General features: G+C 38.5%; 1 protein-coding gene and 1 non-coding gene across 3 annotated transcripts; one reads left to right on the top strand and one right to left on the bottom strand.

Annotated features, from left to right (window-relative positions):
* Window positions 1-48,193: 48,193 nt before the first annotated feature.
* On the top strand, window positions 48,194-479,434 carry KLF12 (KLF transcription factor 12). 2 transcript variants are annotated; one of them, XM_057707238.1, is made up of 8 exons: window positions 48,194-48,667; window positions 180,643-180,706; window positions 236,162-236,251; window positions 339,563-340,109; window positions 368,835-368,970; window positions 411,047-411,109; window positions 461,429-461,586; window positions 478,446-479,434. In XM_057707238.1, exons 2-8 carry the CDS (start codon window positions 180,674-180,676, stop codon window positions 478,625-478,627), a joined length of 1,209 nt encoding a protein of 402 aa, XP_057563221.1. In that variant the 5' UTR covers window positions 48,194-48,667; window positions 180,643-180,673; the 3' UTR covers window positions 478,628-479,434. The 2 variants fall into 2 exon arrangements, with proteins under 2 accessions (XP_057563221.1, XP_057563222.1); XM_057707239.1 differs by lacking the exon at window positions 48,194-48,667 and adding an exon at window positions 48,711-48,936.
* On the bottom strand, window positions 154,997-155,126 carry LOC130836055 (small nucleolar RNA SNORA11). Its single transcript, XR_009049117.1, has one exon. It is a non-coding gene; the product is annotated as a small nucleolar RNA SNORA11 (small nucleolar RNA).
* Window positions 479,435-568,509: the final 89,075 nt, after the last annotated feature.

Below are 568,509 nucleotides of genomic sequence, written 5' to 3' on the forward strand. Positions count from 1 at the left end.
CTGTCAGACCAAGCATTTCCCTAAATTCAGCAAACCAACTCAATCTGTCTTTTGACATATTCTTTGCAATTTGTTAAGGCTTTTGGCCCAATGGAGAACACCAACCACCAACTATTAGTTTAGGTTTGATTTGTAGTTTGGAATTATTTTCTGTAGAGACATCTATACATTGCACGATAATTCCAAAATTCAGTTAATCAAAACTCTTATAACAGCCAAGGAATGTGCCAGAAAGTCTTAAATAGGCATACCAATGATTTGTAAAGATAGCTGTATTATTTTCTTCCCAATATGTTGCAACTAGGATACTCTTTCGTGCTCTGAACTTTAATAGAATAGCTCCCCTGTAAGCCATTTATTTCTAACAAGGGTAAGAAACTTTCTCCTCCTTTAAGTACAACTAATTATATAATCATTCATCATTACCAGATGCTGATTTGGGGGGCTTTTTGGAAAAGAAAGGTTGTATACCTGCAGTCTCATTGCTTAGGACATATTAAAGTAATTATGAGTTAAAAGCTCTGTGCACTCACTGAAACAAACGAGAGGGATAAAGCTGTCGGTTTTCGAGTCACATGGAATATGCTGTTCTCCAGTGTTGATCTTGATAAAGCAACCTCAATTTCATAAACCACTGAAAAACTAGAATTTAACCAGCTGGCAGAAGAACCACGGCATCCATATGTCTTTAAATGGAGGTCAGGAAGAAGTGAAATTACTGACCGAGTGGGTAAAAATCTTTCCCCTGACACATAGCCTAATTTTTCAGTACATCTCCAGACAAGATGGTGTGGCGTCATTCATTTAAATCATTTTGCTTCATGCTAAAAGGCGGGTGAGTAAGATGTGACACTGGCGCTCAAAAAAGGGCAGTTATATTATGTATAAGGCAGAGCACCCTCCTTGACACAAAACTATTTTCAGAGACGCCAGCATTTCTCCTGCAGGACGGATACAACCAATCAAGTTAAATGTAGGCATGAGTCACCTTATGGTTCTACGCATCTCTGCTAATAGGCGTAGCTCTCAGCCTCTGCAGCTGTAAGGGCGCCTGTCCAACTGGGCTCTCACTACACACATAAGGCTTTCTTGGCTCTCTCTTCCTCATAACCAGAGGCTTGTGGGTCATGGAACCTAAAGGCTTTGGCAGGAGGGACCTGAGTGTTAGGTCTGACGGCAGCCTAGATTTGGGCTGCGCCCAAAGGATGGGAGAGCCAAAGGACTAGAGACGTTTGTAACACACGGAGCACAGTAGACACTCAATAAACACTACTGACCAGCAACTGACTGTAGATAGTATCTATAATCTCGTTTTTTAAGACTAAGGCAGAGGTTGTATTTTTTTAAAGTAAAAGGAAACACTGAAGAGTAACAGATTACTGTATGTTAACAGCACTGGGGGTGTGGCAAAAATGAGATACCAGGACTTCCAGTGGGTTCCTAGTGAATAAGGCATTGCAGGAAGACTCTGGGACTAGAGAGGGTCCAATGGAAGAACTTCCCCTCACGCAGGAGTTGTCCTGAGCTCAGTTTCAGCCTGTAGATTGGGGTACATATAAGAATAAGAAAATTGTCTTAAAACTAAGGAGATGAACCAGCCTCTATTGATAAATGAAAGAAAACACTTTTAGAGGGAGATGATCTTTCTTCTGTGACGTCCTCATTTAATTTTCTAAAATTTAGTATCAACTTGAACCCTCTGTTCTTGTGAGTACCACAAAGAAGCACAAGGAAAATCACTAAAGTTTCCAAGGCAGAGATGGTCTAAACAATCAAGGTATAATGATATCACCTCCTTTCTTCCCTCCGCGTGTGTGTGTGTGTGTGCACGCGCACGCGCGTGCACGCGCGTGGAGAGCAGACCAGGGTCAGCCTGTTTGTACAGTGGTAGCACTTGCTCTTGTACTGGGTGTACTGGGTGCTATTCAGACAGAGCTTGCTCACATCCTCTGTGGGTTCCACATTCCTTTGAGGAGCCTGTCAATGTTGAGAACATCTTCCTAAAAAATTCCTCTCTCCCCCGCAGACATTTACATAAAATCTCAAGGGGATCCGGGACCCTCCATACCCATGCACGGCCTTGAGCTAAGAACCTTTGGATGGGGTAGGTGGTCCCAAAGGGCTTGCCCAGTTCTGCCTTTAGTGGACAGGCAGTGTTGCGCAGTGGTGAGAGCATAGCTCTAGCGTCTGCGGCTTGGGCTCCAGCCTCTGCTCAACACACCTCCCCTTTCTAGATGCTGTAGCAGACACTGCTAAGAGTTGCCTGCTCATGCTTGTTTGGCTCTTTTTTCTCTTAAGTGAACACTGATTGTTTTCTGGCTTGCAATGTGTGTAATGAAAACACTGCTTTTCCCAGTCATACTTGCATCAGGGGACAATGTGATGAAGCAACTGTCCACTGGGTGGAGCTTTTTGGGAACACCACACATAGGGGCAAAATCGGCCAGAGTACATCCTTTGCCCTTTGACCCTCCCCTTTGACCTTCATGGAATATGCACCCAAGACTGGTTGGTGGCTATGAGGTGAAAGCCATACTGTCTTAGTCCACTCAGGCTGCTGTAACAAAATATCACAGGCTGGGGGGCTTATAAATAGCAAAAATGCATTGCTCACAGTTCTGGAGGCTGGATGTCCAAGATCTGAGTGCCTGGTAGGATTCTGCTGAGAGCCCTCTGCCACGTTGCAGACTGCCAACTTGCAGCATCCTCACATGGTGGAAGAAGGGAGGAAGCTTTCTTGGGCCTCCTTTATAAGGGCACTAATCCCATTCTTGAGTGCTCTAATCACCTCCCAAAAGCCCCACCTCCTAGTAGCATCCCCTTGGGCTTTAGGTTTCAATATGTGAATTTTGGAGACACACAAACATTCAGCCAATAGCACATACATTGAGAAAAACTGCAGAACTGAAAGCCAGAAGGAACTGAGAGCCTGGTGGCATTATAGAATGCTGTATCAGTCCTGGACCACCTGACTCTAGCTTTCTTATGTTAGACAATAAAAGTCTAATGTATTTAAACCTAGGTTTTAGAGGTTTCTCTTGCTCGCAGTCAAATGCAATCCCCAAGTGTATTTCGTTCATTAATATAATGTACTGCATACATTAGCTCATTAACATTTGATGATCTAAAATCCTCTGGGGTAGGAATTATTATTACAAAACCAAAGTGAATTACCTGGCATCAGATCTTTTAGTTATCTTGAATTTTTCTCTCCCTCTTAAATCATGAATCCAATTTCCCCCAAGTCTTTCTGGCCTCTCCTCTCCACCTGCACCATCATAGCCTTAGATCAGACTTCCCTCACGTGAACTATTACAAAGACCTCCAGATTATTCTCTCTACTTCCAGTCTCATTCATTCATTTACATCTGCAGCAACTCTTTATTAAATGTCAAGTGCAGTAGTAGATGCTGGGGAAAAATTAGTGAAGTAGGTGTGGCTCATGTCATTACACATCTTGGATCCTTCCTACTTATAGTCATCAGTGATCCTCCAAAAATGTATATATGATCACTTCGTTTCCTGTTTAAAATCCTAAAATGACTACCCATAACCTATAGGTAAAACTTAAAACTTCACATTTCATATAAGATCTTTCAGAACCCTGCAATATGCTAACTTTCCAACCTCATCTTACCACTTTCCATCACCTCTTTCTCCCAGATCCCCTATTTTCAAGTTCACTGAACTGCTTGCTAGGTAATGTATTTAAAGCACCTTATGCAAGGCCGGCAAAAATAGGCACTTAGAAAATGTAGCTTGCTTTCCTCAGCCCTTCCTCAAACACACCATACACTTTCACACCTTCTGAGTTTGCCTATAATTTTGCCTGAAATTTCTTGTTCACGTTCCCTCCCAGATGACTTTCTATTCAGAGTTCAAGATTCAGCTTCAATACTATGAACTCTGGGTGTCCCTGAGGATGTGGAGAATCAATTTTTATACTTAGTACCTTCCTTCCACATCCTAGAACAGGAAAGTTACTAAAAATGTTGAAAACAATTACCGATAAGTGCACTTACTTCGCTTCAAATAAATTTGGTATTGATCATTGGTAATAAAGCACTGTTTGGTCAAGGGAGATTCTTTAGAGTGGTCTATCATGGGAAGCTGACTGTAACAGATTCCCAGTTACCCAAAGGTGGCTAAAGTGCTCAGCTCTACTGAGCATTGCCTCTCTGAGGCAATGATAACATCGAATGCAGGAAGTGCAACTAATTAATTCAATATTTATTACGTATCTAATGTGCAGACCTCGGTGGAGTTGCTGACAAAGTAGATAGATTGATATAAAGCAGGAGTTTTCCTAGAAAGTTGGGAAGGAGGAAGATGTGTCCGTATAACGAGGCAAGAGAATGGAAAGTAAGATAAGAGAAAATTATCAGGCCCCTGAGTTTAGATTAGATACAGAAGGAAATGAACCTCTGAAGATACTGACAAAATTGGGAGAAAAATCAAGAGATTAAGCTCCTGAATGTCTGAATACAGTCAAAGAATCCATTTAGTGGATGTAATAGGTGAACATACTGGAAGAGGAGATGGTGATTAGAAAATAGAAAACAAACTTATGGTTACCAGGGGGTATGGGGGGGAGGGATAAATTGGGAGATGGGTATGCATATATACACACTACTCTATATAAAATAGATAACTAATAAGGACCTACTGTATAGCACAGGGAACTCTACTCAATGCTCTGTAATGGCTGATATGGGGAAAAAAATCTAAAGAAGCGTGGATATATGTATATATATAACTGATTTACTTTGCTGTACACCTGAAACTAATACAACATTGTAAGTCAACTATACTCCAATAAAAGAAAAAGAAAGAAAAATGGGAAATCCAAGCTCAAGGTTTCAGTGCCGAAGCAGTCCCTGGGGCTTAGTAGTCAAGTGTATAGGGTGGAATGAGATTGTCAGACATTGAGATGAGGAGGACAAGGCACCATGAGGTTAGAACAGTGGGCTTGTCCACATGGACAAAGTCATCCAGAATAATGGCTAGACAAGCTGTGCAGATGAACATAAGTCAGATGAAAGCTTCTAGATACTTGTAAAAGGTCATCTATGAGGAAACATGGAGGGTCCACAAGCTGAATGGTTTAACCCTCACAGGACAAGGGCTATTTACAGAATAATGGGAGAACAATGCTTTCCAGCTGTCCTGGGGATCTCCTCCCCCTCCAATCACTCACACATATGCACCGCGGGCTAATGGCTGAGAAGGAGGAATGATTGGTTTTCATTGAAAGAGCTAAGGGAAATTGTATTCTTGGGAGAAAACCAGGTTTAAATCAAATCAAGAAGGTGTAATGAGTCTTCTGTTGAACAGGATTAAAATGATGGAATTTTTCTTCATCATGAAATGAGATTTCTTCAAAATGTAAAATATTGCAAGACAGTTCAATAGTAGGGGGCTGGTCGGGCAGAAGGAAACACAGAAAATCACCAGTATAAAAAATCTGAGGACAATAGCTGGCCAGAGGAGTTTCCTTTTTTCACAAGGATGATGGGTTTTGAGGCACAGTGAATTAGCTGGCATCAAGATTTTAAGGAAACAAGGGGACAGGTGCTTTGAAGGCTGGCTCAGGCCTGAGCTGCAGGTATGTCCTAGGACGGGTGGGATAAGCCTTCCATGACCTTTGTTCTGGGTTCATATGTGAACATTGTTGAAAAGTTGTGGTGGTGTCTCTAAGGAAATTCTAACCCAGGTGGTTTAGAACTGAAATTACATAGTGTCCGTATACTTACCTTCTGGTGGAAACCTTCCAATGAGAGGCATGACGTAAGCTTTTGAAAGAATATGCTGTGTCCCGGGTTGGATCTCATCTTGGGGACACCCCGGCAGCATCAGTTGGACGTGAAATCTAGCAAAAGGTGACCCTCACTCTCAGAGACATAAAAAGGTCAGAAAATCAACTAATCGTGTAGCTTACACATGAGGCCCAAAAAGAATTTGTTGAATGAATTCATATGACTTACTTTAACAGTAAGTTTTAATGCTCTGTTAGAAAAATAGAAGCATTGATAGTACATTTTCAAATTGCTTAAAAGGACAGTAGGAAATACTTGTCATTCTTTCTGGCTGCTTTGTCTCTGAGCCGCTTCTCTGCTTGGGGGAGTTCCCATTTTATGAGTTAGAGGTAGAAAGTAATGCCAGCTCCTCATTTATCCAGCCTCCCCTTGCAGGTCAAGACCATGCATGAAACCTAGGCTCAGCCAAAGAGAGGCAACTTCGCAGGCTTTACCCTGGGATCTGGGATGTGGAATAGCAAAGAAGTATTTCTTGTAGCAGGGGCTGCGGCAGCAAGATTCATCTCCTAGAGTGGTATTAGTAACAGCGACAGTGACAGCATCCTGTGCTCCATGCAGGTGACAGCAGCAGTGTGAGCTGCAGGCTGTTGTGCTCAGTGGCATCGCAAGCTGTTTTCACTCCGTCTGTTCTGCATGCGATTCAGGCCATTGTTTCCGACACATCTTCTCCTTCTGGGCTTGCATGACCACATGATTCCTACCCACTATCCTTGCAGTAAATTCAATTTCTTCTTAAATCAGCTAGATTTGGTTTATTATTCTGACAACTATAAACCCTACTGATACGGATGTTTGATCCAGAAGTAGGGTGCTGAAAGCAACAGAACCTGAAACCAGGAATTGGGTAAATGGCAGTGAGGAACCTGACTGGTAAGATAGTAACTCTTTTTATAAGGCTGTGATGCAATAGGTTAAATTATCTGTTGCTCTTGAACACAGATCATGGGCCTAGGGAGATTTCGGTATTAGGGGAAATGGTAGGAAGATCAATGGATGCCTTTTAGTGAAGTTCCATGGGAAAGAAACAATTTAAAACCAAGAATGGACTATCTTAGAGGGAAGCAAGAGATTTAGCAACAGCTGATACATTTGAGCCAAAAGACAAGCTTAATCTTCCAGACGCGTCTTAAACAATTTTTATAAAGTTGTTTCTGCCTGATGAAGAGAAAAACCCAGATGGCCAAGATTGGATTATGAGTATTGCCTTTCTACCCAGGGTTATTGTTTTAAATTGCCTCGGGGCAGAGGTCGTTAATCTGAGGTCTAGGAGGACCGGAATCCTGTAGAAGTCCCTGGCATGGAGTCAGGAATTCTCAGGCTCACAGTCTATTTCTAGCAAAGATCTTTGGCTGGGTTATTAGTCCATGGAGTTGACTGGAAGCACCTGAAGCCTACTGAGTTCTTACAGGAATTGTATTACCAAAGAAAGTCCAAGGTTAATAAACAATGGCCTGTGGGTACTCGGTCTCTAACGCAAATGCCTGAGCTCCTAAACTCCCACCAACAAGATATAGAATACTAAAGCTGTGCAGCCCCCAGTAAGAACATTTTCCCCAATGTTCATCTCTAATGTTGCCATAAAGGAGAATTATATTGGTATGGGTAGGGTGACTGCCATAACTAATAGACCCAATATTCACCATAACAAACAGACTCGATGGAAACTGTATTTCTTATTCACATAACAGAGCTGAGCAACTGAAGAAGTGGGTGGCACAGCTTTACCTATGCAGTAATTTGGGGATCCAGGTTGAAAGAGGTTCTACCATATTCAACATCATCTCTTAATCTTATCAAGTATCTCCACTTGAGATAATGTGCTGAAAGGAGGAAAAATAAAGATATGTAATCACACATGCTGGTGGTTTTATGAGCCCACCCTGGAAGTGATGCCTGGCACTTCCAGTGATATTCTATGGGCTAGAATGCAGTCTACATGGTTACAACTAAGTGCAAGAAAGGATGGAAAAGCTGTACTAGTTGTGTGCCCGAGAAGAAGAAACAGGTATTGGAGAGCAGCTAACCATCTCTGCCACAACAGAGAAAAGAAAGACCAGTCCTGAGAGCAGCACTGGGGCTGTAGAATTGGATGACCAAGTTCCTCTCTTTAGTACCAGGATAGGAAGCCCTGTTACTCTCATCCAACAGAATGAAGTGCTATGGACCAGTGACTGTGGTCAGGTGTTTATCTTGTTTCCTTTTCAGAATCAGAATTGATTTGTGGGGGATTGAGGAAAGAATTAATCATATTTTATATTAGGTATGCTGGTGATAGACATCTGTTTCTAGCCATATGTGCACAGACAATTATAAAAGAATAAAAGTCCAGAAATCCCAGACATAGATTGGGTGTATTGACTGATGAGATCTGGGGCTGTCTCGCAGTCAGAAGGTGGTGGGTATATTTTATGTAGATGTGAGCACTGTTTACCAAGTGTGAATGGGGCAAAGCATATATATTTAGTTGATAATTGGGCAAAGGGTAAATCTGAGCAGGCATTTTTTAAATCGCTGGCCCACCATCAATTCCCCTGTTTCCTCCATTTTAACAGATCTAAGATTTTTGGGGGGGGTAGCCCATTCTCTTCTTGCCTTCAGTGAGTTATGGTCATCTCATCCCCTTTGCCTGCAGTACAGGGAATATAATATGTGATGCAATTCTAGCCAATGAGACAGGAGAAATCTGCTGGATGGCTTCAGGAAGAAAATTTTCATTACTAATAAAAGGAGACTCGGGGGGGAAAGAAATCTCTTTTTCCATTTGACTTTGTTATGCATGTGTACAATACCTGGAATGATGCCAAACTGTGTGACCATGAAAGGAGCTGGACTGAGGCTCAAGGCCACAGGAGCATAACAGAGCCAAAAGATGGAAAGAACCGCAGTTGCAATCCCAGTATCTTTAAGCCACTAAGCTAACTGGCCTTGGAAGCACTGGATAAGAGACTACAGACTTTTTATTACATAGAAGAATACATTTTGAGGACTTCCCTGGGGGCGCAGTGGTTAAGAATCCGCCTGCCAATGCAGGGGGCATGGGATCGAGCCCTGGTCCGGGAAGATCCCACATGCTGCGGAGCAACTAAGTCCGTGCACCACAGCTACTGAAGCCCGCCTGCCTAGAGCCCGAGCTCCACAACAAGAGAAGCCACCGCACTGAGAACCCTGCGCACTGCAACGAAGAGTAGCCCCCACTCGCCACAACTAGAGAAAGCCCACGCACAGCAACAAAGACCCAATGCAGCCTAAATAAACAAAAAGTTAAAAAAAAAAAGAACAATACATTTTTGTTAGTGTTTAAGACATTGTGAGTCAGGTTTTTCTGTTACTTTTAGCTGAAAGATTCCTAACTAATAAATATCATTTGTGTTATCCAATCTGAACATCTCTTATCATACATGGGTCAATCTAAGATTTAGTGTCTTATTGTAGAAAATACACTGTTTATATCTGGTAAGTGTGTACTATCCGTTGTAGATAAAGATAGTCCTGGGAGCACATGTCAGGAAAGAGTGTGTGTGTGTGTGTGTGTGTGTACGCGCTTATGTGTGTTTCATAAAGGTGATAAATTTGAATGAGTCCATCTATGTTTTCTCAGCCTGCTTTCCTTGTAACTGAGAACATATATTCAATATCCAGTTGACTGGGGTCAATGGTATAGTGCTTGGTTATGAAATGGATTGAAGTTTTGTCAGCATAGAACACATTGTCTTGGACCCATTAGGATGTTGGGCTAAACAACAGAAGTTATGCTCATTCTGAGAGTAAAAAAACTGCATTACAAGCCCTGTAACATGGAAGGAATAGAAAATTCTCCTTCAGGTTCTATTTTACACTAACTCTATTGCTTTGGACCAATAAAGAGCAGAAATAAAGCTTTGCAGATGTGGGTGGCTTGCATGTTATTTTAAGATCTGCTGTTTGTGTTGGGGTTTTTTTAGCAGCTGAACATTTCCTATGAATGTTTGTGAAGTTACTGCAGATCATTTTCTTCCCACTCTATTATATTATACTCCACTTCCACCTTTCAATTATTGTGAATATGTAATGATGAAAATAACTACTATAAATAATGCATTGACTTTTTATATCTCCTTTCCAACAAAGAGAAAAACTCATGCTGAGCTGCTGGGAGAACAGGGTGGCAGTTGCTGCAATTTCTCAATTGGCAAAGATGCATGGACCATTTGGAAAGAAGCACTTTGTCCTCCTATCTGGGATGAGGTGGGACGGAAGGTGGCTAGTAGCCATACTGATGTTCCGCAACTGCACCCTCAGACCCGTTGTTAACGTGAGTCATCCCCTAACTGAATGTGTAGAAAGCTGAGAATGACAAGAGCCGTCTTCCTTTGCTTCTCCTTCTTTCTCAGAGCTGAGGATCTTCAAGAAGACAATATTGGCAATGGTATGGAGTTGCCCAGCCTTGGGCAGAAACTATAAGAGTTTTGTTCTTTGAGGCAGGGCATTAATTGAGTACAAATTTAGCTCACCTTATTCTCAAGGGGTGGATCATTCTGGAAGCAACGTGGAATTTGGAATCAGGAGACCTGGGAGGAAGCTCCAGCTTTGCCACTTATGAGCTTTATAACTTTGCTCAGGTAGCTTCACCTCTCTCTGAAATTAAGACAATAATAGCCAAATTATTATTTTCTATAGTCCTTTATTTTCTCCTATGGATCCTCTTTCAGAACATTTGAAGCAGGTTATGAAAAAGTATATGTGCAATAATCACCTGAGACTGATGAAACCGAAATAGAAAAGCAGAACAAAGAAAAAGGAGAAAGCATTCTAACTCTAAAGGCTGATATAATAGCCATAAATATTCATTACTCTAAGACTCTGAGGTTCCTAGAAGCCAGGGCATGAAGGGGAAAATGAGGTTAGATGTATTTGATTGTCATTAAGGAAAGTGAACATCAGTTCCTCTGAGGACATATAGCATTTTCCTGGCACCGCATTCTCCAAGAAATTGAAACCATATAAGGATAACAATGCCTAACTCCCATGGTTAAGTATATATAAAAGCCTTTATAAATTGCAAGCTATTACTTAACAGTAATTAACACATAAATATTGATTAAACATATTTCCAGAGATAAGTTGAAAGCAGAGAACAGAGTTCTAACATCTTACTCTTTTTTAGTGAAAAGGATTTCTATAACATATTCTATACTTTCCTATCTCCTTCTCTTCTAGAGCAGAACACACAGGGTATTGTATCACTTTTAGAGGGGATTTGAGAGTTCATGATTTTAAATATCAATGCTAGTAATTTGCAGTACATATAGCTATAAATGTAGATGTGAGAAAATTATGTGGCTGAATGGAAAGGACTCTACCAATGAGTCTGACGCTTGCTTTCTAGGAAAAAATAAATCACCAATCTTTGTTTGCTTTTAAACAATTTGACTCATAAAGGTGGAGTGAAAAAGTGCAGCTGTTGACCCTTTGAGCAGTGCAACACAGCTGCTTTTCTGTAAAACTAATTAGTGAGCTAAAGTTGAAGCAAACAGCCTTCTCCCCAGTGATTTTCTCACCCCCCGCCCCCAGACAATCTCTATAGACACTGTGTCTCTTCCTTCTCAACGCCATTCAAAGCATCATTCTTAGTTTCTTGATCACAACTCAGTGGTCCAGGAGTGTCTCCCTGTCAGCTTATTACTCCTCCTTTACCTCATTTACCCAGTTTGAGGATGCAGCGTGTACAAGAAGCATATCTTAGTACTTGAAGAAGTTGTTCAAGGGCAAAGGGTATATTCTATTCCAAAGCCTGCAAACAATATTAACAATACCTAACAGTTGTATATCACAGACTACTTCTGTTACTGAACCAAACTTGCGTCCACTCACCCGAGTGCAATCTATTGAGACTGAGTTGTGTGTGGTGAAGGCAAGTGCAGTGTTTATTGTAAGGTGCCAATAAACACTGAACGGGTGGCTTGTGAGCAAAAACCCAAACTCTGGGAAGGATTTCAGCAAAGCACTTTTAAAAGCCAGGTGAGGAAGGGGCATCACAGTGTATGTGATCAGCTGGTGCACAGTTCTCTGGTTGATGGTGAAGTAAAAGGGTGGTGTCCCAGGGGTTAACATTATAAATCTTTAGGCTCCAGTAGGTCTGGGGGCTACATGCTTATGGTCATCAAGTAGTTAACTTCTTCCATTTGGGGGTGGTTTTGTAAAACAACTCAGGAAATGTGCATTAGATACTATTATCTGGATACTTCAGAGAGGAATTAAAGCAGAGGACCTGGGGGGAGGGGTCTGTCCCAGAAAAGCCGTAGAACCCTGCTTGATTACACTTTCTTATTCATAGTTCCATTTAATCCTCACAGTTTCTCCATTTTGCAGCCAGAGTAAGACATATCTGAATTTGAATCTTGTTTCTACTCCTTATTAGCTGTGGGAGCTCAGGCAGAGTACTTAATATTTTTATGAATCAATGTCCTCACCTATAAAACAGAAATAAAGACTAAATAAGGTAATATCTGTGACATATCTTCAGAAGTCAGGCATAGAGTAGGTACATAATAATGGAGATTATTATTATTGTGCTACCTGAATAGAACTCTTGAAGCCAGAAAAAATTATAAATTATATATCAAAACATTACAATATTCTTGAAAGTCACAGTCATGTTCTATTAAAGTCCTTCCTTAGGTAATATAATTTTCCTAGTAATGCTTTGATCCATAGTTTGAATTAGTGGATAACAGTGGTTTAAAAAGAGTCCCCAAACAGAAACCTATTTCTTCAGAATAAACCATAAAATCTTCTAGGACTCTTCCCATGAAGCTACCAAAAGGTGATTAAATTGGTAAAAAGAATTTCTGTCTAAAGCCAGGGCTAGTTTGTGCTCTGTATTCAGTAAATACAAGGCAGCTACAATGCCCCAGGACTATACTATGAATTTTAATCCCTAATATTTTCATATTTATGGGAACCTCAACCATTGGTGCACAAAAATCTTTTCATATTTGATTCCCCCCAGAGACATCAGATTATTTTCTAGGCATCTTCTAGGTTAGAATCACCAAAATAAGCCCAACCTCTTCAGGCTGGTAAATTGTTTAAAGGTTTTATCTGAAAGGATTTATCTGAAAACAAGCCACAAATATTTTTCAGCAGCCTCCTAATGGGCTGAGTCTTTGTCACTAGTTACTTCCATTTCTAACCACACACCTCATTCTAAATGGCCAGCCCCTGCCTTGAGAAAGTGCACTAACCGTGGCCACTGTGTCTGCTGATACAGCCCAGCTTTTCAGCCAGCACTGGGTCAGACTTGGGGAGTGCTTTGATCTTTTCACTGAGAGGCACATGGTCTCTGTGTCAAATATCACCAGGGGCACTATTTCACAAGCCGTTGTACCCGAGCTGGCATGAGGGCTGGGCAGGAGTTAAAACTCAGAGTCGGGGTAGGGGTACACAAGCAAACACTGAGAGCCAAATACGCCAGTGCCAAAAGAAAGTTGTAATACAGGGAGCAAGATAAGATACGGAGCCAGAGTCCAGTTCAGGGTCAAAGGGCAGAAACAGGCTGCTTAGCAGCCAAAACTGCCATCCCCTTGCTAAAGCTGTTCCTATTGGACCACCTGCAAGTAATGTGACTCACACACAGGGGCCCGCAGTTTCTCACAGACACCACTTAACAGCAGAGATGACCCAAGATGCAAAGAATTTGAACGGCCATTTCAAAGCCTTGCTATGTTATCTGGTAAATACACCTAAAACTCATTGGCTTAAGGCCAGCTCAGCCAATGTTGAAGTCACTGATCTGTATATGAAATGAAATATACATTTTCATTTTTTATATAACCGTTACAACCAGTTTTGGAAGTTTTTGAATTCTAATAGATTTTCTTTTAAAAAGGTACGGGTTTTAACTCATGTAAGAATGCTTAGCCAGTTTTTCTAAGCATTCTTTCACTTTAATGTCATATTTTTAAAACATGCTAATGGTAACATTATAGATAATTCATTAATGCATCCTTTATGAGTGTCTTGCATCTTTAGTGAGTACTTTTACAAACCGAATAAATTGATTACGTAAATTAACAAATACCTTGCATTTACTTCCTTCTAATGAAGGATTACTGTTTTGATGATAATAAAGAGAAGAACTGTTATGATTGTATTATGTAGATGTCAGGAACAATGAAGTGTGATGGAGGATTAAATTCAATGGAAAATTAAATTAAATATGAGATTATGTATAAAATCACAGTACCTGGCATATGTTAGGTACATTTTGTTAATACTAGTTTCTTTTAGAGAAGTGAGAAATTTGTTCTCCTTACCAAATTGACTTGATTGATATTTTGTATAACTCAGACTCACCAGATTTTTGCCAACTTTTCATTTCACGTGAAATCCTCCCAGTCTTTTTTTTTATGATGTGAAGAAATGTGAAAGTAGATGAATAGCCTTTAAAATCTGTGTGGTTCCAGTTTGTATTATTTATTTCCCTAACTCCAATTAGAAACAGCCTCTCAGAAAAGGAGCTATTTCCACTTGACCCTATACTGGTTCCAATGTTCCTAATACTAAACCTCTAGCCTTCTGTCCTCTCCCTTCTGGCCTCTGTGAGCAAAGGAGGGAGGTATACCAGATATTCCAAGGCTTGCCTCTCCCCACAGGACACGCTATGGGCAAGGAAGCCAATTCAGTTATGCTCTAATGCATTCTTTGCTTGACTACCTCTATGTGGTAGCTGGCCAGATGAAGAGGCAGAGAATAAAGAGAAAAGAATTGACAAGACACAGGATCAGAATGTGTGGATGTGGAAGAAGAGACTGGAATTTATTAGAATGAAAGCATTCAGTGTGAGCAGAGAGAAGGATCAATGCAGAGTTCCAGTTTGTTGAAAGAAAAAAATATGGCTTTGTTTGCCTACATTTGCTTCTGCATAATGAGAAAGGCATAATATATCAGCCTCAAATATCTATGAAGAGAAAGAACGGAGAGAGTCAAAGTGTGTGTTGGGTAGGGGAGCCTGGGTGATATAAATCAGTGAGACAACCTGGCTTCAGCGGGAGAAGAGCCAACCATTGGAGCATATATCTGAAAAAGGTCAAAGGCGTGGAGGAATCCCAATGAACTGTTGTAAGTATCAAATGCGCAATGCTGCATATTTAATATTACAACAAAGTCAATGGTGAGCCAGAGTCTAAAAAACGAAACGAAGTTGAAAGGCAATTAGTAGACAAAGAAAAACGGGGCGAGGGGGGGGAATCAGTGCAGAAATAGGATTAAAGATAAAATAATGGAAATAAATGTTGAGAGGGGAAAATATATAAAAAGTGACATGAAGAGAACTTAACTACTGTATTGTTTTCTCTAATGGGGATGAGCTTTTAGTTGTTAGGAAGAAAGTTTTATACATTAGTTCAAAATCCTACCTAATTGAGACATCCTGAACTACCAACCACCAATTAGATACCTTCTCTATATTTTGCCCATACAGGCCTCTTAGATGTCACAAGTCTCTCTATTAGTTGCTGACCCAATGGTCATTTTGCCTTTCCTACCTACTCAGAGAAACACCATTTAGAGTGGGCAGAGATCTGATTTCAGGCAAGGTAGTATTGACTTAGCCCCAGGGAATGAGCCATGATTAGTGTAGGTCATTTATAATAATCTCATTGCCTTCTGTTAGTGGGTTTGGTCCCGAAGTGGCACGTGAACAAGTTCTGGTCAATAAGACATCAAGGGAAACCTGGTATTTTTCTTCTCACCTCAAAAGTAGTGTACAGGAACTTATCCCTTCCTGCTTGTGATACTGATGTAGAGACATAATGCTTGGAGATGTGGCAGCTATCTTGCAACCACGAGGCAACAAATACAAAAGGATGGTGAAGTAGAAGGATGGAAAAGAGTCAGACTCCTGGTTGATGCCACTTAATAGCTAAAGCTATTTTAGTGACTGCCGACTACACAGATGTATTACACACGTGCGAGCCACAATTTAACTGGATTTTCTATTATCTAAACCCAAAAGCATTTAGTCTCTCAGTCATATCTGGCCAGGGCAATCAACCTGTAAACTTCATTGTGTCTTTTAGGCTTTAAAAGAACACATTTGTTTTGGTAGTTCAGGAAACTATTTAAATAAGCCATCTCAAATTAACATATTTAAAAATAATTTAGCACATTCTCTTGTTGTCACAGATCCAGAGAGCTTAAGCATGGCAAGTCATTCTACCTATTTTCATGTGTTAAATAAAAATAACATTCCCATGTTGACTATTAATCCATTTAACTAAAATTTATTTAAGAATGCATAAAGTCTCAGAGAGCAAGAAGGCAATAAATATGCCTTTATTTTACCTAGGGAACAAAATAGAGGGCTTGAAAGATCTAGCGGTGATCATTCAACTAGACAGTAGCAAGCAGGACTAGAGTATAATCCTCCTTTCAGACCGAAGCCTTTCTGTTCCATCACACTGACTTCTAAAGGAGACACAGAAACACTGTCGTAATTATTGAAATCTGTTCACTAGAAAGCAATGGCCAGATGTGGCCTCTCCTGAAATGCACCTCCTCGTTGTCTTCAATTCTTTCCTTATCATTTCTTGCTCTTTTTCTTATGCATCATGCTGATATTTCTTCTTTTTTCATTTTTCTTTCTTATTTTTCCCCTATTTTATTCATTTCCTCTCTTCCGATGACCTCAACTTTCCCTTCCCTCTTTTTCTGACTACCCGTTCACATTTTACCTACTTCCTTTCCCTCGTATCTCCACTCTTTCCCCAAATCCTGGCGTCCCATTTCCTAGCTCCTCATCCACTTTCTCTTCTAAACATAAACTCATAGGACTTTAGCAGCTCATTTACTTTCCTTGGTTCTCTTGATTTATTTTTGCCTGGGTTCTTTGGGATAATCTATTTTCGTTGTTAAGCCCTTCTTTTACACATGCTTTTTAAAATACACACTCTCGCGTCATAATTATTATTTTATTGGGTATATCTTGTCATTTTCCTGTGTTAGTAGAGCAGCAATAGTCATAAGACCTGGGCCTGGCACTCGAACCAAGGCCACTGCTGACCTGCAGGCCTCTGCCAGGGGTGGAAAAGAAAGACGGGAAATGCTAATGAGGGGAGGTGAGGAGAAGCAAGCAGAATCCAAAGAGGGAAGAGAGCAATGAGGAAGAGAAATGAAAGAGAAGAGCAGATACACAGCCTTATATCCTACTACTTCAGAGCCATGTTACGTCACACACACACGCACACAGGCGAGCTTCCAGAGGTTGTTAGGATGGACTGCTGGAGGAAGGCACAGGGAACCCCCAAACGAAGCATCTGGCGTAATTTTCAAACCAGATCTGAAGAGGTCAGTGCTGGGGCTGAAAGAACCTGGGTTAAAGGTTAAAGATAAAGGAGACGTGGCTCAAGGTCTCTTCAGTGTTGATCAACCTGTGTTGCCAAACTAGAGGGTTCTTTGGTCGTGTCGTTTATCCACTGTGTTTGAGGAGGAGGAGGATATTGGACAAACAGCAGGGAGAAGGACAATGTTATTTTGTGGGATTAACAGCTGACTTGAACACACAACCTACATGCTTTAGAAAGAAAGCTCCATGGTTCTAACTTTGTCGTGATTACTGGTTTTATTGGTTTGCGATTCTAGAGTAGAAAACTCTCCCTTTTGAAAGTGGAAGTAATGTTTCTTGCTGCCACTTTCCCCGTGTTCACGCCACCATGGAATTTGGGAACTTTATTAAAATGAATTCTACATGATAGGAAAAATATTTTCTTGTAAAAGAAGTTGCCAAAATGCTAGAAATAAAAACATATTAATTTAAAGTAAAATAATTTAAAATCTGGTCTCCGGCTTAATCAGGGAATGAAAAGAGTTATTTTGAATATCTCTTATGACTCCTCCTGACCCTTAAGTCTTTATCTGTGAGTCCTTTTGGGTGTGGTGTTTGCTTATGTATAAGGAGTGCCTGAGGAAGGAAGAGGTGAGGGGAAATTAAAAGTAATCTCTATTCAATTGCTAACCAAATAACTGTGCAGCCCATATTTCCATGGACCACCCTCACCTGGATCTAAAATTGAGGAACATGGGTGATGTGTTAGTTTCCCAGGGAGGCTATAACAAATTGCCACAAATTTGGTGCCTTAAAACAATAGAAATTGATTCTCTCACAGTCTGGAGGCCAAAAGTCTGAAATCAAGGTGTTGGAGGGTTGGTTCCTTCTGGAGTTTCTGAGGAAGAGTCTGTTTCTTGCCTCTCTTCCAGCTTCTGGCGGCTTCTGGCAACCCTTGGCATTCCTCGGCGTGTAGCTGCATCACTCCAATCTCTTTCTCCATCTTCACACGGCTTTCTTCTCTTGTGTCTCTGTGTGTGTCTAAAGCGCACTCTCTTTCCTCTTATAAAGATACCAAGGGACTTCCCTGGTGGCGCCATGGCTAAGAATCCTCCTGCCAATGCAGGGGACATGGGTTGCATCCCTGGTCCGGGAAGATCCCACATGCCACAGAACAACTAAGCCCATGCATCACAACTACTGAGCCTGCACTCTAGAGCCTGCGAGCCACAGCTACTGAGCCCATGCCGCAACTACTGAAGTCCACACACCTATGCGCCTAGAGCCCATGCTCCACAACAAAAGAAGCCACCGCAATGAGAAGCCTGTGCACCACAATGAAGAGGAGCCCCGGCTTACCAGAAATAGAGAAAGCCCGCGAGCAGCAATGAAGACCCAAGGAAGCAATCAATCAATCAATCAATCAATCAATCAATCAATAAAAATTTAGTAAATAAAGATACCAGCTTTTGGATTTAGGACCCATCCTAGATCCAGGATGATTTCATCTTAGAACCTTAACTAATTACCTCTGCAAAGATCTATTTCCAAATACAGTCACATTCTGAGGTTCTGCGTGTACATGAATTGGAGGGGACACTATACAATCCGCTATAGGCTATCACAGCAGTTCTTAAAAAATGGCTCAGCACAGATGAACAACTTTGTGAAAACCCCAATTCAACCATCTTTCCCAAATCCTGCTAGTCCAGTTTAAGGAAGCCTCACCAGGATGCATCCAAAACACCCTGGACGGTCCTAGACTGACACCCTCGCTCCATCCCACAGACGTCTCCCATGTGAACGATGTGGCCTCCTGTGTATCCTGCCACCTGAGGTTCTATCGTGGCTGCTCCCCTGCTCTGCTCTGATGGATGCCTTGGTGAAGAGGATAAGAAGGAGCTATTCCATCCTCATGTTTGTCAGAATTTAAAAAATTTCCACAAACAGTGAGCTTTGTGTATTTGCACTTTAGGTTAATTAAAGCAGACCAAAGCCGGACTGCAATTCAAACATTCTGGGTCAAAAGTTCTCTTGAGTCAACGACTCAGAATTATTCCTTCCACTGACCTCGTCCAGTGTGTCCCCCAGTTTGCATCTCCCCTAACTTTCCTATGTTCCTTTCCTTTCCAGTCCATATGCTTCTAAGACTAAGGAGTGAACCCAGTAACCTGATTTCTCAAGGTGGGGCTGCAGGGAAGGGTCCCAAAGCCCAAGTATCCCCTCATCATTTTTTATCTCCTTCAGGCTCATTTGGCATTTACATAAAGATCTTTTATTTGTTCTATGCTCTCTGCCCTCTGGAAAGGCCTGAGTATGTGCACAGATTTAAACTGAGACCTTCCATAAAAAAACAGAAATATTGCTGTAGACAGATTTCCTAGTTCTCTTCTGTCTGCAACAAAGAATATACAAGAATATATCCCACTTGTTTATATTTACGGAGCATGTAATTACAAGGTGGTGTAAATAAGATGGGTGTGAGAGACCTACCAGCTGGCTATTTTAGACTGAGTTCCACTGGGTGTTAGTGTATCAGTGAGGTGTCTATGGGTCTAGAATTTCACCTTCAGTGAAAAATATACACGCAAAGAGTATGGAAACATGTACCATCATGCTATAGTCCTACATTAAAGAAGACACTATGTTCCTTACGTTTTTAAATTCTGCAATTAGATTTTTTCCTATTCTTGTTTTTCTTTCTCTTAAATTTAATTTATTGAAGCATAGTTGATTTACAATGCTGTGTTAGTTTCTGCTGTACAACAAGCTGATTCAGTTATACGTATACATACATATATTCTTTTTCATATTCTTTTCCATTATGGTTTTCTACAGGACATGATATCACATATGTGGAATCTAAAATATGTGATTTTACAATATGAATTTATCCATGAAAATGGATGAACGTATCTACGAAATAGAAACAGGCTCACAGATATAGAGAACAGACTTGTGGTTGCTAAGGGGGTGGGGGGGTGGAGGGGTGGATAGGGAGTTTGGGATGAGCAGATGCAAACTATTATATATAGAATGGATAAACAACAAGGTCCTACTGTACAGAACAGGGAACTATACTCAATATCCTGCAACTGGATTTTTAATTCTCTCTGCTGAGCTAATTCACATGAATCAAATTGTGAAACATCGATAAGCCAAAATACTAATGTATTACTTTGCACTGAAAAATGTTGTTGCCAGGTGGGTTGCAATGCTCACTTTGAGTTGGAGTAGTACCTTCTCAATAGAAATGTGTCCTTGAGAAATAAAATCAAAATTAGAGGATATCTTGGATGATTGAATGATAGTAAAAGAAATGAATGACCTTAAGGCATATAGCAACTTCTCTACCTTGGGGTTACAGGGTCCATGCATCAAAATTTCTCAGTTGCTCCAGAGTGCACGCAAGTAATAATGGAATGTATGCCTTATCCAACTCTCAAGTTTCCGTGTTCTTTATTATTGTGCAAAAGTTTCTGAGACTAAAATTGCATTTAGTGTCAGAATTTTGGCATTATTACATCCATATCTCCCTCCTTGATTTTCAGAACGTTTTTAGATTCAAGTTTCCCTGATGGGAATTCAGAAAGGTACTGCTATCTTACCTGTGACGCTCTCATATGACTCACCTTAATGTGACATTACATTTTTGGAAAAATATCCTTTCCAAAACGCTATACTCATCTCATTCTGTGAATTGTTGTTATTTCAGTCAGGCTGAAGGGTGCACCCTTTTTGGAACCTGCAGTCCTTTGAATTTACCACACAAGGTCTCAAGGACACAGGTGAACAAAGTAGTCTCCAGTGTACTTAATTCCTAGGATGTGTGTGGCCAAGTGGGACGTGCAAAGAACTAAGATTCAGGATATGTGGGTTCTGGTCTCAGCTCTGCCTTGAAGTACCTGAGGCATAGGAAACTTATGCCTCTTTCCTCATATTTAGATATAGAACTGGGGTAGCTCATTTTCCAGTGCCTCTGACTAGCACACAGTAGGTCCCCATGCTGATTAATCAACCAATCATCTCTAATAGCTCTTTTAACTCTAAAAGTTTCACCAAATCTTGGTGAATTAAAATCCAGATTGGTGAATGACTTTTTACAAGTTTGTTTTTTCTCTAATAGGTTTTCATTTATTCATTCAGTGAATATTCATTGCAAACTGCCTATATGTCAGACAAGATCCCTGACCATGAAGAGCTCATTGAAAGTAATGATTTCAAGCTTTTTCCTCATGGTCTCCATCCTTCTTTCTCCGACTCAACATTCGATATCCACATATGATCTTCTTTTTATTCGGATAATCTAATCATCTCTCTTTACAACCAACTCCCTCTCTCCATATTTCCCTTTCCCCTGATCGCCCCAAGATTTATTTTTCTCTGGGACTCACTTGCAAGAAGCCTGCCGACAGCTTTGCAATCCGAGTTCAGGAGTTTAGGAAAAGCAGATTCTAACCAAAAAGCAGGAGTCTGAGTGAGGGATTCTAGTGGCCTTCCACTTACCTAATCCTGGAGCATGAATTGCTCACATCTGTAACATGGGAAGGTCACGCCAGCTTCTTCATGCTAGTGGAAGATTGCTCCAAGAACTCAGAGCACCTCCCAGGTCGCCTCTATCTTACACCCCCCTTGCAGATCCCCCACAGGGTGGCTGGGAAGGAATCCAGCCCAACATCCTGCAGCCACACATGTCTTCACTCATACGCCAGCCCCCCCCCCCCCCATCCTCTACAGGTCACTACCCTCCCACAGACCTCCCAGACCACCCACAGGGCCCTCCCCTGGAATTCTGAATATTGCCTTCCTTGCTCTTTCCTCTCAGCCATGCCTGAACCTGCACAGTCTGGGCTCCACTTATTTCCACCAATGTCATTATGAAGATTTTAAAGAGAAACATGATTTTAAATGTCAAAACATTTTAAATTTGAATAAGAACAAACCAACAAAGTGCAACAGAAGCAGCAGCAATGCACACAACAATTAATATAAAAAGGAACCAACAATGACCTACTATGCAGCACAAGGAACTGTACTCAAAATTTTTTAATAACCTATAAGGGAAAAGAATCTGAAAAAGAATAAATATATATGTATGTATAACTAAATCACTGTGCTGTTCACCGGAAACTAACAAAACACTGTAAATCAACTATACTTCAATAAAAATTTTAAACCTTTAAAAAAGAATGAAGAGGGGAGAGTCACAGGAAACTAAAAGCGGGCTGTCCCTAGGGCAGGGAAGGGGCTTGGTTGCAAGTCTATCTGGTGAGTGCCATCTGCTGCAGCAGAATGTCTACAGAATCAGTAGGCATCTTCCTTGTGGCAATTAACCAAGACCAAAGACAACCAGAACCCCAGATCACTAAATTCCCCTGCTTAATGGTTTTCTCTGATCCAAACTACTGGCCTATCCCAGCATGTTGACATTCTTGGTCCAGTATTTTAGGGCATGATGAAGATGAATGACAAGTCTGGGGTAAAGTTCAGGATTTTGTAAGGGAGCCACAGGAAGACTCAGTGATCAGGCAGGATATGACCATAAGCTGACTATCTCTAGTGACCCCTCTGAGCGCCTTGTTTGCTCCGTCTAGTTCGTGTCCCTTGGCCGCTGCTCTACGTCAGGATGAGTGAGCACAATCAAATTCCACCCCCTCCCCCACAAACGTTAAATCACAGCTATAGGAAGACATGTTTTTTAAAATGTAACTATTGTTAGTGGAAAGAACATGGAATTTGTACTCAAGAAGAACTGGATTTATGTCCTGATGTCAGTGAGTCAACTAATGTACATCCTGATTGGATTTATGAGCTACAGTCTCTACATTTTGAATAAAATATCTGTGCTCCAGAAAAAAAAAAAAATATATATATATATATATATATAACTATTGTTTCTCTAAGCAATCAGCTCCTTATCGGTAGAATAATGTGATTTTACATATACCTTCCGCCCTGCTATGGGGCTTTTGGCTGTAGAATCAGGTAAACTGGTGTTTGATCATATGAGTTCTACAAGTCCCATTTTAGAAATTTATCATAAAAGGATAATTGAGGAAAAAAGATACATGTATAAGAGTGTTTAATATAGCATTTTATATATTTGCAAAATTTGATGAATAAACCAAATAGCAATTGATTCATAAATTGTCATACCATAGGACACTAGGCAGTCATTAAAACTGTGTATCTTTATTCATTGATAAAGCCCCTGTGATTCATTGTTAAATGCAAAAAGAAAGTCAAAAAACAACAGGTATGATCCCATTGAAGATAAATTTATACGAACATACCCGCCCCGTTGAGCCCTCCCCGTCAAATGACTTCAAATGTTTTTGTTTCTATTTTCCTGTATTCTCTGAATTTTCTACAGTAAAGTAAATAGTTTTTTAAGACTGGGGGACACAACTTAATTAGCTATCTGTATTTTAAGGATAAGAAAATGAAAGGATATGGGCTTTAGAATCAGATGAGGTGGTTTCAAATCCTGACTCTCACATACTTGTTATGTGACCCTGGGCAAGTCATTTAACTACGCTGAGCCTCACGTACTTCACTTATATAGTTAGTCATTCCCTACCTGCCACGAGGGTTGCTTCAGGACAGTACGAGAGAGTAGGGGCAAAATGTTTTGAAATATGATCCAACATATCTTTCTTTTAACTCTTCTTCAATGCTAGAGCCGTTCCACCAGTTGAACTAGATGAGGAAAGCAGAGACTCAGGAAGAAGAGGACATAGAAGAAATTAGTGAAAAAATATAATGGAATCAGCAGTCACATTTCTGTCTTTAAATTCTAAAATTATTGAAATTTTTAGAAGAGACAAAAGACTTGAAAAGCGAAGTGCCATTTAAACAATTCCTTTCATGCTTTTTTAATGTTCTCATAGTACAAGTATTACTCTTGAAATAAAATATCTTTAATTTTAAAAGAGAAGAGTTGAACCTCAAACTTCCAGGCAAATCTCCAAATACACCAAGTACAGTTACTTGTCACAGGACACAACACTTCATTCATTCATTCAAGAAATTATTCTTTCCAGGCATTCTTCTAGGAGCTGGAAATGTAGTAGAAAGTAAAACAAACAAAAATTCTGATTTTTTAAAACCTACTTTGTACAATAGGTAATATACTCTTTTTAAAAAAGATTTTTTACTCATTTATTTATTTACTTATTTATTTTTGGCTGCATTGGGTCCTAGTTGCGGCACGCGGCATCTTCATTGTGGCATGCGGGATCTTTCACTGCAGCACATGAACTTCTCTCTGGTTGTGGCACCCGGGCCCCAGGGAGTGTGGGCTCTGTAGTTGTGGTATGTGGGCTCAGTACTTGTGGTGCACGGGCTTAGTTGCCCCACGGCATGTGAGATCTTAGTTCCCTGACCAGGGACCGAACCTGCGTCCCCTGCATTGCAGCATGGATTCTTTACCACTGGACCACCAGGGAAGTCCCTAGGCCATACACTCTTATGATACATACACATATAAAAGGGAAGGTAGAGAGTGGGAGGAAACTGGAACTCATGTATGGCTGATGGCTGATTCTAAATGGATTCAACTCCTGTAGAAGATAATTTAATATTATGGTGCAAAGTTGAAGAGCTGGTACTCCATGACACAGCGATCCTGCTCCTAGGTATATTCTCAAGAGGCATAATTTGCACACATGTATCAGGAGACTTATATAAGATTGTCTGCAGCAAAGATGTCCACAAGAGCAGAAAAACTGAAAGCACTCCAAATGTTTACAAACAGAAGAATGGATTAATAAAATGAAGTATTTTCAGACAGTGATGAAAACAAAGAACAATTATTTTGAAAGATAATTGTGGCAGAGAATATTTTTCAAAAATGGTCACAATATTATTTCTAGCCCCAAATGTTCTTCCCGAACCTTCTCCACCCTCTCTACCACTTCCCATCAAGAGGTGGAGTCTGTGTTTTCTCCCTTTGAATTTGGGTGGGTCTTCGTGTCTGCCTCGACTCATACAGGACAGAAACTATGTGACTTCTGAGGGCTGGTCATAATAGGCAATGTAGTTTCCTCCTGGCCTTTGGAGCCCTGAGCTGCTTTGTAAAGAATCTGATGGCCCTACAGCCACCAAGCTGGAGAGACCCTATGGAAAGTATATGTTGAGAAAGAGACAGCGGTTGCCTGGGAAGCAAGCCCAGGCAGCAGGAATATGAGTGAAGATGTCGGACATGACTCTGGCTCTAGAAATTATTTGTTTGGAACACATAAGAGACTCTGAGTCAGAACCATGCTTCTTTCAAACTCCTGAATCCAGAGACAGCATGAGGTGTCCACTTACGTCCATCAACTACAAATGATGTTTGTTGTTTTAAGCCACTGAGTTTTGGAGTGATGTATAAGGATAGATGACCGTAACAATGACATTGGGTGAAAACAAAGAAAAAGTCCCAGAAAAGTTCTTACTGTGTAATGTCATTTTCTTAGTGCTCAAAAATAAGTCAAACTAAACCATAAAATGACATTTTAAACAAATGAAAAAATAAATATAATATTTTTTAGATTTTAGATTTATGAGTTTCAATAGTCAGACTATTTGAATGATGTCTATGTTTCAAAATTCATTAAAGTTTTCTGTGTAGCATAATAGGTGATCAGTTTTTGTGAATGCAACTCGAGCACTTGAATGTGCATTTGCTATTTTCAAGAAACAACATTTGATACATACATCCGTAGGTGTAAATCAAATCTACCCTACTAATTATGTTATTCAAGTCTTTTAATCATTTAATTTTGATCTGTGAGAAAGATGTATTTAGGACTTGTCCTGCTAATATATTTCTGCCTGTTTCTTTCATAATTTTTAAAATTTCTGCTTTATTACTGTTCTGCTTTTGTTTGGGGTGGAGCACAAACATCCATACCTGCATCTCCACTGTGAATTATAAACCTTCTTCGCTTTATTTAATGCTCATGGGCCTGAAACCCCACAACCGGTATCAAGATCATGACTCTTACTTTCTTTAATTTTTGTTTGTTGAAAGGCTGCCCAGCTTTTTATTTACAATCCTTTTAAACCAAAATGCTTTAGGTATGGCTCACATGTAGCATAGCTTTGGCTTTTCTTTGCGATCGGTCCGAAATCTTTGTTTTTTCATAGAGAGTAAAACCTAGTTATATCTATTAATGAGAGATATGTCATTAGTTCTGTCATTTGTTTAGTCAGTTAATATTTATTGAGTTCTTCTACTCAAGGTATAATAGGAGCTGGAAATACAGAAGTGATAGATGATAGATGATAGATAGATAGATAGATAGATAGATAGATAGATAGATAGATAGATAGAAGATTGATAGATGATAGATAGATAGATAGATAGATAGATGATAGATAGATATAGATAGATAGAGGCACCATTCCAGGCATCAGAAATGCTACTGAAGGAGGATTCTCTATCATCTATCTATATCTATCTATCTATCTATCTCTATCTATCATCTATCTATATCTATATCTATCTATCTATCTATCTATCATCTATCTATCTATCATCTATCATCTATTTATCTACCATCACTTCTATATTTCCATACCCATGTAGTTTGCAATCTAATGGGAGCAGACAGACTAAACATAATATTATGTTTTCAGTTTTATAGGCTATTTATTTAAGCCTTTAACTCTATGGTCTATATTCTTTGTGTTTATATGTTTATACAGTTCTTCTATTATTTAGAAATTGTGTATTCTTACACTAGTGGAACCTTTATAATTATAACAATATAATATCCTTAGTTTTCCATTTCTTTAGATAGTATCTATTAACTTTCTATTATGAGCAATGATAAAATTAGCATGTTTCCTGTTTCCTCTCTCCTCTCCCTCTCTGTCTCTGTTATCTTTTTTAGTGTTTAATAGTATGGTTACATGTGGTAATATTTCTATCACTTGATCTGTCAACTTGAAAAAGTATCTCCTAACTCTCAACTATTATAGATGAAGCAATCAGCAAACTTACTTTAAAGCCCATTTTACCTTTTCCTCTCCAAATTTTTATTAGTTAAATACTTTCTAAACTGTTAGGGCATATAATGCATATGTCTGTTCTATCACCATGTTCTGTCACATTTGCTTTAATCTTTGCCTGTAGTTAAACCAATTCAACACTTCCTGCCATTCCATCAGCCTAAGTTTCCAAAGTCATCTCCAGGAATTTCATCAAGAAGAGTTAATGCCTTGTATTCCTCATGTTCAAAACAGCCTGGACAGACTTTAGTCTTTATATCCGAAGGATAATTTGGCTGGATATTTAATCTTTGACTTACACTTCCCTCTGGGAATATTGTAGACATATTCAAAGTATGACAGTTTGATGCCTGCTCTTTATCTGCTGGGAACATTTGCTCTTTTTTTTACATATTTTTCTTTCTTAGAGTATCTTTTCATGATGCTGTAGCACTTGGGCTTTTGCTAGAGGTCATGGAGTCTGAAAGGCTACCCTGGGGGATCTTCCCAGGAGGCACATTTCTCCCCCTGTTCTAGCACAGAGGGAAGTTAATTTCTACAATTAGGGCTCATCTGTGTGGCTCTTTGTTTAACTCTACATTTTCTGTTTATCTGAACCAAAAGGATCTGAAGGTCCCCTCCTACAGCTCTCACCCCAGCTCCTGACCCTTTCTTCTAAATAAGTGAAGTAGTGTTTGCACTTTAGGGAGAGCCCCTCATCTGCAGGAGGTGACTCAATCCATGCTCTGGAATTTTCTGAGCTTCTTCTCTTCACCTTCTCCTGTGACTTTTGGTCATTCTTACATGATTTTGAAGCCAGCAGATTTTAGTGGATTATATGTGTAATTTCGTGAAAAATTAAGTTTGCAAGGTCCATTTTTAATGCCTCAAGCTTTTGCCTTTTTCCTAGGAGAAGGGGCAAAAAGCTGACTTATGCAACTGTTTTTGTGTCAAATATTTCAAAGCACTTTTGGTTTGCCAGAACTGGACTTAATGAAAAAGAAAAGGATTTGTGGGTTCCAAAAATCCAGAGCTTGGCTCACTCAGAGCATAGACTTTATACCATAAACTATACTGTAGAAAACCCATGTGATAATTACAGAGCAGGTTCCCTCATCCCAAATGTGATAAGAGAAAAAGCAGATGGCTGGAATGAAATGGTTTGGAGGAAACATGACTAGATCATACAGAAGCCTCTGTGAAGTGCACAGGACTCTGTCTCAATTTCAAATCTGACTTTTGAATAGAGAAAGCAGCATAAGCTCTATATTTGGGGGAGATTCTCAGAGCAGAAGGACGATGGTTTAGCTTCCTAATATATAGCTTGGGAAGGTGTGTTTTGGAGAAAGTCTCCAACATAGCACCTGAAGATTGGGAAAGAGGAGCTGAAGAAGTTGTCTCTGCAGACAGTTCCCATAGGCACAGAAATGGCACAATCAAGAAAGAAGCAAGAATGCATAGACTCTGAGGCTAGAGACCATGGAGGAAACCATAGGTATCAGTTATAGATGCGAGGACACGACACCAGTGATCACTCAGGTGAGCTACATCTCCTTGGAGGCCAGGAAGTTCAGAAGACATCGCTTGGACCAAACACCTCTCCCCAATGCCAAGATGATGCAAAAGCAACAGCATTCCTCCCAGTGCAGATTATCCCAGAAAAGAAAGGAGAGGAAGGGAATATTCAAGTGACAGAATATTTAACTTGATTTGACCACACAAAATCTGTAATGACTGAGTCATCTTGAATTGCTCAGATTATCCCTCCACAATCTTTAAAAAGGGAGCTTTAGAACTGAATTAATTTCTCTTGTAGAAAAATAAATACTCTCAGAGTCTTGTACCCATAAGTTAGTGAGTGTAAAATTTTAAATCTGCTACATGTGGAGGCTTGCCTGAAATTCCAAGGCACGTTCATATAAGGCATACTTGCACCATGAACTAATTCAGACCTTAGACAAGAACTGAAACAAGTCAGAACCATGATGCTGTGAGAGAACTGTGTGCAGAAAGCCAAAGTTTGGAACCCCAAACTGTGATATTAACTGTGACTCTGAAATGCCAAAAGAATAAATGTTCTATTCATAGAAGGAAGGCCGATTCTAGGGGTACCAGCTCAGGCCATAAATGTAGTGATGGCAGATATCTGAAGAGTTTGACTTTGGAAGAAGAAAAAAGATCCCCTGTTCAAGCTGTGAGAAGAACTCATAGCTAGTGATGTGGAAGCTCAATAAACTAGAGAGGGGGTCCTTGAAACCTTGGAGGGTGGAGACACCATGATATTGCAAGAGCCAAAGATTAACTATTCAGTGTCTACCATCCTTTTAGCCAGATTGCCTGGACACAGTGATGGGAGAGTTGCTACTCCTGGGAACCAGCGGACATCCCAGGAGATTTAGACTGGGGTCCTATACATCATTTCCTATAACTCTAAGCAAAGACACCTTAGTTATCTCAGCATCATGATAGCCACTTTTGTAGCAGAGACTACCTTGGAGGGGAAAGTGAGCAAAGAGAAATCCTTGGGAAAGCAGTGATGATCCTACAGTGGAAACAAGTGACAACTCCACCCATGATCCACATGTAACTCCATAATCTCAGAGACTCTGGGGGATAGATTACGGGTAAACAAGATTTGAACAGGGACTTAGCTATGATACTCTTAGCAAAATATTTCCCTTAGTAGGAATGCAAATATTTATTAAGGGGATAAAGAAAGAAGGTAATATTTTTGAAAATTTAATTAATGCAATCTATGTTTACTACAGTCAGTCTTAAGTTCTCAATAGTCTCTTTATTTACTGAATAAATAGTATTCATTGCTTTAGGAGGGGACCAGATACAATTGAGAACAAAAAAGTCACCATTTCATTTGGTGGTAGAAGTTTAAAAAATCCCAAGTAGGCAAGCAAGAGGGTACATTCATGAAGGTCAGTGATGTCAAGAAACCCAAGATGGGGGGGCAATAGGTTCAGGGGGATCCTGGAAGGGCAATAGCTTGGCTTCGCCAGGTAAAGCTCACAGCACTGAAAATTTTCTAGAGGTTCAAATCCAACAACAAACCAAGTGCTGTTAACTAACAGTGGTTGAATAAGGTCTCCGAGTTCTTGCATTGAGAGAACAGGTGGACCAAAGGAGAGTTCATGTTTGCAACAAGGAAGATGAAGAAAGCAAGATTTGACAGCTGGGGGCCACTGAAGGAATGTGGATCAACAGCGGATGTACAGATACTCAAGTCCAGGCAGGACCAGCTTACAGCTTGCTGGACTGAACAAGCACAGAGGATAACACCTGGATCAGATGCCGCATCCCTAGGCCAGGACAGGATCTTTACTAGCATCTTCCTTAACCCCCTTCTGACTCGGGTCTTAGTTCCACCTCTGTCTTCAAATAGAATGAGGGAGAATCATGAATTGACTGATTTAAAACTTTAAATTGACCACATTGAATTCAGGAAATTACTGCATACACTTGAATTGGCAATACAAAAGTTTCCACTGTCAGAGAGACCAGGAATCCTAAAGTTGAACTAGTTTCAGTTACAATGGGGGAAAGCAAAACATTTTTATATTTAACACCCAGATTTTGTGACTATATGAAAATGAAACCCAATGTACTTGTTAAGAGTGACAGGTATGTAGCAAGCATTTAATAAATGATAGCTACTAATTATTATATTATTATATCTTTCCATTTTTATCTGAACTTTATGCTTTGGTTCTATCCACTTTTAGGTCTTAAGAGACCTCCATAAAAGCAAACATCTTTAAAATGTCCTGGTAGTTTATCAGATGGCACAAAGGTACTGGCAAATAAAATCTTTGGTTCTTAGGGTGCTAATACAATTATGTGAAGGGGGTGAAGTAAAAGGCTGAAGGTAAAGACTAAAATTTGAGAGGGGAGCATTCTAGAAATTTTTACGTAGTTCATAATTTTGCCTGGAAAGGAAAACAAGCTCATCTGGCCCCCAAGTCACGCATGAATTATTTGTACCAGGATGACATTTAAATAATTAATAATAAGAAACTTAGCTTAATATTCCTGCCAACCAGCCTGTATTAAGAAATCAAAATTTTTTAAATGGCTTGGTAAATCTGGGATCAAACTAAATGTGTCGGGTGGTCTTGCAGGCTATTTTCACCACATTATAGGAGCCCAGTGGCCTGCTTTTCTCTCCATGAAAGGACTGTACCAGGGCATCTATTTATATTCCAAAGTCAAGCCACCCGGTTTTTGGAAAATACTGCCAAAAATGAAACGCTGCCATTATGAATTGCTTCTTCTTATTCTTTAAGAGTGCCACCAGTTTTTTACTTTGTTTTTGTTCACCTCATCTTTTTCTTTTCAACATGCATTTTTAAAACACTGCAAATTAATTACAGATTTTTTAATTCCTCATATTTTTGGTTGGTTACATTGATCAGCATATATAAAGAGTTATCTTTATTCTTCATGTTGTGACTGCAATGATTCCAGGTCACACTGGAGGTAGGTTCCCTCTGTCAAGTGTACTTCCTGAATCATGTATTTATAAGTTTTGATCATTTCCTGGTCAGAATTTCTTACTGTTCCTTTGACTTTCTCCTAGGTTTAGGGATTCTTCTTAGTTAGGGGCTTGTACAGTTTTGTCTATTGACTGTAAATGCCTAATCACATTCTATCTAGTTGGAATTACAACTTTAAATGTAAACGATGATATGAAAATGCCCCCAAATGCCATTTTTTTTCTTGCTCTCAAGACTTATTTTTTAGAACTATTAATCTTCAGTCTTCTCTCAGACCCTAAAGCCAATTCTCTATCCATACTTGTAATTGCCTAAACAAGTTCATATTCATAGAACTAATTGTGGAAAAAAACCAAACTCACCATCTATTGTAAATCCTAAAATTAGTTATCAGGGATGGAACACTACTATTTAATTACGTTACAACTGATTAATAATGATAACAGAAATTTTGTCTTTTAAATCATGGAAACAAAGCGCTCTTATTTAAAATACTAATGCTCCTGGTATGAGGGTACCCTTTTCATGGATGGTGATATTTGGGTGGGAAGAATTCCTTCAACGTATGTTAGAGAGGTATTCATTAGATCTTTCCACAATGAATACAGTAGATAGTTATTAAGTGACAACTATATTCCAGGCACTCTTCTAGGTAATCTGAATATATTAGTGAACAAAATAGACACAAATATCTGTCCTTTCTGAGATTACAACCTAGTGGGGAGGAGAGAGAAAATAAAGAATAAACAAATAAATTATGTTTACTGTTGATGTTGATATATGGAGAGAAGTAAAGCAGAGAAGGGCGGTGGGACAGGATAGAGAAGTTGCTACTTTTCAAAAGGTGGTCCAGGAAGTCCTCCTTGACTGGGTGAGCAGACACCAGAGGTGCGAATCCTCACAAGGCACAGATCTCAGGGCAGAGGATACCAGGCAGAGGGAGTAGCAAGTGCATAGCCCTGGGGCAGAGTGACCTGGTGTGTCCAGGAATAACCAGGAGGCCAGAGTGGGTGGAAAAGTGTGAAGGAGAAAAGTGGGAGATGGGATTTGGAGAGGTAAAGCCCTGACATAATAACCACTTTGGAAGGTGTGTGAGGACTTTGCTTATAAATAGTGAGAGAGGACACCATTGTGAGGGCATTGAGCCAAGGAGTGTTAAAATCTGACATATTTTAAGAGGTTCCCTCTGGCTAGTGTTCTGAGAAGTGTCTGTAAAGAGGGGAGGATGGAAGCAGAAAGTCAATTTAAGAGGCTTCTGCAATAATCTTGGTGAAAGGTGAAGGGCAGTAACGATACAATAGGTAAAAGAATACCAGATCCTGGATAGAGTTTGAAAGAAAAATCAGTAGGACTTGCTGGCTAATCGTACATGAACTATAAGCGGATGAATCAAGAATGCTACTAAGGTTTTTACCCTCACAATGCGGGAGGAGAAGTAATTGCTATCTACTAGGATGAAGAAGATGACTAGGAATGGTTAGGGTTAGGGTGGGGGCAGGTAAGATCTGGAGTTCAGTTTTAGATAAGTTAATTTTAGGTGCCCATCATGCACATGAGGGTAGCAATAGAATAAAGAGTAGAATATATAAATCTGGAGTGAAGGGCTCCTTGAAATATACATTTGAGAATAATCAGCATAGAGATGGCATTTAAAGCCATCAGGACTGGATGAGGTCACCAAGGGAGTGGGCAGAGACAGTTAAGAGATCCAACACTGGGACTTCCCTGGTGGCGCAGTGGTTGGGAATCCGCCTGCCAGTACAGGGGACACGGGTTTGAGCCCTGGTCTGGGAAGGTCCCACATGTTGCAGAGCAACAAAGCCCGTGCGCCACAACTGCTGAGCCTGCACTCTAGAGCCCGTGAGCCACAACTATTAAAAAAAAAGAAGAGAGAGAGAGAGAGATCCAGCCTTGAAATGTGGGCACTCTAACATTGAGAAGATCAGGAAAACAAGAAAAGAATGAGAAAATGTGGTGTTCTGGGAGGCAAGGGAAGAAAATGCTTTACAGAGGAGAGGGTGTTTTACTATCTCTTTAACTATCGGTTAGTGTTTGTGTTAAACTTCATCTTCTTGATCTCTCTGTGCCACGTGTTGCTGATAGGTCAAGATGATGCAGATTGAGCATTTACTACCACATTGAAACATCAGATTTAATTTTTGTTGACCTTAACAAACACAATTTTGGTAGAGTGGTGGGGATGAAAGTCTTATGGAATTGTTTTCAAGAGAGGATGGGAGAAGAGAGATTGAGTACAGAAAAAAATAGAGCACTTCTTGGCAGGCTTTTGTTATGACAAAGAATAGAGAAACGGATGGGAGCTGGAGGAGACTGTGGTGGTCAGGGGAATGGTTTTAAAATTTATTTTCTAAGACTTGGTAAATTACAGGATGTTGTGTGCTAAAGAAATTGATTCAGTGGAGAAGGAAAAACTGGTGATGCAGACGTGAGGCAACAATTATGGAGCAATATACATGAGTGGGTGAGAGGATAAGCAATTTCATGCTAAAGGTGGAGGAATTGGCTTTAGATACAAGTACCATGGTTTCTGTTTTCTCAGGGAAATAAGAAGCAAGACTATCAGTAGAGAGTGCGGATGGAAGAAGAGTGATGGGAGACAGGAAGTATAAACAGTCAATGGGCCAGGAAATGCCCTAGGATAGTTGGACAGTACTTACATCCCAGAGGAGCGTTTTGGACCTCAGGTTCCTTGGGAAAATATTCTCAGAGTATTAAAAATATGTTTGAAAACCACGTGTTTGAATATGTTGGAGAACTACTGTATGCTCTGTTGGCCCTGTCTTCCAGAGTCACAGTGCCAATTACAAGTTTAACAGCAACTACAGCATCCTCTTCAAAGAAAGATATTTAACGCTTATCATCAAAATTTTCCCAAATGTTTGAGAGCACAGAACTGTTTGTGTAGCATCACCTATTAGTATCCTCCAGAACAGCGTTCCATGGACTCCAGTTTGGAAAATCACTGCCACACCACAGCATCACCAGAGGTGTTCATTAGTTCCCCGAGAGAGGCTCTTGCAGTCACCACAATGCCACCTATAAGGGACAACATCTGAACTAGATGCAAAACTTAAGAGACTCTAGGTAAACAAGTAAGGAAGAGCTCATTTATTTTTTCTGAAGTTCCTCATTCATGAACCCTATCGGGGGTATAGAAAGCCTTCAAGGTCTAATGGGAAGAACAGTGTGCTGGGATCCAGGAACTCAGACCTGAAGTGCACAGACTGGGCGATCTTGGCGGGTACTCAGCATTTAAGTATCTAAATATTCACTAGCAAGTTTCCTCCACCAGTTGTGGGTACCGAATACACAGTGATTAAGAGAACTCATCAGACATCTGTCAACCCAGGGACAAATCTTATTTCCACCTCCTACTATCTGTGTCACCTTGGAAACAAGTTAATATCCATGGATCTCAGTTTTCTTCTCTGCAAAACAGAGAAGACAATATCACCTACCTCACTGGCTATTATGAGGATTAAGTGAGGAAGAACACGTCAGACCCTTAGCACATTGATTTTTTTATATGTATATTGTAACAAGCAATAACTGATAGGAAGCACTCTTCTAAATTAAAAGTCCTTTGAAACTGTAAAGCAGCATTAGTTCTGTATTGTGTGGCAAAGGGAATTAAATTAAGAATGTTTTTACAAGAAAACATATAACAGATTGATTTGGTTCTTGAAAGTATGAAACCAACCCACTGCTTCTTCCTAATCTGTTTTCTCTTCAGTATTTTGACAAAAGTCTACATCAGAGGTTTATTGAACTTCTACTGCATTATTGCAGAAAGGAATGGCTTTTCTGTTGGGGATAATAATATTATTTTAGATTTGTGGTCTAGCATTTCCTTTACAAGCAGATATTGTTCCTAATGGGAAAATAAAGATTACGAAGGGTTAACTGACTTACTGAAGGTCAACAAGTCACAATCCGTCCACTCATAGAGCAGAGGGAGAGTCTGTATTTCTGACATTTATAACTCTATGGTTAAGATGTCTGTTTAATGTTCTCCTTTATTCAAAGGTCTCTGACCATTTAAACCTTTCCCCCCTTTAACTTAGATGTGCTTTGTTAGTTATTAGTGTCCTTTAAGTACCTGCTTTATGCTCCCTTTAAGATGTGGACCTACCAATTTTCAACGATTTCTACTTTGACAAAATTCCAAGATAATTACAGCAATTTTTAAAAACATGTTCCAGTGAAAAATAAAACCTTCCTTTAGCTTTGAAATTTCAAAGAATTAAGTTTGCTTGCTTGTTGTAAGAAGATAATTCTTAGACTTTGTGATACCAAGACTGAAAAATACACTCTGTTTTGCATATAGGTTTAAAATGTGTTTGAGTATGTTTCCTGTTAACAATGGAACCTGACCCAAGACCAGGCTCAGAAGCAGGAGCTAAAAACTTGAAATCTAGGACTCGTGGAGGATTACATATCTCCTTTCTAACTCTGATGCTTCTAGATAAACTGGCAAAATATTTCTTTGCTGCTTGATTCCATGTTACTAAATAAAAGTGGTATTTATAAGCCTTGTTTGGGTGAAATTATATAAATATTTTTATTAGCACATGATTGTGAGAGATACAGGTCCCCAGTGCAGATGTGCATGAGTGGACACAAGTCAATACACACACACACAAAGAGAATTACGAATGGTGTGTGTCTAGATTCTCGCAGCAGACCCAGCCATATGTTTCTTGTCTAGGCGGCTGCCCAGGGAACTCATGCATGTGGATAACAGTTCTAGCAGGCCAAAAGCCATATAAACAATGAACGTAACTCAAAATGAAACAAAGAAGCATGCTAACAGCAAATTATATCATTATACAATACTATTCAACCAAATTTTTTGATGAGTAATTTTGATAAATGGATAAATGGTATGTGGTATAATCATCCCAATGAAAAAAATAATCAAGTGTTTGATGGGAGAACCACATAGCATTTTGCACTGTAAGATGTGACAGTCCCATTCTCTCTCTGACTTTTGTCTACACTTGTCTTCACTGTAACCTCCCTGGAATCAGCCAGGACAGTACCAAACACGATGCCTGATACACAGTGGTTAAATTCTACAAAGCGTTTTGTTTATTTTGTCAGTGCAATAGGAAAGAACTGCTTCCAGCTTCAAAGAAATGAATAATGGAATTTAAATTCTTTTTTCCTTTAATGTGACAAATAGAATGTATACTTTCTGTTAGTGTGGGGGTGGGGTGGGTAGTGTAATAAAGCTATAGAATTTCACTCATATGGGAACGTTGTGATATGTTAAGAGTAAGCCTTATGTTTTACCTGATGCTTTTCCTGAGAAAACACAGTCACTCTGCTTAATTCAATGAGAAAAAATATTTAATAATTGATGAGGATTTGTGGAGTTGAAAATTGTAAACAAGACAGTATTTCAATACAACAGCTCTAAACTAACTGAACAGACTTCCTCTGTTGAATTTATTTACCCTTTCTATAGCACCTATCATCTTAATACTTAGGCATAAAAGTACCAGGCATAATGTGAGAATGAAAATATTATGATTCTGTCTAATTTTTCTCTCTCGGTGAGTTAAAATACAGTGTTCAACCATGCATTCATTTCCCTATGTTACACTGCTTAGTTCCTGAGACTAAGGAATTCCTCATATACTACAAATATGCAGCGATTGGCGTAAAAGAAAGATGAAGGCATGACACCATTAATTTAAAAATCAGGGTGTAGTTTAACTACAAATAGTGTACAAATATGCAGGTATAGTAGCAGTAGCTAATGGCCACGTATTCGATTTTCTCTGTCCTAGTTTCATTCTCATTTCCGAAGAAACTTTCTCTCTCATGATCTTGTGATAACCAGTTGAGTTCCTGAGGCCAATATGCATCTGCTGGGTCTGCCGAGGTTATCAAGTTCTTTCATGCCAACGAGATATGTGGAAAGGATTTATATCATAACAATTAATGACAAAGTATACAATATTCTTATAGTTTTAAAGATAAAGTGATACTAAAGAATCAGATGCCTCAGAGTTCTCATCTATGCAGTGGGAATTGTGTGCATTCCCAAATACTTGTTGAGTGCCTACTATGTGCCAGGCACTTTTCTAACACAATGGGCTGCAACAGTGAATATGCAGGAAAAATCCTCTGCTCTTGTGGAATTCTTCCTCTAGTGGAAGTGGCCTGCAGGGGGGCAGAGAGACAGTAAGCAACAAAAATAAAGCAAAATATGTAATATATTAGATGGTGATAAGTGCCTTATAGAGAAAGACAAAAGGAAAGGAGGAGCAGAGGGCTTGTGGGGCTTGCAACTTAGTGGCAAGAGTTGGTGATGCTTGCCCTGAGGAGGTGAAAACAGTAGTAGAGGTTCATAGAATTCATGGTAGGATTGAATAAATTATATGCAAAATGCTTTGAGCAGTGTTGGCACATAGTAAAGGCTTAATAAACGTCAGGTTGAAAAAGAGGATGCAGCACTTAGGGTTGTTTTGAGGAAGGTGTTTGTTTGTTCTGCAGACGTTCCTTTATTGGCCATGGCCATTTTTATCTGGAGTTAAGAATGAAATTGTATTTGAATTTTGCATAAAACGTTCATAAAACTAATTTGTAAACTGGATAAAAATAAAGAACCGGAAGACCTAGGTCTTCATGGATCAATTATCCATAGCTTGTCCCTGTCTTAAAAAGAGAGAAAGAAGGAGGAAGGGGTGGGGGCAGGGAGAGGGAGAGAGGGATGGGGAGAGGGAGGAGAAGGAAAGAAGGAAGGGAGAAAGGAAAGAAGGAAAGAAAAGTTCTTTAAGAGTGTCTTAAGAATAAAATTGTTGGGGGCTTCCCTGGTGGTGCAGTGGTTAAGAACCCGTCTGCCAATGCAAGGGACGTGGGTTCAATTCCTGGTCTGGGAAGATCCCACATGCTGTGGAGCATGCGCCACAACTACTGAGCCCGTGTGGTACAACTACTGAAGTCCATGTGCCTAGGTCCCTACTCTGCAACAAAAGAAGCCCCCACAACGAGAATCCCAAGCACTGCAACAACGAGTAGCCCCGCTTGCCACAACTGGAGAAAGCCCACACACAGCAATGAAGACCCAATGCAGCCAAAAATACACAAATCAATTAATTTTATAAAAATAATAAAATTATCACAGATACAGTTTAAATTATTTTAACTTTCTATGTGACTAATTTGAAAGATGGCCCAATTAAAACAGATCTAAATCCAAATCTAGGAAAATACCAGTCTTTAGTAATTGAATTAATTGGGTTCAAACATTTTATTGAACTAACATATAGAAATCGCTTATAGTCCTTTAGATTATTTTTCTTGACAAACAGCTTTATTGTTCTAGTAGGTGACTAGATTTAGGTGTATTTTAATAGTAAACAAACAATAAGTTATTTGTATTAAAGAAGTTAATGGTTTTAGCTAGTACAAAAGGAAAAGAAATACTCATAGGGCACCCACAACGTGCTAGGCAATTTGGAAGTTACTTTCATTTTCAATGGAAAAGTTTTGAGGACTTGTGTGTTAGGTACTGAGTGAGGCATTGGTGGGATAACTAAGAAGCCGGTCACACGCAATTCTTGCCAAGTCTCTAAGAGCTTACAGTCTGGTAGGAGAAGGTATATAAGACCTCATTTGTTCTCCACCTCTTTGCAAAGAAAGTGCCATCCCAGTTGTACAGGGAGGAAAACTGAAACCAAGAAAAATGAAGCAAGCTGTCAAAGGTCACTTAAGTGATGAAAACCCGTAATCAGTTCAGGACTTTTTGGTTAACAGGTACCAGCTCTTACACTGCTGATTCACTAGTATTTGAGTACGAAATACGAATGCAGCTTATATTTACTTTTCTGATAATGACTTACTTATCCAACTTTTAAAAATTAACGTTCATTTCTCAAAGACATGTAAATCGATAGAGTAAAAAGATGAGCAACAACCAGGCTATGCTACTGGGTGAAGCTAAAGTGGGATTCACATTTGCCTTAGGTAAATCACACATGGATTAATCTTAAATCGACTACATTATGGTTTGTGTACTTTAATGATTTCTTTTAAATCACATTGTGGGGAAAAGTATATGTTAGAAGGTATCACGGAGTCTTTTTTTTTTTTTCCTGTCGTTTATGAAATGGTGTCCTTACAGTGACTGTGTACATCAATAACTTGTCAACCTACGTTTTTCTTTTTTTAGCTGTCAGGCAGCTAGAACTCAATAGAGAGTCTCAGTAATATAATGGTTTGCAATTTAAGACTAAAACATTGTGCAAAATTATATATGAGGGTGAGTCAAAAATTATCCGCACTGTGGTTATATTAAAACTTCTGTTGGCTGCATTGTCTTATCAGCGCTTTCCGTTCAAGGCTACTGTCTCCCCAGTCACTGCTGTGCAGGTGTGAACGTGTTACATCAGTTCATTTGTAACTGCGGTGTGCGCAAAAATGGATGCCCCACTTGTGATTTGCACGAAAGAAGAGCAGCGTGCAGTGATTCATTTTTGTGGTCTGAGGGTATGCCTGGTGCCATTTTAACGAAGACTTTGTGTGCAGTATGCAGAAAGTGTTTTGTCATGTGTGTATGACATGACAAGACGTGTGTATGAACAGATAGAGAAGTTCAAGGAAGGTCGCACAAGTGTTAGTCATCAAGAAGGAGCCGGATTCACTTCTGATGAAGAAGTGAAGATAGCGGTGCTTTCATGGCTCGCAGTTCAGCCTAGAACATTTTTTAATGAGGGAATACGAAAGCTTGTTGACAGATGGACAAAGTGTATTGAAAAGCAAGGAGATTATGTCGAAAAATGATGTATTTGTCTTTTCTAAAAGTTAATTAAAATAAATTCTACAACCAGAACGTGGATAATTTTTGACTCACCCTCGAAGTCAAAAGGTAGACACTGTCAGTTGGCTGTCCCAAATTCCACCTAAGATGTTCTCCGTGTCCACTTTCCTGTGATGGATCTCTGGGAAGCCATATGACCCAATCTTGGCCGTTGAGACATAGGCAGATGATATGGGCAAGGCTTTCGGAAAAATTTCTAAAAGGAATAGATTTGGCCCTTATCTTTAGCCTTTGCCCTCTTCCTGCTGTGGGGGAAAAAAGAGTTACACTTTAAGAAGGCAAGCAGAAAAATGAACTTGGGGCCCTTGGGCACCAGAGAGCCGTTGCACAGCCTTGAACTTTGGCTGTGTACCTTTGGACTTCTTGCTTCATTGCAAGGGCATGAGGGGGAAGGGTATGTGTCTTAAGCAGACATTAGTTGGGTTTTCTGTTGTTTGCAGATGACAGCAAAGCAATACTAATCAGTCCAATGAGGCTTCTCCCTCCCTTTCCTCCTCCTTCCCTCTCGCTCCCCCTATTTTCATTTCATGTTATTTTATTCCCAAGTTTCTAGCTAGGTTTTAATTCTTTCTTTCTCTTTCTTCTTCTCTATCTATCTAATTGGTTATTTTAGCTTCCAATGTGGTAGAACTAAATATCTATTTAGATGCCTTACAAATTTATTGAAAGTAAAAACAAGTATGAATTCCATACTGATAAGACCCTTTTTTCCTCTTATTACCAGGACTTGAAAATTGAGACAAAGCTTCCTGTTTTCTTTCCCATGTACCCCTTCCCCTAAATGCTTAACAAGTTGTTGAATTTCAGAGTCTGAATTTGTAATGTCTTTCACAGCTGTTCCAACATCCATTTTCTACTGTAGCCAGACTCCCATCCTCTGGGCCAGGCTGTGGCAATACAGTTTGACTGAGCCCAAGCATCCTACCCACCAATGTCACATTTGTATTCCTAGAGTAGAGTTCAGTCTCTACTACTCAAACAATTAAAATTCAAGACATTCTTGTTTATCAACTAAAGGTTTTTTGTTTGTTTTGTTTTTAAATTTCAAAACACCACCCAACTTTAGCAAGAACACAGGGAAAATAGCACCATTACATATGATGGTATCGTGGTAAACTGGTAAAATACTTTTGAAAAAAGAATCCAGCAATATGTTTATAGAGTAATAAAAACAAATTCATAATCTTTGTTTCAGTAACACTACTGAAACTAGGGGAAACTATCTAAAAGATATTTTTTAAAAGAAAGAAGCTAAGATGTTTACTCTAGTGTAAGTACAATCGCAAACATTTGGAAAAATTCGAATGTGGTGGGGACAGTAACTTAGATAACAGCAATTCACTATTAGGAAAAATAAGAATTTGAAGACTTTATGTCAAGATCAAAAATATTAACAATAAAAAATTACAATGAAATGATAAACCCCAGGTTGGAAAGTAGTTACCCCTGTAGGTACAGGAGAGGGATGCAACTGGGATGACCACAGGGGGTGGCTTAGAAAATACTGGAAACAACTTATTTCTTAAGCGAGGGAGAGGCCACATGTACATGATATATACTATTTTACATACATGACACACTTTGTTATAAAGACATAAAAATATCCTTTCCATCTTTTAAGTACATCCTTCTCCACAGTTTCCAAACAGATATAACTTTACGCAGAGTATTTTAATTGTACCTTGTGTTATTGTTAGTCATTAGTTTTATCTAAGCTCATCTTCATATGCTTATAATACTAAGGCTAGTCCCTTGCACTCAGCATGAAATTAAAGTGGTATTCTGTAAACTACCTATACTTTAGCTCAGCTAAATTGTTTTCATGAGGGTATAATTTTCATTTGTAAAATTGTAAAAGGCAAAGATAGCTATAGTTCAAATCTGATATGTCTCAATTTGTTATAATTAAAATTGTAGATTATCAGAAAATTATAGCTCCAATGTTAGAAACCTAAACACTTGCAAAGTGCCATTTTTTTTAAAGACTTATTTTTTATTATTTATTTATTTACTTTATTTTTGGCTGTGTTGGGTCTTTGTTGCTGTGCGCGGGCTTTCTCTAGTGGTTGCTGTGCACAGGCTTTCTCTTGTTGTGGTGCATGGGCTCTAGGCACATGGGCTTCAGTAGTTGTGGTGTGGGCTCAATAGTTGTGGCTCATGGGCTCTAGAGCACAGGCTCAGTGGTTGTGGAGCACAGGCTTAGTTGCTTCGAGGCATGTGGGATCTTCCCTGCCCAGGGCTTGAACTTGTGTCCCCTGCATTGGCAGGCGGATTCTTAACCACTGTGCCACCAGGGAAGCCCCCAAAGTGCCATTTTAAAAAACAAATTTGGTGTGAATTTTCTGAGTATTGAAGAACTAGATTTTTATTTAATACAGTATAATTCTATCTAATTCTAATAAAACAAGAAATAGTATAATTGGATAAATTTTAAATGATTACATATGATAGGGACAATGAAATTAGATAAAAATGCTTCAAATCTAATATATTCCTTTATGTAAAAACTTCTAAGTTAGAAGAAAGTTGCTTGAAGACTGTTGCCAGAATTAATGTCCAAAAGGTATTTATCAACACATGCTGGAATGTTATTTTCAATATATGCACACAAATGGAAACTCAGGTTTTCTTCTATATTGTGTTTTAATGATGTCATTCTAATTTTAATAATTGTTTAATAGATTCATCTAGAACTCATTGATTACCTACTATGTGCAAAATAGTGTGAAAGAAAGGCTAAATAAATGGTTCAGTTCTCAAAGGGTTGCATGTGATAGGGCAGCCAACGCTATTTAATGAAAGCAGAGGGGTGTAAATATCTTAAGAATAAGTGAGGGAATTAACATTTGCTGGATGCCTGCTCAGGCTAAATATATCTCACATTTGTCCAAGTAAGCATCCAATAAATGTTAATCCTTCAATGTGAGGGAAATTTTACTTAAATAGGTAGAAAAATTGAGAATCAGAAAAAGAATGAAAAAACCATCTGGTCAGTGGCTGAGGCACTCTTTCCATTATACCAAAAGAAGCTCAAAGAAAGGAAAGATGATTTTTTTGGTGAGGGAAGGAAAGATGAATAAATGTGTATGGCGTGTCATGGCATCATTTTGGGATGATTCCACAGGAGGAAAAGAGGGGACCGTTAAGTAGAGTTAAGGCGTCCAGGATGGATGGGGCATTGTAAGTTGTCCACATGTGCTGGGAGGGGAAGTATGAGATATGAAAAGCTAAGTGGGGCCCTTAAGTGTCATGGTATTGTATTGAAACTAATTTGTGCCACTTTGGGTTTTTAAATATGGTTATGCTATAATCAAGGTTTTGCTGTAGGAGAGGAGGACTGGATTTGAGAGAAGGAGGAGCCAGAAGTTCAGAGCTGGGGGACCCGGAGGGTATGTGGTAGTGGGCACAGGAGACTTGAATGAAAGTGACTATGCAGGAGCTTGGAAAAGAAGAGACACATCTGAGGATGTGAGCAAGATATTTAAGCTAGAAGGACCCAAAACTGCATTGATTGCAACAAAACAAAGTTATGAAATGTCATTTTCCCCTAATTTCTAGATAGCCCCTCACTCAAATAAAAACATGTTGTTAACAGCTGTCTGCATATGTAGTAAGGCTTTTACAAGCTTTTCTCATACTTAAACAGGGAAATTCCCCTTTGTTGCACATCATTGCCAAAATATGACGCAAGGAAAAAAAACCCCACTGAAAACCTAATAGCACCTATTCACTTCAGGCCCTAGGAAAAATCAAGATTATATTTTTTAACTTATTTAAAGCTCTGTTTCACTTCTAGTCAGTTCTAATCTTTCAACACAGCTAGTCAGTTCTAATCTTTCAACACAGCTTTTACTTCTGAAAATAGACTTCATCCCCCCACCCCCCAAATTATATTAGTGTTAAATCATCCATGCAATCTTTGGCATCACTCAGCCAAAGGCTTAAGAACTTTCCGTGTACCTAGATATTGAAGACAGTCTTTACCTTAGAGAAATCAGGCTATGGGACAGGTAATACTCTTAATACAGTAAAAGTTTTCCTATCAATAACACTAATTTTTCAAAAAGAGTATCACAACTGGTGAAGTATAAGAACATCTGGCAAAAATTTCTGGGTAAGTAACATTTACATTAACAACTTAAAAGCTCTAGGTGTAAATTTAGCTGTATACTTACATTGGATTAGGTATATTATTTGCTTTGGGGGTGCACGTGTATTTTTTTTTTCCCTTCTGGCCAAATATGCTAGGGAAAAGAAACCCAATGTGTGTATACTGCATATGTGTATAAGAATGTCAGAATACCAACCTTCATCCTCTTTAATTCATTCTTCTGGTATTTGCAATAATAAAGGCTAAATTAATTAAGTACATAAAGTTAGGAAAACAGGTCATTATCTTTGACCCAAATCATCTTGGTTTTAAACAGAACTATAGTATCACATAGAATTGGATTTGACAGATACTTTCAACACAAATTTCATGATTCTGTAATTTCAACACTTTTTTTTATGCAGACAGAATTACGCATTCATGGTAAAATAATTTTGCCATCTTTACATTTTCTTATTTTTCACATCCCTGCATACACATGGAAGTAGAAGAGAAAAAACTTAATATAAAAGATGTGCACATACTTTTGGCTGGGTATGTGGACTTTTTTCCTACCTCCTCACCACTGTTTACACCTTAGTTTGTTTAAATCCAAGTTCTCTACAGAATTATATGAACTGAATTGGAAATGTATGCTTGTACAGAGACACACACTCATATATAATTGTCTCCAGTATCCTAAGTGCCAATAATACCCTGCTTCCTTAGTCTCTTATTGTGTTTGCCCTTCCACATCCATCCCCAGCTCACACAATGAAGGGATTCTCCCTCATTTTTTATTTTTTTGGCTGTGTTGGGTCTTCGTTGCTGCGCGTGGGCTTTCTCTAGTTGCAGAGAGCGGCCTACTCTTTGCTGCAGTGTGGGGGCTTCTCATTGTGGTGGCTTCTCTTGTTGCGGAGCTTGGGCTCTAGGCATGCTGGCTTCAATAGCTGTGGCTCTTGGGCTGTCTAGAGCACAGGCTCAGTAGTTGTGGCACCTGGGCTTAGTTTCTCCACCACATGTGGGATCTTCCAGGACCAGAGCTCAAGCCCGTGTCTCCCTGCACTGGCAGGCAGATTCTTAACTACTGTGCCACCAGGGAAGTCCCTGATTCTCCCTCTTAAACCGTTTCCTGTTTTTATGTGGGGGAGTTGCCTTAATTTAACATTTCTATTCTTATGTCAAAAATTTAACAAAATCTACTAGTATTTTTTTCTAACACTTGATATACTTCCCTCTTTTAACCACACTATACAGATTCTAGATATTAACCTTGACCTATCTCTATTTTCCTTATCCCCCTGGAATGGATTCTTGTACTTTGTTTTCTATCTTTCATCATTCTATTAACATGCCCATGGCTAGAGCCATAGGAAGGAATTGCAGTTTGGAATGCGTTTCCACGTGCAGAAGCAGTTGCTCTAGAATATATTTATGGTCAGTCCGCCACTCAGCTCTCCCAGAGAAAGAGCTGTTAGTACAAGAACTGCCACGATGACATAATTTCTTATAGCATCCCCTTCCACTCTTAAGAGTTCAACTCACTTCCTTCACTCCCTGCCCCACCTAGAGGAAAACTTTACAGTGTTTCCAGTAGAGGCAAGTTTTCCGTTTAAATATTGTGCATCTGTTGGTGTTCTACTGTTTTTCAAACTTGTCTTTTCATATTGTTTTTATTCAGATGTAGAGGAATGTAAAGAGCTGTCATCCCGCGCCCAGGATCAGGCCAGGGGTGGGGTCCGGGGTTGCTTTCCCCGGAAGAGACCCCACCCCAAGGAGGGCCCCTCAGCCTCCAGGTTCCGTCTTCCTCTGGGGTTCCCGATTCCCTTGCGACACCCACGTTTTCGGATATGGGCTTCCACCGCCTGCCCGCTCCCGCTGCTTTCCTAGTCTAAAGATGCTTCGCTTAAGGAAGTTGGGGGTGGGGACAATTTTCGGCCACTTTCACTTATTTGTTCTTCGAAACCCTAACACCAGGACAGATTCCTCCTCTCAATACCGATTTCTCAGACGCAGGCCAGTTGATTCATCCCGTCAGGATTAGAAGTGGGCTGTGGAATCCTGCTCCGGGCTGGACCACCTTGCCCATCGTCCTCACATACAGAATGTGGCAAGAGGCAGAGAACACACCAGGCCGTGCGCTGCCTTTGTTTTCATTAACAGCTCACAGCGGGCCTCCAGAAGTGTTTGGAAAATGCCACAGAAAATGTAGAACATGGCTTTTCCTGGCCAGAACTCGTCCCTTCACTCTCATTTCCTGTTTCTCGGCCTCTGCCTCGTTTTTCTTCCCACCCTACTTCGTGCCACACTTGCCCATCTTTCCCCCGTTAATGTAAACTTCCCCCTCGCGGCCTTCCCAGGGCCGGGGCGGTTTCCCACGCGGGGTGGGCTCAGGGGCGCCGTACCGGGCTGTCCGGCGGCCTGGGCGCCCCAGCGCGCTCACCAGGTTTTGCGAGAGCGGCGCACGCGATCGCCACCTCGGCCCGCCCGCTGCCCGCCCCGCGCGCCCGCTTCCGCGGCGTGGCCTCTCCGCCCCCGCCGACCCTCCTGCGCCGCGCTCACCGCGCGCCCTCGGGGCTGCCTCCTCTCCCTCCCGCCCCAGAATCGCGCCGATCCGCTCCCCCGGGCGCGGAGGCTGGGAGGGAGGGGCCCCTGGGAAGGGCGTCCAGGACTCGGCTCCGGGCCGCCCGCTCCTCGGGGCTCCCTTCTGGGACGCAGGGCGGGCTGGGGTGGGGTGGGGGGGCTGGACTCCTCTCTCCCGCCGCTCTCCGCTCGGGGTCTGCAGCTCCTGCATCCCCCCCCCCTCCCGCAAGTCCGCCCGCCTGCCTAAATTCCGCGCGAGGGCGGGCGCCCCTTCCCCCGGGACTCCGGAGCCGGCCGCGCGGCTCCGCCTCGCCCTCATTCATCCCGCCAAGGTGAAGCGCTGGGAGGGAGGACGCCCCAGCCCAGCCCGCAACGTGCGTCGCTCGCGAACCCAAACAATGATCCCCACCCCCCGCCTTCCGCGCGGGGCCCCGCGCCCCGCCGCGCCCCGGGCACCGCCCGCCCGGGCTGCCCCGGCCGGGACCCCATTGTTGCCCGGCGCGGGCGATGCCTGGCGCCCGGGGGTGGCCCCCGCGAGCGGTCCCGCAGCCTCCGCCGGCCGCCGGCTCCGCCCACACCTTTCCAAGTTAGCTGGTGGGTGAGCCGCGGGGATGGCTCGGGCACCCGGCCCCCTCCCTGCACGCTTCCCCCCGGGCGGGAGGGGAGAGGCGCGGCGGGGGCGGGGGGCCGAGCGGGCTCCGCGCTTTATTTGTCTCCGAATCCCCTTCCTCAGGCTGCCTAGCGCGCTCTGACACAAAAGAGGGGGACTCTGGCGCGGCTCCGCGCGAGTCCTCTTCCGACGAGTTGCCATCGGGGGGTTCCTCCCGCCGCGAGGCCCCGCGGCTCGCAAAGCGGCGCTGGCCATGTGTGGGTTATTTTGGGTGCCGCAGCAAGGTGGTGCAGGTGACCGGGAAGCGCGGCCGAGGCCGAGGCCGGGGAGGGGCGGGGGCAGGGGTGGGGCGGGGTGGGGCGGGGTGGAGGCTCCGCGGACCCACCCCCCCCCCAGCCGGCGGCCCGGGCGGCGAGGCGAGGGCCGGGCGGTGGGTGTTGCCTTCTACCTCTGCGAGCGGGGAGGGGTTAGTTTCCCACAGGGGATTTCAACCATCACACTCAGAGCCCGCCTCCTAATCCTCGGGCGGAGCGGCTCGGGGGCCCCATTTTTATGGCAATAAAGCGACTTAGCGCCTGCTGAGCGAGCCCCTCCCCGCCGCCGCCCCCGCCCTCGGCCCCACCCCGGGGCTCGCCCGCAGCGGCGGGGCTTTGTTTCTGGGGAGGAGGACCCGGAGCTCTTTTGTTTGGGGGTTTGGTGTTTTCACCCCCCCCCACCCCACCCCACCCTACCCCACCCCACCCCCCGCGCCTCTCCGGTCTCCTGAGCTGCGGGCTGCAAGGGAGGAGAAGCGGCGTCTTGCAACCCCCTCGGCTGGGCCCCGGGGTAATTCGATGCGGGCCTGGCGAGGCTCCCCACGCTAGACCCGGGATCGCGTCTCGGCAGCCTCCACCCACCGGCCCACCCTACATTTAGCGCATCATGTGATCCGGGTAAGTCATTTGCAAGTACAACAGTTCCCTGGGTTGCCCCCCATTCATTTCCTGAGAACTGCAGAGAGCAGCTGAGAGGCTCTGCCTGTGCGTGTGCGAGTGTGCGTGTGAGTGTGCGCGGGTGACGCCGTGTGTGTGTGTGTGTGTGCGCGCGAGAGAGAGTGAGTGTGTGCGCGCGCGCGCGCGAGCGCGAGAGAAAGGGAGAGAGAGAGGGGGACTCTGTGTGAGGGAAAGAAAACAATTTCTCCTGCTCTGCAGCTTCTGTTCAGGTCTGTGCCGATTCCGTTTCTTGTCAAAATAAACAACCCCCTCCTCTTTTTTTTTTTTTGTGCCATCCCAGATCAGACCGTATTCTCTTAACGTGTTTTATTTTCCTTCTGTCATCTGCTCAAGTTAAATCATTTTGGTTGGTCTGTGTTCTTAAAGGGGGAAAGTGCTGGGAAGCGGAAGGGGGCCGAGGGAGGGCGATGCTATTGCAAAGCAAGTAGCGTCGGGTGGATTCGTGGAGAAGAAAGAAGGAGGTCCCCCCCCCCACCATTTTTTTCTTTTTTTAAAGAACTTATCAAGTAGCGTGAATTAAGCAAATGTTTTTCTACCCCTAGTGGAATTGTTGGTTGCAGTGTTTGCCTGACAGTTGCCAAGGATGAGACATAAAACAACCAGGGCTGAATTGGGGGGGCGGGGGGGGCTTGTGGAAGTAGTTTGCCCCCAGGAATAGAGCGAGTTGGGTGAAGAGCTGCCGCACCGGGCCGTGTGGGCTGTGGGTGTGCACTGGAGAGAGAGGAGGGGAAGGGGTTAAGGCGGGGATGACACTGCTGGCATGAATAGTGGTCCTGGTGCCACATTCATTATTGTCTGTGGTCGTAATGATGTGTAACTGTCACTTGCTACGGTGCCTGGTCCATGGAAGTAGCCAGGGGCTGGCCCGTGGCTGTTATTTTCAATTACGGGGGACCTGGTCGGAGTTGACAAGGGGCAACTTTGCGGGGCCAACCGGGCCGGGAAGCCCGCGGAGCCGGCCTGAGAGCCACTTCTTGCCTTCGGAGGCTCGCTCCGAGGACTCGGACTTGACCTCCGCGACATTAGTTGGTGTTCGCGTTAGATGCCTCCCTACGGGGAGAATCAATCCTGCTTTTGTTGGGTAGAGAACTGCCTGTTAGAACTTTGAAAACTTTTATCTTTGGGGAAAAGGGTGGGGTGCACTCAACAGTTCTGTTTCGAAGTGCATTTGAGGCAAATGCTTGGAAAAAGTACCAATTCCTTTGTTATATGCCCTGCAGCTTCCCAACCCCCTTCACCCCGCGCTTCGAGTTTTGCATACTTTAATAGTAATAGCCTTAATTCAGCTGATAAAAGCTGACTGTGTTGAGTTAAAGAGTATTAGTACAATGGAATGTGTAATCTGGATAAACAGTTTGTGTGGTTAATGCTGTCAGCTCTCTAATTTAACTGTACAGATGGTTTAAGTGTCGTGTTCTATGGACTGTTTTAAGCAATTCCACTGGCTAATAGAATCCTCAGCCGAGCACTCGGATATTTCATTTTAAATCAGCTTTAATATTCTCTCAGTCTCCCTGTAACACCAGGGAGAGGAGCGGCTCTATTTACATTTAGTGCATGTGCATCTAGTGGCTTCGGTAGACATCTGCCAATCAACACACGTCATTCTGCAAATCCACCTAGACGCCTCCATGCCCTTTTCTTACTGGAGGATAGAGTTGTTTAGATAAGGAAATGCTTTAAAATAAATTCGGTGGCTTTTAACGGGCAGCAGCTTGTGATGGGGAATAGGAGTGGTCACTTTGAAGGCTGGGTGTTTTCCATCTTCTAAGAAACGTTCTTTGGAATTGGCATTCAGTAAAAACAGTGACCCCTCACCTAAAAAAAAGGCCAAAAAAAAAAGCCTGGTTGTGCTATTTGCAGACCTCATTCAGATGTTGTTTACATTTTAAAAAACCACATAGAAATTGGTTATGGTAAAGGGGTATACTTTTAGGCTAGAAAATGTTTAACTTTAGAAGCTTAGTAGAAATAGGATGTTGAAGGACAAACATTCGGTTGCATAAGTTAGATCCTTATGGCTGCAGCCTGGTCATTTGGGGGATGTTAAGCTCCTTTGAGTTGCAGAGAGTTTTGAGCATGCAAGAATTGGCAGAAATTTGTAATGTAGTTAGGAAAGGGGTTTATTATTTTACCTTCTCATTCATAACTATTATGAAATATACCGAAGCTGGTAGAAGTTGGGAACTTTTTCAGATAAAATTTTAATAGTTTATGCACTAAAATTGTACCGTAGCTGTGTGAGGTTAAAAAAAAAAGCCTTGAGGAGTTTCTGTTTATTTTTGAAGTGCTTCAGTTATTTATCTATTACTTAGTAGTGCATATTTAAAAGAAAAGTCTGTCAGCTAAACTTTATTTTGGAATGTTTTGAATTACTGTTTACTGAAAGGAAATTGTTGCACTCATAGGCCCATTATATATATATATATATATATATATATATTTTTTTTTTTTTTTTTTCTCTCCAGAAAATTCTTTTTCCACAACTGAATGCCATTTGGGAGAAAATTGGTCCTGGTATAGCATTTGAGACCTTGACCTTAGCGAGTCTTGGCTGGTGCTTGTTGACTACAGCTGCAGCCTCTGTGTGTACAGAAAGGGAGGGACTGCAAACACTGGTGCACGCCCTCTCCCCAGGCCAAGGGAAAAACAAATCAGGATGCTCGCTGGTGGTTCCTGAGAGCACCCATCAGGCATGCAATGGCCTTTAGCGTTCTGGTCTTTTAGAAAAATCTGTGTTCCTCGGGGATTACTTTCTGGTCTCCTGGGAAAGGTAAACATACACTTCAACAGACTCAAGTGTTTTAGGTATCATATCATGAACCAGACTGCTGTCAACATAATGAAATAATTTGGTCTTAAATATAGGTGTGTTTTCTGTTCCCCCAAAGGTGACTTAAGTGCTTAGGCCTCTAGGCCTATACGAGGGCATTTTGAACTTAAGCCAGTGTTGGTTAGTCTAGAGTATTGAGTAACTTCAGCAGTGAGGTGATATTGTTAACTAGTTGAACATATAAAGGTCTTGGGCATTTTTACCATGGTACGAAATGGAAAGTGTGGCATTCTATATTTTTCCGGATTACCCTGAGACTAATCACAGTAAATTGGGGGCGTCAAATGGTTTGTTTTCTTTATATTGTGAAGGTAACAGCCCTCTTAGTGTCAACTTCCTAAATCTAGCTGTAGATGATTTGTGTATTAATGCAAAATAATTTGTATTCTACAAAACTAGAAACTTATTTGAAAAGTTATTCTTTTCTTGGATAAATAAGTTTCCTTACTTGTGTTTCCATGTTGATTAATGAACAAGGGCTAAAAATTCCCAAAGAGTTTTATTCAGAATCGACACCACGGTTATCTTTTTTTTTAGAAAACAACTTTCACTTTTGTAGATAATTCTGAAAATAGATGGCAGTGGCTTACCTTATCATTTACATTTTGAAAACACCATATGGTACTGGAGTGGAAATATCAGTATTTTTGCCCAATGTTCGTTTATTTTCCGTCTAAAAATTCATGTTTATTTATTTTTTCAGCCTGCAAATTATGCATGCCTCTCGGTCTTAAGTATGGACAAAATGTAAGGGTAAAAATATTAAGATTAAATCACTGGCAGCACCCTATAACCACAGCCTTAACTCATCCACCACAACCAGGGTTCCCAAAATCAAAATGCAAGTAAACAGATGGGCCTTCCCCTGTGCCCAGAAGGGCAACAGCCTTAGGCTCTGTGAGACCTGCTTGGTTTGTAGATCCCAAACCCTTCCAGAGAACTGCCTGACTTCAGCCCAGCCAGAATTCATTGTCAGGGCCTAGCCCAGCCACACCCCATCTGATGTCAGCTTTTGAGTTCTTGCGGTAGGGAACACATGCTGTGGATTAAATGGTTACTTTCTCTATATATTCTCAGTAATTATGTTACAAAAGGATTTTTCGGTTTGGGGTGTTTATTGTCATAAAAGTGGCTACTTGAGTAGTCCTGTTGCTCCATAAAAATTTGTTTTGGTCTGGCAGTAGCTTTCAGGATATTCACTCAAAGAATTCTGCTCTGGGATGGTCTTTCCTCCCGTATTCCTTCTTTTTTTTTTTCAACTCAAAGTCATTCTTGTATTCTGTGGCTAATTTGATGGTGTACATTTTTGAATATTTATTACAAGCGTAATTACTGGACTGGTCCAAACAGTAAAGCTTTTTAGGTACAGAGGCAGTGGTAGAAAGCCCTTGCTGCTGTATTGCTGCGTGGAAGATGAGGGGAAAAATTACAGAGCTGTGGGATAGTTTTCCCACTCCCATCAGAGGCCATAGAAGCTGCCCCTGTTACAACTTGCTGGCTTCCTCAGCCAGCAGTTGTGTTTCATGAGCTGCATTCACCATGCTTAATGGTATATGTGGCTTTTCACAATAATTGCTGGCATGATGTGTATGTATGTACTATATATATAAATAAAGTCACTATTTTAGGTGTGTACGTATGTATGTGTATATACACAGTGTTTATCAATGAGAGTTTTTATATTCTCTAGCTAGATACCCTGTACATAAACTGTATACATTATGACCATGAATTATGGTAAAAAGCCCCCTTCCTACTTGTATAAAAAGAGAAAAACGGGCACAGTTTGTTTTTTTTCAAATTCTATGTTGAGTAATACTGTTCTCACTTTAGTTTAACAACCGAGCTTGTAACAAAACATGAAAACAACCCTGCTCCCAAAAAACAAACCAACAGACCTAAATGACAACCAAGGTAAATGATTGTAAAAAATGAGTAAATAACTGTAAAGAGAACCTTCATTCATTTCATACTCAGGTGTCTGTTAAGATTATATGTCCTGGAATCAAGACTCATTTAAGTGGCAGAGAGATTGCAGTTGGAGTCTGGCTCTCTTGTTTACTAACTCTGGATGACCTTGGTTAAATTTCTTAACCCCTCCAATTCTGTAAAAGGGGAAAAAATAGAATGCAGTTTACAGGGCTGTGGTGAGGTTAAGATGAACTAGTGTAGGTAAAGATCACTTTGTAAAACTGTGAAGTACTGGTGTGGCAACTGATTCGACAGGAAAACCACTCCCTCCCCACCCCCCACCCCCTGCCCTAAAAGGGATGAACTTTCCAGCCTCTCAAAGTGAGCATATAAATTACACTTATGGAGAAGGAATTTCCGAGTGTGGGTAGAAAACTTCTGGCAGTCAAAGGTCATGAATTCCATTCCTGTCTCACCAGAGATTTGCTCTGTGACCTTGAGAAAGTCACTCTTGAAAAAGTTTCTATGTAGCTGGCGTAAAAGTTACTGACTATTAGTATTTATATACTGCAGGTGAAGTATCTGAGCTTTTCCAAAGAAAAATACATGAAAATAGTTTCCATGATCATTTATGGAGAATAGAAAATAAAGATCAACAAGGATTATTTAGAGATTATAAACCTCCAGGCTACTTCTTCAGTGAGTCAACTGAAACCTCTATCAGCTGGTCATTAAAAATGCCCTTATTTTTTTTTAATGGAATTATTAAATTTGTGCTATTGTACTATAATTTACAGCAGTCTATTGAGCTGCAAGTCCCTAGTTAAGCCAAGATTCTGTTGATTAAGCTATGTCTGATTTATGCTTTAGTCTCTTGGTTAGACTCAAACATTGTTGCAATACAGCATGTACAAGATGAAGAAAGGTAGATGATGGGATCTTAAGTGGGTTTTGAAAATTTACTGCACACTTTTTTTTATATGCACACTTTTTTTTCTGCCATATATATTATTTTAAACACACACTTTTTTTGAGAAAATTAAGAACAATAACAATTTACATAATTTCTCCCCAGCTACATTTTCTCCAGTTAAGAAGCAGACAATTTTTTTTCACACTCTATGCTTGCAAGAACAAAGAAACAGACTGAGACTGGCTCATCAATATAACTCTTTCCGTGTCACACATACACCTTGCCTACCTCCTGTTCATGTTACGACTATCACTGTAAACATCACTTTCTGTGGGACTCCTATTTATCATCCCTTGCTCGAAGAATACACTGAGTTCCAGTCTGTAATCTATGGCCCCATAGCACATGATATTCTTCTGGTGTAATTGCTTGTTGATTTGTCTTGTCCCTTCCCAATAATAAGCCCCTTGAGAGCAGGAAATGAATCTTCTTCATAGTTACTTTCCTGGCTTCTAACATAGTGACTGATCATATAGTGCTAAAATACGTATTGAAGGAACAAATTGAGGAGTACAGTGCATATGACTGTCCTTTCAGTAGCTAAGTGCCAAATATCATGGTCATTTCCTACCTGTGCCCTTTCATCTCTAGTAAATGTATTCACCTCTGTTAGCCAACCCACAATTCACTACATTTTCCTGAACATTTTTTTTCTCCTTGCAAAATGAAGCCTTGTAGTGGAGTTAAGTAGTGCTTGATTTGAAACCTTAAACTACCTAGTTTTTAGATGTCTAGCTGGGCAAGTTGGTTCTCCAAGTCTTAGGATACTCATTGGTAAATAAAAACAAAAACAAGCACATATAATGTCAACATTGCAGAATGTTTTTGAGGATTAAAATTATGGTAATGCCTGCAAAGCATCCAGTATACGGAACTTTGTACATATCCAGTGTTCAGTAAATATTAGTCTGCTCAAAAGGTACAAACTTATAGTTGTAAGATAAATACCAGGGATGTAACATGCAACACAATAAATGTAAGTAACACTCCTGAACATTATATATGAAAGTTGTTAAGCAAGTAAATCATGAGTTCTCATCGCAAGAAGAAAATTTTCTTTTTCTTATATTCTCGTTCTATATGAGATGTTGGATGTTTACTAAATTTTCTGTGGACATCATTTCATGATGTAAGTCAAGTCATTATGCTGTATACTTTAAACTTACACAGTGCTGTATATCCATTTATCGCAATAAAATTGGAAGAAAAAACTTTAGTCTCTTCCTGTATATTGATGCCTCTCTTAAAAGCAGCCATTGAGAATGAATAGTAGCAACAAAACAACTACTCTTTATTGTGCAGCTACTGTAATACAGAAATTAGGCACTGTGCTTTTGATGTCTTAGCTTATTTAATATGTACTCTTCAGTAAACAGGCATGTTTAGTTGACTTCCAGATAACTGACACTTTGAATGCTCTATGTGGAGACCCCAAAGTACCTTTTATACACTGGATTTTGACTTACGCTTTTTTTTTAGCTCTTGTGACTATCTGCCAAGTAACCTTCTGTCTGTGCTACCTCTTCCCCCCTGCCATTTTTGATAATAATTTCAAAAATTATTTGAAAATTTTACAGCTTTTTGCCTTTCATTAACAGAGTAGAAAAAGGGAAAAATGAAAGTCCTACTTCTGGTTTTGAGAAACAGGATTTATTATGCAGTTGAGACAAAGAAATCATTAGGTGTGCTGAAAATTGGTGACTATCGAAAGTGCTTAATGGAGGTAAGCTAATCAATTGTAAAAACGAATAAGTTGACAGAACATACAAATTACTATACATCTGATTTTAGTAATTTATGTAATAGATTGTATATAATTACAGATGTTATAATCTTCCTTTTGTCTCTGGGAATGGGTGTGCTTTAAACTTTAAGTCTAGTCCCTTGACTTACACATATTTGAGTTTTGTACAAGTTTGCAGGAGTGCGTTATATATTAGGAACATGAGATTCCTTCCTTTATTTATTAAATATTCATTGAGTCCATGTGTATGATATTATGGTTTCTATTTTATAGATGTGGAATCTGATTTTCAGCAGAGTAATGCTATCATGGTCATAGCCAGTTAGCTTTAAGGCAGAGAGTTGAAGACTGGAAAACCTTTGAACTATCCCCTGTTACTCTTACCTCCCTTTAGCATTAAATAGCTATTCCAGTTAGTCTTATTTTAGAGAATTAGAGCAAAAAAATGGGAGCATTATACAAATAAATATTGTCTTTAGAGGTTGTTTTATTTTATGTATAGATTGTATAGATGTACATTTACTAGAATACATTTACTAGAATATTTACTTCAGTGCAGAAGCCAATTCTGTGTTTGCTGATATGTGTACTGAAACAGATTAAGAGACTTAATCCAAAAAATTATTTTGGGAGGCAACTGTTATAGGATGTTCCATAATGTTAATAGTAGACCAGTAAATTCTGGCCAATATGCATTCTGCTATTTGATAAAGCTATTAAAGTCAGAGGCATAATAAAAGTAATAAAAATGTATTATCTGTGTTAAGAATGTCTTACTTACTCATTTGACTTATGCTAATTTAGCTCTTACCATGTATCTGGAATTATATGTGAAAATGGGCAGGACATTATCAATGAAATGAAAATCAAGTAAGGGAGGTAAGACTTATTAGAATTCAAAGTAATTGTGATACATGGATCAAGTGCTATAAGATGCTTTAAAAAAATGCAAGGGAGAAAAATTGCTCCCATCTGGGAAATCAAAGGTTTCAGGGTTTTAGTGGATATGTGGCAAAAATCCTTCATGGAAAAAGTTTTACTTTTTAAAATAGAAAAGAAAAAGCAAACCTGTAAGCGGAAGAGAGCAAATTAAAAACAGCTATTTTGGCACCTGTGATGATTTCACACCTTTTCTGTTATCTTGTAGAGCTGATGGCTTTATGGTGTTTTGGCAAACTTTTATCATTTGCTGTATCACCAGAAAATTTTCTTTTCCAAAAATAGATCCTGGGGTGTGCTTGGCCAGTAGAGCACACACTGTTACAATGAATTTACAGGAGGTTTATTTGGATAAACAAAAATAATGATAATTGATTAATAAAATTTTAAAAATACACTTTGCATGACACTACCTAATGAAATGTTCTTTCATATTGCTGAAGAGGTTTGACATATATTTTATTTGTAAATGATGGGAATTTTAGCCTTGACCAAAAGCCTTTACATATAGGAATAAGCTCTTTCTCCCTGCATAAGAAGGAAAAGTTGAAAAATTGATGACTTTTACAGAAGGTCAGAGTGTTGAAGGGATATTTAGAAAGGAACTTTACATTAGAGTGGTTGAATATTTAAAGAGTGATATCCTCTGGAATGTGCATTAGCTTTTCTGCTGTAGGTATAAAATACAGGACACTTAAGCAAACACATGAAATATTTCATTTTGAGAGGTAATATAATAAGAAACAAATGAGCTCTTAATGAGTCTGTAAAGAGCATTGATGGAATTTTTATTGTATACTGAGCTCTCTGTTAAGTATATTTGGACTATACCAAGGCCCTGGGGTGAAGCAGTTGCGTTTTATGTATAAGTAGCTTTGTAACGAAGACAGTTTAGAATACTTGAGAATTAGGAGCCAGCAAAAAAATTGCTTAATGCTTGGTGGTTTACAGAGCAGTTTTTTTTTCAGCCTGACAGACCTATAAGGTAGACTGGACACGGTGAAGGTAAAATAACTAGAAGGCAGCCAAGTCAAAACTAGAACCTTGATTTCCAACACCAGTAAAATAATTTGTTTCTATTTCATTCCACTGCTGTCTTCCTAACTTTCCTTTAGTCTTAATAAGCCAACATTTTGAAAGTCCACATTGCACAGAAGAGGTGCTGCTGTCTAGTCTCTAGCTCAGATGAGCTATTCAGTGAATATTGGATGAATTCTTATCTCCTTCCAAAACGTACTTTAAAGGGGTATATAAACCCCATTTATAACAGCTGGGAGAGATCAGCCCAGTTAATCCTAGAAAAGACTGTGCAGTTGGAATGCATCCATACACTGAAGAAAATTAGGGATACGGTTCATCACTTAGCACATATTAGGGCTTATACTAGGTGCAGAGAATACTAAGATAAAGAAAACATGGGCTTTGTCCCAATGTATAGGCAGGCTGGGGAAGAAGCAGCATAGCTAAGCCCAAAAGAAGGGCTGTGCTAGTGTATTCTGCTTCAGTTTATATTCTTCATGTAGATCTTTTATGTGCCTAAAAATAATACCCTAGATATTCTTAGGTTTATGTTTTAGTCTCTTTTAAGTACTTTTAATCTTACCAGAAAATCTTTTTCCCTTTAAACATGTGATTTTCTAAGTTTTTTCTCTTTCAAAAAATGTATTGTGCACATTTATTGTACGTAAAATGTGTATATACATCTTAAAGGTATTATTTAATGTTTACAACCCACTCAGAGCTAGATAGTTGTAATATTTAAATATGAATTTATTCTTACTTTTATGACTTTGTTTTCCAGAGGATTAGCACTTAAGATCTGTAGGAAATAAGCTGTGTTTTGCAGAAACTCGCTTGTTGGTGCAGTGTTTACAAATATCTCTCTCTGATAAAAGTAGGTACATGTGTTTGGAGATTTTAAACTTCATTTTGTAGTGAACTCCTGTTTCTCTTTTTTACTTAGCTTCCCTTCCTCCTCTAGCCAACAATAGCATTATATTCCCCCATAACCCCTGTCATCAGAAGTATTATGTGTCTTAATATTTTTCTCCATATCCGTAAGTGTTATAAACGCATATGTACACGTGGTTTTTTGATCACGCTTACAAAAATGAGATTATGTTTTGGAGACCCTTTTTTCATTTAGCACTGCGTAAGGGAAATCCTTTCACTTACCTGCAACAACTCTAATCCATTAAAAATAAAACTGTTGCATATATTCCAAGGTATTGTTATTTATAGGCTGTTTAACTGTTAGCTTACTGATGGGCAATACTTTGTTTCCAGTTTTTGCCACTAAAACCAATATTGTAATGAATATCTTTATATTACAGACCTATGTGACCAATCACCAGTGTGGCATTATTGGTTCAGAAATATTGCCACATTGCTTTGAGAAAAGGCTATGACAGTTCACCATTTTTACCAGCAATGCAGGGCGATACCCTTTCCCTGAAACTCCGTGAGCAATAGTTGATACTTTTCTAGTGTGAGAGTTGTGTGGTGCTATCTCACTGTTACTTCAGTTATTATTTCCTGACTTCTAGTGATCTGGAACATCTTTTCCTGTGTTTGTAGGTAAATTGGAATTCTTCTAAGAGTTGCCCTTTATTCTTTGTTCATTTTTCTATTTGGTTATTGTCCTTTTGTGGGAGTTATTTATATATTACAGCTATTAACCATTTGTCTGATGCTTGCATTGCACATAATTTTTTCAAAAGCTAGTCTTTTGTCTCTTGTCTGTTCAAGAAATATCTTTTGATACGTAACATTTTAAACTTTAATATAATCAGTTTTTCTCTGTGTTTCTCTGGTTTCATGTTTTTGTTTTATGTTTTTAAAAGATTTTCTCCATTGGTAAAATAGACATATAATCTATACTTAAATTTAATTTTTCCTTCCGCTTTGATCTTATCTTTAGTCCATTTGGAAGTTTTAGTTATGTATGTGGTATAAGAGGGGAGGGAGGGGGTCCACTTTTATTTACTTTCAGATGCATATCCAGTCCATTGTATCAGAACTATTTTTAAGGTAATGTATCCCTCTCCCAGTAAATATAAATTCCACAGTTGTTTTCATGTATCCTCTGATAGTACCAGGGTTTTTTCTTTTAAAAATGATTTTCTTAGATATTCTCAGACATATAACTAAGGTTCATATCTTAGGAATATTTTATCTATTGTCCCACCTCCCCTGGGCAAAAGATACATAAAAACCCTGTTGTGATTTTAATTGGAATTGCACTAAATTTATATATAATCTGGGGACAGTTAACATTTTAATGTTATTTCTGTTTCTAATGTTATTTCATTGTATCATCCCAGTTCAAAAATATGGATATCTTTCTGTTCATTCATCTCTTATTTTTTATGCTTCAAATAGATTTGAATACATTTTTGTAATGATTGTTTCCTCTTTAATGCTAAGTACTTTATAGGTTTTCGGCAATTTAATATCTCTTGGGATAATATAATTTCTTAGTTTGTTGATATAGTGAATTAATTGCAGTGCTTATTTTTTGAATGTTGTACTAGACATTCCTTATTCCTTGTATAAGCCTTACTTGGTCTTGATGCAGTATCTTATTATGTATAGCTACATTTAATTTTCTAATATTTTAAGAATTTAAAAAAATTAGCTTTTATTCTTTTAATGTCTTTATCTGATTTTTCTTTCAGGGTATTTGTAGCCTCCTAAAATAACTTGGGAAGTGTTCTGTCCTCTTGTTTTTTGGGGATAGTTTGTGTAGAATTGGTAGTTTTTCTCCTTTAGAAGTGTGGAAGAATTCACCAGAGAATTCATATGGATTTAGAGGCTTTTTTTCTTTCCAGGAAGGTTTTCACCTATAAATTCAGTTTATTTAATGCATATAGGGCTATTCAGATTATAAATTAATTTTTGAGTGAGCCTTCTTAGTTTGTGATTTTGAAGGAATTTGGCTTTTTATATAGGTTACAGAATTTATTGGCATAAAGCCATTCATATTACCTTATTCTTTTAATGCTTCTAGGATGTGCACTTTATTCCTCATGTTGGTGACGTGTGACTTTTCTCTTTTCGTCTTGATCAGTTTGGCTAGAGGTTTATCAATTTTATTGATGTTTTGAAAGAACTAGCTTTTGGTTTCATTAGTTTTTTCCTTTAGTATTTTACTTTTTTCTAATTCATTGATTCCTGATCTTTATTATTTTTTCTTCTTGTTATAAGTTTACTTTTTTCTTTTTGTAGTGTCTTAGAATGGAAGCTTAAAATATTGGTTTGAGACCTTTTTTTCTTGTGTAAGTATGTAATGCTATACATTTTATTCTGAGCTCTGTTATTTTACATTTTTATTCAGTTCAAAATATTTTCTAATTTCCATTGTGATTTCTTCTTTGATCTTGAATTATTTAGAATTATGTATTTTAATATTCAAATACCTGAGGATTTTGAAATATCTTTCTGATATTTGTTTCTAGTTTAATTCCATGGTTTTCATGGTAGGTATGATTTTTGAGTCTTTAAAAATTCGCTGAGATTTGTTTTATGGCTCAGAATGTGGTCTATATGGGTGAAGGTTGCATGTACAATCGAAAACAGTAGATCCTGCCATTGTTGGGTGGAGCAGTCTTGTTAGGTCTGTATTCTACAAATGTCCATTTGAAAATCTGGTTAATGTTCTTCAAGTCTTCTATATTGTTAACTGAGTTTTTTTGTCTCTTTGTTCTGAAGGTTTTGGGAGAAGGGGGTTTATGTATTTCAATTCAGTTGTGAATTATTCTAATTCTTCAGTTCTATTTGCTTTTGTTTATGTATTTTGAAGCTCTGTTATTATGTGCAAACACATTTAGGATTGTTATGTTTTCTCCATGAATTGACCCCTACGTTGTCATGTAATATCCCTCCTTTTCTCATGTAGACAGCATATAATTGGGTGTTGCTGTTTTTAATACAGTCTTATTATCTCCAACTTTTACTTGGAATCATTTGATCATTTACAGTAAACATTTTGATGTGATTAGATTTCTATCTACTAACTTGCTCTTTGTTTTCTATTTGTCTCACCTCTTCTTTGCTCTTATTTTCCTGTTTCTTGCCTTCTTTGGGCTTGGTTATTTTTTAATATTCATTTTATCTCCACTATTGGCTTATTAATTACAGCTCTGTTTTATATTTCAGTGGTTACTCTAGGGTCTATAATATACATCAGCTTCTCACCTTCCTGTATGTCAGAATCTTACAATGGTATACTGCCATTTTTCCCTCTCCATTGTTTACGCTAATTTCTTAATATATTTACTTATACGTCATAAACCATAATTTCCTAGTTTCTATTTTTGCTTTAAAGAGTCAATTACATATATATGTATATATTCTGTATTTACTGATGTCTTTTCTAATTCCAGGGTTCTTTATTTCTTTGTTCTAAATAGTGTCATGTTACTTTTGCCTAAAGAAATTTCTTTAGTATTTCTTATAGAGCAGGTCTGCTGAAAATGACTCTTCTCAGCTCTTGCTTGTCTGAAAAAGTCTATCGGCTTTTGTTTCCGAAATATTTTATCTGGGTTTTGAATTCTAGGTTGACAGTTTTCTCCCCATTACTTTAAAGATATTGCTCTATCATTCTCTGGCTTATATAGTTTCTGAGAGATGTCTTTTGTTATTTTGATCGTTGTTCTTCTATAAGTAATATTTCTCTTTTTATCTGGCTGCCTAAAGGATTTTTTTTTAAACTTTTTTTTTCCTTCTTCCTTTTAACATTGGCTATGAAGTGCATACGTATGTTATCATTTGTAATTGTCCTGCTTGGGGTTCTCTAAGCTTCTTTAATCTGTAGTTTATTGTCCTTCCTAATTTTTTATGTTTTCATCTATTATCTTTTTGAATATTTCTTCTGCCCCCTTTCTGCCTCTTCTTGTGGACTGTTTTGACAAGTACATTAGTCTAATTGATATTTTTTCATAGGTCTTGGATTCTCTGCACTCCCCCCTTCAGTTTTCAGTCAGAATAATTTCTATTGATATGTTCTCAAATTTACTATTTCTTCTTGTTGTGTCTAGTATTTGGTAAGCGCAGTGAAAGCATTTTTCATCTTTGATATAGAGTAGTGTGTCTACTATTTTCATAGAACTTTAAAAAAATTTTCACATCTTTGCTGAATTTTTGTTTATTAATGTTGTCCATCTTTTTCTCTAGATTTTTAAGCATTTTAATTACAAAGTCTCTATTTGATAGTTTCAACATCTCTGCCATCTCAGGGTCTGATTGTGTTGATAGCTTTATCCCTTGACGTTGGGTACCTTTTCTTGCTTTGTTTTGGTGTCTTGTAATTTTTGAGTGGCTGCATAATGTTATGTAAAAGAATAGTTCATAGTGAAGCAAATAATTATTATGCTAAGACATGGACATGCCTCTTATCCTGCAAGGTGTTAGTGTCTATTGAGGGGGGTAAATGAATCAGTTCACTCAGTTACTGCTTTGTTGTTGCTAGTGAACTGTCCTATCACCAGAGACTTCAAGTTCTTCTAGGAATGTATTGCTTACCTGGAGACTTCCGTGAGTCCTAGAGTGCCACAGAGTTTTTCTTCTTGGTGTTCAACTTTCTGCCAGTTCTGAACTCCAGTGACACAAGGGACCCCTTTCTGTGCTTTTTGGGTGAAGTTGTGGCTGGATGAGTGTGTGGGGTCTCAGTTTCCCTACACCAGCTGCAGTTTTAGGCTGGTCTGGATGGCTAAGTCTGAGCTGGGACTTTTTCAGCATGTCTGTCCCTTTCTCTTGTGGTAGCCAAACTCTGCTTTGAATCAATGGTGGGCTTTTGTGCCAGTGAGTTTTCTATTCTTACATCAGTATGGCTGATGTCTTATTTGTATCACTGTAGAATTCGGGGCCTGAGTGAATTTCTTGCCTTACCCCAGCAGCAGATGAGTTTTACCTAGAGTTCAGTTCAGGGTAGTTGTGTTCATGATTTTTGTCTCTCATCCGATGACAGCTGTTCTTTGAGCCTGGGAAATGGGATAGGTAGAGGGTCTCTCTCTCTTTCCCAGAGGCAGATAACTTCTCCTCCTCTAGCAGCAGTCCACCTTTGCCTGGAGGGAGCAGGAGTGTTTACTGTCCCTCTCTCTGTGGCAGATGGCTTTTGCTTCATTTGATATTAGAGTCTAGGATGAAGCCAGTTTTCATGCTTGCACCCCAATGGTAGCTCATCCCTACCTGAATGCCAGCACTTTCAAGAGTGGCTCTCTTAGGTCTCCAGTTCTTTTTCTAGTCTTTTGTCTTAGCACCTGGATGAGGATTTTGCAGAAGAGTAGGTAAGTGGCTGTGCAGTGTCCTTGCATCTGGGGCTTCCTGGGATACTAAGTGACTTTGCTAGCGCACATTCAGCTTTTAAAAATTCATTACAATTTTAGTGGGTCTCTATTGCTTAAAAATTAAAAGAAAAATTTTAATTTTAGTAAAAAAAAACCACCTAACATAAAATTTACCATCTTAACTATTTTTAAACTCCAGTTCAGTAAAGTCAGCTGTATTCACATTGTTGGCTGCATATCTCAAACTTTTCATCTTAAGAAACTGAAACTCTGTACCTGTTGAACAGCAACTCTCCATTATGCCCTCTCCTGGGACCCTGGCAACTACCCTTCTGTTCTGTGTTTCTTATCAACTTTTATAACTGTTCACTTTTTTTCCATTATCTTGGCCAAAGGCAATTCCTGTTTCTCTATGGAAGGGCAGTCCTGTGAACTGGAACCTAGTTCACCTTGTGACTTGTGACTTAAACTTTTTGGTCTCAAAAGCATTATGAATTTGTAGGATATTGATCTTATGTAAGTATTTTCTTTCTATACCTGCTTAGCTTAAGTGTGATTAGATTTCATTCTTTTCTTTTTGTCTGGTAATACTCATTGGACTGTGTGTGTGTGTTTGTGTTTGTGTCTAATCTACCCATGGAAATTTTTTTTCTCCTTTAGTTGACTGTTGGAAAGCATTGGAGAATTTGCTAGTATTGAACTATCCTTGCATTAGGCGCAAATGCTTTTAAAAGTAATTATTTTTGTATAACCTTGCTTGATTCTATTTGATAACTTGAAAAGATATTTGGAATATATATATCTGTATTCAGAAGAGAGATTGGTCTATAATTTTCTTGGTGCTGAATCAGATTTTTGTATAATAATTTTGGTGGATACATAGATTAACTTAGAAAGTATTCATGTCTTTCCACACAGGTAATTGGAACCGTCTCTTAAAGGCCAATAACTGATAACTCAGGTGTGACCCATTGGATCATAGTGGGTTTTTTCCCCCCGTGTTATCTTTTTTCTGATTTCGTCTGTATATTTGTCCATTAAAGTTTTCAGCTTCTTTTCAGATCAGGTTTTGGCTAGGAAATTTCCCATTTGCTTTTTAAAACTATTTTTTGTTGAAATATAATTGACATATATTACATTGTATTAGTTTCAGTGATTATATATATGTTGTGAAATGATTACCATAGTAAGCTTAGTTTATGTCCATCACCATACATAGTTATAGTTGCTTTTTTCTTGTGAAGAGAACTTTTAAGATTTACTTTCTTAGCAACATTCAAGTATCTGATACATTACTGTTAGCTGTAGTCACTATGCTTTACATTATATCCTCAGGACTTATTTATTCTATAACTGGGAGTCTCTACTTTCTGATGACCTTCACCCATTTTGCCCGCCCCCATACCCAGCCTCTGGCAACCACCAGTCTCTTCTCTGTAGCTATGATCTCTGTATCTCTGTGTGTACCCATGTGCTTTATAGGCTTTTAAATTTGTTACCTTTGGATAGAATGTATTATAGTATTCCCTAATACATAATTACATTTCTACTGTAACACACTTTTTTCTTATTTCCAATATTGTCTTTTTTGTTTTTTTTCTTTCCTTAAATGGTCCACAAGTTGCTTTGCTGTTTTATTTTTCTTTTAAAAAATTCTTTTTTTTAAAAATCATTTCTACTCTATTTTTTCCTTCTTTTCTTTTTCATTACTTTTTGCTTTTTTCAATTGTCTGTCCTCTATTTCTTTTTTTTGCTTTTTCTTAAAAAAAACCTTTATGAAGGCATTGACGTTAGAAATATTGTTCTGAATATATCTTTTGCTATATTCTGTGTGTCTTTATTGAGGAATTACTGTCTTTTTCATTGTTTCTAGATAGCTGATAATTTTATTTCTTTGAGTCAAGAATTTCTAGGAATGTGTTTTTAACTTTCTGATTATTATTTTTAGGTCTTCAATTTTGCATTTACATCTAAATTTTGATTTATTCAGAGAGTGTAATTTGTAAAACATTCTCATTTTTGAATCACTGATTTTTTTTTTAATGTCTGTGTGATTTACTTTCATAAATATTCTCTAGAGATTTAAATAAGGATATCTTCTCTGCTGAGGAATGTGATAGTCTATTTTTTATCTGCTAAATTGAGTTTGTTGATTTGATTTAAATTATTTTATGTTCTAACTTATATCTGTTCTGTTAATTTTTTTTAATATAAATTTATTTATTTATTTGGTGTGTTGAGTCTTTGTTGCTGCACACGGGCTTTCTCTAATTGTAGTGAGTGTGGGCTACTCTTCATTGTGGTGCATGGGCTCCTCATTTTGGCAGCCCTTCTTGTTGTAGAGCATGGGCTCTAGGCGCACAGGCTTCAGTAGTTGTGGCACACAGGCTCAGTAGTTGTGGCACACGGGCTTAGTTGCTCTGCGGCATGTGGGATCTTCCTGAAACGGAGACTGAACCCGTGTCCCCTGCATTGGCAGGTGGATTCTTAGCCGCTGCGCCACCTAGGAAGTCCCTGTTCCGTTAAATTTGATTGATTCAAAAAAATTGATGTATTGAGTTTTATGTTCTAATCATATTTTTACATGTTCATTAAACTTTTAAAATTTATTTTTGTTACTTTAAATTGTTGTAAAATATAAGTGACATAAAACTTAACCATCCCTCTCCCCATAGCCCTTGACAAGCACCATCCTACTGTCTGTTTTTTTGAGTTTGACTATTTTAGGTACCTCATATAACTAGAATCATATGTTGTCTTTTTGTGTCTGGCTTATTTCAATTAGCATGTTGTCCTCAAAGTTCATCTATGTTGTAGCATGTGTCAAGATTTCTTTCTTGTTTTGAGATTGAATAATAATATATTGTATGTATACTACATAAACATCGTTGTTTGAATGTCTTTTAAGTCCCTGCTTTAAATTCTTTTGGGTATATGACTGGAATTGGAATTGCTGTATATTGTTGTAATCTTTGTTTAATTTTTTTAGGACTTGCTATACCTTTTACCACAACAGCTGCACCACTTTGCGTTTTCATTAGCAGTGCACAGCGGGTCCAATTTCTCTACATCCTGGCTAATACTTGTTATTTTCTGGACTTTAAAAAAAATAGCCATTCTGGTGGGTTTGAAGTAGCATCTCATTGTGGTTTTCATTTGCATTTCCACAGTGATTAGTGATGTTGAGCATCTTACTGACCATTTGTTTATCTTCTTTGGAGGAATATCTAAGTCCTTTGCCCATTTTTTTTTAGTTGGATTTTTGTTGCTGTTGTTGTTGAATTGTAGGAGTTCTTTGTATGTTCTGTATACAAACCTCTTATCAGATACATAATTTGCAAAAATTTTCCTCTCATCCTGTGGGTTGCCTTTTTACCCTGTTGTTAGTATCCTTTTGATACACAAAAGCTGTTTGCTTTAGTGCAGTGTATCTGTTTTTTCTTTTGCCGCCTATGTTTTCGGTGTCATATCCAAGAAATCATTGGCAAATCCATTATTATGAAGCTTTTCTCCTATGTTTTATTTTAAAAGTTTTATAATTTTATGGCTTCTTTTTAAATTTTGGTAGCTTTGCTTGTATATTTACCTGTGTATTGTTAGGTACATATAACTCCATGACTCCTTTTAAAATTATCCTTTTTTGTATTAAATGCCTCTAAAATTAAATTCATCCTAGATTGATGATAATATTGCCAATCATGTTTTTCTTTCTGAGAGAGACTTTGAATATATCTGATTTTACTGTGCCAATTGACGTATTCTGTCATTAACTTTTCCTTTTTAATTTAAGTTTGTTTTATAATATAAACATAAAACATTGTTTTAAATATAAATATAAAAAAAGTGTTTTTTTCAGCATTTTTTTCCTTTTAACCCATTTTATTATCTCAGCTTTTTAATAGTCACATTAACATAATAACTATCCCTGTGTTTTTCTTAATTATGATTTTTTAGTCACTTTTTCATACTTTTGTGAGTTTAATCAAATCGATATTTATATTCTATTTCCTTTGTGACCCCCATCAGTTTGGAAGGTATGCTTCACTGTGCTATTTGACTAATAGCCAGTATTCCAACCCCAGCTTCACGTTTATAGCTTGTGTAATGCTGATATGTGAGAAAGAAAATGCACCATTTCCTTAAGACAACTCTGTTTGCCATTTTTGTTTTTGTAGTATACTGCCATCACCGGAATATTTTAGTAACAGATATACAAATCTTTGGTGTCTACAGTGTGAAGGGCCACCTCTCAGATGCGATGCTGTTGGTGGGCTTTCGCTTGCTGTGATAAGAGTCAGGAAATAGATTTTCCACTACATCTTACAGCAAGGTGATTGCTGTTTTTCTTACATTCTCTCCTTTGTGAGTTTTCATTAGATTGGCACCCTGATACAGTAGAGTACTAGGGATGTTTTATTCTAAGGATGAGTCTACGGACACATTGTATTTGCTAGAGATTTCTATTTTAAGAGTAGTTCGTTGATCTCTTCAAATGTTGGAAAGAAAAATTGCTTTAGCCCTAATTTAGTTTCAAAAAAATTTTGAGATTGTTATCCCAGTTTCTAACCTTAGCTTGGAAATCATAACAGTCTTTGACCTCCATATAGTTAAAATATTTTCTGAAAAGCCTTGCTGTGAAATCATAAACTGTGTGCTGGGGACTCTCATCGTCATGAAAATCAGCTAATTCTCATGAAGTGTTTATAACGTGCGTGGGATTGTGTGTCGAGCTTGCCTTAGTTTGGTTGGGCTTCCTTGGCAAAATGCTGCAGGCTTGGTAGCTTAAGCCACACACATTTATTTGCTCATGGTTCTGGGTACTGGGAGTCCCAGACCAGGGTTGGTCTGTAGTGAGGACTTTCTTCCTGGCTTGCAGATGGCCATCTTCTCCCTGTGTCCTTCCATGAGAGAGAGAGTGTGCTCTGCTGCTGGCATCTCCTCGTGTAAGAATGCCGGCCCTATTGGATTAGAGCCCTCCCACGTGGCCTCATTGAACCGTATCACCTCCGCATAGGCCATATCTCCAAATACAGTCACATTGGGGGTTAGGCCTTCAACATAAAAACCTTTTGGGCACACACACACACATTCCGTCCATAACCGATCCAAACCCTAAGTTCTTGAAAAACAAGGCTGCAACTTTTGGTTACGTTTCCTCTCAGAGTGAGTTGTTAACAGTTTGACGTTCAGCCACTCAAGTAAAATGACACATTCATGTCTGTATATAAATAATTTGAAGAGATCAAAACCTCACCCAGAGAAGCTCTTTGTAAAACTACTGTGTGAACACATGTGTGGGTTTGTGAGAAAGGATATATAACTGGGTTTTTTTTTCCCTCAGGATAAACATATGGTCTCCAAAGATATGTTGTTGGCATGATGTAGAGGAATTCTTAGGGGTCGGCAAGAAGTGCTGCTTAGGCTTCTGGCTGTGCCTCAGTGGTTGCTTTTGAAGCAGGACATTAGTAAAGAAGGGAACGAGATAAAGGCTTTTCGTTTTCCATTTTTCTCTTTTTGGGGTTTACCTAAGGATGTTTATTTCATTTGCATCTAAGGCAAGAAAAATGAACAGATATTTACCAAATGCGTACAGCAGTGGGTTGAATGGTGGCTCTCAAAAAGATCTGTCCGTTTCTGAGTTTGTCAGACGTGTGAATGTGACCTCATGTGGAAGAAGAGTCTGCAGAGGCACTTAGGTTAAGGACTTGAGATGAGGTCATTCTGGATTACCTGGGTGAGTCCTAAATGCCGTAAGTGTCCTCATAAGAGTCAGAAGAGAAGAAGGCGATACGATGACAGAGGCAGATACTGGAGGGATGCGGCCACAAGCCAAGAAACACCATGTAAGGCATGCAGCACCAGAAGCTTGAAGAGGCAAGAAATAGATTCTCTTCTAGAGCCTTCTGAGTGGTGTGGCCCTGTCAACACCTTGATTTTGAACTTCTGGCCTCCAGAACTGTGAGAGAGGAATTTCTGTGTTAGCTACCAAGTTGGTGGTGATTTGTTAGGGCAGCTTCAGGAAACGAACCCCACCACCCCACTCCTCTGCCTTGGAGAAGGCATTCTGCTAAATGCTAGCGGTGCAGCATTGAGCAAGACAAGGTCCTTGCTACCAGGAAATCAAAGTTTTTTGAAATGCGAACAGACACATAGGGAAACATTACAATACATTGTGCAGTAAAGTTCGTACAGAGTGCACGGAGAGCATCGAGGGGCACAGCTGACTTTGTTAATTTGGAGAGTTTGGACGATTTGTTGAGGATGAGACTTTCTCTCTGGGTTTGAATGAGGAGTGAGAGTGTGCCTGGAAGAAAGGGGAGGAGGGAGAAGCGTTTGTGAAATATCGCGTCCTGCTCCTTTAACCCCCACCTGGGAGGTGAGCACCCCTTCTGAGAGTGCTTCCGTATCTTCAGGTATTGAGAGTAGAGCTGTTTCTTGAAGTGACATTGTCAGCTCGAAACTGCCAGGCTCGAGGAGTCTGTCTCTGTGATAAATGTAAAAGATGTTTAAAAAATCGTCCTCCAGCCACGCTTCTCACTTACTCTTCTGGCTCAGGCCCCTTGGCAGCTCAGAGAGTCGTATGAAGTCAGTGCTCTACGTGTCCTGAAGCCACAGTTATAAAGACTCTCTGTGCTCTGCAGTTGGGGGTCTGCACATCTTTGCGTCAAGGGCCAGAAAGTAAATATTTTTGACTTTGTTGGCCACATAAGGTGTCTGGGGTATGTGTGTATATATATTTATTTTTCCAAACACACACACACATGTATATTTACAACCATTTTATGTGTGTGTGTGTATAGATATAAAATAACCCTTTAAAAATGTGAAAACTATTTTTTGGAGAGCAGGCCTTACAAAAACAGGTCATGGGCCCTGTTCGGTCTGCTGACTCTTGTTCTGTGATATAATAATATCTTAAATGAGGGGTCCTTTTTTTCTGTTGAAAGAAAAGTCAAGTATTTCTGCTGTAAAGAAGAGATATTAAATATGAATAGCTGAAAATCTGAGCCAAGGTATGATTGATTGAACTTTATAGCTTTCTAACCTCAAAGATTGAATGAGTATAGAAACAACCAGATAAGTGCTTAAGTTTTATTTAATATTTGTCTTTTTTTTTTTATAAATGGAACTTAAAACGTGTGTATTTCAAAGATCCAAAATGAAGAGGAAGTGTGCCATCTTGATGATTTCTCAAATAATACCATTTTAAAAGACTACATTTCTGTTTAGTAACTGATAGCACTTTTAAAAGACCATTTCCTTATCGTCTGCACAAATGTTGCTCTATGTGAGATGTTGTATTGCGCTTTTAAAGATGCTTCAACAAGGTTGTGTTTTTTTAGGATGAATGATTAAATGAACATTTCAGATCATCTTGTGAAAGGACTTTATTATTAGATTGTCTTCTCTTTTTTCACTCACAGCTCCTGAAACATTCCAAAGTGCTTGTAGCTTTAGAAACTGTCAAATTATGTTGGGATTATTTTGAATTCTTTCAAGGTAAGCTTGTCTAGCTACCTCAAAGATGACTTATTTTCGGTTTCAACAAAACTGTTGCAAATGAGGTGTTATAAATAAACATTATACTGAGCTTAAGATGAAAAGAATATTAAGGATATTTCAAAAGCTGTCTTACAACTCAAACTTTCTTTCAGACTATATAGTACAGTTCCCATTTGTTTTCTTTTTTCCCACTGAGTACATAGAGTTCAAGTGAATCAATAAAAATTTCTGAGGCAGAAGGTAACTTTGGATACAAATTATATTATAGAAATCAAGCTGAAATACAGAATTAGAATACTTACTAGTTGCTCTCTTATGCTTCATGTGGTACACATATCTTATTTCTAGGGTACAAACCCTTCCCCCACCGAGACCAAGTCCTAACCTCAGCCTCTGTCTTCTTTTAGCCACATCTCTCGTCTCCACCTTCTTTCAGAGGAGACTGTCTAGTCAATTAAATTTAGACCAACTGTGATGTAGTTGGTGAAATCTGGCAAAAGGAATGAGAATCCTGTTTCTTCCAGGGCCTGTTTAGTTATTTAAACCCACTCATCTGTAAAATGGGGATCATTTTTGTTCTGCATTTGTTGAGAGGATTACAGAAGTTGTGTGCAAAGGTCATCACAGTGCTAGGCACAGATATGGCCAATAGATAGTAGTAGATATTACTCTTACATGATGTTCTGCTCTCCACTCTAGAGGAAGAGAGAGAGAGCACACTGAATAACTTCTAATGTTAAAGCTGTGATAAGAACTGTAGTAGAGGGAAAGTAATGGTAATTCCTTTTAGAGGTTCTAAGCAGCCCTGTAGAGGGATGACCTATGAGCCACACCTTGATGGGTGGGTGCCTTTGAATGGGTGGAGGGGAGAGGAAAGGGCTGTCCAGACACAGGAAGCAGCTTGAGCTCAGGGTGAGGCAGGAAGTGCTGGGTGTGTATAGGGCTGAGGTCCACTGTGGCTGATTTAACCCACAGTAATGCTTTCTTTGGAAGTATACAGTGCTTTCAAAAATTTAAGCCAAGAGAGGAACATTAGAGATTTCACTTAAATCTAGATTTGCAGTTTTTCTTGAAAAATTTGTTTACAACGGTTGGTTGAAGCTTACCAGCATTCCTTAGCCTCACTTTGTTTTAATTAATATATGGTAGCATTTTAGTATAGCTCAAATCTTCTTCCATTATTTATTTCTTTGCAAAAAAATTGGTTATTGCTACTTTATTCAGTGTGTTCTTATAGGCCATCTCTGTTGACTTGGATTGATATTTTTATCACATTAAGGAAGCCTCCTTTTCTTTTTTCACTAAGAATTGTGATCAAGAATAGACTGAATTTTATCAGGCGTTTTTAGGCATGTTATATTACGATTTTTCTTTTTGACATATTGATTCTTTGCATTATAGTATGTTTCTTTTCAATAATGTATTAGTAAGTTTCCCATGTTTTTCTGTGCTCTAGAGCATGAGAATGATCTTTTCTTTTCAAAATTATTGTAAAATATATTATCTATTGTTTAAATGCTGGAAAACTTGATGTTTGTATCTATTTTTTTAAAATAATTGTTTTTTTCCCCCATGCACCCCACTGAATCAGTTCTGTAGTGATTGATTCAGTCCAATTTCCTACTGCTTTTAAATCAATATCGATTGATGTCCATGGTTACCTCCAAAATAGTTTTGTGGCTATTTTCAAATTTAGTAGCATAAATTTAAACTATATATATGTATATTTTATTTATTTATTTATTTATTTATTTATTTATTTATTTTATTATTTATTTATTTATGGCTGCGCTGGGTCTTCGTTGCTGCGCATCGGCTTTCTCTAGCTGTGGCGAGCAGGGGCTACTCTTTGTTCCAGTGTGCCAGTTTCTTAGTGTGGTGGCTTCTCTTGTTGCGGAGCGCAGCTTAAGACACACGGGCTTCAATAGTTGCAGCACATAGGCTCAGTAGTTGTGGCTCCTGGGCTCTAGAACACAGGCCCAGTAGTTGTGGCTCGTGGGCTCTAGAGCACAGGCTCAGTAGTTGTGGCGCACGGGCTTAGTTGCTCCGTGGCATGTGGCATCTTTCCAGCCTAGGGATCCAACTTGTGTCCCTTGCATTGCCAGGTGGATTCTTAATCACTGTACCACCATGGAAACCCCCAAAACATAATATATTAAAAAATTTTTTTATTTGGTAGTTAAAAGCAATTCTTAATTTCATGATTTTTTATCTTATATTTCTCAAACTAGTTTATTATTAGTTTTTAATTTTTTCTTCCTGTTTTATTGAGGTGTAATTGACATGTAGCACTGTGTAAGTTTAAGGTGTACAACATAATGTTTTGACTTATGGCGTGACATATATACACACACACACACATGCGTATATGTACACACACACACACCACATCTTCTTTATCCATCTATCTATCAGGTTGCTTCCATATCTTGACTGTTGTAAATAATGCTGCTGTGAACATAGGGGTCCATGTATCTTTTTGAATCAGTGTTTTTTGTTTTTTTTGGAAAAATATCCAGAAGTGGAATTGCTACATCATATGGAAGTTCTATCTTTAATTTTTTGAGGAAACTGCATACTGTTTTCCATAGTGACTGCAGCAGTTTACATTCCTACCTACAGTGCACAAGGGTTCCACATCCTCCTGACTCTTGTTATTTGTTGTCTTTTTGGTAATAGCCATTCTGACAGGTGTGGGGTGATATCTCATTGTAGTTTGGATTTGCATTTCCCTGGTGATTAGTGATGTTGAGCATCTTTTCATGTGTCTGTTGGCTGTCTGTATGTCTTCCTTGGAAAAGTGTCTATTCAGGTTCTCTGCCCATTTTTCAATTGTGTGTGTGTTTTTCTTTATGTTGAGTTGTATGAGTTCTTTGTATATTCTGGAGATTAACCCCTCATATGATACATCATTTGCAAGTATCTTCTCCCATTCAGTAGTTGGTCTTTTAATTTTGTTGATAGTTCCCTTCACTGTGCAAAAACATTTTAGTTTGATAACTAATTTTACCATTTAAAAAAATATCCAAGTTTAGTACATTTTGTTTCTTTTCTGTTGCATTTTCTAATTGCTTATTTCCAAATGATTGGATTTTACATTCAGTTATTTTTTAGTTAGAAAATATGATTTACAATTTCTGCATTTTGATATTTAAAATTCTTTGTCATGCTGTATATGATTAATTTAGATAAAATTTCTATATATATTTAAAAACAGTGTATTTACTCTTAATATAAAATTTGATGTAAATGTGCTCCTTTGTGTTTTGCTCTTGAAGAGTTCTGCTCAGCTTCTTGAAGAAAGATAATATGTAAATGAACATTAGAGTTTCTCAGAGTTGTAGAGCAATTGGAATCAGTAGGAATATTGTGAAAAAGTTGACCCCAGAAGCTCCTAAGGAAGCTAGAATGATCTAAACGTGGATAAATTATTATTGTTGCTGCAGAGAGCATACGTGTATATATATGTGTGTGTATATATATATTTTTTTTTTCTCGAGGTGAGGGACATACTTTAAAATAATTTAGAAAGAGCCTTTTTTTGATCTTTATGGAGTAAGCATCTGAAATACATTCAGTTTCTTAGGTGAATAAAGGCACGTTGTAGCATCTTCACTTCGATTCCTTCCCTTTGCTTCTTATCAGCGCATGCTCTGACCAAGCTTAGGTGCACCGTGCTTCCAGTCCAGGGCAAGTCTTACTGGCTTAGCTTTTGTTGATTTCTTGTTTCTGACATGTGGTTTATTTCTCTATGCTGCATCTTATTCTTTAAATTGAGACACACACACACACACACACACCCCTATATCTATAAGATACATGTACCTGGCGACCTCATACGTAAACAAGGAGAACATAAAGATCTAGAAAGTGATGAGTTAACATTTATTTTTACTCTTATTTCTGTAGCGATATGATTATCTTGAAATTCAGCTTATTTCTTTATTTTAGCTTAGTGATACTGTGGTTTCAAATTTTGATTGGAAAGTTTGAAGAAAAATTTCACAGGGACTCTACCCAGGATATTTGCTCTTAGAAATTGAATCCTCAATACACGTGTGTCCCATAGAGGCGGCTTGATTCCTTTTTCCTTTGAGCTGTTTTGAAGTGGAACTAACTCCCTTGCCAAGACTTCACTATCATAATACAGAGGAAGAATAGGAAAGACTTTCTTAAATTGTTTGTGTTGGCTGTATTTTGTGGTTAGTGGGAGGTAGGTTTGAGTTGCTAAACACCTTGGTGTCTTTACAGGCAGAGAAAAATACCTAACAATACTTAGGTTGGAGCAGGTGTATAAAATCATCTGTTTAGCATAACACAGACATTATTTTCTAGGCAGTAACATTTTGTTGAATATAATTTAATTTAGGGTCTCGATAACCCAATGAAAAAATGCAGAATTTCTATCAGCAAGTTTGTAAGTTTGTGTTGATTTTTTTCTCCAGAAAATGTCACTATTTCTTGTCAATAGGATGAATGTTTCGAAAAATTTTGAGCATTTGATAATTAAAAAAACAATTTATGTCTTGAAATGTAGTGTTGAGTAGGAGAAATGGGAATTTAATTATAAAATGCCCTAGTCTGTTTTATTATGTTAGAAACTATTAATATGCCCTTGTAGTGAAGTATAATCATGATTTCACCAATATTTAAAATAATAAATGAACTTTTCAGATGACTATGTGAAAATTTTTGTCAAGTATTTGAACTCAGTTTTAATGTCTAAGATGTCCAGTTTAAAAAAAAATTGATACAAACAGCTTTCGAAATACCTGTATTGTCAAAATAGTCCCAAATGTCAGTTTCGATAGATACCTGTTTACAGGTCTGCAAGCATTTCCTGTCTACAAGTAAAGCACAGATGAAGCCTTTAATAGCTAGGAAGCACCGAATATGATTATGAAATATAATTGACTGTGAGTGCCTTGAGGACAGGGACAATGCTTTATAAATAGCCTTGAATTCCTGGTAACTGTGGTACAAGCTTCACAGAGTAGGGGCTCAATCAAGTGTGTAAAATTCAATTACACCACTTCTTTTTAAAGCTGACAAGAAATTGCGATCTCATAACTACCTTAATTTTATTACAATAAGAGATGATGCCGAGAGCATCAGTGTCTGGGCTTCAGTCTCTTCTTTTTTTCCCCCACCTCTACACACTTTCTCCTTACACGTGTTATGAAAGTCATTTTCCTCGCCTTTCTCTTTACAAAAGCCTTCTTCCTCTTTTCCTTTGGAGATCATTAGGCACAGCGTGTATTAGTTTTTGTCCTTTTATTGTCAGTGCTTGAATATTGCATTGTTTGAACAAGCACTTCATCCTTTTGTGGAAAAAGTCCTTCAGATGCTCTGTTTCTTTGAACACATTCAGGTTGGAAGCTGTCTTCTCCACTTGTGCAGTGATGAGAGAAGCCAAGAATTTGATTTCGTATGAATTTGTGAATTTACTCTTTTATCAAAGACCCTTTTCCTCTCTTTTCTAACTTCTTGTCCCCTTTCTTGCCTTCTCAGTAATCATTTTATGCTTTGTGTATAAACCTTCAATAATGTCAAATTATTCTCTGTGTATTGTATGATGCTTCTAATTAAACTGTTTCATATATAATAATGATGTGATTTTACTGTCCTTAGCTTTGCTTCCCCTTTTCCCTTCATCAGTCAGACTGATATTTTCAAAAATTTTAAACAAAGAGCCTGTGATAAAGTTAGAGATAATTAGGAACAAAACTCAATTCTGTTGGGGATGCAGAACTCAGGTAATTGTATTTCTAGAAAATACTTATCTCTTGAGAATTCTGAAATGGCTAAATAAGTCTCTTCTTTAACAGTTATCTCCTGATCTTTCTTACAGACCATCAAACTGCTTGTTTTCAACTTTCTTAAGAGATTTATAAATACAATTATCCCGCAAACCTTGTATTTATTTAGTAAAAGAACAGATCTCTCTTATCAGCACTGAAATAATCACTGACTTATGCTGTACTTGGCCCTGGTGATGTACCAGATATCATGGTGACCCAGCCTGCTGTGAACTGTGTAGCTTATGGTCTTAAAAAAAAAAAGATAAGAGAATTTCAGGAATTAATTAAATTAATGAAAGTCGCTAAAGAGCTATAGAGGAAAAGTATACAGAGCTCCTGTGTAACCTGTGTGGAGCATAAAGGGGGATCTAACCTACTTTAGTAATGTTTACTCTTCAAGTTTAAAATATGAGAGCCTATCTGCTCCATATTTTATCTCCCAGTCACCATGGTTTCTTATGGCTATTCTATTTCATATTGCTTCCTAGGCTAAATCTAATGAATTTAGAAGTTAATCGATTTAATTAGTAACACTTAATGTGTTCATGGACTTGTATACTAAACTAGGAAAATGTTTTCTTGGTAGAACATTTTGATTCCTGGAAATTGTATACTGGCTCTACTATATTATATTTCCACTCTCTGAGACTGGGAAATGGTGGTACCATGAATGATATAAGGAGAAGCTGAGAGAAAGGTGGGGGGGCTTGAGACAAACACATTAAAACCCATGTCTGACTTGACCAACAAAGTGGGGTTCTGGACATTCAAAACATCGGGTACATGGATTCACTGAAACCGTATGATATTGACCAAGCATTTAATCTTTAATGATTAGGAGGTCACACACATCAAGAAATTTTGGTGTCTTACTCATCTTTATGCATTTCAGTTTATGTGAATGTGCAGAAATGTCAGTCTGTAAAGTAATGGTTGAATGAATGTGGGCTAACACAGAGCGTGAGTTTAATCATTCACTGAATTTCTCTACCTGTCCACAAAGGAATAATGATGCTGTACTCAAAGCTGTCTAGAAACAAAGTACAAATCACTGAAATAATGTGTTAAAAATATGTTCAACTGTGATGACTCGCAAGCCCCAAAAACACCTTATCTAGGAAACTTCCTCATCTGTATACACCTCTTTATTTTCGTATGATGTGTGTGTGTGTGTATTTTAATAATAGGATAAAACCAGTTTTATCACCCAGTTTTAGAAAGGTAATTATTCCGCTGGGAAAATTGTTCTCACCTTTCTTGTATTAAATTAACTTTTTAGGATCTATTATAATGTCATATTTTAACTAATAACTTCAACTTCTAACAGAACTTCTATGCTCTCTAAATCACTATGGAAACTGTGATGCTGTGAGAAAGTATGTCTCGTTGTGTTGATGAGTTATTTGTGTAATCATTGTACTATATTTGATAGTATCATAATAGATTAAGCCTTTTGAAATTAGGCAGGATTGAATTGTGGCTCATCAATACATATTCAAGTTGTCCGTTTCCTTTTGGATCACTTCAATGAAAATGAAACATTTCCTTAATTGTGATTATGTTTTTCCCTCAAAAAGATCTATAAAGTCAAATACAAATAGCACATTATAACTTAGCCAAATACCTCTAATTGAAGGTAGGACTAAGTTCTTTAAAATTCTCTGGGGGGGTGTACTTGGGCTACTTAGGAGCTCGTTTCTTGTTCATGACTGCCGGTAGCCAGCGTATACCTGGCCTGATACCCTCTGCTCTTTTCGATCTAGAGTGTGTCCGAATGGCATTTTCCATGCTGCATTGTTGATGATATTTCTTAACACCAAGATGAACATCTTTGCACCTGCAAACTTTTTGAATCAAATCTTTATTTTAACTTGATACCATGAAGAGAGCCTTAAATGACCAGCTGAAGGATACTCCTATTTGGTAATCTTAAAAATTTGACCTGCAAGTTTTGATGCAGAGAATGGACTGGGGGACATGGGGTTGGGGGGCGGGGGGCAAAGGGGAAGCTGGGACGAAGTGAGAGAGTAGCATCGACATACATACACTACCAACTGTAAAATAGCTAGCTAGCGGGAAGTTGCTGTATAACAGAGGGAGATCAACTCGATGATGGGTGATGCCTTAGAGGGCCAGGACAGGGAGGGTGGGAGGGAGTCGCGGGAGGGAGGGGATATGGGAATGTATATCTAAATACAGCTGATTTACTTTGTTGTACCTCAAAAGCTGGTACAAAAGTGTAAAGCAATTATATTCCAATAAAGAGCTTAAAAAAAAAATTTGACCCGTAAGTTTTTTCAACAGCCAGGATGACATTCTACAATGTCCTAGGATTTTTCTGATGGAATTTTTAGAAATAAAAATTTTGAAAATTATTAACTTAGAAATAATTTAAAATTTATAGCCCTTTGCATGAGCAGTACAATTGTTAGCATTTTACCATGTTTCCTCCATGATATAGCTCTCTCTCCCATCATTGCTGGTCTTTTAAAACATATGAGAGTAAGCTTTAGATATAATGTTCTGTCATCCCTAAATACTTTAGTGTATGTTTGCCCAAGAAAGAACACTTGTACATAACCGCCATGCAATGAGTTCCAAGTCAGAAAGTCCACGTAGATATAACACAGCCAGCCCTCCAATCCACAGACTTCATTTTGATTTCACCAGCTGCTCCATTGCTTGTCTCTTTTCCCTTCTGGTCAGAAACCCATCCAAGAATATACATTGCAGTCAATGGACATGCCTCTTCCCCTCCTTGAATTGGGAATATTTCCTCAGTCATTCCCTGTCCCTCAAACGTAGGGCACAAACCTACATTCCGTAGGGAGCTCTTGAGCCATTGATGATGATTAGTTTTAAGCATCTGGTCATGTGAGTGTCTGCCGGATTTCCCTTCCGAAGGCACCATGTCCCGCTTTGTAATTGATTAGTGTGGTCAGGGGAGGTAATCTCAGAGGACAGCAGGATCCTCTCCCTCATCAGAGCGCCATCCACCAGGCTTAGTCTCCATTGACTGCTCTGCCTGAATCCTCTAACCCAGTGATAGTTGCCAAATGGCGATTTTTGTTTTCTGTTGTTCCTTCTACTGGTCATCTGGTTTATGGAAGAGCTTTCCCTTCTTTCTCATTTATTTATTTTTTCGTGTATCACAGATTTCTAGTGTATTCAGGGGCTTACGCTCATTACTATCCTTATTTATTTCGATGCTCATATTGTCCCAGATGTGGCAAATGGGGATGCCTTCAGAGTGGCTTCTGTGTCTTTTGACACATCCTCATCCATCTTGGAGCATGTCCTTGTTTTTGTGACAGAATAAGCTATTCCAGGCTCATCTTGCCTTTTCCCTGCCCCATCCTTGTAGTAAGCTGTATCTCTTTAGGTAACCCTGGTTCCTTTTTTGAATGGTGTTGAGAAACTAAGATCTGGCCCTCCCAATAGACGGTGGGAAGCATGTCCACGTGTGCATGTCTACAAGCATCTTTACACACATACGCACGCCCCTGAATACTTCATCTGTAGCTATGCCTGTATCTGTGTGTGTGTGCATGTATATATGTATTTAAAACTGAGTTCATACTTATACTCCAATTCTAAACCAGCATGTCTTTCTAGCCTTTGCCCTTTTTGTGTTTGTAGATACCTGCTTCAGCAGTGAGGAGCCTGGCCCTGGTTAGCCTCCGCATACGCCCTTGTTCGCTCAGTCACTTTACCTGTTTTCCCTCTCTCCTCTCTGTCTCATCGTGTGCTGTCACCTTACTGTCCACCCCCCCCCCGCCCTGTGTCCTTAGTCACCAATGGGTGGCTGCCAACATGCATCAGCACTGCTTCCCTCTGCCCGCAGCTTTCCAGGTGCGCGAGGCCAGCAGGTGTGCTTACCTGCATGTGTCATCTTGCTCCCCACACCCCCCACAGCATGTCCTTGGGTTCTGCTGGGCAAACAATACCGCAGTATTTTATGATAGGCTTTGTACTATTTCAGCACCTTTCGCACTGTTGTTAGAATGTGTTTTTAAAAAAGTTTTTCAGTTTAAATCAACACTTTTTTTTTCAGTGAGGGCTTACCCTATGGGAGCCATTACACTGGGTCTATTACAGGAATGAAGATGGACCCAGTCTCCACCCATTATGGGACCATGACTACTGGGTGAAACGGCTGGATTAAATATAATGAATTTTACAAAAAGGGAAGAACGGATGTTGTGGATGTACGTGCAAAGTGCTTCCCTGGTACCCTGTATGAGTGTTTTCTTTCTCCATTGACTGAATGGATAATTTGGTATTTGTGGTGTGAACATGATATGTGGCCAGGCTAGAGGAAAGACTTGGAGAGTAGCAGGCTCTGGGTATGAGACCGGCATCTTGGTTTGATGGGCTTGCATGATCTTCCTCTCTTGGTCAGGGGAAAGACTATTTTTATGGCTCATTTTCTGCTTGGTGGGAGGGTACTAGCTGATGTTTCTGAGCAAGGTGAAATTTGTATTGTAAATGGTTTATATGCTTATGGGACTTGACCCAGGGCAAAGAGATTTCTCTAAAACCATTTATAGAATAATAATTAGGAATATGAGTCCAACAGCAGGAAAAGAGTCATAAAGATGGCCTTTCCTAACCTTAGAAAGTAAACACCTGCTAATGTAAACTTCGCTCATTTGTGTTATAAAACAAGGCCTGTGGCATATAACATATTGTCACTTTAAGGATTTGAAAATATCCAGTCTCCCATGTGAACTTGTTTACTTCTTCACTTAAATGTAAACCTTTTTACATTTTGAACATAATTGCTTGGTAATAGTTCAGTGCCACATAAACTAGCTAGCAAAATATTTTCTGAAAATTGTTAAGCCTGTGGTGAAGACTCCTTGCATAAACATTTGAAAACAAAGGTTACCAAGGCCTGATTTATATAATGGCTCTTTCCTGTGGTATTCACTAAATATCTGGGAAGTATGCATTCCTGCCTTGTGGCAAAATCCATGTATGAGGTTTGATACGGCCATTCATTATTCAGTATACAGATCTCCAGGGCATGAGGCCTAGAGAGTAATGGAAGCTTAAAGGAGCTTTAGAAATCATCTGTCTCCTGTAGATAAAGGTAAAGGGACTTGAACTAGGTTATAGAGCTTGAATGCAGTAGAGCCAGGAGCCCAGACAGAAATTTAGTTCTTCTGGCTCTAAGTCAAAATCTATGCCTGAGGTCTTAGTGCTTCTGGGTTTGGTGGTGATGGTACTGATGATAATAAAAGTACCGATGAATTTCATGATCATAACAGTTTAACATTAGATATTTATATAAATGCATCAATAATATAAATGTATTATAAAAATAAATTATATAATTATAATTATATAATACAAATAATAATTATTTAATAATATTATTAATTGATGAGCCTAGTAGCACCAGGTTTTTGCCGAGAGGTGAGCAATACCGATGGTTAGCCATCACCTGGACCATTTTTAGCACTTCATTAAAATGGGCGCTATGTTCTCCTGTCAGTGTTTAATTTCAAGAATCTGAGCAGTGAGTTCAGCTTTATCTGTGAGTGATAAGCTGAAAATCTGAATTGCCAGTGGTATTATGGCTGAAATGGTGAGGTTCCTGGAATCAGGGTTTCTGGGGTATCAGGAGGTGAAGGGTTTAGAGGGAAGTTTAAAGCTGCGGCGTCTATCATTTGGTAGTAGATGGTAAATGTGGCCTATGAAGGTGAGTTTAGCTGGTTGTTTCCATTTCCTAGTTTATTTTTATTTTTGTGTATTTTAAAAGGGAGAGACTAGAAAATTGAATTCTGAATATCTGTGTGTATCTGTGTGGTGGGCCAGTAGATGCACCTATAAGGCAAAAGGAATATTTCGAAAAATATTTGGAGGAGCATTTTATGGAGTTGGGGCTTGTAGTATGGAAAAACGCTAAGTTGCTGCTTTAGAGAAAAGTTGCTTTGCAATTGCAAACATTTCAATCATCCAAGCACATGAATATATGTATAACATTTTCAAGTACGCTGTGTGGTTAAATGTTTGGGAAAATACTTAAAAATGTGTTAAAAGTGTTGGGATATAGTGTCTGAATCTTGCTAAGCAGCAAATCGCAGCAGCATATGTAGCGTTTGGATCTTTGGGCCAGGGTGGTGATGCCTTACCCGTTGCTGTGCTTTAATACTGGCTTTTAGAAATTTGAAACTGTTTAAACAGGCTCTACAGTCGTGTTTAAAACTCATTTATGTTGTGATTTGTGCCTCAGTTTTCCTCCTGTATTTGGTTGTTGATTAAGGAAAAAAGTCCAGATACTGTGGACCCAGCAAAGATGTACAGTAAATACTAACCATAGTCTCGGAGTTAAAAAGTTCATTTGCAGACGTTTGTAGAAGTGTTGCTCCATTGTACCTTCTTAAAATGCCATGTCTCCCTGTAAACCCTTTAAGAGGAGGGAAAAAAAGCCCCCCCCCCCCCCCATCACACCCTTATTTTACAATAGCATAAAGTCCTTGAGAAACTACCTGTTTTGCCATCTTTGAATATAGCACTTAGGGACTCTTCAGAGACAAAACTGTTTCTGAACTTGTTATTTTGTATACATTTTAAACTGAATTTATATTACCATTATATGAGTGAGTTTTTTTCCCCTTTTTTAAGAGAAAGCATCGTTTATAGAAGTGAAGTATCTTACCCAGGGAAAGAGGTTTGGAATTTGCAGTCGGAAATGTCTGACCCAATATTTCTAATAAATCCAGGTTTTAAATATTTTTTGTCTCGCCTTTCACATAATAAGTTAAGCTAAATGCCACAGACTGTGTTGGGCACTTACTGAACTAGTTCATAAACCACTTTCCAGCTTTTTTGGAGCTCTCCAGGCAGACTTTTCTCTTGTTCGTTCTTCCATCCACCCCCAGGAGAAGAAGCAGGCTGGGAAAGTGATATTCTAGCTCCTTTTACATTTCATTGTGATTTCATTGATACTGGAAGGTAATTTTTTTCTTCTAATAGGCAGTAACCATGTATGTGAGCTGAGGCTAAAAGGAAAATGACACTGGTAGAGTTTCCTTGCTGTAGGTATACCTGCTGAGTTTCCTAGGAAACAGACATGATTTACAAATATTGATTTGAGAAAGCTTGAAGGAAATTCTAGGCCATTGTTTCTGCCTTTAAAATAGTTTTTCTAAAGAGAGCAAGTCAAATCATTGACTCTCTAATGATCACGTTTTATGGAGAACATGCCTTGCATAGTAGGTGATTCTGTGAAATTTGGATTGAGGTTCCTTGTGATTGTAATCTTTGGTGCCGGGGTGGTTTCTTTGTTGGAGAAGAGGGGGACTTTTTTTTTTTTTTTTTGGTAGCTGAATGCAGTCTTGTCAGCATCCTCTGATTTTTCTGAGCACTGTGCTGAGTCCCAGTGTGAAAGGGACAGTGGGTGAAAAGGAAAGTACATAATTCAGGATGCAGCTTAGAGTTCAATTAGAATGAGGAACTCTTGTAGTCTGTCTTTATGGCAACCTTTAGGAGTTGTTTGGACTCAGTACCTTCCTGTGTCACCAATTCTGGAGAAAACCTTTTGAGTTTTATAATTCAAAGGGAAAGAAGAAAACCTCCAGAAACAGCCTCTGAGCCCTTGACAACAGATTTTAACAGTAACTGAAAGGAACTGCTCAGGATGTATGTGTAAAAGTTGAGCCTCTGCAGACCAAAAGAGCGAGCTCATGACACGATGAAAGATGGTAGGAATCTGGGTGGAGAAACCACTACTTTCATTAGAGGATTTCGTAAAGGTGTGAGAGATACAGGGTGTGTCTTATGTGTGTGGGACTGTGTGTCTTTGATGATATCACAGCACCATACTGAAGACAACCCAACACAACCCAGTGCAATTCTGGAATCAGACGTGGGGCTTGGCAGAGGTCACTCCTCACTGTAACTAATACTCAAAATGGTAATCCCAAGTCACTACGAATAGTTTCAAGTTTTCAGTACTTTCTTTGTAAAGAATTGGAAATGTGTAATGCAGCTTATAAACATGTCTTTTAAAAATTACAATAAAAAATAATGGCACTGAAAATCTTCTCTGTAACAAAATTCAGCCGTCTCTGAAGACTTATTCCTTGAGGTTTCTAGATAATTGAAGTTTCACTGAATGCAGTTTTATTGTCGTAACCCTCTGACATTTCTAATCTGAAATCCCATATGGGGTTTTCAATCACATCTTAAGAAAGATATGGATTTGGAAGAAGGGAAATGAACTGATTTTTTGTTCTACCTGGGGATTTGAAAAAAATGTGAACTTTTCAGGCTGGAGGATATATGATCAGAGCCTATAAAAGCCAACTTTATTGCTCAAATCGCAGAAGCCTGTAATAGAACTGAGTTTTCCTATGAAATCTGAAAGATACTTAAGTATAAAACAAATGAAATAATACTGCTCACAGTGAGTAGAATAATTGTAGAATATATTACTTACGTGAGGTGTTCAACACTGAAAATGGGTAGCTTCAGAAATATTTTAAAAATGTAGCCAGATCGGTAGAACTGTAGATCTAAAAGCCTTTCTGGTTGTGGAAAAAAACATTTTCACTGAGCCCCTCCTACTTGCCAGCCCTGTGCTGCCTTCTGGGGATTCCTGGTCCAGTGCTTTGTCCTCAGAAGTGCACATCTGATGAAGGAGAGGACCCAAGTGCTCTGTAAGGGAAAGTGCAGAGAGCTAGGGAAGTCGGGTGCGCTTACATCTTTTCTTCCCTGCCACAAAGCCTTGTGTGTTTGCTTTTTAAATCCAGGAGCTGTAGTTTTCTAAATACATCTGTTTTATAGCTATCAATAATAAAACCACTGTCCTTTACTTTCCCAGTTGTCAAGGGATTAAAGTATAGATAATTTGAATAAACAAGATTTTAAACTTTTCCTGTTGTGTATGTATGTATTTGTATGTGTATGACAAATATAAATATAGTATACGTATATGAGATGTGTCTAAAATATATGAAATTATATACATCAGAATCTATAAAACATACCGATTTAAAATTTTGAATACATGTTTGTGTAACTTAAATATGGACTATTCCTTAGCTTTTTAAGAAATTGTTTTTCACTAATACACCTAGTGTACTTTGAAATATTTGGGAAAACTAGTTCTTCCCTAGGGAAGAAATGACTTTCTTATGTTTTTAGTTGGTAACTGACATTGAAACAGAGTGATTTAAATAGTGAATTGCTAGAGAATTGGGCCTGAAGTGTAATGTATTGGTTTTAGTCCCTCTCACTGTACATAATTTTTATAGTCATTTCTTGACTCTCTCCCTCCCTCCCTCTCTCTCTCTGTGTATACTTATATATACATATATACATATATATATAACATATGATGATATATTTTTGAAAACCTTAGAATTATAACTTTAGTGCTGAAATTCTTTGAAAATAATTCTTTGAAAATTAATGTAGTCCAATTCTTTAAAGTTATTTACAGGCAAATGATAAGGATTATATTATGGTGATTTATAGTTTATCTTACCAAGTTCTTTTTTTCATTAAATGGAACTCCAGCTTTGTGCAAATCTGTGATCTCTGTATTTAATTTCTTTATTCTTTGTGCCATGTTATTTTGGACATTAATGTCAGGAAAGATGACTAAAAAAAAGAACCATGGTTTCTCCATGGAAAGTGGAAGACTTTTTTGATTTGTGTAAGTGTCTGTGTCAAATATATCAATAAATGGGAAGTAGTCGTAAGAACTAAGGGACACGTTGGATATGATTTCTTCATATAGGTGGTGGAAAGAAGAGGAAAGGCCTGTTTTTGATAAAGGAAGTGCAGGAGTGTGGGAATAGTGAAGAAAATAACTGAATGTTTTCTTAAAAAGTAGGAGACAAGCGACCAGAAATGACCTTTCTTTCCCAGGTATTGGGTTTACTGCCTCCAGTCTGTCCCCAAAGATGATTTAATGACCTAAAGATGTCCACGGTGACTCTTTTGTACCTCAGCAGAGCAAATGAAACAGCCATTACCATTACTGCCACTATCTAGTGTAATCTTTAGCAGGCACTTAACTCGGGGTGGTGGTGGATTAGCAAGTGCAGTACTTTGCAGTCAGTGAGGGAACTTTTTGAGGAAGATGGCAACATGGTGAAAATATTAATGTGAAAAGCTTAATCTGACAGCATGCAGGCTGGGTTTAATGCGGAGAATCTAGATTCAAGGAGACTAGGTAGAAAGTGAAAATTCTGGTCTAGAGTGAAATAAGGGAGTTTTGGAATGCAAAAGAATTAAGAGCATTTCATGAAGGGTGTTTTGCCTCCGGAGAATACAGATGAAGAGAAAGAGAGGGAGAGAGGAAAGAGGATTCTGAAGTTTCAAGGTTGGGTGATTGGGAGATGCCATTCACGTGGAGACATTGTGGGAGAGCTGACCTGGAGTTAGATTCTGAGCTCAGTAATGGTCAGATTATGTATGAGCTGATCGTAGGGCATTTGAGTGGACCTGTGTCCACATGGATAGAATTCTGGAACTGGAGCTCAGGTAAGATCTTAGAGCTGGAAAAAGTTTTGAATGTAGAGTTCTGAGTGAAGCTTTGAGTACACTAGGGGGAAACATAGTTTGCCTTTCTTCAAAAATAGCTGTTTCACCACTTGCCTTCAAGATTATGTTTCTGCTCCCCTTATCCACTAGCCTTTCCTAACTCTGTGATTTGGTCAATTAAGATGTGTTTGATTAGCTAAAATAGATAGGCAGTGGGAAGTTGTTGTATAACAAAGGGAGTTCAACTCGAGGATGGAAGATGCCTTAGAGGACTGGGACGGGCAGGGTGGGGGGGACTCGAGGGAGGGTGGGGGGGGAGTCGAGGGAGGGAGGGAATACAGGGATATGTGTATAAAAACAGATGATTGAACTTGGCGTACCCCCCCAAAAATTAAAAAATTAAAAAAAAATGTGTTTGATTAGGAGTAAAGAAAATGAACTCAAACGGGCTTTAATAATAAGGGAGACTTTCGTCTGATCATAGCAAGTCCAGAGGGAGGTAGATCTTCAGGATTAGTTTGGTTGAACGTCTCAACAGTATCATCAAGGATGTATCTAGTCTCTTTCTTTCTGTGTCAGCTTTAACGTCAGTGTGGCTCCTTCTTAAGTGTGCAGGAGTGAGAAGGAAGGTATCTGGTTTTTTTACTTGTAGAATGAGAAGAAGTTGGCTCCTGGCAAGTCTCTCAGGTGAGGAAGCTTCTTTCTCAGATGCCACTTGTGCTGAAGATGCTGTAAATCACCGTGACCGTGGGATGTTTTTTTCCCTTCATTCAGATATTCTTTAATTTCTTTCATTAGGATTTTATAGTTTTCAGAGTGTAGATGTTGTACTTCTTATGTTAAATTTATTAAGTATTTTATTATTTTTGATGCAATCATAAATAGAACTGTTTTTTTAATAGAGTTGTAGTTGACATAAGATTATATTAGTTTTAGATTTACAAGACAGTCATTTGATATTTGTGTGTATTGTGAAATGATCACCACAATAAGTCTAAACATCCATCACCGTACATAGTTACAAAATTTATTTTTCTTGTGATGTGAACTTTGAAGATTTACTCTCTTAGCAACTTTCAAATGTGCAATATAGTATTATTAACTACCAGTAGACATGTTTTTTTAAATTCATTTTTGAATTGTTCATACAAGTATATAGAAACATGCTAGATTTCTGTATGATGATTTTGTATCCGGCAAACGTGTTGAGCTCATTTATTCTAATTTTTAAAATGAATTCTTTAGGAATTTTTATATGCAGGATCATGTCATCTGTGAATAGAGTTAGTTTTACTGCTTCCTTTCCAATCTGAATGGCTTTTATTTCTTTTTCTTGCCTAATTACTCTGGCTAGAGCTTTCAGTACGGTGTTGAAGAGAGGTGGCAAGAGCAGACTTTCTTGTCTTCTTCCTGATTCAGGGGAAAGCTTCTAGTCTTTCACCATTAAGTATGATATAATATGTGTGTGCACATGCATGTGTGTGTGTGTGTATGTGTGTTTTGTAGCTGCCTTTTATCATGTTTAAGAAGTTCTATTCCTAGTTTAAGTTTTTATCCTGAAAAGAGACTGGATTTTGTCAGATGCTTTTACTGTATTTATTGATAACATTGTGTGTTTTGTGGGTTTTTTTTTTTTTAGTATTTTGATGTGGTGTTATTACGTTAATTGATTTTTGAATATCAAACCAACCTTGCATACCTGGGATAAATCCCACTTGTTATGATATGTAATTCTTTTTATATGTTGCTGGATTATGTTTGCTTATATTTTGTTTATGATTTTTGTATTCACATTCATAAAACATACCAGCCTATAGCTTTCTTGTGATGTCTTTGTTGGAAATAATTCATTTTTAAATGCCTAGTTTAGATAAGCTGGAATTTTTAACATGTCATTGATGACTAATACTTGTTTATGGGCTTAAGTGCACACAGTAAATAACATGACATATAAATTAGTCTCTGCCATCATATTTTGAACTCTCTTTTTAAGATTGGAAAGGGAGCACAGTAGCACCTGTTTTTACAGTGGAATGACAATCTGTTGTATTCATGAACCTAGTGTGTTTTCTGTCCACATTTTATTTATTTGTTTTTTTTGTTTGGTGGAAGTGTTTCTTGATTCTTTGTGTGTGGATGTGTTTATAGGACTCATTTACCCCATCATTTACCTGAAAAGCAATGAATATAGTATGAATAAGATAAAGTAAATTTTTTGGAGATTAGGCTTGGATTTGTATTTAGGGTTTTATTGCCTTTTTTTGATGATTAGAACATGAGAATTTTACAGATTATAATTGCACAGTTCCACCACAGGTAGCAGAAAATTTATTGCACAGGTTTCTTATTTCTTAGGAGCTTGGAACACAATACAGTTGTTTATAATACAATCCAAAAAATTAAAGCCTATTATCCTTCAAACATCCCCATATGTGTAGAAGTTTGTTTGTTTAATCATAATATCTTGTGAGTGGTTTTAACACTTTAAAATGCTTTCACATTTGTCATTCTGTCTGGTCATCATCAAAACCTTGTAAAAAATGGTAGAGTTAATATTGTAATCTGAACTTGTCAGACAAACAAATTAAGCAATTGAGAAACCTTAAAGTTGCAGATCTATGTAGTGGCATTAGAAACATAGTAATAGATGTTCAGAATCCTAGCCACATGCTCTTTTTTTTATAAAACAAATTATCTGCATAAAAGTACCATCTAATGACCATCTCAGATTTCTGAATGGCCCTCATCTTTTTCTTTCTGTGCTTGGTGTGCTAGAGCAGAAAGAAGCCACAGTCAACAGTGTCACCAGTGCAGTAGTTTCTATGGTAGATTCAGTTCCTCTGAAGGATGGTATTTATCCTTAGTGGAATTTCTGAGCAGATGATTTACTAAGTAGTAAGAATTGCTTGACCGTTGAGCCTGATCTTACCATCTTTAGTGGAGTTTTTAGCGGATTCCTATTTCTTTTTTTTTCCCCTCAGATCGTTAATGGAGTATACTTGTTTTACAGTGTTGTGCAGTTTCTGCTGTACAACAAAGTGAATGGGCTGTATTTACACATATATCCCTATATCCCCTCTTTCTTGAGCCTCCCACCCCTTCTCCCTATCCCACCCCCCTAGGTCATCACCAGGCATCGAGTTGATCTCCCTGTGTTATGCAGCTGCTTCCCACCAGCCATCTGTTTTACATTTGGTAATGTATCTATGCCTATGCTACCCTCTCACTTTGTCCCAGCTTCCCGCCCCCCCACCGTGTCCTCAAGACCATTCTCTGTGACTGTGTCTTTATGTGTTTATTCTTGTCCTGCCCCTAGGTTCATCAGTACCGTTTTTGTTCTTTTAGATTGCGTTAGCATACAGTATTTGTTTTCCTCTTTCTGGCTTACTTCACTCTGTATGACAGACTCTAGGTTCATCCACCTCACTACAAATAACTCAGTTTCATTCCTTTTTATGGCTGAGTAATATTCCATTGCATATATGTGCCACATCTTTATCCATTCGTCTGTTGATGGGCATTTAGGTTGCTTCCATATCCTGGCTATTGTAAATAGTGCTGCAGTGAACATTGTGGTACATGTATCTTTTTGCATTATGGTTTTCTCATGGTATATGCCCAGTAATGGCATTGCTGGGTCACATGATAGTTCTATTTTTAGTTTTTTGAGGAACCTCCATGCTGTTCTCCACAGTGGCTGTATCAATTTATATTCCCACAAATAGTGCAGGAGGGTTCCCTTTTCTCCACATCCTCTCCTGCATTTATTGCTTCTAGATTTTTTTTTTAAGCCCTTTAGTGGAATATAATTGCTTTATACTCTTGTACCAGCTTTTGAGGTACACCAAAGTGAATCAGCTGAATTTAGACATATATCTCCATATCCCTTCCCTCCCACAACTCCCTCCCACCCTCCCTGCCCTGGCATCACCCATCATCGAGTTGATCTCCCTTTGTTATACAGCAACTTCCCACTAGCTTTCTATTTTACAGTTTGTAGCGTAAATATGTCCATGCTACTCTCTTACTTCGTCCCAGCTTCCCCTTCGCCCCCTGGCCCCCCAGCCCCGTGTCCTCCAGTCCATTCTCTGCATCTGCATCCTTATGCTTGTCCTGTCACTGGGTTCATCAGTACATTTTTTTTTTAGATTCTGTATATATGTTAGCATACAGTATTTGTTTTTCTCTTTCTGGCTTACTTCACTCTGTATGACAGACTCTAGGTCTATCCACCTCATTACATATAGCTCAGTTTGCTTCTAGATTTTTTGATTCCTGTTTCTTAGGGTCTCCTGATGTTAAGAGAGAGAGCAGGACCATCCTTTGTCCCCAGTCTGTAGCATACCACCCCCTCCTCCAGTCACTCATCCCTGTGAAGTTTCTGAGAGTAAGAGCATATTGGTAAAATCACCCTAGATCACACCCTCATAAGCCCTCTCCTGGTTGAGGATGCACCTGGGTGCATCCTTTTCTGCTCATTAACTGTGCATTTGGTGGGGCTTCCTTGATAGCCCAGGTCTCGCTTCCTCTGTGCAATACACTGAGAAACACCAGTTCATTAAGTATTAGTACCTTACACTTTACAGAGCTTCTTGTTTGATGCTTACGGCGGAAGAACTTACTATCTCTAATTTGCAAATAAAAAACCCCTGAGGCTCCAGAACTTTAATGAGAGGACCAGAAGCTGCTGCAAACTGGTGCTGGGAACCTGACTTCTGTCCGATTATAAGCTTCCTGAGCACAGGGAGTGTGTTTTAGTCACTAGCACTCAGCATGTATCTTGGCTCACGCTTGGATCCCAGATAGGTGTTGTATAAATGTTGAGCCCCTGCTCCGTACTGTGTGGCTCCCCCCCAACTCTCCTGTTGTGAGGTTGCTTATGCAGAAGATTCTAGACTCTTTACAGGGAACCAGAGGCTCTCTTCTTAGGGTGCAGGGACATCAGCCGCTTTCAGAGGTGAGAAAATCCTGCCAAGATTTTTTTATTTGAAGCCATTCTGCTGTCTTGTCTCTGACCTACATAACTTCCATCAGAGAACCCGTGTCAACGTTCACATCACGTGCGCTTGCTGGTGGCCAAGCTTCTGTGCTGTGTGCTTCTGATAGCAGCATTCATAGAGCTGCTACTTCGAATCTGAACTTGTGTCTTGGGCCAGGCTTTCTGTTGCCTCCTTAGCAAGTTGTGTTGTCAGAATTAACTGCAAGTGTAATTATTGCCAAAAACATCATAGTTCTTCTCCAGCATCCTCAGGAGCACATAGGTGGAATGTTCTAGACAGTGTCCATTTTGGAAGACATAGGAGAGGTGTAACGGGCTTACGTCTTTAAAAGTGCTGGCAGGTGATCATCAGCCTCTCCCTGTGCTGAAAATATCAGTGATTTCTTTAGCTTTTTTTTTCTTTAAACAAAAGCTGGTTCTTAAAACTTAAAGCACTTTTACATTTGTATAAAATATTAGAAGCTCAGTGTAGTTTTCATAATTTTAATGCATACAGAATAGAAAGTAGACTAAAAGTAAAATATAGCCTGAAATCTACTGCAGCTTTTCCTCACTGAGGCTAATCATTCACCTCAATTATGCTTTTAGCTGGCACTGACAATCCCTCTTCCAATACAGATGCTTGCCTTTTTGCTTGGAAAATGCATGGGACTGCAGTGTTTGTCAGGGTTGGTTCCACGGACAGTTTGCACCAGACTTACCAGACGTATGTGTTAAAATGCAGAGTCCTGGGCCAAAGCCCACATGACTAAATCAGAACGTTTTGGAGGTGGGGCCCAGGAATGGGCATTTTTTTTACCAGCTCCCCTTTGATTGCGGTGAACTCCGAAGTTAGAAGCCAGCTGGCTAGTAGATGGCAGCTACGTATCAGAGTCCCAGAGATCTTGGATTTAGTCGCTGCAACATTTAAGGTTGCTGTGATATTTGTATCTGGAAACAGGGATGATGTAGTTCCCTCAAGGAGGTGCGAGGATCCAGTGAAGTCTGTGTAAACGAGTTAGTGCAGTGTCTGGTCTACAGGATGTGCTCAAGAAACGCTGGGCAGGGCAGGGCAGGGTAGGGCAGGCACAGTGATGCTTGTTACTGTTATTGTTGCGCCCAAATGATGGAATAGCTGATAGGACTCATCATCTCCCAAAACTGGGCCGTGAGAGTGTTACCAGAAAATAACTTTGGAGAGTCATGAAGTCAGTGCCAGACCCACAGCCTGTTTTTACAAATAGTGTTATTTGTAGACTGTGCGGCCGCCCCATTTGTTTAAGTATCGTCCGTGGCTGCTGTGGACTCTGGCTTACACAGCCAATGGTATTTCCTTGTTGGCCCTTGACAGGAAAAAGTTTGCTGACTCCCGCTCGACGTGAATGTGGTTTTTGGTGGATGCTTCATTGACGTTCATCTGTGGTGCAGAGGCGGTCAGGCCTGGTGATGAGCGAGCGCTGGTGGCAGTGGCCAGCGTTGCTGTCCGGGCTTCAGTGCTGCCGCCACAGCTGCTACTTCATGTCCTTACGCAGCTCCAGCCCTTCTTCATGCCTTTCTACTACCGCCTTCTCACTCGGCCTCAAGCGCAGGGACAGGGTCCTGGACCATCTTGGCATCCGGGAAGCCGGCTGCCTGAGTGCTTTCAAGACCCCCAGGACTCAGGTGTTAGAGTCCCCACAAATAGTAACATGGGAAGGGGAACCAGTTTCTGGGGAACGTGCAGACAGTCAGAGAGGCACATGCCCTGGTGGGCCTCCTCCCTGCCAAGTTCAGGTTTACATTGAATTCTGGAAACATGTTATCATTCATCTCCTACCCCTTCTACGTTAGAAACCACAACCGAAGCCAACTGTCGGATGAAAAAAAAATCCCAAATTGATGTAAAACAGTAGAAGAATATTATTGTGGAAACAATCGCAGTCTCATTCTCTAAACCTAAAAGTCTAAGTGGAGATATGATTGTTGAAATTTGTGGTTACATTTCACAAATTAAGGACACCTCCTAGAACTTCTGTTCATCAAGTATTGTATCAAGCTCAAGCATACACACAACAGTTAATTTGTAACATTTTGATATTTTCCAACAGGTTTAAGAATAGGAATATCTCATTTTTTCAAAAGGCCTAGTTCCATCCTTCTTGTCGGAGGCTCTCATGTTGTCATGGGCTTCAGTTGGGAAAGAACCTCTGCGCTGTGGATTTTATATTCATCCCTCAGCATAATTTCACATGCCCCCTGGGGCAAATGAGGTATCTCCATTTTTGCGTATGTTCATGACAGTAAAACAGGCATCTGTCAGCCGTCAGTAAAAATGTTTGGAGAGATTAAGAAATGAGAATGCTACTCTGTTCATGTGGGTTTGATTGTAGGTGCTTTTCTCTTATATTTCTACTTCTTTGGTGTTTTGTGTTTTGTGTCTTTGCGTGTGTGTATCATTCATCCTTTACTTGGTCCCCTAACTCCATTCTTCCTTTTGTCCTTTAACTAGTCATGATATGTAGTGTACCCCTTGGATCCAGTGTTTACGAAGTATAACTAGGATGGGATTAAATGTTTCTCTTAAAAAAAAAAAGCTTCCTGCCAAACTATAATTAAAAGTATTTTTATGTCTTTTGATTAATATTTTTATTAGCTCGCAGACTCTCTAATAAGGAGAGAAAACAGTTCCCGTCCCCCGTTTCCTTGGCCTCTTTATGTTGCTGGCTCCGAGTGTTTGGTGGAGTAGATAAAATTCCCCTGATGTTTCCCACTCACTCTAAATTTGGAATACACCTACAGTATTCTTTTAGACTTTATTGTTTCCTAAACCATCTATTTAAATACAATCCTAAAGCTCTAACGGAACACTGTTATTGTGGCTAAGAATAATATGTGTAATGGAGCAGTAGATTAGATTTCATTACTGTCCTCAGAACCACGCAAAAGCCAGCACTGCCACAAAGCACTCAGTAAGTTCTCGTGATTATTAAATTTTGCCAGTACCATGGTAAATTTATAATGGCTCCTTGCGGTGCTTTGTAAGTGGAGTGGGGGGAAGAACCTGGCCCTTCAGTCCAGTGGGGCCCCTCTAAAACCCTGATGTTTGAAGCAGAAGCAGAGGCATCCATAAGGACAGTGATCAGAGGGAAGTCTGTGTGCCTGTCTCTGAACAGAACAGTCTCATCCTAATGCGTGGTTTTGATGCATCTGAAGCAGAGCAAGGAGCTTTTAGTGTATTGTATTATATTGAGGCTTCTATGAACTTGAGAATATTTGCAGCCCTTTTATAGGGAGTGATTGACTTGACGCTCTTATTTCAATTTCCTTTTATTGTTTATCAGAAAACCTTTGTATTTGCTTTATAATCCCAGATTTTAATTGGATTATGAGACATAACATCAGATTCATGAAGTGAATTCAGTATAAATTATTTTTTAATAGTGAACCTTCCATACTTGTTCTAGCACATTAAAGTACATGATTCTGCCATTGGAATTATTCTGTTACTCTTTTGATCCTGTGCTTATGTTCTTGCTTTTCCTCAGCTTAAAATTCCCATCTGCTGCTTCCTTCCCACTGTATTCCCTCTCCTAACTATTCCAGCTCTCAAAACCTGATTCCTAGTTCATATGCCATCTGCTCGGAGAAGCTGTCCTGCTTTCCAAAGTCAAAAGTGAATGAATTCGGTTTTTTTTTTTGCATTTTAATTTCTGTACTCTTGGAGACATTTTGCCTAGACTTCTGTTTCACAGTTATTTTGTAAGTTTTCAGTGATAGGTATCATATAGGGCTGAACCATATGAAATTACCATTATTCAACTATTTTTGAGCTACAGAACATATCATGCTATAAGGTTGAACCTAATGCTTATTTCATCACGAACTGCACAAACTTTTGAAAATAAACCATGGTCTGGGTTGCTTAAAACACATCTTGGACTTGGATTTACATGTCTGTATATTCTAGAGCACTTTCTGAGTTTTATACATGACAAATGTGTTTAAGAAATATTTGTTGAAATAAAATCAGGCTGTCTGAATTATGATTTCTTTTTATAAACAGCTAATAATTGATGATTTGGAAATGAGGCCTGTTCTTTGATCCACACCCTTTTAAAGCCAGCATATGCAGGAGACCACTCTATATACTTCAGTGTACATTATCCAAACCATTGCAATGTTGTCAGACACCTAAAGTTAAACTTCTTGTCTTAGTCACTGTTGCTTATGTTTTAGTTTTATATTGTTCCCTGTGTTGAAATATTTTTCTTTACTTTGCTTATACTTGTCTTATTTTGCTTTACTTAATGCAAAAATAATAATTTTTTTATCTTCTTGTGTTCCTCTCTCAAAATTTTTTACCCACCTAACTCTTGGCTGAAGGTCTGTCAGTATCCCCCTGCCTCAGAAAAACCTCCCTGGCTTTCTTTATTTAGTCATGGAAAAAAAAAAATCCTTTCCTTCCTTTGAAATATTTTTGTGCTTGCTAAAGATCCAGTTAAATCACAGGAGATAAAAGTTGTACTGACAACCTTGGACATTCTCTGTCCTTTGCCAGAAATAGCAAACTAGATACTCATCTTGTACAAAAAGATGTGCACGTTCATCCTCACTAAAAACATCTTGTATGTGGTATAGGGATAGACGTCTAAGGCAGCTCGTAATGTGGAATCTTGGGCTGGCGGGAGATGAGGTGGGTTTGGAGGTAAAGTATGGTTCTGAACGCATGGAGAAAACTGTGCTTTTTTTCTTTATTGACAGATTCGTTCGTTTAATAACACGTAATCTCCTTCTTAGCTACTTACAATACAGTATGATTTCCTCAAGACATTTCTTTCTTAGCTCACTTACACTTTTTTCCTAACTAGAAGAAACTCTACATGAGAAAAGGGGACTCTGGAATTGGAAAGTAAGCTCCATCTGTGAATATATTGAAATATTTACAGTATCATGTGTAAATATGGTTTTGTGAATTTCTTTTGTTCTTGTATCAACAATTTGCCATATAATACTCTTAATTAGGATAAAAATTCTGATTGACTCTACAAGCTCGAAGGCATGGCTCTTTTACAAGCTCTGAGGCATGTATAGATGTTTTTCATAGTTTAGGCAGATCCCAGTGGTTGAAGTTGCTGGAACATGAGATTCTATAGTCTATACAGTTGAAATTAGTGTAATAATTAAGGGAACAGAGTATTGTATCCGTGGAATGAGGCTTTCCATGCCTATATATAATGATGTGTGTTTCCACTGTTCCAATGAATAATTCAGTAAAACGGACTAGATCTTATTGAGCGTGGATTGTGAACTCAGGGGTAGAGATCAGTGTATGCCCTGTGCCTAGGACAGTGGTAAATGCATAATTTACCATTGCACGTGGTAAACCCATAATTTATTACCTATTGAGTGGCTGGTTGAGTTGAGAAATAAAATACCTACCAGTTGCTTAAAACCATGTGATAAGCTCTAAGGAACATAGAAAAAACATAATATTAAACATGGTCCTTGAGGTTGTAATTTAGAAGTAGAGACAAAAATCAGTGCATTCATAGAGAGTGATTAGTACTGAAATTTCTAGTACTTAAGATAATTTTTTTAATAAAAAAGAAGGTAAGATGCCACCATAGAGGTAGGGTTATCTTCTGACTACTGAATACCTACTTTGCACTATTTATTGTGCTAAGTGGTTTACATATATTATCCCAGTGAATCTTCATAAAAATCTGTGACTGTTATTCCTCCATGAAATAATCAAGGTTCAGTATCTTTCTCAACATCACCTAGCAGTTAAGTGGCAGAGCTAGGTTGTGAGACCTATTCTGTCTGCCTCTGTTACTGCTTTGCTGTATAATTGCTTTTCTAGTTTTCTAGAACTGTCTGGTCCAGGATTGGCCCAAGATGGTAGCTGGGTACCAGAGATTCTCTGGACTCTACACACACAGTGGAAGACTTGGGGCTTTCCTAAACCAAAAGTGTAAAACAGATACTGCTGTCGGTGGGCCTGGGCTCCACCCATTGGTATCAGTGCAGTGATGGGAAGAGGAAATATTGTAGAGGGACTTTAAGGGGCTTCCTTCGTCTCTTATGTCATTAGTATCAATATTAAAATTCACCCACTTTTAGTGATATTTTCAAGCTGCGCAATTTCCATTATAAGAAATTATTTATGTACAGTTGTTAAAAATAAAGTGAAGTGTTAAAAATAAAGTGAAGTGTTAAAAAACATGGTTGCCATTGTGTTTGAGTTACTTTCAGTTAGGAAACTGATAAAATTGATAGATCTCTGCTGGTTTTGGTCTCTCACCTGTGGAGCTTTTTACACATACTAATATTTTAACCCAATCTCCGGAAAACAGTAGATTTGTGATGGGGATCAGGAAATCTATTGATTGATTGCTTTCTAAAAATCATCTAACCATCTTTGAACATACAGTTCAGTAGTATATATTCACATCATTTGTGCAAGGGATATCTAGAACATTAGCGTACAAAACTGAAGCTATATCCATTAAAACAACTCCCCATTTCTCCCTCTTCTCAGGCCCTGGTCACCAGCAGTCTATTTTCTGTTTATATGAATTTGCCTATTTTAGATTCTTCAAGTAAATGAAATTATGCAGTGTTTGTTTTTTTGTCATTGGCTTGTTTCACTTAGCATAGTGTCTTCAGGGTTCATTCATGTTGTAGCATGTGACAGGATTTCCTTCCCTTTTAAGGCTGAATCATAGTCTGTTGTCTGTATATACCACATTTTGTGTATCTGTTCATCTGTCGCTGGACATTTGGGTTGCTGTGACTTTTTGACTATTGTGAATAGTGCTGCCATGATCACGGGTGTGCATATACCTCTTTGAGACCATGTTTTCAGTTCTTTTAGATATACCCAGAAGTAGGATTGCTGGATCATATGGTAGTTCTTTTTTTATTTTTTGAGGAAATATACTGTTTCCCATGTCAGTTGCACCATTGTACATATTTTATATTCCTACTAACAGTGCAGGATTTCAGTTTCTCCACATTCTCACCAAACTTTTATTTATTTTATTTTATTTTATTTTATTTTATTTTATTTTATTTTATTTTATTTTATTTTATTTTATTATCTATTTATTGGATAGTAGCCATTCCAATGGGTGTGAAATGTCAGGAAACATTTTAAAAGCTCTCTGGTGATTCTGGAGTGGTGGATCAAGTGTATAAACCACTATCTCAGTGAATCTTTGTGTTTCAGAGACTACAACAGTGCCAGCTTTAGGAATCAGTAAGAGTATATAGAACTTTCTCTTTAGTCCATTGAGAGAGGACGCAGTGTTTCTTCAAAAATAAAAGTTTTCAAGGAAAAGTTATCAAGTGAGCTAATTGGTTGGGTTGAGTTTAGGTACTTTTGAGCTCAAGATTTTCATAGTTTTGTGATTTTGTTTTACATTTTTTTCATGTGGAGATATTTTTTATTATTTTTAATTGATAAAATACACATAACATAAAATTTATCATTTTACCATCTTTTAATTGTTTAATTCAGTGGCATTAAGGACATTCCAATTTTGTGTAGTTATCACCATCTTCAGAACGTTTTTCATCTTTCAGAACTAAAATTTTGTGCCCTTAAACAATAATTCTCTGTTCCCTCCTCCTCCCAGCCCCTGGCAGCTACCATTTTACTTTCTGTTGATGAATTTGACTACTTTAAGTGTCTCATATAAGTGAAATCATACAGCATCTGTGTATCATACAAGTGAAATCATACAGTTTTTTGTGACTGGCCTATTTTAGATTTTAAAAATTTGAAAATACTTTATTGCAACATATTAAAGATGTTTAATTAACCTTTACTGAGTCCTCTGGGAATAGAATGCCATATATCTGCACATTCTCTCCCCTAGGACCCCCCTCACACACATTTTAATACCTCTGAAGGGAACTTAGCATTGTATAACAGTTTAATGGACAGAATTTTTGTTTCTTGCACATAAAATAATGGAACATTTTACAATTGATGGGAACTCGTTTTTGATGATGGTAGGGCAGGTGATTTCCATAAGGGAAAACGGTTACCTAGAAAACATCCATTTAGGGATGCCCTTACGATTCCCAGTAAATGTTTTAATTTCACTAAAGAACAGAAGAGCTATTTGGTATCATTAATCAGTACATTCGAATCATTACTCTGAATGATTATGCTTCATTTATTTTGTGTCAGAATGTTTTCCACACAATAATAGAGAATAAAAGTGCATCATTAATTACAGTAGGGCAGCTCACACATGTGTGGGTATATGTATTTCCAGATCGTCACACAATGAGGGAAATTTAATGTAAGAAATAATTAATCCTTACAAAAGAGTTGAAGATTCAATTAAATAATAATATTACATTTATGACCATTTATAATTATGCCTTATAACAGTTTTCAGTAATGCTTGAAAGAGTTTGCAGAAACATTTCCATATGCTTGTGGCTTCTATCTCGAAATGAAAAGCATTTTTAATAATATAGTTTTTATCTTTTGGGGGTACCAATTATGTGCTTTGGAGAAAAGTGTAACTTTTTTTTTTTTGGAGAGGGATCAGTTGATTTGCAGAGCTTCACTGTGATGGGGTTTTCGAAAGAGAAGGCTAACTCCTGTAAAAAGTTACAATCTATGCATGGAATTTTGGACTTATTCCTTTACGATAAAGATGGAGTCTTCCTGATAAGAACTGCTGTGACAATCTGCTATTCTAGTTATCAGAACTTCTCTGCCCTTCAGTAATGTTCCTTCCACTTCTTTCCCTTTCCCTTAGCTGTCTGGACTCTTGTCAAAAAACCGGAAAACAAACACACAAAACCCATTTGCAGTATATAATTGCACTGTTATAAAAGCACACAGGATTGTCCTAGGTCCAAAAGGCAGATGAAGGAAGCCAAGCCCCTCGTTTGTTTCATCAGCTGCACTTATTTTCCAGAGTAGAGGACTTAATTTATAGTTCAGTAACTACTTAAGAGACATATGTCTCTCTTTTAGAGATGAGAAGATACATAGACAAGGAATACTTAAGCTGTTTAAGTGATGCTACAGGGAAAAGTGGGTGGAGAACAAAGTTTGAGAGATTCTTGGAGAAAGTCACAATGTCTCTCTGAACTCTCTCTTCTCTCCTTTTGTAAGAAAGCCAAAATAATTTCAACACTCTTCTTTCAAGCACCAAGTAATTTGCAAATGGTTTCTTAAATATTGCTTTAGCTTATTCTTTTTTTTGTCTTTTTTAAAAATTTATTTATTTATTATTTTTTGGGGGTACACCAAGTTCAATCATCTGTTTTTATACACATATCCCCGTATGCCCTCCCTCCCTCGTCTTATTCTTACGAGGAATTTCTGATTTATAATTTTTAAGGAAAATTTGAGTAATTTGTCCAAAAATACTCATCCTAGTCAGAGCTAGGATTCAGGACTTCTGACTTGTAGGCCCATTTTATTTCCACCACATCACACTTAGTGATTCACTAATAATTTCATCACACTTCATTCTCTGCTCCCCAATTATATCATTAATTTCACTATTCGAATGTTAATTTTTATGGTGAAAATTTTTTGCTCTAGGCTGTGATTTTTAAAAGCTGCTGAAGCCAAAATTCTCTCAGTGGGGAATGCTCCCTTGATTTTAGGAGAACATGAAAAAGAAAATAAGATTTATACTAATATTTTGTGGAATACTCATAGTCTGTATACACCTATGAAGAAACTCATTTTCAATGCAACTAAGAAAATAAACCTTCTTAAAAAATTTCTGGTTTTTAACAGCTTTATTGAGATATAATTTACATACCATATAATTCACCTATTTGAAGTAGACAACTCAGTGGTTTTGAGCATATTCACAGAGTTGTGCAACAATAACCACAGTCAATTTTAGAGCATAGAAAACCTACTTTTAAAAGTAGACGTGTTCAGGGACATCCGGGTGGTTTTCAGTTTTTGCCTGTCATGAATAGAGCTGCTTTAAAAAAAAAGTATGGGCAATTTTAACAAAATATCTTCAAATTAATGTCGGAATTGTATGTTTGAAAACCTTTAATTATATTGTAAGTATTTCTCAGCTTTTCAGAGACCTTGTGTGCCAGTGTGCTGAGCTGAAAAACTTTATTATATGCACAGCCTTTAAAAAAAATTTTTTTTTTTGGTCATATCAGTGACTTAGTGTTTCTCTATTCCTGTTTTTGTAAGTTTTTGGTCAGGAAGGTGAAGTAGACGATGTCTGCTTAAACAAATGACTTTCATATATTACGGTAGGAGCTATAAACATACACATAGTTAGATTTCTGCTTTAGCTTATCAGTTTCACAGTGGACCCCAGGCAGAAAGTTATATGTAGGATTATTTATCAGGCAGTAGATCTCAATATTGGATGCAGATTAGAATCACATGAGTATTTAAAAATACTAGTCCCTTGATCTACCCTGAGAGATTATAATTTAATTGATAATTTAATTCAGCATGGGATCCAAGTGCCAGTAACTGGCCAATTTAAAGTTTCCCATATGATTCTCATGCGTGTCCAGGATTGAAAACCTGTTTTAGATTCTAGCTGTCAAAAACATTTTTAAGAAAAATAGTTTACGTTTTGTCTGTCTGTCCGAAGCCTAAGAGAAAGAACTGATTACATCAAGGCTAGATCAGAAAGTAGGAGAGGGAACCCTGATTAAATCACTAGCCAGCACCTCTGAAGCTCATTTGCTATGTTGTTCATCCTTGCATCTTCTGTACTTAGCAAATGCCTGCTTTGTAGAAGTTCCTTCCTTCTTTCCTTCCTTCCTCTGACATTTATTAAGTGCCTACTGTCTGTTCCAGCACTCTTTTGTACCCTGAGGATATAAATACAATTTGGAGTCCTTCTTACATTTGAGTTGGCAAAAGATGCATAATAAATATTTGTTGAGTTGAATAGAATCACAGCTGAGCCCTCTTGGCGTACTGCTGTGCGGTGCCTCCAATCTTTTGTAGAAATGATGCCTTTCTGATATCCAGGAACATTCCAAGCATTGTTTGTCATTTCCTCATCTGTCTGCTCAGGGACACCCCAAATCTAGCCAGGCTTGAGTCATCAGGATAGAGTTGGTTAGCATGAGTAATTTAGGTCTCGCTTTGCCATGTATCACAAACACCTGGGTCCTTAACAGTTTTGGGTGAGCTCAGTGTCAAGTTAGATGATGGAGACACGGAACACGGGCTGGGGGTTATAATGAGAGAAGTCAGTCCCTGGAGGACTTGGTCTTAGAAGCCAGTCTTCCATTCAGCCCCATGGCTCATTTTCTTTCCTGAGAGCAGGGAAGGAGGAGGCATGGTGTGTTTCTGTGGGAGTTTATATGTTCTTACTGGGTTGATCATCTTTCCTATGCTTCCCTACAGTTGCTTGGCTATTTTAGAGTTGACTTTACTTATGGAAAGAAAGGGGGCTTAGAACAATATAGTAAAATGCCCACGTACACACACATGAGTGCAGCGCACGTACACACACACACACATACACATACAGTTACATATATATTAAGAGTGAGAAAATAGTAGCAGAAGGGGTAATAGTTTCGCTTTTGTTAAGCAGTGTTTTGTTTTGTTTTTTTTAAAATACAGTTATTTTTAGCTTTTCCAGCCTTTCAGCATATAGAAGATACCTTCTGAATAAGAGTAAGTGGGTGTGTGTTGCTGGCTTTTGTACCTTGCTGTGGTGCTCCTGATGGAAATATGACATGGGGGAAGAAAGAAGATTGCAAGGTTTAACAAGGCATGCTTCCTGGTTGAGTCTTTGATGCCACTATTGGCATTATTAAATTTATATATGCAGTAGTGAATAATGTCTAGAGTCATAGCGTGTCCCGTGTTTTTTAGGAAAAGTTTAAGAAATACATTCGGCTTTTGCTTTGTAAAGGTCACAAAGTTTAGTTTGTTGAGGTTTTTCCCTCACAGTGCGTTCCATCCCGTGCCCCTGCAACTCTTATGCTTGTTATTTGGGCTGTTTGACTTGTTTATTTTGTTTTGCAAAGAATTTATTCTCTGGACATGTGTGGATTGGCGTGTGCCTTTTAAAGACTTTTGTTGGGGAGCTAGACATATACCAAAGGAGCTTCTGTGTGGCCACCATTCAAACAAAGCTTCCTAATTTCAGTGTCATTGAGTCAGCAGCTGGTGCAGCTGAATTCAGAGGAACAAGCATAGTTATTGAGCGTTTTCTCTAAAAACAGCCTGAACAGAGCATTTCCTTAAGCAGCACTGAGCAGGATCTGGAACTTCCTATTCCTCAAAAAAGTCTTAGAAAGGTTTGCGGAAGTGTAGAGGTCAACATTACTGCGTGTAATTCCTCTGCTCTACCCTCAGTCCATGGTAATTGACTCCTTTAAAAAATCTTGTGTTTTAAAATGATAGGATCAGCATCTGTAAGCAAAAAACAGAAAAACAAGAAATAATCAGTTAGATTATTCATATCAGCTAGATAATGGTTAGTAATGTCAGAGGAGTGTGTAACACAAATGTGGTTAATTTAAGAAGTTTCAAAAATTGTAGCTTACATTGTAGTGATTGTGTGCTATTTTTATGTTTTCTTGTAGATAGTTAAGGGGAGTAATCTACTTAATTTATATTTCTTCTATAAAGAGTTCTGAAATGATAAAGATCAGGAATTGGCGAGAATTCATTCACAGGTTTTAAAAATAAGCATGTTTTTCTTATTTTTTTATCATAATCGTGCTGTCATTAATTTTTCTTTTTAGTGAGCACTGCCATATACCAGACACTCTGTTAAGTACTCACAGGTAGAAAAGAAAGGCATGATAATATGCCAACAGTTAAGTAATAATAAAGGTAGGATGTAATTTGGGGAGAAGGTAAGTGGCATAGATCTGCTTTCATCTGTTTTATTTCCAGATAAACTTGTATTTCCAAGTAAAAAAAATTTTTTTTGGTAGCAAGAACTTAAGGGTTCATAAGGAGATTTGAACACTACCCCTGCTTTCTGTACTTTTATAATTTAAGTATCTGTGGGATATTGCCTCTTCGTTCCAGGGGGAAGGAAGATTTAGGAAATGTTATTAGATTACATTGTGTTTTACATTTTTCTGTATGTACAGTAGAAGTTCTCATTCTTTTCCATTGACATCAATTTAAAATAAGAAAAATCACCATATAGGGTCAAACTTATGGCCAAGCAAAGAGGGTCTTGTTTCTGGCAGTGCCATAATGTGGTTGCCCCTTAAAATAGTTCACTGACATCTTAATTTCTTTAACCTACTACTTGTTTCTGTTGAATCCATTTTTAGTTTTCTATCCATTAATTTTTTTTTAACTTAAAAAAACTTAGTCTCACAGATTAAGGAATTATTTTATGTAGGTTTACTACTTGCCTTATAAAATAGTGATTTTTTTCCTGTCCTAAATCTTATATATATATTTCTCTCAGGTTTTTAAAAAAATTTATTTTATTTTATTTATTCATATGGTTGCGTTGGGTCTTAACTGTGGCATGAGAGCTCCTTAGTTGCGGCATGTGAACTCAGTGGCAGCATGCATGTGGGATCTAATTCCCTGACCAGGGATTGAACCTGGGCCCCCCTTGCATTGGGAGTGCAGAGTCTTCCCCCCTGAACCACCAGGAAAGTCCCTCTTTCAGGTGTTTTTTTTTTCACTGAATTTTTTTTTTTTTTTTTTATTACAGGTGTTTTTTTTTTTTAAACTCTTTGTTGAAATACAATTGCTTTACACTCTTGTACCAGTTTTTGAGGTACACCAAAGTGAATCAGCTGCATTTATACATATATCCCCATATCCCCTCCCTCTCGCGACTCCCCCCCACCCTCTTGTCCTGGCTCTCTAAAGCATCACCCGTCATCGACTTGATCTCCCCTTGCCATACAGCAACTTCCCACTAGCTATCTATTTTGCCTTTGGTAGTGTATCTATGTCTATGCTACTCTCTTACTTCGTCCCAGCTTCCTCTTTGCCCCCCAGCCCCATGTCCTCCAGTCCATTCTCTACATCTGCATCTTTATTCTTGCCCTGTCACTGGGTTCATCAGTACCATGTTTTTAGATTCCATATATATGAGTTAGCATACGGTATTTGTTTTTCTCTTTCTGGCTTACTTCGCTCTATATGACAAACTCTAGGTCTATCCACCTCATTACATATAGTTCAGTTTCATTCCTTTTTATGGCTGAGTAATATTCCATTGTATATATGTGCTACATCTTCTTTATCCATTCATCCGTTGATGGGCACTTAGGTTGCTTCCATGTCCTGGCTATTGTAAATAGTGCTGCAATGAACATTATGGTACATGTTTCTTTTTGGATTATGGTTTTCTCTGGGTATATGCTCAGGAGTGGGATTGCTGTGTCATGTGGTAGTTCCATTTTTAGTTTTTTAAGGAACCTCCAAACTGTTTTCCGTAGTGGCTGTACCAACTTACATTCCCACCAACAGTGCAGGAGGGTTCCCTTTTCTCTACACCCTCTCCAACATTTGTTGTTTCTAGATTTTTTGATGATGGCCATTCTGACCAGTGTGAGGTGATACCTCATTGTGGCTTTGACTTGCATTTCTCTAATGACGAGTGATGTTGAGCATCTTTTCATGTGTTTGTTAACCATCGGCATGTCTTCTTTGGAGAAATGTCTATTTAGGTCTCCTGCCCATTTGTGGATTGGGTTATTTGCTTTTTTGGTATTAAGCTGCATGAGCTGCTTATATATTTTGGAGATTAATCCTTTGTCTGTTGCTTTGTTGGCAAGTATTTTCTCCCATTCTGAGGGTTGTCTTCTTGTCTTGTTTATGGTTTTTTTTGCTGTGCAAAAGCTTTTAAGTTTCATGAGGTCCCATTTGTTTATTCTTGATTTTATTTCCATGATTCTAGGAGGTGGGTCAAAAAGGATCTTGCTTTGATGTATGTCATAGAATGTTCTGCCTATGTTTTCCTCGAGGAGTTTCATAGTGTCTGGCCTTACATGTAGGTCTTTCATCCATTTGGAGTTTATTTTTGTGTATGGTGTTAGGAAGTGTTCTAATTTCATTTTTTTACATGTAGCTGTCCAGTTTTCCCAGCACCACTTATTGAAGAGGCTTTTTTCCATTGTATAGACTTGCCTCCTTTGTCAAAGATAAGGTGCCCATATGTGTGTGGGTTTACCTCTGGGTTCTCTTTTCTGTTCCCTAGATCTCCCTTTCTGTTTTTGTGCCAGTACCATATTGTCTTGATCACTGTAGCCTTGTAGTATAGTTTGAAGTCAGGAAGCCTAATTCCACCAACTCCGTCTTTGCTTCTCAAGATTGCTTTGGCTATTTGGGTTCTTTTGTGTTTCCATACAAATCATAAGATTTCTTGTTCTAGTTCTGTGAAAAATGCCATTGGTAATTTGATAGGGATTGCATTGAATCTGTAAATTGCTTTGCGTCTCCCTTTCAGGTTTTAATGAGTGTACTGCGGCCAGGATTAGATGAACAGGTTTTGTTAGAAAATCTGTCACAGGTATGATTCCATAGATTATTTGGCTTCTGTTTTTAGACCAAGACACCATATTATTTGTATATGGCCTCACACATTCTCATGATCATTAAATTGTGAGTACGCCTTTAACATGCATTATTTAGTAAGGTCTGGTGGTTAATACTATGAAGAGCATCACAGCTCTGTACAGGTAATGTTGTCTGCTTTATTTTTAGTTCTATTTGGGTAATGTTTAAATTTTTAAAATATTTTTCTCTGAGTTAAGAGTGTCCTAGAGAGAGCTCTTCTATGAGTTGTTCATAGTGCCTTTGGGCACATTTCCTAAGTTTGTTTATAACTTGCCACCCGTGATTCTATAAACATCTAAAACTGATTTTTTTTTCTCCTCTTGAAATGAATTGTCAGGGAAATGTTACAGACCCACTTCCAGAGTCTCAGGAGGGCCTTAGCATTGCACACAGGAGGCGTTTAAAACTTTAGTGCCTTCCGTTCTCATTCCTCTTTCCCAAACAGTGCCATTCTCACCCTCACAGATTAAGGTCTGTGTCACCAAGACAGTAGGTCTCTATAAGTCAAGAACTTTCTCAGCTTCTCACTTGACCAATTTGTGGGCTTCGGACAGCCTAGTTCTCTCCCCGTTTCTTCCTTCCTGTTCTGAGACAGGCGAGTTCTTTGAATTGGGGCTGTCCTGACATTGGTCCTCTTAGAATCTGGGTCCTTGCTAGCTTTTCTGAGGTTGGTGCCCCGACCGTCTCCCGTGACTGTTTTCATCTCCTTCTCCATTTATGAAAATCTTAAAGCTCTGTTATCTTAAAGAAACCAACTTCTTTCTTTATGTTGTTCCGTTCTCTAAGTAGTACCTTCACTTTCTCTTTCACTTCAGTTGAAGGAATGTTTCTTAAAAGAGCTCTTTTCCACTTCTTTATCTTCATACTCCAACTCAAGGCCCTTGAGCTTAGGCACCTGCCTCCACGCTCAGGCTTCCTTTGCTAACGGTCTTGTAATAGCTAAATACACTGGTGTCACAGTGATCTTATTTGACCTTGCTTTTGCGGTTGACATGGTGGATTGCTTGCTTCTTTAATTCCCTTCTGTTGGCTCCCATACCATTCCCAAGCTCCTTCCTTTCTGACTTACTTCTTTGTCTCCTATATGGCTTTACCTTTCTTTCTTGCCCCTAAAATTGGAATTTGGAAGCATTTCACCTTTCTTCCTCCTTTCTGTATTTGCCCTCTTAACATGTCTAGCCAGCTTCCTATTAAATATCTCCTTTTGGTTATTTAGTAACATTTCAGACTCATCAGGTCCACAACTACATTTTTTATTTGTTCCTTTTAAAATACTGCATCTCCTGTTTTTATTCATGAATCTTTGAGCACCAGGTGCTACAACCCTAAACTTGGGAAGCATCCTTGACTTACCACCTAAATCTCTCATCAGTTACCAAGTCAGGCTGATTTTACCTCCTTATTGTTGTTCTTCTGTTATTTTATTTTTTTTAGTAGACTGTTTTCATAACCTTGTGTTATAAGTGGTCTCTTTACTTTCTGTGCTACCTCCATTCGTTTGCTGAACTGGAAATATATTTTGCTCAGCTAAAAGTATGGTGGTGTCATTCTTTTGTTTAACATAATGATTTCCTATAATATGTAGTCTGAAACTTAAATGACTTTGTCCTTGGTGATGTGGCTCCCACCCTCGCTTTCTAGCCTTCCCGTGATTTGGGAACTTTTGGCATCTGGGACCTACGGTGCTTTCTAGCGTGACTCTGATTTGGCATATGGGCTCTGTCAGGATGTGCCTGAACTCACGCTTTAGACCTCAGCTATAGCCTTACTGACACTATCAACTCAGCCTACTGCTCTCCCAACTCAGTTATTTTGTTTTTGACACTTCATGTTTATTTGCAATACCTAGTATAATGGGGTGGCTATTCTTTGTTAGCACAGCCATCTACGCCATTAAATTGTGACTTATTGGAGGGTGAAAACCTTCTTCTTCTTTGTGTTCACAACCCCTGTTATACTGCCTGGCACATAGTGGCACACTGATAAGTACAGTAGAGCTTTCTCAACAAAAGAAGTAAGAGTCAATAGCTGGTCAGTTAGGCAGAAAAGTTATTAAAATAGAGACACTTAAAAATGATGTATGCATATCTTAAATATTCTAAACATAAAACACATACATTTTTTGGCAAGACTTTTTCTTCCAGTTTGAATCCACAGATGGGATTATATAAGGCCAAGACTTTTTCTTCCAGTTTGAATCCACAGATGGGATTCAGTGTCACCTTTCTTACCAAAACCAATAGTGGATTGTCTGCTATTTCCAATTGGTTTCTTTTTAAAGTGCAATTAAAAACCTCAGAAACACTTTTGAAGGTATTGATGATATATTTCTCCTATTGTACATTTATGATTGCACATGCCTTATTCAATGGCAACTTTAAAAATTATTATTTTATTTTGGTCTAATCTTTGAAGATCTTGAAAGTGTTCAACTTATTTTACATAGAAGCAGATATTGTGCTTCTTTTCGTACTCCAGTTTCACTTCTTTAAGTAATATGTCATTGACTAAAAATCACATTATTATAATGAAGTATATAACTGCATAACCAGGTTTAGGATCAAAACTACTTTTATACAAATATGGCTCAGCTGATGGCAGCAGAGGCCCTCGCTCTGCTCAGGAAGGAGGCTGCTGGTTGGGAACATTCCAGGTCCATCAGTCAGTGTGATTTACAAAGGGAGTGGAGCTCATTGGTTCATCTCGACAGCTGGTTAAGTGGAAGTTGGTTAAAAGCATTCTACTGTGTTTGTCAGATTGATGCTGAAAAGATGGTTATCTCTGTTACTTGGCATTTGGGTAACTAAAAGAGCTGGATAGAAACGTGCCTGCTTTCCTGTACACTCTTTCCTCCACATCATTTATAAAAATGTTAAATAAGACCACTTTGAGCACCTATCTCGTGGACGTCCTCACGTTTGTACGTCTGTTTCTCTGTCATTTGTCTCCTGCTTTAACCATGGCAAAACATAATTTTTAAAACCGGTCTTTGGTTTGTTCCCGTCTGTTGACTGCTCTCAAGTACAGCAAGTGCTCAGCAATATTCTACCATTAATTCCTATTTGTTTTTATCCCTCAGCATGTTTTCTTCACTATTTAAAAGGCCTTCATTTTGAAAATTCTGCTTCAGCACCCTCCTTAGCAACCGCATCCTTCTGTCCAGTGGCTGTGGTCGTAATTAGAATTTTACATTTGAGCCAGCAGTTTACAAATGTCACCTGAATCTTTAACTCTGTGATAATGCCAATTGAATTTTTGTTACTCTTGTTCAGTAGTTAGGTTTAGACCCACCTTTAAACTAATGGCTCTTTGATTTAGGTCCTGCAGCCTATCTGTTTCAAAAGAGAAGTTGGTATTTGCAATATTCTTAATACTTTTCCTAATAAAGACCAAGGAAACAGTTACTCAGTTTCTCTCTTTCTGCCTCTCTCATCTAAAGTACATGTTTTGCAGAAAAATCTTACTTTACTTCCAGAAGTTTTGTTTTTTTTAAGCAACATTTTTTTATTGGCTTTGGAGGACTTTGTAAGATTACTGTCAAATTCTTTCTTGGCAGGCCTGATTAGTAGTTTGTCATTGACCCACTAATCTTTGAGGCTTTCCCTCTTTTCCTGGATAGGGCTCTCATTCCGGTTTTTGAAAAGCAGTTAGTTATATATGTTCCCTCCGACCGTGTCCCTGTCCCTGTCCCCTAAGGCTCTACCCAGGGCCTAATTGTTTTGATCCTTGGCAAATGTTTATCTTGGGCTACAGATAAGGCCTTTAAAATGGTCTTTAAAGTACTTAGGTTTATTTTCATTAAGCTGTGTGTCTCCTTTTTAGGAATAATGCCACATTTTTAAGAGTTGGCTAGTGACCTGTTGTAGCTGTCTTCCAAGTCTGGAGTGATGGTGCTATCTTCTTTTTTTTTTATTAATTTTATTGAAGTATAGGTGATTTGCAATGTTACGTTAATTTCTGCTGCACAGCAGAGTGAGATAGTTACACATATGTATGTGTATTCTTTCTCATATTCTTTTCCATTGTGGTTTACCACAGGATATTGGATATGGTTCCCTGTGCTATACAGTAGGACTTTGTTGTTTATCCAGCCTATATATTCTAGTTTGCATCTGCTGATCCCAGACTCCCCTTGGCAACCGCAAGTCTGTTTTCTGTGTCTGTGAGTCTGTTTCTTTTTCGTAGATAAGTTCATTTGTGTCGTATTTTAGATTTCACATATAAGTGATATCATATGGTATTTGTCTTTCTCTTTCTGACTTACTTTGCTTAGTATGATAATCTCTGTTTTGGAAGGACTCTGTCCCAGTCTTGGATTTTTCAATGTTAGGTGAAACTCTCCTACCTGACACCCAGAGGTGTTTACTCATATTGCATTACTGTTATTCTTGGTGTTTTCTTTTCACTATCTTATTTAAAACTCTGATACTGTTATCTAAAAGGATCATAAAAGCAACACCTAATAATAGTTGACTATACTAGCTCTTTCAATATAATGTATATATGAGTTGGAAATGGTTGTATTTCATAATAAAGGGAAATTACTTGTGGATAAAGAAAAGCATTATTAGAGCAAGTAACTTGAGAAAGCAAGCGTTCCAGATATTTACCATCTGCTCGGGTAGACTTTTTGACAATAATAGAGTACAGTCTGAAACCCACACAACACAGGCGTCTTCATTTCCTCTTCACAGTCTCACCTTCTCAGTCTCACCTCTGTGTCCACTGGCCTTGCTGGACCGTGGATGTGGGTGGACCGTATCATTCACAGCAGCTCACATTTCCTGCGATGCACCTACCTGCTCCTGCAGGACTTCCAGCCTCCTTTAAGTTCTCCCCTAATCCTTCTATGTCCGGGTACCCAGGGACATCTTATATGTACTGATGAGTTATTCCATCCGCTGGTTACCATGAAGAATCTTCTCCATTTCAGTCTCTTGTTGCTCACATCCTCTTTTCCTAAAACCCCCGAGAGAGCCTCATCATTGCAGGTTATAAGTCCTGTAAGAAAGAAACCTAATTCTGTCTGTCTAGAGACATCATTCAGAGCTCTCTAGATTGTCAGCCATTGAACAGAAGGGAGAATTTCATACTCTGTGGCTGGGGTCCTAAGCCATGTACTTGATCATGTACTTCCTCCACATCATACCTAATACTGCTTTATGGCTTAGAAACTGGGAATTTGTCTTGAAGCAGGTGCATATAATACTGTTCTCTGTTGCTGTGCAGCTCCATTCCTTCCCCCATATAGTGGATAATAGTGCAACACAGACGATACTAATATCCTCATCCTTGGGCCAAGAAACCGGTCTTCATGCAAATGGACACATATGGGCTCAGGGAGTTTCCACACCATCATATTTACCTAGATATGTCTCTTTCTGTCAAGATAGGAACTCCTGTAGAGGTAAATAAGGTCCAGATAAATTACTACATAATATAAATTATAGCAACTTCGAAATAGTCACGTGTCTATTTCACATTTGAATTTCTCACATTCAAAAATATGTATTTTGAATATGAACATGATTTACTGTTTTAAATTTTGGTGTGTATGTATATATGCCAGTACGTAAGTGTGAGAATATAAATCACATACACAGTAGTATAAGAGGTGTGTGTGTGTGGCACAAAGTACTTTGATGCATATATGAGTAAGTTGTATGTACAAATCAAACAGTAGTGTGATGCACGTGTGTGTGTGTGTGTATGAATCAAATGTGTAAGAGTCAAATAGAGTAGTGTATATGTGAATTGAACACAGTGGTATAGTGTGTTTGTGTGTGTGTGTGAATCAGACACAAAGTAATGTAGTGTGTGTGTGTGTAAGAATCAGGCAGGAACGCATGATATCTGTGTGTGCAAATGCACGTGTGTATATGATTCAGACACATAATTGTATAAGGTAAGAGTGTGTGTGTGTGAGAATTCGAGTAGTATAATTGGAAAAACACAGGATAAGTAAAAGTTACGTTGATTCCAAAATAACACCTACATGGCTTTGTGTAAATCACACAATCTTTCTAGGCACCATTAGTAAAATGCGAGAATTTTACTGGGTCTGACTACAGTCCTTTATGGTCCTAAAATTTGATGGTTAGGGTAGCCACTATCTGAAACTATTTAGCCTTTTCCATCACTGTGTGAGTTATTCTATCTGTAATGACATTTATAACCGACCTCTCTGCATTCAGAATCTTTGTCATATCTTTGTTTACTAGCTTCTGTGGGAGAGAGACATGATAACTCTAATTTCATGGTTATTTTTCTGTACTATGCCCAAAATGGCCCCTGGTTTTTATAATTAAGGGAATCCAACACTTCCTTGGATGTACTATCAAAACCACATTTTCTAAATCCTTGTATTAACATAATGTTGCTGCAATCGGTCTCATCTTAAGGCTACCTGGCTGCATAATATGTAACTAAAAGGATTGAGTGAGTGAAAGCCTTGAAGGCAGTATTCATCTTTGTAGGCAGTGCATAGATAGTACTTGCCCCATGCTACATACTCAGCATATATTTATGGAATGAACAAATTATCGTATGATAAAATGCATTTTAATAATTCACTGTCGTATATGTGCCCGTGTGTCTTCTGAAGCTTCCTGTGTGATGTTTTGGTTGGAGCTGGTGGAGAAAGGTGGTTTCTCACCATCATGGCTGCAAGATGGCTGTGCTGTTTATATGCTATTGGTAACAGTGACAGACAGGGTGAGGAATTGAGGGATGGTGGGAGTAGAATGTTAGTACTTTTCTCTCTTTTGGGAACAGTTATTGCACCCCTTTTAGAGGAACCATCTTAAATCAGTGAACCACATTATTTCATTAGCTTTGTGTCCATAGAATCATATGGGAGCTTTTCCTCTGGGCATAAATCTTGTGTCCATAGGGCACTGAAGCAGTTAATCTAAATGTTCTCTTTTGGAAGCAAAGTGCAGTGCGAACATAGCATTGAGTTATGATACTGGAACATCAGAAGGTCTTACTTTTCTGAGAATATTCTCTTACTAGCATGTGGTCACTGCAAAGGGAAGTGAGAAGCTCTATAAAGGTAAATTATAAACAATAAAAGAAAACTTGGTGACTGAATACAAAAGAACATCTTTTTCATTGCATGAAATGCCTTTATGCTTGTTTTATTTGTTTTATTTATTTATTTTTAATTTCAAAATCCATTTGAGCATTCATCACTGAAGCTTGCTGTGATGGCAAAAAATGCCTTTAGAGGCCCTTACTCAGCCTCAGCTGATGAGGTGTAGTGGTATGGTAATTAATTCTTACTTTGGTACCTTGTCAGCCTCCTTATTTGCAGAAAATGAGTAAACATGAGAAATAGGACTTTAAAAAATGTGGGTGATTATTAGTTATCTCAAATGGTCTTCAGGAAGCTATTTGGCCCTAAGATGAATGAAATGAGAACGCGTTATATAAGGTTCGTTTCCCAACAGTTTTGCTGTCCTTAAAGTTTAGCTTAAAAGATACTGATCTAGCCTCTGGATGTTTCATATTGGCTATGGGTTAGCTCTTCTAATTCAGGCCTCCTTACCACATTTTGAGATCTTGGCATTAGGTCTGTGCTCACTCTAACCTCAGCAGGGAGACTTCTTCCAGAGTCAAAATGAAACTAAATATTCGTATTAGAGGATGGTGGGGAAAGAAGCACTGCCTTCCCCTCAGGAGCAGACTGCATGCGCGTTCTGCCAACTGGCCTGTTTGTGAGAACTAGTGAAGTCATCAGGCCAGAGCTATTTTCATGCACTGACACGGTGCTCCAAGGCAGCTGGAGGTGCTGCACAGAGGAAGCGCCGAGAGAGAGGTTTTCAGAAGAAGAAAATTTCCCTGCTGACTGACAGCATCACCATTTCACACTGGCTGGGACCCTGACATCTCCAGGAAGCATGAGGGCTTGTGTAGCAGCCCAGGTGGAAGAAGGATGGGGGGTGTTTCTAGCCTTTCCAGGTTATCTGAAGCAATGTCTCAATATCAAGGTGCCAAGACTGTCCAACAGCATAGGTGGTCCTGGGTAAGGAAGATGGTGCTGGTGGAAAGCTGGAGATGAAATCTTTTGTTTGTGGAGCAGCAAGACAGATTCTTTTTCCTTTTTCCCTTTTTTCTTTCTTTCTTTCCTTCTTCTTCTTTTTTTTTTTTTTTACTCAAAAAGGTCAGAAATGCAAAGGCTGTCCTTTTTGCCAGCACAGTCCTATAGGAGATTATGGGCAGAGTAAAGGAAGTGAGACATGCATCATGTATAATTTATCAGTATATTGAAAACAAATTGAATACCATGCTGGACAGTAAATGACCTCAGAACAGCCCCAACGTGGGAGAAAATACTGTTCAATTGTATTTCTTAAACCCTTAAGAAAAAAGACCTATCACTTGTAAACAATTTTTTTTTTTTGTATAACCTGAAGTGCATTTTAATTTTCTAATTCTGAACTCTGCCTTGTGGGCTCTGTCGCTAAAGATCCTTCACAAAAGCATAAATGAATATTTGATTAGAGAATCGTCTACCGGATGCTGTTTTAACCACTTCCGAAACGATCTAAAAGTGTACCCAGAGCTCCAGCCCTTCAGAGACTTAGAAAAAGTCCAGGGACATCAACCAAATGGAGATAAATTTAGAGATAATGAGATACTAAGTTTGAGTGTGAGAAATTCGCTCCTTTTCAGCTTCACTGATGCACGTATTTTCAATTCAAAAAGCAAGAGGTGTCCTCTGATAAGTAGTTTCCTACAATAGGAGTGAATCAAAGCAGACAGCTTTAGCATGAGTGCACTCAGAGGTCATGGCTTTGCAAGCTGCCATGATTCAACCCTGTTGAGCAATGGGACGTCAGAGACAGGAAGCTGCCTTGTTTATTAGAAGTAGGGTAACCAGTCTCAGTCTCAGTAAGGTTCTGCTTGGCACTTTCATTCTGAATAGCAAGCCCTAGTGCAAGAAAAAAAAAAAAGCCAAAGTGTTTGGTATAGGTGTTTATATACTACTAAAGCTTATAGAACTCTTGTTTACATCTTAATTTTTTTTAATTAAAAAAGCAAAATCCTTACATTTCTTATTCAATAACGGTTAATAGTTTCACAAAGCTCTCACGTAAGTCAAGGATGACAGAGCGCATGGCCTGGATTTCTACAATACTGTACGAATTTGAAGTTAATGAAACCTTTGTTTAGCTGGGTGCTTCCTTCAGACTATTCCAGAAGACATGTATTCAGAGCTTTCTACCATGTTTCACCAGGAAAAAGATCATTATTGCCTTAGAATTTCTGGGAAGGTGGGGGAGGGATTGCAGAGTAATTTTCTATTATTTGATAGGATTTGGGGCATCGTTTGGGACATTTTCAATTATAGATGAAGAAACTAAGACCCCAAAATGTCTTTCTTACCTAAAGTCTCATAATCTAGGAAGTGTTAATGGGAATCAGATGAATGAGTCTGATTGAGAGTTACTTTATGTTCTATATTAGACTTGCTATTTGGGAGGAAAATTAAGAAAAACTGTAATATGCTTATATTAAAGCTTTCCTGGCTGTACTTTATTCTTTCTCTGATACTTAGAAGAAACTCGAGGATCATGAAGTTTGGTATAGTTTTAAAAGCCAGGCTTGAAATCTAACTTCCCCCTTATTGCTGGGACCTTGGGCAAGTGACTTATATTTGCAGCCTCAGTTTCCTCATTTGTAAGATGAACTTAATAAAAGAATCTACCTAAAAGGATTGTTGTGACATTTTGAAAGAACAGATCTTAAATGTCTTACAGTGGTGTCTGATATGTAGTAAGAGCAGAATAAAGGTGGCCTGTTTGGATGGTGACTGATTTTATTTTGTTCTACAGAACCTCAAGGCCCTCATTTGAAAGCTTCATTTTCATTTCAGTCTGAGTATTGGACCCCACAGGGGACCAAGGTCTGCATTTGGCCCACCGCCCTCACCCCTGTGTACTGGAAAATAATTTCCTTCTGGTGGGTTGAATTGAATGCTCTATCAGTAATAAAGTTCAAGGAGTTAAAACCTGTGACTAGAGGTCAATGGACACTTTAGAGTAGATTATAGGAACCACCCCCAACATCGCAATGGCAGGTTTCATTCATGATCATTTTATATCTTAAGATCTCCTTGTTCCTGCTTCCCCTTCTTCCTCTTGGCTGTCTAGGGTATGCATTTGCATATGTAATTTTCGCATGTGTTGTTTAAATGATAATGATAAAGTTATGAGAGATACTTCTTTGTACCTATTTTGTAGATGAGAAAAGTGAAATTCTGAGAAACTTGTTAAAAAGTGGTTGCATTAATTTTATTTCACATTTTGTTTTTCTCTCTCCTTGTGTCTCTGTCTCTTTTTTCGTCTGATTCTTTTCCTCCCTGTATATTCTTGGCTTCCTTTCTTTTCACCCTTCATCTTGTTCTCCCTTTTATTTTTCCCCGTTTTATTTTTCCCTTACGTACAACAAAATTAACTTTTGAGAAGTTGCTGTCTCTACTGATTTTTGATTTTTATATATTTATACCCATTTTTAAAGGAGAGAATACCTTTTCTTGTAAAGCTGTTGAATTAAGTCGCACTTTGTGGCCAGCAGTTTAACTTGCTTCCCCTGCACATCCATGACTCGCTGACAGGAAAAGCAGTTTGTTATTCTTGTTTACGAGATGGAGGCGACTCATATGTGAGTATCCTGAAAATTTCCTTTTTTATCAGTTAGACAATTTAACTTGTACTAACCGAGCGCTCTGGTTTTAAAAGGCATCATATAGTAGCTATCATTTCGATTGCTTTAAATTTGTCTTCTCAGAGTATACAACCTGCTGTAACCTATTCTTTGAGAGTCTAGTGAATTTAGTTGGGCCCTTTTCAAAAGTAACGGGAAGAGGTCACAGTTCCCTCCTGGGCTGCGGGACTGGACAGAGAGGCTGGGGACAGTTGGTCCCCAGCCCTGCTTCTGTCTCACCATCTCGACCCAGCTGTCCTGTTATGCTCTGTACCTCCCCACACACGCATTCAACCCTTTGCCCTTCCTTTTCCCTTTTCATTAGAAGACCATGTAGAATTAGCTTTATGAAGATGATGGAAACTGAAAAGTTAGACGTCCAGAAACAAAAAAAGCTTGAAATTGAATACTAGACCATATTTTACAAATTCGTTTGTCAGGATTCAACAGCTTGTGCCTGGCCTCCCATCATTGACCTTGACCCTCCTTCTCTCGTCCCTTAATGGCTCCCAGTAACTTGAAAAAATAATTTTGAGCTTTTAAGTTATACAGAGCACTACAACTTTCTTTGACTCTGGTGCCCAGTTCTGAATCTCCTTTTGCTTATCTAAAGAATCATTAATATTTTCTAACTCCGAGTCTTTGCTTTCCCCTTTCTTTAAGAGGCCTCCCAATGGAAGGGGAAGTATGCAGATTTTTTTCCCCCCACTGAATTGAATTTCACCCCCCTTCTCTCCCAAAGAAGGCAGACATGGCTTTTAAATATTTTTCCACTCCTCTTTTACATGTAGAATTAAAGCCAAAACAAATTATGGTGATCTTGGCTTTTTGGTTGAGTAGATTTTGGATGAGTTGAAGTTTACTGTAACTTTGAAATAACATTTTTCAGTTTGACAATATAGTCGGGTAACACAATTTTCATTTTCACAGATTACTTTTCTGAGCCTATTTGCAGACCGAAGCATGACAAATACATGAATAAGTTTCACTTCTTTTCTCTGCGTAGGAAACTCTTCATGTTAAATAGGATTCTTATACACTCAAAGGGATATACTGCATAATTTTACACCTAGTGCCATAGAAATTGGATTTCTTATTCATCACACACCATATGCAGTGTTATTAATCTTTATTGTAAGTAGAATGACAAGTGAGCAATAAAAGCAGGCCTTAAAAAACTACTAACAAACATACAGGGAAAAAAATCCCCTAACAGATGCTTCAGAAAGAAGTGACAGTCAGTGAAATTTGGGTTACATGTATGTTGCATAACTGATGCCCTGGTGTGTATCCTCAATATGGTCCTTGGTTTTCACTTCAAATCCTAGCGTGGGCTCCATTCTATTTTCCTTTTTCCTCTCTCTATCTCTCTTTTCCTTCTTCCCCCATACTTCCCACATCTCTTAAATCCTGTTATAAACATCTTCTCTGGATGGGAACTGCTTGACCCTTCCTTCTTCCTTTTCACTCTTCAGGCAGGTGTTGCATTTGTCTGTATCCCTGGTCCCAAGCATGCCCATCATATGCATCCATGGTCCCAAGCACGCCCATCATCTGTAACCATGGTACCAAGCATGCCCATCTTCCCTGAACTGGGTTGAGGATAGCCTTTAAAGTGATTGGCCTCACTCACACTTGACGATTCCTGTCCCTGTGTCCTCTGCCTTCCTCGCCTATCTGTACAATCCACTGTTGCTCTCGGGGTGGTTTCGGCTATTGTTATTCATGTCTGCTTTGCCAACTGCACGTTGGATTCATTCCTGGATCTTACCATGCCGCCATTTATCCTGGTCCTGGGCTTGGTGCTTTATGGACCTTGCTTCCTGGCTGCCTGCTGCCTGGGACAACTGTGTTTGGGGTAGATTGATGCTGTTGTTTTTCTTCTGTCACCATTGCTTATCCATACCCTCCTATGTTAAATGAAAACCCCTCTCTGGATGCATCTTGACTGTTTCATGTGCTGAACCCACGGTGAGCTCTGCCTGCAGAGAAGTTAAGACCAGCCCAAAGGCTGAAGGGCCTTGTAATATTACCATGGGAGGTAGGTTAAAGGATCTTGATTGTGCCTACAGTTTGTTTTGAACTCTGGAGATGAGTAATCATATGTGTATGCGATATAGAGACCACACCTGCTGGGGCAAGCCTTGCTGCTTTCTGTTACATCTTGCGAAGAACCAAGAAAATACACTTTACAAGTATCCTCAGATACTTTGATGGCAAGGTAAATGCTTTGCATTGATTTGTTATCGTGGCCCATTAGCACAGCATCATGTATTTTTTTCTTCTAATAAATTGCTTTGTAGCCAGCGTTTTGCTTTTTAAAGACATTTTAAGTGAATGGAATGGATTTGAGAAGCAGAAGTCTAGATTTCCAACTTACTTGATGCTAAGATTGCAAGGCATCTTGGTGAGAGAGTAAAGGGCAGAATTTGACTTACTAAAACTTCCAATTAACTTTCCTTTGGTAGTTTCTCTTGATATGATTTTTTGGGCATTTTTTAAATATGTAGTAATCTTGTCAGTGGTTGGTTTCCTGGGTCATGAGAAGTTTTATTCACTGTTCTCCATCCTGCTGGATGCTCTTGAACAAAAAATTTAAATTCTCTTTCCCTGCCCATAAGATGTTAATTATTATGATTATTCCCCACTTTTTTCATAGGGATGTCATAATGCTTTGGAGTAGATGTCATCGCAAGTAGAAAGTACTATATAATAATGAGATTTTTAATTATTTTCTTTAGTGTCAAATCTTTGCTCACTAATTTTGAATTGGGATAGCTGTGTGCTGAGGATGGTTAAGCTCATGAGTCATTTTTCTTAAGATCAGAGGCATATTCCTTTTGTTTTTGTTTTGTTTACTTTTTTAAAATTTTTGTTTAGCATTGGAGTATAGTTGTTTACAATGTGTTAGTTTCAGGTGTATGGCAGAGTGACTTAGTTATATGTATACGTTTATCTATTCCTTTTCATATTCTTTTCCCATATAGGTTATTGGAGTATTGAGCAGAGCTCCCTGTGCTGTGCAGTAGGTCCTCATGTATTCCTTTCGATTTTACTTTGGGAAATGAGGAACAAGTGGTTCTGTCAAGAATGGAAAGTACATTGTCCAGAAAATGAAAACCCCTGAGTTAATGTAGTCAGTTAAATATGTACTGTGTTCAGAACACCAAAAAATTACATGAACAGGGAGGCAGCACCGCCAGGAGAATGGCCCTGGGCCCTGATCTTGAAGTTGTCTCTCAGTTGTGTGCTCATGAGGTATTTTCTCATTTGTAAAATGAGTCATTTCAGCTTGCCAATCCCAGAGTTCCTTTGTGTTCTGTCATCTTATAACCAAGTATCCACTTTCCCGCCCTTCTCTGCTGACTTCTCCTGTATGTGTCTGGTTGTGGACTTGGTCCCTGCAAGGAAGCTGATGCAGACTGCAGTGAGCTGATTCTCTGTGGCTGATGGAAAAACTCCAGCTCCTGACAACAGGGCCCTCAACTTTTTTTTTTAATGTTCTGTGTCATGTATAAATTATTTCTGGCTAAAGCATCTAGAAGTTTAAATGATCCCTCTGAATTCGTTGCTTTGACTTCTCTTTATGAATCGTCCTAGCTGTTTTGCCCAGCCTGGTGGTCGTTAGTCTTTGGGGTTAGGGATGGATTTTCTGCATTTGGTTTTTAACACCCTTAGGTCTAAGAACTTTGATGCTGTGAGTTGTCTGAAATACCAGTTGAAGATAGGAGCAGTTTCAAATTTAACATACTGTAGTCCTATTTTATATAATGGAATACATGGAAACATTTACTGGGGTTGGGATTTCGTGTAAGAAATTATAACCTAAATTATTTTTCTTACTCAGAACTAATAAATAAGCCTTTAAATGTTCATAAACATATTCTGTAATCACTAATCCCACAAAATGAGTTTGTCTCCAATTTTTCAAAGACTGAGTCTCTAGTCCCCTTTACCCATCATTGTGACGCTTCGGACATGCCAGAAGATTTTCTGCTTTCCCTCCATCTCATCTTCCTTCTCAACCATGTAATAATATAATTTTCAGCAATATTTTTAGCACATTTTCTCATCCAAAGAGGGTCATGCAGTAATTTAAGTTTTCAGGCATTCATGCTATACTTATTGAACATCTGCAGTGTGTGGAGTCCAGTACCCAGGTAGGGAAGCTCCACTGTTTATAAAGCATTGTTCCGGCTGTTATGAAGCCAGTGGGGGCAGTGGTTGAATGGTAAACAGCTGTAGCCTCTGACTACTTGGCTTTAATCGTGGTCCACTGTTGCTAAGCGTGTGACTTTGGCCAGGGTTTACCTTCTTTCCGCGCTGGTGTCCTCCTCTCTGAAACAGGGATGTCAGCTCTACCTCAGAGGGTTGCTGAGTGTTAAATGAATCAATACATGGAAGGGACTTAGTATGGTGCCTGACACATGATCATCCTCATTGTTTATTATTATATTACTATCATTCATTAGAAGTAGTAGTGGTCCTGTTGATCACGGAAGGTGGTATTTCTTACCATCATGATTCTTGCAGTTTCATGGAAAGTTGAGAGTTCTATTATACGGAATATGTATTAAGTATAAATTATGTTTAGAATACAGTCTCTTACCACACGTGGCAAATGAAATTTTTCTCTATAAATATTATGTTTAATAGCGTTAGGTTGGATAATATATTAACCGGCTTTGATACATAGTTCATCCTTAATTATTTTAGATATTTCAGTTTATAATAGCAAGTATCTGAAGATGCTCATTGTAAACATATGGCCAAAAAAAAAAAAAAGAATCTAGATAATAGAGTTTCCTGATACAATGGCTTTCTCCTGATTAGGTATAAGTTACTATGCACAAGCTTTTGGAATGATTGCCGGTATGGCTGTGGTGGATGGAGAGCAACAGGGCAGCCCCGAAGACTCCAAAGGCTTCAGAGGGAAAGCAAGGTGTTGATTGGCAGAGGTGATGAGGAGAGGCCTAGCAGCTGAGGAGTGGCGTGTTTTGGAAGTTTGGGGAAGAAATGAGCAGATAATGTGCAAGGGAGAGAAAGCTGGTTGCCCTCCAACTTCTCCTGTCAGCTGTGGTAAATGGGAGACGAGGACAGATCCCAGGAGGGGTGACATTATCTAGAAAGGATTACGTTTGATTCTTCTTGATTCTTTACACCCCGCTGTGAGTGGCCTCCTCGTGCCCAAGGGGCATTGCCTTTAAAATTTAGGGAACTGAAATATAATAGAAACTTGCTTTGGGGAAAGAATTGTCCCACTTGAATTGTGTGTGCTGTGATCCAGGCCAAGATGATGGGGTGTGGTGCTGGGCGGGGTAGGTAGCCTGCTTCCTTGGCTGTTAACCTGAGTCTTAGCATTGATAAATGGACCCATTGTGGGTCCTTTCCATGGAGTGTCAGAAAACGTATTTTCAGTAGAAGTAGTCTTCTCAAGAGTGAGTGGGACTACTAGAAAACTTACCAAAAAACTTAACAACAATTGATTCAAAACTGTAATTCTCAGAATTATCTACTGGGCGAGCAGGTGGGCACCACAAAACTGTGTATCTGTGAGACTGTATCCCAGAGACCGACACGCTGTGTACCACATTTGTGACGCCACATAAAGGCCACGTTAAATTTGGACTCTCTTCCAGTTTCTGGGCTTAAAAGCAACGTGACGTTTATAGAAAATTCTCTAGTTTAATTTTCATAGTTACTCAAAGAAGAAGTTACAGTATCTTCCTTTTTATATGCATAACCAAAATGAGGCATGGAAGGTAAAATACATAATTTATTTTAGACTGTATACCTAGAAGGTTTGGGAGCCAGACTTGAAATCCATGTCCTCTGATTCCAAATCCTCTTTTTTAATTGATACCACTTATGCTTCTTTCTACTTCCCAATTGTGTCTGTCTCTCTCTGTCTTTGGGGGTGGGGTTTAGTGGTGATCAGTGATGGGGTTTTTGATCCTCTGCTGTAGACAGTTGAGTCCCTCATGCTTTATCTCCCTTATGAGTACCTGGAAGGCTCCTCTCCTGTTTCATTCATTTCACTTGCTTTCTCTTCGGTGCCCTCCTGCCCTCCTTTTCCCCGGGTCACACCCTGCTCCTTACCACCAGCCAAGCACTCCTTCTGATGTGGAGTATGTCCCTAGAAGTGCAGGAGTCCTTGCAGAGTTGTCAGTGGTGTTTGTAAGTGTGTGTGGTTAATTTTCATGAATGGTTCTATGCTATAAAACCCATTTCTCTTTCTTACGGTTCTCATCCAGCACTGTATTTTTAAGTGGTATCTAATTTGCTGTCAGTTCTCACTTCTGCATAGTATTCCATAACATTCACCTACTATAGCTTACTTTTTCCATTCCCTAGTGTGCACCTCAATGCCTTCAACTCCCAGTAGTATAGTGTTGCCTTAAACATTTCCAAACATGTGTCTTTAAGATGCGTGATCAGGTAGGGCTTAAACATAATTTCACTGATTAGCACCATATTTCTGTTTTTTCCATAATGCCTCTACTAGTTTAAACATTCACCAGCCGTGTGTAAAATTTTCCCTTTTCCCAAATCACTGCAAAAACGTGGTATTCTCCTTTCTAATTTTATCACATTCTGATTGATATAAAGTAATAGGTTGTTACTGATGTGTATTTCCTTGATTTGTAGTGAGTTTTAACCTCTTTTCTACCCTTCTGCCCTCATTATACTATCCTTTGCCTTTATGGAAATTCAGACCCTTATTAACTCTTACTTGGACTGTTGAAATTATTCTAAGTGGGGTCTTTGCCTCTCCCTCCCCAGCGCCCCAAGCTCAGCCGGCACTGCCGGATTCATCCTCCTAAACGTGTCACATGGGTCCTCTGCTCAGAATTGCTTAAGGGCTTCATATCCTCTGTGGTGTAAAGTCAGCTCTTCTTGTGTGAACGGCCGGCCCCCATCTGGCCCCACGATCACCATGTGGTTGGTCCACAGTGTATTTTCAGTCTTGGCTCCTGCAGCCCCCCCATGCCCCCTGCCGCATATTAGGTCTCCTCCCTGAGCATACTCCACGTGGAATGCCCCCCTGCTTCTCTCAGAAATCCTCATTTTGTTCTTCAGTTTTCATCGAAACTTTGTTTGCAGATAGTGTAAACCGTCAGATTGACCAACACAGCTGGTTAAGAAGCAGCAGCAAGTCTTTGCTTGTTTTCTTCACCCTGTTTTTCCATCCTCTGAGGAACTACTCTCCATTGTTTAACAAACTGTATGGTTACCAGAGGAGGAACGTTGCGGGGTGACGGGGAGAGATAAATCAGGAGCTTGGGATGAACACACACACGCTCCTGTACATAAGATAGATAACCAGCAAGGACCTACTGTGTAGCACAGGGAACTCTCCTCAATATTCTGTGATAACCTATATGAGAAAAGAATCTAAAAAACAATGAATATATGTATGTAGAACTGAATCACTTTGCTGTACATCTGAAACTAACACAACATTGTAAATCAGCTGTACTCCAATTGAAAAAAACAAAAACAGAAGCAACTTTGTAATGTCTAACTTGTACACATTGCTTTGTCTGTCTTTTTGTTTTCTTTATTGTTAGCCTTTATCTGTGGACTTCCTAGTGTGTGATCAGTATTGAGCCCCTTTCCACTCCATTCCCCCACCAAACCCACAGCTTTGCTGTCCCTCCAATATACTTGTGTCAGCTTTGGTTCCATCAATAGTGAGTGTTTATGTAATTACCACTACTCAGAGCTGTGCTGTGCTCAGCGTTTACTCTTCCTTTCTTGTAAATTTTGTGGTCTGATTTTTGTTTGCTTGCTGAGTTTCGAATATTCTTATCACTGCTCCAGTCCCTGAGTTGTCTGATCCTCCTCTCTGTGCGTTCAGATCCTGAGGTGTTGTGTCAGGTCCTTCTTCGTGGGCCTTCAGCACTGTCCATACCTGTCGGTTCTTTCCTCTCTCTTGAACCTTCTGTCCCCTTATCTCATGGTTCCTCTTCCTTCGTTTACCTCCTTCTTTGCTGTGCATGCCCTCCTTCCTGAGGAGAGGTAAATTTTTGACATCTAGCCTATCTTTACTCTTATTTTTGATGGATGGTGTAGTTGGGTCTGGAATTCAGGGTTGCACACAGTTTTCCTTTGGAATTTCCTCCACTGCAGCTTCCATTTGGATGCCATTATGATTCCCAGTACTTTTGTTGATGACCTTTCCTTTCCCCCTCCCCCCTTGCTTTCTCTCTCTCAACTTTTTTTTTAAATTTATTTGTTTATTTATTATTGGCTGCATTGGGTCTTTGTTGCTGTGCATGGGCTTTCTCTAGTTTTGGTGAGCAGGGGCTACTCTTCGATGTGGTGTGTGGGCTTCTCATTGTAGTGGCTTCTCTTGTTGCACAGCATGGCCTCTAGGTGCGCAGGCTCAGTAGTTGTGGCTTGCGGGCCCCAGAGTGCAGGCTCAGTGGTTGTGGCACACGGCATTAGTTGCTCTGCTGCGTGTGGGATCTTCCCGGCCCAGAGATTGAATCCGTGTTCCCTGCGTTGGCAGGTGGATTCTTAACCACTGCGCCACCAGGGAAGCCCCGCTCTCTGAACTCATATAGAAGTGTCTTCCTGTTTGCAAGTGTTCTGAATTTGTCAGTGATGTGCCCTTGTGTGATGTGTTTTCATCAGATTTTGCAGATCCTGTCATTTACAGCTAATTCTGTTATTCCGTCAACTTTTAAATCCTTGTTTTAGGGAAATTCTTTTTTCAAATGCAGAAATCTCTTGTTATCCAAATTAAATCATTTACTGAGTTCAGATAGCAAGAAACCAGATTGGGACATGTCAGAGGATCCAAGAATACTGTTTGCTCCAAAGAGTACTAAACTCAGAATTTATTTTCATAATCTATTCAATTCAGGGAACAGGAGTTTGAGGTGTAAGAGGATTGTGCTTGTTTGGTGCTGTCCTCATCTCCATTTTCTGTTTTCTCTTTAACTCCCATATTCCCATATTGAACGTTCTGGACTTCAATTCCAGTTTTCTTCAATTCCAGTTACTATTTTGCTCCTGTTTTGTCTTTTGTTCTGCTTCCTGAAAGATTGTGTCATCATCATCTTCCCATCCTTTTATTTATTTCATTTTACTTACTGTCGTATTTTAATTTCTAAGAAACACTTGTTGTCCTTAGAGTAATCCTTTGTTAATGATGTTCTCCTCTCGTTTTTTGAATGCGTTTATAATCTCTGTAATCTCTGGTTGGAGCACTAAAGAGCTTCCTGTAAGCTCTGTACTGGAATGTGGGCTCAGCAGAGTCACCTCCATGGTCTGCTATTTGTTGAGCTCCCAGTGGCAGGAAATATCTATAGGCTTGATTCTAGGACCAGTCAGGTTCTCGCAGAAAGAGCTTCCAGACTCTTGCCTACAGGACAGGCCAGGCAGCTGTTTGCAGCCTGAATGGGAAGAAAACTGGACATCTCAGCAATCTGCTCCCTGCTTACTCTCTTCTCCATGTGATTCCTTCACTCACACAGTGTCCCTGGACTCCCAGTAGAGGCCCCATGTTTTCCCCTGTCCAGAGAGTAAACCCCTGGTCTTCTAGGATTGGGGAGGGCAGTCATCTGTGTTCAGTAAGGCAGGGCATCTAGAGATCTAAATAATTGTTAGAGGGATTGTCAGCCAGTCTCCCTTGGGGTAGCTATATTTTACCCCCATTTCTAGAGGCAAATAGAGCTGACAGCCTCCCAGATTCTGGGAGGTTTTGTTGGTGAGATTGCCTCTCAGTTGTCCTCACAAATGGCTTAGCTTCATTCAGCTTTCTAGGGTCTGCTAAATCACTTACCTCTCTTCCAGCTGCTTTTTGTCTTTGCAGGGATTTTTTTTGGCTGTTATTGACTCATCTCACATTCTATGCCAAAAGAAAAATCTGTTACCTCTCATTTTATTTGAATAGGGGAGAGAGTGAAAGTCAATGTATGATCAATCTGCTCTTTCTTAAGTCAGGAGTCATATTCTTGTTGGCCATTCATGTTTCCCTTTGTGTCAGTCATTTATCCATACGTTTCAGCAGATTTTTTTGTTGAGTTTCCTGTCTTTTTCTTTGTAGAATTTCTTTTTATATTGTAGTTTTAATTCCTTTTTGAATTTGTATCCTTATGTTAATAGCTTGGGCCACATGATAACGCTCTACTCTCAAAATTTTAATTTTCTAAAATATGAAATTAGATGTTAATATTGCTGGATTCTGAGTGTGTGTCATTGTTGTATGGGATTCCCAAAACGTAAGTACTGCGATGATTTAATGTCTTAAAGTTTCTTTCTTTTAAATTACAGTCATTGAAAGAATACCTATTATGTAGCACATATGATTTGTATCAGTTGTCTTGGTTGGAAATTATAGACACCCAGATTGGCAGAGGCTGATGGTCTCAAAATACCTGTTCTTTGCTTCGTCTATGACAATAGAATTTTTACTTGTATGCATGGCTGCCCACAATAACGATGACTGACATTTTCGAGCCTCTAGATGTGGCCGAGTAAGTTCTAGCCAGTGAGAACTTACTGTAAGTGGCTGCTATGAACCCACCTATAGAGTCACCTGATGCATTCTCTTTACCTCACTTCCCTTCTTCCTTCCTGTGTGTGGCATGTGGATGCAATGGCAGGGGGTCTAGCTGTTGTATTCAACCCATGAGAAGGGGGGTCAGACTCTAGGAATGGTGGTGCTGTGAGCTGGCATGTGCATGGCTCTATAAGACTTGGGGGAGCAGAGGGTCCATACCAGCCCTTGCCTCTGCATTCTGAATGCTAGAGATAGAGACTGCAGTCGTGACTAAGCTACTGTCCTTGAGCTTGCTGACAACTTGCAGCTAAACCCAATCTTAACTGATACACCAGCTCAGACTTGCTTAATCAAAAATGGGTTTATGGGTTATTGGCTTATGGGATGGGTTCATCTAAGAGGTGAAGCTGTTTTTCAGTCCTGCCTCACAAAGCAGTTAATTATGCCATTAGCATTCTCTTTCTTTATTCACTTTTCAGGTGTGTGGTTTCTGCTTGTTCCATTCTCAGACTGTTCAGATGTGGCAGCGGTAGCGCTGCTGGTTGCCTCTATCATAAAGACGTTTTATATTCTCAGAGAAAGAGCAAGCGCTTTTTTCTGATGACTTATCAGTTGTCCCCATCGCCTGTTCCCTAAACCAATCAAAGGTGACCGGAGTGGGGGGAGAATGCTCAGATCAGGTAGGCCAGGGTCACATGCCCATTCCTGGGCTCCAGGCAGAGGGACATCCGTACCCAAACACACAGACTAAGCATAATTTCTCTGGGATGAAGGAGGGCTGGTTCCGAGAAGACACTGGGAAGGTAATATTATATATGTTTAGTTGCATTGTATACAAAAGCTTCATATTGCTGTGATTAAAAAAAAAAGTATGTATGTTAATTTCTTGCTTTTTCTGTGTTTTTCAGTAGTTCTTTTGAAATAATGCAATAAAATGAATGATTTTATTCATTAGACAAATCATTGACAGTAAATAGATAAAAAATAAAATTAATGATGTAATAAGGAAGTACACGGTATTCTTTGCCTATAGAATACAGTAGTAAGATGATCAGAGGAAAATATCTGCGGTAAAAAAGAATCATAACAATGTTTTCTGAATAGAGATCATTTCTATTAGTGACAATTAAGCATTCCTTATTAGAGTGGTTACAGTGTATCTCAGCAGACAGCCTCAACTGTAGTCAAGGAGCAAAGAACCTACACATATATGCGGAATCGAGAAAAATGGCACACATCAACCGATTTGCAAGGCAGAAATAGACACAGATGTAGAGAACAAGCATATGGACACCAAGGGGGGAAGCGGGGGTGGGATGAATTGGGAGATTGGGATAGCCATATATACATTACTAATAAAAAAATTTCAAATTGTATACTTTGAATATATGCTGTTTATTGTATGTCAATTATATCTCAGTAAAAGATCTTGGGAAAAAAACCAACCGTATATGATTCAATTCCAATTTGTAATCTTTGCAAGTAACGCTTCTTCTTCTCTTGTGAGCCCCTCTAGAGGCCCCACCCAGTGTCACGGTTGACGCCAGTGTCTTTTTATCAGGTGAGAAAACAAATCTCTAAGAGCCCCTCAGAATGAAGTGGAATATGTTGTTTCTTTTGGAAAACAAATGGAAAAGTATAATTTTTAAAACACGTTTTAAGAACACTGACGTTGTAGCCTGTGAACAAACTAAGTACTTCTATCAACTTTTTTTTATAGCCTTATGGAGGTATGATACACAAAAACTGCACATATATAATGTATATAATTTGATGAGTTTGCACATCTGTGTACAGCCATAATACCATCACCATAATCAAGGTAGTAAACATACCCATTGCTTCCCAAGAGTTTGTGTCTCTTTGCTTTTTTTTTCTTAAAAGGTAAGAATACTTAAAATGAGATGTACCCTTTTAACATATTTTTAAGTGCACAGCACAAAGTTAGCTATAGGTTCGGTGTTGTACAGCAGATCTCTAGAACTTGTTCACCTTGTATTACTGTAAGTTTATATCCATTGAACAATAACTCCCCTTCCATAAACTTTAAAAAAAAATTTAGCCGTGCATAGAAGGTGAGTCAGGCATTTTTAAATATAAACTTTATTTTCTTAAAGCTTTAGATTTACAGGAAAAATGTGACGAGAGTACGGAGAGTTCTCCCACACCCAGTTTCCCCAGTTACAGACGCTTTACATTACTATGGTATGTTTATTACAATTAGTGAGTCCATATGGATACATTATTAGAAGTTCATACCCGATTCCCATCTTTTCAGTTTTTACCCACTGTCCTTTTCCTATTCCAGGATCCCATCCAGCACCCCACACTACATTTTGGGGTCATGCCTCTTTGGCCTCTCGTGGCTGTGGCAGTCTGTCAGGCGTTCCTTGTATTTGATGACCTTGACAGTTTGCGGAGTACTGGTCAAATATGTTGTAGAGTGCGTTTCAGTTGCTATTTGTCTGATGTCCTTCTCATGATTAGTCTGGGGTTACACTTTTTTAAGAGGAGGATCACAGAGCTGAAGTGCCATTGCCATGACATCAGATCAACAGTGTATGCTGTCAAGATGATTTATCACTGCTGATGGCTGACCTTGGTTACCTGGCTAAGATAGGGTTGGTCAGGTTTCTGTACTGTAAAGTTTATCCCCTTTGCTTCTTTTTTTACTGTTACTCCTTGGAAGGAAGTCACTGTGTGTTCCTCACACTTGAAGAGTGGGAAGTTGTGCTCTTCCTCCTTGAGGGTAAAGTGTACACAAAAACTATTTAGACTTCTTCAACTCATGAGATTTGTCTCTTGTCCCTTATTTATGTCTGTTTGTCTGTTTGTCTGTTTGTATCTATCTGTCTAAACATTTGTGTTAATATAGACTCATGGTTATTTATTTTATACTTTTGGATTGTAATCTAATGCTACTTAATTTTGTTATTCAAATTGTTTTAGCATTGGTGCTGAGGACTCTTTTGGTTGGTTCTTGAATCCCTTTGGCAAACCTCCTCATTGTGTTTTTGTCTGTTTTTTAATTTGTTTGTTCTTTTACCTGTGCCTTGGGGCCTGTGGGACCTTAGGTCCCTGACCAGGGATTGAACCCGGGCCGTCAGCAGTAAAAGTGAGGAGTCCTCACCACTGGACCACCAGGGAATCCCCAGTTTTGTTTCGTTTTTTTTTTCTCTTGTCTTTTCCTCCCTTTCCCCTTGCCTTTCCCTCCCCCTCGTCTTCCCTTCCCTCCTTCTTTACTTTCTGTCACTACAAGATGCTGTATACTCATCTTGTATATCTCCTGCCTCAGTCCTAGCATCAGCCATTTCTCCAAGGAGACCTGGTTCCTTTTTCAGAGAATGGTACTAGAAACCAAGATCTGGGTACATGGTGTGCTTGTTGCTGCTGGGACATTTTTCTTATCCCATTTTACAGATGTAGAGTTGGAGATCCCAAGTACAAATGGTGGTAATGGAAGAGGGTAGAAGTAGTTGTGGTCAGATTGTGGAATAAGAGGCCTTGTTTCTGGGTAGTTTTTTGTCCATTCCTCTGCATTTTGGGAACTGATACGTTTTTCTTTCTCACTGATTTTTTGGTGAGGTGGTTTGTCTTCCTGGGCCCTCTCATGAGTCATTTATCTAAAGGCAAAGTGTAAGAGGGTTTTTATTGATATTCCAACTGGAGGAGTTAGTCATTGATTGACCACATCATTTTCTTTCTTTCTTTTTTTTTTTGCAGTTTGCCAGAAAGGCGTAAAATGAAATATCTGCTAAAGAATATTGTATATTGTTTCTGACAATAAGACTAGATGCAAAATTCCTTACAAGATTATTGGGAAGCATGGAGACCTTTAGGAGTGTTCAGTGGATATAATGCTCTCACTCTCTTCTTTCAGCCCAGACAGCAGTTGCTATGAGGGTTTGCCCAATAGATTATAACTAGATCCATCGTTCAATTTTTATTTTCATCTTTATTGAAAACATAATTATTATCTTGAATAGAGAAATGCAAACCTTCCTCAAGGAACTCTTCCTTAGAGAAAAATTTAAACCCACTCTGTCTTTGTACAGCACATACTACTTTTGTCCCTTTGCATTAATTAATTAATCAGTGCTCTTTAGGAGTGGGAGATTGGTAGCCTTAACTGGTTGTCCTGGTTGAGGACCAAGATACATCCATAATCTGGATTTACTATGTTTTAGTAAAATATCAAGAAACACTGAAATCATTATGAAAGCAGAGAGTGTACACACACACTCATGCACACACAGAGGTTAATTTCCATTTTTCCACAAGGCCTACTGTGTGTCTGTTAGCAGATTGGAGTGAGTTCTGTTGTCTCAGTTTCCTTACTGCTGTGTTAGCCTGGACAAAACAGCCCTCCATCAGGCCGCTATGAGTTATCCTGTCCTTGTCCTCCTTCCCCACACCCGTATTTAGTCATTGCTAAACATATTCTATTCATTCTGTTCTTATTGAAGCATTTGAGTGCATTAATTTTTGATGTTTGAAATGGTTTAATTTGTCAAAGGGTGAGGTTCTTAATTTTATTTTCCTTCTGGCCATTAGCGAACTAATTAGAAAAGCTTGAGCAGTGCTAGACCCCCATTTCATCCAATCTTTCAAGTTTACAGACTTAATGAAAAAATAATATTTCATGAAGGGAATCTCAGTTTAACCTTGTGGAGAGGTTTTTCAGTCAATTAGTCAGACGATGCTTATCATGCATGGAATCTTATTTATACCTTTCTTTCTTTCTTTCTTTCTTTTTTTGTATTTGGATGATCTTGAGAAAGATCCTGATGAGTCTTTGCTGCTTTCTTGACACTCTGATTCCTATTTTACTCTATGTCTTCCTGCTTTGCTCTGTCTCCTGGGATATCTGGGTACTAGAAAGTCCCTGCCCACAGAGATCATTGTGCTGTCTCCGTTTTAATTTGTGCCTCAGTTAATGCTTTTCTCATGTTCATTTAAATGGTTTATGAGTTTCTGTTCTCTAAGGCATAGATCTTATCTATTTGATTGAATGGCACATTGCAAATATTTAATGTTTCATATTTATGAGGTCCTTCTGAATTATTTTATTACCCTTTTGGACATACTCATCAGGTCTTACTTAGTTGACGTTAAGACTCGGCAGTCCATTAAGGCTTTTTCAGTTCGTTCAAACTCAGGCTGTAACTAGGATTCCTGTGGCCCGAACTCCCACAGTGTTCAACATAACTGAATAAAAACAGAGATTCTTTTTCTGGGTTTGTGTCTTTTTCGCAGTCTTTAGGACTCTCTGACCTTTTGATATCATTGTTACAGTTAAAGCGTGGAATATTGCCTGGCCGGGGGAGATGCTACCAGGTCAGATCCATTTTCAGTATTGGGTCTTCATGCTGTTAATTGCACTTGAGATCTTATCTATTAAGAATCAGCAAGTAGATAGTCTCATTCTAAATATTTAAGTAAGTTATTAATAAGTCATATACATTACCGAAAATAGTAGTGGCAAACACATACATTGTAGCAATTATTTAGCATATACACGTTTTATATGAAGGAGGTACTATGTCATAATCTTTATTTTGCAGATGGTGAAATTATGGTGCAGGTAATCTATATACTTTGAATGCATTCACACAATAACAAGGCAAGATCGGACCAAGGCATTCTGAGTCCAGAGACTGCAATAAAATTTTACTATCCTGCCCTGAGGTCTACCCTCTCCTTTGGAGGGAGGGAGGGAGGGAGGGAGAGAGAGTGGAGAGAGAGAGAGAGAGAGAGAGAGAGGGAGAAGGAAGGAGAGGAAGTGTGTGTGTGTGTCATTCAGAGATCTGGGGGAATTTTATTACCATATCTTTGATGTTGGATTCCCTTTTCGTGAAGTTGTGCTGTGGGTGTGTGGGTGTTGGTGATTTTGATGATGAGTTTTAGGAAATCACAGTTCCTGCGGTCGCTCGAACTACTAAAGTTCCTGTCTCCCCACTCATCAGAATTTTAGCCCCATTTACACAGTGCTTGCATTTGAGAAGTCAGCATTTTAATATGAATGTTCAAGGTCAATTCCATTTGATAAGTATTTACTAATCATCTCCTGTGCACAGTGTTCATAGGATATATCCTTGCACTGGGTGGGACAAGGCAAGCCTTATCCTTACGTAAAATACATCCGTAATAAATACTCAGGTGAGTAACTACATTGCAAGGCATAGGAATGGTACAGGATATTGTGGGGATTCAGAGATGGTAGAGAATTAGGACTTAATGTCTTTGAGGAAGTGGCTTTCGAGCTAAGTTATGAAGATGGGATTTCTGTCAGATATTTGAGGAGGAAGGAACCAGGTGAGCAGAGGTGCTCAGGAGGAAGGGTGTATGTGAGTGGCTGAGTATGGTTGTTGGATCAGATGTGTACGTGGTGGGGAATAATTTTTGAGATGTGGTTTGGGGTTATGGTGTGACTTTTATTTAAGGCCACCCTGGACGATTGTTGTGGCAATGAGAATGGAAAAAAAGGGATCAATTTGACAGTCGATTTCAGGACCTGTAGGACTTGACCACTAATAGAATGGGAAAGGTCTGGGTGGAGGCAGGGAGTTAAGGATGATGGCAAGCTTTTAAGTCAAGGAGACCCGAGAGGGTGGGTGGAGATCAGAAGAGCTGGTTTTCATTCTAGCCTGCTTTGCCGAGAGAAGGATGATTTCGATATCTGGTATAATCATTTTTTGACCACCTCAGCTGTTGCAAACCTGGGTCATATGACTTAGTATTGTTTAAAGGGTGTGTGTTTAAGGAGAGGGGACAGCTCAGTAACAGAATAGTGGAGAAAATACCTCTTCATAACAACAGCTTTATTATGTAGCACATTCACTGTGTCTGAATGAGGTATTCTGAGAGCCTCTTGTTCAATCTTAAGTGGTTTGAAAATCAGGGAGAGGAGTAGGCATAGCAATGTTGACACTGAGTTTGTAGTACTGGAGTCCACTTCATTCCTGGAGCTGTTCTTGGCTTGATGGAGGCTCGCGAGGTCTCTGGAATCCTGTGTCCCAGTCCAACGCTGCAGATGTCCAGCGCTGCAGATGTTCAGACCAGCCACTTGGAGCATCAGTGTTTTTTTCCCAGAGTGGTGGGTGGTCAGCATGCAGAGGCCTGTATTTCATGCAGAGGTGGCACGGAGCTTACCTTTCTCTCTTCCTTGTAGATGCTCTCCCTCATGGCACGAATCTTGCCTGCTTTGGATGACTGTTGAATTTTAGCACTTGGCACCATGCCGGAAACTTGGTAGACGCAGAAAAATATAAGTGAAGTGATGATGGGATGTTCCCGTAGTCTGTGGCAGGTTAAGTTTTCAAACATGATATTCTGATAGCTGTTTATTAGGGAAAGTGTGAACTAAGGAACCTATATGTCTGGTTTACCATTTATATATTTTGGAATGTGATACTGTAGTTGAGTTATTTCAACCAGAATATCTGTTGAACACTATACCCAATTTTTGACATTCAGGAGTTTTTCCCCCCTGCAAGAGTGTCTTGGTTTTTATTGGCCCTTTATACTTGTGAATATTTTTGATCAGCTTATAAGGGTCCACAAAACAAAGAATAAAAAACCCATTCTGGATTCTTACTGGGATTGCATTGAATCGATATGACATGTTTTTGGAGAGAAGGGACATCTTCAAAGTAAAAATATTTTCAGTCTCATAACTTGGTATCTTTAGTCATTTAGATGTGTTTAATGTCTTGATAATTTTTTTAGATAAAATATATTGTATTTAACAGAGAAACAGTAAAAATTCTGTTACATAGTAAGTCATTAATTTTGCCTGCATGTCCTTTTTTTCTAGTTTTATTGAGATATAATTTGACATACATCACTCTGTAAGTTTGTGTACAGCATAATGGTTTGACTTTACTATATTGTGAAGTGATTATTGCTGTAGGTTTAGTTAGCATCCATCATCTCATAGACACGAGAAAAAGAAATAGCAAAAAAAAGAAAAAAGTTTTTTTCCTTGGGATAAGAACTCTTTGGATTCGCTCTCCTGAGTTTGGTTTTTGAACAAGCCATACTGCTTACTTAATACATTGACTACAAGGTACTGTTTTACATTGATTTTTTGGATGATAGGTCACGTGTGAAAGTTTCGGGGCAATGCAGGTGGTACTGTGTGTAGGTCAGGAGTTTTGTGTAGTCTGCGTTGCCATCTTTGCTTCTTCCCTCTTGAGTCCAGTGATCGTCCAAGCTGAGGCTAGAGATATTTGTAAAATTTCCATCTTTCTCTTAATTGCATTAAATTTTTGAAAGCTCATGTTGGTCCTTTATTTTTTATTTTCTCCTATTTCCAAAAGTAATATTTTTGCAGTAAATCTTTAATAAGGCCAAAGCACAATAATGAATTATTTCTTTATTTTAAACTTTTTTACAGAATTATGTTTTTCTTGTGTAGCATCTTCCAGATATAGTATTAGAAGTATGAGGGGACTGAAAGATTTGATTAGACCAACTTGTCAGAGGGATTGATAAATTAAAATTAAGCTAATGACATATTGTTAATGGAAAGTTAATCAGAATCAGGGAGAAAATACCTCTTACATAAAAGATCATATTGATTTAAAGTGAAATTGTTTGCTTTTAGAAAACTTTTCCAGGAAAGCACATAACACACAAAGTGAATCCATAGCTGTACTTTAAAGAATAGGAACCTCTATTCCAGGTTCATATTCTTTTTTTAGTTATAGATGTTTAAATTTTAATAATATTAAGTACTTTTTTTTCCCCGGGGAGGTTATCACCCCTCAGTTTTACGTGTTTTAAACTTAGCTGTAAATTTAACTTGAATAATTTTAACATAGCTGAAGACATACCTCAAGAAGCAATTTAAAAGAAACGTTGAGTTTTTGAAGCCAAACACAACCCCTTTTCTTGTGACAGCAGTCAGCTTGTTTTAACTGAACATTTGTTTGTTCTCGTTACAAATACCTTTAGCAAAAACTTCTCTCCAGGGTTGAGATTTTTAATGATGTGAACCTGAGGTTAGTATGACCATTTTATTCTGGTCATACATAGTCATTTATTTTGTGAATGGAGTGGTGATTGGCACATACCTTAGCTTTCATGTAAAGCTTTGACTGTGACGTAGACCAGCTGCAGACTATTACATGACCTCTCCACAAGGAGTACCATTGCACCTTCTCTTCCCTCCATACATTGCTTTGGATGACCAGCTGTGAGTTTCTCAAGACCAAAGACGATATCATGTTTGTGGCTGTAGCCCTGGCATGTCCAGCAGTGCCAGGCAATAGTATGTGCTTAATAAATGTTGCTTGAATGACTATGACTAAATGTATGTATGTATAGCAGTGTTTGCTACTGACAGGTTTTCTTTCTGAAAAGTTTATTTTCAAATAATTGGTTCACAGGGATTCTCCCCACCCCACACCCCCTTAGATACAAGGAAGATCTTGTATCTCTTTACCTGGTTTCCCCCGGTGGTAACATTTTGCTTAACTGTAGTGCAAAATCAAAAGCAAAACATTGGTCCAATCTGCAAAGCTTCGCTAGTTTTACATGCACTCATTTGTATGTGCTTGTATGTATAGTTCTGTGCAGTTTCGTCATGTGTGTAGATTTATTTAACTGCAGAAGGCTTCCTTGTGCTACCCTTTTATTGCTCAGCCGGCTTTCCACAGCCACAACAGTTTTTAATAGCGCTGACTTTGCTTTGCATTTGCTTATGGATTAACTGTGGTATGTAAAAGAATTATGTTTCTGCTCAAGAGAAGAGAGCAGCAATGATAGCATTCATGGCTGTTGCCAAGTCTGTAGGGTACCTCTCACCCATGACCAGTTTACACATTTCTTATTTTAAAGAAACATTACCTTAACGTTGTCTTCCTCAAAGTTAGGAATTGTCAACATTATCATAATGGGAGTCTACTCCCGTTAGTTGGAACTTAGAGACGGCGTGACGTATTCATTATCCAGAAAATGCCTGAGGTTGCAAAATATAAATCGAATGTTAAAAATGAGGACCCGCAGTCTTAATGAGTTAGATATTGACAAGGAAGTCTTAGGAAATTATCTTAAGAGTGAAAAATTGATGCGGTCTCATGCCCTGAATGTGTCCAGCGAGTTTTAACTAGCGTGACCAAGGATGCCTTGTGCATGATGGAGACTGTAAGGATGGATGCCTGCAGTAGGCTTAGTGTGTCTAAATGTGTGGCTTTATGTGTTGAAAGGGAATCCGTCCCTTGGGGCGCGTATAACAGGCCGGGTCACAGATACAACCACCAGTGTTTATAAAAGGACGGAGGATACTTTTGGTGTAGAAGGGAAAAAACCAGATGCTTGTGGAAGTTTTTCCTTTAGGAAGTAGTTTGGAGTTTTGAAAATGAATGTTTTACTCTCATGTCCTAAAGGTACTATTTGTATCTTGTGTCTGGATATGAGAGAGAGGGCAGTGCCTCTCCCCATTCCTTCACCTGCTTCTTCTTTCATATTTCATTACACTGGAAGGCATGGTGGTGGGAGTGGCTTGGGAATTTCATCATTGGGCGTGAAAGGACCTTCCCCTGCTGACTCTGCTTCTTGCCTTTCTTCCTTCTCTGCCTCCTCCTGCCTCTCCCTGGAGCACCTGCTGGGCCAGAAGCTATTGTGAAAAACCTGTTTTGTAAAGAAAAGCCTCCAGGTGACACTCCCCAGACCTTGGGATCAGAAGAGTACGGCCACCTCCTCAGGTTGAAAGACGTTCAGCCTGTCTTGGGAACACTGGGTCCCTGTTGGGCGTGGGATGCGGGTTTGTGTGTGCCCTCTGGGGTGACCTGGGAGCCTGCAGGTGGGCGTGGGCGCACCGTGTCTGGGTTAGTGTCAGGCTAAGCCTTTACAAATTGCTTGTTTTTCATTTTTTGGAATACAACCTTCCTGTCTCAGTTTATTAACCATCAATTTTTAACTCTTACACAAGGCGCTGTGGGAAATTTAAAAAAAGAAAAAGCCTTTATCTTTGAGGAAGTAACAATCTCTTCAGAGGATTTATCTTCTAGTGGGAGAAAAAGAGATTTACCAGGAATGTAAAATAATAGGCCATGGACTATTTTAAGTCCTGAGGGGAGTATATTGTTAACCTGATAGAAGTGGTCTGGGTGCAGTCTGTGAAGACTTAGAGAACATGCATTTCCAGACGATTCACAAGGAGTGGATGTCTGCTGGGCGTTGAAGAAGGGGACACTCTGAAAGGCAGGGATGGGGATGCGGCTGATATGTGCTCTGAGGTGGGGGTGGGTAGGCATCCTGAGTTCAAGTCCTGCCACTTACTAGATTTGTTAAATGCAAGTTGACTTCCTTCCCTGACCATAAAATCCCTGTTGTTGACTGAAAAAAAAAAAAGCACAACATAAAAGTTAAGAATTATGCTTTATTTGGTGGACAAAACTGGGGACTTCAGCCCAGGACACAGCATCTCAGATAGCTCTGAGAGACTGCTCCAAAGAAGCAAGGAGGGGAGCCAGGATATATAGGAATTTTTGCAACAAAGACCATTGGTAGTCAGAACTTTAAAAGATTACTGTTAATTAAAGAAAAGCAGACATCTCAAGTTAAAGAATTTAGCGCTTTGCTATGTATGGGAAGATGCAAGAGTCTGGGCTCACCACAGTCATTCCTTTGATATGCACCTCAGCTGTCTGGGGCCAGTACTTTCCCATCCCCAGTCCCCTCAGTGGGCACCGTCAGAGGTGGCTGCAGCAGTTGACTGCTAGATGGCAGGCGTCCTGTTTCTGCGTGAGTTTCCTCAAGACTCACCATTGCGGATGCTGAAATGTGATGGCTTGATGGCTGCAACATCCTTTGTTTATTGATAAGGCAGGTAGTGTTTTTCATTTATACCATCCTACACTAAAGATGTGGGTACTAAATGATGTCTATAAAAAAGCTCTGTAAACTGCAAAACCCTGCATAGATTTGAATTCTTACTCTTTGCTTACCAGTTTTAGAAATCAAGTTTTTAAAAATTTCTTTTGTATACACTTTAAACCTGCAGAGCATTGGAAAGGACACTGGTATTTACCTGTATTTAAGAGTATGAAGTGGTACTGAAATAACGCAATTCAGCAGATCATTTTAGGATGAAATATGTGTTTCCTTTTCAACCCATCAGGAATAAATTTTTAGAATGATTATGATTCCCTTCAGCTTTTCTAAAAATGTGTGAGGGAAAGATGGATTACTTCCAGAGAAGGATTGTGGACCAGCTTTGGGTCTGGCTTCAATCTGACTTTATATTTTTCCTAGAAAAAAACAAACAAATGCCAACAAACAGGACAAAAAGCTGTATGGGGAACTTCCCTTCCTCCCTGGAGGACCTGTTTAGATGTCAGCTGCTGCAGTAGGGATCAAAAATGCTCATCATCTCTGCCACGACTCAAGTCATCAAATTAATAAAAATGAATATATCACTTCCAAATGAGATCTACTGTAGAATAAAGGGGAAAACTCTGAGTGCTTTGTAACACGCACCTGTGAGGCTGTTTTCCCCGAGGAAGTAATTTGAGTACAGATGTGAAGTAAGCTGTGGGATCAACAGGCCTGGAAAGCAGAACAGAGGTATATGGATTGAGATAAAAATTCATTGCTAAAAATATGAAGCCACTGTATATGATTTGCCTTTTTATAATATTCTGCTCCAGAAGCTTAGATAAAGCTGCTTCTGTGTCATCCTTAATACAGTGGTTTGGCTAAGTATAATGCTTTGTCCAACCTGAGATATTTTCAGAAATAATTCTCTAAGATTTCAAATACATCTTCCTAATACTTTGCTTCATCAGATTGAATCAGAGTAATGTGTAAAAGGTACTAAAGTAAGATTTAGGTGAATACTTTTATAAATCTGTATGGGGGAAGAATTTCTAAAGGATGACACTGAATCCAGAAATCATAAATTGGAAATAGATGGGTATATTTGACTAAAAAAAATTAAACATGTCCTTGTAGTCAAAATTTGGTAAATTGAAACGACAAATTATAATGTGGAAAAAAATTATCTGAAATAATACATGGCAGTGAAAATTCATTAAAGGTAGAAATCTCTTAACTAAAATAAGGCAACTGCCCTAGTATAAAGATGGGAAAAGATTTGAACAGGGATTTTACAAAAGAAGACATGCACATGACGAGTGAACTGATGAATTCATGTTTAATCTCACCAATAGGCCAAGAAGTACAAATTAGAACCTTTTTCTTTTTTTGCTATCAGATTGGGTAAGATTAAATAGATGACCATCCTGGGACTTCCCTGGTGGTCCAGTGGCTAAGGCTCTGCACTCCCAGTGCAGGGGGCCTGTGTTCGATCCCTGGTCAGGGAACTAGATCCCACATGCCGCAGGTAAAGATCCTGCATGCCGCAACTAAGACCTGGCACAGCCAAATAAATAAGTAAATAAATATTAGAAAAAGAAAAAAAAAGAAAAGAAAAAGATGACCATACCAAATGTTGGGGCGGGTGTGGTAAATACTCTTGTATGTGCACTGATGAAGCATGTGTAAACTTACGCTTTTCGGTGGAACTCGGTATAAACATTTAAAATGTGAGTACCCTTTGGACCAGAAATGTCACTTCTAGGAATTATTCCAAAAATATGATTATGAATATGTGCAGAGATCTGGCTACAATCATGTTCACCAGAGAATGGTTATCATTAAAAATTATGAAGCAAATTAGTCAGTGGGAAGTTGTTGTATAACAAAGGGAGTCCAACTCGAGGATGGAAGATGCCTTAGAGGACTGGGGTGGGGAGGGTGGGGGGGACTCGAGGGGGGGGAGTCGAGGAAGGGAGGGAATGTGGGGATATGTGTATAAAAACGGATGATTGAACCTGGTGTACCCCCCCCAAAAAAAAAAAAATTATGAAGCAAAAAAAAACATCCAGTAGAGAGATACTTAAATAAATATGGTACATTGATAGAACAATAAGCTGCTGTTAAAAACAACATATTTTTGAATTTATTGATAGGGCAATTTGTCCATGAGTGTTGTCAACTGAAGAAGGCAGACTGCGGCATTATGTCAAGGATATATAGTAATGCTAAAAATGTGCTATATGTTAGATTTTTTGCTGTTTTATGTTGGTTATATCATTTAATAAACATAACATTCCTCCTACTAAATATTATCGCCCCATTTTACGGATTAACAAACAGAAATATCAAGATGATAAATAGCTCAAGGTTGCACCAGTAGGAGGTGTGGAGCCAGGATTTAATGAGTAGCTTCTGGAATTTATACTTTTGTATATGCGTATGCATATATGAAAGGGCACAGCAAATATGGTAAAAGTGCTTACTATCTGTTACTAGTATGTCAAGTGATTTAAATTTTCTTGTTTACCACCCTTAGGCATTCTCTGAGGGTTTTAGAATATGCACATTGTACTTTTCTAATCAGAAAAAACAAAGCTATTTTTACTTTTTAATGTTTGTATTTTACAACAAGTAGCAATTTTTAGAAGGGTAGGTCCTAATTTGTATACGTGTGTCACTTTTTACTTCAAGAGGAAGAGGTGCAGAAAACCATGAATGATGGACATATATAGTTGCCATTTTTCATAACACCCATGGGACATTGCATATTAGGAAATTAGTAAATGATATTTTCCCTGCCACTTTTTACGGTAGATACAACAAAAATTGAATTTTAAAGAATAAAAACAACTGAACATTGGACACATTTATCAGTTTAGAAATTTAAGTCCTGTTTTTGCAAATCAAAAAAGAAAAAAATCCACGTAAGGGTAATTTTAGTTTTACCAACAAGCTGTAAGAATTTCCAGGAATAAAGAAATGTAAGATGCAGAATTAACAATCTAGTTGTAGAAACAAAATGTCAGAAACAGATAATCTGTAAAAACAGTATGTTACCAAGTGATACATTATAAATTTCAGATGAAAATATACAGGATTAAAACTGAGTCATGAGGGTAGGATTATATATAAGTATATACTTGTATATACTTTAAAGTGTAAGATGGATAGGGTTGAATAATACTCATGTGTAATAGGGAGGGTACATGGAGAAGGTAAGCATTGGGTTGGCATCGACCCTGGATGGGTAGTAGCTGAGGGTGGCAGGTAGCCTGAGCAAGTGGTCAAAGCCAGAGAAAACAGGATGGGAGTCAGCGTTTAGTTCAATAATGATTGGCAGGAAGTGGGAAGTAAAGTAAGGTGAGGCCATATTATAGAGAGCTTCCATTGTGAAGCATCTATGTGGAAAGTTTGACAGATTAAAAAAGAAATTCAAGGCCGTTTACAAGGCTTAATTATAATAGTTTTCCAGAAGTTTCTCTTCAGTTTGATAGATATATTAAGCAAAGTCCTCTAATCAAGAAGAGTCCATACCTAACAGATTTGGAAATTCCTGTTATACACCATGGGGTTTTATTTTCAGTTTTCAAACTGTGCTTTTATAATATATTAACAGTATCCCATGGATATTACATGAGAAATAATGAAGCTGGTTATTCTGATTGGAGCCCGTGTGAGTTGCGTTCTTAATTAAGAAAATGGTTGGATGAGGCTTTGGGCATCATTTGGTTTGACTTCCCACCTCAGTAAAGAGATTTCGTCTATGATAATCCCCAAAGGGGATTATTTTTGTTTGCCTAAAATGAATAGAAAGAGGAAGATGGAGACGTGAGTTTGTTGTTTAGCCCAGCATTTGAAGTAGCCTGTTTTATCTGTTGAAACATATATTTATAACTGAAGGAAAATTTAAAAGCACACACCACATATGTTTTTTAGAAGATTTGTACTTATTGGGGAGAGGATCATGCAGAACACTAAATTACCAGTTAAGTAATTTAATCTTTGAAATGCTTTTTTTTTAAAAAAAAACAACGATTTAATCTTTTATTGCAAGTGAAAGAACATCTTTAAATCTCTGAAATTAATCTGGCAAATTGAACATTGTGTTTTGTCAGTGACTTCATAAATATTTTAGTTAACTTCGTCAAGTAACAAATAAAATGTCACTTGATCTTTTGGCATGACTGTAAAAATAATGTATCAAATATTAAGTATAATATATCATGTTTGTATTCTGTGGATATTAGCTGTTTTTACTGTTTTACACTGTATACCTACCCTATAATACTTGACATGACAGGTAGCATATTAAGGGTGCACACAAAAAGTATTAAATTTTGGTTTGATAAAAGATCAGTTTCTTTGTTAGTAATAATTTAAATCAAGTTGATGACATTTATTAATGTTAACAAATGCTTGTGTGCCTCAGACAAAAACTACTTTGTTACCATCAACATACACATCCTCAAAGTAAAATAAAATAGACCTATGGTGATAGTTTTTCATAAGCCTAGAATTAAGATGAATCCAGTTTCTTTGACCCTGAGATTACCTGCATCAAACTAAGTTGTATACTCTCCTTGATATTCAGTATACAGTGTGTTGTAGGTACAGCTGGTCATTTAGAACAAAGTCAAAGACACCTTTTCTGTATTTGTTGAATGTAAATTTAATGTGCCAAGCCATTGAAACAAAAGAAACTATAGGAGTTGATTTTAAATCACATATGATAGCATTGCTAGACTGGTTGAATAAATAAGGAGAATTACTTTAAGAAAGGCTTTAAGAAGAAAGTAAGCAAGAATTTTGAAAGAGCATAAAGGTGAGAATTAGTGGATCAGGGCAGGTTTACATATGGAAGGAATGGTGAATTGTTGACATCTATGAACCTATCAGGACTTGGAGTATTTACCTCATCTTTGCATTTCCAAGATATAGCATAATACCTTGTACATATTGGTACTCAGTTCTTCCTCTTCTCCTTTATCTCCTTCTCCTCTTTCTCCTCCTTCTTCTTCAATATTTTAGATATTAAAAAGGATAGAAAGTAGACTTTAACTTACAGTATAATTTAGTGGTTCAGAATTCACTTTGGAATCGGACAGATGGAAGTTGACTCCTGACTTAATCACTTAATCACTTAAACACCCATCTCTGTGATGCTGAGCAAGATCTTTACCTTCAAGTTACAGTTTCCTCATCTGTAAAGTGGTAGAGCAAGAGTACCTAACCACAAGTTCCTAACTTGTGATTTTAATGAGATAAATCTTGCAGAGCCTTTAGCACTGTGTTTGTTATGTTAGCTTAAATGTTACCCTTAAATAAAAGAGATGTGGGATATGGCAGAATGTATAAATGTGGTTTGCATTAACATATACACGTATTCCTATGGCCTGCCATAAGCTTCTAAGACGTGATGCTAAGTGGCTTGACTGTTGTCTGTAGAATCTGATTATTTTCTCTTTAAATTGTATTGATTGGAAGTGTGCCAGAATTAGGGAGGGTGTGGGCAGTGAGCAAATGATGGCCCACAGGTTTTGTTCTGGAACGGTGAAGCTGTTCAAATTTTTTGTCCGTTCCTCATGTAGGTATTTAAAATTTTTGTTAAGGCACTATAAAAGTAGGGTGTGAGATCCCTGTGCTAATGCGAGGAGTCGGTATTTCCCTGGACCAGAGGTTGACATGAGTCAAGATACAGAGTGTGAAGCAGGGAGAGGAAGAGAGAGGCAGTGACTTAGGAGGGAAGTAACACAGTGCTGGGCAGCCTGCCCACTCCTCCCCAGCTCTTCCCTGGTGGCTGCTTTTCTGACTCTCTGATGCTACCTCCTGAGAGGCGGCCCTTCTGTCTCCAGTGGACTCTGTTGTTGGACATCTTCTCTTTTATTTCCTGTTTTCCAGTAAGCCTTCTAACCGTACGGGGTAAAGCAGAGCATGCCCTCCCCTCCCCCAGCTCTCAGCCCTGGCTCTGTGTCATTCTCCATTGGGATGTCCACATCTCCCAGGGCATCCTGACCTTTGTGTCTGCCCGTCAGTTTACTGGGGGAGTTCAAGTCAGGTGATGACTTAAACCATTTTAAAATGTAATATAAAAAGACCTACTGTGTAATTTTATGAAGAAAATTCATGTCTCCTCATAAGAAAATACAGAATTTGAGGTACCTTAGACCCATGTGTGGGTGCATCAGGTTCTCCCTGCAGCAACTCTCCTTTCCGCGCTTCTCTCCTCACAGCCTTTCACTTGGCCCTGGTTCTGCACTTAGCCATGGTCCAGAGGTAAGATTTGATAAAGCAGTGCCTTTAGGAAATTAAGTTACAGAAGTTAACTCAGCGAAGCAGACATGTTGCTTAGGAAGGCGGTAACTGTTCAGGAGATGATTGAAGGTACTGTTAATATTAGAATGCAAGGCTCTTTCTGGAGGCTGAGAATTACCTCCTGGTGTTTAGAATAAGACATGCTTAGAAAAACACATGAGAACAAATTGAAAGAATGATACTGGGTGCCCTAAATGCCCAAATGTGTTCACAGATCTTCCTAAGTACTTACCTTAGAAATCATGAGTGACTTAGATGCCAGAAGAAAAAGTTAAAAACACATCTGACCCAGTGTATTCTGGCAAATTGTTCCTGGTGTAGCTAAGTCTGACCTAAAGAGTAATATGATCAGGAAACATGCCTATATTAATTTTATGATCTTAAAGATAAAATTTCTATTTAGTTGGAAACATTTAATAGGAAACATATTGAAAATAAAGGAGACGACTAACCATGACGAAGTTTTCTCCTATAGTTGAAGAGTTCTTCTATTTTAAGAAAAATAGATAAAAACAACTGAGGAAAAAGCAAATCTAGTGGAATTATATAAAGAAGTAAAAGTGCTGCTTTTATATGGTTTATACATTTTTTTTTTAAGTTGTTGGAGAAAACATGCAATAAAGGATTAGAACGTGGTTCAGGTCGTAGTTGCACTCTTTATTACTGATTGGAGGTCCTACACATAACCTTGGGCAAGTTATATTTCCTACTTAAGGTTCGGTTTCCTCATCCGTGACATGCAGTTACTGAACTTTTCTAGTTGGTAGTGTTGTGCTGAGTGTGAAATGATAATTATGTAAAACATCCAGCAAGGTGTCTGGAAATTAGTACTCAGTGAGTGGTAACTGTTAATAATAATGTGATAATTGCAACCCCCTTTTTTTTGTATTTCCAAATAATTGCAAATACATTATTGCTGGTTGTTTCTCTGGAATATTGTAATCGATTATATCATGTATGTCCTTTTTAAACAAATTGAAAGGCTCTTTTTCTTTATTTGTCTCTTATAGTGTAATCTTTCCATAATGATGTGATTCTCCTACCTTCTTTCTCTTAATTTCCTGCAACACCTATTAGCAAAATGCTTTTTGAAAGTCCTGTTAACATGAAGACTAACTGAACATTTTGAATCTTGAAGCGTTTTCCACTTAAGAGCCATGTTTATTGTATTATTTATCATATTAAATTTTAGGCGTGACCTTATTAATCTTTATAGTCTTTTCAATAAACACTATTTGAAATCTGTTTATTAATATTCATATTTAAAAAGTGTTAGGATATATACTTACAAAAAATATATAGTGTATCTAGTTTTTTAGAAAAATATTATAAAGGTATGTTAAGGTAGGGAAGAAACCTTATTTACTCAAACCACCACACTTATTCAACAAATATTTTTGTGTATTTTACTGATTCTTCATATGCAGGTCATTTTTACTTAATATTGCTCTTTTCCCCATCTTTCTTAAATGTAGTTTATATTGGCAGCGTAATAGTCCATTACATTGTTTTACCATAATTAAATTGGCCATTTCCTTGTGATGAACTGGAAAAGAACTTGGAACTGTTTTGGGGATACAAATGGTGTTTCAGTGAGCCTTTTATATTTGTGGTTTTCCTTCTTTCCTTTTTTCCTCCCTTCCTCCTTCTCTTTCTCCCTTCCCCCTTTTTAGGGGGTAGGATTAATTCAGGAATATTATTACTGGGTCACAGATTATTGATATTCTGACTCTTAAAACATGAGTGCCTTTCAGAAGGTTCTGGTAGTTGGTATTGCTACGAGTAAGATGGTTCTATCATTTTCTAACAAAGACTATAATAGGTATTTGTTTTAAATAGGCAAATTTAATTGATGCTAAGTGATATCTCACAGTTTCTTATTTCTTTATAAGGGGCAAAAGTGACCTTGTTGACATGTACTTAACGTTCTGATTTAAGACCGGACATCTGGTCATGTCTTGTAATTTTCTGGAATTAGTTGTACAGTAGTAACAAAGCACATCTTGTTAGAACTAATTTAAAGGAAAACTCTTTAATGCAGCTTGTTGACTTTTATATGATGAATTTGTATGCTCACAGTTGAAACTACTTATAGGAAAAGTCTTTGAAGTTACAAAAAATGCTTAAAAAATTGTATTTCCAGCTTATAGATCCAATTACTGATTATTTGACTTAATAAAACATTTGCTTTAAACTCTATCTGCCATCCCAGTCACTAAGTGTAGGATTGGAAGCCATTGTTTTGGTTTTATGGGCAGTTAAAAATAGCCTCAGGGGATATTTATCTTGGGTTTTACTCTTAAGGCCAACTATTCTTCTGAGCTTGAGCTCTCTTTTACCTCATTTGTAGAAGGACAGATCTTAGTATTTACTCACAGTCCCTCTTCCTCCTCACCAAGGCAAAAACATAGACAGGTTGGATGAATAGACCTAGAGGCAACGGAATTTCCTTGATGTATAATCAGATGGAAATTATAAAAAGAAAAAGGAGAAAAGAAAAGAAAGGAGGAAAGAGAACAAAAGGTGGTGGGGCGGGGCAGAAACTTAGAAGGAGATTAGGGAGAAAGATGTGGACATATGGAAGGGAATAGATTTGAATTTTCAATGCCTTCAGATTTCTTCAGTTCCCCTGTAAGCCTTAAGATAGGCTATCCTTTGGGTTTACTGAGACACAGTTGATTTGTATTTTTGGTGCAACTAATTCTGCATCTCTCTCCCTTGCTCTTTTGCCTTTACTTTTCCAATTCTTTGTTTTATTTTTAAGAAATGCACAGTCTGACTTTCCGGTTTTTTCTGCCCTGTTGTCAGTGCAGCTACAGCCCTGCAGCTCCCCCTCCGTGTGAATTTGCACTTCAGGGGCACCATTTCCTGTCAGAAACCTAAGGCAGGCCCCTGACATTTCTAGGTGGCAATTCACACAAGAAAGGACCTGAGAAGTTTCACAGGGCACATGACTTTACTGTAGGACGAGCTGATCAACTTGGTGCACAAATGGGTCCCTCCTTTCCCATAACTGTTGGCCTCCCAAGGGTCTGAGATGAGAGTGGTTAGAAAAGTTAAAAACTGATGTAACCATTATAGAAGATTCGATTTGATGTTTAGATTCACCTGGATTGAAATCAGGGTGAATTGTACTGATAATTGATTCCAAAATAAAGTGATTTTTTTTTTTTGTGGTAGTAAAATTTGCGTAACTTAAAATTTACTTTATTAACCATTAAAAAAAGTGTTATTTATTTGACAAAGTTATAGCTTTTCACACTGTGCAAAGAACTTTTCTAAATATAGGAAATTCAAAGATGAAAAGAACCTGATTCTTGTCAGGTGAAACCATTCCTTCCCTATTTTATGAATAGAAGAGCCTCTAAATAGCACTTCATTTTTATTTTGTAATTGTGGAAAATATATATGACAATAAACTCGACCTTTTAGCCATTTTTAAATGTATAATTCAAGGTGATTTTTATTCACTGTGTATAATTTAAGCATCAGGGAATTATATAAACTTTTGTTACAGAAGCATAATGCTAAAAAAAGTTGATTTGCAAATCTTTTACTTTTTTTTGGAGTTAAAATAACCGATTTTCTTTCTTCTTCTGCTTTTCTTCATTTTTTACACATATATTTTGGTAGCTGAACTACTGCCAAGTTATTTTCGACCTGTTTTTCCTCTAGCGTAGAGTTTTTTTTCCCCCCAAGGTCTAAAAGAAAAGATAATTTTTTCATGGAATGTGTTTGCAATTCATGTGCAGTGATTTACAATACTTTTATAGTAATAAAATATGAACTTGATAATTGTGAATGTGTTTCACTTAGCATGAATTATGTTTATTCATGAAGTTAAGTTTTGAGTAAGGGTACCTAAAACTCAGCTGTTTTACTGGGTAAACCTTAGCAAATCTAAATTATTTAAGGAAGTAATCTTTGCATTCTCCAAATAATATTCTCTTTCTATTATAAGGACTCTAGAGGAGTGATTATTTATGGCAATAATCAAGTTAGATGCCTGACATATCTACTTGGTTTCTTCATTTAGCAGTCATTTGGTTATCTCATCAGATCAGTCTGATGCATTTGATTTTGCTTTATTGATTGATGATATACTCTAGATTATTTTGTATCTATGACAGTGGCTATTTGTTTATAAAAAGGCAGGGCATAAACTTGCATAATTTTGAATTTCTTTTGTTACCTTTCATGCTCAATATATGTTAGTAAATTATTATTTTGGGCTAGGTAGATCTATGGCAGTAAAGTACTAGAGTCTTTGCATCTACTTAGACTATTCATTGATTTTATAAAACTGCGAAAAAAATGAAATGTCCATTGTGTATAATTTACTAATGTTCATAGCCAAATTAGTAACACAATTAAGAACCTTCCAATCGATTTTGAAGCTTCAGTGGTAGTTGGGGCATCAGATGTATTTGGACACTACATCTGAGAGGATTAGCAGCTCTTCTCAGGAAATAGAAGTAGTTGGGAAAGAATGACATTTGCATAAAGGCACTTCCTTTTGCCCCCTTTGAAATTTTTTTTTTGGAAGTATGGTTTAATCTTACTCTGTTATTAAACTGCTTTAAGCTTCTTTTCAAGTATCACAGCCAAATTGAAGGATTTATTTCCTTGCCTGTTCTTTAAAACACTGCTGTCAAACAGAGTAAGAAAAGGCAAGCAATAGAGATACAGCCCCCTTGTGTTTTCAGTTTATTTGCATTTGTTCATGACTTCTAAGGTATTTTAAATTCCCAAAGGAGTTTGCTTGCTCAATTATATATAAATTTTTACCTGAAAGGGTCTGTAAGAGATCAAAGTAAATGTCAGCCTAGTAAATAGAAGAGATTTTTTTTTTCTCTCTGAGCTGCATTATAAAGGGAGATTTCTTTTGCCTTATTTATGTTTAGAACTTAATGTAGTTAGGAAAACAGTGAGTTTTTAAAGTTTGAAAAGTGTCAGGAGTCTTAAGTATTTGAAACCTATTGAAAGCAAAAAAATCAACAAAAATTTATTTGATTACTTGGAGTTTCTCCTAATTTCCTACATTTTAGAGAGTTTTTGCTTTTTTCTCTTCCTTAATGAAGAAAAACAGAATTTGGCTAAAGTGAATGATTCTGCCCATCTCCCTTAAGATACTGGGTGGGCCAAAATGTTCGTTTGGGTTTGTCTATAAACCTGGACAAACTTTTTGGCCAACCCAATAGTATTTAAATGAACAATACTAACTTGTTTATATTACCAGTTCATTTATAGGCTATTTAAGGCCAAAAAGATACCAGGGACCAAACTAATTTGTATCCATGGACTAATGATTTTTGTCAAAAAAGTTTTTGCGCTATATGTATGCATTGTACATTCTCACTCTCCTTTTCTCTCTCGGCCCGTAGTCCAACTGATGGCTGCTGACATCCTGGGGCCTCTTAATATCACAGGGAAGTTTTGAGCATGACAAAATGACCCATATACTCTTTGATTTCTTTGACTATTGGGAACAAAATGTCTGTGCTGTCACTAATGAGGACAATTAATATATAAACCATTTGATGGATAACCAAAGTGCTAACTCATGGAAAGTTAATTACTTTGCTGGGTATTTGTTAGAATATGAAGTTGAAATTCAGAAAGTATTTTCCCTGAAACATGATTGGGTATGTGCTTGCTCGAGGTGATTAATTCTACAAAGCACATTTCCTCCATAATGCCCACCTGATAAGACGGTGCTACTTCCATTGTAACTCTGTATATGGCAGTGTGTCTCTTGGGAATTGTTTGAATTCTCATATAAATTTTTTGGGACATTGCTGTAACTGACAGCAGAAATAAGGATTCGAACGTTATAAATCACAGGCAGCTTGGTATTTCAGAGGCTGGACGTTGGAAGGGATTCCATTGCACTGGTGGTGATAAACTCTTAGGGCTTGGAATCCCTTTCCAAGTTATCTTTCGGGGACTCTCTTAACTCTAACTCTGTTTCACATATCTCTTTATTTTCTTTGAGGGCCCCAGAAACTTGGCTGATCTACTACCTGTCTGCAGTCAAGACCTGAGGCTTCTGACCAGAGTTGCTGTTTTTTCCTCCCCTTCTTTTCTGCTCTACTGGGTTGATTGGTGTCCGCCTAAAATTTATGTCCTTCTTGAGACCTCAGAATGTGACCTTATTTGGAAATAGAGTTGTTGTACACGTAATTAACTAAGAAGAGGTCATACTGGAGTAGGGAGGGCCCTTAATCCAGTATGACTGGCTTCCTTAGAAAAGATATAGAGACATACACACGTTGGGGGTGGGGTGGGGGGGTGCGACGGACTCCTTGTAACAAGGGAGGCAAAGATCGAGGTGATGAGTCTCTAAGCCAAAGAGCACCAAGGATTGCTGGTGGCACCAGGAACTAAGAGGAAGGTACAGGAGAGATTCTCCCCTACAGCCTTCAGAGAGAGCATGGCCCTCCCGATACCTCTGTCTTCCAGAAGTGAGAGCCACTAAGGATCTATTTTTTTTTTTTTTTCATCTTAGGGTTCACTTTAATGAAGTAAATAGTGTTGCACGTTCTGTGGGTTTGGACAAAAGTATAATGACATAAAATCATTACAATGTCATACAAAGTGTTTTCACGGCTTATAAAAGCTTCCGTACTCTGTGTAATCATCTCCCCTCTCCCCTCAAGCTCCTGACAACTGTTGATCTTTTTGTTGTCTCCATAGTTCTGTCTTTAACAGAATAGTATATAGTTGTAATCGATTTTTCTTTTTTCCTTTAAGAGAGAGGTTCAAAGCCTGTCTGTCTATAAGACCACTCATGGCCCACCCCCGCGTGGACCAGACTGGCTCCATGTGGCAAACTCCCCCACTAAATACTGTATCTTTCCTTCCAATACTGAGCCCTGTCCCACCGGTCCTGCCCAGCAACCGTGTGGAGGTGCAGGGACACGTGTTGGGTATTTGTTCATAGGAAGGCCTCAAGCTTTGTGCCCCTTGTCACAACGAACCCAGATTCCTGTCTGGTGTGTTGTAAATAGACGAGCCATTTCTTCAGGCCTCCTGCTCTGAGCACACCCCTAAGGATCTATTATTATGAGCCATCTAGCTCATGGTGCTTTCACAGCAACCCTAGGAAACCCACACACCTGCCAATAAGCTGAAAAAAACAGTCTCTGAGTTTCTCTACTGCACGTCTGTTTTTGAGGCAAGTGTTTAAGTAATTTTAAAGTTTTCTAAGGGTTAATGCTACTAGAAATGGTACAAAAGTAGAATGTAAAATAGGGAAAGTTACAATAGTTCAAGGAATTCCAAAAACAAAGCTGAGGATCTGTAGTTGAAAGAGTGAACTTGCAGCCGCAGCTTTAGTTCAGTATCTTGTGGGAAAGTGTTTCCATGCCTCAGAGATTGTAAATTTAGTTGGTTTAGGGTGGGGCCTTGACATTTGTATGTTTAAGCTTCCCAAGGGAATCTGGGAACATGCACCTCGAGGTGAGAATCACGAATGTGGAACGTGGAGTAAGAACCGTTCGGTCTAGACCAGCTGTTCTCAGCCCTGGCTGCACCCTAGAATCACCTGGGTGACTTTGAAGACCTACTGATGCCTGAGCACAGACCCCAGAGAGTCTCAGGTCATTGGTCAGGGGTTCTGACGGCTCAGAAGGAGTTTTAAAAGCTCTTAATGATTTTTTGATGATGGCCATGCTGACTGGTGTGAGGTGCTACCTCATTGTGCTTTTGACTTGCATTTCTCTAATGATGAGTTATGTTGAGCATCTTTTCATGTGTCTGGTGGCCATCTGGATGTCTTCTTTGGAGAAATGTCTATCTGGGTCTTTCTCCCATTTTTGGATGGGGTTGTTTGTTTGTTTGTTTTGGTATTGATCACCTCGATGATTAGTGATAACCTAGAGGGGTGGGATAGGGAGGGTGGGAAGGAGGCTCAAGAGGGAGGGGATAAGGGGATATATGTATAAATACAGCTGATTCACTGTGTTGTACAGTGGAAAATGACACAGTGGTGTAAAGCAATTATACTCCAATAAAGATCTGGGGGAAAAAAAAGCTCCAGATGAATTCTGATGTGCAGCCAAAGTTGAGAAATACTGGCCTAAAGGTCTTTTTATTCCAGTGAATAGCAGGGATACTTATTTTAAACTTTTTGGGATTTTGATAGTGATGATTTTTGGTATGCAATGCAGAGATTTAGGTTAATGTTACTTTGAGTAAGACAGAAGCAAATTTATTATCTGATTCCTCCTCACAATGCAAGATCTGCCGGACATCTCTGCTAAAGGGGGCCAGTGAATTAATTACGTGTTGGGAGGATTGGAACGGTCCCTGGCGGCTGCATCTTTGTTGGGGTGGGGGTTGGTGTTTTTTAGATTGACTTTTCTCTCTAACATTGCCTTTTCTGCTTGGGCCCACATTAAAAGAGATGAGAATGAAAGTGTAGAGTTGAAAAAGTATAAACGAATGAAAGATTCTTTTATCTAGTATCTAGTACTGATATTTAATCTAGCTAGGGAATGATTTTCTTTTGTGACATAGAAACGTGTGCATATAATGAACCACATTCTTTCTTCTGAAATTCTGTTTCTAGTGAATGTCACCATTGTATCATGTGATGGTTTCATGAGAGTGCATTCCTCTTGGTCTTGTGCTCCACCTTTTACTGTGTAGACGTGAAAGTGGGTTGTGCCTTTAGTGCTGTAGACTGAGAGCTGGTTAATACCTCTGATGCTTTCTAGTGGCTTATTTCTAGTATTTCATCTAGGAAGACAAAAACAACAGATTTAACGTGGGTCTGTTTCATGTAGAAGGCTCAGAATGAATGCCTCTGTGATGACTTCTCATTTTGTGCTGGTCTCCTTGTCAAGCTCGTGTGCTTTGCTAGCTTCCCAGTGACCTTAACTGTGTTTCTTTTTGTGTATTTGTTTCTAAACTCCACTGCTGCTCTCACTGCTGCTGTTCAACCATTTAAAGCCTGTGGTCTGAGCTAGCGCTACTGTGAAGGAGACCTTAGTATTGGTGAAATCCTTTGAGGTTGTTTCCTGTGATGTATACTTGATGGCTAATTCTTTTTTTTTTTTTAATTTTAATTTTATATGGGAGTATAGGTGATTAACGATGTTGTGGTAGTTCCAGGTGCCCAGCCAAAGGGCTCATCCATACATATACATGTATCCATTCTCCCCCAAACTCCCCTCCATTGATGACAAGTTCTTGAAAGTAATAAAAGTAATAGCTATCCGAAGTTCTTGTATGTCTACTAAGGACTCTTGTATTATTGTATTTAATTTTCATATGAATTTTTTGAGGTTGGTGAGAGTACCTCTGTTTTATTGGCAGGAGACTGTCACTGAGTGTGGTAAATTGGATCTAACCAAATACACTGGTAAACAGCTTTCTGAATAAAGCTCTGATTTGTTGCATTTGCTGATTTCGTTGATGTAAATATACCAACCATGATGGATTCCAGGCTACAAAAGTGTAGTTACAGGGCTGTGTAGAGATGAACACAGTCGCTCTCATGTGCCTGTATGAGCCAGCTCCAACTCCTCTCTGGCTCTTACACCAAAGCTGGTGTTTCTTTGTGTTTTCCTTTCTCCCTCCTTCTCTCCCTCCCTCCTTCCTCCCCCCAGGCAGTTATTTTACAAAATCTCCTGTATCACTGTCTGAAGAACATCATGTCTTGTTTGTAGCTTCTTCTATTAAGAGTTTCTTAGAGACACGGAATTATCAAATGTCAACATCCAAGATCCTTATTGCCTTAAACTGAAGTCGAATTAATAGGATTTATTATATTAAGTTGTCTCGTTTTTTATTCTTGATAAGAAAAGTGTTTAAGTATCCTATCAAGTCAAATGCCTGATGATTTCAGATGTGAGCAGCAGCGATTTTATGAACTCATTAATTAGTAGCAAATCAAACTGATTTTATTCATAACACCAACTTTTGAGTTTGAGTTCTTTTCGAGTTTATTTCAAAACGCTTGTTTCTTTCCATGCCACCTTTTCCTCTGTAGAGCCTTTACCTGAAACCACTTTTTCTCCAGGATGAGCTTGCCTGAGATGGCTCTGTAGGGGCAGACTTGGAAGGGTTCTGGATCTCAGTGGTAGTGAAAACCCATGAGAATTATCAGTCATCTTTCTTCATGATGGCGAAGGGAATGGCAAGTGTTTAAAATCTTCCCATTGCATATTTTGATGGAAAGTCTAAACACGTGTCTACTCTTCTTCCCCTTGTCGATTTCTACCTGATTATAAATCTTGGAAAACACATGCTTAGCGTTTTCATTTATCCTGTCTCTGGCTGTAACACTGACTTCCTTAAAAACTGGAGTGCTTTCTAAATCATTGCATTTTGTCAAATGCCCTCCCATTGCTGAGACCTCAAGTTGGATGTATTAGGCATTCGTGAAGTGCAGCTTGCTGTCTCTGTAGGATTTGCCCTGCAGTGATTAGGGTACGCATCTTCTTTCTTTGGCAGAGCTGTGATAGGTGGACAGAAGTAGAGAGTGCTTGAATCCATCATTGGTAGGGACTGCTTGCTTTTTCTTTGATATTGACTATACAGAAGTTGTTTTAGTCCGTGAGTCCTGTGTAATTTGAAAAAAAAAAATTGCTAAACAAAATTTCTGAAGTTGCTTCTTGAAGTGTTTTATCTATGCATGAAAAAATACTTTAGAGACTATAAATATGAGGCTTGTAAAGTCTCCTTTACAGTCGAATTCCAGGTAAGAATGACCTCGTTTTAAAGACAGGCTGCATTTTTCTTTTCTATCATGTCAGACCCCTTAAAGACATGGCCACAGGCCCTGTGATTTCCCACTCAACAGAACGTCATTTTATGTTTGATCCCCAAAGAATTTGGAATTGTTGAGATTTTATGACTGCCTGACACTTACATTTAATGTGCAGGCCACGACACTGAGTGATGAGAGCAGATGGGCACGAGACCATAGGCGGAGTTTATGTTACTACAGTGTTACAGAGGACACGCTGAAAGAAAACCCCAGAGGGTTCCAGTGTGGTTTGCAGTGTGGGCAATTCATTTTGCTTTTGTTGAGGAAATAGTTAAAGGAGTAGATTTTTATCTTCCTACATGTTAAAATTGGAAGCGTTTTCCACAAGAAAAAGAAATTTTCCATGAAAGAAAAAATTTTATTTCTCAGTCTGATTACAAGAAGAGATGCAAAGTGAAACTGATGTGTCCCCTACTTTTATTTAAACGTAGATCTTTGATTGCAAGGGACTTCTAAGTTAAAAAGATCTATTACAAGTAAGCTTCTTGATAGCGAAATCTGAGTTTCTGTGCAAACAACATGAATGGAAACTGCTTTCTCTCTGTGGTAGTTCTATAGTAATTGTACTAAATTATGAGGAATATATTTGTTATCCAAAGAGAGTTACATTGAAGTGAAATTATATTCAAATACTTTAGAGCCAAAAAAAAAAAAAAAAAAAAAAACAACAACTTTCGGTTTGAAGTCTTCATTTGGAAAGTTAATAATATGGGAATGGAAATACATACACTTTTTGTAATTTCTATTAGTTAAATAAAGCATGCCTAGTGTTTGTTGTTTGTTTTCATCAGTAAAAAGTGAAAACATTTTGTGGCTTTACAAAGTAATAGGTCATCTATGACAAGACTAGGATGTTGCCTAAATATTTGAATATTATGGAGTTAAACATAATTGTTAATGAAATAAAAATGAAATGTCTGATAAAAATTACATTTGTGAATGTTTTGAACAGTGATCCATTCCCAAAGGTGAATTTGCCTTGTTGAAATTGTATGTGTGGATCTATTTTGTATACCTGTTCAACAGTGGTGAGCTCTTTCTTAGGGCATTTCTGCATCTTAGGTCATGTTTGCAGGAGATCATCAGCCCTGTGTTACACATAAGAATGCAGGATACCTGGAGAGAGCCTGGAAGAGGGGTGGAGAGATTTTTAGTGAGTAAGGGTTTGAAATGAGGCATTCATTGTTTAGCAACATAATTACTAATTTAAAATTGCCACTGAAGTTTCTTCCTTCTGGGGGATGTTACCTTTATGCTTTTTCTTTAACTTGGAAAAAAAAAGGCAGTAAAAGCAATAATTATAAGGACTTGCGAAAGTTTTCTCATGGCTCTGGTTGTTCCCACCCTGATTTCTCACTTTCTCTCATAGATAGTGTTCTGGAAGGTAGCACAGAGCTGGCAGGCACCTCTGAATAATCCAGTGCTCCCTGCACCCTCCCAGTCTGTACAGAGTTGGCAGTGACCACAGCTCTGGACCCGTCTGCTCTGATGCTTTGCTACCAACTCTGGCTTCATCCCTGAGGGTGGCCAGTGGTTTATATGCCTGGACCTCTGCTTTGCTGTGTCTTTTCACTGCCCTTTGCTGGTTAGTTTCAACTCACACCGTTTGAGAGCTCTGTCTGACTAAAAGTATAAGTACGTGGAGTGTGTGTGTATCATTTCTGTCTCTTTTGACAGTTGCCAGCTTATCACAGGAAAACCGCTTTCCTTCTTTTTCTTCCATTTGTAATAAAAAGATCATGACCCCGTTTCGGCTGTTCCATCCCTTTTTATGGCAATGTTAAACCTGTGTATCCAGAGTCTATATTTAGCAAATAGATTAAAATAGAAGCTCCCAATAAAGAGAAGACTTAGAAATAAGACCAAAATGAGATCTCAAATAGAATCAAGTGACCGGTCAGGTTTAGAGGATTTCATACGTCCCAGAGCTGTGTGAATCATCTGCGTTGCCTTTTTCTTTAGGTTGAGTGCGTTTATTTATTTGTTTATTTTTAGCTCGCCTCCCTGCAGTTCATATGCAGAAAAGTGCACATATTACTGGTGTAGAAACGCGTGCACTCCCACAAAGTGGCCGTACGCACTCCACAACCACTCAGATCAAGTTGTCATGAAATATGACTGACAGCCACACACACACCCGGCAGCTGCTTTCTCACCTGCATCACCGTGGATGACTGTCTGTCCTTGATGCTGCACAACACATGTGCTCTTTTGAGTCTAGATTCTTTTGTGCAACATTATGTTTAAAGAATTTTTTTTAATTAAAGTACAGCACTTTACAGTATTATATAAGTTACAGGTGTGCAGTATGGTGATTCACAATTTTTAAAGGCTATACTCCATTTATAGCTATTATAAAATATTGGCTATATTCTCTGTGCTGTACTGTATGTCCTTGTAGCTTGTTTATTTTATACATACTAGTTCCTACTTCTTAAGCCCCTCCCCCTCCCCTCTCTTTCCACCCTCCCTTCTCCCCACTGGTAACCACTAGTTCGTTCTCTATATCTGTGAGTCTGCTTCTTTTTTGGTATCTTTACTGGTTTGTTGTAGTTTTTGGATTCCACACATAAGTGACATCATACGGTATTTATCTCAACATAATGTTTTTTGATTCATTCCTATTGTTCTTTTTTTCATTGCTCTGTAATATTCTATTATAGGAATTTATCAGAAAGCTTCTACAGATCTATTCATTCATTTTACTGTTGATGGACATCTTGGTTGTTTCCAGTTTTAAGCTGTTAGGAATATATCGCTGTGAATATTCTTGTGAATGCCTTTTGGCACGTGTATGTACGTATTTCTGCATAACATATTAGTAGAAGTGGAATTGCTGAGTCTTCAGAAACGTATTTTCATTTTAGTAGATACTGCCAAACAGTTTTCCTTAGTGACTATACCAATTTAGACATTCATCAACAGTATAGGAAACTTCCAGATGCCCCATGTCTCAATATTCTCTGTATTTTCTCACTTTCTTTTTGCCACTCTGATGGCTGTGTGTTGATGTCTTAGTGGCGGCTTTAGTTTACATCTTCCTAATGATTAATGGGGGATGCATACGTTTTATATGTGAATGGCCCTTAGGCCATCTTTGGGGAGAAACTTGTCCAAGTTTTTTTCTCCATTTAAAAAAACTGCCTTATCTGTCCCTTTCCTTTTTGTTCATTTCTGAAACTGAACCATATCCTAAATCCAGTGTGACTTTTGGTGGGGAGGGTGAGGATCATGGAAAGGTTATTCAGGTAGAAATATGTATGTGTTCATTCATTTAACAAAAGGTTTGTTGAACATCTCTTATGTTCTATGCCTTTACAATGGTAAAACGTTAGTGTCTGCCTTTGCAGCCTAGTGGGGTATTAAGGCATGTCAGAGACATCAAGAAGACTGAGGGTTAAGTGCTTTGCTAATTAGGGGCAAGGAGAAAGCCCAGTGAAAAGGCATAAGCAGGGCACATAATAGGCTCAGAGTTTTTAAGAAGAGACTTCCCATAAGAGAAGAAAGGGAACCAAAAGTTGGGTGAAAAATAGGAGTTAGCCAGGTGAAAATTAGGTTGGGGAATAGTGTTGCAGGTGGAAGAAGCAAAATCATATTTGAGAGATGGCAGTGCTTGTGGAGAGGAAGGATGTGTTTGCATGTGGATGGGAGGGGCAGTGAAAAAAGTATTCGTTGAGTTATTTAATTATTATTTACTAAGCACCCCTCATGTGCCAAACCCTGTGTAAGTTGCAGGGACACAAGGGTGGATAAAGTTATTAACCACAACAGTGATAATATGTACTGTTTCATGAGTGCTTCTTGTGCTGGGCACTGTGCTAAGCGTTGTACTTGCATTATTTCATTGAATTCCCATAGCCGTTCTATGATGTAGGCATGGCTGTTGTTTCTGTTTTATATTTCAGAAAAACAGGATCCTCCAGCGGTAAAATAACTTAGGTAAGCCTAGAAAGCCTCTATGCCCACTGAAAATAAGTCTACTGGGGACTTCAGAAATTGCACAAAGAATTACACATACAAATTGTAATTGCATTGAGGGTTACGGTAGGAATAAGTTAGATATGGGTCTGTGTGTGATAACCGGAAGAGATTGTAAGAATAAACATTTTTTAGCATTGTTTTAAAATTATAGGTATAAAATACTGTATGTATACTATATGTACTATACTAATATTATATATAAATTATTGTATGTAAAAATACTTCTGTCCACTTAAGGCAGTATGCTATACTACCTGAGAGCACAGACTCTGGAGCGGAAATCCTTGGTTTGATTCCTTGACTCTACCATTTATTATTAAACTAACCACGGCAAACTCTTAATCTGTGTGCTTCATTTGGAAAAATATTGTCTTAAATCCCTACTATTAATATATTCATTTCAAAATTTGGTGGTCCTGTGATGAAAAACATTCGGATTTGCCTTTGGTCTTTTTCTTGAACGTTTCAACACTCTCAAAAAAATCATTTGCTGACTGAGACCTTGTAAAGTACATTAGTTTGGGGCCTGGAGACAATTTTTGGATTGAACTGAAGGCACTGAAAATAGAAGGTCATAATTGAAATGTCAGCAAATATGACTTTAACAATGCTAGTTGATGCTCTTGGAATATTAAATATACCTGTTAAATACAGTTTTCCTTTTCAGTATATAAATTTAATATGCATCCCCTATCGCTCCAGCCATACTTCCTGTATCAATGGTCCTCTGTGGCAACTTTATCTTTGAATACAAACTATTCTTGTTCAATATTTGAGTAGTGATAATGAGTTTTATTCTGTAAATAACAGCCTTAGTACCCTAAACTACAGCGCAGCATAACTTTACCATTTGCAAGAACTACAGTTTTATATTCCAAATAACAATTTTAATGTTTTATTCATTACAGTAAACAAATACAGAACACACGAAGAAAACTGTTGATGAGTGTAGAATGGGCAAATCTGCTGTGTTTGTGGGGCACCCTCTCTCCACGGGGCTGGCAAACCTGAACTGCTGCAATGCAGTGTTCCAGGAACCTTCTAGAACATTTTGTCAACGTGAATTCTATTTGAATTAGCAATCTAAGCAGCCCAGAGTGGATACAAACTCCAAACCATGGACGAATCCTTGAAAATCTTATTTTGTTCAGAGCTCGTTAAAGGGGTTCTTGTCCCCTCTGAGGGCTGCCCAGTAGCTTAGTCTTCAGACTTTTCCTCAGAAAAGGAAAATCCTTCCAGGTGTGTGGTTGAAAGTAGCCTGCTGCAAGCAGTGAATTTATTCTCACTCTTTTGTTTTACATTCAATCATGTGGTTTTTGAACTGTGCTCGTAATACACTGTTTGTTTTAATATAGTTTCTCCAAAAAAACTCTAAAAGTGAAATTGATGCTTTTGTTAGAAATACCACGTTTATTATGTGAATCCATGTTTTTCCTGGCACACCGATGCTAAGGCCCAGACAAATCTAGGGTCTCCATAGTTTGTAATTTCCTTGGCCTCCTAGGTATTTTGAATCTGGAGGTCAGAACAGCGTAGTACGTATCATGAACTGACTGGTGTGTGGATGCTGTTTGTGTTTTGTCAGCACAGCAGTACTGTGTTTATAAATTAGGAGATCTCATACATGGGTATAGAGTCATCTCATGTGAATATAACCACACAGGAACCATTGTCAGAAGCTGAGGAGTGCTGGCCCTCTGCAGAGAGGACATCCCTTCTCGCTCCTTCTTCCAGCCTTATTTTGGCTCCACTGTTTCAGCCTCATGGCTCCTGGGAGCGTGGAGATTTGTAGCTCCCTCAGTAAAGTGGCCCAGAACTTCCCGACTGGTGTGCCAGAGCTTGGTTCCCGGTGTGCCGAGTTACTGATTTCCTTAGACAGTTGAGGATGCTGTGAAAAGGGTTGGGAAGCACTGAGTTAGCCTTTTGGTAACTTCATGTGTGTCCTGGCATCCCCACCCCCGGGATGCCCCAAGGGTTGTGGGTTCAGGGAATTTTCTCACTGGAGGGCCTCGCTGTGTTCATACCAAACTGTGGAGAAGGGTTGACTCTTAAAGTTCTTCTGCAGAATTAGAAGAAATAAATCCATGTGCTTTTTGCGAAGTAGATCCTCTCTCTCATATCAAAGGTTTTATTGCCAGTGAACCAATGTCTACTGAGTCTAGCCCTGCTCATGTTGCCTGGTATCACACTCACTCATAAATTTAGCTTCTGACGGGAACTGAGCCGGGAGGGATATTTGGTAGAAGTTATATCATTGAAAACATGCCTTTACATGTAACTCCATGAAAAACATGAGGGTTGATACGCGTTACAATATATGATTGTTTTTTAGGTACTGCTACTTGTCAGTATAACTGCTGGAAAAATTCCTTACATGTACAATGAATTCTTTCACCGCTTTTACACATTATGAAAATGAGAAACTCTGTTAATCAAATTTGTTTACTCAGAAGACTGCCTAAGGAGAAACATAAAGAGGAACAGTGAGACACAGAATGGATGAAAATGTTATTGTCAGTAGGCTTGACATTTGGAAATTTCGGAGGATGGTTTGGCCTGAGTTTCCAAATGATGCTGTAACATAATATACTTGGCTGTGTTCAGTTTAATGATGTATATTGTCCAATGTATTTCCCATCAGCAGTGGATGTGTGATGCAGAATACGTTACATTTTATTTTATCAATGTAAATACAGCTATGCTTCAGGACATAAAGTGGATATTGGGTTATATTTCTGGTCCTCTGGGAATCTTTTAGTTTTAATAGGCTGTGAGGATTAGGGAAAGCCCTCAGCACTTGAGTTCAGGCATGGCTGTGTGTGAATGTGCTTTTGGAAGATATACACAACACTTTTGAGATCACTTTGCAGTTTTCAAAGATCTGAAGATTGATAATCTGGTGAGATAAAAATCAGGTACCAGCAAACATCAAATACATTCTGCACAATTATAGTTCTCCAGGGGGCTGAAAACTGTGTTCAGTTAACAGTACGTGTTGTGATATAGTTACATCCAGATATATTAAATGCTAGATTAAATAAGAAAACATATCTTTGGAGAATTTAGTGGTAGACAAGTCATTAAGGTCTCTATAAAATACAGTTAGAGGCCAAGAAAATTCCCAGTGTGTTGTACAAGACTTGGAAATGTAGGACCTTGACTGCTGCTGTTTAATAGAAGTATAAATGTGAGCTGCTTAAGTAACTTTAGATTTCCTGCTTGCCGTGTTAGGATGTAAAAAAGAAATAGGTGAAATTAATTTTAATAACGTATTTTATTTTACCCAGTATATCCAAAGTATTGCCATTTCAACACATAATCAATATAAAATGATAAATGCAATATTTTAAATTATGCTTTTTGGTAAAAGGTCTTCAAAATCTGGTGTGTATTTCACACTTGCAGAGCAACTTTGGACCAGCCGCGTTTCAAATGCTCAGCAGATAGGACTGGTGGCTGTTGGAGTAACCACTAGGAGTCCGTGGCTTTTAGATTCTTTAGTACTGTGGGTAGAGATTTATGCTGTTCCAGCGTAGGTTTTCATGCTAATTTACAAAAAATTCTGAAATCAGTGCTTTCTGAAACCTGGAGTTCGCCTTTATTTTTAACTAGACCAGGGATTTAGTTGGAAAGAGGAGGAAGGAGGAAAAGCACTTGTTGATTTCGTGAATGATTGATTAACGTTCATAGGAAAGAGATCAAGGTGTGGATTTCCGAATAATTACAGGGAGAAGATGGATGACATTAAAGAGACAATAAAAAAGAGAAGGTGTAGAAGGCATTGAAAGTCAACGTCTGACTAATTCTGAAAAAGATATAATATTAAGTTATTAAGTTTTAGAAAATAGAGCCAAATGATCTCCATAAACAGGGATTCTGGATGATGGGTTTTCAGAATGAGCTTTACTTCTGTGGGTTTCAGTTTTATTTGGATCATGTAACTGTGAACAATTGTAAACCCATCTCCTGTTGCCTCGTTCCCTGTAAAAGAAGAGTATGACATATTCATGTATGTTTTCTGGAAATCTGGCTGTCTTTAGTAACTATTTCTCTTTTCCTAAATTAGTATCATTTAATAATACAGGACACCCGGAGAGGTTCGTGGGGCTTTTGTTCTGATCTCTTTCTGGCTCCAGCAGATTCTGTGGCCTAGTAGTGCTGCTTGGTTCTGTGTTTTAAAACCAGAGTAGTACTTATAATTAAGAAAAATAATAATTTAATAATAACTACTCTTTTTATCGAGTGTCTTCTGCAATTTGCATTTCTTAGATTCTCTAGACGTAACAAACATACTGCAAAGTAGGCATTATTTTAGCCATTCTTGTGGATGTTGAAAATCTGAATTCTAGAGAGATTGTGACTGGGCCATGGCCATGTAACTTGGAAATAGAAAAGCTGAGTTTCGAATTCGGGTCTCTGGGATGTTAAATGTCATCCAGCATCAGGGGGTGAATAAAATGATGTAAGGAGGCATAATTGCCTCTGAAGACCTCTGCCGTTACTGTTCATGGTCTTATAAAAATGGGAGGGTTAACTTTCCAGTAACTTCTGAGGCTCCTGGGACTTCTGGGGTATGTGTGGGAGTGTTCTTGCATAATACCTCTGAGAAAAGCTACATTAAAAACAAAATGGGTTGGCGAAAGGCGCTCCGATATACTTTGTTTAATATAGACCCCATTCCTCCACAGAGCATAGGTGGAGAAATGCTGCCCAAGTGTAGCAATAGCAAGAGTGACCGGCCAGGCCATCAGTGGCTTCTGGTCGTGGTTCAGAGTGGGCACAGCAGTCTCTTCCGGGGCTGCCTGCATCCACAGCGTGAAGGCTGCCGCGATTCGTGCCACGCCAGTGCTTGATGGCACTCCTGAAAGCTGGCCACATCTGTAACTGCATAAAGTTGTCCTGGCATAGCACTTCCATCAAGCTCACACCTCCGGAGCTTCTGCTCAGAGGCGCTGTGGTGTGAGGAAAAGAGTATGGACTTTGGCATCAGACAGACGTGTGTTCAAGTCCCCACTGCGCTGTTCAACAGCCATGAAACTTTCTTCACCTGTAAAGTGAAGGTTAATATCCCTCCTTCTACCTGCCACACTGCCTGGTGCATACCTGGTATATGGGTTATATTTTTGCTGCTGAGATATTGTTGGAAATAATATATTCCTTTAATTTACACAAAACAAAGTTGCTGCGCATTCCCAGTGGCCATGGTAAAACCCCAGGGAAAGAAATTACTTACAGTCACGCATGAACACTGTTGTAATGCAGCACTTCAGAGAACTGTGCTTCTCCCTGCTCACCTTTGGAATTGTCCAAGGCCACCTCCAGAAGATCGCTCAGCTTTGGAAATAGCGAAAATATTTCACTTCCTTGTGCCCTCTTTTATCTCCTAAGAATTTCTCCTCAGAGTGCTGCATAGTAAAGAGCTGTGATATGCTAGGTTACCATTGACCTGTTAGTCATCCATCATATTCTGCCCAAAGCAGGTTAGGAGCCACTGGCAAGGAGAAGTTTTGATAAATTTCACTAAGTTAGCCTCTTCAGAGATAGAACTCCAACTCTGTTAACCAATATTAACTTACCCCAGCTCATAGCATATGCCTTGCAGACTTGTGCATTTTTTTTTCAACAACAGTTGTTTATTCCACTTTAAAAGAATTTCAGAGTTCAGACTCTCCAAATAATTTCTGTGTTCTAATATAAATACCTTTTTTTACAGGATGAACTCAGTAAATTGCATTCCATAAATTATTTTTGGTGACTTAGTATGACTCTTTTTCTCCTCATTTTTCGTGCGCTTTTAAAATAGAGGATTTGTAGATCCCACAACTTTATAAGTAAAAGGAAACTTGAAGATGTTTCAGCTCCTTAATTTTATAGATGAGGGAGCTGAGGCCCAGACCGCTTAGCTGGCTCACCCACTGACACATAGTTCATGGCAGTATCGCAGCATCCCGTAGTATTATTTACTTTGTCTAATTTGACAGGAATCTCACCAGTCAAATAATGTTTAGTGCTCAGCTATAAGAATTAGGCATATTTTTAAGAGCAATAGAAACGCCACACAAAATGCATCATATAATTTGCTTGCATTAAAAACTGATGCTGGGTATGAAGGGTTATTCAAGAAAGTTGGAGCACTAGGTGTGTTTCAGGTTGCTTGCCCTCCTGTGGTCAAGAGTAGCTCCTGTAGCCTCCTCTTGATAATTGATTGGTCCATGGGGATAACTGACTTTGGAGTGACTCATGCCTATACTGGGCACCATTCTATAACATCTGTGTGAGGGAAAAGAAAAGTAGAACAAGATTTTAGCAAGAATTTAGGCTCAGAGATGTTCATTTGGAAGGTAATAATCAAATCTCTGGTAGGTGAACTTCCTAAGAGATCAAAGCCCATTGTAAAATTAAGGAGAATTTTGGAAGATAGCCCTCTGGAGGGAGGTAGACTATTTAAAAAACATCCACTGGTAGCAGAGAGACTGGAGAAAAGAATCAGAGACCTCCTTGCAATGGGAGAGGAGAGTTTTCTTTCCACGTGCAGGTTTATCTGTAATGCTAAATGTACATCGGTCGTCAAAGAGACCATTTCAAGGTCCGGGGAGGTGCATCACAGTATAGTTAATGAGTTGTGATCACATGAGGAAGGATAGAAATAGTTTTGTAGTTACCTGAAGTCACATGTCACAGTAGAGCTGGCTGAATGTTAGCACAGCGCTTCAGATTATCTGAATATTTTTAAGGGAGGAGAGAAGATGCGTGCGCTGGAGAAGAGTTACAGAATGAGAACCCAGATGTGGTGAGGGATGGTTAACGCCCCTCAACCAAATAAAACCTCTTTAAAAAGGATAGCTAGGGTAAGCCTATATGTCATAAAGCATTTTATGAACCTGAAATTGAAGCATGTTGAAGTTTGAAACTTGTGAGCGAAAATAATAAATGTTCATTATTTAAATTAGCCACCAGCAACCTTCACGAGGAAGGAAATGCGTATGTTTTGGACAAAGGCTGGCGTCCAGAAAGATCTCCAAATAGTGTACAGCTTGCTCTTGTGTGACACTTGTGTTCACTTAGATGCTGGTTGAAAGCTCCTTTCAAATTCAAGTTGAACAGCAGATTCACGTGTATACTTCATAGCCCTGTTCTTGTTTACTAGCAAATTGTCTTCTATCAGTACTTGGTTCTCATGAACTGAAATGCAGTTGTTTTCATCCTCTAGACCATGGCTTTCTGCGGAGGTTAAGTATGTGTCAAACCACAACACCTGGTTTTACCAGTGCTTTTTTAGCAGGCTCAGTAGTTTCCCAAATAGCAGCATGCCACCTCCAGCCTTCTGTTAATCTTAAAATATATGATATACGAGGTGTGTTTAGCCATCCTTTTGGGAATAAAGTTAAGGAATTTAAGGGACTGTCCTTTTAAAATCAGATATTTTTTGATACTATATTTAAATTAAAATATAAAAATACATTATCCATGCACATTGGGGAAATAACTGTGAGCACTTTACTGCCTACTCTGGATAACTATTTGATAAAGTTATTTCACTTGTGAATATTTCTTAGAAGTTGTAAGAGATTAATCCATCTATTATTTATTTATAGGACTAATACTGATTTTAATATCTTAGTTTTATGTTTGTCTTCAAATAGATCTTTAAGCCTGCAATTGGCCAATTTTTGTTTTGAGATTATTTTTCAAAATGCTTTTGCTACTCCTTGACTGCTGTACTGTTATTTTTCAAAATCATTTACATTTTCTGGAGTATTTAAAAAAAGGACAAACTTACTCATGTAACTTAGTTTGCTTTAAGAATTTCCCTCTACTCAGAGTTTCTCACCAATGTTTGCACTGTGTATGTGTGTGTGTGTGCGCGCGCGCGTACACATAATACTGTCTGTGGGCATATTTTCATTGCTTCATATTTGAATAATAAATATTTTGAAATATTTGATCCATGAGGGTCAGAGATGTCAGGAATATCTTCTGACGAATTGCACAGTTCATGAGAAACATAGCACAGTTCATGAGAAAGGGCTTTTAAAATCCTTTTTTCCATAGAACTAGCTTCTTTAATTCATATTTTAATTTTCTTGGTTTAGCATGTATAATATAAATCCCTTTGTACTGTAAGACAGATGTGCACCTAAGACACTGGAAGTTATGCTTTCAGGATGGTTTTGATTATTTATTTGAAATGGACCTTCTCTCCATATTGCAGACCTCCCTTCTTCATCACAGCCCCTCGTTGGGTGACATGGGCCGGCTGGTGTAGGTATGCCATTCCTAGGATGCTCAGTCACATAAATGTGTGTAAATGATGCGTGTTTGTACATAAATGTGTCCGTGTTCTCAGACTGAGCTTTAAACTTACTCATCCCGAATACACCCCCTTTCCCTAAAATGTCTTTTCTTCCTCACTTGTGAAGACTCAGCTTTGTTTCACCTTGCTGGGGGTTCCCTAAACTTCTTGCTGTACTTCATTCTTTTCAGCAGAGCTCCTATGATGTTATCAGGATTTTAACTTGATACAAGTTAGAGGATATGGACTTTACAGTTACTTTTATTTTAAAATGTGGGTATTCATTCTAGGTCATGGGAATAGCTATGCCTTGTACATGAATTTATTAACTAATATATATAATCACACCTGGTTCTTGTTAAACGTATGATAAACATTCAGTAGATGGTATCTATTATTATAATTATTTTACTCATTGATATTTGTCTCACCTTCGTTGTCTGTGAGCTTCTTTAAATCAGGTATTGTGACATATGATTTGTAATGTCCTCGATTTCTGGCATATAGGTAATTCACTGATGAATTAATAACAGAATATTTGTGTCATGTAATAAATGTCAGTGGACCTTATCAAGACCTGCTAGCAGTTGCTTGGGTTATATCTGAATTGACCTCCAATTTCAGTATTTTTCAGTTTTTCAAGTGGTCTTTTTGATCCTTCTGAACAGGAATCAACCGAATATATCATTTGTCATTCTCAACAAATAGTATTTTGATTTTTATGAATTAATTAATTACAGAGAAGCATATGGTTATGTAATACGTTTGACAGTCTACTAATGTGCCCATCATTGAGAAATACTTATTGATTATATATCTGCTATGACAGCCAGCTATCTGTCATGGACCGGATTATGAACTCCATGGGGCAATGATTGTGGTGTCTGAATGTACACACTAGATTAATGAGTTCAGCTGGTCAAAACTGTTGTTCAATAAGGCAAGATATTCATTAAAAATATCAAATAAATCCTCTTGTTTCTGTATCATTATGTCAAAATGTCACTAAAACAGATTTATTTGCTTCTTTGATCCATTTTTCAAACTATATTTTAAACTCCCATGTTAAAGCTTCTTTGGGTTCAGATGTGTGAAGAGATTGAACATAAAAGTATCCTAAAAATACCTCGAGTCTGATATTTTCTAATTCTTGTTCAATGTTTTGAGATTGCAAATTTCATTTAAATGTCAACTGTAATTAAGTGTGTGCCATTTGTTTTTCTACTCAGGTTTTACAGTTTGATGGAATGTTTTCCCCACAGTTTAATAAATATTTGTTTTATTTCACATGAGTTAATTCAAAACTGGATAAGAGCAACATATTTTAATCAACTATTGTTGTGATGGACTAGAAAACAAATTTACTCCCTAAGCAAACAGTTTACTATGCATTTGAATGGAATGTATCTTGCTTAGCATTGGCAAGCTAAACATAGAAGGCAATAATTAATAGGAAAGCCAACTGTGTATACTGCATACTGAATGAGGCACTTATTTTTCTTGACTATGTCATAGCTCTTTAGAGTATAAAATTTGTAATTACCCTGTAATATGTACACCCAGTTATGTTCAGACAGCACCCGTTGAAATAAAGTAGTGAAGAAATTCTTAGGCTGTGTGAATTATGCATTTATAAGTGGTACCAAATGTGTGTTTATCATGATTTTATGTTCATTTGTTTCCAAAACTTGAAGTTTGCTTTTCTGTGTATAAATCACACAACCACATTATACTTATAGAAAGTACTGGGAAGTAAACTGGAGATTAATAAGTAGCTGGGTACTCTGTTAGGCCCTTTCTCCTACCAGCCTCTTAAAAACCCCAAAGATTTTTAACATTTTTTAGCGTGATGGTTTAAAACATATCCTGATAGAGAGGGTTAGGGGAAGGATGTTAGCGTCCCCCAGTCCCCCATATGGGAATGCAAATGTGTGTGTGGCCAAGTTACTTTTGGCAGAACTCAGTGTTGCATGCAGTAGCTTTCCATGCAAGTACAAATTGCACATGCTCATATTTGTGTTGTAATCTAAATCACATAAATTAGACATATGAAGACATGATTTAATCATCTTGTCAATCCTTTGCAATACAAATCAGATTTTTGACCACGCAGTGCCAGTACAATGGCAATTACACTTGACTGTGAGCATAGCATATATTACTTTTCAAACCATTATATTGAACACAATATATGTAAAAGAAAGGCTTAATTCATTTGCTGTGGTTACTTTCTTTTAAAGGTTTATCTGTTCTCTGTCTGCAAAGAATGATGGGGTGTAATGGAAGCCAAAAACAGATTGAAGGAGTAATTTCCATGTCAGTGTGCTTTGGCTCTGCTTCCTCCCTCGGAAAATGGGATGTTTATTCAGTGAACTCTGTTCTTAAATGATTGTGCAAAGCATACCTTACTCCAAGTGAGACCTTAGTTCTTAAAGTTTGCTCTTTCTATGTTATTTTCTGTTTTTCTTAATAATGAAGAATTCCTGGGTGGAAACATAATTTCAGAGAACCACAGAGCTGGAAATAGGGAAGAATGATTTTATAAATGGAGCATTTCAAATGATTTGTATGTAACTAACAGAATTCCAAGGAGATTATTACGGGATATAAGTTATTAGTGACTTTGAATTCCCTTTCTCCTATTTCTGTTAGCTATTACATCATTGAACTCTCTTAATGGGTGAATTATAGACACTGTACTGAGATACCCTGGAGTGGAGATCCTGTCGTCTTTGTATTCCCAGGATCTTCCTGTAAGAAACACACAATCATGCTTAAAGGTGGTGTCGAGGAAGTGTAACTTGAGCTAGAGTAGGTCATTGCTTGTTCTTAGTTCTCCGCAAAGTTTAAGTGGAAGCACTTGATTACAAACGTAGGGAGTAGGGGCGGAACTGACATTTGTTGAGTAGTATGTGCCAGGTAGAGTGGTATATACATTGTCTACATTCTCCTTTTCAGTGTCCTCCCCCCTCCAAATGTTTTATGTTACCAGTTTAGTAAGTTAGGGAAAAGGGGTACATAAAAGTGAAGCAACCTCCCCCAAGTCATATGACTCGAAGCATTAAAGCTAGTGTTTATTCTATCTGGCATTCCTGCCTAGATCTTTTCCATGACCATCAACAGAGGCTTTCTTTTTCGTCTCGTCTCGTCTCGTCTCTTCTCTCTTTTCTCTCCCTTTTCTTTCCCTTTCTTTTTTTCTTTTCTTTTCTTTTTGTGTTTTCTTTTTTTTTTAAATTGGGGTATAGTTGTTTTGCTATGTTGTGTTAGTTTCTACTGTTAGTTTCAAAGTGTAGTAGAGTTCCCTGTGCTATACAGAAGGTTCTCATTAGTTATCTGTTTTATACATATTAATGTATATGTGTCAATCCCAGCCTCCCAATTCATCCTACCCCCCCTTCTCCCTTTGTTGTCCATAGATTTGTTTTCTACGTCTGTGTCTCTGTTTCTGCCTTGCAAACAGGTTCATCTGTACCATTTTTCTAGAGTCCACATATATGTGTTAATACATGATATTTGTTTTTCTCTTTCTGACTGAGTCTGTATGACAGTCTCTAGGTCCATCCACTTCTCTACAAATGACCCAATTTCGTTCCTTTTTATGGCTGAGTAATATTCCATTGTATATAGGTACCACATCTTCTTTATCCATTTGTCTGTTGATGGGCACTTAGGTTGCTTCCATGTCCTGGCTATTGTAGATAGTGTTGCAATGAACATTGGAGTGCATGTTTTTTTTTTTTGAGTCATGGTTTACGGGAGTGGAGCATGCCATTCATTCACGTGAGGTCCCAGAATTCGGGGCATAGGAGAGTCCTTGGCGTTTCCATATCATCGTTTGGATTGCCTGATGAGTAAAGGAAGGGGGGTGGAGCTTGGCGCCTGGATTTTTGTCTCAAGGGAGGGAGGTAATGCCAGCAAGTAGATGCATAATTATAAAATATGTCCAGGAAATAATCTACGTTGAAGTTTCTTGTACTGTTCTTTTTGAATTCATCATATCTTTGCTATGATGTTTTTGTATGAGTACACTTGATAGAAATTGGGTTACTTTTTGTAAGGATAATGCTTTCTCTGATTTCTATTAAGAGTTTGAAAGTTCCTAAGTGGGATACGGAGAAGAATTATCACTCTTTAGTTTTTATTCATGAATCATGAAAATTACATGTATTTCATATGTAGATGTTACTTAGATTGTAGAAGCATATGTACTCAAAATGGAAATAAAGAATTATCCTTTCCTATTTATTGTGAGAGGCATCTCTAAAATCACATATTCGTATAGATGTAATTTTGTGACTACCTATGGCCTGTATTTAAAAATATCTGAACATTAGTTTGCTTCTCTACAGAGAGTAATGTGTGCGCCATGGAAATCCACGTGTTTTCTCAGCAGTGAGATGTCTCATGCCGTACAGGTTCAGAAGAGATACTGTAGGTGTCACCTGTCACCTAGCAACAAGCTTACTGCTTTGTGTCTTTAGTGTCTCTTTTCATTTTAAGTCAAAATAGCTATGAAAACGTAGCACTTAGATTTGCATTTATCTCCAGAAATATTTAGATTAACCGTCAAATATTTTTAGTTTCCAAGATAACTCACCACGACAGATGAAACAGAAATAACTCTCGATGAAAAAAGGCAGCTTATATATCAGGAACCTTGGTAAAGAGTAAGGCCAACATGGCTCCTGTTACGTAATATCTCAGACTGAAATGCACAGGCCCGCCTTTGAGTTCCCTAATTAGCTTTAAAAGTTAAAGTAACTGAATTGAGTAGGTACATACAGCTTTATTACTTGAGGTTTTTTTGTTTTGTCTCCTTTTGTTTTTTATCAGCACTTGAAAACACAAGAGCACAGCTAACGAAGTAGTGATTTGTAAAGCTGAATCTAGAAGATGAAATTCCAAATGGGATTGCGATACCGGCATCAGGATTCAATTATTTGAAACAGAGCATACTAAATTACCTCTGGCAAAGCGTAGGATACCCTGACTAGTCAGATGTCTGTAAACACTTTTAAAATGTGTACCTCTGTCTCTGCTTAAAGATACGTAAAGGGATTCTCAGAGGAACCAGCAACAAGTGTCCTTATGGGGCCCAAAGTATTTAGAATGTGTTAAACACTAGCCTTTAAAGATTGAGAACAGAGTAGATCATTTAAGATGGGATGAAGGGCCGGCAGCCTGTTACTGGAGGGTAACATGATGCCTGTACTCTGAGGTAGTTATTCCAGAGTAACTCCGTATTCATTAAAGAGGATAGCATCCACTTTCATTCTAGCCAAGGTCATTTCTGTTACCCGGGGTACTCTCTTTGAATTCTTACGGAAGCTGGCTGACCAAGTGTGGAAATTTTAGGGAAGAGAAACAGGAGTTGAAAAGTGAAGAATTTGGACAAGAATTTGGACAGTCATTCTCTATTGCTTGTAGCTACTGAAGAGAAACAGTGTAACTAGAATTTCTCTAGTCTGGCTACTAAAAGAGAAATAAACTAGTATTTACCAGTGGTTCCAGACAGCAATATTTTTATTTAAAAGTAAACCTAAAATTATTTCTAAAATATAATATTTTATGCCTTTTGTTACTTCTCATACTTTACATACTGGAATAAGTGACCAACCCTTTGCTTTTCTTCACCTGACAATTGAGAATCATTTTTGAAGCCAGGAAAGTGAGGACCAAAACCACGTGTGATGAGTTTTTTGTTGAGGACAGTGGCCTTTAAAACTCTGTACTTAGGGATGATTTACTGGGTAATTTCACAGACCTATTTGGCAGAGTTAAGTAATCTTTTAATTAGGAAATTTATGAGATAATAACTTATTGGAATTGTACCAGATTCCTATTTTATATCGTGGCTTGCTTTTGATGGGGATTTGGGGAGTAACCCAGAGGTCCCTTATCATGAATAAAATTGGAGCTTCATCTCTTCTATCTTGTGGTCTTAATTTGGGGAAGTTCTGTTGTTTTCCTCTTTAACATCCTGGGTTTTTTATTAAAGAGTGGTAATTCTTACATGTGTTTTTGTATATGATAGTGCAGATTATTTTATCGACATTACTGCCTTTAGGGTATATGGGGTAGGTAAAACAGGCATTATTCTTGCTTCTGTGGAGAAGGAAATTGGGCCTGAGAGGTTGATTGAGTTGTTTAAGGTCACACAGCCAGTAGTTGACAGAGGTGAAACTAGGGACAGGTCTTCTCAACCCTAAACCATGTCTTCGTTTTCTGTCATTTGTGCTACTTAAAGTATATGGGTGTGGGATGGGCACTGCAGAGCAAAACATGATCTTGAGTGCTCTTTGAAGAGCTTGAATTGAATGGAAAACAGAAGTTTGTACCAAGCTGTCCTCAGGTTTAAAACATACCGAGATATACATTTAAATTGTAGGTAGTTACAAAGATAAACTATGAAGGGCTGTGCACGAACATTTGGGACTAACTCAGGGGTTTTATAAGGACCCTACCATTATCTGACTTGTTACCTTGCATATGAAATTAACCTCTGATTATCGATGTCAGGTGAATCTTAAAATGTTCATGTGCTCAACTCACAGAACTGTTTTCAGGACAAAGCTATCATTAGGATCCTTGGTAGATACCCACATGCTGTAAAAATGTGTGATATTGTGTTATGTATAGTTCACAAAATTTAATGTTTATTGTAGTGTGTAGCTTAATTGCATCAAAAAATACAAAGTATATAATTAACGCCCTGGTTACTTGGTTAAGAAATATCCACACAGTTGATATAAGGGGGAGTTTATTTTTGTTTTGTTTCTCATTGTTAGCTTCTCTTATTCATTTGACAAACCTTTATTGATCTCCTAAATTTTGCTGGGCAATGGGCTGTGTTTTGGGAAATAGATAGTAATGGAACTAGGTTAGCACGTATAGCTTCTCCTGGTGGGAGTATAAATTAATGTAGTCTGCATTAAAAGAAATTTGGGTAATATATTTTGAAAGACTGAAAAAGTTCTGTTATTATGATCCCATAATTATACTTCTGTATTCTAAGGCAGTAATTAGAGGTGCAGACTAGGGCAGCTAAGTACAGTGGCTTAGGGTGTGGATGCCTGGCTGAGGGGTGGGAGGTGGGAGTCTGCACTGGGCTTCCCTGGCCAGGCCCCATCTCCTGATTGGAGTCTGTCTGTGTCTCCCCAGAGAGGGCATCCCTTCTAGTTGCCCGAAGGCATCCTCCAGGCTAGCAGAGGTCGTGGGGTACAAGATTTATTTAGAGGGATGTGTCAGTGTTATCGGTAATAGTAAAAAATCATAAATTAGTAGACAAAAATGTGGGAGTAAATAATACCGTATCCGTACGAGGAGTACAGTGAATTTGGAGTTAAGCATTAATAAGTTGAATATCATGTGAAAATGTTCATGGTTTGTTAAAGTGTGAAAAAAATTATAGAACCATAATGTGAGATTGAAGCCAGGTTTGAAGTACCTGGTATATCCTGCTGAGAAGTTGGAACTTAATGGATTGAGATATATTTTGAAGACTAGAAAGGACAAGACATATTTGATAAGAACATGGTGTTTTGGATGACTTTTAGTTCTTTCAAGGGGTACCCTATTATGGTTTCACAATGTAAGATAGAAGAATTATCCTGTGAATTTCAAGAGAATATTTCTAGTTTGCCACTGTCATATTCAAATACTGCGTTTATGTTCTGTTGCTTCTTAGTGGCATTTCTAGTAGTGGTGAAAACTGTACTATAAGGGGATGTGTTTTGAGTCATAAGAGACACATCTATATTCATATAGATATAGAGGGAGAGATGGAAGGAGGGAGTGAGGAAGGGGGAGAGTCATTGATTGATCAATTGATTGATTTAAAACTTGAATGAAATTGATGGCCACTTCATCTTACAGGCCAAGCCCTTGGAACGTGTATATTCTGGTACCTTTCATTTAAGGCTTTATGAGTTAGTGAACTGTTTTTCTGTTCAAATGTATGGAAACACATGCAAAGGAAACCTGGCTGGATGCTGCCTGAGTAGACTTTGGCACGGAATGGGTGTAGCTAAGAACTCCAAGGCGTGCCCCCTCTTGAGTGTAATTCCAAATGAAAAAAAAAAAAAAAAAAGTCAACTGTGCCTAATAAGCTGGCTTAACTGAATGCCAAAGAAAATTTGCCTCATGAAATGGAAAGTCTGAAGCGAGTTACATAACACCGAGAGAATAAATAGGAGAACTTTTAAGATCTATCCAAATGGGGCAAATGGTCTGTTGTAATCAGAACTCTCCCATCCAGCGATATTTAATTCTGTTTGGTGAGATCCACATGGTCTTGGGGATTTGGAAGCTTTGAGAAACCACATAAATATTTACTTTACATTTGTTTAATTTTTAAGGAGTGACATATCTTAGATCAGTTTTTAAAAGTTACTTGTGTATTGGCCAACATGGAGCCAGCAAAAAGTATTCATATTAGTTATTCTGCACATTTGTATCAACCATAAAGAGGGAAAAAAAGACTATTTCCTCTGGAAAACAGCATTCCTTTAACAATCTCTTAGTTGCTGAAAATCATGGAGACAACTGCTCCAGCCGGAACATTTGTGATTTCTCTTTCATATATTAAATTTACTTTTAAACCAGTTTCTGCCATTTTCTCCCCAGCCTTCTCTCCCTGTTGCATCCCTTTCTTTTTCCTCCCTCTCTCCCTTACTTTGTACAGATTTTCACATCTCGTGCCCAGGATCTGCCATAGTGTCATAGCTGGAGTTTCTGCCTCTGTTCCTTCAGTTCTCCATTTTGCCCTTCACATGGCTGCTAAAGAGGAAGCAAAAATCAAAACTATTCCTCAGCTATTATTTTTATTATGTCACTTCACTAATCAAGAGCTTAAAAATTGCATAATTAAGCTTTTCTTTTTCTTTCCTCCAGTGGAAGAGTATTACCAACATGTGGGACTTTTTCTCATTTTTTAAAATTGAAGTACAGTTGATGGACAATATTATATAAGTTACAGGTGTACAATGTAGTGATTCACAGTTTTTAAAGGTTACACTCCATTTATAGTTATAAGATATTGGCTGTATTCCCTGTGTTGTACAACATATCCGTGTAGCTTATTTTATACATAATAATTGGTACCTCTTAATCCCCAAATCCCACATTGCCTCTCCCCACTTCCCTCTCCCCACTGGTCACCGCTAGTTTGTTCTCTTCATCTGTGAGTCTGCTTCTTTTTGTTATCTTCACTAGGTTGTTGTATTATTTAGATTACACATGTGATGTCATGCAGTCTTTCTCTGTCTGATTTATTTCACTCAGCATAATACCCTCCAAGTCTATCTGTGTTGTTGCAAATGACATCTTCTCCTGTGCCAGTTGGCCCTCTGCATGTCCTCTTTGGAAAAATGTCTATTCAGATCTTCTGCACATTTTTTAATTTGGTTATTTGTGTTTTTGATGTTGAGTTGTATGAGGTGTTTATATATTTTGGATATTAACCCCTTATTGATTCTCATTATTTGTTTTTTTGTATGTGTGTGCTTGTCTTGCAGGATCAATGTGACTCTAGAAACAAATGGCTGAATGAATATCCATATGAAGAGGAAAACAATAAAGGTTGGTTAGTCAAATTGTGTAATTGCAGTGGCAGTCCTATTTTGAACATTTATTTTGGGCAGTTATTCTCATTAGAGCACTTCTTTGTCTGACTGTGAGGCAGAGGTCAGTGCTTAGACACATTCATCTATCTGTGAAGTGTCATTTTTGTTTTTAAACTTAAATATAAGAAAAATTACAAAGAGGCAACCCTTCTTTGTGCACGTCTGTCATCAGTTTCCAGAACCGAAGCTGGTTTAAGAACTAACTTTCAGATGATAATAAAAAAAAAAACTTTCAGATGATAAACCACTTGGTACAACCAATCACTGGGACGACAAAAAAAAAAAAAAAAGAAGCCAGATTTTGTTAAATATATATTAGTTCCTGCCACCAGCATAATCCTAATCCTAGTGTCGTATATGGCATGAAATTGCTGTCAGATGCTGTCCTCTTTGCACCTGCAGTCTTGGCGTTTGTCAAGGGCGTAGGATGATTATGAAAGCCTCTTGACTTTGGTGTCTCACAGACAAGTACCGGTATAAATTAGAGGGTAAAAAAATCCTGTGAATTTCAGCAGTAATCAGGTGCTGGCTCTCACTTTGCAGGGTTTATTTGAACTTTTCTTGTACCGCACACTGGTCATAATATAAAAATCATAGGTTAATATTAAGAAAATGCCAATAGGTTAAAGCATCTCCATTTCATAAAGTCTAATACGGAGGCATGTGCCTCCTAACTCTTTATATAGCTCCCCAACACATACAATTTCATATTTTCCTTCCCCCGTTGCTTCTGCTACTTTCAAATAAATGTCCATCATGTCTTTTTTTGCCAGCCTGCCTTCACAGATACTTACAAATGATTTTTCAGATTATATCTTTCACTTGAAATTGCCTTCTTCCAATTCAACATCCATTCGTGATAAGAAGTCTTAACAAATTCAGCCTAGAAGGAACATATCTCAACATAATAAAAGCCATATGTGACAGGCCCACAGCTAATATACTCAATACTGAAAGTATGAAAACTTTTCCTCTAAGATTAAGAACAAGACAAGAGTGCCCACTCGCACTACTTCTGTTCAGCATAGTACTAGACGTCCTAGCTAGAGCAGTCACTTAAGAAAAAGGAATAAAAGTTATCAAAATTGGAAAGGAAGATGTAAAATTGTCTTTATTTGCAGATGGCATGATTTTATATATAGAAAAATTTAAAGACTCAACCAAAAAACTGGTAGATATGATGGTGAATTCAGTAAAATTGCAAGATGGGGTTTTACCCATCAACAAAGTAAAAAGACAGCCTACAGAATGGGAAAAAAATATTTGCAAACTGTATATCTGATAAGGGGTTAATATCCAAAAACATAAGGTACTTCTACTACTCAATAGCAAAAAAACCCCAAATAAATGAGTTAAGTAATGGTCATAAGTTTGAATAGACATTGCTCCGAAGAAGATATATGAAAGCCCAGGTGCAGAAAAAGATGCTCAACATCACTAGTCATCAAAGAAATGACACATCACATCACATCACATTTGTTAGAATGGCTACAGTTAAAAAGACAAGAGATAAAGCTAGCATGGATGTGGAGAAAAGGGAATCCTTCTGCACTGGTTAGTGGGATTGTAAATTGGTGCAGCTGCTATGGAATACATTATGGAAAATCCTCAAAAAATTAAAAGCAGAACCACCATATATCCAGCAGTTCCACTTCTGGGAATATATCCAGATGTAACAAAAACACTAACTTGAAGAGATATCTGCACCCCCGTGATCATTGCAGCATTATTTATAGTAGCCAAGACATGGAAACAACCTAAGTGTCTGTCAACAGATGAATAGATAAATAAGATGTGGTATATGTATACAATGGAGTATTATTCAGTCCTAAAAAAATGAGGAAATTCTACCATTTGTGGCAACATGAATGGATCTTGAAGGCATTATACTAAGTGAAATAAAGACAAAGACAAATAATGTGTGATCTTACTTGTATGTGAAATCTTTAAAAAGAAAGCCTTCCTTATTTGTTTGCTAAAATTTTCCTTTGTAGTATTTGTTTCTGGAAAGTTTTCAGCCCTCTGGAGGGAGTATTGATTCAGAGATGATCTAAGGGAGATTACTGGGTAAAGTTCTTTTTTGTGATCTCAGTATTACCTATATGGGTGCATTTACTTTGTGAGAATTAATTGTACTGTGTACTTATTTGTATGTGGATTAGTGGTGTGCTAGTAAACTGGCTCTAGGACATGGAGTGGGGAGGCCTGATCTGTAGTCTTTGTCAATTCCCATGGTGTAAATATTACCACTGTGGCTAGTTTCAGTAGTTTAACAAAGAGCTTGCAAGATTGCTTAAAATTTAACATTTGGCTCTCTTGAGCCAGAGATGAGCTAGCTCCAGTGAACCATTGATAATTTCATGTATAATGTAAAGTTAAACAATTTCCTATACTCCTTAAGACAAACAGGGCAAATGTAGTAAATTCCAATTTTCCTGGCTCATCCCTGTGTAAATATGGAAACTGTCGCTGATTATCATGTAAAAGTATTTGTCCCTTTCCTCATGTGTGATGTTGATATTATATTTATGTTTTTGTTCAGTTGTTATTAAATTTTTGTTTGACTGGATCAGTGTTAGCTTTGTAGGTTTATACATTTTGACAGTGTCATTGTTCTGTAACTAATTTTATGACAGCTGAACATGATGGCAGAGAGAATCATTGTGTTAATACTTACCCTGAGGATAAACTGAAAATATTATCTTCATTAAGTGTAATATATTATATGTGATTCATTCTAAATGATCATGCCTCATAGCTCATAATTCAGGAGTTCCGAAGTCCTTTATAGAGGAAGGAGCAGTGAGTATTTCACTTAATGTGTTTGTCCCCATGAATTATGTTTTTCTTCTTGCTGTTTTTTATATTTTTCAATCCATGTGTTTAGTTATGGATGCCTTAGAACAAAGAATACATTGACGCTTGTTTTTAAACCTGTGTGAATCAGGTGTTGTTAGTTTTCATAAGGTCTGATTCAGAGAGAAAATTGCAGTTTGGAAATTTATCTTTTCTATATTTCACATATATTCCCAATGTCAATTTTTAAGATTACGTTTTTACAATGTCAGCAATGGATGCAGCATTGCCACTGTCTACACAATTGAAAAGGGATTTGACTATGGCTCTTAAAACTATTTTGTACATTTCCAATTTGCCAGTGGTGATAAAATCTTGCCAAGAGCCACAGAATATCATGCTGTGCCTCTCTGCTTATGTTCTAATATTTAAACAGCCAAATAGCATTTGTAAAATTTCTTTTGCAGCTGTCTCAGGAGTCTTACTTCCAGGAGCTGTCTTCATCTCCCCTTTCCATCAATCAATCATTTGATCAATCAGTAATATATAAAATGTAAATATGTATTTACATCAAAATATGTGTGTGTATATATTCACATTGTTTTCCTTTACTCAATTTTTAAGTTCTTGTTTTTTACTCAGTTTCCTTGCACGTGAATTTGCCATTTGCCCTTTACCATTTGCCATTAGATAACATTAAATAAGTTCTAAAAAGATCCCAGCTATCCATTATTTTCTGTTCACATATATCAGCATAAAACCTTGTGTATGTGCTCTTTAACACACTTCAGCAGTTGCTCTCACTGTGAATGTTTGTGGACCTGACTCCACAAACCAGGCTTTGCTCCATTGTTTTCCAGCCATTTCAGCATGTTTACCAAGTGCTCCCAGCAGCTGGTTTAGAGCAGGTGTCCAAAACATATGCATGCATATACATTAGTTCATCTTATCAGAGTTCATGTTCAGACTTTTGCTCTGTGACTACCTCTGATGACAGCTGCTTAAACCGTCCAATGTTAGCAGTGGATGAGTTTTCCTTTTTGGATTTGGAAAGCAAGAGGACAATAGCAGGCCTTTCTGAGAAAGCTTTAATTCGCTACCAAAAAAAAGTTTGCTTTATAGCGATGGGCATATACAGTGTGATTATTATAAATTTTCTTTTCCATGAGGTTTCAAGACTCTTTCTTCACACAAGGTAGAAAGACCGCAGTAGCAACAGTCCAGCCTTTCTTCCATTTTGAGCTAAGTAGGCCAGTTGTTGAGAAAGCCCCAGTTGATGTAAGTGAAATATATTGTCAACACTGGGCCAGTATGCGTTTACATAGAGTAGCTGCCTGGGCAGTAAACATGGAATCAAAGAAAGTCAAGTCTTAGGCTCTGCAATTCTCTGTTTATATGATCTTGGACCAGTGACTTCTTTCTGAATTTTAATTCTCTCAGCTGCAAAGTAGAACTAATAACACCTGTCCTGTCTATTTCAAGAGTTGTCATAGGGGTGAAAGAAAATATGACTTGTGAAAATAATTCAGAGCTGTAGAGTTCTAAAGGTGGGGGTGGCACTTGATACTATTATTTATATAGCAAAAGAGATTCATGAGTTTGTTGTATGACGTCACATAACAAAGTCAAGTATTTTCAGAACTGGAAGTGCCCACAAAGGGCATAGACTCTTACCATGTGCTTGGAATGTGGCTGTCTTCCATAAGAGTTGGTTAGTTACTTTAGTGCTACATCTTGATTACTCCTTGGAATTTCCTACTGCAGGTGGCAGTGCATCCTGTTTCCAGGCATATCTAGTTATATTAAAAGTTCTTTCTTTTATTGTGCCCATTCAGTAGATTTGATAATGACCCAAAACTATTAGGTGTATCACATATTTATTAAAATATCATCCTGCATGAGGCCATTCTTCTGTCAAGTCCCTTCACTTGGGTGTCTAATTCCTTAGACCTGGGATATGAGAACAAAATGATATACGGGGATTTGAGAAAGACTGTGCAATTATTGAAGTAGAATAATGGCTTTATTATTTGAAAAGGTGATGCGTTGCTCATTTTAAAAACATTAAAGTATGCAAAGCCCCATCACCTCCCTGCCTCACACCTATTAGCATTTGGTGAGCTTTATTTACAGCATCTCTGTGTGTGTATATACAAGTACATAGAGATGGTTTTACAAAAATAGGATCATATTTCTACTTTGTATTTCTAATACAGAGTTTTTTTTTTTTTGGTTTGCTTCTGATGCAGTGGAAGAAATAGAAGGTGAGTTTAAACCAAAGGAATTTATTATTTTCAAGTTAACATCCTTTTACCAAAGTGATGATATCATTTGAGAGTTAAGAGAAAAAGAGTAGGAAAAAAAAAACTTGAGTTCTGGTAAATCCGGGTTTTTTTTTTTAATGACTAAATTTAACTTTAAACAACATCTTTGGCTTTTTGCTGTGAAAGATGCGTAAATTAATGACATTTCTTTTCTCCCTTTTCCCTCTTCTTGTTTTACTATCTTCTTAAAAGTTAGGTTATTAACATTTATTTTCTGGTTGTCAGCTGTAATTATCAAAGCTATTTAGTATTAATCCTTATTTTTCTCAGAAATATGGAGACACTGCTTTACTGTTATCTAGTGTTTACTGTCACCTGGTATTTGGTGTCACTGTGAAGCCTGAAGCACTTGTTCTTGCTCTGCTTTCTGTTCAGATGTCCATGGACTATTTTTAGTAGCTAGAAGCTCAGTAACTTCATCAATTTTGCTTCTTGGTTTTTATCCTTCTGTATCCGTTTTTCTTGGATCCTGTCATTCAGCTCTGAGAAGTAGACTCTGTTTTTATGCCTGCCGATTTGAATATTATTTGTTCTCTTGTTTAGTAACCCCAAAGATAGGTATAATATTTCTCTTTCGTTTTCTGTATCTGTGGTCTTTACCTTTAACGTTTTTATTTCATTTAACTGTGCTTTCCCGTTCAACATTTTTTTCCAACTATATTTTCAGTCAAATTCTTTGTTATTTTTTTAGTTCCTGAAGTGGCTTTTCTTCTCTGTAGTATTTCATCACTCTGTCCACTTACTTTTGTCTGTTTCAGATACCTTGTATTTTTTCATTTGAGCCCTTGTATTTCTTCCCTGAACATTATTTGCTTTTAAAGCAAGGCCCTTTTGTTTGAATTATTATTTTTGAGTCTGTGAAGTGTTATTTACCTACATTCTTCTTCTGTTTCCTTGGGTAATTCTCTCTGTGATGTTCGTTCTTCACTGGCCTCTTGCTTCCATTTCTCTCCTGCTTTTGATATTTGATGCTTTTATGGACAGTTCTTTGATGGCCCCTCTCCGGTCTTTACCCATCTTTGAATGGGCCCAGTAGTTTCCTGCATGGCAGGTGGTATTGTGGACAGGGGCACCAACAGTTTTGGACATGAGCTAGATGAGTCCATGTCTTTGTTTTCAGTTTATTTCAAATACTCTAAACATTTCCAGAGCCCTGCCTCTCCTTCCCTTGTACAGGAGAGCCTCTTGAGATAAAGGCTCCTGTCTCCCTTCCTTCTGCAACTTCCAGTGACTGCCTTGCTGCTGGAGCCAGACTCTAGAAAATGCTGCATCAGTGCGTTTGCTCTCTTAGCTCCACTTTCTCTGCTTTCACTGGATAGGCCTTTCATCACTCTGATTTTTATTTTTAAGAAGTTGCTCCAGGTCTGAGGAGGTTGTGTGTCCTCTCCCAGTGGTCTCCGAGATTTCAACAGTCTTTGACGAGTATGCTTGGATTGGCTATCTGAGTTTCTGACTGTTTTTACTTTCACTTAAGATGGACTTTTTATCCATTTTTTCGCTAAATTGGCTTTAAGAGTTTTCATTGAGTTTTAAAGGAAGGGTGTAAAAATGCCTTAACATCACCATTTTTAATAGGTAGTATTTTAGGTGCATTTAAGGGACCCATGGAGACGGTTGAACTTGCTGATGTGTTTAAGAGCTTGGCTCTGCATGCAGGCCTCCTGGCTTTCAATCGCAGTTCTGCCAGGGCTTCACCTGCTTCTCTAGCTCATTGTTACACCTGTGCTGTGTGGATGATGCTGATGGTGTAGATGATGCCTCCTCCATGAAGTTGTTGTGAAGGTGAAATGAGAAAAAAATGCAAAAGCATTTGCATATTGTCTGGTAGTTACTAAGTACTTCTTAAAATAGCCATTTTCATTATTTTAAGTCATGTTAATGGTGTCGGTTTGGCTTTAGGAAAATCTGTTATTCAGGCCAGTAATTGTACATATATTTTTTGTTTCCTTTGACTGAAGATATGCTGGGATGTACCCTCATACCTGGGGCTACCGGGTCTCTTCTTGTCAGCTTCTGGTTTCAGGGTCTAACTGGGGACTTCCACATTGTTGCTCCATGTTGGTAAGAAATGGATAACATCTGGCTTCCTCTTGGAGGAGATAAAATTCTGAAATCATTGGCTACGCGGCAGTAGTTGGTACACATGTTGTTTGTTTCACTCAGAATGTTGACAGCTCATATTAGTCAGGGTTCTTCAGAGAAACAGAATTAATAGGATATATATGTATATCCTATATACATATACCATATATATATATGTATATCCTATATACATATACCATATATATATGTATATAATTGACTCATGTGATTATGGAGACTGAGAAATCCCATGATCTGACATCTACAAGCTGGAGACCTGGGAAATCCAGTGGTGTAGTTTCAGTCCAAGTTCAACGGCCTTGAGAACCAGGGGAGCGGATGGTATGAATCCAAGCCCAAGGCCAGGAGAAGGCCATTGTCCCAGCTTAAGCAGGTAAGAAGGGACTGAATCCTTCCTTCGTCCACTTTTTTGTTCTATTCAGGCCCTCAACAGATGGGATGATGCCCACCCACACTGGGGAGGGCCATCTGTTTTACTGAGTCCGCTGATTCAAATGCCAATCTCACCTAGAAACACCCTCCCAGACACACCCAGAAGTAATGTTTAGTGTGGGCACCCCGTGGCCCAGTCAAGTTGACACATTAAATTAACCGTGACACCTAAGCTGTAGTCTGATTGAATCTAATAATCATATATTGAGAATCTGTTATTTGTCAGACACAGGTCTACAAATGCAAATTATATTTAGACCCTGTTTTCAAGGCTTCATCATCTCAGGGACACGCAAATGAATGACTACAATTTGATGTAATTAGTGCTACAATATATTTAATGAAACCTAGGGAGCTGGTGATGACTTCACTTGTGAAGTGATCTTTGACTGGGGCCTTGAATGATGGTGTCACATTTTCTGGAAGAGCTAGGAGTAAAATTCACAATTTTTTGTTCAAACAAAATTCTAAGTAAATATAAAAGTGTATTTTCTTTCTCTTGGGTACAAAAGTGCCCCACAAAAGTTCATTTTTGAGTTAAGGGTAAATGTGCTATTCAGTAATATCATTAAATATTTCAGCTAAAAGCTATTGAGGCTCATTTATGTGTCCAAATAATTTTCTCTTTGCCTTCCCCTTTGTCTCTCTCTCATTCTCTCTCTCTCTCTATCCCCCCCATTTTCTCTCTCTCTCTCGTGCTCTGGTGTATTTTTGTATTCTCTCTCTGTCTCCCCCTCTCTCTCATTTTCATTTTCTGGCCCTTTGATTATAGTGGATCTTCATCTAAGCTTTACCTCATCCTATTTAGAGTACATTACCAAAGTAGTTTATATAATGTGTTTTACCAGAAATTTTCAGGAGTGATCATAAAAATGATATGAGCATCTTTTAAACATAACCATTTTAAGCAGTTTTGATTTAATGAGAACATCAGAGTACTAAAGCAGCGTAGTGATTGATTATTAAAAGCATTTGTTGAAAAATAGTATCTCTGGTTAATTTCGTTGTTATCAACATCTGTGCATTAAAAAAAAAATTACCTCCTTCCCCTCTCCCCAGTTGACGTTAGCTGAGAATTAATTTCCTACTGTTCTCTAAAGAGGGTTTTGTTTGATAAAATCATGAATAATTATTGACTCAACAATGAGTGTGATTCTTTATCTTATACATAATTTAGTCCTTCCGTATACCTTACGGCCTGATGAAAGTCAGACTCACAAATATTCCAATTTAAGTCAATTGGTTATTCATATGTGCTTTTTTTTTTTTTTTTTCCTGGAGCTAGATCTGATACCAAATTCTGTATCAGAGTTTGCTCAGAGGAACAGAACCACGGGAATGGTAGAGAATATGGGATTTATTATCAAGAGTTGACCTCATCCGATTGTAGGAGCTAGTTAAGCAAGTTAGGTGTGGTTATTGCTTCTGTATTTTGGGTGTCGACTTGAAATCAGCAGGGCAGGCGGTCAGGAAGGAAGAGTGGCAGGAGGTGCTGGAGAGCAGGGATGAACCAGAACTGGAAGCGGTGAGGGTGAGCTGAGTCCACACAGACTCCTCACTGCTCACTAGCCTCCAACCTCGAGGATGCTGGGAACTGCAGGGGAAGCTGGCTCCTTCTCTCAGTCAGAGGTATCACATGTGAGAATCAGATAAGCTGATGGAGCTCCTGTGAGCCAGCTCCACCCCTGGGCCAGCACGGTGCGCAAGCATAGAGTGACCGTGGCCGTGAGCTGCACCCGTCCCTGGGGATCTGATCATCCGACTCAGATGAGAACATGAAGGCTGCTGCACTTCTGCCTTCTGAGTCTCACCGAGATGTCCCAGGAGCCGTGGAACCCTGCAGGGAAGACTGTGCTGGACCATGCAGACGGAACTCAGCTGAGCTGTGACAGTTCACACCCGCCACTGAGTCCCACATGGCCCATTCTCTCCATTTTCCTGCAGGGGTCTCCTTCCTCACCCTTTGCCCCACCTGAGTGTTGTACGTCATATACCTTTTCTGATTCCTGCTCTCTTTCCTTGATCCTTCCATTCCTGTCCCAGGACCAGAAGCACTGTCCTTGGGACCCAGGCTGCTCTGGACAACCACCTGCTTGGCTCTGCTCATCTCTGTCCCTCTCTATTTTGTATAAATTTATTTTTATTTATTGGCTGTGTTGGGTCTTCGTTGTTGCGTGCAGGCTTTCTTTAGTTGCGGTGAGCAGGGGCTGCTCTTTGTTGCAGGCTTCTCACTGCATTGGCATCTCTTGTTGCAGAGCACGGGCTCTAGGCACGTGGGCCTCAGTAGTTGTGGAGCACGGGCTCATTAGTTGTGGCTTGTGGGCTCTAGAGCACAGGCTCAGTAGTTGTGGCACATGGGCTTAGTTGCTCCGTAGTATGTGGGATCTTCCCAGACCAGGGCTCGAACCCATGTGCCCTTCATTGGCAGGCAGATGCTTAACTGCTGCACCACCAGGGAAGTCCTTCTCATCTCTTAAGAAACAGCAGGATCGTTTGTGGCCTCATGTGGTGCTTAACTAGTTCTTGATGTCAGTAGTAGCTGAGATCACTCTGCTCCCTGGATTTTGACTGTTCATCTGTAATGTCATAGGACGGTCAGGCTCAGGCCAGAGCCCTGTGGCCATGGGGAGCTTCGATTGAGAGCATAGGAAGATCAAAGAGCATGAGAAGAGGGGAGATTCTGATTTTATGCATGGTGGAAATAGGTGGGTTATCTAGATGTTAGGGGCTTATGCAGATAGTAAAGTTCAGAGTAAAATTATAAGCAAGAATGAGATCGAGAGATTATAGTCAGAGTAAGAACAAATGATACTACGTCCTGCGTAGGTTAGAGGTGAGGTTGACAGGCTGTAACAGAACCCAGTTGCTGGAGAGCAGCTAAAGAGGAGGCATGTGTTAATTCCCACTGGATTCTGGAACCAAGAGGCACTAATACTGGAGGGAAGAACAGGGTGGGTTGTTAGAGGGCAAAGGACAACATCAGCGGGACTGCTGAAGTGGGAGCCTGCTGGCAGCAAGATAGGTGGGGTCTTCACAGCATGCTGGAAGGGCGAGTGGCTCTTTATCTCACGTGTCAACTCTCCTATGTTGCGCGGTTTTCTGGAGGTCTGTGTTGAGCCGTGGGGCAGGACCAGGAAGTCTTGTACAACGGGCCTTCCTGGAACAGAGATAAGGGGGAACATTTGGTGAGGTGGGTGCAGGTAGACAGGGAGAGGGTATTAGCTCTTTACTGGATTTGGGGGAAAAAGAAGAGAAGTAACCTGCCTTCAGTTCCCAGAATTCCAGATATAACCTCAGAAAGGACTTGACTCTGATTTGTGGTTTAAATTCAGAAATAGCATTCTAATGAGATAGAGAGTAAGAACAATTAGGTTGCTAAAAAACAGTTCAGATACTGGTAGAATATAGCAGTTTATATTTTTACATTTGTATGGTGTTGTGTATATGTGTGTGTGTGGAAGAGAGAGAGAGGTTGATTGCTAGATTTGTCTGAGTTTTAATTACTTTTTAAATTTAATTGCTTCATTACTTTTAAATTGAATTGCACATAGAATTCACATTCCTTAAACACCAGGACCACATGAATTGAGATACTTTACCTGGTTATTCCCTTTGTGGACTCAGTTCTTTCCAGTGGTGACTACTTTTCATGGAGCCTTATGTTGCCAACGTGTAGATATGGAGGACAGAATATCTTATTCATGCTTGTAAACTCTTCTCTCCTCCACAATATACTTATTCTGAAAAGGAGAAAATTATGGAAATAGGTGGGAGTCTGGCTTCTGGCTGGATCTGTTATTTCCATCCGTGACAACCTTTATTATTCTCTGAAATCCTGAGGGCCTTGCCTAAGGTTGCACTGCAGTTACTAGAACAGCATGCATTTAATCATTGTTTTGTAACATTTATTTGTACATCATTTCTAAAAGTGTCATTTAGAAAGGCCCCAGTGGAGAAATAATTGTGGAGGTGGGACTTGTGAAGATATTTGTGTGGGAGGAGGAGAGGTTGAGTGATTACAGGTAGAAGAGAGTAAGCAAAATGTATTGTTTTAAGCAACTAAATGATTTCCATTTATAAGTTCTTCTGGATCTACTCCAGGACATTTATGCATCTGAAATGTTTGCTTGTCTAGCTAGGTAATTATTGCATCCCTACCTCACCTCTCAATTCTCCGCATAAAGTTTGAAGAAAACTAAGATATCAGATATTCAGAGGTGGCCCTGGCATGCACTTTGGCAGTTCCCCAGCCCACTGCTGGCCAGCTTGGTGCAAATAATCAAGGGGAGGCAAAGAGAGAAAAAGCCAAGAGATTTCTGTGTTGCAACTCAGAGTGTGAATTGATGTCTCTTCCCTAGTTCTAGTCAACCATGCAACAGCACTTATTTTTTGTTCTGCCAGAAACAAAATACGTTGTTGTAATGCAAGAATTTAATTATAGTGGAGAAGTCTCTAGTGCTTTTTGAATGAGAAATTAAGTCTCCATCTTACTTTTGCCTCTAACTATGAAACTGAGATACTGCTAAAGCCGCAGCAGAAACTCTGGTAACGTTAGTTGCTCTTTCCATGTTAAAATAAGTTGGCTAGGTGAGAGGGGAGACTAAATGGGACCAGTGGGCTAGTGAGTTGTTATTCTTTTTATGTCAGCTCAATCTTGTTCAGTAGTTCAGGATGCAGGGTCTACGCTTCAAAGAGATGATGTTATTGTTGCCCTCAAGATCAGCTTCTTTCCAGACTCACAGATAAAGAGAACAAACTAGTGGTTACCAGTGGGGAGAGGGGGAGGGGCAAGACAGGTATAGGGAGTGGGAGATACAAACTATTGAGTGTAAGATAGGCTCAAGGATGTATTTACAACACGAGGAATGTAGCTAATATTTTGTAATAACTGTAAATGGAAAGTAACCTTTAAAAATTATATAAAAAATTTTAAAAATTAAAAAATAAAAATAAACATAAATTTAAAAAAGAGCAGCCTCTTTCTAGAGTTTTCTTCTCAAGCAATGCTGAAAATTTTAAAAGTATCTTAGAAACGTAGAAATTTGGAGTTGAATGGTACTATAAGAAATATCTCATTCAAGTGGGTTAATGTAAATAGGAGGAAAAAATCAATAAAAATGAACCAATTTGCTCAAGGTTACATAGCCCATTATAGAGTGGGAGGTTCGGGAGGAAGGAAGGCATAATGGGAACGTGGTTACTTGTAGTTCACAGATTTTTAAAACCCAATTTAAGCAAGTAGGTTTAACTTTTGCCTATTTTTTCTTTTAAAGCAAAAGGTACCTGATAGACATCTTTTTAATGAATGTTTGAATAAATGGGTGGATGGAAGATGAATGAGGACAAAAGAAAGAGAATGAGAGAGAAAATGAGTGATCTGTCCCTTACATTTTCCTTCTTTGAAAAGTGTTAAAGAGTGTGATCATGTGATCGTGTGTGATGGAAGAGAGAGAAAAATGAGGTCCTGAGAAGTTGGCAGATGGGTCACACAAAACCTGAAACACTGGAAATTTATTAAGGTTGACTTTTTCCAGTAAGTGGTAGTTGAGGGAGAAGGTCTGGTTTATAGGAGCTAACTATGTGGAAAATGGCAAGACAGGATTTTCCTAAGCAGTTACCCTACACAACTGTGCTGATGACATGACAAAAATATTCTGAATTTACTGCTCAGACTGGTTAAATATAATAACAGATATGAAGAAGGTACTTCCCTAATCAAAATATTTCTGATTGTTAGGCTGTGTATGTGTTATAGTCCAACAATTTTATATTAAGGCATCTAGCAACCCGACTTTCTTTTTTTCTTTAATGGGTATTATGCTTTTTATTTTTCTTTCTTTTTTTCTTTTTCCCCCAAGTTTGGTAAGTTGAGTGTTCTGAGGATTTCCCCTCTACTCTCTTTCTCTTATGCTTTGGTGTTGCAAATTAAATTTTGATTCTTATCTTAAGGTAATTGCTTGTGTTGTGTGATGACTGTAGTCTTAATAAAGCAAATTCTAGCCAACTAAGTCATTTTATTTCAAAATCAGTAACTTTAAAAATTCTTATTTACTCAATTTTAACAATGTATTTTTTTTGATTTTTTATTTTATTTTGTTTATTTCTTTGAGGTACACCAAGTTAAATCATCTGTATTTATACACATATCCCTGTATTCCCTCCCTCCCTCGACTTCCCCCCACCCTCCCCGTCCCAGACCTCTAAGGCATCATCCATCCTCGAGTTGAACTCCCTTTGTTACACAACAACTTCCCGCTGGCTATCTATTTTACAGTTGGTAGTGTATATATGTCTATGCTACTCTCTCACTTCGTCTCAGCTTCCCCTTCACCCCCCTGCCCCTCCCAAACCTCGAGTTCTCCAGTCCATTCTCTGCATCTGCATCCTTGTTCTTGTCTTGTCACTGAGTTCATCAGTACCATTTTTAGATTCCGTATATATGAGTTAGCATACAATATTTGTCTTTCTCTTTCTGACTTACTTCACTCTGTATGACAGACTCTAGTTCTATCCACCTCGTTACATATAGCTCCATCTCATTCCTTTTTATAGCTGAGTAATATTCCATTGTATATATATATGCCACATCTTCTTTATCCGTTCATTTGTTGATGGGCATTTAGGTTGCTTCCATGTCCTGGCTATTGTAAATAGTGCTGCAATAAACATGGTACATGTTTCTTTTGGGTTATGGTTTTCTCTGGGTATATGCCCAGGAGTGGGATTACTGGATCATATGGTAGTTCTATTTGTAGTTTTTTAAGGAACCTCCAAATTGTTTTCCATAGTGGCTGTACCAACTTACAGTCCCACCAACAGTGCAGAAGAGTTCCCTTTTCTCCACACCCTCTCCAGCATTTGTTGTTTCCAGATTTTGTGATGATGGCCATTCTGATCGGTGTGAGGTGATACCTCATTGTGGCTTTGACTTGCATTTCTCTGATGATTAGTGATGTTTAACATCTTTTCATGTGTTTGTTGGCCATCTGTATGTCTTCTTTGGAGAAATGTCTATTGAGGTCTTCTGCCCATTTGTGGATTGGGTTATTTGCTTTTTTGGTATTAAGCTGCATGAGCTGCTTGTGTATTTTGGAGGTTAATCCTTTGTCCGTTGTTTCATAGGCAACTATTTTTTCCCATTCTGAGGGTTGCCTTTTAGTCTTGTTTATAGTTTCTTTCGCTGTGCAAAAGCTTTTAAGTTTCATGAGGTCCCATTTGTTTATTCTTGATTTTATTTCCATGATTCTAGGAGGTGGGTCTTAACAACGTATTTGTCGTTGAAAGAGTAGGGGGTAGATGCATTCTTGAAGTTATTAAGTATTTGGTAGATATAAAAGGATATAGGTGATATATATGTAAGTTATAAGACATAATGACAAAGAGAAACCCCACTTAAGAAATAGAATGTTTCCAGTATTTTTAAAGGTTTCTTTTAGCCTCAGACATGAGCATTATCCTGCACATTGTATTATATTTTCTTTGCTTTTATGCTTGTCATCATACGTAAGTACATGTTCAGGAATGATATATTGTTTACTTTTACTTGTTTTGGGACAGCAGATGAGTAGTGCTATATACTCCTTTCCTTGGTAACTTGCTTTTCTTACCCAAATTTTGTTTTTGATATTCATCCTCATTGATACACATAGGAAAAATTATTCATTTCCATAGCTGAGTACAACTGTAGTATATGACCATACTGTAATTTTTATCCATGCTTCAGCAGTAGATATTTCTATTCTTTCTAGCTTTTTTGCCTTTTTAAACAATACTGCTGTGTACAATCATTTAAATGTGTCCTGGTGTACAAGTAGAAGGGTTTCTCTAGAGTATATCCCTAGGAGTAGAATCACTGGACTGTAGAGTGTGCACATTTTCAGCTGTGCTAGATAATGCCTGGTTGTTTTCCCATATTGTTGCAACACTTAAATAGTGCTGTTTAATAGTTCCATTTCTCCACATCCTTACCAAATCCTGGTTTCTGCTGACATTTAGAGTTTTGTCAGTCCAGTGTGTGTTACATAGTGTTTCCTTAAGGCCTTAATTTCAGTTTTCTGTTACTACTGGTTTATATGTTTACTGGTTATTTGGGTTTCATCTTCTGTGGAATTCCTTTTCATGTGTTTTGCCTGTTTTTCTATTGAATTGTGGTCAGTTTTTTTCTCTCCTTGGGGTAGATATTCAGGGCTGATTAAATTTGTTGAAGATATTTTCTCCAAGATTGTGGACCTTCTTTTCACTTTTATAACATTGCTTTAATTTTTAATTTGGCTGAATGTATATTTATTCTATGGTTAGTGTTTTTCTATGCAATTTGTCATGATAATTTTATATAGGATTTTTGTATCTACTAAGTAAGACTGGCTTGTAATTTTCTTATAATATTCTGGCGGAGTTTTGGTATCAGTGTTAGAATCTTTCTGTTCTTTGAGAGCATGTGAATTACTAGAATAATCTTACCTTTACATATTCGATAGAACTTACTTGTAAAGCTATTTGGGACTAGAGTTTTCTTTGTGGGTAAAATTTGAACTTGATGTTCATTTCCTTGAGTGGTAATAAGAGTAGGTTTTCAATTTCTTCTTCAACCAGTTTTGGTAAGTTATATATTTCTATAAAGTTGTTCATTTATTTTAAGTTTTCAGATTTATTGGCATGAAGATTTTATCATTTTGTCAGAAGTACCATAAAATAGTACCATAGACTGGGCAACTTAAACAGCAGAAGTTTATTTTCTTGCATTTCTGGAGGCTAGAAGCCCCAGATAAGGTGTTGATGGAGTAGATTTCTTCTGAGGCCTTTTCCCTTTGCTCACAGATGGCTTTGTTCTCCCTGTGCCTTCACATGGTCTTTTCTCTGTGTACCAGTCATACTGGATTAAAACCTACCCCTTTGACCTCATTGTACCTAAGTAACTACCTCTGTAAAGGCTCTGTCTCTAGATACAGTCACATTCTCAGGTACTGGGACTTCAACATCAGAAATTTATGGGGGACACAGTTCAGCCCATAGCAAGGATGTTCACAGGTGCCCAATTAATTATATCTTTAATCTTGCTGTATCTGTACTTATGTCTGTGTTTTCATTTAATTTATTTCAAAAGGATTATTTTTACATTTTTCACTTCTAATTTCCTTTGCTAAGTCTTGCCAGGGATTTGTGAATTTTACTTCTTTTCAAAGAATTCCTTTTGTTGTTGTTTCTTTTTTTTTATATTTTTATTTTATGTGTATTCTTAGTTTTTATTTGTCTTTAATTTTCTCTTGAGTTTATTCTCATATTCTTAGATAAATTTAGCAATAGTTACTGAACTAATTAATTTTTAACTTGTTTATACTCTAAGGGTTTCAGTATATAATTTCTCTCTAAACACAGCGTTAACTATATTTCAAGTTTTGAATATGCAGTATTTTTTATCATTTAGACCTATTTATTTTATATATTCCACTGTATTTTTTTTTCTGAGAGTCTTGAGTTATTTACAGATCTTCCTTGACTTATGATGAGGTTATGTTCCGATAAACCCAGAATGAGTTGAAAATATTGTAGGGAATTCCCTGGCAGTCCAGTGGTTAGGACTCTGTGCCTCCGCTGCGGGGGTCTGGGCAAGTTTGAGCCCTGGTTAGGGAACTAAGATCCCACAGGCCAAGCTACGACGCAGACAAAAATAAAAAATCCTATGTCATGCCCAGTTGGGTGAAATCTAACACAAAGTGTGTTTTAGGATACAGAGTTGAATGTCTCATGTAATTTACTGAATACTGTTACTGAAAGTGAGAAACAGAAAGGTTGTGTGTTGGTTGTGCTCGTGTGGTTGACTGGAAGCTGTGGTGGCTGCCACTGTCCAGCGTCACCAGAATATCAGACTGCACATCACTAACCTGGGAAAAGATCAACATTCAGAATTCGAAGTACAGTTCCTACGGCACACATACGGCTTTCACACCATTCATAAAGTTGAAAACTTGTAAGCTGAACCATTGTAAGTCGAGGAAGTAGAAGTCCATCTGTAGAAGTTTTAATTTCCAAATGTATTTTTAAAGTACCAAATTAGCCTCCTTGTGTTGATAGCATGTTGTCTGCTTGATATTAATTATTATAGTATTATGCGGCCTACTTCAAAGACAACTTTTGTAAATGCTTGTTTGGAAAGAATGTGTGTTCTCTTATTGTTATGTATATCATTTTCTATTTGTCCAGTAGATAAAGCTTTTAAATTATTTGGCTCACAATCTTGATAGCCTTACCGATTTTTTTAACCCATTTAAAGAATGGGTTAAAATCGCCATTTCTGATCATGGCTCTCTCTGTTTCTCATTATTTCTATAAATTTTGGCTATATATATTTTGAACTATGCTAACAGATGCGTACCCAATTAGAATTTTTTAATACTCTTAGGGAGTACATCCTGTGTCTCATTACTTAGTCATTTTCCTTTTCTTCCATAATGCATTTTGTCTGTATGCCTCTTTTGTCTGAATTTACATACTCCAGCTACTTAGTTATTACTGCCTTTCAGCATTGTGAGGACATTATTCCATTTCGCTTTACATGCAGTCAGAGTGTTTGAAAGACTGCAAGCAGGAGGGTCATATGGTCAAGAGTTCTGAGAAAATGGCATGGGCTTCTGTATGGAAAGTGGACTGGAAGGTTGCAGAAACCTGGAGTTGGGCTATTAGAGGGCAGCATGAGATGGTGGTGGCTTGGCTTGGCATGTTTAGCACCAGAGATGAAGCTAGAGGGAAAATATATGATTCAGGGAGAATAATTGACAGATGTTGGTGATGGATGTCAGGGGTGGTGGTGTGAAAGAGAATGTATGAATGATGAAGCTTTGGTTTCTACCTTGAGCAGCTCGTTCCTTGAAATTATCATTTATCAAGTTTAAAGTGCTAGAGGAGTGTGCTCCTTAGTTCATTTTTGTACATTCCATTTATTTTTCAGAAACATTTTGAGAGTCTCTGAAGAATAATTTTCATACTTGCTGCTTTGGAGAGAATAAAAATCAGCCTAATTGTGTATGGGGATGCTATGAAAGAGCTTTCTGTCTAGTCCTGTTTATTAATTCCTTAACTTTTTTTTTTTTTTTTTGATGACTCAATGTGTGCCAGGCACAGTGCCAGTTTTTCTGGGCACGCAGCAGTGAATATAGTGAGTATAGTGTGTGTCTGTGCTGAGTTTAGTAGTAAGTGCAGATCCGCACGGAGTCATGTAGCAACACAGTGTGGGAGGAGCTTCGGTGAGAGAAGTGTTTGGTTCTGTGACAGCACATGGCAGGGACAGCCACCTAGATATGGTCCAGTAAGTATGGTGAAGATTTTCAAATGAAAATGAAGCTTAGGCTGAAAGAGACCTAAAGATGGGTAGGGGCACACCAGACAAGGGTTAAGAACTGTGGAGAAATCACAGAGGCAAGAAGGAGATTATGACAAAGTTGAGGAACTGTAAAAAAAAAAAAAAATAGAATTTGAGAGCAGAGTGCTAAGAGAAATAACTGTTTGAGGGAAGGAGGAGTCACGTTATAGTGCCTTATAACTTAGAAGTTTGGTATTGTGAAAACAGTGAGGAGCTTGTGAAGGAGTGTAGGAGAGAAGTTGACATGATCAAATTTATATCTTAATGAACTCTTCAGTATATGTAAAAAGGATTGGGCTGGGAAATAGGGGTGGACCACCAGATAAAGGACTGATGATGATATAGTCCTGAAATAGGTCTAGGCCTGGCTGTGAAGATGGAGAAACATGGATGGATTTGGAGGCTATTTGGGAGATAAAGTGATAGATTTATTTATTTAGCATATGTGGTGTTGAAGAACAGAAGGAAGTCAGAAATGATAGCAAGTTGTGGGTCACTGGGTGGATGGTGCTATGGGGAGAATCAGGTTTGCAGAACATAATGTGATCTTTCAAACTTGTTAGATTGGTATTTCCTGGGAGAAATCCAAAGGGATTTTCCAGTGGGTATATTTGGGCCTCTTGCTCAGGAGAGAGTTCTGGGCTAGAACTTAGGAAGTCAGTGATATATTGATGGCACTTGAAGCTGTCAGAGTAAATGAGATCAGCCTAGTGATGTTTATGGAAAGAGAAGAGAAAAGTGGGAGGGTCAAGCATGGAGAGAATTGATGTAAAACAAGTACGAAAGGCTATAATGCAATAATATGATGAAATGCAGTAAGAAGATATATATAAACCATTGATGGGAGTAGTTGCTAACTGTTACGAGAACAGGAAAGTCTTCAAGTGAGATGATCATTAAAGAATAATGGCTAATATTGAATAACTGTGGAAGAGAGTGATTCAACCAGAAGGAGTTATACAAGCAATCACATAGGGAGAGAAAAGAAGAGCGTAGCTTTAGAAACCAATGAATAATTTGGGACAGAACAGAAAGGTCAGTTGGGGCCATTTTATAAAGTATCTAATGCATTATAATGTTAGAGTACAGTTCAAGGTATTTGAATGAATTCCATTAGTGTACCTTGTGAAAACATCTGTCTCATTTATTTTACTAACCATTAGGTCACAGTTAACAGTTTGTAGGTGTTTTTTGTTCTGAATGTATTTCCCCATGATATGATTAATTGAAATTCTTTTGAGATGACTTTTGAAAATCTGTTTCTTTTTTAAAAGAAATATTCAGGTTGTGTTTAAGGAAATTTATTAACACAGAATTCACTCATCTGATTTTACTTGTTATGTTATATAAGTAAGCAGGCGTTAATTATTAAACTCTAGTGTTTAGAGGAGAAAAAGTGGTTGAAATGATGAAAGGTAATTTTAGACATACTATGTTGGCAGGTCTCAAATAGTAACAGAAAATTGAGGGTGAATAAATGGGTTAAACATTCGTCTTTCCAGACTTACTGTATACAGTATTATTAGGACTTCTAGAGTTGTAAGTTTATTTTTGGATTACAAACTTGATATTTAGGTGATTGGAATTTTAGATTTTGGGGTGAAAACACTTGTTTTATTAATGGGAGAATTAATATTTTTAATGAGTATACAGTGATAATGTTGCCATTGCAAATTCAGTTCTTAAGTATCAAGATTGCCTTTTACTGGATCAGTTGAGCAATTAGCAAGTTTTATTGACTGTGTAGAGCTCTCTACCTGAGCCTCTGGAAAAGTAGGACACCTGTACTGTATTCTTAAAAGTTCATCAACTAGTTAAGCAGCAAAAGATTTAAATCAGTTTGCTGTCCATCAATTAAATAAGTTCGATGTTCATTCTGGTCCTCTTCCATGGCTTTTTCATTCTGAGTTACTTTTTTTAATGTATCTCTTGGTCAACTAGATTTCGTTGTCAAGTAATTTTAAGAAAGTATCATAACACCCCGAATTCCCTAAGATATTTTATGTTTGAGCACATTAAACAGCTGCTTTTATAGCCTAAGATCAGATTGATTTAATAAAAGAATTGGATCATACTTTCCCTCAAAACTTTGTAAAACGTGAATGCTGCAGTCGTCCTTTTGCCATAGCTTCTATGTTGATAACTTGTTTGGCTGGATTCTGTTATTGAATGGTTTATTTTGTGAAGGACTGGTGTATGCTGTATTCCCTGACTTCTTGCATATTTCAATATTTGTTTCTTTCGTATTCAAAGGATATTTTACTTTGTTATAAAATTGGAGGGTCCGACTAAGAAATCTGCGGACACAGCTTCTTTGTCTTCTGCGTTGAATGTTCCTTATAGAACAGTGAGGCTAGTCTGACCACCTCGTCTTCACACCCCACCCTGCCCCCCACCCCTGCTTGCCTTGTGAGTGGATTGGTCTTTTCTGCCTGAACACCTGCAGAATTTTTTTTCTTTATCTTGAAGTAGTGACTCAGGGATATAATTCTTTTGGATCATTCTGTATCAATTTTTAACTGTCTGCTATTGCAATCTCTTCTTCCTTCATGCTATGGAAGATTCATGCTATCATTACTTGAAATATTTTTCTTGCCAGTTTTTGTGTTCTTTTCTGCAGAATCAGCAGTTTTCAGTTAGTTCTTCGTGCTTCTTATCTTTTCTCCCTTAAAAAAATGTATTTGTCTTTCTCCTCTGTATTCTCTGGAATTAAATTAAATTTAAAAAAAATCAGTAATTCTGTTTTTAGCCATATCTTCTCATTGCTAGCCGTGTCTCCCCATGGCCTGGCTGTTTTTATTTTGTTAGTACTGAATTGATAATTTTAGGTCTTCCATATGTTTTGATGCCTCTGCAACATCTTTTTAGTTTCTGTTATTTCATCATTTCATCTTTGAGCCCCTGTTCACTGATAATCATTTAAAAAAACCCTGCTATAATGGGAAGCTTTTGGTTTTTAGGTTGTGTTTTCTTTAGGAATGAGTGTTTTTTTCCTCCTTTCCTCTACCTCTCTCCCATTCTTTCCTTCTTTCCTCGCTTTATCCTATGATATGCTTCCATATTTCCTGTTTTGCTTCATCTTGTCATGTGAGCAGATGTTCTGTTTGCTGAGATGCAGTGTTGGTGAATCTTTCCTTCCTTCTTTCCTTCTGTGGTTGAGACCTATCTATTTTCCCTTGGTTGCCACATATTGAGAATTTAGTTATTGTCTGTCTCATTTTGCTGTAATTCCAGGTGAGGAGTGGGATGGCCTTATTATGGGGAAGTGAGGGAGGGGAAGAGCTTGGCTATGTGAGCTGTGTCAAAATGTTCTGTTGTTGCAGAAATCCGTCGAGAAACCAAGCACCACACTCGGAGGGTTGGAGAATTCACGTTTGTAAAGCCGGCGGCCCCAGGCGAGCTAACACTCCAAAGTTCTGGGCCCTGAGCCTTGGGTGAGCTTTACTTTTAGAGGGGTCTGTGTACATGTTTACAGTTAGCATTGGTAGATTGGTTACTTGGTTTACAGAGCAGGAAAGTTTCCAAACAGAAACTTACAAGAGCAGGTGCAGAACATTCCATATTTAGCAAAACATCCTATGGTAACATTTGATTGCTAAGTTATCCTGTTTTTGCTTTTCCTTTTCCTGCAGCAAGCATGTTTTACAAAAGCAGAATGAGCATGGAGTTATTTTTAGCTGAGTGCAAGTTTCTGATTTTCTCTTCACTGTGACTTCTCTCCCCACGTGGCCGTGTGTGGACAGTGATGTCCTTTCAAAGGAGATCTCAGATTTAAAACTTCCTTACGAAAGCATGCAAACTATTTCTATACCTTCCAGCTAAAGGGCAGGGAGCTAGTCTTTAGGGAGCTTGGTGGCTTCCCTCTTTACACATATGAGCCCTGTCGCATAGATTTTTACTTATTAAAGAATTGAACATCTCTCCATAGGGTAATATTTTAAGTATTTAAGATGACTTTAGGGCCAGAAGGAACATCATCAGCTTTAAGTAATGGGGCCATTGAATACATTTTCTAGAGCAAAACGTCCTCAGAAATACTAAAAGGGCTTTACGTTTCTCCTTTATGTACTGCTATTGCACTATTTCCTGTTGCCAGCATAGAAACAACCTACTCTAAAGTGCGTATCATTTAAAATTATTCGCTCGTTAGGCATCCTGGTTTTCTGTCATTCTTGGTGTTTCAACTTAAAGTGAAGTCTTTATAAAATAGGTGCATAAGCTGTATTAAGTCATTATGTCCAGCACCTCGTAGAAACAAACTCTTTACTTCAGCGTATCTGTCTCAAGGAAGGGGAACGATCCTTTTTTGGTGCTGACATAAATCCAGTTCTCACATGGGCAAAACACAGACAATCTCCAGGGTGCTCTTGGTGATTCATTAAGTCTTTGGAGTGCGGAAGGGCAGTGGTGGGTCACAGCGGGGCAAGATTTTAGCCGAGAGTCTGTCACCTCGTATCGATCTACTAGTTATTTGTTTCATTTATGTTTGAAGATGCTCCACTGTGGCTGTGATTACTGTGAATTCCATCTGAGACATACAAGATGAGAAAAATAAACAAACGTATATAGTTTACCAAAAAAAAGAAAAAGGAAATCAAGCTTCATGTGCAGTTTATTATGGTTATGTTTAAATGCAATTGATGTTATACTCCCTGCTATTGAGATGGCCCATAAGGAGATTACCTGTCATGTGTCATAAAGGCTGACTGTCTGTGACTGAGGAACCACCATGCTGTTCTAAATGATTATTATTGAACAATTGTATTGATAATGTTATTGATTGGATTAATTATAGGGAATCAAATTTTGAAGACTGTTTTGAAGACTGTCCATAATTCTTTAAAGGCACATTCACAGTGAAAGTGTATGAGGATCATGGGGAAAGTTTCATTTAGTGTCAGTGTTTCTTTATCCTGATCACTCAAAACTCTGTGTTAGAACAGTCATAAATTCTCAGGCTATAATGATGTTATCTTTGACAGATTGCTGTGATTTTACATACTCATGCATATTAAATTTTTTTCTCTTTTTCTCAGAGTAAAGCGTTTCAGAATTTTAAAGTTTTCTTTGGCATCATAACTTTGGCATCACTCTTTTCCCAAAAGCATTTTTGTTCCATTAACTTTGATTAAACACTTACTGATTACATAATACCAAAAATATGATTGATATGGCCCGTGTAGTACAACCAGTTAATCTGTGAGTAGGAAACAAACTAGCAAACAAATTAAAAAAACTTTTAAAACTTTTATCAATTCAGGTAGGAAAAAATCTATTAGCTGTATTTGTTCATCGTTCACATGGCCACTGTGAACACAGTCTTTTCGTTGTCATCAGTGTTTATACACAAAAGTTAGAAAGTCAGTGGTGATGGAACCTATTTGACCACTGTTAATTAAGAAGAAGTGTCTTCGTTTTGAGTCTCAGGAGAAATCTTCATCCTGCATTTCTTAATCTGAGGCCTTAAAGGAATCAACTTGATCGTTTATAGTTTAGTACCTTTTTCGGCCTTGGAGCATATGATCATGCAGGTGGAACTAAACTGGAAAAGGGTGATGTAGCCCAGATAAATTATATATGCATTACAGTGTTGCCTAAGAACAGGGGTCAATAGTTCTCCTGTCTCTTATAGTATATTATTGTGTCTATAATTTATAGAGTCTGGCAGTTTGTCAGAGGCTCTGTCTGGCTTTTGGTCCCAGAGTTAAGGAAGAAGTTTATGTATTTGGATTGCATTATGTCTCTCCCCCAAATTATTAACTTTAGTATAAGAACCCTTAAATGTGTTTGTGACTGATTGCTTATTAAAAAGATCCGGCAAGTGAAGGGTTTAATTTATAGCGCTTAACTTCTCGACTCCCTGCTTGATTTTATCTTTTTTTTGGCATCGATTTTTATTGATATATTACATATTTTTAAAAAGAGCCCAGTTTTTATCCCTTGCCAAGTTCTGATAACTTTTTCATTTTGTGGTATTAGTGTTTATAAATTTTTACCATTTGCAGTTGGTATAAACCTAACTTTGAAAACCACGAACAACTTTTTTGTTTTTCAAGGATGCCCTCCCACAGTTGGCATTAACGTTTTTTTTTGCAGCTTATGCAGTTTTGTTTGAAAAACATTCCCTGCCCTTGTGCTACTTCCAGCCCTTGATTTAACCCACTAAAAATGGGTACTTTTGACAGCATCTGTACTAGGAAATGCTTTCCAAATAAAACATTTGTTAGAATACACAAACGATTTATTTGGGTACATCTCAGAGCCTAAATATTTGGTTCAGCTGCCAGTATGTGCTTTATTGGCTAATGTTTCTACAGTGTTTCCACATTTTAATAGGCTGGCCGCCAAGTTGTCCAACAGTCTGGTACCTCTCAGGGAGTGGAAGTGGGTGTGTCTGTGGGGAGTTGGTGGCGCTAGAATGCTCTTTTGTGTAGCCACTTATCATGTATTAGAACCAGCAGAAGTTGACCCAGAAGGAACCTGGAAGCATCTGTCTATAACCTGGAAGCATATAAATACTAACGAGCTTCCTCAACCTGTCCAAAGTGGCTTGAGGAAGCCTGCTCATGTCCCCTGTGACATTAATCCAAGGAAATCAGAACTCTTAGAGCAACTTGTTCAATCATGTTGAATCTAAAGTATCAAGACATTTAATACAACTGAGTTCTAGTATGTCATTGTTGTACAAAGATATATTATGATAAAAAATACTTTTGTAGTGCTCTATGGTTTATAAAGTGCACTGTCATATGTTTTCTCATTTGATCAGCCAAAAAAAAAAAAAACCCAGAACACAAAAACACCTTGTGAATTCGGTGGTGTTATACCCATTTTACAGATAAGAAATCAGTCACACAAGCTGGAAATGGTGACACTATGGGTTTATTTCCTCCTCATTGGATACCATCTTCTGTGTTTTCTCACTGTGCTACACAGGAAGTAACGTATGGCCAATGGAAGATGGACTGAGCTAGTATAATACAAAATAGCATCTAATAGATATCAAATTAAGGACCCAAGAATGCTGCTTGTACCAGCAACATCAGGTGGTCAATTGGTAACAAAGCCTTTGTTGATCATAACGAAACACTATGGGATCTGTAAAGTTTTGATTAGATGAGATCTGAAACTATAAGTAGTTCTCTCTGTGATAAAACCAAAAAGTGGATAAGTGAAGATGCACGTTGTATCTATCTGATAGATTGACATAGATAATATGTTTTTTGTGTGTCTGTCTTTACTGCATTAAAAGGAAGAAGATTTGATGGTAACCCTATGAGGCGCTCTACATTACTTACCGTGAACGTGTGATCACAGAGTTTTAAAAGCACAGAACTCGATACAAACTAAAAAAAATCAGTTAAAGCAGCATGTGTGGTTGTATGTTGTTGGGAGGATCGGAGGAGAAGTTAGAAGCTAAGCTTGGGCCTGTATGCCAGCCGTCCTCTCAAATGTAGGGTGTGTTGGAGGGCATTGCACATAACATACAATCTAGTGGATTTTGCCCCTTCTTTATACTTCTGTATCTTCATATGTTCAGTTTACTCCAGGCAGTATAAAATGTCATTATTCACAGTAGTTGTCTATGATGTGTTTTAGAATCTCTGAGAAGATAGTTTTGTATTCTGATCCTTCATCATTTTGGATCCATAGTTCCTGGTCATTATGTCTCCTCCTTTTTTTCCTACACATGCGTGTGCGTGCGGACACACACATGTCATTTAGCTCCAGTACGGCACAAAAAATTGAGAATAGTTGTCATGAACAATAAGAAGATAAACACACACACGTATAGGTTGATGGTTTTTTTTACATATGTGTGTATGTGTATATGTATACGTATGTAAAAAAAAATCAACTTGTATGTTTTATGGAAATATAATTCATTGCTGATCTATACATAGGATGGAAGGGAAATTGTTGGCAGCTGAGAAGGCACACTTAGGGGGGCTATTTAATAATCATTAAGGGTTGATGACCTGAATTAAGTCTGCAACAGTAGAGGCATGGGTGGTGTGGGGAGGTCTTTCAGCGGTGGCATCAATACAGCTTTGTAATTGATCATGAAGTCAGAAGAATCAGAGTGGACTCCTAGATTTCTCATTTGGTGCATGTTGATGTTATTAACATGAATAGAGAATAGTGGAGAAGAAAGTAGGTTTTTGAAAGTATGAGGTAGGGAGAGAAAGAAGTGAGATGGGGAGCCTTTATAAACTTCCTTGGACGCTTTTTAAGTTATGGGCAGCCCAGGTAGAGGTTATGATAGGGAATAAGGAGCTAGAACTCAGGAGGAGGTGGCAGCTGGAGATGGGTCACCTGCATAGAGATGGAATGACGGTGGTGAGCATGGCTCTGATTTCTCAGGGAGAAATGTGTAGAAGGAGAAAGAGATACAGACTGAGGTATGGGTTTTTCAGGTTCCTGATGGTGACACTGAAGTGTGTGATAGAAATAATGTGCTAGGGACTCCTGAAAAATAAAACATGAATAAGTTACCTTCCCTTGAATTTGCAGAAATATTTACATTTGCACTTTATTTTATATTAAGTATTTTCACAATACCACCTTTTAGAAAGCTTCCTAAGTAATTCTGTCATCCAAACACATAACGCAATGAAAGTCTCAAAATTGAGTACCCATTTCGCAAGCAGTTTACTGACAGGCGTAGATGATGACTTATAAAGATTCTACACTTGGGTGACCTGAGAAAGAGTCCTATCAAATAATCAGTTATTTGCATTGAGAATATTAGACAAAATAAAGGCCGACAGAAGTATAGTGACGTATCACTAGTTGGGTCTTAACTATCCAGAAACCCATAGCTCTGTGAGACCCCACCATCTCCTGGAGTTATATACTAAGGCATCTGAGAAGACAGCTAGACATTACAAGGTATATTCACTTTGCTTATATGAGAGTATATTGCATGCTTAAGTATCTATATTATTTTCCATCCAAGTTTAGCTGGCTTATTTTTTTTTTTTAAATATACAACAAATGAGAAGCAGCAAACTTGCATTAAGCATGTCAGCAAAGAAAAGGACCAAAAGGGTTACCTAGTTAAATTTTCTCTTCTTACTTAGGCCCAAAGATGTTAAGTGACATATCCAAGGTCTTTTAGCTAGAATAATAACCTAAATCAACTTGACTGTTTGTCTGATGTTCTTTCTATTCCACCATAGGGTAGAAGGAGTGTTCATTTTTGTTAAAAACATAATATTAAGAAGTAGAAGCCTGACAGACTATAAAATGCAGGTATAAGAACTCAAGAAGCACAGGAGTTTCAGGTCATTTAGAGGAGACACAGTTCAGTGGGCCCTGAAAAGTTCTCTCTTTATGCAGCATTGCATAGTCATTGAGGGTCATAATTATTGGTCTGAGTCATCAAGAAGATGTCATGTCCCTTACCTTCTATGTAAAGTATACGAGGAATATTTTCATCCCGAGTAGTTAGTATTTTTTTCCTTTTAAATTTGAAGTTAAAAGAGATACACCCTCGCCCATCCAGAAAACGAAACTCTCCAGAACACAGTATGCTAAGAATGCTGTGTAAAGGAGGCTTATTTGATGAAGGGATAGATCTCTCTTGCGTCCTGTTTGCTCTTTCATTGAAATGACAAGACTTACGTGTTTGGTACAGAGAGTAACATACCTTGAAGAGTGTATCACCTTATTTAGAACTGAAGCCTTCAGCTATTTAGAGGGAGGAGGGATCTCTGTGAGATGCCTTGTTTACGAGGCTCATGATTTAAGGCTCAGCCTGGGCAGAAGGCTTGAGAGCCTCAGGAGAAGGGGTCCCCCCCCCCACTTGATTTTGTCTTGCAGACTGGTCCCTGAAACTCCCATTCACACATTATTTACCTCATTCTTCTGTCCTGGAACCACCGGCGTGCTTGAGTTGTGTTACGTGGCTGTGTATTCCAGTCTCGGCTGCATCCTTCATCTTGGCATTTCTGTGACTCTCTTCACGGATTCAAACTCAATTTCTCAGTGTTGGTGACCAGCATAACCCTATTTTAACTGGTCATTCTTGGGTTCAGCCCCTTTGGCTGTCAGCCATTCTACCTTCTGCCCCTTTCACTAGTCTGGGAAACGAATTCGAAGTTAAAAATGCATTTAATTATGCACTTGGGAAATGTTACATTTGTCTTCATAGGAAGTTATCGGAAAACAAAATCAGTGGCCTTTCTGCAGCAAAGGAACTTGTCAGAATTGATCATTTTCATTTGTTTTTAACCATATCCTGGTATTTATTTTGGTCATTATTTATAACATTTTTTGTCTATACAACTTAGAGGTAAACACGCATAAGATTTTCAGTAGGTGCTATCATTTTATTTGTCTCAGTTTGGCATATGTAAGTGGCTGAAATTAGAATTAAATTAAACTAGGAAAAGTCAGAAGTTATTTGTGTGTTGCAGAATGTTAACTAACATTCTACTGTATTTCCTGAGTAAAGGGCTGGCAAGTGGCTGGCCTATAAATTCAAGGTCATTGGGTTTCAGTGCTGGGTGTAAGACCTTAGGGGTTACGTTCCCTTGAATAGGGTGAAGGATTGTGGAGGATCTGGGGCAATGTCTGGAATGAACTTTTCTGTGTGTCACCGAGTGAAAATTGTATTTTGGCTCAATCCTTTTGCACATGGAGCCACAAGAGGCCACAGAGGTTAGAGCTGCATTCAAGCTGTCCTCAAATGAAAGTTGGCTACCCTTTCCTTACAAATCCCCAAGGAAAAGAGATTCCATGACCTCAGTTGACTGCACATTTCAGAGCTTCACAATCACACTTGTAAGGAGTTCTTCCTAAAGCTTATTCCTAATCCTTCCTTTTTCAGTTAGTTTCTTTTCTCTGGCATATTACAAAAAAACTTTAACTGTTTTTCCCCCCCTTTAAGTTTGTATTTATCAAAGCAATGCATACTCATTATGTACTTATGAGAGAAACAGCAGAAAACGTAAAAAGAGGTCAGAGACAAGAAAAGTAAACCTACATAATTTTCATTATATTTTGAATGAAATAACTTCTTATATGCTATTTGTATTTTGATTTTTATACTTAAGAATATGTAGTACAAACCTGTGTATGTCAGTGGGCATATTTCTCCATCTTTTGAAATGATCCTTTATGGTGCTTTATTTTACAGCTGTATGATAATTTATTTAACCACTATCCTATTTTTGGACATTTAGTTTGCTTCCAAGATTTAGTAATTACAAATAGCAGATAAATAAATATTCTTTTGCACGTTCTTAATTATTACCTTAGGATAAATTCCAAGAGTTAGACTCGCTAGAGCGAAAGACATGTGCATTTTATGGTTTTTAATATTTTCTGCTAAATTGCCCTGCAGTTTACAGCCCCACCCACTAGATTATGCGAGTAGCCTGCTCTTAATTAATTTACATTGCAGCTATATCTCAAGAACTTGGAAAAGCTAGTTCGCTGGCAGGAGATGGTCATTTTCTAGGTGGAAGAGCAGCCTATAATAGGGCCTTAATAACCATCATCCTTTTCTTCTACTGAAAATCCTGTCACCTCCTGCCTTTTGGTTAGAGTGGGAAATTTTAATACATTCATTCTCTTTTGAAAAGGAAAGATGAGCAGTAAAAAGGGAACGGGAGTTTTGGAGCAGTGTGCAGTCGTGTGTGAATGGTCTCCGCATTTCCTACCCTAGGGATGTTGAATCAGCTTCTAATATGGTCCTTTGTGGATGGTGGTCAGTGGGATCATACACAGCCATGTAGATGTGAGTGCAAGGTCTCTGAATGGGTGACAGCTAGGATTCCTATCGATCCCATCCCCATCTGCAGACCAGGTCAGTCTCTCTCTGTGTAGGACTGAAACAGAGGTAGTTAGAGACTGGAAGCTCTGTGTATGTTAGAAAAATCAGGCTAATACACACTTATTAAATTTTGTGAGAGAACAAAGAAATGGGCCATCAAAAATAATCGTGCTTTTAAAATACAGTCTTTCTTATGGAGACTTTACTAAAATATTGTCCCCTGAGGAGTCTGTCATCTGAAGTAAATACATAAGGAATTAATTTTCTTAGGAAAATGTACTTTTAATGGTGGCAGCATTTATCAAAGTGTAAAGATGATGATGCTTTGATTCATAGCACTCCTTTTTTTAAATTAAAATTTTTTTCCTTTTATTGAAGTATAGTTGCTGTACAGTATTATATAAGTTACAGGGGTACAGTGCAGTGATTCACAATTTTTAAAGGTTATACTCCATTTATAGTTATTATAAAATAGTGGCTGTGTTCCCCGTTTTGTGCAGTATATCCTTGTAGCTTATTTTATACCTAATAGTTTGTACCTGTCACTCCCCCACCCCTCTGTTGCACCTCCCTCTTCCCTCTCCCCAGTGACCACTAGCTTGTTCTCTTATATCTGTGAGTCTGGTAGCACTGTTCTTTATTGTTGTTTTGTCTATAACCTAGCCACGCTGAGGGTATTTGATCCTCAGGCAAAGCCTGTCAATTAGTATGGTATCAACTCCCACCAGTGCACCATAGGCAGGTTACAGGTATCCATGCCTTGAGTGTTTGAGACTGTCTGCCAAGGCCAGCGTTGTCTGATTACCTCACTGTGCAGCAGAGCCATTAATCGTTGTGTATATTCCATAATGTAAAAACAGTTGGGAAGCACTGCTTTATAGATCTGTTTTGACTTTTGGCTCTCTTGGAACACTATACTCGAGGTTCAGATCCGCACAAATGTGTCTGAGCATCCTTATTCGGCCTCCTATAGATTACTCTGATACCATTTGGGGAGAATTGAGGAATCCAAAATCTTTTGAAGTGTACACTAGAACTAGAGTAGAGTGAGAGGTATCTAAGATTCTCATAGAGTGATTCTAAAATTCAGGGGGTAGTTTTGGTATCTTCAGTGCCCTTTGCCCTGGAAAAAAAAACCTAGCTAGGCTTAGTTTTGTGGTCCTGTGTTCTGTGAGCTTTAGCACAAGCAATGGGAGTTGCAGAGTAATTAGTCATGGTTAAGAGCTATTGAGGAGTTTACCATTGCACTGAACTGCTGCTTAATATTTGTATTTCCTTGCAGACTGTGTATTTCTGCATCCTTGGCTATAATTTATGTAAGTGTGAAAAAGTACTGAATACCTAGGTTTCCTCTTAGAAGTTGCACCATAGCACAGGTCATGTTCTCATTGTCTGAGTTTTGAATGGAAGATTCTGAATGGTATAAAATTAGACATTAGACATTTGTAACAATACTTTAGGAGGGACCTATCAGCTCTTTCAGATTAGTTTCTGCTTTGTTGGCTTCACTGGTAATAAATTATAAAAATAGGCCTATAAATTGAACCTCAGACTCTATTACTACTTAGGTTTCCATCCTAATCACAGAGTATGATGTTTTCCTCCCATCTATCATTGAGGGCCAGGATCTTTTTGCAATTATGGATGTTTGCACTTACCAATCAGGGAACCAGATTTCAGCATCTGTGTGGTACATGGGTGCTTATTTGAAAACTAATAGCTTGAAGAAATACAAGTGTAGGATGTTTTATCAAATGATGATGTTTAGATAACTTTTACCGTTTCTGTTATTGTTTCTCATTTGACAACTTATTTTCTGCCAAAATATTAAAGTTTGCCCAATCGGGTATTTTAAAATGAAAAATTTATCTCTTGGTGCTTATGGTATCATACCAGGGACTAGATCATCATGAAACTTTCCCGTATAGAGACATGGAATTATTTTGTTGAACCCTTTTAAAATTAAAGGATAATTGGCAGAAAGAAACATTCTAAAAACATTCTAAAAACATTGTTGAGTGACCTGTCCTATTTGTTAGAAGTAGTTTTTTTTCATGCTTGTATAATGCGTTCAAAAATTGGAAACAGGCTGAAAAGTTGAGGTTAGTCAAGACAGTGTGCTGTGACTCAAAACCTCCAATTGTTTTCCCCCCTGGACATTTTTCAGGGAAATGCAAGTCAAAGTGTTTTATATATATACATATGTATGTATATATATGTGTGTGTGTATATATAAAATAAATATATATATCAGATATATAGTAAATATATAACATATTTTATTGTGTAATATACAAATATATAATATATGTAGTATAATATACTATATATTATATTATATATACTATTATTATATACTATATATTATATTATATTATAATACATTATATATACATATAACAAATATATATCAGATATACAAACACACACATACATATAATGTATATCCTTCTTTTATCTTCTGGCGTAGGAATGACTATTTTATTACTTTATTCAATTGTATTTTAGTCTTATATATAACAAATACACTGGGAAACAAATTTCTTTACTGCCAGGAGCAAAATGATTAGATGCAGAATGATATATTTGCCCACGTTGCCTTGTATTTCAGATTGTTAACCAATCCCTTCTATTGGTCTTGGCAAAATGTGTTTATGATTAATGTAAAATAATAGAATAACATATGAATCACTGTTATATGAGTATGCTTAACTAATATAAAATAGTGTGGGAGACTGGTCTATTTCTTCACAACTCTTATGATAGCACCGTGCTACCTTTGATAGTTTTATAGACTTGGCAGTAATGGTTGCCTTTAGGAATCATTATTCTTTTATATGTCTAAATATTATTTCTGATGTTCTCTGAATGAAATAAGAAATGTGTTATTGAATTGCCCATTTATTTTAACTGCTTTTTGAGACCACTTTAAAGAATATATTCTTCTTTTTAATTAAGAAATGGAATTTGTGATTAAACTTACGGCAGAGAATTTTTTTAATTAATAAATATTATTTTTAGAGCAGTTTTAGATTCACAGCAAAACTGAGCAGAAAGTATAGAGTTCCTGTGTACCCTGGTCCCCACTCATGTAGAACGTCCCCCACTATTCACATCTCACACCATTTGTTACAAAAGATGAACAAACTTTGACACATCTTCATAACCCAAAGTCCACAGTTTACATTAGAGTTTATTTTTGGTGCTGTAAATGTTGTCAATTGGACAAATGTATAATGCCATGTAGTCACCATTATAGTATTATATATCAATAGAGTAGTTTCAGTGTCCTAAAAATCCTTTATGTTCTGCCTGTTCATCCCCCTCTCCTCCTTAACTCCTAGCAACCACTTGTCTTTTTGCTGTCTCCATAGTTTTATCTTTTCTGGAATATCATGTAGCTGGGATCATGCAATATAAAGCCTTTTCAGATAGCTTTCTTTCACTCAGTGATATGCATTTAAGTTTCCTCAAGTCTTTTCATGGCTTGATAGCTCGTTTCTTCTTAGTGCTCTTTAATATTCCATTGTTTAGATGTATCACAATTTATTCATTCACCTACTGAGGGACATCTTGGTTGCTTTTATGTTTTGGCAGTTATGAATACCACTACTGTAAATGTCCATGTGTAAGTTTTTGTATGGACATACATTTTCACTTCGTTTGGGTAGATTCCAAGGAGTGTGACTGTGGACCGTGTAATAAAAGTAGTTTTATTTTTAAAGAAATCCCCAGACCGTCTTCTAAAGTGGCTATATCACTTTGCATTCCAGCCAGTAATGTGTGAGAGTTCCTGCTGCTCCACATTCTTGTCAGCATTTGGTGTTGTCAGCGTTGAATTTTGGCCATTTTCATTGCTGTGTAGTGGTATCTCATTGTTTCAATTTGCATTTCTCTAATGATATATGATATTGAACATCTTTTCATATGCTTATTGGCCATCTGTATATTTTCTTTGCCGAGGTGTCTGTTAAGGTCTTTGACCCATTTTTTAAATCAGGCCATTTGCTTTCTTATTGTTGAGCTTTGAGAATTCTTCGTAGGGACTTCCCTAGCAGTCCAGTGGTTAAGACTTCGCCTTCCAATGCAAGCGGTGTGTGTTTGATCGCTGGTCAGGGAGCTAAGATACCACGTGCCTCGCAGCCCAAAAACCAAAACATAAAACAGAAGCAATATTGTAACAAATTCAATAAAGACTTTAAAATTGGTCCACATCAAAAAAAATCTTAAAAAAAAAAAGAATTCTTTTTATATTTTGGGTAAGGGATATGGTTTTTGCAAGTATTTTCTCTCAGTCTGTGGCTTCTTTTCTCATTCCCTTGAATGAAACTAAATGAATTCCAGCTTATGAATTGTTTCTTTAATGGGTTGTGACTTTGGTGTTACATCTATAAAGTTATTTCCATACCCAAGGTCATCTTGATTTTCTCCTGTCTTATCTTCTAGGAGTTTTATAGTTGGGTATTTTACATTTAGGTTTATGATCCCTTTTGGGTTAATTTTTGTAAAGGGTATAAGGTCTGTATTTAGAGTCTTTTTTTTTTTTTTTTGCACAATAATGTCTAGTTTTCCAGTGCTGTTTGTCAAAAACACTGTCTTTACTCTGCTCTGTTGTATTGCCTTTTGCTCCTCTTTCAAATATCAGTTAACTATATTTATGTGGGTCTGTTTCTATGCTCTCTATTCTGTTCTGTTGATCTGTTTGTCTGTTCTTTTGCCAGTACCACACTTTCTTGATTATTGAAGCTTTATAGTAGATCTTGAGGTAGGTATTGTCAGTCCTCTCACTTTGTTTTTCTTCTTCAATTTGAGTTGGATATTCTAGATCTTTTGCCTATACATAGAAATCTAGAGTTGATATCCACAGAATAATTTGCTAGAAGTTTGGGATTGTGTTGACTCTAAAGATCAAGTGGGAAAAACTGATATCTTGACAATATTAAGTCTTCCTCTCCATGAACATGGGGCACCTCTCCAATTTAGTTCTTTGATTTCTTTCATCAGAATTTTGTAGTTTTCCTCATATATACCTTGTACATATTTTGTTAAATTTGTATCTAAGTATTTAATTTTGGGGAGTGCTGATGTAAATGGTAATATGTTTTAAAATTCAAATTGACTTGCTCATTGTTGGTATATAGGAAAGTGATTGACTTTCCTATATTAAGCTTGTATCTTGCCACCTTGTAATGATTGTTCATTATTTTCAGGAGTATTTGGTTCTTTCTTTGGAATTTCTACATTTCATTTATGAACAAAGATACTTTTATTTATTCCTTTCCATTCTGTATACCTTTATTTCCTTTTCCTGTCTTTCGTAGAGCATGAGCTATGATTTCTAGTATGATATTGAAAAGCATTGATGAGAGCTGACATCCTTGCCTAGTTCCTGATACTAGTGGAAAGCTTCTGGTTTATCAGCATTAAATATGATGTTAGGTATAGGTCACTTGTAGATATTTATATAATTCGGTGTGCTCCAGAGAAATATAACCAGTAGGATACATATGTAGATAAGTAATATTTATTATGAGAATTGGCTCAGGCAGTTATGAAGGCTGAGATATGCCACAATATGCCACCTGCAATGTGGAGAACTGGGAAAACTGTTGGTATAATTCAGTCCAAGTCTAAAGGCCTAAGAACCAGGGGAGCTGAAGGTGTAAGTCCTGGATTCCAAAGGTCAGATAACCAGGATCTCTGATGTCTGAGAGCAGAAGAAGATGGATGTCCCAAATCAAGAGGAGGGAGAGAATTTGCCCTCCTCTGCCTTTTTGGTCTGTTTGGACCCTCAATGGAATGGTTGATGCCTGCTGCAGACATAGGTGAGGGTGGATCTTCTTTACTCAGCCTACTGATTCAAATGCTAATCTCTTCTGGAAAGACAGACATACCTAGAAATAGTGTTTTACCAGCTATCTGGGCATACTTTTTAGCAAAGTCAAGTTGACGTATAAAATTTACTATCACAGTGTTCTTTGTCTACTTGAGGAAGTTTCCCCGTAATCCTGGTTTACAGAGAGGTTTTTTTTTTTTAATCATGAATGAGTGTTATATTTTGTCAAATGCTTCTTTTGCATATTTTGATGTGATGATGTGATTTTTTTTTCTACTTTCCTGTTGATGTGAGGGATTATATTAATTGATTTTCTAGTGTTGAACCAGCGTTACATACTTTGGATAAATCTCACTTGTCTGTGGTGTATAATTCTTTTTATACATTGTTGCATCCATTGTGCTAATATTTTGTTGAGAATTTTTACAGCTGTGTTTATTAGCGAGATTGATCTGTAGTTTTCTTTTCTTGAAATGTCTGCCTGGTTTTGATAATATGGTGATACTGGCCTCAGTGAGTTAGGAAGTCTTCCCTCTGCTTTTGTCTTCTGGAAGAGATGGTAGAGAATTGGTATAATTTCTTCTTTAAATGATTATAGAAATCAGCAGTGTACTTATCAGCACTTGGTGCCCTTTTTTTTTGGAAGGATATTAATTGTTGACTCAACTTCTTTAATGGTTACAGGCCTATTCATATTGTCTGTATCTTCTTGTGTGGGTTTGGCAGATTGTATCTTTCAAGGTAGTAATCCATTTCATCTAGGTTATCAAATCTGTGGACATTGAATTATTCATAATATTCTTTTATTATCTTTTTATTGTCCATGGGATCTGTAATGATGTACCCTCTTTTGTTTCTGATATTATTACTTTGAGTTTTTTCTCTTTTTTCCTTAGTTAGCCTGGCTAGAGGCTTACCAATTTTATTAATCATTTCAAAAAAATAGCTTTTGGTCTTGTTGATTTTCTCTATTGATTTCCTGTTTTCAATTTCATTGATTTCTACTCTAGTTTTTATTATTTCTTTTCTTCTGCTTACTTTGGATTTAATTTGCTCTTGTTTTAAGTTTTTTTTTTTTTTTTTTTTGCATTTTATTTATTTATTTATTTATTTATTTATTTATTTATTTATTTATTTATTTTTTGGGGGGGGTACACCAGGTTCAATCATCCGTTTTTATACACATATCCCCATCTTCCCTCCCTTAAGTTTCTTAATGTAGAATGTTAGATTATTGATTTTATATATTTCTTTTTTTATAGTATATACATTCATGCTATAAATTTCCCTATAAGTACTTCTTTTGCAATACCCCACAAATTTTAGTAAGTTGTATTTTATATTGTCATTTAGTTTAAAATATGTTAAAAGTTTTTCTCGGGATTTCTTTTTTGACCCATTCGTTGTTTAGAATTGTGTTGTTTACCTCCAAGTATTTTGGAATTTTCCAGCTGCCTTTCTGTTACTGATTTCTAGTTTAGTTCCAGTGTGGTCTGAGAGCAGATACTGTAAGATTTCTTTTTTAAAAACTAATTAAGGTGTATTTTATGGCCCAGAATGTGGTTTCTTTTGGTGAATGATCTATGTGAGCTTGAAAAGAATGTGCAATGTACTGTTTTTGGGTAAAGTAGGCTACAGTGTGAATTATATCCAGTTTACTGATGGTGCAGTTGAGTTCAACTATGTCTTTACTGATTTTCTGTTTGCTAGATCCGTTCATTTCTAATAGAGATGTAGAATCTCCAACTGTAATGATGGATTCATTTATTTCTCCTTGAAGTTCTATGTTTTTGTCTTATGTATTTTGATGTTCTTTTTTTAGATGCACATACATTAAAGGTTGTTATGTCTTCTTGGAGTATTGACCATTATATAATGTCCTTCTTTATCCCTGATAACTTTCCTTGCTTTGAAGTCTGATCTGCTTGAAATAATGTAGCTATTTATGCTTTCTTCTGAGTAATGTTAGTATGGTGTATCTTTCTCCATCCCTTTACTTCTAACCTACATGTGTCTTTATATTTAAACTGGGTTTCCTATAGACAGCATATTGTTGGGTCTTGTTTTTTGGTCCACTGTAACAATCTTTGTCTCTTAAATTGTGTACTTATACCATGAATGTGTAAAGTAATTGTTTTAGTTTGATTAATATCTACCATATTTTTTATTATTTTCTATTTATTGCCATTGTTCTTTGTTCTTGTTTTTGTCTTGCACACTTTTTCTATCTTTTGTGGTTTTAATTGAACGTTTTATATAATTCTGTTTCCTCTCCTTTTTTAGTATATTGGTTATATTTCTTTTCTTAGTTTTTTTAGTAGTTGCCCTAGAGTTTGCCATATACATTTATGATTAATCCAAGCCCACTTTTAAATAATACTATCCTGTTTCATGCATAGTGCAAAGTACCTTACAATAAAAAAAAAATTCAGATTCCTTTCTCCTTTATCTTCCCAAAAAAGGCATTCCTCATTTCTGTAATGTTTTTATTACTTGTTTTTCTTTTTGAGTCTTTCTTAGCATCTCCATTTCTTTACTTACATTACTCATCTGTTCTTCCATGTGTCTACTTTTAAAATTAAAGTTCTTAGCATATTAATCATAATTTAAAAATTTCCTGGTCTGGTTATTTCCACATTCCTTCCACATCTGACTCTGGTTCTGATGTTTGTTCAGTCTTTTCAAACTGTTTTTCTTGCCTGTTAGTATGCCTTGTAATTTTTGTTGAAAGGTGGACATGGGATACTGGATAAAATGAACTACAGTTAATAGACTCTTAGTAATTTAGTGGTAAGGTGTTGTCCTTTGGTCAGGTCTTACTCTTTTGTGCCTCTCAGCTATGTAATTCACCAGTGCTTCTGAGTCCTCCCCTTCCCCTTCCAGTGGACAGGATGGCTAGAGGGGAATGGAGTTGTGTCTTTTCCTTCCTACAGGTAAGTTAGGTGCTTATAAGATCCAGCAAGTTAAGCTCTGGTAAGTGTTTCTCCTAAGGGAAGGTCCTGTTAAGAAGAATTTAGTGCTATAACATATTTCAAATGGAAATCCTCTCCCTGATGGAAGTATTAGAGGATTTTCCCCCAATATTCACTGTAAGGACATGGTACAACTCCCGGAGAATAAAACTTAAAAAGGGTGGGGACACCCTTTAGCTGGAGTTTTTAATCCTCAGGTTTGTCCATCCTGAGCCTCCAGTAATTCTTCAATTACAGTTCAGGTTTCTCTACCTGAGCCCTGGTTCCCAGAGAGGTTTTGGTTCGGGGGCTTTTGCTCTGGCAAGTTGTGGTTCTCTGCATCCTCTTGTCTTTCCAGTTTTTGGAACAGCAGTTTGCCTTATAACCTCACTTCTCTGATGGATCTAACAAAAGTTGTGATGTCTGTTTATTCAGCTTTTTACTCGTTGTCATAATAGATTGATGACTTTAAGCTTCTTACATGATGGACCGGAAACTGAAAGTCCCTGAGGTTATTTTAGTTCTTCCAAAAATGCTTTGTTGAGAACCTAGTTCTTTTATTTCTCTTCCTCATAACTCTCTAGGAATTTTCTCAACTAACAATTCCAACATTGTTATGTAATCAGAGAATGTGGCCTTAACATTTAAAAGTCCAGGGAAGGACTACACAGAGGGCAGAGAGTATAGTAATTTGTGGTTATTAGAAGATAGAATATTTATTTAAAAACCTGACAACTATAAATCTTTTCGCTGCAGTGCTTTTTTCAGACAAGAAAGAGCAGAAAGGACTGATTTTTCCATAAGACTAAAATCTTTTAAAATATGCTCACCGACTGTTCCGTGTAGTGGAAAAAACAAAAAAGTATTTGGCCCATGGTTTCCTTTTTCACAATGTTAAATTCTTAGCTCAAGATAGTAGTATAATGTGCCCATTTTTTTGTGTGTGAAATTGACTAGAACTTTAAAAAGATTATACATTTTTCAAATTAGATAGCATTGTATCATGGATCTTTGCATAATGAAAATATTTGCAAATATCAGTTGATAACCCACTTGAAGCAATATAACAATTCAGTGAATCAATTACAAATATAACTTAGACAGTAAGTGCCTTTCAATTTCACCTACATATTTTTTTTTTAGGTTTGTAGTAGTTAAATTTTAACTACAAAATAAATATACATGCAACTCTGTGTGTGTGCGTGCACTTTCCTTGTTAGAGAATTGATACGACCTTTTTATACTTGATGAAAGTTAATCTGGATAAAAATTGATTTCTCTCATCTGTTTTTCTTTTAACCTGTTTGACTGTTTTTTAGTCTCAAAAACTGAATGCACAGTTATTTCTTTCCATTACACAGATGATATATGAAATTCATAAAAAGTGAGAAAATTTGTCAAAACATGTGAAGAAAATCAGTCCAGTGCATGTTCTGTCAGGTCCAGTTTTGAAATGTATATCCTTTTAGCTCTCTCCCTCCCTTCCCTCCTCCCTTCCCTCCTCCCTCCCTCTCTTCCTTTCTTCCTTCCTCTTCCCCCCCACCCCCAACCTTTCTCTCTCTCTCTCTCTCTCTCTCTCTCTCTGTTGTAAGCATTGTTTTTAAAGGTACAGGAACATATTCTTCTGTCATTTCTTTTTTGCTCAATTATGATCAGTCATCTACTTTAAGACAAAAAGCTATATATCATAAATTTAATGAATAAATATTATTCACTGATTTGTGTCCCATAATCCATTCAACCAGTTACCTACAGTTTGGCATTTAGATTGATTCCTTTCCATTCTTTTAATACTATAAGCAGGACCCTGTTATACACGCTTAAGTATGTGCTTGTTCAGTAGGCCTTGATGTTTCTCATCCATTTGTGTGTCCCTAGCTTTTTTTAGTTTAGTAGGCTTTCAAGTTAACGTTGAAAGAAAAAACTGCATTTTGCAGTATTTGAGGTTGTTGTTCCAGTAATTTTATGCACTTAAAAGGTGGTTATGGGTTGTCATGGTCCGATCTTTAGGAATAAACCATGTACTTAGGAGCAAGATAAACTTTACCATGCTTTGTCCTTTTAAAATCTAGCAGAGATATTTTTGTTTTTAAAGACAGCATGTATCTGGTATTGTGTTGAAAAATACTGGGCCTAAAATAAATCTCTTTATATTTAATCTAAATAAGAATATGTGCTAATTATATACTATGTAAACATATTATGTATATTATACATATAGCACGTAATCCTATGTCTGTTATATATATACACGTGTAGAATATGTAACCATATGTAATATGTAACCATATATAACACTTAAACTGCTTTGCAAGTCACTTTTAATCCTTATGTACTAATATACTTAATTTATTATTTTTCCCATATTTGACCCTTTTTGCTTAATTTTCTAAGGCTTCCTTGTGACCTTACATTTTATCTGCCATCAAAGATCAGGTTGGTTTTCCCTCTGAGCTGGTTACATTTCAATTAGTTAAGCCTTAGACCTAGTTAGGGGAATATTTTCTCACTGTCCCAAGATGTCACTGGCAGCAGAGTAGAAGAAGGGGTTAGCAAGACCGTCACTTATTGGACAGAGACTAATGGAAACTGAAAGTAGAGGCTGGCTGTGATGGCTAAGGGTTCTGGGAGCACGGATCATGTGAGTTAGCAAGGGAGAGGTTTCTAGCCTGAGAGACGGGGTTGATTATGAGGTCATTCCTTGAGGGACAGTTCATTAAGCAGAGTAAGATTTTCCTGTTTTCTCCCTTCCTGCCTTCCTCCCTCCCTTTCTTCCTTATTTCCTTTTTTTTTGGAAGGGGTGTATGGAGATCAGAGATACTATATTTGGTTTGGATTTGTAAATCGTAGCCAGTTGAAGATATTGACCAGTCAGTTGGAATATAGTCTTAAGTGCAAGAAGTCAGAGCTGAAAATACAAGGTTGGGTCCCTGTGATTAGTTGCCGCCATTTGGCCGGCTGATTTTATCACCTGCCCCCTTTCAATGGAGACACAACTGTAGATATGTGACTTCTTCACTTTACAGGGCTGACTCCTGCACTGAGGAATTTTAGCATCCCCGGGCATTAAAGGCCAGTGACACTCCTCCCATTTTGTGCCATTCAGAACTTCTCACTTCTCTCCTCACCCCTCCCCCATCCCAGTTCCCAAAAGGACTGGATAGAAGCTGGAAGGAAGATCAGGATCCCAGTAGAGGTTGAGACCTCCTGAAGTGATGGCATAGAGCAACTTTGTCCAGTAGGCATGGGATGACATCCATGTGTACGGTTCTGCATGTTCTAGTAGACACGTTAAAATTTTTAAAAATTAACTTTAATAGTGTATTTTATTTATCCCAATATAACCAAAATATCATTTCAACATGTTATCAATTCAAAATTAAGGAGGTGTTCTGCATTCTCTTTTCATACTAAGTCTTCCTCATCCAGTGTGTATTTTGTATATAAAGTGCCTCTAAATTTGGACTAATCACATTTCAGCCGCTCCGTAGCTGTGGGTAGTTAGTGGCTACCCAGGCACCAAAGGTGTAGACTGTGTGAATCCTAATAGAAGTGAATTTCTGGTTTTGCTTCCCAGCATATTCTCCCATCTTTTAAAAAGAAGTCCTTCTTTTATTCCTACGAATCTGAATCGGCAGTGAGATGCTCTAAGAATCTACTAGCCCCCACAGCTTTTCAGTTTTCATAAGAAGACACCTTTCCTTCTCTGATTTAGCAAGGACATTGTTGCAGTTACATTTACATAACCTATGGTGATTTAAATTTGTTTGCTCCAGTACAACTAGATGGAACTAACCCCTGCATTTCCACAAGGATGTATTGAATTCTGTCTGTGTTACTTAAAAGGTAGCATTCCTAACACACTTGAGAAAGTATAGACAGGTTTATTTTTCAGTTCATATTGTGAAATAGTTTGTTCTTGATAGAGGGGTCAGTCCTGGTTTTTATGAAGAAAAGCCACATATCCATCATGCAGCAAATTAGATATAGGGCCAAGAATGAAAACTCTGTCTTCTAGTTTCTCATTGAAAGTTAAGTCAGCATATTCATTTGGGTAATTACAATTTCTTACTTTGGAGGTTTTTTAAAGGCTAATTTGGTAGATTCTCACTGGCCATGTCTAGGAATGAGGCCAGAAATCTCCTTTGAGTTGTTATATTAATATTGAAATCCTTACAGGTTTCTTTCAGTTCCCATAGCCTGAGCTAATGAGCAAACTCTTGCCGTTCCTTTCTGGAATCTTTGCCTTGGCTTAATGGGAAAATTTGCTTATGTGGAAAGAGAAGGAATTCGTAAAACCATCTTATAAAATGTTTCTAAAATATACCCAGCAGGTGTATGTTAAGGTAAAGTATAAATATTCTTTATAATCAGATACTATTTTCTATCAATATTCAGGTTATAGTTATACTATTTGGCAGTAAAATTCAACAGCAAATTAAGATTCTTTTCTAATGAGTTCATCATATCAGTAATTATAAAGTAGTGCTTCTGAGATGGGGCACCGTCTGCTTCCTCTTCTGCTCCCCCTCTCTGTTGATGCTTGGCCATTTCTGAGGGCATTTTTGATTGTCACAGCTTTGAGGGTAAAGGAATGTTTCTGGGATCTCGTGGAAGAAGGCAGAGATGCTGTTGAATATCTTACGATGCACAGGACAAGCCACACAACAAAGACGTGTCTGGTCTAAATGTCTGTAGTACCCACGTGGAAAAGCCCTGGTCTAAAAAGAATACCTGAGTTATAACAATGGACTTCCTTAACAGAACATATTTCCTTTCTCTTTGAGCAGCATTTAATTTAGACACTGTGAAGTAACAGAAAAAGGTAATAGAAACTTCCTGGATACAGGGTTATCCAGGTTCAAAATTATACTCTTTCTGTTTTTATGGGGCAGGTTTATTAAGAGGCTGGAGGAGGTACAAGGCCTGCGTTAAATGCCATGTAGTTATAGACTTCCTTAATAAAAATGTGTGCTTCAGATTTCTGTTGAATAAATTTTGTTTCTTTTCTCCATTTCATTGGGTTGCATTTTAGAATTTTAGAAGTTACCGTTTTATGGGAAAAAATAGCCCCTAGCCTTAGTTTTTCTACACACACACACACACACACCGTATGGAAATGCTGAGACAGCGTAAGGATGGTTGATGGCGTGAGGGAAGTGCAGGGGCGGGGGAAGGTGTGTAAGACCCAGCAGCATGGATAATGGTGTGGAGGTGTCAGTGTCACTGGCATCATATTGCCCTGAATACAGATAGATTGTAAACTTTTAGCCACTTGGATTTATTTTATCTCCTATGCAATTCCTCTGGTTTCCTCAGATAACTTTGCAAGTTTCCACAGCTGAAATTACAGGGCACTCTATAGGTATCTTCTAAATATCTTTCTTTAAAACAGTGTATTTCTGGGTAGTTGTGTGCAGGGGAACTGTAAGGAAAGGCTTTGAGCACTGCATCAAATAACATTTGATTGCTAGGAAGGGCTGTCGGACACTCCGTGGTTGCGCCTGGCAGTCAGAGACGATTAACTGTCCTCACTGAGATGCCCGTGGAGAGGTGAGCTGTGTCTCTGTTACGGGTGTTCATCCTCATAGTTTGAAACGGATAAAAGAGTTCATTGTTGCCATTCATCATGAGAAATATATATGAATTGTGTAAATCAGTCTACTGTTAATTCCTGTTGTTAGTATTTTTATCAAATCTACCATTTCCATTCTAGTCATATAATAGGTTCATATAGAGAAATCTCACACATAAAACCAAGAGGGTTCTGCAAAGAGTCAAAAATCAGGTTAAGACATCTATTCTTAAAAGTAAGTTTGGTAGAATGGGTGAAATAGTATAACTATTACTACTGCTAATTAAAATTACTTAATATTAACAATTAATATAAAATACATTGTGCTGAAGTATATGCGTGATCTCACTGAATCCTTAAAATAATTCTGTGAAGTAGAATGTTATCTGCATTTTACAAATAAAGAAACTGAAACCATGAGAATGTCACAACCCAGGAAATCTGTTCATTGGGTGCATGTTCTGGGCAGTATTCTATTCTAATTTACCCTTCTGTATAATCACGAGTGTATAGGAAAAAAGCATAGGCTTGTAAGATAGAATGCTTTTCAAAAGGTGAAAAATAAAGTAGTCAGAATTCTTAGAGATGGTATTGAATTAAAATGAAAGTAGATATGTAACAGCATTGCCGATGAAAATATCAAATTACTGCAAGATTTGGATTATACATACAATTCAGTTATTACAACTAAAGACATCATTTGGGGAATCGGGAGAGATCACAGCTAGAGGTGGGTATACCTGAAAGCTGACAGATTACAGTTTGGGTTGAGCCTATGCATTTGGTCATTTGGCAGCCAACTAGTAATGTCTTTCTCCACTGCGTTCCCAGGACCCAGAGGGTTGAGGAAAAAAGAGAGAGGGAAGGCCGTTCCATTGATGTGTCTTACATGATTGTCCAGGCAGTGCAAACAATTGCACCTTTGCATTTTTGATATAATCTTTTAAAAACACTTACTTTTGTTACACCTTTTAATAACATGACAAACACTATATAGCACTTTTACATGCTTTGACAATTTTTAGATGAAATAAACTGTAAAGGTCATTTCTTCAAGCTTTACTTTTTTGAAACATACGTTAAAAGCCAACATCATGCCTTGGGTTTTCAAGGAATGTGTTATCTTACATTTGATACAAACTCTTAATAAATGTCCAAATATAAAATGAGAAGGGAGTGAATACAAGCCTTAGTTTACCAGTTTATATCTTTTTCTGGCCTCTGAGGAGACCGTTGATGTTGATCTTTTCTTTTTGTTTTCATTAGAATAGTTCTAACTAAAGAAAGCTAACTCGGATTTTTATTTCTCCTCAGAATTTTTTTGTGTATTCCCAGCTCTGCAGAGCTACTTTTTTCAGGCCGTACAGGAGACAAATACTCAACAGCTCGTGTTGTAATAAGATAATCCACTTCGGGTTTGATAAGGAGCCACTTGACATCATGGTAGATTAGGAAAGGTGGATATATAGGTCAATAGTCATTTCCTTTGTTTCCTGCAGAAAATAAATGACTTAATTTTTGATAGCAATCTTCATCATCTCTAGGCACAGAGCACTAGTGATGTTATTTCACTGCATATTCCATTCAGTGTTCCGCATGGTTTTTTCATTACTGCCGAAATGACTTTTCATAAAGGGAAATGGCGCTGAGTATGTTAACGGACAGTACTCTTAAACTCGTACTTTGGCAAATATCCGTTTTGTTTTAAGTTTTGATAACCGTGAAAGTCTGTAAAACGATAAATCTCCGGAAGAATGTTAGTAAAGACAGAGTTAATTCTTGTCTTGAATATGTGGCTGATAAGATGACCTCTTTATATAGTTTTTTTCCTTGTTTCCACCAAACCTGTGTTTCCAAGTTGGAATAAATTTGACTCTGTTAGTATCTATTGTAACATTTGAACGTACTCAGCTTGAGAGAAATTTTCTTCGATGGGTAACAGATCCTGAGTAAGCAAACATGTATTGAAATTAAACAATATACCCAAATATTCATGTATCCCAGACTGTAGTAGGTCCTTTATGGGATATTGGAGGACTGTATGACATGTTTGGCTTTTCTTGCTAGGCTTCCTGCCTCAACCTTCATGTACAGTGTAGAAGATCAGTGTCATCCTTGACACTCCCCTCTGCCCTCACCCACACTTCCTTCTTGTCAGTCGTCAGAAGGTGTTAATTCTTCGTGAGAACTCTCTCTCACATAATTATCCTTCTCTTGGTTCTCACCGCCACTGCCTTGGGTCAAGCTCTCACCACCTCTCCCCTGAGTTATTGTGATAGTCTGTGAGCTGGTAACTCTTGCTTCTGCATTGAATTCTATGTGTTTATATAAGTCATCTTGCAAAGCAAGTCCAGTGCTAACTTTCTAAGCGCAAAGCTTAGACACATGGTTTTGCTTCACGATGCCCCATCACCTGCTCTGATACCCAAACACATTTCTTTCCCATTTACCTCGAGTTTTCTTGGGGCAGGGAGTCTTTCTCTCTTTTTCACGTGGGCCCGTAGCTACTAGCACATTGCAGGCGTTAAAGAAACATTTTTGAATGAATAAATGAGTTACCATAACATATAAGACCTTCTGCCACCACAGATAGGTAACACTAAGTTACCTGTGTGGTCTCATCTCCAGTTTCCTATCCCACGAACCCTGTGTTCCAGCCACACGAAATCCTTTATTATTGTTCACAAATACGGAGAATTTCATCTCCCTACCATTCTGTTCCTCAACAACAGTTATTGCCTGGGTCAGGTGAACCCGGGGAATGACTTGATTTTATATTTATTTATATTTATTCTTTTCATTAGCCCAGCAAACATTAGCTGAGCACATACTATGTGTTAGACACAGTTGTACGTCTGGGGATACGGACTTAAGAACAAAAAGACAGTGTCATGGCTCTTTTGGAACTTACATTCTAGTGTCACAGCAGATAAAGAATTTGTCAGGTAGTGATGACTGCGGAGATGGAATAGAATTTACAGAGCCCTGGAGAAGAGAGCATTTTTGACATGGTTGAGATGTAGCCTGAGCAGAATGGTGGAAAACTGGCTTGGGTTACTGATCAGAGGCACATTGGATAAATGGTTCGAGGTACCTGCTATAGGACAGGGTAAAGACTTCACAGTGATCTTAACACCATCTCTCTTCAGTGTGTCTATGATCAGCCTGCCTTTGCCTTCCTGTTCCTACTTCAGCCCTGGTTCGCAGCTTTCTGATGTAACAGGAGCTTGAAGCACATTAGCCAGAGTGGCTTGGACACTTCTGGGCTCATCTAGCTTTGCAACCAAGGTCAGAGTACCCAGCAGTTGAGAATCTCTATCCTGGGAAGCAGTGGAAAATAGATATTAGCCCAGAGTTAGAGAGCCAGTCATTTTCATAACCTTGGGCAGATTATTTAATCTCTCTAAACCTGAATTTTCTTGTCTGAAATGGACATAGAAACAAAAAAAAGTTGTTGAGGGACTAAATGACTAGAATGAAACTCTACAAAACTTTCTCTCTTTTGTTCACTGATGTTTCCTAAATACCTAGATAGCGCCTGGTGTTCAGTAAGTATTTTTTGAATGAATGAATGATATAACAACTGTGAAGCCCATGAAACAGCACTTGGTACGTAAGTGTTTAATAAATGGTCGTTACTGTTATCATCATTGTTTTTATATATATATATATAGTTTTATATATATATGGTTATTATAATTGTTATATAATTGTTTTTAAATTATGAGATGCTGTGGTCATGTTGTGGTTGGGTTGCAAGTGTAGTTGTCCATGTGTGGAGTCTGTTACTGCACTGGCCTTTCTGCTCAAGCTCATGGTACCTGGTTTCTGTGTCCATATGTGTACCTGGGCTTGGGCACATGGCTAGCTCTGATTCTTGTCTACATCTGTTACCTAGTTCTGGCTTCTTCTGGGGCTAAGCACTCAGAATTAGTTTCTGCTAGCCCTGCTCCCTGGAGAGAATCTTGTTTCTGGCTTTGGTTTCCAGGACTGAACTCACTTCTCTCTTTGTTTCTTATCCTCTTCTTTTTGGGGGGAGGGGGGAGATATAATTGATATATAACTCTTATAAAGTCACCATGCTGTGCATTACATCCCCATGAGTTATTTTATAAATGGAAGTCTGTACCTTTTGATCACCTTCACCCACTACACACACACACACACACACACACACACACACCCCTACCTCTCTGGCAATCACCAATCTGTTCTTTCTGTATCTTTGAGCTTGTTTTGTTGTTGTTTGTTTCTGTGGTTTGTGTGTGTGTGTGTGTGTGTGTTTCAGATCTCACATATAAGCGAGATATGGTATTTGTCTTTCTTTGTCTGGCTTATTTCACGTAGCATAATATAGTGCCCTCAGGGTCCATCTATGTTGTTGCAGATGGCAAGGTTTCCTTCTTTTTTATGGCTGAATGATTCCCTTATCGTTACATGACATCAGGACCACTTGTTAGCCCATCCGGATACCTGATACCTATGCCCTACACATTTGATCTCTCCTTGGGATGTTAACATCTGCCCAGCTGAACGGAAGCTTTGCCCTCCCTCTCTAGGGTTCGGTGGGTGGTGAGTTGGCAGTTGCCATGATATTTTCCTGGTTTTTGACCTAGTTTCTGTTCTCCGGTCCCTAGCTGTGCCCTTGTTACCTCCCGTAGTGCCTCATGGTTCATGAATGTGGCTCGGATAGAGTGAGGTGACTTTGCCAAAAATAAGTTTTATTACAGTTTGTATTAATGATGGGGTGGAAAGTGTTATTTAGAAGCTCAGAGGACATTTCTAAAAATATTAGTGTAAATTATCCATTGTTGTGGTAATTTAGCACGTTACCAACATAGAAAACAATGATTCTTGCTATCAGGAAAATATAAGTTGCTGTATTGCATGTGCAGTTTTACCAGTTCTTATGAAAGACACAAATCCATGTTTCAGTGTGAGGTGATTATGGAAGGGTTTTGTCTTTGCGACTGATGACAGATATTTCAGAATAATGTCTGTGTGGATCATTAAAACCATTGAAGGGGATTTAAACTGGAAGTCTCAGTAGGTCTATAGTTTGGATCCTAATTCTCCCAGTAACATATGATCATTAATGTGATATCCACTCTCCTGTGCTGCAAAGCGATGGAAGATGAAAGACTGGGCCAGAATGGCAAAGTCTACGTTCGAGCTAATATTTATTTTGTACCATCAGAAGTACTTTGATTATGCATGTGCCTCTACAAAATTGACTTACCAGTGTGATGAGGGTATGTGAGTTTAGAAAAATAAGATTTTAGGTCGGCTCTCCCTGGTCTGCCAGGAAGTTGGCCCGCTGCTTTCCCAGCGCCCTTCCCACCATCTCTGTTCTCTGTTCTCAATAAACTTGCTCTTTCCTACACTAAAAAAAAATGAAAAAGGAAAAAAAGAAAAATATGATTTTACACTTTAAACAATTATAAATTAAATGTAAGGCCCACATTATCTTTTTTGAGTATAAAAGGTAGAAGATGAAGTTCCTGTATCATCTGAGTACTGGAAACAATTGTGCAAGTATTGAATGAGCCATCAAGGATGTGAATATTTTCAAAACACTGGCTAGCAGATGAAATTACCATGGATTTTTTCTGAATGTTGAACTCAGGATGGGACTGACTTGCTAAATAAATTAGTTACGAGATGTTTCTAGGATAGGAGTGTATAATCTTATCAAGCCAAGGAAATATGTTGAAAGATTGATTTAAAGAAAAAAAAAAATGTGCAATAGCTTTGAAACCAGGGGTTTATGTGACCTCTTACTGTTATTCCCCAAAATGTTGATACTCACCGGTGACCGGAAGTTGCACGTTCTGTTCAATGACTAAATCAGCTCAACCCTGAGAGGACTGAGATTCCAGAGCTCCTCTCTTGGGGACTTCAATAAGGTGCTCATGTTTTTTCCCATGTTGATTTAGGGAGCATACAGAGGAAGAGGGAGAGAGAAGAAGAGGGAGAGAGAAGGAGAGGGAGAGGGAGGGAGAGGAAGGGAGAGAGGGGTGTTGTGGTTGGGAGCTTAGCTTGGACTCGGGCTCATTTGGTTTGGAATCCAGGTGCACCACTTAGTAATCGTGTGACCTTGAACAGTGTAACCTTCTTGTGTCTCAGATGTCTCATCTTCAGATAATATAGCCTTGACCTCTTGGGCTGCTACAAGGACTAAATGAACACACATCTCTTAGAACAGGGTCTAGTCCATAGTAAATATGCAAATAGTAGGTGTTATTATTATGTTTGTTACCAAGATAATAATAAAATGATGGTTGTTTTATGGTACCTATTGTTGCATAAGGATAGATAATGGAAACCTTTGGCTGGGCGTATTTCTAATCTCTTTGATGTGTTGATCCTTGTAAAGAGCAGGAATTCACTCATTCTCTTGCATTTCAGCACAAATATAAAACACTTATGTTTTCTCTGAGGAAACAGCCTATTGGTTGGACTGGAGTAAAGGCTTGAAAAAAAATGTTATTTTTGTTGATTTTTATTATTGTTATAAGTAGAAGTTAGTCAAGAAAGGGGAGAGGTTGACTTCTCTATGAAGTGTTTTTTAAGAAAAAGCCTAATTTCCTTATAATCTGATTCTTGTGCTCTTTCTGTAAAAGAAATTACTTTTAAGCAGTTAGTATGCTTGCATTGTAAACCGTTAGGAATCTTTCCTGAACGTGCCTGAATCAACTTGATACAGTGAATCCTGAATTGTTACTCATGTGTCCCTTTGATCACTGTTGAATGTAACACGGGTATGGGACGATTCATGCTTCTCATTACTGTAGCCAAACATGGAGATTCAAGCTGGAAACATATTTAAGTGAATATGTCCTGTATCTTGAGAAGTCAAAACAAATCCCAGTATATATTTTTGGCTTATGAAGGGAAACCTTGTTGAAAACCTTGGTCTACTGAATGTTGACTAGCTGGCTCTTTATTACTCCAGCTGTGCAAAGCAGATGACCCACAGTGGGGAGAGGGGAGGGGAAGAGACCTGCATTCTGGGAGTAGGCAGGCTGATTGTAGTAACTGACCTGGAAAGTCACCCCCGTCCTGTGTTTTTATGAGAGGTGATCATTGAGCATCAGTCCTTTCCCTTCCTGCAGGTTCCATTCAGAATATTGTGAGATGCTAGGATCGATGACAGTTGTGTCTAAACTGCTTTTGACTGGGAGAGCTGCTATGAGCTGCACTGCTGTGTTGCCAAATCTTACTTGGCAAATAGGAATATCCAGGGTACCATTCTCATCTAGTGCACATGTAATTGGTCAACAACCAGCTAATAAATTTGATGATAAATTTGGCTGTAATTGATACAGTTTACTCATATAAATAACATAGGTATATAGACATGTGTGCGTGAATATAAACACATATACATAAATTATATAGGGCTGTATAGTATCAAAATGTTTGTTACGACATAAAGAGTGCCATGTTACTAAAATTGATGACTGTAATGTTATTTACCTCTTGGGAATCAGTTGAGCTATTGGATTCCCCTGCAAATGCATGTTGATTAAGATCACAGCAAGATATGTGTGACAGCAATTTCGAATTATTAGAGTTTATTACATATTTAAAGTCTACAGTCAGTTGAGATTGTATGTATCTGATTTTAGCTTAGAGAGATAAATCTATCGATATTTTGTTCCACGGACTGTATCCTCAATATTGTACAATTACCATGTGCTCTATAAAAACCACACACCTTCTTGGATGGTCTGGAGTATGGTGTGATTTCTCTGTGCTTCTCTTTATGCTAAACAAGGTTAGAATCATAAATGCAGAGATTAATATGCTTCATGTATATACAGTGTAACTTTCAGGCATGGGTACAGATTGAATCTGCACTAGTTGCAAGAGTTTAATAATTAAGGATTGGTTCCTTAGCTTTGAACACTGTTATTTATGGTGTTTATTATGGCTGTGCTGTGGCTGATGCTGGAAGAATCAGGGAAAGAGAAATATTTGCAGGGCAAACTTTGTTTCTTAAAAAAATGTTTGAAAATGTGTTTAATTTCTTCACTTTTACATGAAACTGAAATGTAATCCTGTCTTTAACACATCTAGAATTATTCCAGTACAACAACGACAACAACAAAAATTTTAATGAAAATACAGTGATATTTAAATGCACTAAATGGAATATGAACCCAGTCAGGTTTTTATGATTTATCCGTTTTTAGCTTCAAAGACTCTGGTTAGCTTGCATTTTTTTTAAACAAATGAGTTGATCACAGCCAGCGAGGAAAATGGCTGAAGTAGATCAGCTGTAAATTGGTACAAAGCACTAAAAGGGACATTAGCCTCTAATCAGATTCTAACAGTTCATTAAACCTGCCTTTCCAGAATCGCTCTTTGTCTTTTCCCCTCCTTTGCAAGGCATCTTTTTTCTCTTTAGGGTCTGGGCAAGACCTCCTCCAGGGTAGGAAGCAATATCAACTCATCCTTCATTGTCTACCAGCCAAACAGCCTACGGGAGGCTTTGTTAGAATGGGTTCCTGGCTGCTGGGAAAGGCCGGGCAGTAGAGGGCTGCCGGCAGCAGGAAGGCTTTCCTGAAGCTGGGAGGGGCAAGCCAAGCTGGCCGCTTCCAAGCGTGGAAGCAAGTGACACACTGGGATTTGAGATCCACGCCTGATGTGTAAACAACCTACCAGCCTCCGTGAAAGGATTTTAAGCTTGGAACAAATGCACTGAGCTTACCAGTGATACCATAGTTCCTTCTGTTCTAAGCTATTAGGATGCAGAAATCCCCCCAAAATATGGACAAGTCAAAAGCAAACATTAAAAAAAAAAATGTATGCTACCAGTTTTAATAATATTGTACATTTTGCAGAGCGGAACTTGATAGTAATTTTTCTTCTTTTTATTACCTATCAGACTAGATAGCATGGAATTTCTAAATGCTTGTTAGCTCTCACGTAAATTTGCTTTGTCTTCTTGCTGTTGGTTTCTCTGAGCAAATATTTGTGATAAGAGGCGCCATACATTTTATTTCTCAGAGTGTTTTTCTTAAACAAAAAGGAGTGTCAAGAAATGGGAGAGAGAATTAGAGCTTCACTACACTGCACTCTGTTGGTATTATTTGGTAATAAAAACATTTAATTTATGATGTGTTGACGTGGGAGTTGTTTTCATTTAATTGTCTGTTGGGGAGAAAAGCAACTCTGTGGCCCAAACCTGAAGATTTGGAAGTGATATTAACCTTTGTCACCATGTAAGCAAGACATTTGGAAGCATCTCTGTTTTTCTTTTAATAAGACCACTGTAGTGTCATGTGGTTACCTTCTGTGACTGAGCAATCAAACTCTTCGGAAAACTCAAACGTAGTCATTTTAATTTTTTAGCTTGGGCCAGTGTTTGAGGGTAAAGTTGGCATTCTCAACGTATTTTAAAACATGAGCCTGATTTTGGCCTGAAGCAAGCACTGATGTGTGGCTTTCTGACTCCTTTCCTAGGTTGTTGACTTCAGAAAATCCCCAAAGCTGTGGACATTAGTCAAAAATAACCTTGACTTATCTTTTTATAAATGTTGTTTGAAATTCTATTGAGCCACAATAGAAGTAAAGTTTTCCTTTCAAGAGGTAGTAAATGGGGCCAAACATAAACATATACCGGAACAGAAAACAAATTGTTGTTTATTCTTTGATTATGACTTCAGCTTAAGATTTCACTCTTAATCAAAGACTATGTTAGTTGTTTTGAAAGCAGATGTTTGGGGTTGATAGAAATTTTCTTTTGATCAGATATACCATGATACCAAAATTCACTGTCTAGCATTATCTTGTTTTTAAAATTATTTAGACTTTGACAGTAATATGAGAGAATTTAAATTATTTTGATCTGCTTTCTCCTTTCTGGATTTCTGTATGCAGTACAACCTCCAGAGGTAAGGAAGAGAGAAACTGGCCTTGTATTTCTTTCCACGATTGCAAAAGCGTGATGAATTATTTCGGCCCCATATAAATTAATGTGAGGTTTCCTTACTCCAGTTTATTACCGTCTGACCTCCAACCCAGAGGTCGGAGAATCAGACTGATTAATTCAAGTTCTTGGTCATTATTTCAAATGAAAGTTCAGAATGGGGGGATAATTGGTCATGCTGATATTCTCATTTAATTATACTATATTGTTAAAAAATGAAGTTTACAGTAGTGAACGTACTCTAGCAAAGGTGCACTCTACCAGATGTCGTCTTCTGAACGCTTTATAGCTGAATTTCCCTCTCTTTTTTTATTCTCAGAATATCAGCACCTTTGAGAACAGAATGTTAATGCTTGATGGGATGCCGGCAGTCAGAGTCAAAACAGAGCTTTTGGAATCTGAACAAGGGGTAAGCAGAAGTTTCCGACTACACCCCACCCCCTTCTGTCTAAGACAGTGGCAGTCACTTATCTCCAGAGTGTTCTGAGGTTTGCAGAACACTTCTGATCTTTCACTTGCCTAACTTTTCTCTCTTGAGTAAAAATCATCTGAGACCGTGGTTGATCCTCACCCACTCGCAACCTCAAATACTGCTAACTTAGAAAAGATAACTTCCTGAGTTTAACAAGGCATAGGGACCATATGGCTTTTTAAACTTGGAGAATGTTTTTGAAAGCTAATAAAAATCCAAGCACAGAGGAAGTATTAAAAAATAAGATGGGACTATAACCTCAGTGTCAAGATAGTTTGGTTCTCAGTAAGTTAGAAAATTACAGAGTACAGGTATGGGAATGTTACTGTTTATTGAATGGATTTCTCTTTTGACATTTGTATTTACCCTTTTTTACAGTTGATGAAATTTAGGTCCATGCATTTGAAAAGCACATAAACGCAAAAGAAAGCTCATTGAACAATAACATAGCCAAACTGACAAATTAATTTATGGCTACTGAAAGTATGAAGACTTAAGAGCACAGCTAGATCTTTTAAAAGGGACGTAGGTGATTTTATAATTGTTAACATTTATAGCTTCACTAGTTGAAATCATAATCAGGGCAGTGTGATTGCTTGCAGCATTGGCTGATCACCTTTTATATTTAAAGGAGAAAGCACTGCCTACCTGTCTTATTAAACAAACGTTGTGGAGGCACGTACACATGACTGCAGACAGGACATCGATTAAATAAATATTCAATCGTATTCGTGTATCCCTTATTCAAAAAAATTAAGAAATAAGCAATGGTTACTAATTGAGCAGTCAAAAGAAATTTTAAGTGTGAATAAAATCTCACTGTTAACAAAAATCCGTGTGCATGAGTTCTTCTGGGACCCTATTCAGGAGGTTAGGATATTGATGTACCCAGAGGATTTCATAATGAGGACAGTCAAGGGCAGGGATCTTGCTGGTCGCATTTAGAGGGTTCTCCAGTAATGCCCTCATTCCTGAGCATTGCAGGGCGTATGTCATCTCACATTTCTCTTCCGTGTAAGCCAGTGTCTGAAATAGAACCCCATCAGGTAGAGGATATCGTTTCATCTTTATGTTCAGCGTAGACTCTGAAATGAACCTTGTGGAGTATGTCAGCCGAAAACACAACACCGCAGTTCTCTACGTGACGTAATGACTGACTTGCAGAGATCCAACCCCAAACTCAGGCAATAGAGCATCATGAAAGAAAAGACTATGTGTCGTGATTAATACTTGTTTGTTCATTGTAGACGAACCTTCAGAAAAAGTCATGTGTCCACCCGGATTTTCTAGCCTGACACTCATCAAGTTAAGCTCTAAATCCTCCAAACTAAGTAGGCCTTTACCTTTGTTTTTTAACCTAACCACAAAAGGATGTTTTATTTCTTCAGAGTTCTGTTTTCTTACTCTAGATGCATTAGCATAAGTTTAATAAAATAAATTTCTACACGCCCTGTGTTTAAGTTTAACAAAACATACAGACCATAACATCTCCTTTGGAGAAGACGGCCTGATGGAAAAGTGAAAACAGTATATTTCACAATGTTGTTTTTATTTCACGATGTGTTCTTCAACGTGAATAGCAGTAAATCTGTTCAGGTCATACATGTTGGAGGAAGGCACAAACGTACAGAAAACCAGTCAGAATATACTACCTGTGCTGACGCTAGTCAAAGCCAGGATAGTGCATTGTTGTCCCCAGTCCTGGGAATCTTTAAGGACGTCTAGATACTTCTCTCCCCTTTACTCTCATTTTTCAGTGTTGAAGTAAGGCTTGCGTGAAAGATGTAGGTACACAAAAAACAGAAGCCAGTGATTTCCAGGAATTTTACATTGCGAATAAGAGACTCATGTCACATTATTTATAGAAAGTATTTTTCTGTCCTCAAATAGGGACAGGGAAAATTGTAGGTTCTAGGTTTTACTTAAGGCCTGTTCATTAAATTAAATTTTCCACCTTGTGCATGGAGCTGATGTTGGTATTTGAACCCCAATTCAGAATGTGTATGTTGGAGGGGAATGGAAACTTGATTTATTCTTTTCCTTAGTCTTATATATGTTTTTCTTGAGTATGTGACAGATAAAATTTCGTTCTCTTTTACAGTAGAGCTTTAAGAGAAGCAGATCACAATGTTTAATGAAATGTATTATGATTTAACTATTTATAGATCACAGTTATTTGTACTTAGTCATTTGTAATACTTTAAGTCAACTCTTCTTTCAAGAGCTGAAATCTTGAATTTTAGTGAACTTCATTTTTGGTCCCTTTACTGGAGTTTTTCATTGGGGATGATGGGATGGGTGATAATACTGTGTAATTTCAGAATCTCAGAACTACTTTTAGATAGAGTGCTAGAATTCTGAAGATTTCTTGCTTTCCATCTGACAGAACTCTTTCCTCACTGAATATTAAAGGCTGGTTGAAGTTCGATTCTTCATAAGAAAATGTAAACATACTGGTGACATTAAAATCATCATGTGTGATTATGGGCTTTTGAAAAAGATGAGCTGTTACAGTGAACAAAAATTTATAATAGAAATGTATCTGTGCATCACAACAATGAATGGGAAAACCTGAAGCTGGTGCATTGGTGGGATTCTGTAATCACTCTGGAAACCCAGTTTTGAGACTCTTCCATTGGTGTTAAGGGGAGAAGAAGTTAGTCTGCCTTTTAGGCTGCAGACAGCATTGTAAAGATATGCTACTTTACACGGACCTCCTGTCTCAGGGCACCATGAAGGCATCTGTTCCTTCTCTCTTTCTTGCTATAAATAGTCCCTCAGGTCTTTGGCAGTCAGCTGGTCTCTGCATGTGCCCCCATCTCTCCAAGGAATTCAGGACCGGATGAGCACATTTCAGAGCTTAAAGAAAGACCGTGGGACAGGCCAAGGTCGACGACTCTGCTTTCTCTTCCTGAGAAGTTCTGGCTGCCTTGCCTCATCCTCTTAATAGTTTTATGGTGTGTGTATGCGGTCCCATCTCTTCAATCCAATTATAAGCTCTTAAAGAGCAAGAACTCTTCCTTGTATTTTTCTTAGAGTTCCTGGCATGTGATAAGTGGTCAGTAGATACCTGCTTTATGAAGCTTGTGCAGGCGTTATAACTGGCATGGTGCAAAATATGAAACCAGTCAATAGCTACTTATAAACCCGCTCTGTCTACCTCACAGGGCTGTTGTGAACATAAACATAAGAATTGGAAACATTGGAAATCACAGATTCCCATTGGCGTCAGTCTTCGCCTTGTAGCCGTGTGAAGTGGCTAGATGAGGGTGGCTCATTCATACCACCTCTGGGTGCCTTCCTTAGGTTTGGAGCCCTTCGTTTTGTGGTATTGAGGTCGATCATTGTTGCAGTCTCCTGAAATGTGACTTCCGTGTTCTTCGGGCTTGTTGGTAATACAGCTCATGCTGCTCCGTGGTCCATGGCAAGGTCAGCGTGCTCTTGTGATACACTTCAGGGGCACAGCATGGAGTGGTGGAGTCACTTTGTCTGTGACCTTTGGTGCTTGTGTCCTGCTGTTATAAGAGCTTCCCAAATGCTCTCAGCCTTTGGATGTTCTAACGTGTTACTAAGCCCAGGACTAAAGCAGGAAGAGGAGTGCTGGAACTTGTAAACCCAGAGATAAGGCAGTGTGCAGAGAACGGGGACCACCTCAAAGACGTAAAACGTGATTTGATTCCTGGCCCTGCAGCTCCCCTGCTGGAATGGCATTGGGGAGGAGCTGTCCATCTCCAGCCTTCCACGTCGTCCTCTGTGCAGTGGGGGTGTTGGAGACAAGGCCTTCCAAATTCAGTCTGATGTTTTTTGATTCTGGTGGCAGGTATAGAGTGAGAGAAAGCATTTCTAATTATGAGTCTAAAAGTGATACTGCAGTGAAACTACCTGTATGTGGAAGTAGAAATGCACTGACTTTAACGTGAGATAGACCTGAGTTCAGGTGCATCCTCAGCCAGGGGTCAGCTCTGATGGGCTCGTTTGGTCTCTTTCTACCTATTCCTCCTCACCTGGGCAGTGACGCGAACCACCCACCCTCACAAGGGCCTGCCCGCATGTGGTGGGTGCTCCAGAAATGTTCTCCTTTTGAGGGAAAATAGGATTATAAAGGGCCGCATTGCTTCACTTTCCATTGCTACAAGTCTCAGAGGTATTTAGTAGAGATTTCAATATCCTCACTCATTTGTAATCTTAAGAGAGGATTTAAGGTAAATCTCAAATTGGAATCTTTATATTTTTTAATTTTAATTTTTATTTAAGCATATCTGGAGACATGTATCAAAGTCTGATGATACTTTATCATGTAAAAAAATAGAATGACAAAGCCAGAAATCAATTATTCTTTTAATAAAGAAGTGATATCGCTTGGTGTGATGATGGTATTTGGCCATAATTTTTAAAAAAGGAGCTCTGAGTTCACATTCTTTAAACACTTGTTGGTATATTTGCAGATGAAATGATTCAATATCTGGGATTTGTTGCAAAATAACATGGGAGGGTGGAATGCATGGGGACAGAAATGCCGTAAGTAAGGTTGGTCATGGTTCCATCATTATTGAAGCTGGATGATGGGTACAAGGGGACCTGTTTCACTGTTCTGCCTGATTTTATATATGTTTGAAATTCTTTGAAGTGACATGTTTAAAAAAACTCTTCTCAATAAAAATATGAAAAATACACAGTAGCTGCATAGGCGTCAGAGGGAGACAGGAAAGCATCATTCCTCACTCAGTCCCCCTCACTCTTCGTGCTCTAAGGCCTGAGGATTCTTCCACAGGGACGGAGTGGACCTGAGTCCCTCCTGTCATCACAAGGGTGTTGGAGCCCTTGGTTTCTCCTCCTTTCTCTCCTCTTGTAGAGGCAGGTGCAGTTCTGACCCGCGGACTTGTAGGCAAAGGGCAGTGACAATAGCATGGCTGAGGGAGAGAAGGAGATTGGACCTTCTGCCCATTGTAAGGGTTCCAAGCAGTTGGTAATTGGGTGGTAGAAGGCCCCTCCGCCTTACCCTGGGGGAGACAGCCTAAGGTCACTTTACCACAGCCCTGGAGCTGGGAGAGGAACAGGCATGACAACAGATAGGCATGGTTCCATTGTATGCGCCATGGCTTCCTAGCAGAAAATAGCAGCCCTGGTCAAACCAGAGATCCCTGAGCACCCTAATTTTAGAGGTGGGACAAAAGAGAATAGTGGTCTTTTCCCTGGAGGCAGCTTGTACCAGCGTTTGCAAACTGTTCTGCAGGACGTTCATAGTGAGGTTTTGAAGATGTTTCTGTATCACAAGGAACTGACTAGTGTCATTAAAGCGGCTATGCTGTCACTTCCTTAAGAGCAGAACTCACGCTTTCGGTTTCTTGTTTTTTGCCATCCTCCCAGCACAGGGAACTGATAGTTAGACAGGGCTCAACAAAGAGCGATCGATTCAGATGCTCTCTATTTTAAGTGGGAGCCAATGTCACACTGTAGAGTTGAGAGGATTTTGAGACAGGTGCCATTTTTGGAAAAGCCCCCAGTCCTCAGGTTTAATAAACAAGTAGAAACAGGTGCAGGTATTGTAGCTGAACCTAGATATGTGTTGTGGAATGCTGATTGGAGACAGGCAGTTACATTAGAATTCAGTGGCTTCAGGGAAAAAAAGTCAACAACACATCTAACCTCTTTTTCCTTAGTAAACCACTGTTTAATGTAACATAAAAGATGTAATATGCATTTGTGTGTCAAGGCTTAGTAAGACAGTGTTACTTTAATGACTTTATGAGAACAGACGAGAAGCAGTATAAAAATGCCACTTGTGTTACCCTCATTATTACCTCGTTATTATCTTTCCTACTGCGGGAACAGGAGCCTGCATAGCTGGTAAATTGGTAGAATTATCTTAGACCCAGGAATTTGCTTATCATTTAATATTCTCTGATGACCCGCTACTTGAGATCTTTTGATCTGTACTCAGATCTTTGTATGTCACTACTTGGCTTCAAAGAAAAACATATGCAGAAGCTATGTTATTGCTGATATGAGAGGACCTTTATTTTTTTAAAAGCAGGAAAAAAATATCTGCGCTTGCAGAACTCATATTTTAGGGAAGAGGTATCCTCCACGATAGAAGTGGAGTTGCACTCATTTTAATAATGTCAGAATGGCCAATAAATGTATTAATAGAAAGAATTGAAAACCAATGAGCTGTGATAGTAATTACAGATAGTACCCAAGGGAAATACAGCCGACAGTCAGACCCCCTCCCTCGGGGCCTGCCCTGGGCCAAGCTGTGAAGTTGGTAATTCTGCCCTCCTTCTCCCCCATTACCAATGCGCTCTCTCCTGCAACTTCATTCCCTTTTGCCCGCCATCCAGACACCCTGACCCTCTGTGCGGCGATGGTTCTCGGTGTCCACAGATGACCGGCTCTAAACCGCAGTCTCATTAATTGAGGAGACTGTGAAAGGCTGTTCTTTCCAAGCGTTATTTGCTTTTGCGTAGGGTCAGTGCTTTGTAAAAGGGAACAACTCTTTAAAGACATTTCATGCTCTGCGTAACTGGGGAATTTTGATTTGGGGGAAATTAACCTTTCCAAAATATTTCAGCTTATGAATAATAGCATTCTCCTTCATGTCCTAGTCTTCGCGGTAGAATCAGAAAGGAAAAATCTGGGGCATGAGGTGTGTATTCCTCTATATCTAGGTGTGTTTTCTTGTACTAGTATTTACATACTGATTCATATAAAATGCCTCACAAAAGTATCTTATGTAGCCCTCGGAGAACTTCTGCTCCTGACTGAGGGATTAACTGCTGTGGGTATCAACCTTCCACTATAAACACTGGAAAACGAGACAACGTGTATGAAAAGCTTTTCACGTAGTGGACAACAGGCAGTTAAGGACTGTGATCCTTGGGACATGGGACGAGAAGGGAGGGGATTTTGCTGTTGCCTCGACGTCCTACCTGGAGGCAAATAGGGAGGCCCCAGAGAGGGCCCAGCAGCCACACTGAGCTAAGCAGGCAGGTCTGGAGCAGTATCAGAGAGGAAGGAGTTGTACAGAGAGAGGGCTCTGGGGATCTGCAAACCGGTCCCCTGAAGGTTCTGGCTGAGTAATGATCCGCCTGTAGGGGAGGAAGGCAAGCAAAGAACAAGGATGGCAATAGGTAGAGCAATTCTTGGAGCACACGTAAAATTCACAAAAACCAGCTGGGAGAGACCTCTTCATACATGGGCGTTCGGTCGCGGTCTCAGAAGGGCCACAGCTTGGTAATGGGGCTGAATTAGTTCCAGGGTAGTCTGGTCTGGACCTCACCGTGACAGAAAGGATCAGACTGATCTGCATGTTACTTAGTTGTGCCAGAACAAAATCCAGCAGTCTCAAGGGAGACAAGATACAGCCTTCAGTAATGTGACAGTGACAGTGTCTTGGCATTTGATCAGAATTGGTCAGATAGAAAAAAAAATTTAAGAAGCGAACAGAGCCTCAGTGACCTATGGAGCAATCTGAAGTTGTCTAATATATGTACAATTGGACTCTTAGGAGGAGGGGAGGGCCAGAAAAATATCTGAAAATGTTTGCGCAAAGAATGGCTGGACAGTATCCAAATGTGATGAAAACTCTAAACCCACAAAGCCAAGTTCAGTGCCAAGGAAAAGAAATCACAACAAGGCATATGATAATCCAGTTGCTGAAAACAGGTAATGACGAGTACTCTTAACAGCAGCCAGGGGAGAAGGAGGATATACACCTGACATATGGTAGAACAAAAATCAGACTTCTTATCAGACACCATTCAGGACAGAAGAAAGAACCTCCTTAGGTAGCTGTAAGAGGACAGTAGGTAGGAATTTGGATCAACACAAGGAAATGAGCGCTCAAAATGCTAAATATCTAAGCAAATAAAAAAGATTTAAAAAATCTTTTTAAAAGAAAATTGCTCAAAGCAAGCTTAATAATACTTTATGGAGTTTATAATATATATTGAATGAAAATGAGTAACAACAGTAGCATGGAAATGGGAGGATAGAAGGAAGGATACTGCTGTATGTGTGAAGTGGTGTGGTATCATTAGGAGGTAGTCTGTGTTAAGTTAAAGGTGTAATATTGTAAATTCTAGAGCAACCCCCCTACACACACATACAAAAGAAAACAACCAGATATATTGAATAAGTCAGTGGTTTCCAGATGAACTGGAAACATTTAAAGAAGTAGTCAACCTTATTTAAAAGAAGGCAAGAAAAGAGGAAAAATGAATAAAGAACAGATAGGAGAAATAGGAAACAAATAGCAAGATAGTGCATTTAAACACAACACCTTGATTATTGTGTGAAATACAGATGGTTTAAGCACTTCATCTAAAAGACAGATTGGAAATAAAATTAAGACCCAACTACATGCTCTCTATAGGAAACTCCCTTTAAATATAAAGATACAGGTAGGTTAAAAGTAAAAAGATAGAATCAAGAGTAGTCAAAATTATGAAACAGCAAAGGGAATGGTGATTGTTAGGTGGAGGTGGACATGGGGAGTAATTTGATAGGGAGAGAGTTTCAGTTTTGCAAGATGAAAAAGTTGTAGAGCTCTGTACTCAACAGTGTGAATGCAGTTGACACTGCTAAACTGCACATATAAAAATGGTTGAGGGTCAATTTTATAGTTTGTGTTCATTACCACAATTAAAAAGAAAAAGAAAAAAAACCTTGAAAACCCTGGGGAGTTGATGGTTTATAACTGTCCAAGAGACAGTTTAGTGTGGAGTACTAAACTGAGTGGCTAGAGGAGAACGTCAGCAGAAATTGCTTCAGGTGATTCAAATGGGAAGTGACTTTTTAAACAACCTGCTTGTTATAGCAGCAACTGTGTGTGAGTAAATGGCCCTGTTTTTACTTAGGACAGCCACTTCTTAAATGAATGTTGGCTTTGACCACACCCTTCTTCTGACTGGAGGAGGAAGTTTTATATGAAAAGTGAGGTTACAGGTAAGGAGCCTGGCGGGGGGGGAGGAGCGGGTTATGACTGCCAATCTTCTGAGCAGGTGGATATTTAAGTATAGCTTGTATTCAGCCCTCTGTATCCGACGTTCCTCCATATCTGTGTTCTGCATCTGCGGATTCGGCCAAGGTGGATCGTGTAATATTTACTAGCGAGTGAAATTGACGTGTAAGAGGACTCATGTTGTTCCAGAGTCTGCTGTGTCTGTGTTTAGTCGTCCCAGTGCTACTGATTGCCCGTCCTGTCGATCATCCAGATCAGAAACATAATTCTTATGTCCGATAACGTTTTTATTGTTGAAAAATTTAAATATATAAAAAGCCCATCAAGAAGAAAATAAAAGGCCTGATCACACTAGCTTGATATAAAAGCTGTTAATAGTCTAGAATTTTTTCTTCCAGGAAATTAATACTGTAATAGACATTCTTTTGAACAAACAAAAAGTAAAAGGATAGATGTATCATGTATACACCAAATAATAACAACAAAAACAAAACTGTAATGCCTGTATTAATATTAGACAAAATAGACTTAGGAACAAGGGCAACCAGAGATAAAATAGAATTCATAAGATAAGAGAGTCAATTCACTAAGAGGACGAACAGTCCAAATTGCTTTTTTACCTTAGTAAACCCTTGAGTTGATATAATATTATCCCTATTAGTAAATAAAATTTCAAAGATATTGTGCATCTAAGATCATACCACCAGTAAGTAACAGGGATGTAACTGGAGTTCATGTATTCTGAATCAACATCTTTTCACTATTGCAGGCTATCTTTGATAGTATTATAACTAGACATCACACTGCAAATGATCTGATTTCAAATAATTTCCACTGCAATAGTAATGTTGAACAAAAATTTTAGCAGATCTTATGAAAAGTTGTAATTCAGCACTCCAGTAAATGCAAACTTACCAACAGAGGTTCAGTGGCTATTGTACACAGTGGCCTGAAATAAATATGATCTCTTAGAGTCTCTCTTTTACTTTAATTACATACGAGTAAAAAATATTTTACTATATAGTGTATGTTTGTTTTAATATAAAATAATGTTTTCAACAATTTAATAGTAGGTAAAAATGTGCAAAAGTATTCCCTGCTCATCACATTGGCAAAATTTTATTTCACTGTGTGTCTTTCAATTTCAGAAATCAACAAATTGAGCAGGGCTGACAGCACATATTGGATTCACCTTCTAGAAAACTCTGTCTGTGTCATAGTGTTTTGAGAACCCATAGTGTTTTGAGATTTCATAAATATGTAACAACATAAGAATGTCAACAGTAGCTTTTTTTTCCCCCCATTGCTTTACAAATTATGTCAGAGTCATCACTGAGGAAAATATATACTTTGCTACCAAGGCACATTCGACCTGGTGGCAAGTTTGATCAGTTTAACATCTTGCTGAATGGTCATGTCTGTGGCCGGTGGAAAAATGAATCTGTCTCTAATCTGCTGGTCAGTCCTTATTCTTGTCTTAAGGGCATATTGTCAGAAGATTTTCTTAATAAAGAAATATGTACTTCTCATCAATCATAAATGAACTGTGATCTTCACATGACCCATAGTCCCCGTGACCAATTCCATTTCCAACTTTCCAATTTTAATTTCATAATTATTTATATCTTTTTCAATAAAGCCATGCAGATGATGATTGCGATTAGTCTTAAATCCTGCATCTACTAAACAAGGCAGTCTTATTGTTCTTTAAAATTAAGATAAAGAATGTACTCTTCCTAGGTTCTTTTTTTAAAGACCTCGGTTATATGATTTTTTTTACTTTTAACTTGAAAGAAATTAGTGCAACTGTGAGTTTAAAACCTCCAACCTCCCTTGACTAAGTCAGTTATAACAAGGAAGTAGAATAAGCCTCCTGGGTCACTTCAAGTGATTAATTTCATATAAAGTTGAGTATTCAAACCACTTAAAAATGAATCATCAATATATTACTCTATTTACTAAAAAAAATAAAGAGGCAAAGTGTTGGAGGTGAAGTACTTTCTATGAACAGTGCGGTGACTACTGGCACATTTTAGGGGCCTCACAGTCAGGACATTATTTTCAGGCCCATACGTGTGACCTTCTCAGGCATAAGATCGTGTATTTTTCCCCCAGTCAATATTGTACTCATTAAAAACATATATCTTGCTGAAAATTTCTTCAGTCTTTTACCATCAACTGTTTTGCAAAGGAACATGATTTTCATATACATCATCATTATTAATATGGTAAATAAATATCAAGGAGATGGCAAAACCCTTAATGTCTGTTGTTTTGTCAAGTCATAAAATGTAGTCATTTCTTTCCATTCACCTTGCATGACTGTATACTCTCAATTTGCTTTCATTTCCTCCCACCAAATTTTATCTGCCACAGTGACTTCTTATTTCCACACTGAAATTCCATAAATACCTGAGTGGAGATTTTGCCTTTATCCTCTTTGGATTATTGTCCTTGGGGTATATTCACATTTCCGAGCAGTGTTTTTGAAGAACTGAAATGTTTCTGAGAAGCATGTGAAACATTTTTCTATATTTAAATTCAGGTGTAATAAAGGGTATAGAATTCAGCTAGAATAATGAAATTATATACACAATGCTTAGCATAGTACACTATATATTAAGTAATCAATAAAAAGCAACTGCTCTTGGAATTGTTATTGTAAGTCTGGATTTCTCCTTAATTTCATTATGTACATTGTACATGTAAATTAAAATACATGTTCATTTATTCACATGGATTTTGGAGAAATTTAACATTGATGATGTTACATTGTTTCATATGACTCCATTAGCAATTAAAATATGGTACTGTCAGTTTATGTTTACACAATAGAAATAACTTATAGATATTGTGCTATTAATACCTGCCTTTATGCATAATTCACATTTAAAAATGTCTTCAGTTCTGTTCTTGAATTTACTCAGAAATACTGTATCTTATCTTATGCTAATAACTTTCCTTAAACATAAAGGAGTGGAAACAATTGTTCCCGTAAAAAGCATTTGAAATGTTATTCAGAAACATATATGGCCATGATAAAGGAGTAATGGTTTAAAAATAACTTTTTATTTTGTAAAACAAAACTAAACTAACTCTTCTCTAGTGACTATTATAAAGTATTTTATTTCAAACTCCTATTTCAACAAAGATAAAGTTATATTGCTACCAATCAAAATCTCCATTGTCTTGAAAAATGATTCTTCTACAAAAGTATAGGAGATCTATGAGGCAAAAATAGTACATGGTATGTAATGTGCTTTTTCTTATAGGAAAAATGATGCATATTGTTATGCTATAACATTCTAAAATCATTGGGGGGAAAAGTCAGCAAGTAATTGATATTATTAGTTTTTGAATCACATGAGTTATAGTCTTCACGCCTTGCAAAATGTCTTGCTATTATAAGAGACCTGTGGCCTTTGTTAAAAACAGTAAGTTGTTCCCAAATGAAATGAAGTTATACCTACATGATCTGACCCTCCTTTATGTACCTGACATTATTCATGAAAACTTCTCATCCTACCCATTATCAGAGTGTGTAGTGGCCCTTTGTGATTGCCTGGCATCTTTTGTTTATCATCTTGCCTTTCTGTTAGCTTCCCATATTGTGGTTCCAGTTCCCCTGATAGAATCTGGAAAAATAACAAAACCAAAACCAAAACACCCTGCAGTTCCTAGACTCTCTTGCAGCTAGGACTTGTTGCCAATGAGCTGCACCATCCACTACAGGGAAGCAGAAGGGGGCATTATGAGGCTGACTGCTCTTTGGGTGAGTGCAGTGGCAAAAACTTCTGGCTTTTGGGGAGGTTGTGACAGACTTTTTGTCATCTGAAGCTAGAGGACAGTAGTTGTGGAATTTTTCCAGGAGGAGAGCTGGGGTGTGTTTTGGCTTTCCTCCACCAGCATTGTTCCTGGCTGTGTAGTGTTTAAGCCTGGTTCTCTGACCTACTAAGAGATTTTCTGAACTGATATTTTTAAAAACATATTTTTCTCCACTGAAACTACTCTGAGTGCATTCTGTTTACAGCTGATACAGTGAGGTCTACTCACTTTCCTGCTAAATATATTGGGACTTACCTCAGGGACTCTGCATGGTTAAGTGTGGGGGCTCTAGAGCCAGGCTGGCTGTACTTATGTCCTGTCTCTAACATTTTTTTTCTGTGACCTGAGCAAGCTACTTAATCTCTGTCTCACTTTCTTCATCTGTAAAATGGGTATTGTAAGAGTACCTACCTAATGGAGTTTGGGGGAAAATAAAGGGGTTCATGTATATTATATTCCTTTGCTGCTAGTTGTTACTTCACCCTAACACCCTCTCCGTTCCTGTAGTTGGTTTAGGTCACAGTTATCCTCCAAGTTCCAGGACAAAAATCTGTCTTCCGTAAAGCATTCCCATTGATCTCTTTCTTCTCTACACTTTTATTGAATCTATCTGTAGTCACTACCCACCCGATTTAGCATTTATTGAGCTCAAATTGCATCATGCATATTAACTCTCAGCTTGATTTCAAGCACATTAGTTTGTTAATTCAGTCTCAGAACAATCATTTTTGGTGCTGGTTGGTAGGGGTCAAGGTATAGTCTGACTTGAAGGAGCTGCATGGTTTATTAGGAAGAGGATCTTAATATTAAATATCCCCCAAAGAGTAGCTGTGGAGGGTACCATTTACGGCTACTTCTGAGTGCCTGGGCCTTTATATCATCTTGTCTAACCTTCCTGGTTGTCCCCACAGTGATCATCTCCACTTTCCCAATGAGGGCAGATGTCGTTAACCATGGTTATGTAACTTCTCCAAGATCACATGACTTCTAAGTATCAGAACCAGCTATGTTTGGACTCCAAAAACTGATGCTGTTCTATGATACTAAGCTGCTCTTTAACAATGCTGGAAATATCCTAGGTGAAACTTTCGTGGGAAATCATTGATTTTTGAAGATCTTGAGGAATCATTCTCATTATTTTATTATCATGTTTTATGAACAATATTTATTAGAATCATGTTGTCTCTTGATTCGTTGAATGAATCTGATTTGGTGAATCTAGCTTTGCATTTCCTTGGTATTGGAAATGTACTGGCTTCTTCAGAGTTTGTCTTCTGAAGAAAAATGATGGCAACACTACTACTTTGCATCAGTATGTATCCCTTGCATAATTCAGAGTACTTTATCGTGTGTTATCGTTCCGATGTTTGCATAAATGTCATGAGAAATGGGACAGAGTACTGTGATCACAGTTTTTCACATGAAAAATTGGGACCATAATGATGCAATCATTTGCCAAAAGCCCAGAGATAATCAGTGGCGATTTTGAGTCCTGTGTAACCCAGGGCTTCTAACACTTATTAGCTAAAGAGTTTACCTGCCTGCATATTTCAATTGCTGGTATGTATATAATTTAGCATTTTCAGTGGAGCTGTGGACCGACAAGCTCCCCAGAAGTCATCATGGACTTTAGTGGTACAGGTTAGTGTTGGTACCAGGAAGTGCTGGCCTGATGATGTAGACAGAAATGGAACTCAGTCTCGATGTAAGGGTTTGGAGAGGAAGTATAGAGAAGATGAAAGGATATTCTTGGGTAGGTGGAGGCAGTGTGAAAACACATTGGTGGGAATGGGGCTTATCTTTGTATAAATTGCCATCTGAGAGCAGATTCTTCAGAGTAAAAGAAGATATAACACATCCCTTTGGACAGCGGAACTTCCTTACTTGGAATGTGAGGGAAGGATGCTGATGTAGTACTGATTTTGGAGGTGATCCATGCTCTCTGGGACTCTCCCACTCTTAGCTGACATCCTGGTTTCGCTCCGTCTCTTCCTCACCTTCTCATTTGTGTTATTCCCCACTTTAGCTGTGGCGCTGAATTTTCAAGCCTGTTCGGCTGTGCCAGAATTCATTTAGATAAATTTGAAATTATCAATATTTGTTCACATAAAAGCTGTGTTATAGCTAAGCGGCTAGCCGTTTGAGTTTCATGCTTCACACCCTTTCAAATTCTTTATGCCATTTCATTTATCCAATATGATTTCATTATAATTCTGTGTAACACTTTGGGAATCATCCATGGGATTGCTTTGGGCCCATTATTTTTATGGACCCGGAGTGCTGCTCTGTCGTGTTCTCATTTAGAGTCCTAAAATGGTGTGAGTGTGATTCTAGAGAAGCTCCGTTTTACTGAAATCATACAGTTCTATAGACGTGCAGTGAATTTAGCCCGATTCTGCATAGCTACAATTACTTGCGTAATTCAAGCAGAGAAACCACACGCGCTTAACACTGAACCATTTATTATGTCTTTCACAAGTTAGAGTGATTTCGTCTGGTGAGTTTTGCAAAATGAGTTATCCTTCTACAATACCTTATAATGGAGGGGGTCACTGAGCAGACGTACCTGGGAGAACCCTGAAAATGTGGAGTTTATGTGTATATATCAAGTTTTAGGATATCACACTTGTAGTTGTGTACTGATGTACTTTGCTGCTTAACCAGCTGGTCATGCCATCCCCGAGTGCCGCGTTACCTCTGTGAATGTCCTTTTTAAGCTTCAGAGGAGTTTCCTGTGCGTTACACCTTGATGTTGGTATCAATTCATTGAGAAGGTGGAATAGGAAAAGTTTTGCAGTCATCATTTTTCACACTGGAAAACTGCGAGATTACGTTGGTACTCAGGTGTAGGATGGTTTGGTAATGTAAGGGATGGCCAGAGAATGCAGGGTTCGTGTATGACACTGATGGTCAGATTGTGAGCCAGGTTGAATTGGTGGGAGGTTGTATCAGAAAGCTGGGGCCTGGAAAGCAGCATTTTTCAAGGTGGTCTACTGACCATGGCTGCAAAATCTCCTGCATTCCGATTCCAGACCCACCAAATCAGAATCTCTGGAAACAGGGAAAATACCACCTAGGTGTTCAGCAGATTCCCTTGGTGATGCTCATGCTTTTTACAGCCTTTGGAGATCTGCTGATAAAGCGCGAGGTAACATGGCTTCTGGTACATTACCCTCCTTGTGGCTGTGGCTTCTAAGGTGCTACCATCTAAATCACAGAACCTCCCTTTGTCTTGGAGCGATGGAAGGCCTCCGATGGTTGCTGTGGCCCGCTGGGAAAATCTGCCTGGCTGATGTGCTGGGCTTGTTAGAGGAGCCAGTGGGCGCTGCAGTCTGGAGAATCTTAGGAATTTTTAATACCTGAAATTGTTTAGTGGATGCGTGTAAACTCCGAATGGTCCAAGTGATTCCTTTAAAACTCTGAGGATTGTGAGGACGTTGCATAAGGAATATAGTGAGCAGGGTACTGTTAGTTCTGGGCCCACTTTCTCCAGCAGCCTTTGAGTTCCTGTGGAGCCCAGTGAATTCCCATCATCAGGTTCCAGCATTGTATTTTCAGGTTTCAAGCCAATTACCGTTGAATTGTGAGAAATGTACTTAACTCTGTCTTTGAAGACGTAGTTCACATTTTAGTCACTGACATTTTATTTTATATGTTCTCTACTAAGAGAGTGAATGACTCATTTGGAAGTTAAAAAAATACTTGAACTGTTTAAAATATTGATATTGTAAGTGCCATAACTTAGAAGAGGAGGCATGCAAATTGGCATTTAAATGATGTTTCTAAAGATTCCACCTCTCTTGTACAGAATGACACTCTCTATTGGAGCGGAGCTGCGGAGTCAGATTCTGAGTTCACCTCTGAGAGCCTGGCGGTGGGGCTGCAGAGGCTGGCGAGCTGTGCATAAAGCCACCCTGCAGAGGGGCCGTGGGTTAATATTCATTCTATGCTCTCTGGGCCAGTCAGGAGCCCCAGGACATGATTTTTCTAGGATAATTTTTTCTAATTACTCATCTGAATAGGTGTCGTTTGCTAATTTTTTTTTTTTAGTTTGAACAGAGGGCCTTGGGGTTAGCTGAAGTCTTGCGCAATACCTGTGACAATGCGTAAAGCAGGTTCTTGACAAATGTTTATTTTGTTTTGTTTTATTGAGCCTGTCTACAAGTCTGAGATCCTATGCTTATGTTCCTGTGACACGGTTTTCGAGGTTTTTCTGCACAGAATGCTGATTCTGTTACCTCCGACACATGGTTGGTCCAGGAGCCCGCCTTCTTCCTGGCTGTAAGAACAGGTGGATCGCACCCGCCGGCCAAAACAAAATCAGTGAACGAATTTTATAAAATCTTAAACGACTCATATCCCGCTGATCCCCTCTCTCACTTTCCCTCTCATTTTCCAAAATCCAGTCTCTAATGAGCCCTTGGCAGTGCGGTTTTATCTGCCTTTGTCACTCCTTAGCAGTCAGAGATGCGTATAGGTGAAAGTTGAATGTTAGCAGGAGAATCAACACAAATACCCCAGTGTCTGTTTTTTAAGTCGACATTTTATTTTTTTAAGATGGAAAGTAATTGTCTTACAAATGTTTTGTGTATGTGTAAGAGAGAGACCGAGACAGAAAAGTCTAGGACACCTTAGCTACAGGAAAGAAGAATAATGACATTTATTTAAATAATCATCGTTTTAGAAAAATCTGCCAGAACTACTGAGACAATGGTAGTTATAACTTTTTCCTCAATAATAGAAATAATATTAATAATAATAGCTTAATTCTGTATTTTCCTTTTTCTTTAAATACTCGGCAGGTGACGTTTTGTTTAGCCTAACTTGTGAACACTCTTTGGAGCCCTGTGATAACTGGTGAACTATTTCTCTTGTTGGCAAAACAGCAGCAATCACTTATAATTTCTATCTGACTGAAATCACCTTGAGGTGAGAACAGTACTGCTGTTGTCTGGAGTTTTTAGGAAAATTAGAATCACTGAAGAAAAACGTGGCAAAGCCTTTGTGAATCCAATACAAGAGGCTACCTTCTTGATTTTGCTGGTCTTTTCCATAGATACAGAGATGTTAAGGTCATCTTCAGTCTTGTAGTGAACTTAAAATACACAGATGATCTGTTTATGACACCAGGAGAATATCTGTAGGATTTCCAACATAGACCATTGAAGGGGGAGGGAAAAAAAGGAAAACACAGCTTTGACCCTCAACTCATGTGAAATCTTTAAGGCAAAGACAAGGATCAAGTAATCATCGATGCACATAGAAGATGAAGATTTGACTCCTTGGAGGTAATGTTAATATAAACGGAAAACAATTCATTTGAAACTAGACAATAAATTTGTTCAATTAAATGGAAATTAGGTACCGAAAACCATCATCCAATAGTAGGAATCAGATTCTTTGCACTGCTCAAAGCATGTGACTTCCCTATGGAAAAAAGATTTCATTCACTGTTATTTATTGGTCCTGCAAGCGTGTAATAGGAAGTCCACAGATTCCAAAGCTCCTTTTTTCTTTATAACTTCTGGGAGTGATAATAGACTTTTAATATTTCTTTTGATCCTTATCAAATGAGGAGGATAATTCCTTCTACCTGAAAGTAGGTTATAGAGGACACCTGAAATAACTTCAAAAGGCATGGTATCCAGAAAGCTTATCATATAGAGTTTTAGTACCTGTGCTGTTTAGTCCCTAAGGGAAGTACTTTAAAAATACTTGAGTTACTCTAACACGAATCAAGCTAAAAAACTGAGTTTATCTTAGGAGATGTTATTGAATTGACAGGGTAGGTGAGGCCAGTGTTTAACAGATATTGTTTTAGTCTTTTGACATATATGATTACATTTGATTCTTATAACAATATCTTCAATTGAGGAAATTAGGTCTCAGAATGTAAGAGTGTCCATCTGGCATCACATCTTAGACATGTATTTTCTTTCTTTCTTCTTTCTTTCTTTTTTCTTTCTTTTCTTTTCTTTTCTTTTCTTTTCTTTTCTTTTCTTTTCTTTTCTTTTCTTTCTTTCCTTCCTTCCTTCCTTCCTTCCTTCCTTCCTTCCTTCCTTCCTTCCTTCCTTCCTTCCTTTCCTTCCCCCCCTCCCTTCCTTCCTTCCTTTCTCCCTTCCTTCCTTCCTCCCTTCCTCCCTTCCTTCCTTCCTTCCTTTCTTCCTTTCTTAGCTGCGTTGGGTCTTTGTTGCTGCGTGCAGGCTTTCTCTAGTTGCGGTGAGCGGGGAGTACTCTTCATTGTGGTTCAAGGGCTTCTCATTCTGGTGGCTTCTCTTGTTACGGAGAGGCACGGGCTTCAGTAGTTGTGGCGTGTAGGCTCAGTAGTTGTGGCACATGACCTTATTTGCTCCGTGCCATGTGGGATCTTCCTGGGCCAGGGGTTGAACCCTTGTCCCCTGCATTGGCAGGCGGATTCTTAACCACTGCGCCACGAGGGAAGTCCCATGTTCTTTCACCTATACACAGAAAATGAAAAAGTGCTATCCTAAGTGTATTCTCTGATAGACATGCAAGATAGGGAAATGTGTAAATATTCATTGCCTCCCCTTTTGCCAGCTTCTATTTTGTTGTGGGCCTTTGTTACATAACATCTGGACAAGTAGAGAAAGAGGACTTTGGCGGGGGTGGGGGGGTAGGGTGTAGAAGAGCTAGAGCATGGAAACCAGCATGCTTTCATTTATTCTGGAAAGGGCCGAGCACTGTTGCTGACGGAGAGAATAATTGGTTTTGAAAGAGTGTGCAGGGATCAGGGTAGGGATACTGAGCATAAGAACCAAAAAAAAAGAAAGCTTTGGCAGGTTTGGATAGAGAGTTAAAAAGTTTGGTTGGCGGGGAGGGGTATGTCTGCCAAGTGTTTCAGATTTTGAAAATGGAGGAAAGGGCATTTCGCTAGTTTGTGTATGACAATCTCATTTTAACTTTTAATTTTTTGTTGAGATACTTGACTAAACATCTAAATTGTTTATTGAATATCGGATTGGAATTTCCTTAAAGGGCACACTGTCATGCCTGGCCCAGGCAGTAGCTCACCTCCACATGGGTTACAATGTATATTTAAAAGTAAATGCACACACACATACACACATACACTCATACACACTACATATATACATGTGTGTGTATAGTTATGCATATGTAAATATGTTACATATTTATACATACACTGAAAATACAAGTATATATGTGTACGTATTTGTATAATATGTAGTGATATATTGAATATTTACGTAACTTTTGTATATAGTTATTTTACACATAAATAAATTCGTATGCACAAACACCAAATACTTCTCACAGTATTGGCAATGTTGTATTGTTTAGAACAGCTTTTTCAAACTACTTTACATTTTTCCAAATTAGAAGGGGAACTAAGTGCCAGCATTGGAGCCCCTGAAAGGATATGGGAATATCCTGACAGTGACATCCCTCAGTGGAATCTGAGGTGACTGCTGCTGCTGGCTGGACTTCCTTGCTTGCCATATAGGGAGGAAATTTAGGGGAGAGGGATTTGTAAGAGATAAAGCATTGACAGTAGCAATCAGCTTGGATGTCTCTGAGATGAAGGTTGAGAATCTAAGGACACAACAGAGTCAATTGGAGGGCAGCCCTGATGTACTAGAACACGCCTCACGTGAGGAATGAAAATGTTTGCTTTTCAGCACTGAGGATCCTTGGGGAGTTATTTTGCTTTTCATGGTGTATTGATTACAATACCCAGAATCCTGGGTGCATTCAAATAGGATGCTAAGGATTAATTCATGACAGCAGGGTGTATTATGTTAATAATAAGAAATTGGAGATTTGTAAAATGCAACAGTAAAATAAGCAGGATCATTTGACCCATTAGGACAAACGGCAGGGTAACATAGCCAATTTTTATTTGTTGAGGGAATTTTAAATGTTGATGCAGTGTAGGCTTAAAAAAAAAGGTTCATTTAGTTTTCTAGCTATGGCGTCCTAAATTTAGGATTTAAAGAAAGACAGATTTCTTTCTCTAAAGAGAAAGACAGATAAGCAAAGTCAACAGGGAAAATCCACGTTGCCTCCGTGCAGTATAGAGAGATCATACCCTTGAGTCGCCGTGGTATATAATCAGTGCTAGTTCCTTCTGTAGCCATCAGAATTCTGTCATGTGGGTCAGCACATTTTCTGGGATATTCATCCCATTTATGGATAACCATTGTAGGAATTTTCATGACAATTCTTGAGTGGCTCAGATTTAGTTAGGAGCTCCCTGCATTAGAATTCTTGAAGGAATACCAGGACTTATTCTTTGAGTTTTCCATCAATTTTGAGGGTTTTTAAAGCGACCCTTTGCCCTCTGGGGCCTCCTTCAGCCTGGGCTGCACTCCTGGAGTAGTTACAAGGACTTACATTGGCTCTCAAAGCCCAGGGTAAGACCTGCTCTATGAGCTACTACCCACAGTTTGATCGTAGTGCACCCATTTTGCTTGTGGCATTAGGCGAGTGTTCTCCAGAATCTGACTGGTTTTCAAATCGACCATCTATTCAGAGGTAATGGTGTGTTTCAGACCTTCAGGACTTTGGCAGCACAACTCAAAACAGACGAATTAAGAGTAAATCAGGCAACATTAAAGAGTCTAATAGGAGTAGAGTTTGGAGCACATCAGTGGAAAAGCTCAATAGCAAATTAGGGTTCCCTTAACAATTCTAAGGTTCTGGCAAGAGAAATCCAGTGTCTAGCCAAACTCAGGATCAGGTGGTAGGAAACAAGTCCTTGTTGAATAATTCTTTTACTGGAAGTCTTTCTTTGTTTCTGGTTTTGATTGTTAAGTAGCTCTCTAAATGTTCTCTTTGTATGGGGTAAAGGGCTTGAGTATGAACAAGCTTGGCTTCTGTATAGTTCATATCACAGGGTCTGTGTTTATTTCTTTTGTTATCAAGTATTAAAAGTATGAATATAGTCCTGTGTAAGAACTCTTGTATAGTATAAGGGGATGAGATGAGAAATGTCCATTAAGTTGGTAGACATTTATGTAGTTCATCTACGTCATAGAGGGGAGAATTGGGTTTTTCTAGGAGCAGTTAAGAGAGAGGGCGGTAGAAGTACTTGTAGATTGAATGTAGACATTCCACTGATGGAATTTCAAGGTAGAAACATGTTGCCATGGAAACAAAGATTTGAGTAGGAGTAAGAAGACGTAAGGATTGCAGAGGGAAGTACACTTGGGAAAAATGAAGGAAAAATAAGTTTTCAGTTTAACTCACAATTGTTTGCCGAGTCAGCACTCACTTTTGTACTGCCCTCCTGGTCCTTTCCACTTGCAGTCTTGTATGTAAAATATACATACATGTGTATGTGTTTAACTAGACTAAACGCTGAAAGATTAACTGCTCTTTTACTGGACTCAGCTTTTTAAGTAGACTAAGCCCTTAAAGATGGAAATAAAGGTCAGAAATGATGTCTTTTTCATTTCTTGCTGTGCCTTCACAATGGAAAAGCTCAACAAATGTTTGATGAATATTTTTCATTTAATTTCATTGTAAAAGTGCCTTCTGAATATCAGTTGCATACAGGGCATCTTCTTAGGTGCTGTAGGCACACCAAGTGCATAATACATAATCTCTGATATGAAGAGAGTTTATACTCAGAAAGCAGAATGAGATTGTAGCAGGAAGAATAATATTAATTAATGTGTATTTATTACTGATTTGTTAGATTTAGCACTTTACATACGTTATTTCATTGAATTCTTCTGGTAAACCTAGAGGGTTAGATTTTATTATCCTCCTCTTCCTTAAAGAAACTGAGTCTTAAGGAAGATATACCAATCATTGTGATAACTACAGGTAGATGGCAGGGTCCACTTTGGTGCCTGGTGTAAACCAAAATCAGGCTCTTAAATATACTTTTATGTTGCCGTAATATATAATATATAGTATATAATATATAGTATGTCATATATATATGTGACAAGCAGTATGGACAAGTGCAAAAATATGGATTTTTAAAACTATTAAGAGATCTCTGAGCATGGAGTGATTATATCTAGAAGGTCTGAAAAAGCTCCAAAGTGGTGGCAACTGATATAGACCTTGAAAAGGTTAGTATAGACATGAGGGAACAGCATTAAGAATAGTTTTGAAATTTATTAGTATGAGTGTCTGTCTCCAAGTATGAACACTATGTCTGCTGTTTTTAGCACTTATTAAAAATAATCATTTTTCTAGCATATGCAGTGGACACTAAGAAAATGAAGTGTTTCCCCAAGTCAGGGCCAGTGAGCCACTCAGTATGCAACACATGCTGGACCCTGGATGGTATATGTTTGGTGATGCTTATTCAGATTTGGACAGTAGTTAGTTACAGAGTTTTATTTAAAGACATGACCGTTGTTTGACTTAGTTGGGTACAATAGTAGCCCAGGGAATACCAGTGAACACATTCCTACCTTCCAGATAATTGTTTACAACATTTGACTGCTTTGAAAATGTGTTTTATCCCTGTTAATTGGGGGCAGATGAAGTTAACAATTAAATAAAAATGAATATGTCATCATAAGATCTCAAAGCCAGTCCTAGAATACTAATCACAAGATGCAGACATCCTACTTCCAAGATGCTTCCTTATCTCCTGTTTCTTTGTTAAATGTACATACATTAATTTATATGACCAAAGTCAGCCACTGACACTTCTGCTTCATCTCTCCATACACCAAAGTTACATGACAGTACTTAAGCCTTCACTTACAAAGTAACTTGCACATTCTGGCTAATTCATCATAACATGTCCTAATGATTCTTATTTAAATAATAGGATTGCTATTTTATAGGCAGAGAATAGGAGGCAAAGACCTTGACAGTCTTTATTTACACTGACTGGAAAACATGATGCCTAGAATGCTGCGTCCAACATAATGACATTAATTTCATTCTGAATTTTTTAAGTTTTGGGCTTCTGGAATGGTCGAAGGGTAGATCTTGCAGAGCAGACGGTCTGCCTTAGATAGCTCTTCTGCCACAGGCAGCTGGAGATATTTACTAGACTTGACTGCTTTGGTCCTTGTGGTCTGTGTCACTTCTGGAATTCAGTAAGTCTGTAGTTTAATTAGTTGTTATTTCTCTGAGTAACTATACAAAATAGTAGCCATTATGTTAAATTATTAACTTTTAAAGGCTTTTTTGTGCAAGTAACAGATCATCACCAAATTGGAATACCGTTTATTTGCCTATTTTGCACAGGATTTATATTTCTTATCGCAGTCAGATCATTCAAACATCATCTAAAAAAATCTATGCAGATCAGCAAGGACAGATAAAACTGTAAAACCTCATGCTTTTAATTTTTTTTTTTAATCTTTTTTGGCTGTGCTGCGCACCATGTGGGATCTTAGTTCCCCAGCCAGTAATTGACCCCACACCCCCTGCACTGGAAGTTTGGAGTCTTAACCACTGGACAGCCAAAGAACTCCCTGAAACCCCATGCTTTAGATGTAATAGGAATACAGAACACTACAAACTTCAAATTATCTATAGTTGGAAGGTAAACATCAATGTCTAGAAGAGATATTTCTTATTTCCCTCCTCAAGCCACTGTGTAGAACTGTGTTTTTTGTAAAATTATATGCAAAAGCAAAGATGTAATTGAGCTAAAATCAACCCTCAAGAGAGAAACTCAATCCTAAATTCAAACACACTGAAAAAAGAGCCCTGGGTAGCTCAGAGAACTGACTGCAGGAAAAGGATTTAAAATACGTGTGACCCATGCAAGCAGTCTTAAAAAGGCAACACATCTGGGGAGAAGGAGTGGGAGGCTGAATAATGGCCCCTAAAGATATCACGTCAGAATCCTTGGAACCTTTGAATTTTACCTTGCTTTCTGAAAAGCGGACTTTGTGGATATGATTACATTAAGGGTCATGCAATGGGGAGATTATCCGGGATTATCTTGGTGGGCCCCGAGTGACCACATCAGTGCCCTTATTAGAGGGAGGCAGGATGGGATATGAGCACAGAAGAGAAGGCAGTGTGAGGACATGAAACAGAGACTGGAGTGATGCAGCCACAGGCCCAGGAACGCCAGCAGCCACCAGAAGCTGGAGGACTAAGAATATATTCTGACCTAGAGCTTCCCTGGAAGGAACCAGCTCTGTTGATACCTTGATTGTAGCTACGTATGACTTACCTTAAACTTCTGGATTCCAGAATTGTGAGAGAATATACATTTCTGTTATTTTGAAGCCATTAAATTTCTGGTAATCTGTTATAGCATTGAAAGGAAACTAACACAGAGATTAAATGGGACATTTACCTTTGGGAACTCTCTGGTGAAAACATGAAGTAGCAGAGGGAGATTTAGGATCCTGAAAGACACAATACAGCAAAAAGCAGATGGAAAGCACACAGCTCCCCCAGCCCATCATCCCCACAAACCATTCCTTGAAGAAATGTTCGTATGTTTTGACAGTGTATACGTTTTGTACAGTTTGTACCAATTAAAGTACATTTTTGCTACCCTAACAGAAGAGGGCACTCTTAATCTGAAATTGTACTAATCTATCCAAACTACCACCATTGTTCATGAAATGAATTTATAAACAGTCTTCAGAACTATTCTAAGATGAAAACAAAATAAGAATCAAAATCTGTTAGCTGATGAAAATTCACCTCACAGTGCCAGCCATAAAAGAGAAGACTGAACCCAACACTGCAAACTGAATTAAATATTCCTAAACAATTATTTGGGACTATAGGGGGAAAAACCTTTAGGTCAAAACTTTAAAAACAGAAATGGACTAAAAACAGGGAGAAGTGAAATAGAATTTAACTGAACTTAGGAAAGAAATGGATAAGTAGGTAAAATCATAAGCTATAAAGCCTAAATTGTAAGGTGCTCAAGGTGGGGAGTATATTAAAATAAGAAAACTTAATAAGAGGCATTGAAGACAGGCAAATAAGAAAATGAAACTAATATAAAGGTAAAATTAGTCTCACAGAAAGTTGTTGAAATAGAAGATAGTCGGAGAAGATCTAGCCCATGGATAATTGGAATCCCTAGAGAAGAAAAGCAAAACAGTGAAACAGAACTAACATTTAAAACTATAATCCAAAAAAACTTTCTTGAATGAAAAGAAGACCTGAAGGTACATATTGGAAGGGATTTCCAAGTACCTAGGAAAATAACAAAGAATGATCAACTCCTATATATTCCCTAGTAAAAGTAATGAACTTTAAGGAAAATAATCTTGTAATTTATAGCAGGGGTTAAATGCAAGCCACATTTAATGGCCAGTTTTTGTGTAGAATTCAAGCTAAGAACTGTTTCTGTATATATTTTTAAAGGGTTACAACACAAAAATATGTGACAGAGAACATATGTGGCCCACAATGCCTAAAATAATTTACTACTCGGCTCCTCACAGAAAATGTTTGCTGACTGCTGGCCTACAGGCAAAAACAAACAAATAAAAAAATCAACCAAATAATTTAAAAGTAATTAGGATGGCATCAGACATTTCCAAAGAACATACAAAAGAAGCAGCAATTCAAGAAATTCAAGTGTGAATTCAAAGTGTGAACCATGAATTTTATATCCAGCCAAGCTCTTCATCAAGTATAAAGCTAGAGAAAAACTGTTCTAAACATGCAAGAGCTCAAGGGCTTCAGCATCTAGTGAGCTGTTTTTGAACATCAAGAGAGTGAGTTTTGGCAACCAAGAGATGACTGGGAAAATTTTGGCAAAATGGTGTGATCGTGACCATTTAATATATTTACTGGTAGTTTTAAGTCTGAAAAAAAAAGGTGGCTTCATGAGTGGGAGAATAATACTAAATGTTCTGACAACGTTGAAAGAAAGCATTCATTAAATTTGAACATGAACTGTGGATTAGATGTAGTTATTGACTTTGATAATTAGATTGTGGTTATATAAGAGTGTACTCGTTCTTAGTATATGCATGCTGACATATTAAGGATAAAAGGGCAGTATATCTGAAACTTACTCTGAAATGGTCAAGAAAAAAATGGGTGTTTGTACACATGTGTAATTGTGTGTGTACATACCTGTATTCATATTTATGTGTGTGTATGTCTGCAAATGCTTTTAAGTAGATGTAGATGTATAAAGAGATGGGTGGTTAAACAAGTGGGTTTAGTCCTGTACAAATGTATGTAAAAAGAGTGACATTTAAAAACCCAGGTTGAAGGGTATATGAGACTTTTTTCTTATCTTGTAATTTTCTGTGTGATGTCCACCAATCTTATTCTGGTTTTCCAGTTAAAAGCCAGGCAGAGAATTCCGCTATTTTGATATTTATAGTTTTGTAGTTGTTCATTTCTTATTGAAAGGAAAAATTCATTTGCTCATTCAGCATATGTTTGTTGGATGTGCTATTTTTTTTAATTTATTTGTTTTTTATTTTTTTTATTGGCTGTATTGAGTCTTCATTGCTGCACACCGGCTTTCTCTAGTTGCAGCGAGTGGGGGCTACTCTTCATTGTGGTGCACGGGCTCTTCATTGTGGTGGCTTCTCTTGTTGCAGAGCACAGGCTCCAGGTGCGTGGGCTTCAGTAGTTGTGGCACATGGGCTCAGTAGTTGTGGCTCATGGGATCTAGAGCACAGACTCAAGAGCTGTGGCACACAGGCTTAGCTGCTCCATGGCATGTGGGATCTTCCTGGGGCAGGGATCAAACCCATGTCCTCTGCATTGGCAGGCAGGTTCTTAACTACTGTGCCACCTAGGAAGTCCGGATGTGCTATTCTAACTTCATTGTTAGTAGGAGTTAGCGACTATGTCTCATTTTAGTGAAACTCCTGGACCTGAAACATACTTCACAACCCTTCAGCAGTGAGGGTGTGTACCGCCAGGCTTTAAGGTCCCAGAGGACGAGTGGATGGGTCTTCTTGTGGCTGCCAGGACTCACAGCAGGATGATTCGCATGGGAAGAGTGGACTTTTGTGAGATGGACAAGAAGGACACAGTCAGGGCTTTGTGCTGGTGGACCTAAGAAAATCATCACGGCCGTGGTGCAAGAAAAAGACCTTCAATAGGAAATTCAAGGGATCAGGAGCAGATATCAGACATAAGTCAAAAATGGGATTTAAAGTTGGTCAGAGTAAAGTGGTTTGGCGTATACTCTGGGAAAATCAGGGTCCATGGGCCACTGGTTGATTTTGGCAAGAACACTGTTGGCTTACAGACACAGGGCTGGACTGGCCAGGAACCAGCAAAGATGAAAAATCAATTCATTTAATTCATAGAGATGCAGTGGAAATGGTTTCTTACAAAACACTTGACTGCACTCATCCTTTTTTCCTGATATTTTTCTTTCAATGAGAAAAATACTTATGAATCTGTTTCAAGTGGAATTATAGTATGTATTGCAATGTTTAGAAGTTTGGCATGTACAGCTTAATTGTATCGTTTTTTAAACGACAGTTAAAAACTGTAGTTAAAACAATAACAGATGAAAATATACTGAAGGTAATATTAATTTATACATAAAAGTGCTTTTAATATAAAAAATAGATTTTAACAACGACTGTGTTTTATTTGAAAGTTATGAGGAGCTTATTTTGTTTATGTGTATGGTAAGTCCACATCTGCTCTTTTGGTCATCACCAGCACCAGTGCTTGCTTTTATTTGCTGAGCCATACATCCTCTCTTTTTTCCTTTGTGGGAGAAACAAAATACTCAGTGGGAATCACAGATGGTGAAAATTCTCTCATGGCCGCTTATATTGATGGAAGGAAATGGTTCTCATATTCGTACTTAGACTTGCACAGTGCTTCTTCGGCCTGTCTGCCTGCCTGTCAGCCTGCTGATCAGCAGGACAGACGGCCAGGCTGGATGGAATGGAGACCATGGCTTACAGGTGATGATTACAGTTACAGCAAACCTGAGGAATAGTCCAGGTCTGTGTAGCTGGGCTATGGCTCCCAAGTGCTACATCAGCTATTTTTTTCCTAGAATTACATCTAAGGATTTTCTCGAAGGAAGCCCTAAAATTACCTGCTAAATTCTAAATTGAGGATTACGTGATGCATGAGCAGAGGGGATATAAAGAGAGGAAAGCACTGGATAATACAAGGTACTAGTTCAACCTTGCAGCAAATACTCTGCGCCTAGTACTAAGTTTGGTCCTGGGGGTTGCAATGGTGAGAAACAGTCAATGTGATTTCAGTGCTGACAGTCTACTGGAGAAGTCAGATGTATGTCACAGATTAGTATGTTAAGCTTGGGGGAAACAGAAGCTCAGCAGAAAACCCAGTTTGGGAAGAGATTAGGTGAGGTTCCATGGAGAAGGTAACTCGGAGATGAGTTTGAAAGGTATGTTAATGACAGGAAGTTGAAGAACTCTGGGGAAAGATAGTCGGGAGATGGAGAATGTTACAGGCAGGGAGGAGGAAGCATAAGGCTGTATGCCTTGAGTGAGGGCAGTGTAAGTAGCTTGCGTTGTAGGAAGAATATAACACTGAAGAAAGAGAGAAAAGATTGAGTTAAGAAAGACATGTGGTAGGACTTCCTAGGTGGCGCAGTGGTAAAGAATCTGCCTGCCAATGCAGGGGACATGGGTTCGAGCCCTGCCCTAGGAAGATTCCACATGCCACAGAGCAACTAAGCCTGAGCGCCACAACTATTGAGCCTGTGCTCTAGAACCCGTGAGGCACAACTACTGAACCCATGTGCTGCAGCTATTGAAGCCCATGAGCCTAGAGCCTGTGCTCCAAAACAAGAGAAGCCACTACAATGAGGAGCCTGCGCACCGCAATGGAGAGTAGCCCCCGCTCACAGCAACTAGAGGAAGCCCGTGTGCAGCAATGAAGACCCAATGCAGCCAATAAATAAATAAATTTGTTAAAAAAAAAGACGTGGTATATGTCAGATTACCACAAACTTTGTGTCTTCAAACAACCGCAATGGATTCTCTCGCACCTTTGGAGAAGTCCAAAATTAAGTGTTAGGAGGGCCATGCTCACTCTGAGACTGATACGGGAGAATCCTTTCCTACTTCTTTCAGCTCTTGGTGTTTGCCAGCACTCCTTGGTGGTCCTTGGCCATTAGATGTGTTACCCCAATCCCTGTCTCCTTTTGTGCTTCTGTCTCTGTGTCTCTTCTTCTTTGAAGGACCTTGAACTAAGGTCCCACCCTACTCCAATATGACTTCATCTTAACTAGTTACATGTGGAACAACCCCATTTCCAAATAAGGTCACAATCTGATGTTCTGGAGGTTAGGACTTAAGCATATCATTTTGGAAGACACAGTTCACCTGGAACAGTATCCACAAAGGAGTGTTCAAGTTTCTGTTTCCTCCTGGGAGTTGCTTAAAGGAAGGCCCACTCAGTGGGAACCCACTTGTGGCCTGATAAACTGTAGTGATGTTTTGAACAATATATGGAGGGCAAATGAGCAAACTTTGACATAATGAACTTAGAAAAAGAACAGTAACCATTAAATTAGCTCTAGTAGTCCTTATTAAGTAAATAATCGGTAGCATTTTTCTGAGAGGGTATTTTAGAACCTACCTTCTGGGAGTTAACATGGAGGAGCAGTAAGTTAGGCCTTTTGCAGAGCTTTACATGGGGCAAAACAAAACAAAGCAAAGCCCGAACCACAAAACCCTGGACACATCCTACCCTAAAGCATTGTACCTTATAGAAGCATAAAAGAAGCATAAACATTGGAGAAAACCATAGGGTCTCTGGCCTACAAAACAGCTTTATTTAAAATTTGGTTATGTTTGCTTTGAAATAGAGTCGTAGAATGAAAGCACAAAGATACAGTGTACGTTTCTGTGCTTCAAAACATAGGGAATGTAAGTTTTGGTCTAGTGTTTGTACTGTTTCTCATCTGAATATTTTTCTTATTTCTGTAACCCCTGATATATTTATTCTAGGTACATTAAAATAATTCTTCAGTTAGAACAAGTGAATATATATCCTCTATAGAAATTTGTGCATTTTTCAGGAACATGTCTTTTCTGTGAACTTAAGAAACACTCTTCTGTGGTTCTCTGTTGCTGACTGCAGGAATGTGTTTGGTTGTTAATCTCCTGGGTGCATGGGCAGGATTGAGACTTCGAATTGCATCTTCAAAGATTATCCTGAAATTCCACTAAATTTATATATTATTAGACGGGGCCCTTACTTCATATCACCTTATATTGATCTTATGCACAAAAGCTGAAATAGCGTCCTAATATAAATTTTTCATCTCAGTAAGCCAAGAGATTTTTTAAAAAAACTTCTCATTTATTTATGTATTACTATACTGTATCCTCTTGTCTTGTATAATTATTGTAAGGTTATTTTTTTAAGAGTCATGAGTTTGAATTCATTATTGTATAGTTCAGTATTCCCATTAGCTAAAAATTTTGTGGCTAAGATTCAAGTTGCCTTAATATAAGAAGCAGAATAATCTGTAGCTTTAGTTTATTAGATAATGTTACATTCATGATTTGGTTGTGAAATTTTGCCCAATACAAAGGCATTTGTCTATTAGAACACATGAGGACTAAAAACATAGGATTAAATCTGCTTTTATTTCTATGAAATCTTCAACCTTTAATTATAGAGCAAATACATAAATTCCAAAAGCTATAGAATGTTACAGTAGTTGTAACCACCCCCAATTTTTTTGGAGAATATTAAATAGTTTGTTTTAATGTAGCATGAACGTGGATATTTCCTAAAAGCAAAGCGTGCTCAGAAGCTGGCAGGGTGGAAGGGACCTAGTACAAATGAAGAATCAAAAGCTTTGGTATTTAATACCAGCCGTGCACCAAACATGCTGTAATCTCTGTGACTTCCTGATTACCCTTTTATAACAGGGGCTAATAATTGCTGTTCTCTTCATGTTGCTGAGCCATTGGATGCATCCAAAAAAATTGTTTGGAAATTTTAAATTTAAAAATTTATTAATTATAAGGAACCGTACCATTCTAGGGTGAAGGTATACAAAATAACCTAATGGTAAAGCTTCTTGGATTGGTAGATCAAGGAAAAACCAGAGACTTTTTGATTTCAGCAATTTAAGAAAATGGTAAAGGAAGCTTCCTTTACGTTGTTTAGATAAGATGGGAAAATGTGGAATGAATGAGAGTAACACAAAGTAGATGCATAGGCAGTGAAACATCAATATTCAGAGATTTTTTTTTAAACACAGTAAGTCATGTCTAGGACATAATGGATGTTCACTTACTGTAAATGATGGTGAACGGCTGGCTGGATATCACGACTCTTAAAATTTCTTTGACTTTGCGCTGGAAATGCTACAAATGTCCTATTAGGGCAACAAACTTTACTTTGAGAAAATGGAATCTCTTTAGATGCAAGTGGACAGGATGGTGAGGGATTTGAAGTCATCCCACATAAACATAACTGAGGTAACAGATTTTGCCCACAGAGCCACAGACACAGGAGGAGACTCCACAGATTTTCAGATTTTTGAAAGTTTACTATAGATGATATATATGTAATTAAATGCAGTTCAGAAGGTGGTATTAGTACAAACCAGAAGTTATAGGAAGTCAGGATTGATAGATGTGAGGAGGCAAGAGCTTAGTAACAAGTAGAATTCTTTGAAAAACGAGATCCTCTTTCTGTCGAGTGCTTTGTGCTCTTATCACTGGTAGTGTGGGAATAGAATTTAGTTGAATGCTTTGCACAGATTTTACTTGGAATTTCTTGGTCTGGGACGGTTGAAGGTGATCTTCATCTTCCAAAGATTTTGTGAATCCATGAAAGATCTCATGTATAAGTCATGGGTCTACGGATCAATTGTAGGAAGTTGAGATGGATAATTGTAGGGGAAAGAGACACTTGATTTTAGGTAAGTTAATTAAGTGTGAGGGGATGATGGCGTATTGCAACGAAAATTTCATGAAGAGAATCCATCCTAATGAACATTAAAATTTTTTCTGATGTTTAATCTAAAGAAAAAAGTATTATACAACCACAGAGTTTTTATTTTATTATATACCCAGAGTTAAAAAAATATAAGAATCACTTTTAGTGTAGTATTTCAGGATGTTCCCTGCCTTTATATTTGTACGAGGATATAATGAAAAGAAGACAATGAAATGTAAGATTAGCTACTAAATTCATTGGAAATTCAATCTCTGGTATTGGAATGTTCTTGTTAACATAAATGAACAGTGGCAAGAGTACAGGAACTAATGCTTGTAGAAATTCCTGAACTTGGGCACAAATATGCTGATTTTACTCCGAACTGTGTATTTTTAAAGCTATTGTAGTGTTGCTTACCCAGGGTACTAATTCGGCAATGGAACGATTAACCACGATGGTAACATTTCAGCAGAGTCTCACGGAAATTGAAAAAGGTGATTTGCTGCCTCAGACTTCAGTGAGGCAGAAAAAACCAAAAACATTTTACTTGCGCAAGTAAAACAATAATTTGAAAGTCAGAGGTGACTGAAGAACAAGAATAATGGTAAACTGCAGGTTATATGTGAGTAATGAAGTGATTTTTTCTAAAAAAGGGAAAAAACTTCAATACCTCTAAAATCATATATGTTTTTTTGTTTATGATATAGCATTAAATCAATATATATTAAAGAGGCTTAAGATACTTGTATAATCGGACTTCCTAGGTGGCGCAGTGGTTAAGAATCCGCCTGACAATGCAGAGGTCACGGGTTCGATCCCAGCTCCAGGAAGATCCCACATGCCACGGAGCAACTAAGCCCGTGTGCCAAAAAAAAAAAAAAAAAAGATACTTGTATAATCAGTCTCACATAGCCATACAAACAAAACGGATATGCAAGTTACATTGAATCATCATTTCAGAATCTATATAGTTCAAATTAATACCACATCTGTGATGGATGATGATTTTTTGCTGAGTGTAAATTGCTGTCAACGTGAATCTCTTCTGAGCACTGAAGCACAGGTTTTTTGAGTTTGATAATCCTGGTCTACTGAGTTTGGCGTCTTCCTGCCATGTTTCTCATTTTGAACTACAGGGTGACCATCATCGTGACTCCCACTGCTGTCATTTGGTCTATGCTTGGGTGGCAAGCATCACTGCTAAGTCCACCTCCATTCTTTTTCCACTGCATAAGCCCTGGATGTTAGAGTTGTCGAGTGTAAAGCGTTGCTGGTACAATAGTAAACACAGATACAAATGCAGACACTGCAGTCACATGACAGTCGTATAATACAGTGATCCAGGATACAGTTAGATTAATTTTTAAGATCTTCACTGAAATGCAGTGACAAACTTTCTTAGGGATAGCTAGGATTTCTGACATTATTATGTCTTTTGGCTTGTTTGGACCCGAAGTTCACAGTGAGCTAATGGGATCAAAATTAAATAAATTAAGTTTGTTGTACCATAATGTTTACTGCACCACTATTTACAATAGCCAGGACATGGAAGCAACCTAAATGCCCATCAACAAATGAATGGGTAAAGAAGATGTGGCATATATATACAATGGAATATTACTCAGCTATAAAAAGGAATGAGGTGGAGCTATATGTAATGAGGTGGAGAGACCTAGAGTATGTCATACAGGGTGAAGTAAGCCAGAAAGAGAAAAACAAATATTGTATGCTAACTCATATTTACTGAATCTAAAAAAAAAAAAAAAATGGTACTGATGAACCCAGTGACAAGACAAGAATAAGGATGCAGATGCAGAGAATGGACTGGAGGACATGAGATTGGGGGGAGCGGGGGGCGGAGGGGAAGCTGGGATGAAGTGAGAGAGTAGCATAGACATATATATATACTATTATATATTATTATTATATTATATTATATTATATATATATTACATATTTTACTACATAGATAGCCAGTGGGAAGTTGCTGTATAACAAAGGGAGATCAACTTGATGATGGGTGATGCCTTAGAGGGCCGAGACGGGGAGGGTGGGGGGGAGTTCAGGGAGGGAGGGAATATGGGGATATGTGTATAAATATAGCTGATTCACTTTGGTGTACCTCAAAAACTGGTACAAGGGTGTAAAGCAATTATATTCCAATAAAAAAAAAAGAAAACAAAAGGAAAACTCTGATCTTATCACTTACTCTGGAGTGGAAAGGTGTTACTGATACGACTCTATATGGCAGAAGCATCTTAGAAATTAGTGAAGAACTGTTCCTTTTCTATTAGAGAGGTCCAGGTCTCCAACTTGATTTCTCATCGTTTCTTCATACTTTTTAATTTCTTTTCTCTTTGAATATACAATTGTGGGAGCATTCAGATCACTAAAACAAAAGAAAACAAAAATTTTTACAGTGTGAGCCCTGGAGTAACAGAAATCCTAGAAAAAATAAAAGCAATTTCAGACTAAATAAATAAATAAATAAATAAACAAATTAGGTTTGTACAATAATTAAAAGAGGAGAAGAGATCAAGGTGGTGGAGTAGGAGGACGTGCACTCACTCCCTCTTGCAAGAGCACTGGAATTACAACTAACTGCTGAACAATCATCCACAGAAAGATACTGGAATTCACCAAAAAAGACACTCCACATGCAGAGACAAAGCAGAAGCCACAATGAGATGGTAGGGGTGCAATCGCATTAAAATCAAATCCCATAAATTCTGGCTGGGTGACTCACAAACTAGAGAACAGTTATACCACAGGAGTCCACCCACTAAAGTGAGGGTTCTGAGCTGCTTGTCAGGCTTCCCAACCTGGGGGTCCGGCAATGGGAGGAATCCCCAGAGAATCAGACTTTGAAAGCCAGTGGGATTTGATTGCAGGACCTCCACAGGACTGGGGGAAACAGACTCCACTCTTGGAGGGCACACAAAAAATACTGTGCTCATCAGGACCTGGGGTAAGGAGCAGTGACCCCATAGGAGACTGAACCAGAGCTACCTGCTGGTGTTGGAGGGTTGCCTGCAGAGGTGGGGGTTAGCTGTGGCTCACCAAGGAGACAGGGACACTGGCAGCAGGGGTTCTGGAAAGTGCTCATTGGTGAGCCCTCCCAGAGTCTGCCATTAGCCCCACCAAAGAGCCTGTAAGCTCCCGTGCTGGGTAGCCTTAGGCCAAACAATCAACAAGGTGGGAACACAGCCCCACCCATTGGGAGGCAAGCAGATTAAAGTTTTACTGAGCTCTGCCTCCCAAATCAGATTAAAGTTTTACTGAGCTCTGTCCACCCAGCTGAACCCACCATCAGTCCCTCCCATCAGAAAGCACACACAAGCCTCCTAGATAGCTTCCTCCACAAGAGGGGAGACAGCAGTATCAAGAAGTATCAAACAGTATCAGCAGTATTTTATTCTGTGGAACTGAAAACCACAGCCACAGAAAGATAAAGAAAATGAAAAGGCAGAAGACTTTGTACCAGACGAAGGCACAAGATAAAACACCAGAAAAACAACTAAATGAAGAGGAGATAGGCACCCTTCCAGAAAAAGAACTCAGAATAATGATGGCGAAGATGATCCAGGACTTTGAAAAAAGACTGGATGCAGCAATCGAAAAGTTGCAGGGAAAGTTTACCAACGACCTAGAAGAATTAAAGAGCAAGCAAACAGAGATATGCAACACAATAACTGAAATGAAAAATACACTAGAAAGAACCAATAGCAGATTAACTGTGGCAGAAGGGTGAATAAGTGACCTGGAAGACAGAATGGTGGTAATCACTGATGTGGAAAAGAATAAAGAAAAAAGATGAACTGAAGACAGCATAAGAGACCTCTGGGACAACATTAAACACACCAACGTTCGCTTCATAGGGGTCCCAGAAGGAGAAGAGAGAGAGAAAGGACCTGAGAAAATATTGGAAGAGATTATAGGTGAAAACTTCCCTAACATGGAAAAGGAAATAGCCACCCAAGTCCAGGAAGTGCAGAGAGTCCCAGGCAGGATAAACCCAAGGAAAAACATGCCAAGACATATAGTAGTCAAATTGACAAAAATTAAAAACAGAGAAAAATTATTAAAAGCAACAAGGGAAACACGACAAATAACATACAAGAGGACTCTCATCAGGTTAACAGCTGATTTCTCAGCAGAAACTCTGCAAGCCAGAAGGGAGTGGCACGATATAATTAAAGTGATGAAAGGGAAAAACTTACAATGAAGAATACTCTACCCAGCAAGGATCTCATTCAGATTCGATGGAGAAATCAAAAGCTTTACAGACAAGCAACAGCTAAGAGAATTCAGCACCACCAAACCAGCCCTACAACAAATGCTAAAGGAACTTCTCTAAGTGGGAAACATAAGAGAAGACAAGAACCTACAGAAACAGAAACAAAACAATTAAGAGAATGGTACTAGGAACATACATATCAATAATTACCTTGAATGTAAATGGACTAAATGCACCACCCAAAAGGCACAGACTGGCTGAATGGATACAAAAACAAGACCCATATATATGCTGTCTGCAAGAGACCCACTTCAGACCTAGGGACACATACAGACTGAAAGTGAGAGGATGGAAAAAGATATTCCATGCAAATAGAAATCAAAAAAAGCTGGAGCAGCAATACTCATATCAGATAAAATAGACTTCAAAATACAAAATGTTACAAGAGACAAGAAAGGACACTACATAAAGATTGAGGGATCCATCCAAGAAGAAGAGATAACAATTATAAATATATATGCACCCAATATAGGAGCACCTCAATACATAAGGCAAACACTAACAGCTAGGAAAGAGGAAGTCGACAGCAACACAATAACAGTGGGGGATTTAACACCCCACTTACACCAATGGACAGATCATCCAGAGAGAAAATTAATAAGGAAACACAAGCTTTAAATGACACAATAAACCAGCTAGATTAAATAGATATCTATAGGACATTCCATCCAAAAACAGCAGATTACACGTTCTTCTCAAATGCACGTGGAACATTCTCCAGGATAGATCACATTTTGGGTCATAAATCAAGCCTTGGTAAGTTGAAGAAAATTGAAATCATATCAAGCATCTTTTCCAAGCACAACAGTATGAGATGGGAAATCAATTACAGGAAAAGAACTGTAAAACACAAACACATGGAGGCTAAACATTATGCTATTAAATAACCAAGAGATCACTGAAAAAATCAAAGAGAAAACCAAAAAATACCTAGAGACAAATGACAATGAAAATACATCAGTCCAAAACTTATGGATGCAGCAAAGGCAGTTCTAAGAGGGAAGTTTATAGCAATACAATCCTACCTCAAGAAACAGGAAAAATCCCAAATAAACAATCTAACCTTACACCTAAAGAAACTAGAGAAAGAAGAACAAACAAAACCCAAAATTAGTAGAGGGAGAGAAATCATAAAGATCAGAGCAGAAATAAGTGAAATAGAAACAAAGAAAACAATAGCAAAAATCAATAAAACTAAAAGCTGGTTCTTTGAGAAGATAAATAAAATCGATAAACCTCTAGCAAGACACATCAAGAAAGAGGGAGAGGACTCAAGTCAATAAAATTAGAAATGAAACAGTAGAAGTTACAACGGACACAGCAGAAGTAAAAATCACCATAAGAGACTACTACAAGCAACTATATGCCAATAAAATGGACAACCTGGATGAAATGGACAGATTCTTAAAAAGGTATATCCTTCCAAAACTGAATCAGGAAGAAATGAATCACAAGTAATGAAATTGAAAACTGTGATTAAAAATCTCCCAACAAACAAAAGTCCAGGACCCAGATGGATTCACAGGTGAATTTTATCAAACATTTAAAGAGGAACTAACACTGTTCCTTCTCAAACTCTTCCAAAAAATTGCAGAGGAAGGAACACTCCCAAACTCATTGTATGAGGCCACCATCACCCTGATACCAAACAAAGATACTACAAAAAAAAGAAAATTATAGACCAATATCACTGATGAATTTAGATGCAAAAATCCTCAACAAAATACTAGCCAACAGAATCCAACAACACATTAAAAGGATCATACACCAGGATCAAGTGGGGTTTATCCCTGGAATGCAAGGATTCTTCAATATATGCAGATCAATCAATGTGATACACCATATTAACAAATTGAAGGATAAAAACCACACGATCATCTCAATAGATGCAGAAAAAGCTTTTGACAAAATTCAACACCCATTTATGATAAAAACTCTCCAGAAGGTGGACATAGCGGGAACCTACCTCAACATAATAAAGACGATATATGATAAACCCACAACAAACATCATTCTCAATGGTGAAAAACTGCAAGCATTCCCTCTGAGATCAGGAACAAGACAAGGATGTCCACTCTCTCCACTACTATTCAACATAGTTTTGAAAGTCCTTGCCACAGTGATCAGAGAAGAAAAGAAATAAAAGGAATCCAAATTGGAAAAGAAGAAGTAAAACTGTCCCTGTTCGCAGATGACATGATACTGTCCGTAGGAGATCCTACAGATGCCACCAGGAAACTACTTGAGCTAATCAATGAATTTGGTAAAGTTGCAGGGTACAAAATTAACACACAGAAATCTTTTGCATTTCTATACACTAACAATGAAAGATCAGAAAGAGAAATTAAGGAAACTCTCGCATTCACCATTGCAACAAAAAGAATAAAATACCTAGGAATAAACCTAACCAAGGAGGTAAAAGACCTGTACTCAGAAAGCTATAAGACACTAATGAAAGAAATCAAAGATGACACAAACAGATGGAGAAATATACCACGTTCTTGGATTGGAAGAATCAACATTGTGAAAATGCCTATACTACCCAAAGCAATTTACAGATTCAGTGCAATCCCTATCAAATTACCAACGGCATTTTTCACAGAACTAGAACAAGAAATTTTACGATTTGTATGGAAACGCAAAAGACCCTGAACAGCCAAAGCAATCTTGAGAAGGAAAGATGGAGTTGGTGGAATCAGGCTTCCTGACTTCAGACTTCGCTACAAGGCTACAGTGATCAAGACAGTATGATACTGGCACAAAAACAGAAATATAGATTAGTGGAACAGGATAGAAAGCCCAGAGATAAACTATGGTCAACTAATCTGTGACAAAGGAGGCAAGGATATACAATGGAGAAAAGGCAGCCTCTTCCATAAGTGGTGCTGGGAAAGCTGGACAGCTACATGTAAAAGAATGAAATTAGAACACTCCTTAACACCATACACAAAACTAAACTGAAAATGAATTAAAGACCTAAATGTAAGGCCAAACACTATAAAACTCCTAGAGGAAAACATAGGAAGAACACTGTTCCACAGAAATCACAGCAGGATCTTTTTGGATCCACCCCCTTGAGTAATGGAAATAAAAATAAATAAGTGGGACCTAATGAAACTTCAAAGCTCCTGCAAAGCAAAGGAAACTATAAGCAAGACAAAAAGACAACCCTCAGAATGGGAGAAAATATTTGCAAATGAATCAACAGACAAAGGATTAATCTCCAAAATATATAAACAGTTCATCCAGCTGAATATCAAAAAAAATCCCAATCAAAAAATGGGCAGAAGACCTAAATAGGCATTTCTCCAAAGAAGACATACGAATGGCCAAGAGGCACAAGAAAAGCTGCTCAACGTCACTAATTATTAGAGAAAAGCAAATCAATGGTACAATGAGGTATCACCTCACACCAGTTAGAATGAGCATCATCAGAAAATCTACAAACAGTAAATGCTGGAGAGGGTGTGGAGAAAAGGGAACGCTCTTGCATTGTTGGTGGGAATGTAAATTGATACAGTCACTATTGAGAACAGTATGTAGGTTCCTTGCAAAACTGAAAATAGAGTTACCATGTGACCCAGCAATCCCACTGCTGGGCATATCCCCAGAGAACACCATAATTCAAAAAGACACATGCACTCCAGTGTTCATTGCAACACTATTTACAATAGCCAGGACATGGAAGCAACCTAAATATCCATCAACAGATGAGTGAATAGAGAAGATGTGGTACATATATACAATGGAATATTTCTGAGCTGTAAAAAGCAATGAAACTGGGACATTTGTAGAGATATGGATGGACCTAGAGACTGTCATACAGAGTGAAGTGAGTGAGAAAGAGAAAAACAAATATCGTATATTAACACATATATGCGGAATATTAAAAAATGGTACAGATCAACCAGTTTGCAAGGCGGAAATAGAAACACAGAGAACAAACATGGACACCAGGTGTGGAAAGCAGGGAGGGTTGAGGGGGAATGAATTGGGAGATTGGGATACCAAATTGTACACTCTGAATATATGCATTTTATTATATGTTAACTGTATCTCAGTAAAAATTCTTAAAAAATTATTTGAAAGAAAAATACACGAGAACTTTGCATCTCTTAGTGAAATTTATTGTGCATTCTTCTGTTCTTTAATGAAAATTGCATTTGCTGTATGTTGAATGATCCAAGGAAACAGAGAACCTCAGTGATTTGGGGGAAATGATTGTTAAGTAAGTCAGCCTGAACAGCCCAGAAAACAAATTTTTTGCATTAGTGTTCGGAGAACTATAGGGTTGTCGGTTTTATTAATGATTCTTAGTAGCTGTCATTAACATGTAGAACCTTTGAACCTGATGGGGGTTTTTTCTTGAAGTCTATGGTTGAGGTTATTTTGATTGCTTATTTCTGGTCTATTGAGGATGCATTCGTAGCCTTGTGTTTGCCTGTAGCTGCTCTCTAGAGGTTTACTTTAAGGTTGTTGATTGCCAGTGTTTAGTTGTCATGAAAAAGTATCTGGTTGTGGTCTTCCTTGAAGTGGACCACTTTCTTATAGTCACTTATGTATCTTTAGCTTGGCTTTGTTATACACGGAGCCAAAGAGCAAGGGAAAATTGTGAAACTTCTGGGATGTTAACTTTCCCACATGCCCATTTATTAAAATTCAGTTCATCTACCCATTTGAAAATTATGACTTTATGTGGATAGTGAAACTTTAAGGAGAAAATTACACAGTCTTGAATTTGGTTTTAGTTTCAAAGCCTGTCGTTCTTCATAGTGTTACAAGTATCTTGGAACGATGGCCAGATTTTTATCCTTTTAGTATATTTTCAAATATGTGAAATTTATTGATCTCTTTTATTTTCCTTGAACTTACAGCTGAACTTACAGGCTATCATGTATTTGTGGGATGCTGTAATTAATAAGACTTTAGAGACGCTGTGGTTAATTTTAGCATTTATTGCCCATCTCCTGAGGTGAAGATCACTTCATCACTGTCTCAGTATGTTCTGGCACACACAAATGCCACACACAGACAGCATCTTTATTTATAAAAACAGTACTGCTTTGAAAATTAAGCCATCAAATAGACATAGGCCAAGTGAGATGACATCTTCTATTAGATCACATCACGTAGAAACTCTCATGGCACAGATGAAAAAGTATAATGTCTTGATTTGTGGGCTTTTTTGTTAAAAAATTATAAAGAAAAATTTTCAGTGGCACATGCAGAGGAAGTGGTCTGAATAAAGCAACTGTATCCTCTTAGGATAAACTAATGAGACTGTACAGATGGATGCCTTCACGAGTCTCCAAAGGAAACGGCATTAAAAAATGAAGCAAACCCAACTCAGGGTCATATTGCTGGACAGCACTTATTTTTAGGTTTCTCCTTGTGTGAGACTTTCACTAATCTTAGTTATATCATCATCTCATTGAAACTAACAGTGGACTATTGATGTATTGAGTCTTTAGTTCTTTAAGAACCTTTAATATTTTTGATTTCACGAGTCATTACTGTGTGCTGAGAAGGTTTCTTCATTGTTTGCGTAAAGGACATTTTAGGACATAATGTGTGGCTATTATGCTAAAGTAAGTGACACCGAAAGTAATACCAATACCATAATGAAGTCTTGAAAAGCCCCCGGCTATCGAGTTATTTTCGCTTCCTGGCAGCCCTGTGAGCACGTCTGTGAACTTAGCAAATCATTTAATCTTCCTGAACTTTGATATCCACTTCTGTAAAGATGGCAAGACACTCTGCTTCCACCTCCTCCCTTGGTAGTATTTTAGAAATAATTGAGAGAACAGATGTCAAAGGGCCTCATCTAATGCCAGGAATTGTTTTTTTAAAAAATTATTTGTTTATTTATTATTGGCTGTGTTGGGTCTTCGTTGCTGCGTGCAGGCTTTCTCTAGCTGTGGTGAGTGGGAGCTACTCTTCGGTGCAGTGTACGGGCTTCTTATTGCAGTGGCCTCTCTTGTTGCAGAGCACAGGCTCTAGGCACGTGGGCTTCAGTAGTTGTGGCACTTAGGCTCAGTAGTTGTGGCTTGCGGGCTCTAGAGCTCAGGCTCAGTGGTTGTGGTGCATGGGCTTGGTTGCTCTGCGGCATGTGGGATCCTCCTGGACCAGGGCTCAAACCCATGTCCCCTGTATTGGCAGGCAGATTCTTAACCATTCCAGATCCAAACAACAGCTGGGAAGTCCTGAGAGACAGCAGTCTGAAGCCCCAGTTGGGTCAGGGCCTGGGTAGTGCATCCCCTCCACGGGTGGGGCCTCAGATTGGAGTTCTGGGGGCTTCTGCGTATAATTCCTGGTCACAAACTGGTGTCTGCACGTATTGAGGCTCAGGTTCTTGATGTCGCATTACAGAAAGAATTCAGTGAGAGACAAAGTCATAGGTAAGAAGTGGATTTATTTAAAAACATACTCCACAGACAGAGTGTGGGCCATCTCAGAAGGCAAGAAAGGCAGGAATTCTTGAATTAAACAAATTGCATATGTAAAGTGACCAAGGAATAGAATACCTCCCTCGAAGTGGTTGAGCATTAAAACCTTTTGTACCCCTCTCTGCTGTTTCTGAATCTCTTACTCCTCTAACACCCTTCTCCACGCCTTCCCGCCTTACCTGCTCCCTGACATACACCATAAGCATTTGGAGATAATAAAAGTCTGACTAATTACATTTTTGTAATTTTACTTTTTAAATTATCCTCCATATTTAGCTAAGATTTTGTGTTTAAGTGGCCCTAAAAATGAGCACATTAATAACATATAAGCAATATAGATGAGTAAACTCTGTCTCTTTCCTCTGGTCCCAAATGGTATACTGCGGATTTCCACTGAAAGTATTTACGGATGTGTGAAATGATTGTGCATTTTTTAGCCATTAATATGCATCAGGGAGGTTCATTTGATTCTTTTAAAAACAACCTTTAAAATTTATTAAACTATTCCAGAGTCCCCTCTCTGAATTAATGATTCCTAAAATGTTTTTCATGTTTGGGTTGACGTGATAAGATTTATTTCCCCATTTCGCAGCAGCTGCTGATACCTTTTCTTTAGGAAGCCACTAACCCCAGAGCTTAGAATGAAGAAAAGGGATATGGAGAATTCTTTGCTGATCTTTATTGATTTGTTGCCTTATGGAAGTTTTCAATTGAACCAAAGGAGCAAGAACCCATTAATCAGGGGTTGCTGTCACTGAGAAGATTTGTGTTCTCCATTTTGGGGAATGTTTTAGAACTAAGGACCACATATTATTTATAACCATCAGGACAGGGTAAATTATCCTATAATTTGGGCTAATGTATGCTCCCAGCCCACTCCAACATGTGCATGTGCGCACATACACACACACCGTTAATAGCAGGTTAATGTGAAGGTAGTGTTTCATGTTGAAGACAAGGTGGCCTGAAGATATTTCTATGGCAACAGAAAGGCCCCTACAGATATCTGTCCTCTAAAGTTGATGCTGTTTATTAGAGGCTGCCTGTTTCACGGACTGTAATTATCATTAGGTAGAGAAAGGTTGTTGAATGTGGGTGGACTGCTTGGCTGAGGCTTTCTGACTGATTTGTTTAGCACAGCTTTGAAATAAATTTCAAAGGAATATTAAGAACCTGAGATCATTGTGTTACTTGTCTCTGTAGGTGAAGCCATAGCTAATTATAGTATGTTTGCTGAATGCGGATGAATTTTTTGAGCTGACAACATAAACAGCAACACAAAAACAGAATTAAGAGTGATGGGTCTACGTTAAATGATTTCAGTGTGTATGCAGTTACACTGTTTAGAGAAGTCTTATTATTTCTTTCCTTCCATCAAAATGGCCATTGAATTAATCAAGTTGTCATTGGAGTGTTTTTCCAGGGCTAACAGTCTATGATTCAGAATTTATCTTCTGTTTTTACAACTAGGACTCAGAACTTCCAAGATTTTTCTTGGTTCTTGGCATACAATTTAAAGCAGATGGGCCAACAAAAATCTCACTCTGATTAGGAAGTGTGTAAAGTGTTTAGTATGCCTGCACTTATCCTCATGAGCAGTATATCGAAAGCCAATACAGTGATTTTACAAAAGGAAAAACATGTAGAAATTTGGCTAATTTTGGCAGCATAATTGAACATTTTCACTTTTTTTCAAGAATGAGATCTCAGTTGTAGGGTTGCAAAAACCAATTTCTTACTATGTATGATTAGTTTTTTAGAAGTTAAAAATTATAGTTTTCAATTATAGTTTCAGAGTCATTAGTCTATGACCTTAGTGAGATTTTTTCATGAGTAATAATGTAGTTGCGTAAGACTTTATTTGGAAATCAGGTAATCATGTAATCATCCCATTAGGATGTAAAACTCTGCATTACACTGATGTTTACATCATTTTATAATGTATTAAATTGAAAGAATGTATTAAAAGGTTTAAGATAAGTTCTCATATTTTGTAGATACCTATTTTGATAGTTATAACTAACAGTTAATAAAACATACTGAAAATGAAGGTGGTTTGGAACAGAATGATTTGTCTATTGAGTATTATGGAATAATTTAAGTTTGTCATTAATATGTGCTCTAATTGGGTGCCAATTCTACTCTAGCAAATTGTTGTCTCACTTGGACGGTTTCACTTTTGTGATGACTGAGATCGCTCATCAGTTTATTGAACAATCTGAATTTGGTAAAGTATAAACATGAGATTATTTTAAATTTTTCCTGAGTCTACTAGGTTCCCATTTGTATCCCTTAATTGACATCTCATCTCAAATGTTTTCTATAACTTATTAATGACTTTTGGTCATTTAAAGAAAAAAAAGCTTTCAGTCGTTTCATACTTCAGTCTCATATCCACCTTTAAGCTCTTTTGCAGATAGCTCAGAGGAGGGAAGGGAATTCTGTTTTTTTCCCCCCCTTCATCTTCTTATTCCTCACCTTGGAATGTTTCTCAAGGAGTGGGGAGGAGAACAGTGTTGGTTTCTGGGTCATTTTCCTCCCTTCTTTCTAATAGGTGAGATTGAAGGGGAGAGAACTTGAATGAGAGACGCTCTACAGTTTGATCTGACTTTATCTAGTTCTTAACACTGGTGGCCTCAGTGATGCGGTGTTCTCCTTATAGATGGCGTTCACTTTTATCTCACCTTCTCAGAAGACTTGCCGAAGCAGGGCAGCCATGTTTCCTTCAGCCTGCCAGTGGTCTGTGCCTCTAGCCCGCTCTCTGGGCAGGGCGCCGCTGTCTGGTGGCCTCCTGGGCAGCTCCGTTGTATAGTTCTCCAATATGGGACATCTGATGCTGGCATGATCTTTTTCACCTCCCTCCCTCAGTTGTTGCCATCAGAAGCATACAGCATAGCTATTTCCTTTTGCAGTTGCCTTTCATGGCTAAAAGTTCTTTTGAGATGCAAGCCCAGTTTCCTTCTGCAACGTGCCTTAATTCATGGGACTCTCACATATTGTAATGCCAAAAGGTGGGAGTGTATGTTATGTGCTCATGCCTTCACCCTGCACTACCTGTTGATCTCTAATTTCTTTTTTCCCATTTTTGTATGGGTAGAAGAATATAAGTGCATTGCCTAAGTGCGTGTCCAGCCAAGGTTTGAGATATAAATTTTCCCCTTCTTGTAAGTATTGTATTTATGATAGACTGGGTTGCTGTCCATTCCATTTACCTTTGGTTGGTATAAACACCTAGCCTTCTTCCTTGCCCTACCCTGACCACCAGGCAGAGGACACGTGATTCCGCACTTCTCTCCTTTTCCTGCCTAGTGTCTTTCTTAAGGACTTCAGAAGTGGGCCAGACTTGGATGATGGTCATGAGTAGCAGAGCTTTTTTCAGCTACGATTTTAAAAGTCCCGAGGGAATTGTCCGGCGCTAGATATTTATGACTCTCTTTAAATATTAAGTGGTTTATCTCTCTGTCTTCAGCTTTGCATTAGTAGACAAATTGAGTACAATTGAAAAGAGCCTACATGTCTCCTGTAATAAGGCTTTCTTTAAGAAAGAAAGAAAGAAAGAAAGGGAGGGGAGGAAAATAAAATATGTATTGCTGCCCTTTGCATCTGAAAATTATCAATCTGAAGATCAGTTTCTAACGTAGGTTAATTTACTGATTGAACATTTTTTTTTTGGAGTATATTGTGTGTTAGGGAGAGATCATACAAAAGGGGAGAAAGATTTTAGTAAGAGAAAGAGAAATGCTTTAATAGACATTAAAGAGGGCTGCTTAGCCCAGATTTTGGAGGTTTTTCTCTCTCCTGGAGGAAGTGAAATCTAAGTAAATGATTAAAGGAGATGTAGGAATTAGGTAGGTGACAGGAGCATGGGAAAAAGGTGTTCCCTGACAGGCATAACTATCTTTACAAGGTCCCAGAATGAAGAGAAAACTTGGAACCTTGAAGTCCTGAAGGTCTAGATTATCCAGAACTTATAGGCCAAGTAGGGCCTGATTGGAGTGGTCTTACCTGATTGTAGAGAAGTAAACAGAAACCAGGTCACGAGAATGATTTGAAAAGTATCCTAAGAGAATAGGTGAACTAGAGAAACATTTTAAGTAGGGGCATGGCATCATGAGATTTGTATTTTAGAAAGACCACTGGTATGTTGCGTTCAATAGATTGAAGAGCGTATGAGGAATGTGAGGAACTGAGGAAGAGGAGTTAAACAGGCATTGCAGTGACCCATATAGGATGTGATGGATGGTGGCCTAGGATAGGGTGGGGTAGCTGGTGTGAAGAGAAATAGACAAATTAGAGAGCAGTTTGGCACGTGAAGTAGTCAGCATTTGAAGACCAGTGGCTTGTAGGGGTTGCAGAAGAGGGGAGGAGTCAAGAAGGAGGCACCAGTGTCTGTCCTGGGATGCCAGGTAGTGTGATATTGGTCTATGCTGGGATAGAGGACACTGGAGGGAGGAAGCCCTGATCAGGATGAAGATGATGCGTTGAGTTTTATACATCAGCAGGGTCTGAAGTGCCCAAAGGCCAAAAAGATGGAGATGTCAAGTAGGCATCTGAGGTATCAGGAGGTATTTGGCCTGCAAAGGTGAATTGTATTTGGAAAGCTGAATTCATTACCTAAGCTGTTAGCTCATTTAAAATAAGAATAAGCAGACTCTCCTCTGTTGACAAGTTGCAGTGCTTGGGTTAGCAAACTCAACTTTTTCATTTGAGGCTGTTTTTTTTTCCTCCATGACAATGATTTATTAAATGTTTTCAACATGTTATAAATTTTACATTCCTTCCTTCTACTATAACTCAAAAATTTTAAGGTGATTTTTGCCATGGGAAACAAATTTAGAGCATGGGTGTGAGTGTACATAATGTGGCTACCATGTCCAAGATAGATGTGGCAGACCTAAAAGTAACCATTAGTTTTGCAAGCTTGTTGCCTGTTGAGAATGGATATGAAATATGACAAAAGCCTTTGCCCAGGAAAACAACTTTTTGTATTAAGAGTTTAGAATTTTTAACATGATGAAGCACAGAAATAATAAAGCGCAAGTCTGCAGTATTTCAGTCTTCCAGTGTCTCATTCTCTTGGAGGGGACCAACTGTTAGCTGCTGTATTACAGCAGAAAACCTGAGTCCATCGTTTAGGACCCATACATATGGTTTAATGAATCTCCGTGAACAAAAAGAATTTTTAAGTTTTATTCTGAAGAAGAAAGCCCGGATTTAGAGGGTAAACATTAAAACACTTCAAGGAAGAAGTGAATTAGGTGGGCATGAAAACTCAGACCTAGTTTATGCTCCTCTGATGATTTTTATTTTTATATGAGCTGCTCCTTCATAGGTGAGGCCGAATATACCACACTGTTGCTGTCAGCTTGTTATAATGTCTTGGTCACAGACTTGGAGGCTCCCCGACCCTATAGCCGACGTCAGCAGTCACCCTCAGCATATTTGCTGATACATAGTGGACATTCAGAAAGTACTCACTCCCCTCCCTCGTATTTGCATTGCTTTTGGGAAAAAAAAAAAAAAGCATAGTTTTCAGTGTGAGTTTGATTTCATCAGAAACTTTCTTATCCAGAGATTTAAAATCAGTTAATTGGAAACTCTTTGTTGGACGTAACTTAGTATCTGAGTTATAATGAAGCAGAAGGGGGCAGTGTGTCTGCTTTCTGGCAGGTGGTTTTAGTATCAGCTTCTTCTGAATATGCAGCATGACTGGGACGTGATTCCTCAAAAACTCATCTTCTGTTGTAGCCACTTTTTCTTTCCCACCTGTAGAACCTATGGTAGTTCCTCTTCGACCTGTTCATTGTGATCAAACTTCCGATGTAGGGCAGCAAAACTTAAACCTAACATCAGACGACCTTACGGTTCATTCCCTCCTCCAGTGAGGTCCGTCCTTTGTCGTCCCCATCATTCATTCCTCCCTGGTGTACCCCCCACCCTCCTCCGTGCCCTAGGTACTACCATCCACTGTTTGACACGTGGCTCGTAATTCACGCTGTAACCTTACTCTTAAAAGTCAGCATTGCTAACCAGCCACTATGAAGATATTAGAATGGCTGGTATAGATCAAAGCCCCTCATTTCCTTTTCTGACGTTTCAGGTCTTAAATATAACTTCATGTGGGAAATGTTCTACCCAAACCAAATGCACAAGAGGAAAATTATGGTATGTGAAAAATATTACCTGGTTGGCAGTCTGAGATCTTGGCCTAAGACACTTCTGGATACTATTGGAAAAAATTACTTAACTTTCTGGGCTTTAGGTGATTGGTTTTTTGTTTTCACTGTTTCTAAGTTCTTTAGCAGTTCTAAGATCTATAAAAATAAATTCCTTTATGACACAGAAGTTAGTCCTTAACTAAACTCAGCTATCTAGAATCTGGAAAGTGAATAAAAATAAGGCTTTGGCTGCAAAGAAGCAGCTTCTTGTTTTCCACCCATGATAAAACTAGTGAAGAAATCTTGAACCACAGATATAGCTCAGACTTTGATTGTTTGGTTCCTCAGCAGAGGAATAACCACAAAGAAATAAATAAAGACTTTCATTGGCTGGCTTTATGATAATGCCAAGATGTTTTGATTACAAGCCAAGAAATATAGGAGGATTAACCAGAAAAGGAGATAGAAGAATGAGTAAAAAAAGATCTGTTGTTAAATAAGAACTATTGCTCTGTAATCCTCTCAATAAATTCTGACATTGATAGAATTCAACTGCCATTCCTTACAAAAATACTAAAAAGTAAGACATTTAATGTTGGAATACATTTCTTCTAACCAGTAGTCAACAGTATATTTAACAGGAAAAACCGGGAGAGTTTCCATTAAAATCAGAAAAGAAGCAGCCTGCTAACACAATCATTATTATTTCATTTTAGAAAATCTACACAGTGTGTACCTGGAACACAAATAAAAAGAGTGAACACTAGGTAAACTTAGATAAAAACGTTATTATTTTGAGAGAATGTGGTTGAATACCTTAGATTAGAGAAAAAGGTGGTTAAATTAGAATCACATAACTTGAGTTTAGTGAAGTAAGGATGCTAAAGTAAATAGCGTATCTATGCTTCATTAATAACTAAATTATAAATATAATGGCATTCATGGTGGCAACCTATTGTGAACTACCTAGATATAAATTGTAAAAGAATGAAAAAGGCAGTGAGATTGGGGGAGTCAAGAGAGTCTCTTTGATCCCCAGGCTGTACTTTCTGTATACTCATCTAGGGCATCATTTCATTGTCCTTGTGACTGAGCACATATTATACAGAGCATGCGCGCACTGGCGGGCATGTGTATTTATGTCTGTAGTTTGTAAACATCTGGAAAGTGAAAAGTTTTGTAGACTAATTAATCCTTAATTAATCATTACTCAAGTCTCAATGTCTCATCCTTTCTCTTGCAAGCTACGTTTTCCAAATTCCTTTGCCCTCTGGCTTGTCAAGAAGTTTGGCCAATGGGAAGCATTGGCAGACAACTACAAAGGTTAAAGGAATGGGGAAAACCAGGGTTATAGCTCTCTTCCTAGGGCAGCATCTTTCAGTGGCTGTGTCTTTGTACCCAGCCCCTCAGGCAGCCCTCACTGCGGATCTAGCTCCCTCAGGATGCAGCCAGCCTAGATACTTACGACATCCTCTCTGACCTTTGTCTTTCCAGTCCTAGGGATGAGAGGGGCTTTGGGGGTTTTCACTGTTGCTGTTACTTCACTGTTCCCCTTTTGGCTTCTCAGCTCTGTTGCCATCTGTATTAAATTTCCTCCAGCATGGTACCTGTTTCTTGACTGGGTCCTGATTTAGAGAAGCACACGGTTTTCCTCCCTCCCTCCCTGCCTCCCTTTCTCCCTCCTTCCCTTCCAAAAAAATCAATATAGAATGGTATCTGGCACATCTCAATATTGTTGATTGAACACATTCTAAAACAGTGAAGCTGAGAAAAATGATCAAATTATTTTCAGATATTCAGTCAACTAAAGCTAATGAAAAGATCTGCATCACTCACATAATTAAATTAGATCACGTGGATTATGTTTATTTAGTCATTAGAGAAGAGATGGGAAGGTGCCCCTCTCTCTGACCCAGTGCTAATTGGAAGAGTAATGCAGAGGTGTGGGTCACGGAGTTTTTGAAGCGAACCTTTTCAAAATAAGACATTAGGGCGTTGCGTTTGGGGTTGGTAAGCAGTCAGCAAAATAGGAACCAGCTGGAGTCTTTCTGTTTCTGTCTTTACTTCCCAAACTCTCTTTCTGAACACTGCATATTATCTGAACACATTTACATTGCTACAAAGTGATTGATTTTAATTATGCCTTTCTTTTCATTTTAACAAAAGTGATATATTCCTGTGATTAAAAAAAAACATCACAGAAGGTTGTGGCTAAAAAGTAGTAGCTTCATCACGTTCATCTTCATCCCTTACAGATGTAGCCGAGGTGAATGGTGCATTGTAACCATGCTCAGTGGTCTCTGCACATATTAAGAATACGCAAGTTGCGTTTGCAAGGTATACTGTTTTGCAGCCTCTTTTCTTTGCTAAAGAGAATAACTTGGACATCCCTCTCTAGCAATCCAGAGTTTTTTGCCTTTCGTTTTAATAGCTGCACAGTGCTCTGTTGTGTGGATATAGCCTAGTTTAATTGTCAAATTCCTTATTGGTTGGCATGGGATTTTTGACAATGGCTTCTACCCTAGCAGATAGGCAACTTTAAACAAACTAAGAAGAGTTTGACTTTTTGTGTGTGGGTGTCCATAGTCTCATAATGTTTCTGTTTTACATAAACATCTGCAAGCATAGATAAAAAAACCACAGTAGCTGTGAAATTTCTACAGCTTTCAGATACACTTGAATATATATGTGGCATCTTTTAAAATCTTCACTAAAAATTTTTTATTACTTGAGAACAGGAATACTATTCTGTTGCTGTAAGGAGTTAGAGTTTATCCTGAAGACTTGAGATCACTATTTCTTAATAGTTATCAACAGAAATTTCTTTAGAAATAAAATTTATAAGATAGCTGTAGAATTTGTCAATTTCTGTGCAACAACACCTACATCTTCAGGAGAAGGCAAAAGTTAATGTAGGCCCTACCCAGAAAAGATTGTAGTATCTCCGTTTTGGTTAAGAAGGCAACGGCATGCATAATTATCTTAGAAATTTTTTTTCCCCCAAACCAGCTTTGATTGTAACTATTTTGAAAGTATACTTGTCCAGAACTCATTATTCTCCATGGTTCTTGAACACTGTATTTCTGGACCTTCATTTAATTTTTAAGTTTCATTTTTAGGGCAGAAGTAATTCAGTTACTGAATGTATTAATATTAAAACTATTATTGAAGAAGTGACCTTCATTTGTCCCAACTTCAATGTATTCAGCTGTTCACAGGAGAGGAAATGGCTCTTACTCTAGGTCATTCTAGACAAGTGGGATTTTTCTCCTTATATAGCAACAGTGTGAGAGGCAATCTACATTTTTGAAATGTATGAAATATATTTTAAATAACATTTTATTTTTAATATAAAAGTGTAAATTTTTTGACCAGAGTTTTTTCTTGCGGTCTTTTCTGACTTAGCCATACTCATGAAAATGTATTTGTACATATGTGCATATCTCCTAAAAAGGTAGAATGCCCTAGGACAATATTTTCTGCTTTCAGCTTTCTATTGTAAATACTTGTTGTTGTTTTTTTTTTCCTTTCAATTTTTTTCCTTATTCATATGAAAAGAAGTGTTGGAATAGGTTCTCAGGTTTCAGCTAAAAAGTTGAAATTCAGATTCTTTGAGATGTTTACAAAGGTTTTAAGCCCTTTCCAAAAAATGTGTATTTTTGTTTGTTTCCATCTTCAACATTTACATTGTCTTCAAAAGCATAAAATAGTTTATTTTAAATTCTTTATTTAGAACAGACCATTGGATTGTACATGGTCAAAATCTATTGAAGTGTGTGTCTGTTAATTTTTTAAAGCTTTCGCTAGAAAATTAAAATTTGTTCCCCTTTAGTCAATCATTGTTTCAAATTATACAAAAACAACTCCACTTACAAATATGTAAAGCAATTTTTAAAAATAACACTTAATGGGATAAAAAGGATTATTTTCCTTTATGGGAAAATCCTTACATCAAATGAATTTATTTTTGCCTTTTTTTTTTTTATGATAAGAGTATTTGGGATTTCTGGTTAGAAAGTTTAAACAAACAAAAAAACCTTTATAAGGTTAATTTCTCATTCCTTGGTAGAAAGAGGCATTTGGGGTGATACCTTTTTGAATTATAGCCCAAAGTAAGGCTTGTAAAATTCATGGCCCTTAACAGTTACATGGGGCAGAAGGTAAAGAATACAGTTCAGTGGGTGGGAATGAGTCAGAGGAAATTTATCATTACTTACCTGATAATAAACTGCAAATAACACTAGATACTATCCTACTGTGGACATGTTTAGTTTAAAGACAATATCCTTGTGTGTTCTCTGCTTCAAATATGTTTAAGGTCAATATACGTGTGATAAATCAAATTATATTTTAAGAATACTCTTAATTGAGTCTCATAAACTTATTATGTAGAGGAAATCTTACAAAAAGTAGGCCCAGAAATTCATTGTATTAATTCTTTACTCTTTTTATTTGAAAAAAATATAAAACCTATCTTGTACTAGAAGGATATTCTCACAACTTACTATTTGAAAATGTGATTATATTTAGTTCCTTTTATCTTGCAATATTCTAAACAAAAGTAGAAGCACAGTGATATTTTGCTTAAATATTTAAAGAAATTATTTACCCGACTTTTCTAGATTTTTTTTTACTGTATAAACTCCTTATTTTACATTATCCTTGCTCATACATTTAAATGTGTAAAATGCTTCAGAAATTTAGTGATATTCTTGGGTTCCCTTAGATGAAAACTAGACTTTCAAAACTGGATTTCTAAATGCATGTATATATTTATTTTTTTAACAAGAGAAAAACAAGTTTATTAACATGTATACTTTATGTATATGTGAGACATACCTAGGGAAATGAGTAAAATTCCTTTTGTTTAGATATAAACCACATATCCATCATTGGGATTTCTATAGGTATGCTTTAGTAATCGAGCATTAAAATCATGGTAGTTGTGACTTTCTACATTTTTATCTTTATCATATCATCTGCAGATAGCAACAGTTCTACTTCTTCCTTTCTAAAGTGTATTATTTACATTTTTTTCTTATCTGATTGCTATAACTAGAACTTCCAATACTATGCAGAATAAAAGTGGTGAGAGTAGACATCCTGTCTTGTTCCTAATCTTAGAGGAAATACTTTACAGCTTTTCACCATTGAGTATGAGGTTGGCTGTGGGCTTGTCATATATGACTTTATTATGTTGAGGTGCATTTCTTCTGTACCCACTTTGTTGAGACTTTTTATCATAAATGGTTGTTGAATTCTGTCAGAAGCTTTTGCTGTATCTGTTGAAATGATTATATCATTTTTATTCTTCCATTTATTAATGTGGTATATCACATTGATGGATTTGTGGATCCTTATATCCCTAGAATAAATCCCACTTGATCATGGTATATGATCCTTTTTGTGTATTTTTAAATTTGGTTTGCTAGTATTTTGAGGAGTTTTGCATCTGTGTTCATCAGAGATATTGGCCTGTAAATTTCTTTTCTTGTAGTGTCCTTGTCTGATTTTCATATCAGGGTAATGTTAAAAGCCTCATAGAACAAGTTTGGAAGCATTTTTTCATCTTCAGTTTTTTGGGAATAGTTTGAGAAGGATAGATATTGACTCTTCTTTAACTGTTTGGTAGAATTTACCTGCTAAGCTGTCCTGTCCTGGATTTTTTTTTTGGCTGGGAGTTTTTCTGATTACTGATTCTGTTTAATTACTAGTGATCAGTCTGTTCAGATTTTTTGTTTCTTCCTGTTTAAGTCTTGAAAGATTGTATGTTTTAGGAATTAGTTCATTTCTTCTATGTAGAAAGAGGCATTTTTGCGGGTGATAATTTTTTGAATTACTGCCTAAAGGGAATGTAATTTTGTATAGCCACTATGGAAAACAATATGGAGGTTCCTCAAAAAATTAAAAACAGAACTACCATACAATCCAGCAATTTTACTTTTGGGCATTTTCCCAAATAAAACAAAGGCACTAAATTTGAAAGATATTTGCACCGCTATGTTCCTTATAGAATTATTCACAATAGCCAAGAAATGGAAGCAACCTAAGTGCCCAGGGATAGATAAATGGGTAAAGGAGACGTGGTAAATTTCATGGTTAATATTCCACTTTATACATATATATAAAAAGAATGACATCTTGCCATTTGAGACAACATCGGTGGACCTAAAGAGTATCATGCTGAGTGAAATGAGTCAGCCAGGGAAAGACAAATACCGTATGATTTTACTTACAGTCGGAATCAAAATAAAATAAAACAAATGAACAAACATAACAAAACAGAAAAAGAGTCTTAGAGACAAAGAACACACAGGTGATTGCCAGAGAGGAAGGGGACTGGGGGGGAGTGAGTGAAATTGGTGAGGGAAATTGAGAGGTACTAACTTCCGGTTACAAAATAAATGTCCTGGGGATGAAATCTACAGTGTGGGGAATATAGTCAAGAGTTACGTAGTATCTACGCGTGGTGACAGGTGGTAACTAGATTTCTCGTGGGGTCCTTTTTAATGTGTAGAAATACTCAAATCCCTATGCTGCACACTAGGAACTGACATAGTGTCATAGGTCAGTGGACTTCAAACAGACAAGCTCCTAGAAAAAGAGATCAGATTTGTGGGTACCTGAGACAGGAGTGCAGGGAGAGGAAAATGAATGAAGGCCATCAAAAGATACACACTTCTGGTTCTAAGATACATAATGACTAGGTATGCTGTACATAACATGATTAATATATTTAACACTGCTGTACATTATATGTAAAAGTTAAGAGAGTAAATCCTGAGTTCTCATCACAAGGAAGAGATGTTTTCTTTTTCATTTATTTTCTATCTGTATGAGATGATGGATGTTCACGTAAGTTACTGTGGTAATCATTTCATGATGTATGTAGGTCGAATCATTATGCTGTACACCTTAAACGTATACGCTAGTACCTCAAATATGTCTCAATAAAACTTGAAGAAAAAAAGTCATACTATTTGGTCACTGAGAAAAACAAAGTGTGATTGCCTGAATTCTGAATTTATATGATGGGAAATTATAGGTAACCTCTCAGATTTACAGTTTCTCAATGTGTGTAGTGAACATAATAATTCTCACACTGTAGATGTTAGGAGCTATTATTATACTGCTCATGTGCCTGCCCTGGTGTTCAGAGACTGTTATCACTGCTTCTTAGTATAATTTAAACTTTAGACTCATAATGTCCTAAGTCACTGTAAAAGAAAAGGAAGGGAGGGAGGGAGGAAGGAAGGAAAGAAAGATTTGACTGTAATACATTATCATACTTGCATGCATATGTGCATTTATATGCATATATATTTTATACATAAATGTGGCCTCTGCCCTATCTATGGCATTCTGTGCCTCTACCCAAGCCTCCATTTCCCTTCTAAAAGTAGGGGAGAGGTGCATACATTTGGATTTCATTAGACACTGGAATGAAAGAAGACTCATGATATGAAAAGATTCTGGCAGTTCTAAGTAAGTCAGTCTGGATCTAAAATAATCTGTAGGGACTTCCCTGGTGGCGCAGTGGTTGAGAATCCGCCTGCCAATGCAGGAGACACGGGTTCGAGCCTTGGCCCAGGATGATCCCGCATGCTGTGGAGCAAATAAGCCCGTGTGCCACAACTACTGAGCCTGTGTGCCACAACTACTGAAGCCCACATGCCTAGAGCCTGTGCTCTGCAACAAGAGAAGCCACTACAATGAGAAGCCTGTGTACCGCAATGAAGTGTAGCCCCTGCTCACCACACCTAGGGAAAGCCTGCACACAGCAATGAAGACCCAATGCAGCCAATAAATAAATAAATAAATAAATAAATATATTGAAAAATAAAATAATCTCTAAGGGTCCATTAGCTTACATGATTAATGTGGTTACTGTCCTGCAGGAGATTTATGGGAACATAATTCTAGAATTTTTAGTGGTTTTTTAGATGCTGACCATGTTTTCTTAGTGACTTTTCCAAATGCAGTGCAGCTTTCATAGTTAAGCTCTTTGAAGCTAAAGGAAGAGTACAAAGCATGACAGACAGTAGTGAAGAATCAAGTTTTGAGTCTCACAAGTCCCCTAAAATCTGAGGAGATTTCTTACTTTTCAAATGACATTTCATTCTTGTAAGAAAGGTTCATAAAGCATAAAAACATTGATTTCCTGTAGAATGGTTGTTTCTTTCTTGACAGTTTCAGTGAGATATGTGCTTATCTCTTTCCTATTCTCCATTGTTTGGACAATTACTTACCATATTGTTTTTAAGAAATTGAAGCACAATAACCTCTTTTTAACTAACACAGATGGAAGACAAAGAAAATCTATTCTTCCACTGATAAAAGTTTTGGGGGAAATAATGAAGGGTAGAATTATGCATGTTCAGATCTGTCTTTAGTGCTCTGAATAGCAGCAAGATCTAATTTCCCCACTAAAAGCCTTCATAATTAAAAGACGGTCTTAGTGATTTAACAAAACTTTCATAATAAAAATATTAAAAGGGGTAACCTAAATTCATTTTAGCCTAAATTATTTTCACCTAAAAATTATGCTTTTTTAATCAGATATTTAAATGTAATGATCAATAATCAGTGTTTCTCATATAAATAAAGCACACTTAGAAGTGGCCATCTTATTCTTATGTATTCAGTCACCTCTTCTCAGGTGATCCTTTATTTTGGTTTGCCTAAGAAAGCTCTTCAAGGATTCTTTTTTTTTTTTTTAAATTCATGGGGATAAAATTCGGCCAACTTCAGATAAATATTTATTTGGAGCTTACAAAAATTTTAAAGGTTGTTTACATGAATAGATGGATAGGAAGGTTTTTTTTACGAAAACAATGTAAACAAAATGAACTTTTTAAAAAATCGTACTTTTATTAGCTTTGGTCTTTAATTTTTTTATATTATTGTATTTATGGATGGCTTGAGCAATATATCGAGATTAGATTGTGTAGATTAAAATTGGGCAGTTATGGTTACTCAGTAGCACATATATCACTAGTTTCTATTTTTGAAGATATTTGGTATTTCTGATGATGATTAACTGTGAGCGTGTGTGTGACCAGAGCTAGTGAGTGAGTGGTTTTGATCTGACTATATACATTAACAACAATCGTACTTTGATTTTTTTTAACATTTTAATATTTTGACATATCCAGTGGATATGATTCTCTGTCTTAAAAACAATTGGTATGTCAATGTAAATTGACACCCGAGGAAGTGATTGCAAGGGCTTGCGTTGTCTGGGAAAACTTGATTCATGGACAGTACTTCATGCTAGCCTGAAGATAAATAAAACTCAGATCCACAAAGAAGTATTGCTATTCCCTTCAGTTGAGGGAAGAGAAAAATACAAATACAGTTGTGTGTTTCACATATTAACACATTGCCTCCTGAGAACAACTTTAGGAGGTAGGCATTGTTAATGGCCTTGTTATCCAGATGAGAAAAGAGTTCCATCTTTTTTTTTTTTTTTTTTTTTTTTTTTTTTTTTTTTTATTATTTTATTTTATTTTTTTGGGGGGTACACCAGGTTCAATCAACTGTTTTTATACACATATCCCCATATTCCCTCCCTTCCTTGACGCCCCCACCTCGATTCCCCCCCACCCTCCCTGCCCCAGTCCTCTAAGGCATCTTCCATCCTCGAGTTGGACTCCCTTTGTTATACAACAACTTCCCACTGACTATTTTACAGTTGGTAGTATATATATGTCTGTACTACTCTCCCGCTTCTTCTCAGTTTCCCCTTCACCCCCCGCCCCCTCCCATACCTCGAGTTCTCCAGTCCATTCCCTGTATCTGCTTCCCTGTTCTTGTCACTGAGTTCATCAGTACCATTTTTAGATTCCGTATATGTGAGTTAGCATGCAATATTTGTCTTTCTCTTTCTGACTTACTTCACTCTGTATGACAGATTGTAGTTCTATCCACCTCATTACATATAGCTCCATCTCATCCCTTTTTATAGCTGAGTAATATTCCATTGTATATATATGCCACATCTTCTGTATCCATTCATTTGTTGATGGGCATTTCGGTTGCTTCCATGTCCTGGCTATTGTAAAGAGTGCTGCAATAAACATGATGGTACAAGTTTCTTTTGGGATTATGGTTTTCTTTGGGTATATGCCCAGGAGTGGGATTACTGGATCATATGGTAGTTCTATTTGTAGTTTTTTAAGGAACCTCCAAATTGTTTTCCATAGTGGCTGTACCAACTTACATTCCCACCAACAGTGCAGGAGAGTTCCCTTTTCTCCACACCCTCTCCAACATTTGTTGTTTCCAGACTTTGTGATGATGGCCATTCTGATTGGTGTGAGGTGATACCTCATTGTGGCTTTGACTTGCATTTCTCTGATGATTAGTGATGTTGAGCATCTTTTCATGTGTTTGTTGGCCATCTGTATGTCTTCTTTGGAGAAATGTCTATTTAGGTCTTCTGCCCATTTGTAGATTGGGTTATTTGCTTTTTTGGTATGAAGCTTCATGAGCTGCTTGTATATTTTGGAGGTTAATCCTTTGTCCGTTGTTTCATAGGCAATTATTTTTTCCCATTCTGAGGGTTGCCTTTTAGTCTTGTTTATGGTTTCTTTCGCTGTGCAAAAGCTTTTAAGTTTCATGAGGTCCCATTCATTTATTCTTGATTTTATTTCCCTGATTCTAGGAGGTGGGTCAAAAAGGATGTTGCTTTGATGTATGTCAGAGAGTGTTCTGCCTATGTTTTCCTCTAGGAGTTTGATAGTGTCTGGCCTTATATGTAGGTCTTTAATCCATTTGGAGTTTATTTTTGTGTATGGTGTTAGGAAGTGTTCTAATTTCATTCTTTTACATGTTGCTGTCCAGTTTTCCCAGCACCACTTATTGAAGAGGCTGTCTTTTTTCCATTGTATACTCGTGCCTCCTTTGTCAAAGATAAGGTGCCCATATGTGTTTGGGCTTACTTCTGAGTTCTCTATTCTGTTCCATTGATCTTCCTTTCTATTTTTGTGCCAGTACCATACTGTCTTGATCACTATGGCCTTGTAGTATAGTTTGAAGTCAGGAAGCCTGATTCCACCAACTCCATTTTTCCTTCTCAAGATTGCTTTGGCTATTCGGGGTCTTTTGCGTTTCCATACAAATCGTAAGATTTCTTGCTCTAGTTCTGTGAAAAATGCCATTGGCAATCTGATCGGGATTGCATTAAATCTGTAAATTGCTTTGGGTAGTACAGTCATTTTCACGATGTTGATTCTTCCAATCCAGGAACATGGTATATCCCTCCATCTGTTTATGTCATCTTTGATTTCTTTCATCAATGTCTTAAAGTTTTCTGCATACAGATCTTTTGCCTCCTTAGGCAGGTTTATTCCTAGGTATTTGATTCTTTTGGTTGCAATGGTGAATGGGAGAGTTTCCTTAATTTCTCTTTCTGCTCTTCCGTTGTTAGTGTATAGGAATGCAAGAGATTTCTGTGCATTAATTTTGTATCCTGCTACTTTACTAAACTCATCAATGAGTGCTAGCAGTTTTCTGGTAGAGTCTTTAGGGTTTTCTATATATAGTATCATGTCATCTGCAAAGAGTGATAATTTTACTTCTTCTTTTCCAATTTGGATTCCTTTAATTTCTTTTTCTTCTCTGATTGCTGTGGCTAACACTTCCAAAACTATGTTGAATAACAGTGGTGAGAGTGGACACCCTTGTCTTGTTCCTGTTCTTAGAGGGAATTCTTCCAGTTTTTCTCCATTGAGAACAATGTTGGCTTTTGGTTTGTCATATATGGCTTTTATGATGTTGAGGTAATTTCCTTCTATGCCCATTTTCTGGAGAGCTTTTATCATAAATGGATGTTGAACTTTGTCAAAAGCTTTTTCTGCATCTATTGAGATGATCATATGGTTTTTATCCTTCAATTTGTTGATATGATGTATCACGTTGATTGATTTGCGTATATTGAAGAATCCTTGCATCCCAGGGATAAACCCCACTTGATCGTGGTGTATGATTTTTTTAATGTGCTGTTGCAGTCTGTTAGCTAGTATTTTGTTGAGGATTTTTGCATCTATATTCATCAGTGATATTGGTCTGTAGTTTTCTTTTTTTGTGACATCTTTGCCTGGTTTTGGTATCAGGGTGATGGTAGCCTCATAGAATGAGTTTGGGAGTGCTCCGCCTTCTGCAATATTTTGGAAGAGTTTGAGAAGGATAGGTGTTAACTCTTCTCGAAATGTTTGATAGAATTCGCCTGTGAATCCATCTGGTCCTGGGCTTTTGTGTGTTGGGAGATTTTTAATCACTGCCTCAATTTCTGTACTTGTGATTGGTCTGTTCATGGTTTCTATTTCTTCCTGGTTCAGTCTTGGAAGATTGTATTTTTCTAAGAATGTATCCATTTCTTCCAGGTTATCCAATTGATTGGCATATAGTTGCTTGTAGTAGTCTCTCATGATGTTTTGTATTTCTGAGGTGTCCGTTGTGACTTCTCCTTTTTCATTTCTAATTCTGTTGATTTGCATCTTCTCCCTTTTTTTCTTGATGAGTCTGGCTAATGGTTTATCAATTTTGTTAATCTTCTCAAAGAACCAGCTTTTAGTTTTATTTATTTTTCTTATGGTTTCTTTCCTTTCTTTTTCATTTATTTCTGCTCTGATCTTTACGATTTCTTTCCTTCTGCTCACTTTGGGGTTTCTTTGTTCTTCTTTCTCTAGTTGTTTGAGGTGTAAGGTTAGGTTGTTTATTCGATCATTTTCTTGTTTCTTAAGGTAGGACTGTATTGCTATAAACTTCCCTCTTAGAACTGCTTTTGCTGCGTCCCATAGGTTTTGGGTTGTTGTGTTTTCGTTGTCATTTGTTTCTAGATACTTTTTGATTTCCTCTTTGATTTCTGTAGTGATTCCTTGGTTGTTTAATAGTGAATTGTTTAGCCTCCATGTGTTTGTCTTTTTTGCAGTTTTTTTCCTGTAATTGATATCTAGTCTCATGGCGTTGTGGTCTGGGAAGATGCTTGATATGATTTCAATTTTCTTGAATTTGCTGAGGTTTGATTTGTGACCCAAGATGTGATCTATCCTGGAAAATGTTCCGTGTGCACTTGAGAAGAAAGTGTAGTCTGTCGTTTTTGGATGGAATGTCCTATAAATATCAATTAAGTCGAGATGGTCTAATGTGTCATTTAAAGCTTGTGTGTCTTTATTTATTTTCTGTTTGGATGATCTGTCCATTGATGTAAGTGGGGTGTTCAAGTCTCCCACTATAATTGTGTTACTGTCGATGTCCCCTTTTATAGCTGTTAGCATTTGCCTTATGTATTGAGGTGCTCCTATATTGGGGGCATAGATATTTACCATTGTGATATGTTCTTCTTGGATGGATCCCTTGATCATTATGTAGTGCCCTTCCTTGTCTCTTTTAATAGTCTTTACTTTCAAGTCTAATTTGTCTGATATGAGTATTGCTACTCCAGCTTTCTTTTGACTTCCATTTGCATGGAATATCTTTTTCCATCCCTTCACTTTCAGTCTATATGTATCCCTTGGTCTGAAGTGGGTTTCTTGTAGGCAGCATATAGAAGGGTCTTGTTTTTGTATCCATTCAGCCAGTCTGTGTCTTTTGGTTGGAGCATTTAATCCATTGACATTTAAAGTGATTATTGACATGTGTGTTCCAATTACCATTTTCTTAATTGTTTTGGGTTTGTATTTGTAGGTGTTTTCCTTTTCTTGTGTTTCCTACTTAGAGAAGTTCCTTTAGCACTTGTTGTAAGGCTGGTTTGGTGGTGCTGAATTCTCTTCACTTTTGCTTGTCTGGAAAGCTTTTGATTTCTCCCTCAAATCGGAATGAGATTCTTGCTGGGTAAAGTATTCTTGGCTGTAGGTTTCTCTCTTTCAGGACTTTCAGTATATCCTGCCATTCCCTTCTGGCCTGCAGAGTTTCTGTAGAAAGGTCAGCTGTTATCCTGATGGGTTTTCCCTTATATGTTGTTTGTTGCTTTTCTCTTGCTGCTTTTAATATTTTTTCTTTGTGTTGAATTGTCGTTAGTTTGATTAATATGTGTCTTGGTGTATTTCTCCTTGGGTTTATTCTGTATGGGACTCTCTGTGCTTCTTGGACTTGGTGAATTATTTCCTTTCCCATGTTGGGGAAGTTTTCCACTAGAACCTCTTCAAATATTTTCACAGACCCTTTCTTGTTTTCTTCTTCTTCTGGGATGCCTATAATTCGAATGTTGGTACGTTTAAGGTTATCACTGAGGTCTCTGAGGCTGTCTTCTAGTCTTTTTATTTTTTTATCTTTTTCCTGCTCTGTGGCGTTTATTTCTTCCATTCTATCTTCCAACTCACTTATTCGTTCTTCTGCCTCAGTCATTCTGCTGGTTAGAGCATCTAGAGTATTTTTAATTTCAGTTATTTTGTTATCCATTGCTGTTTGTTTTTCTGAGTTCTTATGAACTGTTTCTTGTACTTTCTCTAATTTGTTATCGAGATTTTGTATCATTTTTACTATCATTACTCTAAATTCTTTTTCAGGCATTTTTCCTATTTCCTCCTCATTTATTTGGTCTTGTGGGTTTTTTTCCTGCTCCTTTGCCTGCATGGTGTTTCTTTGTTTCCTCATGGTTGTCCAAGCTTTTGGGGTTGCTTGTCCTGGTGATAGAGGTGTTTACAGAAGACTGTCCAAGCCTCAGACTAATGTCCAAGTATTGGATTAGATGAATATTCAGTCTAGGAAACACATACATGTATAAGACACACAATTATTGAATCCGTTAGGACATAAGGCTCTAGAAAGACCTGACAGAACCCCAGTGTGCTATCAGATATTCAGAGAGAAACCCAGCAGAAATTGACAACTGAAACAGAACAAATCAGAGACAAAAGCAAAAGCAAACAAACAACAAATAACACCCTACACATACAAACATCAATCCAGGGAGATTTTGTAAGCTAGGATCAAATATAGAAATGAGCTGGAGTACCACCAGAGAGAATGGAGATTCTCAGAATGTAATTAGACAACTGTACTAAGAACTAAGATAAAGACAAAAGCCTAATATTAATACCAAGGCAGTGCATCATCTGGAGAATAGAGCAAGGAGTCTGAGCAGACCGATAGTGTTGCTTATAAGTATGTTAAGATAAAATACACTTAAAATGGCTGGAAGAAAGGGGAACAGAAGAGCGTAATGTGGTTGGAAATATGCAAAGAAAAAGAAAGGAATAGAAGTGTATAAAAGAAAGGGATGAAAGGAAAGTATGAAAGATATTTTGTCCGTACTACCAAAAACTTAGCTAGATATAGAAGTATTTTAAAAGGCAAAAAAAAAAAAAAAAAGAGTAAAAAATATCCTTATAAAATTATGTTGTAAAACTTGTAGATCCCTTAGGGCTAAGATCGTATTTAATAAATCAAAAAAAAAAAAAAAAAAAAAAAAAAAAAGAGAGAAAGGAAAAAAAAAAAAATCCAGAACTGATCCCCGAATGGACCAGTTCAATAGGTATTGATACTACTATTTCTGTTTCCTTAGCGTCTCAGCTGTAAGTGTCCTTTTCCTTGCCTTGGGTTTTTTTTTTTTTGCGTTATTCTGTGACCAGCAGAGGTTCCTTTATTGTTCGTCTGTAAGCCTCGGTGTGTGGGGAGGGAGAGAGTGCAATAGTGGCTCCTTCTCCTGGGAGGGAGTGAGCAGTGGCGCACTGTTGCTTCAGTCAGGCTTGGAGGTGCCTGTTGCAGAGGGCGCTGGTGGCTCAGGCGTACACAGAAAGTCTTAGAGTTGGGCCTCTCTCGGGGTTTTTTCTTTTTTATGCTGGTTTTTTTTTTTTTTTTCTCTCGGCAGCCTCCCTGCTGCTGGCGTTGCAAGGAGTTTTAATCTAGCCCCGCCCGAGCGCCTGAGGGTGCTTGTTATCCCTGAGCGCCTTATGTGGCCCCGCAGGGCGTCTCTCCGCTGCCTGTTGCAGAGGCGCAGAAAGAGAGAGAGAGGCTATGCGCGCGGCTCCTCCCCCCCCGCCCGGGAGCCTGCAGCCTCCAGCCGCCATCATGGCCGGGCAGCTCTCAGGGATCGGCACTCCTCTCCGCGGACCTCCTCCCTCCTGTCCTCTCGGTCCGTCACCCTACCGGCAACAATGTTTCTCCCCCGAACCAGCTCTCCGGTTCCCACGCTCCCGCTCCTGGACCCTCCGTTCAGCCGCGGATCGATGTCTCGGTCCGGGAACGCTGAGCTGCGCTGCGGACCCTCCGTATGTTTCTCACTCCCTCCCGTCTGCCACAGCTCCGCCGCTTCACCCTCTTTGAGCCCTCGTGGATGCCTCCCTACCGGCTATGTCAGGTTCTCCGCAGCCCTTTCCGGTGTCCGAGGCCGTCTGCTGGTGTTCAGCTGGTTCTCTGTGGGAATGACTGTGTCCTTCCGTGCATTCCCAATGCATCTGTGGAGAGGGATGCACTCCACGTCTCTCTACTTCGCCGCCATCTTTTTTCCCCTATCAAGAGTTCCATCTTATTGTGAGAAATGAGATTGATAGGTAAGTCAACTGAGGACCTGTTCTGTAGATCTCTGAAAACCAAGTCATAGACTTAAATTTTAACATAGTGTTCCAAAAAGACTTTGTTCATTTATATTAAATTTGGGAAAGTTGCCCCAGAAAGGCTAATGCTTTCTCTAATAACTTGTATCTGTAATTAACTGGCTGTCACTCCACTTAATCAGTTTGTCCTTTATAGTAGAATAGGCACTCAGTGTGGTATAGGAATGCGGTTTATCTCACACATTGTTCTACAGCACATGCCCAAATTATAACTTTTCTAAAAAAAATTAACACTTTGTTAAAATATGAGTTATTTATTTTGTCAGCTGTCTGTCACAGGCAAATGTCCTACCTTTTGTCACATTGTACCTTACAATGGGATTTGCTGTGTATGTGCCTATTTTTTACACCGGGTTGTAAGTTCTTTGAGGTAAAAACAAGTGTATATTTGTTTTACCCTGGAGTGCCCTGCTCAAAGATTTACACATAGTTAAATGTTGAATAGATATAGGTTGGGTTGAATTAATTACTGTGTTACCCTGCTGTTGAATCAGTTTCCTATCAGAACTGTTTCCTGTTCGCTTTCCTTTTGTGCTTGATCGTATGGTGCCCTCCCCTGTCACATCTCTCCAATGTACTAAAAAAGAAAAATCCCTCACTATACTACCTTGTAGTCTTCCCCACTGAATGCTATCCTGTTCATGGAAAGCAAGTTACCAATGTGGCAAGGACGTTTAAATTTATGTGTCTTCTAGAGGACTCTGCCACACATTCCTAAGGCTTATACAGTAAGAATTGGTGCTTTGTCTTTTTCAGCAAGGAGAAACTTTTCAGACTTTGATAGAATTACTCATTTTTTTTTCTTACGCAAGTAACTTAGTTTTTAATGAGTGTACTGCTTTTCTCATAAAAGTTGCTTATATTTTTAATACAGAAGGTGTGTAATAAGGCAGAATTTAATTTTAATTAATAGCTAACAACAAACTTCAGAATGTGTAAAAATAAGGAGGCAATATAATGTAGATATAAGCTGTAGTAATTATTTGGAAAAGGGTTTTTTTTTTTTGAGAAGGTATACTTAATTTAGCGGTCATCCTGAGAATTACTGGGCTAATAAATTTCATATTCAGGGATGATTGTTTTCATTTCACAGAAGACAGTTTACAAAGATACCAATGTAACAATTCAATGAAAAGAAAAATGAAGAACGAGTATGACGCCGTCCATAAATACTGTGTGCTGGAGCGTGAGAGGGTTCCCTAAGCCAGTCTATATGGGATCCTGATGTCTGTCTCCTTCCATAGTCTGCTTTATTGTATGTAATGATGGACTCGTATAATATATACTGATTCATACTACTTCTGGTTTGAAATATTTGCAGTTGTTTTAAAATGCTTATAAAACAACATATCAGACATCAGAAACATTTATTTTGGGTTTTAATATTGGTTCTCATGCAAATATACTATGTAGGTACTATAATACTGTGTCTCCTCTTAGCAACAAAATATGGGCTGATGGAATATGATTATATCCTTTTGTCAGTAAACAAAGATTCAAAGTTTATAAAATTAAGTTTTGCGCTTGATCTTCCTCATAGAGACTATGCTTTGAAGACTAAAGTTTTACTTATTAGTGAATTACAGATATCTTCATGCTTACTCATGAATTTCACGTACTTGTTTTAAAATTCAGAATTATTTAAATCCATGTACATTTGGTATAATAAAATCTGAGCACAAATTTGTTTCTCTGTTTTAGTATATTCCATATGTCAGTGTATTCTGTGTGACCATAATTTGGATAAAATTAAAAAATGACCGCAATGAAAATGACTTTGGAAGATATGGTTCTGAGAAAATGCAGTATGTTTGTGTATATATTAGAATATTGTTCAGTCATAAAAAGAAAGAGAAGGAAATCCTGCTATTTGTGACAGTGTGGATGGAGCTTGGGGGCATCATGTTAAGTGAAATAAGTCAGACAGAGAGAGACAAATACTGTATGATCTCACTTATATATGGAATTTAAAAAACCAAACTCATAGATAAAACAGATTGGTGGTTGCCCGAGGTGGGGGGGGAATGTGTGTGTGTGCGCGTGCGCACACACGCGTGCAGGGGGTGAAGGTGGTTTAAAAGGTACAAACTTCCTATTAGAAGATAAATAAGTCCCGGGGATATGATATATAGCATGGCGACTATGTTTAACAATATTGTATATTGGAATGTTGCTAAGAGAGTAGATCTTAAATGCCCTTAGCAGAAGGAAAAACAATTGTAGCTGTGTGAGGTGATGTTTGTTAACTAAGCTTATTGTGGTGATCTTTTCACAGTATATATAATACACACATAAAATCATTACCTGGTTTACCTAAAACTAATACAGTATTGTTGTGTCAGTTATATCTCAACAAAACTGGGAGAAAAATAGAATTCTGAAAACGCCAAAAAGGGTCGCTCCTTCAAACGTTAAAGAAGAGGAGCTTTTAAACTTCAAGGTTTGTCTGCAGCGGTCAGTATGTCTAATGCCCGTGGCGGATGTGTAGGCGGCAGAAATCAGAAAGGCTGAGCAAGTAAGTGACAAGGAGAGCGAAGCTTGCTGTGTGCTGGTCAAGCAGAACACGCCCTCACTTCGTCTTTAGAAGTGTAGTGAGGGCAAGATTCAATGAGCCAACAAAACATTCCATAAGCCATTTTCATTTTTATTTACTTTTTAGACAAAGCCATAAATTAAGCTGTTTATTTCAGGTTATACTGATGAAAAAGACCTGGTTACCTGCCTTAATTTTATAATGTTTTATTTTGTCGTATAAACAACATAATGCCACGTTCCTCCAGTTAAGATTTCATTCCACCACTCCATTAGCACTATCAGTAAAAAATGGGAGTAAAAAAGTCCTGATCTTGTGCCAGGACCAGATCTCTAAAGTTATTAATGAGTTGGAATGGCACAACCGGTGTGGACACTGGTTTTAAGTTTGTCAGTCTAAACTAGGCTTTGTATGCAGTGGGTTCTTTTTAGCTCTATCTATAAACAATGTAGTTTGCTTTTTAAAAAAATCGTAAAAGAAAAGCACTATGGTGTGTGAAAAAAACAAACAAAAACCCACCTATCCATTGTCTACAGAGGAGGAAAAGTTTATGTGACAGCAAAACTCTATTTGAAAAACTTTTCATATAGGACAGTAATTCTGTGCAAAAGCTTAGAAAATGAAATTCTCTGGACCTTGCCAAACTATAATTATACCTGTATTACCCCATTTTTGTATTGAATACTTTAATTCCTTAGATTTGTAAATTAAGAGAGCTTTGACTAGATTCTAATTGTTTTGTGTGTGTAAGTTGGTTGAAATTTTTTTACCTCTCGTTTTAAATATAAGAAAAGAATGTTTCCTTGCTGAATAGATGAAAGCCGTTATTTTACCGCTTTAAAATTTTAGGGAAGTTTAAAGGAAAAAAAAAATGTTACTTTAAGTGTCTTTTATCTTCTATTAAAAAAAATAACGTTTAATGACTCTATATTGATGCCAAAATACAGGCATCAAAATGAAATCTATAGCTTTGTAAGTAACGATTTATAAATCTGGGTTATAAAATGGAATTGTTTCCTCTGATTTGATTTTCATTTCCAAAACTGTGTCTCCTTAATTTCTGTTTTGCTTGGCAGTGACTCCTAAAATGTGATTTTTGTTTTGTTATCTTTAGAGAGCATGTGTAGGAATTAATTACGGTAAATAGATACATAAAGAGTTCTATTCCATACTGAGCATTAACATTTTTAGGTGTCAGGCTTGCTTAAGTTGGGTACATGCTTTATTTTTTAACATATTAATACTATAACATCAAGTTTAATCCTTTTAAAAGCAGTAGGTCTTTATAGATTTTTTTTCTTCAAGTATGTCACGATGTAGTTTTCCATTCCATAATAGTTCAAGTAATTGCACTAGGTTTCCAATTCAAGAAAAGCACCCATTTAGAACACAGCCAAGAATCTGGAATTTAGAAAAATTATCCTTGGAAGAGCAGCCCTGTTCATGCACCTGTAGAAAAAAAAATCCCATAGATCCTTAAAAACCTATTTATTCTAATTTTAGATGCCAGTTTTACCACATGTTTGTTTTGTTTTCCAGCTCTAAAAGTAGTTTTAAAGCAGCAAGTTAGGAGGGAATGGGTGAGTCATGGCTAGAGGCATCTGGAAGCTGCTGCATGTGACAGAGGAACCTTCATCACAAGCTGGAAACAGTTCCTCATAAGGACCAAAGGCCCTACAGATACATTTTATAGGGATAATCCTTTATAAACATTTTTCTTATACTTATGGCATGTGACCAGTTTACCATGCTGACTTGCAGAATGAGGCAGTAAAGTAAATTTGAATTTCTTTCTGACCCATTTAACTCTCTCTCAGTCTGGGTCTAATGCCAGCCACATACATTGAAAAGCTGAATATTTGTTCATTTGGAGAAGAAATGCAAAGTCCCCAAAACATTTCCTGTTTTCAGCCATCTGATATTTAATTGGGGTGGCAAGAATATAAATAATGAAAATCAAGAAAGCTACGTGTGAAGTTCCAGGTATGCATGAGTCGATAGGGACCTGGGAGGAGGACTGTTTGCACAGTGGACAGTGAGGAGCCTTCTGTTAGAGAGGTGGCCTGAGCTAAGTCTTAAAGGAGAAATGGGCTTAGCCAGGCAAAGAAGATGGAGAACCCTGCTCCAGGCAGAAGAGTTAGCTGACAGTCACTGAGAACCAAAGGAATAGGATTTATTTGAGTAGTACCTTATGTCTTGAGGAGCTTTTGGTGAAGTGTGATAGAGTAGGGGTCAGCTAACTCTTTCTGTAAAGGGCCAAATAGTAAATATTTTAGACTGTGCGAATCTTATGGACCATATGGTCTGAGTCAATGTCTCCTCAGAGAATATGTAAGTGAGTGGGTGTGGTTTTGTTCTATGATTACAATGTACAAAAACTGTCCTGTTGGATTTGGCTCTAAGGCTCCAGCTTGTGGTTGTGTTAGCACCACAGCCCTCTACTGGTTTGAGTAATTTTGTTGTTGCTTTTGTTAATGTCTTCATGGGATTGGTCTGAATGGCATAGCGTAGATAGAATTAAGGAAAACTTTTATATACTTCCTCTTTAAAACAGTTTTTTTTTCCCCCTGTGTTTTAAATATTATAGTTTCACTGTGTGTTTTAGTATCTGATACTTGCTTTCTATTCTGGAGATTCTAACATTTGTCAGCATACTTATATATAGTAGTTGGTCACAACGTCTCACTACTTTCGTATCTTTGGTTCTGTTTTCTTTTCGTTTCTCAAGTTTGTGTCACATTGAAAGTGTCACAGTAGAAGAGTAGCAGAAAAACATTGAATATCCATGGGTCATAGATGTAGGCTTTATGAAGCAAAAACATTGGAGCTCGCCCTTGAGGGATAAGTATAATTTTGCCAAGCAGTGAAAGAAAGAAATGATATTTTGGGCATGAGAAATAGCATCAGCAGAAATAAAAAGACATGAAAGGCAGTGCAGTACTCACTGAACATCAAGTAGTCCAGAACATCAGGAAAACCTGGAGGATATAGGTCTATAGTCTGTTTTAAAGTATCTTAATTGATCTTCTTAGTTGTTTGAGTTTTTCTTGCAGCCTGTGGAAAGTTCTTGCTCTTCTGTAGAGTCTGTTATCCCTATCAGAGCCCAAATGATTCTTTTTAAATGTAAATCAGACTTTATCACACCTCTGGTCAAAGACTTTCCTTCTCAAAAAAATGCAGTAAGAACTTGCTCTCTCCTAAAAGATCCTGCATGACTTGACTCCTTACTCCCCTGTCTGAACTCATTTTCTCCCGTGTTTAGGGCTCCACCCCCACTGGCCTCCTTCTTTAATCTCTCAGGTGTACCCAGCACACTGCCTGCTCATGGCACTCACAGATCCTCTGGAGTGCTCCTCTCAAGGATGTCTCCCTCATTCTCTCCGGGTTTCAGATCCAGTCTCACTTTGTCAGACAAGCCTTCTATGAACATCCCATCTAAGTAGAAGCTTCTTCCATGAAACTCTCTGGCCTCTTGTCTTTTTCTTGATAGAAAATCTCTGAAAAACAAATCTGATGTCATTGTGGAAGTGGGACTGCAAAATAGTTGAGGACCTAGGCTGAGGAGTTATGAGAAGACTAGAACACAGAGCACATTCTGGGTACTCAAGGCCAGAGATATTTTTAAATAATTAATACAAGTTTTGCACCTTCTTTACCTTTTTGGTGTTCTTCATTCCTCTTTTAATTTTGCCTTCTTAGAACAGCTCCCAAAACATGTGGAAATGAGAGAGTCTGTTTTTATGTGAGAAACATCATATTTCTAAGGTTAAATTTTATGTCTATTTGGCCTCTATAGGAAGATGTAAAAAGAACTTTCCCTTTTTATTAGCCTCTGTATAATTTTATGTCATTATGCATATAGAAGGTAATTTTCTATTGTGAATAGAGGTTGTGGAGTACGTAATTTAATTAAATTTACTTAGAGTTTATGCTCTTCCAGGTATAAAGTCAGTGTTACTCTTATCATCCATAAAGAGCCTAAGATTCATGAGAGATATCCATTAGCACCTTTTCACATTTGAAGGTCAAGAGAAAATGCCAGTAGAATTATTACTATATTACCATGAAGTTTTTTATGACAGCCAAAATACCAAGAAAAGTAGCAACTAAATTACATGTAATAAGAACTTATTAACTAGATACACAACTGTTTGCGGGGGGGGGGGGGGATACTCCAGATCCAGGAAAGGCTACATCAGACAACTATTTTGTTATCAACTAAGCTGTTATATGTTCCATCTGAGGCTCCCTGACTCTTTTTGGGTCACATGATAAGGTGTGAGAGTACCTCAGGGAGAAGTGAATAAGCATAGGAGTATTAGTAGTAATTTCTGGTTAACAGCTTAGCAAACTTTTCTCCCTTCCTTCCCCTTTCTCCCCTTCCCTCCTTCCTTCTTTCCTTTTATTTTTTATTTTTTTGTTGGTGTGGCTTGTGGGATCTTAGTTCGCTGACCAGGGATTGAACCCGGACCTTCAGCAGTGAGAGCACAGTGTTCTAACCACTGGACCGCAAGGGAATTCCCAAACTTTTTCCTTTTTTCATCTTTACCTCTATCTGCATATCAAATAGTGAACCATGAAAGGGAAAAGTTTGGGGGCGAATATGTCAGCAGCATCTCTCTTGAGTATGAAGTGGTCATTTGTTTCCAGTTTTATTGCCTTAATTACATAATTATGCCTAAAGAAAAGTGCTCTGGTCATTTTAGTTGTCTGCAAGTGTTGCTTTGATAGCCTGTCTGTCTCAGATGAGACTTAGTGTGCTGGCTCACCTGGATTTTGTATTTGGCATGTACTTTATTCAAAATATGGGACATAACTTAGCATTATAGGAAGTTGTATTACTTATGATGGTACAAGTTGCGGTAATAGAATAAATCTCCAATAGCAAGGAAGGAAATAACTTCAAAACAAGCCATGGTTAATGAAAATGATTTGATGTGTTGTTCTTTATAGACAATAATACTTCCAGCAGTATGGAGGTGTAAGTACTCTGAAAAGTCACCCTACTGAAAAACAAGTAGAGAACAAATAGAGGAGATTTCCACCATTCCTAGTTGTTTCCTTTCCAGTCAACACAATGACAAACACAAATACACACATATACACACTAAAATGTCATGAGGTCATAAATTGGAATTACCTTGGGAGCAATGTCAGTATTAGACTAGGGCTGACTGAGATCAAGAAACAATTAGAATTGTTAAAAATAAAAAGTATAATTGACTGGATAAACTACACTGTCAAAACTGAAAAAAAGACAAAGGAATTCATAAAAATAGCAAGAAAAAAGATATCACTTGCAAAGAAAATACTAATAGAGACATCCAACTTCTCAGTATCAACAATGGCAGTTAGAAGACAGTGAGATAATATTTTCAAAATGCTGAGAGAGCATGTCAGCATAAACTTGTGTGGTCATTCAGTATAATTCTGTGAAATATCTTCCAAAAATATGAGCAAAAATCAGGACATTTTTGAGTGAACAAAAACCAAGAACCTAACGTAAAGGACATCCTAAAGTATTCAACTAAAAGATTCTAACATATTAATACTTGAGAAAGAAATAGAGTGATCCCAAAAGGGTGATCTGAAATGTAAAAAGGATTGATGACCAGAGAAGTTGGTAAACATTACATAAATTTACATACATATTTTCTTCTTGAGATACTAATATTTAATTTGTAGGATTTTTATATAATGACAACTGAAATGTTGGACTATCATATCATAACTTTAGAGAGGATATTGAGAATTAGTTTCCTAAGGTCCTTATGTTATATCTCTATAATGTTGTTAATAATGCGTGGTAAAAATTCAAGGGTAACTACTAAAAGAACAGAGGTACAATACATAATTTCCAAAACTAATAGAATGGAAAAAAAAGGTATAACACAAGAAGCAAACAAAAAAGAATAGGTGTCTTTCTTTTTCTATGTATTTTTTAACATCAGAAATGATAACAAATAGATAAGAAAGGCAGAACAAGTGGAAAGTCAAAAGTAAGATGAAAAAATAGTGCCAAATATCACTAGTAATGAATGTAAATGAATGTGATAAGCTGAATTCTGGCTGATCTCCAAAATTTCCTGTCTGCCCCACCCAAGGGTACATGTTAATCCAGCCTCCAGAAAAAGACTTGATTAGCTGAAACCTTGATTTTAGCCTATGAGACCCTGTGCAGAGCACTCAGCTAAAATGTGCTAGATTCCTGACGCACAAAAACTGTGAGATAGTAAATATGTGTTGTTCTGAGCCACTAAGTTTGTAGTAATTTATTATTCAGCAATAGAACATTAATGCAGTGGACTAAACATGAAAGTCAAAAGATGGAGATTAGTTTGATTTTAAAAGTGTAATTATATATGGTTTACAAGAGAAATTCCTAAGCATAAAAACATAAAGATTAAAAGTAAAGATGACAAGTTTACCATGGAAATATATCTATTTTATTTTAGATCTTTCAGGCTTAAGTACAGAAACTATAACTAGGTACTGATAGAGTTCTATTATATATATTACATGTTATCAGGATGATATAACAATTATAAACTTGTAGGCAACTAAGAAAAGTAGCATGAAAATATATAAAGCAAAATTGATTTAAATACAAAAAATGGAAAATTCTCATATAGAGGGAGATTTCAGTACACCTTTGTCAATTATTTTCATGTCAGTCAGAAAAAGCTAGTAAAGGTAATGATGAATTCTGCAACATAATTCATAAGGTAAATGGAATAGAATATATAGATCCTCGCATCAATAATTTAGAAAATAAGCATTCTTGCAAAATTGTAAAAATATACAAAAAATATGCCATAAAAGCAAGCCTCATCAGATTTCTGAAATTCCTGTCACACAGCCCACATTTTCTGACCACTGCATTTAATTAGAAGTAAATCATGTAAAAAAAATTGAAATTTAACATATTTATGAAAAATTTATGAATAAGGCAAATTATAATGGAAATTTTAAGAATAATTAGATACTGAAAATACTATGTATCAAAATTTGTAGTATGCTGTGAAACTGGTACTTATAACCTTAAAAGGAAATAAAAGCATGCATTAGACAAAAACCTAATCATGGATGCTCATTTTCTTATGCTTCATATAAATTTAATATTTATTTATTATGCCTACCTATATTAATTGCATTATTTTGCATATTTTACATATTATAAAAATAAATCTACTGGTGCAATTCTTTCTTTAATATTGAGTGATCCTTCTAATTTGGCAATAATTACTGTGTTCTCTTCTAATAAATATTGTTTTGCAGATAAGTGAAAAGTTAAGATGACCAGTGTTGTTGAAACAGTGTAGTAAACATTTAAGTTGTTCTTAATCATGTTTTTATTTTATATCTCATCATTGAAATTCTTAATTAGAATCTGATATTTAGCAATGGCTAGATATTTGCAACATGATGAGGACAAAGAGCTCTGGTTCTTAAAATTTCTTTTTAGCTAATATCTAATCCAAAGGACAGTTTTTGTAAATTCCTACTTGAAAGAAAGCTTTCACTGAAAACTTTGTTATCACTTGATAATAAAGAAAAGAAAACAATATAATTACTAAGTTGTGATAGTCAATTGTCCCACGTTTCTTAGTTCCGATGACTTGAACTGCTGGTAATGGTTTCACTTGAGAGTGGCCATTGCCACATTGGTGGGTGGCGTAATAGGATGTCCTTGTCTGCTTCCCAAGTCTGTACAAGTGCTTACTTCACTTTGGTGTAAAGTCAGCGCCCTGTGCTAAAGAAAATACAAGTTCATTATTGGACGTATTATAATTCAGAATAGACCGACATTGTTTCAGTTACATTTTCCTAAATAACTGAATTTGTCAGTATTGAATTTTATTGTAAAAGGGCATTATGTCATTTATTTTACACGGCATTACAGCTTCTAGTAAGATTGACTGATTTATAATCTATTGCAATTTACTGTAGTGCATAATTGCTTAAACCTATTGAACAGGCATGAAATGTTTCACAGGGGATGTTTCCCCTCTTTTCTCTTTCAATAATCTGAATGATTTATCTTCATAGAACTGCCTAATTTTCCCCATAAAAAGCAATATATCTTGTGTCCATAAAAGTCCCAAGGTCAGCTATTCAGAGAATTCATAAATACCTTATCTGAAATCATCACAGTGTGAGCAAAGCTCAGTAATAAAAATTCAGAACTCCTGCTTCCTTGGTAAGTCGTCCGAAGCTCCAGAGGCTGCACTTGACCTCATCAGAACCCTCCCCTGTGAACAGTCCTCGACCTTGCCTGTTCCACTGCCACAGTGGCCTTTGGTTCCCTAACTTGCTTTTTCTAACCAAGTTCACTTGTACTCATTTGCATTTTTAATGAATTATTTGCTTGAATGCCTTCTTTTGAGTGATGCCATATGTTTACTATTCTCATTTTAAATTCTGAATGCCTTCTTAATTTAAATGTTATAGTAGAGCTTCTGAAAACATCAATGTGAATTCTTTTTAGATATTTTAAAGCATATTAATACTTATTACTGATATTTCATAACTGTACATTTTTCTCCTCTGAGAATGATGTATTAAATCTTCATTTCACATATTTTTACTTGGAGCAGAAATAAAACACATTCAAGTTCATGTATTATAATTTTTAAAATAAAATAGTTCACTAGAGAGTTTAGGTGGAGCAAAGGTTTATATAGTTTTCAGAAAAATCCACAAAAACAAATATGGACATAGGGAAAGAATAATAAAGTAGGATTTTAATAGCTCATTTCCTGGTGTTTTGATTACATAATATAATTTTGTTCAGGAACTTACTATGCAAGTTGATTTTAAGCTGTGTTATATGTAAGATGCATGTTGTTTCTGAAAGTAAAAACACAACAGTCATACCAAAAGTAAAGCAAAAGAAAATTTGACCAACAGTATTTTGAACATTGTCATCTGTTTAAAATCAGGCTAATGATAAATGAGAGCGATCTCAGCCCACATTTAATAAAGCTTTCTAAGGAAGCCTCTCTTCTGAGTGTCTGACAGATGATTCTCTTGGCTCATTTCATGTTTAGGCTTATCCTCCCTTTTGTTTGTTTTTAGAGGTTAAATCTACTAAAGTGATTTCTCTATTTATTGAAGTTCTTACTTAATAGGGAAACAGAGATGAGAGCAAAGCAGGTCAAATTGATCATTGATCAGGTTGTTTTAACAGGCTATTATCAAATGGCCAAGGCTAATAAAAGCTCTCATTTAGATCAGTTGCTGAATTCATTATAATGTTCTATGGTAAAATTGGGTGATTAGCTTCTCACCTTTGATTTTAACGTGATTCAGCTTACATTTGTTTTTCCTCGTGCACACACAAACTTGCAGTGAAAGTATCAACACACGAACTGGATGTAATGAAAGTCTTGCCTTAGGCTTAAAACCATGAAAATATGGTAGGTGCAATGGTCAATTCAATGCCCAAAGGAGATACCAAGAGAGAAATAAGCAGATGAGATAAAGAAAAGCTTTTAACAGCACCAGCCTTATTCCACTCATTTATTCAGCAAACGTTCCAGGTATTGGGGACGTAGCAGTGAAGGAAGTAAAAATCTCTACACTCATGAAGGTTCAGTCATTTCTTCTGGCTGTGATGATTTTGGTTCCCACAGCTGAGCCTTGAGACCTCTACTCCTAAAAGCTTGACTCTGTTTTCCTGATCGTTTCAAAAATTTATCTGACAATACTTGCCTCTTTTCCTCGTTTCATTTACCTCTTCCCATACCCACTTATGAGGATATCTTAGCCAAGTGAAATATCAAAACTATTTAAGAACAGGTAGAACAATGATTGATCAGTCACAAAGGGTTCTGGCCATAAAGAACTGAATACTGTGCTAATGAAGAGCTTGGCAAGATCCAGTAATGGCTAGAGGCTTCCTACGTGCTTCCGGATGTAAACCCCTTTCTTCTAATCAGTGGAGTCTGACTCTCATTCCCTGCTGTAGACAGTGGTCCAGGTTCCTGGCAGAGGCCACCTCCCCAGTCTCATTTCTAGCATAAATGGCTGCCCGCCTTACACCTGTCCTCAGGTAAGGCATGGAGGAGTCTCAGTAATCCATAAACTGTCTGCGAACACTTGAGTTCAAAATACTGAACGAGAATAAAGACACAGATGTAGAGAACAGAGTTGAGGACGTGGGGAGGTGGGGAAGGAGAAGCTGGAACAAGGTGAAAGGTAATCCTGACATTTATATACTACCAGATTCTAAATAGATAGCGAGTGGGAAGCAGCTGCCTAATACAGGGAGATCAACTCGATGATTGCTGATGACCTAGAGGGGTGGGATAGGGAAGGTGGGAGGGAGGCTCGGGAGGGAGGCTCAAGAGGAAGGGAATGTGGAAATGTATGTATAAATATAGCCAATTCCCTTTGTTGTACAGCGGAAATTGGCACAACAGTGTAAAGCTATTATACTCCAATAAGGATCGAAAAAAAAAAAATACTGAACAAAACTTGAGTTTTTCATTCCTGTTTTTGTGTTTATGTATGTCATTATACTGAAAGGAATCTGAAGACCTAAGTGAGAAACGTTGGTCACTAAATGAGTTTATACCCGCTGAGGGTGGGTGGTGCTGACATAAGGTGTGTAGATTAAATTTTGAAATGTATTTGTAGTGTGAATGGCCAGACATAAAATCTGGACAAAAAAATGTCATCATTCACCACACATAGGACGTGTTAGAATCACTTCCCTTTTTTACAGGGAGCAGGCCCTAAGTATGTAGTCTTCCATGCTTAGGGAAGTAGATTACAAGGAGAATCAAAAGTTTCTGTTGGAAATCTTGCTTTGACTCAAGCCGTGATGCAATTCATTCCATGGATTTTTCCTCATTCCCTTTAAAAACTGAACCCTACAAAAATGTAAACTTCCACTGTACCAAATGGAGGATGTATTTTTTTAACTGATATAATTAGCCTCTTCTGGCAGATAGAGCAATGAAAAATATAGAATCATTCTTTTATTTGGCAAAATATTTATTTGGCAAATATTTATTGCATCTAGTCCCACACTGCAAGGACCTCACAGTCTTCTAAGAGGGACACATACATGGGCAGATAATTTTAATACAGCATGGAAGGTAGAAAAATTGTTTGGACACAGAAGAAAGCTCCTAATAGGACTAGAATGAGTTACAGAGAAAGCTTCCTGGAAGAGGGCACGTCTGAACTTCATCTTAAAGATGTCTAGAAGTTAGGAAAAAGTCGAGGGTGGAGAAGAAGTGGTTGGGAGAGAATTGTGTACTTCTGTTCAGAGGTAACAGAATATGTGAAGGGGCCCAGAATTTTCAATAATGTGAGGAAACTACATGCAATTTGAGACAGGGAGAGTGGAAGGATATGAGAGGTGGGTGTGGGACTATCAAAGGTTGTCATTTATGCTGTGCTAAAGAACCTAGAATGCATATGCTTGGTGATGGGTAACGGTGCATTTTACACCCTCCTTTACATTTCTCATCTATATTCATTTTATGTTTTTCCCAATCTCCTAACAATTATGTCAGACTCTTAACACAGGAAACAGTAACCATTCTAGGAACTGAGTGGAATTTCAAGCAGCCAGGAATTGAATGTAGAGAATTAGATGTTTATGTAACCCATTGAAGAAAGGGAGGGCTTGAAGTTGGGTTTACCTCTCTACCACTGATTTCAGGACACACCAGCATAGCTGTAAAGCAGAGACTGGAAAGCTTCTGCTGTTGCCATTATTGCTCTTGACACAAGTGCTTCTCCCACAAATTATTCAACCCTACAACGTGGAGCATTGTTGCCAGCAGCCTCACCAGCCAGAAGATGACCTCTGGCTCACTGCTCACTTCTAATACTGGCCTGAGGGCAACTCACTGGCAGAATCTAGAACCTTACAATGTAAGAGAGTTTGATGTTCCACCCTTGTGTTGCAGGGAGATATAAGTGAGCAGTAGTAGTAGATAATAAGCAAAAACTGATCACATCAGATACAATATTCTGTTTTGTACTTGTTTATAGAGTGTGTAAAATGCTGAATATGGTTTTTCCGCAATCCCCTAAAGACTCTGCCTTTAGTGTGAAGGTGACCAGAAAGGAAAAAAAAAGGTTATCAACAAAGGAGTGAAAAGAAGTCTGGAGAAGAGCAGACTGGCTGGGATAGGAGGGAAAAAAGTATATTTGAAGGATTCAAAAAGACGGGAGGGTTTAGAGGGAAACCTTCATTGTAGCTAATTTTAGATTGTTGTCAGTGATCATCCCTTTACACTAATTTCTACTTTATGTTTTTCTCTACTTAAACCTCTTCAGAGCTCTGAAGGCAAATGTTCTGACATTATGCATTTCATAAAGCTGAATGATCATACAGGCATGAGGACAAAGGATCACTTTAAGAATGTATTTAAGACCACTAATCTACACACACACACACACACACACACACACACACACACACACACACACACACACACACACACACTCTTCTAGTTACCTTTAAGTACTTTTGAGAGTATCTTTCCTTTATAACAGAATAAAAAGCAAACTGGACTTTAAAATGGGAAATATTTGAAAAGTGATGACTGTAGAATGGAACCAAATTTGTGTTGACATGTGTTTTACAAGGTTATTATAAAATCAATGATTTAATGTGTAAATGGTTTAACTCACATAAGTAAAATATTATTGGAGTGTAGTGTTAGGGCATCTGGTAAATCTCTGACTTGCTACAGTTATAGGAAAAGGAAGCATTGAGGTGAAACTGATGATGCTCTGATTAGGTTCTGAATAAGAAGGGATGTCAAAAAGATGGTAACCTGGGGAGAAAGGAAAGATATATTGAAGATTGTAAACGCTGGAAAAGAAATACTGGACATAGTAGTTGAGGGTAGACTTAGGAAAGCTGGAGTCTTAGAGCACTGTGGACAGAAAAGAAAGTTACCGTGGTTCCAAATAAATGAGAAATTCTATGACTCATAGAGTAATGAATGTGGCTCTACCAGGAGCTTTTTTATTTCAGTTATAAAAGATGTTAGCCAGGGACAGGGAAGAGACAGAACTGTTCAATCCTTGTTCCATTAAAGAATAATTCTCTAGCTTTTAGATAGGGAAGGACCAGTTTTCTTTAGAGGAGATTGAAGTCTTTAATGGAAGATAAATTGTTAAGAGATGATCTGGTTTGTCATGGAGTCCATTGCTTCATTTAATGACTGCTAATGAGTACCCATAAGGACAAAGTGCCAGGAACTATGTTAAGTGCTGAGTACGTTGCACATATGTATACTGATAAATCTTACCAAATCTTACCTAGGTAATTACAGGATGATTATGGAAAATCTATGGAAAATGGAGGAGAAATTGGACAGAGGATTGGACAGATATTTTTTTTACAATTTTCAAAATGTAAAATTAAACTCTGGAAAGATGCATTGCTGTATTTGTTGGAATTGACATTGTATTATTAAATGCATAGTTTAGGTTGGTGTTTAGAAAGAATATCAATATCCGTGTAAACTTAGATAGATTTCCTAAGAAATCACATCAAATGTTATTTTTTGACATTGGAAAAATGCTGTCAGTGTAGTTGGGTTTGATTTCAGCAAGGCATTCGCTTTTTCTTATAATTGTTTTTGATGGACATGTGCAGAAAAAATGCTCTGCATGATAATGTATTTAGATACCAACTTTATTCTTCAGACAATTCACACATAATGCTTTATGGATTAGTGTTGACCTGCAGTGAGGTCTGATCTCAGGGCTTGGCTCTTTCACTTATTTTTTTCAGGTGTGTTTCTTCTTTTAAATTTGATATATAACATACATACAGAAAAGTTCACAAATTAGAAGTGTGCTGTTTGTGAAATTTTCACAAAGTGACACAGACATGTAACTACCACTTAGATCAAAAAAGAGGAATTGATGTGTCCCATTCATGTTGCATTGCAGTCACTACCCAATTTCAAAATAATGAGGTTCTTGGCTCCTAAAACTGTAGCTTAGTTTTGCCTGTTCTTGAATTTTGTTAGGATTTGATCACAAGTGTACCAACCTCATAAAAACATTTAAAATATGTTCCTTTTTTTAATTCTGGAAGATTTTGTGTATGATTTGGGTTGTTTTTTAATTATTTCATAATAATATGTTTAAAATAATTCATATGTAGCAAAATCTCGACCTAAAGTTTTTAAGTCAGAAGGTTAAATCAATTTCTGAAATAGATATGAGACTTCAGATTTTCTATGTTTTTGGCATCATTTTTGGTAAATTGTATTTATTAAACAATTTCTGTTTTATCAGAGTTTTAAAATCTGTTAGCATAAATCTGTTCTTAACATTCTCTTAACTATATTTTTAATGTCGGCAGACTTAAATTCTCATTTCTCAATCCTGATATTGGTAATGACTGCCTTTTCTCTCTGTTTTTCTTTAACAGTTTTACTGTGAGTTCATTAATTTATTGGTCTGTTGAAATAACAGGTTTTGGGTTTTGTTTAGGTTCTCTGTTGTGCATTTGTTTTCTATTTAATTTATACTATTATCCTAAATGTTTTCTTCCTATCCTTTATTTAAGATAAATTTGCTTTTCTTTTTCTAACTTCTTTAGATATATTTAGATTATTGATTATCAGCCTTCCTTCTTTTGTAATTATGTTTGAAGGGCATAAGTTTTCATCTAATCATACCTTTAGCTATATCCCACAGATTTCACATATCATGTTTTTATTCTTATTTGAATCAAATTATCTTCTATTTTTTGTTGTAGTTTTTTTTAACCCATGGGCTGACTTTAAGATATACTGCTTAATTTGTTAGTGTTTTGGAATTTTCTAGGTATCTTTTTGTAATTGATACCTAGCCTCATTCCACTGTGGTCAGAGAACAAATGCTTCATAATTTTAACTCTTTGGATTTATTAAGACTTAATTTACAGCTTACCTGGTGGTCAAATTCTGGTAACAGGTTCATGAGTACTTGAAAAGCACTGTTTATTGGGGAGATATCAGATATATTGTTCTAAATAGATAACTAAGGTAGGTTTGTTAATTGTGGTTTTTTTTTTTTCATCTTCCATACTTTTGTCTTCTTGTTTATCAGCTATTGAGAGAGGTGTGCTAAGAGCTCACATTATAATTATGGATTTTTTCTATTTCTCACTTTTAGCCCTTTTTTTCTGTATTTTTCAGGGTATCTTCAGGTGGTTATAAACTGAGAACAATTATATGTACTCCTGTGTGTGAAGTCATTTTGTCATACTGAAATGTCTTTATATCATAGTAATTATTTGAACTTACAATATACTTTTCCTGGTATTCCTGTAGGTATATCAGTCTTTTTTTCTTAGTATTTGCCTAGTAGTACTTTTTTCACTCTTTCAGTTTCAACTTCTGTATTCTTATATTCAAGATTTGCCAGTTTTAAGGTGTTAAAAAAAATAAAATGTTAAAAGATTTTAAAGCCGTAAAAAACTAGACTACTTAATTGCATAATGTGGAGTATTTTACACTTAAATATAATCTTACTGTATGTTTTTTGTTACCTTGGTTCTGTATATTTTTTAATAACTTTCCCTATATTAATCAAGAAGTTTTCTTACATCTATTTTACCATTTTAATTATTGAGCTTTCTAGCTTTTTGGTACAAATAATATTGTATTATTTTTAATGGCTTTCCTAGAGATTACACTGCCTTTTTGACTTATTGTCCACCATAGATTAGTACTTGTACTTATGTCTAGAAAAAGTAAATATTTTGGGATATTTTAACTCCGTATATCCCTGTCCTTTTTTTGGTGCTACGTTTAAAACCCAATGAGATATTATTATTATTGATACACAGTCATTATTCAGTTAGATTTACCTATATTTACCTTTTTCTTTTTCTCCATGCTGTTTATTGTTTTGTTTCCATGCTATTTATTTATTTATTTATTTATTTTATTGGCTGTATTGGGTATTTTTTGCTGTGCACGGGCTTTCTTTAGTTGCAGTTAGTAGGAGCTACTCTTCGTTGTGGTGCGCGGGCTCCTCGTTGCCATGGCTTCTCTTCTTGTGGAGCTTAGGCTCTAGGCATGTGGGCTTCAGTAGTTGCAGCACGTGGGCTCAATAGTTGTGGCACACAGGCTTAGTTGCTCTGCGGCATGTGGGATCTTCCTGGAGCAGGGCTCAAACCTGTGTCCCCTGCATTGGCAGGTGGATTCTTAACCACTGCGCCACCTAGGAAGCCCCTATTTCCATGCTTTTTTATATCTGAGATTGTTTCCCTTGGGCCTGAAGAATTCTCTTACTATTTCTTTTTGTATGGTTCTACTAGCTATCAATTCTCTGTTTTTGTCTAAAATGCCTTTATGTTGCCTTGCTTTTTGATAGAAAATTAAGGTTGCCAGTTGTTTTATTTTTGTCATTCAACAATTTAAAGATTGTCCTTTCGTTGTTTTCTGGCTTTCATCATTTTTGTTGAAAAGTAATTCTTCAGTCAAATAGTAACTGTTGAAAGTGAGTCTTTCACTAGCTTCTTTTGAGCAGTTTCCTTTTAATTTATATGATTTGAGATCCATAGGGATTCTTGAATTTGCAGCTTAATATCTTTTATCAGATTAGAAAATTCTTGGTCTTTATGTTTTTCAGTGTTACTTCTGCCCTTTTCCTAGTCTTTCTTTTTCTTCTTTCTGGGCTTCCCATTACATGTACATAAGACCTATCCCATATGTTTCATGCTTTTTAAAGTATCTTACTATCCTACCCACCCCTCCATTTTGGACTTCATTCTGACTAATTTTACTCAGTCATCTTTCAGTTCATTAATCCTTTCTTCTGCTGTGTCTGTTCTGCTGTTAAATGCAGATATTGAATTTTCAGTGTCAGGTATTGTGTTTTTGCCTTCAAGAATTTATATTTGGCTTGTGTGTGTGTGTGTGTGTGTGTATGCACATATGTAGATTACAGTTTTGGAGTAAAATTTTCTCTCTTATCTGTTTTCTTAAGTATGTTACTACTGTTATCTGAAAGTCCATGTTTGAGAACTCTAAAAATTCTGAATCTCTAGTAAACTTTTTATTACGTATTTCTTTACTTTTAGTTTTAAGAGATTTAGAATAGTCTCCTAGAATATTTTGTAATATTTAAGCTGATATCAAACATATGATTATGCCTCAAAAGAGCAAGTAAAGTAGTTAAAGTGATAGCACCTCTTATTGTGTTTTCTTTCTTGGATCTGAGACCTTCAAGTCTTGGTTTCTTTAGTTGCTCAGTGTGTTAAAATTTTACTTTTTTTTTGAAGCCTAATGCATTTTCTTTTATTGTTCATAGCAGGCTAGTTGATCTTATATAATCTACTCTGCCTTAGCTGAAATGAAGTTTAGCTGTTTCTTTTCCCATATTTTATCTGCTATAAATTATCTAGACGTTTTTAGATTATTTTCTATCTCATCACTTCATCACCATGACGCCCCTCATGAAAAAGTGACTGAGTTTAATACATGTCTTGAAATAATGGTGAGAAATGTATGCAATCCCCTTTTGAGATAATGTGATCTATAAAGCTACTCATGTATTACTTTTTAAAATTCACCTGTCAGGTTGACCTTAAATTTGCTTTATTCATGGATTCCAATTTTTCCTTAATTCTCTGTTTTTTTATTATTATGTAATGGTATACATATGTTTTTCATCATATATTTTCTATCATTGTTCTCCCTGTACGTATACTTGGATAATTGAAGCTTTTAAACCTGTTCATTCTTAATTATCCCTTAATTTTAGATTGAATTGCATACTGTTGCTCTCTACCAACCTATTCAGAGTTGCCAACGTTAAATCTTCATCATAATCCTTATTCTTATGATCTTTCTTTATATACCACTTTTATTGCACTTTTTTTCCATCATTCCTCTGTGAACTTCTCATGTCAGATATTCCTAAAAATTTAGCACAGCATGAATGATGAACTTTACATTGACTAATCTTCCTGTTGAACAGAATTTTCAGCAAGTCCTACCTTGCCAATCAGAGTAATTTCTGAATCCCTTTGTAGTTTAAAATCTTTCTGATTACACTTATAGTCAATAATGTGTTCCTTTACTCATAATAAGAATATACATGTGTCAGTGAGTGGTGTGAACCCTTTGCTTCATTCTTTTACAAATATACATCAAAATGTTACCTTTTCACTTTGTCTTGGGGAATTATTTACAATCTGATATAATTTGTGTGTATTTGTGGAAGATAAAGTGTAAATCAGTGTTTTCCCTTAAGACCCCACCCCCTTTTCATATGATATTTCTTATGTTCTGTTTCATCTACTGACCAGGGACAGTATCAAAAAATGTACTAGCTTATTAAAATGCAAATCTAATAATTTAATCCAGCTAACCAGTAAAGTATAGCTATGAGAGAAATCAATTCTAATTGAAATAAAAGGGAAAGGGATAATGCTATCTACCTGTCAACTTTCTGTAAATCAGGATATCTGACATATCCTTTATAAAATGAAGGAGTCATCATTTAAGCTTGAGTTACTGTATAGAGTTGCACTGGCAAGAAGTTATCCAGCATCATTTTATGCAAACCAAGAGAATGATTTTCTTTATTCCTCAATTACCTTAACCTATAATTCTGTGATGTGTAACACAGCTTTAATGGAAAAATGTAGAATTGATATTATCGGTATCATTTTATTTAATCCAGTTTCACAATCGCTTATCTGTTAAAAGTTCTGAAAATTTAACATTTAAAAAAAACTCATTTAAAATTAAAATCTGGAATAAACCAGTGTGCAGATATTTGTAGTCTTTATTTCTAACCTGATGTAGATGCTCTTTTGCTTTACTGCAGAAATATTATGTCTGAGAATGCAGTTACACTCCAAACCCTCTTGGTGGTGTGCTGTTAACTTCCTTAAGTCCTGAAAGTTTTAACATAGATGCGCCCCGCCCCCCAGGGTTTCAAGCCAGAAATTGTGCGTTTCTAGTATTTTCCAGTTGGTTTTTATAGGTGTATCATAGATACATCCAACTGTCTTCTGCAGAAGATTATGAACAGATTTTAACATTTGACCCTATAGTGTGCTAATTAATTTATTGAATAATCAAGGCAGTGTCATTTTATGGAAGCAGAACTGATGCAAACTATCAGATACAGTCATCTCTAGTTTTAGCACTGGAGTAAAATAAATGAAAATAATAGCTACAACAAGAAATACAACTGCAATTTTAACTGAGTACTTTGTGTGAGGCAGTGTACATTCAGTAATCTTCAGAACTCCTTTCCTGTGTAGGTAGGAACATGAGCACCATTTGTAAGTGAGGAACTGAAGTTTAGACCATAGCAACTTTCTTGTGGTCACAGCACTGGGGCAGAGCCAGGGCACAAAGCTAAGTCTATTAGTGTTCATAGCCCATTCTGCTATGGTGTTATAATATATCCTTTTTAATTACTCATAGACGATGTTTAATAAATATGAAATGCAATTTCACAACCAACTCTTCATTATCTTCATGTCAATTATCTAAGGGGAAAAAATACTGAAAACAAATCAACAAATCCTTTTGTCATCTGTCATGTATCTGGGATCCTCCCTTCTGCTGTCATTGGCTTGTGCTCAAGAAATACAAATGAATTTTAATATGAGCCTGTGAAGAGGAATATAATTATGGCAGTAAATCTGCTGGAATCATATAATGAATTTAAAACCCAACATAAATGCTTTTTGGATTATCTGTCATTTGGGATTACTTATACTGCGATCCCTTAGAAGACTGTAGATAATTGAACATTGGCTATTTTACTGCAGCTGAAGGTACTGATGCTAAGGCGAAAACGAACTACAGAAGTGTGTTTGCTTATTTATTTAATAATGAATTTGAGATTTCATCACAGGAATCATTTAAAGCCAGAAACACAGAGTAACTTTATCTCATGGGAGTTAAAATTCTTTTGTTTAAATCAAAGAAATGATAATGTGCCTGATTCTTTTCTTTTTCTTATTTATTCAGTAATGCATAATTGAGCAATGTACAGTTGTTGTTTTCTTAGAGATAATTATAAGGAAACCAATGAAGGAAAAACAATTCTGTTAATACATGTTGGAGAAGTCCATGCAAGCGCTTCTGTAACCTTTATGAAACAGTCATCTTTAAATTTCACGAAATAATAGGAAAATGTTCAGTGGCAAGATTACAGAGATTTCAGTCTTTCCTGATCCACTGGAGGCATCCAGTGTGGAATTAAGCGTGGGGATCAGTGCTGCATTACAGTTGAGCAATGGGTTTTATTGTCAGGATCACTCAAAACTGTGTCTTGACCTTGCCACGTACCACTCTAGAGCCACTGGCACTTTTCTTTACCACTCTAGAGCCACTGGCACTTTTCTTAACCTCTCCAAGTCTCTATTTTCTAGCTGTAAAGTGTAATTAATGATAGTTTCCCATATTGGGATATGAGGATTCAGTGGACATATCACAATGCATGTACACATGTCGGTAAGTGTTAGAGAATGCCATTTCACCTTTATGTACGGTGAAGGTGATGCAGGTTTGAGACCTAGACAGAGCTGGCAGTAGCCATCCTTTGGCTGATACCAGAAGCCTCAGTAGTAAGGCAGATGCTTAAAGGAGCTCGGATCATCAACTGTACTTGTTACTGAAGCTCTCTGACTCAACCCCAGCCCTCCTTGACTTTTACAAAAAACTAGTACATCTGCATTCTTCTCTTTATGCATCTAAGCACAAATATGAGAGGTAAACAATACTTACAAAATCAAGGCATATGAACGCACACACATACACACACATCTGCATATATAGATCATAAATTCAAGTTATTTTTTGTGCATGATCTTACTACACACACAACACATGCACACACACACACACACACACTTGCGTACCCCTCCTGTAATTTTTAAGTGTACTGAATGGTAAAAGTCACAAGAATGTATACATGCTAACTAACATTTATATTAATATATAAACCATACCCACTTGCCCACAGAGGTGCACATACTGATGTTTGCTTGTGTTTTAAGTAATTAATTTATTATTTATTTTGGCTGCTCCGGGTCTTAGTTGTGGCATGCATGTGGGATCTAGTTCCCTGACCAGAGATCACACCCGGGCCCCCCCTGCATTGGGAATGGGGAGTCTTACCCACTGGACCACCAGGGAAGTCCGCGCATAACTGTATAGTTGGATTTACCTGATTAATGCATATGGAGGAAGTTAAGGAGGGAAAAATGAGAGGTAAACAAAGGAATTTAAATTTTTTTTGAAAAAGGAAAACGTAGGACGGTGGAGGGAAAAAGATGGAACCAGAGGGATGGCAGCTTAGTGCATGACTCCTCAACCTAAGCCCTGTTGATCTTTCGTCTTTGTTGTAGAGACTGGCATGTCACCCTTGCCCTCAGCAGTGATAACCAAAATTGTCTTCAGACTTTCAGTCCTGTGTTTCCTGGGGGGAAAAATTACTCCGGTTGAGAACTGCTCGCTTAGTTGTAAGAAAGAATGTCATATACATAGGTGAAATTGTTCCACTGTGAGAGGAATTAATAAAATGGAAATCAATCTATTAAATTCTTTTTAAATGAAGGCATGGGCAGATGGAAACTTACAGCGCTAATTTCTACATATTATAATTAAGTTAATAAGTATATTTACTATTTATTAAGTTTCAGATGTTGGGTAATATCATAGATTTATTCAATTTTAGAGTTAGTAAGGGCTTCAAAGAGCAACTGGGGCTTGTTCCAGGGAGTCTGGTAGGTGCAGGGTGACAAAACAGCTGAGTAAAAGTGGTGTCTTGAATGGGCTCAAAGCCTGGTTGGAGAAAAGACACACAAACCTGAGTGCTTTGGAAGCAGAGCAGATAGTACCCCATCAGGGCAGGTAGAATCTGGTAAAGGTCGAGGTGATAACAGACACGTGATTGTGCAGAAACATAATCAAAGTTATTTTCAGTTAGAAATTAAAGGAAGAGAGACGATGGGTAAGCGGCCTGTATAAAATAAAACCTCTGCTAGAACTCAGGCAAGTACAAAACTGCATTGCCTCTCACTTAGTGTTCGATTGACCAAATGTATACTTTACTACACTGCTTTTATCAAGCAACATGCATTGTTGGGCAAAAATAAAGCCCCCCCCCCCACTTCTGAGTGTTTGGTTTACAAGAAAAGGAACAAAAAGTTAAATAGATGGTGAGCTGATTTTTTTCACCTACATTTCTAATGTATTGCTTACAAATCTAATTAGGCTTTTGCTTTTTCCTTTTTATTCCCCCATCTTTTCTCATTTCTTTTGAACTTACATCACATACAGTGGGACCAGAGCACCAAATGCAGGATCTTGTTCCTCAGTTGAGAATGACATTTCTAGTTGTGTTATCCTAAAACTTCATGTGAAAACCAACAGGAAATAAACATGAACTAGACATTATAATATGGGTTACTGATACCTGCCTCATGCCCTTCAATTTGTCGTGTGCTAAATATATTGGGAAAGTGAGTTGGTGCCTGCCAGACAGCTGTCCAGGCAGCGTGCGCATTTTTACACTCTCCTCAGTTTAATATTGCCAGATACTAATTTCACAGGAACTGCAAGAAAAAATTTCTCAAAGGCACAGGTTCTCATTCTTTCCCCCTCTTGCAGGGCTGATGGGGGCAGCATGGGGGGGCAAGGTCAGGAATCCCTCTTAGGTGTAGATCACAGATCCCTGCTACCTTGCGGCCTTGGACAGTTCTTTCAGATTCTGGGAGATGACATTTTTTTACCTATAAAACTGGAGGAGAAAATTCTGCCAGATAATGTTGTAGTAAATATTAAGTATATTTATTTTTCCTGTATTTTAAGAATCAATCGTTATTCAGTTAATTAGTATTGAATTAACTATTTGATATATGATTTCAAAGTCTCTGTAATACTTATGTGAATGTTTACTTGTTGATTTATAGAGCACAGTTTTGTTTTCTCACATTATTTAAAGTGTCCTCCATTCTTGATATCACGAGGTTGAAATATTCCCCGTTGTTTATACCATTTCATGTTTTCTAAATGCAGTTCACTGAAAAAAATGATGAAACGCTCATTAAATCTCTGGGGGATGGAGGTGGGGTGGGGGAAGAGTTGCTTCTATGATGGTCAAGATTAAAATCCTTTTGTAGTATCCTCAGCTTTATCACAGTAGTAATTATATAGCAGTGGTTGCTAAATACTTACTAAGTGAAAGCTCTTCATCAGAAACACACAAAGCTTTGTAGTACCCATACATTGTTATATAATTGTTGATATTAGTTTCTCAAGTATGAAAATGTTTTCCTAGTAAACTGTGATGTGGAAGCTTGAGATTTCCAGAATTCATGGTTTTAACCTATTAGGGTTATTATAATTGCATACTTTTAGTTACCAGTTATATTTAAATCTTTTCTTAGTTTAATTGCAAGTTATATAGGTAGATACATTAATTTATATAGAATAACCATGCCACCAATCTAGGACTGATAATGGTAACACTCTTGGCAAATTGAGATTTTTAAGAGAATTTGTTGTTTTCTTCTAATAAGAGTATATTAGAAGTGATTTTTTTTCTGGTAACATTATGGTTCACTAGAATCTTGGAAAAGCTAGATTAAAGATTATAAAACAGCTCCATTCAGTTGCTAGGTTTTTTTCTTTACAATATATTTTGTACACCACTACTCATTTTTATCTTTCTGAAAAAACTCACTGTAGAAAGTATGGAAAACAGGAAGAAAGGAAATATGGGTCACCCACAAATTCACCAAATGGATAAGTTATTATTCACATTCTGGAGTATTTTTTCTAGCCTTTTTTTCTTATTTTCATGTATAAATATATTTTGGTGGGACAAAGTTAAGCCCATTTACTATAGGCAGTTTTATATCCTAACATTTTTAAACTTAACATCACATAGATAGTAGTTTGCCATGCCACTGAATATTGTTTCTGAAACTTGACCGGTCATTGGTGTCACTGTGATGCTTTTTAAACTGTTGGTGCCTGGACCATATGCCAGACCTATTGCATCTCTGGCCTGTGTCCCTTTAAAATGTTCCATGGATTATTCTGGTTCATAGTTAGGGTTAAAATCATTGTTCCAGACTTTATTCTGTTTTAATGACCACGTTGTTGTCTCTAATTTTTACTCCTGTAAATAAGGCAGAGTTAAATATTTGTGTATACGTCTTTGTCAAAATCCCAAATTGCCACATATATCTAAAGGCAAATCCCTGCATTAAGATAAACCTCTGTGTCCCAGGAGGAAAGTTTTATAATCAACTTGAATATACAAACTAGATAATTTAACTTTAATCATTGTAATAGTTTAAATATACTAATTAGTTACAAAACAAATTCAAAATCACATTTTGTGTAAAATAGTGTAGAAGTTTTAAAATATTAAACTGTTCTAGGCTTTGAAAGTTTATAATATTATTGTATTATATATTCTGTATCTTTTCATGCAACTTCAGCATCTATGTCCTTGTCCTCACTAGAGCCACTTTTGAAGACATCGTTTTCTCCAGTACATCATCTGGATTCTTGTCCAATTTGCTTGAGATACACCACTCTTTAAATCAGTGATGGTGGGGCCTCTGGGATTTTCTCCAAAGTCACCTAAAGTACTTATTTGCATAAAATTGAATTGATTGGTACATATGTCATCTTCCTAACAGAACGACCATCTTTTGAAAGCTTCTTCACAGTGCTGACACTTGAAATTGTGAGATCATTTCACAGGAATCATGACAAAATCTGTTAACATTCCTTGACTTTATTCTCTTTGGTGATTTCTGCAAGTCAGCACTGGTATTGATTGAGAATTTCATTTTCAAAATATTATTTCCTTTTTCAAAATAGAATGATGAGGGATAGACTTTGAATAGACCCTGCTTAAGAGGTGCGTGTATGCGCCTGTGCGTGTACTTGTGTACGTACATACACACATAAATGCATGTATGTGGAGGAGGGAGAGAGGGAGATGGCAGTGCCCTAGATTCTTTTTCTAAAAATCGTATTGGAGTATAGTTGATTTATAATGTTGTGTTAGTTTCAGGTGTACAGCATAGTGATTCAGTTATACATACACATATATTCATTCCTTTTCAGATTTTTCCGTATAGGTTATCAGAGAATACTGAGCAGAGTTCCCTGCTCTACACAGTAGGTCCTTGTTGGTTACCTATTTTATAGATAGTAGTGTGTGTATGTTCATCCCCAACTCCTCATTTATCCCTCCCCCCACATTTGCCTTTGGGTAACCCTGAGTTTGTTTTTGAAATCTGTGAGTCTGTTTCTGTTTTGTAAATAAGTTCATTTATATCGTTCTTAAAAATGTTATTATTTGTTTTAAAGTATTTTAAGACTCTTGAGACATAGCTCAGCAGCTTTCCTGCAAGTGTGTGCCATTTACACCGCTGTCCTGCAGCACAGTAAAGTGTCTGTTTTACTACATCCTTGTCAGCATGACTAGTATTTTTTAAATCTTTATTTCTTAGAATTCTGTGTCCCAGCAGGAGGCGTGCTGAGCTGAGATTTCCCCTGTCACTGTAAATCACACCTGATTAGCGGAAGTCTTGTCTGGCAGGCAGGTTCTCTTTTTCAGTCGGATCCGTTGTCCTCCGTCCTGCCTTCCTGTTCCTGCCTTTGTCTTCCCTTTAGCGCTAGCCTGCCCCCTCTCCCCTTTTGCCCAGATGCTCGTTTTGATGGGTAAGATCAACAGGGGCTCGATTTGTACAGTTAATTCTCCACACAAACATATTAATTATGTTCGCCTGCGTGTGCCTCGTGGCAATTGCAGCTTAACAGGGGACCACTTTAAAAAACCTTTCGACAGTTTCCCTCTCAGATCCTTAGAAAGACCTGCATGCATCTAGACCCTATTTACCAGGAAGACAGAAGATGAGGCTCAAAGAGTTGGTTTGCCTGAGAACTTTTTGCTGATTTGGAGGGGGCTGAGATGGAATTAAGTGCACTGCTTGGGAACGGGTTTTGGAGCTTTTAAACGCTGTTGCTTTTCTACTCCTGCCGCATTCCCATGGTAGCTCCCTCTGATTCCAGGGGTAGGTGAGAAAAGATGGATTTCTCTCAACTTTGTCATTAGTCTTGTCTTGGCTTGGTTGTTGATCTCTCTTCAGAGGCATTTTCTATGAGCCGAGAAGCACATACAGGCTTCTCTTGACTACGTGCTTGCTTTAAATATCCAAAAAGTAAAACCTACATTTTGCAAATATACCTCCCTTTACCTAAAAAGATTCTGTTATTGATTTATATGTTTGTAATGCGTTAGGGTTTCCATCTCTATCATTTGGATATCTCAGCCTCTCCAAGATCATTTTCTAGTCTCTGAAATTTGATGTATTCCAGTACTATGAAATATCATTATAAAAATAACGCTTTATGGTGAGTACTTTGTGAAATCGAAAGCAGAGTCCATCTGGTAGTAGACAAGATTAATCTGTTTGAGAATGGTAAACATTATTGCATATTTTAAAATATGTAACTAGCACAGAACGTTTGCCTCAGGCAATTGACAAAGACTGTGGCATAGGGTGAAGATTCAAGTGAACTTTTTCTCCCTAAAAGTCCATGAGACATGTTTTCCTCTCATGTATAGTGAAACGTAAATGTCGTGAATTGGTCACTGAATAATAATGCTAATTTAAAACCAAAAGAACAAAAAATTAACCATGATGTAGTAGAGATAAACCTATAACAATTACTTCCTTTTTAAAATTTATAAGTGTTATGATAATAGTTTTGGTTTATTAATTTTGCAAAGATTGTAAACAAAATAATAGATAAAATTGAATCTTATCGATAGCATTAATATTGAATTCAAGTTAATTTAAAATAATTAGTGGACTTTACTTTCTTAGTAAAGATTTACACTTTCTGGAGAATTGGGAAGATTGTTCATAAGAATTCCATTTACCCAACCCACCCCCACTCCTTCACAGTCTCCCCTATTGTTTGTCTTGCGTTAGTGTAATACATCTATTAGATTCAATGATTTTAATGAACCTATACTGATACATTATTATTAAGTATAGTCTGGAGTTTACATTAAGGTTCATTCTCTGTGTTGTACATTTCTGTGGGTTTTGATAAATGCGTAGTGACATGTAACCGCCATTGCAGTAACATACAAAAGAGTTTCACTGCCCTAAAAATCCCCTGTGCTTCTCTTTTTCATCCCTCCCCTCCCTTCCCCCAAGCCCCTGGCAACCACTGATCTTTTTACTGTTCCTATAGTTTTGCCTTTTCCAAAATGTCATATAGTTGGATTCATAAAATTTATTTTTAAGGCATATATGCATGCTTTTGCGAAGTTCAGTTTGGCAGCAATTGTAAGAAAATAGGAACAGAACTAATTTCTTATACTTCCTTTTTTTTTTGACATTTATTGTAGTGACACCATTTCTTTATCTCATTTGACCAGGTAAATGGGATTTAAGTGGTTTAATATCTTGAGCACAAATATTCTCATCTAACAGATGTGTCTGAGCACTCACTTTTTATGTTATGTGGTAGAATAAAATATTATTAATTTACATGTAACACATTATATTCATGTCCAAACAAGTTTGTCAGTCTTTTTATCGCTTAGGAGTGCCTGCTATTAATCTAAAAAAATGCACAAATAGAATTTCCTCTGTCCTCTACCACTGTGTAGGAGAATCCTCCTCACCTCAAGTATGACCCCAACTTCATAACACATAAGTGCCAAACCAGAATTTCAGATGTACAGTCAACTGTTAACATAAATTCTGATTGCTTTGGGTAAATAATGTGATTCGTGGAAGTCCTAGGAAATAAATAGGTCATGGAAAAATATAATAACTGGGAGATAAGGAAAATTTAGGATAAATTTAAATGTGTATATCGAATCCTTTTAAAAGGCTGGCATTTTCAACTTGGGAAAGCATAAAAACATAAATGTAAAAGCACAAAGAGTCCATTATGTTATGCATATGTTCTGAATTCTCCGAAGGAATCAATCATTTCTTAAACTAACACTTGAGATATTGAGATAAAGCAGTTGAATTAAATATTCATTGAAATATCTTCCCCTTTAACTTATTCAGTGCTTTTGAAACCAAGTTCCAGATTGTAAACATAGGATATTTCTACTGGTTTCCTTTTATTCTCTGGTCCATACTTTTAGAAAAAATGCAATTATTCTTTCCTTTTTTGAGTATACTTTGCTTTAATTTTTTCTTGGTCAGTTTTATAAATTCACACTTGCCCTTGAACATGTAAAGAAGAAAAATCACTGGACTTGAGAGGAAGGTGAATGATGACCATCAGGGCCCATGCAAGACAAATCTTGAAAAACAGGGTTTCCTTTTTAGTAAAGTAATACAATAGAGAGGAAAGTGAAGTACATGCTTTTAAACAAATTGATGTTTGGTGCCTTTCACACTTAGGGCAAAAATGACCAGTCATAGTTGAACAGGTTGCTTGCTTGAAGCACACTGCTCATATTTTTAAATTTTCGTTTACTAATGTGGAAAAGTAAGACACGTACCTATTGGGCATTCCATGTAAAAAGAGGAATTCCGCTCTTTAATTAAAGTGTATTTGCATTTAAAATAATGCAGTATAACAAAAACTCAGTGATGTAGGCTATGGAGTCATAGATGTAATTTATTCCGTTTTTTTTACATGAAGTGCACAATGTTTCTTTAAGCACCTCTCATAGAAAGTTCATAGTCAACTACTCACCAAGTTAGTGAAACTTACATGAACTAAATTTCTACTGAGACACAAGAAACAAATAATGCTCTGCTATTTCATCTCATGATAAGACTGTTAAAGAATGGCCGACATCCAAAACAATTATTTTAATATATTTATGTATTGTTGTCCTAATGGATACAAACTGAACTGTGGATTGAGAGAGGATATTTATATTGTGGAATTAACACATCAGACCAGTCAATTAAAATGTATGCTGCCAACTGTTACATGATCACCCTGTGGGCCAATCTAATAAAGCCAAAAAAAAAAAAAAAAAGGAAAAAAATTAAAACAATGTCAAATGACTGTCTTCTGTATTTTAAGAGACAATGTGTTTGTCTAAAATCTTACGTGGAACCTGACAGTGCTCACAGTATTTTGACATGTTCAGCTACTTTTGTAATATGTATCTGTTTGGTTGTTTAGCAAACACTGCACCTCTACATTCGTGTATTATGTGGTCCTGCATCAGACTATATCTTACACTGAGTTCAGTAAGTCAGATCACTTCTGAGAGCTCTGATAATAGATTAGGTTCTGTTCAGAGTTTTTGGTTCTAAAAGGAGAAGCTCATTTGTGTCTGTCCCACAGTTCTCAGTATTACTTAAAAGCACTTAATACCCTTAATTGAATTTTTACAACAATTATATGAGTTTAGAATTAATACTACTCTTTTATCGGTGGATAAACTCAGACCTAGAGAATTTTAATGATAACACCAAGATTGTACAGCTAATAAGTAACAGGGCAGGCCATGAATTCAAGTCTTTTGTATCCAAGTCAAATTTTCTGTCTGTAATAAACACATAACAGACTATAAAGCATATTCTTATAACTGTGAAGGCATGAGTTATGTAATATTAGGCAAGTCGCTTCACAATCTTTTCTAAACACTGCCATGAAATGATTTTTCAAAAAGTTATAAAGATAAAATTAAACATAATCTATTTAAATGCTGCTGGCTGGCTGGCTCCCTGACTGGCTAGATGAATAGATGAATGGAGAGATGGATGGATGGATAGATAGTTGGGCACATCTTGTGTGTGTGTGTGTGTGCGTGTGTGTGTGTGTGTGCACGCGCGCACACAGATGCCGCTTCTGTAAAAATTCCTGGTGCCATTAAAGATGAAATAGTTAGCTTATAAATCTTGGATAACATCTAGCGGAATACTACCCAAGTGGTCCTCAATCGTGACTACACATAAGAGTCTCTGGAGGGCTTTCCAAAGATGAGGTGGTGTGCAGATACTTTTTTCCGCTTAAGATTATCAAGTGATCAAAATACATGACCAGTATTAAAAACACTTATTCACTCAAGGACCATGATAAGATTTAGCTGATGGTAATGGTGACTGTAGGAAACACATCAGGTACTTGGAGCACTCACACATAGCAGGTTTTAGATACATTTCTACATTCATTCAACAGAACACTTAAACCTGAAGTTACATTTTAAAACTGTTTATTCAGGAAAAAGATGATATGATTAGAATAGCTCCCATGTAATCCCCAATTCACTGAAAGGAATGTGTTCACTAGAATATTGTGCATTATATTTTATTGAGTGGATTATTTTGAATCAAACTGGCTTTTTCAGACTTTTGAAGAAAATAATATTATGCAACCATATAATCTCAGTTATAGTAATATTTAGATTTTCACACGTTTTTGTAAAGTATATTGTTACATTTACCTTGTCAGACTTTTGTGTGTATTTATGCATTTATTTCTTAAGATATGGAAGGCTAAAATTACTTTATTGTGGACCTCCTCCAAGAAATATTTTATCACCCTTTGAAAAGTGAAATTAATTACTCTCATTCTCTTTGACAAAAATGCAGCACGCGCCTTGATCTTCAGAAGGAGTTCCGATTCTGTTGATAATATTGTATATAGTTTAAGTGTTTGATCATCTTTTCCACACCAGGATCAGCAGCAGCAAAAATTCAGCTGAAGTCACTGCTCCCGGGCGAAAATCTTGATGGGCTTTTATTTAAAACAAACAAACAAACAAGCAAACAAACAGCAACAGAAACGTTTAGTGGACACTGCTGTGAGTCATGTATCAGTGTTGTATCAAGAATTGAGTAGTTAGTGACCAAGGGCAAAATTTTAGTATGAAATCCTTTCTTTGTTCTTTTTTACAAAATTTTCTTGTCCTCCTTGTGCTTAAAACTTTTCTTGCGATTTCTGGTCTTTTCAGTGTCTCTTGCCTCTTAGAGGCTGTTTCCTGGTGACATAGCCATATCTTTTCTCACTTTCTCAGATCTGTGTAGTCCTTTTATTTAACTGCTGACTGCTCTAAGTAGTTCTCATTTGATGTTTTCTCCATCTTTCCTTCTCTCCTGGCTGCTCTCCTGTTGTCTCCCTACAGCTCCATGTCTCTGGATTCAAATCTTGGAACCAACGCATTTACATTTTCCACTTTCTAAAAGCCGAGACATGAATTTCTAATAATGATTTCAGGATCAAGCCTTTCAGGGCTTTTCTCTTTCCTAAAAGGAGGAGCGAGACTATACCTCAGCTGTTTGGGAAACATGCTTATGCGGTATTGCTGGTCTTACGTGTATGTATGTGCAGCTTGAGGTTGGAATTCCGGATGGTGTACCAGCCGCATCGTCATAGTAGAAGTGATTGGTGTGGGCTGTGAGAATATGGTCTTGTGTCAACACTGTCAACAGATGAATGGTGTGATCAGGGTTTTGTCCTCTTATATTAATACGGCATGGTTCTTGGACACGCTGGCTGCATTTCAACTCTGCATGTGAAGTAAGAACCAGTGTGTGCCTCTGTGATGTTTACACTTATAATTCCATGCATCATGTGTCTCACATTCCCAAATAAGATATGTCTGTTGTCCAGAGATCTGGCTGAGGGACTTCGCTGGTGGTCCAGTGGTTAAGATGCTGCACTCTCAAGCAGAGGGCCCAGGTTTGACCCCTGGTCAGGGAACTAGATCCTGCATGCCGCAGCCAGAAGAGCCCACGTGCAGCAACTGAAGAGCCCGCGTGCCGCAACTGAGAGGTGGAGCAGCCAAATAAATAAATAAATAAATATTAAAAGAAAAAAAAAAATACCATGCTAAAATATCACGTAAAAAAACAAACAAAAAAAGAAAAACAAGGGACTTTCCTCATGGTCCAGTGGTTAAGAATATTCCGGCCAAGGCAGGGGATGTGGGTTTGAGCACCGGTAAGGGAACTAAGTTCCTGCATACCAAGGGGCAACTAAACCTGTGTGCTCTAGAGCCTGTGTGCCACAACTAGAGAGCCTGTGTGCCGCAACTACTGAGCCTGCGTGCTTTGGAACATGTGCACCACAGCTAGAGAAGCCTGCGTGCTGCAATGAAGAATAATCGCAGCCAAAACAAAAAAGCAAAACAAAAAAACCCACAGTGGTTTGGTTGATCCTTTCTAATTTTCATGAGCATTTTCTATATTTTGGTTTGAGCTCATGCAAAAGCTATATAGTTCTCAAGTATCTGACAGCACCTAGGGGCTCTTAGTATTGGGCTTCATAGCTTTCTGGTATATACAACAGAATTATAAGAGGAACATTCTTCCTCTACTGTTGTAAAACAGTTTAAGGAGTAAATTTTATTTTAGTGAGAGATTAAGCAGATACCTACAAAATATGGACTCATGTTTATAATCTACAGAAGTTTAAGCAGTTTGCAAGGCTCAGTGAAGCTTGATGTCTCAGAGCCATCTATTTACAAAATAAGCTCCATATCTACCTCCTGTATTGTCATAGTCTGCTAAAGTACTCTTTCATTTACTTTATGAAATGTTTCTACAATGATGAATTATACTTCAGCCCGTAGTTTATAAACCTATGTTGGAACCTTGTATCTAAGTATAATTAGGAGGAGAAAAATTTGTGATGGAAATAGTCACTATTTACAAAATTAGAATTTTGGAGAGCTCTAATATGATAAAAGAGAGAAATTAATCAAGACTATATTTGAAAGCAAACCATGTTTGATAATATGTGCTTAATGACATTTTATAATTTTAATGACAAACCAGTTGGGATATTTTATGAAAGCATCCTCACCAAAGAATTTCTATGTGGTATAACATACTAATAAGAAACTTTCTACATTGTTCTACAAAGAAATTAAATGATGATACTGGGTACAAATTGGAATACTGTTGTTAGAAGAGTAAATAATGCTGATAGCTTTTTATAAAAGTTGCTCTGTTTATGGTGTTTGTCTTTTTCTTTTGTTTTTTAATACCTGAGAATATTTAAATTCTTCTCAATTTCAGCATATGAAATGAAATCTTGTCAATTAGAATTTTAAACTAAAAATTTTGGATGGTTCATTTTGATATTTTCTAATTCTTATCTTTTTGTAGGTAAGTAACCATGTTAGCTTAGAAGCAGAAAATAAAAATAGAAAAATAAAAAATAAAACATCAACCCATTTTCCTTTTTAGTTGATCTGGTACCATTTAGCTTATTTTCTTTCTTTTCTCATTGTTGCTAAATAAAATGCGCTTGCACTGTTGTATTTTCTCAGTGGAGCTATAATTTACATTCTGTAAAGAAAGACTTAAAGAAGCATGTTTTGTTCCTTTAAGTGTATGCTCAGGCTTTGAGGGAAATAGCAAACCAAAATCTTTTCTTAGAGAATGAAATGAACCAATTTGATATAATTTTAGGCATTGTTGTTCTCATACCATAATGAAGTTGAAAAAAAAAGGTTTTGGTCTTCAGATCATAGAACATAATGTCTATGTTAGCCTGGTCAAGTTAGCTATAACCAAAAATGATCTGTTATAGTCCGACTCACTCTTTTCAAGATAGACAAACATGTGCTAATTTGGGGGCCATCTTAGGCTTTGGAAATAGACATTTAGTAAATATTTCTTGTCTTTATGAGTGAATAGGTATAAAAATAAATTATGCTCAGTAATAACGCACTGAGCCCATTAGTCTGGGTGGAATCTTGGATTCATTATTATTATTATTATTATTATTATTATTATTATTAAACTTTGCTCATTAAAACTTGAAAGCATGAAAAGAAACTCAGACAAAATTATTATCATTGTTTTAAACTAAAGAGCACAAGCATAGGCAACTTAAGCTTTACAGAACAAGTTTTTCCTAAAATAATTATTTCCTAAAAAAGTCTGTTGTAGTATTTCTGTATATTATTTTGAGAAAAACTTTTTCATCGCTATGAGCTAAGTTATAATCCAGTTGTTAGAAATGGTTTGTGTTGAATAATCTAGTAAGCAGGTGTGGTGGGGCTGGAGAATTTTATGCCCTGTTTTAATGCTCAAAATGAGAATGGTACAGTGGCTCTTGCACCAAATATGAAAGTTGAAAAGTCGTGGTGACTTTCCTCTGTGTTGTTGCCAGGTAATATTATGCCTGCAGATTGTTAGAGGGTTGAGTAAGGGTGAGAATCATGAAATCAGAATTTGAGAGCCGGAAAGGATGTTTAAGCTCATCTAATCAAACTTCCCGTTAGTTTATAACCAAGGAACCTGAGACTAGTAAGTGCAGTGATGGGTCAGACAAAACAAATGCTTTCATTTGAAAAGGTTGCATTTATACTGTCTTAAGAAGATAATATTTTGCACTCTGAACTTGTCTTTCAGAAGATGTTATGTAAAATTGCTGTTCGTTTTCAGGTTCCTATGGCCTCTTTTCTCCTCCATAGTGTACTTATTTCCCTGGATTTTAGCAGTTATGTCACTCTCCCAATCGTCTTACTCGGTTGTACTTTCGTACTCTCAACTTTAATTATGATGACAGTCACAGAGTGGTTCTTCAGACATTTGGAGAGTGAATTAATGTTCCCTAGCAGTAAGAGAAAAATTAATAAACATTCAAGTCATAAATCAACTGTCTATTAAAACATGTGATTAACAGAGATAAATATGTTCCATTTTTCTCCCCACAGTCTCCAAACGTCCACAACTACCCCGATATGGAAGCTGTTCCCCTGTTGCTAAATAATGTGAAAGGGGAGCCCCCAGAAGACTCGTTATCTGTAGATCACTTCCAGACACAAACTGAGCCAGTGGACTTGTCAATCAACAAAGCCAGGACATCCCCCACAGCCGTTTCATCCTCCCCAGTTTCCATGACAGCGTCCGCCTCCTCACCTTCTTCAACTTCAACCTCCTCATCGTCTTCTAGTCGTCCAGCCTCATCCCCAACTGTTATAACATCAGTATCTTCAGCATCATCTTCGTCAACAGTATTAACTCCAGGGCCCCTTGTTGCCTCTGCCTCTGGTGTGGGAGGCCAGCAGTTTTTGCACATTATCCATCCTGTTCCGCCTTCAAGTCCCATGAATTTACAGTCTAACAAACTGAGTCACGTTCACCGCATCCCCGTGGTGGTCCAGTCGGTGCCTGTTGTCTACACAGCCGTGCGGTCACCTGGAAATGTGAACAACACTATCGTAGTACCACTTTTGGAGGATGGGAGAAGCCATGGCAAAGGTAAGAGACACAAGCGAGCCTTGGTTTATTTCAGTGCCAGGAGTAACTGTTCATTTATTCAGTGAGCGGACCCTAAGTCGTATGCAGATATACTGCATCCAAGGAAGTTCTTTGCAGCACAGCTCGGAAGAGCCAGCTGATTCACTGTTGAGTAGAGCACAGTTTAGTGGAAACTAACTTCATATATATATAGGTATATGCTTCAGTATTACTTCGTCCATATTTATGTGTATCAAGTCATCTAATGTCAGAATTCAAATACCTTAGTTTGCAAAATATTTTTACCATCAAATTCTCAAATAGGAACGTCAGTCTGCAGTCAGCATAACTGCTTGTGAGGTGTAAATGTGTAAATCCCTCGTAGAGATTAACCGTTGTGAAATTTTAAAAAAGTGTATCAGGATGTTTCTTCTTTCAGTTGTTCAGGCTGGTATTTACTTGTCTGGCAATAGTATAAAATTCCATGAAGTTCCAATGCTCGGAATGTGATCTTACTTTTGAGGGAAAGTGTTTGGCTATAAATGTATCATGTAGTTTGAGGTCTTACCTTCATATAAGTCTAAGTTATTACTTTAAATAGCAGGAAGCCTCAGTATGATTGAAATCATTCAAAATGCAGTATTAATATTTCCTTCTGGGGGTTAGAAGGCACAAAGGTACTTCATTACATGACTGTGTAATAATACCAAGTTAATTATATATGATAGACAGAGATTCATGAAGTTACTTTTCTTCTAAGTTCTTTTTTTTCATTTTTAAATAGAAGCCATTGTAATAACATCATGCTGTTGATATTTCTTCCCTTTCTATGAATCTAAAAAAATAAGCTGCCTTTCCTTAGAAATGTAAAATGCCTGTAATCATTAACTCATATGTGTGTATTTTGTGTTTAGAGCCTAGAAATGATAATGGATTAATACTTAGGTTGTATTACTTTTTGCTTTGATACCATATTACTACCGAGACCCATATTTAAAATATGATGGATGAATACATAAAACAGTAGTAAACATAGTTGTTTTGGTTCTTTTATAAGGTAGGATTCAGTGCATAGGAATAACATTTGACCGTGAACTTGGAAAATTTTTTGCAAACATGCATTATAAAATTGTGCATTCATCTTTTGCAAGTTACTATTTTATCTGCAGTGACTTTCTTCATAGCACATGACAAATTTCACCTTCCCAGTTTTACCAAATGAAAAATCTTGTGCTTTACAGCAGTCAGAGGTTTAAACTACAAACTTAAGATCCAGACACTCTGCTTACCTTATATTTTGGTTTTTTTTTTTTTTTTTTGGTGCTGTTATGGGCAAAGGCCAGGAACTAGTCCCTCCACCATCTTTGTGAACAGGTAGAAGAAAAAGAGGAAGAATTGAGTACGTAGATTTTACTTGTGTCGAACCCTCTATGATATTACTAATACTTCTGATCCAGTTGAACTAATCCGTTTGAATAATAATAATATAACTGAAGAACACATTAGGTACTTTTTTTTTTATAATTTACAGATGTGCTTTAAATTTTTTAAGAATTAGGGATTAACAACTAGAAAAAATATAACATTGTGTATTACCTTATTTTATATGTGTGTATGTGTACAACATAGAACCCAATCTTTTTGCAGCACCACTTATGAAAAATATTGTGTTTATCATGAAGGTGATTGATAAGGATTTTAAGGATTTCATGACCTTTTCTTTTTTTTTTCTTTACAATTTTCATGCACTAATGAAGGAAACAAAAGAGATATCTCTTTTATTTGCCATTATCATTTTATGGGAGCGATTACTTTCATTTAAAATTTACCACCAAAATTTAATTTTCTAGAAAATTTATCTTTGCAGAAGAACTGTGTTAAGACTCACGCTGTAATTTCTTCTCTACATGAGTATATTTGTTAGTTTCATGCAGTGTTTTTTACTCAGTAGTTTTTTCATATGAAGAGTAAACATTTATGTAATCATAAACACACTGAATTATGATGTGGACATTAACAGCAGGAGATTTGAGATCGAGGATGTATGAGTTAGAATCCTAGTTCCCTCACTTCTGGCTTTGGATTGGGCAAAGTTATTTAATCTTACTAATCTTCATTTTCTTCAGTGATAAAATGGGAATAAAAATGGGATATATCTTTGGAGATTATTGGGAAGATAAAGTAAGAGCTTATGTGTAAATGTCTAGCACTGATCAACTGTTAATATATTTTTGCAGTTATTTATCATTATTTTATTCCCTCCCCCAAAATACCTGAAGCAATAATGTTCAGAGATTTTTATCTCTGTCTTATAAAAAGAGAAAGTTGGAGGCAAAAAGACTTATTGAATTTTAAAGTGAAAACCTGCTTCCAAGAAGTTGGTACAGAGATGCTTCTCAAAATTGTTACAACAAATTATAAGGGATGAGAGTTTAGGATGAGAAATTGTCTGGAAAATCCCATACTTTCTATGTTTATTAGTTTATATTAAGTTTTTATAATCCCCATATTCTACAAATATTGCTAAAGCATTTTATAACTTTTTTATTGGTTAACTGATTAATTAGTGATGGTAAAACTGTCTAGTGGAGGAGGGCTGCCCAGCTCACAGAATGAATAAAGGAAAGGGCATGTCAGTGATTCCTCACGTCTTTATTTTGCACATATGCACTGGGCCCTGGGCCAGCGATGAGATGGCTGGGTGATAAAGGGCGCCTGATTTCCATTCTTGCATAGGACTTGTGTATCTGGTATGGATGAGCAAAAGAAAATGCAATAGGGGAGTTGGATTTTCAAAATACTAATAATAAAAATACAAAACTAACTCATAAATGTAGGTGATTGTACTGGCTAATTACTTTTAAAGTTGGTATAGCATATCTGGACTGTGGTAGAGAAATGCCTTACCTTACGTCACATTACACAAGGGACTGTGAAAGTATACATCTGTACCTAAAATAACGTGAATTGAGTCATTTGTCCAGTCAAATACTCATCGAGCATCTCTTGTGGATCAGGCATTTTCTTGGCACTAGAGATATAGTGTTGAGCAAAACAGATGCTGCTTTTATCTGAGTGCTCATAGTCTACTGGGAGAATTTGACATCAAACAAAAATATCATGCAATTGACTGTTAACTGTGGACAGAGTTGGGTTAAAATGTAGACCAGCCATGGATGTGCCTAGGGGAAAGAGTTTAATTATAATTGCAGACAGAGAAAAGTTGTATTTCACAAAAGCATTTTCATGCAGGGTGTTATATGTGGTTAGAAAAAATGTTTTTTGCTGTGATACTCAGAAGGGGGTGTTTGGAGCTTGGGGTGTGGTAGGGTGGAATGTCCACATGGGTACCCTTGGATGTGAAAGGGCCTTCTAATGAGAAGAGAACTTGAGCCCATCCAAGTATTTACAGAATATGGTCTAAAGGAATGGTAAGTTGTTAGCTAGCCCAGGGCACCAACAGATCTCAGTTGGGTCTTGACTGTATTATGTGATATGAAGAAAATGGCATGATGTTCTGGAAGGTACAGTAAACAGTGTAGACTAGAGCCATCCGAGGGATGCTGTCAGAGAAGGTCTCCCGAGGAAGACATTTTTCTGCTTGATACCAAAAGGACAGGGTAACAGCCCCCCGAAGTGACAGTGCTGAGGGGTAGAAGGCTCTCCATGGAACCTGAGACATGCTATTTATAAACAAGATCCTAAAGGGATTATTTGACCTTGTCAAGGAATTTCGGTTCAGCCTGGGGAAGTTTTTGGTAGATTTCCTAGGAGATTTTCATTAGTTTTTACAGATATTTAGCAGCAGGAAGCATAGAAGGTCAAAACAAATCACAAAGTTGTTCTTGGTTTGTTACTTCCTTGATGGAGAAGTACGTACTTTTAGGATTCTCTTTTCCTTCCTTCCTTTTGATCCACTATTAAGGTAAGAGAAAGAGTGTTTAACAGAATGCAAGTGAAGAGGGAGTTTCAAGGAGAGACTCGTCAAATATATCAAAAGCTTCTAAGGGGCCAAATAAAATAAGGACTGAGAATGGAGCATTTGGGGAGGATGGAGTTCACTGGTTACACCGTGTCAGTGCAGCGGTGGGAACAAAGGACAGACTGAACTGAGTTCATGTTCAAATGGGAGGTGAGGTAGGGGAAACAAAGTCTAGACAGCTCTTTGGAGTAGTTTTGCTGGAAGAGTTTTGGAGAAATGGCATGATAGTTGAAGAGGCATTTACGCTCTCAAGGGAGGAATTTTAAAAGAGGCAGAAAGTGTAGCATATTTGTATTCTGTCAAGAATAATCCAGTAGGCAGTTGAAAATGGGTAATTCTAGAGAGGGAAGAATTATGGAAGCAAAGTTGTTAATTGCACTTCAGTTGCTTATATTATTTTGTGGAAGAAACCTGCATCTTGCAGTAATTAACCTGAATTCTAAAGTGAATTTATTATATTGACACAAGTTTTAGGGCAAAAGATACATAACGGAAAAGGAAAGAAAATGCAAAAAACAACAGATAATGATCTAGGATTGACAATGAAAAGCAAACAAATAAAAGTTCAGTAAAATGTGGGTTCCACTGAGAATTGTAAGAACGATACCAGCATTAATGTGAATATAAGATCAAACATTTTTCATGAATCACATACTGGAATGTACAGAATAATTTGAAAAAATAATTTGTATTTGTTGTTTAAAGACATTTTTATAACTGAATATTAATAGATATTACATTTTAGAAATGCAAAATACTTAAAAGGCAAGGCCATAACCAGTCTGTGACAATCCAACTGAAGAGCTAAAAAAAAAAAAGGATTTATTTTCCCCCTCCCATACCTGAGATGGGCCTTTCTCCATGTAGCTAGAGGAGCAGGTAATAGCATCTTGATGCCAAGGAATGAGGCTTGAGCAAGGGTGTGATTGACCAGTGGCTTTGGAACAGCCAGAACTGTAAAACCAGCTGGGTGTTTGCCCAGTTTTCTTTCCTGACCACTATCCCGTCCTTCTTTATTACTTTACGTAGATGGTCTGTTGGTCTGTCTTCTCCCCCTTCCCCATATTGTCTTCTCCTTCGCCACCCAGACCCATCGGATGTCCCCGTGACTGTAAAAAAGGAGAATCCCCAGCAGGAAACACTCAGCTCACTTCCTATGCAGCTACATTCTCTGTCCTGAAAATACAATCCCAGCAGCCCCGCCTACCAGAATTTTTACAAAACATATTTATTACATCAAGACTTTTTATTATAATGGTGTCATACTTGAAAAACAACTTATTATGGCTCGTAAGTGCATTATTCCTTGACTTCAAACATTTGTAGGATAAGATCCTTGAGTTTAAAGTACTTTTCCCCCCAAATATCTGACTACAGCATGTTGTTACTGCTGTTGAGAAACCAACAACCCCATTTGGGCATGTCATTTCTTTGATCATCTCCTTTAATAAAAGTGTTGTTTTCCCATTATTTTTAGATGAAATGAGGAATCCTTCAAAACTATGCCTTATTCCCATAGCACTGGTTCAGGAATTTCGAAGGGCCATGACTGTGGGCAAATGTGAAATACTTACACCCCGTTTCTTCCTACAGGCTGTTGCTTTTCTCAGCAGCCCACAGGAAGAAGCCACAAGTGTATTTTTAGTCCTAGGCCATTTGTACTTGTGAAAGGAAATCTGGTCATTGCAGTGATTGCTGCAGAGCTGGTAGGAGGTTATGACTAGCTCCCGACCATTGGCTGCAACCGCAGTTTTGCTCCCATGAAACTCCCCATTTCAGCTCTCTTTGTGTTGCCAGTTTTCTTGTGCTGTCAGTGTGTTCCCACGTGTTGATGTTCCTGATGTCTTATTTCAGGTCCCAGTTCATTTTGTCACAGACTCGCTTCTCCTGTCTACCTTACACATGACTGTCCTCTTTTAGTTCACCATCCAGTGGAATCCTGGTATCATTTGTATATAGGACCAGAAGAGTCTGCGGCAGCTGACTTATGCTAGCGTATATGGTTTTCTTGGCTTCTTGAGGGGTTGAAGTACCCCAGCTTCCTTTGGTAAATGTATTCCTCTACTTATGCTTAATTAAGTGTGATAACTACTAGATATAGATTCCTATTTTAAATCTGAATTTGATGTTTATTGACAAACCATCTAGTTACTTAATCTTTTATTGTTAATTTTTTAATGTTGCTTATTGGGAAGCAGGACTGGACGCTTGCTGACTGTTGGCTTATTCTTGAATTTAGACTTTAGGACTTGGGTGTTTCACTACTGTCATTATAAAACAGGTAGTAACTTGTTCAGTAGTGAGAAAGACAGCCAGTATTTATGAAAAATTGAATTCTAAATAGGAGCTAAGAACACTTTATACAGATGCGTTGGTCATTTGTTGTTTGTTTGTACCTGATTTTCCACGAGGAATAGAAACTTAGCTTTATTTTTTCACTTCTGGGCACGCATAGGAAGTTGAATGGACTCCATTAAAAAAAATGGCTTCTTCTGTTCTTGTTTATCTGAAATACCTACAGTCTGTCGACTCCTCTGTTTCATCTGGCATAGACTGGATTAGGTCTAAAATTTGATCATAATAACCAGCGCAAGAGAGGAGATGGAAATGATGTGTATTGTTCTCAGAGAATTAGCAGAAGAGGGAAAACTAAGTAAGGTCCTTGTAAACTGTAAAATGTCAAGGAGTGAGTTTGGCCTTTCCCCCACAGTTAAATAGTAAATAAAAATACGAAGGGAAAAAGAAGAGAGACATAGCCAGCAGAGAGGATCCACGTTAAGGGAGAGGTGATCTTCATTCAGAGATAAGTGTTACATAAGGAAGTAAAGATATAGACAGGAGACACATCCATTCAGTAGATAAAACAGCTAAAGCAAGGGTTACCTAAGTGGAATTTGTGTTCATTCCGTTATAAAGTGATACCTAGCACGCCATTTTTTGTTAGGTCAGGTTCCTCCTATAATACAGTGGTCTAATTTATATTTAAATAGATACATGCTTAAATGCGATATGTTACTAGTCTTTAGTCTGGTGTAGTCTCTATATTCATTTTTCACCACACCTGAAAAGTTTTCTCTGATAATATTTAACACATTGAAACATTAATATATTCGATCTTGAAATATAATATTTTTCCTTTCCTCTATAGTTTCCTTTTTTAAGAACAATTTTTTTCTCTCCTGAAGTAATGTAAAGCTGCTAATTTCAAATAGTACAGGTGTTGTTATGCTACAAGGAAATTCTTATTTTACATATTAGATTGCAGATATTTATAGGATTATTTTGATGATGTTTGGACGTATATACTCATTGCAAGAAACCTTTGGGTATTGAATGGATATATCCAGATATAGATAGAAGAGATGTCTATATAGATATAGATATCTTTTGCAAATGGGCATTTTACCCAGTGACTCTTAAGACCTGGAAGGAACAAATGAAAGAAGGAAGAATATAAGATCCAAAAGGGAAACTTGGTCTTAGAATCATAGCCGGCACTGTTTTAAATTGGCTTTTTAATTATTTACAACTCTCTGGCTGTGGTTTCTGTTCCCCAATTTTTTCTTACTCCCTCAACAATAATTCTTTTTCTGTTCCAAGCCCTGTTACTATTTTCTCAGCCTCTTGTCTCTGCCTGGTTTCCATTGTTAATGGAGAATTTGATTAACTGTTCTTCTACTTTGTGTTCTTTACAAAAAAACAAATTGATATGTCTTTCTGTCAAATAAATAAAAGAAGAGCTACCAATGCACAGAGTAATAATCATATACTCAATCTTTCCTCCATCTACCTTTATGTGGGGGAAATGGGGAAAATGCTACTTTGATCATTGGCCAATTGTATGTGTTTTTCATGACCAGGAGGCTTCACCATCATTCTGTTAATTAGTTCATTTTTTCAACAAGTGTTTTATGGATCAGTTATATGGCCAGAAGTGTCACCAGGTGATTTAAAAAATAACTTCTCTTTAAAGCCAGCTATAGTTTACCTGATACTAAAATGGTATTGGTCACACTGTGAGTCATTTTCCTGTTGGTAAATCTTAAAATCAAGCTCATAATCAGTGTTTTAGAGAAATTAAATAGGATGTATTCGATTAAGAAATATGAGAATATCACCCACATGAGTATTATATCATGAAACTTGTGTTTAGTAACCTACTTACATACATGTAAGTGCAGTACTGTGTGTGTGTGCATACTGTCTGTATACTGAGTCATATCGAAATATGTATTTCTTACTATAGTTCCTGTCTAAAAAGTTTGAACAAGACTACATGGAGTTCTCTCACCTTTAATTCATAGTCTTCCCTCTTCCTTTCTCCTCTCTCCAGCTCCCTTTCAAATACTCATCTTGATTCCACTTTATTTTTTTTGCCCTCTCACTTTCCTATCTCCCCTCCTTTTGTCTTCTTTCTTTCCCCAGTGTCTTTCTCTCTCTCTCCCCCTCCACCCTTCAGCATTCTACCTTTCCTTGAGTCTTGAGTCTTCTTTCTTTTCTGTATCTAACCAAATCACCTTTTCCCAGGTGTGATGTATTATGGGACTAAATAAGCAACGTCTATTGAAAATGATAGCCTTTGTACTGCCACCTAGTGGCGGAATTATAAAATAATGTGAATGGAAAGAGTTGGAGGAATTCGATGTAGTCTAGTTATCATTCTATGATTGCTGCAGCTAGTTTAGGGTTTTCAGGGAGTGCAGTGACGATGCCCTTTCTTTTAAAGTAAAGCTTGAACATGAATTCGAAACCTAACTTATCTACTTTGTTTTTAGAGCTCTAGAATATGAATTTTTTTTAATAGACTGCCTTTAACCTGGGCCAGAAGGAAAAAGCATCACTTCAGCCCACTTGTCCCACTTCCCATCCTGCACATTTGTATATGACTTCTGTTTAGTAGAAATAAAATGCTACTTTCTATGTATCTGTGCTTAGTTTTTTGTAACTATGAATTATGTCTGTTGGGTAAGTGGAAGCATATATGCCAACTGGTAAACAATTAAGTTTTATTGAGTGTCATAGAGAAAAAATAAAAAGAGAGTTTTATCTTGGGACAGCAGGACTGTAGGAAGACAGAAAACAGGAGACTTTGGTGAAACTGATAACTGGGAGTAGCCCTTGGAGAATTCATCAGAGAACTGCCTTCTTAATAGCCAGAGACTTAAGAAAAGCTCAGTAGAAACAGAGTTGGATTAGAAAGATATTCCCATGGTATATGGGTTTCTTAGTTTCGCAGCGAGAGAAAGACCTAGTGGGACTTGGGTGACCTACAGTAAGAATAAACTACTCTGTTGACAAAAACTGTAGTTGCTTGTATAATGCAGCATATATTATTATAGATCCTTACTCATAGGATAAAATAGGTTGGCATCTCCCCAAATCCATCTGGGCCTCATGAGCTACTATTTTCTCAACCTATTGCATTGTGCCGGACACTGGTAAATGTTCAGTAAATACTTACTGAATGAAGAGATAAATGAACACATGAATCAGTTAGTGTAGGTTCAGTGTTTTGCATGATGTGCTCAATTAGAGTGTTATGGCCAGTGCTCGTCTCTAGTCCTATACCCTAACCTTAAAAGGAACCTCCCCTTGTATGGTGAAGTAGAAGAAGCAACATGAGATGGAAACCAGCAGGATTCCTCACACCCTCATAGCCTGGCTCCTACCACCCCTCCCTGCCAGGCTGCTGCCATTCCACTGAATATGCCTCATGTCTCAGCCACTGTTTCCATGGCTTTTCATGATGACAACTCTCCCTTTATCCATGAAGTTTCCTTTTCCTGGATGGCCTTTTCTTTCTCTGGAAAAAGACCTAGTTCAGATGCCTTCTTTTCTAGAGAGGCATATACCAAATTGTAATACAATTTATGTCATATATACATACATATATACATACACACAGTTATACATATATAAAATATATTTTCTTGGCTCAGTCTATTCAGCTCAAATATATTATATATAATATTAAATTATACTATAATAATATCTATATGATGGCCTTACTGCCTTGTCCAGTGTCTGGCACACAGTGAACAATTGCAAGATGAATGAATATCATTCCCAAAGCTGTTACTCTTTTATGTCAGTGGGCCATCTGTAATTCCCTGGTGTTTTGGAGTATATTGTTTCTGCTGTTGCCCAAGTTTGTTTTATTTCATCGTACTTAATATTGAAGAATAATATTTGGTGGTACATTACAGATGCTTGATATGATTTAGGTTTTAATGGTTTCTAGAGTTGAACCCCTGTGGGTGAGAAATATTCTTATGGCTTCCAAACAGTCTTAATGAAAAGATATTGCTGTATGAAAATTACAGCCAGTTCTTATTTATTCTTTTACTCTCAGGCAAAATATTTTACCTGTGAAACTAGAATAAATAATGGCATTGATTGGATCCAGGCAATTAACAGAGTCTGTGAGGTTTCTTATATAATAGTAATGCCAATTTCACTTCCCAGTCAGGGTGAAACAAATTATGCCTCCTATCCCACTGCAGTTAACTGTGTCAGCATCGGAGTACCATAAAATCCCAATAAAATCTGAAAACTGTGGAGTATGGATAATCCCACTATAAATTGTAATAAAAATTACCCCTCCAGACTCTATATTCTCTCCATTAAGTTCATAGACACCATCTCTTTGTACATAAAGTTTTATGAAATAAATCGACCAGTTCTCCTGTCCTTACCAGATAGCAAGCTGTTTTGATTTAAAAGCTGATAACGGTACAATCAGTTTTTGGTGTTTGCAGTGCATTTTAAAAACATAAATTTCATCTAACAAACCTTAAGTAGAAGAAAAATGCTACTTTTATTTGCACTAAGCAGTGAATGTCTCTTTGTGAGAAAGAATAAGTGACATTTTTACTGTGGTGGGCCGATTTGTTTCAGCCATAAAACAAAGATTTCGTTTCCTTCCACCAGTCTCTAATCTTAAAGGTATATTAAGCAAACCCAAGCACAAATCTAAAACAGCTTTGCTGAATTGCTTCAAATCTTCTGCGTTTAGAAAGAATTGTCAATTTCATGATTGCATTTTTGTCTCATCTATGCTAAATCCAAGAGCTCCATAATCAAGTCTGGTGTGACCTTTGTCAGGAGTGGATGTTTTCCATCAGTCTGTAAACACAGAGCCCTTTAAAACAGAGGAAACCTTCCAGAGACCTAGGTTGTAAATCCCCAAAGAAGGTGAATTAGACTCTGGAGGAAGTCATATGTTATAATGAAGGGTAGAGTAGGTAGCATTTGAGGTGAAAGTTAAAGAAGCATAAGGCCTTGCTACTCAGAGTAGGCAGAAGTATTCCAGACGAGGAAAAGAGTGAACAGGGAGGGCAGAGGATGAAGGGTACATAAAGAATAAAAAATAGTGGAGCTTTACTGATTCGTAGACATAAGGCGCGCGCGCTCTCTCTCTCTCCCCCCCCCCCCCCACACACACGGCATAGGATATAAAACATGTATTGCATACACGATATATACTGTGAATTACTTATAGGAGAGGAACTGAGATTCTCCTTCTCTGAAAGAGAAAGCCTTTTAACTTTTAGTTTAGGTGTACTTCTTACATCCTTGGTGAATATGACTTGTCCTGCTGTGCACAGAGAGGAAATAGTGAATAAAAATGGCAAAAGAAAAATATAGGAGAGGCATGTTCCTCAGTTTTTATTTTTATAATTCATGTCCCCTAAAAGGTTATCTCAATAGATTTTTTTTTATGTATTCCTAATAGCCACAAAAATTGTGTAGCATTTCACTTTCTGTAGTTTTCCTTAAGAAAATAAATTACTGATTTTGCATTACCGATCTATACACACTCGAAACCCTCTGAGATTCTCATCTGCCAACCCTCTTGGCCAAATTAGGAGAGTCCTTTTATCTGTAGGTGGACTAAGGGCAAAGAGTGGCAGCTAACAAAGGAGGTGTCAAAATTATTATTAAAATAAGAACTTGAAAAATCACAGCAAGGTCTTTCGGGATTGGAGTAAATAGGCTTACACAGCTCTTTAGTCCTTGGAGGTAATACTTTATTACAGCATAATAATTGCTTTTGAAATAATGACCGCTAGTAATGAAGGAAAGGCTAAATTATGGTCAGTCTATTTGAAGTAGGCGACAAAGTGTGTAATAAATCTTATAAATATATTTATTAAAAATCATTTAAATAATTAACCTTTATTGAATGCTTATATGTTCTTTGTGCTTTACATACATCATCTCTAAGTCTTACAGTATAACCAGGGAATAGATATTATTGCCTGTCTTTTACAGATAAGAAAACTGAGACTCATGTACCTTCCTTACTTCTTGTAAGGTCACAGCTTATTAGTAATAGGGCCTTGAATAAAATCAAAATTTTTTAATACTTTTGCCATACTTGGGCTTGATAATTAAAAAGGTATGCCTTTGTTATCTAGAGAATTTGTCAATATTAAATAGCCCAATTTCATATTTTTTCAACTTAGGTACATTGTATTTTTAAATCACTTTTTTGGTCAAGGTTTAAAGTGTTACATGTGAAAGTATCTATATGTAAAATCAAAGATATATGAATTGCTTGAGGTAATTCCATGTTGCTAAATATTGGCGTTACGATACCATCTTATGTAGTAGTTTTCTCCAGCATCTTGTAGCACTGAAAACAACAGCCTCAAGCTATAGGTTAACATTTCCTAGGTGTAGGGAATTTTGTCAAAATGTGGTTCACTGAGTTTCAGAGATAGACATCTGTGTCATTTTTCAACATATCGGGTCCCTGCCTGGAGCTCTCGTGAGCAGGGAGTTGGTTAGACAGACATACACAACACAGACGGGCCTGTTCTGTCTTGCCTCGTTCTGGTAGTGGTTATTTTCTGAAAACCACAAGGGAAAACCACAAAATAAAAAATACAGCCAGCATTTATTAGTACCGTTGTAATTATATTTATTTTTCTTAGATTAATGAGTTCAATAAAATTCTGAGCACTAGCCAATAGCTAATAATCATTACAACATTACAGCTTTAGAATTATCCTAGCTTATATAGCAGATGTTCAGAAATGCCTTCTTCAGAATTGGAAAATAAATTCCATAAAATGTGTGTTTGGTTACAGAGAATAGCTTCAGAGTAAGATCTGACATTTTCCAGTTTTTGTGTCAGTTTCTCTTCAAAGTCTCATATACTGTTTTTCAATGTTTTTGTAATTCTCTTACTGGTTTATGAAGTTTATCAGTAAAATATCTTGTATGTTTTCCAAAGTTGATTGGTATCATGATATGTGATAGCAAATATTTTCCAGCATATTCTCACAGTCACGGTTGTCATGGAACATGACCCATTTCTCATATGACAAATGGGCACTAACTGGTGAGTGCCTGCTTCCTGGCATCGTTGTACCCATTGATATGAGCTGCAGTAATCAAGGTACTCTTTACCTCCAATTTATTATCTCATTATCTGCCTTACAGTAGGACGACTTACTAACAGGCCCATTTATTTCCCTCCTTGGCCAATTGTGATCTTTTTCTGTTAATCACCACAATAAGCCCCTCATACTTAAAAAGTAAACTCCCTTTCACCTGTAAGTTAAATTAGTTTTCAGTATATAATTTTGCATGATCCTGATATAAGTGGAAAGTTCCCACTTTTCCAGTTTACAAGTCTAAATAAGCCACTGAATGGTTTATAGCTATCTTTCAGCATTGTGCTCTGTATTTACTTATTTATTTATTTAGCTGCATTGGGTCTTAGTTGCAGCACACAGGATCTTTGTTGTGGCATGCGGAATCTTTAGTTGTGGCATGTATCTTTAGTTGCAGCATGCGAACTCTTAGCTGCAGCATGCAGGATCTAGTTCCCTGACCAGGGATTGAACCCAAGCCCCCTGCATTGGGAGCACGGGACCACCAGGGAAGTTCCTGTATTTTTAGTTATGGTAAACACTGAGAATAGAATTATGCTTTATCAGCAGGAGTAAGCCATCATAGTCAGACTCTACTTGTTAACACTATTTATTTCATACCTCATTCCAGAAACCATGTAAGGAATATTGGCCATATTATTACTCTTCAGCCAGTGGGTAGTTTATTTAGAGAGGCTTGCATATTGTAAGGTACAGGATGCAGTGGCCATCTCATATCTGGACATGTTAGAATACACTCAAAGAAGAGCTTGGTACTGTACCTTATTTATGCATGTATATATAAATATAAATACATTTATATATATATATTTAATTTTCCCCTCATTTCTTTTTTTTTAAATTAATTTATTTTATTGGCTGTGTTGGGTCTTTGTTGCTGTGCTCAGGCTTTCTTTTTAGTTGCGGTGAGTGGGGGCTACTCTTCGTTGTGGTACGCAGGCTCCTCATTGCCGTGGCTTCTCCTGTTTCGGAGCATGGGCTCTAGGCACGTGGGCTTCAGTAGTTGCAGCACATGGGCTCAATAGTTGTGGCTCATGGGCTCTAAAGCGCAGGCTCAATAGTTGTGGCGCACAGGCTTAGTTGCTCTGCGGCATGTGGGATCTTCCTGGAGCAGGGATTGAACCGTGTCCACTGCACTGGCAGGCGGATTCTCAGCCACTGTGCCACCTAGGAAGCCCTATACATTTATATTTTAAAATGCTACCACCTAGAAGCTGTTGCACTTTATAAACTAATGAGATTAGTTGACTCAATATATAAACTTCTTAAATTTTATCCCCTGTGGTTCCCCATTTAAATGGGGAAAAGGAAATCTTCATATTTATCATTAAATTGATATGATGATTATAACACCCATTTACTTTCTTCCTTGCTCTTATTCTTTTACCAAAACTAAATGAATTTGAAATACTAGATTAAAAATTTTTTTAAATATTTCCTATTTTTTAACCTTTGCCTTATCCAGGAATTATCCAGTGTATTCCTTTCCATTCACTTACACATTTTGATTAATGCACACTTATGATTCAGCCACATGTTCAATGCACAGACGATGCCCTCAAGAAGCTCGTAGTCAAGTGGATAAAGGAGACCAGACTACTGTCGTGAGACGAGTGCTGTAATAGAGATAAGTGTGGACTCACAGAGATAGATCACAAAGGAGCAGGGAGCTGCGGGGTTGGAAGAGGGTGGTGGTGACTTCAGGAGAAGGGTTTTCTCAGAAAAAAAGTGTTACTTATCCACATAAATGAGGAAGGAAAGGCAATAAAAAAAAAGATGCAATGTCCTGCAAATGTGGAAGAGCATAGTGCGTCCTGGTAAATAGGGAGGTTATACAAGTAGATAGGTTGCTGTAGTTCAAATGAAGGGTGTTTATCAGAAATGGAAATGGGGCTCCAGAGGCTTCCATGAATCTGGTTGTCACAGGCCTTGTGTGCCAAACTAAGGAGTCTGTATTTACCGAACACTGCAGAAGCTTGTAAGTAAGTGGGAGTAACATGGTAATCAAGTTTGTAGATGAAGGATTGAATATAGTGAAAATGAAAGGAGAAAATTAGAAGGCTGTTTTAGGAAGCCACGTAAGAATTCCTAAAGGCCACTGCAGAGGCAGTATGAATGGACATCTGATGGACACAACTCATTGCCCACATGCATGACAAGGCGGAAGGAAAAAGTTCATCTAGGATAATGCCAGAGTTCTTGTTTTGGCCATGTTGAGAAAGCTCTTCAGTAGGAGGCTATATGAATTGAAAGACTGTATAGAGAATTTTATCCATACAAGGCAAAGTAAAAAAACTGACAAAAACATAAGAGTTAAGGGCATGACGTGTTCCAACATTTATCTAAAAAGCCTTCTATAAAAATAGGAATCGATAGAATATGATATTCAGAGAAGCAATATTCAGAGGAATGTCCGAGAATTTTGGAAAATTAAGGGATGGCATGAATCTTAGATTATAGACTAGTCAGTAAAAACAAATCTACATCTAGACACATTGCAGTGAAGTTGTCAAGCATGAGTCATGAGGAGAATCTCTAAAGCTTTTCTACAAAGAAATTAAAGCATGACAGGGTGTCAACGACAACAAAGGCCGGAAAGCAATGCCGTGGTCTCTTCAAAGCACCGGGCGAGAGAGCCCAGAATTCTGTTCTCAACAAAAGTCAATTCAACTGACAGTAAAAAGAAAAAAAAAGAAAAATCTCAAACATATGTTGACTATGTTTACCACCCACACAAATATGCTGAAAGAACTAAAGGATATGTTTTTGAAAGAAGAAAAAGTACTCAGAAGGTGAGCTTAGAACTGATTTTAAAAATGTAGATAAATATCTGCATAAAGAGATAAATTGTAATTAGCTCTTGACAGTTAAACATGAACCAGAATTTTGGACTACAGTGAAACAGAACATGGGGAAGGTGGGAATATTCATGGGGGTAGTTGTCGCGTGCTGAGTCCTTCTTGTGTTTGGGAGAAGAGATGCCCCAAATGACTTTAGACTAGAAGAATTAAGAATGTAAGTAAATCTCGAATGTAATGTTAAGTGAAAATAAAGTGTAGGTTATGGTGTTATATACAGGTTTTAAAGAACAAAAGTGCATTGGTGATTGTTCGTTGGTACACATGGAGGTAAAGCATTAACACTTACAAACACTCGGACACTATGGAAGAGGGAAACAAAATAGGGGAAAAAATGTAGAGTCAACTCTTTCTGTAATGTTTTACTTTTTAAAATGATCTGTGAATGTTAAGATTTTTTTAATCTTTTGGGAGAATAAATAGGTGATCATTGTATGTATGCGTGGAATTTCTTAAATAAAAGTAGCATCAAAGAAAAGCTGTAAGTAATTTAACTCAACTTTGTAAGCAAGTGAATGAGAACAACTGTTGGGTCATGCGTGAGATGGCTCTTCCTATTTTATCTTTATGTCAAAGATGGTTGGATGGGAGAGACAATGGGAGCAAACAGTTTTCAGGATTTGGAGTGGTTGAAGGAGAAAAAGGAGTTAACAATACCAAACAGTTCCCTTGGCCCTTGACATCTTATTTAATTGATAGTGTGGATGGGGTAGACGCAGAGGAGGAGCTCTGTTTTTAGCATATGAACTTGCGTGGATGTCCAGGCCTCTCCCACCTCTGCTTGGCCTCAGGGGCAGCTAGTGCTTAGTGCTGAGGTGGTGATTTTGGCAGCTTTGGTTAAGGAAATCAGGGTAGGGGATATTCAGAATGCATCCTGATAGAGCATTATACGTTTTAGAAGTCATCAAACATAAATGTCACTAGTTTTTACCAATAAAAAGAATCTATGTTTTTTATTACTATATTCAAAGAAAACAATATCAAACATTTCTGCTTGTTTAACACCTGAACAAACTGACCTCAAGCACAACCCAATCTACCAAACATTTGCCTGGGAAAGTCTAAGAGCTCACCCTCCGTAATAGACCTTATCTTCTCCTCACAGAAGCAAGATGGGCTTTCATAAAGAAGATAGTGTAAACCCAGTTGAAAGTTAAGAAAGCAAAGAAAACTTTAGGTGTATGTCTTTTATGCCATATAAAAATATATATTTTATGCCTATTTTTATGCAATATAGCATATGTTAATTAGCATATGTTGTTTCACCTGGACTGTCTCTAGGTAGAATTATGAGTTTGACCTTGTTCTTGGAGTCCTTTCTGGAGAGAGCACCACCTACCTGTGTGGGCTCCTTCCCTGACCATGTTTGAGGCTAGGGTCCCTGTGCTCAGCAAGGGGTCTGTGCAAATGAGCCCCAAAGCAATGGTTGTACCTGAAGCCAAGAGAAGTCATGATTCCATTTCCAGATGGTAGGGATTTCAGTGGCATTCTCAGAGACTAGGTAATATATCATCCCCAAGGGAGGCTTTTAGCAAAGCATCAAAATAGCATCTCTTTAAAAACAAACCAACCCCCACAACAGAGAATGCATGCTGCTTATGGATTGATGGGAATAGAACTGTCCTTTCTTATAAAAGCATATCAAACATAGAATTGATACGGAACACCTTTAATCCAGTTTTACAGAGCAAATATTTCTCTTTGGAGTTTGCATAAAATGAGGATGTGAGCAAACACATCCTTCAGCTTAGGTTGAAACAGAGGAAATAAATGTAGCAATACTCGCTTTTTGGCCCGAAGATAGTTACAGGTCTTTTTTGAATAGCTGTTCATCCCAGGTTAGGATGAAACCAAGCAATGCACTGCAAAGAGAAGAGTTAGCACTGACTTTTGCCCTCATTAAAAACAAAATTACATTCTGGAATTTCAACACACTAGACCCTGGCGTTGACAGATGTAACATCTAAGGTGTTGGCTTTTCACGTGTGTCCCTAGAAGTCTGTCACGCAGTACCTATATTTTGCGAATTCACAATGTCAACTTTTTCTAACAAGTCACGTGAACACGGGAGTCAGTTCATGTGTGAGCCTCCAGACTGCAGGCTCATCTCAGTGATGCTTTGTGCTCCCTGCCTGTGGCCCACACAGTAACACTAGTGAGTTGTTGGGGAGAGAGGCGTGTGTATGGGTACTGCCAAGTGAGAAAGGAAACTTTAATAAGGTTTTTAAAAATATGATGGGAAGGTATGCAGAAGAGATATGTAACTCTGGGTGGAAATGTATTACAGGCTATGGGGACAAGTGTGCCCATTCCCAAAGCCAAGGGTGCAGAGAGTTTTAAGAAGAGGGTGGAAGTGAAGGTGAAGAAGACTAACGAATAGTCTTGAAAGCTCTGGAGAGCTCCAGTGGCATGTGTCAGTAATTTACAAATTTGAGGCTCTTTAATGGTCTTGGAACAAATCTCCAAGAATTCCAGAGATCTACTGTATGTCTAATAGGACAAATTAAATCATTCTTATGTATTATGACTTACTTTTAATCTGGCAGGTTTAAATATATGGTAAAATGAGGCACCAAAAGCAAATTATTCGAAGAGGGGTGAGGGCAACAGCAACATTGATTCGAAACATGCCATGGTACTTTCATGAGACAACATTTTTAACCTTTTTACTTTGAACCTAGCAAAGAACCTTTATTTGTAAATGTAAGTCTTTTCATGCCAACTGTCTACACAGAGCTTGGTTGATATAGAAACAGAACTATTAAGTTCAAAGTAGATTTTCTGCCGTTTCTGAAATATTTCTTATATCTAATACCTTATATTTAAGTTCAGGATTATGATTCAGTGGTACTTTTAATCATTATAGCAGATCTCGATCTGTTTCTTGCAAGATTCAATTCCACCCAGTTGACGAACCAGAAAGCAGAGCAGAAAGACCAGCTAAGTGCAATAAGAAAAGTGAATTAAAATGCCATGGATTCATGCCTAAAATCATCTTCTTTGTGCCTTACACAGATGAAAATGAGTTTGATGATCCCATTATTCACCATATGTACTCCTCACAAATTCACTTTATTATTAAATATTTTAAATCATCTCTGCCTAAAGTAGATTCAACTTTGAATAAATCAATTGGAGCTGGTTAGCTTGGGTTTTGAGCAGTTGTAATGAATTGAGAAAATGGAAAGGTTGGGGGAAACAGTGGTATAGTGATATCTCAGAGGACTGCTAGAGTTCAGGGCTCTTGGCCAACTCTGGAGAGTTACATAAGGTTAGTGTAAGCAGAGTGTAAAATCCCACTTATTAATGGAAAATTTTATGAACTCTTTTTAATCACAAAAGCCTTTTGTGCTCTAAGGCATACTTCCAGTGAACACAAGACAATTGTAAATCTCTATTCATTTTCTTTTTATAAATAAGAAAAATAGTTTTAGTTCGTTAGAAAAATGAAACCCTAGTTATTCTTGTGATAATCTCAACAAACATTAATTCTAAGCTTTATTTTAAATGATTGAATTCCTTCATTGCAGTTTCCAAGCAGTAACTCATATTATAGATATGATAGGTATGTTGATGTATTTAAAATATTTTCCTGAAAGGAAAGAAAAAACCTGTTAAGTGTAAGTTAGCTTAAAAAGTGAACAAAAACTAAGAACATTTTAAATCCCATGTTATCCTGTGACTTATACAAACCAAAAAATATATATAAGTATCTAAGACTTTACAGAATAATAGAAATTTAATAATTGTGAGTTCCCCCCACAAGTGTTAATATCAGAATATAAGCCGGAAGGTAATTTTCAAAATAAAATGTGAAATAGACACTTTTATCATGATATTGCAGAATCTTTCGCCAGCTGGGAACCACTGTGGTCATGTCAAGTAGAGATCTGCGTTTATTTCCATCATCTTCGTCAGTAAACATTACTTTTTACTGTGTACGAGGGAATATAATCAGTATGGTCTTGCCTTTCAAGGAGGAGATGGAAGAAAAAGGAATGTAAAATAAGTATATGCTGAAGTATAATTCAAAATGGAAAGTGTAAGAGTGTCATAAACATATTTAAGTATAAAATATGGGTATTTTTTTAACAGGAAAGTTTATATTTTTTAGAAAATGAAAAGAATGTTCATGACGGAAGGTATCATTCTGTAGGAAGGGTGTAGAACTTTGTTGACTGAGTTGTGGGTTGAAGAGAATAGCCATACGTAGCCAGATTAAGGGGCTTTGGAGATAAGACACATAAGAGTTCCAGATGAAAAATGAAATTGTAGAGTGGTTAGTGGGGGCTGCTGAACTTCATATGTTGAGGTGGTGGGAAAAATTCAAGGCTTTCAAATAAGGAGTGATTTGAGGAAAGTCCTGCATTCATTTAATTACTAGAGAAATACTATAGAAAACAACTGTATGTAGCAGTACTTTGAGGACGTTTATTCAGTTTATTATGAAAAGAAAGGAAGGGGTCCAGAAAAATTGTGGGGTAAAAGCAGTAGCAATTAGCGGCTGGTTGAATGAAGGGGACACACATGAAATGATGAGAGCTCTGAACCTGGGTGACCAGGAGAGCGATGGGCCTCTCCATTGAGATTTCTTTTTTAATGAATTATCTAATTAATTAGTTGGCTGCACTGGGTCTTCAGTGCTGCACACGAGCATTCTCTAGTTGCAGTGAGCGGGGGCTACTCTTCACTGTGATACACAGGCTCCTCATTGCGGTGGCTTCTCTTGTTGCAGAGCACGGGCTCTAGGTACGTGGGCTTCTGTAGTTGTGGCACATAGGCTCAATAGTTGTGGCTCACGGGCTCTAGAGCACAGGCTCAATAGTTGTGGCACATGGGTTTAGTTGCTCCACGGCATGTGGGATCTTCCTGGAGCAGGGATCAAACCCATGTCCCCTGCATTGGCAGGCAGATTCTCAACCACTGTGTCACCAGGGAAGTCCTCTCCATTGAAACTTGAAAGAAGAATAGGACTGAAGTTTGAAATACTTGTGGACATTCAGGTGAAGATGCTGGATATATAAATGTCAATAAACGGGGGTTTAGGGCAGAGGTTAAAGCCGGGAACGTGAATTTGGTGATCCTCTCCACTGAGACAGTCATTGAAATTGTAGAAATTGGGTAATTGTGTGGAATTACTGAGAAACTCACCAATAAAGAGAGGCAGAAATAAGAGGGTAGGTAGTGGAGTCTGAAGGAGAAACTAACATTTAGGTATATGCAGAGAGAGGAGATGAAGATGGTAAGAGGGAGAGAGGCCCAAGAGAATTAGACAGACTACAGCAGAGTCAGCAAATGCTTTCTCCAAAAGTCCAGATGGTATTTTATGGCGAGCCATATGGTTTCTGTGACAACTACTCAGTTCCGCCATTGTAGCCCTAAAACAGCCAGAGACAGAATCATGAGCATGGTAGAATAAAACTTTCTTTACAAAAACAGATGGCAAGACCCACAAGCATTCGTGTGTCCATTCCTGAAATCAAGGGAAGAGAGAGATTTAAGAAGAGGCTGGAAGTGAAAATGGAGAGGGAGAACCCACAGTCTCAAAAGCTGCGGAGAGGTCCGATGGCATTATCACTGGGAAGGGGACCTTGTACCAGGGAATTATAAGAACATTATGAGGTTATTTTTTAATGGGAGCAGAAGCCATTACACTGTCAAGTGTACAGATGAGAATTGGGGGAAAGTGAATAAATTACATATTATATCTACACAGTACCAACATCCCAGGATTTCCATAATTGATTGAATTTTTACATCTTCACTGGGGGTGGTATAGACAGTCACAGTTGCCATTGTATAGAGGCGTAGTCTCATTAGCAGTAACAAAAGTAGAGGAAGGAAGAAAGAGAGCAGAGTGGAAACATCACTAGGCAGAGTGGGAGCCAGGAGAGCTGGTTCTCATCTTGCAGTGCACTTGTCCTTTGAGTCAAGCTTCATTTGCTTATGAATTTTTCTCCCATCATCTCTCTTGATATGGTAGAAAACTCAAGTATGTATTTGAGAAACTGATATTCTGAAACCAAGTGAGGTCAGAATATCAGTTGTACAAATGTATTATGAAGAGTGTGCTTCACAGCCCTGCAGGTAATAAAGTCCTACCTAAGTTTTAGTTGACTACGTGCAGCCAGCATCAGGTGACCAAAGAAAAGTGAGTGCAGTTTTTAGGGAGTCTTCATATTAATATCACTCATGGTCCTCATGCAGGTATCTCCATCTGGACCTCCCCCTGCGCTTGTACAGCCAGGGTGATTCTGATCAAATGACGTAACTCATATCATGTCATTCTTTTGCTTAATCCCTTCCAGTGGCTTCCTTGCCCACCCAGAGCAAAGCTCAGGATCCTTCCATTGGCTGCCAAGGCCTTTGTGCCCACCCTCCTCTGTCCGGTCTCATGCACTTTGCTCTCCATTTCTCAGCTCCAGCTATAACCTCCTTGCAGGTCCACAGGCGCAGAAAACCTGCTCCCACCTCAGAGCCTTTGCACCTATCATTTGCTCTGCCTGGAGTGCCCCACCTCCACCCACCAAAACAACAACAATGACAAAACAACAACAAAACAAAACCCACATATCTGCAGGCCTCGCTCCGCTCCTCCAGGTCCTGGCTCAGTTGTCATCTTCTCCGTGAGGCCTTCCTGGCCCCCCCTCTCTGGAACCATCCACCGGCCTCTCAGCAGCCCGTACTCTCCCTTCCCTGCCTTATTTTCTCCATCGCACTTATTATCTGGCAGAGGATCTGGTTATTTCTTTCTTTTTGTTATCTGTCTCTCCTTGGTGCGAAACCAGGAATTTTTATCTACCTTTTTCTCTGCTTTGTCACCAACACTCAGAAGAGTGCTTGGTGCGTCATAGGTACCCAAGAAATATCTGTTGACGGAATACAAATCTTCCTTGACTTATGATAGGGTTATATCCTGATAAATGCACCGTAAGTTGAAGATATCTGAAGTCAAAAATGCATTTAATACATCTTACCTCTGGACATCGTAGCTTAGCCTCGCCTGCTTAAACGCTCTCAGAGCACTTACGTTAGCCTGCAGTTGGGCAGAATCATCTAATGCAAAGCCTACTTTATAATAACGTGTTGAATATCTCATGCAGTTTATTGAATACTGTACTGAAAGTGAAAACCAGGACAGCCTTAAGTCCATCGGTGGTTAACACGCGTGCTTGGGTGGCTACTGGGAGCTGTACACTGCCCTGTACAGCATGGTGAGAGAGTCTCGTAGGGCATATCGCTGGCCCAGGAAAAGAGCAAAATTCAGAATTGGAAGTACAGTTTCTAATAAATGTGTATTGCTTTCTCTCCATTGTAAAGTTGAAAAATTGTAAGTCAAGCCATTGTAGGGAAATGTTTGGATTAAGAGTAGTAATGGTTTTATATATTACCCACATATAGTGTATAGTAGTATTTTCAGCTTAGGTACATTTAAAAAGAAAAGTGCCGTATTTGAATAAGTTCAGGAGAAGATGGGGGGTGATATAAAGGAAGGTTGAAATAGTACTAAACTTACTTCCAGGGGAAACAGAATGATGACTGACTGCTAAGTGCCAGGCGGGATACTAAATGCTTTGCATATATTGTCTCATTTACTCCTCACAGCAATGGCAAGGGAAAAAACTGAGAATTAGTGGTGGGAAATCAATTGCCCGAGGTCGAACGGCTGTAGATGACAGGTGTTGGGGCCAGAAGTCACACCTGTGTTCTCTGAAGCCAGAACCGTGTTTTTATTCTAAGGAAACTCAGTGACTGTCCTTTTTGGAGCCGTGCCTACATAGAAACGGCTGGAAGAGGACTCTTCTTCTCTGTGATGCTAGGAATTCTTCCCCCCATGCATTCATTTCCCCATTTTCCCCCCTCATCCTCCCCCTGCTCTTGTTTCTAGGGAAGTAGCAGCCTTCCTGGAAACCAAGGTTTCTGTCACCGGGGCACCCTTCAGCCTCGGCAGGGCGAACGGTGAGGGCATATGCGGGCAGCAGGCAGCACGGCAGTGACCCACAGGGGAGGAGAGGCTGGCAGCGCCGCAGTTGCTGCCCCCCCCGCCCCCCACTGCCTCACCCCTCTTCCATCTGCAGGCACCCCTCTCCCCTCCAGCCCTGATGGGCAGGGGTGAAGGTGACTGAAGTAATTCCTTCTGGTTCGGAAATGTTAGTCTGTAAATTTCCGTGCATGTGCAAGATGATTGTATTATACACACTACATATGGTGACTTATGGGAAAACTTCCTTTAAGAATAAGCTGAATGGACCATTTCCTTCCTAAGGATGTTAGAGGAGCACCTAGGCTGAGGATGGGGGAGGTGAGAATGGACGCTGATGCCACTGTGTCTGTGTCAGTCCACTGTCATGTGGAGGGGATGCGGGGTGAGTAAAGTATACGTGTCTCATGTGAGTTCCAGAGAGGCAAACATAGGAAATATAGCTTTGGGTAACCATGTACCTGGGAGGTCTCCCCATTCAAGCCTCCTGTGAAATATGAACATGGGTAGAAAAGCTTTGTTCACCAGACCAGTCATGCCAACTGATGGCCACTTCCCATAGAAACTTGTCTGAGTCATGGTCAAGGATCAAAGAAGATGCTTCTAAAGACAAAATACCTGTAAATAAATACATTTTGCACATTTTGGGTTAAGAAGTAAACACGGTAAAATAATGTGTGGCATTTATTTTCCTTTATTAACAGCCCACTGAAATATATGCCCCTGAAGACCAGGTTACCTCTTGGGAGGAAAATAGTGAGGAGTGTGATAGGCTGACCATCATGGTAGCAGAAGTTTGTCCACATCGTTGCCAGGAAGACACTGGCAGGAGCTGGGAGAGTAACGTGGTACATCGATTTTGTATTGCTGTGGAACAAATCACCTCCAAATTCAGTAGATTAAAATAGCAACGATTTTATTTGCTCACAGTTCTGTGAGTCAAAAATTCGGATGTGGGTTAAGCCGGGCAGTTCTCACGCTTGTCACTCCTATGAATGTGGTCATCTGTTGGCTGGAATGTGTCCGCTCCATCTAAAATGACTTCAGGTCACCTAGCCAAGTCCAGAGTCACTGTGCAAAGGAGCTACACGGGAGAACGTGGATGCAGGGAGACAAGATTCATCAGGCTGACCTTTACAGTAACGTTGATTATAGGCGGGTGTTTGAAAGAGTATAAATAGGTTCACCTTTAGTGTTCGGGCCCTGCAGTTTCTTCCCAAGATTTTGTGACATGGAGTGAAATTCACACGGTGTTCCCCAGTACCTCCAACTCAGGGATGACACTTCCCCCAGCAATGAGCTGGAGTACCCACAACTGTCTGATCCCTTTTTCCTTTAAGAGGAACAGAATCTCAGACGTAAATTCTTTTCAGATGCTTTTAGATTGCCTGCTGCTCTCTTACCTAGAGATGTAGGTATATTTTTGGTTCTGGTGCCCAGGTAACTTTTGCATTTTCTCTGCATGAGCAACCCAAAGAATTGGTGTTTTCTCAATGAGCTAAGAAACTCAAAGACTAATGGAGGTTAACTAGGGTAGATGTCCCTAGCCCACATTTAATAAAAATAGAGTGGAATTATGCAAGTATGTAGATAAGCTAATCATCTGACCTAATCAGCAATGCAGATTTTAAGAAGCTTTTCTAATTACTTCCTCGACTTGGCTGAAGGTGTGGGTAAAAAGAGTTTCCCAGCTTGGTGGCAGCAGATGTATTTCATAATATTTATTGAAAATATTGGAAAGAAATCCTCAGTTATAATGTTCCTGAAAAGTACATCAAAAAAGACATCATATTTAACATATTTTAAACTTTCATTAAGATAGAAACATAACATAATTTAGATGATCAGCTCTCACACCAGTTATTTGGAATCTCTCGTACAGCGAGACTAACTTTCACAGCCAAATTGCTTATTGGTTAACTGCCTGTCTCTTCCTTAAGTTGGATTATATACCTATGAGAGCTCTAGTTGTCTTGCTCAAAATAGGACCAAGATATTGTCTTTTCTTCAGCTATTTGGTAATTTGATATCTTTGCAAAGGAGTCAGTGCGCGGTGTTTCAAGAACTTCACATGTTAAATTGTTGATGTTTATAGGTGTATGTAACTCCACACACTATGAGATTTGGAAGCCTAGATAGGTCTATTACTCATCTCCTTGGCTGAATTTGAGCAGTTATGAACGATTGTTAAACGAATCATTTTATAATGGGATGGCCCCAGAGGAAACTTACTGTGAATTTCTGGTTGAAATGCCTGTATCATCTGTGTCTTGGGCTACTTGAGTACTGGTTACTCATCTTTACCTTCCATTCTGTGAGCTGCTCAATATCTTTCCAGTACATTCGTTTAATATAAGTTAGCCTGAGCCAGTTTCTGTTGCCTGTAGCCAAGATACATCCTAAATGATCTGATGCCTTCAGTGCCTTTGGAATGACTGAATGCTTAGGTAGCTCTCTGTTTAATTGTGTGATTGTGGAACTGGTTACTTTCCTCTACAAAGAGTTTCTCCAGCATCTGTCTCCTAAGAAATCTTCTCTAGAGATCAGATAGAAAAGAAACAGTCTTTGTCCCACCATGTGGTAAAAAGACAGCATTCAAAAACTCTTACTGAGAGTCACTGCGTAATTCCTGGGGTTTGAGAAAGTGAGTGCTGTATGGGTGGAAGTTACGAGTGCTGAGTCACATGGCAGTGAATTTTTTTTATTTGAGGCTAGAACCAGAAAAGATGGATAATCCAATGTGTGATTTAATTTCTTTGCTAGTGACTTTGAAGCTAGAACAGAGTTCTGCAATTGAAAATTACTAGATGTAACACCTTTATGTCCAAACTCTTAAATCTCTGGATCAAAGTTTCTCAGCCTGGTGCTACTGACATTTTAGATTGGTTCATTCTCTGTTATGGGGCACCGATGGTCCTATGTTTCTAGGATGTGTAGCAGCACCCTTGACTTCTGCCTGCTGGGTGCCAGGAGCATCCCCTTCCTTCAAGTTATGACAAATCAGTGTGTCTCTAGACATTGCCAAATGTCTCTTGCGGGGGGGGCGGGGGGGGGATGCAAATTTGTCCTCAGCAAAGGACCACTGCTTTAGATTAGTTTCATTATTTTCTCTTTAATTTAAGCAACATTACCAAACACTTCCATAATTGAAAGAACGTTTTGGTATGTTTATACCTACAGGCAGAATGTGTGTGAAGTACACTCATGCCCTGGGTTCAACAGATATTAGCTCTTCCCTAACCAGGTTTAGTTAGAAATATATCAAAACTCTCTAGGTATAGTTTTTCTATTCATATGGTAAATATTAGGTAGAATCAGAAGAAATTGTGTTTTGTGGGTTAAAAAAATGGGAAAATATCAGCATTTGCCCGTAGCTCTACCTAACATGTGATGCACAGTAACAACAACAACAAAATGATTTGTGAAAAAAAAAGGAAATTGTGAATGTGCCCAAATATCATTATAACCATGATTTTTAAGTTCTTTTTGTTTTTCTTTACAACTCGTGGTGGTTTTAGAAATCTTATGTAGGGAGGTTTGAAGAGCAGGAATCCGGTTGGAGCTGGCTGAGGGCTGAAGTCATAAATTTTAGCAATGCAGTTGCGTAGCTAGCACAGTACTTTTAATTTAGAAGGTGTGCTTCTTTGGTGCTGGAGGTGAGGGCTGATGGAAATCCTATGTGCTGGTTGCTAAAACTGTTCATAAAGAGGAGGAGGTGGAAGTGAAATCCATTTTTTAAAAATATACATTAATGTATTAAGTGCTGACGGTAATCCTCTCATTAAAAAGGCTCTGATGGTCCCTATCAATAAGAGTCAGAACATGAGGCTGTTTCTTAGCTTGACAAGTTTGCAATGGGGGGAGAATCTTATCTGAAAATGCCTTTTCGGAAAATGGGATCAGCATAGTGATAAAGGGTACTTTCTAGAACGCGTAAACACAGTTACATTGCTGCTACTTCTGTCATTTTCCTGCACTCAGATCTCCACTTAGAGCCATGGCGAACTGTGAGACAAGGATTCACTGTAGTATGAGAAATACCTAGACCTTTATGTTAGTCTTGTAAACCTTGCTGTTCTTTAAGCTTCTGATGAGAGCTATAAGCAAAGAAAACCTGCTCTCCACCTTCCAGGGAAAGTGCAGATGTGCAGCGAGATGGCCAGAACTCTGGCAGAGAAGCAAGAAGCAGCCAGGGCTAGCACAGTGACTCGCGAGATACCTAATCAGCGTCTGACCACTCCGAAGTTGGCAGTATTGTGGATTTTACAGCTTCTCTCCCGTAATCCTCCCCTGAAACTACCGAGAGCTGATGGAGGTTGTATAAATCAGATGAACAAGGGAAAAGAGTCAGTGAGTGCTCAGTCCATAAAAGAGGTCGCTTTCACGAATTCCGGAGATTTCTAGAGAATTCCGTGTGTGTGAAATACACAGAAGAGACGTTCCGTGCTTGATGTCGGTCCAGGACAAGGTGAACTTTCCGTACGCTAATTGTAATTCATTATATATGCCTTTTTTTCCCAGCACAAATGGACCCCCGAGGCCTATCTCCCAGACAGAGTAAAAGTGACAGCGATGATGACGACCTGCCAAATGTGACCTTAGATAGCGTTAATGAGACCGGATCTACGGCCCTTTCCATAGCCAGAGCGGTGCAAGAGTAAGTACCGCATCCTCGGGATGCAGTGAGAATCGCCAGGGTGTTCAGTGGATGATGGAAACAGCAGCCTCTCCTGTTCCCCTGACCTGTCATTCTAGCTCTGAACGGGCACGCGTGGCAGCATCTTTCCATTCAGCCTTGTGTTCTTCGGGAGGAGACCAGGGGAAACGGGGAGTGTTTGATGTAGTTGAAAATTTGCATTTTGATTAGACATGAGACTTCTTTTTTAATACATCCCGTCCCTTCTCCTTAACTCTGAAAAAAAAATATATTGTTCTTTTTGAATGTCATTATCCAGTCACCACCATCGGTAGCATTCTTTGGATAGAACACTCAAGAGAAGTAAAATATGACAGGCAGTATTATCTTAGGTTGATAGGAGAGCACAGAATAGCTTTTGGGAAACTTTAAATTTGGAAGATGATATGTTACCCCTTTGAAAAATTCAAATCATATGCAGTTTTTAAAGGGATCTTTTCTCACTCCTTTACCTGTAACACAGGCTTGGAGTTTAGCCGTTGTTTATTGAAAATAGCTGCTTTTTCATCGTTGCCAATTCTGTGTCTAGAATTGCACCTATGACTAGCCTATGTGTATTTTTTCCTCTGGTATGATTTTTAATAACATAATCTTAAAGAAGAGAAAGATTTAAATTAAGCCACTGCTACTGCTGACACAAAAGTTAATTAACATTTTACTTAAAATGATCTTAGTTACCTCCCATATATTAATTCTTTCTTCCCAAGTATTGACTAAATATCTACTCTGTTTCATGAATTAGGCCTTGAAATTAAAAAAAAAAAATTAGTAGGGCCTTTTAGAATTTAAAGCCTATGTATGTGTATGTGTGAGTGTGTAGAAAATGAATAATATATCTCTATGTTAAATAGGTACTAGGTATTCTGTATTTACATTATATATGTACGTGTATCTACACAAATATATACGATATGTTAGAGGAAGCAGAATATAGCGAATCTAAGGAAACTTGCAGGCAGAAAGATTTGGATTCAAGTTTACATTCAAGCTCTTAATAGCCGTGTGACATCTGGCAAGTTAACTAACCATTCTGAGATGTTTCTTCATCTGTAGTAAGAAAAAGTACTTACTTACCTGACAGGACCATTGTGAAGGTGCGATACAGTTACATGGCATGAAAATTAAACTGCAAAGTTTTGACAGATCAGAGCCTCAAGGAAGGGTAAAAGTAGTAGTATTATTAATGGTATTAGTAACAATAATAGTAATAGTGTGTAGCATAAGCACATGACAGCTAGGAAATATAAATATTGCAAGTGTCACTATGCTAATTTTACAAATGAAGATACTGAGGATGAGAGAAGTTCAGTGTCTTCTCCAAAGTCATATAATAAGTGGTGACGAGACAAAGTTTAGGACTTCTAACTCCCAAAACGTATGTTTTTTTGAGTGTCTGTAATGTCTGTTACCAGTCATATTTTTCCACTTGAACATAAAAACACATTTTTTCTCTCATTTGTTCAAATAACTGGTTGTAGTGACTTAGTTTCTCCAAAGCCTATGTTAAGCTGAAGCGTTGAATCAGAGGGGTGGCTAAAATCGTATTTAAGTGCTGGCATGCCTGGTCACCTCATCGCCGGTTCCGTGATCAGCACAGCAATCGTGGTTTTGTGGGAGCTAAATCAAGATCAGGGAGTCCATGTTCTCACCTGCAAAATGAGACTAAATGATGACAAGGTTCAATTCTGAGATGAATCATACGTTTCATAGACATTTTAATCACACTGGTTTCCTGCACCATATAATATATACGTAATGTGTGTGTGTGTGTTATAGATATGTGATTCTTTTATTTCAAACTGTAAAGTTTGGCGCTGTGATTACTAAAACCTAAGTTATGCTTACTCCATTTCAGGCTTAGAGAGCAACTCATGGTAATCCTAAATATAACCATTTTTTTGTGCTTTTAATATTATGTGCTAAGAATATAATAGTATATTTTAATATGAAACTTTAATAGAAGCCTCAGGAACTGGAGCTTCATTTTCAACATAACCTCTCTGATTTGCTTTGTGAACACATTTGTAAGCCACAATATTTTGTTCTGACTGCGCGTATGCCTGCCTATATTACTATTACAAAAGTTGTATGTGTATCTAGGGAGATGCCAGATTCATTATTCATGTAAGTGTTTTCATTAAACGATTAGTAAAGAATACTGAGCTGTCACTTGGGAGCCCTAGAATGCCAGGACCCATCAATAGTTAATTAACCATCATTCAAGAAGGAGTATGTGTGTGTAAACACTGAAAAGTGCTAAGATACTGTTAGATGAAGTGAAAAGAATGTTCTGCAGAGATCTCTTGAATATAGATGTATTTGAAAACTTAAAACAATATGTTGAGGAGAATTTTATTCTGGAACAAAAAAGTATATAGTTCTTGTTAGAGAATTCTTTTTAAAAAATCTGTGCTTGGGTTTACCCAAAGTTAACTTTCAGTGAACATGTCTTCTCGTGCTTTTCTTAATTCCTCTTTGATTTTTAATGCATATCTCTGTTCACTATTAATTTCTCTTTCTTCTTTTCCTGTTTGCCTTTGGATCTTGATAGCTTCTATTAACTCAGAAGCTGTCCAACAAACAAACAAACAAAAATTCCAGTATACTATGATCTATGAAACTGCATCAGATCATAGGAGGATAGATCATCACCTTGGCATGAACAAGACGAGAGGATTTCAGAAGACATCTGTGCATCTATTTCTGGCACTTGCAGAACTTTCCTAAGAGTTAGGGTGAGAAGGATGTCTGCAAGTAGAGAGGTGACATAATCAAGCGTTTAAGTGCAGTAGAGGTAGCACATTTTAAAAGCCCTGGGCAACCAAAACACGTGCCTGTCCAGTTTAAGTCATGGTTTAGGAGGGGTTCGAAGGCATATCTCTTATCTCATTGGCCACCAGTGTAGTGTCAAGGACGAAAGGGGGAAGATGAGACAGGAAGATATTAGGAAAGATTGACACTAGAGAGGGATGAGACTGCGTTGTCCAAGGCCAGCCTTTCAAACAAGGTGCTAACCCCCAAGGTGACTCTCCCCAGCTGAATCTCTTCTTTGTCTCCTTTCCCATTCAGGTTCATAGCCTTGCCTCATGCAATCATCACCATAGTTTGAATTTTTAATTTGGTGGCTTACTTTGCTGACATTATTGTATTTACATAGCATAAACTGTAATATGCTAATAAATGCTATTTTTAAATATTTGGTATTCTGCATTTTACTGGTTTTTAAAATGAACGCTTATGAAATCTTCAGTGTAAGTAATTTTCCTCTAATTTGAAATGTAGACGTTGTTAGCCAAAATTGCGCCTCTCCCCGCCCCAATATATTTAGATACTCTTGTCTTTAAATGAAAAAGAACCTGGCTTGCTGGCTACAGCAGCAACCTGAGTTCACTTCCATTTAAGTAGATTTTTATAGTGAGGCTTCTGAAGTGTGCTTGAACCAATCATTTCAGCTGTTCTCACTGATTCACTTCCTTCTCGTTTATCAGCTCATCATCAGTGAATTCAGATAAATGGAAAGAATCGGCCATAGAGGGGCCCACAAACAGGCTCTACCCTTCTTGTATTTCAATTGTAGAGCTACTGTCTGAGCCAGAGACAGTGTAGTCAGTAATTCTGATAAAGCCAACTCCCAACAATTCATGGAACATCTGTTGTGCTTTGGTCTGGGTTTTTTTTCTTTGATGCTATAATAGGGTCATTACCCTTAACTACTTGACAAACATAATTATGAAATAAGTGTTTGGAAAAAGAGAGGTACAGGCACACGATTAGAGCAAATTATTATAATGAACTCTAACCCTCGGCAAAACAATGCTATTTTTTAAATAGGTAAAATTTGGCTCTCTTACCCAGAGCCTCTAATTTCTTTACCCCTTTTTCTTCTTTTTCTCTAATTCCAAACCTTCATACTCCTCACTTGCTGATGCGACTAGAATAATCAATTTCTTTCAAACTAAAGTATAAATGAATGAGAGTATCTTAAAGAAGGCCCTCCTCAGAGGAATTAGTTTAACCAGGAACCAGCCTTAAACTGAAAGAAGAAAGATCTAGACATGACACTTTCAGTAAGAGTGAAGTGGGAAAGGGTAGAGTAGAGGGTGGGAGAAGCTGATGAAGATATTAAGGAGCTGAACCTGTTTTTCTCAGTGTTGATTTTTGCAGAATTGGTAAATGTACATAATTGTTTATTTCACACCATATCTGAGTATTCTACCCTCTCTGATCTTGATTATAACTCTCAGAGGGGGGAAAAAGCAACATAAATAAGTAGCTTTAATAGCTTTTTGCTTTGGTTAGCATCCCTAAAATTTGCACCTGTTAAAAGGATATTCTTTTTAAATAGTTCCTTGTCAATTACATTTAAGCTAATTAAAGCACTGCCTTCCTCCCCCTGTTTTTATTATATTTCTTGTGTCAAGTGCCCTTCTTCTTAAAGGAAAACAATTTGTAATTCTGGAAATTAAGAATCCTTTCTTTATGTTTTCAAACAGATGCTCTTTGAAAGAACAGATAGGGTAGCAAGTTGGATATCCTATTACTTCCTTCAGATTCTGTTGCTGGTTCAAACATCATAGCTTTTAATTTAGAAAGTTGCATCTGATGATCAAAGCAGGGTCAGAAATCTTGGAGGATTTTGGTTTGGGGTTTTTTTTGTGTGTTTTTCATTTTCCTCGTGTTAAAATTCTTGATCCTTATTTCTGAATCTCCTCATGTATAACTTTATTAATGTCTTTTAAATTACAGGAGAGAACAGTCCTACAGGTAAGGAAGAAAGAGAAAACAAAACCGTTATTGACCGCCTTCTTTCAGGCAGATTCTGTGAAAACTTATGTAGTTTTCATTTAATTTGCCCTATGCTCCCTTTTTTATGCACAAATAAACGAAAGCCCAAAGAGGTTTACTCTATCCCCAGAGGTCCTGTAGCTGATAACTTGCAGAGCTCATATTGAAATCAGAGTTTATCTGACTATCAACACATATTCCTTTATGAAGGCAGCTCTTGTTTTTATGTTGTGGCTTTAAAATCTCTAAACCATAGCTATCTGAAATTAGCAAAGTGTTTTCAAACCTTGAATCTCAATGAGGATATAACTTTTATGAAAAAATTTCAGATTTTTTTCATCTTTAAACTCACGGTTTAAATATAATCTGATTGGGGGAGATAATTCTATCAGATGCCTTCTCAGAAATGGTTCTTGAAAATGTATCCCACTTCTGTAAATCATACACAACATTATATTGATATGTGAAGAAATAAAACACAAATATATTAGTGTTCTTTATATAAACGTCACTGTTGCTGTTATTTTAAGAAATTATTGTTTCAGTATAAACATATGCGCTGACATTCCTAAAATAAACATCCTTTTTAGAATTGCTTTCTGTCAGTTTATAAAAACAGAAGTGTGTCCAGGGGCTGAAACGGTACTGTGTCGTCTAATTTTGCAGCCCTTGACGGAGGTTCAAGGGTATGGGGGTCATGCCTCTTCCCTTGTCTGCTGATTAGAAGGAACCCAACTGAGCTAATTGTGCCCAGAGAAGAAGCCAGAGAGCTCAGTATGTCAAATAATTTCAGGTTTTATTCTTTTAAATCTTTCCCAGATTCTTGTCGCATTAAAAGAATCTATATTTGTATTTAATAAGCCTAATGTGTTTGGGACACCTTCAGATCCCCACTTCATGCCTTACCAAAGAAGTAGCTTTGATTCAGCTCTGTAGGTGGAAGTCTGTCTCTCTAATAGACTTAGGATAGACATCATGGCTGATGAGGCGCTGCCGATGGGTAAATCTGAGAGGCATTCGCTGGGAGATGAACACTTTTACGTTGTTCTTCTAAAGGAGGTCGGAAAAAGCTCCTGATTTTCTGTGAATGAGCATACATAAAGCCTAAAGTGTATGCTTAGCCTTCATCAACCCAGTGTTCTTGCAAGACTAAAAATACATGAGTAAATAAATAAATAAATAAAGATAAGGATCACTGAATAACTCAGTCCCTGGGTATTTAATAGCAAGATGAAGACGGTACACCCATACGTAGTCACTTTTATCTGCTCTGATAGGACCGTGTTGGTCCCTCTTTCATTTAAAAAAAGTGTGATAAGTTTTTGATAATAAATTGATATTTGAGCTGTTTTGTGTGTTAACAAACTAAGTCATGTCTTCATTTCGTGAATAATTCATTCATTTATTCAACCCCGTGTTACATGCTGGGGATACAAGATGAATGATTCATAGTACCTTTAGCACAAGGAGCTCAGAATCAACACAAATGAGGCAAATTAAAGCGCAATGGGATAAAAGCATGAAAGGCTGCGGTGAGGAAAGGGGGCAGGACACGTAGCTCAGTGTGGAATAGAGGAGAGTGTTGACATGGGGAAAGGACGCATGAGTTCATAGTGACTGGCGTGGAAGTGAGTGTGACGGAGAGCTGGGAGATGAAGCTGCTTGGGGAGGTGGGTAGGAACCTGATCAGGAAGGATGAGTTTATTCTGTAGACATTGGGGAGACATCAGTAGGTTTTAAATGGCAATGGCGTCATCAGCTTTGTGTTTTGCAGATTTCAGTCTCAAGGAGGCTGGGTATGGTGGTGCAGGTTGAACACTGCACGTGCCAAAGGGTGCCATTTATGTGACTAGTGCTGCCTAGCTGTCCACAGCTTCCACAGTTAGACACAGGAGCTTGTGGTATAAAGATATATATAAAGATCTTTATACATGTGTGTATGTCTATACATACATACACACATACGTATATATTTGTATGTCTGTATAGACACCCCTGTATCCATACACATCAGACTCTACTGTATATTGAGCTGTTCAGAGGGCGGATAACATGTCCTTGTCCTCCCAGTATCTCCAGGGCCGCTAGCACAGTGCCTGGCCAGGTACTTTTTTAAACGCTAGAACAGCATTGAGTAAAATAGACAGATCACTGATTTCATGGTGCTTTATTCTAGTGGAGGAGGTGGGAGAAACAGACAGTATAAGCATATAATACCTCTGAAGAAGGTAGGTGCTGTGGAGGTAAGAGAAGCAGGGTATGGGTACTGGGTGGGGTGGACATGGTAGGCAGCATTTGCTGTTTCACATAAGGCATTTAAAGAACTCTGATAAGATTATATGTTAGGAGAGACCTAAAGAGGTATGAGTTGCAGTCCCTAGGATAGCTAAAGGAACAGCACTCCAAGCAAAGGGAATAATATTCTAAGGCAGAATATTCTGGAATGAATATACAAACTCACTGACCAACTAGAGAACATTAATTAGTATTTCTTATTTTTACAGAAGAAACTGAGCTCCATAAATGCCAGCTGATCATTCTAGCATCACATCCTTTGGGAGAGGGAGTCAGGACTGAATCTCTTTATCCACTCATATTTTCCCTCTATGCTGTGATAAAAGTTCTTTGTTTCCTAAGGGAGTCTGCAATTATTTAACCAACATAAAAATCAATAAGCAAACAAAAGCAAAAAATAAATGCAAAGCAAAATTTTTCTTTCAAAACATCTGTTTACTTTGTACTTACTTCCTTTTGGCCTGGGTTCTTGAACTCTAATTTTTTTTATCCCCGATGGGTCAAAACGTATTTATTATCCTAGGGAGTTTTTTTTTTTTTAAATATATTATTACTGTGTCTTCTAGGAACCGTTAGTAGCTTTTCCCTAAATATGATGCAACTGTTGTTCCAAGTGAGATCTTACCCTCAGAATTTTTTATGCATGAATATTTTTGATCATTAAAAAGTAAAATACAATAAAAGGCACCAGAATTCCCTGGCCGTCCAGTGGTTAAGACTCAGTGCTTTCACTGCTGAGGGCCCAGGTTCAGTCCCTCGTCAGGGAACTAAGATTCCACAAGCTGCGTGGTGCAGCAAAAAAAAAACCCCAAAAAAACAAGTAATACAATTTGTTCTAGAAATACCAGAAAATACAAAAGCAAAACAAACAAAAAATAGCAAGAAAATAAATGGCACCGTATATAACAGCTGCTACACAGGTGTTGCTGTTTTGAAAGTGATTTATCTGTCGTCTCTATGGTAGGTATTTGATACTCCCCCACCCGCACAGAACTGAACATCACCCTTTGATATACTACAGATATAAACAGATTATTTGTTTTGCCTTCCTAACCACTTGAAATTATTGTTAACTCTGTTGATTTGTTTTCTAAACTGCCATGTCCCATTCTAACATGAATTTATTACTTCTAGGTGATCAATTTAAACATAGATAGAAATCAAACTTTTTAAAGCCAGACCTTTTGTTTTTATATTTGTTATTAAAGTGGGGGATTCCAAAGTTACGTCAGAGATAGAATGAACGAGCCACTTGTGTTTGAGAGTGGCTACTTATTTTTGCTATTTGTATATTGAAAAAAATTTCAGTGCTAGTAGTTACTGAGATGACTCATAATTTAACATAAAGTGGTATTTCATGTGGTCATACAGGATACTCCAGAGTGATTGCAAGTATTAATTTGCTGTCAATTGCTTGACATACTTCTCTCTGTGAGATCTTTGTGTAGCTTTTTTCTTTCTGTGTTCTACCTGTAATTGCATTGCAAATTTATGTATACCATTTATATTTCTCATCCATATATTCTTAATGAGTGTAACTAGTGAGTGTAGGTAGTCATTTCTCATGCATTTTTGATGTGTGCTGACATAGATACTCAGTGATGATGTTGAAATATTAATAAGTTTCGCTACAAGTTCCCAGAACTATTCATCACTCTTTCATTTATTAATATAGTTAGAGAGAGTACATATGATCGAAAACCACACTGTAATATATTTGATATTAACTCAATTCACCAGGATATAATCTCTTCCATTTTCAGTCAAATGCTCTGGATATTCTCTTTCCTTATTACTCTTCATGAGTTATTGCCATTGTACCATAATTTTCCTTCACTTTATAGCACTCTCCCACACTTGAGTCTCATTGAATACATTTACTTACATGCATCAAATGAAAGTAGAAAATTGAAGGGTACGTTTTCATGGAGAACCTGCTGCTGTAGAGAGAAATCTGACGTAGATAGAAGAAGATAGCTTGGATCAGAGTGAATCTTATCAGGTTGACATTTTACCATGATATTGTGCCATCTACTTTCACAGTCACAAAGCTCAGGGTCACCACCCAGTTGAAATCTGGTACATCACGCATCATGGCTTACCCAAAAATTAAATCTCAAACCATGTTCAGTTAGTGTAGTAAAAATGCCAGTGAATTTTGAGACTATTTCTGATTAATCTGCTGAAAAATTATTTGTGTGGGGGAAAGAATTCCAAACTTTAAATTATAAAATAAAATTAATTTTGTCAAAGTGTAGTTTCACAATCATCTGACATATCATTAGTGTTATTTTACCTCTACTTATGAAAAAGCGAATCTAATATATAAAAAAACCAAGGCTTTGACTGAATTTAAAAGTAATTATATATTCTTAGCTAAAATGATCATTTTACCAACTTAATTTTTAATATTAGACTGAGTCAAATAATATTTCTAGGTACAATTCCTATCTACCTATTTATCTACATGTCCTTTCAAATATTGATTAATGTTACTTTTGGTTGCAAATAACAATAAATGTTACAAGAGAACTTAAACATGGAATTATTTTTCTAGTATAACAAGAAGTCTGGAGTAAGCAGGACAGGCTGGTGGAGTGTCCCAAGTTTTGTCCTAAGGTTTCTTCTCTCTTCCTGTTTTGTTGTCCTTCACTTGTGGCTTTCCAATGGCTATATGAAGTCAGCTGCATCTCCAGGTATCCTGTCCTTATAGTAGTCAGAAAGGAAGGAGTAAAAGCAAAACAAACAAGCTAACCGGAAGAACATACCAACCAACTGTGTCACTTTTAAAAAGCCTTCCCAGGAGACCCACCATGTGACTTCTGCTTATGTCTCATTGGCCAGAACTGGCTTGCATGTTCTCAATTCTTGGAGTATGGCTAAGGAAAAGAAAAGCATGGACAGGACTGATGCAGTTAACCAATAGTGCCTGCCACCAAATTTTAATTTAATACTTAAGAAAAATATGTCCCCACCCCAAATTCAATATCAAGGGTTTTTTTTTTTTTTCTAATTAGTCATATATTGCCACTGTAATGCTGTATAGCCAGTTGTTCCAGAACTCAGTGGCATACCATCATAAAACATTGACTTCTCTTCCATGTGTCAGCTGGTCATTTGGAGCAGGTCTGCAGGTTGCTGGAGCAGTACTGTTCACTCATTTTTCAAAACACAAAGGACAGCCCAGCACATGTATATCTCACAGCAGTGGCTAGAGCACAAGAGGACAAGCCCTATTGTACAAACAGAGTTTAAGGCTTTCCTCACATCACTCATCTGCCAGCATCCCATTGGCCAAAGCAAGGCACATGACCATGCCCAGCATTGGGGGGGGGGGGGGGGGGGGGAGAAATATTCCTCCTATGGAGATGCAAAGCTTTAAGAGAGTGATGACTAATGTACTGATATTTTAGGGGGAAAATGGCTGTTGTTTATAGAAGCAACTGAAGTTAATTTACCTGTTTTTGAAATCTTCTTTTCTAAGTTTTAGCAAATTTTAGTCATGTTCTCGTGAAATTTCTAAATGGCCCTGGTGGATCTCATAAACTCTTCTTTCTAGATCTACTTAAATGAAGTATGTTTTAAAATGAATAATAACAAGTATATTTATTGAGTCTTGATATCTGGATTTCATAGTGTAAACTATCTCCAAGGCATATGCTCTCAAAACTGTTTTATTTTGCAAAGTATTGTGGTATTACAAAAATGTAGCACTTAGCAAGAGGCTGATTCTAGCTGAATAAGCAAAATCTGTGAAATGTACTTATGCTCAGTCTCTAAACTCAAATTAACATTGGTGCACAAAATGACAAAAATATAACATCAGCTAATGTGCCTTTTCCCCTAATTTCTGGAATTAGATAGCTATTATATACTGACAAAATATAAAACATAAAATTGAAGCTATTATACAGATAATGGAAAGTAAAATTTTGAGCTGAAATTTCATAACCTTTCATCAAAAAGTGTTTTGGTCTTCATTACTACATGCATTCTCCATTTTGTTGTGTCTATGTAATCGCTATTACAAGTGAGAGAAAACATGGAATTGATTCTTGCACTTTCCATTTTCTAATGGAAATATAAAACTCATTTTAAATTGTACATTGAGAGAAACTTTTCCTAGTATATGATAGTAAAGTGCAAACAAGGAAATCGATTAGAAAAAAAATGACTTTCTTAAAATCAAGAGATTAGAATATCTTCTTGTCAGCTGGTATTGGGTAGATTACATTGTGTGGTTAAGATATTAATTTTTCACTATAGCTTTTTATGAGGCTTATTATTCAAGTGAAATCAGTAGACCAGTAAAGGTTTTATGATGTGAGAATATCCAACAAAATTATTAATTGTCAAGAAAACAGACAAAATAGTTGTTGAATTAAAAGCATGTAATCTCTTTACATAATGAAATCAACCTAGTTTTTAAAAATATATTTATAGCCTTGGCTTTTTACTTCTACGTTTTTACCCAAGCTTCCAGATTGACAGCTACTTTGAAAACAAATACGGAGTTTCATAAATCTTGCCGTGTGTATCTTTTAAAAATCAAGATTATCCTCGTGTTTTAAAAGGGATCGCATGATAAATTATTAGTCATGAAAATGAGTAACAAGTTGGTCACATGCCCAAAAAAATCAGGAAGACTGTATCGGAAGTTATTGAAGTAGTTCGGACACGAGCACCTCTGGGCCTGGGCCAGGGCTCCAGTGGTGGCTTCTGACCAGTAATAATAACCCTAAGTGCTGTATTAAAAATGTAGCGCTTTGTAAGTCTCAGTTTCTTTTTATTATGTATCTTGCCATGTTCCTTAATATAGAGGTGAATGAATTATCTCATTTTACAGATGAGGACAATATGACTCAGGAAAGTTAAGTACTTAGCAGGCTTCATAGAACTAATAAGTGGTGGTGCTATAACAATGCCTGGTCAGATACAGCTTTACAGCACCTGTTAAAAGTGCTCCTTCCTGCATTCTGTCTTGAAGGGAAAGGGCTTGTGATTTATGTTTGAAAGGAGTAATTGATAGTTTTAGTGATAACTAGACTCTAAAGGATAAGACAGAGGCAGAAGGAATAGCCGTGCCTTTGAACTGAGTAAGGGAATTGAGTGGAGTGGGTGGAATCTGATAAAATGGTGAAACTTACGAATGGAACCATCCTGTTGGAATTTTGAGACCCAGAACTGGAACTGAATAGAGAAGGCTGGAAATGTAGAAGGGCAGTCATTGGCATAAGAATGAATAATGAGGTTTATTTTTTTTGGTTTTGAGGTATTATTTACATACAATAAAACACACATTTTTAAAATACAGTTCAAAGGATTTAACAATTGTATATACAGTTGTCCCTTGGTATCTATGGGGATTGTGTTCCAGGACCCACGTGGATACCAAAATCCAAGGATGCTCAAGTCCCATATAAAAATGGCTTAGTATGTACATATAACCTACACAACATCCTCCTTTACACTTTAAATCATCTCTAGATTACTTATAATGTAATAGTTACTTATAATTACTAACACAATGTAAATAGTTGTAAATACAATGTAAATGTTATGTTAATAGTTACCAGCTCCTGGCAAATTCAGGTTTTGCTTTTTAGAACTTTATGGAAACAGCCACATCCTGTGCCTTTGAGGGTTCAGGAAAGTGAAAAATGGGAAGTGTAATCAGTTTAGCAAAAAATGAACTAGAGGCAGTACAGATCCCTTTGAGTTGTGGAAAGGACATATACGCCTGGATGCAGCAGGTTAATAGGAAGAAATCATGAGTGCTGAAGGGGTAGGAGCCTAAGTTTTGAGGAAGCAAATGTAGACACACGACTGTGAGAGAGATGAGAGAAATAAGCTGACAGCCAGAGGAGTGATGTTCATTTCTGCAGACTAGAGATCAACCCAGGGTGAAAAGAAAGCATGGGACAGTTATTCAAATAACGAAGCTTGAAAAAAAAATTTTTTTTAATTAAAACATGTTTTTGTTTGAATATATAAATTTGATTATCTGATAATTATCTGGATAAATCAATGTAGGTAGCAATTATGAATTTTTACCCATTCAAAATATACATGTTAAAGGCCCACTAAATGCCAGTCATTTGTATCTCCTCCTCTCCATTTGCATTCTGTGTACAGCTTTGTCTTCTTATCCACATGAACTTTGAAATTCTCCTTCCTTTGATCTCTTAACCTCAAACATGAGTAAGAATTTGTAAGCTTTAAACCCCAAGTGTTGGGTTGGGTCTTGGTTCATTCCAATGAGAAAATAAGGAGCTTTTCTTTTAGTAATAGCTCTTTCATTTGCTAACTCTGTAGTATTTTATAACTCTCTTACCATTCCATTATCGATTACAGAGAGCGAGAGTCTCTTAAGTCCTTTCCAGACTTCTGTGCTTGTAAAGTGCCCAGAAACTATAGTTACCTGTTCATATTGCATAACTAGAATCATAAAGTCAAAATTGCAGATGAATATTACTGATTCATCCAGATACGCCTACCAGATCGTTTATGTCGCTTTATAGTTGCTTATTGTTCTACATAATGACACAACAGACATCAGAAAGGGATTACTTCCTTCTTATACTTCATTCATTTAATGCTTATTGAACGCTTACCATATGTAAAGATACCACACTCAGCTTCATGGAGGAGACAAGTAGAGTGTCATCTCTAACATGCCAAGAGCAGTTTCATTTTCTGTCCACCAAAATATCTAGGATATTTGTACTCAAAATTTCCAGTGAATTTCAGTTTTTCCATGTATTGCAGTAATTTCTGTTAATGCCAGAAATCACCAGTCATTGTGGAAGGTCTGCATGGGTTAAGCAAACCCATCTTTATCACCGGGGAAAAAAAAGTTTCAAGATTGTTCCACACGTCTTCCCAGTTGAGGGGGGAAAAAGCATCAATACTTCCTTGTGAGCAAATCTAATGCTTGTAAAACCCAGTCGTCGTTGATTTTGAAACCAGTTTAAAGAAACAGAGCAGAGCAGTAATAACTTGGCTCTTGGTGGAAGGCAGAAAGTCCAAAGATGCCTATTATGCCATGGAGGGCACAGAGTAAGTAAACAATCTGATAGATTTGCCGATCTAACGGTTTCTTAATTTTGTGGGCTAGTTAAAAAGAAGGTAGACACTGCATGGGACAAGTTAATCTAAAGATTCTTTCATGATCCTTGCACTCTACTTATAATATCCTTTCAAGAAAAATACCGGGAATTGAAGATGGGGCAAAGGTCAAAATGATACACTGACAGCTTGGAAGAGTTAAAATTTCTGAAATTGCTTCATCGGGAGAAGGGAACTCGAGAATGTTTTCAAAGTTATGTTTAAGTACTTTGAGCATTATCAGACAACAAGCAGGGTTGGACTGTGTTTCAGTTGGGATATGTATAGAATGAGGTCTCCACATATATATGTATATTTTCTTTACTAAAATATATTCATGGGTGTGTGTATAACTATGTACTTGCAGTTTTTTAAGGCTATTCTAATATGTTGCAAGGAATCACTTTTATTTAAAGCGGCCTGAGGAGCTGGTTCAGCTCCACCAATGTCAAGCAGTAAACCTAAAACATGTCACCTATCCTCTGTGGACCTTTCTTTTCTTCCTAACCAGAAAACAAGGTGTTTGGACTAAATTATCTCTCAATTCCTATTCATTTCTCTTAAGTACTGAGTCAATTATTATTAACCTTCTTGAAAGACCTGAGCCACCTTTGGTAAATATAACCTCTGGTAACAATCCAGTGTCTTGTGCCACTTAATTATGTGGTTCCAGGTTTGTTTCTACTCAACTATTATGATGCATGATAACTATGTCTGGAATAATAGCTTCACCTTAAGTAGGAGAGCGTGTGGTTTAGCACAGTTTGATTCACGTTTATATATTTGTTCTTTAATAATCAATTACTTGAATTTAAGTAATCAAGTAAGAGTTTGGAGTTTAGAGTTTTAGAATTGAAACTACAGTAATATTTCATGTAATGAAAATAGATGTTTGTATGAAATCCAATAAAAAGTATTAAGAACCTGCTTTACGTATGAAAAATATTAATCATGAAGACAATAGTTGTTTAGGAAAGGAGTCCTAAGCCAGGAAATGCATTCACATTATGTCTCCAACCTTATTCACTGCTATTGTGGGCTAACAAATGGAGTTCTTGAGCTATAAACTCCTAGAATGAGAATATAAGCATTTGGTGTCAGAAAAGTTCCTTTGATGATGCTTTTCAAGATGGTACTATACAGTCCTAAATTTTAAGTATTTGAGATTCATTTGAACAAAATTCAGTTATTTTCAGAATTGCAGTAATAACACAAGAGAGTTGCCAACCAACTTTTTACAAACTTAGAGCCTATAACTGCATTAATTTGTACAACCATATTATCTTTTTTTTAAGCTTATATTATCTTATTTTAGGGGCACATTGCAAAACAGATCTCCTGCCATTCCTGTTCATATGTGTAAAAATCATGTAAATGCAGTTCTTGAGGTGCCGATTGTAGGAACTTGGCACAGTGCTTGTAATGTAGTAAAAGCTCAATAAATGTTAGCTGTTGCTGCTTCTTGTTACGACTCTTTTTATTATATATTGTTGGTTATAAAGGTTGTCACTTTGCACAAATTCTTTTTAAATTCATGTCTACAGATGTCCACTCACATAAAATTGCACAGCTGAGTACATTACTAAAGCACACATGTGCCAGACTCAATTAAACGTCAGGCGAAGTCAGGCACATATGTTCCACATGTGACTTCACCATGGCTGAGCAGTCGTTTGTATCAAGTGAATCTTTATAGTATGTGTGGCCCAGATAATATATTAGAAATCATTTTGGTTCTTATTTTGTAACTCTAATAATAATGATAAACAATATACACTTTCAGTGGACATTTTTATTAACTAATTTTAAAACAAAAACTTCCATTCCTTTTTTTCAGCCTTCTGGGTCATTGTTTTATTATTAAGATGTGACGTGTATTGAGACACTGTTAAGTATACAGAGCTTACTTGTACAGCTCAGTGATGAACACACTCTGTGACCTTCATGTAGATCAAAATATAGGATATTTCAGATACCTCAGAAGGTTCCTTATATCCTTCCACTCAGTACAAATGTAAATTATTCAAGTACTTCTCCACCCAGTGAAAATCGACCTTATTCTAATGGCCGAGGGTTCTGAAATTGCAGAGTGGCTTGTTAAACAGCCTGACCATTTTTAACTGTGAATTTCAATAGTTTCAAACTGTGTTAGACTCGCACAAAATATAAGCTCATTTGGATGCTGCCATTGATCTTAAAAAAAGCCCTCACATTTTAGTATTTATCAAAACACATCATTGTTCTTTTCAGATTCATTTTGTAATAATTATTAAAAATTTCCATTCATAAAGTAAGTTTATTATAGCTACGTATTGCTTTTGTCACCTTTATACTTTGAGATCCTGTGTTCAATTTCATTGTAAAAAGCCTTCTTGTAGAACTAGCAGTTTTCATCTAAGATGTGGGTACAAATTGGTAGGTTAGGACTCACTGGTATATTGTAATCAGTTAAAACAGTGGAGTTGCAGCTAACTGTCTGTAAATATCACTTAACCTGCTGTCTTAGCCATAATGAGGGACCTTCAAAATCTGGGTTTTTTTGTGTCTTGTGTCTGTTTGACCCTGTATATAAACATGAGAATTACGTGTCTATGAACATTGGGGGAAAAGCAGTTAAAAACAGCCGATTTAGGTCAGTGGCTTGCCATATTTAGTGCATTCTACTGACCAAGATAGCATATTGTGGGGAATAATTTTGAGACCACTCCAGCGTGATGCCCGGAAACTCGATTCCTGTTTTGATGATTGTATTCTTTGGTCCACAGGGATCATAATCCCAGAACAGTAGCCATGACATTTGATCTGACAACAAGACCAAATACTGTATCTCTTTACTTATTCCTTTTCCCATTTTCAAAGAAATTTCGCTATAGTTTATATAAATGTATCTAGTATAGTATAATTGAAAAATTAACAACTGGACAAACAAATCAACATACAGGAAAAATAATGCAACAATAGTTAGATAAACTTAGGGAACTGTTATTACCTAGATATGCAGAGCATGAAATTCTGCATAATAAATACAGGCAGGATGCTGGTGTCATCCGTATATACTTAAAGTTCACTTCTATGATAAGGTGTTATTCCAGGAGAATAGCCACAAACTATTGCTCTTAAAGAAGACAGTGGTTGTGTGTGTTTTTTTTTTTTTTTTTGAACTGACAGCTTATTTGGAATGACAAACAGGTAATGTGGCAGGAAGAAAAAGTGTCAATTCAATGAGGAAGTATGACAAATTGCCTTGAAATTCTGCTACAGTATTATTTATCAAAAAATACTCTTTCAACTGCATCATTAGATAATAGTGTAATGATGATTTGTAGCTTTCATTATGTCCAAGAATATATACTTTTATTACTAAATCTAGTAAACATTTCTATTGTCTGTCTTTATAAAATGTGTAGGCTGCACATACCTGCTGACTAATTATCATATTGAGCCCATTTATTTTCAGATAACTTTAAGAAAACAAAAGAAGTTCTAGGAAGCTGTTTTAGGGATCTTAAGAGGAATGCAAAAGAATTTTTTTTATGATTTATTTTTGGTAAATTTGAAATGCAGAACGTGTTTTCCAAGGGGTAGTTCCCCCTTTTCATCAAACATGTTAAGATCAGAATAGGAAAATGTTCCGTTCACTCAATGTGTTACTTTTATTTCCTGGAAGGACAGGAGGGACTTTCAGGGAAGAAGGAGTATGGTTCATGGACGCCCGGGGCTGTGAGTCCGTGGTCCTGAATTTCACTTCCCGCTCTGTGTTCTGCTGGCTGTGTGCACAGTTTGTCCAGCACCAGCACCCACATCTGCAGAACGGAGATGAGGTGACCAGTTCCTCCCTCCCCTATTAGACCACGAGGAGGGAAACATCAGGGTCAGCTGGAGAGTTCTTGGAGCTTCTTTGCAAACTTGGGCCTAAATGCACTGTGGCAGCCCCTGAAAATTCTCTAAGGATGCTTTCTAAGCAGTATTTGACCCCAGGACCAGGCCCAGCACTGCATGCAGTAGATAGAATGCAATATAGAATTCTGTGTATCTCTGTTAATTGGTTTTAAGTGCCACCCTAGACAGTCTTGGCTTTTATTGCTGCAAAGCAGTGTCAGCATGGGTCACTTCACAAAATACTTGATCATTGGAAGGATTAACTTCCATTGTAAGCACAAAACAGTGCAATTTCAAAAAGAAATTACAAACATAAATGTATGGCAAATGTATTGGCCAGAGCAGACTGATGTGGGTTTTGACTTATATTTTAAAACCTTAAATTATAACAAGAATAGTACATTTACTGTTTGGTCTAGTATTTAATGGAAAGAACTATATATAATAAAGATTGAACAATTAATTAAAGGAAACATAAGGATTACCTGTAAAAATTAGAAACAGAGACATTTAAAACCTATTTTTGTAAGCGGCTATGGATTGCTGAAGTGTGTTTAGCTTTCGAAATAAAATGTGAAAGCCAGGTACCATTATGTAAACAATGAGTTGGAAAGAGGGAAGGAAAATGTGTTTTGAGCAGTGATTATGAGCCACGCACACCACATCTCATCTCTTTTCATCTCCACAGCTGCAGAAAGTAGGTGTTACTATTCCCACTTAAGGGATGAATAACAGAAAGTCAGATGAATACAGGTAACTTACACAAGATCACAGGAGTGTATTTTGGAACTAGGGTCCAACCTAGCTCTGACTCTGAAATCTTCCTTTCCATTACGTTTGGGAAGAAGGAGGGCATAATCACTCCCCGAGCGGCCAGAATCCCACTCTGTGACCTGGGCAAATTGTATGGTCTTATCTTCACCATCAAGGGCGAAGGGGATCTCCAAAATGCTCCCTGGCTCCGAATTCTGTTGGGGTAGTAGAAAAAGAAACGTGTTTAGAATTGGTGCTCATTTCTCACTGACTGGTACCATGGTGATACCTAGCAATTCCCCAAACCCCGCGGGGTGCTCGTTTACAGAATGCAGGTATAGTGAATGCCTGTGTTCCTGCCACAGGCTTTTGTGAGGATCCGATGAGAAAGCAGTGTGGTGTTTTGTACATTATAAGGCACTTCCCAAATGGAGAGTATCACTGGTCCAGCACTCATAGCCCTACTTAAAGACCGATGGGTGAAAATATTTGTAGAAAAACCGAGGTGCGCAAACCTTCCCTTTATAGGATGCATTTTATGAAAACCATTATGTGTTCTCAAGGGCATTTATACTCTTAACTCATCAGGGTAGAATGAAACTTTATTCTCAGTAGTTTTGAGTTTTATTAATGACTCAAACTGTTACAATTCGGAAAAATAAGTGGAGTCTTAATAGCTTTCAGAGTAGCAATAAACTATTTTGAAATGTATACAAAGTGTGAAATTTTCTTCAGAAGGAACTCAGGGTGCTGAGATGACAGATATATAGGACTCAAGGCAGAAAAACTAGTCAGTTTTCACTAGGCTGTGACTTTTGTTCATATCATAATTAGAATGTGTAGGTACAAGTTTCACACTTTATAAGAAAATGAGTTGCAGAGAATTCCATTTGCCCAGCTGTTTACTTAATTTGAAAGTTAATATGTAAAGTTGAAATGTTCTGAAACAAAAATGCAAAAAGAGATGAAAAGAGATGAAAGCAATTTCATTTTAAACATAACTAGAAAGCAGGCATGTAGACAAAGGGAACATGATGTGTGTTTGATCAAGAGCAGAAAAGTGGTTTCTACACACCCAGTGCAGAGCTGTCCTTTACAGACTTGCTTTTAGCAGTAACTGGGAACCACCCTGTACTGCACTGAAGGTTTACTCCTGAAACAAATCTGCTTTCAAATGCATTTGAAATGTGGATATATTTGTCATTTTCTACAGGCCATCATTTTGCCTCTTCATTGACTTCCTGAATGACAAAAAGAGTATGGAGAAAGAAACAAAAAGACCCTCATAAAAGGATGACAAAGTTGGGTTGAATTAGAATTATCTGCTCAAAGTCAGTTGCTTTGAAACCCAATGTTTGAAATAAGTTATGTATGAGGTCTATAAGGAAATAAAATTGTCTGCATTTGCCAAATTTAGTATGGTGATAATCTTACAAGGGAAAAGTATTATAAAAAAAAGCAAGAGATAAACAACAAACTACAAATTTGCATATTAAAAGTAAGTTAACATAAGGAACAAATTAGTCAAAGAAGAGCATCTTATTCAGCAAGGAGACTTACCAAGAGAATCCTGAGAGATTTAGTCAGTAATTATTTTTTAAAAATAAAATATATGTGGGCTACTATTGGGAGGACTAACATGTCAGGTGACATCCTCTCAAACTTTGAGATTTTTCCCCAGGTTCTTCTTGCACTGCCTGTTCTTCTCTTTTCCCTGACTTTCTTTTCAGTTTTCAAATGTCAGGCTACTTCCACGTCTTGCAGACTAGAATACTTAAATTGTCACAGTAACCATGATGACTCTTGTAATAAAGAAAATGTGCTATGATGTACTTAATTTTTATTATTTTTTGCTTAAAAACAGAATATTTCATTGACCGGTCTCCCAATCAGATCATGGTATCCTTCAGAACAGAAGTGTTTGTTCTTAGGTGCAATGCATGCATTCTGGAGTCAAAGTTTAGGTTCTAATTCCAGAAATGCCATGTATTGGCACTAAGATCTTGTCAAGTTATTTAATTTCTCTTGATGGCAATGTGCTTTTTTCATCTTTAAAATATGTAAAGTATCTAAATCTTCAGATGGTTGATATGGTTGAGTGGATTAAATAAAACATCGTTTGTAACATGCTCAGCAGAGAGCTTGGCAAATACTATGTGTTCAAGAAATGTTCCTTTGAAAAACTAATTTCCTGACTATTCAGTCAGTAGTCGGATAAAATTTCTATTGAGCACCATCTTTTCTCTAATGCCATGACCCTGGACAAGCTATCAATATTTAACTTCTCAGAACTTATTTTTATTTCATCATCTGTAAAATGAACCAAGGTTATCATGTGGTTGTTCTAGGGATGGACATGAAACGTGCCTATGACAGCATTTGGCCGCGGTAGGTGCTCAGTAAATTAGCTATTTAGTTATTATGGATGTTATAATGCAGTTCCTCATAAATGAATATTAGGGAAATCTTATGAATATATATAAGAAGAAATAATCAAGAATACAGAACCATAAGTGAAAAATATGTAGTCTGACAATGTAATATACCCTGTCCATTTAGAGGCAGTGAGACAGGAAAATCACTCCTGCCTGAGGTGGTTAAGGAGGGCTTCATGGAGGAGGTGGGGTTTTGAAAGATAGCTAGGATTTATATGTGAAAGACAAAGGCATTTCTGATTAGTGAAATGGGGTAAGCCCTGTAACAACAAAATAGAAGCCTAGATGGAAAGGTTCTTATGGAAAGGCATGTCACATAGTACCAGTGGGTGAGGGCCAGAATGTCAGGGTCTTTAATGTGATGGTAAGGAGTTAGGGCTTTTTACTGGAGATATTAGGGACCCCATTGATGGTTATTGAATGGAGGGTTGATACAATGAGGGAGTGGTTTAGGAAAGTGTTTCAGGCTTTTTCGTTGCTGATAATAGAATCCGCTGTAACAACTAATGGTGAAAGGGACTTATTAAATGATATACCAACAAAGCAACTAGAGGGCATTGCTAGCAAAACACCTCTGATAACCCCCCACCCACCATTTGCACCTCTGAACTGGACCTGGGTGCCAGGATCTCCTCCCAGCTGCCCCTGAAGAACTTAAGGCTCTGCTGTCAGCCTTGTTGGGAGACCCTGCCTCTCTGCCCAGGGTTGCTTCCTTAAACTGCTCACATCTGCCTTGTTCGGGCTTGGTGGAAGCAGCTCCCACACAGAAATGTAGTGACAGGGGCCTCTGAGCAGTGTAGTTTTTCACTTTCTAGACTCTCTTCTTTAGGACGTCAAAGAATAAGAGGCTGGAATGGTGCTGAGGAAGCCAACTTGCATATCTGCCCAGATGGCCCATCTCTTAGCAGGACGTCGCATGGATTGGCAGGGACAGAGGTTGACGCATGACATCCAGTGGATACAAATGTGCAAAGTGTAAGATGATAACCACCTGCCTCATTTAGAGGTCATTTAGAGGGGCTGTGAGAAAACAGAAAATAAAGGCCAGTTGAGACAGTTCAGAGTCCATCAACAACGGGTATTGGCTACGAGGGGTCGGAAAGAAGAGATCAACAATACTTACACTGCTCTGAACTCAGGTAACTTGAAAAACACTCACTTTACTAATAAAAGCATGGGTGGAGAATTGGTAATGGAGAGAAGATAAATGTTGAGTTTGTATTAATAGTGAGATAATAGTGGACGGATCTAGTAAGGAGTTGGAAATGCAAAATTAGAATTTGGGCAAGATTAGAACTAAGAATGTAACTGTGGGAGATACCAGCATTATGTACTTTAACGAAGTCTGTGGAAACGAAGGGAGAGAAGGAGCAAAAGAAGGTGACGGCGTGTGTCAGGGTGTTTTGGGATGTGGACGTCTAGAGAAGTACAAGTTTCTGTTGATGGGAATGTAAATTGGAAAACAGTATGGAGGTTCCTCGAGAAACTGTGGAAAACAGTATGGAGGCTTCTCAGTAAACTAAAAGTAGAACTACCATATGATCCAGCAATTCCACTCCTGAGTATATAACTGAAAAAAATGAAAACACTAATTCAAAAAGATACATGCACCTCTATGTTCAGAGCAGCATTATTTACAATAGCTAAGACATGGAAGCAACTGAAGTATCCATCGACAGATGAATGGGTAAAGAAGATGTATTTTTACAATGGAATACTACTCAGCGATAAAAAAATAATGAAATTTTGTCATTTGCAGCAACGTGGATGGACTTAGAGGGCATTGTGCTGAGTGAAATAAGTCCGAGAAGGACACATACTGTATAGTATCACTCATATGCAGAATGTGAAAACTCATGAATATAAGAAAAAAAGAAGCAGGCTTGCAGATGCAGAGAGCAAACTAGAGGTTACCAGTTGTGGGGGGAGGGGGAGCAATCTAGGGGTAGGGGATTAAGAGAGACACACCATTGGGTATAAAATAAGCTACAAGAATATATTGTACAACATGGGGAATATTTTATAATAATATAAATGGAGTACAACCTTTAACAAGAAGAAAAGAGAAGTGCAGGTTTCAGGTCTGGTGTGAGGGAAGTGGGGGCTCAGCCAGGCTAATTACCAAACTGAATTTATACTGAATTAAAACCAGTTCCAAAGTAGTAGAGGTAGAAGCCAGATCACAAGAGGTTAAAAAAAAGAAAGTGATGCCTAAGAACTAGGGTCAGATGTTGGCCACTTGTTGCAGAGGGTAAGTTCTAAAGAAGCAGAGGGAACTGTGATTTTTTTTTTACCCTCTTTTTTTTAAATAACCTATTCTGCATATACTTGAGATTCTGGGGGGAAAGGTGATACAGGAGTACTTCATTCCATTGTGCTTTGCTTTATCGTGCTTCACAGATGCTGCATTTTTACAGATTGAAGGTTTGTGCCAGCCTGACTCAAGCATGTCTATCGGTGTCAGTTTTCAAACAGCATTTGCTCACTTTTGCCTGTGTCACATTTTAGTAATTCTCACGATATTTCAAACTTTTCTATTGCTACGGTGATCTGTGATCAGTGATCTTTAATGTTACTGTTGCAAAAAGATTACGACTCAAGACTCAGATGACAGTCTGCATTTATTAGCAATAAAAAGTATTTTTTTAATTAAGGTCTGTACATGGTATTTTAGACATCATGCTATTGCACACATAATAGACTACAGTATAGTCTAAACATAAGTTTTATATGCACCGGGAAACCAGAAAATTTGTGTGACTCACTTTATTGCAATATGAAGAACAGGATGGCATAATTTGATTTAATACTGTGCAAATATATTTCCAAATCGCATACTTGCGGATTAATTCATGGTCAAGGTGAGAAAAAAAAAAAGGTACGGTGTATATAGGCTCTTAGGAGACTTAACACGCATTCCACAGTAATTCATATTGGCAAAATAGAAATATTCTCTTTTTGAGGCCCTTGAGCCCTTATGTTGGTAATGCTGTTACCTAAAAAAAAAATGTACTGTAATCCATCCATGATCTGCTTCCTGTGATGTGAGCGAGTCAAACAGGGGAGCAGGCGTGTGTTTAGCATAATGGCACATGTGTGAGCGGAAGAAAACCCCAAGGTCGCTGCTCTCCCGCACTGCTCAGCATGCAGAGTGCAGCACATCAGCCCCACTGCCCGCCCTGTTTTGCCCTGCCCAGGCTGGTGCTGCTGTGATAGACACAGCCACAGTTAGAAGATGACTCGGCACACTAGAGCCCCTGACACCAGTGCAATGAATGCTCTTGACTCTCATGCCAGCCACTGCTCTGAAATGCAGTCAGCACCAAATGTGAATATGGATAAACTCAAAACTAAAAAGAAACTGAAGTCACCTCGCAGCCACTGGGTCATACGTCCTAATCAGCAGATAATTTGTCTCGTTAGTTTCACACTTAATTTCCAAAATACCGGTGACTCTGGGATTCTAACAGAATGCAGTCTACTACAGCTATAATGATTTGAATTTATCTTGCTATTTAACAGGATGTTGCCATATTCTGGTAACCTTTTATTCAGAAATTAAGCTTTTACATTTCTTCGTGAGGAATTTCCCTCGTTATAGACAAATTGGGAGCTAGCTGTTTTGAGATAGTCTTTAATGTTGTCTCTTAGCATTTAGCCTGTACCCAATGCCCAGAGACATAGAATCCTCTTATTAGTTATTGCTCTTGCTTCAGAGGAAAGTGAGACACAGAGACATGGGACAGCCCTGAGCAGATATCACCACTGCAACGTGGGACTCTGCTAGGGAAGGTCAAGATCATCATGGTAGCTGAGATTGTCATGGTACCGAGATCATCATGGTAGCTAAGACTTGTCTAACACATGCTGTGCTCCAAGCACTGTTCTAAATGAGAGGATGTAAGTACCCTCACTATCAAGATGGGGAAACTGAGATAAAGATTAGATAACTTATCCATAGACCAAACAACCAGTAAGTGCCAGAACCTCGTAGTGGTTGAACCCAGGCAGCCTGGTCCTTAACCATGCACTGTGTAACCCTGCCATGAAATTTCTGTGATGTCTGAACGCTTTAGCCTGGAAAGTTTTCCAGGGCAGGGAAAGTATTTTATACATTTGTACATCACCAGTGTCTAGCACAAGGCCTGGCAAACAATAGAAACTAAGAAATTCTTTCAATTCATTAATTACTATTTTCGGATGTTGAATTGTCATTTTATCCCTTGTACAACTAGCTGAATCATGTTGTTTTCTTTCTCAGGTCTCCAGGGCAGAAACACAAGAGTGAAAACATCAACTGATTCTATTTCAATTTTATCAGTTCTTTTTTTGGGGGAAAAAAAAAAACATGATTGTTCTATTTTACTGTTTGGTAATATGCAGTTTTTAGGCCTATACTTTGTGTGGTGTTATTTAGTACATGTATGGAATTTTTTTTTCTAGGTTGGTTCTTCTCATTTCTGCAGATTTTGCAGGGATTCTATGAAAACCCTTGCTTTCTTTTATTCAAAACAAAAATAATGCGAAATAATAAGGATGCATTTGCGAGCGGTTTCCAGACGCAGCCTGTTTTGCATAACACCTGTATTTAATCAGGGACTGCAAATTTAAGCAAACTACTCTAATCATATTTTGTAAATTCAGTTTGTCTTGATTATTGAAAAGAGAGTATCAGGATTGGTAGATTTAAACATGGGTTAATTCTATTTAATGGTGCTTCATGCTTCCACATTTTCTAATAACGAGATGGAGGGAAAATAATTCCCCCAAATTTTGCAGAATTTTTAAAAGATAGTTTAACTTACAGACTTCAAAAATCATAATTTCAGTTTTTGACAGTGGTGTTTGTTATGTGCCTTATTTTCTTGTTTGGCCATACCACATGGGAAATTTAAGTATTAGGAAAGCTCAGTATAAAATTGTTTGAAATACACACACACACACACACACACACACACACACACACACACGTATAAATTCCAAACAACAACCAATTATCCAATCCTCTAACACTATCAGGGTGTCCAGCAATTCAGTTCTGACACAAATTACCCACAGCTAGCAAAGATCCACAAGTCAAGGGCTCAGTCCTATAGGACTGCCCCACTTTAGATGCCAGCCACATATGGCGTCCCCAGGCTGCCTGGGCAACTACAAATTTGAGGGTTCCCAAGATCCCCTCTCCAGTTCAATAACTCATTAGAATGATTCACAGAATTTAGAAAAGTGTTTTACTTACGATTACCAGGGTGTATAACAGATGCAACTCAGAAACAGTGAAGTGAAAGTGATGCAAAGGGCAGGGTATGGGGGAGAGGGGTGGGGAGCCGCCATGCCCCGTCCAGGCACACCACCCTCCTTACATCCTGCTGTGTTCACCAGCCCGGGAGCTCTCTGAATCCCACCATTTGGGGGCTTTTATGGCAATTTCATTACATAAGCATGACGGCTGAAATTGTTGGCCATTAGTGAGTGAACTCAGTCGCCAGTCCCTCTCCCCTCCATGGGGGTAGGTCTGAAAGTTCTAACCCTCCAGTCATTGCCTGGTCTTCCTGGTGACCAGCCCTTCTGCTGAAGCTGGTTAGGAGCCTGTCCCTGAGTCACCTCATTACCATAAACCCAGCTGTCGTCAGAAGGAGCTTGTGAGGAATAATAAAAGACACACTATCACTAAGGAAATTACAAGTGGTTTAGGAGCTCTGTGCCAAGCACCTGGGGCAAAGACCAAATATATATCTTTTCTTATACCATGTGTATGTGGACTACTGTGTGTATTATAAGCAATATTTTGAGATCAGGTGGTCATTTGAAGAGTTCAGACTACTTCATGACTAGTTAGAAACATAATTCTCAATTTCAAGGAACACTTTGATAAACGTGAAAGTGTAAGCAAGAAAATTTTGCAGTATATTCTATTATTCTAGCTATTCTCCACTAAACTTTTTTGTTTTAAAAAGTAAAGTTAACTTCTTTGCTCATAAAATAAACAGAGTGGGACATTGTTTAAGAGTGTGGCGTGGAGTCTCTGAGGCCTGGACGTGAGTTTCCACACTGGTGTGTGATCCTGGGCTAGGTATATCCCAGCTCTCTAAGCTTGCCTTTTCCTTACTACAGAGTGGGACTGATGATGCCACCGAGACTGTCCAGTAAACCTCTGACCATGTGCCAAGTTCCCAGTAAACTCACCTTTAAGAAAATATTTGTGTATATGTCGCTGCTGTGTGTCAGGGACTTTCTTCCTTTGTGCCTTCTTCCTGACATACAGAGTGATAGCTTCCCTTTTCTTAAAAGAAAAACACAGATGACTTTTTTTGGTCCCATCTGGCTATTGCAGCTATTTCTCTTCTATCATGGGAAAGCTTCTCAAACAGAAGTTGTTTTCCAACATTCTTTTATCTCCATTTTTTTTTTAACTTTTTAAATAAGAACTTTATTTTTTTAGAGAGGTTCTATGTTCATGGCAAAATTCCGTGAAAAGAATGAGAGTTCCCATATACTCCCTGTACCTACAACCTCCTCCACTATTAACATTCCATACCAGAGTGGAACATTTGTTACAATTGATGAACCCGCACTGATTCATCATCCTCACCCAAAGTTCATAGTTTACATTCATGCTTGCTGTTGTACATTCTGTGGATTTTGACAAATGTATAATGGTATGTATCCCCCATTGTAGTGTCATGCAGAATAGTTTTACTGCCCTAAAATCCTCTGTGTTCTGCCTGTTCATCCATTCCTCCCTCCCCCTTGCAACCACTAATCTTTTTACTGTCTCCATAGTTCCGTCTTTCCCAGAATGTCATATAGTTGGAATCATACCATTTGTAGCCTTTTTATATTGGTTTCTTTCTCTTAGTAAGATGCACTTCAAGTTCATCCATGTGTTTTCATGGCTTAATAATTTATTTCTTATTAGCTTTGAATAATATTCCACATTCTGGATGTACCACAATTTATTTATCCACTCACCTACCAAAGGGCATCTTGATTGTTTCCAAGTTTTGGTAATTATCAATAAAGCTGCTATAAATAACAGGGTGTAGGTTTTTGTGTGGTCATATGTTCTTCCTTTTTTTTTAATTGGAGTATAGTTGATTTACAATGTTGTGTTAGTTTCTGCTGTACAGCAAAGTGAATCAGTTATACAGATACATGTATCCACTCTTTTTTACATTCTTTTCCCATATAAGTCATTACAGAGTATTGAGTACAGTTCCCTGTGCTATACATTAGGTCCTTAGTAGTTACCTATTTTATGTATATAGTAGTGTGTATATGTCAATCCCAACCTCCTAATTTATCTCTCCCCCCCACCCCCCTGGTTTGTTTCCTACATCTGTGACTCTATTTCTGCTTTGTAAATAAGTTCACTTGTACCATTTTTTTAATATTCCATACATAAGCAATATCATATGACATTTGTCTTTCTCTGTCAGACTTACTTCACTCTGTATAACAATCTCTGAATCCATCTATGTTGCTACAAATGGGACCTAATTAAACTAAAAGCTTTTGCACGGCAGAGGAAACCATGAACAAAACAAAAAGACAACCCACAGGATGGGAGAAAATGTTTGCAAATGAAGCAACTGACCAGGAATTAGTCTCCAAAATATACAAACAGCTCATGCAGCTCAATATCAAATAAACAACCCAATCAAAAAAATGGAAGCTAAATAGACATTTCTCCAAAGAAGACATACAGATGGCCAAAAAGCACATGAAAAGATTCTCAACATCACTAATTATTAGAGAAATGCAAGTCAAAACTACAATGAAGTATCATCTCACACTGGTCAGAATGGCCATTTTCAAAAAATCTGCAAACAATAAATGCTGGAGAGGGTGTGTGGAAAAGGCAGTCCTCATACACTGTTGGTGGGAATGTACATTGGTATGGCCACTATGGAGAACAGTATGGAGGTTCCTTAAAAAACTAAAAATAGAGCTGCCGTATGATCCCACAATCCAACTCCTGGGCATATATCTGGAGAAAACCATAATTTGAAAAGACACATGCACCCCAGTGTTCGTAGCAGCACTATTTACAGTAGCGAAGACCTAGAAGCAACCTGAATGTCCATCAACAGAGAAATGGATAAAGTTGTGGTACATATATACAATGGAATATTACTCAGCCATAAAAAAGAACGAAATAATGCCACTTGCAGCAACGTGGATGGACCTAGAGATTGTTGTCCCCATTTTGAAGCTTTAACGCTCTAGAGCCTGCCGCTCACCCCTTCTGTGGCTTTACCAAGAAAGCTATTCTTGGGATGCTTACCTGGTGACCATGTAATAGGCCTTCCCCCGTTCCCACTGTTGTTCCTTTTAGACAGTGTGACAAAGTGGCTCTGTTTACTTCTCACAGTATCTTATATTGGTGTTCCGCTCATCTCACTTGCTTTTCCTTCTAATTCCTGGATTCTTCCTTTTCCTCTTGCCTTCAACCATAAGGTATCTCAAAGTCAGTGCCTCCGAACTCCTCTGCCTTTGGCATTTTCCTTTAGAAATCTCACCCACTCTTTCAGCTACAGTTTTCTGTGTTATGTTTATGAAAATCAGATCCATTCCTGCAAGTCTGCCCTCCATCTGCCTAAAATTAAAACCCTGTTTCCCACCATTCCTCTAGGCCCTCAAAACTCGAGTCTTCCCTTTACCTTCCTTCATCCAGTGTCAACAGATCATGCAGTTGCTTCTTGTTATTTCATCAATTCTTTTCTCCCTATTCCCTCAGGACCTCTTTGGGTTTGACTTTTGTCCCTTTATAGCTGAACTGTTGCAACGTCATCAAGATTATCTTAATATCAGTCATCTCTGCACCACTAGCAGATGAATTCTTATGTGATACCATTCCTCCTGTGAAATGAAATTTTCCATGAGCTTTGCACTTTCTAGAGAGAAAAATCCCAAAACATCTACCACCAAAGACATTCCCCCTTGCGTGAGCTCCTGCTTCTGACCAAGGTAACCACGTGCTCTTCTTCTTTCTCCCACCTCTTTCTCTTTTCTCCTCTTTTATCCTCACCTGCACACCTGGGGTCTTCTCCATGCCTGCTCAGGAGATGTCACCTGGGAGACCCAGCCCCATCTCATACCCTTAGCTTCAAGTGATTTTTCTCTTCTCTGCTCTCTTGAAGTAATCAGTGTTTCCATTATTTCATCACTTACTGTCTTATGACAGTCCTTCTATTTGGAGAGCTGATGTACTTAATCTTATATTATTATTTAAACTTTCTGAGGTGATTGTATACTCATACCATGGGACTAGAGTCTATTTTTAAAGTCAGAGGCCATATCGTGGGTTACTTCAATATTACCTGAGTTGGTTGGCAGGTACATAGTGTTTAATACACGTTAATCAATTCTTCCTTCTTTACCTTTTTTTCAATCACAGTAACAGTAAGCAACCAGAACAGTGATGTCGTGATCTGTACCAGATTCAGAAATAACCAAAATAATGAAACTAGCTGTGCTTAGGTTTGCCTGTTCTGTTACTGTAATAACATCCCTTAGGTGTTTCTGTGGGAAAACTCTGTAACCTCTTGGGCCAGTGCTACATGAAGCAGTGGAAAGAAAATCCCAGTGACTGGAGGTGGGAGAGGAGGGAAGGGTGAATGTGAATGCAATTAGTGTAAATGATAGTGTTGAATTGTAGAAGGCTCGGTGCATTTTGGAAGTGCTGATATGGTGAGTGCATTGCTCTTTGCCCAGTTCTGTTGGTAAGTGGCTTTGTGATATTTCATGTATTCCTTGCCAGTCTCCACAAGCACCCTTGGCCCTGTGGGTACTGATTGATGTGTTTGGCAGCTCTTGGCCTCCAGTGCCAAGTTCTGAAATAAAATGTCTCTGTATAAGCCAGTAAGTCATTTTCTGGCTCTTTTGCTTTAAAGTCCTCCAAGCTTCTTGGCCATCGGTTTTGGCAGTGAAAGGACGGCCTCTACAGCTGTCTGTGGGTCACACTGCTCTGTGATTCAGTACTGAGTCCGTCTCTTGGATACCATTCCTTTTGATTTATTTGGTGTCTGCTTAAAGAAAGACAAATCAGGGTTTATACATACACATACAAATCCATAAATCCATTTCTTTTAAACACTTTATTAAAATAGAACAGTTACGTTTAATTACCAGGTTGAAGTTTTTCTAGCATTTGATATTTTATTGTAAATGAAATGTAAGCTACATTTTCTCCTTAGCGCTGGCTTCTCATCTTTAGGGTCTACTTTATGCCATTTTCATTATGCCTGTGAACCAAATGATGTCAAGTTTTGTCCTACTCAAAGGAAAAATGGTGCAGCCCAGTGAGCTCTAACACCTTCTTGAGAGAACGCTGAGTTGTAATAGATCCAATTTGGGGTGACAGAATGCCCATATTACATACTTTAATTTTGTCTCTTTTTTCAGCCTAAATGAGGCATCTCCAAATGAATGCAGCCAGAGGCAGTAAAAACGTTTGAAGTAATTCTTCAACTCCTTACTCCTCTTTCTCGACAGAGCGCACCAAATAAAAGGCATTAGCAGTGTGACTAATAGAATAACTACCAATCAGAAGGTCTGTCAATTCATGAAATTCCTCCAGCGCCATCCACGCTGACGAGGAAGTCAGAGTATTTCCATTCACCTGTTAAAAGATGGAACCTTAATGCACCATATACTGAATGCTGAAAAATAACGTCAGACTTCTATACATGCAAAATGAAATGAAAAATGGAAGCAGTTATCAGGGTAGCTCAGGTCAGAGCAGGAATGGGGAATCTATATTACCCGGATAAATGTCAGTTCCACAACATAGGTTGTTGCTCTGTAGACGTGATCTGAATCCCCCCCCCCCAAATCTCACCATAGCATTCTTTTCATTAACCTTTTCAAACGACTTCATCTTTTGCCTTCTGCTCCTTTCTTTCGACCACTTCTCTGCATACCTGTTACTAGTAATTCTCTACCCAGTGCGTGAAAACCATGATGGTGAAAACAGGAGAATCGTTGATTGATGAGTTTGATTACTAAAGAAAAGAAAGTGCGAGAAAGAATGTACACACACAGATATACTGTATATTTATAAACTTATAAAATGAATGCTATCAATAATAAACTGTTGAAGCATGAAATAAAACAGGGAAAAGGGAGTTCCTGAAAGATCTGTATTGCTTATATTCTTATCCCAGCAAAGAAATAGCATTTTTAAAATGTTTTATTTTAAAATAATTTTAATATTTAAAAGTTGCAGAAATGCTGTAGATAGTTCACAGATCCCTTTCACTCAGCTTCTCTACAGTTACTGTCTCGCATAATCATAGTACAGTTGTCCAAGCCAAGAAATTATCATTGGTTCAACATATTAACTGAACTGTAGACCTCATTTGAATTTCACCACTTTCCACAGATGTCCATTAATTTTTGATGCGTTTATCCAGAGATGAGGAAGTGATTGGTGCATCTGCTCTGGCACCCTGGTCTTGCGTGGGTCCTGTGCTCAGCTGTGCTGGGCACGGGCTGAAGCAGGGTCCAGAGAACCCATCTTGGCCAATGAACACATGAAAAGATGCTCCACATCACTAATTATTAGAGAAATGCAAATCAAAACTACCATGAGGTATACCTTACACCGGTCAGAATGGCCATCATCAAAAAATCTACAAACAATAAATGCTGGAGAGGGTGTGGGGAAAAGGGAACTCATATACTGTTGGTGGCAATGTTAATTGGTACGTGGTACGGCCACTGTGGAGGACAGTATGGAGGTTACTTAAAAAACTAAAAATAGAGCTACCATGTGATCCTGCAGTCCCACTCCTGGGTACATATGTGGAGAAAACTATAATTCGAAAGAACGCATGCACCCCAGTATTCATTGCAGCACTAATTACAGTAGCCAGGACATGGAAGCAGCTTAAATGTCCATCAACAGAGGAGTAGATAAAGAAGATGTGGTACATATATGCAATGGAAAATTACTCAGCCATAAAAAGGATCAAAATCGTGCCATTTGAGAAACGTGGATGGACCTAGAGATTGTAATACAGAGTGAAGTAAGTTAGAAAGAGAAAAATAAATATTGTATAATATCACATATATGGAATCTAGAAAAATTGTATACAGGTGAACTCATTTGCAAAGCAGAAATAGAGTCACAGATGTAGAGAACAAATTTATGGTTACCAAGGGGGGATGAGGGTGGTTGGATGAATTGGGAGATTGGGATTGATGTATATACACTACTGTGTATAAAATAGAAGACTAATGAGAACCTACTGTATAGCACAGGGAACTCTACCCAATGATCTGTGGTGACCTAAATGGGAGGGAAATCTAAAAAAGAGTGGATGTATGTATATGTATAACTGATTCACTTTGCTGTACAGCAGAAACTAACACAGCATGGTAAAGCGACTATACTCCAATAAAAATTAATTAAAAATTAATAAATAAAGTTTTAAAAAAACCACACAAAGAACCCATCTCCTGTGGGGCCAAAGGAGACAACACTCAGGCCACATCAGTTTTCGTTCACCTTCTCTTCCACTTTGTATTTTATCTTTGTATGTATATATAGTATAAATATAATATTAAATAAATATTAGATATAAAAATGAATCATATTAAATCTATGTATAAAATTATTATGTACATTTATGTATTTATCCTTCCAGATTGTTCTAAGAACAAATCTCAGGGAAAATAGAAAGGCTACTATTACTAGTTCTCAGCATCTCCTTCTATTTATAGAGCAGTGTTTAATTGTACCAGATGTAGGGTCCAATACGGGGCATATAGTGGAGAGTGAAGGAGAAAATCGTTTCTGCTTCTCGTTGAATAATTGCATCTGTATATAACTACAGGCCTGCTAAGAAAGGGAAATGCAGAGAATAACGATTCTGTAGAGTGGACATGATGCAGGTTGGTGAGTCAGGGAAAGTGATATGTTCTTTGAGCCAAGAGCTGAGAATGAGTAGGAGTTAACCAGATGAAGGGGCAGAGGGCCTGCTGGGGGCTTCCATAGAAAAGGAACAACATAAGCAAAGCCACCAAAACTGGAAGGAGACCAGGTGGCAGGATTGCAGAACGCAGTGGCTATTTCTACCCTTCCGTGCCTTTTCATACCTTTGGATTCCTCTTCCTTCTTCCGTAGCTGAGAAACATTTCCTTTAAAACTCACCTTATTTATAATCCAAGGAAAACGTCTGTGTCTGCTCCAAAGCTTAATCCCGATGCCCTTATCTGCCCCCATGGCCAGTTATCACACTGCAGCCTGAGGGCCAATCATTTGTCTAAAGTGCCCTGCTGTATGCTTCCTGACATCAGGAATCCTGTTTTAATAGATGTAACATCCCTCTCCCCTAACACAGTTCACTGTGCTTAAGAGCCTCGAAGAGTTTCTGGCATCATAGATACTCATTTGAATTCATGAGTAAATAGTAGGTAGGCAACAAATATTGCTTAAATTAAAAATATACATGATGTGTGTTCATGGCTTTACTCAGTAGAGGAAAGATTGATATTGTTCCACAACTGACTGCCCCAATTACTAACTCCTTATTCAGACATTTATTTATTGATCTGTGTTCTACACCTGCCTTAACATTCTAGCTCATCTCTCCCTAATTTTTCTAAGAAACTCTCCCCTCCAGGCGTATCTTTTTATTCACTGAACACCTTCAATTCACGTTCTTCTTCTTGGAGTGTCTTCCTACCATCATTGACTTCTGATGATGAAATTTTTACCTTTCCTTCATGTTCCAGCCAAAAGGTCGTCTCCTCAAAACCTTCTCTTTTATTTTACAGTTTGAGTTAATTCTAACCTCTTCTTCACTCCAATAAAACTTGAGATCCCTTTTAATTTTCCTACCCTTTTTTTATGATAGTTGCTACCCGTTTATTTCAGCTAGACTGCAAGCTGCCTGAGGGCAGAGATCCTGTCCTGGCCCACAATGCAAGACTTCATGGGTAGCAACTGTTGAGGAGAGTGTGTTGGTTTTGGTTAATATTGGTCAATTACTGAAGCTCTGAGTGCTCTGGAGGTATTCAGTAAAATAGCTCAGATTTCTAAATCTAAAATGTTTTATCCTTTTTCTACATCTCATTACAGAAGTGTTTATTACGTGCCTGCTGTGTACTATACATTTTGCTAAGCTCTGAGGATGCATTGGTGACCATTGCCACCCATCCTAGAGGTTCTGGTCTAGCAGGGAAGTAGTGCTAATGCTACAGCAGTTATTTATTAGGTGCCCACTTTGTGGCAGGTAAAGGAGTTATGACAGCAAGGGAAAAGAGAAAAGCTCCCTTGTCTCCCTAGAGCATATCATCTGCTTGGAGAGATGGACAAAATAAACTAAACATACAAACGACTGAAATCTTTAGTTAACATGCGCTAAGTACCCCGGGCTGTGAGAACTTGGAGCAAGTTGGCCTAGACCTAGAGCTTGGGGACGGCTTCTTAGAGTTGAGCATCTGCTAATCAGGGGACAAGGGAGGAAGGAGAATCTTCAGAGAGAGCAAGTGGGGATGCTGGGAGATGAACCCGGCATTAATTAATATGATGTAATTATACAAACCAAATGTTCCCATTTTAGAATTTCTCATTCTGTTGATGTGTAGCAAAAATATATGTTTTTCCTTTCAGAGCACAGTATTTTTAACAAAATTTATCCTGTTAAAGTTAACAGTGAAGAAATGATCACATTAATTCTGTGTGATGTTTAAATTCAGCCTACTTTTCTAAAAATAACATCAATGGCTCTGCATAGAGAGAGAATTAAGTATAATGAGGGGGAAAAAGAACTTTCAGAAAACATATGGCATTCCTAATGGTCATCTAATTGCTTCCTTGATGAAAACTGAGAGTAAAAAGGGCCCACTTAGTTTAAATACTGGAGTCATGCTTACATTTTTATTTGGTCGTGTGTGTGTGTGTAATGATAAAAACATCCAAACTAACCTGAATAATCATGAGAACTTGTGTTCAGTACAACTATGTGTGAGAAGGCAGCGATACCAGGAAGTACTTTAAGATTATCTTTCATGTGATTCTACGTAGGAAAATTCTGATACTTAATAATTGTGGAATTATTTCTAGGTTAATCTTTTCTTCCACAAATGTAGTAAACTGAGTTCTTAAAGTGTATATTTTGTCAAATAACTGGATCAATGTATGGATGAAAGTGTGGGCTACCCATTTTATTATATAACAGGAAAAAAGTGGATTTAAGAATAGGAAATATGTGTATATAATAATTTCTCATGATCTTGTAAGGAACATCTCTAATCTTACTAGATAAATAATTTCCTACAATAAATATTTTATTGGTCTTTGAAATAATAATTTAGTCTGATTTTTGTCAGTATTAAGCCATGTCTCTAACATGTGGGGCATGAGAGCATGAAATGGCTTGAGTATTATTTCGGGGTTGCAGCTGGGTGAATACTGCTGCCATTTTGGAGCCTGGGAAGATAGGGAAAGGCATTCTCTTTTTTTTTAAGGGAAAAGTTGGTTGGGATTCAAAAACCTGAGTCTGGTACTGATGTAGGGATAGGGCTGGAGATAGAAATCTGGGAGTCATTGTAATATGGTGGTATCTAAGGCCTATAGGTGGGATGAGATCTTGAGGGGTCCGAGGGGAGCTATTTTGGAGACTCCTTCAGCTAGGGAATGAGTTGAAACAGGGGAGAGAAAGCTCATGGGAAAGTGATCCCCAGGCCATACCAGTATTTAGAGCTCAAAAGAATGAGAGGAAGAGGCTTAGGCAAAGGAAAAGAAGAAGAGGAGGAAGAAGGCTGGGAAAATGTCACTGATGCTGAGCAGAGGAAGTTTTTCAAGGATGGAGTGATCAGTTACGTGAGGCACTGTGGAGAACTTGAGAAGATAAGGACTGAGACTTCACCATTAGATTTGAAAACATGGAGGCCATTGATGACCGTGACAAAGATGGTTTCGTCAGACATGTGCGGTCGCAAGCTGGGTTGGTTTGGGTTCTAGGAAAAATGGAACGTGAGGGAGTGGATTCATTTTGCCACCTAAAACTTGCACATGTTGTACATTATGTATTGAAATGGCAACACTGATCATGAGGAATTTTCATAAATAGTTAAAGGGAGAACAAGGGTATGGCTGTGACTCTATTTCTGGTGAGTCCCTGAAGGCTTAATATTTAGCCCAGTGCCAATTTTAGGCCAGGAAAACCAGTACATTCACTTTGCATCTACTTATACTATAGAATGTTCAGTTGTTCTTGTACTTATGCTATAGAAGGTTCAAATGCTAAGTCTCATTAAGGCCCCTGGTGCTAATTCACTTTATTGAGTCCTCTGAGGTAGTGGGGAGGGAATATATGTGAGTTCATGAGTATTGGATGATAATCTGTAGGAAGACAGGCCAGACATACCTGTGTCCAAGTTCTGATCTTGCCTTTTTCCCTGCAGCTCTAGCAAGTACCTAACTCTTCTAAACCTATTTTTCTCAAAGGTAAAATGTGGATACTAATGATATGAAGAGAAAATAAGATAATGTGGCCAAAGAGCTTAGCATGGTGTCTGGCACCTGGTAAGGGCTTAGTAAATGGAGATGACTGTATTGCTGTGATGACCGACTTGTTCTTCAATGGGATATAGCTGAAGTACTACCCAATTTCGTACCCAATTTAGTAAACAGAAGATAGGTCTTCTAAAAAAGAACAGACAAAATGAGATGCTAGAGAAGAAGCCACACCTTAGAAATCACAGTTCATGTTACCCTGTGGGTGTTTGTTCCTCTTTGTTATTTGCTTGCCTTTAGTGACGTCATACGTGCACAGTAGTCAAGACTGCGGGCTCTGTAGAGCTCATTTATCTCAACTGGATATGAACTGGAATTCACTGGATATTCCAGTTCCATCCTTTCCAATCCAATTGGTACTGCTAATGATAATAGCTGACATATATTAACTGCTTCCTGGGTACCAAGCACTGTTCTAAACACTTTAAAACTGTTAACTCATTTAAGTCTCAGAGAGCTAGGGGGTGGCCAGCTATCATCACCTCCATTTGTGCAGATGAGAAAACAGAAGGACAGGCAGGGTAAGTACCTTGCCCTAAGATGACACTGTTGGTAAATGGCGGAGCCGGAATTCAATGCCAGGCAGTTCCACAGTTTGTACTTTTTGCCACTGCATCCTGACTCCACTGGGGGCTATCAGATTGGAGTTAGGATGTCACAGCTTTTCTGCGGTGGGACAGTTAAAAGGTAGGGTGAGTACCCTTCCCAGCCGTTCATCAGCAGTCAGGAATTTGCGCTGGGGGCTGGGGTTTCGTATCCTGCCGCCGGCCGCCAGCCATGCAGTTAGGTTCAGGAAAACGCTGAAAAACAGAGCGATCATATTCTCTTGATTAACTCTACATGTTAGTCATTAATATATAAGATTTGAGGATCGGGTTCCTTTAGTGCTTATACCCAAGGAAGGAAGAATCATCTTTGTGTGAAGGTATCTAAAAAGTGCTCACATGCTTAGCAAGGAAGCTAAATGAAGCCTTGTGTTGGGTAAAGTTATAAACATGCTGTCTGCCTCAGATGAGTAAGCGTATATAAATAGAACGGTTGGTGTATGTGGCCTTAATGTTATAGCTTCCTTTTTTTGTGTGTAATGTAAATCACCAAATGCGAACATTTCCATCTGACATAAACTGTCCGTCTCAGAAAAGCACATTGTAGGATTCAATACATGTTATACAACAACCAAGATTGCCCTTTTCTTCAGCCTGGTGATTTTTTTTTTCTTTCTGTATCCAGCGGTTGGTACTAAGGCCTGAAACCCTTACTTACAGAACAAAGTGGCTTAGCAGTAATCGAGCCTGTGTGAGGCTAAGAGAAGAATAATGAACATTCCCTGCAAGCTTCCTGCCTAGATGCAGGTGCAGGAATCAGGAGGTCATGAATAATGCATGATATGCAGATTAGCTGGTGGTTTCTCCTACTGGGGTTTTGACTTTGCTACCTGCCTAGCTGCTATATGTGGAAAGAAGGTAGGCGATGGCAAAAAGTGTCACAATTTAAAGACAGAGCTCACAGAGACACGGCATATTCTTTTGAAGAAATGAAATTGGGGGAGTAGGTGAAATGCAGACCTTTATGGTCTACTTTATCAGATAAAGGAAGCTCCAGGTTATCAATTTACTCACTTTGGGAAGAAAAAAAACCTTTCTTGTTTTACCATTTTAAGAAGCCTCAAATTAATAATTATTTACTTATACACACACAATCAGGAGTTCTTTGAAGACTGTTAAACAAGTAGAGAAATTATCAACTTACAGTATTTAGTTTATGGATCGATGAAGTTTTGCTAAAAGATACGGTTACGTAGAGAATTATTGTAATTATGCGTTACACAGACCCATTTATTCCCACAGATATATGCAGTGAGAAGCATTAATACTTCTATACCATCAAACCTCACCTGATGAAATTATCAGGATGACTAGAAATAGGGTTAAGGAGGAAGCAATATGAGGTGAACCTTTAAAGGGTGCAGGGTGGATTAAAGAACTATTGAGAATGTGGGCTCGTTACTCCTTAGCGTTTTACGTAGGTAGTAGGATTCTGACACCGCAGCGGGGATGTAGGCAAGGTGGAAGAGGATTTTCTGCATTTTCCCTTAGGTCGGGGGACCTAAGGGACTGGAGAGAGAGTTTTTGGCTCACAATTCCATTTTGATGGTTGTATTTCAAGCAGACAGACTGAAAGAAAAGAGAAAGTAGAAAAAAATGAGTCTTGCTACCCTGTGTATACTTCTTACTCATTTTTATTGCATGTTTTTTCTCTCTCTCCCCAATTTGGGGTCCTGGAATATGAGCTAGCTTTCATTTCTAGCTGAGTCTGTCATTTCCGCTAGGCCCCAGTTTGGCCAGATGCCAAGACCAACAGGTGATCCTTGTAGCTGCAGAACAGCAGGAAGTGGGCCGTGCTTGAATGAGACAGTTCACCAGAGGGGCTGTCTGGCCTCTCTCCATCTTTCTGCATAATTAACGTCCCCTCCCCCATACAGAGCAGAAAATCTGTGCTGCGCAGCTCAGCTGCAGCAGCCATCGAGAAGTGCTGTGAGGAAAAGAATGTTAATAAGGGATGTCGGAAAAAATAAGCCTTCTGAGTGCAAAGTGCAGCCTGGCGCTGGATTTACGGAAAGACTGCATTCGGCCCTTCTGAGGGGCTAGAACTGTATTGTCTGTCTTGAAATGATTCTCACTCGCTAAACAACTATGGAAAACTGGGATTCTAATCAACCTTGGGGCTCTCGGTTCTAAGTGGACTTTAAGACCAATTTAAAATCTGTGGGTTTTTTTTTTTTTTTCGTGTAAATAAGAATAATGTCTGACATAAAGGGTAAAGATAACACAAGCTTAAAGACTGCCTAGATCTCACAAGTACCTAATAAAGATAGAACAAAGCAGGAAGTTGACCACAAGGACAGGAAGTAGAGCAGAGTGTGCTGCCAGTAAGTGACCTACAAAGAGGTGTTCAGCAGCTAGCTCCTCATTGGAAGGTATTAGCAGTTCCTAGAAATTTCAGCTATTTCCAGTGGATGACTCCAACCCTGGAAGCTTGTAAAACAATGTCGTCTTTACTGTCTTTTCCTCATTGTTTAGCTAAAGGTTTGAATTGACTTTGTTTTCTTTAAAGCCCAGCTGCAGAGCATCACATCTAGAAGACCTTCCTCCTAGAAATAACTCTCCACCTATCCTTCTTCCTCCATTCCCACAGATCCTGGACATTTGGATGAAATTATTGTAGAGAAGGAAAGAAAAATTTTTTTCCTCTACCCTCTCAGGTTTAGTGTCTGGGGGCTTGCAAATTAAACTGACAAAAGATAGATTAGCAAGAGGAAGAAAGAAACAGTGTATTTACACATAAAACATGCAGTCATACTCAGTGGTGAGTAACTCAAAGGGGTGGTTAGAATTTGGAGCTTATATACCATTTTAACAAAGGGTAATAAATTGTGGAGAAATGCATTGTCAAAAGCAAAGGGGGGTCTGGGTGTCTAGGGGGCTAAATTTTAGGAAGGTGACTAGGAAATGTATGGGGGAAACTAATGGTAAATAAGGGTTGTTTATGCCGGTCCATTTCAATACCATTTCTGGTGATAAGAGTTGTAACTTGTGCTCCTCTTCCTGGTACGGGAGGGGGAACTTTACAAAGAAAAATTTGCTTTTAGGCATATAAAGGGAAGGTAGAGAGCTCCTCCTGTGTGTTTGTGTTTGTGGTTGCCTTCAAATCAAAATAATCCTTACGCCAACATAGTGTATTTTAGGGTGGCATATACTGATTCCCTTCGTTATCTGGCTTTTTAGGGCTTTCAATCTGGAAGTTGACTGAGGGACAGTGTTCTTAGGCGGTCTCTTTGTGTCCTGCTTCTGGGAACAGGTAGCAGAAAGAGCTCATTGAGGGCCAGCACCAGACCGTACATTACTTTTATGCACTCCTAAACCTGGCAAGGATTAGGTTGGCAACAGTAACTTCTTGTCGGACTGAATGAATTAATCAGCTTATTAAAATTGGTCCTGCTTTGGGGGGTCTTCACAGTGGACATTGTGACAGACGCTTGTTATGTTAAAAGTGGTGCAGAAGGAAAGAGAGGGACTGCTGGTCTGCAGACATAGGAATTTAACTGCATCCGTTTACTAAGAGGTGCTCAAGTTCTGGGGCATTTTATATTAACAAAATCTAAAAGGGATCATTTATAAACCAGATCAGATTTTATTTGTTTGTGATCAGGAAAATGCTTTTTTAATGACTGGATTACTCTTGTCTCCTACAGGGTACATCCGTCCCCAGTCTCAAGGGTCCGGGGAAATCGAATGAATAATCAGAAGTTTGCTTGGTGAGTATACAGTCTAGGTGATGAGAATGTATAAGCCTCATGGGAATTTTTAATAGGGCTGTGTTAAAAGAATAATTCTTGCTTCTCTGTAGAGAGTACGTTTCTACCGACTGAACGACATTATTTCCCTTTCCTTTGGAAAATTCTAAACAAACATGAATAGAGTTCCTTTCCAGCCAGAAAGTCTTCACTCACCAGAAACTGAGTACAACATCTTTTTCCTAACAGATATGGCATATTTCCAGGGATTATCAACTGCTACATTTTTAAAGAATGTGTCCCATTTTTTGAAGACACTAAGTTTTTTAGTAAGATTTAGACAACTGGGATTTTTCTCAGGTACTAGCTTCTGCGTCTCATGAAGATTTTCATAGTAAATTAATCTATTAAATTAATTATGATGATTACTGTTTAAATACCCTTTTTCTGACCTTAGCCTTAAATATCCAGGGATTTGTTTTTTCAGTTGGGGAAACGAAGATCTTCTTTCACTGACTAATTCTTGAACAAAACAGAGATGGAACTTATCAGAAATTATCTGAAGAGTTATTTCAACCACACAACACTGATTACCGATTCTTTAAATAGAGGGACTTTAAAGCGTTTCGCAAATATTTCATGTGAAACCAACAAAACTTGATGTAGATTTAAGATCCATATTTGTTTACATTACTCCATTCTCCAAAATTAACCTTTCCACACACAGTGTATCTTCAAAAAAAAGGAAGGAGCAAAGGAAGGAAGACAGGGAGGGAAGTAGGGAAAAGAAAAGAAAAAGGAGAAAGAGAGAGTTGAACTGTGTACTGTTTTACTTCAAAGGTGAATGGACATTCACAGGTCTCCATTCTTTGACTTCATTAAATTGCACTTAGAATGAGATTTTGATTAAAAGCTATGGGTTTGTTGTTTTTTTCTAAGTATGGGAAGATGATTACCAAAGATTGAGCCTCCAAATTAATTTTACTCCTAAATCAGCATTATTTTTAGACACAAAATAATGATTCTTTGAATTTGAATAGTGCCTAATCAGCTCGCCTCCCTTTCCCCATTAAACCTAATTAACCCTCACAATAGCTTGGTGATGTTGTTAAATATTATGCTTTTCTTTTTCACTGAGGGGGAAATGGAGTACAGAGGAAACAGCCATTTGCTTACACACTCTCCAAAAGCTGGGGCATCCCTCGTGGTTTCTCACAATCCCTGAAGCATATTGTTCCCCGTGAAACCTGGAGAGCTGAGAGGATGATAATGCTGACGGCCAGCACATAAAAGGCAAGGGAGAAATCAGGCCCTTTTTCGACCGCATGGAGTTAGTCCACAGCATATTGTATTAAAGAAACTTTACTACAGGTGGAGAATATGAGATGGTTCTGTTGAGTGGCATGAGCTAATGGGTAGAGCAACATGTTGTCAGGTGAGATCCAGTTTCCACAGCTGCTTTCTCAGTGGCTGAGTGTGGAACACCGAGCACATGACATATTTTCTTTTCATCACTTTTCCCTTCTGGAGTATTAGAGTAACAATAACTTATTCCTACATAATTCATAGCACATTGTTCGGTTAGTAAGTTTAAACCACTTTTATCTCCAGAGAAATAATCCATGAAAAACCAAAAGGATCTTCACTGCTTGCCTTGAGAAAATTCAGCTTTTATTTATTCAGCCACATTATTTACACTCCCAGGCACTAGGTTACAAAATAAAATAAAACATGGTTTCTGTCTTTATGGGGCTCACAGTCTTGTGGGAGAGGGGTGTGTGTACGTGTCTGTGTGTGTATGTGAGTCTGCATGTGTGATGTCACACCTATGTAATATACAACATTATATCATACAAATAATATATAACAAGATGTAGATAATGCTCGAAGAGATACATTCATAGTATAATGTTCAGGGGAGAACGTTATCGACTCTATTTAAGACTAGTTTGGGGGCGGGCAGTTGGGGGGGTGGAAAGTACAGAGGAAGGAAGAAGATTGTGAGAAAACCCATCCCCAAGAAGGCTTTTGAGTAAAGACCCAGAATTCACAGGAAAAGCAGAGGGTTGACAGAGCACCTCCTTTATTGTTTGAAACACATATACAAAGACCTGGAGACGTTTCTAAATCATTCCGTCATGAGTTAAGTTAAAAATCCTGTTGCGTATGCTAGCTTGAATTCTCCTTACGTAAATACTGTGAAGCTGGTGTGTGGGAATAAATCACCCAGCTGGGAAGAAGCCCAGTGAATCACCTGTCATCTACATCCACTTAAGTGATAAACTCTTGTTCTTTCTTTGTGAAATATTGGTTCTGAAAATTCAGAAGTTTTAAATACTCAGGCTAACCATGGATATGAAAGTGATAGTTGCTTTCCCCAAAATAGAAGTTTGGGATAAGAATAGAATTAGATGCCAAGTGCAACACTAACTTGGTTCTGGCTTGAGTTAGATCTGCAGACGTTATATGTGAGTGATGTTGGGTGATTCTGTGAAGCCAGCAAGTTGCCCCAGTGAGTTAAAAAATATTGTTCGTCACATAAGCAATTAAACCTCAGTAAAAGATGAAAAAGCTTGAACTTACATGTTATGCCTAGGAAATGCATGACAATTGATAGGTTGTAAATGTCAGTGGCTTGTGGTTGAACTATCAAACCAATGTTTATTATGGAGTAAAGATGGCTTAAAATTGTAAGGAGTATTTTTCTTCACATAATGTTAGTATGAAAGGCAGCATCCATCTACTGGCCTCATTCCTGTGGCAGCATTTCCTCTGGAGCTGAAGAAATGTGTGGAAAAGAATGTCTGTTCAAGACAAACAAACCTACTGGAATGGAAAGAAAATGTGGTTAAAAAATGTACATAACCAGGAAGGAGCTGAAAGCACCAGCATGTAAGGGGTCCCATGACAGAGGTTAGGGTAGAGCCAGGTCTGTTACAACTACCCGCTGAATGGCAGTAAGAACTTCTTGCAAGATATATTAGCACCCCAATAAGTAACAAATAACATGAGATCATTGGACAGCTCATTTACTATTCAGTCCATCAGAGGTAGCAATCCAGACCAGACGTAAACCATCTGAAAGGCTCTCCCCTCACTGCCATCCTGCTATCGTAATATTTGTTGATTTGAGGGTTGATGAAGCCTTTGAACTTCAGCATGTGAATTTCACACTCTGTGTCATGTGTCATGGCTCTCCTCTTTCACACCTTCCTTTGTCCAATAGCCACGTGAACCTTTTTAAGAGCATTTGCTATTTTTTCTTGCATATGCTAATGACAGGAAAAAATATTTTGCTCCACGTTGGGGGAATAGGTCAAATATTAGAGAGCTGAATGTATAGCTAGGCTTTTCTTCATCACAGATCTTCTTGCTTGAAGCTATTGTATTCTGATACCAAAGCTACAGAGAGCGGCTGTTTCCAACTCGTCTTTCAGCTCTTTTATTCCCAAAGCTATTCTAGAAATCTGGAATCTGTATTTGGTGTATAGGTTGGACCAGAACTAGGAGGGGCTTGGTGGGGAAAACTCTGAACAGAACGTTGAAGTTGATTTAAGGCTCCAAGCTTGCCAGGATCAGTGGGAGGATTCCAAAAACATACACATGGTAGGTAGGTGCTCATTTTTAGCTTTTCATTCTTTCTTCTCTTATTTCTCCTTCCGTCCTGCCCCAGTCCCAAAGTTTTCAAAGACGTGGGTGTATGTGGTTGTTTGATGATGGTGTAGTCATGGTTGTTCTGTGTACCCGAAACATCCACATAGGACTATTGTGTGACAGAGGTATGTGTCACGTAGTAGAGACTGTGGGCTATTTATATGATAATAGAGAAACTTAGGCATTCTGGATAGGAATTGCTATGAGTAAAATAGGATTAATTTTCTCTACCCAGCTGGGTGCTGCCACCACCAGTCTCAATCATGATTCCTTTCCTACCAACATGCCTGAGATGTTACGTAGCTGTCTACAAAAGAAGCTCCCGTTTTAAGTGTATCCATGCAAATTATGACACATTCTGGGTGTGAATCACATTTCACATTTGGAAGTGAAAAAATTCTGTGTCACTGCTTTTGGGGAGGGCAGGAAGAGCCTTCTCACACGTTGATGTTTTATTGTTGGATATGCCATGCTAGAATGAACTTAAATATTTATATGCATATAGTTGCAAATGTTAGACATGACTTCATCGAAACCTTTTGAAGGATATAACTAGTGTGGATTTTTGTAAAAATAAGAACGTTCCTCTTGTGTAAACTCTTTGTCTTAATAGAGGAAGATGCTCAAGTTGATATCGGAAAGGTTTCTGAAAGCTGAGGTAGAACTAGCCTTTTAAAGGGGAACAGAACATGTCCAAATGCAGTAGTTAGCAGTTATGAAAAGGAACTGTAAGCATCATCAAGTTCAGTTCAGCCTCTCACTTTTACAAACGTAGAAACAGAGGTCCGAAGACAGAAATGTGTTCCGTGTCCGATGTGGGCACAAACCCAGTTCTCTGCACTCCTGTCCAGCCAGCTTTCTGCTACGTGGCAGTTAGTTAGTTACCTGTGGGCAGAGCAAGAGAAATGCTAAAGATTACATCAGATGGATGTTTAATTCATCACAAGCTACCCAGAAGGCTTTTGTCTGGGAAACTCCCATGAGATTGATGTCATGGGGGGAGAGAAGGAAGAACGAGAAGAGGCCTGATAAAGACATTGCTTTCCATCCCAATGTGTGGCCGGTGCTCCCTGCCAGAATGTTTGCTCATCATCTACAGAGACTTGCACCCTCATTATTTATAGATACTATCGACTATGTTATTTTCATTACCAGAGCATTTCACTGCTTCTCGACTTACAGGGCAAAAATTATGATACTGTGTCTGAACGTCAATATGTGAAAATTCCAGTTCCCAGAATGCCTGCCTGGCCTTCATTTTTTTTTTTTAAGCCCATACGTATTGGCAAATAAGTAACAGCAGGTTGCCTTTAGATTTAGCTTGGAAGCGTGTTCTCGCCAGTGTTTGATAACAGATTCAGAAAATGAGCCGCAGTTTATATAATCATAAACCAGTTTGCAAGTTCTCTGTATACTGAATTACAATGAGAAGAAGTACTTCCTCAGTGTCGCTATGTTGAAAATCCCTCCAAATTCATATTTTTTCTTATGTCATAGTCCAGTGTCAGCTAGTAAATTGTTTCGTTACTTCCATCACCTCCTCAGATTTAGCTTGGTGACAATGATGTATACTTTAAACGTGTATGCCGTGTTTCAGATGGCCCTTCGTAACGACCTTTGGTCTAATATTCTTCAATTCTCTATTACCCAGAATTTCAGCAAGAAGTGTTTCACATTCCTGTTACTATCAGCTGATTTTTGAGTCTAGTATTACTTCAATCACAATAAAGATGATTGGGGAAAAAAATTAAAGTAAGTTATTCTCTATAATTATTTTCTAATTATGGGAGAATTAAGGCTATAAGATCATGCTGAGCTGAAAGGTCACCACTTCTGAGACATTTTTCTATTAAAAGTCCATTAGTAACTTGTTTTTACCAGCCTGCTGCTCGGAACCATATTAGTGTCTTATTGGGCATGTCGGCGTACTCCCTGTTATCCCTGGCATCTTCTCAGCACTGTAGCTAGGTGTGGTACTATCCTGTATTAAAACATCTCTGTTGTATTAACTAATTTTAGCATGACAGAAATATTAGTTCCGTATTCAAAAGGACTTGTTTGGAAAAATCTAAAAATACTTGGAGACTTAACATACTTTCTAAAAAATACATGGGTCGAAGAAATTTCAAGAGAAATTTCAAAATACTTTTTCACTACAGCTGACCCTTGAACAAGCGGGGGTTGGGGCACTGACCTCGTGTAGCTGAAATTCTGTGTATAACTGTATAGTTGGCCTTCCATATTCATGCTTCCCCTACACAGGTCCACCAACCTCGGGTTGTAGATTTCTGTAAAACATACTTATCTAAAAAAATCTGATTATGAGTCGACCCGCACAGTTCAAACCCATGTCATTTAAGGGTCGGCTGTAAATGAAAATGAAAACACAACTCATGAAAATTTGTAGGACGCACCAAAAGCAGTGCTGAGAAGAAGTTTTATTGCATTGCATGCGTATGTTAGAAAAGAGGAAGGATCTAAAATCAATAATCTTAAGTTTTTACCTTAGGACACCAGAAAAAAGAAAAGCTAATTAAATCCAAAGTAAGCAGAAGAAATAACAAAATGACTTGTTTGTAGTTCTGGGATTTGTAGCATATTTTTCATATATTTGTTGTTTCTTAGCTTGGTTTTTGTACAGCTTAAGGGTATTTAAAACCCACACGATCAGGAATCGTGATTTACTGTGGGAAAACTACTTAAACTACAGCTTTTTGTGGTTTTAAATTGTGAGTGTGCACTATCTTCCCTCACAATCCCTTCCCTGTTAAACTTGTTCAGATGTAGACCTTTAAAATAATGGTTGTGCTGTAATGAAACAGGCAGAATAAGGGGATGTGGGGAGTCATTAATAAATAATGTAGTGAAAAAAGCGTGTCCCAATATGAAAAAAAATGATGTATCTCTGATAACACCAGTTCAAGTTCTGTTATAATTAATGTATGAAATTAAAACAATGAAAGATCTTATTTTATAAGATCTTATATATCTAGAGGAGCCACAGTCTTTCTTAGCCTTCCACAGTACTTTTCAGTGGATATATTTGGGCTGAAGAATTAGCTAACCAAAGCTGTCTTCTAAATATATATTTGAGGGACTTCCCTAGTGGTCCAGGGGTTAAGACTTTGCCTTCCAGTGTGGGGGGCTGCAGGTTCGATCCCTGGTCGGGGAGCTAAGATCCCACAGGTCTCTTGGCCAAAAATCTAAAACATAAAACAAGCAATTTTGTAACGAATTCAATAAAGACTTTTAAAATGGTCCACATGGAAAAAATCTTTTAAAAAAATAAATATGTATTGGAAAGACTAATGACTTAATATTAGGACCCAATCAAAAATCCTAATGTGTTCTTGAATATGCTAGGAATACCACTCAGGATCATAAATCTTAAGGGGGTTCCCTTGTGTGACTGCTTGGGTCCCAGCGGTTTTGTTGTGATTTTGGTCCATTGCTGATAATTGCAGTATCATCTTTCTAGCTTTGGAGATTTCTCTGTGTACACGTGAACAGTGAACTAGCAATTTTAAAATTAAATAATATACCCTCATCTTACTATAATTTTTCTCAGCTGACCAGTAGATTTTCATAAAGTTTCTTAATAATTTCCTTCAAATTGGCTATTTATTACATTTCTTAGTACAGTACTAGATTACCTAAGGAAGGACCAATATTCTCATAGTGAATGTATTTCTTTTAATCAGCTTTAAGAGAGCAGTAGATAGCGTGTGATGTGTTTACCCCCCAATTAAATCCAACCCATGTCACACAGGTTTTAGTCACAGCTGCTCCACGTAAGCCCTGAGCTAATAAATAGCTGGAGAGCTGAGGACCCTGCTGGAATCCACTGTCTGTAGCCATTACCTCTGTCTCAGTTTTCATTCCGTTCAGTCTCCTTTATCAGGTGAGGTTCTTTTGTTCGAAGTAATGGAAACTGACTGAGTCTGTCTAACTTAAGCAAAAAGTAATTTTGTCAAAGGACATGAGGTGGGTTACAGAGTCAAAGGGAAGAAGAGGAGCTGGGCCTCAGGAAACACAGGGGGCAGGACAGCACCACGGGAGCAGGACTGAATAAGAAGGTGCAGGCCTAGGGAATTCCCTGGCGGCCCCGTGGTTAGGACTCCCTGCTTCCACTGCCCAGGGCCCAGGTTTGATCCCTGGTCGGGGAACTAAGATCCCCCAAGCCTCACAGTCCCGGGGCGGGGGAGGGGAGGGGCAGGCCTGGAACGTGTCAGCGTCAGCTCCAGCTCCTTGATCGCAGCAAAGGAAGCCAGAGTCAGCCTGGCACAGGTGCCCAGCCCTTGGCCGAGGTGGGGAAGGTGCCTTGGTTAACAATCCCATTAAAACCACACATGATGAGGCGTCTCCCAAAGGAAGAGGAGGTGCCGGAACCACACAGTGATGGGAAAGAGGATGCTTCATAAGCCAGCACCATCCACTTGCCCAATTATCCAGTGAACTAGAAGCCACCATTAAAGGCAGTTAATCAACTTCACTGTTATTCCTTGGAGGCAATCTTTTCTTATATTTTGGATGATGAAGGCACACCTACAATTAGTAACTAGAATAAGTGGCTTCTCTCCAGCCTTACTCTTAAATGTTCAAAGTGTAAGAAGAGTATTTAGTCAAAATAGGCTTCATTCTTAAAAATTACTTTTTGATCATAATTCCCTCAAACCATCCATTTTCCCAGAATTCCTACTTTGAATCATGTATTTTAAATTGCAGCTTTTAAAACTAAACACACTTAGGGGACTTCCCTGGTGGCGCAGTGGGTAAGAATCCACCTGCCAATGCAGGGGACACGGGTTCGATCCCTGGGCCGGGAAGATCCCACGTGCCGCGGAGCAACCAAGCCTGTGCGCCACAACTACTGAGCCCGTGCACCTAGAGCCCGTGCTCCACAACAAGAGAAGCCACTGCGATGAGAAGCCTGCACACTGCAACGAAGAGTAGCCCTGGCTCACCGCAAATAGAGGAAGCCCACGTGCAGCAACGAAGACCCAATGCAGCCAATAAATAAAGTTATAAAAAAAACCCAAAACCTTAAACACAGCTCTTGTGGAAAGATGTAAAACGGAGCCTCCTATGAAATGAATGTCTTGAAGTCCTTAAGCGTGGGTTCTAGTATAAATGTCACTTAACGTATCAATCTTCTTGCTTCTTTCACCTCAGTATTTCTATTAAGTGAATGGATGAATGGTGTTTGACCCAAACTATTCAAATTCAGTCTTGGGGAAGAGTGCAACAGAGAGAATACTCGTCATAGTATCACCTTGAAAGAAAGTATTTCATAAACCCTAGCCCACAATCAATTGTCAACTTTACATAAAAGGAATCTTTTTCTACCACGTGGGTGACTTTTTTGACATAACCAGCAGTTATTATAACCTTATTAAATGAGACTGTGAGTTACTTCTACTCTCTAGTGTCCTTCATAACTGTAACAATTTAGAATCCCAAGCAGGTGAGTGTGTGTAGGTAGGACTGTGGTTTGATACATTAGGTAAATACATGCTCCAGGAAGGGCAGGTGTTACATCCAAGCAGAAACTATAGCTTTGTAAGTTACACATGGCGCCATTCTCCTTCAGTTTCTGTGAAGGCCAAGTGCACAGAAGGGTAACAGTGTATGTTACCAATTCTGTGTGACCAGTAAATGTTCTCTTCTACCCTGTACTGTATGTGGAAGACCTTCGTTCGTAGACATATTGGGTTATGTCCTTTAGAAAGCAGTAATTTAAATTATCCATTGGATTAAATTAATGGTCTTGTAAAATAGAAATCTCCCAATTCCATCTACTTCCCCATTCCTCTACTCACTGCCTTTTTTCCTTAGAGGACTGTAAAGAAAGAGAAACTACTTTCCTTAGCATTTGTAGCTGATAGGTCTGGAGAAAGAAAGAAAATAGCTTTCTATTATTTTTCACTTTAGACCTGAATTATTTCGTACTCTTTGAAGAACCCTGTAGCTTAACTGAAAGAATGGACTGATTTCTTCAGTGCAAGTGGCTTACAGTGATCTTCCCCAAACTTTACAGGCTGTGAAGTGTTTATTTGAGAAAGAGAAGGAAGGGTGGAATTACATTGAAGGTAGGAAACAAAGGCCAAAGGCGAGGCTGTTGAGAACAGAAGGAAGTTGCTGCCACCTAGAGGTAGAAGTTGGTAAGTGGCGGGTGTACTGTGAATGCCCATGGAGTGATCTTGGGAGGAGACATTGAGGTAGAATCATCGTAAAGCTGAGATGCCGCCAGTTGACGCAGCCTCTGCCTCTAAGTGGGACTAGACCCACCCTCTCCCCTTTCCTGTTGATACTGCGTCAGTATTTCCTATGAGATATTGCTGACCCTTGTGGGTTTTTCTAATTTTGTGGACAATAGCCTTGTTACTGAATATGAAATTGCCAAAGTCTTTGGAAGTCACTGGAAGTCCTCTGTAGCATGCAGTCTCAATTATTTGGAGGAGTCCTTATTCTCTTGCCTAACAGAGGATGTCTTTTCCATAATCCATGCCACGTATTTCAGATGTTACCTCGGGAGCTGCTCCAAGGCTACATCCTCGTTGAATTGTGCGGCTGATGCTTTCCTGTGTCTCAAGAAAGCACAGGTAGCAGGGAGACCATCGAGATGGGAGCAGAGAGTCCCGGGAATACCATCGAGGCGGAAGGGCCCGGACGCTCCCGAGTATGCCAGACCCTAAAACCAATGCAGCACCAGCCTCAAGAATAACATGCAGTGCAGCCCATGTTCGTGTTGGTTATTAGGAACTCGTTGTACATAGCACTGATGTTTTTTTGGTCCGGTCCGGACATTTTTCACAGAAAATCCTCCCTCGTAAAGAAGCCTAGGCACCCGGGAATGTCGTGCCGCCACGTTCGGCTGGTGGTTCTCGGTTTCCAGGACAGCCATACTGCACAACCCCAGGGGGCACTCTTCACATTATAGCCTGTGTGGAGGGTGCCTCCTGGAGCACTAACGCAGAGCATGTTGGCACGGAAAGGTGAGAAAATACAAAGAGTGTGTGTGTGAGCTTACATGTCGGCCCCTCTCTCCTCTCGTGAATGGGAGACTTGATTGACTGTTGTGAAGGGTTGTGGTGAGGGTTTACGGGGGGGAAAACAGGCTTCAAAAAATATCAGAAGATATCAGCAAGACCTTTTAGAAGATGAGGCTGGCAATCAGAGCGTTCCTGTGTTCCCTGTGTATTTTAAACCCTACTGCTGCCCTAGAAGGCATTAGCTGAATCTCTGCTCCCTGCTCCTTGGGCCTTTGCTCTCTTGCCGTTTTTGTTCTTTTTCTTAGCCTGAATTTAATTTTAAGTTACAGCTTAAGTATTTACATTCTGTGTCACTTGCAAACCGGATTACTTTCGAAATTGCCGGAAGTTTTGTGGTTTTTTGTTTTTTCTCAACAGTGTCATCATTTTCCTAGAATATTTGTGTTCATTCATTTGTTCCCTTATTCAGTGACATTATGGCACCTGCAGTGATGTGGCCACTCTTCTGCACTCTGGGGCCACTATATTTAATAAGACAAATAAGGGCCTCTGCTCTCACAGAGCTTACCGTGGAGTAGAATAAGATAACTAGCAAATATCTGGAGGTGATAAGTGCTCTGATGAGAATGTAGCAGGGGGGTTGATTGGAGATGACTGGAAAGCCACTCCAGGGGCTTGGTCAGAAAAAAACCTTTTGAAAGGAGACAGAAGCTGGGAGAGTCATGAAAAGGAGCCAACTGTGTGAGCCTCTGGCGGAAATTGTCCAGGTGCTCGAAACAACTCACACAAAGGCCCTAGGATGGGAACACATTTGGGAAATTCAAGCAACATAAAAAAGTGAGTGAGAGGCGGGTGAAACAAGATAAAGGCAGAGAGGTTGGCCGGGACAGAAGCCCGCAGCCTGTGGTCTGGATGTAACGGGACCACAGGAGGAGAATGAAATGACCAGACGTGTGTGTATTTGTAAGGCTCCCTCTGGCTACTCTGTGGAGAAAGGATTATTAAGAGTGAGGCAGCTGTGGCAGCGGTTGAGGAGAAAGAGGATGGTGGCTCGGACGAGAGGGGCACCACTGGAGAGAGAGGCGAAGATGAAACTGGGCTATGTTTTGAAGGTTGTGTCGACAGCATTTGCTTATGGAAGGAGATGAAGAAACGATAAGGCTCCAGGATGACACCTAGTTTTTCAGCAGCTGTGGTTGTGGTTGGGAGCTTAAAGAAGAGGGCAAGTCTGTAGATGTGAATGTGGACATCATTGGTATATAAATGATTTTTAATGAGGGGCAAGTGTGACTGTATTTGGTGATGAAGGACAGAAAAGTTGGGTTTTTTTTTGTTTTTTGTTTTTTTGGTTCTTGACAGGTTTTTTGTTTGTTTGTTTGTTTGTTTGTTTGGGCCGCACTGAGCAGCATGTGGGATCTTAGTTCCCCAACCAGGGATCAAACCTGGGTCCTGGGCAGTAAGAGCACTGAGTCCTAACCAGTGGACTGCAGGGAATTCTCCAGAACATTTTTGAGATCAAAAATATCTGAAGATAAAAATTTTTCAAAGTATCTAATGGGGGCTCTAACATACAGTGGTGGAGCCACAGATACCCACGGGTAAATCAGACAGAAGCTATCATGGTACACCTAGAACAGCCTGCCCATGTCTTCAGGGTGCAAACTTACAGCTGTGAGTTTCTGTCGCTTTCTTTGCCCCACCTCTGCATGCTATCAGCAGCCCGTCATAAAAAGATGCCACTTGCCCCGGTGTATGTCCAGCCCAGGGCTGCTTGGTGAGACACTCAACCTCAACTAAATAAATAGATCTTAATACGTGAAGGCGTCTTTTCCCAAAACACCAAGTACCCTGACCCCTGTCTTCCATGAAGAAACTTTAGCACTGGAAAAGAATCTATTTGTTCAGCTCCTCCAAGCCCCATTTTCTTCCTGTTCTCCACCCACACAGTCACCCAAGCCAGTAGCCTCACAGTAACTTCAACTCCGTCAAAACCAACATCGATTTGATGTCACAGTCTAGCATTCTTCCTCCTAAATATTTTCTGGCAATGTTGCCTCTTCTTTATCCCATCTCTTGCCTGAAGTATGAACCTAAGCTCCTGATGGTCTCTTTAGGTTCAGATTTCTTTCTCCTCCCTCCCCCCAGATCCAGTCTTCACCAAGCCTACAGTGATATTCATAAAATGCAAATGGAATTGCTCCTTTCTTTACAACTCTGCCTTGCCTTGCCAAAACCCATAGGCAACTTAGGAGACCATTTGCAGGACGAGTCTTTTCCTCCTTTTCCACCATGTTTCCCAACCGCCTTGGACCCTACATCAGAGCCACACTGCACTTAGGTTTTCCAAAGCACCTCAATCACCAAGGAAACTAATTGTGAAAGACTCAGATTAAGAATGCTCTTCTGTGTGAAGTCTTCCCGACAGTCCCCCGTCCCATCAGCCTCTTCTTCCTCACTGATCCGATGCCACTACGTGAACCACGTCCCCATCCTCGCAACACAATATGTTGTCCTTATCTGTTTGCTTGTGTGTAATGATCTTCCCGCCTTCTCTTCCCCTCATGGCAAAGCCTCTACTGCGAGGACCGTTATTTCCTGGCTTCCCGCACAGCACTGGGACAGCGGGCCCAGGGCGTATTGATCAATGAAATGCGTAGTCTCAATATCCTTATCTTCTTTGTAGGAAAGCTGAGGTCCAGAGAGTTTAAAGAATGTTGTCCCAGTTGGCACGGCAAATTTGAGCTGGGATCAGAACTTCTGTCTTCTGACTTGGATGGTTTCCCCTCCACTTTTGCATGGTTATTGCCAATTCCTTATTCAGTATTTTTTAAAAAATAGAAATACTCAGATTCAGGGGGCAGCAAGAAGGTTTTCATGTGAGAAACATCTTTAGGCATTAGTTACATCATCTCTACCCTTTTTCTGCTTATAGTTATTATACTCAAGAAAATGTTTGAAGGATAATCGTATAATACTGAGCTGAATTTCAGAGAATCTGGGCCTCTTCCGGTACTCTCTTAACGATCTGATCTGGGACAAGTTTGAGTCCCTCATGCCTGCTCTTGCCTGTATATTTCATAGAGATGGTATGAAAATAGAGATTTTGTAGGAGAGAACTTTATGCTCTGAAGGGCAAGATGCTACAAAATGCCTCAGTGATATTTTTTTGGTCACTGTTCACTTTTCTCTTAAATGTAGCCTCTTTTATTGGTACCTTAAAAACATGTATGTTTGATAGCTTTGCATTTCTGTTTTTGTTTCCACAAACCATGTAGTTTTATAAAGAAGTAAGATTCCACTTCTTACCTCCACCTGACTTTTCCACTTGCACCCTTCCCTCTGATCTACTTGCTTCTGAATTTAATTATCAGGCTTACGTTAACACCCTGTCTCTTTGCTTTCTTCCTGCCTAGCAGTTCTTCATGGCTGAGTGAAAAGAGCTTGATTAATAAAAGCTTGCCCTTTTATATTTCCTTGTAATTAGTCCAATAAAAAAGGGTCACCTCCTGGATGGGCTTTGTGTGGGTAGTTTTTTTTTTAATTCTTTGTCCTTTGGGTGTGCTAATTCTGTGGCTTTTTTGTTTCTTGTGTATATGGATGGATTTGAAAATCAAGCTTCTGGTTTTTATTGCCACGCCTTCAAAGACACAGATGCCCACAAACATCACAGCTCTGGAAATAGGATTTGGAATGAGATTTAAATGCTGGTTCTGTGGTTTAACAGGATTAAGGCATGGGACATTGTCAGATGAACAAAGAATAAATATCTTTTTCTTTTTAATCGATTAGCTAGCTCAACAGGTCCTGAATTTTAAGCAGCACTATGCAGAATATCAAATCCATGTTGGTGTGAAGAGTTAAATCATTCATCTTCCCAAGGGCTAAGAAGCTGGACCTCCTCAGGATCATAGCAGTTGTGGGCCCATGGTCCCCAAGCACACACCAAAAAGGGCCTCCTGATGGTAGTAAGGGAGAATCGTTTACTCTATAGGAAATGTCCATCAAAGCATATCTAAGGGTATAATTGGCCACAGAGGGAGCTCTGGCCTCGGAAGTACTGAGTGCAGATTTCTCTTCTCCGGCACTTTTCTAAAGCCTTTAAAACTGACCTGGGGTGAATAAATATAAAATTAGAAGTCCAAACAACTCAATGGGAAAAAAGCACAGGCTTTGGGACCAGGGGATGCTAGTTCAGATCCTGTCCACTGCATTTATTGGCTGTTTGGCCTTAAGCGAGTCATCAAACTCCTCGCCACGGTTTTCCTCAGGGGTAAAAATACAACAAAAACGTCTCTTTCCTAGAGCTCAGCAGATTAAAATTTAAATGTGTGGATTCAGGTGAAAGATCCAGCTCGAGCAAGATCGTGTGTGTTAGTTATTATTGTTATCAACATGCCAAGTCCTGGTTATCTGCTCCCTCAAAGGCAATCATCTACACGTCATTTGTGTCCGACTCTGCCTTCTGTGTGGGTTATGTGCTACCTCCTGACAAAGGGAACCCGATACAATTAGAAATGGGCCCTGAGATCAATAATGTGCTCCCAGGCATGCCTGGTTATATTGCTGGTAAATAATTCATCCCCTGGTGGTAGAAGGTAGGTCTCCAAAGTGATTCTCCGCAAACACCTCATTTTTAACACTTCCCTCCAAAGGGAAACAATGAAGTCTGATTTCCTCAGGAAATGGACTGTGTTGGTGGTTAAGCCACCTTTCAATGATATGTTACATTCTTAAGCTTTTTATAGTTTTACACATTTTCATACATATCATTCCAGTTACTCTTCATAACGAGCTGGGAGATGTCTTAAAAGATATTATTATCTTAATCTTTAAAATTAAAAGAGGCAAAACAGAGTGGGGATTAAAGCATCAGTCTACTTATTTTCATATTGCAGTTACCGCATATTAACTCTGTAAACTTAAGGCAAATTTTTTAATATCTCTGTGCCTCCGTTTCCTAATCTATGAAGTGGGAATTGCTATCAGTCCTCCTGCCGTGGTCATTGTGAGGATTAAGTGTGCTGATACCTAGAAAACTCTAAGGACAGTGTTTAGCAGACTCAGTAAATATTGACTATTAGTATTTGAAGGGAAAGCAAACCCAATTTATGTAGGACCACAGTTAATATAGAGATAACTACTGAGATAACATTAGTTATCTCAATGTCTAGAAAGTATTTTGACCCTTTTATAGATAACAAAATGGAAACCTAGGTTAACTGATCCCAACGTGATATACTCAGCTAACCTCAGTATTTCCACTACATTCCCTCCTGTTCATTCCTCTCCCTTTACCTCCTTTTTAAATGTTCGTGTTTTCCCAAGTTCCATCTCATTTTGCATAATCTTTCCTAATGATAACAGCCTTCTCCACGATTTAAGTCCCCAGGTTTTGCCATTGACAGCTTAGATTGACCACTTCCTCCTCTTGAGTCCACACCAAGTCTTTCTATCACAACCCTTGAGAGAGAGAGAGAGAGAGTGTGTGTGTGTGTGTGTGTGTGTGTGTGTGTGTGTGTGTGTGTGTGTGTATGCGTCTCTTTTAGACTCTGAGTCTCCAGTACCTTACAAAAGGTCTGGCCCATACATAGCAGACACTCTGGAAATATTTGAAGATGGAAGAAAAAAAGGGATGGGTCATGGTTTTAAACTAAAGTGTCCTAATCCTTCTAGAATACTTTCCAGAATATTCTGGAATATTTTAAGAGCTTTTCCGAGATTTGCTCAATTAAAATAATCTGCTTATAAGAAGTCTGACGTATCTTGAGTACCTACTGTGTGCTAGGCACTGTGCGAATCCCAGGACTATAAAGGTATCGTCAAGGAACGTCTGTCTTTGGGGGAGAGTTCAAACTCTCAAGAATGAGTTAGCAAAGTTATGTTGCTGCTGTGTGTTGATGGTCTTTTATAAAAATCATATCACCTCTTTGTCGCAGGCAGGGCTTTCTATGCCTCACCAATTTCACATATTTAGATGCTGCATCATGTTGGCCCTGGGCGTTAGCATTGTTGGAGGTGATGGAATTCATGTGTAGCAATGACTTGCATTTTTTCATTTCATTTAAAAGTTTTTTAAAAAGTGTCTCCATTGCCTTTGCCCCTTCTAATGCTTCCCATAGTGTGGTTTACCATTGTTTGTAAACTGAAAAATAATGGAACTAATACAGTTCCACCACTCTTCGCCCACATGCGTGTAGACACACTCCTGATTGTGGTAATGCAGTATTTTTGTTTGTGGGTTTTATCTGTGGGTCTTTGCCAGCCTGATACTACTCCACTGTATTGACATTGGAATGTCATTAAAATGCTGATCTCTCTCTGGGTTTAGAGACATTCAGTAATAGACTTTTGTCTGGTGTAGACCTCCTGCATTACCTACCTAGTCAGACATTACTATCCTTGAAATGCAAAAATGATACATCACTTATCTCATGACCACTAATGTTCTTCCGCTGTTACTGATTTGGTTGTGCACTGACATGCCCTTGACTTGCGTGCTTTCAAACTGTTGGGTATCTTAAAAACAGCATTAAGTGAAAGCAGAATCTTGACTGTTATTGCCTGGTGTTGTCTGAAACAGCGTTTGCTCTTACAAGTCAGCGCTTATCAGTAGATTGCGAAGCCTCTGATTCTAGAGATTGTAGATGTGAAGCCCAGTAACGGGTGTTGACAAAGGAGCACTTCCTCTTCTTCTTGCACTTGGTGCTTGGACTTAGTACTGAAATATAGTAATTCTTGCATGTGATACTTTCACAAGATATGGAACCACTCGTTGTCACAATCTGGGCATAACATGGCCTTCGTTAGATACACTGGGAATAATAATAGAAATTACAATTTATAATAACTACAATTAATATGTATCAATATGCATAATTAGGATTAGATTGGTTAGAATATGTCCTTCAGCCCTCGTGTCAGTTGACCTAAATGTCACATGATTTAGTCACAGGAAGAGGAAAACCAGAGCTTGTTCCCTGGCTCCTGACATGGTCCCCTTCATGGTGAGCTCCTTCACACCTTTGTGATTTTAGTCGCAACAAGGCAAGAGCAGTGCCCCCTCTTTCCTACATGAAGCACGTCCTTTAAACGAACATGCACTTGCAGTGTGCATTCCCTTACGTCCCCAGGGGCTCAAGAGTACATGTCCAAAAATAACTCCACACTGCAGGTGACTGATGGTCATATTTTAAAAAGGAATACAAATGCAGTGACCACAACTTCTCCTAACTACAAAATGAGTAAAATGTTTATTCGAATTGATAAATAGTAGCTATCATTTTAAGCATTCCTAAAAGCGACTGCTTCGGTTAGTAGGCCTTTGTCCAAAGGATGTAGCTGGCTAAAGCTAGAAGGCTCTGTGCCTCTAGGTGCAGCTGTCATCTCTGGATTTAACACCAGGATGCAGAAACATCAGCATTTTTAAAAATTAATTACTTTGTTGAAGTCTAGTTGATTTTCAGTGTTGTACTAATTTCTGCTGTACAGCAAAGTGATTCAATTATACATATATATGTTCTTTTTCATATTCTTCTCTGTTATGGTTTATCACAGGATGTTGAATATAGTTCCCTGTGCTATACAATAGGACCTTGTTATTTATCCATTCTATGTATATTAGTTTGCATCTGCTAATCCCAAACTCCCAATTCATCCCTCTCCTACCCCACTCCCCTTTGGCAACCACAGTCTGTTCCCTATGTCTGTGAGTCTGTTTCTGTTTTGAAAATAAGTTCCTTTGTGTCACATTTTAGATTCCACATATAAGTGATATCATATGGTGTATGTTTTTCTCTGACTTACTTCATGTAGTATGATAATCTCTAGGTCCATCCATGTTGCTGCAAACGGCATTATTTCATTCCTTTTTATGGCTGAGTAATATTCCATTATGTTTATGTACCACATCTTCTTTATCTACTCATCTGTCGATGGACATTTAGGTTGTTTCCATGTCTTGGCTGTTATAAATAGGGCTGTGGTGAACATAGGGGTGTATGTATATTTTTCAAATTGCAGTTTTGTCTGGATATATGCCCAGGAGTGGGATGTCAGCATTCTTTGTTGCTGAAACACTAGCCTTTGCTGAAGGTAAACCCTAACCGGCTACACTCAGGAAATAACAAACTAGTAATGTAGAGGGACACACACAAACATTCACATGTATGTGTATATCTGTATCTGTATCTATATCAATAGCACCCTGTAGCTTTATTTCTTAATGTCCTGGTACAGATTTTGCATGTGAATATCCTGTCATCATGCTAACCTCAGGTAGCATGTGCTGCTGTGCTTTCCTTCTTGCTTTGCTCCTTGGTGCCGACCTACCTGTTCCTGCAGCCCTGGGGTGTTATAGCAGTTCTTCCTGTGCTCCCTGCTGTGGTGTGACTCCTATTGCTGCCACCACCCCTCCCCATACACCAGCTGCTGTGTAGCTGACCCAGGCTCCACGTGGTCTACCACGAAGACCGCTGTCACCTGGTCTCCACTGCTACCACAGACTTGCCAAAAAGGGTTTTATAAAAACTTGTCTTGAAAAGATCTCTACTGGAGTGGGCCTATGCTGGTCCTTTTAAATCCCGTTTCATCCATTCTCTCATGGGAAGCTCACAACTAACCTTTGGAACATTAACATTCGGTATCTGGTAGAGTCTTTAGAGTTTTCTATGTATAATATCATGTCATCTGCAACGAGTGACAATTTTACTTCTTTTCCAATTTGGATTCCTTTTATTTCATTTTCTTCTCCACTTGCTGTGGCTAAAACTTCCAAAACTGTGTACCCAAGCACATATGGGCACCTTATCTTTGACAAAGGAGGCAAGAATATACAATGGAAAAAAGACAGCCTCTTCAGTAAGTGGTGCTGGGAAAATTGGACAGCTACATGTAAAAGAATGAAATTAGAACACTTCCTAACACCATACACAAAAATAAGCTCCAAATGGATTAAAGAGTTAAATGTAAGGCCAGACACTATAAAACTCCTCGAGGAAAACATAGGCAGAACACTCTATGACATACATCAAAGCAAGATCCTTTTTGACCCACCTCCTAGAATCATGGAAATAAAATCAAGAATAAACAAATGGGACCTCATGAAACTTAAAAGCTTTTGCACAGCAAAAGAAACCATAAGCAAGGCAAGAAGACAACCCTCAGAACGGGAGAAAATACTTGCCAATGAAGCAACGGACAAAGGATTAATCTCCAAAATATACAAGCAGCTCATGCAGCTTAATACCAAAAAAGCATATAACCCAATCCACAAATGGGCAGAAGACCTAAATAGACATTTCTCCAAAGAAGACATACAGATGGCTAACAAACACATGAAAAGATGCTCAACATCACTCATCATTAGAGAAATGCAAGTCAAAGCCACAATGAGGTATCACTTCACACCAGTTAGAATGGCCATCATCCAAAAATCTAGAAACAATAAATGCTGGAGAGGGTGTGGAGAAAAGGGAACTCTCCTGCACTGTTGGTGGGAATGTAAGTTGGTACAGCCACAATGGAAAACAGTTTGGAGGTTCCTTAAAAAACTAAAAATAGAACTACTATATGATCCAGTAATCCCACTACTGGGCATATACCCAAAGAAAACCATAATCCAAAAAGAAACATGTACCATAATGTTCATTGCAGCACTATGTACAATAGCCAGGACAGGGTAGCAACCTAAATGTCCATCAACACATGAATGGATAAAGAAGATGTGGCATATATATACAATGGAATATTAGCCATAAAAAGGAATGGGATGGAGCTCTGTGTAATGAGGTGGATAGACCTAGAGTCTGTCATACAGAGTGAAGTAAGGCAGAAAGAGAAAAACAAATACTGTATGCTAACTCGTATATACGGAATCTTAATAAAAAAAGGTACTGATGAACCCAGTGACAGGACAAGAATAAGGATGCAGGTGCAGAGAATGGACTGGAGGACATGGGGTTGGGCGGCGGGGGGTGAAGGGGAAGCTGGGACAAAGTGAGAGAGTAGCATAGACATAGATACACTACCAACTGTAAAATAGATAGCTAGTGGGAAGTTGCTGTATAACAAAGGGAGATCAACTCGATGATGGGTGATGCCTTAGACGGCCAGGACAGGGAGGGTGGGGGGAGTCACAGGGGGGAGGGTTATGGGGATATGTGTATAAATACAGCTGATTCACTTTGGTGTACCTCATAAGCTGGTACAAGAGTTTAAAGCAATTATATTCCGATAAAGAGCTTAAAAAAAAAGAAAATTCGGTATCATTGACCCCACTTTGTCAGTGATGAAATTCATGGTCCAAAATAGAGATTCAGTGATTCATGCCCCATAACAAGCCACCATGGAACAGAGCTGGCACAAGATCTTCTCAGTCCAAATTTAGCACTGGAGCTCCTAACCCGTGCTGCCCAGAGTCAGCTGGAATTCTTACTTGCGGAAGGAGGATTTCAAAGCAGACACACCAGCTCTACTTTATTTCAGTACATAGATGCCACAGATCTTGGCATTTGGTTTTGTTTGAAGTATGAAAAAATATTTGTAGAAAGGGAAAAGAAGAGTTTCCAGATAAACATGAGAGGTCACTGAGGTTCTTAAAACTGCTTTTCAAAATCTTTTCAAAGGTGTAGATTAGTTTTCCCTCTGGGATGCTTGAAGTACAATCCTGCCTCAAGGAACTAGGGTATTATAAGAACCTCTCAACGTACACTATAGTTGTATGATATTTTTTCTCCTTTTTTCGGACACCACAACTTTCTAGAACCACCATCGTGGTTTTTCTCATTCTGAAATTCCCCCTGGTTCTGAAGCAGGCTGTTACCAAAACAATTTTTAAGATGTGCTTCTTGGATCAACTGTTTCTAAATACAAATAATTGCACATAAACCTGTGCATATAACAACACGCATATCTCTTGGTAGTTTTTTAGAAACCATTTCAAAAGAAGTTTCCATGTAACTTTAATGGAATGAGAAAACATTCCTTCTAGTACTTTTTCCCCCATTAAATTCTAAAAACATTCAGCTTGTTAAATAATCATATAATATGTCTTTAGGCAAAGCTAAATTCTCTGGTGCTTTTTGGATTTTAAAACGGAGGTCTATTTTAAGGAACATAGCACTGATAAGAAAACAGAATGGAAGACTGTACACAAAAAGAGTCAATCCCGAAGGAAGTCAAGTTAAACCCCTTCTGCCAACATTCTGTAAGAGGGAGTAGTAGTAACAGCCCCTAGCACATGCAGTACTTAGGTATATGCCTCTTCCAAATGTGCTCATGTTCTAAGCCCAGATTTTGGAAATGGAGTGCAGCCAGAGCTGAGGAAAGAGAGATCTACATACCATCAAAGAAGCCTGATGTCCTCCGTCCACCTGAAATGTAACAGGCGTCCTTCTGTAACTTTTCTTTTTTTAAAAAAAAATATTTATTTATTTATTTATTGGCTGTGTTGGGTCTTCGTTGCTGCACGCGGGCTTTCTTTAGTTGTGGTGAGCAGGGGCTATTCTTCATTGTGGTGCGTGGGCTCCTCATTGCCGTGGCTTCTCTTGTTGCAGAGCATGGACTCTAGGCATGTGAGCTTTAGTAGTTGTGGCACATGGGCTCAATAGTTGTGGCTCACAGGCTCTAGAGCACAGGCTCAGTAGTTGTGGCGCACAGGCTTCGTTGCTCCAAGGCATGTGGGATCTTCCCGGACCAGAGCTCGAACATGTGTCCCCTGCATTGGCAGGCGGATTCTTAACCACTGCACCACCTAGGAAGCCCCTGTAACTTTTCTTGTAAGTGGAGAAGCTAATGGAAAGATGTGAGTTGTTCTTATGTAAGAGAATGAAAGACCAGAGGAGGGTTGGCCTCAAGGCTAACCTTTTTCTTTAGGCTCAAGAGAACGTGACTATACTGTGGCTTTCCGGGACTTAACAGGGTGATGGGAGACCTGAGAAGCAATCATTCCTTTGAGCCGCCAGAGGGGGCTGAACCATTTCAGACCCCCACAGGGAGGGTTGACTATTGTCTCCTCTGGGTGAATTCTTGTCTTTTTGGTTTTTTTGGCTGTGTCGGGTCTTTGTTGCTGTGCGTGGGCTTTCTCTAGATGTGGCAAGCAGTGGCTGCTCTTTGTTGTGGTGCGCAGGCTTCTCAGTGTGGTGGCTTCAGTAGTTGCAGTATGTGGGCTCAGTAGTTGTGGCTCACGGGCTCTAGAGCACAGGCTCAGCAGTTGTGGCGCACGGGCTTTCTTGCTCTACAGCATGTGGAATCTTCCCGGACCAGGGATTGAACCCATGTCCCCTGCACTGGCGGGTGGATTCTTAACCACTGTGCCACCAGTGGAGTCCCTGGGTGAGCTCTTTTCTTAAAGGAAAATCAGATTGGAATACTGAGCCCTCCTTTGAAAGTATGAGCACTGCCATTTCATATCCTCAGTGCTGAGAGGGTTGATGCTACTCACATTATACTGTTTGACCTCTTTAAGGTTGTTTAATCTGCCTAAGCTTTATTTTACTTATCTGTAAAATGGAAGTGATAATGCTATCATCTTAGAGTATTGGAAGAACTAAATAAAACTATATATGTAAAAGACCTATCAAAGCATCCGGCAAACCTTAATTTGCTGTATAAATGTTAGCTGATGTTAGCTATTATGATTTGAATACCCAAAAGTTCAGTGAAAGAAAAATTCCTATTTGTGATGCTCTAAGTAGAGACTAAAATCCATATACTGTCTGTCTTTTGAGCTCAGGTTTGACCGGAGTAGAGCTGCAAGTAATTTCAGAGATTTGGTTCCGTTCTTAAAATTTTCTGCTTTTCCAAGTGAAAAATCGTGCATGTTCCACAGAATATCTTAAATATTCAGGAATCTTCCCCAAGTCTAAACTGTAGCAAGAATCTGAAATAATAAGTTTGCCCTTTGCTTCGGTCACCTTTATTTTTTGCTTCGCTTATATCTCTAAATACCCAGCATTTTATTAAATTGACCCTGTTGGCTCTGCTCAAAAGCCGCAAAAGGAGAGAGCCTTCAGCAGGTTGGGCTTGAAACTCACCATGTCAATAGGCTGTCCAGCCTCTTTTCAGAGGTCAGTGCACTTGGCTGCAGGAATGTGAAGGCTCTTGTCCCTTGGTGGCCCGGGGTAGGTGTTCAGCAGATGACAGCAGGAGATGGGCGCAACCCTACTTACTGCTGAACCCCCGGACCTCAGAGCTGCACTCGCACATAGTAGGCACTCAGGAAATGTTTGTGAAATACTAAAGAAGTGACCGACCTCACAACATCTGGAGATGTTTTCAAAGCAACTAAGCCTTATTTTTTAAAACTTTAATAAAACTAAATCTCACATGGAATATTTAGAGTGAGGAGTATGGCAGTTTGTTAGTATAAAGTTATTTTCTGTAAATTTATATTTCCTTTTTTTAATTGGAGTATAGTTGATTTACAGTCCTGTGTTAGTTTCTGGTGTACAGCAAAATGATTCAGTTTTATATATATATAGATATATATGTATAGATATATTCTTTTTCATATTCTTTTCCATTATAGTTTATTATAAGATATTGAATATAGTTCCCTGTGCTGCAGAGTAGAACCTTATTTGTTTATTTTATATATAGTATAGGAGTTTGGATCTGTTAGTCCCAAACTTCAAATTTATCCCTCTGCCATTTCCCCCTTTGGTAACTGTGTGTGTTCTGTGTATGTATGTTTCTGTTTTGTGAATAAGTTCATTTGTATCATATTTTACATTTTGCATATAAGTGATATTGTTTGTCTTTGTCTGACTTACTTTGCTTAGTATGATAATCTCTAGGTCTATCCATGTTGTTCCAAATGGCATTATTTCATTCTTTTTTATGGCTGAGTAATCTTCCATTGCTTTTATAGACATCTTTATCTGTTCATCTGTGAATGGACATTTAGGTTGCTTCCATGTCTTGGCTATTGTAAATAGTGCTGCTATGAACATTGAGGTGCATGTATCTTTTCAAATTAGAGTTTTCTCCAGATAGATGCCCAGGAGTGGGATTGCTGGATGATATAGTAGCTCTGTTTTTAGTTTCTTAAGGAACCTTCATACTGTTTTCCGCCATGGCTGCACCAGTTTACATTCCCACCAGCAGTGTAAGAGCGTTGCCTTTTCTCCACACCCTCTCCAGCATTTATTGTTTGTAGACTTTTTAGTGATGGCCATTCTGACAGTGTGAGGTGATACCTCGTAGTTTCGATTTGCATTTCTCTAATAATTAGCAATGTTGAGTATCTTTTCATGTGCCTATTGGCCATCTGTGTGTCTTCTTTGGAGAAATGTGTAATTTATCGTTTCAAAGTCAACCACTGAGAATAGTGAAGCTGTTGAAATGCATCATTAGAGGGTCAAAGGTGAAAGTTTTATTATATTAGCTTTACAAACCTGAAATTAAAATAATTCAAAATAGTGACCCTGAAGCTCTGCAGGTTTCTTGGTACATGGTTTAAGACAGCTGTCACAGAGCTAAGAGACAGTGTAGTGTTGGCCTAAGGATTATAAGAACTGTGATCCAGGGCAGGAATGAAGATGCAGCTGTAGAGAACGGACTTGGGGACATGGGGTAGGGGGTGAAGGGGAAGCTGGGATGACGTGGGAATGTAGCATTGACATATATACACTACCAAGTGTAAAATAGATAGCTAGTGGGAAGCTGCTGCATAACACAGGGAGATCAACTCGAGGATGGGTGAGGACTTAGAGGGGTGGGATAGGGAGGGTAGGAGGAAGTCGCGCGAAGGAGGGGATATGGGGATAAATACAGCTGATTCACTCTGTTGTACAGCAAAAACTGGCACAACAGTGTAAAGCAATTATATTCCAGTAAAGAGCTTAAAAAAAAAAAGGAAAGCACCAAACTGAACCCCTCCCCCCCCCAAAAAGAAGTCTTTGCTATTATTCTTTGTAAATCTGAAGCCGAGATTCTTATCCCACAAGGAAACCAGAATTTATGGCATTGAAACCCCAGCTATATCTACCCAACCCAAAGCTTTTGAGAGCTTTGGAAGCATTGTTGGTGCAACCCATTCCTGGGGGCAGCAACCAACTCTGAGAGGCTCCCTTGTTTGTGGGAGACACCGTGGGGCCATGGCAGAGCACACCTGAACTTTTGTCACTCTCCTTCTGTGCTCGACTAATTGGGGCTTTTTCTCTCGTCTAAGACGCAGGAAGGTTTCTGTCCCATGGATACATTGTCAGAAGGAATTGGAACTTTAAATAGGAATAAAACGTTTTTAGAGGAAGTTTAACTTCTCTGAGGAAATAGGAATGGAAGGAGTTATTATAAACTTTTTACAAAATGGCTGTGTAAAAATGCTATTAGCACTTTGAGGAGAATGTATCCCATTTTACGCCCTATGTTTTTGCCTTTGCTCCTGGAATTTTTAGGCTTGTCTTACGGATGCGTAGAGCACATTAGCAGTGGGGGAGCTTTTCATAGATGAGTTGCACTGGCTGTCAGAGCAGACTGCTCTGCTCTTCCTCCTGATTTTCCTAAGTCTGCCCCCACACTGGTAGACTCACGCTTAGACATATGCCAGAGCACGAAATACTTTCTCCTCGGAATACGTAAAGGGTGTATCAAGAATGCTTTCCCTGATTTCTCCTTCTTGAGATAAAAGAACATTTGGCAAAGAAAGTCTTAACTAGTTGCTGTGAAACAATAAATCAAGAACTGAACTCATTTAATCAAACTAAAGAATGCATGACATGGCTAGTTCTAAATCATCTTCTGTGACGAGGCTTAAGCAGGTTTACCCTGCAGCGCTCGACTGTGATCCAGTCTCTCCTCCTGTAACTATTTCTGGTAAGGCTTCTTGTTACTTGGAGAGTGTGCAAACACGTCACAGGCTCTCGCTCACGCAGTCCACAAAACTGAATAATTCTACAAGGGCCGTGCCCTTGCAGCCCACCAGATCAGCTCTGAAAAAATCGCTGAGTGTATATTCCTGTGCATTTTAGCAGTGTTTAATTATTGCACCTGAGAAGGTAATATGTTTCTGGTAAAAGGAAAAATTATTATTTGGATTTGAAAATTAGACAGCTTGTTTAAAAAATACAATTATCCAAGAATATGCTAACCCCAGGTAAGTTTACACATTTCTGCCATTGCCAAAGTGAGTGTAATATGTTTTCTGATTATTTATCACTATCATTATGTAAATGTCAGAATGATTCAGAAATTATTAATGGTCCACAGTGGTACAAAAGGGTCTCTAGAGAATATCATATAACAATAATGAAAAGAAGCATAAATGGTGTGTTCGTTTCCCAACCTTTGTTCCCCAAGCACTTTGAACATTTTTAGAGACGTAAAACTTCTCACTTTTTTTTTTGACTTTATGTCTTCACTTTTACATCCTATATGGGCTATATGACATACCTTTTGTTACTTTTAATTGAGATATAATTGACATATATTAGGTGTTGGTTTGATACATTTACATAATTGCAATACGATTACCACCTTAACACTAACACCTCCATCACATTCCATAATTACTTTTTCTCTTTCTGTGTGAGAACAGATCTAGTCTCTTAGCAACTTTGAAATTTATAGTACAGTATCGTTGTTTGACTATATTGACATGCATTTTTCTAACTGAATTTTGTTTGTGCACTTTTGTAATTTTCTTTGAGGTTAACAGCAATACTTAATACATTCCCAGCCCAAAGCTGTGGGACAGAGTGAGGTAAGATTTATTGAGGCTAACCCACACGGTCTTAAATGCCTTACCTGTATGAATTCACTTACTCCTTATAACAACCCTGTATGCATATTTCCCCATTTTATAGAAAAGAAACGAAGACATTGAGGCCTTAAGTTACTTGTCCACAGCTGTACAATTAGATGAATGAGGCCAGGTGATCTGGGTCCATACAGCCCCAAGCACTTAACCACAAGCCTCCTCCCATGAGAGATGGCCAACAGACCAGAGTTTAAAAATAATAATAATTGTAAATGAAAGCTGCATGAAAATCATCATGGCTGTGTTTATCATGGTCTTTGCCTGTGACGACTTTTCAGCTGTGCAGCCCTTTAAGGGCAATCTTACACCCTCGTTAACTGTTAACTCCCTCGGCACTCATAGATTCTGTCTGAATCATCCTATAGTTGCTTACCTTTGGTCTTTGCATTACAGTTTTTTTTCGGGGAGGGGGGGATGCTGTATTGGGTCTTCATTGCTGCACATGGGCTTTCTGTAGTTGTGATGCGTGAGGGGCCACTCTTCTTTGCACTGCTTGGGCTTCTCAGTGCGGTGGTTTCTCTTGTTGTGGAGTCAGACAGTCTTAAAGCACTCTCGTTTATATTGGCAGCTGGAAGAATCAAATATTTATTATATCCATAATTAACTCTCTGAGTTAGAAGGAATAGATTGTAATTCACAGAAACGGCAGGCTTTTTAGTGACATTATCCTTAATTAATGTCACTAGATTATGAAACAGTTCTCAAGCTACACAGCCATTTCCCCTATAAGTGAGTTGCATTACGTAGGTTTTGATGACTGAAAGTAGGTCCTTGAATGGAGGAGCCAGGGGGCGTGTTGGGGGCAAACAAGGAATTTTGGTTAGTAGGGCTTAAGTAGACTAGCAGGCTAGGAGACTTGTCTTGATGCACACATGCTTGGAAGCATGGGTGATGTCCAGGATAGCTTTGGGAAGAGAGGAGGTGATAGAGTTTTAAGTAGCACCACTGGTGGTTATTAAGATGGGAGTAAAACTTCAGGGGGAAAGATCCTAAAAATTCAGTGCGTGAAGAACAAAGACACGTAATCTGTGTCAGCATTCAAAATCTTTACCAAGACTGCCTACGCATCCTTACCTCTTACTGTGCATCCCTGTCTCACCCTTCGTCTCAGTTTTCCCGTCTGTTAAATGAAGACAGTAGTGTTCATTTCCTAGGGTTGTTCTGAAAATTAAACAGATAATCCACACATAGCACAGTGCTTAGCATCATTTATTAAATGCTCAATAAATATCAGCCAACATTTTTCCTCCTCTCCTACTCCTCCAGAAGTAGACTCTGAATTTCTAGTAGGCTGCTTTACCCACTTTTGACCAAATACTCCTCATTCCTTTTTATCCCTGGGCCAATGTTCAGGTGATTCACCCCGTCTGGAGTGTGACCCTCTCTACCTCACCCTACACCTCCCCTCTCGAATTCCCACTCAGAGTCCTGCTCAAATCTCACTTTTCCCGGGATGACATCCTAACCACTACAGCCCCCAGGGGTGGCTCCCATCTCTGAATTCCTCTGATGACCACGGACAGTCATTGGAACACCAATTCGTTGTCCCTTCTGTTGTTGGGTATCTTTTAAATTATGTGTATAGATATATGCCTTGTCATACTACTCACTGAGCAGCATGTGCCTTAAAGTAGAGATTGTGGGGTCTAATGCTCTTGGGCCCCCAAATCGCTGAGTTGGAGGTCTTGCAGAGTAGCCTGGTGGAATAGGTAATAAGCTTTGGAGCCAAGACCCGGTTGGGATTCCCAGCCTACGACTTCCTTGCTGTGTGATCTTGGGCAGCTTACCTTTCCTGAGCCTTAATTTTCTTGTCTGTAAAGTGTAGAAACCATATAGAACTTTTGAAAATTAGTAGTAATATGTATCAAACACCTAGCACAGTTCTGGGCACAAGTAAATGCTTAATGGTATTATTGTCATTATACAGAATATGTATCAATAGCTATTTCTTAACTGATCAACAGAGAATAGCAAATGCCCAGCCCTCTCCCCCTGCAAAAGAGGAAAAGACATATTTGAAATTTCAAAGAATATTGGCCATTTCTAATGAACATAACAAAATAAGTAGATTAAGATTCTTTACTTTAACTATGCCAAACTGTTAAGCCTCTGTGGACATATAACCATGCATTCCTTCAATAATTAGTGCCTACGATTTGTATGGCACTGTTTTAGGTACTTCGGATAAAAAAGTGAATAAGAAAAATCGAAAAAATGCAACAAACTAGGGAATATAACAAAAAAGAAGCAGACTCACAGATGTGGAGAACACACTAGTGGTTACCAGTGGGGACAGGGAAGTGGGGAGGGGCAGTATAGGGGCAGGGGAGTAAGAGGTACAAACTGTTAGGTATAAAATAAGCTACAAGGATACATTATACAACAATATAGCCGCTGTTTTATAACAGCTGTAAACGGAGTGTAGCCTTTAAAAATTGTGAATCGCTATATTGTATACCTGTAACATATAGTATTGTGCAGCAACTGTATGTCAATTAAAAAAAGTCTTTAATTAAAAAAAAGAAAGAAAAAGCCCCCACCCATATCCCTGCTGAAGGAGACGGATGATGGACAAATAAATATACTATATAATGTTAGGAGCGATACATGATATGAAGAAAAATAAAGCAGTAAACAGTGAGAGGGTGGGGGAAGGGAGATGGAGGAGGCTATGTATGTCCTCTCTGAGGAATTGACGTTTGATGAGAGACGTGAATTATGTTAGGACAGAAGCCGCATGGTGAGAAATAGTTCTAGGCAAAGAAACAGCAAGGGTGAAGGCCCTGAGCTGAAATGAGTTTGAGATATTCCAAGAGCAGTTAGAAGGCCACTGTGGCTGGAACAGCGTGAGCTAAAGAAGGAATGATAAGGTCTGAGGGTCCCTAGAGGGCATTGTAGGTGATAATAAAGGCTTTGGGTTTTGTTCTAAGTGAAATGGGAAACCACTGGCATTTTGGTAGGACTTTGTTTCTTTTATTAAGAAGGCTATGGGAGTATATATATGTCTGTGCTACTCTCTTGCTTCATCCCAGTTTCCCCTTCACCCCCGCCCCCTCCCATACCTTGAGTTCTCCAGTCCATTCTCTGTATCTGCATCCTTGTTCTTGTCACTGAGTTCATCAGTACCATTTTTAGATTCCGTATATGTGAGTTAGCATACAATATTTGTCCTTCTCTTTCTGACTTACTTCACTCTGTATGACAGATTGTAGTTCTATCCACCTCATTACATATAGCTCCATCTCATCCCTTTTTATAGCTGAGTAATATTCCATTGTATATATATGCCACATCTTCTGTATCCATTGATTTGTTGCTGGGCATTTAGGTTGCTTCCATGTCCTGGCTATTGTAAATAGTGCTGCAATAAACATTATGGTACAAGTTTCTTTTGGGATTATGGTTTTCTTTGGGTATATGCCCAGGAGTGGGATTACTGGATCATATGGTAGTTCTATTTGTAGTTTTTTAAGGAACCTCCAAATTGTTTTCCATAGTGGCCTTAGAGGATTGGGGCAGGGAGGGTGGGGGGGACTAAAGGAGGGGGGAGTCAAGGAAGGGAGGGAATACGGGGATATGTGTATAAAAACAGATGATTGAACCTGGTGTACCCCCCAAAAAGTAAAATAAAATAAAATAAAATAAAATAAAATAAAATAAAATAAAATAAAAAAAAAGAAGGCTATGGGAGACCACAGCCATTAGGATGGCTATTATTTAAAAAAAAAAAATCAAGTGTTAGTAGGAATGTTAAGAAATTGGAATCCTTGTGTATTGCTGGTGGGAAGGTAAAATGGTGCAGCCACTGAGGCAGTTCCTCAGAAGTGAAACATAAAATTACCCTATGATCCAGCAATTCCGTTTCTGGGTGTATACCCAACAAACTGAAGACAGAGATACATGTACACCAGTATTCACAGGAGCAGTATTCACGATAGCTGAAAGATGGAAACAACCCAAATGCCCATCGCTGGATGAAAGGGTAAACAAAATGTGGTAACTACGTGCACTGGAATATTATTTAGCCTTAAAAAGTAATGAAATGCTGGACCTCCCTGGTGGTGCAGGGGTTAAGAATCCGCCTGCAGATGCAGGGGACATGGATTTGAGCCCTGGTCCAGGAAGATCTCACGTGCCACGGAGCAACTAAACCCTTGCACCACAACTACTGAGCTTGCGCTCTAGAACCCATGCTCCTCAGCAAGAGAAGCCCGTGCACCACAACAGAGAGTAGCCCCCACTCACTGCAACTAGAGAAAGCCTGTGCACAGCAACAAAGACCCAACACAGCCAATAAATAAATAACTAAATAACTAAATAAAATTTAAAAAAAGAAAGTAATGAAATGCTGATACATGCTACAAAGTAAATGAATCTTGAAAACATTATGCTAAGTAAAGTAAGCCAGACATGAAAGAACAAATATTGTATGATTCCACTTACATGAGATACTTAGTGTTGTCAAATTCATAGAGACAGAAAGTTCAGTGGAAGTTACCAGGGGCTGAGGGACCAGGAGGAGGAGTTATTATTATATAATGGGAGCAGAGTTTCTATTTAGGATATTGAAAAAGTTCTGGAAATGGATAGTGGTGATGGTTGTACAACAATGTGAATGTACGAGGGTGAGTCGAAAATTATTCACACTCTCACTGTAGAATTTATTGTAATTAACTTTTAGAAAAGACAAATACATCATTTTTCAACATAACCCCCTTGGTCTTCAATACACTTTGTCTGTCTGTCAACAAGCTTTCGTATTCCCTCATTAAAAAAATGTTTTAGGCTGAGCTGCGAGCCACAAATGCACCGCTATCTTCACTTCTTCAATCTTCGTCTTTGTAGAGCTGATTTCAGGGGACTAAACAGGTGAAAGTCTGATAGAGTGAGATCAGGACTATAGGGAGGATGCTTTAACACCTCAAAATGAAGTTTTTGCAGAGTGTCGACGTGTGGGCAGAAGTGTGTGGACGTGCATTGTCATGCAAGATCACAACGCCCTTGGATAACAGTCCTCTGCACTTAATCCAAAATTTAAGCTTCAGCACAAGCTTTTCGAAACCTAAGTCTGTTGTGGATTATTTCATGGCTGGTTTGCAAATGATGTGCTACATAATCCACTGTCACTCGTCTATATGACAGAATCGTTTCACATGTACACTCAATGTTGTCATTAGCCATAGATGTGGACAGGCGTCCAGCTCCTTCTTGATGGCTAACACCTGTGCGACCTTCCTTGAACTTCTCTATCCATTCATACACACATCTTCAAAACACTTTGTCCAAACTGTGCACAAAGTCTTCGATAAATAACAGCACCAGGCACACCCTCAGACCACAAAAAGCAAATCACTGCACGCTGCTCCTTTCCTGCAAATCACAAGTGGGGCATCCATTTTTGCTCGCACCGCAGTTACAAATGAACTGATGTAACACGTTCACACCTGCACAGCAGTGACTGGGGAGACAGTAGCCTTGAATGGAAAGTGCTAAGACAGTGCGGCCAACAGAAGTTTTAATATAACCGGAGTGCAGATAATTTTTGATTCACCCTTGTACTTAATGCCACTGAATTGTACCCTTAAAAATAGCTAAGGGTAAATTTTATGGTACGTATATTTACCATAAAAAAAAAAAAAAAAAACAACCCTGTGGGGGTAAGGGTGTGGAAGCAAGAATTCCAATTAGATGCTATGGCAGGAAGCCAGGTAAGAAATACATGGCTGTGAAAATGGTGAAAAGTATTCAGATTCAGGATACGTGTTGAAGGTAGAGCCAGTAGGACCTGTTGACAGATTGTAAGTGGAAGAGGATAATCACAAAAGACTCCTATTTTTGTTCTGAGCCACCAGGAGAATAGTGGTCATTGCTGAGATAGAGAACACTGGGGAAGGAGTGAGTTTGGGGGAAAATATCATGTATTCAGATTTCAACATGTTAAGTTAGATGTTCTGATGGACACATGAGTGGAAGGTCAAGAAGATGTATGAGTCTGGAGCTCAGGGAAGAGGGCCTGTAGAAATAAGAATGGATGGGTGACATGCAGAAAGATGGTCAGCGCAGCACAGTGTATGAAGCATGGGAGTGCGTGTGGTCACCCAAGGAGTGAAAGAGACGTGGCCAGAGGCCTGAGCTCAGGGGCCCTCTGGCATTCAGAGGGACGTAAATGTGAGATGCTTTTCCTTAACATTAGCAAGTTTCTGTTGAGCGCCTCCTCTGCCAGGCACTGTTGTACGTGACTGGGACAGCAATGACGAAAAAAAGGCAGCCCCCCCCCCCCGCCCCCGCTGATGTTATCTCTTGCTCTTGGGCAAGTGACTTCACTTGACCAAACCCCAGTTTCCTCATCTGTAAAATGGGGTTAATCATTGAGGTTCGCACAAAGCAAAACATCAGTGACTTGAAACATTTCCTGATGAGACAAGGTGTTATATTTTCAGAGCCCTCATTCTTCTTATAATCCTGCAAGGTCGTTTTGTGTTTTGTTTTGTTTTGTTTTCCTAGAAAGAAAAATCCAAAGTTTAGGAAAGCGGATACATTTTTCTAAGACAAAGCTAAAAATTTATTTTCATTGGCATGATTCTTGCCCTGGTAGTTCTGAACTCACATCTTTAAGTCCATCCGATATTTCAAGCCATTCTAACATGTAAAATACTCAGCAAGCTGCCTAAGGTGATAGTAAATGCTTCAAAATGTGTTTCTTTCATCCCTTCTTTGTCCTTCCCTCCACTTAAGTGAGTCTCTTTGAGGTCCTGAAAAACAAACTCCTGTAATTAAAACATACCAGAAAAGCAATCACCTAGGTCATCAAGCATGTAAACTGCCAACTATAAACTTAGTAATATCCCTAAATGAATTTAATGAATGTTAATTGACTGAATAAACAAAAACTGTGCATTTTTAGTCTGATTTTTCTCTACAAAGTACCTGGCCTTTAGAATTTACAGATGGGACAGCACTTAATGAAATTCCGTTACCATTAAATTAAATTAATTTTATGAGCTTCTTGTATAAAATGCATTCAAGATATCCCTGAAAATACTTCCTTATTAACTTAGTTTATACTACCCTTTTAAATGATTGCTTGTTTGGCAAATGAAAAGAAATTGCCACTCTGCTGTCTTTTTATTATTATTATTATTATTATTATTATTATTATTATTTTGTTTGTTTTTGGCCATGCTGCTTGGCTTGTGGGATCCTAGTTCCCTGACCAGGGATCGAACCCGGGCCCTTGGCAATGAAAGTGTAGAGCCCTAACCACTGGACTGCCAGAGAATTCCCTCTGCTGTCTTTTAAACATAAATCTATTGTTTCTACATAGATTAATTTTAATCACTAATGTCTCCTATCTTGCCACTCTTCCTGGGGACTCTAGATGTTAAGGACAATATTAGTATCCTAGTCACCCAGGCTAAGCTGCTGGGGTCATTCCTCTCTCTCCCTTATCTGCCATCATCCAGTCAGTTACCAAGAACTGGCAGATCTACTTCTGAAATGCCTTGGAATTGGTCCCCTCTGATTCAGATTTAAAGACTGCTTTGGTTCAGCTTAGATGATGGCAATAAATAGCTCTCTAACTGAGAAAGGCTGTGACTTTCATCACTTCCTCACCAATGAATTTTATTTTTTAAGTCAGAATTTTCCTCCTAAAACTAAAACAAAAACAAACAGGGCTTCCTAGGTGGCAGAGTGGTTGAGAATCCGCCTGCCAATGCAGGGGACATGGGCTTAATTAACCCTGCTCCAGGAAGATCCCACATGCCACGGAGCAACTAAGCCTGTGCGTGACAACTATTGAGCCTGCACTTTAGAGCCCATAAACTATTGAGTCCATGTGCTACAGCTACTGAAGCCCACGTGCCTAGAGCCCATGCTCTGCAACAAGAGAAGCCACGGCAATGAGGAGCCAGCGCACCACAACGAAGAGTAGTCCCCACTCACCTCAACTAAAAAGAAAGCCTGCACACAGCAAAAAAGACCCAAAACAGCCAATAAAATAAATAAGTAAATAAATTTATAAACAAACAAAAAATCCTGACATTTCCAGGACCTACACAATATGGTTCACTGTGAGGGACCCCTCAAAGTCCACGGTGTTCTGGCCCTGGTCACCCTGTTCTCATCTCTTCTGTTTTCTCTTTACCACTCACACATTCTTTTTTCTTTTTAAGCTCTTCATTGGAATATAATTACTTTACACTCTTGTACCAGCTTTTGAGGTACACCAAAGTGAATCAGCTGTATTTATACACATATCCCCATATCCCCTCCCTCCCTCGACTCCCCCCACCCTCCCCGTCCTGGCCCTCTAAGGCATCACCCATCATCGAGTTGATCTCCCTTTGTTATACAGCAACTTCCCACTAGCTATCAGTTTTACAGTTGGTAGTGTAAATATGTCTATGCTACCCTCTCTTCGTCCCAGCTTCCCCTTCACCCCCTGCCCTGTCAACCCCATGTCCTCCAGTCCATTCTCTGTATCTGCATCCTTATTCTTGTCCTGTCACTGGGTTCATCAGTACCTTTTTTTTTTTTTTTTAGATTCTGTGTATATGAGTTAGCATACAATATTTGTTTTTCTCTTTCTGCCTTACTTCACTCTGTATGACAGACTCTAGGTCTATCTACCTCATTACATATAGCTCCATCTCATTCCTTTTTATGGCTAATATTCCATTGTATATATATGCCACATCTTCTTTATCCATTCATGTGTTGATGGGCATTTAGGTTACTTCCCTGTCCTGGCTATTGTACATAGTGCTGCAATGAACATTATGGTACATGTTTCTTTTTGGATTATGGTTTTCTCTGGGTATATACCAGAGAAAGCCCAGGAGTGGGATTACTGGATCATATGGTAGTTCTATTTTTAGTTTTTTAAGGAACCTCCAAACTGTTTTCCATTGTGGCTGTACCAACTTACATTCCCACCAACAGTGCAGAAGAGTTCCCTTTTCTCCACACCCTCTCCAGCATTTATTGTTTCTAGATTTTTGGATGATGGCCATTCTAACTGGTTGAAGTGATACCTCATTGTGGCTTTGACTTGCATTTCTCTAATGATTAGTGATGTTGAGCATCTTTTCATGTGTTTGTTGGCCATCTGTATGTCTTCTTTGGAGAAATGTCTACTTAGGTCTTCTGCCCATTTGTGGATTGGGTTATATGCTTTTTTGGTATGAAGCTGCATGAGCTGCTTGTATATTTTGGAGATTAATCCTTTGTCCATTGCTTCATTGGCAAGTATTTTCTCCCGTTCTGAGGGTTGCCTTCTTGTCTTGTTTATGGTTTCTTTTGCTATGCAAAAGCTTTTAAGTTTCACGAGGTCCCATTTGTTTATTCTTGATTTTATTTCCATGATTCTAGGAGGTGGGTCAAAAAGGATCTTGCTTTGATGGATGTCATAGAGTGTTCTGCCTCTCTTTTCCTCTAGGAGTTTTATAGACTCACACATTCTTTTAAGACTCACTTGTTGGTGTCTTACATTAAGCTTTTGCCCTGATCTTCTCAGACAGAATTAGACACTCTCTCCCTTTACTCCCATAGCGCTTTATTATTCCTCTCTTTATCATATATCATTTTTACAGCTTTTATAATTATGATTCACATACATAATAAGTTGGAGAAAATTTTATTATCTTAACAGCTGGCACCAAGTTCCTCCAGGAAAGACTCCCTTGGTGTGGAAAATGTGCCTTTAGGAGTGCTTGGAGGTAGACTGACAGCTGAACCCCACTCCCACTTCCTGGCCAAGGACTTGGATGTAATCTTAGCCCCAGGGTTTTTAGTAGGGAAAATCTGTCCTGCGTGTGCCAAGGGAAGGAGTTTGTTGTTTTCCTCTTGAATAAAGATGAGATGGGGGTGGGAGAAGAAATCAGAGAAGAGGTGAAGGAGAGAGAGAATGTTAGCAAAATGAACAGTTGCTTGAGGCTGGAGAGGACCAGTGAGCAGCACAGAAGTGGCCAAAAGCATTTTCCGAGTGCAGGCACACTAGGAAGAGAGAGCCACAGCACCAGGAGTGTCTCAACATCTGTAGTAAAAAGGACTCCTGAACCCAGATGAGTGTATGTGGTTGTTCTTGATGTGAAGATTGAAGGGGGTGCTGATTTTTACTTAAGGATTAATGATAGAGGCCAAGATAGCCCTGAGAATATAAACTTTCTAGAAATTTGCATACTTCTTTTGAGAGTAAGGGTTAGACATATAATTGGTAAATATTTGAATCTTTTGTCTCCTGTTTGTGGTAGGTAAATATCCAAATCCTACACCTCGCCAGGTTATAAACTCTCTGAGGATACCTTTCTGTGCCCACTTGCTTTCCTGTGGTGAACCCACTGAAAATACTTGTTTTATTTGATTGAATGAGTAGTGTTAAGTTGAAAAATACCTATGCACCTGACTGCTACTTACTTAAACCCTCATCTTACGGATTTTCTCAGCAGGAAAAAGCCAAGTAAAAAATTACCAACAGTGCAAATGATATTTAATCATCAATAAATATGGTACAAGAGACTTAGTGTTGTCATCTTGATATATTATAGGTTTTCCATCTTACTATAGGAATGATGTGATGTAGAAGGAAGTGTAGACTGGAGGTCTTCAGTCTATTACTTCCCAGGCATTTAAACATTCTGCACATCTATTTTCTCAGCTATTTCTCAGCTATTAGACTGCCAGTAACAATATCTACCCTGCCAATCTTTGTGTAATTTTTGTGATGATCTTCTAAGTTTGTGGTGATATAAAAGCCCTTATTATGCCACCTGCTGTATTTGATAGTACACAGTAAGTTTACTATAAACAGCACAGTACACATTGAGAGGCTACCAATCATATCTAACAATGCTCTTGTCCTGAGAACTGTGGACAGTGTTTAACCAATAATGGAGAAGAGTGAAGTTAGGAAAGTAAGTGATATTTACATGATGCGTGGAAGTTTGCAAAGTTTTTATCTAATCCTTCTTTGTACGTGAAGAAAGATGGGCCAGGGCTGTGCATTTGTTGGACAGTATGGCTCTGAGATTTTAGTGATGTATGAAGTTCTAGGTGAGAAGCTCTAGGCCAATAGCATAGGAAAGTCAGAAACATCAGCTCCGTTGAAGCAGGCTAAGAGCAAAACTGAAGTTGTAAAGAAAGCGTAAGTCTCAGCAAACAGGAACTTAGCAAGGAATGACTCTTGATGTAAACATAGTTTCGTGGAACCCAAGGTAAAGAAGGAGCCCAAAACACTTCTCAGCCTCTTCTAGAGATCATCATTCCCCTGATACCGAAATCAGATAAAGACAAAAGAAAACTACACAATATCCTATATGAATATAGACTCAAGAGCCCTCAACAAAATACAAGCAGACTGAAGCTAGCAATATATACAAAATATGATATACCATGACCAAGTGAGATTTAACCCAGAAATTAGGCTGGCTTGACACATGAAAATCAATCAGTATATTACAAAGACTGTATGATTATCTCAGATGCAGAAAAGGTATTTGACAAAATTTAACATCTTTTCATGATAACAACACACAACAAACTAGAAATAGAAGGGAAATTCTGCAACCTGATAAAGAACCTCTATGAAAAAACCCATATCTAACATCCTTAATGGGTGACTGAATAGTTTTTCTAAGATCAGGAACAAGATGAGGATGTTTATACTCACCTCTTTCCTTCAACATTCTAGCCAGGGCAGTTAAGAAAATGAAATAAAAGAAATCCAGATTGGAAAGGAAGAAGTAAAGTTATCTCTATTTACAGTTGACATGATCTTGTATATAGAAAACCCAAATGAATCCCTTCAAAAAACTAGTAGAACTAATAAATGAGTTCAGCATGGTGGCTGGATGTAAGATCAATGTACAGAAATTGACTGTATTTCTGTCTGCTAACAATGAACTATCTGAAAATGAAACTAAGAAAATAATTCCAGTACAACTTTATAAATCAACTATACTTCAATTAAAGAAAGAAAATAATTCCATTTACAATAACATGAAAAAAAAAATACCTAGGGATAAATTTAGCCAAAGAAGTACAAGATTTAAACACTGAAAATTATAAAAAATTATTTTTAAAAAAATTAAAGAACTCAAAAGGAATGACATCCCATGTTCATAGATTGAAAAACTTAATGTTGGTTAAAATGGTAGCATTCCACACAATGGTAAATAAATTCAATGCAATTTCTATCCCAATTCCAACTGCATTTTCTTTTGCAGAGATTGACAAACTGATCCTAAAATTCATATGGAAATAATCTTGAAAAAAACAATCTTGAAGAAAAAGAATAAATTTGAAGGGCTAACACTTTCTAATTTCAAAATTTACCTCAAAGCTATAGCCTGTAGTACTGGCTAAGTGCGCACATATAAATCAATAGAATAGAAGTGAGTCTAGAAATACACCCTTACATTTATGGTCAATTGATTTTCACAAGGTTACCAAGGCGATTTAATGAAGAGTAATCTTTTTAACAAAATAATTCTGGAACAACTGTGTATCCACATGCAACAGAATGAAATTAGACTCCTTCCTTTCTCATACTGTACACAAAAATTAACTCAAAGTGGATCATAGATCTACATGTAAGAGCTAAATCTGTGAAGATCTTAGAAGAAAGCATAGGATTAAATCTTTGAGCCCGAGATCAGCTAAAGCTTTCTTAAATATAACAATAAACACACATACAACAAGAGAAATATGAAATTGGACCTAATCAAAATTTAAAACTTTTGTGCTTTAAGGACACAAAAAAGTGGAAAGACAGCCCACAGATTGGGAGAAAATTTTGGCAAATTATATATCTTATAATATAATTTATACATGCATTAAGATGGCTAAAATCAAAAAGACAGACATAATGTGTTGGTGAGGATGAAAAGAAATTACAACTTTCTTACAGTGCTGGTGAAATTATAAAATGGTGTAGCCACTTTGAAAAACAGTTTGAAAATTTCTCAAAATATTGAATATAGAATTACTGTATAATTTAGTAATCCCAGCCCTAGGTATATGCCCAAGAGAATTTAAAACATATGTCCACACAAAAACTTATACAGATATTCATAACAGCATTATTCTTAACTGTCAAAAAGTGGAATCAACCCAAATGTCCATCAACTAATGAGTAAAATATGATGGATCTGTATAATGGAATATTATTTGTGCATTAAAATGAATGAAGTATTAATCATTTCATGATGTATGTAAATCAAATTACTCTTCTGTACATCTCAAACTTACACAGTGCTGTACATCAATTATATTTTAATAAAACTGGAAGGGAAAAAAAAGGAATGAAGTACTGCTGCGTGCTACAACATGGATAAACCTTAAGGACTTTATGCTTAAGTGAACAAAGCCAGACACAAAAAGCCACATATCGTATGATTCTGTTTCTGTTAAATGTCCAGACTAGCCAAATCCGTAAAGACAGAAAGTTAGCTTAGTAGTTGCCAGGAGCTGGAAGGAGGGCGTGTGTGGAATGACTGTTAATGAGTATGGAATTTCCTTTTGGGTGATGAAAATATTTTGAAACTAGATAGAGGCGATGGTTCCACAACATTGTGAATATGATGAATGCCACTGAATCGTACACTTTATAGGGTGATTTAATGGTATGTGAGCTATATCTTAATAAAGTTATTATTAACCAAAAAAAGGAAGGAGCCCAAGGTTAAGAAGTGTTGGAGATGTACTGAACGTTGGGTCAGGTTTACATTACTGTAGGTTAATCTTCCTGACAGCTCCACATTTGAAATATGGGAATCTGAGAATCCAAAAGATTAAACGTCTAAGATACCATAGCTAATAAATTATAATAAGGTATCGTTCATATGTAGATTTTCAGATTACAGTCTCTGCTTTTCTCTAGGTACCGCAACAAAAAATAGGATTCTTATTTTCTTTTTTTTTCTTAAAGATAACAATATGAGCTTATTGATCACATAACTTTAATTTAGAAATCTGCATATCAAGATGCAGATTCAATTTTCACATGTTTTTCTCCGTTTTTAAGATCAGCATGTTCATTTATTTCGTTTTTGTCTTGTTTTCTTTGTTTATCATTAGTACTTGACCTAGTTCAGAAAGAACTTTATGAGACATACGTTTAAGAATTACTATATAAAATTAAAACTGTATATAAGTTTGGGGTTGGGAGTTATATAATTAAAGTGGAAAATAAACACACCAGATCCTAGGCTACTGTGACTGAGTTTCCTGTTAGCCAAAGCAAAAAAGTAAATAGGGTAGGGATTTTAGTGCTAGCTATCTGATGAAAAAAATATATACATCAGTGTTGCCAAGCAGATTTTCCTTCATACCAAATAAAAAATATAACACAGCTCTTTCTCTCGTTCTCCAACCTCATTGGAGAGTGAAAGAGTCCTAGCTTGATGGCTCAGGAAACAGCGTCTGGCTCCAGCTCTGCTACTGTTCAGCTGTGTGGGCTTGGCATAGGTTAGTTTAATTAACTTTCTGCGTCTTGGTTTCCTCATCTTCTAAATGTCTTTCAAATATGAATTTGGATCACATTAATATACCTTCTGACTTTTTCAACATTAATTTGGCAGAGCAGTCAAAGATTAAGTTGAGTTTTCAAGAAGGGAAATAAAAAACAGGTAAAATATTCCCTCTGTTAGAGGGGAAGATTACTGGTTTTCTCCAAAATTCAAATACACGCACGTTTTATGGTAGAAGAAATACCTATATGTGGCACCAGATAGCCCTTTTGGCCGATAGATACTCAAGTAGGACATTACTAATGAGTTCTGCTTGGCCTTGTTATTTATATATCCCTGTATGAGCAATTAAAAACTGTTTCAATAATTTATGTAAGCGTAAGTACCAGATAGTTAACTGATATAATTTCAATGCTCTTTAATAATACAGATCTCTAGTGGAACATAGACCTGGTTAATGATGAGCATAAAATAGATGGAGGCTGTGTTGATGGTCACTTAAAAAGTTTATTTATGGTTGCATTACAGTATCTCATTAGAACTGTATATTCAGAACAATTTATATATGTTTTAATATTTAAGACACAGAGTCTTATTATATACTGTCCTTGCCTGGAGTATATCCATACAACTATGTTAAGACTGACTCTGCCTTATGAGAAGATCCTTCTGATGTAGAAAAATTAACATGTTTATATCAAATTCTGCCCTAGAGCAGTATTATGGTGAGATTCCAGTGTGTGCCCTTGGGAACGTCCTTGTGGGATGGACTGTGTTTCCCATGAGCTCCTTTCTCTCTTCCTTTTCTGTCACCCTTTCCAGCACCTTCTGATATGTCAGTTTCTGGAGAGGCATTTGCATATGACCACATCTTCATTCTTGAAGAGTTTAAAGTTTATCTTTAATGAAATAAGGAGAACTTATTTTTCTAACTTAGCACAGTTCTAGAGGGTCTTAACATCCGATGGGTTCAAGGGTCACACCAATAAGATCAATGCACGGTGCTGTCGTTACAGGGCAACAGAGTGATAGGGCTCATGCCAGCCTGGGGAGGACAGCGCCTGCCTTAAAGGCATTCTAATTGATTCATCCTGTTCCGACCTGGAACGTATTTTTTTAAGGTTTAATCATCCAGCCAGCTACATCTCCTGGCATGAAACATAATTTAAACCCCAATGTTTCCTGAAGAAATTCTGTGGAAACGTTCTTCTGAGTCTTTCAGGAAGTTATATGTCTTCTGTTTCGTGCCCAGTGTAGTTCAGAAATCCACTTGTGAGAATTCCCTGGCAGTCCAGTGGTTAGGACTCCGTGCTTTCACTGCCGTGGACTTGGGTTTGTTCCCTGGTTGGGGAACTAAGATCTCACAAGCTGTGCAGGGCAGCCGAAAGAAAGAAAGAGAGAGAGAGAGAGAGAGAGAGAGAGAGGAGAGAGAGAGAGAGAGAGAGAGAGAGAAAGAAAGAAAAAGAAAGAAAGAAAGAGAAAGAAAGAAAGAAAGAAAGAGAAAGAAAAGAAAGAAAAAAAGAGAAAGAAAGAAATCCACATTAGTTTCAGGGCCCTTGTTCCATCCTACATTATGAATTGATTTTATGAGGAAAAGTCTTTACCATGCATAGAGTATTCCCCCAAAAAGAAACTTTTGAATAGATATTGTATATCTGAAATTCATCTTTTTTGTTAAATAATCCTCTTTCGATTTATAACATCAGTTTATCATAAAAGTTTGATAATAAAACCAATCACAACAAATGCCATTAATGATTCTCTTTTTTCTGTTTATTTTACTTGTTGCTTACACAGCTTATGGGCTTACTTGCTAACATATGATGAATCCAAAAAACAGCAGAGCCTGTAACAGTTCTGAGTGTTTTAATAGTCCTAGATAGTAATGAAAAGTACTTACTAGCAGCTGTTACTTTTAAGGAAAATCGTGATATACTATGAATCTATCTACCGACCCACCTAAAAAAAGTTCATTGGTAAGCGCATTATCTTTTAATTGGTAAGAGGTTTCATTTATTAGAATAATAATTAGAAATACATTTTGACATATTCCATTCATATGAAAAAGTGTGAAATTCTAGTTGAATATATGCCAAGATAGAGCTTTGGGACACGCTTCAGCAAATTTATTACTCTCGATTTATACATTTTGTGAAATGGATTTATTTTTATTGAACCCAAATTTGAATGTGAAGTGGTGTAATGTTTTAGTCACAGTTTCTGAAAAGATTGGCAACTACTCATCTTACAGTTTTAAATCTGCTAAAAAGTAGTTTTCTGTAGGAAACTATAAGCAGGAATGAAAGAGGTGAATCTGTGAATCTGTGCTACCTTAGAATGTAGCTTCTGGAGAGTGAATGTATCTAAATAACACCTTTTCCCCAATTAACGTCATAGAAAAGGCATTGACATGGTTTGATAGAAGCTAGTTACGCAAAGTCTGTGATAGTATGGAGGAGAAATGTAAAGATTCCTGCTTCTGAGAGCCATCTGCTGGCTAAGGGAAAGCCTGCAAAAAACCCCACAAATGTCTGGCTTGTCCATGTGAATAGAATCGCAGTTACTAAAGATGTATGTAACTCCTGGTTAACTGAAATTCTCATCGACTCTTTTTTTGGCTTTTGGCCTCGATATTTCATTCCCAACGTGGTGTTTGATTTACTAACAAGGAAGTGGTTCTTACTTCCTTCTATTCTGTGGCAAAAGCTGATTCAGAATCCTGAAGGTGATATTTATGTCCTGTTGAAAACGATTTTAAAACACACTTTGGAAAACAGTACCTTCCCTTAAGGTAACTCTGTCATGCAACCAACTCTGAATGCTTTTTGGTACAATTGTAAATAAGCTAAAATGGAAGGGAAGGAACTCGTCTTGATGGTCAAGGAGGACTTAACCGCATACCACTGCCAGATTCGGTCTTATAAAAACATTTCCCTGGAAAGAAATATGTATTTTACAACAACCTTAAGAAAGTATTCTTTAAGGTAAATTACTAGTAATTACACTGAGTACCTCTACTAGCACTATTAATAAAACAGTTTATCTTAAAATGCTCAAGAGAAAAGTATATCAGAGCCGGCTACATTTAAAAATGCTTTTCTGTGCTGTCGTTTTCTGTGCTAATAGGATTAGAGGGAAATTTTAAATGATACAGATTATTTTGCTTTTTCATACCATGTTATATGCTGCTTTACATTCCTGAGTCAGTAGAACTTAATAACTAAAATTGGGATTCTGGGGTCAATCAACCACTTGGGTTCAAATCCCGGTGTGGTCACCCACTTTGTCTGCCTTGGTCTTAACCTCTCTTTGCCTGAGTTTCGTCATCTGTAAACTAGAGGGACTAATGAGATTGACCTCCGAGAGTTGCTCTGAAGCTTAAAGCATGTAGAGCAGTGCCTGGCACGTGGTAAGCATTCTGTAAATGTCAGCTGTCCTTGTTATCCTCAACCATCCTCCTTGGCGTCTCGTTGAGATGCTATGTGTGAATTTGCTAAGTACCTTCGATCCCTCTGTTTTCTGCACTTGGTTTAAAATTTAGGATGTGTGTGTCCTCTTCCCAGCCTTAAAAGAATTGTCCTGGCTTTTTATAAAAAACAAAACCAAACTCATATAGAAACTCCAGTTTCAGTGAAGGATGTCTCATCACACTCAGGGCACACGTGACAAGTGGCCTTTTATTACCTGCTGATTACAGTTAACCTTCACTTCTTTTCATGGCAGCCGTGTGGTGCCTTCTGTTTAAATAGAGCTGCTCCTGGATGTGACTTTCCAAGCCTCTCTGGGTTTAATTCTAATTTAAGTTGCCGTTCCAAGTGGGACTACTGTGTAACTGAAGGCGTGATTCACTCCTTTGTTCTCTCTACATCTAATTATTACCACGCAGTGCCTGTGAGGCCCCCTTGGGCGTTCATTCACGTCTCTAAATGGTCTAACCTTCTGGGGAAGGGAGTAGGCCTTTAGTTATTGTTCTTTTGAACTGTACAGATGTGTTTATTAGTGCAGTGTCTGGGAACACACTAGCAGCTGTTTTACCCTGACCATTTTCATCATACCAAGCTTATTACTAAGGGTTATTGGAAGAATCCTCTGCTGGCGTAGGCAGTAGTTTCTTGCACATTTCCATACTTCAGAGCGAGGCCAACTTTTGAAGCACACAGGTCGGTGTGCGTGCATTTGAGGATACCTTAAGTGCCTTGGAAACAAAGGGTACGTGGCTCAGAAAGCATAGAAAGGGCAGCATAGAAACACCCAGCGTGTCTTTACAGCTGTTCTGTTACCAGACGCCGTGCTTCTGCGCCCGAGTGAGATGGGACAGGATGAGTTAGAATCATTCCTTCACCCGTTCCCACTCACCTAGATGCTTCCCTTGGCTCAAAGGGAAGATTTTTCTTTCATTCACCAGCAGCTTAGATGTGTTCAGGGGTCCCACGGAGAATTTTCATTGTTAAGCCGTGCTTTAGAATGCCATTCTCTTGAACTTAGAGCAAAGAACCAAGACGCATGTATGTACATGTGGTTTTAATGGTTGCCAAGAATCCTTGATATTCAGTAGCTACTTGGTATATCATAGCACCTAAAATGTGAAATTTAGGGAAATGAGAGTAAGGGTGAGAAACTGAGTGACCGTGACTGGAAGACTTGCAGTCAGAGCATCCTGGTAAGAATTAATTAACCAATTAAAGGTTAATTAATCTGTTGATTATATTAAACTGAAAATTAGGAATACCTGACTGAATACACTCATGCATTCATCCACCCATCTATCATTCATTCTGTTTAGCAAACGTGTCTTGAGTGCCCGTAATGTTCTAGCCTCCAGAGACACAAAGGTACTTGGTACCCATACCTTGACTCTCAGATTTCCTGCCATGGACTCCGAGTGGCCAAACACCCAACCTACAGTTGTCTTTCGCCTACAAGACAAGACCTACCTGCCCTTCAACTGCAGGATCATAGCCCTCTGGGAAGCTGGGTTGTCCTCTCCTCTTCCTGTGTTCTTTAAGCTCTTCTACATTTTTGATTCTTTTTCACTTCAGTCCTGCTAACCTTCCTGACTTTCCACAAAGAGATCAAATAAGTAGTTCTGTAAGGTATAGGCTAGCCTAAGGTTCTGTGTCTTCTGAGGATGTCTCTGCCATGTACAAAGGAGAACCAGGGAGAAATTTTACCCACTGAATATCATTTTAAAGCTGGCTTTGCTGGGTCTACGTATTCATCACACATACCTTTCTTTTTTTTAATTAGTTAATCAGTCAATTAATTTATTGGCTGTGTTGGGTCTTCATTGCTGCACACGGTCTTTCTCTAGCTCTGGAGAGCAGGGGCCACTCTTTGTTGCGGTGCGCAGGCTTCTCATTACAGTGGCTTCTCTTATTGCAGAGCACAGGCTCTAGGTGCATGGGCTTCAGTAGTTGCAGCACGTGGTCTCAGTAGTTGTGGCTCGTGGGCTTAGTTGCGGCCACATGTGGGATCTTTCCGGACCAGGGCTCGAACCCATGTCCCCTGCATTGGCAGGCAGATCCCCAACCACTGTGCCACCAGGGAAGTCTGCACATACCGTTCCAAAAGTTATTTGTATCACCATCACCATCATCACGTAGATAACCTTTAGGTGGTGGTTCTTCATAAGGTCCTAAAATATTTCACTTTAAAATGAGGAAAACCAGGGTATGAAGTTTTGTAGAACATTAAGGCCATCCACCTCACATATCTTCATTTGGATAGAAATTCAGAAATCTGAGTGAAGTCATTTTATGCCATTCTGTAGCCCTCACTTTCCCTTCTTTGCCTGCTGTATAGTTCAGTGGTTGATTGACTATATAGCAGCATTACTTCCTTGGTCCCTTATAGACCTGCTGAGTAGTTACTTGGTTTCGATTTCAGGGTTTTCACTTTTCTCCGCATACATGAATGCATAGCAAGACAAAGTGCTAAAATCGACTACAGGCGAAACAATGTGTGTGTGTCATTATGCTTCATTACCTTTAGCCCTCTGCATATGTGTGCAGAAAGTATTGTGCAAAGCAAAGTGTTCTTGTTATAGACTTTAATTTATAATTTGAAGAAAACAAATACCATATCATACTCTTGATTGAAAAGATGTCAAACATACCACGACACAAAAGTGTCTATTTTTGAGGCCCCCAGTGACAAGATCCATGTTTATTTTTATGACGAGATATTCAAGAAGTGAATAACTGTTGTCCTATTATCATACATACAGTCTTAATGTATTGACAAGTATCACACCCTATGCCAGAACATACCTTGTTAGGAGTGACTAAAGCTGTTCTCTCATGGGGCTGACCAGTCACACTATTTTGACTCTTTTCACAATAGGCTCCAACCCCTACAACTGAGTCAATGATGTGGAAAACCACAGATCTGCATTGAGTGATGAGAAGGCTGAAAAACTGGCTTAGCCATCGCATACGTTCTTTCCTTCAACTAACAGAAACCTTGCACAAAACTGTTTAAGACACAGGTCGATAAACATCATTTATATTTGATCTTATCTAATAATATAAAGCTTTGGCTACTGAATCTGTTATTTGTACAACTGAAAAGATGCATTGGAAACTGAAGAGGCACATATGTGGAAGGAGACGTTCAAAAAAGTTCACTGGAGCAATGTTATAGTGAAATATTAGCAATAATCTATACATCCGTCACTTAGGAACTGGATTTTAAAACTCTGGGATGAATATTCATTGAACTACTCCCGTATGTGAGCTGAGTCAGGTATCAACCAACTGCAGCCCATGGATCAAATACAGCCCACTATTTGTTTTGTAAATGAAGTTTTATCAGAACACAGCCATACTCATTTGTGTATATGTTTATCTCTAGCTACTTTCATGCTACACTGCAGGATTAATTTGTTATGACATAGACTATAAAACTCTCAGTCAAAATAAAATATTCACTATATAGCCCTTTACAGAAACAGGTTACCAACTCCTGATCTAGGTTAAAACACCAGCTATCGTAAAATACACCATTATTTTATGTACCACTAAGAAAGGAAAAAATATGTCCAACTATGACAAGCTGTCAAATGTCAGAAGCATCCTGATTTTCGAGACATTAAAATATTAAAAGATTCATCTTAGAATCAGTCAACTGTGGTATATAGCACTGCAGATAAACAAACTGCAGTGTTTGTATCAATATGAACAAATCTCAGATCCTCAGTATTGAGTGGACAGAAGTCAAGTGTAGAACAATTTGCAGAATGGTGTGAACAGCATGTTATTTACATGTCTCTGAAAGAACACAAAACAATATAATGAGTTTCCATGAACACAGATATATATCGGTGAGCATAATTTAAAAGAATTGGAAGAATTTAAAGAAAGCTGATGATTTTCCCTGGGAAATTTTCCCAAGGAGGAGATTTTCCCTGGGAGGAGAAGGGACCATGATAATGATGGAAGGGGTGGTGGTATCTTTATCTGTAGTGCTCAGTTTTTTAAGGATTGACTTACTAATAAAAAGTAATTTTAAAAAGCATCGAAACATGGAAAATCTGGAAGAAGATAATGTCAGGGTATTAATAGTGGTAAATTTTTTATAGCAGGAATATGGGTGATTGCTCTTTTATTGTATTTCACTGTAATTTTAAAGAACTTCATGAATAAGTAAAAAAGATGAGTCACGTTCTTCATTTCTATCTCAATCAAAAGAGATTAAGGTTGGAAGAAGTACATGTTAATCAGTTACCTGACATTACAAACTAATCCTGTTTTTCTACTGTGGCATTAAGATTAAACAATGGACAAGTCAGGGCCAAATTTCATAGTTAAAACTTTTTTTCATAATGTGGTACAGCTAATCTTTAAATACAATGCACTTTATTCCTCACAGTGAAAAACCACCAACGGGAAAAGTTAAATGTCAGGTGCATTTTACGGAACCGAAATAGCTTGTCATGAGTCATGTTATTGATGTACTGATGTCATTTCTTTCAGCCCGATCTCACTTGTTTTGAAATGTACATTGTGATTTTACACGACTTTATATGTTGTCACATGCAATTCAGACCCTGATGTTACTTATTAAATGCATTCATTTTGTCATTTGTCTATAGCAGGTCTTCCTAAAATATTCCCTGTGTCTTCACAAGTTCAAAACTTTGAGGGATAATTTTAACCCCACCAGATTATTTCTTTTGATGATGGGGATCTACTCACTCACCACTGCTTTCATTTAGTTTTTGTTTTTGTCGTTTTGTTGTCTTAAGCATGTCTTTCTCTCCCTAGGAGTGTTTCATCAAAAATAGGTCAAGCTGCCTGCCTTCGAGATTAAGAAATGAAATGCATCCCAGAAAATGACAGCGGGAAGTGTGGACATGGGACCTTGAGCCTGTGTGAAGCTGCAGACGACTATAAACCTCAGGTCTCACGGCACTGGGACCAGACAGAGTGCTGTGTTACTCACCGTTTAAATCTACTTTTTCTTTTTCCAGTTCAATCTCACCATTTAGTATTGAGAGCACAAGACGCCAGAGAAGGTCTGAATCCCCAGACTCCAGAAAACGGCGTATCCACAGATGTGATTTTGAGGGATGCAACAAAGTGTACACAAAAAGTTCTCACCTGAAGGCTCATCGAAGGACACACACAGGTACAGCTCTGCAGGGCTTCTCACCTGAGGGTCACTGAGAGTCCAGAAAGGGCCCACGGCTCCACTTTGGAGCCATGGGTGTGCTGGAATGTTCTGTGCTCACCCATCACATGTGCATCTTGAGTTTAGTTCCTTTCTGAGCGGAGTACATTCCCTCTCTCAGTTGAAAAAGGCTTGAGTCTTAGCGAAGTTTAGCAAACAAAGAAGTATTTCTTCCGTTTCTTAAGGACTTTTATAATAATAGTGTGAGCACGGTGGTCTAGCATTGCCATTTAGTTGTTGTCTAGTTATTAGGTTTTAAAAAAGTCCACACAACACACCAAACAAGCTGAACAAAATCATTCTCTTCTTTTAAAGTTGGCATTTTCATCACCACTTAGATCATGTTTTCTCCCTCTCGATCTCATCCCCCAAATAACCAAAACAGGTAAACCAAAAAAAAAAAAAAAAGAAAGAAAGAAAGAAATGATTGACATATACATACCACTGCAGGGAATTTAAAACAATATTTCTACATGATTCCATTTGATTCTCACTGGTATTTTTTTTTTTTTTTGGTATATGGAGAGGATTTTTCATATTCACAGTTTGCAGAGAAGGAAATTGAGATCACAAATGATTGACTAACGTTGTCACCATTCATTCAGCCATGCATCTACCCCTCCACCTATCCTCTTGCCCGTGCACCTGCCCAAGAGAGAAGCTGGTGACACTTCACTTACCTCCCTACCCACCCCATGCATCCTCTACCCTGTGTGTCCCTCACCTGGCATCCCCTGGCTTCCTGGGCTTCTGGATCCCATTGGGTGCAACCACCAGGCTGTGGGAGGAGACTGAAGGTGGAAAGAGGGCCCCCAATTATAGAACCTTTTCTCAGAGAAGTGACTGGTGACTGGAACGTATGAACCTCAAAGAAGCAGAGAGAAGAGAGAAATTCATTCACATGCATTCCTGGTAGCAACATGCTTTAAATCCAGTAACTATGCTCGACAGGAATCAGCCTCCAGCACCTGCCTCTAACTGGGAGCTTCACATGTAACAGACCCCCGTGGGTCCGTGTAAATAATGCCACATCTCATGTACGTTAAGATAACCACACTGTAGGAACTCTTTCCCAGCTGAGGTAGCAAAATCATGTAAATCAACCTTCTTTGCCATTTATTGAATCATGGTATTATATCAGATTATTTGAAAAATGCTTTACAGAGACTTTCATGACTCTGTTCATTGAGGTGGGGCATCTTTTTGTGTGTGTGATGAAGCTATAGCATGTCATGAAATGCTTGCCTGAAGTCAGAAAAGCTTTATAGGCTGGAATTTACTTTTGCTCACCTAACGTCGTGATACTTTTTGTGTTTAAGGTAATTCAACACAGTGTGCAAACTGCCTCTTCCATCTTTCCTTCCTGTACCCAATCCCTCTCCCTTTTCTACTCAATTCCAGATTCTTCCCTCTCCATTGAACCTGAGTTTTCCCAGGAGAGGTTTTTATCTGTTTCTTAGGTACTATTTTTGAATCAATTTTGTTTCTTTTTTTGGATCTGAAAACTTAAGCCATTTAATATTTAAGTTAATTTTTTATTGAAGTATAGTTGATTTACAATGTTGCGTTAGTTTCCAGTGTACAGCAAAGTGATTCAGTTATACATACACACATATCTATTTTTTTCAGATTCTTTTCCTTTAAGGGTTATTAAAAAATATTGAATATAGTTCCCTTGCTATACAGTAGGTCCTTGTTGATTATCTATTTTATATATAGTAGTGTGTATTCAATTTTCTTATTAAGGCCAAGAATGAGTATAAAGACATGAAAGTTGAATAAGCACGTTTCATCCTATCAGTAGGTAGGGAACACAAGTCACAGGAGTGAGTATGATCAGGTCATATTACTGACTTTTTGTGGGAGCATTTCAGAAAAAATGACCTTTCTTCAGTGAGTCCTCATGTATTTTGAGTTATTCCTGTTTTCCTTGAACTTTCTGAAATACTTATTAGCCCATTTTCACACTGACACCCTCTATTTCATTTATCCAAGTGATGAACAGTGAGAGGAAAAGGTTTAATTAGGTACTATTAAAAGATTTAATGTTATGACATTATAGGATTGCATCTTACAGGTTTTAATATAGATTGTGAAAGTGGGGGAAATGTGATGTATGCATTATAAGTCAAAGCAATATAAACCTTTGATGCCGAAGCAGAATTAATTAGCTTGGTTTATTAATAAGATGAAATCATTGACTCCTAGGGTCCGAATGGACCTTATATGTCACAGAGTCTAGTTCATTTCCTAATTAGAGGGATCCCTTGGGTATCATCTCTCACAGAGAAGCAGTCCCTACTATGCAATTTTCTGCACACTTAACATATCTTTTCTTTCATTTGATCCTCACAACACCCTGTGTCAGTATCTCCCTGGTACAGGTGTGGCTCCAGGTCAAGTATTATTTCCCACCTCTCCTTAAATACTTCAAGTGACAGAGAGCTCTTTCTTCTGCAAGACAAGTTGGGCGATATTTCCGAGGGCAGAGTCCTCGTCTCTTACAGTGTTGAATTGTTTCTTATGGCAGTTGTTTGACTCTTGTCGTCTTCTGGTCGAAGGGAATAGCTCCAGCCATCACACTGTAAATTTCACTTCCGGGCCCTGGTGCTCCTCTCAACACTGTCGTGAACCACTGACATCTTCATTTCTCCAAATCGGACACCCTCAGTTCTCTGGGCCACGTTTTCCTAGGTACACACCAACATGTCGCTGTCTCTTTTAAAGTTTTCACACCGCAAATTGAGGGAAGAACTCTTGTTAATGGAGAAGAGATACAGATGTAAAGATAAGGTTAATAGACGTGAAGGTAAGAAGCCTTTTAGCAGTTGACTCTGTTTGGTATTCTAAATCAAAAACTGCTGAAAACTAGATCTTCCCATCCCCCATACCTGTGACGGATTGCTTTTAAACATGCAGTGTTGTATTTGTCATTGAACCTGTCCCTCAGTTGGTGGCTCCCTTGGGAGTGGTGGGTTTCCCATCACTGAGGTGTTTCGCCCCAGCCTGGGTGATCTCTTGTGGTAGATACAGGACAGTCATTACTGTGAGGGCTGCACATACCCTTGCAAGTCTGGGGAGTAATTATACTACATCCACTTTATTGACTTGGGCTGATTATTCTAATAAATGGAAAAGATTTTGGAACCTTTCCCTGCCCACCTTGCTTTTAGTTTTTTCGCTTTCTCCTTCAGCTTCCCCGTTTTTCCAAGTACTGAGTAGAATAGGTTCAAGGAAAAAGCCCTGACATGTGATGCTGGAGACGTCCATCCAAGTGGGTCTTAATTCATTAACTTACAGCCAAGAATCCACCTAATTATCCTACCTCCAGTCCACGTTTCTTGGTCTCACAGCTACATCCAAAAGTCCTTGTGAAATTCCTGCTCCAAATATGCCAAACATCCATCCACTTAGCAGAGAAATACTCACTCTGCTCAAGACAGAGTCTCCTAAACTACCAGTCAAGTGACAGTCCTTTTAAAAAGAAAGAATGAAATTTGGTTGCTTTGCTGCCACTGGTTCAAAGTGAGCCCATACTGGTTTCTGACTTACAATTACATGCAAGATTTCATAACTTCATGTTCAAAAATGAAATCAACACTCATTCTGTAGGGATTCAGGCTGGCTTGCTTTGCTTTTAATAAATATCTTCTTAGCCTTACCTTTGCTTCAGGCATATTGAGTAAGTGATTTGTGTGTGACCGATAATAATGAATGTGAAGTTCGGGATTATAGCAGATGACTTATGAGAACTACACACGCGATGGGAGGTGAGCAAGGAGCAACAAGACACTTTCTTTGAGAAAGTCACGTTAATTCTACCTTTAACACTGCATCTTTTGTGCTTTATTAGCACATGATCAGTCATCTGTTTAGGACTTATACATACAGTAAGTTAAACATATTTGTAGGAGCGTGAAAGAGGATCATTTTTTATGTATTAACAAGCAAGGTCGAGTAAAAAGAAATGCTGAAGAGTACCTTTTTAAATTTAAAAATAATTAAGTATAGTTTCATGAATGTGCTGTTTAGTAATAACAGAAAGGTTTGACCAAATATTTTTAAACGCCTACTAACACCTGCCAGGGGTAAATCATTTAAGGCACATTCAGTAGAAGGAAAAAAATATATCTCAGCCATCACATCCACCCCATTGTCAACAGGCACGTTTTTCCTATTCGCTGGTCTAAATTCTGTTTCCTCTGTATGAAGCAGTGTGCAGTGTATTTAAATGAATATGCAGTGTATTGAAATGAGGTCATTTAAATCTGTGCTAAACATAACTACTATGTACAGGGAGTTTCCCTCACTTTAAGAATTTCATTACTTATTGAATGATCTAAATATGAATTTTAGAAGAAAATGGTTTTATGTTTGGTATTGATGTTTGGAATTCTCACTATGTTCTAAAAATGTATGCCGTTGTGTTTTCGGAAATGCAGTACAAGCAAATAACACTCAGGCACCAGTGATTCTTACAGCCACTAGATGGCGCACTACAACCAGATGTTGGATCTAAGCGGGTCCAAGAAAGTCAGCCAGAACCCTCTAGTGGTATGTTTAATATGGCGTGATTATCACTGTTCTGCAGAATATTATAATTTAATGATGATCAAGGAAATGGCAAGGTAAAGATTTGAAGCTAGATTTTTAAAAAAGTAATTTCGACATACAAAAATATTCAGTTTCAAATGAATCTGAATTTGAAAATTTCAACTTGGCATCCTGCTCACTAATAAATGTGAGGCTCATTTAGCTAATCTTGTCTAATATTCATTTGAATTCACATGAAAATGATACACCAAAGTTTTAAAAATTAGTAAGTATAAAGCAGTCACATTTCTTATCTGTCTGGCTTTAGCAAAAATAATCAGTATCTGAATTTTACACATCAAGGAAGTCAACTCATATGGATGCTTTAAAAATATTAACCAATTTTGATTTAAAAGTCTCTAAAATATGTCCTTCCTTACCTTTACAAATGAAATGATGCATTATTTAGCCCTTCCCTTGAGGAATGAAGCTTTTGTAACTAATATCATGTGCTATAATTAATATCAGGTAATGACTATGTACACATACACTCACACACACACCCCAGTCCAAAATGCTTGTGGATTCCATGCTTTCTCACTTTTTTACTTGCCTCTTCACTTCTCATTGCTATTCCTATATCTCTTGCTGCTAATTTGACATCTCGTTTTATTGGATGAGATTCTGAAATGATTTGATGATATCCTACAAAGAAAATCATGAGCTTTGTGACAGCTGTGCATCAGGGTGGCCTTTTGTTCACAAGTCTTGGGGTTGCTAGATCTTACCCTCAGGCGATGGGGTGCCGCTTATACTTTCACATCTATCTTCATTAATTAAATAACTCATTCCGTATAATGCGCCATGTCAGACCCTCTGTCTAGATTCATTGTTAGATAAAGCATAGGGCTTAGTGATGCCAGGGTAATGAATCACTTCACAACAAACTGACATTTTTCAGGTAAAAATCCTCTCCAAATAAGTTGTTTGCAGATCTTGGCCAAAGAGCTCACAAATACGTGCCATGTTGGTAACTGTGAAGAAATAGGAAACTATCATACAAATAGCACTAAATTTGAAGTCAGGAGACAGGAGTTTGTCTTTGGCCCCTAACTGGTTGGTGAGCTTACACAAGCTAGTTAACTTTATGAATCTCAGGTTTTCTCTTTTTTTTTTTACCTTTGAACATAAACATAGCAAGTTGTTGCGTAATTACCACAGTGGGCATCAGTTTTATGTCTCCAGTGAATAGTGACCAACACATTGTAAGGACCCATCGTTATTGGTTGAATTGAAATTGTTTATGTCTGGATATTGACATGGATATATGTTATTAATAGAACGGTAGGTTCGAGCTAAAAAACTTTGGATAATTTAGTATAGTCTCATCACAATCCGCTGTAATTATATAATCCCTTTACTTCAGACGCAACTAATTTAAAATTTATATAGTGCAGAAAAAGTTGGAGTAAAAGTATTATTTAATCAGCCCTTTGTCATCATTTTTATAATGTTAGTATAAATAATCTTTTCAGAAACATATTTTAAATACTGAGTAAAACATAGTCTTTTATTTGAAAGGACCCATGAATAGACAAATTCAAAAAGACAGATATTTATTGAGCACTTCCCATGGCTAAGGCGCTATAGATTTTTCTTAAAAAAGGCAGAAAGAGGCAGAGCCCCCATCTTCCATGAGCTTGTCCATAAGTAAACTAGGTAGAACCCATTGAATAGTCACAACGAAGGCAAGTATACAAAGTCACATAATAAAGATGCAAGCAGAGTGACCAAAGAACACCTTGGAAGCTGTCACGGCCAGGGAATTTGGGGACACCTGTCTAAGCTGGGTGTGCAAGGCCCTTCTTATTTGACTCCTGTTCATCCGTTAAACCTCATTTGCTCACCCCATCACAATGTCCCCCATTCCCCAGCCATTCAAATGAACCATCCTCTAAATTTTGCACGTTTTTGCTCCTACTTGAAATGGCCTGCCTGGGTACCTCCATGTTTCCTTCTTGCGTCGGTAAACTCCTGTTTATTTTTGGAAGCTGCCTCAGTGTCACCTTGTCTGTTAAGCTCGCTGGCCACCCTCCTTCCACAGGCAGGTCAGATTTTGTCCTCCGTGACCCTAGAACACTTGAACGTTTCTTTGTCGCAGCAGCACAGTGGTGAGAGAGGAAGGCGTGCGGCAAACAGTGGCGCAGTAGAGACAGCAGAGCACGGCATCTGCTTGCACGTGAGGGCAAGGGATGCGGAGACTTTGAAGATGTCTGGGGTGCCTGGTTAGGAGGAAGGATTGCTGTGAACAGACTTGGAGACCAGTGGTAAGAGAGGACTGGTATTTCCTGAGGACCCGTCGGGTCCCAGGCACAGTGCTCTGCTAGTGCTTTACATATTTGAATCGCATCTATAAATGCCCTGAAAGGTCAGAGCACTTATCCACTGTCATGGAGTAGACAGGGAGTGGAGCTGAGATGCAGACTTCCGTTTCTCTAGAGCCTGTGCTATTGTCATTGCACCTGGTCTCAGACAAGTTTGCTAATAACCTGCCAGTCTCTCCCACTAGGGCCACACTCCATGCAGGTCTAGCCAGCAGGACCTACCTGTTTAGAGTTGGTCATTAAGGTGCTTGGAAGTATCAATATTAAGATAGCAAGTGGTGTTAAATGGTCTATTTTTAAGGTTTTTCATCATAATGTGAACTGTTTTTTTGGTTTTGGTTTTGTTTTTTTGCCCTGCCTCACGGCTTGCAGAATCTTAGTTCCCCGACCAGGGATTGAACCTGCGCCCCCTGCAGTGGACGTGTGGAGTCCTAACCACTGGACCATCAGGGAATTCCCGATCTTTCTTTAGAGGCGACTAAAGTTTTACTTTGTTAGAAAGCCAGTGAGAAAACAAGGATCAGGAACATTAATAATTAAATTAAAAGGGCAGCTCAGGTGCTTGCTCTGCGCATAGCTCTCTGAATAGTAGTGGGCAGGCCATAAAGATGAAGACAGCAAGGGCTTGGAAATCTGGTAGAGGAGACACATCTGCAGAGACCCACCAGGGAAAGCTTGATGGAAAAGCCCTGAGTGGGCTTGATGCAGGCTGCTACAGCAGCACCAAAGGGGTCATGGGTCCCGACTGCAGGGCTCTGCCGACCGCCACCTACCCATGGGGACAAGCACGAAACAGCCAGCTCTAAGAAGGAGACTGAAAGCTCTGGACCGGTAACAAAATGCTATGAAAGTATTGTACTTGTTTTCATTTATGAAGGAGTTATTTTAATCTATACTAGAGCATTAGCACTTAGCAACACATTGAGCCTAAGATTTACAGTTATCTGAATGTACATATTTGATTCAAGTTGGTTTTTAAAGTGTTACTTTAAAGTTAAAAAATAAATTCATTTTTTCCGTATATTTAGAAAAGTAAAGCCTTCTAATACAGCCTACCAGTTATTACCTCAGTTGAATACATAGATGGCTAAGTGAGTTTGTTTCTTAATTATGTTTGCATATATCAGTGATGGTGGAAAGTTAAAAATGCCATGGGATCTTAGGACCACGCCTCCCGTTTTCCTTCCTTTGCTTTTGGGTTTATTTTATCCATTCGGCCATCAAAACTGTGTTGTAAGGAGGAGCAGGGTAATAATATCCCCAGCCCTTGTACTTTCTCATGTTCTGCCGAGTAACTAGATTAAGCCTATTGGTCATCTTGTCCTGAATGGCAAAATTAACTACTACTAATAGAAAATATGTGGCTTTAATGGAACTACTAAGGAACTGTATTTTTGTAGAAAATATAGTTACCATTAAAGAGTACATTAAAATAGTATTTATGTGTAATGCTTAAGATAATTCAATAAAAACCCTCATAACTAAGAATAAAAAGAATCATAAAGTAAATATATTGTTTTAAAGATTAACATAATTCATGCTCATTTGAGAAAAAAACAGAAGACTCAATCATATGTCATGTCACTAATTTTAAAAGTTTAAAATGAGATACTTATTTGCAGACTGGACCTTTAAATGACACCAGCTGTAAATAAACCTCCCATTATTTTCCCTTTCAAAAATATATATTCTAATTAATTGGAATAGAAAAGGTTGTAAAATGGATAAAATGCAAGCAATAGACTCTGTTTCACAAAACAGATATTCTCCTATTGATTCGTGTATGTTAAGTTTTAAAAGAATATGCGGCGTTTGAATTCAAGTCGTTCCATTCATTTGAGCAACACGCGTTTGTTAGCACAAAGCAGTGTGGTAAAGCCATCCTTAGTACCACGCTGCTGAGGGGGTTGGACAGGCAGGAAAACCTGCTATCACGGTGGGATGGGCGTGTATGAGGCGGGGGTTAATACAGGTGTGCCCAGGGTGCTGAGGAGTGGCGTGATCAGACTTTTTCAGAAAGTTTTCTTTTAATACAGTGCACACCATAAACTGGAGGTGGCAGGACATAAGACAGGGAAACAGACCAGTAGAAGCTGGTATTGATGAAAGGCCGTGAGACTCTAAAAAGAGGGCAGACCATCTTCATGGAGATAAACTGGAGCGGACATTTGGAAGGCAGAATTGGCAGGAGCGATAATCGGGTTGGGACAGGTAGAGAATAACAGGTAGGAAAGAGTCCAAGAAATCTCTCCAGCTGGAGAGATGTATGACTTGACACCTGAGGAGATGGGGTTGTCTTTTTTCCAGGTAGCAAAACAGAAGGAGGAAGGTGTCTCGTCTAAGTGGTAGATGCTGAGTAACGTTTTGGTCACGTGGAGGTTGCTTTCAGGCTGCCAACTGGAAATGTCTGCCCTTCCATGATGCTTGGGAGAGAGACTGAGGTGTAAACATTTGGGACTGTTTCCCTTATAAGTTGTGGTAGAAGCCACGGGAACCAAGGAGAACCTATGCAGGTGAGAAGAAGTCAAAGCCCAAATCCCAGTAAATATATATGTGACAGGTAAAGGAAGGTGTCTGCAAAAGAAACAGAGGAAAAGGTAACCAGAAACAGGAAGATAAATATTATCCCGACATAGAAATATAAACTCAGCCACATAAAGTATTATCCTCAGACCTTGAACTTCTTATGTTCAGTAAAGTACATTTTTATTATAGGATATTTTTAAACTTCACTTATATTTGATTTCTAGATGAGAGGGGCTAGTCTCTGGGTTAACACATTGTCTGTCCTGTTCTGACTGCATATCCTGGTTGATGAAAGCAGTGATTGAGGTGTTGAGAGGCATTATAGGACAGTGGTTAGGACGGTGACCTGGGGTGTCACGCTCCCTGGGTTCAGATCCCGCCACATACTAACTCTGGGTGAAGTGCGGTTGGTTGCGGCAACCACTTCATGAGTAAGTTAGGGTCAAAGGTAAATGAGTTCAGATCCATAAGGCTTTTAGAGCTAATTGTGGTAGACGGAAGGCGCTATATGCTGTAGCAAATATTTTTATCAAAGGAATCCATTATACAATTGCATGAGAAAAAAAAAAAGACCCACTTGATCTTGTGTGCACATAATGCAAAAAAGAATTCAGTCCAGACAGTTCCATAGGGCAGATACTGACATACTGATCACTTGTTTGAATTGACTAGACCAAATGAATCAAACAAATTGTAGAAGAGATTGGTCTACTTGGCCTATAATGAAGTTTTACACTAAAAATATTAGGAAAGATCAGGGTCAGGATTGGTACCCATTTACCTGCAAATCTCAATTCCTTCCTTAAAAATAACAAATGGGATTTATTTTTAACTTTATGTTATTTACATTTCTTAGCAGAAACAGGAAAACCTTGAATTTCGTAACTATAGAATTCAATATCCTTTAATGAACACCTATCATTTGCCAGGCACGTGGCATGTGTATTTCTAAGTTTCACGATGGGGATAGTGCTCCCATTTTACAGATGGGAGAACAGAGTTTCAGAAAGCTTAACTCTGTAGCCTGAGATCCAGTTGCAGATTGGTGACTGAGCCTCATTTGACCATGCATTCCACTTGATTTCAAAGCCTGTGCTATTTTCTGCCCCCTGAACACCAGCGAGAAGGAAGGCAACCTTGTCTACCCCGGGACAAGTGAAGGGCCTTGGAATCTCAGCTCTAGGTTTCTGTTTCCTCATTTTCAAAGTACCTAATTTCCTTCCAGAGCTAAAATTCTGTAAACTTTTATGAACTAATATGACAGAAACCAGAAGACAAGATAGGAATCTTGATACTGGGTTTTTTTACCCCCCTCCCATATGCAAATACCATTCCTCAAGTGAAACAGGTTGTCACAGTGAATGTGTTGAGCCTTGAGTGTAATGAAGCTCGTTTGTCAGTGTCTGGGGCCCCCTGACTTTATAAAAGTTAAACAGGGACACCTTTCAGAAATGCACTTCTGAACTGAAGAAAATGCCGATGTTTCCTGTTGCAAAAGGTGTTTTTCTTCGGTTGCTTGAGAAAATAATAGAAAGAAGCTGATGTGAGGACATGGGCGTTTTGTTTGACTGGGAGCTTTTGCACACTGTGCATTCCTCTTCTGGTGTTGCTCACACGTCATTTTAATATGAAAGGGCACCTGTCTTTTGTCTCAGGACCCATTTACCTTTCAGCGTTTCAGGTGGTGAAACAGGAGGTACCTGAAAAAGTTATTCTTGTTTCATGGGTTTTGGGAATCCATTCAATCCCCGGTGTTTTCTTTAGACGTTATTATGCCTTCTGCTGGGTAAATGTCATGGAAGTGCATTGAGTGACTCTTAATCCTTTTCTTTAACCAAAATTGAAAGAGACAGCAGTTCTCATAATAAATCAGTTTGTTGACTGTTTCCAAGAAGAAAAAACCCCGATGAGAGTTTTCATTTTCCCAGGATACTTAATTAGAATACTACTTAAATGCCTGTGAATACACACACACAGACATACAGACAGACACATACACACCCAGGCCAGTGTGCATATAAAACTGTACCTAATATGAACCCCCAATGAGGAGTTAAAAAGAGTTTTCACACAAAAATGAACAAGCCCTCTTTTTTTATGTTCTCTTTTTAATCTTTACAGGACTCTTTCATGTTAAAAAAAATAGGAGGGCTTGCTGTCAGTTTTGGTTAATGTTTTTCTTTTTCAGAGATTTTCATAGTTTAGTTCAGGTTTTGTAAAGAACTGAAAGAGTTCTGTACTGAAAAATGGTCAACAGATGGAAATGGCTTATGGATTTTTCATGGGACATAGAGACTTTCACTTCAGAATTGAAAGCCTAAAAGTTAATAACTGCACCCAAAGGTGAATGTAGCATTAACCTACCAATTACCGAGCTCGGGTCCTTTGATTTTTTTTTCTGATACGTTAGCACCTTGGTGTCTCAACTTAATCACGTGCTAAGACTTATTGGTAAGGACATACACCACACCATTCCCTATCCTTTTATTATTTCATAGGATTAATATAAGAAATAAACATCAAAGATGATCTGATGGTAGAATCAGAACTTCTGATTATTTTGAAAACGATTTGAATACATTTTTTAAGACTTTGCTACTGAGGATTCTAAGTGTATTTATGGTTAGACAAAAAAAAAAAAGGTGGGCATGCTATTTTTACTTTTAGCTTATTGCTAGGGAAAACAGTTTTGAATAACACATTTGCAGAATTCTAGTACAAATGAATTTAAGGACAATTCACTATTCCTGAAGAAATTACTAGAAGTAGCGTTTACTGCCACCACCATTCAGCCTGATGCAGAGCAGCTGTGCACAACAGCAGCACAGACCCTGGGAGATGCCCAGCTCCTCGTATTGTCCAGGCCGACTCTTTCTGTAGGAAAATGTTCACGGGAAGTTCACCTACTGTTGTCCCCACCACTGACTTCTTTAACATTAAAGTGAGCTTTCTGTTTTCTAGCAAGAATTAAAGGAAAGAAGCGGGGATGGAGGAAGGATTCTGTCTGTTCCGTATTATATCCTTGTTCAGGGCTCATGTATACATATTACAGTATATCTTACAAACTTATTTATCATCTTAATTCGTTTTTACTCACGTTGTGAAGTTAGTTTTTCTTACCTTGTTTATGAGGGTACCCTTTAAATGGCTTCAAATCACAAGCATAAAATATAGTGTGCCGTTTTAATACAATGTAGTAGCCACTAGCGTTGTTCATGTATCCATTTCTAAAACTTAACTAGTCCAAAGAATGAATTTATTGAAGTTTTTTTAGTGAACTGCTAGGCACTAGGCAGATACAGCGGAAACCTGGGTCCCTCATGAGCGAGGGGCAGAAGCCTGCTCTCTCCCTGGTCCGAGCAGCTGTCTTCTCTCCCTCCGCCCCCACAGCTCAGCATTTAGTTGTGAAGAGAGCTTTGAAGATCTTGTTTTCTTTTTTCCTCTCTTCTTTTTTCTAAGTATGGAGAGAGAATACCCAAACTCTGGTTTTATTCATGAGGAAATGGAGCAAGAAACAGTATACAAGAAATATTTGGGGATATTAAAAAGCAAAGCACATATTTTTGTAAGAAAGGCTTCAGGGAAAACTCATCTGTCACTCAGATAATTAAGTTTACTCTTTTCGGATATAGGTCCTCTTTCAGATGAGAATGTGTTCATTCTTTTTTATATGCCTTCATTAATCACTTAGTCCCTAATAATGCATAACCTTATATATCATTTTCACTGGTTTTACTCATGAAGCAGGGATGTACCTGCCTCTTGCATTTTGTAGGCACTTATGTTACCTGATTTCACCCCACAGAATACTTTTCAGGTTCTGCACTGAGTTTCCTACTCCACATTTGTGGGCCCACAGAAATCCTCACCATAAGTTGTTGCTTTCTCTGCCCCTCTCCCTTTAAAATGTCCACCTTAGAAATGATGCCCGACATCTGAGCTCCTCTTTTCGGATCCTTCCTCGCACATGTCCTCTTCCTCAGACTCAGTAGAATGGTAGCTCATCATCGAGGACGGTGGCCATGGTAGCACAACTGTATTGAAAGGGGCTGGGCTGGGCTGGGGTGGGGCTCCATCCCTGTAGAATCAGTGCCCCTTTGGTTACCAGGTAAAGTGTATAGAGACGTCCCTGGCCCCACTCACCGTCATAGAGAAGGTTACTCATAATTGTGCTTTTATAATGAGCAGAGGAAATGCCCAAGACTTTTAAGACCGTGATTGAATTGGGTGAGCCTTTGCAGAGAATCACTCATTTCTCCTTGCCCAGAACTCTCGATGTAAAGTATTGGATGTGAAATATCATGTGTGTTCATTACCAAGAGGACTGCTAGAATTTTAATCTAGGATCCTGAGTTGAGAGTGATTGTTGCATAGCCAAAGTATTCCCTCACCCACCCATCCCACACTAACAACGTGTGTTATATATACTCTGATGAAGATAACATAATCAGGAAGCCTGCCAAAAGCTGAGGTGCCCATCCATTGTATCAAGGGTCAGCAAAGTTTCTGTAGTAAATCTTTTAGGTATTGCAGGCCATGCGTTCTCCATTGCAATGCTCAATTCCTCGAGCACTGGAAAACAGCCATAAACAATATGCAAACAAATGAGGGTGGCTGTCTTCAATAAAAACAGACACTAAAATTTGAATTTCATGAAAAGTATATTTCATATAGTTTCCACATGCCACGAAATAGCCTTCTTTTGGTTGTTTTTTTGTTGTTTTTTTTTTCCCAACCATTCAACAGCGTGAAAACTCTTCTTAGCTTGCAGGTTACACAGAAAACAAACCACAGACTAGATTTGGCCCAGGAGCCACAGTTTACCACCCCTGCTATAGATTTGCAAGTGAAAAGGGCAAAAATACCATTATTAAACAGCCAAAATGAAAGTAAAAGTATGTCTGTTATAATTTGGAGAGAGAAATTGGAAAATATTAAATTGAGAGTACGAGGAAATTCAGAGAGCCCCTGACGCAACAGAGTACCCCTGCATCCAGCCTCCAGCATCCTTCTTGAGATGAGACTGAAGCCCTGTCTCCTTCCATCGTCTCTCCTTACTTCCGGGCCCATCCCAGTTATGGAGTTCCCTCCTCTCTCTCCATCTGCGTTGCCAAGGTGAGGGTCCGGCAGCTTTTGTAACCCCAGTCATACTCATGTGACACTTCCCCACAAAGAGAGGAACAGACCTCCTCCTATCACATAACTGAGCAGTGCATTTCCCCAATTAAGAAAATCTTCTATTCTTTCCTTCTTAGGCCTATACTGTCTGTAGCTGGTTCCATGGTAACACGGGAGGTAGCTAGGAGATGCCTATTGGTGACAAGAAATCAACTGGCTGAGCTCAGTGCCGCAAAGTTGGATGTGTTTTTGAAGATACGACTTATATCAAGCTCAGCTTATTAGAACCCATGCTCATGATGTAAATTTCAAAAAAAGAAAAGGAAAAAAAAGTATAGTGATGATATGTAAATAAATGCATTTTAACAGTTGCCATGGATATACTGTATAGTGGACTGCCAATCTTTTCCAGTTAGGGGTTTTGCTGATTTTTTAAAATTCCTGTTAAATTCTGATCAGTGGACACCTGTAAATGCAGATTTTTGTCTCCGTAGGATATCCAGAATGAGTCAGAAGTTGAGGTTTTGGATTAATTCGGTCAGTAGGCGTCTCCTTGACAGGAGCCCTTTCAGAGTAACCTGGAGCTTTCTGTGGGCCGCAGTTAATGCGTCAGTATTTCTGGATTTAACTGGGCAGTACTATTCACTCACTTCTGTGAAAGGGCCACTTGATCCTAAAAGGACCCGTATAGTTAACATTTATTTAACAGTTGAACAAAAACTGCTGGGTCTGGTTCAGTCTAGTTTTCCCGTGACTTGTACATCTCATTTACAGGGCTTAGTCGTTTCCTGTGTACACGCCTCTGTGTGAGCATGTCTGTGTGTGTTGCAGTTTTATTAATTTATTCAAACACTGTTTGGCACAGACTTTAAGCTCTGAGGATAGTGAAATAGTAAAGGCGTGATTCTTGATCTCTGTGTACTCAGAAACTGGTAGAGGGGAAAGACATCTAGACAAAATTGGTATGGTATATTGTGATAGGTGACTTAATAGAAATAGGAATTGAACAACTTGAAAGTATCTAAGAAGGTGGAATCAACGTTGTCTAAGGCTGTGACAGAGTTTAGGTGGGGAAAGAATTATCCATTCCCCTGGAACATAGTGAAAAGCGCTGCATTTGGAACCAAACACAACTATTTACTGGCCTCAGGCAAGCTACTTTACTACATAGAGCCTCACTTTTCTCATCTGTAAAGTGGATTTAACAAAACTCACTTTGCAACTCTGTACATTGGGATCAGCAAATAGATCCCTTCCCAATCTTAGGCCCTTTCGCCAGATGCCATGTGTGGCCAAGCAGCGTGTCATTGACCACTGGATGGAAGGGGCAGAGGAGAGATCAGTTCCTGTGGGGTTGCATGAGGACAGGGCTTCCATTCTGAATGAGAGCCAGGAAAAAGCACACCTGGGTCAGCTATTGTCCCATTCCCCCCCCCCCGCCCCCGGGAGCTCATTTGGACACTGGACAGCGTATCTTTTCCCAGCAAAGCCTTTGCATATTTTACTGTCCTTACAAGTTGACTGAGGGATCTCGTCAAATTACATACTTCTTCAGAATGTTTTTTACCGTGGGTTTCAACACTAGGACCAACTTGAGGATTCCTCAGGGCTTGCCCTAATTTTTAAGTCACTGAAGAAGATATGTAAACTTTGCACTATTAAGGTATCTAGGATTATTTCCCAGTAGACACACAAACAGTAGATGTTTATAAATAATCAATAAATACCTAGTTTCTGAGGTGGTAGAGTGCTTTACCTTTTGATGAAATGTTGCATGACTGATAAAAGGACATCGTACCCTGAAATAGCCTTTAAACATCTAAGTGATGCATTTTTTGGAGGAGTATTGCAACAAAACATATAAGACACTACCCTTTATAATTCTTTGTGAGTTTCAGCCCTCGAGCCACGTCAGCCCAGGTAGAGCTCTCTAACACAGCTTTCCAGTCTGCTGGTGGTGATGACATGCAGTGCCCATCCGTCTAGGCCTTTTGGTATTTTCACTGCAAAGTAACTTACCCATAACTGAGGATGCAAGTGTTAACTAACCTGCCCGATGTCACAACAAGAGAGATGAGACTGAAACCCCCACCTGTCTGACCCAGCACCTGCTGGTGGGGTGGTTAGGTTTCCTGACAAAGGATTACCAAATGGAAAAATCCATTGAGAACAGTCATTTCCCCAGATATCATGCTGGCATGAATATTCTGGAGAAATGATGGAGGACCAAAGCATGTGTCCCTTTGTTTCTTCCAGGCGAGAAACCCTACAAGTGTACCTGGGAAGGCTGCACCTGGAAATTCGCTCGTTCGGATGAACTGACGCGGCATTACCGCAAACACACGGGAGTGAAGCCATTCAAGTGTGCGGACTGTGATCGCAGCTTTTCGCGGTCAGATCACTTGGCACTGCACCGCCGGAGGCATATGCTGGTGTGAGGAAGCCTACCTGTCCAGCTGAGCGTAAGAGCTGGATCTCTTAGCGGCACCCAATTCAGCAGGGCTGAATCCCCTTCACAGTGTTAACACGAAAGGGCATCACCATCCCACGATGTCTGAAAGCAGAGCAGGAAAAAGAAGTAGTAACACTTCTCCTTTCGGTCTGAAGGTAACCCCCATCATGACTACATGAGAAACGACTTCACGCTGGCCTGGGAGATCGGTGACACAGATGCTGAAGAGACAGGCATTGTTTTCCGTGCTGTGTCCTCTGCCATTTCCAGGTGTTTGTCGTTTGTACCTTTTCTGAGCTGTCAGACGTTTTGTTATTGATACTTTAAAGGTCATCTACCACAGATTGATGGCTAGAGCAAGACCTGGTAAATTTGGATGATTCTTCCATCATCCCACCCCTGAACCCGTTTTTACAAAAGTTTGAGTTACTGTCTAAGTAAGATAGAACCCACATCCAATCTGTTACCAGCAAGCAGCCTGAAAGTAGACAAGAAGAAGCTGTTGGAGAGGTTCCATTACCTGAAAAGAAAGGAGCGCTCAGGCAGCCCTTTGCAATAGTGATGGCGGCCACTAGATATCACCCGCAACTTGTCGTTATGCCATGCCCTGGAGAAAACCAACATTGATTCTTTCATTTGTTTGTTGTTGATCGTTTTTGTTTCGTTCTGCTTCTGTTTTGTTCATCTGTTGGAGCCGAGGGGCAGCGACATTTCAGTTGGAGTCTAGTCCTGGTGTCTGCCCTGGCATGGACGGGCACAGAGCTGTTCTGTAGTTGAATAGGAAGAGCCTGTCTAAAAAAAACTACTGCCCCACTTCAAATTGCAGTGTTCTGTCACCTAGGCATCATCTCTTCCTGCCCCTAGTATTTGATTACAAGGAATCGGGGGTAAAAAAAAACTTCCTTAGACACACTGGCACCAAGGTGAGAGGTGGGGCTGCCCAGGCAAAGTCAGTGAACATGAAAAAATCAGACAAAGCAGAGATGGAAATAATGCGCCTCTTGAGGAGAAAAGCAATAATGAATAAAAGGACTTTCCTACAATAACTTCACTGAGGACTCAAGTTACCAATTTTCATACTTACTAAAGGGATTGTAAAAAGCACCCCAGCATTTTAGAGGTCTTGGTTACATTTACAGCACTGAGGTAATCTTTCTGCTGTTTGTTGTCCTGCTTGGTTGAGTACCACAATTAAAGATTATGCCCCCCCTTTTCTTGTTTGAAAACAGTTATTTGGTGACTAGAAAGGCCACGGAGGCATAGCAGGGAATTAACTCTTGGGTGAACGGGTCAGTTCTTGAAACCGAGTCAGTGGGAAGGGAATGCTCCCCAAGGAAAGCCTGACATGGTGCTAGTTTCCTCCCTTGGAGAGCCAAGGATAGATGACTCTCCAATAGGTTCTTCTCTACAGATTTCACTTTCTAAACTGTATTAGGACCCAATGCTTCTGCAGTGGCATCTGCAGGGATGTTGAACCCACTCATCCTGTGCTGAGGGTGAGAGGAAATTATCATCCCATCAGCCCCCCCAAAATTATGAGCCTTTTTTGCAACTAGCAAAGTCTGTAGTAAACAAAGCAATACATCACCGACGAGCGTTCTTTCAGAAAAATTATATTTTTTTCCCCACTAAAAGCTGGTTTTTTTCAGCTTTCTGTGGCTAAGGGACTTGGTGAGGTTTTTTTTGTCGTTGTTGTTGTTGTTAAGATTTTTTTATAGCTTAGATATAAGAAGTTGCCGGCATAGACCTTTGCAGTATATTTTAATTACGAACACTTGATTTGGGGAATTGCACAAATTAACCTCACAATATTACTTGCTCATTTTTAAAGGTTTGAACTTCTGAAATAACTTCTGGTTCTAGGATTATCCTTTTTAGGATTATCTACTAATTCAGATAATTCTTATTCTGATGAAGCAAAAACTGTAAACATCGAAGCAAGGATGATTTGTGCTGGATGACATTAAAAGGAAATTTTTTTTAATGTTCAAGCAACAGCATAATTATTTTCAGGTCAAATTCTGTCTTCAAAAATATGTGCTCTACATTTTCTGCCAGGTCTGAAAAATTCATTGGCAATTTCCCTCCAACAAGGGCTGCAATTCTTTGGATAAATAGCTTCTTTAGCTACACAGTGTACTACCCATCAAGCATTGTTTTTTTGTGTGTTTGTTTTTTTACCAACTGGAAAGTTTTTTATCTGTACTGTATGCAACTCCTGCTTCTCATTGCCTGTGACCATTCTGAATAGAAAGGCCAGTGTTGGTTACTGGTCAGTGGCAAAGAACACACAGCGTGGTGAACACAGCTATGAAGCCTCTATGCTAGTCCTGGAATCTAGTTGGCAGATAGTAGGTGAATCACTCAGGTGAAGGGTAGACTTGATTTAATTCTGCTGGCTCTCATAAGAAGGGCCAGTCCCTTTCTCTGCTGAGAGATCTTGAGAGCATTACAGGTTTGAAATGGTTTTTAGAATTCATAGAACTGACAGGCAGTGGGTGCATCCTGAGTGACAGCTGGATTTAAATTTAGCACAGAATGAAATGAGCTGCTCCTCTCTAACCACACAGGAAGAATTCAGGGAAGTGAGCTTGTCTGCTTACCCGACGGAGACAGTAAATTTACTGATAAAGCCTGTCAGCATTACGCCATTTCCCCCTTTTGACATATCAGTACTTCTAAGGAGAGATCCAAGCACAAGTAGTGAATGAGTTGCTGATCTAGTCTCAGGACTGAAGCTTACCTGGGGCTTGTCTTTGGACATAGCAAATTCTCCTTGGTGAATTTTCTACAAGTGTTTCCCCATGAAAGGAATGTGATTTGGGAGAGAAGGAATTACATTTTTAAGTAAGAATATCTTCAGGCATGGAAAAGCTTCCTCCGTTTCATCTTATGTCCATTCTAGCCTCTTTTTAAAAGCACAGTAGATGGTTCACAACAGAAAAGGAGTAGAATCCAAAGGACTTCTCCGTTGTTCCGTAACTAGAAGCATTCTTTGGTTTTAAATGTGAAGCTATTCAGTTTGCAGCTGGGCATATGTGCATGCTTGGGAACTTGGACACAGGTAGCTGTAATGGCTTCATAAGCTACAGTTGACCTGTCTCTTTGCATTGTAGAGACTGATTTCAAGGAAGTTAATGTTATTTGAAAAGTTAGGAGGTTCAGACTTTGAGGTTCTGATAGAGTCCCTCCTCATATTCTGATCTTAGGTTGTCTGGGAAAAGATTCACACTTCCCCATCCACTTCTAGCCCCATCTCATCAATTATGTGTGGACTTTGAGAAGCCTGCTTGATAACTTGTCTTAAGTTCTATTAAGGCATTTAACTGAAATTCCTAATGACTTTACCATAAAATTTATACTGTTGCCTGGCAGTTGAATAACAGTAACATAAACCACATTTTTTTTTTTAAAGAAAAGAGCACTTTTTACTCATTTTAAAGTTTAAGTAGAAAATAGGAAGAGGAATGTCAGGGGGAAAAACTTGCAAAATGCTACAGTGTTTACAAATGACAGTTCTAGACTATTAAAAAGGCCATTCTCATTACAGCTGAAATTTGAAATAGCTTGTACAAAGATTGAGTTCACTTTTATACAGTTGTTTTAACTTCAAATTGCTATTTGTGTTTTAAACATAAATAAAATTCTGCACTTTGAAATCAGTTCATTAGAATGATAACATGTATATGGATAAAGATGCAGTATTCCTTATTCTGTACTTTATTTATTACGCTTACCAAAGCTGCAACTGAGTAAATTTGATGAGATGAGGCCTTCAAATGTATTCATACGCCTTTGTTATATTATATGTTATGACTGCTTAGAAATGTAGCCATGATGTTCTTATAAAGGTGTCTTAACATTTATAGGAAGGATTGACAGAATTTAAGCAGTGTTAAGAATACCAGCATTCGTGATATGTTGAGTTACAATCTTTGTGTGAAGGATTGAACGAGAGAGAACTCTTATGAATCTTAATAGGCCCAGGAAGCCTTAATACTCATAGTCTCTAATCCAGTCTCAGATTTTGCTCCTTACTAATTAATGCCTGTAAATTTAGGCGGTAAATGTATTCTACAACTTCATTTATCAGATCTCTTCCTTCAACTTTTCTGAGGTAGTGCATCTCATGAAAAAATCTTTCAGGTTGATTTGGTTTGGTTTAGAAAAGAGGTTTAGTAAACCATGTCTTCCATATCACATTTCTACTTATCTCCACACTGCCTTCCACTTACCTGTACAGGCACCCCCCATACATGCACACCTGTATACACACCTGTACATGCAGCAGCCAGTGGGCTAATAAATATCAACAAAAAACTTTTATAAAAGAATGAATTTGTAATAATCCATGCTGTCTAGAAATGTGACTTATTTACCTTATTAGGGAATCAGCTTATAATGCTATATATGACTTTGTCCCCATTTTATAGCTAAGAAGTGTACATAAAAATTTTAAATGCTCTATTTTCACAGTTTCATTATAGAATAATGTCTGTTTAGCAACCCATGTCCATTGGTACTTTAAATATGCTAAATACTGTGCAATCGCAATAGAAATTCAGATTTTCTTAAGAAAATGAAATAGGATACTGCATCTTAAAAGAATAGAGTGAAAATATTTTACTGTATTCGTAGCATATGTGATAGTGGAGAAAGTATTTTCAAACTCACAAATTTTACAGAGGTTGTAAATAGTTTGATGAAGTATGTTGGGAAAAAGCTTCTAGTTTTCATCACAATAAAAAAAAAAACTTGTTCAGCTATGCCTTGTGTATCTTACACACAATTAGTGATGTTGCCACGGGGACTCTGTTCTGCTTTGTCAGAGCACAGCCCTTGTGCTCCCTGACAACATGGCGTGACCACTGGACTCCATTTAGCCAGGATGGTGTAGAACACAATGAAGTCATTTTAAGTTGCAGCCAGCTGATTCCAAACTCAAGATGTCTTGCCTGAAAAGCAGAAAAGCAGCACACAGGATTTTACTTGTGCTAAAAAGAAGCATCTAACAATGTTCTCTTTTCTCAGTTATCTTCCTTCTCAATGAAGTAGTTCTTGATCAAAACAAACACCCTTTACAGGTGTTTATTCTTAGTGAATCCCAGAAGGACTACAAGATGAGTGCTGTGATATGGCCACATGTGAAATGAATCTCTACTGGCAATAGGAATAAGCTAATGCCCATTTTCGGAAATGAATTAAAAGCTGAAAGTGCCTGTCAATAAACATTATGACCAATGAGATATTCCTATACTTTTTACACAGCAATAATTCTTCATCAGACTGGGTTTTTCCTCCACCTTTGGGAAACACATGCACACAGGATAATATATGCACATAGTAAATTGAATCTGTTCACATACCCCCTGGAAAATTATTTGGCGTGTTTTTAATATACCTAATCTTGTTTATGTTAGCATTCCTTAATTTAATCTTCTTAAACTTACAGAACATAAAAATGCAAATCTGAACTTTATCTCTGATATACACGCTGGCACACGGCATTTATAATTTTGAGATGAGAACTTCACTGTGACTTGCCCCAAACTTATGAAGCACTTGTGTGTGGCTCAAAAAGTTTTGCTTAGTTAACAAAAGCCAATTTATTTAGAGCAAAATACTAGAGATATTTGGTTGTTTTCCTTTATTTTATTAACTAATATCAAATGCACAAATCCATCTTTGCATTTCATTTCCTTTTCCCCTAATAGTTCCTGTTATCATCCAAGAACCATTTTGGAACAAACATTGACACAATTATTTCTCCCCAAAAAGTCTACTAAAGTATGACTGACATTTAGTAAGCCTAGCCTTTGACCAAGGCTTGCAGTTCGTCCTAGAAATGAGCAGATTTACATTCAGAACTTCACAATATTTTTCTATCATTATTTTACAGCTGAAAGTGGTCATGAATAGAAATATACAAGGAGATTATAGGAATAGACAAGGGCCCTGGAAATTCTCCAGCCCCACCATCTCAGAGCACAAATCCACCCAAACAAACTATTGAGGGCATCAGTAAAATTATACTCTTTCAGAGCCAAACATTTGGTAAGAGCAATTTTAAAAGTATAACTGTGATTAAACACTCAAGCTTTAGACAGTGAAGACTACCACGATGGACTGTGTTCTCCAGAACCAGACCACAGGCCTAGAAAACCATTTCCCGTTTCCTCCTCCACGTTTCAGTTTAAAAAAAAAAAAAAAAAAAAAAGGAAAGAAGGATTATGGCAGGATAGGGTGTAAAATAACCAGTAAAGTGCCAAAGGGAAGCCACTGAGTTCCTTAATCTCACTAAAGGCAAGTCTGACTGGGCTGTTTTCTGCAAGTTGTCTGAAAGTACTGCAAGAACTTGAAAGGTCAGAAATTCAGCAAACCATGAAAATAATAGCTATCCTTTAGTAAACCCTTACTGTATGCCAAGCACTATGCTAGGTAATTTGTAGACATATTACCGCTAATCTGTACAACAGTTCTAGATTTCATGGGTGGGAAACTGAGGCACGGAGAGGGTGGCTGAGTGGTCCGCAAAGAGAAGTAGTGAGCGACAGAGTGGGAATGTGATGTTACTTTTCTCTGGCTCTGAAACCTGTATTCTTCCCGGTGTGCCACGTTGCACGTGTGTTCCGAGCAGCCAACTTTCCATATCTAAGTCTTAAGTAGTTTTATTATGTATGTGTAGTCATCATATTTTCCAAATAAGATGTAGAGACATGACGCAGCACGTGATTTGACAGTGTGCATAATATTTGAAATCAGTCTTCTCCTGGAAAGTCACGCGGGGAGGCTTATTATAAACAAACAGCACCAACCGGCTGTCTCCGTGAACTTGTCACTTGCCTCTGAAATGTTTGGCCTGGAGATCCAAAACCATCACAACCCTTCCCCACTTTGTAGCATTTTAGAGCGGGTTTTCTCGATTCTGCATATTTCTTCGTAGGTGTGCTAAAAGGCTTTCCACCTGTGTAGACCTTCTAGAGGATGTTTAAGTTGCGTTTGAAATGTTCACCTCCGTGGAACTAGTTGTTAAGAACAGTGTGCACTCTTGGTGGTTGTGAATGGGTGGCAATCACGAGCTCTGAGATGGTGAGGAAGAGGAGAGAACGGAGAAGGTTTTTCAGATTTCCCACCTCACAGTACCACCTTGGAATGTTCTCAGGAGTCTCAGAAATAATTTGTTTGTAGTGTTGTTAGTTTAATTGAATTTTAGGTAGGAAGCTGTGCAACATCGGAGAAATGACCCCCACCCCCCTTTTGTGCATAGAACAAGGTCTCTGACAGTGCTGATTCATGGATGTACTAATGGACTTAGAAAACATTAAGAGAATGTCATTTCTCGTGGTGTTTCTTTTTCTGAAAAGGAATCTTCTGAATTATGATCTTTCTCCCTGTTACTTGGCTGAGGGAAGAGATAAAACCCATACAAACAAATTCCCTTCCATGCTGAAAGCAAGCATTCTGTGTGCACACAACCCACTGAGGAACGGGGCTCTCTCCTCAGTTAATTGGGTTTCATAAGCAATAATTTCTCAACAACAAAACCGCAGCTTCACGTGAGTTGAGAAGAGATAAATGATGGAAATAGTCACATGGGTACTTTTTCTTTCTGGATTACATCTCTAGAGATTTTAAATGTTTGAGACAAGAGTCTGCCCTTTGTGCAAAGCAAGAACCAGTGACTCCTTGTGTGAATTATTATATCTTGCTTTTTCCAAATGAGGGTGAAGAGGAGGGTAGAATTGGGGTCCAATGCTAGTCAAAATGCTCAAGTCATCAAAAAGTGGGGTATTTTAGGGACATACTAATATCTTCCCTTTCCGCTAATTTCATACTCCTAAGATATAGCATAAAACATTATAGGAAACGCCTTTGCCCTGCTTGTGTTTGCCCTCCTAGTTTTCCCATAGCAGAGTTTTGTAATTATATCCAGACTACAGGATATATTTCGTCCCTCAAACTTGATTACATTGGATGGGTATTGTTGAACTGGGGCACTGGTGCCTATATTCAAGGCTCTTTCCTATCAACTTGTCTGTCCACACTTTGTTGTGTTTAAAAACTCATTAAAAAAATCACCATCACCCCCTCCCCAACGGAATGGTGGCTGTATTGTTTTGTTCATGTCTGTGTGGGACACACTGCATCACATGGCAAACCAGCTCCCCGTGGATGTGAGATAGCTACTTACAAAACCAGCTTGAAAACATCGTCTTCTGTATTATGTCATCCTATATCATAATGCAATTATGTGTATCATAACATGCTCATTTTAAAAAAAGAGAAACCAGCAAATTCATGTTTGTCCATAGAAGAATGTACTCAGAACTTTTTGTGTTGTGAAATGATGAGAACAGACCACGTTTAAGATACCCACCTGCCACTTAAAATGACTTAGTTATAATTAGTAGTAGTCTAGACATCGCTCTCGGTGTGTGGGGGTCAATTCAAACGTCATCTTCTTTTGAATAAATCTCTTGGTGGTATTTGAAAAAGTACATGGGAATAAAGAAAAATATCATCTTTGGCCAAATCAAGCAGGCATCTTTTTCCTTTTCCTTGACACTTAGCTCATTACACATGGTGATTGGATTACAAGAGCTGTGTAAAAATACAAAAACATCCTTTCGTTTACAAAACAGTTATTCTAGGCTTGAAGCCTCTGAACAGCAAATGGAATAGGTGTGCTGTGTCTGATTCACTTTACAGATGTAATTTTACAAAAGGCTCCTGGGTCTCTGACCCCAGAGAGTTAGAATGCCCAGAGGAGGTCCTCCGCATTAAAGGATTAAACCCCCCCCCCCAATAATGCTGGCAAGCAAACGTGTTAATTTCTTAAATCTTCATTTGGTTTTCTGTTCAGAGTTTTAATTGCAAATGAATTTATTTCTCCAGCTTATCTAAAGATCTAATTTCCCAATAGTTTCCTCTGCATTTATATACTCTGTAGTGTTTAGGCAACCCCTGTTATAAGTTTATTAATATTATGTAAGTGTTGTCCTTGTATTTATGTATAGTGTATGTATTGTAAATATATTCAGAGCTTTTCTCCTTTTACTGTAAAATGGTGATTTTTTTTTTTTTTTTTTTTTTTTGCTGCCCTATGATAATGTAAAGGGAGACCCTCCTAATGAGATTCTCTCAGAGGATGATTATTCCAGTCTATTCTCAGAGATTTAAATGAACAAGTGTTATCGTTTTTAATGGTGTCTCAGACATATTCTTTTGGTGCATTGCTTTTCTGTATTCAACTTTCCTATGAATTGAGCTGTGAACCGAAATAGAGTTTAAACCTTTAACTGTATGCATTTGTATAATTATCTGAATGAAGGCATGAAGGTTAAATAAAGCATTTTGTATGGAACGAAACTCCCTAATTATTACTAAGGCTGATTCAGACACTTTGGAAATCGTAGTTATTAACCATTCTAATTAAACCTTTGTTATGAAACGTTTTACCATTCGTGTATAGTAATTTAAAACAGAACAAGATAGACTCCATACTAAAAAATGAATGGGGTTTTTATTTCATAACAACCAGGACCTATAGAGGGATTCCTAACAATATTTTCATGAATGTAAAACTAAAAAATGGTCCAAAAATATGAAGTGATGTGAAAAAAAAGATATTTTTCAGAGCCTAAAATTGAATCTCTGTAATGGAATGAATTATAATATTTTTTTGGACATTGGGTATCATTTAAGTGTAGAATGATCCATCTAGCACATGCCAAGGCTAATTTATTTCTATAAATTTTTTAAGAAAATTATTATAAGGTTTTTGAACATAAGACTATTACTGACTAGACTATCTTTTAAATAATTGCCAAAAAAGCACTTGAAACATCTAAATACGGTAAGTCCCCTACATGTGAATGAGTTCCGTTCCAAGAGTGTGTTTGTAAGTCCAGCAAAGTGAGCCTAGGTACCCAACAGACACAGTTGGCTATATAGTGCTGTACTGTGACAGGTTTATCATACTCTTCACACAAATAACACATAGAAGACAAACAAAAAATGCAACATTTTTAATCTTACAGTACAGTACAGTACCTTGAAAAGTACAGTAGTACCAGCTACATCACCCACCACTCCTTTCACACTTGCTACCAGACATTCTGGGCTTGAAATAGATACTGTACTACTGTGTTCTCTTCAGTACTGTATAGTAAAGTACACAAAAGCACAACCACTTGTAGAGGATGCACACACGTGATAATGTGTGCCAGACACGTGAACTAACTTAGGTGATTGAACATGCAAACACACGTTCGCATCTTTGAAAGCTTACAACTTGAAGGTTTGTATGTAGGAGACTTACTGTTTTCCTCCTATTAATGTCCTTCAATTCAAGACCTACTGGAAAAATCCACTCAACAATGAGAACGGTAGTGAATACTACTAACAATTACATACGATGATAATTAAAACAATATTTAAAATAGGCTACTGAGGGGAACATACTGTACAGCACAGGGAGCTCTACTCAGTACACTGTGGTAACCGAAATGAGAGGGAAACCCAGAAGGGAGGGGATATATGTAGGTGTATGGCTGATTCATTTTACTGTGCAGCAGAAACTAACACAACATTATAAAGCAACTGTACTCCAGTAAAAGTTAATTAAAAAATACACAAAAGACAATAGTTAAGTACTTCCTAGATGCCAGGCAGTGTTCTAAGTATTATATTTGCTCCCTTTGTTCATTCATTACAAAAATGTATTCATTACAAAAATCCTGAGTTAGGTTCTGTTATCCTAATTTTACAGAGGTAAAAGTGAGATACTAACTTTAGGCAACTTTCCCAGTCAGTCTGGTTCCAGGATTGGTGACTTAGGCCACTGAAGGGTTACAGGTTAAGGGGATGGAAAAAGGATGGAAGGTGGGGAGCAGGGGTCCGGGTGGGAGAGAGAATAAGTAGCGATGAATATTATAGAAATATTCAACAAATAGCTTTATGTATGTACAAATAAATATAAATAAATCCAATAAATACTATTCACTTCATACTTGGCAGACCGTAGTGTAGGTTACTGACTCAAAAATCAGAGATTGAAATTGATTTTGGCTCCTTTTATTCCTGACTCAAATCCATTTGTAAATGAACTTGAGTTCTGTGAAATCACTGGGTTCCACTCAGAGATGCTGTGCAAGGAGAGCTAGGAGGGCCGCACGTCACGCTCCCCTCCATCCAGGCTGCTCCTTCCACGTAGGCTGGAAGGCTCAACGCACTATCTCTCTGACTTTCCCAAGCCTGGTTGCTTTGAGCATCTGAACGAGTCCTAAGGGAGTGATTCCTCTGGCAGTGCAAGCTTCCTGGGCACTTTGGTGGTCATCACAATGCCATCTCTGCAGAAGAAATCACTCACTAAAAGATCTTAAGATTCTTTGCCAATTGAGGCAACAAACTGCTAAGTACGTTTTATACTAAACTATTTGTGAAAATTTTAGTTGTGCCATTTTAGAAATATTCCATTCAGGCAAAAGCCAATAAATGAGGATAATGTATCTTGTTCTACACTCCGGTGAAGTGTGGTAGTAATTTGTAAGGCTGCACCTAATACATTCAGTTACTTCATTTTTAGATATGACTTTACAACAAAGTGGTTAGACATTAGATTTCCATGTCTTTGGCCTGATTTCCTGAGCATTCTCTTTAGACCACACAAGCAGCTAAGCCAACTCTCCAGCTTTGTTCTTGTTTTCCAGTGCACCTCAGGAGACTTTGACATAAGCGTGGACCAAGGAGGTGAATCTCATGGACTAAATCACCCAATATTATTCTACCCTCAAAGTAATTTATTTGTCAGTGTTTCTTCTACCAAGTGATTCCTGGATACTTCAACAATAGGCGGAATTATATGGGGGGTGCTAGATAATTCTGAAACTTCCTTAGTTCTTACCTTTCCTCTGGTGTTCTGCCTTAGCTGAGATTTCTAATCTAAACATTGATGGTTTCACTGTTTCTGATTCTCTTCCAGTTAATGACTACAAAGCAACAGCCTGAAATAGTTAAAAGCACAGAAACAGCAATGTGATTAAGATTAGAATACCTTGGAGCTTTATCAAAAGAGAAAAATATTTCAGCACTAGAACAAAATCATACTTCCTAAAAAATTATTTCCGTCCCAAATGGCCAATGATGGTTTTCATACCATATAGTACATTGTCTTCCCACCAAAGTTGCATGATTTCCTTCAACACAATGAGTGCCTTGTGCTTTGTCCGAGTGCTGTCTGGATTTAATATATTTCTCTCCCAGCAGTGTAATAAGTATCATTTACATCACTTCCTGTTTAGTCTAAATGCACCAATGAACACCTACACAGCCCATACACTTGAGTGATTATCTATTTCTAAAATAAATTACATTTTCCTTGTACAGAAACAACTTTTGCATGATCTTTTTCTTTTATAGTTTCACTGTAGTCAATTCGTGTGTGTGTGTGTGTGTGTGTGTGTGTGTAAATCAGTTTCATGAAGCCATGATGACATCAGTAACATCAGACTTAAGCAGGTATGCTAAAAACAGGTTGACTCAGGGAACGCTCCAGAATTGCGTAAAAATGTGTACGGCCATCACGATGCCTCCTGTTATCAGAGCTACAGTTTACATGCATGTATCATAATCTATTACCCTGGAGAGGATCTCAGAGCACTGTAAGTCTGTGCCACAAGTTCCTGCAATGTCCAGTTCCCTTAGAGCTTTCAGACTGTACCAAAGACTTAGGTCAGTTCAAACATCTCAAGGGCAGCCTTGCTGTGCCCCAGACTCCTCTGAGCTCTTCAGCTTGACCAGAGACCAATTCATGAAGTAGATGTGGTGTGAAGGGTTAGCATAATTGATTATCCTTGGGGCCCTTAAAGCTTACATTAGTACGGCCTGTACATTCCATTGCTGGACCCTACCTCACCTTTCATGGCTAATTTAGAGCCACTGCTCTGTAATATATTCAGCATGAATCCACACTCCGTCACTGGGGCGTTCATGTTGATTCTTTTGTTGTATATATAACACAATATTTTGTATCTTGGGTAAGAACTTAAATTGTATTTGATCTGTCTAAAACACAGGAGAATGGTTAGGAGATTTCATACAGTTTATTTATTCGGCCATGCATAACAAGTCGATGTTATTATGGTTACTAGTAAAAAATTTTACATGCATAAAATAAAGCACGCATTTCAGTTATTACTCCATGTGAGTATTATACCAATCGATATGGGATATAAAAATTGTACCTCAGACATGTACCTCCTTGACTAAAACCAGGTTACAGCCTATTGGAGTAGATAAATACACAGTTTCTATAGTTTCAAATATAAATGGGTAAGCACCACCAGCACTGGCTAAGGTATTGTAAAAGTATAAAGGTAGAGAGAATAGCTTCTGTAACACAGGGAATCAGCTGGGCTTCCAGGTCCCCTGAGGTCTGTATTGCACCCAGATGCTCAGATTCCTAATTCCACGCCCAGTGAAAGACCAAAGGCCTCTCCAGGATTTCTGTGAACTTGGAGGGCATATGCAGCCCTGGGGGTAAAGGAGGCAAGGCTGCTTGCATTATCACAATCACCTCATTCTCTTGGTTTATGAAATGAACCTTGGTTCCTTTCAGGGTCTAAAGCGTGCTCCTGTCAGCCTCTTCTTTGATTTACTACACACAGGTACACACACATACACATACAAACACGTGTGTAAATTGTACATTCATTGTTTGCAAATTGAAGTTTCGTGATTCAGTAGTGGCAATGAAATCCATTTAGTGGGTCAAGATGAATATTTTCAAAAATTAAATAAAGAATGGAATGGGATGGTAAGGGCAGGATGGAATGGAGTGGAATGGAATGCAAAAACAAGGGAAGAGAAGAAAGAGCAGAGGAGATGAAGCATAGCTTTTGTTTCAGTTATGTACACAAGAGCATGTGTGTGACAAGGCACAATGTGAAAAATAAAGTTTGAAAACCTCTCGTTGACTGGTCTCTCTCTCTCTTCTTCTGCCCAACATCTCTCATGGCAAATCCAGGTGTGCTGATTTCTCACAGCAGGCAGTTTATCCATTGCGGTGGTTTTTATGTGTTGACATGGCTGGGCCATGGTCCCTAGATATTTGGTCAAACATTATTCAGGATGTTTCTGTGAGGTGTTTTTTGGATGAGATTAACAGTTAAATAAGCAGACTTTGAGTAAAGCAGATTACCCTCCATAATGTGGATGGGCCTGTTTCAATCAGCTAATAGAACAAAGACTGTCCCTAAGAAAGAAGGAAGTCTGCCAGCAAACACCTTTGGACGTGAACTGCAACTTTCCCCTGACTCTCTAACCTGCCAGCCCACCCCATCAGATTTTGGACTTACCAAGCTTATATAATCCTTTCATCAGTGTCTTTTCCAACTACAGGTCTTTTACTTCCTTGGTTAGATTTATTCCTAGGCATTTTACTCTTTGTGATGCAACTGTAAGTAGGGTTGTTTTCTTAATTTCTCTTTCTGATAGTTCATTGTTGGTGTATAGAAACACAACAGATTCCTGAATATTAATTTTGTATCCTGCAACTTTGCTGAATTCATTTATTAGTTCTAATGGCTTTTTGATGGTCTTTTATAAATAGTATCATGTTCTCTGCAAATAGTGACAGTTTTATTTCTTTTCAAGTTTGTATTCCTTTTATTTCTTTCTTGTCTGATAATAATTAATAATGATAATTAATATTATTATTAACATTAGAGGAAATGCTTTCAGCTTTTCACCACCAAGTATGATGTTAGCTGTAAGTTTGTCATAATTGGCCTTTCTTATGTTGAGGTATGTTCCCTCTTTACCCACTTTGTTGAGAGTTTTTATCATAAATGGATGTTGAATTTCATCAAAAGCTTTTCTGGCATCTATTGAGATGATCATATGATTTTTATTCTTCAGTTTGTTAATGTGGTGTAGCACATTTATTGATTTGCAGTTATTGAACTGTACTTTCATCCCTGTGATAAATCCCCCTTGATTATGGTATGTGATCCTTTTAATGTATTGTTGGATTAGGTTTGCTAATATTTTGTTGAAGATTTTTGCATCTATATTCATCAGTGATACTGGTCCGTAATTTTCTTTTTTGTGATACCTTTGTCTGGTTTTGGTATCAGGATGATGATACCTCATATAATGAGTTCAAAAGCAGTACTTCCTCTGCAATTTTTTAGAATAGTTTGAGAAAGATAGGTGTTAACTCTTCTGTAAATGTTTGATTAAATTCACCTATCAAGCTATCTGGTCCTGGACTTTTGTTTCGGGGGAGTTTTTTTTTAAATTAGTGACTCAATTTCATTACTGGTAATTAGTCTGTTCATATTTTATTTTTCTTTCTGGTTTAGTCTTAGAAGATTGTACATTTCTAGGAATTTGTCCATTTCTTGTAGGTTGTCCATGTTATTGGCATATATTTGTTCATAATCTCTTTTGATCCTTTCTATTTCTGTGACGTTGATTGTATCTTTTCCTTTTTCATTTCTGATTTTATTGATTTGGGCTCTCTCTTTTTTCTGGATAAGTCTAGCTAAAGGTTATCTGTGTTGTTTATCTTTTCAAAGAAACTGCTCTTAGTTTCATTGATCTTTTCTATTCTTTTTTTAATCTCTATTTCATTTATTTCTGCTCTCATCTTTATGATTTCTTTCCTTTTACTAACTTTGGGTTTTATTTGTTCTTCTTTTTCTCGTTCCTTTAGGTATAAAGTTAGGTTGTTTACAGTCCTAAAGACTTGAATGTGATGATTTTTTTTTCTTATAATCATTCCTATCTAGTAGGGTTATAATCCTTACCAATATTAAAGTGTTTATATAGACACACAAATCTAAGACAGTGATTCTCAACTGAGGACAATTTTTCCCCCACATGACATTTGGCAATGACTGGAGACACTCCTGATTATCACAACTGGGAGTAAGGATGCTACTGGCAACTAGTGGTTAGAATCTCAGAATGCTATTAAACATCCTACAATGTTCAGGACAGTCCCCCATAACAAAGAATTCTGTCCAAACTCTCAGTAGTACCAAGGTTGAACAACTCTGGTCTAAGGTCATGTCAAAATTATTAGGTTCCCATAAGCAACCAACATTATCTACTCTAGTCTGCAGAAATGGCAGGATGAGCCGTAAACAAAGGATTTAATGGATAAATGGTGTTTGGAAGATGGTGAACCCCTGCACTCTTTGTTCCAGAAATAGTCAAACATCTGTACTTGAATAGATCTACATTCCTATCTCAAACCTGCGTACAGAACATCATTTTCTGTGTGTCAGTTTGGTGAATTATAATTTATTCATTACTCTCTCTATGTAATATTGCCTAAATCTATTATCTATCCAGCCAGGAAGTGACTGGCATTCCCTTTTGTGCCTTTAACACACATCAAATATTGCACTTTTAATACTGTAAGTGGCTGATTGTATATCTTCTTCTTTGCTAGACTGTGAGCTGTTTAAAAGTAAAAATTGTGCCTTATTGATCTTTGAGTCTCAAAGCCTGGAACATGGTAAGCACTCGATAAATATTTGATAGCTACATAAATGATCCAATTCATAGATAGGATTTTAATGAGGGAATAGAAACAATAAAATTGAAAGAGTACTTTTGAACTAGATCACAGAGGGCCATAAAGGCTAAATTCTGGACTTTGGCTTTTATTATTTAGGCAAGAGGGAGTAATATTTTTATTCCTAAAAATGAACGTTCTGATAAATGTTTTGAAAATTAGGTCATATTTTAAATGCACTCCCTTGCACACACTTCCACACACACAAATATATTAGATTTTCCATTAAAGAAAGAGCATAATAAAATAACTGACAATTTAAAATTTATGGTAAATTATGAAAGTCCTTTTTTCAAAAATTAGAAAATAGAATTTTCTCAACTTACCAAGCACTTTATAGGGAGAGAATATTGTGAAAATTTCAAATATTGTGAAAATTACAAGGTGCCAATTTACCTAAAAGTTTCTGCTCAGACTCTCTGCCAGTGTCCACGCTTATTAGCATCTTATTACCTTTTCATTATTTCAATCCACAGAGTCTTGACAATAAAGCAATGTTTAATTCTGCGACTTTAGTACTTTTACATCTTTCCAAAGAAATTCTTTAAGAAAATGCACATGTGGAAAGCCCTACATTGATACCATACTTCATATATGAGTCTCTGCTGAGAAACAGCTTTCACTTGATCTTCTGATTATGGTTGGGTTTTAAAAACATATTTTATAATAAAGAATTTTGACACTCAGAATGACAGCTGTGTACAAAATTCACTGCAATCGGAAAATAAATTGTTTTCTTCAAGTGAAAACGCATGTGTTGACTATAATGCTTTTGCTGAGCAGGTAGAATTGTAGGTGAGAAACTATTTTCTCATCAGAAATGTTGTTTACTCTCAAGTCACAACATTCAGGTGGCATGGTAGCTTGCCCCTGTGACAGTAGACAGCTCAAGAGCGTGAAGGCCCAAGCTTACACTCATAGGCAGGGCAAGTAGAAACAGGCCACCTCTTCCCACTGTTGATTGAGATTTCTTTCTTCTCCCAACATTAATGTATTTTATGCTAACATTGTCATTTCCTGTCTTTTGTGAAAGATTCTGTAATATTAGAGTTATTCAGCCCAGATGGGGCCTAAAAACTTTTGCTTTTCCTTTTATTAAAATTCATCTTCTACACTGATATGGCTGTCTGTATTCACATAAAACCAAAACCCTAGTCCTTTTTGTAATGATATGTACCATGACATATTTATTCACCGATATGCTGACTGTATCATATAAAGTATTTAATTTGATTTTGTGTGTATGCAGTGAATTGCCAAGCAGGGACTAGTTATTTTCCACCATAACCCTGGAAAGCTACCACTTTAACGTTTTCTTTACCTTTATTTATGCAGCCTGTGATTCGTGACAATCTTGTCACCCATGCGGGGGAGATGGGTGGCATTTTCTATGCATCTCTAACTGGTGCAAGGTGCCCCTCTCTATGAAGACCTTTAAGACATCAAAGATGACAAAGGAAACCTTTTGACTCTTTTTCACTGCTTAATCTCTTGGCATTCTGTGTATATAAAGACTATCACTGGACAGAAAGCAGTAATAAAATCCAGAAGTAGATAAAAGCACAAACAGTGAAACCAAGGTATTTGTAAAGCTCTATAAATCTGCTCACCAGAAATTGCAGTTTAATCTTTACATACAGTGAAGTCTCAAGGTTAACTGCTCCATAAAGCTTCACATAGGCACTGGTGTTTGGCGTCTCTTCAGGTCCTTATCAACGAAAGGACCCTCCCATCATACTTCTTCGAGTCCTACTTCTTTTGAATGTATTATCAATGAGAGATTCCTCTACCTTAGATAAAAAATAATGCCATTGGCTGTTGGCATCAATTTACAGATAGGACATATTTGATATAAAAGTAAAGAAGTTTGAGATTGGTCTCAGTCGCTTACTGATAAATGGCGTGATGATGGCATTTTTGAGTCCATGATGAGGGGGAAAAAAAAAAAGCCCTCCTACCAAAATTGGACAAATTCTTCTCCATTTGTGCCATGGGAGCTAGGTAGAAGGTTAGAACTGTGAGTGTTTTGAGGACAGAAGTTAAGAAAGAAACTTTTGATAAAATATACTGAGAGAGCTATGACCTTAGTCTTTGTTACAGAAGGTTGAAGATTTTTTAAAAAATTATTTTATTGAAGCGGAGTTGATTTACAATGTTGTGTTAATTCTGCTGTACAGCAAAGTGATTCAGTTATACATATATACACTCTTTCATATTCTTTTCCATTATGGTTTGTCGCAGGATGTTGTATATAGTTCCCTGTGCTATACAGTGGGACCTTGTTGTCTATCCATTCTCTATGTAATAGTTTGCATCTGTTAATCTCAAACTGCCAATCCACCCCTCCCCCATCCCTCCCCCCCCCCCTGGCAACCACAAGTCTGTTCTCTGTGTCTGTGAGTCTGTTTCTGTTTTGTAATAAGTTCATTTGTGTTATAGAAGGTTGAAGATATTTTAAATATTGGCACGGTGGAAAGAGTATTTGCTTTAAGGGCAGCTGGAAGTGGTTTCAGATATTGGTTATTCAGTTTACCGGCAGAGTGATGCCTGCAAGTTCCTTCCCCGAGGAGACACATCTTAACACTGGGGGTGAAAACACACCGCCTTCTCAGGTGTTGTGAGATATATACAGGATCATATATACAAAACGACAATGCAGAACCTGCCCCAAAGTCAGCCTTGTTGTCATTCCCAGTTTCTCAAGTTCATAACGGGAAGAGGTTTCCCACTGTACTCCACAGGAAGGAAAAGTTCCGCAGGGTCCGCTCCAGCCCTTCTCCAACCCCTCTGTGCTTCCTCCCCAAAGGAGCGGGAATAACGTGTCCGTTTTGCGAACTTACGTAAAAGAGCAAACACACGGTGGCTCAGTCCCTTTCCCCCTCTCAGGACACCTGCCCTTAGAACGCCCAGGTTTTCAATCAGACGTACAGCAGATCCCGTTATCGTTATCACTGCCTTCTGCAGAGTTTGGGGCCATCTCCCTGCGACCTTTAGGAAGCTAAAGGTGATAGTTTATTTTGTGCGTGTGGGCTGTAAATAATGGAACAAAGGAGATCATAGCTACTTAAGTATGAAAGGGTATCTGCCTGAAGCATACACAGATAAGCAGCTACTTTATTTGGGGGTCAGCTAAAAATACCCCTTCTATCCCATTAGACTTCAGTTATTTGAAGTCTAAGGCTTCTAATCGCTTACTAAATAAGTCTGAAGAGCAGAAGTAGTAGCCTTATCAACAGTCATACCTTAGTATGAATGAGTCTGTAGATGTATTCAGAGAGAGAGTGAAGCTAGCACAAACAATGCCCTCCTGTGATTGTGCTCTCTCTGTGGTGGTTGTTGTGGTTGCTTGCGGTGGCTGGGAGTTACGGAAGTGGCAAGGGGTAAAGAGAGCAGCGTGTGGAGGTTCATGAAGGACAGACAAGAACGCTGGAAAATAATCTTTCCCTGCTCTATTGTTTTGCTCAGGGAGATTCTGCCTAGGAAGTAAAGGACGCGTCACTCATCTGCATAGTTCCTGTTGAGTAGGAAGGTTTGTTAAAATACACTTTCATGCACTGGAGTCCTTGCAATCTAATACGCAGGTGGATTATTCCACCTTATTCGCAGATGGAAAATGTTTAGAAAAACAGTTTTCTACAAAGTACTTCCTGAAGGTATATCTTTTATTTGAGAGTTCTGGGCAAATCAAATCTGATTTGATAGTTTTCACTACTCAGTCTGCTATTTGATTGCAAACTGCTATCAAATGCCATTTTCTTTTTTAACGAAAGAGCAAATGGGAGGAAGATTAGAAATGCAAAAACATGGGTTAGGAAAACTGTACTTTTCTTTTTTTTCCTGTAAACTTCTGTTCTTTTTTGTAGGAGAATTAAGTGTCCCTCAGGGGAGTGGTTGAAAACTGGTCAAGACAGCAAAAAGATTATTAAAATCTTAAAAAAAATTTGCTAATGTCTTGCCAGGAATATTTACATTAGAAATGTTATGTCACAAAACAGATTTCAGATTATATATATATATATATATATATACACTTATATTTGAAGAATAAAGTCATATTTATGAATTTATGAATAAATTCATTCAGCGTCCTTTTTAACTTCCTAAACCACTCAGTGTCTGTCATTTGGGAAACAAAATTTTTTTTTCCTGTTCGAACAGAATGTTCAGTGTGATAATATTAATACGCTGAAATTCAGTGGGATGAAATTTCATGCTTGTAGAGCTGTAGAAAATTTTTTCAGGTATGTCAAACACACATGGTTTCAACATATAAAATCTAATACTTCTAAATGCCTCTTCTCTGTATTAAAAAAAAAAAGGTGTTGAGTTGTAAAATGAACAAAGAAAACACACACATATACCCACAACTTTTTTTTCCTGAAGAAACAAACAAAAAATCCTATTATACGGAAGGCCCAGGAGTTGCTTAGACTGAATAACGCGGCCTTGGTGACCAGCCCTGTGGCTTACTCGCCACGTGAGTCTTAGGCAGATAAATCAGTCTTGCTGATCTTCAGATTCTTAATCTGTGACATGGGGATAATGCAGAGTAACAACTTCATAGGATGCTAGATCATTTAAATAAAATACAATATCTGAAGTTTGGGGTTCTGCTTATTTTCTCCTCATTCTACTTATTCCCTTTTAGCCACTATATCCACACAAAGGTACCTCTCTGGCTCTAACGAAAGCAGAGGGCACCATTTGGGGTACTGTTTTTGTTGGTGTTGTTGCTTGCCTCATTGAAATGTCTGATATTTTATTTGCAATTTGAGAAGCCACATCTTGTTTCAAGACAATGGATTTTTAAGAAAATATTGAAATAAGTTGGTATGTACACACTTGGCAAAACGCGCCATCCCTCTCTTGTTTTCGATTGGTTCCTGATTTTTACCAGTGACCTTTTATTCAACACAAGAGTGAATAAGCCCTGGACTTTCCCAGATTAAAGGTACACATAAACCTGGAAGCAGCTACCACAAAATATCACTGTGTAAACATGATAAAATGCAGAAGTAGATCATTTACATTCAATGAGTTACAAGGTATTTGCAGGAATTAGCTGCCCTTGACCAGCCCAATTCTGTCCATACAGCTTATGCTTTCACTTTATTGATGCCTATAAATAAACATTTCTTGTCTAAATGTGCCCTGGTTCAGGATTCAGCACACAAAGGGCTATATTTTATAGCTGTGGGCTGTACAGCTCAACCTCCAGGGAACTTGTGATTCTTTTCCCCTACATAGGCTGGCGTCTGCTGGGAAGGTCTGCATCTCTGGGACTTTCAGTTAGAATCATAATCTGTTGCTTGTGGGCCAGTCATCCACAAACAAGCGCTCCCATTCTTCTGTTCCTTTGGGCCATCTTTTGGGGGTTTTCATGACTTTGGGTTTTTTTTTTTTAAATGTTTGTTGGAGTATAGTTGCTTTACAATGTTGTGTTCGTTTCTACCGTACAGCAAAGTGAATCAGCTCTGCGTATACATATATCCCCTCTTTTCTGGATTTCCTTCCCATTTAGGTCACCACAGAGCACTGAGTAGAGTTCCCTGTGCTATACAATAGGTTCTCATTAATTATCTATTTTATACATAGTATCAATAGTGTATATATGTCACTCCCCATCTCCCAATTCATCCCACCCCACCCCCCTTTATGGGGGTTTTCGTTACTTTGTAATGCAGTTATTGTTCTGGAGAAAGAAGTAAAACTAACATCTGTAAGAGGATATTTGTGAGGATGGCAGGGGAGGAGTAGGTGTGGAAACAGTTTCTGTTTTTGCCCCTGGATGATCAAGAGTTCAATATGAAATGCAGACTGAAGAGGCCAAGCTCATATTTGAAAAATAGTTTGGTCAGCAAAGATGACACCAAACTCTACCCACAAGTCTAAATGGAATACCCTCTGAACTCTTAGCTCCCACTCATGGAGCACTTATTATATACCAGATATTGTGCTACGTGTCTGAAAAATGTTGTCTCCTTTAAGCTTTCCATATCCCTGTGAGGCAAACATTACTGATCTGAGAGGTAAGGACCGTAAGTCTTAAAGAAGGCAAGCAGTTGCCAAGAGACACACCAATTGTAAGCGGCCAGGCTGGAATTTTCTGCCCTCAACCCAGCTCTTAATCTCACTGATGCTATATATAGTCATCAGGGTAATCTAGTCTTAGTCAGAATCCACATCCCAGGCCCAGTGAAAAATAACTAACTTTACACAACGTCCAGACTTTAATCAGCGGTAAAGCGATGATGTTAACCAAGTTTCCCTAGTTTTATTTTCCCCTAGTTGTCCTATATCTATACCATTTTCTAGTTTTATTTATGGGCTTTCAAATGGAAAGAGTTCCTTTAAGAAGTAATTATAAAAAGTCTATAAATATTTTTTTGTGGAGCTATGACCATCACCAAAGAAGTAGAAGACACAATTCCTGCCCTAATGCATATTATTCAACAAATGCTTATTTAGCACCCATTTTTGTGTGAGATCTTGTTAAACACAGGAATGAAACAGCGTCTATGGCTGAGTTACTGCACTTAAAATGAGTGTTAATTCCATGAGGAAGATAGGTCAGAAGAAACAAAGTGGACTATAGTGTGAGAATTGCTCTGGCTGCCACGTAGGTATACGGCCGTGGCACTTAATCCAAACTTGGCCATCAGGGAAAACTTCTGGCAAGAGGTGATCCCTGCACTGAGTTGTAAAGGCATACACAAGTCAGTCGGGTAAAGAGCAGAAAGGTGAGATGGGAGAAACAAATGATTTGGTTCAGAAAACAGAGAAAGTTTTGTGGTTTTGGAGAAACAGGAGAAGTAGTTCAGTATGGTTAGAGTGTACATCAGTGGTCTCAAATTTGCTGAAAATTAGAGTCACCTGAGGAGTTACTGCACTTAAAATGACTGTTAATTCCATGAGAAAGATAGGTCAGAAGAAACAAAGTGGACTCTAGGGTGAGAATTGCTCTGGCTGCCACGTAGGTATATGGCTGTGGCACTTAATCCAAAATTCCCCAATGGCCAGGTTGTACTCCACATCTATTATGTCAGAATTCTCTGGGCGTGTCATGCAGACATCTGTAAGTTGTAAAGCTCTTTAAATGATTTCAATGTGCAGCCAAGTTTAGGAAACAGCAGTGTAGACCAATAGTTCTCAAAGAGTGAGCTGGAGACAGATAGTATCAGCATTACGTAAAAATACAAATCCTATGCATGGTGTTGGAGGAGAAGTGGCAGAGTCATGACAACACATATTTCTGGGAATAGCACCCCCAGAGTTTCTGATTCTGGAGGCCTGAGCATTGGTATTCCTAATAGGCTTCCAGGTAACATTGATCCTGATACTGCTGGTCTGGGAGCCACACTTTGAGAACCACTGGTCAAAGGCAGTGCTTCTCAAACTCTCATGTACATATGGTCACCTAGGAAAATTATTAAATTGCAAATTTCGATTCAGGAGATCTAGGGTAGGACCTGACCAATTTCTAACCAATTCTCTGATTATACCAATGCTGCTGGTCCTCAGGTGACACATTGAGGGTAAGAAGACAGATAAGAAGAGGTGAAGCTGGAAAGGTACTTAGGGACTAGATCATGAAGAGCCTTATAATGGATAATTTCAAATCAGCTTTAAAAATGTAAGTCATAGCATGTTCATGGTTGGTTGATTTCTTCCGTCATTCTGCTTTGCTTTCCACATCATCAACTTCAGCCTATTAAGATAGCAGCCAAGAGTAATCAAGGCTACATTCTTTTATTGTTTACCTCAATATGGGAAGAGAGAGAACTCTCCTATGTGTAGAATAAAACTTCCTTACTTCAGTCTTAGAGTGGATCAACTTAGTCACCATATCCACAACTCCATCAATGTGTCACCAGTGGAATGTCCAGCATCAATTGTCTCAGCCCTGGGTTCTGAAATCAATTATTGGCGAAAGGGATGGGATCATCTGATTGGCCAGACTGAGCAATATCTGCCTCTGAAGCAAGTGTCAATTCCTAAAATTATTTTGCTACATAGTAGGAGGATAGGATTGGGAATGGATGCGATCAATCACAATTAGCAATACAGACCATGAATGTCTTGCTAAAGTATTTTTTTCTGAGGACTTTCAGGAATCATTGAAAAATTTTAAGTAGAAAGGTCACAACATCAGATGTGCCTTTGAAAAAAAACCCTAGATTTTGGGGGTAAATAACTTGTAGAGGTGCAAGAAAGCCAATGAGGAAGATATTGCATTCATCAAAAGTTAGTGGTGGGGACTTCCCTGGTGGCTCAGTGGTTAAGAATCCACCTGCCAATGCAGGGGACAAGGGTTCGATCCCTGGTCCGAGAAGATCCCACGTGCCGAGGAGCAACTAAGTCCGTGTGCCACAACTACTGAGCCTATGCTCTAGAGCTCACGCACCACAACTACTGAAGCCCGTGTGCTTATAGCCCGTACTCTGGAACAAGAAAAAGAAAATGCCACTGAACTGAGAAGCCTGCTAACCGCAACAAAGAATAGCCCCCACTCACCACAACTAGAGAAAGCCTGCACGCAGCATTGAAGACCCAATGCAGCCAACAACAACAAGAAAAGTTAATGGTGGCTTCATCTTAGGCCACAGTATGGCAAATGGAAGAGTCTAAGAGACTAGGTGATAATTTGATGTGGATGTGGGACATAGAGGACTTGAAAGCTACCCACATGTTTCTTGTTTTGATAAGGAACATATAAAGAGGAGAAGGTTTTGATTTGGGATGATAGAGAGGGAGGGAGATGGAGCAAGGCGTAAGATGGGTGGAAGGTGCTAGGTTTAGTTTTAAGCATATCATTTGAAGTGCCAAGAAGACTTCCAGGTAAAATTGTCCAAAAGCAGTTTGAACTACTTGTATAGGTCTGTACCGCAATGGAAAGAACAGGGCTGAAGATATAGAATCAAGAATCTCTATTTTAGGGGCTTCCTAGGTGGCACAGTGGTTGAGAATCCGCCTGCCAATGCAGGGGACATGGGTTCGATCCCTGCTCCAGGAAGATCCCACATGCCTTGGAGCAACCTAAACCCATGCGCCAAAACTATTGAGCCTGTATTTTAGAGCCTGTGAGCCACAACTATTGAGCCCATGTGCCGCAACTACTGAAGCCCACACGCCCAGAGCCCATGCTCTGCAACAAGAGAAGCCACGGCAATGAGGAGCCTGTGCACCACAATGAGGAGTACCCCCCACTCACTGCAACTAAAAAGAAAGCCCACGCACAGCAAAAAAGACCCAACACAGCCAATAAATAAATAAATAAATTTACAAAAAAAAAAAGTATCTCTATTTTATATCAATAGATGGTGGTGTAGAATATGAAGAGAGGTCAAGATACAGCCATGGGGGAATTGGGGGATCCTGGCCTTCAAGGGGAGGACAAAAAAAAGGATGTTTATAAATGAGACTGAGAAAGATCAGGTTAATTATCAGACAGACCACAGAAGAATGTGGTATCGCAGATGCTAATGTTCATGGTAGACACAAAAGTTCATGGTAGAGAATGCTCCAAAAGTATGGGAAAGTGTTCAGGGTATGAAGCTGCTGAAGCCTAATTCGATAATATATATTGGAGTGGATGGACTTAGAGCAGAGGTAAGGAATGAATGATTTGAGGTGGTGGGTTAGCAGGTATAGACAGTCCTTCCATGACAATCATCTGTGAAGGACTGTAACTAAAGGGGAACTTGGGATTTTTTTCTTTGTTATTGTAAAGGAGAAATCAAACTTATAACAATCATTATATTTGTTGCAATTGTGTTCGGGAGCAGGCTCATACCAGCTCTTGAGAGAGGATTGAGTTCATCACTTCCCAACTCTAGGTTAAGAAACATCACATTGGTAGCTTGAAATTTGATATAGTGGGATACTTCACCCCAGAAATTGACAAATGCTACAAATCAATGCTTCTTCCCTCTGTAATACCAGTTAAATATTTACTAGCATGCTACTGCCTTTAGTAAAATTTTAGAAGCTACATCGGATTTTTTTCATGTTTTTGGCTGTTTAGTATCTAAACCCCCCTTGCTGTTTTGGGGTTTCTAATTTCAAAAGTCCTAGTGAGGAACAGAGCTCATTTTCCATTCCAAAGCTGGAAAATCCATGTCCCTGTCAGCCAGGATTAGAACATGTGACACTCCTTTTTGGACTTTAATTCTGAAGAAAGTGATATGAATTAAAAAAAAAAAAAAAGGACAGTGAAATCCATACGAAAGAGGAAAAGTCTAAGAATAGTCAGTTATAAAAAAGAACAACTTAACAGAAGCTGTAGAGCTGGAAACTGAACTTAGGCAGTATCACTCAAGAACCCACAAATTTTAAAAACTAGCAACACACTTGGAGAAGACAATTTGCACATATCAAAAAAAGAATATATTTTGAACCTCACATATAAATCAATAAGAAAAAGACAAATCACCAATAGAAAACTAGACAAGAGATATGAACAGGTAATTTACAGAAGAAAGAACAAGGATGGAAAAATACACAAAAAGATGGTCCAACTTGCTAGTAATTGGGATAAATAAAAATAAAAATAATTTGAAATACAATTTCATACTTGGATTGGGAAAAATGAAAAAGTCTCACAATACCACATGGTAGCAAGCAAGCAGAAAAAAATCTTACCATACTGATAGGATAGAAGATAGGTACAATTACATTTGTGTAATATGTAATAAAGTATAAAGTGTGTATACCTTCTTACCCAGATTTTCTACTTCTCATTCTAGAGCTGTAGTTCTCAACTGAAAGCTGCTCATTAGAATTATCTGTGAGGCTTTTAAGAAACAACCTTGGAGACTTTATCTTAATAAGTCTGGAACAGAACGCTTGAGGACCATTGTCCCCAGAGAAACAGTCACAGTTGTGTGCAAGGAGACAGAGAAATGTTTATAAGAGCAAAAATTTGGTAACAAACTAAATGGCTATCAACACGGGAATGTCTAAATAAGTTGTAAATTATGTGTTTGTAAATGTAATAAATGTGTATATATGTGTACAGAGACACTGCAGACACACATCAGAGAAAAGAGAGCTGAAGCACGTTTACTTGTTAATGGAAAAATGGAAATATAACAGAAAAGAACAAACCTGACTCCATGTTGGACCTATTCCTTTAGCTCTAATCCTTGTGCTCTGTTGTCTGTGCTTAGTCATGTTGGCTCTGCACCTTTTGTAAAAGAATGTTGCTGATAGCCTGAAATACACAGGATAAACCATTCTCAAGGCTCTGACCTTTAAAGGTATAACACTTTTCCATTCATACAGAGATAAAAAGTTTCAGAACAGAGAATAACATTTGTCTTGTTGGAGGTTTACAGGAACATGATGACCAGGCCTATGTAGACAGCTGCAAGAACAAAGGATTCCTGCACCAAGAAGTTGAAATAACAAGCCACGCCCTCTCCCCTCTTAGTATAAAAAAAGCCTAAATTCTACCTCGGCTAAGGTGGTTCTTTAGGGCACTAGTCCATCCTGTTCTCTGTCTGCTGGCTTTCTGAATAAAGTCACTATTCCTTGCCCCAACAACTTGTACCTTGATTTATTGGCCTGTCAAATGGCAAGCAGTATGAGCTTGGACTCGGTAATAGAAAGAGCCAGGAGAGATGGAAGGTATATAAGGGAAGAACTGACTGAATAAAACGTCCTCACTTCAGTCTTTGGATCAACTCTAAGATGGATCAGGTAGGTCCCTGATGAGGCAGGATCCAAGAACTTCTTTGGAGGATGAAGCCAAAACACAGATGGAGGACTTGTTCTTCAGCAGCCCTAGTTAAGCCACAGGAAAGCATCTCTTCTACTTGACAAAAGTAAAGGAGTCAAGATTGAAGATCTGCACTCATCCATTCATTTCGCTCCCAGTAGCCATTCGTGAAGTGCCTTCAGGTAAGTGTGCAGTGAAGCTTCGGGAAGAGAACTTGAAGGGATTCTGCCTGGGATGGTCTGTTTTCTCAGCGAAGTAAGGTAAATCATTTGCTGAGGGGTGGAGAGTTAGGTAGTAAGGCAGTTAGTAACTGTATTTCTAGAACTCAAAAGTGTTTTAAATAATTTTGTTTTTCAATTCACTTGTTGGTTAATCCAATAAAAGAGTTTTCACTTTTAGAATTAACCTTCTGTCTCTAATTTTTTTCAAGTCCAGAGCCAAGTTTTTAAAAAACTTTTCTTTGGATTTGTTTTTTTTTTTCTTTTCTTGAACAGTTGGCATTTTGTAAACTATTGACAGGACAATCATTTACAAAGGAATCCATTTCTGCATGTGGCTCGTCACATCAAAGACAGATCTTTGAATAATGCTATTCGGTTGGACTTCATAATTCCTACTACAAGGACTTCACAATTATTTGTGGACAAAAATAAATTTATTTTTGGAACACTATTGATATTTTCAGCTGTATTGGCATTTAAAAATTGAACTCAATCAATTGAATGTAAGTCAGAGGCAGAGTCAGGTTGAGAAACTGCACTTCCTGATTAGAAATTGAGGCCACACAACTTTTCCCAAGGGTATACACAAAGGTTTGAGCTCTCTGAATAGGCCAGCCGGCAGCATATGGATAGAATGTATTAAACAAAAGAACCAATAATGTGAAGTTTTTGAAGGCTTCCAAAAAGAGCAATTGAACTAATTTTGGCATTCGCTATTTTGCAAGAGAAGAAACTATGAGAAAATGGAGATCTAAAAATGTTCTTTCACTGGAGACCTATTATCAATTGCACATACAGTTATTGAAGTTGCTCTTACATTCTACACCTGCAGCATTGTGTGAGATAATTATTTTATTCTTTGCTCGTTAGAACAAGCAGACCTCCCAGAAAGTAATGTGCATTCTTATTTTTTTTAATGGATTTATGGACTCAAAGTATTGAATACCAAATTTTCTGTGGGTTACTAAAAAGGCACAGAGGGATTCTAGAACAGACTGGTTGTCAGAGTCCAGGAGCCTTGTATCCAAGGAAATGGACTTAATTTAATCCAGGTGACTGGCTATTCAACACAATCTTTTCTTAATTAGTGGTACCTTGACCTCTTCTTGTGGAGTCTCTTTCATGATCTACATTTCTTGCAACTAACTAGTCTTATATTCCCACATGACTTCCCACAGTTTGATTGTCATAGAAAATCTATTATTTAAAAATTCCTTCAATTTGAAGTATATCCAAGTAGCTAAAAAGAGGCAACTATTCTTTGCACTAGTTTTGTGACGGTAACTTTTTCCCCCAAAATGAAAATTGTGAAAGGCAATTCTTGGATCCTCAAGAATCTTAGCAGCAACACTAGTGATAATAGATATTTAAATAGGGATATGTTTTCTATTTCAAGTGTGGAAGGCAAAACTCTAAGATAGCCCCCAAGATTCTTGACTCTAAGTATGTACGTATTATCCCAGTTATTCAGCCAAACGATAATCTAGGTATTGCTGTGAAGGAATTTTGTAGATATAAAAAAGTCCCTAATCAGTTGATTTTAAATTAGGGAGATTATCCTGGGCCTAACTTTACCAGAAGTCAGAGAGTGTCTCCTGTTGGTCTTGAAGAAGCAAACTGGCATGGTATGGAGAGGGCTTAGTGGCAGGGAGCTAAGGGGTTCTAGTTGCTGAATGCCTCAGTCCCAGTCCCACAAGGAACATAATTCTGCTGATAACCAGTGAGATTGGAAGAGGACCCTGAACCTCAGATAAGATCAGAACCCTGGCTGACACCTTGATTTCAGCCTGGGGAGACCCTGAGCAAGGACCCAGCTAAGCCATTCCCAGACTCTTGACCCTCCAACACTGTGAAGTAAAAGATTTGTGTTGTTTTAAGCCACTAAGTTTGTAGGGTTTCCACAGAAAACTAATACACTAAGGGAGTGCTGATCTAGCTTGTTGACTTGAAGGTAGAATATTAGCTTTTTTACTTTCTTCTAGTTTCTAGGGCATGGGGATCCAACTTCTGTATGAAATACAGTTTTTAGAGAGTGTAACTTTCAGTTGTCAACAGCATAGTCCTGTGAAATGCCCGAGTGAGAGAAATGGTAGAGAAGATAACCTAAAACAGAATTCTTAACCTCTGTTGACCCTCATACTCTTGATGGATGAAGCTCACCTTAATGATACGCTCCACGTCTGTATCCAGTTTAATTCCCATTCACAGACTGTAACTATAGCTCTTTCTCTCAATGGTTAGCAAAGCAAATGACTGAAAGCAATATTATAATAGTGATAATCTTGAATGCACTCTGATTTATTTTAAAAAGAAATTTGCTTTTAATATTTGGAACTTTAGCTGCTAATACACTTGTGACAGACCTCACAACTAGTGTTTCTTCATCAGAAAGGAAAGTGTCTTCCTTTTCTTCCCCTCCTCCTTTCCCTCCCCCTCTACCTCCTCCTTTTTCTTCAGATTCAGTGAAGATTGAATGAGAATTTGTTGTGTAAAAGACTGTAGTAAGTACTATAAAAGTGACTTCCTAATATCCCTATTAATTGGATCAAGAAGATCTGTGATTACCAAGCCTTTTTCCACCTATCAACCCCTGACCACACCTTCCTTAACTTTCTAGTCATTTCTTGTTTTATCAAAAATTCAAGTTGGGGCAACATCAGACTGTAAGCTCCTTGAGGCTTCTCTTATTTGTCAGCAAAATACACACTGTAATTGATAAATATGGTTTTGAATAAATGAGCGAATGAGTGGCTATTGGAAATGCTCTTTCCCTAAGAAGGTGTGTCCAGAGATTTCTTTTTTTATAAAGTTTGTATTAAGATTTAAATAATATACATATATGGACACTATATCCTCTTTTGTCTACATGATTCATGCAAGAGAGCAAAAAAGAAAAAAAGTATAGTCACTAAAATGCAGTAGAGGAGTGGTTTCTTAAACCTAAAGAAGGCATAAGAGTACTGTGTTTGAAATTGAGGGTACAAAGAATATCAGGGAGTGAGGTTGCAATGCCATTAAAATCTTGAACTGTATACAGGTATTGTGGGATTGAACTGAGTCAAGTTAATGTTTTGCCTTTTGGCATGTTTTGTTAGCTATTTAATAATATTTTTGCTAAAAAGCAAAACATTCCACAAGAACAACATTAAACACAATATTTCCATTCATCACATCCAAAGCAACAATTTTCTCATCCTTCTCATTTTTGTGTTCCATTTCTCTCTTATGAAACCAAAAGGAAAAGATGAGGGAAGAAGTTTGGGGGCAAGAATCAAACTTACTTTACTGCAGAACTTTGAGAAAATACCCTCCTCAGTAACAATTATTCTGCATCGTTGGTGAAGCTCTTTTTTTTTTTTTTTTTTTAAACCATTTTATTCAGGTCTGGTTGACATATGAAAAGCTGAACATATTTAACGTATACAGCTTGATGAGTTTGGAGAAAATTATATGCTCATGAAACCATCACCGCAATGCCATAAACATATCCACTACCCCCGAAAGTTTCTTCCCACTTCGTTTGCTTTTTTATTTATTTATTGTGTAATAAAACAGCGAAAATTTTAAGTATGCAATACAATATTCACTATAGTCACTATGCTGCAGAGTAAATTTCTAGGACTTATTAATCTTGCATAACAGAACTTTGTATCCTTTGACTTACACCTCCTCATTTCTCTCTCCCCCCAGTTCTAAGTAATAATCATTCTACTCTTTGCTTCTATGAGTTAGACTATTTTAGATTCCTCAAGTGAGTGGGATCATGTAGTATTTGTTCTTCTGTGTCTGGCTTACTTTACTTATCATAATGTCCTCCAGGTTCATCTGTGTTGTCACAAATGGCAACATTTCCTCCTTTTAAAAGGCTCTGTTGTATGTAAATATCTATCCCTTAGTAGATGGACATTTAGGTTGCTTCCATGTCTTGGTTGTTGTGATTAATGTTACAATGAACATGGGAATGCAGATATCTCTTTGAGATTCTGATTTCAGTTCCTGTGGCTATGTACCCAGAAGTGGGATTTCTAGATCATATGGCAGTTCTGTTTTCAATTTTGGAGGGAATTTTCATAATGTTTTACACAGCTGTTGCACCAATTTACATTCTCACCAGTAGTGTACAAGGGTTCCCTTTTCTCCACATCTTCACAAACACTATCTTTTTCTTTTTTTTTTAGTAATAGCCATCCTAACATACGTTGAAGTAATATTTCACCGTGGTTTTGATTGTCATTTTCCTGATGATTAGTGATGTTGAGCACCTTTCATACATCTGTTGGCCATTTGTATGTCTTCTTTTGAGAAATGTCTATTCAGGCCCATTTTTCAATTGGGTTATTTGTGGGGTTTTTTTGCTGTTGAGTAGTAGGATTTCCTTATATTTTTGGATATTAACCTTTTATCAGATATACAGTTTGCAAATATTTTCTCCCAACCTGTAAGCTGTCTTTTCAGTTTGTTGATTGTGTTCTTTGCTGTGCAAAAATGTTTCAGTTTAATGTTATCCTATTTGTCTATTTTTGCTTTTGTTGCCTGTGCTTTTGGTGTCATATTCAAGAAACATTGCCAAGACCAATGTCAAAAACACTTTTCCCCTGTTTTCTTCTAGAAGTTTTACAGCTAAGGCTTACATTTAAGTCTTTAATCCATTTCAAGTTAATTTTTATATATGCTGTAAGATAAGGGTCCAGTTTCATTCTTTTGCATGTGAACATCTAGTTTTTTCCAACAGCTATTATCGAAGAGACTATTCTTTTTCTCCTTTATATAAATTTATTTATTTATTTATTTATTTATTTATTTATTGGCTTGCATTGGGTCTTCATTGCTGCATGCAGGCTTTCTCATTGAGCAGGGGCTGCTCTTTGTTGCAGTGCACAGGCTTCTCAGTGCAGTGGCTTCTCTTATTGTGGAGAATGGGCTCTAGGCACAGGGCTTCAGTAATTGTGGCTTGTGGGCTCTAGAGCACAGGCTCAGTAGTTGTGGTGCATGGGCTTAGTTGTTCCACGGCATGTGGGATCTTCCCAGCCCAGGGATTGAACCAGTGTCCCTTGCATTAGCAGGTGGATTCTTAACCACTGTGCCATCAGGGAAGTCTGAAGAGACTACTCTTTCCTAATTGTATTCTTGGCATCTTTGCCAAAGATCAATTAACCATATATAAGTGGGTTAATTCTGGGGCTCTTGAGTCTGTTTCATTAGTCTATGTGTCTGTTTTTATACCAGTACCACACTGTTTTGTTTACTGTAGCTTTGTAATATATTTTGAAATCAGAAAGTGTGATGTTTTCTGCTTTGTTCTTCTTGCTCAAAATTGCTTTGCTATTCAGGGTTTTTGTGTGTGTGTGTGTGTGTGTGTGTGTGTGGTTCATATGAATTTTGGATTGTTTTTTTCTATTTCTGTAAAAAATACTATTAAACATTTGATAAGGACTGCATGCAATCTGTAGAACACTTTGGATAATATGGACATTTGAACTATATTAATTTTTCCAATCCATAAATATACGATATCTTCCTGGTTTTGTGTCTTTTTAAACTTCTTTCATCAATGCCTTATAATTTTCATCTATAAGGTTCACCTATATAGTTTTCACCTTCTGAAAGACAACAAAGTCTCTCACCTTCCTGGTTAAGTTTATTCCTAAGTATTTTTCAGAGATTTCTGAACAGGGAAGAAAGCTGTAAAACAGAGTCATAACCTCTTCACAGTTTTCTTATAAAACCAGAGTTGAAAATGGAAGGAGTAAGGATATCAGAATAATGTCAGAGCTCAGGCTGCAACCAGAGGATCAGTTTAAGTGTGGTGTTGTCTTGACAGGTCCTAGACAGCAATAGGACACTAGGTGCCTAGGAGAGGTCATCTGGAGGAGAGTCAGGAAGTAAAGTGTGCTTACCCTAAGCATCTGCCTGGCATTTAAGGTCCACTACAGAGCTGGAAGGAACACACATTGGGTTAGGGAACATGAAGCCTGGCTGGAAGGAACAAGGTTTTCATGGATATGAAAAATTGCTGGATAAAACACAGTCCACAACCCATCCACCACTGCCCCCACTGACTGATGAAGTCACCAAGCAAGTGGTGGTATTGGAGCTGGGAAAAACCTGAAGTAAGTCATTTTTTTAAGCAAGGGTCATGGGTCCACATGCCTCAACTCACTCCGTGAATGCTGCTGAACCTAAGTTCTGGTTTGAGTGGGTTTCTCAGGAAACCTGGAGGCTCTGCCTCCTACAGGGTTTTTGAAAAAAACGAGGCATGGCCCTTTACAGTAGGGTTTGAGCTGGGGCAGAGCTCACGTATATGCATGGCCAGGGCAGATTGCAGGGATGTGGTATTGATGAAGTGCAAGGTGGTGTGGGAGAGACAGGGGGCAGAGAGAAGGAAATGTTCCTGGCTGGAGCAGTGTGGCAGAGACTAGAGAAGGGGCATGCTGATTGAGAGGAGCACTACCAGGCTGAGTGAATGGGGTGTGGTTATGGTAGGATGGGAGTGACCATGGACTAACACAGAGGCTAACCAGCAAAGTGGCCTTGGAGGGAAAGAAATGGTGGGTGAGGGAGGAGACAAAGTTAGAATAGAATATATTTGCCAAGACCCAACGGGTTGAGGCATAGCCTTGTGGAAAGGGTGTGGTGGGTTGGAGGGGACATAGTTACGATGGAGCACAAGGAGTGAGGCCCAAGGGGCATGGGTGTGTCCACGGCTGAATTCAGAGGACCCAGCCTGGCCACAACAAGAGGGCAATACGAGGTAAGGAGCATCCTGGAAGGAACAAAACAAACTTTGCCTGGGAGGTTGTGGCAGGATCAGGGCAGAGCACAGAGGATTGGGCTGCAAAAGAGAAGCATGATATACAGGGGAGAAGGAATGTGTCCTGCCAGAAAATACACAGCCCTGTGGAGCCAAGGGACGTGGCCTCAGAAAGTTGGGCATGGCCATGAAGAAACAAGGGGCATGATTGGCAGTGGCCACATCAGGCAGCACTAAGGAGCATGGTCCAGAGGGAGTGCAGGGGTGGCCGTGGCCATAACTGAGGAAATATGGCTCCTACCAGATAGACCAGGAGAAGCACAGAAGTCCATTCATCTACATCTAGCACAATTCCTTGTCTCTCCTCAAAGCCTTTCCTTCTTCGGTAATTCTTTGTTCTTATCCACAATTCTTTGTTCTCTCCCACATTCCTCTGTGTAGGGAGGGGCTGGCTTACTATGCTTCACTAGCGGCCCTGAATGGAAAGCCTGACCATGAACAGCCTAGGGTGGCCATAGCGGGAGAGGTAGGTTTGCAGCATTTTGGGGCATGATGGGCATGAAGGAGCTAAGGTAGTGTGGCCAGTGCAGGAGAAGCTGGTCAAAGTGACCAAAGCTAAAAGCTTCTCATTTGGGAATCCTTCCTTCCTCCCTCCCTCCCTTCCTTCCTTCTAAAGTGTATCTTTTTTGTATTTGCTCTTGAAAGGCTGCAGGGTTGAAGCAATAAGATCACTTCTATATTTAGTGTAATTGGGCCCAAAGTTTACAGAGGAATTGAGATTATTCTTCAAATCAGTTATACAGAACTGCTTCTGCATTTGTTGGGAATACTGGGTGTTGAAGGCTATTATTCTTTCTCTCAACAAATATTTATTGAATGAATCTCTATGCCAGACACTGAGCTAAGGGCTAGGGACAAAATGATGAATAAGACTCACCCTCTTCCTCAAGAAAGTATGATGTGGTATAGAGGATGAGTTTTAATAAAGGCACAGATTTAGCCTGGGAATCTCAGAGATGTTTGAGCTGTCTTGAAGAAGCAGTATTAACAGAGAAGATTTGAGTGGGAGGTGAGCAGCAAGAAATAATAAAAGGAATTGGGAATGAAAAGCATGAAGAAACAGAGCTGGTGACTGATTGGGGACTGGCAAGGAGTCAGTATGGCTGGAAAATCAAAGAAGCCTAGTGGTGATGGTGGGAAATGAGACTCCATACATGGATAGAGGACTGTGATTTTCAAGATAATGGAGAGCCATTGAGAAACTTTATTCAGGAGCTTGACACAATCATATCTGAGTTTTAGAAAGGTCATTCCTACAAAATTGTAGAGGATAGGTAGGTGGGGTAAGACTGGATTGAGAGAAACTGGTTATAAGGTGAGCCCAACAGTGTATGTAGGAAATGAGCTCTTGAACTAAGTAGTGAATATTATGAAGAAGAGACATATTTAAGAGATTTAGAGTATCCTTCATTGTCCTCTATGTAAAAATGTTAGAAAATTTCTTGTCTGCCTTGAGTTGGAAAGGGCATGGATTTTAGAATCAGATAGTCCTCAGTTTAAATCTTGACTCTTCACATATTAGCTGAGCAGAGAAATATTTCAAATCTTCAAGTTCCTTATTCATAAAATGGGAAAAGCAATATCCAGCTCACAAAGCTGTAAATATTAGTAAACATATATAAAGTTCTTAACATATAACTGGAACTTTGTGGTTGACCTTTCTTTATGTTACTCACATATTTTCATTTTTTGTTTAGATTGCAGAAAGTTCAGTTAAATGTAATACTAGTCAACAGAAATCCTATTAGACATCATGACCAGCATATATGCTTTCACTGTCTTCTAATATTTCTATTATATTAACTTTATTGAATATTTAGTCCTTTACTGTAAATAATCTTATGTTATTTGGGGGAAAAAAAGGTGAATAAGAAATAGGTAGATGGATGGATAGATAAATGGATGAATGGATGGATTGATGGATGTACCTGTGGATGTCAATCAGTATAATCTTGACCTTGATTATAAACCAACCTCAAATTTAGTGGTTTAAAACAACAACACTTTTTAGCTCACAATTCCATGGGTCAGCTGGAAAGCCTTCAGTCAGGACAGCTCATTTTTGTTCCATTTGGTATTAGCTGGAGTCAGTCATGTTTGTGGTCAGCTGGAAGCCAATGACCTTACTCGGTTGCCTGCTGGCAATTGGCAGGGACAAAGGAGGTAGCTGAGCTAGCCTAGGTTGTAGGGTTCTCAAGAGCAGTATAACAGGGCTTCTTGCACTGAAAGCACTTTTTAGTTCCCTTCATCATGTTTACTAATGTAACACTGGCCAAGGCAAGTACCATGGCCAGGCCAATTCCAGACTCAAGAACAAGAGAAACTAAACTTCACCTTTGATAGGAGGACCTTCAAATCATATTGCAAATGTATGGGAAAAATTTGTGGGCATTTTTTGCAATCTGCCGCCATCTGGGCTAGCTTAGTCTCTTTCATATGGTAGTTGTTTCAGAGTTCCTTTGACTAAGTTTCCATGGCTAGAATGCAATAACCCTTCACCATTCGCATCGCTGCTATTTAAGGATGTCCAACCCCCTGTAAAGTCCTGAGGGTGCACCCTGGGGGTCCCACAAAAAGTATCTCATTGTTCTCAGTTGCTTCCTACCTGAGGATATTTTCCCTTTTGCACCAGCCTCCCTTCCTCTCGTTGGGTATCCCAGGTCTACCAGATGCTGCTCTCCTCGTGGGCATTTAATCTTCTTGCTAATCTGGCTCCTTTATCACTGGTGCAGCAGAGTCTTTCAGGCATAAAGCTACCCAGTGTCTTGTGGCACTGCTGGGAGAAGGCCATTCTTCCCTTTTCACAATTCCACTCTTAGTGGAATACCAATACTACTTGTGCCTCAGTGTCTCAGAGTCTTTTGAGAATACACTTGTAGACTTTCCGTATAGCCTGCCTCCCTTCCCACCAATCACAGGTCCATTGGCTGTAGAGGAGTTGTGAAGGACACTGAATCACAAAACGAATCCAAGTTTATAACCAATTCATCTTTAGGTCACCCCATCCAATGACTAAGTTTTATCCACCTGACTCCTTTCTTTATTCTGATTTTTTTCCCCGCCATAGATTCCTTGAGATAACATCATCTATTCAACAAATGTAGTCAAACACGTCTGAATCTCAGATAAGTGCTATTATTATCCCTAATTTGTAGATGGGGAAACTAAGGCTTAGAAGTAAATTCATAAGATTGCTCTTGGTCTCACAGCAAGTACCAATACATAGCGTAGCTGGGATTTGAACCCAGGCACTCTGACTCCAAAGCTCAGTCACTTCGTAGCCTCACTATATTCTGTCCCCTAAATGTAAATTATTCCATTAGGTATACATTTCAGCATTTCTGCTTTAAAATTTAGGTGTTATGAATACAATGCAGAAGAGCCGTTATTTCTTTCTGTTAAAAAGAGGACAACTGAAGCCAACCCAAGTAAAGACAGGAAAGTTTCTCCTTTTAGGAGAAATTCCAATGTAGCTATATAGTAGCTGTCTGGTTTGTGGCTCTGTACTTTGTAACATAATATAGTATTGTACTTCTAAGTATGCGACTCTGAGAAGCCATGGACATGATGGCTTTGCCAGAAAAGAAAGGGAAGAAAAAGGAACTGTGGTAGAAACAGAAAAAAGAACTACTTAGGACGTGCCAATTTCAAGGGTGTCATATAGTGTGATAAAAAGAGCATGGGACATGCATTCAGATTTTCATGGGTCCAAAAACTGATTTGCCCTTTACTAGCTGTGATGTTGAACAAATCATTTAAACTTCATTTTTCTCTACTGAAAAAGGGGATACCTCACCTTCCATATAATGTTGTCAGTGTTAAATAAGTGAATGCATGCAGACCACCTTAGCCTAGTAGCTGGCCCAGAATATGTTCCATTTAAGAAACGCCATCTATTATTATAAACTTTAAACCTTCTGAAACAAGGCGGAAAAATAAGTAATTACTATAATACCAAATAAAACTAAAAAGTTTCCAACCAACAAACACAGTTTTTGTTCAGCATCAGTTCTCTAACAGTCATCATGTTCTTAGCCTGTTTCCTATATTCTTTTCCATGTTTTTTTTTTCCAATTCTGGCTCCATGGATGGGTTAGTTCTCATTTGCCCTAAGATCAGTAGACTTATTCTTTTTACTTTCCCTTTTCTTTTTCTTCAAATATTATCCCATCAGGTCCTTCTTTGGGGGGTGACTTTGCACTGGTTCTTGAAGAATTTCAATGGGTAGAGAATGCAACAAATCTGATCATATATGATATTTGCAAGGACTACTGAGCACCTTGGTGTGTCTGGAACACAGGATATTACTGGGGGAATTTTTTGTAAAGGGAATTAGAGACAAAGTGATAAAGGACTATGAATCCTAAAGTAAGAAATGCAGATTTTACTGTAGGCACTGGAGGCTTTTGAAGGTCTCTGAAGAGGCAAATGATATTTCAGATGTGTATAATAGGAAGATAACTGTGGCACCGGTATAAAGTTAGATGAAAGTGAATAATGGATTCAAGTGAACAGAGACTGGAAGTGGGGAGATCATTGAAGATCATTTAGAGTCATGGCAAGAGCCCTGAAAAGCTGTGAAGATGACGTGACCCAAGGCAGAACAGTGGGAATGAGAAGATAGGATGGGTCGAAGAGGCATTTGCCAAGCTGAATTCGCATTCGTTCAATATAAAGTGTCCACTCCATGGCAATAACAGTTCTAAGTACCAAAGACACAAAATGAACGCAGTTTCCAAAGGTCCTGCCTTGGCGGAGACTTTAGATGGTGATGAATGTGCTGTAGAATAATATAGCTGGGCAGGAAATAGAGAGCCCTGGGTGAGAGCCACTGTTTTAGAGGGAGAACTTAGGGAGTAGGGTCTTTAATACAGTGAGACGGAGAGTCCATGATGGAGCAAACTTGGGGACCCAGCAGGGAGTTATTTCCAGGAAGAGTGGCCAGCAGGTGCCAAGCCAGGAGCTTCAGTGTGAATTCTTAGACCAGCAAAACGGTTAGATTCTGGAACAGGGAGCAAGAGGGTGAAAGCAGTAGGAGATAAGCAGGAGGGGTGTCTAGAGGCTAGTTCTTGGAGGTCATTTAAAAGATCTTTTGGCTTTTACTCTGAGTGCGATAGAAGCTGTTTTGCATGTTTTGAGATTCATTTATTACTAATAAGCTTAGCCATGCTTAGGCATGTAAGTGGCAACTTTCTGAGCCTCAATTTCCTCATCTTTAAAATGGGTGAAAAACTGTAAACCTTATGTAGTTGGTGTGAGCATTAAATGACTGTTGGAAGGCACTTGAGTCCTGACCAGCTATGTGGATTGAATGGGTGGGAGAGTGACCTTTATGGTCAACACAACTAGATCATGGTGGTATTTTCTGGAAACATAGTAAGAGAGCCAGAGTGGTGAACAAGGTGCTGTGTGACATCCAGGTGGTTGTCCTGGTTGTGGCCAGTTCTATGGGTGTGGACTCAGGAAGGAGGTATTTCAGAGGAGGAAGGCGGAGAAGTAGGGTAGTCACTACATTTTTATATAAGTTGCTCTTAAGCATTCGAAAATCCTTTGTCCACTACGGCTACACATTGCCATTGTCTCCTAGCACTGAGAGTCTCATTAAACTATAAAACAATTTTGTAATCATCATTCTTAATCCTCCTTCTCTTAGTGCAGGCACACAAACCTCCTTCTAACTGTTTGCCTTTTGCTCTAGATGTCATAAAACAGGTGTCCAGTGGAGACCAGGCACCAGAAGAAAGACTCGATGGGCCTTACCCTCTTTTCTGCAGCAACGCCCAAGTTTCTCCACTATTAGGTACTTTTCCCATTTGTCGGTTTCTGCTTTCTCTGTTCTCTTTGTGTCTTCCTCGCATTTAAGGTCCAGGCTATATCCAAATCCTCTCATCCTCCATTTTTCCATTTGCAATATTATTATCCCTCACTTTGATGGATTTGCCTAAATTTAATTGGTTCCTGAGTTCACTAGTCACTGTCATTCAAATACATATCCACATATATTTAAACATTACACATAATGACATCACCTGCCAAAGATGCAAGGGGGTGGTATCCATGAGAGGGGCCCTTTCCTTTCCTTTTCCCGGCAGTGTCTTTAGAATTGAAACCAAGCAGGACCCTGTGGGGCACTGCCGGGTACAAATTTTTTCCACATCCCCTGTTTTCTGTTTGTAGGAAATAAGCTTCATTCAGCCTCTTTGACCTTCCCTGGGTTCCAAAGGGCAAACTCAAACAGTTGCTAATCAGAAAGGGGAGAAAATGCGGGAAAAAAAGAGCAGCAGTCAAGAAAAAATAAATAGTATGATGATAAAACAGGGTCCTGGCTGCTCCTCAGAGGATATATATAACAACATCTTTGAGTTCTTCTGCAGAAACTAAGGCCCCTACTCGGGTGGAGGATGGTAACTTCGTGCTGAGCACAAGACTCCTGGAGCACCGCCCTGTTACCTCACCACCCACCAATCAGAAGACAGTCTGTACGCAGTGGAAGATAGTGAAGATGCTGAAAGGCCGCCCCTCCCCCCTCCCCCCTCCCCCCCTCCCCCCCGCCAAATGATTAACTGTAATTAACTTCCCCTTACTCCCTTTAAAAATTTTCATGGTTGGGCAGAATCTTCAGAGTTGGTTATTGGACTTGAGTCCACCTTCTCCCCAGGTTGCCAGCCTCCTGAATAAAGCAGCCTTTCCTTTCCAACCAACACTTGTCGCTCAAGTATTGGCTTTCAAACATCAAGTCTGGTAACAGAATGGCTCTGGGAGGATCCATGGGGCCCAGAGTTAGGCACTGAGAGGGCCACCGTGTGCACGCCTGCACGTCCTACTCTGAGAAGAAGAGGGATGCCACACCCACTGCTCTGTCTAACATCCTCCACACTTTTGCAGCTTTAAACCCTCTACACAGAAAACCTTAGTTTGCCTTCTTGTTTGGACCATATTATCCACCCCACTTTTCTTATTTAAGCAGATCCCATGATTTTCCTTAAATCTCCATCCCTTGAAGTCAGATAGAAGAGAAAAGGCGTATCAGTAAAGAAGACTAAGAAGAGGTTAGGGAGGTAGGAGGAGGACCAGGAGATGTGGAAAGCGAAAGACCTGGTGAGGAAAGTGCCTCAAGATGAAGTGACTGACAAGCTGTAATCAATGCTGCTGACAGTGGGAGTGAGATGACTACTGAGCACCTGTGGAAGGCCGCCCTCTCTGAGGTGGCACTTGCCCCCTCCGGCCCTCTACCACCGGTCTACCCAGGTACCTCTCCGTTGGGTTCAACCTTTCCCACCTGCTCTGTGAGCCACATCTGTGCTCCAGGAACTAACATACTTCACTGAACCCATACTCAGGTGTGGGGTCCAATGAGGCTACGACTCTAACCACTGTCAGGGAGGAAGACATTTTTCTCTACTCTTCTAGATTCTTCTGGCTGGTCTAAGAATTAAACTGACATGAGACAGATTAATAGGAGAAAATCAAACCAAAGTTTTATAACAAGTGGACTTGGAAGAGACGAGGGAAACTGCGTAACTCACTAAAATGGCGAAGGCCCTCAACTTAATTACCATCTTCAGCTAAAGACAGAAGATGTTGGGGGTAGTGGTTTGGGATGTCATAAGGTAGGAAGGAGATTCATGTGGACGTGGAAAAGCAAAGGTTTGATAAACAAACATTTGCTGGGCCACGCGGGGACCGTGGGACACGGAGTGGGCTCTGATCTGTCGGTCCCCGCCACCACCCAGCCCATATTCTTTGCAGATACCTTTGGTGAGTGCTCTACTCTGGGAACAGGCCCTCTACCTAAATTCTTTTAGGCAGTTAGGGAGGAAGGTCAAAGGTCCTTCCTGAGTCTTGAGCCTTAACGTGCCAAAGAGACACATTTTGGGGTGGCAAATTTTGCTCCCCTATACTACTTAGTCACAGGAGGAAGCTTCAGGAGCGTCCTTAGACATCTTCTGGAGTAAGCGTATAAAATGGAACACATGTTTCTTCTTCTCTAGGTTTTCTAAAACCCATTCAGAAAATTCTGCTGTCTCCACCTTCACGTTCCGCAACATGGGAAGGAGTGAAGCTCAGGGTCCTTTTCGGAGACCAATGAGCACTTAAGTTCTCCTTTGACTTCCCTTTCTACATTTTTCCTACCACACAGGAAGTCTTTCTTTAGTGGAAGGATGATGGGTGGAGACATGTTACCTATTCTCTCTTCTACATTGCCTACACTCTGAATTCTCCCAGGTTCCCTCAGGACCTACACTTTTACTCCAAACTTGCTGCTAATAACCCTTCCCTGATATGAGGAGCCCAGCATGGCAGCCTCTTGAATTCAGAGAAGGGTTAAAGGATAACAGAAAGTACCGAGGTAAGTCTATTTTTGTCCCAATTTTTTTACCTTTTTTTTTTACTGTAGGGTTCTTTATTTATGTTACCTGCAATTAGCATGTGTGTTTTGACTCAGGAGAAAGGGAAGTGATCTCTGCCATCTTCTTCCTTTAATCCTTCCCGAAGGAGGAGCAATTTTGATTTGGGTCTGTCTGCTCCCAAGGCACTGAGCGAAAGATATCTTCTAAGAGACGAGCATCAGTGGACACATCCATGTGGCCATCTGCTATCTGTTTCTTTCTGCTAAGGGCCAGGCTGCTCCCTCAGGGGAGGATGCAGGATCTGGGATCTTCGTTTTGGTTCTGGCTCTCCTTTCACGTTTTCTCTTCTTCCAGCTTGGTAGCCAAAGAATTCTGCTCCTGCCCGGCTCAGGCCAACTACTTTGTGAACATCACAAGTAAACAGGCTCTTTTTTTTATTCCACTTTATTTTTGTTGTTGCTGTTTATTTTCTTTCTGATTTCCATTTTCCCTGTTGCTGGCAGAAGGACATGATCCTAGCCTTTCCTTCCATTAGAGGGGTAGAGCTGAGTTTTGGCTTTGGCATAGGGGACAGAGTGAAGGGAACAAAATAGTCTTTGTGGCCTGCTTTAAACCAAAACGTTTTACTTTTTAAGTTTTATTCAGATATAATTCACGTAACATAAAATTCACCATTTAGAAGTATATAGTGCAGTGGTTTTTTAGTATACATACTATGTTGAAGAACCATCATCACCGTCTAATTCCAGAACATTTCCATCACCCTGAAAGAACCCTCTTACCCGCTAGCAGTCACTTCCCAATTTCCCCTCCCTCAGCCCCCGGTCATCACTCATCTACTTTATGTCCAGATGGATTTGCCTGTTCTGGACATTTCATATAAATGCAATCATATATATGTGGCCTTTTGTGTCTGGTTCCTTTTACTTAGCATAATGTTTATGTTTCATTCATTCAGGTAAAAGGAGACTTCTACGTGGTTCTGTCCAGCTCATTAGAAGTCGGCGTTGGCATTCACAACCCAAGACTCAGCATAAATCAGTGTAGAATACTGCACTTTCATGGCTTTGTTTGCCATTGTTCCATCAATATCAAGAGACATGTAGCCAAGGCTGTTTGGGCCCACTGGGTATTTGGGTATTGTAGGACACCTCAGCCATAATACCTAATAACAGTATCCAAAGGATATGAGTATCCCATTTTCATAGAAACAACATCACTTATGAAAGGAGCAAAAGTATACACCCTTGGAATATTTTCTTGTTGTGTATTCCATTTGTCCTATTCTAATAGGATTTCCTCATTGTCCTAAATCTTGGCCAAATCTCTCATGTCCTAAATCTTGGCCAAATCTCTCAGTGTTAATGATAAACTGGTGTAATTATGTGATTGGAAAGTACAGTCACTGCTATCTCACATTGTATATGACCTTGATTTTTCCTTATACTTAAAGTTTTCCAACAATACTGGATCACTTACATATGAAATGTGGTGTGTGTGTGTTGGTGTGTTTCATTCTGCACTCGTGCAGTGTACATTATTGATCTCAGACGTGTCTAGTCACATGTGGCAAGCTGGTGGAAAAATTCAAGCAAGACAAATGTCTCCTTAGATGGATGCGTGAGGTACATCCTGGGACAGATGGTAGCCATGGACCTGGTGGTGTAAGCATGCTCCTGGGGGCCAAATGCAGGCATATCCACGCTTCCCAGCAGTGGTCAACCTGATCTGTGGCACAGGAAGAGTTGCCAGCAGCGCTGGCAGTTCTGAGAGCACCAGATGGCCAGCTGTGCTCCCCAGGTGGGTGTGGGTAGCTGTGAGAATTGTGAACCCAACTCAAGCAACTCCTCTCTACTTGCAGTGCTGAGAGGACCAGTAGCTGACATCACCGGGAGCAGGAAAGCAGAAAACAGTAGGTGAGAAGACTTTTGAGTGAGCCCACATGAGACACCCTTGGAGACTCTTTATAGCAATTGAAGGTGGTCTTGGGGGGCCCCATGATAGTATGTGAGTAGGAAAGGTGAAGAAAAATTATCAGCATGATTGCATTTTTGCCCCCAGACTTAAAAAACACTCATCAGTTTTTTAAACCAGAGAAAAAACACATATATAATGTATATGATATTCATTCATATGTAAATAATAAAATTATATTATATATAGTGATTGTTTAAATTCATAGACTACTTTTTGATTATTTTCAACCATAGACCTAATCAAGTTCTGAAAAGATCACTTAAAAGAGCAATAACTCAAATAACTGGAGAGGTCTGATCTTACTCAAGAGTTTCCCATCTAGCCTGAGGAAGTAGCAGTGTTTCCTAAAAAATACTTCCTATTTCTCATTCTCATTCTCATTCCCTCCCTCCCATCATTTTAGGAGACCATGTCAGATAGGAAAAAACAATTAGAGAAAGCCGAGGGGCTCTGTGACTTACCTGCTGGTGATCTTAGACAAGTTAATTAATACCTCTGGACCTCAGTGTCTTTGTATGTAAAAAGGGGGCTAAAATACCACCAACTGCTTGATATCTGGGGAGGCTTAACTGGATTTGGATTTGTAAAGTGCGTAGCAAAATGCCTTGCATGGTGGGCTCTCAGTCAGTGGTAGTTCTCTCCTCTTTCTCACTGCTGTGGGCTGGGCCCCTGGAGGAGACCACCCTGGATGGTGTTGAAAACGCAAGTCCCAAAGGAGAGCTCTCTGAGGAAGCCCGTGGCAACCAGCTCCACCAGCACACTTCTCTCTGGGAATGCCATCAGCTGTTGCCTCTCAGCATCGTCCATTGCTGCCTTCCTCGCCGCATCTTCAGTGTCAGTCATGCCGGCTGTTGATGCCATTGAGCCTTGGACTTCTCCCAGCCAGCAGAGTAGCCAAGGTCTCCCCAGGCTTGCAGAACTGGGCAGCCGCTGGCACCTCTGCGTCACTCTCTCTGCCACGATCCTCTGACCAGGTCCCCTCCCCACTCCTGGCAGATACTGGCTTCGACTTCCTACACCAATAGCGAAGGACGGCCGAGGATAAAGCATCACCATCAGACTTTCCCTCTCCTCTTACATATTCTTCCCTCCCCCTCCTTTCCCACATCCCTGCTCAACTTATTCCTTTCTTCCATTTTCTAGGTTCTCTTTTGCAGTTGATGTGGGAGAAAATAAAACTCAAGAAACAATGGATACCATTGTCTCAGTATTTCCAGAAAAGACTCATTAGTATCCACTCTGCCAGACTGAAAATCAGCATAATTTTTGGCACTTGCTGAAGTTTATGTAGGCAACATTAAACAATTTTATGCTTGCATGAGAAAAGATCCCAAGACCATTCTGATGGAAAATCTGACCTCAACATCGGACATCCCGTGACCATCTCCTGGGAAGGCGCTTCACTCTATCTGAACGTGGAGTCAAGTCAGTTGTACGGACTTGCTCACACGTGCCCCTCATTATCTGGCTGGGATCCAACATGTAAGGGGTCTCCCCTCAGCCAGGAGCTTGGCATTGAGTCTGTGTCACGCAGTGGTTAAAAGCCCAGCTCTGGCACCAAGCTTCTGAGATTTGAAGCTATTGGTGATAGGAAGAGCGAATAAAATCTCAGTTTTCTGATATATAAAATAGATAGAATAACATTTGTTACCTCATACATTTGCATGAGATGTACGTGCTACAGTCAAGACCTGGAACATAGTGAGTGTTCAAGGGCATTAGCTATTATTATTGTTGTTGTTTACATAATTTGAGGCTGGAGAACTTAACTTTAGGTTGACTGTTTTAAGCTAAACTGAGGGAAGTAAAAAGATGTACCGAATACATAAAAAAGATATGTAAAGACGATTGTTTGAGACAAGTGGTCCTCCAACTTTCATGCACGTTAGAATCTTTGGAAGGTTTGTGAAGATACAGATTTCTGGCTTCCACTCCCAGAATTTCTGTCAGTAGGTGCAGGGTGGGGAAAGAAAATTTGCATTTCTAACTAGTTGATTCTGATGTGGCTGGTCTACAGGCCATACTTCGACCAACACAAATTTAGGGTATTTCTCTTCTAGAAAAGTAATTTCGGTTTTTATCCATGGTTGATAGAAAACGTGGCCACATGTTTCTATCATTTTTTTCTGAGAAAGCAGACTTGAGGTGTAGCTCACCGCCTCTCCATGCCATGTATGCACACCCATGTTAGGTTGAGGCTTCACTCAACAGTTTTATGAACTGAGCATCTGTGAGGTACCAGGTACCGTCCTAGAAATACATCAGTGGACAAGACAGACACTCTCCCTGCCCTCAAGAAACTAATGGTCTCCTGGGGTGATAGGCATTCAGCCAATAATTACCTGGAGGCAAAATTATATTCACTATTGAGTAAAAAAAAGGCTTTCATTCTTATATCAACTCTGTAGTACAAATATTATGGTTCCTATTTTAGAGCTAAGAAAAAAGAAGTACAGAATCAAGTAATCTTAAGGCTGGCATTGCCCTTAGGAATCACTTTTTAAAACTCTTAATGCAAATGGAGTTACAGGACTTCCTCAAAGTGACAGGACTAATTGGCATCAACGCTCAAATTAGACTTTTATTTGAATTTTCTTTTCATAGGAAAAATGGAAAACATGGCCTTGGTGTTTTATAGCACGTATGCTATATATAGCATACCAACTATGGTCATAAGCATGAAATAATAACAAGGGAGCCAGCAGGTAACATAAAGAGACTTTCTGCTGCACGGATTTAGAGCTTTACGTGGTATTTATAACATAATTTCACTCCTACTTCTCTTGGTGGCCTAGAAGCCAGCCATTAGTCTTTCATTATTTACTTGGTGGATGTTTTTCTCTCTGAATTTTGGAATATGTTCTCAAAAGGACACTTGACCATGTCTGATGGATTACTATATGTCATTTATTTTTAAAATCGGAAATTTTATTTAAAACAGTCCACAATTTCTAAAAACAAGTCACTTTATAGATATTCATAAAAATATAAGCATAATTCTCTCGTAAAACACCTCTCAGCCAGGTACTCATTGAGGTTGTTAAATTTTTTCCCAGTTGAAAGTAAAAAGTTCATAGGAAGTAAATAAGAAATATTGCTACTAATTAGAACACATTAAAAAAGAGTGACAAGACGCTTATATGTATTGAAGGTCACACATTTTAGGGAATTAAACTTTTAAGTTACATCAGACAAATCCATTACATAAAATTTTTTTAGCTGCAGAAATTAGGTATTAGCCTCCATTAAATAATTCTGAACCTGGTCACGAGGGAGCCTACCTCTACGTGCTGCAAAGGGGAGGCAGTAGGGTGTAAATCACGGTGCTCTATGTTATGTACCATGAACACGTGATCACAGAGTTTTAAAAGCACAGAACTTGATTAAAAACTAAAAAAAAATCATAGCAGCATCTCTAGAGTTAAAAGGGAACATGGGAAAATTGTGTTCTCTGACCTCTCGTTAAACGGATGAAGAGACCAAGTCTCAGAGAAGAAATGGCCTTTCTGTGATCATGCGGGCAAACTCCCAGTCTTCTGACTCCCTGTCTGGTGCTTTTCTCTGAACTATGACAGTGGCATAGTGCTTTGTAAGTTTTTTGACACCCCTGCCCACCCCCACCCCCCAACCAGCTATTCCTTTAGCCTAGGCAAGTTGCAAGTTTCTTGTACACAGGATCCACGAAGAGAAGAAATCACTGTCCAAAAAAGTCTATTCCTGGTTTTGGGGTTTCGTAAGCCTAGATCCTGGAATGAGACAAAAGATTTGGAACAATGCATAATGCCATGAAGAGCAAGACTTCTTGCCCCGGGCTGGATAAAGATCATCTGGGATAAGGAAGGAGAGGTTCAAAGGGCAGATGCACAGCGCTTAGACCTGGTTGGTTTCTGAAAAGGGGCACGTGACCTGCTTTTCTTTAGCCAAACGCCTAGGGGGAGAGGGCGCCATAGAAACCCGGGATGCCGTTGGAAGCGCCAAGGATCCCAAAACAGAACGGAGTCCTCTGCCATTGGAGAGGGAGCGAGTTTCCAGCAGCTTCGGCTTTCATGGCTGGAATATAGGAGAGGTGTTGCGCAGACAGACCCCAAACAGCCTCCCTGAGCTCTCCATCGCCTCTTTGTCACAGAGCCAACGGAATGAACCTCTGCTCCCAAGAGGGACGCACGTGACCCAAGAGTGGGAGAGTCAGACGGATCTGAGGTTGTGAATGAGGAGGGATACAGCCGTGACCTGCAGGGATAGTTGGTGACTGGAGGCAAGATTGAGGCCAGGATGCCTCATAAATGCCCGTGTGGATGCTGCCCCCCTCTAGCCCCTCCCATGCCTCAACACCTGGTAAGTCACCCTACATGTAGGTCTCATCCTGCGGAAGCAGAGTAGGTGAAGATGGTGGGGGGTGGGGGGGAGCAGGAGACCACGCTATACAGACTGAGATCAAATTTCCAACCATTTAGGCAAGTGGGAAATAGAAATTGACATGAAGTTCTCTTACAGCAAAAGAGAGAAATTTCGTGTTACAAAAGAGTGTGGGTGAGTTTTTTTGCCCGCTATAAATATTACTGCTTACTTGGCATGAGTGTCGTTTCCTCAAATGGCAAAAAGAGTTGCTTCTCTGAATTCAACTTTAAAAAATAATTTAATCCAATTAGTTGACATGTAAAATGGCCTTAAATAACATTTTAGGAAACATGGCAACTCCTCTTTTAAATGAAAAACTGTTGTGAAGAACAATTTATGTCTTAAAATATTTTAATGTAAAACTTGTGTTGGTATTTCGTTTTGGACTTGAACACCAACTCAGCCCCCATACATTCCCTCTTACATCCTGTCCCAGGAAGCTTCCAGAACTCTGCTGCACTGAGGACATCTCGACAAGACCTCCCAGCTTCCTTTGAGAAAGACCCCCAGCTCGCTCTCAGCGGAGTTCATTATCATTTTCTTATTTAATCCAAATTGCCCTTCTTAGTTTGCAATGTTACTGTTATTTACACGTTTCAGCCCTTCCCATATTCATTCCTGGAGTGCATGCAATGAACGTTCAGCTAACATTTCTACATGCCCTTGAGGGTTACCACTGGTTTCTTGTCTTTTTCAAAAAGGCACCGTGGGGCCAGCTCCCTTTTCTCATGTGGGTGGGTCAGGAAGGGGCAGGCTCTGAAGGTCAAAGTTCAGGCTTTGGAGCCCCTCCAGGCTTTGGGTCTTTAAGCAAACCTCTCTACGCCTTAAATTCTTCATTTACAAAATGAAGATAGTGATAATTCCTATCTCATAGAGTTGCAAGAATTCAATGTAAAATAGGGCGATTTCTGACAAATAGTGTTCAAAAAGTGTCAACTCTTTCTCTTATGTGACCCGGAACAAGGAATTTGCCGCATCTGCCTCCTCCCCTCTCCACTATTTTCTTCCTCCCTTTGTACTATTTTATTCCCTAATAAATGCTTGGTGAATGTATTCTGAATGAACCATTTGCTTTCACTTTTCAGTTCTATATTAAAGCTTAATTAAACCAATGTGCCAGACACCATGGCAGTGAGACAAGAAAATGAATAAATCGCTGTGTGCTTCATCTTACTGTGTAAGAGAGATAATTCATAACTTCACATTTGCACATGTTGACTGGGAAGGGGCACCAGAGAGTCACTGAAGGCTTCCTGGAGGAGGCAACCACTGACCTGAATCCTGAACCGTGTGTGAGAGTCGGCTAAGGGAAGAATGATGGGCAAGTCTTTCCAGGCAGTGGGAAGAGCCTGGAACACAGCAGGAAACAACACGAAGACATGGTGCACGGGGCGGGGAGGGGGGGAAAAACAAGCACCCTTGACATTTGCAGGAATCGGGGCAAGAGCACAAATGGTGGCCGTATACCTTATGTCTATATAGAAGCTGTAAATCAAGCAAACAAACTGCTATATAAAATAAGTTGTATCCTCCTATCTTGACAAATATACCTTCATAACATTCTAGAAGGCTGGGTTATAAGTTGGAATATCGGAACTTACTGGAATTCCAGGCTAGAAATGCGATGCTGAGGAGAGAGCCAGACCTCACCCCATGGTCCACCTTCTTCCTCTTTTCCCATCACCGGCTCCATCACCCACCTCCCTTTCTTTGGCAATAATACTAACATTTGCCTTTTGGCCAGCCCACCTCAGACTTGCCCAAGGTCATGGTCTATCCTTCGGAGCATAAACTCAGGAAAGAGACCCGTGCAGGTGCTGGAAGGGCTTTGGGCTATTTGTTTAGGGAATTCAGGAGACCAGACCTTAGTAGCATGGTCTACAAGCGGGAAGCACGGCCTCCGAGTGAAAAACCATGGCCTCTGAGCGAGTGCCTCCCCTCAGTACTTGGACAGCTCACCTGTGAAGAGGACCAGGGAGCACCAGAACTGAACCGTGCCCCCTAAAGAGCAGAAGTCTTAGAACTGATACCCTCTGTGCCGGGGTCTAAGGATGATACTGAAGAGAAGTCACAATTCTCCATGATGAGAGCATAAAGGCTGGGCAAAGAGTGGGCCCAGAGGCTGGAGGGAGTAGATAAGAGCCACGCCGTGGACATCTTTGTATTCCACGGAGACTGAACTTGAATCTATTGGTTTAGTAGAAATATCAAAAGATTTTGTGAAAGGAAATGTCATGGGCATATTTTAAAAAATTATTGGCTACAATTTGGAGGACAGACTGAGGGTTAACAGAAAATAAGATAGAGGTAGAGGAGTCAGTTTGGGAACAGTTCAGTTGAAAGAAGAAGTTGAATTTTGCGGAGATGAGAAGATGGGTCAATACATATTTTGGAGGTAAAGTTGGTAGCAAATATCCTTTGGACACAGGGCTGGGAGAGTGTGAGGAATGGAAGGCAGTGAGGACTACAGGATGACTCTCATGTTTTGACTCAGTGACTGTGTGTTGGTTTTTTTTATTGTTGTCACAGCAAATCACCACAAATTTAGCAGTTTAAAACAGCACCCATTTATTATTTCAAAGTGCATCTCACCTGGGGACCTTGCTTAGAGTCTGGTAAGACTGGATCCCATTCTCTTCTGAAAGATTCAAGGATGAATCTGCTTTCAAGCTTGTTCAGGTCGTGGGTGAAACTTAATTCCTTGAGATTATAGCACTGAGGCCCCCATTCCCTTGCTGGCAATCAGCTGGCGGCTGGTCTTTGCTTCGAGAGGCTGCCTGAATTCCCACGCTTTCCATAGGGTCTTCTTCAGCAACAGCAGACGGAGTTCCTCACACTTTCAAACTCCCCAGCTTCCCTTTTTCTTACATCTCTCTGCTGCATTGCTCTTCTACTTTCCTCTTCTGTAACCAGAAGAAATTATTCTCTACTTTTAAGGACTCATGGGATTGGATGGAGCCGACTCTGTTAATCTAGGATAATCTTCCCATTTCAAGGTCCTTAACCTTAGTCACATTTGCAAAGTCACTTTTGCCATGTAACCCGATGTATTCATAGCTTCCAGGGAGGCCTAAAGATGGGGAGAGTTTGGGTGATTTTTAAGGGGACCACTCTGTCTACCATAGGCTGTTAAAATGTTAAAACCAGCCTGCTCATTCCACAGCTGTCGCTTGTCTAAGGCCAATCAGCTGGTTGGTGGCAGAAGTTGGGTGAAAAATCCAGCCTTCCTGATTTCTAGCCCAGGCAATCCATGACCACGCTATCTAGTAGCCCCTAACTCTACCTCCCTCGACCTCACCCAGTTTCTATCAAACCACCTTGTTTATTTCCTTTATTGAATCCATGAAACCCTCAAATGATGTTACTGGCTTATTATTTATTGGCTATCTTCTTTTACAAATATTTCAGCTTCCAATGGAGCTACAAGTCTAAAATAGGGATTTTGCCTGGTTTGTTCACCACTGACACTCCAGTGCTGCAAATAGTGTTTGGTTCACCGTAAGTGTCAATACATGCTTATTGAATGAATAAATGAATGAATGATAATGATAATAGTTGGCCTAAGTAGATGTGTCTTGAGAAAAAGATGCACCATCGCAGTCCAGAATTTTTTCAATCTTCTTGTTATTAAAACCCAAAGCATGTTTAGTCATCCTCTAATTCTTTTGGCAAACCCTCTTGATTTCAAATATGCATTTGCAGCATACCCACTCAAACGATAGTAGCAACATCCAAATTAGTTGAGATTGACTGTGGTTGGATTTTTCCCCAGACTATTAAGTCGTGCATACAAAGCAAGCCATTTAAACCTTCCGCGGTAATGCATCTTCCATGAGTGGTCCTATTAAAATAAATCAACAATATTAAGGCATAATTTTGCTTTATATTAATGAGTTTACCAGGGCCAGCTGGACATTTGCATATGTGTATATTTCCTACAGTGGTTTGTTATAAATTTAAACCTTCCTTGTCATGTGGGTTGGAAATAATTCCAAAGGTCATCTTGTCCACCACCTCCCTTAAATTACAAGTATATGAAAATCATCCATAACTTCGGCTGAGTAGCTTTCTTAAATAGCCTCCCCAAAATAAGATTCCTTACTAAAACCCCCAAATTTCACAACTATTAATCAAGTATATTCTCTCTAAGTCTCAGCCTTTCTTTTTCTGCATTATTTTTTAAACTGCATTGACAATTATCTTCAGTGAACAGAGTGACATGAAAATAAATCATACCCTCCTTTCTTTTTCAGGTTTCCATGGTAGATGAGAGCTATAAAGTTAGTTTTTATTCACTACGACTTTTTTTTTTAAAGGATGGACTACATAGCCTTCCAAGTTACATCTCATTGATGAGACCTCAAAGTGAACACAGTGTTTTAATGGAGTTCTACTTAATGGCGTGTGTAGCGAGTATGTGCCTTCTCCTTCCTGTATTCGGCCTTCCTCAAGAAACACAGCATTACCTTTCCGATCTCTTACTCTTTTGGGGGTCACCTGTGGCTTATAAACTAAGAGTGCCATCTGAAGTGCATTCTAAGTGCATTTAGGTAGGAATTAATTTAAAATAAACTCCAGAAGCATTACGACAGTCAGCTGGTCAATATTTCCTTGAGTATCTGATCTTGGTGGTCCATGTTTTCCTTGTGTACAGGCCAATTTTTAAACCTCCAATTTTTATTTGTATTTATTTTTTATTTTTTTAGTTTCCACTGTACAACAAAGCAAATCAGCTGTATTTATACATATATCCCCATATCCCCTCCCTCTTAAGCCTCCCTCTCCCACCCCTGTAAGACATCACCCATCATCGAGTTGATCTCCCTGTGTTATGCAGTTGTTTCCCTCTAGCTTTCTACTTTTACATTTGGTAGTGGATATGTATCAATACTACTCTCTCACTTTGTCCCAGCTTCTCCTCCCCGCCACCCCCCCACCTGCCCCATGTCCGCAAGCCTGTTCTCTACATCTGTGTCTTTTAAATCTGCAATTTTTAAATACAAGTTGTTTACCTTTGGCATCTGACACATTTCTGATTTTCTTTTAGTTGGTGTGCACTCAGACATGGAAACTCATTTCATCACAGAAATGTACATAGTTTTATGTAGGGCGGGATCCCGTTACTGATGAGCTGCTGGGGGCAGCAAACATGGGGCGGTGACACTGGAGTTTGCTGGTGGTGTCCCTGGAACCTCCATGGTCTTAATGGATCTCTCCAAGGAGCATTTCACAAGCAAAGTTTAGATTCAAGTTGGTTTCTTTTGGTTTTTAATTAACTGTTTTTTTTTTAATTGAAGTATAGCTGATTTAAAATGTCATGTTAGTTTCAGGTGAACAGCAAAGTGATTCAGAGATATATATATTCTTTTCCAGATTCTTTTCCCTTATAGTTTATTGTAAAATATTGAGTAGAATTCCTTGTGCTATACAGTAGGTCCTTTTTGGTTATCTATTTTATATATAGTAGTGTAAATATATTAATCCCAAAACTTTAATTTATCCCTCTCCACCACTTCCCCCTTTGGTAACCATACATTTGTTTTCTATATCTGTGGGTTGATTTCTGTTTTGTATGTAAGTTCATTTGCATAATTTCTTTAAGATTCCACATATAAGCAATATCATATGATGTTTGTCTGGCTTCCTTCACTGAGTATGATAATCTCTAGGTCCATCCGTGTTGCTGCAAATGGCATTATTTCACCTTTTTTATGGCTAAGTAATATTCTATTATATCTGTATCTATATCTATATATATGATAAGTATATCACATCTTCTTTATCCATTCATCTGTCAATGGACATTTAGGTTGCTTCCATACCTTGGCTACTGTAAATTGTGCTGCAAAGAAATTTCAGGCTTGTCTGGAGCTCTCATGCCTGGGTACAGATCTTCTTCGTCTAGCTCCAAATTTCTTTCTTATAGCTTCACATTCTGTAGAGGTGCCTTGCTGCTCTGTGCTATTAAAGACAATGCTAAAAAAGTAAGCAGTGCCAGGCTTGCCATTAGTAAACTATGGAGATTGTTCACTGGTCCATGTGATGGTGCCTCTGTGTGGGAACAAGGTACAGAGGAAAGGGAGACAGGTATCACAGCAACATCTACAACCCTGAGGTCCCCTCCCATTGCTGCTGCTGCTGTCCTTGCGGATGTCCCCTTAGTGTGGATGGTCACCCCAATGGAAACAGATGTAGATGTTGATTCAGTCCCACGTCTCACATGGCATTAATTTAGACTTTATTAGGTTTCACGATTTCTTAAAATATGAGAATGTTACAATTTCTTTAACCCTTTTGTTGATCCTTTGAGTGACAAGATGCCCTGGCTATAAAAAATAGATCATTGTTTGACCCAAAGTATAAAGAAATCTGTGCCTTATTGTGTAAATATTCTGACTTCTTCACATTCCATTTCTATAGAAGATTCTGACTCAAAAGACATACAAAAGAGTATATTAATTCTTTTCCTAAATCCTTACATTCTGGGGCAGGGGGGAAGTTAGTGAAGCTTTTCCTACATTTTGTATGTTGTCGAACAGCTATTACTTGGAAGTTTTGCTTTTGTTTAATACTTACAGCTCATCATGACTTATGCCAAGACAGACTTTCTTTTTATGCATCTTCAGGGCTGTGTGCTCAGATCTGGAGCAGTGCTTGTCATCAAAAATACCCCTCAGGAAGATCTAATATATGGTTGCTTCGTAAATAATATCATCCCCTTCAAAATCAGGATCTTTTCTATTGGCTAGATAAAATACACACCAGAAAATGCCTGTGCATTCTTTTTGTATCAACAATGGGCTAGTTTCTTTAATGCATAATAAATCACAGTCCCTAACCTCCCCAGAAGGTGTATAAGGAGACATGCTGGATAAACTTATAGACACAGAAACACATCATAAAACCCCCATAAACTACAATTTAGCATATTACCAGTTATATGTCACTATTTCATATTGCTATCATTTTTTTCCTATACCTCGCAGCTCTCTTACACCCTCATGCCTTATCAGAGAGTATGGAGTCAATTAGATTTAAATGGCTATTGAAATCTGGAGAATTGGGTAAACAGAGCAAAATATTTTTAGCCAAAAAATTGAGACAATGTCCTTCTTTCTGAATCAATTCATACTCCAGTAGTTTTCAAAACTTTTAAAACGTAAGATAATTAAATTATTAGAAGGTCAAAAAGATCTGTTCAGTTATAGGAATCATCTTCCAAGAAGGATAAATATGTGTTGATATGCTTTGTATAAAAAAGAGAAATACTTATTTTAAATAACTGCATTAAAACAAATAACTGAAAAAAATAAACCCTGCATCTAGCACTCTCTCTTGTGCTTCTGAAAACTTGCACATGAAAATGAGCAGCTTTAAAAGTGGAAAGGCCTAAAGAGAGAAGAGTTAGGGCTGGATCTTGGGAAATAGGAGTTAATTAGATGCTCTCTTCTGGTCATCGTTGATAGCTGTGGATGGTCAGGAGATGGGAGAATGAGCGTGATATTGTGTCCACTGAAAAAGATGCACGACTTAAAAGTAGCTTACTATGTTTTGTTCAGAAGATTCTCTGAGGATTTTAGCCTAGAAAACAGCCTCTCAGAGAGCTCTGAGGGACTACTCCGAAGAGGTGAGGGAGGAGCTAAGATGTATAGGAGTTTTGCAAGAAAAACCAGGCAGCCAGAACATCAAAAGATGACTGTTCATTACAGAAAACCAGACATCTCATTAATGAACTTAGTGCTTTCCTATGCAGGGGAAGATGCAAGAGTCTGGGCTTATTGAAATCATTCCTTTGACGTGCACCTTAACTATCTAGGCCAGTATCCTGCTTTTCTCCCTCCTGAATCCCCTCAGGGTGCACACTCAGGGTGGCTGCAGTGGCTGCTGGCTTGATGTCTGAGAAACTTCCTTTGTTTACTGATATGACAGGGGACATTTTTCATCCACAATAGGTTCTAACACCTGGCCAATTGAGTCCTGTGGGCTTCAGCACTTGGTCTGTGAGCTCTTCCCATCTAAATCTGAACGTATTTCTATCCCTCCCAAGGCATTTAGCAGACCGTATACGCCAGAGTTCATAAAGCCAACAACCTAATGAATACAATTCATAACAGTAACAACATTAAGAATGAATAAAAGAGGACACTGACATTATGGGGTATCAGCACCATCGTGACTGTTAGTATACATCACTCATTGAATGTCGAGGTTATTGGGTTGTGCTCTGACATGGTTTTTCATTTGGGATGGACAAGGGTCAGTCCTCATCCATCAGAATCAGGAGTGGATCGCATACGAAAGATAAGGTTATTCTTTCTGTCCATCACCAGGGGGAGATGGATCTCCAAATAGGACACCACGACTGAGAAAGTGAATATCAGGTCAGTGAAAGAAGTCACACTTTGGGGGATTTAGGAATCTGTGATTGAGTTCCCACTACTAGGAAATCCCCACCCTTTAATAACTATGGCTCCTTGGGTCCTGGAATAAAAATAGACAAGAGATTTTCCCCGGGTTGGAGACTCTCAGGAGATTCTGTTGACTTAATTATATCTTCATGCATTCTAGGAGTAGGCCATGGGTGTGTCGAAAATACTTCTAAAGGGTTCCTCTTATCTCACTCTCCTGCTCTCATGCGCACACAGGCACGCTTGGGTGTGCGAAAAAAATCACCCTTCACTCATTTTAGCATTTTCCAATTATCTCTCAGTTGCTCACTTACCTAGTCACCATTGCAGCACACATCCCATAATGAGCAGCATGTGTTATCAGCAGAGATAACAGTGTGATATTTACCACAAATTTGGCCTCAGAGATCTTTCTTTATCTTTTTTCTTGTGAGCTTTCAGAATCTTATTACAGAGAACACAGTCCTTGACCAGTGAAAACGTTTCCAGATAAATCTGCACCTGAATATCTTTGTATGAAAGGTGTCTCCTGGATTCTTCCTCGTGTCTCACATCCGTACATCAGATGAAGATCAAAAATTACATTTATCTTACATGCCAACTAGGCAAAATGTGAAGGCCAAGGTTCTAAGGGAAGAGGGGGTACAGCTTATCGCTGTTCCAAAGATAAGAACAGCGGTGTGGAAACCAGCGGTTACAGGGTCGGATCTGAAGAACGGAGGGGAGAGAAACCAGTTCAGAACTTCCTGCTCAAGCAGCAGCCCAGCAGAGCCCCTCCAAGTACACTAGACGCCCACCTCAGCACTCCTTCAGGATGTGGAAGCCTGTGGACCACTGTGGCAACGGGACTCGGAGCTTGGGGGGAGGGGAATCTATGCAAGATGTCCCTTTCCTTCCTGGGGTCTCCTGCACAGGGGAGCGGCAGCGTGTGTCTCAGCTAGGAGAGGAACTCAACATCACATGTTCTAGGGTCTGCTGCCAGGCACGCTCTGTGTTTGTTTCTCTTGTTCTCATGTTTTAGCCAGCGGTTAGCTCTCCACCAAGCCTGACTATCAGGATTCAATGCCAAGTGAAATGCTTCATCAACCTCCACTATCCTAGGCCCCTAAATTACAGGTCTACTGTATCTCATTTTCTGTAACTCTAAGATATTAAATTCTGTTATGAATTGTGTTTCTTCTCCAAAAAAAAAAAAAAAAAAGGATATGTGGGTGTTGTAATTCTCAGTACCGCAGAATATGACTTCAGAGATAGGGTCTTTACAGAGGTAATCAAATTAAAATGAGGTTATGAGAGTGGGCCCTACTCCCATATGATTTATGTCCTTATAAAAAAGGGAAATTGGACACAGAAACAGACGTGCACAGAGGAAGGACAATGTGGGGAGATACAGGCGGAAGACACCGTGGGCAAGCCGAGGAGAGAGGCCTTGAAGAGCTCTTTCCTCCACAGCCTCAGAAGGAAACAACCCTGCCAACACCGTGATTTTGGACTTCTGCCCTCCAGAATTGTGAGACAATAAGTTCCTGTTGCTTAAGCCCCCAGTTTATAGTGTGTTGTTACAACAGCCCTAGGAAACGAACATCCATTCCATTTATGCTTTATCTCTGTAGCTGACTTGGTTCTAAGCAGAGGGAAAATATATGATCGTGAGTGCAGTCTATTTCCATAGAAATCAGGAACAACTCCTGGATCCCCACATCCATCACCCCAGGGACTTTTTCCCTCTTATGTATGAGGTGAAGTTGCACACGGGGCCCTGGGACGCTGCTCACGGGTCCCCCGCTTGTCCCGAATAGGTGGATTTCGAGGAAGCCTGACTCTCTCGTTACCTTCATTTTCTAGCTAAGTACCCATATATTCAGAAAATGATTTGATTCCTCAGAACCTTAGTCTTCCTGCCTAAGAGAGGGTTAAAGTTCTGTCCTCTAGGTATTCATTTGGTTTCAATCAAACAGTGAGTGTAACACGCCTTCTTATATAGGAACTTGATGCATGTTTCTTCCGTTTCCCTTCTATTCTACTTTCCCCATCGACCAAATTTAACGAGCATTCAAAACATAAACGCGTCTTTGTGACTCAAACTCCTCTTCTCTAAGTGAGGATTGTAATAGAGCTGACTTCCACTCTGCAGGGTGTTTGTATGGATGAAATGAGAGATTACGTGTAAAGTGTGTAGCCCTGGTGCACCTGGTGGCTGTCAGCTGGTACTGGTACTATTCCTCACAGCTCCCAGTGGGAGCAACAGCTTCCATTCAGTGACATAACTGTTCATCTGAGAATAAAAATGCCAGCAGGCAAAATCTAACGCATGAAAAAACTTAACAATTCAATAAATGAGTGATTATTTCTTTAGATGGTTTTAGCCTTTATGTATTCATTCAGGTAATCTTCATTTTTTCTGTGTCAGGGACTGAACCCAGTACATGGTGCCTGTTCAAGATAAACGAGGCATCCAATATCCCACCTGAGCACCCTCCTGAGTCCCCTCTGTGCAATTTCACCTCATACAGAAGGAGAAAGAAAAAGTCCCTCATGTGATGGATGTGGGGATCCAGGAGTTGTTCCTGATTTCTATGGAAGTAGACGATGCTTATGATCACAACTTTCTCCTCAGTTTGGAACCAAGTTGGCTCCAGGGGTGAAGCACCAGTACCCAAAGCAAGACCCTCACAATTAAGTCTCAAGTTAGGTTTCAGTTATTTCTCTCAGAAAGTGAATACAACGTAAACATCATCTGTCAAGTGTCAAAGCTTCCAAGTAAAATATTTTTCTTCTTGATTCAATTCTAGTCAATGGTCTGGTTCAGAAGTGTTCACCTGATTATACCAAGTTCCATGATAAAATTGAAATGGGAAAGATAAAAAGCAATCTTGAATAAAGAAAAAATAGGGGAGAAAATCTTCAACAGATTTCATCTCAGGTATAACTAGATAAGCAAAGTTACATGACCTTGGAGAAATACTCTAGAAAAAGTAAAGAAAAACTCACTTTTGCTTCAAGCAATCTAAATACTAACCAGAATAACTAGATAATTAACTCATTTCTCCATTTTATGTTTATATTTAGCTTATAGCCAGGCAGGCATCAATACAGTAGGAAACCTTTCCCTAAGTAAAGCAAAGAATGCTGCCCACACAATCATGAATGAGTGTCATTGCCAAGGGATGAAAATCCCTCGTGGGCAGTGTTATTTAGGTAGTTCTATCACCATGGGGACGTTAGAATGGAGAACAGTGGGCATCTTGTAAGATCCTCACGTGAGGGAACGAAGCTTGCCAACGCCTCTGCGAAGGAAAACATTTAGCATTCTGCTTACACAGGTCAGTCATGGACACAACAGAGTTTTATTCTTTTTTGAAGTCTAAAGGCAGCTTCTGTGTTTGAGATCTTCCATATATCACCCAGTAACCTCAACATAGACTTTGCTTCCTCATGGAAACTTCTCCTCAGGTTACAAAGTACATGAAAACAAGAGGGAGGGTGCCAGGGGGGAAATTCCACTCTCTAGTTGGTTCACTTGTATAATTTCAACAACAGTGACATTGATCAGATTTACTCCTATGGGAAAGTTACAAGAGATGGAATTATTGCCCAGTGGTAAAGGCGGACTTCCACATCTCTATTTTGGGAATAAATACTCTTTAAGAAATCCTTGAAGTGAGTGATTAACACACACAGATTGCCAAACAGCAAGACAGAAGATCTGCAGACCTGGGTGGTGGAACGTCCCATCTCCTGGCTCCGCTTAAAGGGGGCAGCGGTCCCCTCAAAGTCCCGCACTGTGTAATATCCCCCACAGAGCTCCAGAGCAAGGCATTTCTGGTTGATCTGAGGTTTCTACTAGTAGTCTAAAGAGAAAGAATGCTTTACTATTTGTCTGGATTTGTCTCTAATTTTGTAAAAGAGCGATTTCATTCCAGCCAAGAGAGCATTTTCCAGCATATTTAAGGCAAATGGGGGCAAATTGGATATAAAACTCTGGAAAGATCACATTGTATATAATTTCACCATGAGAACTTCCTTAGGCAATATTTTCTTTAACAACATTTTGTTCTGCAAAAGAACATACGTTGAGAAACAATGTGAGAATGACTAAGCTGAGCCTAGAAAAAATGTAATTAGACACAATGATGCCAATTTTAAAACAATATTTAAAATAAAATCAAACCGATCTCAAGGCCCTCCTTACAGATTTCACGTGTAGCTGTAATATGGATCCTTCCTGTGGCCTGAGAGAGGGTGGGCTTCACACTGCAGGCTTCGGAGGCAGACAGCTGGAGTTGGAAACACAGCTCTGTCACTCTTGGTCTGTGATCATGAGGTATTTAACTTCTTGGGCCATCAGTTTCTTCATCTGTAAATCTGACAACAAAAGCACCTCCCACCTGGGGTTGAGAGCATTATATGACATGGTGCCTGTAAAGGACTTAGTGCCTGTTGTATAGGAGGTGTGAAATATATATTAGCTTATTTTATTCAAAAATATAGGCAACAAGTCTGTTGAGAATGTTCCTGACTTTCTAATAGAAATGTGAAGCCTAACTAACCTTGGGAGTATATATGTATGTATCCAGCCAGTGATGCGGTGTGCACTTAGGACTCAGCAAATCTGGACAGGTCTGCAGGATAACAGAGGAGAGCCCTTTAAAGCTGAGTGAAGAACGAAAAGGAATCCCATGAAAAGACTCATCCTAAGTAATAGAGAATGACTGAAGGACACAGCGCTGATGGAGCAGGAGACGGGGCTGTGAGAACCACCACATCTGCCACTCAGATATTTGACCTAGCTCGTAGAGAATACTTGACCAAAAGGCATGGTGTGGCAATAAAAAGGACACACAAATCAAACAAAACAAAACAAGTGGGAAGGAATTTACTAAAATTTGCTTGGAACGTTAAGAGTGCAAAGTGGCGACCGTGGTACAGCAGCCCTGGCAATGATGAAAGACGTTGCCAGGAGCTCTGGCAGATAAAGCCAGCTGTACAGAGAAATCCTTGTCCTGGACACGAACTGCTTCAGGACAGACACTGCAGACAGCTGTAGTGTGGGCACAATCAGTGGGCACTGATGAGGGATTATTCTATGGACATCGGCAACATAGCTGATGTGGTCAGTGGCGGTAGCGTCAAAGGATATTCTGCAGGGACCCAGAGCAGGAGAGATGGAAATAATGGCTATCACCTGGCCAAAAAATTTAAAAAAGAAACAGCTGGGCCCAGCCACCCTGGTGATTCAGAATTGTCTGTGCCGATTGCTAGAAAAGGCACTTTCCCAGCCAGGCAGTTACCTCTGGTCCAACTTCCGATGCTCATCCAGCAGAATCTTTGGATGTCTGTTCCCACCAAGACCGCCTACCCTAAACAATTTAAAGAGTCCAGGAAGGAGTCCCAATTGGAAATATTTGCAACAAGCAAATACTTCTCATTTTAAATATTCTCCTAATGCTATAACTGAAATTTTCATTTGGAGCTAAAAGTTTGCAGTCCCTACCTAAATGAGCTCCTTTGTCTCTGTCCTAGGAGTCGCATGCCTTTTGTCAGCATTCATGAAACTCTGGTAGGCTAACGAGTAAATATGATAAGGTCTCAGACCTTGATAATGTTCAAGATCATTACCATTAGGAAGACACAAATTAAAACACAATGAATTACCACTACATATCTATTAGAATGGCTAATGTAAAAAAAAAAGCAAGCACTGGCAAGGATGTAGAGCTGGTAGAAATACAAAAATGGAACAGCCACCTTGGAAAACAGTTTGCAATTTCTTATAAAGTTAAACACACATATAACCTAGCAGTCCCACCCGTAGGCATGTATCCTAAAGACATCAAATCTTATGGTAACACAAAAACCTGCACAAAAATGTTTATAGCTGTTCTATTCATAATTGCCCCAAATTTTAAAATCTAAATGTCCTTCAGTGGCTTCAATAGATAAGCAAGAATGGTACATCCACACAATGGAATACTGTATGGCAATTCAAAAGGAATGAACTATAGAAACACAGAACAAGTTGGATGAATCTCAAAGGCATTACGTTGAGTGAAAGAAGCAAATCTCAAAAGGTAATATACTGTATGATTCCATTTATATGACATTCTCCCAAAGGCAAAACTATAAGAAGAGAGAACAGATTGGTGATTGACAAGGGTTAAGGATGTCAGGAAATTATGACCATAAATGGGTAACATGAAGAGGTTTTGGGGGGTGATGGAGCTGTTTTGTATCCCAATTGTGGTAATGATTCCATGAATCTATCCTTGTGTTAAGATTCATACAATGGCATAAAACAATTTTACTGCATATTATTTTAAAAAATAAAATTTAAAAATTTCACTAAAATTCTCACCAAGGTAATCCTACCCACCATCTCATAAGTTTTGAAATAACACATAATTTTTTGAAAAATAATTAATGTATAGTAAAATGAGCAGATCTTAATGGTATATACAGGCCAGCAAGTTTTGACAAGCAAAACAAGATGTGTAACTTTCAGCAAACAATTCTAGATGTTTCTTGTGAGAACATGCCTTTTTTTGGTTTATTTTTTATTGACATATAGTTGAATTACAATGTTGTGTTAATTACTGCTGTACAGCAAAGTGACTCAGTTATACATATATGTATTCTTTTTCATATTCTTTTCCATTATGGTGTATCACAGGATATTGATAGCAGAATTCCCTGTGCTATACAGTAGGACTTTGTTGTTTATCCATTCTATATGCACCAGTTTAGAGAAACATGCCTTTTTATTGTCACTATCTCATCATGAATGCTATTATAGCACATCTCAGTGATGCTATGATGTTATGTTTTCTTCTTATTTTATCTGTTTGTCCTATATACTCTATCATTTACTCCAGTAAAAGGCAATAACTTAGTTTCAGTTAATTCATCTCATCTAAATGAATACTTTAAGGTAATATTTTACTTTTTCTGTTCCAGCCATAATAAGAGTCTACATTTTAATTATTTTAATACTATAAATATATCCATATTATATTAGTTTATAGAAAGTTTCAGGGGTTGCACTAAACTTTAAAAACTCAGTGTTCAGCACAGAGATTGTTCAGTCTGCTATAAAGAAGTATAATAAAACATAGTGAAGAGCCTTTTTTATGCAAATACATGTCAAAAAAGAAATCTTTAAAACATTTTATCTTTTTATATGTCTATAACAATTATGAAAATGTACATAAGTTTTCTAATCAATAACTTGCAGCATGAGAATACCTAAAGCATAATCAAAAAGAAAAAAAATCTAACTCAGTGGCTTAGAGAGTCATAAGTAAATATTGGAGCTTATTTTAGCCAGACTCAAATGAATTTGTAGTCGGAGAAAAAGGTAATAAAATAGCTTTAAAAGGAAGTAAATAGCTATAACAAATTTCATTTAAAGACAATGAGAACTAAATAGGAGTCCATTCAAATAAGCACAACTGTTTTACAATTCTTTCATATTTTAATCGCAAAGAAATCTAGTGACGAGACCAAACTTGTTCTTTAACCAGTCAAGCAAGTAAAAAATATGATCGATACTGTAAAGAGAAAATCTAACCCCAGCAATTCTGGCCTTGAGAATGTGTTTCTTGGGTAACAAGCAAGGACTCTCTTTGATCAATGGTTTAACCCTTCCCAGCGTCTAATTTAGCCCTTTCTCAGATCTCGCGTTAACCTGAGCAGTTAACCTGCCTATTCACTTCTTCTTTCCAGCTTCAGAATGGGTCCCAGGAAAAACTCCTGGCAGGCATTTCCAAAGGTGCAGCCTCTCCTTAGTCTATCAGCAGAACACTATAATTCAGACCTGCTTCTGGCTTCCTATTTTTAATTTAATACCAAAATAAACAGTTGCACATACAAAATACCTGAATGAGCCTGGTTCAATCAGAGTCTGTGGCAGGGGTGGCTTTCCTCGCCTGCCCTCTTCCCTCTCCAGGACCCTGGCACCTGTTTAGATGGGGTGGCACCTTACCTGTCCAGGCTTCTACTTTAACAGTCCTGGGAGAGCTTCCTTTATTTCAGGACTTTGTAGATAGAACAAAAGTGGGTATTTTGACTGAATGAACCTTGCATACAGGATCAACTTTATGGCACACTAAGCACTTAACCTAAGTTTTAGCATCTTTAAAACAAATTACAGATTACTTGTAGGGCTCTTCTTGTTTTAACCCCTATCTTTTTTTTAGGAATTGGTGCATAGATGCTGAAGCACAGATGACTAAGAGAAAAGTCTTTGTTCTGTTCCTGTCGTGACCCTCTTCCTTTTCAGCCATCCTGTTTTTATGACATGCATTAATCATCTTCTGGGGACTATATTGTTTAATTTACCATACGGATCCTTTATCAGGACTTCCCTTCTAATGGAAGGGCAGTATCAGGCTCTCTGACTGCAAATAACCAAGGTTCAAAGTTCAGATTTTCTGCTCCCCAGCTGCGTGAAAAGTAAACAATAAATCTCTCTGTGCCTCAGTTTACTTGTCTGTAAAATGCGGATAATAATATCTGTCTTATGGATTTATTGTGGGGATTAAATGGGTTGATACGCATAAGAAGTTATAACAACCCGGTTCAGCATGGGTGGTACTATATAAATTTTAGCAATTTATTCACCAAATCCTGAACCACATAAAGCCTACTGATAACCAGAGGTCTGCACAGCATGGGTCCACAGAGGAAAACATGTAAAGGAGAAAAGGAAAAGGGGTATGAGACAGAAATCTGTGGCTCAAGTTTTAACTCGGGTGGGATTTCTTTTCTGTGAAGAAATTCTTCTGTGGCTCTAAAGAAGTCTCTGAACTCTCTTACCTCCACACCTCAGGAGAGAATCTGATTCAGTTTTGTGTCCTTTGTGCCTAAAACAGGGCTGAATATAAAATAGACACTCAGTAGTTGTTTCTGGAACAAAATTTACTGACAGGATAGGCGGGATACGGACCATGGGAACAATTCTCCTATCCTTAAGCCTGGCTCTAATTTCTTTCTATAATCTGGGAAACGTGAAACTCAATAGTTGAGATCAAACCAAAAGTTTGGAGAACAATTTCTGACGTCTTGGAGGGTCAGGGGCCTGCAGGCAGAGGTGTAATTCCAACAAGTTGACCAAATGCAAATGTCATACGCGGCAATCAACACAGGACCCGGCTTGAGAGGCTGTTGACATTCTGTGTAATTACTGCAAGTGCACCCTGGGTAGCCCGCATTATTGTAAACTGCATTTCCAACACGGTATGGCATTAAATTAAAAAAAACAAAAAAGCAATGAAGTTATAGCCATTAGCAAAACTGAATTGGAACTCCTAGAAAATGTCAAGGAGATCTTAATTGTACTTTATATAATGGTCTCCTAGGCTAATAAGATATGATCTAAAACCATTAGGTATGAGAAGGTAAACATTTTAAGAGCACTTTTTTTGCCAAAAGGCTCTTCATCTCTATTTGACAACTCTCGCTCGGCCTTGAGGTAAAGCATTGCAGCATTCTGAAAGAACAGATATTGTTTGTGACAGAGGCCGTGGGGCCTTGTGGTGTGGGAGAGTACTCAGAGATAACGTACACGGAGCAAAGCTGTCTATAAATCTGATTCTTAAGTCACCCATCACCGTTCCCCACCTCCCACCCTGACAGAAGGAGTGGGCAGGTATGCTCTAAAAGTTATTCCCCTGTCACGTATCGTGCAATTCCCAAATGCAGGGAAACACCCATTATTCTGGCAAGCTTCAGAACACATAAATCTATTTAACCTTATAAATGACTGAGAGTCAGTCTCTCAAGGTCGGAATCTTGCCAACAAAGAGCCATATATTCATGTCTTATTTTTTTCAATGAGCTTCTGAGCTAAGACAGTGGATCCTTGTATCTCTGTAGCTTTTGGAGATTTTATAGTGTCTCTGCTCTCAATTATTGATAGAAGCCATCAGTGATCAAGTCTACAAGTCAATGTGACTCTGCCCCTTGAGCTCCAAAGTCTTGTCTTCTATTTCTGATTCCAGGAGCACACTTTTTACCTTAGTTCATCTTTTTCACTGATTTCATGTTAAAATAACACGAAGAAATATTATCTACTCCTCACTAAGACGTATGTGTAAGAGGTAGGGTCCCTTCTCCCTACTTTACCACTCTGTTAGCAAAAGGGGCTAGCTGTTGACTACCCCTAAAAAGGGAAATTATGTGAAAAAAAAAGTACCAAAAATTAATACGTTTGAATTTTACAAGTATGTCCAGTTAAAATTCATTACGTGAAAATCCAATTACCAAGGCAGAACTTGACTTAGTTACTCCGGTTAGAAACGGTGAATGGTTACAATTTGCAATTTGGTCCTGTTTGTAAGCACAGCTTAGAAATCACTGTTCAGACATGTGGGTTTTGGTTCCAGTTTGTCTCAATCTTGTGTGTATTCTGGCAAACAACCTAATGCTTCTTTATACCTTTGTTTCTCTATTTGTACATGGGAGAACATTACCACTAAGTGAAATTTGTATAGTGCTTTGGGACACCTGCACAAATTGTGCCGTTTCAAATGGATATTAAGATGGGCTTTGTTTAATCTACTGCAAAAACGGAATAATACTTTCCGTAATGCTGGTTGGGTTGTGTTTACTAAAGTGTGTTTGTTTCATTAAACATTAGCTGTTCAGGATTAGATGTTACATGAAACGGCCTACTTTTGTCAAATGCATTTATGAAACCCTAAGGTAAACAAAGTTAAACAAAGGCCTTGCTACAGGACTTCTCAGAGCCTTTAATATGCTAATGAGCATGACGAATCTCCTAGATGGGTATGGTATGTGGTGTTTCCCAAACTTATTTAACAATAGCGTTTTGGTGGAGAGAACTTTTCTTCTGGGGTCAGAGGGAAGTTTTGTGAAATGCTTGGCAGAAGAATGAGCACCATTAATAAGTGCAATTCAAAAAACTTTAAAGAGGAAGTGCAGTGTTGAAAAGCATTTCTGTTCTTTTAATATTATAATAGAAGCTGCTTTAGTTGACATGGACTTAACTCACAAATCAGCTTTTCATGACTCTATAAAATACACTGGTTGAATCCTTTTGAATTGCTGGTTTTGTAGGTCAAAAAATGATAGAACACCGGCATTTTCATGTATTTCTCCCTAATATTAATGACCCTGGAAGATTGAACCATGGGGCTAGTGGGCTAAATTATAGTATGTCTGCAAACTTCTGCTCCCACCTAATTTAATGTTGAAAGATAACCCTGTAATGGAAAGAAAGCATTTAGGAGTCTTTTCCTAATTTTAGTTAGAATGATCTTGAGAAGACAAGACAACAAATCAAATGCAAATAGAAAAAGAGCAGACCCAAAGTGGATTCTTTTTCACAAAACCTCTTTCGACTTAGAAGGAACCACAGTAGCCACAATCCTACACACTGTCTTTAGGCCAGTTCCCTTGGTTGCTGCATTAAATGTAATTCGCCTTTGGGTGTTCTAGAGCACAGAACAACTTTGTGTCTACCGATTAGGTTTTAATTTTTCCTCTTTCATTACAATGCACATAATACGTTTCTGTGTTTATATTATGACACGTATAGTGTAAAATGAATTATATGTTGACAAGAATCAACTGTGGTTGTTCCTAAACATTTTATGACAGTTGTGCTTATTCTTGTAATTGCATAATTTAATTAGATATTAGGTAAGCCCATAGAATATAAATATGAGTGTAGAAGAAAGTTGGTGATTCTATGAAAACTAGATTGAATGCTTTGTCAATACAGTGAAATTAAAAAATTGCTTTTCACTTAGGCATAGCTGAGATATTCTAAAGATTGGGGCGGGGAATCTTAAATTGTAGAATGCATTGCATTTTAAGTGATTTTTAATTCTCGCTGTAAATCAAGGAAACTGAAACTGGAAATTTATTATGATATGTTTTGGGTGTGGTTTATGGGAAGAAAGAATCAGAATTCCTATCAGAAGATCTGTATTCAAAGAAGGGACTTTGATCCTATGTCAAAAGATTGGTGAATATAGAGGGATTATATCCAAATATTTTAATAAATAGTATGATTTTACACTGACCAATCAGAATAAATGTCTGTCATATTAGAAAGGAATCTCAAACAATTACATGTGCTGGCTGAATGTCAGCTGTGCCTACAAAGGTTTTAGGTTAAAATATAACATTTCGATAGTTTACCTCATTTTAAAACAATTCCTTGTTTTAGACAAATATTTTGATTTTCCAGCCAAATGCTGCTCCTGGCTGACTCAGAGAAGACTTCTCTTGAATTACGACTGCTATCCACAATAAGAGGAATTAGTCTAATACGAGGTACTTTCCACATACATCATTCCCTTTTAATGATCAGGAACTGAAGAAAAGAATGTTAACTCCTGAAGCCAATGTCCTGGAAGAAGCAGGTGGAGGATTTCGAGATCAGAATTTAATGACAGAAATAGTTTCCTTGTTAATCATTTGGTGAAAGGAAAAAGTCACAAAAAAGGGAAAAAAAGAAAAAAGATTTGGAACCAGGATTCCAGGTTTGGGCAGAACAATCAGAACATTTACTGCTAGAGGCAGTTCCTGACAGAGATGAGTACTCAGTTGGAGGAAATTGGGGGAAGATGGGGGATAATTGTACTAAGTGACTGCCCCAGTGTCCCTTGCATTCTAATCATTATTAATCCACAAGGGTAGATGGAGGGCTGTCCAGACACAACTCAGAACCACTCTCTTGCAGCTTAACCAGGACAATATGAGGCTCAGAAATCAGGATCAGATCCAGGCACAAAGAAGAAAAATACCGAACGAACTCTCTCAATTGACAAAAACATAAGAAGGGCTATTCGTAACTGTCAGTTTTTAATTAGCTGGAAATAATATAGTTGAGAGAAATTCCAGTGTTATTGTTCTTTGAGGCAGTAAAAGAAGTGTAAAATAATGATTTTGTTAAATAAAAAATATTATGGTTGTGCCGAGGCTTTATTTTTCTTAAATTTCACTCCTTTGAAATCAGTCAGCTCTACTTTCAAAATATCAGTTACTGTTAATCTATGTCTGGAGAAAGTCGGTGAGTTAGAAGCTACTATTGCCATCTGCAAGTGGCTACTGGCATTGTCACTTAGCTTGGAAATCCTAGCTGTGTGTTAGGATCACCTGGGGGCTTTAGACAAGTACTGACGCCAGGGGCCACTCCCAGAGATTCGGAAGCAAGTGGTCTGTGATAGTGCCGAGGCATCGGATGTTAAAAGTTTCCTACCTCACGTGTTGTCTGTGGGCCAGCTGTGTTCACATCACTTGGGAACCTTTCAGGAATACTGGAAATCAAATCCCATCCTAGACCCACAGAGAATCTGAATGTGCATTTTCACAAGACTCCACGTGAGTCGATGATATATGAAAGCTGAAAATCTAGAAAACTATTTCTCAAACTATTGTCAGAGAACCTACCTTAGAATCACTGGGGGTATTTATTTATTTCTTGTGTTCAATAAAATGCAGATTCGGGGGCCCCAGTTTAGCTCCTGAATGAAGATCTCTGGGGGAGAGGGAGAGTTTTGGTGGGGGGAGGCAGAGGCGGGATGGGATGTGAGCCTGAAGAATCAAAGTTTAACAATCACCCAGTAACTCTAAATTAGAGCCATTGGGTAGGGGAAACAGGAAGAGGTTTGTAAAGAGTACACGCTTTCAGCTATAAGATGAATAAAGTCTGAGGAATTATTGTAAAACATGGTGACCATAGTTGATAACATTGTATTGTATAATTGAAATTTGCTAAGAGAGTAGAATTTAAGAGTTCTCACCAAAGAAAAAGGATAAATATGAGGTGATGCTTGTGTTAATGAACTCAATGCGGGAAGTCCTTTTATAATGTGTATATCAATTCATCACATTGTGCACTTTATATATCTTACAACTTTAGTAATAAGTAAACTGAGAGCCAGCGTTTCAGATAATATGTCTTGAGACTTTCTGATAATGCTAACTAAGGTTTGGATCTGAAAGGTGATGGAAGGGGTTGGAAGCAGGACAGAGAGCTCCCACTGTGTTAACAAGTACAGGTCTTTGGTCGTGAAGCAGTCCCCTCTGCTTCCAAAGTTGAAATAATACTAACTTTAAAGAAGAAGAAGATGCTCAGAGCATCAATTCTTAGGGATTCTGTGTCAACTCTTTTTAGGAACAAGTCAGACTTCAGGAGACAATCTAAGATGCTCACTTACCTTTCTTTAAGCACCAACAGTTAACTGAGGTTTGGGATCAGTTCCAGTGTTTGTTCCTCATCAAAATTTAAAATAGCCATTCTCAGAATTGAAGTTCTCGGGTAGGGGCCCAAGAACCTCTTGCAGAAATGATTGACACAAATTTGTCTAAACATTTTTTTCTACTCATACCCTGATTAAGTAAGTTCTGGCTGTGTTTCTAAGTACGGAATAAGGAGCATCCTTCTGTGATAGCTAGTCTTACAGAACCACAGAGGTAGCATAAATCAAACCACAGTCCTGGCAAAGAACAATTCTATGCAGTACCAGTCTTAGATAGCATGCTGTTGGCTTCTCACCTGGGTGTTAATATTGTCCTCCAATTCCAGAATAAAAAGAATTCTACTGTAGCCTTTATTTATTCTAGTAATTCAGGTACATATACATCAGCTCATGGCCATAATCATGGGTCTAGGCAGGACCTTGTTTTGTTTTTTTATTAATTTGCTAGGGCTGCCACAACTAAGTACTACAAATTTGGTGACAGCAGAAATGTATTGTCTCACAATTCTGGAGACCAGAAATCCGAAAACAAGATGTTAGCAGGGCCATATTCTTTCTAAAGGCTCTGGGTGAAAACGCTTCTGTCTCTTCCTAGCTTCTGGTAGTGACTGGCAATTCTTGGCATTTCTTGTCTATAGAGGCATTGTTCCAATCCCTCTGTGTGTATTCACATTATCTTCCCTCTGTGTCTCTCTGTGTCCCTTCTTTACTTATAAGAACATCAGTCATATTGGATTAAGGGCCCAACATTCTTCGGTATGACCTCATCTTAACTAATTTCATCAGCCATGATCCTATTTCCAAATACACTCACATACTGAGGTTCCGGGAAAGACGTGAATTTGGAGGGGTACTATTCAATCCAGTTCAGGTTGGTGTTATTTTTAAGTTTCAGTATTTATTATTGTTTTTCTCCTTTATCCTCCCTCCCATTCTCTTCCATACCCATTGATAGCAATATTTAATTATATTTTATATATGTCTGTCTCCCAATCTACTTTCCTTCTTTAAATAAACATGCATCCTTGAAAACGTGATGCTGAATGTATACCAATGGAGTTTTTAAGTGGAAATGAATGGAGTTGTGCTATACACCCCATTCTGTTTCATACCTATTTCGCTCACTACTTTCTTGTTGTGATCTTCCACGGTGACATCCATTTAGTTAATTTCTTCTCATTGCTCCATATTCCATCATCAGCAAATACCACGGATAAGCACATGGACACTTCGTGACAGACATCAAGGTTACTTGCAACGCTTTGCTGCCACAAACCACCCTATATTGCAGCAATCACTCTCATCTGCGTCTCCTGTGGACTTACACAGAATTCTCTGGGATGTATATACGAGAGGTAGGACTCCCCTGCTGTATCTGCATTGGTGTTAGCCTGTTTAACCCCACAGGGTTCTAACAGAGTGCTATGCAAAATGGCAGCGCCAACCCACAGTCTCACCATCAGCGGCTGAGAAGTTTCATTCTCTTCCTTACCTATAACCGAATTCAACTTTCTCAGTTGTGTCCATCTGATTGTGAGGAGGGGTATCTCACAGTCCTTTTAACATACGGTCCTACAGTTATTAGTGAGGTGAAGCCAGTCAGCATTCCTTTATCTGCACTGCTTGTTTTTATCCTCTTCCCATTTTTCTATGGGATACTTTGCATTTCTCTTGCTAATTTTCAGGAGCTCCTTATATACTCTACATATAATCCCCTCCCTCCTTTTCAGATATCTCTATCTCCCCATTAACTTTGCCTGTAGACTCCCTCCTTGAGCAGAAATCTTTAATTTTGTTGTAACCAAATCCACCAGTTCTCCTTTTGGTTTGGTCTTTGAGATCTTGTTTCAAAACATCCTCATCTCCCCCATCCACTACGATGAAAATATTCTCATATGTTTAGTTTCTTCAGGTTTGAGTTTTCCATTCACATTTATGTATTCACAATTACATTTGACTTAAGCTATTTAAAACCCTCCTATGACTTTCATATTATTCAGAACAGGGTTTAAAATTTTTCTCATAGTGTGTGAGTTTCCTCTTGAAAATCACCCAGAATTTTCTAGCTCATTTCTCAGTGCTTTCCAACTCTTCACATCATCTTAATTTGCTGAGTTGCTCACATGCCTCTAAGCTTGCCACATATTCTCTAACCTCCCAGACTTGGCATGTGTTTTCCTCTTGGCCTGGCATGCTCTCCTCACAGCTTTATTGAACTGGTTCCCATAGTCCCTCAGGGCTGGGCTCAGACATCCCCTCCTTGAGGAAGTCTTCCTAGACTCTAGGACTGGAATAGACAGGCTACTATGTGCTATCCATCTCTGGTCATATCATGTCACATTAAAATGTAACTGTCTGGATACTCATCTGTTTCTACCACTAGATTATAAGTGATTTGAGAGAATAGATGGGGTCTCAGTTATCTGCAGACTCACACAGACTTATGTCCACAGTGCCTAACCTATTGCTTGGCACACAGAAGAAATTAATAAATAATTACAGAAATAAAGAATGAATAGTTTTCTGAGTCAGAAAATTTGACTCATGTTTGCTCTATGGCCAGCACTATATTCTTACTTCAGAGTATATTCATGAGCAGATAAATACTCTAAGTTATCTTGAGCAAACCAGTTATTATTCTGGTAGAATAAATATATTACTGGGAATTCCCTGGTGGTCGAGTGGTTAAGACTTGGTGCTTTCACTGCTGTGGGCCCATATGTAACCTTAAGGATCTTTAATTTTCCTTCCCCACTCCCCTCAGCACTCCCTGGTTCCTGGTGTCTTGCCCGTCTAGCAAGAACCATATAAAAGGTACAATCTTCCAGTTGTAAAATAAATACTCCTAGGGATGTAATGTACAGCATGGTGACTATAGTTAATAACACTGTATTGAATATTTGCTAAGAGAGTAGATCTTGAAAGTTCTTATCACAAGAAAAAAAAATTGGTAACTATTTGCAGTGATAGATGTGAATGAAACTTACTGTGGCGATCATTTAGTGATATATACAATTATGGAATCATTATGTTGTACACCTGAAACTAATATAATGTTATATGTCAATTATATCTCAATTTAAGAAAAAGAACTTTCATTTTCTGCCATAATGTAGGGAAACTTTTCTTCCTACCTGTAATAGCTTGATGGTGGGGCTCACTGCCCTAAGGAAAGAAAAGTATTGACAATAAAAGGGATTCTGAGTGCTCAGGAAGAGGAGGTGGAAATCCCACACCCTCTCTTCCAAGAGGGAGTGAGAAAAGTGGGGGTAGAGGTAGAGGAAATAAGTAGTCAACTGCCAACGCTTCCTCCTTGCAGCCAAAATCTTGCAGAGTGTATCAATCAATAGCTATGTAACAAATGAGCCCCAAACTTGGTGACTTAAAACAACAAATTTTTATTTCCATGAGTTAGGAATCTGGACCTTCCTTTGCTGGGTCCTCTGGCTCCAGGTCTCTCACAAGGCTCCTGTTGAGATGTTGGCCGAGGCGTCAGTCATCTGAAGGTTCAACTGAGGGAGGACCCACTTCCAGGCTCATATACATGGTTGTTGTAGGATGCAAGGGATTTGTATTTTATGTGTGTGTGTGTGTGTGTGTGTGTGTGTGTGGAGGTGCAGGCTGTAGTATAAGCAGGGGAAGTCAAAGCAGGCCTCAATGAGAAGAAACTTAAGCAAGGAAGTAAAGGAGATGAGGGAGTCAGCCAAAGACATATCTAGGGAAAGTACATTTTAGGCAGAGGGAACAACTAAAGCTTGAAGACAAGAGTTGTTATAAATATATATATTTAAATTTATATATTTGTATTTATATAACTATATGTGAGACAGGAGTCATTTATATATATACATATGTGTGTATGTGTATATATATATGTATGTGTGTATACATGCAGCCATTAAACATGTTCTGGGGGGGAAGAGGAGGCTGGGATGAATTGCTAGAGTAGCATTGACAGATGTACACCACCATGTGTAAAATAGCTAGCTAGTGGGAAGCTGCTGTATAGCATGGGGAGATCAGCTCAGTGGTTTGTGATGACCTAGGTGGGTGGGATGGGGAGGGTGAGAGGGAGGCTCAAGAGGGAAGGGATATGGGGATACATATAACTGATTTACTTTGTTGTACAGCAGAAAGTAACACAGCATTGTAAAGCAATTATAATCCAATAAAGATGTTTAAAAAAAAATGCTCTAACCCACAAACAATTATGATTTATTGGGTCTAGTGTCAGGAATAAGAGCGTAGACAGATATACAAGGCATACAGAAAGACAAACATGGAATAGTGAACCTTTCTAAAGCCTCAGTAATGACAATGAGTTGTCTAAAATATAGAATTGTAAAAATAAAATAAAATAAAATAAAATAAAATATAGAATTGTATATTTCAATGAAGAATAACATGGACTATGATACCAAGCTTGAAGGGAAAATGTCTTAGTGAGACTAGACTATGTAACTCTGCATTAACAAACAAATATTGAAATCTCAGTGGCTTATTGCAAAAAAAAAAAAAATCTTCATACAAAAGGATGTTTGCTTCCATCTCACCAGGACAGGTGCCTTCAAATAATGGCTCACAAATGGAGGCAGTTTCCATTTTGTGGCTCTGCCATCTTGATATGGAGCTTGTACGAACTTTCCAGACCAGGGAAAAAGAGAGTCCTTGGAAAACTCACAGCTTTTTAATCCTTTGGTTTAGAAGTGACTCCTGTTCCTTATGCTTAAGCTCATTGGCCAGAATTAGTCACATGTCCCAACGTAACTACCAAGGATGTTGAAAAATGCAGTCTTTCTGTGTGCTCATGATAAAGAAAAGGCCCAGGTCTAGTGAAAATAGCATTGTCTCTGATACAGAAGAGAATAAGTCAGACTTATTTGAGTTTGTAGCACTGCTGGGCAGGTTAACCTTGAGTTAGGTCCTGAATGGAAATAATTCTAACCAGTTTTCAAGTGATAGGTTTTGATAATAAAAGTGATTTTGTTTCTTTCTTTTGTTATTTAATTTTCCAGGTTTCTGGCTTCCTTTCCCCTCTAATTCTAATGAAGTCTTTTGGCCATTGATGACTTATTTTCTCTCCTCCCAAAGGTACTGGGCATGTAGTCCACAGTCAACAAATTCACAAACTTATTGAACGGACAAAAAACTTTAAACTCAATCAGTCCTGACACTTGTTACTTTTGTTAGAGATTTAATGACGAAAGAGATAAAAGAATAAATGAGTAAAAATTTCCACTAATAACTATGACTTAATTTATCCATCTTTCATCCTCCCCCGAAGTAGCCATAATTAAGGGTTGATGATGTCATCATCTATAATAATATCTTGATTTATATCTTCCTTTCAACTTTGCAAAGCATGCTAGATCTATTATCTTACCATATCCTCACACCCGCAAAGACAGTAAAGCAGGCATCATCCTCATTTTGCAGATAAGGAAATTAAAACGAGGCAATGTTAAATGAGCTGCCTGAGATCCATGATGTGTCCTGATGTTGTCACTGGAAACCAGATCACCTCCCTTCCTGTGTTCTGCTTTCCCCCACTTGAACACAGAGGTGTCTGGAAATGGCGATCTGTAGAGGCAAGAAAAAGTCTCCTTTTTAACCTTCTACATGGAGAAACCCAAGGTGGCCATAATGATGTAATAAGAGCATAACTTTCAAAAACCTCATCCCAGTGTGTGCCATTCTATAAACTACTCTGGATGTGAGTGGAATATAAGGTCTAGGAAAGTGTTTCTTTGAAGGACCAGATAGCGAATGTTTTAGGCTTTGCAGTCATATGCTCTCTTCTACCTATTCTTCTTGGTTATTTTTTTACTCTAGTTTTAAAATTAAAAATCCTTTGGGCTCACAGACTGTTCACAAATAGGCATGGGATTTGTCCCACAGGCCCTGACTTCAGACGGTATTTGTTCACAGTGACCATGCAACAGACAACTGCAGCGTAAACTTGCTGTCGTTTCCTGGGGTGATCTGCTGGGCAGTTTTCTTTAAGGTCACAAATTACTCACTTTTAAGTGAGATAAGCCACTTTTGTCTCTGAATTTCTTGCCCTGCCAGGTGACATGCAGCGTGTCCCTTCTGGGGTATTGCCGAATCTGTGACTTGGTTTTGTGAACTGTTTTGCGCTCCCCTTGCAGTTGGGGGCCCTGGGCTGTGGTGCTTTTTTCTCTAGATGGTTGAACTTCTGCTGCCCATTTGCTTATGTTGGGCATCTCCAAAGTGCCCATCCCACCTCATTTTATAAAGTTGTGTCTTTTTTAATCCTCTTCATTGTCTATTGTTAAAAACTAAGAGAGTGGAGTTTGGGGTATCTACGAGGTCAGTCAAAGGCATTAACAATAACCCAGGTGATCATTAGAGGCCAGGGAGCCTCCCCAAGCCTCATTTGTTTCTTTCTTCCTGGAGTGCTGGTGGGAGCCATGGGCAAGAGCAGTGCTAGAACTTTTGGAAATCACTGATCTCAGGCGACCTAGGCATGCTTGCATGCGTGAACTGCATGAATGCTCAAACGCTCTGCTATGGAAATCAATCACTTTTTATACATGTCTCCTAATCATTTTTAAATTTTGATTATTTTTTTCTTAGGCAGAACACACTTTGTCCATTCAACAGATGTCTGCCATCCACCATAAAAGTCAGGCTGTATATTCACTGTGGGGGCACAAAGAGAATTGAAATGTGGTATCAAGGAGCTTACATCTCTGAAAGAGATAGGTGCCATGTGTGGGCTGTTAAAATACAGAATAAGCACAGATGTAGAGCTTTGCACAGGGTTCCACAGGCGCATGGAAGAGAGTCTTAATTCTTTATGGGGAAGAAACAGCTAAGGAAGATGTCAGAAAGGAAGTGATGTCTGAGCTGAGTAGAAGGGAGAATAAGAAAAATGGTCAAGAGAGAGAGGATATACACAGGGGCAGCAGAGGGTGATGAGATTGGGAACTATCCAGAGCACAATGTAACTCGCACACGTGGTGTCTGGGAAGGGGTGATGGGTGGTCAGTTCCAAATGTGGAAATGTGCCAGCATCTTGAAATGCCGTGATGAAGTTTGTCAATCCTGAAGGCAACGACGAGCAAGTGTGGCAAAGCAGTGGCACCAAAACGTGTGTGGTTTTGAAAGCCCTCTTAGGCTGTGATGTGGAGATTGGACTGATGCAATGTAAGTCTGCAGTGGGAGGTAATTACAGTCGTCCAGCAAGAGATGGTCAATATCAGCGTTCTGGCAATTAACCGAGGGGGTGGTGAAAGGGAACAGGTTCAAGAGATGATTAGGAAACAACAGCCCTTGGTGACTGATTATGAGTGTGAAATAGGGAAAGATCCAGAACAACTGCTAGGTAAATGGCTTGGAAATTGGGAAATGATGCTGTAATCCCACAACACTGGAAACACTGAGAGGAGCAAGGAGAAAATTAGAAGCCCAGATGATTCATTCCATTTTAGACACGCCAGATCTGAAAATCCTCTGGGATGTACAAGTGAGGATGCTCAGTATACAGTAGGAAAAGCTGGGGTGAAGGTCAGGGATAGTAACTTGGCTGGAGATGTTTGGGAAACTACAGTAAGGAGCTGTTGGCTGAGGCCATGGGTTTAGATGTGATTGTTCAAAGAGAAATTGGAACTTGAGAAATAAACAGGAATAAGGACAAAACACCAAGGAGCCTCAGCTTTTTAAGATGCAAGAAGAGCCTGCTAGCATTAGGGGATCAAGAAGGAATGGCTAGGGCTTCCTAGGTGGTGCAGTGGTTGAGAATCCGCCTGCCAATGCAGGGGACACGGGTTCGATCCTTGCTCCAGGAAGATCCCACATGCCTTGGAGCAACTAAGCCCATGCGCCACAACTATTGAGCCTGCGCTTTAGAGCCCTTGAGCCACAACTACTGAGCCCATGTGCTGCAACTACTGAAGCCCACGCGCCCAGAGCCCATGCTCCACAACAAGAGAAGCCACGGCAACGAGGAGCCAGCGCACCACAACAAAGAGTAGCCCCCACTCGCTTCAACTAAAAAGAAAGCCCACGCACAGCAAAAAAGAGCCAACACAGGCAATAAAAATAAATAAATAAATAAAATTTAAAAAAAAGAAGAAGAAGAAGGAATGGTCAGACAGAGAGGAATGTAATCAGAACTGTGTGCCATTACGGAAGGCAGGGTTGGAGAGAGTTTGAATCTAGTGAGATAAGAAAAAAAAAACATTGATTTTATGTAGAAAATGAGAAGTCACTTATTGATAACAATTCAGTAAAGTGGTTGGTAGTGGGAGATAGCTTGGAGTGATTTGACTAGCGAATAATTAAAGGAGATGATATTGGATGTAAAGTCTGTAAAAACACCTTATTGTAAAGAGTTATATGATTATACAGGAGACTTTATTAATGTATAATTAATACATTAATAACTGGACTTGGAGCTATTCTTTGAAATAATTAATCTCTCTATATTTAATGTCCATGCCTCAGAGATAATAGAACCATAGACAATGGAATCAATAAATTCATAATAGAAGTTATTGTACAACAAACCCTTATCCTCAACAAAAATTCCCTCTGCAACTCTATCCATCCTCTGCAGGAAATTCATTACCTTAAAAACTCTCCTGTCCTTTTAGTGAATAATTTTAATTATTAGAAGCACTATCAGGATTTTTCTGCTTTTATGTTCTGAGGTCCCTTCCCAGCCTTGGGCAGTTCACAGACCTTCCTTTCTTGCCTGTGGGCATATCTCACACATGACCTCTGTTGCCAGTCACTCTAATTTCTGGGAGCTTCCCATTATTCTTGCCCCAGAGTTTGAGGAACAAGAAACCATATTATTGGCTCTCCTTTACTTGCCCTTTGCAGAGATTATCAATATAAGCTCTTTGTATTTTCAAGGGTTTGGGAATCTTTCTGCGAGTGACAAAGAAATAAACAAGATTGAAAAAAAAAACCATGGAAAATTTTCAAAGCTTCAGAAGCCCTAGAATTAAGATCTTTGGTTCATGAGTGAGGTGTTAAGTGGACCTCATCCCTCTCTGCCTTGGGGCTAAGTCGCTTCTTTCTCATCTATTCCTCCTAATTTCATGTGCTCATGTTCTTCATGACCTTTCTACCAGGAGGACTCAAAGATAATGTTAAGATAGATCTAGAGGCCTCCCTTTGTAATGTCTCTGAGAACACATGGGCTAAGTGACCCCCGGTCCATGGACCTCACTTCTCAAAGAAATGATCACCTTTGTATATTACCTCACAGTTGTTTCCCACATACAACTGAAATACAGATCCTAATTCTAAAATAAAAATATTTTCCAACCTTCTCAGTTACTCTCATTTGTTAATTTGACAATCTTGTATTCTTCTGTAAGTCTATAGACCAGAGCAGGACCAAGCAAAAAGGCCTATGGTATGAAAGTGGAGACCATGTTTCCATGTCATATTCAATCCACTAATGTTTTTAGGGAAAGTCATTCAAAAGTTATGGACCTACTTCTTTCTTTTGTAATTTAGTTTCCATTTTATCATTGCGTTCATGGTGTATTGTGAGAAATACTTTGCTGAAATTCAGATACATTATGATGAGAGGATGGTGTGATGGTTACCAGGATGGGATCTAAAGCTAGGTATGCTGGTTTTGAATCCTGGCTCTTTGGTTTAGTAGCTTTGAGACCTTGTGCTAGTTACTTAACCTCTCTGTGCTTCAGATTTCTTATCTATAAAATGACGGTAACATTTATATCTCATGGGATTTTCTTACAGAGTTTTCATGATGATTAAAAATAATCCACATAAAGCATCTGATAGATAGTAAGTATTCCATAAATTCAATAAATGTTAGCTTTTTAAAATGCAAAATGGTAGCTCTCCAGTGGGGCATGGGGAGAATATTGAATAATCAAAATCTCCATGTGGGTGATATGAGACTATAGACTATACTTTGGAAAAATGCTCCAGTTGATTCTAACACACCACTCCCCATCATGGTGAAGAATTAGTGGTATTTCGCTTTCTTCTTTTCACCTGTATTGTCATTAAAATGAAAAGAAATCTGACTTAATCTGTATGGGTGGAATTATATCTGCCAAAATTCGCTTGTTGAAGTTCTAACCCTACAGTGCCGTAAAACATGACTGTATTTGGACATGGAATCTTAAAGTGGTAATTAAGTTAAAAGGAGGTAATTAAGGTGGACACTACTTTAATACAGTGGGTATCCTTAGAAGAAGAGGAAATTTAAACACAGACAAGTATAAACGGTGGACCGTGTGAAGACACGTAGAGAAGATAGCCATCTAGTAGCCAAAGAGAGAGTTTTCAGAAGAAACCAACCCTGCTAAACATTGATTTCAGATTTCTAGTCACTAGAATTGTGAGGAAAAAAAATGATTGTTGTTGACTTACTACCCAGTCTATGATACTTTGTTGTGGCAGCCCTAGCAAAGGAATCCATAGTCTAATAGAAAGATTGATTTCATTCTGTGATTACTGCATTTTAAAGGATATTCAATGTTGGGAGCAACCAACATTTCTTATGGATGCTTCCAGAAATATTCTATGTATATTCATGTATATCCTTTCTCCTTTCCCCTTCATTTTTACCCAAATAGTAACGTGATATGAATTTTTTAAATATTATCCTTTCTTTATCAGAATGCCACAATTTCTCTGTTAGGAATTTCCTTTCCTCATTGAGTTATTTTCCCAACCAAATTTTCTGATTTGGGGATCAGAAGTGTGTTTTCTCTCAGTTTTAAAAGCTATCCTTTAATAGTCTATAGTAGTACGGTGACGTGTGCTTTTCCCTCTAATCACCAATGGAAGAAGAAAAGAAATTGCCATCCTTGGTAGCAAGAAACACCTTTAGGTTCTTGCAGACCAAATGTAAGATCTGGTTTTGAACAGAAGTTGTGTTTTTGTTTTGTTTTTTTAAATAAATTTATTTATTTATTGGCTGCATTTGGGTGTTCGTTGCTGTGCACGGGCTTTTGTTGTGGTGAGCAGGGGCAACTCTTCGTTGTGGTGTATGGGTTTCTCATTGCGGTGGCTTCCCTTGTTGCACAGGCTCTAGGCGTGTGGGCTTCAATAGTTGTGGCACTTGGGCTCAGTAGTTGTGGCTCGCCAGCTCTAACGCATGGGCTCAGTTGTTGTGGTGCACGGGCTTAGTTGCTCCACGGCATGTGGGATCTTCCCGGCCCAGGGATGGAACCTGTGTCCCCGGCACTGGCAGACAGATTCTTAACCACTGTGCTACCGGGGAAGCCCAGAGGTTGTATTTTAATGTTTTCATAGAAGGCAACATGGCACAACGGGAAGAGGTCAGGTTCTGGAGCTGGCTCAGCAGCTCTTAAACTGACTCTGACCAAGTTCCTGACCTCACCTCACTGAGTCTCTATTTCCACACTGAAAAGTGAAACTAATAAATACCTACCTCATAATGAATATAGAGTGCCTGTATATCATGCTTGCTTCACAAGTATTAATCCTCTTTCTTCTAATACTATTTTACATATATTACATTTGTATTTTCTTTCTCTTCTTTTTTATAATATTCACTGAACAAATTTCATATCATTATCAATAAATATTTTTTGCTTACCTATTGTTTAGGGGTCTGAACTAGATGGTAAAAATACAAAGAGGGAAAGCTATGCCTCCCTTGCTACGAGAGGATTATAACCTAATTGGGGAGGCAAAACATATCCCAAAACAGTAAGTAACAGAGGCTGACAGTCATGTTCTCTACTTAAACTAAGAATGAAATAATTTAATGATAAAAATAGAAAGAATAGACTTCTACATGAAGGAATGAGAGGTGAAATCATACTAAATACAAAATGCTGTAGTACCATATCCAGTGCTGTTATGCCAAAATAATGAGTAGCTTAATATCTAGATAAAGAGAAAATCAACATAACTGAAACAAAAATTCCTACTTATTTTTATTTTATTTTCCTTAAATGAAGAGTATACTCTAAAGACTTGTTATACTGTGATAAAATTAATTTCCTTTCAACAAGAACCTAAACTACTACATTTTATTCTACTATATAGAATATACGAAGTTTACAATAGATACAGCTTAAATTTGGAGACTTTGTTCCCTCTCCCTTGAATTCGATGTAGTAAATACTAGATATAATTAGACTAACAGTTAATGGAAATTCATTTCTTGTTGACACAGCTACATTTCTGTAAACGCTTTCTTATTATTGAAGGTATTTGTCCCGGGTCTTAAAACAAAACAAAACAAAACAAAACAAAACAAAACAAAAAAACAGCTGATGACTAAGGCAATACTTACTAAAACAAGAACCAAATAAACCTGCCTTGTTCACATTCATGAGGTCATTCAATTGAACGATACTGCATGAAACCTGGAACACAATAGCCCAAATCTCTGAAGGTAGTGGGATAATCAGAGTAGACAATTTATTGTGGGGGTGATTAAAAATTGCATCGGAGGAGTAATGATCCGCCCTTTAATTACTTTCCTTTGTAGTGAGCTTAGATCAATATCAACTGTTTGTTTTATTCAAGCTCCTTTATTTTTCCTCCTTAAAGAAGACCTTAACGTGACTACGCAAGTACAAGAACTAAGAGAAACTCAGAAGCATTTGGCAGGAAAGTTAGAAAGCATGATAAAAGTGACACACATTTGGTCTCTGCAAAGAAAGGCTTGCACTGTGGCAAAAACTTAACAGGTCATCCCGAAAAAGAGTCATGATAAGATCATCGTCTTTAGTCTAAGTTTTACTGAAGTGTGGTAAAATCATGATGAATATATGAAAATGGAACAATCTGAGATTACGTAGGGATTGGTATTTTTAACCAAATTTTCAGAGTGTCCCTTTTGAGTGCAGTTATCCAGTAGAGTAGCTTAATTAGTTGCCACTTTTAATCTTGCTCTGGCTTCTCACTGTTAGTGCCAAATGTTATTACTATTATTGTTGTTTTATTTTTTGCCAAGGAAAATGAGGAAATGGATACGAGCTTTTTCAAAACAAAGGATGCTCCAGAAGCAAACCCGAGTCCTCATCCCACGCCAAGTTGGAAAGAACATATGGATGTGAAAGAAAACATCCTTTGAGGATGGCCTGTGTTGAGGGCACCCTGTGATCTGCTAGGGAGGTTGCACCTGGTTCCCAGTACTGATGCCACAGACAAATAAAACCACCTACTTCATCTGGGTGTGCCACCAGACGGAGGCGAGGGCTCCTTTAAATTAGATTCCTCTGGATGGGAAAATTTGTACCTGGCTTGAAGGACAAGCCAGAAAGAGCCTAGGTGTTCATACTAATGCAACTGTGGACGTAATTCCTCCTTGGGGTGGAAGGAAAAGTGTCACGGACCTTCTTTAAGGAATTTTGTCTCTGCACTGGGGTGGGGGTGGGGCAGGCACTGTCACCCACCGTGGTGAAGTTGCTTTGAGAAGAGTTATACTGCCATATTGCTGGGTTGTGCTGTCCCTTCTCATCCACGCCAATGGTACATTTACACAGGGAATTTCTCTTGTGATTTTGTGGCCTCATGTTTTTCAATCCATTGGTAGGTAGTAGTGCAATAAAGAATTAAGGACATGGGCTCAAGAGGCAGACAGTTTGATTGAGTCCTGGCTTTGATGATTTTGGCTCTGTTCCTCAGTTTCCTCATGACTGCCTTTCTCTTTATATTGCTGTGAAGACTAAATAAGATAATTCTACCAAAAGTGGTAGACTGTAAACTGGCACATAGTAAGTGCTCAGTAAATACAGGCATTATTACTGTTATTGGTATACAATAATGACTATAAATTATGTTTCATTTAAATGTTCAGAAAGTGGGCTATTTTGTGAATGATCAACAATTATACAGAAAGCTCTTTTTATCAAAATTCTTGTAACTATTACTTGGATCCTTATAAAAATGTACTCATGACGTCTCCTAAGACTATTATAGTAAAAATAATGTAATCTCTGACGATAATTTTACAATGCCTTAGGATATCATTCTGAACACGACTGATTATTATAAAGAACTGAAAAAAGGTATGGGAATTAGGAATCAATCATGCACTGATGCAAGCAATCCCCTTGAGTATTTTTAAAATTTTTTAATATTATCTTTTGTGATTTTTTTTTTCCCAGACAATTTGTCTTTAAAAGTAGAAAACAAGATACAAATCCAATTGGATGGTTCCAGTTACTTGGTTATAGCTAATTGAAATTTCGCTGTACTTCTCAAATGATTCATACTTTCTTACATATTCACATCCTTTTTATATGGCTTTTAAGTACATTTCTCAAAAACTCACATTTGAAGTTGTGCTTGTTTGTGTATAAACTTCTATATAAAAGATGGATGCTTTAAAGGCATAGCCAAGATATAAATATTCAGAAATTTAAATACTTTATTTCATAAATAAGAAAGAATAAAATTAAATGAATTAATATTTCAACCCAAGAAGCTAGAAACGGAGCAATAAAATAAATCCAAAGAAAGCAGGGAAAAAGAATTCATAAATGTAAAAGCAGAAAACAATAATGTTAGAAATAAATAGCATTTGTAAATAATAAGAGCAGTTTCAGTGAAAAGTATAGACACAGTCTCACTGTTTTAATCAAGAAAAACATAGAAAAAGTCATAAATACACAGCATTGTAAGAAAGATGATATAACCATAGACCCACAGGAAATTAAAATTATAAAAGAACACTACTCACAATTCTTTGCTAATCTATTTGAAAAACTTGATGAAATAGTCAATTGTTCCAGGAAATATATAAATTTAGAAAGTGGAAGCAGGGAGAAATCAAAATAGCAACAAAGGAACAAATAACTGCACAAAAAAATCAACAAAGTTATCAAAGAATCGGTCCTTTTCCTGTACTTCCTCATAGGCGATATGATAAACTTCTGGAAAATCTTTCTAGCATGAATTATATTTATGCTAATGAAGCTATTACAGTGCACATAAAACCATGGACACAGCAGTTCATTCATTATGTGCGGCTAGCATAAGCTGACAAAGATAACAAGAGGAAATGAGATTACAGGAAACAAAACCATAATGTTTTCTGAGTCCCACATGCTTAGAATACAAGTAGTAGGGAATTTCAATTTTTTCTGAAAAAAAATAAATGAACTTATTGTTTCCAACTTTGCTTTATTGAATATTTCAGTGATGCATCTCTTTTTAGTAAAAGAGTAAGTTACATCTAGATACTGAAGATTCTTGAGAAATCTCATTTTGCAAAATGTATTTACCACCTGAAGACGTTTTATTTCCCTCAAGCAAGCACATGACTTTAGGATGTATTTGCTTCTTTGTTCAGTCTGTCAGTTTCCCAAGACCACGAAGTCTTAAAAGTGGCCAGAGATCTTCTTTAAGCTCCCTTCTGTCAACTTTCTTCTCTTCGCTGGGGCAGCTCTTTTTCCTTTCCTGCCTGTCAAGTTTTGTGGTGGCTTCATTTCCTGTCTTTTAGGAAGGCATAGACTGTGTAGTGGCTCTTGCCTGCGTAGCTTACTTTTCATCAAAGACTTCAGCGTCTAAAGCTGCCAAGAGTGAAGAGTAAAGGAAAACGTAAATCCTTTCCCCATTTTTCTCCATATTCTCTCCCTCTATTTTGCCATCTACTTTAACTATCTGGGCCCGAGTGTCCCTTCCTGTTTCCAATGGATCTTAAAAGTGCCTCTATTTCACTCCAAAATCTGCCCTTCTCTTCCTTACAACTGTATTTCATATTCTTGTTACCATATGTAATCAGAAAAGATGAACAAAACTGTCAATTTCTCTCTTGAATATTGAGAAGCAAAAAATCAATAGGTGTCATTTGATTGGAGCAAGTACACATCTATTCTACACAAAATTCATTGCTACAGGAGGAAAAGTAAAAGGAAACTTGCATGAAAAATGGCTGAATTTTCTTTCTCTTTTTAAAAAGGACCTTGCTAGAGAATATTTGCCTTCGGCAACAGGCTGTAAAGGTTACTATCCCTAGAGTTTGAAGAGCCAATATAATCATAGACTCCACTCATTCCTCAAATCCAAGCACCATAGTCCAAAGAGCTGCTGTTTCCAGTTTCTTTTTCATAAAAAATATGGTCAGAGATTTATTTTACTAAGGAGCCTCTGAAATAGAAATAAAGAAACCTTTCAAATTTGATTCTGATTCTTTGCTTACTCTGTGATTAAAGCACTCCAAAAGGGCCGTTGCTCTTATTCCTTGTTCTTCTTAAGTCAAGTTGTCATTATAAAACGAATCTATTGGGTCAGAAGATATTAAATACAAAATAAGAGAGAGAGAAAGAGAGAGAGAGACTGTGGGAGACTTACCAAGTGGTTGGACTGCCTACAAAGTAGTGAAAGTACAACTGTACTTAGCACAAACATGCCATGTTCTTAGATAGTTAAAATTTGAAAACTATGTATCTGAGATATGAGTCTCCAGGCACGACTAACTTCACCTTTAAAACGTGTGTGTCAAATAGAGAACAGAGATTCAATGTAATTGAAGAGTTGTGGTTATACCTAAGTACAAAGATCAGAGGCACAGATGAATTTCATAGCTATTTAAACCTTGGATATCACATAAGACCCAATATAATAACTGAACACTTCTTTCTCATATGCCGGGTTTTTTTCCCCCATAACTTTTGGGGCTTCTTAGAAACTGGGGAGATTGCTACGTGTTTCGGGAGTGATAGTTTAAAAAAAAAAAACTCTTTCTCAGGTGCCAGCCATGGTCAAAATAAGCCCTCAGACTCAACAGTTTCCCAGTTTGTTTCCAAATGGAGGAGAAAAGGATTGTTCTGTTGATTTTAATATAAGGTTACAAGAGCAACCATTTCCCACTCACCACCTTATACTTATGCTGCACTCTTTCCCCAAGGCTTCTCTCAAGGCTCGCAAGCTGCAGGCAGGGTCTCTGCGTGGACATAAACTCTAACTTGGTGATTCTGAGGTTCTAACTCCGTCAATTTTTTTAATGAGGAAACTCACTTTTTATCCCGATATGATGATAAGTAGAAAATGTGGACGGACTTTCTTCTCTCTTAGGTTAAACCTACCCTGAAAGAAAGCCATTGGAAAGAAGTCCTCTCTAGTCACCCCTTTCAATGGGAGCGACTAAGGAGAAACTTAGTCACTCCCATTGGCTCCACTTAGAGCCGCTGTTCCCCTCTGCATGGGCTCCTTTGAGTAG

This window comes from Hippopotamus amphibius, chromosome 14, assembly GCF_030028045.1.
Source record: "Hippopotamus amphibius kiboko isolate mHipAmp2 chromosome 14, mHipAmp2.hap2, whole genome shotgun sequence".
NCBI lineage: Eukaryota > Metazoa > Chordata > Mammalia > Artiodactyla > Hippopotamidae > Hippopotamus > Hippopotamus amphibius.

What these genes read in the sequence shown, in the direction of transcription:
- KLF12 (XM_057707238.1), top strand. Translation starts at nt 180,674, where the DNA reads ATGAATATCCATATGAAGAGGAAAACAATAAAG. An exon ending in TGAAGAGGAAAACAATAAAG is followed by an intron (nt 180,707 to 236,161) that starts GTTGGTTAGTCA and finishes TTTTATTCTCAG; the next exon opens with AATATCAGCACCTTTGAGAA. An exon ending in TGGGAGAAGCCATGGCAAAG is followed by an intron (nt 340,110 to 368,834) that starts GTAAGAGACACA and finishes TTTTTTTCCCAG; the next exon opens with CACAAATGGACCCCCGAGGC.